The sequence below is a fragment of the Corvus cornix genome, chromosome 3, assembly GCF_000738735.6.
Source record: "Corvus cornix cornix isolate S_Up_H32 chromosome 3, ASM73873v5, whole genome shotgun sequence".
Taxonomy (NCBI): Eukaryota; Metazoa; Chordata; class Aves; order Passeriformes; family Corvidae; genus Corvus; species Corvus cornix.
The window spans coordinates 88,954,605-89,531,320 of record NC_047056.1 but is presented as its reverse complement, the minus strand read 5'-3'; the positions used below and the strand labels follow the sequence as shown (position 1 = coordinate 89,531,320).

Below are 576,716 nucleotides of genomic sequence, written 5' to 3'. Positions count from 1 at the left end.
GGGTGTGGAAGCACTGAGGGAAAGTCAGGAGAAGGACTATGAGAATGGTGTGTGTTGATGGTCAGCAAGATGTCAGCACACATCCACCTGCAGCTTCCCACCAGGACTGGGAGACAAAGGGCAGTGAGCAAATCCTAATGGAGGTGGGGATGGAGAAACTGACAGTTCCTAACAGATGCAAAAAGGTTAACCTAAAGCCAGTACATGGTCACCAGCATAAGAGGAGCACAGAAGATGTAAGAAGGATTTGACAGCTGGAGTCCCTTTTTCCCCATGTCATTGCAAGCACTCCTAGACACAGCACCTGCATATACATTATTGCCTGGATGCTGCACAAATGACTTGGGCTCACACATTTTAGTGTTGTGAGTATGTGGATAGGAGAAGATGAGTATCAACAACTGAAACTGGTTTTGTTTAAAAATAAAAACCATCTGCCTACCCTGTATGGTCCATCACTGTGATTTCCTATGTGGCTGCAAAAATATTGCTACATTATTTCCTACAGTGTTGCCTGCTGTTCTGCAGAATTAATGTATTCTGTATATGACAAGAAAATCAGATTTTATATTTAAACAATGCACTTATTGTGTCTCTCCTTGCAAAGTATATATTACAGTAAATGTGTGGTGTACTTTTTTAAAATTTTGGGTTGTATTTATAAAGAACTTTGGAGCTTTGTAACACGTGTGGGTGGATCCTGTAGGAGGTGAGCTGAGTACATCTGGTTGTGGAAGGTGATGTCAGGGTTCCTCAGTGCAAAGATACACGGGGCAGAAAGCAACTGAAGAACAGCACAGGTTGGAAGAAGGTGCAGGACCAGCTATGTCTGGCTGCAGAAGGGCTGGGTTGGTGGGGGACATGACCATGCAGAGAATTGCTGGCCCAGGGATGGTAGGAATATGCCATACTTGGAGGAGAGGTAATATTTCACTGAATCAAGGAGGGACTGGAGGATACATGCCAGAAGTGACTGAAAAGGATGAAACGGTCTGAACTGGATGAGATTCCAAGGCTTGGAGATGGAAAAGATCAGGCAGCTTTTCAGAATCTTTTCTGTATGTCTGTGAAATAAACTCCCTTGGTTTTGGATAGGAGTATATAAGGACCCATATATGAACAGAGAAAGGCATAGTAAATTTTCTGTTGTGAATAAAAACATGCAGAAAATTATAGACTATTGAAAGAACAATAATTTCTCTGGAGAAAAAAAGAATTAATGGAGGCAGAATTCACATTTTAGTGCAGAAACTGGTTATAGGATTGGGTGTAATATGAAACAATGATGCCTTATACAGATTGCATTATAGAAATATCAGTCAGTTTCTGATTCATAAAGCTGAAACAGCACAGGACTTGAGGTCAATGCTAATGGTTCCTTCCCATCTCTGCTGGATAACCCTAAGGTTCTACTGTACTGTGGTGGGCAGGAGTGACCTGCATGTTTGTGTCTGCATGTGACTTCATTGATCGAAGTCTGTAGTATGCTGTGTGAAGATTTCAAGCTTTTGGTCATGCAAAAGCATCATGAAGCAGTGAACAGATTGGATCACGTGGAGACAAAAGTCATTGTTGGTCTTTTTTGGCAGCTATAACTTTCCCGAACCATTTTTTTAAAATGATGAAATAGAAAGGTGACATATTTTTCTTTTGATTTGAGCACTGATTTGCAACTTAAAATGTAATGGTCAATTGTTTTTTGTCTAAGAGTATCTGAAAATGTCTCAAAACTCAGTTTAGAATAGGCTTAAATTCGCTCTACAAGGGTCTCCACATTTCTCTGCAAATTTTTAAGGATTTATAGGCTGCAAACACCTGACATAGAACAATGCTGGTGAAACCAGACGACGTCTGATTTTCCCCTGGCATTTGTAAAAAGAATTTAAATGAGGTTGGTAGATCTGCACACTCATTTTGTTATGACAGGAGATTTTATTTTTCAGTAATATGCAAAGAAGTATTGAAATAGAATCAGTCTAAGAAAACCTGCAAAGCTTCCTATATTCATTGGTCTAGATACATAGTTTAAAAATAATGTATCTTGGATTTCTGCTATTTTCAGTTACTGCTGGCTTATATTAGAATCATGGGAAGGACTGAATAATTAACAAAAATAATAAAATGTTATTTTTCAAATCTTTTGGTGGATATGATCAAGCTGGAAAGGAAGATGCAGTTAATTTACTTTATCCAAGATAATCTGATAATTTCTGATTTTCTTTCTTTTCCAGTTACTGTACCTGCAGCCACAGCACAAAAATATGGAAACATTCAAATGTGCCACTCTCTACTTTGGTTTAATTCTTTATCATGAAGAAAAGCTTTTATGTAAAATTATGAACAGTTTTATTGCTTTTCTATCCTGGCCATTGAACAAATCCATGTAAGCACAGTTTTACGTCACAGCTGCTTACAGACAGCCAGGCTGTGCCTATACTAAATTAAATACTAAATGTGTTCAAGACAGTCGAACCCTCTGTCACTAGAGACCAGCTGACTTGAAATGACCTTCTAAGCCTTGCTTCTCTTCCAGCTTCAAAACTCACTTTATTTTGGCTGTGAGTCCTGACCTGCCTAGAAACACTTGCTCCTGCCTGTTCACCCTTTGCACAGTACCTTTGCCCACTGTAGACAAACCCTGATTTCTTGAGCTTTGGCCAGGCCTTTGATGATTCCCTTATCTTGACCTGTCCTGTATTGTGGTTCCTGGGCTGCTGGCAGGACCTGGGCTCCAGCCACATCCAGCATCTGCCTTAAGGTGAGGTAACCAGTCAGAAGAGGGGACTGCAGATAGAGTTGTGCAGTCCTGTATACGCTCCTCCTCTGTTGTGCTGAACAGGTTAGGAAGGGTTTGCTGCTTCCATTATGTTTGACTTTTGCCATTTAGGACAGTGTGGGAGAGACAAGCTGGCAGAGGAACTGCCCAGCTCCCCAGATGGCTGGGCTGTGAACCATGTGTGATAAGCAGGTCTTGTGAATCTGGACGACTGATAAAATTTGCTGGTAGGAAGAAATGTGTCCTTCCACAGCTACGAGCAAATTACATTTCTGGCTCGAAAGTCAGGAATCTGTTTCCAGTGAGACACTGTTTCTATTACTAATCCAACTGTGCTTGGTGCTGTGGTGTATGAACAGCATGGAAATTTTTCATCAAGAAAAGTCTGACACCAGGACAACACTTAATCTTACCTGGTCTGGACACAATACAAAGACAACTATATGGGGGGCTTGAGGATTTATTCTTTTGTTAATAACAGAGAGATTTCTCAGGACATCTGTGCTGGTTTGGACAAATTTGGAAATATATCCTCTGAGAGAAGGCAGGTTACAACCACCCCTCCATCACCAGCTTCAGGAAAAAATGAATTTTCCTCGGAGGAAAGTGAAAGAGATAAAAATGATTTATTTAACAAACACACCAGAAGAGCATAATAATGCTAAATAATGAAACCTCTCGCTGTAGGGAGAAAGCCTGGGGAAAATTCAGAGTCCTTCCATAAGTAGCCTCTCTCCTCCTCCTTGGAGCTGGGATGGGGTGGGGCCCCCTCCTCCAGGGCCTCCACCTCAGTGGAAAAAGTCCTGATGTGTTCTGATGTTGAAACAGTCCAAAAAAGAAGAAGGGAAAAAAAAAAACCCCAAAGTCCCAGGAAAGCAAAGTTCAACTCTCTCTCTCTCTGGGGAAAAAGGAGCTGAAAAACTGGCCGAAAGCTGGCTGGAAAAAAAGCAGGCAGGGTGTTTCCTGCTGCTCCTCTCGCCGCTGCAGCTGAACGCAGAGAGCCGTCTCTATCTCTGTGTCCTTGAAACATGGAAACAAACTGCCAACTGCTTTGAAAGCTTTGCTCGGTTCCCTCTCTCCCCTCTCAGGCTCAGTTTAAAAGCATAGAAAGACACAAAATTAATTTCTGGGCATAGAACAGCGATATGGGATACAACATCATAAAGTCACCCCAAGACATTATCTTAAGTTTAAACCAAATTTCAAGCTATAATCTGTTTCTAGGAGCTATAATAATTTTTTGTAATTGATGCACTATTTGATATTTAGCATTATTATTAGTGTATTATACATATACACACACTTTTAAAACATATTTTATTATACATGCACATGTACTAGTAATATTATTATTATATTAGCATTTTCCAAAAAGACTGTGAACTTCTTGCATTATGGGAAGTCTTGGCATTTGGTAAGGTATTTGTTGAGCAGATTCCAATGCTGGTGAAAATTGTTCTGAATGTAGGAATCTTTTCATACAGTCCAGAGATTTTCAGTGTTTTGCATCAAGTCTACTTAGGACAGAGTATGATACAGTCTGAAATTACTGGCATTTCCCTTGGAGGCTCTTCTTTTTCTGAGGGAAGCTGTAATATCAAATGCCAGAAGGATGGAAAAACTTTTTCCTGTGTTGTCCCCACACCTCCACACCTCTGCTGAGATGGTCTGACTACTACAAAAGTTACAAAACCAGGATAAAGAATACGAGGGTTATGGTTATCCGTATAACTTTTAGTTTTTATACACAGAGACGTTATCTTTAATTACATAAGCAACGTTTGATGATTAAGGAAGTGGAGTGCTGTTTTGGAAAACTGGGTTTTATTCCTGCTTCTATAATAGAGCTGCTGTGTGGCACGGGGTCAGTGAAATTGTTGGGCCATGTTGTGTTTCCAGTGTGTTACTCTGAGGGACCAGTCTGCTTAAGTGGATAATATTTAACATCTTAACTGGGCATTGAGCTTGCATAAAATCTGAAGGATCACACTCCTCTTTGGCTAAACTTGGTGATCAGTGATTAATGAAAGCTTTTAGCAATTCTAACTTCACTATCTGTGCCTCAGGTCCCAACTATTCAGTGAAAAGAGCTTAGCATCCGTCTCACAACAACTGCCTTGTGGAGAGAAACTAATTAATGCTTCTACAGTGTTCAAATGCAGTGCATCTCAAAGGAAAAATCTAGAAGGAAATAAACAATTTTGTGATCTGGGAAAAACCTTTGTATATATATTTAATAAAAAAAGAAGAAAAAAATCTGAATCACAAGCTGAACAAGAAGGTTAAAACAAAATACTGAATAACAGCTGCTATACTGAATGAAGTTGTGATTCCATGGAGAAAATGCAAAGAGGTAATGTAATTAAGGATTAGAAGAGAAGATCAAAGGAGAGCATGCTGAAGGTTTTTAGATGTGTGACAGGCTGATGCAAACCCCTGTTCTTCATGTTGGGATGAGAGTACAGGAAAAACACACAAAAATGCAGCAAGAGAGAGTAAGACTGGTATGGAAAACTTCCAGGTGTGGAACATTTTCAAATGCAAACATGAGAAATATACAGATTTCCATTCTCCATGTTCTTTGCCAGTTTCTTTCCAGTTTGCTCCTCATTTTTTTTCTCTTCTTGTCATGATAAATTTTGATTTTTGTCTTGTCTAAGCTGAGCTTCTCACCATATCTGTATACATCCTCCTTGCATTTGAAATCTATAAATCTCCCGTGGCTTAGTCACATCAATCTGTTGCCTGTACTTTTCTTTTGTCTGTAGTGGAATTATTTGCGTATTAACCATTAAGAGTTTCTTTGAGGAACTCAGTCTCTTTAACAGGTTTCCTCATTCAAAGAGAAGACTATATCTTGATTTTTTTTCAATATGTTGAAATCTGTCTTCCTAAATACTGTTTTTTTAGAATTTGCCCACTCTCCTTTCTTCTAAATGTGTCATTTCACTCTTTTTTTCCCCAGATGTCCTTCCCTTTGGCATTGCAATAACTTCCCCTCTGCTGTGTAGAAACTCCTGAAGATTTTTTGTGCTATTTACTTTCAAAAAAATTGTCTAAAGAATAATCAAAACGTACATTTTCAAAAGATATTATCTGATGGTTTGTCCTGGCTTGGCTCTGTGTGAAAAGCTCCACTGTTACAATATCTGTGGTCTTTTCCCCTTTGAAAGACACTTTCCAACAGGTCAGCTAGTTTTGTTGGTGACCTAGAGAGGTAACATGTTCTCCTTGCCATCTTCCCTGATAACAAGGTAATATCTATGTTATATTAAGTAGTCCTGTGACTTCAATTAACCCACAAAATTTCTTATGTGAGTTAAATGATCTTTTAAATAGGCTTGAGCCCAGATTTGTCTTTCAATTTTTGGTGCAAACGTTTATTTTCTTTCTTAGCATAGGTACATTTTGTAATACTTTCCTGTTATCATGGTACCAAGTTTTGTTAACTTTCGTGTTACCTATATACTAACAAAAAAAGAAAAAATATTAATTGTTCTCCGATTTCTTCCAAGTAAAAGAGAATAAGAATTAACCAAAAAAAAAAAAAAAAAGGAAAAAATTGAGAGAATGAAAATGTGGCTGGCTGGGTGAAAAGTGCAAGAGGAATAAGAAAATAGGGTTATGATTAGACCTTGACCATGACAAGAACATACAGGAAATCACAGAAATGTCTGTAATCTCCACCCAAATTATTATAAGGAAAACAGACTAAAACAGTGTCTCCATAATCCTTCATTTGAGCTCACAGTTTGAAGAAGTACTCTGATATCTACAATATATGAAATGAGCCTGAACACAAAGTACTGTTCTCCAGAGGGAAGTATCAAACACAAACACAGAAAGGTGGAAATAAGTAGACAACAGCACTTCTGATAAAGGCAGGGGATTATAATGCAAGAGGTATATAAGACAGGCTAAGAAACGATGTTGTTGCCAGGAACCTAATCTCATCCCACAATTGTTATTATAAGGAAGAGATTATGTCAGACAGGGAAGGTAATTACTGAACTCCACTCCGTGCTAGCGAGGTTATCTGGAGAACCATGTCCATTGTTCTATAGTGAACCTCAGAGAAGTTGTAAACACACTGGATAGCATCCAGAAGAAAATCACTGGCAACTATGAGAAATTTATGAAGCCCAAGCAAGATAAAAAAAAAAAAAAAGGTTGAAAGAACTGCGGCTTTCATTTTGAAAGACTGAAAGACAAAGGAGGGACTGGGGAATTTTCTGAGATGCTGAAGAGTTTTATAAAGATACATGTGATCAACTATTCTGCATAGTCAGCGGGAAAAAGAAAAAAACCCCAGCAATTTAATTTGAAGGAGAGATGGCTGGAAAGTTTATATCAAAAATTCTTTCTCATTGTTAAAATTGTAGAACTCCAGAAGAGGCTGCTTTAAGGATCTGATGACATCAGAGATTTTGAAGAAGAGCTGAAACAAATGCTGGGGATGCACTAGGAATACTTCAAAATATCTCACCAGGCTTAGTCACCTTCCAGCCCTTCATTCTTATGATTTTTGACTGTCTGTTATCTGTAGTCACAATCTGTAAGTTTAAAAGAAGGCTATGATATCAAATAATTTGCCAAAGAGCCTCATTAAACCTAACATTGCAAGATTGACCATTTTATCATTGGATAAGCTCTGTAGAGCCCCAGCTTATTTTTGAGAAAAACTACCTCAGTCATCTCTATCTGGATTACTCCTATTTTTTAATCCCAGAATGAGTATTTCTGCAAGCATGGGTTGGAATCAGAATCATGTTCCCCATGTGCCCTCCAGAATCAGAATTCCCCTCTCTTGCTCTCCATATTGTTTCTCAGTTCTTCGCATTTTGCTGCACATGAGACATGAAAAGTGCCTTTAGTTTTGTGTAAGTTTTTTCTTTCTTTTATAGATGCACATGCCTCCTCTCTGGAAGGGAGAGGAGCAGTGATCAGCTCCCGTTTAGGCTGAAAACTGTCAGATGGGTGTCTCTTCTCTCTGCTTTTGGGAGGTATCCCAATGATAGAGCTGCAGCAAAAAGAAGGGAAGGCACCACTCCTTTCCTTTCATTGTTAGCCTGTTAGTAAGCCATTCTGCAGCAAAATGGAGGATAAAATTACTGGATGCTTGTTAGATCAAGTCTCTTTTGGGCTTGGACTCAAGGATATTTGCTTTGGAAGAAAATCCCAGCCTCCCCCCCCCCCCCCCCCCGCCCAAGGTAGACTTCAGTTAATGACCTGTTCAGCCACAATGACAGAGCTTCTAAGCAGTAAAAGACATGGGCGTCTGTGTGCAAGATTCTAGTCAGAAAATTTGAGAGGTTTATGGCATTTCAGGCATACAAATGCTATTTTGGATGACAAGCTTACTGACTTATTTTTCTTTTATTTTCTGTACTTTGCAGCAAAGACAGCATCTCCTGCCATGTTATGTGGAATGTCTGCTTATATCTGCAAGGCAAGGGCTGTTTGGATTTTCTCTTTCTTCACATTTATGTAGTAGCACACATATACCCATATTTCTAGAATATGGTACTTATGTCACCCTGTGTCAAGTTGCATAAATATGCTCTGCAGAGAAGGGAAGGTGAGAGATCCAAGCAGTCTTTTTGTATTGAAGTATGAAACACTCAGTCTATAGCCTTCAAAAACCTATTTTAGGGGCCTAGAAAGGATTCCCAGTTTTGCTTAAATTTTCAAGGTTAGTGAGCCTTTCATAATCATCATTGTATGTGTGTAATGAATTTATTATTTTAACCCTGGAATGATTCAAGCTATTATTTTATCTCATTCTTACCAAATTCTTGGGTTTGATTGTTCATTATTCTTGTAGTTGAATTTATGAAAATTACTGTATTGTTTTATTTGACAAGAAAATTCATTAATAGCATAAAGAAGTTTTCTGTTTCAAACTGAACAAGAGAATTCAGTCCTAGATGAAAGATAGGCAAAATGAGATATCTGTGATCACTTGTCTTAATCTCTGAGAGCAGGGTTTAGATCTCTGAATGTTTAAAAAATGCATACCAACAATACTTCCTAAATAAAATGAATGGGAATCTAAATATGTATTACTGGGAAGCAGCAAACCTTTTCTGTGTTTAAAGAACAGCTTTCAGTTGCAAATCAAAGTAATAGCTACAGCAGAAGAAGGGAAAAATGCAAACATCTTGGAAAAATAAGTAAACCTAATAAAATAGATAGGACTTGTTTGACTGTTTGGGTAGTGTATAAAGAGTTAAATATTGCAAGTAAACCTCTATTGGCAGACAAAACCCCTGCAAAACTGTGAGGACCTGACCTACTAGCACTAAACTGTGATCCAGCATTCAGAATAGCTGGTTCTGGAAATACAGTTACATACAAAAATAACCTCTGTGATTTCTAGCTGTGAAATAGTCCTAAAATAAATTCTTACAAGATTAGACGGACCTCTGATATAGCATGTTATCAAATTAATACGATGACTATTGTTTCAGTTAAGGTATTGCATTATTTTCTTTGTTTCGCTCCCTAAAACTTCTTTCTCTCTGAAGGAAAGCTGAGCAGTGTGTTACATCAGTTACAACATGGCATGCACCGTGGTCTGGTGTCTGGGATTTGTTTATTGCCTTGTTTTTCAATACTTAACCTTATGAGTCAAGAGCCATTATGTGCCCAATTAACTTTGGTTTATATGCTCTGTGTGTTTTAAGTGTGCAGCGTTGTTTCTTGAGAAAAATTACTTTTCTACAAAACTGTGATAATTTCATCCAGCACAGGCCACACTGAGATTATTACCTTATCATGGGTCAAAAGAGAACAGATGTTGCTACTGAATATAGGGTCGGGAGGGACAGATTTGGTTACAGAAGGCAGTAATACCTTAGCTTCTTTAAAACTGTACCCCATACTTGAATGTTATTCAGGGGCCTCTACAAGATAGAAATAGTCTAAGTTATCTTGGCCTACCACCTTTATTAATTGGACCTACCTTTTAATGGTTGTCATGAAATTTGTAAAGTTGGTGCCTCTAATTTCTTGGCCAAGAAACTTGAGAAATCAACTTGGTTGAGAAATTAGACTACAGAAAAGTGCCTTGTATATAAAGTAATTTACTTTTGTATGTTCTTTGTGAAATTTCTTGCTAAGATGATAACACTTAAAGAAATGTCTTTTAGGAATCTATAAATACAATTTTTATGTTTTTCAATTTCTGCTCTTTCAATACAGTATTGTGATACAGTCATTAGCTGACCATTACTAAGATTTTAGTAAGATGGTCATTACTTGGAATATAACTGCAACTTTTACATACTACATTTGTTTTGAAACCTGCAGTTCATGATATTGTCTGAATTTATGTATTTATTTAGATTTTTGGAACAGTAAACATTCATTTGAAGCCAGAACTTTTGACATAATATAGAACTTATCATAAGTGCAGCGCTGAAAGGCACTCCTGCTGAAAAATCATTCCTTTGAACATTTTCAGTCTCACCCATTCTACCATGTACAAAGTTCTGAAAAAAATAAGGTTGTGCAATGTAATCTGGAGGTCATCAGAACCAGGCTATTTCAAGGTACAAGGAAAATATGAATTTTAAAGGTGTGGAGCCTCCCCTAAGAATGGGCTGGATCCTCCTCCTTTACTTTCAGTTTTTGAAGTTACAGTCTGATTTCCTCTACTATTTCCAAGTGAGCAAATATGGCCTCAGAGAATAGACAGTCTCCTTGAGGAAGCCTACACTTGCCAATAAATATGAGTGCCTAACAATCTAGCCAAATGCTCTACCTCTAGGCCACTCCATCACCACTCTTTTTGCTTTTGGCTACTTGTAATTAAAAGAATTACTATGTGTATAGTGATGTTTCAGGATTCTTTCCAAATAGCTGCAAGACTAAATATCTTTCCTTTTGAGGGGAATGGTGTAAATGGAATGACTGTCAGTACCAAAGTGAGTAGCCTGAAGACCTGAAGAACAGACTCATTCCAGTCATAGATAAACCAAAATTTGATTTCTTATCGGTTACAAGACATCCAGCTGAAAAAAATAGAAACAAAACTAGTTGCAAGACACCTTCAGACTCTTTTTCTCCTCTGTGAAATTTAGATGAGAAGTGTCAAAATTATATGTAATGAAACTCTCAGCTAAAAATATGATAATCTTTTTAATGCCACAAAGACTAAGCACATTAAATGGTGTAATAATTTGTCATCCCAAGAGAATGTGTGTGAAAACTCATGGAAATGTGATAATGGATACTGATGCTGATGTATGAACCTTTTCCAAAATGTATAACCTCTTCCTCTGCCATGCAAAGAAACTAGTGAGCATTACATGTTCAGGAAACTGATATAATCCTTGACATAAACATGCTTTTTAAAATTTGGCTAACTCCTTTCTCTTTTTGTTTAACTGTCTTTGTATGTGCTGGGCAATGAAAATTGAGGACATGCCTCCTGAAGAGGAAGCATTTTTCCCCACTATAGAGCTCTTTGTGCCAATTATAATGTCATACAACTGATCTGTACCTACAATTTGTAAGAAGCAATATATGTGCCTTGGGTATGTAAACAACTTCTCTCAATGAGACAATAGTGAACCTCCATGCTCTCTGCTCTTTTAAGGAAAAGTCACTAGAGAAGTGGTGTTTGTCTTCTCTTTATTGTAGCCAAGTAGCAACTGGGAAACAAGAACATATAGCCCCTTCAGAAATACACCCATGAGTCCCAAATCAATGATGAACCAGAACCGTGAAATTTCTCTATGAGAGAAATGTCCTAAAACAAGTGATGAGACAAATTTATAGCTAGACAATAGGTCTAGAACTTGCCATATTGGGTCTTCAGTAAGAACCATTATTGCAGTGTGTAGTTTAAGCCTTGGACACTTGCTTAGCAATGGAAAGCTACCAGGCTCTCTAGGTGGATCCTTTCCTTTACCTAATGGAACAGCAATGAGCCATATCTTCAAAAAGAATAAAAAAGAAAATAGCACTAAACAAGTAAGGCTTTTGTGATATATGCTGAATTGTGAAGATTTTTGCAGAATGTTTTACATTCTAACTGAATGCATAGGAAGGTATTTCCTAATCCTAAACAAATAAGCACTCTTGAATTTTAAGTATTTACAGTTATTAAAACCCAATTAGTAGTCAACAGAAATAAAACAAACAAGTATGAAGAAAGGGTAAGTAAGAGGTTTTGTACCACAATCATCCTACATGGCAATGTTGGTTTACTGATCCTCAAGGACTGTTTAGTCCATAAAGATTTTCACAGTTGCAGAACACATATTAATAGTTACAGGTTTATTTGAAACTTAGCTCAGTGGTGGAACTTATGTTCCCAAAATGACTTTTTTTTTTTTTGCTGTTGTTTTGTTTTTAATAAAAAAAAAGTCTGTAGGGTCTCCTTGTCCAAAATTACTATGGTGACAAAGCAGATCTCTGAGCATAAAAGTGTATCTGCAGCAACCCAACAGGACAGAAGGTTACGTGTTCAGCATTGAATTTCTATTCTAGGCTGACACCATGGGAATGAGTTAATATATTCACATGAAAGTATAGACCACTGTAAGAGTAGCAGACAAGCCAAACCATGTGTGCTTGGCCTGGGGAGTCCTTAGCACTGCAGAAAGGAGAAGACATCTTATTAGCAATGCTTGTTAAAGTCTGCTGGAATGCAGAAATATAATAAAATACATTAATAACTATACCCAAAAAGAGAACGTGACTTAGCATATTTTATTTCCTTTTATTCCTCACATTGGAGATGAAGACAAAGTGAAAACTATATCCATAGAGTCACATATTTTAACCTTAAATTGGTCTCTATCAGACATGAAATCTTTTTTACTACATAATCCAGAGCATACCCACCTGCCCATATCCCCATAGCAGTTGTTGTGGAGATGCTATTTTCTTACTTTGTGCCACTTTCAAAGAGAAGGTTTTTGAGCCTGTTGTCTTTGGCTGAATGTGTAAGTGATTTTGGAACCATGGAGAAAAGAGTAGAAAAACACACTTGGTGCAAATGAAACTATTTAACTGGGCCCCCACCTTGTGATTTCAGCTTCCCATTCTTGCTCTTTGCTAACAGACTCCTTTTTGCTTCTGCCTAGACTTGCCCAAACATCACTTCTTAGTACCACTGATTTTCGTCATTCGCCTAAGAGTTGACTGGCAATTGCAGAATGTGGATAATTATGTCCTAGTCCCAGGAGTAGCTTAAAAAAAGTGGAGATGTGGAAGTTTCTATTTTTCTTCCCCTTTTCTTTCTGCTGAAAACTTTCTAAACTATGTCCATCCCTAGAGGGAATATTTCTCAAAAAATGTAATATACATAATTCATCAAGTTGAAATAGAATAGCATAATAAAACTGGGGGAAGAATATTCTCTAATAGAATGCAGGAAAAGCAGTGACATGGTGACATTATTCATATAGACAAGCACTAGTGAGATGGAAGTTTAAAAAGCTGCCTCTTGCTGTAGGCATGTTTTAGTTTGCTGTTCAGTACAGCTTTCCAGTGGTTTTGTTGTTGTTGCTGAAGAACAATAACAAAAATAGCCACTAGGATCATGGGATAGAAAGAAATCTTATATTTTGTCCCCTCTGAGAGACTTCTGATGCCTCACCTGGAGCAGGATCAGTCTGGCTGTGTACCCAACAAGGTGTCTCTCTGCTGCAATTGTGTTTTATTTTAGTAATGGTGGGTTTTAGCAAAGGTGTCTGTGCGTGTGCGTAGGCTGTAGTGACTTTAAAAAAACAAAAATAGTTTTTCATTCCTTCAGGTGTCTAGGTTCTGGCTTTAAGCTTGGCACTTGCAGTCCTGTACTGTTGTCCTCTCAGCCCCTTATTTTCAAGCAATGTTTCAAGTTCCTTTGTCAGGTTTTTGTCAATGTACAGTCTAGTATTTCCCCCAAAGGAGAGATTTTCCATTTTCTTTTGCTGCTTTCATTAACTCTATGTGACAAATGTGGTAGGATCCAATGGGTGAAATAATCCTGTTTCCCCATCCCTTGCTCAACCTCCTATATTTGCACAGTGTAGATGCTTATGACTGCCAGACAGTCCACCTCTTGCTCCATTCATCCTTTCATCCATTTCATTAACTCCTAGATAAATGATGGCAGAAGACCTCTAATTCCTTTTATTGCATTTATTCCTCCTCTCGTGTCCTCAGAATCATCTTTGAGGATAGAATATTAAGACATGCTTGTAAGTTTATATCTAAGCCATTTTAGAAACCACTGTGTTTGAATTTTCCTGTGTCTGTTACCACTAGTATTCTTGAACCTTCTTTTAACTTCTTCATTTTGCTAAGAAAGTTGGAAGATTTATCTTCCAAGCTTGAAGGGCTTCACCCCCATTTCTATGCCCTTTTTTTTTTTTTTTTGATATTGAGAATGAGGTAAAAGAGAACCAGAAAACAACACTTTAAAGTTTTGAGTGCCCTCTCCACCTCTCCAAAGAATCTGAGAACCCAGAGAGACAGCTGTGTTTTTTCTGTGGAGATTTGTTTTCCATTTGATCAGGCTAAATCCATCAGAGTGAGCAAAAGGTGTTTGAGAAGTAACCCAAAATTTAAACCATGCTTTTATGTGAGCTTTATTTTTTTCCTTGAGGATTTATTTTCTTTAATATTATGAAGGACCAATAGCACTGTCAACTATAGAAGATTTGATCTTGTGGTGCATTGTGCCAAGTTTTATAGGATCAGGCAGGGCATGGTGAGGATTTTTCTGGTCGCATTTTATCTTTGCAAATTTATAGCATCAGCATTCGGTGCTTGGCTTGAGCAATGAGGGCTCCCAGTTTCCTCTGCATTCTCTCCAGTAGAAGAACAGTCTACCCCTGCAGTATCCTTCTTCTGCTTCCCAGTTCCCAAGTTCAGGTGAAAGTCAAGTCCTGAAAAACTCTGTGATCTCTGCTGGTTGTCTTTTCTTTAATGGAATTCAACACCAACAATTTGTCAACTTTGGTTTTGTTCACTTATGGAAAAGCAAAATTGGTTCCAGGTTCAATGTGATAACATTTTGCTGCTTGGAAATAATGCAATTTTGATCAATACCATGTTAAAGGATCTTGCCCTGACATAGTAGACTGGCTTCTACTGGTTTTGCTGGAGATTTGAAAACCAGAAAAGTTCAAACATAATATGTATAGAATCTGGGCACAGAACTGTGTCAGTAGATCAGTGACATACTATGTGTTATGGCATGATGGTACTCCTGTAGTGGGTTGGCCCAGGCTGGGTGCCAGGACTGGGAAGAGAAAATATAATGGAGGGTTCATGCGTTGGGATAAGGACAGAGAGAGAACACTCACCAAATACTGTCAAAGGCAAAACAGAGCAGAATCAGAGATATTAATTGAATTTATTACTAACAAAATCAGAGCCAGATAATGAGAAGTAGAAACAGATCTAAAAAACATCTTAACTCCACCCCTCCCTGCTTCCCAGCTCTACCTCCTTCCCCAGTGGTGCAGGGAGACGGGGAATAGGGCTTACAACCCCAGTTCATCACAGGTTGTTTCTGTTGCTGCTGCTCAGGGAGAGGAGTCCTTCCCCTTCTCTTTCATGGGGTGCCTCCCATGGGAGACAGTTCTCCATGAATTCTCCAGTGTGAGTCCATCCCACAAGAGACAGTTCTCCACAAACTACTGCAGCATGGGTCACTCTTCCATGGGGTGCAGTCCTTCAAGGACAGGCTGCTCCAGCATTGGTACCCCACAGGGTCTCAAGCCCTAGCAGGAAACTTGCTCCATCATGGGCTCCTCTCTCCATGGGTCCCCAGGTCCCTGCCAGGATCCTGCTCCAGCATGGTCTTCCCACAGGTTCACAGCCCCCTCTCAGGCATCCACCTGCTCTGGCACGGGTCTCCTCCATGGGCTGCAGGTGGATCTCTGCATCCCCTGGTCCTCCTGGGCTGCAGGGGCACAGCTGCCTCACCATGGGCTGCACCATGGGCTGCAGGGGAATCTCAGCTCCGACACCTGGAGCACCTCCTGCCCCTCCTTCTGCACTGACCTTGGTGTCTGCAGAGCTGTTCCTCTCATATGTTCTCACTCTGCTCTTCTCAGGATGCAATTATATCTGCATTATAACTTTTTTCCTTCTTCTTAAATATGTTATCACAGAGGCATTACCACCATTTCTGATTGGCCCAGCCTTGGCCAGCGGCACATCCATCTTGGAGCTGCCGAGGTTTGACATGAAGGAAACCTCTGGCAGCTTCTCACAGAAGCCACCTCTGTAAACCCCCTGCTGCCAAAACCAATACAATTGGCAACACAAACCCAATACAATTCTAATCTCAGCTCAGTCCATCTCTGTTATAAAGATGACACATAAATAACAATTATGGAAGAAGAAAGGAAGAAAATGCAGCAGATGCTCATGGTGTGGTAAGAAGAGAATGGAATGATTTGATATTTTTCAGTTAGAATCTGGGGTTCTGGAAACACTTCATGTGCTGGTGAGGGAGGAACAAGTTCATCCTTTTTGTATGGGGGAGATCCTTGAGTTAACTGGGTAAAATCAGCTTCATGATCTAAGGGATTTCTGCTTCCTGTTCCACAGGAGACAAATCTGGTGGCCATGGGGACTGGTTTGCCTTAGTTCCTGGAGGAAAGGAAGGAAAGCCAGATGCTTTAACAGGCTGTGGACTGAGCGGACTACAAAGCTCCTGTTTTTCTTGTCACAGAACTTATTCCAATCCCAAACTTTTATTTTTTCTGCCTTGTCAAGCAGGCTAGGAGCTAAGTGTTGTCACAGTGAATGCTGCTATTTCTGTCCTGTGTGTTAGCTGGGATAATTTTAGACAAATGTCCATTATATTACACAGCTGTGCAGGAGCAGTCATTCCAGTATGACCTTCAGATTGACCAAACTTCTTGTTGCTGGCAGAGTTCCTGTGGGACAAACTGTTGCTGTGTTTTGTGGAGTGTATCATAAATCTTCCTTCTCTCTGCCTGCTCACCCTACCTGTACCCAGTGTGCTGTGCAGAAATGAACTTATGGGACTACTAGAAGTTTCCCCATACATGGAGCATCTTCCACAGAGTCTTGTTTCTGTAAAGGGAGCAGAATGAGGCTAAAGTCATGTTTTCTTAATCTATAACAGTCATCAAAATTAATCACGATATCAATGTATGGTGATAAAGTTCTATGGGGAGATAGGTTGCAAATGCTGTCCTCTATTTATCATGTAGTAATCACTCCATATGGACCTACAAGGCTAGGGAACGACCTAATGACACTGTAAACTAGAAGGCATCCATGCCTGTAAAACAATGTTCTTTTTCTCAGACATTTGCAAACGTTAACTGGTAACCTCTCATGATGACCCTTTGAGATGCTTTCATCTGTGTTTGACAGAATGGGAAACAGATAAAAAAACTATGAAAGAATGGAGGAAAGGTCAGAGAGTAAAATTTGTGAAATCATGTACATCCCTGTTCTATCTTTCTAAGTCAATGACCTTTCCTATGTCCTTCAAAGCAATCCATAGTAGTTTTACTTATATCTTTAATGTTTCATTCAACATAGTATAAGGCCATGAATAATGAAGTTTACACTATACAGGCAGGGTAGCTATTGATTTACACAAGGTATGTCTCATTTATTAATCTGTAAATACTATTCAAATATATGCATGACAAGAAATTAAATCAATACCTGTCACTTCTCTTTTCAGTCTGCATGCTTTCATGAGTGTAAATTTGACATTAATATTAGTTTACAGGAATGTACTTGCTGAGAAAGCAATGATTTACACTGGTGTGCAAATTGCTCATATGAGTGGAGAGTTTTTGAAAACTGTGTGTGTAACCTGGACCTGCTGTCCCATGAGTGCCATTTTACAGATGATCTTAGATCCATTCATTATACTGATTGTTAAAGTATAATGAGGGAAAGGGAAATCTCACTCAATTTTTAACATCTTGTGGATGGTCTCTATCTGAAAGGCAGAAGAATTAAACATCAGGGTTGGGTAGAAAACATGCTGAATAGAGAGTTTTGGCTGGAACTCAGGGACAAAAATAGAGTTTATGACCTTTGGAAGAAGAGGCAGGAAACTCAGGAGGACTACAAGGTTGTCAGGAGGTTATGTGGGAAGAAAAATAGGAGGGTGAAAGCCCAACTAGAACTTAATCTGGCCACTGCTATAAAAGACAATAAATAATGTCTTACTAATAAGTAATAAATATATCAGCAACAGAAGAAGCACTAAGGAGTATCTCTGTCTTTGATTGAACGTGGGGGGAAACAGTGAAAAAGGATGAGAAAAAGGCTGGGGTACTTAATGCCTTCCTTGCCTCAGTCTTTAATAGTCAGAGTTGGATACCAGCTGTCTGAGCTGGAAGACTGGGATGGGGAGAAGAAGGAAGCCCCCATGATCCACGTGGAAATGGTCAGTGACCTGCTACACCACCTAAACATACAGATGTCTGTGGGGCTGGATGGCATCCACCCAAAGGTACTGTGGAAGCTGACGGAAGTTCTCACTTATCCACTTTCCATCCTTTACCAGCAATCCTGGTTAACTGTGGAGGTTCTGAGTGATTGGAGGTTAGACAGTGTGACACCCATCCATAAGGTGAGTTGGAAGAAGCATCCCGGGAACTACAGGCCTGTCACCATGGCCTTGATGCAGGGGAAGGATATGGAGCAGATCATTCTGAGTGCCATCATGTGGCATGTACAGGACAACCAGGGGATCAGGGACAGCCTGCATGAGTTCATACAAGACAGGTCCTTCTTTACTGACTTGATCTCCTTCTCTGACATGCTGGCCTGTTTAGTGGATGAGGGAAAGGCTATGGATGATGCCTGCTTGGACTTTAGTAAAGCCTTTAATGCCATTTCCCAGAGCATTCTTCTGTAGGAACTCATGGCTGCTCACGACTTGGACAGGTGCACTGTTGGTGATGGGAGGTAAACATCTATAAAGAATTCTAGAAAAAAATATTTTGGGGCTTCTTCCTTGCTTTTTGCTATATAGCTTTGGGCATTTCACTGTTTACAGAATACCTGATAATTTCTTGATATAGAGTGGGACACTGAGAATCAGTGTCTGAGTAATGACTATTTCGGTGGTAGTATTTATAGCTTTTACTTACTGATATATTAGGGAAGAGACATTTTCCATATCTGAACATGTTTAAGTTCAAGCATGATCTGATACATGTTTTTTGTGAGAAAATGAATGGCTTTTTTTTTAGATAGTTGTATGTAATGAAATATCTGCTAAAGGAAGGTATTGAGTCATGTGATAGAAACATCATGAACAAATTCAAGATACTTGTTTTTAATAAATGTATGGTTTTATTTCTCTAAGTTGTTTTTTCTTCTTTCATTTTTAAATCAGGTTTTCATCTTAGCACCTTTAGATATTCTGAAACAAGAAAGATAAAAAATTACTGAACTGGAGATTGCGGTCTGAGCATTTTCTGCATTACTATGAGATTGAAGTGTTGTAAGAAAAAAATCCCCAAATATATTTTTAAAGCACAGCTTTGAGGACTCCAGAGGTTCAGTTAAGCATTCAACATGAACATCTGCAGATTTGAATCTCAGACTTCCCTAATGTGATGACCTCATTTCTCTACAAATTGGTCTTTGTACTCAGCTGGTTGAAGGTTAGTTAAAATCAATCTCTCTCTGCTAAGAGTCGTACTTCAAAAATTCCTTTAGAAGTTTTCACACTGAATACATTTCCACCTGTCAGTTCACATGAACCCATCCCCATATTCCAGGAACAAAAAAAAATCTGAACTAACTGTTCATGGAGTTTTATGACTCATTGAAGCCCAGAGCTATGTGAAACTGGCTTTAATTTCTACAAATCAATAATACGTTTAAGCTGTGTGTGCCTCTGATAATCCTACCCCAGTGAAGAAGCAAATGTACTCAGTATAAGAGGTGAAAATAGATTTTCATTCAATTTTAGGCTGAAGTAGTGTTTCTGAATATAGCTCTGATAACAAAGCTCAGTTGTTAGGTTTAACTGAAACAGTTGTGTAACACATTGCAGGCAGCTGAGTTGCTGCAATGGAAGAGGAAGGCAAAACCCTTTTGGCAGGGTGTTCAAAATAAAAATTAAGACCTTCTGGAGGTGAATTACTTCCTGATGGGCCAATAATGCTATGAAATCTGTTTGTTTTAAATATTGCTGGTGATAGATGGAGCCCATTGTATGCCACAGCCATTTGATGGTGTGTGATTCACAGCACAATTTCCTTCCCACTGCAAGCCTTTTGTGTCAGTCAGAGAAAAGAAATAACAATCTATCCCTGGGTCTGTATTGTCCTGTTTAGACCACTTTGGAAAGCTACAAAGTGTCCTGGATAATATAGACTGAGTGATAGGTTTTCATAGCTTTTTTTCAGATATTGTGAGCTTCTCATGCAAATCCAGTATAAAAAAATAAGCATACCTATGTTATTGATATTCTACCATCCCTGCAATGAAAAATTCAGCAAGAACATATATATATCTATAAAAATGTAGACATGTCACATTTCAGAAGTCTGCATTTGCATTGTTCATTCCTCAGTTAAACATTGCAGCACATTTTTGGTGTACATCCCTTACTGGTTTCTTAAAACAGTGAGAATTAACATCCCTGTGGGCTGCACTCATAGAATAACTTTGTCCTTGGCTATCTCCTCAGTAGTTTTCAACCCTTGGTCAGATGTCCCTTAAAGCATCCTTCTTGCTTTGATACCAAAAAGAGGTTCTCAATTTGCCACATCTGTCAGTATTTACTTTTTAGCCTGCCAATAACTTTAGCACTTTTAGTTGATTTACCATTGATTCTTCATTACCAGAGGAGTGACAAAAGATCACGAGTGCACTCTACCAGCGAGCTGTGCCTGTCCTGTAGAATCACCTCTAGACATTGTGGAGGATCTCTGTCTGTCTGTAATGTGTAATTTTGGTAATTAGAACAAGGTTAATAGCAAAACATTGTGATACAACATGAAAGCATCACTTTTCTGAGGTATTTTTTAGGATATGTTTAATTCTTCAGGCTAACTGACATGAAGTAATTGAAGAAGCAGTGAAAAAGGAGTGAAGCTAAGCATTGTATTGTTGTTTTTTGCATTGTTTGACATTGTCTAATCTCCAGATGTCACAAAAAGAACAATGCTGCTACAGCAAGAAAGAACTTGTGTTTGCTATAGGGAAGATGATAAACAGTTTTGACTTGAGTTCTGTGAATGTATGTTTGCATAGGAGTCAAGGAAATTCAGAAACTGCTGGAAGAGTCAGAATATAAAGCTGGTTTGGAGCAGAGTTAATTTCATTACTCCATTAATCTTACTTCTGAGCTTGTTTAAAAGAAGCAGACTTGCAAATGACTTTGAGTTCTGCAGGAAGATAATTTTAATTTTATGGGCCACTTTTACTCAGAAGTAGGCGTTTTGCAGATGAAAGCATATGGTGTTGGAATTCTCCGTTTCTGTCGTGAGGACTGGATGATGCCAGCACACTCTCCTGCCTTCAAATGCTATGGCACTTTGTAGAGTTTCTGCCTATTAATAATGTACTTTCTTAGAGAAGATCTCACTATAATACCCAGATACTGTGGAAAACTTGTTACTGGATCACAGTGAGATTAATAACTACTCTCTAATACTCACCAGCCTCTATTAGCCACTACTGCTCAAGAGCTTTAACAAAGATTAACTGCTTTCTCACGGGCCTCTGAAAGTTACAATCAAGAGCTGTATATAATTTTGTGGACACAAAATACTAAAGATGCTTCCTTTAGGATTTTAACATCTACCTAGGAACAAACAAGCTAGAAAACAGAACTGTGTCTCTTCAAAAGCTCCAGACCTCCTGAGGTTCAAAGGCTGTGAAGGGTTTTGGCATCACTTTCCCATCCTTTGCAAGAAGTAGCAATTTTAATCATGAATATACTTCATGGAGCCTTCAGGTCTGATCATTCAATGACATATTTTGCCTACTGGTTCAATCATGGTTTTTTACAGTAGTTAAAACTAAAACCAAAAAAGTTCCTCACAATCATGACCTTGCAATAATACCAGACCTTTCCTTTTCCACTGAAATAGGAAAATTTGGGTAGTACATTGCTAGTACAGGAGGTATTGTAGCTTACTCAAGATATAGGGTTGCAAAGCAAATTTATTCTTGCTCATATTCTTTGTAAAAGTTGTGTTGGGTAGTTTGTTCTGCAGTTCTGTACACTATTTTAGTCTGTTCCGGGCTATGTGACGTTCACATGATATAGTGGCAAGTTTCTGCTATGCAGCTCCTTCAAATAAAATTAGAGGACTGACATGCATTAAGTGTGTCTGAATTAATAAAAATAATGTTTTATGGATATACTTAATCCTTCATTTATCAATTAAGAATTCCAAGTGCTGGGATATCTGTAGTGTATCCAATTTAAACTTGTTCTTAAAGAGGAAAAGTTGTTTACTTCTTATATGGGTATTTAATAATGGTAAACTGATTATGGAGTTATTTTCTCTCTTTTCCAGTTAGCTAAATCTTGCCATTATTACTACCTCTCAAAATTGCAACCAAAGCTGCTCTTGCAGATCCTGCCATTCATGAGGAGAATTGATTTCACCTGTACCTTCTAAGTTTTAAAATCAGTATGCATTTTTTATTATCTGTTCTCTTCTATGCCAGTAAAACCTTTCGTTTATACCTTTTTTTTAGAAATGCTACAGTAAGACAAATCACTGAGACTATGATTTAATTGGAAACACCAACTGTTTATCTAATATCCTGTTGAAAAAGCAAGACCTATACATTTTCCTTGATTCTTGAGGAACGTACATTTGCCTGCTACAATGTCTGGTACATGGTATATTGTGATTGTCATTAGTTGTTTCAGTTGCTGGTATCAGAATAACTCATATAATTATCTGGAAGTACAGAGCTGTTCAGTACTTGTACTAAACAGAGAGTATTTGAACACATTAATTTTCAACAAAATCTGTGAATTCATCAGTTTCCTTTATGAATTAGAATCATATATCAAGGAATATCAGTGCTGTTTTGTGGTTTAACTGCTATTATTTAAACAGCTCTTGTGCGTTTTGTCTTGAAAACAACTCCAAATGCAAATATACTTTATAGAAAATGGTAAAAAATCCTCTTTGCTCCTGACATGAGGATTCAGCCACAATGAAAAGTAATCTACCTTCTGGGAAAGAATGATTTTTTCTGCATTTTTCTCTAACTTGCATTCTCCCTTCTTGTGCCTACTGAAACTGAGCTGAGTAACAAAGACACCATACACAGCATTCCAGTCATTACTGCTCCTGGTAAAACGTACAAGGCTAATTTATGACCATTTACCTACATACTTCTGTCTTTAGTGATTTTAATTCCTCTTTAATCAAGTGAGATCTTTTATTCTGAGGAAATCTCTGTCATACGATGTTGACATAGTTAAGGGGGCCATCACAACACCTTCATGTGATCCCTAAAGCAGTTTGTTCAGTGTTGCATTAGAGTGTGCCATGGCAAGGCAGGAGGTGGTTACACTGGGTGCCAACCCCTCAGGGGCCTGTTTTATTAAGGAGGGCCCTCAATACTCGGTTAACTGAGATCTCAAAATGTTGAGATACAAAGTGGCAGGTCACATGTCAGCAGCCAGAAGGATACACTGCTGTCACCTTTGCTGTTTCCTGCACATGCATATGCACCTGGGGGGTACCAAGTAAGCGCCTCACTAACAATAATAAGTAAGAGATCAGTAAAAATCTTCAGCAAAAACTCTGGCATATTTTTCAGCTCAGCTTTCCTAGGAATTCAGGAAACATTTTGTCTTAGAAAAATTGGTACCAGATTTTCCCCATTCAGCACTAATTCTCTGTCAGTTCTCTCACCTTGTCACCTGCCTTCCCTGCATTTTTACCTGACCATCACCTACACTTGATTAAGAAAAACTGTGGTATCTTAGGTACCATTTTATGGCTGATGATGGTAAGTGCTCCTGGTTTAATCAACATTGTTAACTATTTAGTTTCTTTGCTGGACATTCTTTGAAGTTTGTGGTAAAGGTTTTAGTTACCAAGGAAACAAACTTCTGGTGAATAAAAAAATGATAATGCAAATATTGTCTTTAATGGGAAAGAAGAAAAGCTATTTTGTAATTTTTGTAGCAAAACTAATAGAAAAGGAGAAGTTATGTAATTATTGTCTCCTGCTGTATTTCCACACTGGATAAAGTAGCCATGTTATGTTTCCAACTTTGTGGAAAACAGATGACTAAGTTAAATGGATCATTTTCCCCTTACACTGACTTAAGTGGCGCTGCTTGCAAAAGACATTTTTAGTCAGCATTAGAAAGGGTGACAGAATCAAGCAAAAAACTGTAGTGCCATGAAGCTATTAGATCATTTTGTGTCTTGAAGAGAGAGATCCTCCATTCAAAGGAGGCTGGATTTAAAATTCTTTCTGTTATTTATAGTGACTCTTTCCACAGTATGGTGTGTTTGAAAAAAATTGCTTGTTTAAAAAAAATCATGGGGAGTCAGTACACAATCTGGCATAAGTAACTCCCAATTAAAATAAACAGAACCCTGAGTAGGAGGAAAAGAAATTCAAAGAGGAGAAACTTAAAAAATACATGAAATGAAATTTTAAGCAGTCAGATACTAGTGCAATTAAAATTACTAACCTGAAATTAGCATTCTGCTGAGGGAAATATAGTAATTTAGGGGACCAGATAATTTTTGGTCTTATTAATAGTGTCACATGGTCATGAACCATTCCCTTATCTAATATAGTAACACTCTTGCAATATGGAACACATTTGCCTTTTTAATTACTTAGCTGTTAAAAAAATTACACTTTTATTCCCAGTGGATAGTTAACAAATTGTGACTTTTGCTTTGCTTCATTAGAATTGGGTGAACGTGACCTTAACATACTTCTTGGAGCTTCATCAAATGCACTTATGGCAGAGGAAGGAGTTAATGACTGTGAATTGCTGTGTGAATTTTCCAGCATTCCCCAGAACCTTGTAAACTGGCAGATATTTTTTTTTCACTGTCTCTTCTACTAATGGCTTTTAACTTTCATACTTCTGCTTTTTATGGGGCAACTTCAGTTTGGGTGTAATAAAGGGAAAGGTATTATGGAAATAAGATAAGTATGTTTAAAAAACTTAATCCATATCTACCTTGTGACAAAATAAACCAAACACAAAGCATACTACTGAAATTTCTGCCTGGAGGTGGTACTTAAGAATACAAATTGGCAAAATAAAACCCCAAATGGCTTAGGATAAGCTGGTTTATGGCTTCCACAGTTTGCATAGCCATTTCCAATTGCAATCTGAATAGAAGAAGAATAAAAAAAGGAGTGCCATGCCCACCTACTATAGAACTATATATACCCAGAAAAAAATCCAGTTCATGTAATTAGTCTTTAAAATGCTGCTTAAGAATGAAGCTTTTAACTAGGCATAAACCAAGGCAGGGAGATCTATGATACCATCCCAACAGAATATGACTCTCGTAATTGTATGTGAATGTGCAGTGCTATGGGCTTTCCAGATTATTAAAAGAGCCTCTTTACTGCAACACAGATTCAGGTTATACTTTGACAGGACTAGAAAAAGTTCTCCTTGTCTTATGGCAAAGAACCATGCCCCAGCTGCCTTGCTCAGGCTCTCCTGCTGGTGTCAGAAAGGAGCATATAGGGTCAGTGGGGTGAGATTCAAGCCCTGTTCACCTCACATTGACATTAACAGCATATACGGATTTTGGGATGTGTCACAGGTTTGTCAGATCTGTCAGAGCAAGGTTTTTCTCCCACGAGCATCCTCAGATCCCCAGGTGTTATCTGATGCTGAGAGTTTTGCACTCTGCCTCATTTTTTTTCCCCCCTCTGGTTTCATTATAAGTAACCACATTTTCAAAATGGAGATTGCTCTATTTCTGTCTTCCAGTGTTTTCTGTGGGGGCATGCACACCACCTACTTGCTCCGTGTGATACTGAAAAGATGTAATGAAAGCACAACTCAGATTGGGGCACATAGTACAGGCTTAATGAGGTGGTTCTTCTTTAAAGATTGTTCCAGAAGGGCAGCCATATTTTGCCACAGTGAGTTAAGATAAAACAAAATAAGCAAATGCCTTGATTTCACCAAAAACCCATGTACTCTTGATTGCTGTTGGAACCAATTGGTGATCTTCTGTAAACATTTCAGGATTCAGCTGGAGGAATTTCTAGAAAAGAGACAGTGGTGCCCTAAGTAGTCTTAATTCAGTTTGACATCTAGTAATAGGCAACTACTCCTATCACAGGCATGTGATCAATTCATCCCTTTAGTCCTTCAATTCAGCTCAAACAAACCCCACTTGTGTAAATTCTGTGTTGGAGTTTGTGCTGGGCCATTATCCTCTGTTCCTGTCAGCAGCTCAAATGCTGTTTGCCATTGGCTGCTTGTGGTCTCCTGCCCAACCAAAACGCCTCTGTATACAGCTTTTACTTTTTCTCATTGTGGGGGATGGACTTATCCTCTTAACCAGGCCGTTTTAGTGGTCTGTAGCACACCCTGTTATTAGACTATCTTGACCTTCATTAACACATAGATTCATAAACCGATATGTGCAGAACCTGTTGCACAGTGCCCTCATTTACTCCACAAGAGATGCTTTCTCTTTCATGTAGCACACCATATCACCCACTGACACCTTTTTTTCCTCAGACCTATCCCAATGATTTTACCATTCCAATCATTAAAATTGTTCTTTTTTAATTTTGGTGTTGCCAGTTAAATCACATTTCTGCTTATCCACTGGAATTTCCATTTCACTCTTCTTATTACCCTGGCATTTGGTATCCAAGAGACCAAACAATTTCTTGTGTTTGAGTTTGGTGTCTTTATAGTTCTGCTGGTCGGTAATAAATTGATTGTGACTTTACGTCCCTTTGCAGCCCTCTCTACATGTGTTAGCTGTGTTCCAGCTGGTCTCCAGCTAGGGCTATACTGCTTACATATATGATGCAAGCTTTGCAGTTCTCACAGGCCTACCATGCATGCTTTCTTTTCTGCTCCGAAAGGAAAATAAAACATAAAGAAGGCAAGTCACAGCAGCTGTCTCCCCAGTGGCAATTTTTACTGACTGGTTTAGAGCTATTGCAGAGAAAAGATCAAAGTATCTTTTGCATCTCTCCTGGTGTCTCATTCATCTGCATTAGGGACCCTCTGTATATTTCTCATCATTACCATTCTTGTGCATTAACAAACAGGGAATCAGATTCCCCAGATTATTTTTTAGTAAATTTATTGAATCCAAATGAAACACCTCCAAGTAATAATATTTGTTTTATATTTATATTTGGGGTTTCTAAAATGTTCAGGTTTTCTGAAACCTCACTTTCTAACTTTTCCTTGCAACAAAAAGAGCTAGAAATCTGTTCAGGCTTTTTTTTTTTTTTTTTAAATGAAAACTGAGACTTTCATTTCAGGAACTGGAGCTTGAAGAAAAATACTATTATCAGGAGATAAATAGCAACAGTGGGGAAGCTGGCAATACTGTTATCTTGTGTGCATCTCAGGAGTCATGGCAATCACATCCCAGCTTCTTCTTCAGAAAAGTTTGCCTGTTGACCAGAACAGATCTTCAGCCTCAGTGTAGCACCTGGTAGCTTGGTGAAACCGATTCAGCTTGGTCAGTTCCCACCTGGGGTGGTCTGGAACCATGCACATACTGAATAAAATTATGAAATTTGGACATTTTCAAACTTGGAACAGCAGTTCTTAGTTCTGGATCTGAATTTCAGGCATGAAATCTGGATCTGAATTTCAGTTTGTATGTCCAAACTGGTTTAAGTCATAGTTCTTGTTATAAACAGATCTAAATCTATGGGGAAGAGAAAGACATATTTGAAATGCAAATGAAAATTCTGTCATTCTAACTCTCCCTAATGAAAATTCAGACCCTGCAGCAAACCCACACAGTTTCAATGCTGTTGAAGAGAGTTTCTTCATGGATCATTGGCAGCTATTCCCCGTAGAAGGATGTTGGTTCAGTGGCAAGAGAAAGTGACTGTCCAGCTTCTCCTTAATACTCCTTTTCATGATAGTACAACTTTATTGTCTCCTCCTTGCTCTTTCCTTGTCTACTGTAGTTTTAGGAAGTTCTTTGCTGTGACCAAACAAAATACGTTACCACTGCTGAATGCCTGGTTCGGATCCTAACACACTGGCATGCATATTACTTGTGGAAATGTGAAAGCTGACTTGCTGAGAAATACACTAAAGCAGATTTTCTCTGCTCAGTGACAGTGCAAGTGAAGGAAACCAACATACAGAATGTGGGAAGTAGGTTTTTTTTTATTGTGCTGGAGACCTGTACCTATGACTTTGACAGTTGAGGGTGCTCAGCTGCTCTGAAAATGAGCCCCAAATCTTCTGCCCTCAGCAAGATTTTATTGCTTTAGCTCTGATTGATGGGTTCAGGGAACTGGAGCCTAAAGATAAGTCTTTAATGGATCACTAAATTGTGACTGCCAAGCAAATTATTTTGTATGGGTTTTAGAAATTGTGCTACCTAGAAGACAGCATATTTCAGGAGTGAAATTTTACGCTGCAGGGAAAACAAAACAACAGCATTTTCAGTAGTGGTTTTAATGGGGGATTTGCTCAGAATGTTTACTTGCTGCTGTCTCGTTTCTTTGTTCAGTCTTCAGCATCTCTCCTTTCTGCCATGTACATGTTAGTGAGGCCATTTTATTACCTTTCTTATATTATTTTGCAACTTTAAGATTTTTTTCCCATAGTTATTAACACTAAAAAGAGTACAGATAAATTTCTTATTGAAAGAAATATTCACATATGTCATATAAGGGAGTTGTTCTTTATGTGTATTTTGACAGCTTTATGAAGAAATAGCTTGGACACAGAAGTTGTGATCTCTTCTTTTGTCACTGTTTTCTTCAGAAACATTTAATGTGCAAAATTTAAAGGCTTAAAATAGCTTTTCTACACTGGGGTAACACTCACAAAACAAGGTTTTGCAGCACGCTCACAAATCCTTTATCTGGATATGGAAGTTATTTTTGTAACAATATTAGTGTCCAATACCTCTTTTTGTGTTGAGCATGTGTTGAATTGCCTTTGACAAGGATTGGAAGCAATTAAGTTTAACAACTGTAATAACGTTTCAGGTATTGCTTGTCTATGAATCGTATCTATTGCTGTATAATAACAAACCTGGAAACAGTACATATCTAAAGAACTCACAGTCATTAATCTCTATATTGACAGGTCTGTTTAAAGGTTCAGAGGATGGCTGGTTATGTTTTGAGCAATTTTATGTGTGTGTGTGAATTAGATTGCTTCTTTGTCATTATTTTTATGACCTAATTTGTATATCAAAGGTTTTTTCAGTTTTGTGTGATTTATTCCTGATGCAAACTTGTAGCCATAAGAAAACACACTCATTCGCAGTTTAGAAATATGTAATGGTGCCCATTAATTGCAATGCATAAGAGAAAATATTTAAAAAAATTTAAATTTTTAAAAACCTGAAACTGCAGTTAAATATGCAGGTAGAAAATGAATTTATGGAAGGATTTGAATAAGAAAAACCTGGTAAAAAAGTGAAAATGTAAAAGAAAACTTTTCCTCAAAAACATTAGGAAATCAGAAATCAGCATTTGGTAATAAAGCAAAAATAAGAATTTGTAAACTAATTTCCATTTTGCAATAAAAAACAAAAGGCAGGTGTATGTAATGAAGCACATGACAAATTTTGCTACAGATTTTGGCTTAAAGATGGACATGAAGCTGACTTTGATTAGCTAGAGAAAGAGGAATATCTTGCTTCTGCAGTTGAAAATATAATTTTTGTGTTGCTAATGGTAGTATGAGTTTGGATGAGAGAGAAGAAAAAAGGTTGCACAGTCACATTTCATTAAGCCAACAAAATACTGAAAAGAATAACACACTTTTTCAAGGGTAGTATAGTAGACTTCTGGGTACCTTAGATGACTTCCAGTTTTACTTTGCTTGGGTAAGCATTTTGTGATCATTACAAAGCCCTCATAGCAATGAAAAGTGCAGAGGAAAATGAGTGTCTGAAATGAAAATCATTAGTTTGCCTGGGATGTCTTCAAGAGAACACAGAGATACTGAGTTTTGCAATGTATTGTCCTCCAAACTATAAAATTTGTGCATAATAGAGGAGTAGTAAGTCCCACTTATAGCCAGGAAAATGAATCAAGACTTATTAAATGAACAGTGATGGACAAATACGTCCTATAGTGGTCATTTTACTTCTGTATCTTGTGCTTTTATTATCAAACGTACTGGGTGATGTGTTGTCTTCTGTGTTAAACCCCCAAAATTATAAGACGCTGTTTTAACTGAGGCAAGGACTTTAAAAAATAAATGTTTAGCTTAACTTTGCTGACGACATGGAATGGTGCCAGACTTTGAAATCTCCCTGTCCTTCAAATAGCCTTTTTGTGTTTGCTGGCTTCTGAGGTAGAATAAAAAATATTTTTAGTGCTAGGATTTCTGAATACAGCCTCATGTTCCTGACGGGCTCCTGAAGCATGGATAAAGAAAGAAACTCTTCTTAGACAGCCTTAGAGAGGGGAAAATGTTAGTGGTCTCTCAGCAACAGATGCATCTGACTATTGCAACACTGACTTACTCAGTCTAAGTTCTCCCCAGCTTCACATACAGTATATATAGGCAGATGGAAGAATAAAATTACATTAGAGTCAATACTGCAGAGTAAAAACTGGGAGTGCCAGAGAGGAACTTTTTGTGAAATTCTACTCCTTTATTTTCTCCCAAACCATTTTAATGATATTGTCTTTATAGCTTTAACTCTGTTAGTACAGGCAGTTTCATTCCTGGAATGGGCAGACAAGGTCTGTACGTGCCTAATCAGCAGATAATTTATGTACCCTTCTGAGGACACATAAACCTGAAATATGATACGTGTTGGATGCACACCTGGCTTCTTCAGACAACAGGAAAGAAAGCAAAACTCCTAATAATGCTTATCTAGAAAGTGAAGAGTAACACTGAATGCAAATAACCCAGATGAAAGACTCCCTGGAAGGAGGTATCTTGACATCTGCTCTACATCCTCTGTCCTACAAGGAAGTTTAGGCTTACATGAAAACAATTAACAAAGACAGACGAGAAGGAGAGATGCACAAGTGAAACCTCACAAAATACAAGAGGAGGGTAAGATGATGGTACAGGCATCACAGATGCCTTTTTCAAATACAGCTAACACAGATTTTGTTGGAAGAAGGAGAGTTGTCCTAAAAGGAGGTAGGTCACAGTCAAAGATTTTCAGAAGCAAGGAAATCTGTACTGAGATGGAGACCAAGCATGGCATAAGATGAACTACCTGAAAAATCAGTGTTTGCATATAGTATGGTAGCATGCAATAAAAACAAAAAAAGCAAGAAAGCTTCCAAGAATTTCAGTGACGCTTTGGAACATGTTATTACAAATATCTTAATCACATGTTGGAAAATGTTAAAAGACAAAAACCAGGTTGCCTTTAGGATGTCAAAAACTTTCTAAAGAATTCAAATATATGTTCCTGGCACCTGCTCATCACCTGCATGCCCCAAAATGTAAATTTGAAGTGTGTGGCTACGTGCAATCTAGTTTGTTACAGGAACAGTATTACATCTGGATAAACATTCTACATTAAAGGATCCTGTCCTTTTCACAGCAGCTCCAGGTCTGGGCAGAACTATGTATTATAAAAGGTGCTCAATAGCCCGGGCCAGTCTCACAGCAGCACATGGACACCAGAAGGGCCAACCATTAGGGGCATGCCCACTTGTTTCAGCTTGCACCGTTTTGCCGGACTGCCCTTAGGATACTCAAGGTAGCGAGGCCTCATCCATCCAGTCACACTTCCACTAAGTGGCATTGAATGTGGAGTATATAGGAATGTTTCCAGCCTGAGCTCAGGACTGAAAATGCCTAGAGACATCAGGCTGGGGGGTGTGATCAGCTCTACATACTGCAGAACTAGAGGAGCAGAATGGATTGAGAAGGTCCAGTGCTGTCCATTTCCAAAGAGAAAACCAAATTGCTCCAAACTGTGTTTCTGTCAAATGTTTATGGCTTGGCTAGCCAGCACCTGCACGAAATTCAGCTATTTCTGTGCAGGGATGGGCAGCACCTTCTGCCTCAGAATCCTGTTAGCACTGTGACCTGCATGAAGTGTTAAGTTCTGAGGCAATATTCTGTATCCCAGTAAATACTCTGTTGATTGACTTCTGTGTGTTTGCATACAGGTGGTAAGCAATCCAAAATTAAAGCTATTCTCCACCCTTGCCTTTGACCAATAAAGAAACCTGGTCTCAAGGTGTGCCGGTTTGGTCAAATTTAGAAATATATCCTCTGAGAGAAGGCACAACCACCCCTCCCCCAGCAGGTTCGGGAAAAATAAATTTTCCTTGAAGGAAAGTGAAAGAGATAAAAACTATTTATTTAACACACAAACGGGAAAAGGATAATAATGCTAAATAATAAAACCCCTCGCCCTGCTGAGAGAAACCTGGGAAAATTTCAGAGTCCTTCCGTAGATCTCTCTCTCCCCCTCCTTGGAGCTGGGATGGGGTGGTGGGCCCACCTCCAGGGCCAAAGCCTCGGTGGAAAGTCCTCTCAATGTATTCTGATGTTGAAACAGTCCAGCAGAGAGAAAAGGAAAAAAAAATGAAGTCCCAGGAAAACAAAAGTTCAGCTCTCTGAAGGAAAAAGAGCTGAGGAAAAAAAACTGCCGAAAGCCGACTGGAAAGGAAGAGCAAGCCGGGTGCTTCCCTTCCCTCTCACTCTCCTGCCACAGCTGGGAAAAAAGTCTCTATCTCTGTGTGACCTTGGACAAGCTGCAAACTGCTTTGAAAAAGTTTTGCTCAGTTTTTCCTCCCACCTCTCAGGCTCAGTTTAAAGGCATAGAAAGGTACAAAAATTAATTCCTGGGCATAGGGCAGCGATATAGGATACACATCATAAAGTCACCCCAAGACACAAGGGCATCAGGAGAAAATTTTTTAATAGAACAGAAATGGGAATTATGTTTGTGTCTGTGGTTGTTCATACTCTTTCACAGTGGGCTTCTTTAATTTCTGTGCTGCATACTGGGTACACAGAGGCCCATGGATGACTGGTCACTCAGCTTTGAAGAAGTTAGCTTTAGCTTGTTTGATCTGGTCCTCCATATGCATAGGGGACAGCCTTTCCAATGATGTAGTTCCACAGTAACAGGTTGTTTTTATACTGAGTTATTTTTGAAAGATATTTGATAAGCTAAAACCCCATCACCTTTTGTTCGGAGTTTAGTAATATTCAGAAATTAAAGGGCTTATGTACTGTGCTAAAACCCCCTACTTTATGTTCTTATGAAATGTGCAAATACCCCTTGAAGCGAGCCAAACAGCTGAAGGCCAACTGTTCTTTTCTCAGGAAAGATAATTACATAAATCCATGTATACGTAAAAAAAGAGAGGATGCACATGTGAAAGACAAGGACGATGTCTTTCAACCTGTGATCATAACGGATTTAATAGAGTTAAATATTTATAGACTGTGTTACTTAATAGAGAAGAATAAAATTTGTGTTATTGGAAAGTATAGAAAAAAGGCACCTTTTTACACCACAGAAAGTGTACCTGAGCTGGTGTCTGATTTTGGGAGAGGAAGAGTAATGGGAAACACTGAATCCCAAGACCCTCACACAAGTTATGAATGTGATTTTCTTTCATGTAAAGCTCACAGAAAATTTGCTGCATTTAAGACTGAAAGTTTAAAAATCTACACCATCACCCTCCCCCCGGCAAACAACCGTGTATTAAGTATCACAGATATTTTGAAGTGCTACCAAACATCATTGTGTAGTTGGCAGTTTCAAACGTCAGATCTTTGCTAGTCCATCATATTTTGAAGCTGGGAAACTCTTGATCAGCTCTTTTGTTCAAACAGTGAATCATTTAATTTTGAGAGTTTGAAAATAAATGAAAGCTGTCCTTAGATAAGACTAAGTGTCGTCTTTGCACTTAGTAGAATCACCTCTTGCTGCTCAACATGTTGCCTGTCTTGGCTATGCAATGGCCTTTTCTTTTGTTCTCTTTTTAGTAACAGCCTATTAGATGTTTTGTTTTTAATGCAATTAACATGGCAGTTGATTTTGGAGATGAAGAAGAAGAATCCAGCCAAGGCGAAGGTCAGGCAACATATTGATAAAGATCCCAGTCTAGATTGTTTGTTTATTTCATTAGAAAAAGCCTGCAGTATATCCTGGTTAAATCTAAATGTGAATTATAGTCTTCTCTCAGCAGATAGAAATTCTCCTTTGATGTCCAGTTGCTAATTTTTAGCAGAGCTAGCAGAGTCAACTATGTCTGTTTGTGCCTCCTGGCTATGGGGGTTGCCCTAATTCTCATGTTAGCAATCAGTAGGCAGAACTGTTGAGATTATCTTCCTTTGGAGTAAATCCATTCTGCTTTTCTTTACTAAGGAAAAATGATGCTCCTTGCCCTTGGAGTGGAGTGGAGTGGAGTTCACTTCTGTGCAATTCTGTCTTTAGCTGGATAAATTCAAGTGTCGGTTAAGGCTTAGAAACCTAATGCTTCCCATTGCCTGGACTCCTCACTGCTTTGCTGTTGATTTGTACTGTTATACTGGGTTTAGGCAATGTTAGAAAGATCAATTGAATATCTCTGGGAATCCTTTACTGGTGTAGCAGCAACTTTTTCTTGGTAGTGAGCATCAAGATACAGCTGGCTGACTAGTTCCAGGTGATTTTAATATACTTTAACTCTTTGCTTTAAAAAAAGAGGATTTTTTTTTTCTCATGGCATGAGAAATTAGAAATTTAGATATTAGATATTATTTAGATTTAGAAATTAGGTAATAAATTTAGAAATTAGATAATTTAGAAAAGGTGTCTCAAACCGGGACTACTGTACTGGCTTTATCCATGGTCTACTAGGGGGAATTTAGACAGCAAGGGTGCCTACAGACACCTGAATCAGGTGTCTGTAATTAAGGCCAAAGAGAATCTTAAGCATTCTATTTGTGGAAAGGCCAGAATCTGGACCATAAAGTCATACACCGAAGCTTCAAGGAAAGCTTGACCTCATATTCAGACTCATGCCTTAAAAAATCTGATCCCTTGGGAAGAAAGAGATAACATTCTTTATAGTAGGTTTTTATCCTTATCAAAATGTATTTCTGCGTTCTGGAGTTCTTATATGCTTGTTTCTAACACTTCTTTTCAGAAAGGACATATCAATTCTCTGCTTCTGGTTTGTTTTCCAGCAGAATTCAGGCTGCATGGCTAGAATAATTATGAAGGGCAAGCTACAAAGTTTAATAAAAAAAAACAGCTTGGGAAAAAATATTCCTATTGCCTTTGTTTTCTTTCCTGACTAAGAGGTTTTGCAGGTACTCATCATATGAAAGCTGAAGCATTAGACCAGAGGTCCACTGAGCATCAAGTTCTCTTTCTGGCAGAAATTAGTTAGCAAATTTTGATACATGCAAAGAAAGGAGAGGAAAAAATGCACCACATCACAGTCAAATGTAATTAGTAGACTTCTGTTTTGGTTCCCATTAATCAACACCGAATTGAAATAAAGGTGATTGTGAAAGACAGTATAAAAGAGTAAAGCTTTAACATGGAAACAAAAGGCTTGATTCAGCACAGTTATCAGTGATTTCATTCTGTATTCTACCATACATCACCATTGGGTTTTGTTGTTTGTAATGCAGTTTTGTTTCCTTGCAGTTTGAGTCGTCACTGAGAAGAAACCATTGACGGGCCCTTGAAATCTTTAGAAGAAATATATTACTTGCATTTGGAGAAATTATCAATGATTTAATTCTTAGAAGTGTCCTGTAGTATGGGTTAAAATTTTGTAAAAAGTGCTCACCGCACCCCTGGCAATCCATTATTTAGAGGGTCTGTTGCAGCGGGGATTTCTGCAACATGCATGACAGCGAGGCCCATGGAAAAGAATAGGGACCGATTCTTGATAGATTTTTTTCAGAGATCTTTATTCTCCAGCCACATGGCTGGGGTCCAGCCCAAGAACCCTTAATCACGGGACCAGCAGGGTCATCCCCTGGGCAGGGGAACACAAAACAACCAAGGGGGAACGAGGCTGACCAGGGAGTAGGGAAACCCCGTGCCTCCACCCCAGGGTCCCCTCCCCCTGGACCCCACGCCAGGGGGGAGGAACCCCAACAAGGGTCCTTTGCAATTTACTAGAATTATTCTTCCCAAAATCCCTCGAACACTATTAGACTGAAATATTTTATTCTTGTGAAGAACCACACCCTGTATATTCTTATAGTCCTATATATCCTGATAGCTGTTAGCTATTACATTAGCTGATCGTAGTTTAACTACAGTTTTCATAATCTAGTATTAATGAATATTTTATTTTATGTGCTATATTACTTTGCCAAATGAAACTGCATTGCAAACGAAACTGTGAAGTTAATTACTGTGCAGGTTTTCTTAAGGTGAAAAGGAGAGAAATTGCTTTTGCAGCAAAATTTGTCTATAGAATTTGTTATGTCATTACAGGATAATGCCAACAGCATAATCCCTCAAGAAAGCAAAGCAGTTCTAAGGCTTGTCCTGTTGTTAGGGTGTCTGATTAAGCACTTGTAGAGCTGAATCCTGGCAGGGCAAAAATCTGCAGCTTTGTAATTTAGGCTTCATTCAATTGTAGAATGAATGGTAGACTTTCATAGTCTTTGAAATATCAAGACTTTTTTCATGTTTGTATTTCGACCTACTCAGGTACTAATGCTCATTTGAAAATACATTCTTTCCACACATCCAGCCACTCCAGGCTGCAGTGGCTTTCTGCAGGCAAAATTCAATGGAGGAGGCTCTTTTGCTCTCTCCAGGGATTACTGATGTTGGCAGCTGCTATGTTTTTGGAAACTTCAATCTGCTCATGATGCTTTCAAATGTCTTTTTGCTGAAAGCAATTTGAGTCCAATTTAAGACATATATTTCTGCCATTACAATTGACATAGGTTTTAATTTCAGACTGAAAGAGCATTGATTTATCATTCGGCTTTTTATAGTGCTTTTATAAAGGCTATGTTCTGCCTGCCCTTCTAGGAGAAGGAGCACTTTGTGAGGCTTTGGGGAAGAATGATAGGTGACTTTGATTCTGAACTGGGACCTACCTGCTAAGAACCCCTCTGTCAGGATGTCTTAGCCCTGCATAGCCAGAAGATGGGCTCAGCTGTATCTGGACAGGGAAGAATTTCTGGTCAAGGGATGGCTTCCTGAGAGCTTTTTTCAGACTCTCTGTAGACTATTCTCTGTGTCAATTCACAATATCAACTAATCACAGCTGAAATGTTGCGTAGTAGGAGGCCTCTCCTTTAGCTGTCTGGGCAGAAATGAAAGCTTTCTGTCATCATAGGTAACCCTCCTTCTTTCATGTTTTAATAATGTAGAAATTGAACCATCATTTAGATAATAATCCTTCATGATCAGTCCACCCATTTTTCCATTAAATGGTGAACAGTATTGGGTAACCTCCATTCCTGTATATCCATTGCTTTTGGTATTCAGGCAAAATTGCTAGATTTTTCTTGGTTAAGAGATACACTCAGTTGGTGGCATCCCAAATAGTATCTCCATCTTTCTCTTACATGAAAGTTTCTTTATTAATGACAAGAGACCACTTTTTAATCTTAAAAGGTGATTTTTTAATGAAGGAACTGTGTTCAGATTGATGCTTTCAATTGACAGAAGAATTTCAATAGTATTGTACTTATTCATCATGTAACAGATCTTCATAACAACAAAAAAAGGAAACATGAAGTGGATAAGACCATCGGGGAATTGTATGTTCAGGTGGCAAAAGGCAATGTAATTATTTCAGGCTCCTGATGACACTTTTTGAAAATACATGGGAGAATGTGGCTGGAGTCTTTCTGCTGACAAAGCCCGACTAAAAAAGCTTTGAGATTCTGGGTCCAAATTTCTTGCCTTATTTTTCTGCTTCATGTTAAATTATGAAAAAGAACAAGAATAATGGCCCCAGGCCCTCCAGTTGTGTTGCTGTCGTCTGCTCAGCATGGGAAATTAAGCTCGAATTGTTCAAAATCTGGACTATGTGAGGATATAATGGCAGAATTTGGATGCGCTTAGTCAAAGTTCCTCTCAATCATGCAGCATGCTCTCCCATTGGTTTGAAGTCAGAAAGCTTAAGTTGTTAAAAAAATTATATGCAAGCTCAATCAGCTCTTCAATCTAGATTTTGAATAGCCAACAGACCAGCTTCCAGTGATTTCAGACAATTGCTTGGCTCATGCTGGAACAGAATCACTGATAAATGTTTCCAATTGTACACTTCATTATGACTTTTCAATGCATCTTTAACTTCTTGGAGCTGGAATTCACTGTGTGCATTTGATTGCAGCCCACCGTCCGGTGCTGAAAACCCCTGTTTCTTGGTATTAAGACTCCCGGTATAATTAGAGACTATTCATGGCAGCTAGCAACACAAATCCTTTTCCAGATGTTGGAACTTTCACAGCATTGCTTGTAATTTTTTTTAAAGCAATTTGTTGCACCTCTCAAAAAACTCAGAGACAGTCTATTACCGTTGCAGCCTTCACCTTATTATAGCCAACTTTTAAATTCTTTTGACTGAATTCTTAAATGGAAAATAATTAGGAAATGTGGAAAAACTTCAGCTGAAAACATTTGCTTATGGCTTTGTGCATCTCACTGCTTTTCTCTAACTAGAAAACGTGAAGAGAGACAGTACTGATGCATTAAGCCGGGTGAAATAGTATTTTTCAAATATTTATAAAAATTCTGCAAAGCTTTCTCCAGCTTAAAATATGGATTCTTTCAGTAATTAGTGCCCATACCCTGCTAGGTCTGCCATGATCTATTTTATTGTTTATAGAAGAAAGGTTCTGCAACAGACTGAGGCATGGGTAACCTTAGATACTTCACCTAAGACCTCTCCATTTGTGTGATGGATAATTGGGGATGATAAAAACAGGATCACCACTCTGAAAACTGACACAGGTCTGTTCCAGCTCTTGCAGGCCCAGAAAATAAAGCATCTCAAATTGGTTTCAGGCATTTCTGCTCTGCTGCAAACAGCAGCTTCTGGCTGTGTGCCAAGAGTGTCATTGAGAATGGTTTTCCTGCACAGGGAAATCATTACAGCACGGCACAACTTCCAAGTGCCACAGCTATCCTGTAGGAACTGTTGTCTAGATACATGTCCTGCTTGGGGGGTGGAAAAGGATTTAGGGGGAGAGATGATACCGGGCTCTCTCTGGATGTCACCTTGATTTCATAAAGCACCAAATGGACACCAAATGGATTTTCCCATGGTGTGCCACACAGAACCCATCCATGGAGACATTCCCAGCATTTGAAGGGACATAAGATTTATTCTCATCTACATTCTTACATTTATTCTATTTTTTTTAAGCATCTATTTTTAACACCATATAATCACAGAATACCACATTGGAAGGGACCTCTAGGATCATATGATCCAACCTTTTCTGCCATAAGCACAGTCTAGACATGACCCAGCATTGTCCAGCTGTATATTAAAAGTGTCCAGTATTGGGGAATCTGACATTTCTCTGGGAAGATAATTCCAATAGGTGCTGTTTTTATTGTGAAAAATATTCCTACTGTGTCCAACTGGAATCATCCCATGAGTAAATGGTACCCATTCCCCCATCTCTTTTCCAAGTGACTTCTTTTAAAAAGGCTTTTTAGCCACTCTTTAAATACTGGACCATGGTGATAAGGTCTCCCTTTCTCTTCTCAGTGTTGACCAAACCCAGTTCTCTCAGACTTTCCTCCTATGGCAGCCTTCCCAGTCCTTGGATCATCTTTCTCTGGAATCTCTCCAGGCCGGAGACTTTATCTGACAAATAAAAAAAAAGTGCTGATAGAATGAAAATATCTTGCATTTGTGCAGACATATGAGCAACTCTTGAGATTTCTACATCAAAACTTATTGCAAATGATTTCATAACCATCTCCTCAATGATATAGCTTGACTCTCTTTTATGCTCACAATGAAGCGGATCCAATATGATACAAAAGTCTTTAACTGGTCATCTCGGGGAAGACTCTTGTATGGGAGGAATGATATCACAAAATCAACCCTCTGGGACAGGTGACCCAGGGTTTATGGAAAACAGACTGTTCTCATATCCTTCCAGATGCCAGGACCTGTCTGAAATTTGATCAGCACAACAAGCTGCTCAAACATACTTTCTGCTCATGAGGCTCTGCCAGGAGTCTTCCACATACTAAGTCAGTTCTATTTTCTGCATGTTTGGATCTCCTTCAACAATTTGCTCTGCAAGGTGGTCTGCTGTTGAAGGCATGTCATTTAATCATTTCTGTGAGCATGCAGGGTGAAATTGCCTATGGGTTTTATGGCAGATGTAAGGATATTGAGTGTTGGGCTTGGGCTTGCCAGGTGCTCATCTGGTGGCAGTGATGTAGACTGATCACATCCCTAAAAGTCTAACTTCTGAGCTGTAATGATGATGGTACTGAAGAGAAAATAAAACATTTTTCTTAGAGGCATGTGGAGGTAGCCAGGAACACCACCATCCTGGCTCAGTAGAATGATCCCACACTGGCTAACCGTGGGGGAGAGTTGTTCTCCAAGATCATGTATCACCAAGTAAGCCTATGGACTGCTACAGGAAGGCACAGCTTAGTAGTCCATACAGAGAAGTGAACAGGATTTTGGCAGGTTACCAACATTTAAAATATCACTTTACTTCTCTCTTACCATAAACTGAACCACTGGCAACTTATTGGTAGAACCTCCTTACAGCCGGACTTTGCTTTAGATGGTGTCTGCTAGTTGGCTTTTGAAATAAGAGAGAAGTACAAGAGTTACAGAGCATTAACCCATACGTTTCTGATTTTCTGTGGGAAGTACTGGAGTTCTCAGTGGGCTTTGCAGACAGTTCAGGCTGGCTAAGCACATTGTGGATGCACGCAGATTCCAGAGCTTTGTGACTGAATTGTCTTTAAGCCAGGAAAACAGCAGTCTTTGCAGCATTGCTCTCAACATTGCACTCATAACCCTCACCCTTGTCCTTTGCTGACCAGCTCAGTTCTCAAATGGTGTCTGTGGAGGGACTGGACACCTTGTTTTTACCACATATATTTTTCACTTCAACTTCCTTACAATGTCAGATATTCCTTAAGGATATCTCTAGAAGTGGTTGTGGCTTCTTCCTGGAAGTGTTTGCATCTTTCTTGGTGGTGGTACCTTGGCATATGCCAAGATAATTTACATAAAGTTCTGGAACTTTTCTGAAGAGTTTGGTTCCCCTCCTCTTACTCAATATGGCCCAATATAGTGGTATAAAGCACTGTGCTTTTGCCACAAGAAGAAATCAAACATCAGCTTGGCCCTGGGTGGGCTGATGTACTAAATATACTGACACAGTTGTTAATATGTGAATATGAAGGACGGTTGGGCTAGATGATTTCCAAAGGTCCTTTCCAACCCTACCAATTCTGTGGTTCTGTGGTATCAGCCTTACAGAGGTGTCAGAAGATGCTGTGTCTCTGTTGTTTTTAACTCTTTGTCCTTCTTAAAATAGGAGTGCTGCCTTGACAGCCAACATAAACCAGTTTGAATTGTGTAGTGCTCTGTGTGAATCTTTACTAGAGCAGTATGTCCCCAAGGAATAGACCAAATCTTCTTTTGGCTATAGGACGTTACTAAAACATGACATGATTCCTTCCTTAGCTCAGAGCAGTATGGGGAGTGGGGTGTTACTGTGCTGCCACATCCACTCAGGTGAGGGATTGGCATACATGCCATAGGATTGCTTCTCCAGAGAATGTGTGTCAGACACTGTGAATTTCTGCCTATTTGTAAGAAAATATGATTGGAGATTATGTAAATCTTAGTGTTTTAACTGTTTATGTAGCTGAACAGAGGGATGTAAACAGACTGTCACTCTAAAATTGCAACATTAAATTACTCCCTAAAGCAATCATCGTTGTTTTTGACTTTTTAAAACTCATACGACACACTGAAAAAAGAGGGAAAAGCCAAATGCAGAATAAAACTGAAGCTATAAATCTGCTGAAGTTACCAGAGTTATTCTGAAACTAATTATAACTGTATGCAAAGCAAATGAAGTGAGAACTGAATTAATGGAGACTACTACCTCCCACAAGCTAATGAGGCATGCTTTATACCAATAGCTCTTCAAATTGAAAAATTAGCCATGCTGAAGAAAGAAAGAAAGAAAGAAAGAAAGAAAGAAAGAAAGAAAGAAAGAAAGAAAGAAAGAAAGAAAAAGAATTCGAGGAAGTTGTTTAAGAATAGTATAGAAGACCAGAAAAGCAGTAAGATCCCTGCTGTTCAATGTTCTCCCTTGACATGCTTTTCTAAGTATGTAGTTGGCTTTCAATTTTTTTCTCTGCCTAGACAGGCACTTTTAGTGCCACTGGGCTAAAGAAAACAAGAAAACTGTTGATCTGGGGCAATTTTTTCCCAGTCTTCCTTGGACATTTTCCACGGTATTTCATTTTAGAGCTATGTGCCCAGTACTCTGCAGTAGGAGAGGCAGTTGAGTTGGCTGAGGCTGCTTCTTTTCTTTCACGTATGTGACAGAACCTTTCACCCTGATACAGAAAAAGCTTATCTGTTTTCCCCCCATGGCTCTATCAAGCCGGAATCTTTTGCCTTGTGGTGAATTATCTCATCTGAAAAAGATCCTTATCCAGCAATAAACATCCTGCCCTGAATGCATGGGAAAGGATAAGCAAAATTTTGTGACTGAGACACAGCGCTTCTACAAACTATAAAAGACCATTATAATTTTCATAAAGTCAGAAATCTCTTACACACTCTCTGAGTGTTTGGGGAGTGCTCCTTGAAGTCAAGACATCAGCCTCGAGTTACTATTCTGGAAGTTGAGTGAAAGGAGACTTCTGTACTCCACTATCATTTGTTGGTAGGTGACACTGGCTCCTAATCTATACTATTTCTTCACTAGCTGTAATATAGGTACCTTTATTATTGTGCACTGTCTTATGAACCTACTAGTAGTGTTTCTTTTGTTTATCCTGTGTAGTGAGAAGTTAAAGTCTCATGTCTGTTTTTCCTTGTGTCTATTCAATAATTCAGGTTGTAATAGACCTGATCGGTCATTATTAAGAACTTGTGAATGAGAGACATTAGGGGTGCAGGTCACCTCAGACAGAGCTACTGCCAGAAATCTGAGTCAACAGCAGACTTTTCTAAGCTCTCATCTCCATTTGTTATAAAGTATAACAAAAAATGATTGTTTTTGGCTTGTGTTCTGTGGTCCACTCCACCTGCTCCCCATCAGGCTTTAATTTCTTCCTTTTTGTAATTTTCTATTTCATTTTATTTGTCTGTTATATTCTTTTTCTGTCATAAATCAAAATCCCAATCTTCTTTTCTGTGTTGCTGTGCATCTACAGCCATATTTTTGTCTGGTGAAATGGGATATCTTTGCCACTCACTAGAAAAAGTACTAATAACAAAGTGTTTGGATCAATATCTTATCTGTGCAGAAGATTTGTAAATCTGTGCTTTAATGGGGTTATGTGCCCCACTTTCATTGAACAGTATATATATCTACTAGATCTTATTTACACAGGGAAATCTAATTTCAAAAGCAATCAAAGTATTACACAGTCTTATTTAATAACACAAGCTTATAAATTCGGGACATTTCCTTGAAATACATACTACTTTTAAAAGGTTCTTGAATAACCTGCAGCCAATATTGTTGAGTTGCGTTTTTTGCTAAATCAAACTGGAAATTAAACATAAATGAAAAAATAGGAAGGTAACCAAAATTGAAAAGAGGTATATAATAGTAGCAAGGAGGTGAAAAGAGTGTTCTTGACTACAAGCTACCACAACTCTCAATTTTCTTACTTTGAAAAAAAAAAAAATATATATGGTAGAGTCTCATAATTAGATTACTAAAACCATCTTTGGAACAGAAATCCATTTCACATCTCATCACCAATGAAACAAATTTTAACAATTATAAGATGCCAAAGAATCACTTTTTTGATTTCAGTCCTTATATAATTGCTCAAAATGAAGAAAAACTATTTCTGGTATTAATTTCATGTAGAAAAGAGGGTCGGAAGGAAAATGGCAAATCCTTCTTATGGGCCAGAGCTGAACCAACTCTTTTTAAGCAATTCCTGACACACTTATATTTTACCTGTTTTTGAAAATGCTAAACTAAACAACCGACTAACCCCTAAAATTTCTGTTATGAAAATGTCCCTACTGAAATTACAAATCATACCAGTGCTTGATTAGTCTTACTTTTAGAAAGTTTCCCCAAGATTTAACATGTTAGTACTGGTTCAGGTGAAATGAGAAATGATCTTTTAGTGCCAGATCTTCTTATAAAATATTAATAACATCTGAATAGTTGTTAATCATACCAGTTAGTTTCCCCTCCCCTCTGCTATACTGTGCTTATTTGCTCATCTGTGTCCATTACAAGCTTCTTTTATGTTGTACCCAAGGGTGTGAATCCCTGGAAATTGTAGAGAGAGAGAAAACTGGCCATCATCCCCTTGTTATGCCTTTCCAAGGAATCTGTCTTCTTCAGACAAGTCATAGCGAATGTGAAATCAGATTCCCTTCAGAAGCACCTTGTTTACAAAAACTAACAGTCCTTGGCTGGACATATTTACTTTGCGACTTATAAGATGGAGAGTTGTTTAGTCAGTTCTTTTAAATACAAGTAAAGTTAAGGGGAGGATTTAATTAGATTTATTGGTTCTTACTTCCTAATTGCCACATCTTCCAGAGCAAGACCAACAAAAGGGAGTTGCAAAGTCTTCATTGCTACATTGTAGAATTAGTTTAATTACAAATGTCACTTCTCTAGTCCTAGTGTATTGCATTTTTAGATTTTAAAAAATAATTTATGTCATTAAGGTCCACTTGAGACTGCTGTGTTAAAGTAGAACTGATTGGATAAAAGGTGTGAAAAGAGCAGTATTATTTACACATGTTTGTGAGAGTGGTATTCTTGTAATTGAATCATGTCTTTGCAAGGTTCTTTATCACATTACTTCTGAATTCATGGACAGTGACATTATTTCAGTATAATACATGACTTACATGTGTTTATTTACTCCTTTTCATCCCTTCTGTCACACTTCTTACTAGGCTTTTGTGACATAATAAAAAAAAAGGCTAAGTCATCTTTCTGATGGGGCTTTTAAACAGCAAATTTACCAGTGTTGGCTCTGACAACAGGGGAGACGAACAAGAGTGTTCCTGTTCTTCCACTTTTGAGTTGGTTCAAGCTCTCAGGCTCAAAGATTTCTACATTGCTAACTTTGCTTGGGGGAAAGCCTTGGCCGTATTGATAGAACTGAGAAAATCAGTTTTATATGAAGACAATCTTACTGCAAGAAAAAAGCATGGGTATACACAAGCAACTTTAATTAAGGGAAAGCATTATTTCTCCTCCACAGTAAGATTAGTTCTAGTTGCCCACTGTTTTAATGGAATCATAAAATAAAAGTGTAATCAGCTTTACCAATTTTTAAAATTAATCTGAAATACTACTACTGGATAGTAGTAGGATAAGGATAAGCTTTTTCCGATGCTTATCATCTCATTCACAGAAGCAAAACAGTTAGTCTTTAATAGTCCAGAGAACAACTTTTGAATAATATCCAGAGGATGAAGGCAGTTCTTTACTTTTTTACCTTACTGGTTGCAAAGATATCATAGATGTATCTGTTTATCAACACATACACATTATATAAGTAGACAAACAGTATTACACTCCATTACACTTTCTCCCTGAACTTCTTCCTTACATTAAAACTTCTGTGAAAATATTTTGATCACTTACATATCAATTCTAAACAAACTCATTTAATAAGCTGCTGGTTCCATTTTCCCCACCCCAGCTATTTGCTTTAAATGCACTTTTGGGGGGGGGCAGTCCTTTGCTTCACAGAAGCCTTGACTTATCTATGATTCAATGTATCTCTGATAAATAAGGCTGTAAAGGTCTTTAACATTTGTAAGTGGCACATTTTTTTATTTAGAGACCTGACAATCCCATTTTCTCCTCAAACAGCTACATAGACGATGTTCACCACAACATTTAAGGAGAAATAGCTTGAAAAGTATCTCTAAAAATACAAAAATTATCATTTTTCAGATAGTAAATTCTTAAAAATTTGTTAGAAATAAGCAATTAATCTTGCATTTCCAAACCTAGGAAACTTCCATTGAGTTAATGTTAGTGGAATGCAGGTATTCAGAAAAACGAAGAAAAAAACCCCAAACATTCTGAAGACTGCTCATACCTTCTGCTGTCAGTCCAGTTCTAGATAAATCCTCTATTTGTTTTAAGTGTTGTCACACAGATGTCTCCCTAAACTTTACCTTGCTTGCTGTTAAACTTGGATGAAAAGAATAATATCATGTGTCTGTTGTGGTCTTGTCTTCTCTATTTATACCTTGGCCATCTCTTGAAAGGCATCCCTGGAGAGGATTACCTAACCATAAACATATTGGAACAAGGTTTTAATAAATGTGTTTATGCCTTTTGATATGCTGTACCTAAACCAATTTTAAATTTTTTTCCTTGCAACCCAATTTCAAGTTTTTGAAGTGTGCCTTCTTATTTTAAATAACCTTCTTTACTGTGCTGTTTAGCCATGCTGGCTCTCTTCTTTGTGATGTTTCTACAAGCATTTTGGCAAATGATGCACATTTGTTTTGAATTTCTAATGTGTTATCTGCCAATGTTTTGCAGTTTTGGCTTTGCTGTTTTTTGTTTTTTTTTTTTCTCTAGAAGTCTTTCTCATTTTTAATGTAATTATTTTTGAAATTAAGCAGTGCTATGGTGTCTGTATATCTTTTCTTATTTATTTGATAGATAATTGATACTTACTCGTCAGGGTTTTTGAAAGTAAATTTTAAATCAGGTCTGCAAAGCTGTGATTTTGCCTGAGAAACATTCTTGATTTCACACTTGAAAAGTTACATCTGTCCAGTCTATATTATAGTAGATGGAGTCTCATTACTGGGTTTTTCGCCTTAGTTTCTAATCACCTTCACCCTCTCTCAGTCACTATCACTGTCCTAGCTGAGCAATCTTGATACTATATTTCTCCTATTTTGTCCTTGAATTTCTATGCCTATAAAGATTTTATGTTGCTTGTTATTCACCCATATACCTGATTTGATGACTATTTACAGATTAAACTACCCCAAACCAGGATAAAGCATTTTTAAAATAAAATAAGCAGTAGAAAAGAAGTTAGTCAACCATCTCAAAATCCCATCATTTTTAGATGGAAGGCACTTTTGGTAAAAGCTAGAAGGCTCACAGAAGGGTGATACTAGAGTCAAATTGCTAATATAAATCGTAGCTATAAATATTAGTACCATATGCAAATTGTGGTAGTGTGATATGTAATTCTGTATATTGACATTTACTGTAATTATATCTGTGAGTTTCTTCAAAGCTTCTCCAATAGAAAATTATCTAAATATTCTTAAAGATATCTCTGTTATGGGGAGATTCCAGGCTAAGGAGATGACAAAAATATCAGTGGGTAGACTGCAACAATAGTCTAGAAATCAAATAAAGCATGTAGGAGACATAACAAAGATATGTGAGTGGTTAGCAATAGATTTCCTGTGCCTCAATTCTCTTTAGTCCAGAAGGGAAATAGGAACAAGACTTTGAATCAATCCTGTTGCTCTAGTAACTGGAGAAACAGTTTCCCCATTTCTAAAAAAATCCCCAGAAACAAAGAAATGAAATACAGCAAAAAAAGGTAAGTAAAAGGGAGAAACTTGACCTAAGTTAGAAGAAGAGCAAGGCAGGAAAAAGTTAGCCCACCTCTGGGATAGCTGGAGAGTTTTACAAGCAAGAGTATGCTTAAAATCAGGGGAGGTAAGAGGAAAACTGAAAGGTTTAGAATACCTTGAGCTCTTTCCAACAGATAACAGTAATATTGCCTGCTGTTTCCTGCAAGGGAAATTGAAGTGCTTTCTTGCTTTTAAATTTAGCAGTATTAGTGTATTAATCTCAAGGAATTGAAGCTTGAATGAAAAATCCCAATGTAATATGCTGCTTTCTGTTCCCCATTTATTGGAAAGGAAAAAATATTTGTGTAAGGCATCTCCACTGAAGTTCTCTGATTTGTCATACAGCTCTTAATGGAGGATGTTTAACCCATCTTTAAGTTCTGCTGTTATCTTCCTGTAACACAACAGATAGCTACAAAGAGAAATAGAGGAAAAGAAGCAATCTGGGACATATGGATTTGTTGACATTTGCAAGACTTAAAAGACTAACATTTTTGTCAGCCTTCCAGACCATGGACATACAGTCAGTCAAAACATTTATTGTGGGTGCAGACTGAATTTACCCATCTGGTATCACCTCATTAGTCTCACATCCAATACTTTTTTCAGGTGAGTGCCACTCAGCAGCATCTCATTTGGTGCATTGGTTCCCTCCAGGGTCCTCAGTAGTTCAGTGGTGATGGCAACTGCTTGCTGGGGTTCTGGTAGTACACAAGCTAGTGAGCTTGCTAGCAAAGTGTGTCCTCTTCAGCTCTTCCGCTTGTGGTGCTGTGTTAATTGGCATTTTCATTAATGGCTCCAGGTTACCAGAACCTGTTATGAACTTAGAATTGCTTACTTGTATTTGCCTTCATAGTCAACATATACTGCCTAAACCTAAATTCCTATAGAATCTGTGCATTGGGCAAGTCTGTCAGTCCTAATGGGAAACAAAAGCTGGCATGAACTTCATGGAGCAAGGCATTAGCCTGTTCTGTAGGTGGGCTGAAAAGCCCATTGCAGTGGATCTGCTGTGCTGAGTTTGGTAAAGGATATTACAAAAAAGACACCAATTCATAAGAAAGTTTTATTGTTTTTATCCCAAAATTTGGCTCTAGAAAATACAGGTATATTCAAATATCCAAGCAATAGTTTCATATTTCTTTTACAAATGGGCTAAGGGCTGTATGTTTATAATGAAACCCAGTTTCCACTAAAAGAATCCCTCATCATGAATAAGTTTAACTTTTCCCATTCCAGTCCAGAAACACCAACTTTACTGGTCCTCTTAATTATAAGGATGAGCAATGATCCCCTGAAGCAAAAAGGAGTTTTACTGTATGACATTCAATGATATACCATATTATGTCTCAGAGGAAACTGTATGTCATTGTAATTCAGTGCTGCACATTTTCTGCCTATGCATTTTGAAGTGATGAAAATTCATTCTTCATTTTATCAGCAGAGGTAAAAATACTTTTGTTAAATTAGAAGAGAGAAAACATAAATAATTTAAAATCTATCTTCTTAATACTTGCCTAATTTTAATGAAATTTAAAGATAAGCACATTTTTATTGAAAGGATAAACTCATGAGGCAACACTCTTCTAGCCTGATTTTTCATCAAAATGTGTTATGTTCAATTAGTATAAAAATTAGTATAAAAATGTATTATATATCTTTTTCATATATATATTCAACATGTTTCTTAGGAGAGGTAAAGTAAAACTCTGCAATAATCTCAAGGATATAAAATATAAATAATTAAATAGCTGTCTTTCTAGACAGGATTAGCTATTAAGAAATTTAAAGATAGAACAACTTAGTGAAACAAAGAAGGTTATTCATAGTATAAAATGTTTCTATTCTGCTTCGTCAATCAAAATTCCACTTCGTAATGTTCAGAAGCAAATGCATCATTATTTGGTTTCTGTTTGCATCAGTTGAAAAATCTTATCTTGGTACTCAAATACTAAAGGATCTAATTTAAACACAAATATTTGCATCTAAATAATTATTTTTAAATATTTTCAGAGCTCTTTTGTTGATCTCTGGCTTTTCCAAAGCAAGATTAAATAACGTATTCCTTACAGAGACATCTTAATTGGGTGAGTGGCAAGGGAACAAAAGCACCAGAGTTCCATGAGTCTTAGAAAAAGCAATGTTCCAAAGTAACTTCTTCAGTCATTGAAAAAAAGGAGAGGAAGACAACAGACAGTCTCTACTTTGCAATTAGTCAGGCCTTACACAACAGGAGTTGCAACCACTGGGATGGCTGTAGTAGTTCAAAGCAAATACAGGCTACTTCTACACAAGTTGGGTTTACTTTGGTTATCTAACAAACTGTAAACTGTGCATCACACAGGAAAAACGTTTTTCTTAACTTTGAGGGCCTATGTACCCACTGTAGCCAAGAAGGCAAAGTCAGAAAGGTATCCACAGCACGTGTTTAAACATGGTTCAAATGGAGAATGTCTGAAATCTTCTGTCAACCTTCAGACTGTTTCATAACAGAGCAGACAATCCATGAAGACTCTTGCAGTCTCCCAGAGGCTGTCTTGCTATAACTCTACAGATTTCATTTTGGGATATCCACAGTCCAATGATGAAGCGGTGAATGTTTCTGTCAAAGAGATTCTAACAAAAACTACAACTGCTTTTCTCTACTTAATATTTCTTTCCTTCACATGCTAAGATGTAAAGATACTGAAATAAACTCTAAGATAATAATTAAAGAAATCAAAATTTTGGGCTTATTTCATTACCACCCCCCACCCCAACCACCTAGTAGGAAAAGTGTTTTACGATCTGAAAAGTATGGTTTCTACATACAATTAATATTTTCAGAAATTCTGTCAAAGTTATAAGAATTACGAAGCTTTCCTTAATTTATAGGAGCTGCATAGGGGAGTGTTACAGCTCTATCAATGCAGCACAGTGTCCAGCTTAATTGGTCCCAGTGGCTGCATCTATGATATTAAGCTGTGAAGAGTTAGGGAATACAGAGCACATGTACCCAGCTTCGCAGCATGCTGCCCCTGGCATGGTTTTGGCCTTGGGTCAGCTTGCAGTCTTCCAGAAAATCCCCAAACCACGTCTGAGCTTTTGCATGGGCAAAGGAGCATTCTCAGCAGGCAGTTTGGAAAATCTCCCATGTTCTGGTGGATAAGTAAGTCTAGCTGTGTGGATGCAATCCATGAGGTATCATTCCATTAGAGACATGTGGTGAGTCCCTACTGGGGGTGTACAGCTTCTGATGCCTAGCACAAAAGTTGTGGCTTCCTGCACTCTGTGGTTTTACTTCTTCTGATACTGCTTTCTGTAGTCCCACTGTGCTTGGCAGACCCAGGCTGACATTTCTAAATTCTTGTATTTGTCAGGCAGTAGGTCTCTCTCCCTGTCTCAGTTTCTTACTCACACATTGTGCGCTAGAGCCATTGCATTCTCCCACCCTAATTTATAGTGTTCATTTACAGTGTAGGTTGGTTTTAGACTGAAATTACCTACTAAAGAAAAAAAGGGTCATGTAATTTGGTGTCATTTTAGAAGATGGAAACATACACAGGACACACAGTAGTAGATGGGTCCTTTGTTCACTAAGGAGATCTCAAAGCAATCACAGACAAGTATTTGTGTATTTCCTTTCATAAGTTTATCAAGCTAACAACTAATATAAAATTGGTTTGTGTTCTCTCTGCTCCAAGAGAAAGACTGCCTCAGAACTTCCCTTTCTGGTCCATTAAAACATTCAGATGCAAAGAGAGAATTTCACATTGCTATTTGCTCGCATGCCTGCAGTATTTTCTAGCTCATATAGTTCCTTGTTCCTCTCTTGATGTTTACTGCCTGCTGTAATTTTAAAGCCCATTTCCACAGGGTCTTATATTTTGTTGCCTAAGCAGATTGAACTGTACATTCACCTGGCCCCTGTGCGAACAAAGGAGAAGAATTTCCTCAGTTAGTGGTTTAATTTTTTTTTCTATTTTAGATTTATTCACCACCAGCTTGCCACTCTTTCGACTTGCACAGTCTGCCTTTCAGCTTACATTTGCTCCTTCTTGACCTATGTCTTTGGTGTACACAGTCATGCTGTGGAAGCACCTGGAAGTTCAAAATGTATCTTGAAGGAAATTTAAAAATGCTTTTGGTAAAAGAGATCATACTGTTAACAAAGAATTATTTCTTGTCATCTGGTGTCCAGAACAATAAAACTTAGATCACCACTAAGTTGAAATTCTAGAAAGAAATGGGTATAGTAAAGCAGATGTTATACCTGCTTTGATATGGGTTGCAAGATATAATATGATGTTGATGCTTAAACAAATTAGCCAGTAGTTGTTTACATTTATCATTTTTAGACCATAGGCAGTTGAATTGGCTTATCTGATTTTATCTTCTGAATTGTAGCTTAATTTCCCACAAACAGATTTCATTTCCTCTACTCAGTAATGCCCAGCAGAACTTTCTATTTGCTTTTGTTCCTCAACAAATTTTAGGACAGTGACAAGATATCTGAAGATTTCTCGGGCAAAAAGACAAGATGATCTTACATTTAGGGTTCATTAAAGGTTACATTTTTTTTATAAGAAAATGATAAGTGATCTCATAGCCCTCCTTTTGGAAATGTAGTATGCTATATGCAAAATAAAGGCAGCATATTTTCTTATTTTCTGTCTTCTACTTTGCAAACAATTTTACAAATACCATTTTCCCATTGTAGTCCTCTTTAGCTATTACACTTCCATGTCATTTGGTCAAGGCTTAAGAAAATATCTTCTCTTTAATAACAGAGATTGAACCCAGCAAAAGTATAGTTGCAAATACAGCAGAAGACACAGTTAATGATAGTAAGCGACCCTTCTGTTTTCAGTGTTAGGCAAAATGCTGCAGCGTACTCCATGTTGGGTGTGCCTACATATACTCTCCAGAGGACTAGGAATTCAGAGATTATTTCTTTCTTTTGGGGTAAAAGAAATGAGAACAGCCTACTGAAAGTTCATGTGGCAAACTATGTTCTGGTTAGCCAACTGCTAACAAATTAGGTGTTAGCTGGTGCTCCTTACTAATAACTAAAGGATAAGGGATGGCAATAATTTTCCCTGTCTCATATGTTCTGTCTTGCAAATAGGGAAGTTAGTTCCTTGCTCTTTCATGGTCATAAAAAAAATCATATTTAGGGTACATCTACAAGGATTATTTTACACAATTATCACAAATTTGCTTTGCTTATTTGCCAAAATAGCAGCGTATTAGTGTGGGTCAATCAAGAGAGGTGTAGCTTTAATTAGAAATTAGTGCCATACTGAGTCAAACATGGAATTGCATATTAGTGTCTATCTGCAATTTGTTGTTTGACGTGTAGGCAGAACATGCTTCTGGTACTGTATGGACTCTACTTTCTTTATCGAGTCCTTGGTCTTTGGACAGACTATTATTATGTTACAGTGAATATTGTTGGAAGAATATTACAGCAGGTAACTGAAAAGAAACTGCTGTTGAAACATGAATTAGTTTACCGAAAATTATCATTATATAAATATATGTATACAAAGACATAATAGACAAACAGTATACAATATAATTAGATGCTGAAACTGTCATTTTTACCACATGATTCTGGAAATAATGTTACCCCAAGACAAAGAGTGACTTTCAAAGATGCAGATGGAAACAATTTTTGAACATTTAGCAGATCTGTAATTTAAGTATTGTTTGATGTGGTAAATAGGTGAAATTAAATGACAGTTGTCCCTAAGAGTATAAAGAAAGAGATGATAATATCTATCTAGCATCATGACTACTTTTCATCTACGGCTCTCAAAGAGTTTGGAAAAGGAGGTCATGAAAACTTCAAAGGTGTTTGGAATTATTGAAATGTGACAGAATGGAAGATTTGCCATATTTATATTCTACAAAGTAGTTTCTGAAGTGCTGTAGAGGATAACACACCTAAGACTTGCCAGTGAAAAAAGTATTACAGCAGACAATACTCAAAATTTAGTGGAGAAAAAGCATCTATTTTAACATTGTTTTTCACAGCACTTTTTGTGGACATGGGTTTTTTTTAATTTAACAGAATATGCCTGTTCATGTATTTATCTATCTGCTAAGAGAGATTAAACTAGTTTTAAAATATAAATGAAAATAAATATTCTTTATAAATCAGGGTTTGATGCCAAAGAATATTAAATATATACTTAATTGATTCTTGTATTCTGAAGAAAGAGATATACTAGTGAAAAGTGAGTTCATTTTTTTCCCCCTAGTGCTTGCTGATTGCATTAGAAGTGGGGTCCCTTATCAGAAGTGACTAGAGTGGGGCGTTTCCTTCTTGTCAAAAATCTTGCTTTTCAAAAATTTTTTTCTGGCCCAAATAATTCTAAAAGAATGCCATTGGTCCCTTACTCAGGTAAATTATCATTAACGATAGATGTGAGCTTCCCTGCCAAGTATTTCCACAGGCAGCTTCTGAGGTGGGGTATCCTCAGGATTCCAGCTGCTTGGCATTACTGTTCTGTAAATTCTAATCAAGGTTTCTAGGATAACTAGAAATAGAGAGTTTATGTGAGATTACGTGTCACAAGATAGATGTTGCAGTTTGACTACAGATGTCCGTGTCTTCCTGTAGACAAAAGAAAGAAACAACAAACATTTGTTCTAAGATGGGTATATAAGGGGCAGAAGATCAAATTCCATGGCTGTTCTCATTTCTGTTTGCTGGATAGACAGGTTTAGACTCACATGCTATTATTAATAAGTGAATACAAGCAAGATTACCCCTTTAATTTTTTTTCTGTATTCTGTGCAATTGTCTTGGCGGGGGGACTTGGTTCATTCTCTGGTCTTTAGCCATTTGTACTGTTGCACTTGCCCCAGTCACAGACTACATTTGATTAGGACTGGAGACCATATCCTACACCAAGCATATCACCATGCCATAAGGGTGGGTTTGATAAACTGCACTAGGGCAGTGGATCCTGAGGCCATTTTCATGGGATCCAGACTAGATGCTCTTGGACTCTTTTGTTAGATTTGTTAAACTGAGAGTGTTCCAGTCAGAGCAGTTCCTACAGCTCTAGTGAATGACATACATACATACAGAAAGGGACTAAAAGAGTTTCATGGCTTTTGAAGTTTTAAAGTCTTTTCCAGGGTTAGATGCTGTCTTGTCAGTTTCCCCCGACTACAGTATATAGGTGGAAGTACCAAAAAATCTCTACCCTTTTCAGCAGAAGTCAGTGCAGAAGCAAAGTGCAGAATTTTAAGGCCTCAGAATGTAATAAAAATTGTTGACAGTAATGAGGATGCAAAAGTAAATGGAATAGTTAGCAATGGAATAATTGGTACATACCTCAGCTTCTTACACATCAGCTCCCTATTACTTGCAAAGTTGCTTGACAGCCAACTAACTGTTAGTTTAGTGCGGTGAAAACCCATGCTACAAATACCAAACTGGTTCAAAGACCAAGACGTGTAGTTTTGAATTACAGCTGTGAGTTATTCTCTATCCTCTTACTCTGGTGATGGATGAACTAAGATATGTAAGCATTCTGCTTCAGAACATCATGAAAATCCTGGTGCATTTTTGTAAGGGACTAAAGGTTGTTTCAAACCTATCAGCTGAGGGATGCTGTCAGTTTGTATTTACCACAGGGGTTTCTGGATTCTTAGCTCATTTTTTATGCTTGTCAAATAATTTGCTCTACATGCAAAACCTCACTACAGACACATGCACTAAGGACAAAACCAGTTTGAATCCTTGGGTAGTTATTTCCCCTGGTAGTTTTCTCTCTTTCTATATAAATTTTTTTAAATACAAGCCTTCTGATACTATTTTCTGATTGCCAAATTCCTATCCTTTCCTGCCTATGGACCTTGTAGGACTAAAATATACAGCCAAAATCGTCTCAGCCAGGGTTGCACTTCATTCCTCTTGGTCAGCTCAGATAAGTCCCCTTATTGCATGAGGCAAGCTCTCCTCTGCTTCAAAGCAGGTCTCCTTGTACTGATTCTCTGTGAAATCCCAGTATGCCTTTACTTATTTATTTAGCTGGCATTAGTCATCATGTAGGGTGCATTTAAAACATGAAAAAATATTCTGTATTCCCTTCTTTTCCATTCTTTGCTATCACTCAGACTAGGACTGAAATAACTATGCAAGGATTAACAATGGGTTGCAGTGGTGTTAAACATGTTACTTAATTTTAAATGGAGACCTGCAGTCAGACCTTGCTCTGATGACCAGAAAGAATATCCTCGTCTTAACTGAAAGCATAGAGAACTTGGGAATTTATACTATAGGGACCGCCTCACAAAGCACCTACAAATAGTAGTCCATCTCCTGTTGTTTTGTGTACAGCTAAAGCTCTAGACCTTAAAAAAAAAAAAAAAAAAAAAGTGAACTTTTTCTTACATCTTACACTGGAATATGATTAAAATATATTTTAAAACTGAAGCCAGCAAGTCTTAGATTTGTGAGGTCAGAAAACTTCTGGACAACAACCCATACCTTCACTTCCCAAAAGTTCTTTGAAAATCCTTAGGTTGTCATGGCTTTGTTCATACTTAGACTGAGACTTTTTTGCACTTTTCATTTAATTAAAAAAAGTTATGTTCACTAATATAAGATACATACTTATTAACACTGAAATAGTGTTTGGGTTACACATAAAGAATATCTTTGGATATTAAATGATTTTATATACAATTCATTAGCATAGGACACTGTACCCATACAGCAGTTGCCATGGAAAAATGTGAATATTGAAAAATATGAATATAGAATATTAATATAAAAACTGCATTATGCATTAGTCAGTCTGCTATACAATATTACTATTCATAAGAATGGACCTTTTAGATTAAATACTTGATGTAAAAATTGTAAAAAATTGAGCAAAAGAGAAAAAGCCAGAAAAGATAATTTGTCTTTTAGTTTCTCCGATAATACATATCTACACAGTTTCTCAGTTGACTAATTCAAATCCATTGAATTAACGGGAGCCAGGACAATGATCTCATTAATTCTGGTAACAGTCACCAACTTAGACTGTGCCCAGGATATGAACACAATCGAGGAAAAAATGCAGAATTTTTTTTGCACCAAACCTTTAGTGTATATTTAAGCACGTGCTTAGCTCCTTTCCTAAGCAGAGAAGGTCTTAGATTGTTCTCTGTCGAGTCTTATGACCCTTTGGTATTGACATCTGTCTTTGGACAATTTTAGTGTTTAGGAGTTGATTGAAAATTTCAATTTCAATGTTTCTTACTAACTGGAAAATTACACAGTCAAGATGGGATGAACCTACTTCTCTCTTCTGACTGCCTTGACAAAGTTAAGCATAAATGCTTTGTTTAACAGGGTTTCTAACTTGGGTGAAATCTCCTGGGGTCAAGCAAGAAAAATGTCCACAATAATTAAATCTTTCTGTAACAACACCATTTTTATGATTTCCTAACTAATGTGGAGAAATGAAAAGTCACTCTCTCATATAGAATATTACAGGCAAGAATTTACATTTTTAAACTTTACACAATACCAGGTACCGTTCATATCTAACATTGACTGGCCTGACATAAGCTTGCAAACAACTGCAGTCTGATTAAGATTGTTTCCCTTTAGAAACCTTCAGGGTTTTTTGGTTGTTTTCTTTTTTTCTTTTTTTTTTTTTTTTCCAGCTTCTGGTGCATTAGAATGTATGCCCAACCCTATTGAATTTGTAAAACTTTTTTTTCACAGGTGTGAAAGCAGCAGTAAGATGGCCCCTGGCTCACAGACCCTGCTGTGCTGCTTCTCCATGGGGAGTCTCCACAGATTCTGGCACCTGACCCGAGGGAGCCTATGGTTCACGCTGTCCCCTTGGACAATGCTCCTCTCCCTCCAAAGCAACCTAGCTCTTCTCTGACGCTGTAACCAAATCCTGAATGCTGTCTCAGGATCTTACAGAAGAGAAGTTTACACCTTTTTTTAGAATCTGAATTTTAAATCTAATCATTAGCTCTTTATCTCTTCAAAGAGAAAAATAAATGACACCAGTGTTTGGTATATCCCTAAATGGATTTCATGCGTATCCACATTTATAATAGCATTTTAAATATTCTGGCACATCTTTTTTTAATGAACCATATCAATTGTTTAGTTTTAAATCCCTCTTTTTGCATAAAGGGCTGGAAATGTTTTTCCATCTGCAAATTCATATTTCTGGATAAACCCCCTAACTGGGTAGTCTGTCAGGTAGATAGCACTCAAGAAATTGTTCATCGATTTTTTCTTCAATGTAGCATGTCACTTCGCTGATTTTTTTTAGGGATCATTTTTAACTTTGAGAAAGATAGTATTTGTATGTCATCTCTGTTCCTTAGTTATCTGTCTGGAATTAGTACCGAAAATCTCATTTCACATTTCTTAGTTTATTTAAAAAACCAAAATGCCATCCATAAAGTGACGAATGTTCATTGTTTGGGGTCATAAAACATCACTCTGTGTTAGCTTCTAAGATGAACAGAGAGAACTGACTCAAAACATAGTGCTGCAGAGGTTAGAAGCTGTGAGATGTCCACACTGACAGAAAGACTGAAAATAGTAAAGAAGATTAGAAAGGAAGAAAAACTTCCTAAAAGTCTTTGACTTTTATATATATATATATACCTTGTTCTCAGGTTTCATGTAGTATTCCTGTAAGAAACAGGACTGAATAGGGCAGAAACCCCCTCAGAAGGGATTGTTGCTCTTACAGAAGCTGCTCAAGGATAGAAGGTCACAGGAATGGCTTGACATGAGAAAGAGATGTAATCAGAGAGGCACAGCAATGAGGTGGGTGCTTGCACTTAGTACAGACACTGACAGGCTACTGGAAAGTGAAGGAGGGGACAGAAGGGCTTCAGGAGTCATGGAGGGTGGAAAACATATCCCATGGATCAGAGAAGATTGGGCAGATTTTGTTGCATCTCAGAAGTTCTGTCAGTTAGGCAGCTGAAGCAAAGTCAGCAAATAGAGGTTCATGGGGCAAGCCTATAGTATCCAAGAACAGCATGGTATAAAATAACAAGCTATTCATATTTTACCTGATACAATTCCTTAGAGTATTTTTCACTTAAGAGTGACTTATGCTAGTTTATATTCTAAAATATAACTCAGTCTTTTTTGAATTCGAAAACCATTCTGGTCTTCCAGGATATCACTGTAAGAAAAAAGTCCATACAGAGTTGTCTCTCAAACCTATGGGTTTCTAGCCCCCATCAGAGATAGGGATAGCTCAAGTCTTTCAGAAAGGGTCATCCTGGAGAGTTGAGATGAATATTGCTCTGAGCTTGGGAAAGCACGAATCACTTCTTTCAGGAGGACTCACAGATATCTGGCCTGCATTTCAGTGTGTATTGGGTTTATAGGGCAAGTTTTTGATAGTGGAAGGGTGTGGGAGGGGAGAGAGCTGCAAGTGTGACTTCTGTTAGAAGATTCCAGAAGCTGCCCATGTTGGACAGAGCCAGTGCCTGTCAGTTCCAGCTGCTGGCCAAAGCTGAGCCAAACAGTGATGTTGGGATCAACATAATAACACATTTAAGAAAGGGGAAAAAAAAAGGTTCACCACAGCAGCTGTTAGAGAGAAGTGAGAATGTGTGAGAGGAACAAAGCTGGAAACACCAAGGTCAGTGAACAGTGAGGGGAGAAGATGCTCCAGGTGCTGGAGCAGAGATTCTGCTGCAGCCCGTAGTTGGACCTGTGGCCCTATGGAGCGAGGAGCCGTGCTGCAGCAGACTGTTCCTGAAGGACTGTCTCTGATAGAAAGGGCCTGTGCTGAAGCATTCATGAAGAACTGCATCCTGTGGGAAGGTCTCACACTGGAGAAGTTCATGAAAGACTGTCTTCCTCAGGAGAGACCCCATGCTGGAGCATGGAAAGAGCTTGAGGAGGAACGAGCAGCAGAGATGATGTGTAATGAACTGATTGAAACACCTGCTCACCATGCTGCTAGGCCACTCAGTGTGAGGAGGCAGAGGAATTGAGTGCAAAGTTGAACAGGGAAAGAAGGGAAGGGCGGGGGATACTTGGGGTTTTTTAGAATTTTTTTAACTTGTTCTTATTTCTTGTTTTCCTACTCCATTATTGACAATAAACTAATTTGCCCAAGGTGAGTTTGTTTTGCCTGTAATATAATTTCCTTGGCATTATCTTGACTCATGAGCTTTTTGTATTTTTTTTTCTCCCCTTGCATTTTTAATAGAGGGGGAGTGATAGAGCAGCTTGGTGGGCACCTGGCAGCTAGCCGAGGTCAGAGCACTACACAGCATGAGAATGTCAATACTTATCATCCTCTTAAGAGAGAGAGTCATGAAGGCATTGAAGCAGGCAGGAGCAAGGGTGGTAATGTGGAGAGCTTTATTAACTTACAAGACTACATGGGTTTTTTTGTCAGGTTGCTATTCTAAGAAGATTGAGGAGATTATGCTTAGTGTAGGTGGTTTTATACAGGTTCCAGTTGGTACAGATGAGTAAGGAATCTCTCAGATTGCTCAAAAGAGAAAGTTTTTAAGTATTCTTTATGCTGAGGACATATGGATTGTCAAAAAGCTGGCAAGTCAGTTAAATTTTGGAATAACATTTATGACCTTTGTTGAAACCGTATTTGAAATTGAGTAATCAGAAAAAAACCCCCGAGAAACAAGTAGTGGTTGTTGTGATAGGGAGGGGACAGCTTCAACAATTGAGGCCCATCAGTTCCACTAAAGAGGCCTGTCTGCTAAAAAATGTAACCTCAAATAGGGTGCAAGACCAGGGGACTTAATGGAGTACAAGAAGGGGCTCAGTGGAGCGGTATAAAATGAGTTGGATTCTATTCAAGGTTATGATGCTTAAAATGAAACTCCTACTTGTGTGTAAAAATTCAGTGGAGTCTAGTTAGTTCTGGAATTCGTGAAATTGATCCTGTTGTCCACTGCAGGAACCTAAAAAGCGCCCATTTTTGCTACCTTACTCTAAAATGTCTTGTGTAATTGCTTTTGGAAATAGCTGCTTTCTCTCTCATGACCAGAAATGTGATTTGCATAGTGAAATCCCAGCCTATGAAGTGAAAATGTCTAGGAGATATCATTCTAGCTGAAATAGGCAACAGACATTGATTTTCTATCTATCTCAAATTTGCCAACAGAGTAGATTCCGTGAATCTTTCTGATTCTTCATAATCACGCAGCTTCTGTGTAGCAAATCTTTTTACAGTGGATATAACTTTGTGCTTTGAATAAGGTACAAAGGGCTTTGCAATTTTGCAGATTTTGAATTTTAATTTATGACAGTTATGTTTGCCCTATATATTTCCCAAAATTTTTATTTATTTCACATAGAACTAGTTCAATTTTTTCTAATTATAGTAGTCATTAAAAAAAAGACTATGTGCATTAAAAATGTGACGAAGATGGTAAAATATTAATTTGTTTATGGTGAGATTTTCTTTTAAGATTATCTAATAAGATGCTCCCTATTATTTTGTAAGGTGCTCTTGAATCTCATTTGAATGGCTACTGTAAGGGTATATTTTAAATGGTAATAGAAACTAGGCACAAATGTCCACAACTGAGCCTGCTAAGCTGAGAAAGTAACAGATCTGTTGCACTGTAGAAATAGGGCTAACGCTAATCTTGCTCTTATGTAACCCCCATACATAATGCATCCCTCTAAATATTCAAATAAATTGGTCTGGAATAACCTGGACCTCTAAAATGAAAATGGGTTTCTTAATATTTTACTATTTACTGTTTATTTTTTCATGGGTTATACTTATTAGAAAAATTCTGAGCTGAGAAGAATAAGTAGAATTAAGTGATACTTAATTTGGTTTTGGCATTACTTTGTCTTCAGAATGAGCAACTTATTTTTATGGAAAAAAGGTGATTTCATTCTATATGGTAGACTACTTCAGTTTACCATATGAAATACTGGTGAACTCATTGCATCTCTGTAGACTATTACAACTTTAAATTAGGTCTTAAAGACTTCATAGTACTTATTAATTTAAATAAGCCTAACAAGATCAGGCTGTAATTTTATTTTAAGTGTGTTAGTTGGTTATCCACAGCTGACAGGGACAAATGAGTTACACTCAAGGCACTCTTTCATCTCATTGATCCATGCTAAAAAGATTACTAAAAGTTCTACTTAAATATGTTGTGGGCCTAAAAACAACAAGTAAGTATATGATAAGATTAGATAAGAACTGCAACCATTGCTTTGTTTAGACATTTTTTAAAGATGTGAACACTAGAAACAAACAAATAGTAAAATTGCTCATGGCATATGTAGTAAAATGTTTATGTTTTCCTCCACTAAAAGAGATTTTGCACCACATGGTTCAGCATCTTGAAGTGTCAGTAGCCAGTTTAGATGAAGAGATAACAAGCAAAACCCATAAATTAAATTTGCTTCCTTAAATGTTCCTTTGCAGGAACATGGAGAAACTTTAGGAATAATTGATAGTGACAGGATGAGAGAGATAAAAAGAGATGGACTGGGAAGTATTTAATGACTCTTTGTGGTATTACATCTGTCACACTTTTTGTGCTACATTAAAGTTTCATTATTTTCATATTTCTTGTGTTCATATTTTCCCATCCTCTTCTTTCTGCTAAATTTACCAAGTAATACAATGTGGATAATAGAGAGCTATTGCTGCAAATGTCATTGAATCTGTTACTGGACTGGATAAAGTACCTCAGCCATGCATTCCTTTTCATAATGCATTTTCAATTAGTGGTTTTGGAATTCTATACAAAGTAGACTCACACTTTTTTTTTTTAATAATTGTGTATTTCTAAAAAGACATATCGAGACTTCCATTATGCAACTGTTAATAACATGAATCAATTTCATTTGGCCAAAGAAAATTATTGCCCCAGCCTGTTTACTGAAGGAGTTTATTACTCTAAGGACTTGGTTTCTACAAGCTCTTAAAACAAATGGTTTACCTTTGCTCATCTGAAAGATAGCAGACATAATCTGAGAGATTCAGGTTTCCCTTCTTTCAATCTTGTTTCTTCCATCTATGTTTTCACCTTTGCAGCCTGCACACATAGCTCAGTGTTTTAGTTGTTTAGAATAACATAATGTCTTTTGCCTGAAGATGTTTTCCTAAGATTTTAAAATTTTTTAAGAAGATATCTATAATTTCTAACAGCGTTTCTCTTAGATTCTTGAGATTCTAATAAAATTCTGTTCATTAGTGAACATATTGTTTATGTTTTAAGCTTGGAAAGCAAAATCTGATTTATTAGTAAGTAATATTATTTGTAGATTATGGATTTTTTGTATGGATGTAGATAAGGATTTGTTGTGAAACTGGAATGCATATTAAGTACATGGAGATAATAAATGGAATACTGTGCTTCACTGCCAAGAGGACCCATAGTAATGCAGAATTCTTCACTCAGCTAAGTTAAGTAGAAGGTTGACTGAGATAATAGCACTGGAGGCAGAAATCCAGACTGATGCTCTCCTGGTAAAGCTTTTTTACTTTTTATGTAACAAGACTAAAAAGGGGTCTTTTCTTGTTGATAATTATGCAGTATGATTCTTTCAGTGACAGACTGCAGTTTGCTATGATCTCAAATATTTTATCTGGAGAGCCTCTGAAATGTTAAAATACACCCCATATTTAAGTGCCCTTTAGAACAGAGAATTGAAAACAGCACCCAGAATTCATGAAAGCTGTATGAGTCATATTCAGCCATGGGAGCTTCATAGTTACCTACACACACTTTATGACTTTTGGATTATAGCTTTCTCCTTGCTCCATTGTCCACAGAATACAAAATTTCACTATGCATTTTTAAATCATCATATCTCAAGTCATTCCTCTGTCAATACAATAGTGTAATTCACTAAGAAAATCATTTACAGTGCTCTGTGATTTTGAATTATCTCAACCTGCACTCACACAGGCATGAATAACAGATAAAACTGTTTCGAGGATTGCAAGATTACATCTCCTGATAATTTAGAGAGCTCCTGATAATTTAGCTGCAAGCTCTCTAAATTAGAGCCTCAGGATCAGGCGAAAACAGGAGGAAAACACCCTTCTGCACAATGGGTAGCATTTTAGATTGCAATTTATGTAAAGTACATTAATTCAGTTAAAAGGTGCTGAAATACAGAGACTGCTTTTGCAGTTATTTTCATAGATATAGTACAGAAGTGTTTCTGCATTATTTTTTGCAGACATAACCATTGAAATGTTGCAGTAGCATTATTGTCTTTGAAAACTGTGTTTTAAAATTATGTTTTACTGAGAAAAAAAGAAACATGTGGCCTTTGCAATTTACAGGGACCTGGTTATAGAAACCCTTCTGTTCAGCAGAACAAACTCGTCCTTAGAAATGTACCTTTTCTCTTGACATTTGATTTCTCTCCTATTTTACTGTTCTTTCCAACTGCCTTGTGTGACAAACATTGAGGATACTGGCTCCAGAGAAACAGCTTTGTTGCAAATATGATTCTATGCACTGCATATGGAGCTGTTTTGTATGCAGGGTAGGTAGAAGCACTGGTTCTTTACAGTCACACAGAGACATGTATAAAAGATTTTCACACTGATTTTTTTTTCCCCTCGAAATTAACCTTCTGTATTTTTCTTACACCTATTTCCATGATTCATCCCAGATCAGACTGAAGATTAAAATTTCCTTCTCACCATGAGTCCAACAGTGCATCTGATTTTCAGTGATTATAATTTCATTTCTCTCAGTAATAATTTTTTAGTTATTCAGCCTATTTTTAACAACTGCAGATGGAAACAAAATGGATCTGTAGAAGAGACATTCATTAGCAAGTAAGAATTCAGGGACTGGAAAAGTCTGTCTGATTCACAAAGCAGAAATGGCATATAGTATCCAAGTCCCCTCCTAGACAAAATTAGCAAAGACTGCAGTGAAGTTAAAGCCTGCTGGTTGCAAAATTGGAAATTGGTTTCCTGGGGCTCTCTGTAAACTCTTCATTACTTTACTCAATCATGGTTCATTAGTAAGTTAACAGACAGAAGACCAGCACACGTTGCGATATGTTTAGAGTCAGGACTTCCATCTCCTTGAACATCACTTAAAACTTGAATGTCACAGCAAATTAGATACTGTGTCAAACTGCATCTTCTTCTCAGCTGCAGTACAGACAGTGCATAGATCATGGCCACTTAACCTCTTGAAATTGTCAGGTGCTTTTTATCACACATTTCATGGAGTACCACTTGTGTTTTAATTCAAAGTGACTCTGATGGAGCAAACAAAAGACCTCAAAAGGTGCCCAAAATAGAAAGAAGTTAAAAAACCCTTGTTAACAGTTTCATGTAAAATGGATTTAATGTCTCTTATTAACCAAAACCTAATCTCCTAGAAGAAAACATCCATAGGTGATATTATTCCAGTTAAATGGAAAGCTAAAAATAATTATTAGGTTCCTAGGAAAAGTTCAAATTTTATTTACAATATAATTTTGAATTACAGCTGAGTGCCAATTATCTAGAACTCCACCTGAGTGCCTGAGTCTCTATTTTTTATTAACCACCATTCATCCTTCTATGATGCTGCCTGACTTTCCAGAAAAATATTTACTCTAAATAGTTCTAGTCATTGAAATGAACTGTATAGAAATTTTTAAAGACTTTAAATACTTCTTTGCAGCTGCTATTTGGTAATCTTTTAATGCTATAATTTTCACGAGGTATCATTAATTGTGAAAAGAAAATGGAGGCCGGGTGTTAATTGAGGCAAACTGCTTAAAATTACCTGTGGTGTTTAGAGTCCTTTTAATACAATTGGTTCATGGTTTGTAGGGTTAATGGGTATAACAAGTGACACTCTTGGTTTTGTCCCATTGCATCAGGTGCAGATAACTGCAATGGCCAGCATGACAGCCACCTTGTGATGGTGTTTATGATTTGGACTATTTGCTAGCCAGAGGTGCTAGACCCTCATTCCCTATGCAGTTAAGGAATAAATTCATTATGGTGTCCAAAACAGGAAGAGTAGCTACCATAATTGCCCAGTCGGAGGGGCTCCATAGGGAGCCAGCACACAGCAGTGCATTTCCTCGTTGCTCTCTTGAATGTTAGTGCTGTTTCAGTCTTAGTACCTAAGTTAGGCACCCATTTTAGGTCATGATATGGCTACAAAAGTATGTAAGCTGAATTTTTAATTATCCATAATAGTGACGCATAATATTTGGCAGTGTCTGGAGAGCGATTGAATACTTCTGAAGTCCCTTTGTGGGAGCCTCATGTTTTTTGACTTTTCGGGCCTACTCAATGGGATTACTCTATTTGCTGTTTAGAAGTGCTTTCTGGGTTCAATGGGCCCCGTGGCTCGTAGCTGGGTGTTCAGTTGGTTCTTTCTGTCTACTAATAAACAAGGTACTTTTGGGAATCTGAGGATCAGACTAGAACTACATAAAGTAGTGTGAGTGGTGAGTGCCATGGTACACCCCAGAAACATGATCTTTCAGCCATTTGTGTCCCAGCCAGGACACACCACAGCTCCTTTCCAGCCTGGGTCTTGGATCCCCTTTGTGTGGGGATCAGAGAGAAAATTCATGGGTGCTTGGATGTCTCTCTGGGAGTGCACAAAAGGATGAAGGTGACATAAGACTTGAATTTCAAAAACTGATTTCTTCAGTTGGTCCTTGGCTTGCCTTTGCCTTGTCTTGGCAAATGCTGTCATTATCACAAGAAGTGAATATGCTGTGCTTCCATTGCCACTGGTATGCCACTTACAGATAATGTTATTTATTATCACAAATTCAGTAAAATATGGCAAACAGCAATTCAGAAAATATGTTTCATACATGGTGCCTAAGGGAAGAATAAAATATTCTCATGAAAATCTGTATGATTTTCACATAATGAATTTGTCAGTGTACACATATGCTCCTATCTTTATGGGGTTCTGACATCTGTTTGATGGATTATAACCTAATTTACTCGGGAAGAAACTGACCTGCTGAGGGTTGGCCTTTCATTATAAATGTTAACAAAAGAAATAATCCCTCTCTAATTTATTGCCAGGATTTCAGTTGTTCACAAACCTGTCACAGAGAAATATGTAGAAACTAGAAAAATTGCACAAAATAAACCTTATTGAAAAGGCAGATTACCACAGCACAAGTAGGGATGAAGTGACTGGAAACTAAGCTGAAAACTTGAAAACTCAAGGTCTGATGACTATTAGCATTGTTTCATGCTGATTTCATGTTTCACTTCAGATAACATGCAGAATCAGATAACCCATACAGAGCCAGCATAAGGGACAAATGAGTGAGAGTCAGAGCAGATATGGTGTCAGACATCATGCTGTGGGAAATCATGTTGCTGAGAAGTCCCTGGCAGAAAAGCAGCCACCAGTGAAGATGTCAGATTCACAGAAATAAATGGAAGGCATAAGAAAAGGGATAAGATACATTTCCTTTTGTAGCTCAGGTATTTGGGCTGAATTAAAGTCTTTTACTGCTAATCTACGCATAATGTACCTGTAAACTTATTATTATATAAGTTCACTAATTTTTTTTTGTACAGGTCCTGCTCAACAGTTTTGGTTAATAGCATTTTACCTGATGTAATTATCAAGCAGTACATTGGAAAGTATTTGATGTGGGGATTATGAATGTACAGACATCAATAAGATTTAAAATAAGTAGTTCTGAAAATCACAGATTTGTCTTTTTCTTTCCCCTAGAATTGTGATTTTTCTGCTCGTTGTACTGATATTACTGGTCCAATAGTGCATTATTATTAAAAAAACCATTCTTTTTTAATTATCAATTAACCTTGATTAGAATGAAAACTCAGATGCCAAGAAGTCTACACTAGAAGTTCATTTCTGTATTGGATTAGATATAAAATTCCCATATTGGTTTCTCCTGAAGTAGTGTGTAAGCACTTATCAATTCTTTATCAGTAACTGTAAGGAAAATTAATACATAGTTATACTTAGATGTTTGGATAAGGATCCAGGACCTGCATCATTCTCTGGGGTATGGGTGACAACAGCCTGAGAAGACTACAGGCATCCTCATTAAAACCTGAGGATATTACTTCTTTGATTGGCAATGTAACATGTCTGTTTTCAGAGTCCCATGATCCCCTACAAAGGCTAAGGCTGTATCTCCATTTGCAAGTCATCTGGCTGAGTAGGGGCAGAGCATAGGTTGAAATCATTGCTGCCAGGGCCGCCACATTAGCTCTATCCTGAGCCTTTTATTTTTGATTGAATTCAGTCTAGTCGCCTCAACTGGATGTCCTTATCAGGTATGTGGTTTAAAATTGCTAAAAGGATAAACACTGTTTTGGACCATTATGTTTTCCACTCCCAGAAGGTGATGAAGCATGTTTGCTATGTACCTAAAGTAGTGGCTTCCAAAACAAACCTTGTTTGTGAGCACCACACCTGCTCTGGGAAGTGAACCGTTCAATGTGTTAAGTGTGGACGGTGAGTGATAAGTGCATGTTTCAATTCAAATCCTACAATTGCTCTAAATCAAATGCTAAAAGATTTGCAGCCTGAGGGGTACAGTAAGCTCTGATAGGCATGGATAACTCTCTGCTTTCTGTATTTATTTCAATGTTTTTCAAACTGCAAATCATGAATATCGGAACTTTTCCTGGTAATCCGTAGAGTTTTCTACCTGACCATCTCCCAGGATTAAAAGTATTGGGAGTTCCCGTGATTCCTGCTTTTGAAAAACAGCATAATACTTCAAAGTTTCACTGTCAGCTGTCAATAATTAGTGTAGGACTGAGGGGAAATTACAGTAAACTTAAATTTGCAACCTTTTGTGTCAGTATTAAAGTGAAGCCAAACTTCCTGTAGGCCTTAAAATAATATCCCTGACGTCCTACAGGCAAGGTTCTCTGCTAATGCTAGCACAGATTAATCTGTGTTACTAAAAGCATTGGATGCAGAGATATTCAGCTGATCAGTGATTACAATCACTGCACTATGGGTACAGTGTGTAATTTATACCTGTGGGAAGTACTTCTGCAATAAAGCATAAAACTATTAAAGTTTGCTTGAGTAGGTGTTACCATTGCGTGGAGAGCAATGATTCTGTAGGCTGGTCACGTTTCACACATCAGAGCAGCAGCCTGGTCCTGGTAGTACCTGAATTATTTGCTGAACCTGAAAGAACCTATTTACATAATGAAGTCTTACACTGTGAGTCCAGGTTTTAGAACTCAGTATCAGCCTTATGGTCAATCATTTCTGAGGTTTTTATTTCACAATTTGCTAACTTATGTTTTGAAGAAATGAACAATTAAAGTCCTAACGGGAAATTCCATTTCTATCCCTGTATTACTTAAAGCAATCAGTTTCTTTGCAGCTTGTTGCTTTTAAAAATTAAGATACTGAATATGAAAACAGGTGGCAAAATAAATCTTTTGTTATTAGGGAAATTTGTATTGGAGATAATAGAGTAAATTTGTAGCTAAACGATGTGTGGAGTGTGAAAGGCAGAGCAGCCTCATACAGGATGAATACTTCTATAATGCTAGTCATAAAATTATATTCTGAGTGATGTAATTTTCTTTTCTTTTGAAGACTGACAAGGACACCAAAAGTACAGTATTTTAAAAAAGAAAAAAGATAAAAACTTTCCTTAATCACATTATACTTAACAGAAATCATGTTAACCTGAAAACCCAAGATTGCTTATTACAATTACAATTATAGATTTTCTTCTGACATTAATTTCTTCTGACATAATATTTACATCTACAGAAGGATTTGAAGCCACAATTATCACCAGAGCAGGATACTAGAAAGCTATTATTAGATAACTCATTTTCAGCAAGTTCACTTTATAGCAGGACCCTGATAGTTACTGTAACAGTTGTCTTTGCCAAAAATTTCACAGAATAACATGGTAAATTAGAGATATCTGTAACCTCTTTTCCAATGGAGCTCCTAAGCCACTATATGCGAGCTCATGACAACTTTTTTTTGTCAACTTCATTGTCTCTTATGTAACAAGGTTTGCTCTTTTCTATACAACAATTTCATATAAATTGGCTCAAAGATCCAAATTCAAATAAGAAATGGTATCTCACTGGGTGATGAGGTCAGCAACATCACTGTGCCTACCTACCTGCTATTATACAGAGCAAGAAAATATTTTGAAGATAATATTTGCCTGTGTTCACATAGCTGTTGTCTATCTATTAGAGCAAAGAAAAAAAAATTAATTTTCATATATTCCCTGCTATTTCCCAGTTGCTTCTCTTGTATACTGTGTTGTTGCACTTTGAATGAACAGAGTGCTGGCAGCCTGATGGACATGGTAACCACTGCTGAAAAGGGACACTTTTCTGATCTTCCACTTGGTCAGAGGCTCCCATTTCTTTCCTGGTAACACTGCTGCAAATCATATCTCAAGAGTGAGAAGTTTCAGAAAATTCTTCACCTTTTTTTTTGTATTAAGTGAAGACTCAGATTATTTTTGTCACTAGGCCAAGAGATCAAGATCATGGCTACAGGTAGAGAGAGGGAAGGGCAAGGAAGACAACTTCCATAGTGCAAACACTTAAAGAATGACCTTTCCTTCAGCCTGAGGTTGTATTCTTCAGCTTGGTCATGAAAGGGGAGCAACCTGTGCTCAAAATTTAAGATCTGTTTGGTTTAAATCTCTGTGATTTGAAATGTCTGAGTCTTGGAAAACAGAAAGTGCGACAGTGTATTAGTCAGGAATGTGACCCTGGCCTGCAGCTAATTCACAGCACAGACAATTGTCTTTACATGTGATTTGGTTGTCATGCTAATCTGCATTTTTTTAACAATTGGTTACTTGTCATATGCAAGACAATTGTCTATAGCGTATCTTGTAATAATTATGAAAGAAAATATTCGTTGCAATATTAGTTGCCTTTCATAGTTGAAGTAGTCTTTCAATGCCATTTGCTTTGGTTGAAACATTAAAGGGTAATACACGACATGAGAGTTACCATATTAAAGTCACTTCTAAGCCCTCCAAAAATCACTTTCACATCTTAAGTAAGAAAATATAATTTCAAACACATAGTAAACAATTTGGCCTTTGAGAGTAAGTTAAAAATCAATTTGCTGAAAAGATTCCATCTTAGCAAGGAGATATTTTCTATTCAATATTTTCAGAGATGACATTTCATCTGCTGTTTCTTTGAGTGTGAATGAATACTAAAACTTGAGAGACAAGTTTTGAAGGGAGGCTTTTTTTGCTCATGTTGAAGGAATTTTGCTATTAGATAAAAGGAAACATGGCATAAATATAAAGAAAAAAAAAGCAGGAAAAATATCCCTTTGCTTGAAAAAGAACTTTTGTATATGAAGAAGTACACAGCCAAGCTTTGAAATGTATGATGCAACTGGAAGCAAGGCGTTATGCGATGGTAACTCATGAAGTTTAAATATATGGCTACTACAGTAGAACTTCCTTGTGTATTACTGCTCTGTGATGTTCTGTTTCCTGAGAGTATCTGAAAGTCAAATTCACTCTAAAGCGATCTTAAAACATCATCTCTGTTTATATAATTTTCTACTGAAGCTTTCTGCAATGCAGATTGCTTCTCAGAGCCTTGCTTCTAAATGAACACAGGGGTTAGTTGGCAGAACACTGTATTCACTAATATTTGAGGGGTAGGAATAAAACATGGTCCCTCTTGACATGTGTCCTGTATAACTACACACTGAATTTTTATTTGATGCATACTAGTATCATGTGAAATACTCATAAGGAAATCTGAAATTACATGGAAATGAACAGATTTCAGTTATCACAGTAAATCTGCTCCCAAAAGTGAAAGATCTGGCAGAGTAAGTTTATGCATGTTTTTTTTCCATGTAATCAGGCAAAACATGACATATGTTAATAGGGCTCAAATGGGTTTGATCACAAACCTCAAAGAAAAACACACCAAAAGCTATTCCATGAAAAATGAAATAAAATTTCCTCATTTTTACCTTACCCTTGTACATTTTGATTTTCTGAATTTGTGTGTAGAGATTTTATATGGTAAAATTGTGGATATACAGTCAGATAATTCAATAATTTAATTTTTAATTTACAAACAAAGGCAAAAAGATATTGTCCCTTATATGGAAACACATTAATATATTTGTGTGAAGAAATTCTTAAAAATTTCAGTAGGTTCTGGACTCAAATATCTTCTTTTTAATGTTTATAACTATGATTTATGAAAATACAAATAACTATATTTATGAAAATAATGCATGTAAATGTGCATGCTCACAGTCAGAAATTAACATTATAGGAAAATTTGCTGGCTTCATTGGGTTTGTGGCTGCTCTGCTCTATGTTATAAATGCAAAAAATACTCTGAGACAAGACATGCTTAGTCATAACCAACACTCCATAATAAAAATATCAAAGATATAGGAACCAAACTTTTCATGAACTAAATATCTGTGGTAGGAATCTGGGAAGGACTTAAGAAGTACAGTAAATATACCTGTCTGACAGCTGACAGCTCAGTGCTTCAGCATGCTTTATGTGGGAATAGCAGCTGAAAACTGACAATGTGTGACTTGTACCAGTCCTGAGAACTTTTTTCTGTACCATGGCTGGTGCTAACCTAGTGTTTGGAGTTACATCACAGGTTGACATGACCTATTGAGCATAAGCTCTGAAAGGAGCTGAAAAGCTACATGTAGACATGTAACGATTGGAATCATCATGTTGCTATTTTTAATCAAGAGCCCTGGGAAGATACTCTTGTAGAAGGATTTGAATGTGTCTGGGGAAGAAGGGAGACATGGAAATTTGTTCTATCTGCTTACCCAAGGACAGAACAGTTTTGCTAAAATTGTTAATGGAGTACTATATTTATGAAATCTTTGCCATTTCTTCTATTACTTCAATCTGCATCTGCCCAAATGCACCTAGCAAAAGTTAAAGAGCACTGAATTAATAAAATTGCACCAGATTCATTTTTATTCCAAGGCTGTGAGTAATAAAAGATGGCATAACCTTCCCTGGGGCTTTTCTCTGTTTACAAAAAGGACAAAAGGTAAAGACATATATCACAGCTTTGTGCTTTTGGAACTATCCAGGTCAGTCTCTAAGTTCTGAGATGCACAAAGTAACAGAAATAATATACATTGCTGATTTGTAGTTTCTATAGCAATACAATTCCTTAAAATGTCTTCTGAAATCTGCAAAGGTTTTGCTGAACAGGATATAGAAGGTCTTACTATTCTTTCACACAGGAATTGTCAGTGATATATTTTTACACTCTACACTATTTGTTTGCTGGTGAATCATAAATTAGAGAGAATATGTTCAGAATATTTTTGAAGCAACGCTTAAGACGTATTAGACATTAAATGGTGAATTTATGTTGAAGTGACATAAACCATTTACTAAAATTTGTTTTGAATGTGAAACTACATTTTATATCTTGAAACATAAAAGGTGACTGGAAGAATAAGCATGAATATCCATTTTTTTCTATATAGATTGTTCTCAAAATGCAAAATAATTCACTCTTTGTTAATACCATTTTTTGTCCATACCTTGCAAAACAAAAGGTGCCTTTGAATATACCAGGAAATACACATCACCTTTTTCACATCATAGAGAAGACTGGTTGTAGAGGGGATCTATACCTTGATTTATCTCCTGTTGATTAGCGTGCCTAGATGTAAACATGAGTGTTACTGTAGATGGAGGACTATTAAATAGCATGCATATCCTATTCAGTCTTGAGGTAATTGGAAAAGAGCAGGTCTTTAGCAGAAGTGAAGAATGTATTCATAAAAGAATAATCACAATAAATCCAGAACAATTTCACAACTGTGTCTGGAAACATTCTCTCTCTCTGCTGAGAAGCCAGAGATGCTTGCTAAAAATCTTCATGCTGAGTACCTTTGTATGAGCTCTTTTTCCTTCATGCTGGGCATGTAGAAGCTCTTAATTTGCAGCAGTTGCATCAAAATTCACTGAAGTCAGCCAAGAGCTTAGCCATTAAGTTCAATGGAGTTTGGACTTCGTCTGTAATTTTGAGTAGTTTGGTGTTAATGTCCCTACTTTTGGTCTGTTGATGTTCTTACTAATTCTAAGAAGAGAAGTCTACATTTTGTATTGAATGAAGTCATGTTTGTTCTTTTCTCTGGGACAGTGGTAATTGGCAGTCTTGTCCATCTCACCCTGGGGATACTGCTCTGTAATATTCCCTTTTTTATGACCTTCAGAAGTGTTAATGTACTTCGGGACTGTGGTACAGTGTAAGTGGAAATTCAAAGTGGGTAGACCTATATGATAAAAGTACTAGTGATGGGAGAATAAGGCAAGAAATAGCTGGCACTGATGCCTAAGAAATTTTTAAGTACCTAGTGAGGAAGACAAACTATTGACTCTGAAAAGAAAAGCTGAAACTCTTGGAGGTGAGAAAGAATGTAAAAACCTTGCCTGTGAACACTGGTCATTGTGGTGTGGTAGTAGTGGAGTCTTTAAATAGAGAGATTGAAGGCAGTTCTTTCTTTTAAAGAAAAGTGATTTCTAGCACTAACAAGTTTTACAGCTCTCCCTGAAGTAGATCTTACATGCTGAATTCAAAGTAAAAATAAATTGTCATTGGTGTCAGTGATAAACTCAATTAGAGTAGTAGCTTTGCTTTCTTGTGAGAACGCTCTTTACAAAATAGTGCTTTTAACTGTAGCAGTTACAAGCAGCAGCCTTCTCCTTCTGTCAATTACTGAGTCATAGCAGCTGGGTTAAAATGAGCCAGTTTTGAAATTTGGATCACAGTTCTGATATATGTCAGTAGCAAAGAAACGGAAAAGAGAGAGGGTTTCAAACATGATCTCTAAACTGTACCATGTATTCAGTGAAATCCTTTTACTCTGTCTCAGCCATCAAGTAACAAGAGACACTATAAACAAAAAGTGAGAAGCAAGGAGTGCTGACTCAATTACTATTCTGTTAGAAAAGCCTCCTCCAGACTATGAAATACCTCACGTCATGGTCACCCCAGTCAGTTGTTCTTTATGCCAGTCATAATCCAAGCTATGTCTGCCCTGATTCTTTGCTACTTTTAGTCTGATAAATATTATTTTTCACTGAGATCTAAAATTAAAATCCAACCAAAAGAAGAAAAGCTGGAACATTGTTTTTTAATGCAGTCCTGTGCCCTGAAGTTGAAAAAGTGGCAAAGTACCAATTAATTACTACCTTTGCTGCTGTTAGCTACAGAGAGGAGTAGATGCATAGAACCACCTGGTGCTCAGGATTCAGCAGCTAGTGGAAATAGTTGCTTTTTCTATTCTCATTAGCACCTGAAAGAGGATGGCTTGACAACCAGAGAAAAATAAATTGGAGTTAAAGCCACTTTAAATGACATTTTGTCCACAGCTATAGTAGTACAAGATAGTGAATGCTCTCTAACTAGACAGATGGTGAGAATAAATTCTCCAATTCATTTCTGAATGGAGTTAGGAAGACAGTGAAATCCTGAACAATGCATAAGAAAAGAAGTTACACTGGATGGTATTCACAGATGGATGGAGCATTGCTGCCAGTGGAATAAGGAATGATACTTTATCAGGAAAAGGCAACAATAAAACTTCTCCTCCATCCCACCTCATAGGTCTCAGAAAAAAAGACTTCCCTCTTCTGCCAAGGAAAACTATAAAGCATTCAAATTCTTCAATTCTTTCTTCAGTGATAGGGAACAAATGAACATCCATGTGCATGGACAAGCTATTCTGAAGCCAGAGCTGGTGGGCTGACATACTGAGGAAACAATTACCACAGAAGAAGGTATGAATGAAGAAAAGTTACATGAACATAACTTTTCCATATTTCATCCTGTTGATCACTGGGAAATTCATATATTTGGTATATTTTCTTGTTATTTAAACTGTAAAATATAATATAAATTTTTTTCTCTGCAGTTTCATGGGAATGTTTCATCCTCGGTAAGAGTGCTTCAAGATATTTCATTAGTGAGTCAGGATCCTTGTTTTTCAGGTCAGTGTCATTCAGCAGGGATTTTGATTAAAGCTCTTGCCTTGAAAGGCAAAGCAAAGTAGTTGCTTCTGTCTTACTGGTACAAAAAGCACAGGACAGCTCTGACCTAATGGAAGCTATGGTAAGAGCTTTCTTGTGTGCAGAAATGAGGAAGAAGACAAAGGGATTGAAGAAGGAAGAGAAAGATTCTTTTTTACTTCAATCCAAGAATTTATGATGCTTGGGCTATAAAATAGCCTTAAGGTAAACAATTCCCTTAGTTTGGGAAAAAACAAGCTTAAACTTGGGCTAACCAAGTTCCAGATTGTCAACAACCCTCACAGAGAGGCTCTGGTTTTGAGAGAGTAATGTATGTTCATTCACATTAACTGAGATTTGGACTGGTTTACATTTCTCATCAAAATCTTAGATGGGAAACTCCCAATAGGATATACTGGAGAAATAGATATTCTTATTAATAAAACATACTCAGTAAATGAAGAGAAGTTTGTGCCTATGAAAACTGTCAAGAGAAAACCCATTCTTCTCAACATCAGTTCTTCTATGACACGTAAAATGGACTCAGGGATTGATTTCCATTTAAGATACTCTCCATTGAGAATAACTGGAATTGTTAGCACAGCCATGTCATGAAAGGGTACCTTTGGCAGGCAAAGAAAAAGGACAAAAAAGATAGCACTGACAACAGGGAAGATGAAAGCGTAAAAGAAGCAAACAGGGCAGATTAGGAGAGTGGGTGGAGAGGAGAAAGATGGGGAAAGTTAAGTGCTTATTATGGGTACAAGTGTCTGAGAGATCTGTCTAGGGAAAGAACAGAGCTGAGGGTACAGAAACAGGAAGGAAATTGAGGAAGAGTAAAGAATTATTTAACCTCTTGGATAGAAATGGGAAACTAAAGAAAATATATTAATACTGTTGTGGTTTCACAATGGATAGCTATAGGATATATCTTATAAAATAGATGGCACTTATAAATAAAAAAAAATTAAAAGGGCTGGGCTGTGTTTGCATGGCCTTAGCAATGTAATGGGAGTGTCAGTCAACAGACCACTCAAAATACCAATGCGTTTTTTATAGCCCAGAGTGTCTTTTAAGTTCAGAGTCTCTTTTCAATGCAGTTCCATGAATAACTGTCAAGGTTATTTGTCAAATAAAGGTGAGGTGAGTATTCACAGTGCATCTATGAGGCTTTGTCTTTAAAAAAACCCCAAACAAGCAGATAGAAAAATGCACAAAAGACAAGCTGCTGTTGAAAGTCCTGTTTTGTTCTTTTAGAACTAGATTGTAGTTTCTCCAATAAAGACAATTATATGCTAATACATTTCTTTTCCCTGCTTTTTGGCTAAGAGCAAGCTATTAGTTTAATATCTGATCTGCTGCCTTGTCAGTAGAAAGTATGCTGCTTTTGATGGCAGATGGACTTGAAAATCTAATAACATTTTCTGGTTATTAGCTAAAATAATTGTCACAAATAAATATTTCTATAAACCTACAGCAGTTTAAGATAATGAAACATAATGACCTTAGATTTAATGTTAGAAATATGAAATCATTGACTGAAATGAAATTTCTGTTAGGTTCTTTGTGGGTTTTCTGTTGATCTATATCAGATTCTTTGCTACTGCTTTCAGGAAAGTAAGTAATGTGCTAATCTCATGTCTATAATTGCCTGATTTTGAGAGATTGCTTAAAAGATTCTTATTTCTATAATCTAAGTCTAAAAATTATTTGTGGATGTTTAAAGTGTTAATTTTTTTAAAAACTCTGATATCAATATGAGTGCATATTCTTCAATATTTCTTAGAACACAGCTTTATACTAGCTGTTTTATCTTAGTGGGGATTTGCCAGTAAAACAGTTGAAATAAATTTTAAAAAATTAAGAATTAGTTTTGTTTTGATTAACAAAACACGAAACACCATATTCTAGGGAACTAGATGTTCCAGATGATCTAGAACTTCCTAACTCAGGCCTGGTTAGAGTTCATAAGCTGTCAGCCCTCACCAATCTACCTGACTGTGGCAATGTCCTCCTTCAAGATGTGACCCATCTCTCCTGCACTCAGTGGGGCTAATGCAATCCTGAGTAGCACGAACTGGGTTGGAAACTTTGTGGTCAGATGGCAAGAAGTTCCCAAGGGACTTCTGCAGACAGCAGCTCCAGTGGCACAGTGGCTGCTGTATTCACTAACCCCAAAGCTGTGGGACTTCTGTGGTTCCCTGTGCCCAGGTTCAGCCAGCAGCAAGGCTGAGTTCATTACTATGGATAGCCGTGCACCTAGACAACAGATGTATGGGTCTTGTGTAAACATCAACAGCGTGGGCTGTCAGTGCTGCTCCTCCCCTCCTGCTGGTCAGGATTGAAGTCTGCTAGTGGTGTGTATACATATACACACACATAAACATATATTTATACACACTCCAACTGCTGACCTTAGCCACCCAATCATCCCAGCAGCTGGCCTCAGATCCCTGGTCTTCCAGTGGTTTGCATCTGCCCATTTGAATGCTCTGAGCTTTGCAGCCTCACTCCTGGGGTTGGTACTCTGACCTCTACACACACATGCAGAGTCATACCGGTGTTTCCAGTAAATTGTCCCAGTTCTGTTGGAGTAGAAGCAATGGAGTTTCTTTTCCTTTAGGATAGGGCCAAGTGAATAATTTTTTATATAGCTAGACAGACAAAAGAAGTTGACAAGCCCCAGGATTCACTGTGAATAATTCCCTTGAGCCATGAAATATACCAGAATACATACTTCTCCACTTTCCCAGAAATGAAATCCTGACAATGTGTTGAAAAAGGTTTCTTCTAACATGGAACCATACCTTGCTAAAGGGCTGTGAAGCTGTGTATTCTGAAAAGCTGAAAAAAGATTATAGACATGACCCTATTATTTAAGTATCAGAATCTGACATTCAACAGAATGTCTTACAGGTCCTTGTCTAAAATGGGCACACCAACCATATTTCTGAAATTAGAAATCCCTATTCTAATGGAGAATTTGATTACACTTTAAAATGTGCTTGCGTGTCTCTTGTTTGCTAGTCTGGATCTTTTCTCTCACAAACACTGTGAAATAAACTCATCTTGAATTTACAGAGTGTCTCACAGAAAAATGTAGAGTGAATGCTAGTGAGAAAGCAATGAACTCAAAGTGGCAACTTGATTTTTGTAGTATGTTTTGTATTGGGATGTTTTATATGCCATCAGTGTACATGCCTACATATTCTTTTTCTCCCCATAAAATGGATTTTACCTCAGCAAATAGGATTATGGCAGCATATAATTGCTAAGAAGGACATACCTTGTTTAGCTATAAACTGCCTTTGTACATAATTTCAGGAACAAAATGCAGAAATAGTGTATGCTCAGCAGGCCCATTTTATGTTTTCCTTCAGCAAATAGTTTACAAGCTGATAACATTTCACAGCTCTTTTTTTTCTTTCTACATAAAGCAGTTTTAGAGAATCTGCAATTGGTTAAGACTAAGCAACAGCAAATGACAAAACCAAGGCCTCTTGAATGAAAATGGGTATTGCCACATTTCATTCAGACTAAAGTATCAAGATTTCTTCAGTTCAGATTGCAGTCATTAATTGTCCCATGTTGACACAAATTTTAATTCAACTATCTAGGAAGCTGATTTAATAGAAATAGTGTAAATGGTAGGAACTCAGAGTATGTGTCTCCTCTTGGCTCATTTTGTTACAATAACAACATTTTCATGTCATATTGCAGCTGGATATTGTATTGTAGGAAAGAATTTAAAAAGACAGCGATTGATCATTTTATGATTCTGTATGTGTATACATCTTTGTGTGACAGAAATAGATTACTCTGACAATTTCCATTATAAGATCTCATATTCAGCTTCTTCTGTTTTTGCTGAATTTTGTCTATTTGGACTGAATTTTGCCACGCTGGACATCACAAGTAAGACTTCTCCCTTGCCAGAATGACTCACTACAGCATAAACTCTTATTTAAATTAACATAATCTATTTTAAATTGAGGAAGGTTAGTTTCACAAATTTTATGTGTTGCTGGGAAGAAATTCATAGACTCATAGAATGGTTTGGGTTGGGAGAGACCTTAAAGATCATCTCGTTCCAAACCCCCTGATGTGAGCAGGGAACCTTTCACTAGATCAGATTGCTCAGAGCCCCATCCTACCTGGTCTTGAAGACCTCCAAGGGATGGGGAGCCCACAATCTCTCTGGGCAACCTGTTCCAGTGCCTCACTACCCTCATAGTAAAGAATTTCTTCCTAATATCTAATCTAAACCTGCCCTCCTTCATCTTAAGACCATTCTGCCTTGTCCTACAGCTACTTGTCCTTGGTGAAAAGTCTCTCTCCAGCCTTCTCTTAAGTCCCCTTCAGGTACTGGAAGGCTGCCATAAGGTCTCCCCAGAGCTTTCTATTCTCCACGCTCAACAGCCCCAGTTATCTCAGCCCGTCCTCATAGCAGAGGTTTTCCAGCCCTGAGATCGACTTACCCTGGACTCATTCCAACAGTCTTTTATGTACGAGGATCCCCACACACAGTATTCCAGTTAGAGTCTTGCAAGAGAAGAGGAGAGGGGGATAATCACCTCCCTTGACCTGCTGGTCACACTTCTTTTGATGCAGTCCGGGATGAGGTTGGCTGCCTGGGCTGTGAGGACACATTGTTGGCTCAAGTCCAATTTTTCATACAGAAGCACCCCATGTCCTTCTCTGCAGGGCTGCAGGAAATACTGAGGACAATGAGTGAAATTCATGTTGATCCTTTATTCTATTTACTTTTTTTGTCATCAATACAAACCCTGCTGTGAAGGCAGTTTCAAGAATATTTGTCATGGAGACTATCTTAAAATATGTTGTAGAAGATACCAATTTCTGCAGTAGTAGAGAATTTAATTGCAAGTCAAAATTGAGCTGCACCAGGACAGTCAGTTTTTTGCTGTAGCAATGTAGATTTCTCATTAATAAGGAAAATAATATAGTTATAGAGGGATTTTTTTTTAATAGGTTTAATTAAGATAAAGCAATGCAAGGCTCTTAAAGCTAATTGAAGGATAACATTTTTTTACTTCAACCTAAAGAAGAAATTCTTTAACAGTCAAGTAAAAAAATGTTTAAGGTTGCTAGAAGGTGAACATAAATGTGAACCAGATTACTGCAGATTTGATTAGTCTTTGATAATGACATCTGCCTACAAAGTGATGTCTTGCTATTGTGTATGAAGGAGAAAATTGATCTATCCAGTATAAAATCAGATTCAATTAGTGGAGCTAGCATATAGCATATAGACCAGGGATCCAGGAATAGTCCCTTGGCATGTTTTGATGTGAGAGTAAGGTGCAAGAACAGTTAGCAAGCTGATATTTGCAGGCTTCCTAATCTTTCATCTTCTTTTTTTTCTCCCTGGTGGGATACAATAGAAATCTGCCTTAATGCCAGTGGTGCCCAGCCTGGCAAAGAGATGTGGTCCCTCCACTTTGGAATCTGTGCATTTTAAGTTTACTATAGACTTACTCCAGGTAAAGCTGAAATTACTACAGGGAAGCTGAAATGACTTCAAGTTCCCCTGTGTTATAGAGGTTGGTGGTAAGAACTGAAAGCAGGACAAAGATAATTTTCTCCCAGGAAAGGTTTTTCACAGAATGTAACTGAGCCACTCCTTTGCCTGGGTGATTTTCAGCCTTGAAAAGAGACAAGAATTTATTTGGGTAGCTGATATTGCCCTCACATAGTTTTTCAGACAATTTTCTTATTTTCGCTATCTTAGCAGAATTTGTTCATTAGCCTTTTTCTTAACAGATAGGAAACTGTAGTATAGTCTCAATGACATTTGTTTCAGTCTTACATTATTGTGACATCTGGGTACATGTACCTTTTAAAGACTGCAGAGATATTGGAAATAGCTTTCAGTGAACTAGAGTGCTTTGATAAGCAAGTAGCAAGCAAACTCATTAGAAGAAAGCCACCCATAGAAGCAGAGCTGTACTTGCCCTTGCAGAATAAATACTGCAGCGTAGCATAGCATTTACATTGCTTCCAGTACCCGAGCTAACTCATTTAAAATTAGGTCAAGTTGTTCCAACATTACACTGCAATCTAGAGTGAGAACATATGTCTTTATTTATATCAATATATAACACAGATTTTGCTGGCTGGACATTGTTTTTCAGGGTGAATATCTCACTGGACTTTTTGATCTTTTTAGCTGCTGAACTGCTTTTCTTCCACCTCTGCAGTCTAAACTGTTTCACGGAGAATGTTGTTGACCCTCAGTAAACCTTCTAGGCAGGTTCCAGGTACCTGTTGCATTACTTAATCTAGTTTTTTTGGTATTTCTTCTGTCAATAGGTTTTGACACACTCTACATCACAACATTCTTTGTCCAAGCTTTCATTTCAATAATAAATCTACAAACAGGCTCTAGCCTTGTTGGAGCCTATGACTCGTTTATAGTTTTTTCTCTCCCATCTAATCATCAGTGCATATCTCACTTTCCTCTTTTTATTCTGTCTTGTAGTTCAAACAATTTATCAACCCTGCAGTCTCTGGAGGTCCTGTATTTCCATCTTTTCTTTAATATACTCAATTTTTTTCTCTTTGTCACTGTCTGTGTGATGTCTACAGCATCACCATGTAATTTTTAGAAATGTATCCAAATATGTAATGGTAAATGTATCTAAATTTCATGAAACACCTTTGCAATTGCTGTAAAAGAAGTTGCAAAACTCCTTCTGTGTCATTAATTGTCTATTTAATATTTCCAGTAATCAAAACCTAATGTTGCCCTAGCCTGTCCAATCCTCACAACTTTTAGTTCACAGAATGACCTTCCTGCTCTTCAGGAAGAAATTGGTCTCCTGAGCCTTTATCATTCAGAGATGAAAAAAAAAGCAAGCTGCAATGCAACTGATTTTTCATTGTAACAAGGAGATAGTCTATTAGCTAGTAAGTTTTTCATAATATTTATGTCAGGACAATTTATTTTTATTTGGCAGACTGGTGTTTGGGGGATTGTCATAGAACTTACGTGGTCTGGCTAAGAAGTCAGTGGCTCAAGGAACTTTCACTGTTAGACTATTGAAGGTGCAAGACTAAAGCAAGTAAATTAGCTTCAGAACTACAGAGTCACCAAGATGCAGCACAAGGACAAAGTTGCCTGTGAACAGAGACCTGTAGAGAACCGCATCGGACCTAGCAGTTCCCTATAATGCAAAGGACTTTACAAACTTGGGGTAAGAGACCTGGAAGAGCATATGGTGTGTTTATTCTCATCTTGTTCATACATACATGTTCACACATACATGTGTAGTATCTTTTAGGTAAAAAAAAGTCTTGGGCTCTAAAGCAGAGAAGAACAGGCAGCAGTTCTGGCAGTTGCCTGCTCTCTTGGCCAAATTCTCTGTCTGGAGGAGGTACTTTTCGTTGCTAGGCAAAGCCTGAACATGCACTGCAAGAGCTGATGCCTGGAGACACAGGTGCAGTGGACAACGGGGGGAGAAGGTACCCTGGAGCAGAGGAGGGACCTTGCCTGTACTTGTAGGTAGTTATCTTGGGAGTGCACAGCAGCTTTCCCAGCTTTTTTTATTGTGGCTTGGGGAAACTCTAAAATTTCCTAGATTAGAAAGACATTTCCTAGACTAGAAAGAAAGGCTGGAAGAGTTTATCCTGCAGACCCTTGGTGGGTAGAAGAGTGATTCTGTGTTTTAGCTTGTCTCACCCAGTAGATGGGTGTTTTCCCTCTGTAAGAGTAACCACTTTTGTTTACTGCAGCCTAGTTTTAACATTGAAAGCTTGAGAGACAAGCCTATAATAATGGCTGTAAAATGTTTAAAAGAATGTTTTTCACATATAATATGGAATATATATACATGTGCACAGAATACATTTAGCTATGATTTTTACTGTTTTGTAGATAGAATCTAGAAATTCAGAAAGCTGAAGGACACAAATTAAGTTAAAGATAAAGAAACAATATTAATATTTCCCAGTTTTAATGTTATTTCTCATGCTTCAAAGACATCTTGTATTGTTATGTTGAACTGGTCATTTTATTTCCATGAGAAAAAAGTTATTAAAGATTAATTATAGGAGCGCAGGGAAGACATAACTTTGAATAAACCAACTACCAAAGCAAATTATAGAACACGGAAAATGTAAAGGACATCTAAAATGGGGAAGGTCATCTAGTGGCTTATGCATTAGACTTTACTTAGAAAGGACATATCTTTGGCCTGTAATATATTCAGTCCAGAGCAGAAGCAGAAACCCACCTAGACAGAGATATTACTGAATGGAAGAGAAAAGGAGACAAGGGCACATATGTGATGTAGAGTGAGGCCAAACCTTTCACAGTTTATTGAGCCGGGTACAATGCCTCACTCGTGTAGCTGTTTGAACTTTTGGAACACATCTAGCAATAAAAATAAGTCCTCAACCTGAATAAGGTGCCATATCTGATTGGAAAAACAGATTAAGACCTTGCAACTACTCAGAATTCTGACTAGTCACCAACATATGAATGGATTAATATTTGGAAATAAGTAAATTGTCTAAGTTAAAGGTTTTAATAATAACCTGTAAGCATTTTAAAGCATTATAGATTATCCCAGATAAATTTTCTACATGATTAAAGCATTAAACTAATATTTTTAGTCCAAGGTGTGAGACATTTATTGAACCAAACAGATAAAAACATATAGTATCCACATCTCTATATATAATGCATTTTTTTTTTAAAAGGAAAAAGCCTATTACATGGCCAAAATATAAATGTTTTTGTCACTATTCTCTGTGGGTTGTTAACCTGAAATTGCAGACTTATGGTGAAATAAATATGTACTTTGAAAAGCTTTCCATTTAAAATTGGAAAATAACCATATGAGCTTTGGCCCACAGTGAAATTTGTCACTGATGATAATCTAGGTTCAGTGCATTTAACTTTTAATGAATAGTTATGTATGTAGTTAGTTATTCTATATGATTTTCTGTGTTGGATTCAGTTAACGAGCAGATCCATTTACATAGTGATAAATGAATTCCGTAATTATTTTCTGAAAAAAACACCAGAGGTTTAGAAGGCATGGACCTGCTTGTGCTGACTTCATGTCAGAAAGTATGAGCATGAGAGCATTTTCCATGCATTTTTGTACTTTTTTGCATTTTGACGACTAGCTTTTTTCAAGTTTTAGTACTGACAGTTGCTTTTCAAAGGCATCTTCATATAAACATTTAGGTTTTCTTAATGTTTTTAATAATCATTAAAAAATCCAAAACACTAATATGAGGTTTTAGTTCCAAGAGACAAGGAATGTGAGACTGTTAAAAAATTCCTTCTACTTGAATGCACTGGCCATCAGCCCTCTGGAATGAAATGACCCTGCCTTGTCGAGAATTCAAAACAGATCATAACCACAGTGGATTTTCAAGTCTGTAAACATTTTGATCCATAGTTTAGAGAAGTTCTGAGAGCGAGACATCCTAGGAATCAAATAAGAAGTAGGGCCTAGATAAAAGGCTGAATGAAATTTTATTTTTTTACTAAAAACATGATGGGATTGAGGTTTTGATTAGATTTTTTGTTGTTGGTATTCTTTGTTAGAAAATTGATTTGATTGTGTACACAAATTTCTCATCCATAGAGCAGGAAATATTTTCAGCTAATGTTAACTATGGGTGACTTGCCAAGGATCCTTGATGAGCTGAACCAGAAGAGCATTTTTTGGTGGCTGTCCCTTGGGAGCAACATAAATATAGACTGAATTAGGGCTGCTGGTTTTCAGAAAGCCAGACCCTATCTGAAGTCTAAGTGCCTGAGTAGGGTTCTCGAGGAGATACCTCCTTCAGATGAGAAACTGCATTTGGAATTCTGGGTCTATGCATTGGGTTTGTGCAACAGGGTCCTGACAGTGGCCTGCAGACCCATGGAGACAGGAGCCCATGCTGGAGCAGGTTTCCTGCTATGGCTTGTGACCCCATGGGTATCCACACTGGAGCAGCCTGTCCTTGAAGGACTGCACCCCATGGAAGAGTGACCCACCCTGCAGCAGTTTGTGGAGAACTGTCTCTTGTGGGATGGACTCACATTGCAGAAGTTCATGGAGAACTGTCTCCTATGGGAAGGCCTCACACTGGAGCAGGGAAGGACTCCTCTCTCCGAGCAGCAGCAGAAACAATGTGTGATGAATTGAGCATAATCCCCATTCCCTGTCTCCCTCCACTGCTGCAGGGGATGAATTAGAGCTGGAAAGGAGGGAGGGTGGGGTAAGGTGTTTTTAAGGCCTTATTTTATTTCTCATTATTCTGCTCTGATTTTGTTAGTAATATATTCAATTAACATCACTAATTCTAGTCTGTTTTGCCCATGATATTTGGTGTGTGATCTCTCCTGTCCTTATCTTCACTCATGAACCCTTTGTTAAATTTTCTCTCCCCTGTCCATCTGCAGAGGGGAGTGATAGAGCAGCTTTGGTGGGTGTCTGGAATCTAGCCAGGGTCAACCCACTGCAGTCTGCCAGCAGTTTTTCAAACTTCCACTATGGTTTTCTCAGGAGGGATCTGCTTTCTGCCTTCATGTTCTCAGACAATCTAACTGATGAAAATTTATCTTCAAACGAGACACTGTGTCTTTATACCAACATGATGGTTTGCCTGAGCTTCGGTTGCAAAACTGGTATCTGAATTCTGTTCATTTTCCTGGACTTTCAGATCCTTCCCACATGATAGGATCTTCATTCTCCCTTTTGATTATTGATTTTCCTTGTACCTTGTACCTGAAATTCTTATTCCAGCATTTTCAATCCCACTACTCATGCTATAATATATTAATGGAAAGACACATTTAGCTTCCCAGAGTTGTGGATTGGAAAAGTCTTGCTAGACTTTGCATCATTTCAGGCACAGGAGTAGAAGGCACAATCTGGACACCTGAACAGGGCCACTAAATAATCCACACTTTCTTTTTCCTTTTTATCACTCAATTTAAAGAAAAGGAAGCTGCCAATTACTTCTGTTCTTATCTTCCTTGTGATATAATAGCAGTTATCTAACTGTCGTTATTGCAAGATTTGTAACATTCAGTATTTTTGTTGTTTTAACTACCAGTTATTCGTTGCAAGGGAGTAGATTAGTTCATTAGTTTAATTTCTGTGTATGGTTTTTGGTTTAAATTATTATATAAATAATTTCTATTAACTAATAGCTTTATTCCTTCCAGGGAAAATCTAGGATTTTAATTGGAAATTTGCAAGCCTACGGTCTGCTATCTTGTATGAGAACATTTATTAACTGCAAAGCTTTCAGGTCTGATATCTGACCAGTTTAATTGTCACTGTAATTGATTTTACCTTTGTCTTGGCACGGTGATTGCTTTGTAATTTGTTGATTAATGGCTGTCCCCTGGTTACCCTGCTTATCTAGGCCTAAGACATAAACCAGGTTCGCTTTGACTCTGACTTGTCCTAAAAAATGTCAAAAACTATTTAGTTCAAATTTATCATATGGGGAAAAAGGAGACTCAGCACATTTATGTCATCCTCAGCCTCTCAGCTCAGCAGATGGAGAACTACAACTGGCTTTGCAGAATGCCCGTTTTCTTTTTTAAACAGATGCATGGGGACTTGGCTTTCCCTGCTTCTTGGGTGGCCTACATCATTTACCTTGCATTTACCTTGCATTTACCTTTGGCATGGTGGTAAAAAAAACTTTTATGCACAAGCCACAGGCAAAAATTTGTGCCCTTATATATTTACTGAATATTCCTTTTCTTGCCTAAAGCTGAGATGTCAAAGTTGGCAGTGTAAGACGTGAGGCTAATTTTGAGTTTAAACTGAGATTTATCTGAGATTATGATTTTGTTTGGATTTTTTGTTTGTTTTGTTTGTTTTTTGGTTTTTTTTTTGTTTGGTTGGTTTTGTTTTGTTTTGAAATTTTTTACTTTGTCTTTGTTTTTGTTTTTGTTTGCTTTTCATTTTTTGGTTTGGTTTGGTTTTGGTTTCTTTCTTTGTTTTGTTTTTTTTTTGTTTTAACTGCAAGCCCTCTCCCCATGTCTGTTTGCAGGAGACTTGGAAATTGTGTCCCACACCTCTGTTTTTTCTCCACCTCAAATTGCCTGCTCTTTCAGAGCTCTGTACCTTCCTCCAGCACAGAAAATCACTTGGGCTTTCCATTGCCATTTGAGCATCCTGCTTCTGTAATTGGTGGGGCAGGGAGCAGAGGAGTTGTGTTGTTAATCAAATATGGCCAAGCAAATGTTGAAAAGCACAGATAGGTAATTGGACCTATTTCTGTGTTAATCATTTCAAAACACACAGGAGCAACTCCAACACAGTAATTGAGAAAAGCTAGTATGAAACATATGAAAATGGTGAATCGTGGTATTCAGTGATTTTAGGAAATGGTTATAAAAGGGAAAATCAAATTTCCCCTTATGAAATAAGAAAATTAATGCACTTTATAAAACCTGGAATTTTCTTTTAAACCTGCATTTTAACGATGTTGAAATCTTTAATGCCAAATGTCATATCTGCAAAAGTGGTAAATTTCAAGACTGTATTAAAAACTTAAGGGACATTTACTTTGGAAATGATGTATGACATGACCTTCAACTCTTCATAATTTAATAAGGATGCAAGGCTAACTAATTAGACTTCAAAATGACAGATAAGTGCTAATTATAATACCTTTTGAATAGACAACAGAAAGTCTTAAAAATTAATGTTTTAGACAAGTGGCAGGATTTTGCTACTGCTAGCAGAAATACAGACAATGTCTGCTAAAAAAAGAAGTATTTTTCTCTTGGTTAATGCCCTGTATGCATGTTCGTGAAGGGTTCCACTTTGCTTTTCCCTGAAATGTCCCTGGCAAGGAATCGTTCTGGTGGGTGCAGTACAGCACTCCAGCAAGCTTACTCCTTTCACCCACGTGGCTGTTAGGCGTGGATCTCACACACACACTCAAGCCAGATGGCTCAGCATTACCAGAGGCAAAGAGTCAGAAGGGCTCTCCCACATGGCATTTCCACGGACAAGGTTTATTATATCCTGCTGCGAAGGGAGACCAGAGACGAAAGAGAGAGGACCATGCAAGGTCCAGGGTTTTTACAAAGGAGTGGGGAGAGCATCAGAACCAATGATCTGAGTGCACGGAGGCAGTACAAAGGTGGGGCTAGGAAAAGGGACCCAATGGGGAAGGTCTGGGGGCGTGTAGGGATACGAGTCAGTCAAACAGACTAAGTCTGTATAGCGCCACAAAGCCTGCCAGGAGAGGCTTTTCCCTTCTCTCCATGAGGTCAGGGGGATGTTCTCAAACCTCAGAATCGGTCCACCAGCTTACCCTTGATATTTCGGGGCTCTTTGGTCCCTCTGCCATCATAGCTGCTGGCTCAGTGACCTCAACATGTGGTCCCACTGATGCCATGATGATTTTTTGCCTTTTCTTTTATATACCTTTTCTATACCCTTTTGGATGGTTTTTATGTATCCTCAGTGCTTTTAGCATGCATACTTGCAATTCCTTAAGTCCGATAATTTAGCACAGTCCTAATATTCTGTTAAGCTACGAGATCAAACATCCTGGAGGCCTTGCAGTTGCAGGCCAGAAAGCCCTATGCTACTCTGAGAAACCAAGGTCCTCTCCAGAACACATCCTGTAAACTAAGATAGGCCCATCCAGGGGGGAATTTCTCAGGATGGGGGGATATCATGCTAATCATTCAAGCCTCTCATTGGGGAATCTTTGATAGATATGCTAATTTGCAAGGTCTGTATATTGTATACGTGATCTATCATGTGTGTGCATTTCAGCTCATTCCACCTGGACCGAGTGGTGCACTTTAAGGGTACTTAAACAAATACCAAGGTAGAAAACCCTTCTCCCTTAACTGCATTTGGCTCTTAATTTTAAGAGCAGGGAAAGGCAACACCACCCAGAAATCATCCTCAAGATGCACCTCAGTCTGAGTCCAAGACTCAGTTCTAAATGATACTACAATGAGAAGATAATAATCTTCATGACTTCTTGATTCCCAGTTAAAATCTTACAGAAAACTGTGGGTTTATATTGTTATTAAACTTAATAGAATTGGATTCCAAATATGAGGAATCTGATTTTTCAAAGTAATTTCTTTTTCAGAATAAAATTTCCTTAAGAACTATTAGATTATTCTGCAGTTCATGTTTCTACAGATAAACTTACAAGGTGATCATTCAGGTATTCACTATGATAAGTGAGTTTCTTGGTTTTATCATGTAACAAGACCTTATGTTCAGAAATGTATTTGTCAAATTTGGATAAGCGTGCATTTGGATTAAATTAAACAAAAAAACTCAAAAAGGGACGCTATCAGAAAAACCCCACCAAAAACCAAACCAACCAACCATGTTACAACCTCTCACATTTATGGAGGCATATGAAGCATGGAGAAAACTAATGAAAGATATAGCATAATATTCTTCAATCCTACCCTGTCTTTGTTTGAAAGACAGGTGTCTGCTAAGGAAGGCAGGAGCCTCCCTTGGAATGGAAAATGCAACCCCCTTCCCTCCAAAATATTATAATTTTGGAATTAAGGGGCTTTCAGGCAAAGATATGAGGAATAGGAATAACAATTCTTTATATATATATATATATGTAAAAAAAGGCAAACAAGCAACAATAACTATGGCAGTAACAACAAGCAGAACCAGTAACCCAGTGCCAGCCTTCTCGGCTGTCGGGCCCTTTCCCCTCGGGTGCAGTTCCGCTCGCAGCCGGCAGGGGCGCTGGCGGCTCCCGGTGAGCAGGGCAGGTGCGATGGTTCCCCCGCGGCTGCAGGGGGCGCTCCGGAGCGAGCTCGGGGAGCACGCGGCACCGGTGGATGAAAAGTTTGCTTCGCAAACCCCCTAGGGCAGCCGATCCCGGTGCCCCAAGCAGGACCTCCAGGAAGAGCAGGGACAAACATGAAATCCTGGGGGATAGATGAGATGTATCAAACTCCGCAGCTGCAGCGGAAACCCGGGTTGTCTCGGCAGGCAGCGGGTGTGGGGCTACAGTGTGGCGAAACTCAGAGTGTTGCAAAAATTGGGGGTACAGGGCAGCCCGGCTCCCAGTGGGGCAGGGAAAGGTGGGTTTGGGATCCCAGGGTTTTCCCTGAGGCACCTGAGCAGATGGTGAAAAGGTCCCTCTTTTAGAGAGGTGGGATGTTAGGGTCCCTGTGCAACAGCCGCTCCAGTGAGCAAGCTCCACTCATGGTAGAAGGAAGGCAGCAGAGAGCAGAAACCTGCAGCAGCAACAAATTCTCTCCACAATGACAGCAGCCTTTCTCCCCCTCCAAACACTGGGAGAACAAGAGAGCTAGGGGCTGTAACCAACCCCTTTTTACCAGTTCAAATCTCACAGCATCTCTTCCCTGCACAAGAAAACCCCAGGTGAGAGAGGGTCACCAGCTGGACCCCTCCCCCTATGGCCAGGTCTTTTTGTCTCTCTTAAGTACCCACTAATTTGTCTTTTAGCAACACATATGGGGAAAATTCTTTTAAACAAAAACCAAAAGGAGAACTCCTAAAGCCCCAACATACCCTTTTGTAAAATATTCTAGTTTAGTATTAGGTTTGAATGGCAGGTTTTGGTATTGGGGAGGGGATGCAGGGTTGGCTTCTCTGAGACACTGCCAGAAGCTTCCTCCATGTGTGACAGAGCCAATCCCAGGCAGCTCCAACAGGCACCTGCTGCTGGCCAAGGCTGAGCCCATCAGCCATGGTGGTGGGATAACACAGGAAGAGGGAAAAGCTATGGTGCATGAGAAATTGCAGCCAAAGGAGAGTGGGGTAAGAGCATGTGAGAGGAACAGCTCTGCAGACACTAAGGTCAGTGAAGAGGACCGGAAGGATGTGCTCTGGGCACTGGAGCTGAGATTCCTCTGCAGATCATAGAGATCCACGGGGATTCAGAGGTTCACCTGCAGCCTAGAGAGCCCCACACTAGAGCAGGTGGATGCCCAAAGAAGGCTGTGATCCCATGGGAGCAGGCTTATGGCAGGACCTGTGTATCCATGGAGAGAGAGGAGCCCATGTTGGAGCAGGTTTGCTGGCAGGACTTGTGACCCCATGGGGACCACAATGGAGCAGACTGATCCTGAAGGACTGCACACCATGGAAGGGACCACCCTGGAGCAGTTTGTGAAGAGCTGCAGTCTGTGAGAAGGATTCAATTTGGAGAAATTTCTGCAAGACTGTCTCCTATGGGTGGGATCCCACACTGCAGTAAGAGGAGAGTGTGAGGAGTTCCCCTGAGAAGGAAGAGGTGGCAGTGTGTGATGAACTGACTGCAACGTCCATTCCCTGTCCCACTGGGCCACTAGGCTAAGGTAGAGAATTCGAGAGTGAATTTCAGACCAAGAAGAAGGGAGGACTGGGGGAAAGGTGTTTTAAATATTTGGGGTTTTTAAAATTTTCTCATTACCCTACTCTGATTTGTTAATAAATTAAATTAATTTTTCCCCTAATCAAGCCTGTTTTGCCTGTGACAGTAACTGGTGAGGGATCTCACCCTGCCCTTAACTTGACCCACGAGTGTTTTGTTATATTTTCTCTCCCCTTGTCCAGCTGAGGAGGGGAGGGGTAGAACAGTTTTGGTGGGAACCTGGCATCCAGTCAGTGTCAAACCACCACAGGGGTCAAGAGTTGTCCCAAAACTTTTAGCCTGTTTTCTCCAGTGAACAAAATACTGTTCTCCTGTCTTGGTTTACCACCCTGAAATCCTGTGATGATGAATAATGCTTGTCTAAGCTTTTTATGAACAGAACAAAGGTTTATCAAAGAGCAGAGACCACCAATTTTTGGGGGTTTTGCTGTTGTTTTTTTAGAGGTTTTATTTGTTGTTTTTTATTTATTTTGTTGTTTTTGAGTTTTTGGGTTGTTTGAAAGAGCGATTTGTATTTACCTTTTATTTTGCCTTTCATTCTTCTAACAGGCAATTTCTGAATTTTTATTTCCTGTGCCTTGCTCCACACAGGAATTTGCCAGACTGGACTGTTTGGATAGATATTTGCTATTCCACTACATTTTTAGTTTTAGCATGACCTCCAATGCATATAAGAGGAGCAAAAAGGAAATAAATCAGAATGGAGTTTGGGAATTGGCAAGTGGTGGGTTTGCTACCACTTACTAGATTGACAGCCAGAGAGGAATTTGCTATCTTGCTTTTTTGAAATTTGTTATTTTGCTATAGTGCTGAAACTAGACAAAAATGTATATACAGGAAATGTCTATACAGGAACAGTAGAGTAAGATAATATGATAATACTCCACAGTGCACACAGGTTCCTCTATACTTTTATATATTCTGTAGGAACATAAACCCACAAACCCATAACCCACTAATGTCATATCTGATTTAGTTTTCTCTTGTAAACAAACTCAGTTTGAAGAGACCACTATAAGTTTCTGTAAATGTTTTCAAAATTCTTGCTCCTATTGTACTCCTCTCCTACAGTGCCCATGCAAACCTTTTTTTCATTTACCTTCACATTTGCTACTATCCTTTTCCTCTTGTCCAAATCTGTGCCACAAAGTATACTATGCACTACTTGCATCTTCTGATTTATTCCCATAATACCAAGTTTTTGCATGAAAAGGCCCTCATTGGAAACCCCTGAGTCTCTTTGAGAACTCACTGATTATATGTACACTGTAAAAGAATTTACTTCCTTGTTTTTCCCCTAATTATCCGAAACTCATGCATACTGTGTTCATTCCTGTACTGCCCTTTGGTGTGAATCATAGAATCACAAAGTATTCTGAGTTTGAGGGGACCCACAAAGATCATCAAGTCCATCTCTTAAGTGAATGGCCTGTATGGGGATTGAACCATCAACTTTGGTGTTATTAGCACCGTGCCCTCACCAGCCAAGTGTGTTTCTGGAGGTAGCTCCCAGAATTGTGTCCTGTAGAGATGTTTTCTGACAGAGACCCTAAATGCCCCACAGTCCTCTATTTGTAGCCTAATACTAGAAGAATTCTGGTTTAGAGCCCTGAAAAGTAAACCTCAGGTGATTTCAAATTATTTTATCTTCAAAATCTCACAGAAATTATTATTAAAAGCTTTGGGTGACTACCTTAGGAAAAGAGACTCAAGCCAAGTACTAGGCTGTGTGGAAGTGGTCAGTCCTGTGGTGGTTTGTCCCCCTTCCCTTCTTCCCCCATCATCGGGCCTGATCTCAGAAGCTCCTGATAAGCCTTGACAGAACTGTATAACCAGTGAAGTGTCCCTAGACTGTACCATGAGCCATGAACCTTGCCATCAAACACTGTAAAGCCACATTTTCACAAATTCCTATTAATCCCTGCTTTTGCCAATACCTTTGTCAGTGTTTCTTTAAATGGCCAAAACACTCATTCGGTGACAAATCTCTCCTAAAAGGTCCAACCCCCAGTCTGTACGTGATTGATTCTGTAAAAGTTGGTCAAAAATGCAGATAACATACTAGAGGAAGTGTCTTTATCTGTGTAATAAAAGGCATTGCATCCAGCAGAGATTAATAAAGAATATGTAGTGTGAACAAATAAAAACTAATGTAAAGTTAATTACCCCCCCAAGTTTATACAAACTTCTTTTGTGTGACTTCTTATTCTCCAGGCCATTTCTTCATGTCACCATCATCATACCAAACACATCATGTTCTTGTCACTAATTATTTACTTTTTTCTCTAAGTTGTGCCTTAAACTTTGGTCTACAGCACAATACCTGGTCACAATTAACTAAATTCTTCTACACACATAAAATTTTGCAAGAAGAGTGAGCTAATTTGTAAACTTTAATAACACATATCTTAAATATCTTCACTGAAGAAGATATTTAAACCAGTTTTTGCAATTAAATACATTTAACCTTATTATTATCCCAAACAATCAGAAGTAAAAGGAAAAAAACATAAAAATAATCTCTAAAACCATCCAAAAATGTTATAAGTATTTATTTTTAATTGGCCTGTAAAAACAAAACAGCACTTGGCATCTTTAAGGGTAATTTCTACAATAAATTCAAGAATGCTGTAGAGTCCCACTGGAAACATACAAAAATACTTAATCCTCATTTGTTCATACAGAAAAAAATATATTGGTGTTTGCACATAGGTTATTGCAACAGTTTTATGCTTATGGACTTAAAGTCACTTATGGACTAAAGAACAAAAGAAGGAAGATTTAAGATGAGTGAGCAAAATGAGATCACCATGGCAGAACAAATAACAAAGCAATACCTCTGAAATTTGCAGGAAATGGACAGAAAGGAACGAAATATTGGGAGAGTGATGAGCTAGATATGAAGGGAATGAACAGCCTATAAGCCATCTTGAATACCAGCAGAGAAACCTAGAATTAGAACTGCAGGTAGATGACTTCTGTAAAATATAGTAAATTGTGCAGAGAAATGAAAAAAACCACCCCAACAATTTATATCTGGTCTTCTCAGTTTATGAGTTATTAGATAAAATTATATTATGGTCTGTAACCTAAATTTCTAAATATAGAAACTATATCAAGCTTAGAGACCCCCTCCAGCAGGGATTAGTGAGATGGGACAGCATTCAGGGCAATACTCTGCTCTTGTTCCAGTCTTACAGTTCTTCATCCAGATCTGCTAACAGCTGGTGCTGGAGATGTGGTACTAGGATGGATGGGCCTTTAAAAAACACAGTATGCTCATTCTCATGCATTCAAGGGGTGCAATTTTATGAGAGTTTGTATTTTGTTATACTGCTCTGAAGGTAGCTTGCACTGGAATGGCTACTTGCCACTTGAGAGTGAGAGGTATATAAGCATAAAGGTGTGTTTTTACACCAGTATAACTGCATCAAGTGGAGACGAGAGTGGTGAGAGCATGGTTTTACAGTGTATTTAAACTACCAGCAATAGATTTTTTTTTCTGTTTGCAATCCAGGTTTAGACAAATGGAAATTGTTTCTGCAAACAATAATTTAACCAGGAAATGTAACATGTGATGTATCACGAACAACAGCTTTCGCAGCTCACTAAGCCCACCCGCCTCAGTTCCTGCTCTTGCATGTCAATTAAATCACCTGTGCTCTTTTGGGAGGTAGTATTTATCACCTCTGATGGGCATCTACAATCACTAGAGAAGCAGTAGTGATTCTTACAGCAAGAATCATAATAAGAGGCTTTTGGAGGCTAACAAAAGCCAGTAACGTGCAATTAACTCCAATCTCATACTGCTCTTGGCTTTTGATGTCTGTAAGTCACAGCAGATCCTGCCTTTAATCTCTACACATGTAGCTTTAGCAGCACTTCTCAGGGGAATATAAATTGAAAGGGTAGAAATGCAACACAGGCAGGGGAAAGAATCTGTGATTTACAGGCTCTCAGAATCCCAGGAGTACTAAACAGGTTGTTTTACATGAAGAAACAGTGCATGGGAACATCTGGACCACTAAAGGGAGACCCAGATAAGAATTACAACATGGGTGATGTGTGAGCTGGCATGGGCAGGACGTTGGGATAACAACAAAACTGCAGATGAAATACAAAGAATAAACTCATTCCTTGCCAACTGTGGGATGCCTGAAGCAGGATGTGGACAGAGGCACACAAGCAGGGATGCAGGCACCATGGTCCAATGTAGACATCACACAAACTGCTGGTTCCTCCTGTATGTCAGGGATCCACACAGGTGTAATGTTCCATTGTACTTTGATCCTTCCCACAGCAAGGCAGGAACCTCAAGCATGTTCGATAGGGTACCTCTACATCTATCACAGGCCTATGTTATCTAAAAACAGCAATGTTGTACTTGTCAAATATGTAAGACTAAACAACAAGTAGTATGATGTATGTGTTTTTCTATACCCCAGCTGCAAGTCATTTGAGTGTGTTTACAATCCTCCTTGTCAATCTGCTGTTATTTTCCCACAGGTGGGAACCTGTTTTACCTGCATGGGTGAAGTGGCATTGTCAAGGCACTACAAAGCAAGCAGGGGTTGAACTCAGTTATTATTGTCTGTGTCAGCATAGGACCCAAAGCTACTCCAGAAGTGAGGTGGCAGGCCACAAACATATTCATTCAAAATGGATATTCAGCCATTCCCAAGCTTCACTGTGAATACTGTCATCCAGAGGCAGTGGGATAGTTTGGGGTAAAACTCATGCTTGCTTGGCAGATGGTTTCTTAATAGCACCAACACAATCTGTTGCAGTAGTGGCTGAAAAAGATGAGGGTCAAATGGAATTGCTGTCCTGTAAAAATAGCAGTGTCATGTACCAGTTTGTTAGGATGCTTTACTAGTGTACACATATAAAATGAAGATGTTTTTTCCCCCTACAGAGTATGGGACTATCTGGTGAAATAACAAAATGACATTTTGGGCCAAGTCAGGAACCAAAAAACCAAAATTGAAATTTCAGAATAATATGATATTCCATATTGAACAAAGGAAAAGTAAGTTCATTGTTTGCACATCCTTTCCCTTGGCATAATGTGCCAAGTTCAAAAATCACCTTCATATCTTTGCTTCAAAATAAGTGTTAAAAATATTCTTTTACAAAAAAAAAAAGGAAAACAAATGACACAGTTTTGCCAGTTGCACAATTTTGTCCTCTCTGCTGCTGGAGGCTGCACCCTATTGTGCTGGTACAGGGGGTCAGCAATGCTCTTAGTGGAAACACCATGTCCTCTGGCTCAGTGTGTGTTTCTTGGGCTCATAAATTTAATCTACCCAAGTGGCCTAACCTTTACCAATACAAGCATTCTTTCTCAGAAATAAGAAAACTGGTTTTAATAAGAGAGGTTTCTGATTTTCACCACATAGGTCTCCAACAGAACTGTGATGATAAAATTTAGTCACTGAGGACCTAATTTCTAGTTTGGCTGGTTTGATTCTGTGATCTCTCATTATAAATATTATACATATTTCAAAGATCATTGAATACACCTTTTTTGTTTTTGTTAGAAATATTTTACATATTTCAGTGTTTGCTTCTTTGGTCTGTGATGTGGTGACAAAATTTTTCTGCATTCTCCAGCTGATGTTTATTGAAAAAACAGTTACGTGCAGTGGCTATTGCAAAGTTAATGTCATATTACCATGTATTTAATTTCCAAAAAAATAGGTTTTGTTTAATTGCATTTTATAATTTATTCAAATGACATTGATGAAGTATTTACATTAGGAAATTCTTGTAGGATACCTTCCAATCGTATTTATGAGTAGCTTTTCCTTCATAAACAACCTTAAAGGGTGGATGTTAGTTTACAATGATGTTTTGATTGCATTATTATACTGTCAACAATGTAAGCTGGAATGCCAAATTTGTTATTTTTACATTTCTTAGTGGGTACAAGAATCAATGTATATATCTTATTGCAGCTGAAGTGTCAGTCACTAGTCTTGTGTTTAAAAACTTTCCTTTATGGATCGTTCAAATGCTCCTAATTTGGGGAATAAGCAGCATTTGCTTCTGCAGCTCTTCTCTGCTCTGCTGAAAGATTCAGTGATATTAATGTTTTCTGTCATGAAGGGACAAGCAGGAAATAGCACCCAAAGTATGCAAATTTTATTCATCATAACATGAAATCCATAGTGCTGTCTCAAAGAGCTATAACGGACTCTATTTTTCCAAAGAGTATCTATTTGATAACTTAATAACCAAATTACAACACATATCTAATGGCAGAGCTATTAGTGAGAATGGCAAGTTGTCAACAGTCCTTAGCATGAGGTTATAAACTTTCAGATTAGGTTAAAAAAACCCTCTCTTAAAACTGTCTTAAAATACTTCAACCAAATCCCCCAGGGTGCTGAGCATCCTGACAGGTGTAGCTTGTAGAATTCAGCTGAGTCGTGTAGCTTTTTAGACCCTTTCCTTTCATCGATTTACAGGGGAATATCATCCATATTTTAAAAAATGATTTAACCCATTACATTGTTCTGCTGAGGCATTCTCTCTGTCATAATCATGACCTGAAAATAGAAGGGTGTAAGATCTTGCCATGTGATCTGCCTCTGCTCCTTTTCTAAATAATGAATAATTGCAAAAGTAGTCTCATTCCCATTGACTAAGACAAGTGGCTGAACAGATGAAAATAGACTGGTGGTAATATTCTAGTTTAATTTTTGAAGCTGCTGCTAGCTGGACTTCCATTGTCCTTTTAGAGACAAATAATTTCTGGAATAAATGTACACACATAAGTAAGTGTTATAAAAAGGTACCCCAGTACAGATGAGTGATAGCAACAGCTCCTCTGGCATTATTGGATTGTGTGGTTGTCTGTTGTATCACATCACCCTGTACAGGTTTGCAATGCTGCTGAGCAGAGAAATGTCTGCGAGCCTCCTGCTCCTCACCATAAGCCTCCACCTCTGTCTCTCAAGATACTGGTAGCAGGGAGGAGTAACTGCCGGGTTTTGTCCCTGCATCACTACGGAAGCTCATGAAGATATAATGAAATTGAATTACAATTTCTTCTCTGTCCTGACTGCTGTGACAGCACAGAAATGCCGCACAAAAACCTTCAGGTTCTGAGGGTGTTGGCAGGCTCTGGTGCTCATGTTGACCTCCACCTTCTGGCACTTGGAGCATTGATCCTGGTTTGTGGTGAAAGAGGACACTGTTTCCAGATCAAGCTGCTGCCTGGCCTATGTAGTGATCTAACTGACATTTACATTCCAAGGGAGCACATAAGGAACACGGCTGTTCTGAGAATAACTCCAGGGAATCTTCTGCAGCTGATTTGCATTCAAATGCTGGCAGGTAGAAGTTAAGGTGAAAACCATGAAGGTTTACACATATTTAATACCTCCAGAAAGTGTGACCATAACACAATCATGCCACGGAAAATTGATACAGTGTTGACATTCAAGTGGCACTGCAGTAATTGCTCTCCATCCTAATTGTTCATAAAACTGTCAAGTAGCCAAGCCACTGTGCATCACTTCGCATTGATGCCAATTCACATGCACTGAAATTTTACTGTAGAAATTAGCGAAAAGTCTAATTTTGCTATATTTTTAGCCTCAGAACTTGAATACCAACTAGAATCAGTGATTCAAGGAAATCAAGCATGAATGCCTAATGTGTTCAGAGTTCATCCACTCCTGAATGAGGTAACTGAAGTTGTCTTTTCTAACACTGCATTAAACTCATGTGGGAGCAGGAGAAAAAACAGTGAAAATGGGTCCCCTTGAAGTGTCTGCTTTCCTGTAAGTTTATATGAACCTGTTAAACTGGAATAGCATATTTGCATTTTAAGCTGTTCTTAATGGATATATTGTTTCTGCTGAGACCCTTTGAAACACATAAATCAAACACTATAGAAATGAAGCTTTGCCCTCAACAAATAGAGATCTCAGAAGTTTTGTTAGGTTCTCAATAATGTATTCCCAATAAATAAAAAAAAATCGGGAAAATTATGCTGATTTTTTTCTCATACTGCTGAAGTGTCCCTATTCCTTGTTTTGTCCTTGTACAGCTCAGGATGAGTACATCCAAGCAGTACCTGATCTGAAAGTATACTTTTACTCTAAAACTCTCTTTATAACTTGTCTGAATCTGTTAAAAGTCTGATTCTTCATGGTTTTGGGTTTTTTTGCCTAGAAACTGCCAATGAGTTTCATATCTGTTGTTGCCTGAATTAGTAAGGTAGCCTTGTAGACTGACACAGCAGCTGTGCTTTGCCAGTCACTGAATATCACTTCTGCTCAAAAGCTCAAAAGATTGTACTTCTTATGCTTTGTTCACACTTGTCCTTCTAGCTATTTACAGCTCAGCAGTTATGCTGTCTGCACCACCAACTCTCCTCTTCTGATCTACATCAATGCTCCTTCTGCCTCCTTTTTCTGCTGGCCCCATAGTGCTCTCCTCCCTTCTGCCTTGAAAGCTGTCTTGTCCTTCCAGCGTGCCTGGACTATTTGGATCTGTATGGTCAGCAGGGATTAGCACTTTGTCAAAAAGTTCCTTCTATCCTCCTGGCTTTTCCTTAGCACTTGACTTCAGTTAGCCTTTTTTTACTGATTGTACCCTTGGTTTGTCTATGCTTCCAAGTAGCTTAATCTTATGCATGTCATTTATATAGGGGTTTTTTTCCTAATTTTTAACTGAGCCTTTTATTTTCCAAAAACATTCTGCCTTTTTTTTTTAACGATTTCTTTCATGCTTTGTGCTGTCCCATTTTTTCCCCAGTGAAATGCTTCTTTCATTATTTGCCCTGTTTGTAAGAACTGTTTGTAACTTGACTGTGTTTCTTCCTCAAATACTGCTACTTATCTCTAGAGAGGTTCCTGTAAAGAGCTTGGTTCTGCAAGGCACCATTGGAACTGTCAGAACAGTTCTCATACAGCTTGTCAGAATTACAAGAATTTCTTGTTACATCCATTTTTTTTGTTGGAGTTTAGTATGAAATTCCTATTTTTCCATATGTAGCACACAGTGTTAGCTATATTAAGCAATTCTACAGATAGTACCATCTAACACCTGTGTCACATCTGTCACATCCGTGACTCTGCCTTGCATGCGTTTGACTGTCTGATGAGCTTTTCATATTGACCAGTAATCTCACCATGGTTTCTTGACTTTCCCACTTATTGTTTCCATGACTGGCTGTAATGTCACCTGTAAGGTTCATATTTTCAGTAATTTTCACACTTAGACAGGCAGCTTCCAGGTTTTGGAGGCAATCCTGGATCCCAAGGCACCTTGATGACAATTTGAACATCCAAATAGGTAAGAGAGTGATCTGATTGAAATTCCAATGAGTAACATTTTGTGGGGGAGAGGAAGACACTCGAGAGTGCTAAAAAGGATGCAGTTTGAAAACAGAGAATATTTCTAACTGTAGCAGTCTTTTAGAAAACAGGAAGTGATGTGCTATGAGAATGGATGAAAAGTTGGTTTTTTTGAGAAATACTGCACAGGCTATATTCATAATTAGCAGTTAATGGAACAAAAATTACCCCTTAAACATAGCGTTCTGTTTCTTCTCACCAGAGAAAACTGAGAGGGACAGGTTTAACATGCTTCATGTCAAATATTTTAAAGCAAGAGAAGAATGCTGTAGTTGACAGAGGCAAGGTCTTGTGGGCATTTGTAGGTGCAGGCTGCATGCAATGAGACATGGGAGCATATTCCAGAAAATGGAACAACAGGGGACCAAAACTGCATTTGCCTCCTTTAATCAGGCTTGGAAACAGAGCCTTGCTCATTAAACCATTCTGTATATCCACAAGAGACGTGCTGTGAACAGAGATGCCTCTTAGAAATATCCTTCTCACCTTAGTTGTCTTCACTTTTGCCAGTTGTCACTGTCTCCCTGTCCTGTTCCATAAAGGATTTCTTGCAGTTCCCTGACATTGTACTCTCCTTACAGCTTACTGTAATCTATAAAGGACGAATTTGTTCTAAGGAGAATGAAATGTTGAAAGCCAGCTGTGTTTGCAATGTTTCTTTTTTCCCCCTTAATTCAATAAATGACCTTAATGTTTACCTTCTGTTTACAGAGCTGCACTTCCCTATGTGCTACTGCTTCCACCTACCTAAGACCGTTTTGAAGTACAGTCAGTACTTACTTGCCAGTGTTATTGAGTATATTCAATTAAATGCCAAGAGAGAATTTCAGCATTGACTCTTCTATGTTGCTGAGATATTACCACTGTTGTACTTTAGATAGTTCTATGGCCGGCTGTTATAGGAGTGAAAGGATTTCTCAGGAAGAACCCTCTTCTCACGGAACAAGGAAGATAATAACATATGATGGTCTTGCAGTCATGAATGCTCATCACCAATATGAGCAAACTGCAGTTATTATTTTTGTGTATAAGAACAGTTAGGAATATGCACAAAGTATATAACATTCACCAGTGATTATGTTCAAAAATAAAAATGTACACAAGGTTCTTTAAATTAGGAAACATTTCCATGCAGAGTACTGTCGTGGTCTCCGGCTCAGTGGTGCCGGATGGTGACGTGCTGCGACCTTCCTAAAAGTGTCTCCAAGGCAAAGCCGCTCGGCAGGACCACCACCCACACACGGATAGCTCCAGAAAATGAGTTGATGGCAAAGAGATGGGAAGGGTCTTTGTATGGGGTTCCACAGGAGTAGTTTAATGCAGCCACACTCATGAAGGGTTCCAGGGACTAACACAAAGAACACAGGGGGTTCCAGGTTTATGTACAGGAGTGGAGGGAGCATCAGAGACCAGTGATCAGAGGACATGTGAGTGGTACACAGGCAGGGCTAGGGTATGGGAGCCAATGGGGAAGCTCTGAGGGAGTGATGGGGCAGGGGCCAATGGGGAAACAGGGAGTGGAGAACTTTCTAGGGTGGGGACACATAAGGTATAAAGGGGCTGGGAGGCCAACGGCCAACTGGGGAAGCAGAACTGGGGTACATTAACATAGCAAAACAAAGCGTCCTGGGGGAAGCCTTTTCTGTCACCCTAATCTGGGGAGGAATCTTTGGTACTAGGGACTGTCACACCAATGGACTCTCTTTGTCCCTTGTACCACAGGCCCACTGGCCTCCACAGAGTACTTCATTCTTACCTAAAAACAGAATGACAGCTTTAAAAAACAATGAAGCTGTCTGGAAAATCAGCCTACAGTATTTTAGCTTCAAGCTGCTGGTTTTCTTTTCTTTCAATCTGGGCAACTATTTACTTCACAGGTGTTTCCAGAAACATACACGAAGCTTCAAATACTTCATGTTAAGATGATAAGAAACACCTCTGTAGAGAGAGCTATATTTTGGAGGAAGTTGTCTGGTTTATCTGGATCAGACTCCTTGAAGCAGTCCAAAAAGTCATGCACATATGTAAGTAGAAGAAGGACAGACTAGTTTCACTGTTTTCGTGTGCTCTACTTCAAAACAGTTTGTCCATTTTTTTAATGTATTGGTTTTTTAGGGTACTGTGTTGATGGAGATTTATCTAGAAACCATTCTCAGAGCCATCCTGTGATGCTGCTCCTTACATGCATGTATTAACCTTTTGGGAAATAAATTTTCTTCCCTGTCTCCCTCCAATCCTTTCTTCCTGCCTTTCCTCTTTCCTGCCTTTCATGTTTTCCTATAAATCCACTGGTAATCATTTAGATCATTATTTTTGAGTGAAGTAATACTATTGTAGGGAATAGATAGAAACTTCTCCTGAGGGCAATGATATTTCCATAGAACGGGTTTATGCAAAGTCTTCATTTGCAGCTAAAATTATATAATATTGTAAATATTCTGCTTTGAAATACTAATTTTAGTATAGATTCTTCTAGAAGTAAATCATCAGAGATGAATGCACCATCCGCGTTTATCTCCCAGTAAGAGAAGTACTCCAGTAGATTGGGAAAGGGCAGATATCATAGTACCTATCTGTAGAGAAGTAGATTCCAGAGAATTATACAGCAGGAACAATTAAACAATCAATTTGAAGGTACCTGGAGAACAGTAAGGTGGTAAGAGACAGCCAATATGAATTTGTTAAGAGGAAATAACAACAAACCAGACTAATTTCCTTCTTTGACAGGATAACTGGTTTAGAGGACGAAAGGAGAAGCAGAAGATGTGATAATTCTTGACTTGAGTAAGGCTTTTGATGATATCCCCTATGGCACTTTCAGGGAAATATGATGAAATTGCGCATAATGAAATTACAGTAAAGTTGCCGCACAAGTGGTTGAAAAACTGTAGTGGGATAGTAGTTATCAATTGCTGCCTGTCAAACTGGAAAAGTTTATCACATGCAATATGGCAAAATCCTAATCTGAGCTACAATGTGAGTCAATATTTTCACCAATATTTTTAGAGTGCTGGAATAAAGAGAAACCATTTATTTCAGCATCCTGGAGGGCCTTACAAATGTCTTCAGAGGCATGAGTAGAAGTTAGCTGAACTGAGTAGTATGAATGATGCCACCTCCTTCTCCAACTTTCCTCCACATCCTCTGCCATTCAGTGCCTGTGATGGCAATGTGTATTGAAAATTAAGGTCTTCATTTAGTGATATTTTTCATCTTTCACACTCTCTTTCTCAATAGTCTTCACTAGTTCTGTACATTTAAGTCCATTCACAACTCTATTTAAAAGGAAACCTGGAGCAAGCTGTTTTTCTTCTTTTCCAATGCTTTTCTTTACCTTTGGATTTGAGATGTGAATTGACATCAGCAAGATGAAATTTAACTGCAAAATAAAAAGAAAATTAAGGTGGAAATTGAATGAATGGAGAAGGTCCTTCTATGCCGGGGCTCCAGTCCTGTATGTTATGATGCAAACCGGTCAACAAACATGGCAGGTACTTTTCCAAACAGCAGGAAGATCATGTTCTAAAATATTAATAACAGTATCATATGCAGGGAGATAATTATTTTGTATTAGCAGTGAAAAGACCCCTTACATGCTAGATAAATAATTTCTGATAACTGTAAAATAGCTTTCTATTTTATGTATCATGTCAGAAGTAAATCTGTCACTCCTATTGTTTCATGTACATTGACAGCCAGTCACATTGTTCTGTGCCAATTTTATGCACCGTATTTTGAGATGGATGCATGCAGGCTGGAAAGAGTTGGGAGAACAGCTAAATTTAAAAAATATGGCTACCAAGGAAAGATGGAAAACCTTTGGTTTGATGAGTCTGTACAAAAGAAGACTTTACAGAGAAGATAGATGGGATCATGTGTAAAACATTTCTTATGAAAAGACAGTGTCTATTGGTCTCCACATCTTTTGAGAGCAGGAAGAAGAAGTAATTTGATTTAATTGACAGTAATGAGAATTTACATCAGAATCTTTTCTTGAGAAAAAACCATTACTCTTTTGAAAACCATACATAGGAAATTTGGGAAATCCACAGAGCTGTATATCTTTAAGTATGCACAGTGGGAACCCACACCAGCCACAGGAATCAGGATGCACTCTTGACTTCAGTGAGTGAATAAAAATTACTGTTTGGGTTATAACTTGCCAAGGTACTCTTTACTAAACACAAACTAGAACTAGGAATTCTAAGTGAGGAATGCTTAGATCTGCCAGATGAAATAAAAGAATTTTCAATTTTCTTTCCATTTCCCTCTGCCCACACTGGGGCGGGGAGCTTTCCTCTGGTCTTGTTTCCAGGCTAGAAACTTCCAGTAGATGCCTGCTTAGCAACATGTTTTCTATGGTCCCTTCTGGGTCTCCTGGAAAGTGTCCTAGTTGCTTCTCCTTCTAAGGCCCAGCTGTGGTCTTTTAAACCAGATACTGTCTGGAATCCCTCGTGTTGTGCTCATGCTGCAGTCTCTCTAACGGCTATGCCTTTCAATCCCCATGTGCTCCATGCTACACTCAGACAGTTCTCCTGTCTGATCATACCAAATTTTTCCAGGGAAAGAACTTCCCCTCCAGACACTCTCAGCTGACCTATTTTATTGTAATATAACACACAGTGAACTCTGAAGAATGAAATTGCCTTCAAATGATAACAACTGAATAGATAAGTAGCTGTAGGAAGGCTTTAGATACAGTCGATTCTGCCAGAAAAGAGGTGGCAAATTCAGTGGTCTCTCCCAGAGCTCCATTTCTGAGTGTTTCTGGCTGAAAGAGTTTAGGAAGCTGCAGCCCTCTGTCTGAAAGCAGAGCATGTTTGTGTGCAGCTGCGATTCTCTTTTTGGGCTCACAGGCATGGTGCCGCATTACCAAAACTCTTAGACTGCAAGGTGGACTCTGCTCAGATAATGTTCAGGGCTGTGCATATTGATCTGATGAGATTATTCACTTGGTATCTGTAACCACAGCTTGCAATTTCTATGTCAGCTTTGTATGAAATCTCTGAGACTGTCTCTCATTTGCTTCTTGTTGCTGTCAACAGGTGCTTTTAACAAATATGAAAGCTATTAGCTTTCTGATGTATTTTCTCTCATTCCCTCATTAAGAAAGTCATTAGAAAGCCTTTTGGTGATCTGTGGCTTGCTGGTGAAGCCATCCTAGCTTCCATGACTATATTGTATAGGCAATAACAGTCTTGACAACATTTGGAAAATTAAGCTTCCTATGAAAGGAGATTATCTTAATGACAGCATTTAGTGTATAGTTCAGATGAAAAAAGTCAAACTCTGAGTTTAGATGGTTTGACCAATGCTACCGAACACGTTTTAATGTTGTTGTCCTTGTTTACACTAGAGTCTCATGCTACTTAAATGAGTAAGGCAAAATTAAACCAGTGTCATTTCCTAAAGTAGATGAGGAATTTATACTTCTGCTTTTGTTATGTGTTCTGCCTTTTCATGCACATGCTAGGTAAGTCTATATTGAGCTATTAAAGCAGTAAGAGAGAGTGAAAGAGACAGGTATTACAAGCGTTTTGAGAGCATTACATGATCGGGGCTTTTAAAGAACAGAAATGGTTTAAAGTTTAGAATATGAGCACATTGCTAAGTGCCAGTTGCTGTGTGGAAACCCTTCATGTGCACATGCTCAGCCTTCAGTTACTGGGAGGCAACCCAAGCCATGGTAGCTTGCTTTAGGTTTTTGACATTTGGCATGTGTATGGGAGCAGATACCACTGACTGCTCAACATGCGATTCCTTGCACAGCAAGTTGTGCAGGAAATTCACCCAGATCTGCTCTGTCTGTGTAGAAGCTTGATAGCGTGGTCCAAATCAGTTGTGAGACAAAACAGATGAACAACAAGAATTTTGTAAAACTACTCAGCAAAACTGTCCTTAGAACATGGAGCTTTATAACGGAATAAAAATGCTCTTCCTGACAGCCCTTCAGAAATACTACTGGTCCTCAGAATGATCAGCTAAAGCCAGAACTTGTCCTCTCTCGCTCTCATTTTATAAATGCAAAGGCCTCTTACTTACACTACTCTTTGTGCCTAGTAAGATTGTTTTAGAAGTAATAGTGTATGAATACCAAAGACTACATAAGTGGTGATGTTATCTCGAGGAAGACTGAGTTCACAAGCCCTTGAGCAACCAAGTCCAGGTTGCTGCCTAAGTTCTCTTGCACACTTTTTATTGCCGCCTGTTGAACACATTTTATTTCTTGTCTATTGAATTATTTGCTTTCAATGGTCTTTGTACACTGCATCTTTCCTAGAACAGAGAAGAATATTCACATCATGGACTTGAGTTTATATCTGTAGCTCCTGGAGCTAAGAGTATCTGATTGTGCATCTGAGTATGCGTTACTCACTCTGGAAACCAAGAAGTAACTCAATTATAGTAGGAGTGTTTGTTCTTCAAATGCCCTCCCAAAACTCATCTCCAGAATGGATTGGTCAATTCCCTGTTGTGATCTGCAGAGAATCCATGGCCTCAAAGTCTGAGGGAACAATGATCTTCAGGGCTTTTTTCTTTTGTGCAGTAATTGCTAAACATGAGCTGTTAAAGTTATATCTAAATGTTCAACTATGGTTTTATGAAGTATTTATGATGTTTAGCAATTATGAATAAACTATGATGAACACACTTTTAACTGATCAAGTCCTTTTAAAGAAAAAATTTTAAATTATTTCCCATAACTGTTTAACCTTTTTCACAAAGGAAAAATTGGTTAACAAATCTTGAATATTTTCTAGGTGAAATTTTCGTTTTACATTTGTATTAGACAGTTGCATTTTTAACCTGACAGCAGGAAACAGGTTTGAAATCATACTTTAGTTTACAGGTAGGTGCACAGTAGGTAGAATATTAGTGTGTTGATACATCTATCATTCATCAAAATCTTACAGAAGTATAATGTCACCATTGTTTTGTAAAACAACAGTCTTTGTAGGAGGTATCTACTGTAAGTGATTTGGATAAATTGTATGAATTTATACTTTTCTCTCTACAGCAACCTCCTTATAAGCATGAATTCTGTATTCTCTTTCACAGTCCCTAACTTATAGTATAGGTCTGCTCATCTGTGTGACAGCCTGTCTGCCTACTTATCTTAACATTTATGTGGGGAGAAACATTTTTGTTGAAAATATGTATTTTGCAGATGTTTTCCAAAGTTACCCTTTCTGTGTTAACAGCACTATGGGGATCTGTGGTGGTGGTGGGTGTTTCTTTATATCTACTTTAGCAGTCCTTTCCTGGAGCATGAACTTTTGTACGACAGTGCTCTTGCCTAAGACAAAATAGACATAGATAGGAGATTTCTGAAGTCCTGCAACATCATTCTATGTTTCCATATCACCAAAAATGTTTTCTGTTCCTCTTTGGCTCCAAAATCAGCAAACCTGATTTCATACTGGATATGGAGTGCTGACTCGCAGGTGTCAAGTGAAAGTCCCAGGGTCTGTGGTGGTTCCTGGAACAGAAACCTTAAGACAAACAGAATAAATACACCAAAAGGCATACAACTAGTCTGACCTCTGCAACTGACAGTCTGCATCTTAGAAAATTTCTACTGTTTTAAAAGGCACCTAATAATGGATTGCCTACTCTCACCTTCCACCTTCTGAAAATCTCCTTTAAAAGAATTTTTCTGTGTGTTTATATGAGAAATGTGTGTATACATTTTATATTGTATAAAAGCAGTGGTACTTACAATAGACACTGGAAAGTCACAATTTCTTTTATAGTGCATAATTTCCATAGTGGCGGCTCGGAGTGACTATTGTGCATTTCCAGTTGTGTCCTTGAAGAGTAAAATTGTTGTAGGTCTGGATGTCTGATAGCTTTATAATCATCCTTGCTGCTGAATCTGTGCTTTTACATGACCTTTGTTGTTTCATACTATGATAAAGTAAGTTTTATGTAGAAAAATTATAACTGTAAGCAAATTATAAGATTGTATTTGGTCTCCTCTAAGAAAAGTACAATAGTGATTAAAGATTTCCACTGATTTTACAGAAACTGATATTGATTGCCTAGAATATGAAGGCACTTTTTTATCATTCCAGTTTTGGTGCATTTTTAGAAGGGAATCATACCAGGTTTCCTTGATGGTTGTAGTGCCTGTGTGTGGTATGTTGTAGACAGTATCTGATTCTTCACCACTTTCTACTATAAGAAGTCCTTTCTTTAGAGTATTTTCCAGTCCTGACTAAATAAGTGAAGTGAAAAAATATTTTGGACACTTTGGTATATTTAACTGCTTGTCGGAAGAAAATTTAGAGGACTTCAATACTGAGATATTCAGAGTTCTGTCTAAAGACGGGTGGATAGAGAACAGTCAGATTACTTACTATTCATCCAGAAAGGAGGAGTACTTCTAGTTGTAGGCCATTGTGAAAGTATGATATTTATAATAAGTAACTTAGAAATGAAATTTATTGTGTAGCCATTCTTTGGACCTTGCCTGTTAACCATTGAACTGTATCACCCAGTTCAATATTATACATACATCCCTCACTACATATTTATCAACTTTCTGAGTGATTTAATGTTTTGTGCCTTGGGGTAAACTCCCAGTTCTCTGTGGAACTTTTTGCCCTCTAAGTTTAACTGAGATCAATGTTCTGAACATTATTATAATCCTCCCACTCAAGATAAAATTATTTGCAGGAAATATTTCAAATATCAAGATATAACTCAAGCTAGGTTAGAAGTGTGGGAGGATGAGCTGCAGAAAGGATTAGATCCATGTCAAATATGCAAGAACAGGCTGAAAAACAAGCACAAATCATAGTAGACAAAATCACAGCACACTCCACACATAAATAAAACACCAGACACTACCCGAAGAAATACAACAGGGAGTTTAGTTGAGCTCAGATTTAACATTTTTCCAATTAGATGCCAGATTTTAGCAAAACTCTATTCTGACCTTTACCTTTTAATTTGATCATTTATACAGCACAGATTTCCAAAGCCACTGCAGTGGTGGTGTTGATTTTTTATTTTTACTGTTTAGATATACTGAGAGCCAAAAACAACTTAAGAAAAAAGATAGGAAGAACAGCTTTGAAGCATCCTGGGAAAGAGAGAGATGAGCTGAGGATTGGATTTTTTTTTTATTGAGGCTTCTCTGATTTGATAGTTTTATTTGGAGTACCAAATAAGGTCACCAGATGATGGATGTATCACTTCTTAGGTAAATTTCCATATTTATCCCATGTAACTACTTTATAGGTGTCTGTTTTCACTGATCTCCCAGAAATATCTCAGATCTTTGTGTGTATTTGAATACAGTCTGACCTAGGAGATTCCCTCCACTGCAAGGGGACTTCTCTAATATGCCCCCTGTCTGCATCATTTCTCCTTGTACTGCTGCTGAGCCTAGTGTGCCATGAATAATTCAACCTTCCACACCTTAGTCCTAAGAAGGGGAGAAATTAATAATACTTCTGAAAGTTTTGCACCTCCTACCACTGTCACTTCTCAGGTTTCAAGTCTCTTCTAGATGCTCACACCATGATTTTCTGCTGACAACCCAAGGATGTTTGTAAACTGCTCTCTCAATTGTGGCCTGCAGAGTCCCTCAGCAGCTGAAGATGTCATCAAAAGTGGGAAGGAACTGGTTTCAGCCCATTGCTGAGGTGAATGAGGTAGCAGTGGTGGTAGCTCTTAGCTCTTTGCCCTGAGAAGAGCAGTGCATAGCGGTTGCCATCAGGCACTGTCCCTGCCATGTTGGTGCATACTGGTCTTACCCCAGTCCATTTTAATCCTTTTTTTTTTGTTGACATGCAGATGATACACAGAATACAAAACTGGTGCTTCTATAACCCTCATGTATTATGACCACTTGACAGCATCTTTTTGGTTCTCTTTCATTTAGAATAAGACTTTTTTTGTTTTGCATAAAAATTTCAGTGGTGATGTGTTTGTTGACCAGGGGTTTCAAGTTTTTCTGTCATTGAAACAATTTTGAGAACCATAGCTAAGGAATGAAGAGGTCTAGACACAGAATAAGCTTTGCTGCAACAAAGCAGAAATTGATAAGTTCTATGACTGAAAAAATAAGTACATCATAAAATACATGACAACTGCTTGAAAATTGTTCAGGACTGCATGATTTTTATTCTTTTGTGTTTTTTCACAATTAAAATGCAGGCAGGTATTGATTTGTGTGTATGTGTGTGAATATTTCTCCTCTCTTACAAACACCTTCTTTAAACAGGTTGTTTAAGCAGGTTTCTACCATGTGAATAAGTAGCTGTCCTCTGTGTAAGACTGCAACTTCCCCAGAAGTCTTTCCATTCAATTGTTTAACCTTGGTAAAGAGAAAAGGTTGATATAGTTAAGGTTAATGAGCCAATTATTTAAAAATACCAGCCATCAAAATGCTTTATTCTAGTTAACTATGTACATTCATTATAGTCATCCCAACCTTCTGTTTTATTGCTGTTCTTATCAACGAGCTATTATCAATAACGGTCCTAATTGCTCAAGAATCAAGATATCCCAGACCACCTAAAATATCTGGGTTATGAAGTAGTTCAGAATGTGTCCTTTTGCCATCCAGCTACCTAGTCAGCTAACTAATTGTGATTTCCTCAAGCAGAGAAGAAACAAAGACTTTATAATAGGAAGGTGTTCAGTTTCTCAGGTTGTGGGAGCAGTTTTTGTCTCATGTGCCCCTGGCTGCTATTGCCATGTCATAGCTCTCCCCTCATTCTCCCTCCTTATTGCTCCTTGCTAACTCTTACATCTACACACAAATCCCTCCTGCCTCTTCTGCCTAGGCAAGCAGCCTTGTGTGCCATGGAGAGTTTGCAAGGTGAGAAAGGTAAAGAGAGATGTTCCAGCCTTTTCCATTCCCTGGTTTTCACTCGGTTGCTAATTTTCATGACTTTTAGGAATCTCACAGGCTTTAAAATTCCTATGGCTCTGTCATCTTAAGTTGAAAGTGGTTGCACACTGAAAGTTACTGACAGACACAGAAACCAACAAAAGATGTATCTGCACACATGTACGTATGTTCACACATACTGGGTCATATACAAATGTGATTGCATAAGCCTCAGAAGAAAAGAAAAGCCACTGGTGAAATCTTTGGGTTACTGGAAAACAAACATAACCTAGGAAGACTATATTGTCACTTTCCAAGTCTCAGATGTGAAAAGACAATTAGTCTCTTTGCCCTTATACAATTTTAGCATCTCTGCATGAAGCAAAAGACTAAAATGAGACATGAGTAACACCTAATAGACAGACATAATTGAGTAGAAAATAATGACTAGAATGACAAGGAGTTTTCATATGGATGCTGTCTAGATGCTGGCCTTTGTCACTGAAATACAAAACACTTCAGAGGACTCAGAAAGAAGGAATATGATGGTGGAGCTTGCCTCAGTGCTGATGCATAAAGTGGATGGATCCTTGAATAGTCAGAAAATCCATTTTTCAGCAGAAGTGTTTCTCAGACGTGTTGTGAACTAAAGAATGTTGGTGTAAAGGTAGGTGCCAATTTTTCAAACTCATGTTTACTAAAGTCTTACAAATCAATCACAAAACATGAAGTACCAAAAGTCTGCAGACACTTGCTGACAGCCAAATGAAAATTGGTTTTAATTAAATTCTATTAAACATCAGTAGTTATATTAATACTTTTTTACAAGCTACAAACCTTATAGTTTTTTCAGTAAAGGTTACTAGGTTTTGCTGTCCAAGATTTTTTTTTAAAAATGAAAGTAACCTCATACATATGTTTTGAACTTTTTCTAAATTGTGAAAGTGTTAGGTGATTCAAGCCACAAATGGAATAGCTAAAATACAAATTCATATTTATCCTGTGTTTGTTTACTTCACAGAAATGAAAACACCAGACTAGACAAATTCAAAGGGACTTTTGTACAAATAGCTTTATTGATTGCCAAAAAGCAAATAAACTGGAGAGTAGAATTCCCTTCACCAAATGACAAATGCATTATAAATCTCAAAGACATTTTTCATCTTGAAAGACTGCAATGTAGCTCCTAGAAAATATCAGACAATATTGATCAAAGTGTTTTATCCAGTAGCATGTTATTTAGCAACAAGTAAATTCTAATCTGAAATACTTTTAAAGCAAAATTAAAAAAGCCTTTATTGAGGTTGCATTTATATTCCATGTCTTTCCTCTTTTTCTCATGATTATAATTATTATTGTTTCATAAGGATTACTGCATTACTGTTTTGCAGTTTGGTTACTTCAGATTTCAATCATTCATTATGTTGTTAATTTTCAGCTATGAAGTTCTATAGTATTATTACTCTGTAAATTGGTAAATTGCTTAATACATTTATAATAAGTGTATTACTGAAGAAACAATTGGATTTTAATTAAAAAATGAACCCGCACAAAACCCCACCCCAAACAAACAAAAACAAATGAAAGAATTTTTGGTTTTGTTTAATGGGATTTTTCTTAACAATATTTACTCCAGATCCTTTTCAAGGACAGATTCCATATCCTTTAGATATCTTTCAAAGAGGAGCTCAATTTTACATCCATGTCACCATTTGTGATGACTGAGTATCTGGATAGTCTAGTAATTTTCAAGCTTTCTTGGTCTGTAATATCTTCTATCTAGAGGCAAACATAGCTAAGAACAGCCTTGACAGAAAATACAAGTAGGGAAGGAATTTTAAAACAAAATTTGGATTTCTAAATATAAATATCATATTTCAAAATACAGGCAAAATTTGTATTGCACTTAAAACGTCTCAGCTTACCATAGCAGATTCATATGACCCCAGTCATTGCACTGCCTATGGACAGCAGGTATCTTACCCTGTCTCAGCACGGGAGCCATTTGCACTTTTCAGTTGAACTGGTTTAAAACGAACTATTATGCATGGTTTCTTAAACCTGATTTTGAGAAAGCATCAAAAGCAGACAAAAGAAGTAAAGAATCTCACAATAATGACCTTTTCTTTGCTGTGGTTACTGTTTTAGTGCTTTTCACAGAGGAAATCAAGCCAGCCAGTCATGCTTTTTTTGGCCTCTAATACTGCCCGAGAATTGGACACACAGACATAAGATCACCTTTACTGGCTTCATATTTTTATTCCCTCTGTCTCACTGCATGAATCTCAGCTGGTTGTGAAACTATGTTTACCATGAATTGAAATTAAAATTCTTTGCCTTTTGCTCACATATTTATTTCTGCAGATGACAAATAGAACCAGTTCACAAGTTCCAGTCTGATGTATTTTTTAAGGAGTTTGAAGTGCAGGTTCTTGACTCAATATAGTGTACAAGAGCATCGTCAGGGAAGCAGTTTTTTCAAGAAAGTCCTAATCCTTCAGCTGACAGTTGAAAGAAATGTACCAATAGAATGATTCACCTTTTTATGCACACCTTCAATTTCTCTTGTAGTAAGCAAGAAAGGGTGCAGTTTTTCACTGAGATCCCAAATGCAGCAATACATTTTACATGCAGCTAACAAGATTTTACTTACAATTGATTTGGGAATAATTAGGAAATGCAATTGAATTTAAAACTGCTGACTGACAGGGAAAATAGAAATGTGCCCTAAAAGTCTATAACAAAATAGCCAGACTTGGCATTCATGCTAATTGCAGTCTACTCACTGAATTATATTCCTGAATATGCCATGATTTCAGTGAGATACGACAGGGTAAAGATGCTAGGCCAGACAAATGCACACATTTAGAATCATATTCTACCAATCTCCCCTAATTACTATCTAGAAGGTGTGTATGTTTATTGCTTTATTATGAAAGCTGCACATCATAATCACTGATACACCTCAATACCAGAAATGGTTAATTCTGAAGTATTTAACAACTCTTTGTTATTTGCCAATTTTATTTAAAAGTAGATGTGAAATTACTGAAAATCTAAAAAGACATTTTCTTCTTTCAATAGTACTTATCCCATGATTAACAACCCATAAAGCCAAGTTTACTTTTGCTTGTAAGGAGGGCTTTTTTTCTAGGATTTTCACTATGTTGGATATATTAGAAACTTTTTTGAATATAATAAAAATCTGTTTGATTTTAAAAAATTAAATGAAGAATGCATTAGCTGATGTAGAGTATATATTTCTGGCACAAATGCAGCATTCTAAGGACTTTAATGACAGCATTCCTCTATATTTTATTCCTGTGTTGTGTATCCGACATTAGTTACACAGATGTTGCTCCAGCTCTTTTAACAGGAGCAACAAAAGGGTATGAAAGTGCTAATCTGATAAAAAGATTCCCACAAGGAAATAAAGAAAAGCTGAAAAAAATAAAATACTGACAATCAGTAGTCTCCACTGAAAATGTGAGATCAATTTCTTCTGAAAAGTCCAAGTGAGGAGGATGAAGTACATTCTGTTCTCCTGTATCCTGTTGTTATTTCTATGTGAGAGAAGTCAGCAAGGAGAAACAAGTCTCAAATGCCACATGTTCATGAGATGATCATAGATTTTGCCCTGGATTTGCTGAGAAAGGTCATTACCTGTGAAACAATTTAAAACTAATATTTTCTATGTACCTTTCTTATGGAGAATTCTTATTCCTGGAAGTATTACTTTTCTCATCCCTTAATATTAAATACTTGTCTTGTTCTGCAGACTGGGTGCTCTAGGAAAAAGAAAGAACAGTCTTGCATTGACCTTAACTCCCTTCTCTTTCATGCCTGGATGATGGATTGCTCTCAGTGATTCCCAGATTGTTCTCACTTTTTCACAGAACAACAACTCCGACCAGACTCTGGGAAAAAATACCTATGTGGCAGAACTACCTAGTAAAGCAGAGGAGTTTTGTTTTGTTTTGTTTTGTTTTGTCTGCTTCAAAGCCTCTAATACCATGAGAGCCATACATAATTCTCCTGCTGTCTCGGTCTCAGAGAGAACAAACTGTCGTTAGACTTGGTTAATGTGAATGGAATGTGTCCTCATGTCTACCTAACAAGCAGATGTTGTTTTCTCATCCTACAAGGCTGACTAAAGTGTTACTACCCACACGGGTTGTCAGTCCCAGTTTTGCAGCTCACTTTCTTGGTACAAAGTGTTTTGGTTTCTACTACTTTAACCAACAGTTTGCTTTCCTATCTACTTAAGACATGGACAAATTTAAATACAGATCTACTTAAACTAACTTTCAGTATGGATGAATTTCTCTAAACAAGAAGTAGTCCTTGCTCTTCCAGCCCAAGCTCATGTCATCTAAAATTCCTGTCACATGACACAGTGAAGGTAAGAGACAGATATGTTGTATGTAGCCCTTATGTGTAGAGATGGTGTTTTAAACACCTCCCCCCAATATTTGATGTGTGTACCAGTTTTGCCCTTAGAGAAAGAATAGTGGTTTTGCAAGGTGACCTAATTAGGAGCTATTTCTTGGATGTAGATTTACGAAGAATTTTGGAATTTGAGTTATGTTTTCAGTTTTCTGAATTAGCAGAGAAGGTAAAAGTCATGGCAATTTCCTACCAGCAACTTCCCAGTCACATCACATACAGACAGGTTATAAGTTGGCAAGGTAGTGTTCTCTGCCTGTTAATGGCTGCTAAGAACATATCTGTGAAATGACCTTATACAGCTCTATTCACAAAACTGTAAAACCTTTACAGCAGAAATTATGTCAAAAAAATTCAGGCCCTATCCCCTTAAAAAGTAGGTCATGGGCTGCCTAACTATCTAGTGCTATTTTAGATGAGAAAAGATTAGGATATGCCTGTGCTCCAGGTGCTACTTTTAAAAATGAAAAAATTTCTTGTAGACCCAATGTCATGTCTCCAGCCCCATGTCAGTGTTCTGGATGCTGTATGGCCTCCTGCATCTAATCTTATGTGTACACATTACCTTGGGCCACTAGTAATGAACGGGCACATGGAAAATCACTGAAGGAAGAAAGAAAAGTCCTTTAGCAGTATGAATTATACTCTTTCAGATATTCACCAATATATGCCATGAGCTGTGTTCCTTTCCCCATACCCCATCATAGAATCATAGTATCATAGAATGGTTTGAGTTGGAAGGAACCTTATAGATCATGTAGTTCCAGTGCCTCAATGGACAGGAACGCCTTTCACCAGACCGTGTTGCTCAGAGCTCCATCCAGCCTGGTCTTGAACACTTCCAGGGGTGGGGCATCCACAGCTTCTCTGGGCAACCAGTTCCAGTGCCTCACCACCCTCACAATAAAGAATTTCTTCCTAATTTCTAATTGAAACCTGTTCTCTTTCAGTCTGAAGCCATTCTACCTTGTCCTATCACTACATGGTCTTGAAAAAGTCCCTCTCCATCTTTCTTGTAGGCCCCCTCTAGGTACTGGAAGGGCACAATTAGGTCAGACCTAAGCCTTCTCTTCTCCAGGTTGAACAAATCCAATTCTTGTGGCTTTTTCTCATAGAAAGACACTCCATTCCTCTAATTATCTTGGTGACCCTCCAAAAGATCGATGTCCTTCCTGTGCTGGGAACCCCAGAGCTGGATGTAGCACTGCAGGTAGCGTCTCATGAGACTGGAGTAGAGGGACAGAATCATCTTCCTTGACCACTGTCTCATTTCCAAAATTCCTGGGGGTTTATGACACTGGTGCAAAGCTTTTTGCCTCATTTTTTCCCCATTGTTTCCTAAAAGATTTCAAATTTTGTAGACTTGCTTGTGTGTCATATTTATAAAAGTCTCTTTGTCTAAAGAAAGGAATGTCCAGTCTACCCTGAATTCTCCCTTCAGTCTTCCCTTCTCTTTTAGCATTGAACTAGCTGATATTTTATTTATAAAATAAATACATTTTATTTATTTATATTCACATCATATTAACTGTTTTTTCTGTATACTGTTCTGTTACCTTTACTCTCTTTTGTCATATGTCTTCCTATTTTTTCTCACTGTTGCACCTATCCCTTTCATTTAATTTCTTTGTTTTAGTATACCACGTCAAACAATCTTTATTTCTCATTTTTGCAGCCTAGGTTTTTTCCTTAGCACTTTGTCCTATTTTTCTTGTTTCTCCTATTCTCCCCCCTGAGCATTTTTACAGTGTCCTTTGTCTGTCTTTTTCTGTCACATTGTCCTGCTTCTGCTCTCTGTTTTCTCTAGAGTGTCATTTTGGTGTAAAATGTATTGCATGCTATTTATTCTCTACAATTGGGGGTGAACAGACCTGCCTGTATATAGAGACACATTTACACATAGTATCCCTCAATTACTTCCAAATTGTCACTATAATTTCAAGAGTACACTATATTTATAGTGGTTGAATTCTCCAATGTTTAATGTACTATAAATCTTTCATTCTTGTTTATTTATACTCTGTCACAAAGAGGCAGCATTTGAATTTTCTCTCCCTCATGTGCATTATTTTAATGCCACAGGGCCAGACTGCAGCTAGGTGAGGATGTGCAGGTGTGTAAATTGGGGGCAATTGAGTTCTTAATCGTGGAGCTCCCAGAGTCCCTGGACAGGAGGAGTGCTTGGCTAGTGCAGCCAGCAGCACCAACACATGGGAGGTGCAACAGTGGTCATCACTCTTCTCCATGAGCTAGCAAGCTGCAGCTGGCACCAGAAAAGGATATGCAATGTGTGTCTATCCTAACCCTGCTTCAGTTGCCATTGGTTCCACAGGACAGGTTAGAAAGATCTTAAGCATCCCTCAAAGCCTTTGGTTGGTGCTGTGCTCTGCAGGGAGTCTGGAGTCTGTGCCCCTGGGGTCTGGCATTTGTCAGGCATGACAGTGACTCAGAAAGGCACAAAAAATGTATGTCTGGTGTAAAAATGAAGACAGTTTTCATGTTGCTTGGTTAAATGGCTTTGAAATACAGAGAAACGTACTATATTCTGATGCTGTAAGAAAAATTAAATTTTATTGCCCTGCTTCATTGCTGAAGATGTGTAAGATGAAAGTGGTTGGTGCAAAGCCAAAATTTCCTTGAAAATATATGAGATGAAAATATGTGGGAGTGAGGTGATAGAATGGGCACAGGGTTTAGTGTATTCACAAAAGGGCATAATTTAAAAATTTGCCATACCTTGAAAAGTTCATTGGAAAGAGACCTTAGGAGGTCACCTAAGCAACTGCCTTACCCTAAGGTAACCTATTTTTTTTTCCATTTCTTGTTTTCTAAGATCTGCTCAACTTTATGCTAAAGACCTCAAACAATGAAGATGCTGCAGACTCAAGGTTATCTATTAAAGTATTTCACTTCTGGTCATAAAAGGTTTTACTAATGTCTTACCTCTATTATTGTTCTTTGTAACTTCAGACATTTTGTTTTCATATCAGCTAAGCATTTTGAGTAGAGATCAATTTCTTCCTTATTGCTGCAGCCTTTAGGGAACTGGAGAAAAATTTCAGAATTCTTTTCTCAAACATTCCTGCTTTATGCCAAACAACATCAGGTTTAAGATTTGTTTTGGTTTGGGGGTTTTTTGTTTGTTTGTGTGTTTGCTTGTTTTGATTGTTTGGTTTTTTCCCTTGATTTTGTTTTGTTTATTTTAACAGATTGTTCTTTATGCATCTGATATTTTGAAGTTTTTCTAATTGTTCTGTTTCCTAAAACTGAACTCATGCTCTTGCTGTACAGAGCAGGTATGATACAGCAAAGAAAGTATTTCCAAAGAACCAACAAGTTGTTCTGCAGCCTGTGGTTAGCTATTTCCATTTTCACATGCTAGATTATATTCTGGGCTATTTGTCTACTCTGTCAAGACCATTTTGAATTGAACCCTAGCCTCCAAAATAAACACATTCCCATCAGCCTCCCGTTAGTTTAAAAAAACCCCAGTCTATTCTGTCATTTTTGGTCACAAATGGAATTGCTGAATAAGGCTGGATGCAAAGCAGAAGTCTGAGGACCTCCTCTTCAAGTGGCATTCTCACAGCAGACCTATTCCAGAATGATTTAATCTTGCTCATGTTTTCTTACCTTGTTAAAAAAAATCCATATGAGAATCATGATATACAGGATAAACTACTTATTTTGATTCCACAAGATATGACAATGTTTTACAACAATATTAGGTTGTTTTCTTTTTTTTAAAAATAAATTGTAATCTTAGATTTTCAGTTGATTTGGGTTTTTTTTCATGTGAAAATTCTCATTATACTAATTGGGCTAAAGCTCCCTACTCTCTGTTTTCTCCCTTTATCTCCTCTGTTATTCCCCTGCCATACACAAAGTCTTACAAATGAATGCTGTAAGTGTGAGATTGCTTTTACTGCATCTTTATCCTTGGATGAAGTTCTGTTCAATTTTTTTTTTTTAAAGTTAGGATAACTTTTAAGTATCTAAATTACCACAGTCATTTGTAAACTCTTAGTTTCATGTTCCAGGATCATTAGTATATTCTTTTGTCAACAGTGTGATGAGGACTTTTTTCACTGGACTCAGTTGTGAATTCCTCCAGGTTATGAGAATCTGCAGCTACTGGGGATGTTGTGCTGGCTACATTTCTCTTGTGTGCTGTTGGAAAGAACACTGTACTTTATTTGCACTGACCACCTTCACCTGATGATCTGAGGTGGCTTGAAACAGACTTTGGGTAAATTTGCAAACATCAGGGCTCCTGTTTCCCAGGAGAATTGTCAACTACTGGCTATTTTTCTATAACATGGGACACTTGATTTCCTTTTGCCACTACCCTTAAATCCAACACTGATGTCAGGAATTGCCACAGCAATAGCTAAACCATCCAACAAATCAAAGTACATTCGCCTGGTTTAAAAGTGTTCATGGGTAACTTCATTATCTGAAGTCCTAAATATCTTGCAGGCATCTTCTTTTGCTGTGCAGTGTGTCCATAAAGTGTGACAAGATCAACTAAAAGATTATTTCAAGATCATGTGCATGGTGAAGTTTGAGTCAAAATCTACCAAATTCAAAAGAAATAGACCCCAAAGCAATAAACACTATCTCAAGCATTTTGTTTTCTAAAACTTCAGTTACAGAAGGATATTGTATTATCTCACTTTCTTAAGGATATAGACTTCAGAGATACTGGCTTCTATTTGTTTATTTATCTGTCTATAACTTTACATATCCCATTAGGATTTCAAGTATTTTTACATTAAAAAATTGAAATATATTTAAAATAAGCATATAATTTCTATCATCAGGAATACTTACAAAAGCTAGAAGATGGATGTCATGGTTTAAATCCTGCCAGCAATTAAGTATCGCACAGCCACTTGCTCACTCTTTTCTCCTCTCCATGGGATAGAGAGGAGAATTGAAAAATGATAAAACCAACAGGTGGAGATAAGAACAGTTTAATAAATGACACAAAGTAAATAATAATAATAAAAGTAAAAAGAGAAAGAGGAACAAAACCCGAGAAAGACAGGTGGTGCACAATACAGTTGCTCACCACCGCTGACTGATGCCATTCCCAAGCAGTGGCCAGCAGCTCCCAGCCGTCTCCCCTGGTTTATGTGCTGAGCATGACATTGCCTGGTATGGAATATTCCTTTGGCCACTCCAGATCAGCCCTCCCACCTGTGCTCCTCACAGCTTCCTGTGTGCCTCTTCACTGGCAGAGCATGGGAAACTGAAAAAGTCTTGAATTAGAGTAAGCTCTGCTTAGCAACAACTGAAATATCAGCGTGGTTTTACCACTGTTAGCCTAAATCTGAAATCCTAAATCCAAAACACAGTACCGTACCAGCAAGGAAGAAAGTCAACTGCACCCCAGCTGAAAACAGGACAATGGAGCAGCATGATCTAATACTGCATTTGGAGCAATGCTTGCTGTGTTATTTTCTGCAGGTATTTCCTTCATCACTTTGTCCTGTGACCTGCATGTTCCAGTCTTCCTTTATACCTACTTTATGCTCCTTATACAAAGATGGTGTGATCTGATCCTTGGGGTGGTCCTGTGCAGGGCCAGGAGTTGAACTTAGATGATCTTTGTAGGTCACTCCAACTCTGGGCATTCTGTGATTCTTTGATTCTGTCTTATGACCTTATTCTCAGCAGATTTAAATTCTGGTAATATTGATACCTGATATTGAACGCCTTTGTTTTTTTCAGCAGCTGCAATCTAGAAAATAGAATTGCAGTGATATAGAAAAATGAGATGAAGTAGCAATTATTGGATTTTGATTTGCTTACTAAAATGTGATATTTCTATGCTCTTGTGTAAATTTTTATCTCTTCTTTGAAGCCTGAACATTTAAAAAATAGCTATTATTTCATTTAATGCAAAGTGTTTCACTTAACCTGCGAAAAATTTTCAGGGAAGATATCAGAGTCTACCACGTATAAATATTTGCATTCAGGATACTTATGGTCTACTGGAATCACTATGAAACAGTCCTTTGTGCCAAGCTATGACTGCATTTACAGTGTAAAGCGGCATGGGAGAACTTTTAATGGAGAGAAGAGGAAGTTAAATCAGGAAATAATTCAATCCAGCTTTGTTTCATCTTCTTGTGTCTGTTGCTTTAGGGAAGTGGAAAGCACAACCTTATGGAGACTTGTACATACTCAGAAGTCTGAACCAGATATGTACTAAAGGGGCACAGTTCAAAGGCTCATATAAGAAGAGCAAGCCTACCACATAAGCCTCTTAATAGATTGCAGCTCCTTTGTGTGTTGCTAGTCTTCTCACATACTTGTTTCTGTGTGTTTGTTTCTTTAATGTACTTCTATTTACCAGTAGACTGATAAAAACTTCTAGCTCCTCACTTCTATCTTAGACCAATATTTTATTTGGCTTCATAAAGTAGATATTACGGACAGATTTAGTTTGTAATAAGGCTACGAGCTGAGAAAAATGTGACCATTTACAGTGTCCAGAGACCAAAAGAATCAATCTTTGAGCATATGTGACAATCAAAGGTTTATTTACAGCATTTACTGTACAATGTACTGTACTGTACAAATGTGACCGTTGTGTCAACATTTATACTGATGAGCCACGTAATCCCCACAAGACGTTTGCTCCAGGGTGTGGGGCCTCCATAAGACAGCTTTTAAGCAAGTGGAAAAAGCTCTGATATCATTCATTACAGCATAGGACACATGATCATGTCATGGGTTTATGATTATAATATTGTCACCTTAACTATTCCAAAGACAGTTCCATAAGAAAAAGTTTCATAATATTAATAATGGGTAATTCATTACGTCATAAAAAAGGACCCACACAGTCCACAAAGTGTTAACAGAAATGAGCAAGTTGAACATTATTTAACTAAAAATGGAAGCTTTACTAAGTAGCCATGAATTTATTGCATCAGTTGTTTATTTAAGGTCATCCAGAAATAATGGTAACATTTCAGTAGTCTAAATAATTTTGTTTCAGTCAAAAAAGTGAGCAGTGAGATGAATTTAAGCCCTCTAAATCAAGACTTTGATGAGGTTGAATTGCTTGTACATGTACAGCAGCATCAAGAACTGGGAGACCATAATCTTAAATCTGTCTGAAGGAAGAATGATTTGCAAGATGTTTTTGTTTGCTTGTTTTAGCAATTCCCAATTTAATCATCAGACTGCATACGTTCTGAGCCTTTTCTGTCATAGCATGAAGATCTTTCTATGCAAATGTATTAAATCCATGATGTTTTCTGCCTTTACTACATGACTCTGCCATTTCATTGTAGTAAGGAGAATGACAATATTCATTAAGAATATATAAGACATTAAATGGTGATGAAAACCTATTGTGATAAACATCACATAAAGATCAGGAAATGACTGTCAATCCAGGCCTGAGGAAATCTTAAGGCTGCAGAGCGAGCGAATCTCTCTTGTCTCCCCTCCCTCATACTATTCATGTCTTCTCTTTTCAGTGAATGCAATGAAAGTTAGAATGGTACAAAAATAATCAGTTCTTCTGGCATATTTAAAAGTGTGATTTCAAGGACCTTTTCAGAAAATCTTATTGCCCTATTCAGGCCCTGAATATTACCTTCATGTTCATGCTTTCAAATTTTTTTTTTTTTTTTAAGGACTGGGGATTTTACATATCCAAATGCAAGCTCTATTTCAGCACATATCCAAAAACCTGGATCCAAAAATTAGGACACCTCACTGTAATTCCTTAATGATTCACCATCTTTGCTTCTCCAGGTAAAGATGTTTAAAAGTCGTTGTTGTGGGAAGACTGTAGATTTGTTGCCTGCAAGTCTTCATGTTTTCTTTGTAAAGTGCATTAGAAAGAGATTTTACTTGTTCACGGCTTCTTGCTTTGGTAAGTGATTGCTCTAAAGTCAATCATCTGTATTGCCCTATACTATTCCCATAATGTGACTATCATGATGGCATCTCCTTTAGCTCCAAATGCAATTTTAATGCTGTTATCTAGTTTGCTTGTTAGACACAAAGCTTCAATGGGTATTTTTCAGGGAGGGAAACCATGTCCAGGCTTCTATGAGCAGGAGGGAAATATACAGAGCCTGACTGGCCTCGTGCCTCTTCTTGCAATTATAAGACTAGTGCTTTCAACTCTCTATTGCCACAGTGTTTGTTTTTTACAGAGAACAAAAAGCTCTCAGCTGAAGTTGAATATTGTAAGTGCTAACAAATGCAAATAATAATTGCAGGTTTTTTTCAAAACAGGAACCCTTCCTTGATAATGTGACTCTGTGTTAAGTGGACATAGATTGATGAGGCTGTAACCTATTCATTATTATTACTGCCAGAGAACAATGCATGCTGCCTAATACATCAGAGAATAAAAACTGTGCTATGTGGATAGCCTCTCCCTCCCAAATACATACTCTTTCCCAGTCAAAGTATTACAGCAGAATCAGCCCTTGTGTTAGGTGCTACATGAATGCCTAAAAAAAGTCAAGATTGATTTTTCCAGAGTTTCCAGTAGAAAAGTGATGGTTCAGCTGATGTGAAGAGTACATTGTTCTAATATGCTCTTTGACAGTATTTCTGGCGATAAACTCTACAGAACTTAAAGATGCAACTGAGGGATACTCTTCAATGCTTCAAGACACTGTTTAATTTAGATTTATTTTGGTTGATGGAATTTCTTTCTCAGTACATGTGAACCCTCAATAGGAGTTAAAAAGGATACACCCTCCCCGCCCTTGAATATGAGAAAAACAGCTCATGTCATTTGCTGCAGTCAATTGTTTTGTGTTCCAGAGCAAGTTATATACAAGCTAAGGAAGAGAAAAGTAGTTAAAGATTTTTATATACCTTACAAGCAAAAAATATCAAGTAATTTTGGAATATACTTCAACAGAGCGATGTACATTCAATAGGTTTTGCTTGCAGTTGGTACAAAGGTTGATGCAATTGCACACTTCACCTGCAAATGATAAGTGATTGCTGCCAAAAAACCCATGACTGTTTTTTTAAACAAGAAAACCAGTCCTAAATCAAAGTTTCTTTTTCCCAAATCTTGGTAATTGCAAGCAGTTTCCTTACTGACAACTGAGAGGAATTTTCTCTTTAATGGGAAAAGAGGTTATGTTTTTCAAATAATATTTAATTTCCTTATCTAATTCCTTTGGCATAAACAAGATACAAAAGCTTTTGCTGCCCAAAAACTCCTAGCAATTTCTTTTTTACATCAAATTATAGTAGCTTTGAAAGGAAATAATGCATCTGCAGATGGTGCTGAATTGCATGAAATTAATTACTACATGTGCAAGTTCTCAGTAATTAATTCCATTGAGGCCTGTAAAATCCATTGTGAGCTGAATTACATGCTTTTTAGCCTTTCCTTTTCTACCTGAAAGTTGCTGTATCATCTTCTAAGCCAAGTTTAAAAGTGATAAGGAAAATATATTAACTTCATCCAAGAAAATGCATTCATTTTTTTTTTGTCACACTCACAATGTAAAGAAATCAAACTGTTACGGATCTTGTGTTAATACAGTGAGCAAATATTTCTAAATGTCTTCCTGGGAAGTAACTATCTGCTACTGATGTACATTCTGATGTGGTGGACATTCAAAGTTCCTGGGATTGGTGTTCAGTACCCAGTCCGTGCAAAGGTTTTAATATAGTAAACACAAAGATCGTAGACTTCAGCACTTATGACCATTTGTACCAAGCTTTTCATGCTTTTTTTAAGAAGTTGGGATGAGAGGATGTTTTCAGGACATATACCCTCCAGATCTGATGCTACAGGTAAGGCAGACACAACAGTCCTTAGACTGTGAATCCTGGCAGTGCCCAGATTTAAGCCAAGTGCTTGACTGATCCAGTCAGTAACAGACCTTACACAGATAGAGGAGACATTAGGGAGCTGTGTAGAAATACCGAGGGGGTTTGGAACAAGTGCAGGGGATTGAATAGGATTTTTAAGGATGAAAATTTTAGGATGATAAGACTAACCTCACGGTTAGACCTCAACCTGGTTTAGGAAGGAAGATACAGACTGCATGCAGAAATTCTGACAGTGATGGACTTTGCACCTGAAGGAGGCTGTAAAATAGCAAAAAAGGGTTAAGAACTCCACCAGTTGATTATGATCTGTCTCCCAGTCTGATGAATTCTGACTAGTCTGGACTCTGGAAGGACAAAACTCACAATTAATCCCATGCTATATAAAACCCCTGAAGCCAAAGCCACCCTACTATTTCCAACCAGCCATTTTGTCTGGATTCAGTCCTGTGAAAAACTTCAGTGTTATGTCAGACTTGTTGCTCTGGTGGGGTCTGTACAGGTAGGAATTCTGCTGGTCTAATCTGACTTCACTGTTTGCGACAGCTGAGCTAATTTGCCTGGGATAGGCTGGGTGCAATTGCCAGAGGCTGTGCTTGAGCAGACATACATAGATGTATATTGTTTTTTGCAGTAGTTTGAACCAAAGGTCTAGTTTACCATTCAGACTTATGGAATTTTGAGTCTCACAAAAATAGAAGATGCTGGGACTGTGATCTAATTTTTTTTTTCCCACTGACAGTGTAGGGGAGCCCTGTTACAAACTGAGCAATAACGTTTTCAGCACATTTGTTTCCTGATTGTTTGTTGTGTTATTTTATCAGGGAGGTTCCTGAAAATCAAAACATTTCTGATTGATGTATGACTAGAGAATATGGTCTCATTGAAAAAAAATTAATCCAAACAATTAACTTTATCAGTTTGAATTGAATTTTAGCTCGTCTCAGGCTTTAATATTTTTTGCATTTTATGAAAATCGAATAGAAAGGTGGGGCTAGGTTTCCAGGTGGAAATTCTGGTACACATAGTAGGTAAGAAGTATCTCATATGCTGTCTGCTACCTTGCACTTAAGAGTCTGACAAAGAAAATGAATAAAACTGTCAATCTCCAAAGTTGCTAATGTACGTGTATACCTTATGTCTGACACTCCCTCAGAAGACTGAAGGTGGAAAGAAGCTCAGAGAAGGGAACAGTATTTTCTCTTCCTCAGGCACTGAGAATATGTGACTTGCTGGCCTTTCTAATTTTTGCAGAGCCATGTGTGCTTCTGTAACCTTTCAGTCCAGACAGCAACTGGGTAAATGCCAAGGAAAGCATGATCTGCTTTCTAATCAGCAAACTGGCTACTGCATGAACAAGGACAGTGAAATACAGAAGGCTTTTTTCTTCTATAACCCCAGTATGGTGGTTATGGTAACAGAGAGCATATTGATTCAAGTTTGGTATTTTTCTGTTTATCAGATACAAAGCTCACAAAAATAATTCCATTTTTGTTAGCTGAATAAAAGGGTAATGATGTGATTGACAGAGATTTAGAAGAACATCATAAAACTGTTTTAATAATCATAATGAAATACAGTTTGGATATTAGGATTTTGCAGAGACTTCTAGCAGTGGATTTCACTTTTTTTTTATTGTGTACTTGATAAAGAAAGTATTTTTGCTGTATGGGAAACATTTGGTTAAAGAGCTATTTATATTAGTTTCTGTATTGTTAAAGACATCTATATGTCACTGCTGAGTTATGAGAGAATGATAAACTGGGATGCGGGGGTCAGGATTGCCTAAATACAAGTATGTAGTCCTATTTGAGATGGTCTGGAATATATAGAATAATTATACAAGGCTGGCAAACATGGCAATGGACTAAAGGGACAATTTTGCTCTGTTGGAGTTGTAGCTGGAGGCCGAGCATTCTCTCTCTCTCTCTCCCCCACCACCTCTTTTTTTTTTTTTTTTTGTGTTTCTTTTATGGGTGTGCTGTGAGTTTCCCTTGAGACCTCAGGCCTTGCCATGTAGCAAACGCCAAGTACCTAATTTAAAAGCCTCCCACTCCTGTTTGAAGTATAGCTCCTAGTTTTGTGTTCTAATACTGATGTTAGAGTTGCTTCATCTCTGTCTACCTGTAGGTACATAAATGTTTGCAGCACACAGATTGCATACGCCAGTGATGATGATGCTGGGACATAAATCTTGGTGTTAGCTTCTCAGTCTCCTTACAGGATGTGTCCTAAGGACACATGCTTGAACAATGCTTTTAAAAAGGTCATTTCGTACCTTGATATACTTTCATTTTTCCCCCCTAAAGATTTAATGGGTTAAATATTAATTGAGTAATGGTTTGCTTATTTTAATTAAAATGTCAAAATATTTGTGACAATACAAATAATTTTTCAAGCTAATATCTTAGAATTGAAAATGATCTAACAATTCTAACAACCTAACTTTTTTTACCCCTAAATCTTCTTGTTTGTCTCCAATATGACCTTGAGCAAGTCATCTAGGCTTCCTGTACTTTGACTTCCCTACCCCAAAAATATTGATAGGCGTATTTGTCTCAATGATAATTTTTAATTAAGACAAATTAATCTTTGTTCATATTGGAAAAGTGCTTTGAGATTCATGAATGGAAACTAGGATATAAATACAAAGTGTTTTCTGCTGCTAAGAAATTTTTTTGTCAGAATGGCAAAGATGCAAAAAGAGAGATGAATGCAGATATATGTCTGTATAACAGCTATTCTGGCCTCCTGGGAGCAAGTTAACATTTTTTCCTGAGAGGACTGATCTGCTCATAGATTAGATAATCAAACACAGACCAGCAAGGTGTTTTAAAGGAGAGCCTTGTCTAAAAATAAAGATTCTCTTTGGCTATTCTGTAAACATCAGCATGACATGTGAAAGGCCTTGATAAAGCTGAGGATTAAGAAAAAGGCAGGGATGACTATAATGAATCACATTTGCTCTCAGTAGCACTCATATAAAGCCAGAAGAGCTACATATTAAATAAAAAGTCTTCACTGAGGACAACCTTCACCTTGATTAAAATGTGTTTCCTAGATGAACTGTCTTTGGGTTTATACCCCATGAACTTGAAAACAGAATTGGGGGGAGATATAGAATTATGTACTAGTTTGAAAACAAACCAGTGGGAGGCACCAAGTCAGAATAACAATTTAATGGAAATTAAAGAAAAGGGGAAAAAAGGTAAAAGAAAACACTGTCAAACTGACAGAATCAAGGTGCAACCTGACACCCTGTTAGGCAGGGTGGTGGTAGCAGTCTGGTAGAACGGTGGCTGCAGTCCTCTGAAGCAGTGACCCTGTAGTAAAAGAGTCTGCTCTTCCTCAGGAAGTCCAGTGGTGGCTGTGTAGCTCCTGTCCTCTGGAAATCCAGTGGGAAGCCGGTGTCTCTGGTGTTCAGCCTCAGATTATATCCATGATGGGATGCTTGGTTCCTCCCTCTGGGTGGAGCATCTCACAATGGGGTAATGAGTCATGAGGCAAAGTGTTGATTAGGCTCATTAACAGAAGATAGTCCGGAGGGAGTTATCTCTGAGTCAGGCGGCAGGACAATGATGGGCAATTAACAGAGAGATAGTCTGGGGGGAGGAGGCAAGGAAACACTGCCCCACCTGATTTCAACAGCTGATGGGGATGGTAATAGAATACACTGCAACCCAGGACAAATCTCTTAAATGCTCTAAATTTTTTGTTAGGTATCATAGAATAATACAACTGCTGAAGTTGGAAAAGATCTTTTAAGATCATTGGGTCCAATGGAAACCTAGCACTGCCAAGTCCACCACTAAACAATGTTCCTAAGTGCCACACCTACACGTGTTTTAAATACCTTTAGGGATGGTGACTCAACCACTTCCCTGAGTGGCCTATTCCAATGCTTGACAACCTTCCAGAGAAGAAATGTTTCCTAATATCCAAACTAAACCTCCCCTAGCACAACTTGAGACCGCTTCCTGTTGTCTTATTTTTTGTTATATGAGAGAAGAGACCGTGAAGAGGGAGAGGCCACAGCTGTTTTTTCCAACAGGTGATATTTTTCTGAAAGTGAAATCTATCCCCTTAATGAATCCTTAAACAAAGCATTATAAGAAATCCCCATAAAAATACATTCACATTTCTTAATTTCCCCTTTTCTGCATTGCTGCTAACTGATTCCCCTGCTGCTCATCCATATGGTCACCAGCAATCTGGCCAGGGGAAGATTCTGAGGATGTTGGGAGGGGCTGCAGGGTCCTGGGCTGATCCTATGGGCAGTGGGAGCCCTGGAGGTGCTACCTTGATCTAAGGGAAGGGTTTGGGGCACAGCTGGAGGGGGGGGAGAGGGTAGGCAGGGAATAGGCCAATCCTGTAGAAGTTGTGTCTTAGATGGGGTGCTGGTTTTTATAAACATAGGAAGCCCTAAAGCCTGAGAATGAGAGCAACAGGATCCACCTGACAAAATGTGGTGAGTGCCTGTTTGCCAACAGAAATGCAAAGGAGGACTGAGACATGCTTGAACAGCTTGCAGCTGGATACCTGCAATGGACAGGTACAAGCTCTTCCGGAAATATTGTTAGGGAAGATAGAAACAGGGGGGCTGGAGGAGGTGCTCTCTGCATGAAATAGCAGCTCAGTTATGGGGAGCTCTTGTATAGGACAGACAAGAGGCTGAGGGAGAGCTCATGGGTCAAGACCAGAGGAGAGGTAAGCAATGGTGGCATTGTGGTAGGAGTCTGTGGTCGGAAATCCGATGTTCTCTGTGGGTCAGCAGACAAATCCTTCTTTAAATAACTCAGGTAAGTTTCTGGATTGTCCTCAATGATAGAGCTGTCATTTGGGGGGTACCAGACAGGGTGGAGCAGTGGGCCACATGAAACTCATATGATTAAAGGAAAAATGGAAAGCATTTCACCTGAGAAGGAAGAACCTTCTGCAATGGCACAGCTGGGTCTGCCTGGGGAGCAGCTCTGCTTAAAACTGTTTAGCTCTTGAATGGTGATACACGAGCCAGCAGTATGCCCTGGTGGCAAAGATGGCCAACAACTTCACAACATACATAAGAGAATCATGACCAGTAGACAGAGGGAAGAGACTATCCTCCTCATCTTGGCATTTGTTAAACCTTGTTCTACTCTGTACTGGTGTGGCCACAACTTGTATACTGTGTGCAGTTTTGGTCACCACAATATAAGAAAGACATTAAGCTATTAGAGAGTGTCCAAAGGAGGCCACAAGGATGATGAAGGGTCTGGAGGTGAAGCTGTATGAGGAGCAGCTGAGATCACTTGGTCTGTTTAGCCTGGAGAAGAGATTGAGGGGAGACCTCATTGGGGTCTTTAACATTCTCATATGGAGAAGTGTAGGTGCAAGTACCGATGTCTTCTCTCTCATGACCAGTGACAGGATTCAAGGAAAGGACAGGAAGCTGAGTCAGGCGAGGTTTAGGTTGGATATCAGGAAAAGGTTTTTCACCCAGAGGCTGTTTGGGCACTGGAACAGGCTCCCCAGGGAAGTGATAATAGCACCAAGCCTGACAGAGTTTGAGAAGTGTTTGGACAATGCTCTCAAGCACATGGTGTGACTCTTGGGGTGTCCTGTGCAGGGCCAGGAGCTGGACTTGATGATCCTGATGAGTATCTTCCAACTTAGTATGTTCTATGATTCTATAACACAGCTTCCAATTTTAGGCCCTCAGTATGAGAAAGACCTCAACAAACTTGGATGAGTCAGCTGAGGCTGCCAAAATGTTTGGGGGCTGAACACTCACCCTGTGAGGAAAGGCTGAGGAAGATGGGATTGGTCAACCTGGAGAAGAGATGGCTGCAGGGGAACAAAAGAGCAGACCCTAGTGCTTACATGGAGGCTGTTGAAGCTGCAGGCTCTCCACAGTGCTTCCTGGTGGGAGGATGAGAGGTAAAACTGTAAGTTGAAAGATAGGCTTAAGTTGTTTGTAAGGAGAAGGTTTTTCCCCATGAGGATAGCCCAGCGGTGTAGCAAGTTGCCCAGCAATGTTACGTAACCTCTTTCCTTGGTGATTTTCAAGATCAGACTAGGTAAATCCCTAAACAACCTGGTCTGATCCCATGTCTGGCCCTGCTTTGAGTGGAAGGTTAAACTGGAGACCTACTTAGGTCCTTTCACACCCAAATTACACTACAAGTCTATGATTCTAATAGAGAAATAGTGAGAATGCCGCTTTTGAAGCTTTAATTCTCATTCTGGAAAGGCTTAAAGTGAATTCAATTTGTGCCAGGCAGGCATCATCTCCAGTGATTCAAATACCTAATTTCCACTGATTTCTAAGTGAGGCAGGCACTTTGATAGGTTTGAGGAATTTGAACTAAGGGTGCTTCCTTTAAAAAAACCCAACAACTTAATTGTACCTATGGCAGTTCTCCTTTACTCATCTTTTCTAAGAAAATAAGTGGCTGGTGTGAGGAAAATCAGCTTCCAGATCCTGCAGAACTCTTGAAATAGAAAAAAAGAGATAAATCTCAATACCTCTCCTCAGCACTGTATGTTCATTGTACGTCTACTCTCAACCAAGCATTCTGAAAAACTGGTTACCTATAAGAAACAGAAAGTTTTCTACTGATTTTATGTCACAGCATCATGTGCAGAAAGAAGAACCATTCACAAATATGGGTATTTGAAAAAATGCACTCCATCCATTTGCTGATCTTTCTCCTACAGGCAAAGCAAACCAGACTTTTACTAGGGAAAACAGTTTTCTTTTTGTCATCAATATTAGCAGGAACACTTTAAACTATATCTGCCACTTTGTGGGAGATCAATGTATGGAAAATAAGGCCAGCAGGAAAATTGGAAGACAGCAGTAGGAAAGGAGAATTTTTTTTCTCATTACTGCCATCCAATTACCTTAGATACATTTTATTCAGAATCTAGGGAGTAACTCTGTTAGGCTCAGAGGTCATCATAGGTGAAAGGGTATAAGGAATATTTTTGACCTCTGAGCCAACAGGAAACTGACACTTTAAAAAATATTGCCATTTTGCCTAAATCTTTCAGTTTCTTGCCATTATCCATGGCTTAAATACACTTAAAAGTGGGGACATGGCATGGGGAAGGGTGTGTGTATGGGTTTAAGCATGTCAAAGTTGTAGAAAACTGATTTTCTAGAAGACAGTATAAGGTTCCACATCAAAATGTAGGTAGGTATATGTCATGGCTGAACATAAAGGTGAATAAAGACAGTTGTAGAGGGAAGATTCTGCTTTTTCTGCTTTGGGCAGGCAAAATAGGAGTAGTTTAAAACCCCCCAAAAGATTAAAAAAATCTTTAAGAGAGAGGTTGAAGGACACATCCTGTTTTAAGAGTACAACATGGCCTTAAGAAAAAGCACAAAAAGGAAGGTGGCTGCACTGAGTGAAAACCTTGGAATGTCAGGCTTATTATTCTCTGGAAGCTGACTCTTGTATCTAGGGGGTTTGCAAATTCTCCATAAAAGTAGCAGAACACATCAAATAAATCAAAATGAATCAACTACTAACTTGGGCTTCTAATTGCCTTGCTGTGAGCAAGCTGGTCAAAAAGGTTAATTAACATCACAAACTGGCCCATGATTTTGGTAAAATGATTTAGATGTGGGAAATCATGTTCTCTGTATTCAGGTGTGGGCAAGGACAGATAAGCTCTATTCAGTCAGTGAATGAAGTTGCTCCTGACGCCTGAGAACAAAACTCTGACTTGTTTACATTGTCTTGAAGGTTAAAGCATTGGAGAAGATAAGGTGAAAACATTAATGTCTTGAAAGACTCTTAGCAACCTACCAAACTGGAAGACAGGGAAAATCTGGAGCAATTCAATTAGACAATAAACATCTGTATCTGCAACCGTCTGTAGACCTTTGAAGTTTGTAGTCATATTTTGGGGCTGCCCTATCAGTTTGTCTGAGATGTAAAAAGGTTCTCAGTCATTTCTTCGCTGCACTTAAAAGCCTCAAACATTTAGTAAGATCACTACTGAAATCACAAGCATGCTGAAGACTGCAGTATTAAAAGGCTCTGTATAGTTTATGTGAAAAAAATTACCACTCATAGCTGACAGGGACTAAGAATGTAGTTGCCTTTGATTAGATAATTATTGAATTATAGCTTTTGTTACGTGCAATTTCAAATACTTGAACAAGTGATGTATAATAATCCTTATTATAATATTATATAATAATTATATTATTCTATATAATAATGATATATTATAATCATATATAATAATTAATATATTATATAATCAATATATTATACAATTAATATATTATTATATAATATATTAATTATATATTATATAATTAATATATTATATATAATATATCTAATAATTATATATTATAATCTATATTATAATGTAATAATTATATATTATATATATAATGTTATTATATATTATATTATATTGTATTATATTATATTATATTATAATATATTATTAAGCTCTTATAATAATCTAATAAGAGCTGACCAGGAAAGTACCCAGCACCAGATATATTGTAGTAATATAAAAACTTGAAGGAAGTGAGGTTTCTTCTACTGATGTATATATAAAACCTATTCCTAAAGCATAAAAATAAGCTATTCATGTGCCTCGTGATTGTATCAAGTTAATTTAATTATGTTGTTCTTATATAGCTTTATTAGGAGTATGCCATGACATATTTATGTTTGTTACCAAACCCCAACACAATAGAACTGCAACAGTCCTCTCCAAGAGATCTGACTTGGAGATCTCTAAGCCCATTTTCTACTAGTATGAATCTCCACTATAATGCTGATAGGAAGTGGTGCAGTTCAAGGAACCCTGGAAACAAACCAATAAAGATGGCTTCTTTCAAGCATGGTACTTTCTGCTTCCTTTTTGAGTCACTTTTTGCATGTGCTGAATTTTCACAAATATGCAAAAGACAATCATAATCTGATATGAATAGGTCAAAAAGAGTGTGGTTACTTTGGGCAAGAAAGGCTGAACAAATACTTTTTTCATGAACAGTGGTCTGCACTATTTTGCAACAGTAGAAGTCAGGAAAGGACACACTCTTCTAAAACATTTCTAGTGAAAGATGGATCTCTCCCCTCTCTGTAAGGAATGGTTTTCTTTCTTCCATACTATTCCTTCTTCAGCTTATCATGCTTACCATCAGATCTGTGTGGGTTTAAAAACCCTATTCTTTCATCTAAACCAGCATCATCTGTGTTAAATAAAAATATATCAGCAGGTTGCATTTCCTCTAATTGTTTTTGGTATTGAAGTTCAGAGTGTCCAGCTATCCCACTGCTACTTAGCCATCTCTCCTCAGTATTCTCCTTAATTAAGACTATTGCAGAACATTTGAGGCACCTGGTAAAATATTGAAAACCTTTAATGACTTTTTCTTCTTCCACACCTCCCTTCTGGATTCATCCAGTTCAGTAGGGCTGTAATTTTTAATAGCTGTACTTAGATGAAAAGCAGAATGACCTTTGTCCTTCTCTGGGAGAAGATTAAGACAGGCAGATTAACTACTGCCTTGGCCAGTCTGGTTTACAGAGAGTAATGAGGGAGATACTATAGAACTGGAGCCTCCTGTGATGGTTTCTTGAACTAACAGCTGATTGCTTGAAGGAAGGATAAGAGGTATAATGATTTACACCAGCAAACACCCCTGAATAGTTCATATTAGCCAGGGGGGGCATTTGTCCAGCTTCTAGGCCATATGTTCAGTCAGTGCATGCTATTACACAGAAATGAAAGAAAATATGAAAGACATTGATGTGACAGATGGCTGCTTATGGCAGAGAATGGCTTGAATGTTCTGCCACAGCTTAAAGAAAACAAATATATGAAGTGACTTTACTAAAGGAATACAGTAAAATACTGCCATCTTATATCATACTCTCAATAAGCCTTTGTTTGTTTCTTTACTTCAGGTTTTCTGAAGTTATTACATAGAACTACTTTGAATTCAACCATTTTAGAATTGAGTGGCAAAATAACCACTGTCAACAGAATATTCCTTGCAGGATTTATGTTTAGAAATAGTTTTTTCTTTCAGAACCACTGGTCTGAAATAGTCCTAGCTTTTACTTTACAAAGCAACTATTTCAGAATCCAGTTAGGTAGAAGAAAATTATTTCCATACCTAAATTCATCCTGTGACTGTCATGGGAATTTCTGGAATATCTGAAAGAGGAAAGCATTTTATAGTTGGATTGCAAGATACAAATCTGTGTCCAAAAGACCGTTGGTCTTTGCAGTGATTTCACTTGTACACTTGCTCTTGTACCTGATTCAAACTGATTGTCTTTATTGACACTCATAATCGTTCTTCCTCAACTGATAGAGCACATGTGAGCACATGTGAATAAAGGCCTGTTCTTGGGGCTCAGGAGAAATAGAAAAGATCATAATAGCAATCTTAAAAGAGAAGAGGTAAAAATTGTGCAGAGGTTAAATTTACAATTACTGTGCATTTGTGGTATGCCTCTTTGCCTTCTTTGGTATGCTTGCTGTCCTGTCTCCAAATAGAATGTATTTTTGTTTTTCTCATATTTCCATGTAGGTGATATCCAACTGATCATTTTCCAAAGAGACAGCAATTTTAAAAAATACTGATATTTGAAAAATGACCTGTTGGATCTCTGTTTATGCACCACAGTGGAACCACACATTTACTATTGAGACTCTACTTGCATGTTTTTTCCTTCCATGTTTCACAAATAGAAGACCAGAACCCACCCTAACTGCACTGTAAGTGCACTTATTTAGAATTCAGCCTTTCTGGCAATAACTGATATTCAGTTATTAAACTACTGTTCCCTGTTGGATTAATTATATCAGAGTGCTCGTGAAATTTGCTTGATTAACCCACAGAAAATGTAAGCACATGAGCAGCAGTATGGGTTATTTTGAATTCAGACAAGTTCATAGTCTTTTTTTCTAGATTAAAATATGATCACGTTTCAATGAATCATTGACAGTGACTAAAAGCTTAAAATGGAAAAAGAATTATAGTACTGTATGGAACAACTGTACAATTCAGAGACCATATGCGAACTGTGACATTGACAGATGTGTTCCCCCAGTCTATTATAAGGATAACTTAATTGGGAAAATAAAGATACACTTTATTTCCCTCATGACTTGCAATATTTCGATAATGTAAGAAACTTCTTAAAAATAAATTAACAATACTAATAATTGCAAAAATAACACCAAAAAGTAACTTATTCTGTATTTGCCATTCTTAGACCCTGTTCCAAAGACTTGGAATGGAGTTTCTGGAGCCATTGTTCATGTTTTTCTCAGCAGTTTGCTAATTTATGCTGTACACCCTCTGATGTTTTTGTTCATCAGATTGACTACAAGCATGTCTGCCAGAAGTGTAGTCTGAGCATTATTTGCTTAAGCATAACCAATGATGACTTCACCTAAATACAGATTTTTATCTTATCCAGTTATCTGAACTTAAAATCATTTAAATATGACCATTGGTCATTAAATATGACCAATGCAAAAATAAAAAATATTGCCTGTGTTTGCAGAGCTATTATTGTGTCTGAGGGCCCTAGGGCTTCTACATAATGTTCTGCTTTCATAACTTGGTTCCTTTCCCCATGAATCGATATTGGTACAGTAATTTTAAATTTCAAAGGTGTAATTGAAGGTCCGTGGTAAGGAGTGTCACTGGTGCCAACCTTTCTAAAGGTGGGGTACAATAGAGGAAAGGGACAGATGACTTTTACTGTGTAATTCTAGCATTCAGTCATGTTTGAAGTCTCTCTAAGAATTAATTCATGTTTGGAAACAGTATTCCCAATATGTTTTCATATTTCTTTTTGGGTCTATCACAACTGAGATTTGTTTTAAATAGGAAATTTGGAGGTATTTCCCCTGAGATATGAGACAAGCTTTGCACCCAGATTTTTTGAAACTAAATTGCAGGAGCTGATCAGATAAAGGATGAAACCTATCACAACTAGAAGATGTTTTGTGGAAGTGCATGCACTCCCAGAACCCTACTAAACTGTCCCCTAGCCTTCAGCCTGTTTCAGGAGATCCCACATGAAAGTTAGCTTACATGTTGTTAAATTACTCACTAATAAATTAACTCAAATTTGATTTTTGTTTTGGTTATGTTATGTTATGCTATGTAGTTGTGATTGAGAGTTTAAGGACGTGAGCAAAGAAAGACTTGTCAGAAAGATCTTGTACTAGAGAAACAGGTATAGCTGCAATAAAACAGGCTTCCCTATGGTTTTCAAAACATGAGTCACAGGACAAAAGTTAATAGTTTTATTTTTCATAATAATTATTTTTAATTTCTATTGGATATTACATGTAATGAACTCAATAGAAATTGTAATTTGTTAGCACATGACAAATTTTACCACATTATATCTAAGGCTAATTTTACAGTGTCTCATAAGCAATTGTTTCTGTGTCATGCTAGGGTTAATAGAATCCTCCTCTTCCTCTCTTTCCTCCCTCTTCTCCCCATGTTCCAATCAGCTCTTTCTCTCAAGCTGTCTAATTACTTAAGATAATCAAGCTAAGCTCAGACCAACTCAACTGTAAGGCTTCTGCCTTTTTTCCAACTATGTGCTGTAAAGCTGTCCTTTTTCCCCAATTATGAAAGCTTTTTTTTTTTTGTCAGTAAAGCCAAAACTTTTCCACAAAGCCTTGTATCTCATATTTTTACAACTGTACCGAAAATTCAAAAATTATAACAAAATAATAAAACAAAAATAATTTATCAATAATTTAATAATATATATAAAAAAAATTCTGGTTTCTTTCTATGTTTTACTAGATACTTCTTGACCAAAAATTGCTTTCCTTTCAAAATTAAATAGTCTGTATCCTTTCAAATTAAAATTTTGCCTCCATTTTACTTCCACTCCACTCCTAATTTTTAATTTTCCTTTGCTTTTGTATGCTTTTTTGATTGTGCTTTGAGGACAAGGTATTTTGTGAGAAAACCTCAAAATGGTATCTCAGTCTAGAGGTAAATTAATCTTTAGCAAGGCCACAGAAACACCTTAATACTAACTTTCTCTAGCACTGGACTAGTGTATAACGATCTTTGAAAATGTCACCATTCTAACTGGTGTTTGTCCAGTGAGGAAGTGGGGGAAATGCGAAAAACAGAGTGCTTTGATATGGTTTTGGTTAAACTGTTTGTTGTAGTAAAGAAAACAACACTAAAAAGCACAAATATTTTAAAATAATTTATGATGAATTGCTAATAAGTCCATTTTCAAATATTTTTATTACTCTGCTTAGTGTACACCAGTGTTATTTTGGACATTGATAGCAAATATATTCCTTTCTTATTGACAAGACTGTTTTTAGAACTGTAAATACCTTCTTTACTCTTTAACAAAATGCAACATTTGCCTTTCAAAAGAAAGTGTCACTTGGCCCATATGGGTTATGACTCTATTGGTCATGATGAAAACTTTATTTCCTTGTAATTCACCTTTGACAATAAATTACATCACCAAGCTATTCACAAAAAAATTTATGCTTTTAGATGATAATTCCACTGTAGGATTTAGGATATTTTGGATACTGTAGAGAGTCTTGGCTTGGACCTTGTGCCTCTGAAGGCAACAGTGATTTCATCACTGTCTCAGTTTAGAGATAAGTTTAGGAGAAAACCACTCTAGAATGAGTGTTTTCTCTAAAGAAAACGGTTTCAGCAATCCCTACCTGCCAATAAGAAATGATTATTAGTGGATGAAAGTGGAAAAAACCCAACCATTTATTGACAAACAGAGTAACTGCACAGCATGGGAAAAAGTGAGTAAATGCTAGATATTGAATTGTCAGAGCTGAAGCTGAGGTGGCCATAACACGGCTATAGCTAAAGAGACAGGTGTGGAGAGAGCAAAGTGGAAGCAGAGCTGTGTAAACATTGGAATGGGTTTTCTAGTGGCAGAGTCCCAGAAGATCTAGGCTTTGAGGGTTTCAGAACACTAACCATAACCCAAACCTTAACTGTAACATCTAAACCCTAAAATAAACCGAAAGCCTAAACCCAAAATATAATGCTAGCCCCACGCCTAAAACTAACCCTATCCCTAAATCTTACCCTAACGCTAAACCTGAACCTAACCCTAAACCTAACCCTAACACTAACCTTAAACTTAACCCTAAACTTAACCCCAAACATTAACCCTAACCTAAACCCTAAACCCTATCTCTAAACTCTAATAGTAATCCTAACCCTAAACCCCAACAGTAACCCTAACTCAAACCCCAAACATTAACCCTAATATTAACCCTAAACCCTAACCCTAGGGAGAGCAGTAAAAGCAGCCTTTTGCTGAAGTTGAGGCGGCCATGACATGGCTAGTGGCAAGGAGTAAGGTGTGGAGGGAGCAATGTTGGGGCAGTTCTGTGCTACCCTTGGCATTCCTTTTGTGGTTCCAGTGTCCCTGGAGCTCTAGGCTTATGCGTTTGTTAACCCTAAGCGTAAGCGTAACCCTAGCCCTTGGAGGAGCAGTAAAAGCAGCCTTTGGCTGAGGCTGGTTCAAAGCAGAAATGTGAGGAGGGAGTAATGTTGGGGAAAGGCCTGGTGCCCTTGGCATGCTACTGGTAGTTGCAGTATCCCTGGAGCTCTAGGCTTCATGGATTTCTTGACCTTAATCCTAACCTTAAGTGTAACCGTAATTCTAAGCAGAAAAGTAAAAGCAGCCTTAGCTGAGACTGCTTTCAAGCAGAAAGGTTTGGAGGGAACAATGTTGGGCCTTGCTGCCCTTGCCATGCCTTCTGTACCAAGACTGACCCTGGATCTGTAGGATTTGCGGTTTATCCAAACCAAACCCTAAGCATAACCCTAACCCTAAGTGGAGCATTAATAGCAGCCTTTTGATGAGGCGAAAGTGGCAATTAAATGACCGGTACCAAGGAGATAAGCGTGGAGGGAGCAATATTGGGGCAGTGCCGTGCTGCCCTTGGCATGTATTTTGTAGTTTTTGTGTCCCTGGAGCTACAGGATTTGGGGTTTTTCCAACCCTAACCCTAACCCTAAACCTAACCCTAACCCTAGGCAGAGGGGTAAAAGCAGCCTTTTGCTGAGGCTGAGGCTTCCAGTGCATTGGTGGTGACAAAGAGGACATGTGTGAAGGGAGCATTGTTGTGTCACTGCCATGTAGTCCTTGGCTTGCCTTTTGTAGTTGCAGTGCCCCTGGAACTCTAGGCTTTCTGTTATTTTTACCCCTAACCCTAAGCGTAACCCTAACCCTAAGTGGAGTAGCAAAAGCAGCCATTTTCTGAGGCTGATACAGGAAACACTTTGCTGGTGCCAAGGAGGAAGTTACGGAGGGAATGATGTTGTGGAAGTGCCGTGCTCCCTTTGGCATTTTATTTTGTAGCTGCAGTGTCTTTGGAGCTGTAGACTTTGTGGATTTTTGAAGCCTAACCCTAAGAAGAGCAGTAGAAGCAGCCTTTCTCTGAAAATGAGGAGGCCATTTTTCGTTGTTTAGAAACTAGTTTAGGAGAAGAACACTCCGGAATGAATGTTTCCTTTAACAATAAATGCCTCCAACAATCCCTTTCTACCAATGAGATATTAACACTAGTGTATGAAATAGAAAAACACCCCAACCATTTATGGACAGAGTGCCAACACGGCATGAGGAGAAATGGTGAATAAATGCTAGATATTTAATTGTCAACCTCCCCATCTCCCCCAACCCCCCTCCCCTTACACACAGACACACAAGAATAAGAAACCCCAAAATGCCAGAGAAAGAGAAAAGTAAAACCACAATGGCTGCAATTTGGTGTGGAGGAGCAAAAAAATAGTGCCAGCTTTTGTCTCAGGGAAGGAAAAAACCAAAGGGTCCTCACAGCAGCTCGGGCAAAACCAGAGGGGAATCTGGTGAATCTCTGATGTTTGTCTCCTCTTCACAGCAGATGAGCCTGGTAGATTCAGTGTCCCTTATTTTGCTGGGTTGGCTTTTCTGAGGTCTGGGGCCAGGATGGAGTGGCTCCTTGGCTCCCCACTGGTCCCCAATTCTCCCGTCGATAGTTCTCTCATGCCTTGGACTAAACAAAACTGAACAGTTCAGGAAAAAGCAAAAGCAGCTGAAGAATTGCTGCCGCAGTCTCCAGGGCGAGGGAAAGGAAAGTAACTTCTTGCCTAAGCTAACGAAAAACCCAAGCTAGCTAAGGGACAGCGATGCTGTCCACAGGGCACCACAGATGCCTCAGAGTGAGCCTTTGAAAAAGCCTGGGCAATAGTCCCAAGGCTCCCCCCTCCCCAGACCCACCTTAGAGCTACAGCAACCATTTCTGGGCATAAGGCAGACAATCAGGGAATAGAAACCACCCTCCTCCCCCCAAGACAATTATTGATTTTCAAGATGAGAGCATTGTTTTCTGTGAGTGGATTACTTGCACCTCTTTCCTGTTAAGGAACGAATACTTGGAATTGTTTTCCTTATCTCTCTTTAGGCCTGCAACCTAAATGAATATGTCACATGTATTGTCATTCTTACTTTAATGCCTGGTTCTTGAATGATCATCTAGCTGTGAATCATTTGGTAAGCATTAGATATGAATCTTCCCTGAATTTTTGTAATATAGTCATCTCAGTGATGGTACTGGGTATTTTGTGGGTACCATCTGTCTGGAAGAATGATAAAGCAATGAGGTTTCTTTTTTTTCCCTAATGTGTCCTATGAAATAATTGGATGAAACTGCAGCTTCTAAAAGCAAGACAATTAAACACTTACCAAAAAAATTTTACCAAGAAATACTGTGATGAAGCATAAGAAACAGTAAAGTTCAATGTCTGGAGATTTGCTAAAAGTTGTCCAAAAGGCATTCATCTCATAAAGTTATTTAAAGAGTTAACAGGGTCCCATTTTTTAAAAAATTAAACGCTGTGGTCTCTCTCCTAATTACTTGAAACAGTCAATTAGTTCCTCCTTTTACATCTCGATTTTAATTTTGAATTATCTGGTTTTGTTAAATATCTGTGTTTTGAAGTCAGAGGCTGAAAATATCCAGTGGTACAATCACCTGGCTGATGATGCACAGTAATGGTGACATTATGGGATTTGTCTTCACCTGTTTTGTTAACACTATTACATAAATGGGCTTGTTCTAAATCCCAGCCATCAAAGTTTTTTAAAGAATAAAACCAGCTGATTACACTGTATTATTCCTGTAACTTGATCTAAAGATGATTTTGCTGAGCACGCAAAATATTAAGCAATAGAATGAGAAGGAGCCTGAAACCTTTTGCTGGACAATAAACAGTATTAAAAAAAAAAATTTCCACCCTGGCTTTTGACCTTAGAGTGCTTCTTTCATGGTAATATAATATTCCATTAATAGCAATAGAGCAGATAGATAAATGGAATCTTTTCATGTTGCTCAAATAATAGTTCTTATAAAAATGCAGTCTGAGCTAGTGAAACATTTGCAATACAGAGGAAGATCACACATACAAAAAAAGAAAAAGACCTTAAATGAGAGTTTTTTACCGCTGGGCAGGGAAATGCTAATGACAGTGTTTTTACTAACTAAACAAATCCTTCTTATTTTATTGCAGATAATGCATATTAAACATAGAGCATAGTCTAAGATTTTTAGGAAGATAAACTTAGTAGTATCTACAAAAAGAAGGGAACAGAGAAAGTCTGAAGATACAGGAATGAAACTGGGATGCTGCTTCTTTCATTACATACACCTGAAGGTCAATAAGGGAGAAAAGTATCCTACAGTTTTCAGTTAAGGTCCTGGTTTCCCTCTCTTATCCATAACACTTAGGCAATTTAATTTGTCATAGCAGGGCTCTAGAAGTGATCCTTGAAAATGTGGCATGCTAGTTTGCTCATACTGAGCTTGTTTCAGCATATTTGAAAAAATATTTCCATCTTGCTAAGTGCCAAGGAGGGTCAATTTTAGTTCAGTGGATAATTGAAGGTTCACTGAGGAGCAGTTTGAAGATATGCATCTTTTGGTTATGCAAGAGTTTATGTGTGCTTGTCAGAGAAAGTAAAATTAAGGAAGTAAGCAATGCACTGAATGTCTCAATTCTTACGGCAGGACTAATTCTGTATGTTAAGTTACATTATTGCTCAACAGGAAGAAAAATTTCTGTCAATCACTAGGGTTAAAGCTAGATGCTGAAAGAAGAATTTCTGCATAGAGAGAAATAAGGAGTAAAGAAACTGAGATATATTCTGAGTAAATCAACTAATATGAACAGGCTACTTGGAAATGTCCTAGTTTTCAGTGTTAGTTTTCAACAACTTGAAAAAATAAGTTTTCAGTAACTTGAACTAATTATGTTTTAATGGTGAGATTGTGATGGCTATGATTGTTCAACCCTATAACATTAGCTTAATGAAATTTACTTTCTTATTTCTTATTTACTAGAGATACTGTACTTAAGAACTGTATATCTATTGAAGTAATGCATCCTTGTACTTACATCTGATGCACAAATAAAAGCACAAACACTAGAATTTATATTAATGAGGATTTATGCTTTTAGCAATGAAAATAGAATCTCTTTGCACAGACTGAAAACTTATGACTCCTAAGTAAAGTTAAATTGACAACACCAGTATTTTCATTTTTTTCTACATATAGCATTTGGCGTTGTAGAGCAATAGAAAGTCATATATCACATGCTGAAATTGGGAAAAAATTTAGTTAAACCACTTAAAAAAATACTTAAATACATTTCATCTCTTTCACAAAAAAACCCCAAACCCGAAGAACATACAAACAAAAAACTCCAAACTAACAAAAAAACTCCAAATCAAACCAAAAAAACCAACACGCCACAACTATTTCATTCAAAATAAATGAGAAATTCTTAGGAAGTCAGGTGCTATTCTGTGCATTTTTCTCCTTTGGAGTTGTAAAAATGCATGCAGAAATAGAATCTGACAATTCTTCTGTTTAGAAAATTAATAATGTCTGTCTTCTACCTTTGATAACACAGTGACTTAGATGCGAATTAACCCTGTTTTATCTTGCTGTGTCATATAAACATGTATATACTCTTGTTCCCATGTGCATATACACTTTTGTTTGCTCTTCTACAAACTCTCTTTAGTCCTCTAGTAATCTTATTCAGTTTTTTCCAATGCTCATTGAAGTTTTATTACTTGTTTTTAGAAGTTTTCATGGAAATATCCTTAGAACCTGGGAAAATTCTTGGTCACCAGGAATCCAGAGGGACCAGACGTGGGTCTTTTTAAAAGCATAGCCAGCTATCTGAAACATAACCCTGTAACTATACCACAGATTTCTGATTATTTTCAGTCTCCCATGAGCACTACTAGCTTGTAAACAGTTCATAATCTCATTATAAAGCAGGGTTAGCAGGAGACAAGGAAGATCTGACACTTAAATCCGAATTCCCATTCACATGCTGATCCACATGCATTGCTTTGCAGAGGAGGTTTCTCTGGTGCTGCAAAGCGGGTTCTCTGGCTGCCTTTTAGGACACTTTCCCTTGTTGAGTATGCAGGCAACATTTTCCTGTTCGTCAGAAGAATGAAGCAAACCCGATTAGATTTGTTCTCAGTCTGGGAGCAGGAAATTAACTTTGAAAATGATTTAAATGTCTTGCCTGGGGAGGGCCCTTTGCCACTTTGAGTTCAATAGTTCAATTTGACAGAGCTCTCTGCCAGATTTCTAATGTATAATAGGTAGGTGTAAGGGATGAAAATTAGGTGGTGTTTTTGGATTTATATTAGCTGAACTTTTATATTTAGTTTGCTGTGTGTTTTTGTTCTACTATTAGAAAATCGTGCTCTGAAGGGCAATTCTGGTAAAGAGGCTTATGGCTACATTAGTTTGCAGTCAAGCATATTTGAAGAAGGACACCTGACTGAAGACCTGATACCCCACAGGCTTGTCACTTTTGACAACCTTTAGTCTGGTTGTATGGACTGAATGCTTTTTCCCATGTTTCTGTATTTCCATCATAGGCAGAGGTAGACAGCATTCAGAACTACTTTGTCTATGTTCAGGCACAGAAATATTTGTTTAATTCCATTCACTGTATTCCCATACAACATGCCAGTTGTGATTAACAAGCAGTACCCAAAGCAAAAGGAAGTATAATCATAGAATCATAGAATAGTTTGGGTTGGAAGGGACCTTTAGAGGTCATCTAATCCAACACTTATGTACATTCAGGTTCTTCACCTGATCACAAACCTGATCTAGTCTTAGAGGGGGAAGCACTTTGTTCCCCCAGCTCCCATCCTGCTGTCCATCTTCTTGAGAGGTGTGGAAAGAGGTTGCTATTGAAGAGTGAGGCAAAAAAGCTCACAGCCTTCTTGTTTGCACTTTGTCAGTCTTGCTGATCTGATGGGCTATACTTACTTTGACCTTCCTTTTCTATCTGACATACCTATAGAAGTCCTTCTTATTACTCTTTGCATCCCTTGCCAAGTTCAGCTCCGTCCACATCTTGGCCTTCCTGACCTCATCCCTACATAACCAGGCAGCATTCCTATACTATTCCCAAAATAATTATCCTTGCTTTCTCTGTCTGTGTATTTCCTTCTTGCCCTTTGATTTGACCAGCAAGTCTCAACTCAGCCATGCCAGTCTCTTGCCTTTCTTGTCTGATTTCTTGTAGCTGAGGGTCCAGAGATTTTGTACTCTATGGAAAGCATCACTGAAGATCAGCCAGCTCTGTTCTGCTCCCTTATCCTGAGGACAGTTTCCTGTTAGTGTCTATTCACTAAGTCCTTGAACACGTGGAATTTTGCTTTTCTAAAATTCAGGGTCATGACTTTGTTCTTCACGTGGCCCATATCCCTCAGGGCTGTGAACTCCACCACTGCATGATCTCTGTGGCCCAGGCTGCCTCCAGTCTTGTGAGTGAGCCCCAGTTATCTCACATTTGAGACCATCAGTCCTGTATTGCATCCCCTCTGCTAAAGCTATTACCTTGGTCAGGAAGTTGTCCTCCATGCCTTCCAGGAGTCTCCTGGATTGCCTACAGCTCATTGTGCAACTTTCTCAGCAGATGCTGGGGTGGTCGAAGCCCCCCGGGAGAACAAGAACCTGTGAGCACGATGCCTCCTGTAGCTGGAGCAAGAAGGCTTCGTCAGTAGAGTCCTATTGACAGAGATCAACCACAAGGTTCCCTTTGTCGCCTCTGTCTCAAATTCATACCCACAAGCTTTCAGTCTTCTCAGAGCTATTCCTCAGGGACAGCTCTTCACACTGTATCCATTTCCTGATGCAGAGGGCAACCACTCCACACTTCTTTCCTCCCCTGTCTCTTCTGAACATTCTGTAGCTGTCGATAGCCACATTCCTGTCGTGAAATTCATCCCACCAAGTTTCAGTAGTGGAAACTAGGTTGTAGGTAGTACAAGAACAGGTGACATGTTGTGGGAGCTATGAAATTAGATACAACTAGGTTTTGTATGGCAAATGTCCTTACAGCTTCAGTCAAGTTAAGCTTACATGCTTACATCCTCTTTACCTTCTGACATAGTGCTGTGATCCTCTGGAAGAAAAGCTGGGAGTTATAATATTTGGCATCACTACATTTGGAATAATTTAGGCTGTAAAAGACCTTAAAGATCATTGAGTCCAACCACCTGCCTCCTTTCATATCCTGAAACTCCTTGCAATTTCAAAGAAAGAACAATTTTACTTGCGGGTTTTGTGTCAGTTTTGTTGGGTTTTGGTTTTTTTGTTTGTTTTTTGGAAAACAAATTTATGCATTCTCTTCTAGAATATGAAGATATGAGAATTTAAGGAATTGGCTAAGAATGCATCCTGAGGTGAAGGAATTGAGTCCTCCCCTTGTAGTACAGTTTGCATGAAAACTCCAGTGAGGAATGGGAAGTAAGAACCACAGCTCCTTAGTATTTCTACTTTTAATGAAGATGGTTTCATACTTCTTTGGAGATACCACTCTTTGATGTCTAATTCTCTGGGTACAGTGTGGAGGATTGTATCTAAAAGTAAGTGGAATTTCATCAGCCTCCTAATATCTGAGGCTGAAGTCTTCCATTGCAATAGTCATGTTCCATCATGAATGTAGCTGTGAATTCCAGAATGCAACAGATAATTCCTTGGTTCTCTGACAACTTGAATCATCATTGCCTTCAGTATTTATCTATCATTCACTTAATTCCATGGTTCATTAGAGAAATGCAGTCTCTGAGATATGTTCTCAGTTTGACCAAAATTAAATGGAAAGTATATAGACCAAATTCACAGTCAGACTGCACCAGTTATTCGTCTCGAGTGCCAATGACTTATTTATAAGTTAGTCTGAGACGGTAAAGGTTTAGGTAGCAGAAATACCAGATGCAGCTGTAGTATGAAAGGTGAGATGGCAAGTTTAACAGCAACAATCACAAGCCAAATACTGTTATGGTAAAGCACTGTGAAGTTCAAAGGGGACAGGCAAACACAGCACTTTCCACTAATAGCAGAAATGAGAGATGTTGAACCGAATGCTTATACATGGTGAAAGTCCTGATATGGCAGCAGTATGAGAGCTGTGAGGGAGAAAGCAGTCACTAGACATGATGTGGAGAGGTGTCTTGTAAGACTGGAGAGCAGGGTGATGACAGTGAAGGGTCTTTATCCACTTGTTGCAACAAAAATCAGAGTAAGGCTTATCAAAATATCTGTGTACACAAATGTGTCTTGAAGACAGGAGGAAATATTAACTGAGCATTTGCTTGTCATTGGTTACACAACCTAGTCAGTAATATTTACTCTCATTTTACTCTCATTTAGTCTTTTTTTTCTCTGATTAAAGCAATCTACCTCATAGTCCCACCCCACTAAGGGGTTAGCAATAGCAGAGCTGCTTCTCAAGGGAGGATGAGCCAGGAGTCAAGCAAGGGCAACCATGGCACAAGCAGGGAGTGTGAAATTACTGACCAGAACAAAATCTAGCAAGACTCGTGTGGTAATGGGAAAAGGTCCATCCACAGTCCTAGACAAGGTGACTTAATGAGTTCAGGGTCCAGCCAGGAAAACTTGGAGATAAATCTGGAAATCTGGGTATAGTGGAGGACTGAGGGCTGTCCAGCAGGCAAGGCCAGGCACTGGCCCTGCTGCAGCATCTCTGGTGCAGGGACTGGCAGACCCAGACTGGGCTGAAACGTGGTCCTGGGCTGTGGACAGGGGGAGTGAAGGTGCTGGGGGTCTGCACAGGGACAGAAAGGGATGGTAGCACTCTCAGGGTTCTGACAGCTTGACTAAAAATCACCTCATTCCATTGACAGTGGTTTTGATTGTATCTAAGCTATTCTCAGTGCTTATTCTCTGAATGTTTCTAGCTGCAAAAGTGATTACACTTTTTTACTATGAATGGAGAAGAATCAATACCAAACATTTGATCAGAACTTTCTTGAGCTTTCAAGAAAGTTACACATGGCTCCAAGTCCTGTATTTAAGAGCACTCCTCTTTGTGATTAGATTATAAAATATTTCTAATGATATTTCTATAATTGCATGGTTTGTAAAATGCAGGAGACAGCGTTTGGAGAAACAAAGCATATAAATAGTGATGTTTCCTTTCGGAAGAAACATGGAGAAAAATAAAATGTTTGTGTTCCCTTCAAAAACGAGGAAAGACTTTTTTTATCCCCTCCTGTTTGTATGGGATATACTCACAGGGACAGTCAGAAGATTTTCTTTGTGCTTGGAGGATAAAATTGCCCAAGCAAGCTTTTGTTCTAAAGGTGGAGTTTTTACAAAATATACAGACTGAAAGGAGGGGAACGTAAGTCAACATAAGGGAATAAACTAATTATGGCTGACTGGATCTTGAATATTTATAATACAGCCAGTAGCAGCTCCCTTTGGGCCCCTTGTTTACCAAGTCTGTTGAATTTATATGCCCTGACAGGACACATAGTTCTGAAAAGAGCTATGTGCATAACATCAGATATGGCTGGAATACTTACAGGCTGTAAGGCTTCATTCACTAAGGCTGCGTCTTTCTTAAGAAATACAAATTTGGCGTACCTTTACTGCTGAAAGTGTTTGCAGTAGATATCTAAAAAGGAAAATGTAGGAAGCTGAAAAATGGGACCTAATATTTTGACAGAAAGGTTGACCTTTGCTCCCAATTATGCCAGGTTTTTGCCTTGAAGCCATTTCACTAAGCAAGGCACTAATCCCAACAGCCTGTCAAACCCCACATCACATTTCTGCCACTTTTCCTTGTTGCTGGAACATGATGCAGAAAGCACCATTTTGTCTTTGAGGGCCAGTACATAAGCAGGGCTTGCATCAATGGCAGAATTGATGGCAGAAACAGACTGAAATGAGACTCTGCTTTGGTGTGGGATCAAGCATCACACACCTTCAAATGGGATTTATGAACGATTGTCCATCCAGGTGGCAAGTGAAATCTGTTTTTCCCACTCCCCTACTATCTATACAGTAAATTGCCAACAAATCTTCCTGTGTGGCCTTTTAAAAGTAGGGAAGACCAAGCAGGGGAAAAAGTGTTTAAAAATAACCTTTGAAAAAGAATACCTTTGAAAAATGTAGTTGCACAACAGATTCAATTGATATGAGATTGTGCTGTCAAAAAGCTTTTTCACCCAGAGCTTTTTCAAATACAGGTGGACACTGAGCCAAGCGGAAGTCACGGGCATCTGAAGTGGGAGCACAATAATTTATTAAAACAGTCATGGTTGGCCTGTGCTGATCTAAAATTCTGGGGTGAGGGTTGTATTTTGGAGGCTTTGGCTCATCACACATCCCATGCCTCATCTGCATGGTGGCTAATGAGGATGTCCTAATTGCAAGCCTTCTGATTGACAGCTATGAGAATGGCACTCCAGCACATGTTGCACATGTAATGAGTAAAAGAGAAAGGAAGTAGAGCTTCCTCTCTCTTCTCCTTCATCTCCTCCTCCATCTAGCCCAGTGGATGAGTGGAGGTCCTTGCAAAGGAGGATGATGTATTCTAGATCTGCAGAGTGAGCTTTGATGGGCAGATATAGCAACTGCTAACAAGCATAGAGTGGTGGCAAACAGCATCTCTCTAAGGGCAGGGTAAGAGAGAAGAGGGGCTTTGGGGAGTAATCAGCTGGCTGGTGGGCTTTGGGGTGGCACAGAATTGTGTCACTGCTGGTCAGATGCTGCAGCACCATTGCTGTGTGGGTGACAGAACCAGGGACAGACTGCACACAACACACAGTTTAACAACCACACTCAATGATACTGTACTCTATTTGTACATATGCCCTTGGAAATGTGATATTTTCCAAAAAGCCTTCAGCAAGGGTGTTCTGTCATTTGAGGTTTTTTTGGTTTTTCTGGCAATTACCAAAAGCCCTTCAACGGAAACAAACAACACTCTGTCCTTCATGGGTTTAAATGTGGGCAAAGTCATGAGATTTTAAACTGGTTTTATTTTAATGATGTTTAAATGAGGACAAAGGAGTAAAATCTGACAAAAACATTGCTTATGCTACCAGCATTGTAAAAGTAGCCTGAAAGTTCATATTCTTGGAAGAAAGTTTGTGAAACATATTCACAAAGCAGGAAATATTTTACCACTTCACTCTGTTAAAAAGTGTGCCCATTCCTTTCTGATTCATCAACGAACTGGGCTACCTGATAGCCTAAGGCTCGGGCCCACTCAGCACATTGAAACCTCCTATGAATGGTGGGGGGAAAATGAGTCAAGAAAAGATGAGAGACATTGCTAAAATTGGTCCTTAATAGAGAAGAATGGGTGCCCAGCACAGGTATGTTGTGCAAGACTTCTGGCATTAGCATATTTCCTTTATGCTTTAATAGCGCCATATTATATCACATTTAAAATCTGCTAAGCACACGATGTGAAATTGTTTACATCCAATATAAAACAGATTTAGAGAAGCATGCTGCATGAGGAAATGACACTGGGCCTCTGTGCATTAGCTCTGCAGAGTGCTGCATGCTTCTCAGGTCATCCTGACACTTCTGTGACAGCATTGACCTGCTACCTATGGCTGAGGATGTATCTTAAATGGTCATTAAATCTAACTCTTTACAGAAAAAAAATGTAGGTAGTAATTTCCAATTTAAAAAAAAGAAAATTAAAATTTTACTTTTTTGGTTTTTTTTTAAAGGACATACAAAAACGGGAGAGAAAAAATGTAAAGCAGTGAAAACAGAATCATAATCATTGCTTATTGCATATATCTGGACAGCAGTGAAGAGAAAAACAATGCATGTCTTCCTAATGTGAGAAGCAGTATTAAAGACGTGCTATTTCAGATTACTGATGTTGTACAGTGTACCAACAGAGAAACCCTTCTGCATTTCACTGAAAGTGGAAGGAGGTTAGCACTTTGCATGAGTGTGTGTCGAATCCCATAGCCATCCAGCACCTAGTTTTTTCTCTCCCAAATTATATTTTCTTGCATAGAAATAGAAAAAGAAAACAGTATGCTGTAATCCAGTTCAAGTATAAGGTATTGTAGGTGGCAATGATCCTGTGGGTTCCAATTCAGACACCTACGTGGGCAGGACTGTTACCACCTGAAGCCTCAGTTCTGGTTGACAGTTGGCAGTAGAGAGGCAGCACATTGATTTGCAGTATTAGCAGAAAGCTCAACTATTTTATGGAAATAGAATATAGCCCATGGTTTCACTCAAGAAGTGTTGGAAATTTCCAGGTTTAGAAGAGAAAGCTTGTATTGTTTGTTTATACTGGTTGGTTTGTTAGCCTTGGTCTCCAAAATTTTCACTCTGTCACCAGTGCATAAATATCACAAAATTATTTATTTACTCACACAATTCATTCCAAATACTGCCACATTTTGTCTGCTGGTGTTATAATAATAAATCTGTTATTCTACTCAAGATTTATCCCTTGCCCAAAAGAGCAATGACATTATATTTCACTGGCTATTCCAGCAGAAAACATCAGGCAGAGCATGTGGAATTGTTATGCCTTCTGAAATATGTTAACTATAGCTACATTCTGGATTTCATTCCACATACTAGACAGGCAAGCTCTAGTATGCTTTTCAGAGAAAACAAAGCAGACAATTGCTCGCTTCTGAACTACAAACTATGAATGCAGTGCTTATTTTCGCTCTCGCTCTCATTTTGCATCCTTGGAGTAAAAGAAAACTCTTCAATTCATTGCTGAAGTGTGCTAGATGTTTGTTTACTTTGATCGGATGAAAGGATGATATTTCAAAAGTGTGTACCCATATATTCCAATTCTGTAGAGTTTCTGATGCTGAAAGACTCTGTGTTGGCTTTGGGGATAAAATAAATCATATACTTTCAAGTTGGCTGTTTATCATTCATGCAGTCTCCTGTTTTTAGAACTCCCTGAACTAAGTGTTTATAACTGCTTATTTAAGACTGCTTTTCAGAGTCCTCAATATAGCATAAGAATATGTTATGGTTGTGACTACTCTAATACATTAGTTCCTGAATCTTATTATGGGGTGAATGTTTTAAATGTTTTTTTCTTTCATCTTCTTCATTTGTGTCAGTAGTAATTTCCAGTTTATTTTCTAGGGGGTATTAGAAGACCTACTGAGAGAAGACAGAGTGAAGTTATTTCTCATTCTAAATGCAATATATTTTAAAATAAATTTCAGTGTTTTCGTATTGAGAAAAAGTAGAAGCATAGCGATACCAGACACTTTTAAAATGTAAAACTTCATGTAAAAATTTCAAAGTGCATCCTTACATTTAGACACAAAAAATCTGTCTAAGAAACTAAATCACCCAAATACACAAGAAGGGCAAAACCAGCTGTGTAATGAGTGTAAGAAACTGTGGCAATATTTCAAGGCCTAGTGTATTGCACTATCATACCTCTTAAAAGCTGCACTTTTGCTTTGCGTATTTTCTTCTTGTTCTGTGTTTATTGTGTTGAATAGCTCATGATTATTCAAAAAATTTAGTTTGACAGTTGTGAGGAAAGTTATAGCAAGAAGATGCCTTTTACCTGCTGTGGCATAGTTGCATGCTTACCGAATCATAGAACATATCATAGAATGGTTTGGGTTGGAAGAGACCTTAAAATAATCAAATTCCAACCCCCATGCCGTGGGCAGGGACACCTTCCACCAGATCAGGTTGCTCAGAGCTCCATCCGTCCAGGCCTTGAACACTTCCAGGGATGGGGCATCCACAACTTCTCTGAACAACCTGTTCCAGTGCCTCACCACACTCACAGTAAAGAATTTCTTCTCTATATTGTTATGGATCAAGTTGGAGCTTCAGACAAGCCCTGCCTAAAGCTAAGATTTTGGCAGCAGCTTGAATTTAGGTGGCCCACACCTAAATTCAAGCCAGCTCGCAAGTTCTAACCATGGCAGATCAGGTCTAGTATAAAATGAGTTATTCACTGAATATACAGGAGATATCAGAGAAGAGGCCTTAAACAGAGTTACTTACTCCACAGTAAGTAACTACTAGTGCAAGAACTACTAGCAGATTACATAAAACAGTGCACAACATTACCAAGGTACCTATATTATAGCTAGGAAAGAAACAGTATAGATGAGGAGTCAGTGTAACTTACCACCAAAACGACGATACTGTACACAGAGTCTTTTAACTCAAGCCTCCAAGGAGTAACCACAAAATTGGCGTCCCAAGAGACCCCTGCACATTTGCAGGGAACGTGCAGAAGATTTCTGCTTTGTGAAAGTTTTGTATAGCTTTTAAAATGAAGTGTCTGTCAGTCAGGAATTGCAGTTTATTTTTCCACATCTGCTTCCACAGCAAGATGTTTACCATCAGCTGAAAACATCAATTCCATGGTGCCAAAATAGCTCATTACAAGACAACTGTCTTGATTGAGTTATTTCACCAAGGCTCATGTGAGGCACATGTGAGAGTGAAGGCCCTGAGTTATTTCATCAGCTAACAAGCAACAGAGAAGCTTTCCTGTGGGGGGATGAGATGCCCTGCTACATATATCTAATCTAAACCCATCTTCTTTCAGTTTAAAGCCACCCCTCCTTGTTCTGTCACTAATGCTCTTGTAAAAAAGTCCCTTTCCAGCTTTCTTGTAGGCCTTCTTAAAGTACTGGAACCCTGCTATATGCCTCCTGAATCCTTCTCTTCTCCAAGCTGAACAGCCTCAACTCTCTCAGCCTGTCTTCACTGGAGAGGTACTCCAGTCCTCTGATCATCTTTGTGGCCTCCTCTGGACCTGTTCCAACAGGTCCATGTCTTTCTTGGGCTGAGGACACGAGAGCTGGACACAGCACTCCAGGTGGGGTCTCATGAGGGCGGAGCAGAGGGGCAGAATCCCTTCCCTTGACCTGCTGGCTGCTTCTCTTTTGATGCAGTCCAGAATGCTTTTGGCCTTCTGGGCTGTGAGTGCACATTGCTGGCTCATGTTCCACTTCTCATCCACCAACACCCCCAGGTTCTTCTCCTCAACTATTAATTTTCTCCGTTTCATTTCTTCTTTGCCTCTGTTTCGTGAGTTCTTTTACTCAGAGTTCAAATTAAAATACAGGAGACTGGGAGTTTATCTTCAGACTTAGCTGTTTATTATATCTTATCTATAATACAGCTGCACAGAGTGTGCCTCTAAGTTAACAAGGTGAAAATGGCCCCAAGTTTTCTAATTTCCATGGTCTTTTAAGATCCAAATTACCCAATTATGGAATGCCAAGTAATTTATTTTTACTTATAATCCAATGACTAACTATTCATGATCTGCACTGTGGGTTTTTTGACCTAATACTGGAACACTCAGATTTGTGAAGAAGAAGGAGAAAGGAAGAGCTAATCCCCACCCAAAGTCCTCCATATTGTTACATATATCCCATAAACCTAATTTTTCTACATCTCTACATATTCCACCCAGTGATATAACTTTAATTGCACAGCAACAACCTCAGTGTTATCACACAATCTGGGAAGCCTTTCCCAAGGCCTCAGGTCAAATGCAGTGTGCTTCTGAGGATCACTGTCTGTCAGCACTGAAAGGCTGAAATTCTCAGAACTCAGGGTTCCAACACTCAAGGATGGTCTCAACCCATTCTCCAACCAGCCTGTACTTGTGCTTGGCATTGCCCCACCCCCATGCAAGACCTTGCACCTGGCCTTGCATGAGGTTCTCACAGCCCCACCTCTCAAGACTGTCCAGGTGTCTCTGGATGTTCTCCCTTCCCTCCAGCCTGTCAACCACATCACACAACTTGAGGTTGTCAGCAAACTGCTGAGGGTGCACTTGATCCCACTGTCCATGACACTGACAAAGGTGCCAAACAGCGTAAGTACCAGCCTCTAAGGGATGCCATCCTTCACTGCTCTCCACTTGGACATTTTGAGTCATTGACACCTTGAGTGCAAGCATCCAGCCAATTCTTTGTCCATCTGTTAAATCCATGTCTCTCCAGTTAGAAACAAAGATGTTTGACACTGAGGAACAGTGTCAAATGTTTTGCATAAATGTTAGATGAGCTTTAATTAAAAAAAAAAAGCCCATCCCCACTTTTTATACTTTAAAAGCCAAGCTCCTCATACATGCTTGTAAGCAAGACACTTTTTTCCTTGATCCACTTGTTTTCACTTGAAGAAATACTGTAACATGTACATGGCACAAGAGGAGAATTAACTTGGTGTTATACAGGAGCTGCAGCCAGTAAATAACTTCATTCTCTCCTATGTGTTATATTATCTGTTCAGACATGTGGTTAGATTGGTTGTCATAGACCTACATATCCCCTCCTCATGTTTGCTGTATTACTAACATTGCCAGCATTGTTTTTTGTTTTGCTGTTTAGACATCATGTTTAGGCACACTGTATTCCTCCTTCAGCTGCATGCAATTGCATACTTGGAAGAGTCAAGTCTTATGTAAAATCATAGGGAAATCAGAGAATGTCACAAAAAACCTCTTTCTGTTTCAATGAGAATGCTGTGCTGTACTGTTTTAGTGAAAATTCCTGAAGCATGAACATGTTGTTATTCAGACTGAATTTTCTCAAAATCTATGCTCTGACTCTGAAGAGGCTGTAATTGAGCTGAGATTTTTTTGTCTGCAATATTTTAAAGGTTTTTTTAAAGTCTCCAACATCTGTACAGCTCCTGTCATGATAACTGAAGTGCACACTAAACTAGTAATTAATGTTAGGAAACCATCTGGCAAGAATATTTCTAGGTTTCGTGCCTATATAAAATAGATCAAGAGTACCTGCAAAAACCAGTGGGGAAGGAAGAAGAGCAGAAGATTCACTGGTTCAAATTAGCTGAGCAGAGGGTGTGAGTGAGCCATCAAACAGACCATACTGAGTTCAGTCCAAAGGTGAAGCTCTATTAGTGGCTGGTAGCAGAAGCACAAGGACAGTATCCAAAAGATGACAGACACAGAATGATCCTTCCCTTAGTCCACTTGCTTCTAGCAAAACTGAGTGTCACTGCCTCACTAAAGGAATGCTCTATGGTAGTTGGGTATCTTTCCGATAGTCACAGGGAAATTCTGCTTGATTCCTTCTCAGCACCAGAGCTACAGGTGATGTTTCAGCATCGCAACGAGTTCAACATTTACCCAGACCTGCAGCCTTCATTCCTATTCCTATCTACAAGTAGTGGCCAGAATCAAATAGAATGATTTGACTGATACCAAAGATGAGACAGGCTTTTTAGGCTAGTACTGTAATAGCCAAAGAATCTCTACGTGCAGCTCCTCGTTCTTCAGAACCTGAGTTATGGATCTTTGAGGAGACATTTTAAGGGTTTTAAACAGTGTGTATTGTTGGCATTGAAGTGGCTTTAATGCAGAGAAAAGCTTTAAAGATTTTTCTGATTTTTTAAGTAAAACAGAATCCAACAGCTCTTTGTGAGGATAATTACATGGAGAGGGTTTGTCTGAACTGTGTTTCAGAGAAATAAAATACTCCTTAGATAACACTTTATGGTCTGCAGTTTTTGGAACTTTTAGCTTCTCTGAGTGAGATGCTTTAATCAGAAATAGGATTATGTAAACCCAATGCTTGATAGATCCCATTTTTAATACACAGAAAGGAATTATTCTGTTTAATGTTTAAGATCACAAAAAATATGGGCATTACTTGAAAAAGTAGTCTTAAGGACCTTCCTTTTCTTAAGATAATAAAAGTAAATTTGGCCAGATTTTACTGAGCATCCCTATAAAATTCTGATGATCCATGGAACTTTAAAGGAGAAGAGAAACAACTGAAACCACTGGTACCACCATTAGACATTCATTTGACTTGGGATAAGAAATAAGATGAAGTAAAATTAGGTCTTTCCTTTAATAATACCCAAGCAACAGTGCTCAGGATATAACTAAGCTACACTAGAAAAGAGGATGCCTGTTAGAGCACATGAATGCAAGAATTGCTCAAAAGAAAAAAAATGTTTTGACTATTAAAAACAATAGTATTTATGTAACATTATCAAAAAAATTTGAACATTATTTCTTTTACATAGTGAAAATGTGAATGAATGTTACAAACAAAATTGTAGCCATGATGTTTCATAAATTAAAGAAAAAAAATTAATCTTTTTTATTTCCTGTGAGAACTCATCAGCCCTAAACGTGCTATTAACAACTCATTTCAGTTCTGGTCTGCTAGAGTCAGAGCTTGTGAAGGTCCTGTTGTGCATCGTAATGGCTGAGAAATTGAGATTTAATGGAAAATTGGTGTATATGAATGGAAAAATTCAGGCTGTTTTGCGGGAATTAGATGCAATTTAATTTATTTTTCTTCTTGTGACATATTAAAAGCCATCTAAACCACCATAAGATAGTCTGCTTGTTATTCTGGACATTCAAATGATGAAGAAATTCAGTGGCAGGAAGTTTTGCGCTTAAAAGCAAATTATTCAGTAAGATCAAAATTATATAGTATCTGTCTCCACCCTTCTGCTGATCATGAGACTGGCTTGCCAGAGTTCCTTGATTAATAACTACTACAGTTTTAGATGTAATTTCAAAATACTGCTTTGGTTATTCTAAATAATGAAAATAATTGGAATGTTGCTGAAGTGCTGACAGATAATTCAGGCTAGGTTGGCCTTTTGTGTTGGTATCGCTGATCAGGATACAATTTTTACTGGTAGCTGTTAGCAGAACTCTCCTATTTAATGCAGTATTTTTATATAAAAAAATAAAATATGTGTTGAATCTAATAACTTCAGTCTCCTTAATGTGAGGCAGACCTGGAAGCAGTTGAGGTATGACAGGAAGGGGAAAGTAACTAGAAAGCACCTGAGTAGTATCAGCATCATACTAATGTTGACTGTACTCATCCCCTTCCTCCTCACCCCACCACAGACCATTGCTGGGTAACAGAAGGCATTTATTTCCAGGCTGGGGCACAAAGACCTGCCACTGGTAAACATTAAAGGGATCCAGTCATGTGATTGGTTTTCAAGAGCTGAAGTTAACTGAACTCACATTAGTCCACTAAATTATACCATTGGGATAAACTCCCTAGAGAAACAATTAGTGGTTGTTTCAAGTATGATATTTTAGAAAATGGCATTTGTAAACAAATAAGATACCATTTCATTATATAGCCATTATATCTCCCAAAATGGCAGGCTTTGTCACTAAATCAGACTGGATTTGGTATCTTGTTCTCATGCCTCAGGAATAATGTCCTTATTTCAGATCTTGTGATATTTGGAGTTCAGGAAAGAGGAACTGAAAGTGCTGAATTATGTGTATACCAATTTTGCTAGCATCCTGCACAGACTACAGTGCTAGAATGTCAGAATTTGGTGGGTCAGAATTTTTAATAAAAGAATAGACAGAAATTGAGTATTACAAACATGAGTCGGGTGTTTTTTAACTAGGCAGCTTAGTACTTTTTAAGAGACAAAGCGTAAAAGAGGAGAAAAGAATCTAATGTGAAAAACCCTTAGAGACCTGAACCTTCAGATTTTGAAAGGAAATCTTGTGACATTGTTAATGTTGACTAGAATATTTATAATATATAAATACTCAGTAAGAAATATGGAATAATATAAAAATATTGCAAGGAGACTGAAAGCATCTGGACCCTAATTGTAGTCTTCCCTTATCTCCTGTTTGTTTGCCATCGTACAGACATGGCTGCACTGGGCTCACTTACATCAATCTGGGCTACTGCCAGTCTTCTTGGCAGCCTTACCCTTCTCTCCAAAGCAGCACAGGCTACTTTTCCCAATATCTATTTGGCTGACAGAAGAGTTCCATTCCTTTCCTGTATTCCTAACTGGAGGGCTTGGGAAATCATCCCTGTGACTCCTTTTGGACAACCAGAAACCAGACCAAATATTCCCCTTTTACTTTCTATGCTCAGATGAGTAGTGAATAAAGAAACTAGGTCTCGTTGCAGGGGAAAAACAAATTTAATCCAGTCATGCTTGGATGATGGAACAAGCCAGAAGGTCTCTCAGGATGGGGAGTCAGGAGTCACAGATTAAAAAATAATTACAGCAAAAGACTCGTGATGCAAGGTGTTCTTAGGAACTTTCTCAACTTCTTTTTAGCTACTGGCAGGAACTGCAATCGGTAAGACTAGCAGAGCATAGCAAGTCTTTACAAAATCATTTTCCTTAGCTAAACCTTCTTGCACTGGAAATGGTAAAAGGACAGTTATCGTTTAGCCCACAAAGCTGCTACATTTTAGCCAGAATGCAAGAAAATGCGGAGAGATTTAAAGTAAGTAACAGGAATTCAACATTTGGGGACTGGATTATACTAGGCACATCCATCCTGCTTTTTATTGTTCAGCCCAGGGTCTGAGCACTATATATAAATAGGGATGCAAGGTAGTTTCTTCTGTCCACTGAATGGCTCAGGCCATTGTGCAGGTAATGAGAACAGTGTGGGATACAATTCTGGAATTGCATCAGGGACTGGTGGCTGATGTGATAACAAGGAAACTCCCACCTTCCTAGTTAGCCTTGGTTGCAGGTCTCTTTAACCCATGGAAAAACTCTGCATCTTCATGTAGTCATGCAGTCCTGTGAAATTTCAGAGTCTGGGCACAAAGAATATTCCACTGACTTACCCCTCACCTGCCTCCTCATGTGTTTGTCCTGTTGCAGACACAGTGGAGCTGCCCATGGACCCCGGGTCACATGCAGTCAGTCAGCAATGTTTGGGTCCCATGGGCTGGATATATTTTTAATATGTGGCCACAGCATGGCAGAAAGGTGCCATTAGCTGCATGTGGGGTCAACAGCAGTGCTGTGGGTGCAAAGAAATGTTTCTAACACGTCCATTTATATATCTGCTGCAGTTTAAAGCAGCAGGTATTCTTCTGCCCTAGGAGAATGTGTGTACAGTGCCATGCTATAGGACTGGATGCAAGACTCTTTTGTGTTTGGAAAGAGAACATTCTCCTCACCTTCAGTGATACACATGCAAACCTTCATACCATGGCTTTTAGCTAGGACCCTCAGCTCCCTTGCATAGCACCTGGATTCCAAAAGTGCACACTCGCCCCCAAAGACTCCGAGTTATGAAAAAAACCTATACTGGCCAGGCATTAAGCCCTGAGCACTGCCTTGCAATTATCTGTAATGGGAAATTTTTCTTGAGGTACCTGGCAAAAACCTGGGCCAGGTGAGCTACCACCTGGCAGTGCCAAGGCCCAGCCTGTGGGACAGGACGAGTTTGGGACCTAGCATGTACTTAGGGATGTAGACACCCTTTCTAGCAGGCCTGATGATTCTGGCACAAAACATCACGGGATCAGTTCTGCTTGCTTTATAAAGAGTGAGTTGGCACTTGTCAGTGAGCTAGCAACCTCTAAACTGGAGATGTCCTTCATACACAAGTAGTTCTCTCCCTCTAGAGCAGTCCTAAAGGGGGACTCTGGATGGCCAGGGAGGCTTTCAGCAGGCAGACAAATTCTGCTCCTTCTTATTTGTATGGATAATTTGTCTTAAGACCAGTAATGACAATAGTGTACTTGTTATCTTATTCTTCCCTTCCCAAGCAAGCTACTTTTGGAAGGCAATGTGCAGCTCAGACTGAGGGACCATGCTACCACAGTCTGATTTCAGTCAAAGGGTTTATCCTTTGTATTCCCACATCTTCTTGTCTTTTTCAGTTCTACCTAATGAGAAAGCGGTCGTAGCTAAAGGCACCAAGAAATCTGTCACGTACACAGCTCTCCCGCCAGCACGCCTTCCCCCTCTCTTCGTCTTGCTCTCTCTGTTGTAATTGGGCTAGAGAGAAAACATTTAGCAATTTCTCTCCCTCTTTCCCCTCATTAGGCTAACGATGACATATTCTGTTTCCAGAGTGTCTGTAGGAGCACAGTATAGCAGCCACTGCTCATTATTAACACTGGAGGAATAAAAAGCTGGTGGCTTGATCCGGAATTTATGTAGATGCATGTAAATGAGAAGATATTTCCTTGGGATCAGATGTAATACACAAGTGAAAAATCAATGGGGAGAATTTCAGAATCTTGCTTGGTGGTGTTTTGAGTGCTGATGTTATCGTATACCCTTATTGTTCCTAATGAAGGTACACTCTTCCTCAGGTACAATGATACACACAGACAAACCTTGGGCTTTTTACATAATTTTTTCAGTGCTTTAAGATTTACTTTGCCTGATTTCAGCTATCATTTTTCTGATTTGTTTTTCTCACTTTTATCACATGGATTGACAAATCCATGTGCAATAAACTCAACATTTTTTCCATACACATGAAATTCGAACTGTTCTCTTTCTTTTTATCCAGCCTTCCTACTTTTTATTTACTTCCTTTGTTTATTGTCCTTCCTTCCCTCCTGCTTGCCTGCCTTTATTTCTTCATTTTGGAAAAAGGTAGTAATGAACTCTAGTAACATCTCTATACTTTTACTGCTAATTGCGATCAGATTTATCACCCACTTTTAACTTCTTTTTATTACCATTTAAACATTCTCAAATCCTAGTCACATTACTGACCTATTTGTCTATAGAGCTAAAATAAAAAATATAAACTGATAATTAACCTACAAACAGTACAGGTTTCTATACATCAAAGGAAAATTAGTTTTAACTGCAGATTTGGACAAGATAGGCTGAGGTGACACAAGAAACTGTATTTAATGCAACTCTATTTAAAGCAGAGTGAATGATGTATAAATGCAAAATGGATATATTCAACAGTCACTGCCTGCAACTCATTTAAAGGAATTATTAAGAAATGAAAGCGCCTATAAATGTGAATCCTAATATTATATGTGTCTTTTGACTTCCATCTGAGGTGTTTAAATACTTTAGGGCACTGATTAGTTAGCAAAGCCTCATATTATGTCTGAGAGTGAGACAAATAATAGAACCTTCATACCAAAGAATAAACTGAAGCACAGAGTAAAACTGGCTAGTAGAACATCACAGAATCACAGTTGTATCTAAAATACACTAAAACTGAGAAAATCTTGGGTGAAACCTGAGCTCCATGTGGGTCACGTGTAGCTTCTCCTTTAGAACAGCATTTGGTTTGATCCCCTTTTGCCTTCTTCCACCCCAAGGGAAAGTTCACAGGCTCTTTTGCTGGCCAGCATCAGGTGGCAGGCTTTGGTGTCTCTGAGGTGTGTCTAACTCTCTGTCCAAGGGTATCACTTCCAGAGAGATGCCACAGTAATGTTCAGGCTCACAGAAATTTCGGGCAAATAGAGTGTCAGGACCTGACTGTGTTCCCGTGAAATATGTGCAAAACTAAGGATGGTGTAAGTGAAGGATGAGCTGAGCCCAGTGTCCCAAACCAGCAGAGCTTGCAAGGAAGTCTCTGTGCAGATCCAATCACTGGCCTCTCTGCCAAGACTGTCAACAAGGGTGCCAATTAGTGCCAGTTGTGATGATGATTTTTGTGATGCCAGCACCTGTCCACTATGAACTGGACTGTGACCACCCTCACATTTCCCATTAGATGCTGAGCAGCTGTCAGGTGGTAATAGAGCTGAATGATGTATTAGCTTCTGTGCACATCAGTAAGTCAGACAGGCTGTATTGTCTCTAAAATGCCTTTCATGTCAAATTATTTTAATCTCTGTTTAATAATGCAACTGACTTTGTTCCTTTGATTTGAGTCTGTTTTCTAGCTCATGGATTATTTATTCATATAATGCCAAGTAACATTGTGTGACAAAATAAAACAAATTCAAATGCAAGTATAACAAGAATTTGAGCTGCAGGCACAGAAATCACACCTGCAAAAACGTGCTTACACAGCCTTTTAGCGGCAATAAATTCAGTAATTATAAACCTATCTGACTTCCTGCACAATGCAGCTTGATAAACAGAGACCTGTTCAGAGGAGTGTTGGCAGTGGACCTACACAGTTTTTAATGCATGCAGATTTGAATACTGTGCACCAGTTCAGTTTGGAGGACAAAAGCAGCTTTTTATATGCAGATGCGAACCAGGTACAAATGCATACATGTGCTGAAATCCTGACCAGGAGCCCACTGCACCCAGGGGAGTTAGTGTTCCACATGGCTGTTGTCCCAAACAGGCACAGGCCTGCACCGTGCTGTGCACACAAAATGTGCTATGCACACAACATGACCTCCAGGTCTGTGCTGTGCTCTGCACATCCTCTGCCTGCAGGATAAGCTTGGTTGGCTGATTGTAATGAAGTAGCCTGTGGGCAGCTGCCACTGGGTCACACCACTGTACCTCCTTGCCTTTATCTAAAACAGCAGCAACAAATTCCCATAAGCGTATCTATCTTTTTTTGACTGTGAAAATGATTAATGGAGTTATTTTGTTTTAGGAAAACCTTACAGGAACTCAAAGACTGAAATACTGGGTAACCTTTACATGGACAAGATCTTCACTGGATACTGAGCCTGCATGGAAGCCCATTCACTGGTGCGTAACTTGGGCTTCCTGGCATCTAAAGGGATGTAAGATCATCTGTGCTAACCTTTTTTTCTTTAAAGTGTTAGCTGCAATAAATGGTATTTTAAACCATATTTCACAGAGTCTCGAGTGTCCTGCTTATTGGGATTACAATGAACCAGCAACTCCTGGCACAAAATCCTATTTGTGGGAATGTGTGTGCTGCACATGGCCTGTTGTGCTTTGATGTGTCTCTTGTGATCTTGCCTCAATATGACACCTTTCCATCAGCCTCACCTTTTTTTGTTTTGTTCTGCTGATAATTTATTGAATATACCTCACAGATGATTATGTGATCCTTTACTTTAAGATGTTCTCATGGGTTCATGGACACAACATTTTATGCACAACTCACATTCACCTTCCTCACTGAAGAAAGACTTAAGGGAAATGCCCAACAATCACATTACTTATTGAAGATAACTGATGAAAGGAGGTGTCTCTTAAAGTTCAGCCTCAAGCTTTTGTATCAGTTAATAAGATGCACTTGATTATTTTGGTAATTCTTTAAAAAAGACTGACCACGTAGTGAAAAAAATCCATTTAAAGAATAACTAAATAGGGCTGCACAAGGTATTCAAGGTGTTCCCCATGTTAAATACTGTGTGACACAGTAACAACATTTTGCATAATCATGACAACTGAAAAGAGTGTAGCAAACCCCACTGCCATCATCTTCATCATTGGACTCACTCTCTAGAAAGCCTGGAGTTGTCTGTGTGACTACACACTGAGTCTCCCCTCAGCACCCTGGATTCTCCATTCAGTCATGCCCTAAACATGATCCTTAAAAAAATGGATACAACCGCATGTATTTTATTTTTTTCATAGCAAAAATATGTATGGTCAGAGTTCTCAGTAATTCAAATGATAAAAATTCAGAGATTTATATTGTGAATAATAATTAGGAACTGAAAAAATAGTTTTATTTATTATTTTCCGTATGCTGCATATTAGATGGCTGATATGTTTGGTTAGGAAGCAGAAAGGAGCTATTTGTAGTCATTTCAGTTTTAAGGACTATTAGCTTAATAACAAGGAACTTGATAGAAAATTGTACCTAGTGGATTTTTTCTAGACACCCAGAAAACATTAATTTCTGTAGGCACTTAGGAAATGAACACTCATTAGGGATTCTTTTCTGTAGTTTTGCAAATCCTTTGAAGTTTCAAAATAGGTTGCACATTGCCAATGCATTGAAAAGCTATCCTGCTTTATGGTTGCAAAACAAAGGATGAAAAATACATTTACAATCTCCAGTGGAAAATAAAATCACCTAAAAAAAAAAGGAAAAAAAACCCCACAAGTATAAATATACATACTCATATATTCAATCGAGATACTGAAAACATATTTTGGATATGGTCATTTTGTCTCTCTTGGGCAAAGCAGAATGGCTTTTCTCAGCAAGGTGCTGCATGTAACGTACCATGGAGAAGTTTTTTGTCAAATGTATTCTCCAGATGGTGCGGGAAAAAGAGGTTCGACACGATTTCTAATTGTGAGCTTGTGTAAACCCATGTAGGTCTACTTCAGCCAATAATACTTCAAGACTTTTTTTTTTAATCTTTGGAACAATATAAAATGTTTTCTTTAATAGTTATTAATATCTTTAAAATCTAACTTGGTACACTCTTAGGTAAATACCAGATTTATCATATCTCATGTGGATTGCATATAAGTAACTAACACAGGGGCATGCCATATACTTAATTTTTTCCTTTTTAAGCATAGCATTTGTTTAGTTGCCATAATAACTTTTTACATGAGGACCCTGATGGTGTATTTTAGTGTTAAAATACAACATTCAGTTCCAGAAGATTTTTTCTCCCGTTAGACCTATAAACCAAAAGGAAGAGTCTTCATGCAGATAATGATTTAAGGTAGGAAATTCTGACAGTTCTTATATTAAAACAACCTGTTGGATATACTGCAAATTCCTTTGCCTTCAAAGAGTTACATACCTTCAGGGACTCTCCAAAGCAGGACACATGCAATGTGCTGTGTGTTGGAATACATTATCTCTGTTCTTAGGTTATTCAAAGAGAAGCTGGAACATCCGTATTTTCAGCAGTGTTGATGCAGTGCATTATTTGTTGCAGTTCAACACATTATGTAGCAAAACTCGGTGTACTGTGCACCTTCTGTTAACATACCTTCCCCTGTTTAAGACTAGAAAATATTAATAGAAAATGGGTCATATAAGCAGGAAAGTGTGTTGTAAAGGAATTGAAACAAATAGCATGTGTGCTGGCTCTCTGCTAGGCTTAGGTTTTTGAAATCCAGACAGAATCCACAGTTGGACCATTAAAGCAGAATGGGATTTATTCTGTATAGTTTCATCATCTTGTTACAATCTTTGTCATAGAAAAGGAAGAGAGAACCTTGTGCCATTTTCAGTTCTTGTTTAATATCTTCTTCACAGGAAAATGCTGCCAGGATATTAAACTCATCTGTTCTTTTGGATAATAAGGATGTAATGTACCATTCTGACCTTTCCAAATGCTGTGTTTCAAATTACTGTTCATTAGATCTTTTTTCTTGATTAAAGTCTCACTAACCTGTAGAAACAGAACGAAATAAGATCTAGTCAAGACATAGCATATCAAGCATGATCAAAACAAAACCACACATTTGTATAGCTCAAGGGCTATAACACATATTAACACTTTGCGGGCTGTACGATTCATTCATAACAAAGAAGCTAAAATGATGTCTGTTTAAATTTTTCACATGCTAATTTAGAATAGAAAGCTGAAGAACTTTTATTTGGTTCAAAGTTTAATTATGAGAGTAAGAAAGACTCTATTTCTGGGATCCTGTAGAAAAGTTTCAGAGATGAAGTCATAAGAGAACTGAATTATAATCCTCAAATAGAAATGTAATTAAATGATAAAATATATATGACTGAGGGTCAGATTCTGTTAACCTTATTCATTTTTATTTAGATTTAGAAATAGATATTAAGGGCAGAAGAAATTATGCATTATTGTCTAGTCTAACCTCCTGCATGGTCCCAAAATGTTATCCATCAGCCTCTGTAGCTTCTGAATGAGATGTAGCCTATCTTTCTAAGAGACCTATCTAGGTTGATAGCTCTAATGGTTGAAAGCTCTCATTGTTAATTTGGTGATGGGGGAACAGACTGGAATTCTTGGCTCCAGCTAATTACACATTCCTTACTCCTAAACTAAAGGGTTCTTTACTGTCAGTAATACTTTTTGCATGTAGGCTGAAGGCTGTAGTCAAGTTACTTCTCTTTCTTCAGTCTTTTCTTGACTGAATTAATAGCTAAGAATTTATTTAGTATTTCACTATTGGTACATTTTCCTAATTTTTTTTTTCAGAATTCTTTTTTGTACATCTTTTTGACTTTCCGTACCTTTTTCAACAAACCATAAAAGTGAATGGCTTTCCAGTAAGTTTCTCAAATGCGGTGAAAAAGAAGTGCCAATTTCTGAATACTATTTACCTATTTACTCTTACAAAGATTACATTTGTCATCAAGTAGCATCCCATTCATAGTTCATATCCAACTTACATCTACAGTGACACTGTGTCCTTCTCAAAACCATTATTTTTTGGAATAACTCAGGATTAAAACATACTTAAACCAAAATGAACTATTAATCTAAACAAAAAATTAGACACAAGCTGTCCCTTCGTATACAATTAAAAATAAGTCATACACTACTCCACTGTGTTCATAGTTTAATTCTTTTATCTGTAAGTGTCCATATTAATGGGACTTTAAACTTAAGTTTAACACTTTAAGCTGGTTTCTACTTTCTTTTTAACAGTGAAGTGGTTTTGCCTACAGTTTAACCTCTGCCGAGGAGAACTGGCCAGCCTTGGGACTGATGTTACAGAATTACGTACACACTTGGTGGTGATGAAATAACTGCTAATGGTGCTCCTGAGAGAATAACTCAGCATGGGTGTGGATGTTATGACTGCCTCCTGAGGAACTGCACTGTCTATCAGAGCAATTGCTTAGCTGTTGTTTACTTTTTCTGTCTGCGTGGATCAGTAAGCATTTTAAAACCACTGGGTAAGAATCTCTCTATTAGCACTTATGAAACCAAAAGACACATTAGGAAATAAATATATTGTTGTAACAAGGAAATCACCCAGTCTGGGCAGCGGATTTCTTTTAAGTGGTGTCTCTCACACCCAGTACTAAGAGATGAACATGGGGATGCAATGACAGGTAACAATTCATGTGATTCTCTGTAGGAAAAACATTAGTATCATCAAGAAGAGCAACAGCCTAAAGTTCCATGTATAACACACTTCCTCAGATACATTTTTTTCCTGTACAAAAAGTACATTTCCCTAGAAAAGAAGCAGAACTCCAGGAAGTAGTTGTAGCTGCAGGTTATACCAGTTGATTTCTGCTACAATGCTGGGTCCCAGGAGAAGGCAAGTCATCAGTCAGGAAGGGTTTACAATGAATCTAGATACTGTATTAACTATTTTCTCACTTTCAATTCATACAGAAAGTTCAATATCAAAAGGAAGTAGCAAAGCCAAAGCAAATAATTTAAGATCCTTTTGTAGATCTCATATCCCTTTGAATGCACATGTGGTTAGGGTTAGCCAGGCAATGCACACACACACATAGTGACCGAAATGGGAACTTACAAACCTTTTCAAGTGTCTACATATTTGAACTAACAGTGTGGCACAGCAGCATCAGCTGACTTGTTCTGCCTGTGGTGGCCTTCAAGAACATTCTTACTGCAGGCACTACAGACTACATGTATGAACTAATTACCATAATGTAACCTCAACTGACTACAGAAACCATGAGAATCTCCTGCTGAATATCAAGATTCCTTGGAGGAAACATTTCTCCTTTCTTGATAAACTGCAATCCTTGGTGTGCTTTCCTAGCAGGGCAGTACATGGAAAAAAGACTGGAAAACCACAGCACTTCACATGGTTACTTTCCCTGTCTACATGTAGTATCTGAATCTGTTTAGGGATCATGAATGTTTTGTTTTGGGCTATTATAAAACCATACAATAGAGCCATAAGGCTCTTCCTTTTCTAAGACTGAGATTGCTGTCACTCACCCTGTTCAAAGTGCTGCATGGAGAATGACACAAATACATTTTATTGACAGCAGGACCAGGCACCTTCATTTTTCATCCCAATATTAAGCCTACATAAACTTCAGCGTCATTGATTTTATGTTTTGTGTCCACGGGACTCTGAAAAAAGGGCCCAAAGAATAACAAATTAACAACTATTTAAAATGAGGAGGAAGAAAGAGTGAAGTCTAATTGAACAAGTGTGTAAAATTGACAAGTTATTTTGACAGCATTAACGAGTGATAGCTTGATTTTCAGAACATTCTGTCTTTTACTTTGAAAAATAAAATTCAGGTAGTAAACCTAGTTTTCTTGACAGGCCCTTGAAGAATGGATAGGGATTTTACATGACATGAGATTTAATTGTGTTTATGAAACATTTTTTGTATCCCCAAATATTTCACCAGTAAGCCAAACCCATTAAAACTAATTTAATTTTATCAATGGATTGTAACATTAAGGTTTTTCTTGTTTTTCCCACTTTTTTTCTTTCCTGGTTTCTTTTCTGCTTTTTAAAGCCCTGGGTTTTTTGAAAAGTCATACAATTTTCTCAAAAATTAAGTAGTTGAGCTTCTTAAGACATTAAGTATGTATGTATCCTTATAGGAATCAGCTTTCCTGGTAGCTGGATAGATTTCCCAGTAGCAGGAAGACATTTACATATTCAATTTTTGTTTGAAGTTAGATGTCAAGCAAGTTTCTTAGGACTCAGTTCCCCAAATCCCACTTTATGCTTGCTTGGAGAGCCATTAGATCCTTGTATTTGCTTTTATTTCATGATAATTTCCTTTAGTTTTTGTAAGCAATGAAGCAGTCCTTAATCACTGATCCCTTTTGATAAAAAACAAGCCTTTTAATTCCTGCAGGGTATTTGCTAACCTTGCAGTGCTCAGCAAAGTGGCTTGCAGGTACACCTTATGAATAGAAGTAGTCAAATTGCACAACAATGATGAAGTAGACTTGGCTACTTAAAATGCAAATAATTAAAAATTCCAAGGTACATTTTTAATTCTACAAATATCATTTGCAAGGTTTTTTTAAAAATCTGGCTTTAATATTCACAAATAAAAATACAAACAAGAGCAACAATGACAAAATGTAAGAACCCTGAACAGATCCTACTAATGGTGGCTGTGACTGACCATATTTTGCATTTTGTGAAATTAGGAAGAATTCTTTTCTCTGCGCAAGCAAAGAATGTTACATTCTGCAACAGAGACAAATCCAAGATTTGAGATTCTCTATGCCCGTATTGTGGCTGTCACAGACAATCTCTCAGATCAGAAATCAAAGGTATTTTTTTCACCTATATTTGTGTCCTGCTTGCCTGTCACAGTCCAGGATGGCATATGGATTTGTAAGGACACAGACACCCACAGTCAGACCAGCACTCTCAACTCTTACATTCATTTCATGGCTACAATTAAAGATGTTCAGACCTTATTTTTATGGCCTTACTCAGGTGAATAAGTAACTCAGGGTGACAAAATCTGGAAAGATATGAATTACATGATAGTAGAATAATAAAAGCAAGGGTGAAATGTGCTAGTGTACAAACTGTAAATACAAATGCACTGCACTATGCCAATTCTAGTGCCAAGGTGATGGCCATAATATAACAAGACTTTATATTGTTTGCTAAGACCTTTCTGGCAAAAGTAAGGGTGCAGAAAAACTAGATTTTCCATGAATGATATCAGTATATCAGTTATTTCAAATTATTAATATTAAAAGTCATAACCACTGAAAATACCTTTTCCTCCTGTTGGAGACACAGAATAGATCCCCAACAGCTGAAATTTACACAGCTCGTTATTTAACACGGCAAGAGCTACTGTCCTTTACCCCAGGGTTAAAGGGATGTCTGGTAAAATGACATTCTCTTATGAAAAGGGAAATAGCTGAATATTGACAATAGGATTCAGGGCACATTTTTTATACTGTCAAGAATTTTGGATTTGTTATGACAGAGTAGGAATGAAGGCAAACCCTTCACATTTGCATAGACAAGAAGTAATTATTTTGATAATTTTGAAATCATATGAAAATTCTAATGCACAGACCTAAAATTCAATATGCAATCTAATTTGAAAGCCTTCCCTTCTTCTTACAGAGTATAATGAAGTCTACTATGTACAGAAATTAATAACATGAAAATACAACATGAAAGAACTTACTAAAACAATTAAAATTACACTTAGGGGTATTTTACTGATTTTTTATTGTTTTGTAGCAGTTTCAAGGCATCAAACTTTTTTTACATGGAGAATTCCAGCCTTCCCTGAAACTTATGTAGAATTTACTTCCCAGCCAAATAGATCTGTGAAATCCAAAAAAAAAAAGAAAAGAGTGTACTCTGAGTACCTGTCACAAGCGTGTGTAAAGCTCGGCAGAATTCAGCGGAAATGTGACTGCTTCCCTGTCGTCTTGCCAAAGGCAACAGCTGGTGAGTGCCTCAGGCTCCAAAGAGGTGCTGGTTCAGAGATGTCACTGCCAGCTCCAATGTGCAGTTACCAATCCACTGCCCTTGGGAGCACAGGCTGCAGGAAACCCCCTCACCAGGTAGGTTGACCTGGAGCATTTAGTTCTTTCACCTCCTGCTATGGACCTGGAGAAGCTACAACAGCTTTTGGAGACCCTGGCATGACGCTGGAAGCAGCGGCTGGAGTGCGACTTGGGAAGAGTAAGACTGAAATCCATGAAACCCCACCTTGATCATGGCTCATCCTACTGGGATGCATAAAGCCTAAAACCATGGCACAAACCAGAAGAGGCAGACATTCCAAGATCACTGCTTGTGCCCCTGGTTCTCAGCACCAACACCTGAAACTTCATTCTCATTCTTCTCCAACTTTTCAGTGCTCTCCAATAGCTGGGTATTTAATCTCTTCAAGAAAAAAAGCCACTACCCAAAAATAAGTTACTTAGGAAAGGAATTTCAAATTTCATTCCCTCAGCACTACAATTAAAGCAGTTTGCTCATTGTTATAGCTTTAGTTTGTACAATGGAATATTCTGTATATGCTCATTCTGTGTTACATATATATGCACTGTAAATATGACAGTGATTCTGGGTCTGTGCTAAAACACCTAACAGTTACTGAACACAGTTCCTGGTGCAGTGCGATGCTAAAACTCTATGTATATAAAACCAAATAGATTTCAGTGATAGTACTCACAAGCTTATGTTTTATATTTCCTCAAGTTCTTCCTGTATCAGATCAATATACTCTTTTAAAGGGGTAAAATAAGTATCCTTTTATTTCTCTGATTCTTAAGAGTATCAAATCTCAGTTGCTTCATATTGCATCACCTGTGTAGCATGGAACTGAAGACTTGATTTCAAATCTCCCCAAGTCAGTGAGCATCACTGATGGCTTGTGCTGGCTTGAATTTAATCACCACTGTCCTTTGTGGTCACTATGCCAAAAAGTCACTGCATTTCCAGTCCTGAATAAAGAACGCTAGTCATGCACACAACACCGAAAGTGAAAAAATATGTACCAGGAGGTCAACAACAAAGAATGAGGCTTTCCATTTTTTGTTAATCCAAACATTTGTGTTTCTAATTCAGGGATTATGGTTCAACAGATGCCAACTGTTTACATTTCAGGAAAGGTCCCTCTGGTATGTATGAAGGATTTGTCCTGAAGTGAATCTGCTTGATCTCTATAAATATTTGGAGGTAGCGTGCTACTTTAATGGAATTAATAAAAATCGTGGAGGTTTTTATTGGTACACAGACTATACTCCACAGAACACCGTTGAAGTTGATGTAGCCCATTTATTAAACCTTCTGCTGTACTGTAATATTTAGCACAGCATAATTCTAGAGAGAGATCTTACCACCTATACACCTATGATGAGACCTACTGAGGTGAATAGGATTGCTTATTGTAATAAGATATGACTTTATATTTTACTTTCTTTGTCTGTCTGACATTGGAACTTGCTTACAGGTACCAATTCCTGGAGTTGTACAAAATTAATCAGAGTACTGCGAGAGAAAAGAGTATCTCAGAAACCACAATAGGCAATTCTTAAAGGCTGATGATTTAATGAGATCTTTTATAGCTTATGGTAAGTCAACCTTCTGTGGTTTTAGTAAAAAGCTTAAATGAGTTCTCGTGTTTATTTTTCACAGTTATTACATTTATCACTCTTAACTGTCCTTTGCTTTGGTAAGGATCATTCAAATATTTTTACTTATATGCCTAAATATATTATTGTTTTCTCTTGTGTTGCCCTTCACTCTCCTTTTGTCCTTGACAAAATCAGTTTTGCTGTCCATTTTTCCAGTTCTCACAGAGAACTAGCTGTGCCAACCAATTTCCATGTGATGGAAATACCTGCCCTTTTGTTGACAGGACAGACACATGCAGGATTGTACTGAGGTATCTGCACCTCTGAAGCGTATACACTGCATTCTTTAAGTGAATTATTTGCCACGGTAATGTTATGCTTACCTCATTCTGCCAGCTGAATCCACAGATACTGGGATGAGCTGAATGGTTTTCTACAGTTCACAAATTACAAAAAAAGTGGTTTTTACTCAAAAGTATATTTATGATAATGCTAAACATAATGCAATATTACAGAAAATATTTCTGGCATACAGGGCAAGTAGAAATTCTAAGAAGGAGATCTGGAGCACAAGAACAGCAGATACATAAAGAACATAGAGAACATAGATTACGTTTTTGTATTTAATTCAGGATAATTTTTCCCACGTTTTCATTATATGATGCATTAGAAGAGCCTGCAAAAGTTTCACAGTCCTTGCACCCTCTTCTGAGGTTCTCTGCAGAGATAATTCTTTCTGATTTTATAGGAAAACTCAGAGTGAGTACCTAAATACTCAAAATATTTTCCATTCAACTACCAATTAAACAACCAGTCATTACAAAAAAATCTTTATCTCTGCACTATGTCAGTATTGTCATATCTTAAATATCTCTCTGGATCAAGGTCGATTGGGAGAAGTTCAAAAGCTGGATGAGATTCTGACAAAAAGCAATAGGAATAATTGGAAAGCCATAATAAAGGGCTAATATTGCACCACTTTGTATTCATATAAAGGTTGATGCCGAATATACTTTAATTAGACTAGAAGAATATGACTCAAAGTGAGATGTCAAAATAGGAAGTGCATAAAAATATAAGCAGGATAGCACTGAAAAGACAATTAAGACATCTCAGAGATTATGTTAAAATGGGCAACTGAGAAATACACCAATATGCAACGTGCATTTTGACAAAATGCAGAAAGATGTACTTCCAAACTCTGGATACTAAATTATATTCCTTGATTTTAAATTCATTGGATTCATAGAAAATATCTAGAAGTCATTGTGTCCATTCCAATAGAAACATCTGGCTGATGCATAACTGATGTCCAAGAAACAGTTGAATGGGAAGTACAATTACAATATTAGATTGATTTATAGCTCAGTAGTCTGCTTTAATCTGAACCTAAAATACTTGAAAAATTCTAGTGGCTAAATTGTCAGTGCTGCCTGTAGACGAAAATTTTATTATTAATTAAATTTAGGAACAAGCAAAAGCAGAAGAGCTCAGAGAAAAGCAATTTTTTTAAAAATGCCAAATGAGCTTGAAAAAATCACTATGCCTAATTCCTAGTAAGCAATGAACTGAAATGCTTCTAATACATGTCATAAATATGTGTTTTTGTGCAATGGGAACAACCATAATTCTGATGAAAACATTACTCCCTAATCCCCCAAAAAGAATGAATATGGCAAACCCCACTTTAATCTTCTAGAGGAACCCAAATGTTGAATTCTGTTCTGTACATTTAACACAGGGGGAAATTCTAGAGCAATGTGACATCTTTTTAAAAAAAAAAAAAAGTGTAAATTCTTCCCCTTTGAGACAAAAATGAGGCATCAAATTCCTGAGACTGGGGATGAACTTTCTCTGTTGCCAGTTATTCCTCCTGGGTAACCTATCCCTACATTTGTGACCTTAGCTTATGTTTGGCACTGGTTATTCAACAGGCCATCTCTTTCTGGGTGCATACTGCAATCTGGGTTTATCAGTGTCACTGCTTATTGAAATAAGCGAACCAACATGCTAAAGCAGAAGGCGATTACATAGCGCAGTGCAGCACACGTAGCCTTTATCTGTGCTCCATTTACTGAGAGATGAGGGGGTTCATGCTGATCATTTTAGTTTTTAACCCCTATAAGAGTGTGATTCCAACCTGTGTTATTTCTTATTTATATAAACACTAATAATTCATTGCCTGTTTCAATACTATGGAAAATTATGCATGCACTGCCAGCCTGTTCTTGACTATTGCTTAAAAGGAAACCAATAAGCCAAAAGCTGGGTTCACTTTGAAGGCTTCAACTTCATGTAGGTTTGATGTTAAAGCTAGAGAGAGTGCAAAATCTGTTGCCCTGGCAAGGAAACTTCCTGTGCTAACATCTAGCTTTCTGCTCATGTCTAGGCACAGGAGTTTTCAGGAGCTGCTCCAAGTCATCCCTTCAAGTCTGCGTTGTCTCCTGATTTTGAAGCACCTCGTACTCCTTGGGTCTTTATGGGTAATTTCTATGCAAGCACTGTTAGGCAAGCACAACACCCCTTGTTCCTTGCCTGAATTTCAGTTGCTCCTGCTAGGCAGCATCCAAGACACATGGCTTCTTATTTTTCAGAGAAAAAAAGTATTCCATCTTGCTTTTTTGTGTTTCCAACTGTCATCTTGAGATTCCAGCCCTTCTAACTCTCTTAGCACATTTATCTCGTGACTAAGAGGATCCAGTTGCTTGTACTGAGGAATTGCTGTCCTAACTGAAGTCTTTGAACTTGCAATTATCTTTTGAAAGTCTTTACTGCACCATCGATGTTCAAAAAGGTTTTATATATCAAAATGACAAGTTTAGAAGTACATTAGAGGAGACATCCAGAGTATCTAAATATAACTATGGAAATGAATATTAAATATGACTTTACGAGAGGATGAAAGTGCATGGATTGAATTTCCATTGTAACCACAATTTATTTACACTGCATGCTGGTTCTGTCCTCTTAATTTTCTTCACTGTCCCATGAAGACTGGCATTTTTAAGTTGCAAAAACCTATGTAAAAATCTCCTATCAACTCCACAGGAGCTATGATTAGCAAAGGTAGGTAACAGAAAGGACAGGAAACTGCAGCTGTGTGGGAGAGAGGCATTCCCCAAGAGTGTCTGAAAGACAAAACTGAGTTTATTGTTTCAGCAGTGGGAAATCTGCTCCTAAGGCCTTGAACAAGAAGTCCATTTCTTTAGTGACTGGTCCACTGTGCAATATGGAAGACTTTGGATCTGCATGTGTCAAGTTATTGCCCAATTTTAGACATTTTTGCACAATGTAGTTCAAAATAGATATTTTTATTCCAAAGTCAGGAGACATCCTGTGCATTATCTCTGCATTATCAGAGACAGAAGGGAAGAAAGAAAGGTGACAACACTAATTGGATTGATAAATGTTAGGGAACTGAGGAAAACCATGACAGGAGAGGAAAATCTCTTTCAGTAGACTGGAAAGTAAAAGAGAAAAGCTGGTAAAAGTACCCAGCTTTGTCTGTGACCAGAAAAAACTGCACTTCTCACATGAGATATTGAAAAAATAGGTCCTACTTTCTCATATAGCAGGAGAAGTAGAATCAGGGTATTACTCACTGGGATGTAGTGGTATCATTTTATGCAAAAGCTTGGATCATTCTGTGTAATTGGCATCCCATCCAATTTATTAAATTCAAAGAAGGTTTACAGAGAATATATGGAAACACCTGACCTTTCTCTTCTCAGGGTGGGCTACAAAGAAATGCATTCTGTGGAGGATTCCGAGTGGAATTTTTGGCCCTGCCAACTCAGCATAGTCATCACAGGTCTCAGAGGCTCCAGCCCTGTATATTTGCTTTGCTTGAACACAGTAGACAAGGACTCTCTATGGACACTGCCCATGCTTAGTCTGTCATCCCAAGAGCTCCTGAGGAAAGAACTGATACTCTGCAATAATGTGCTGCTGCAGCATCTTACTCTGCTTCAGTTGTGTTGGCCATTCCTACAGCTTGTGCTCAACAGAGTACTTATGGAGGATGCAGCATACACCAGCTTCTCCACAGCCGTGTTCAAGTTCAGAAAAATATGTAAATAAAAGGCTTTGGTTTTTATACCTCCCCCCCCTTATTTCACGTATTGAATCTAAGGAACGATTTATTCTTCTGGGCAATTTGTAGAAAAGTACAAATGCATGCATGGAGTACTAACAGACTTGCCAACTTATTCCAAAAAATGATGCACCTAAACAATAGCTGGGCAAATATTCAAAGAGGCATCATACTACTACTACTACTACTACTACTACTACTAACAACAACAACAACAACAACAGAAAGGGGCAACTGAGGAAGACTACAAAGGCTAGAAGGTGGTGAATGCACAAGGCGAAAAAATTTTATGGCCTGCAAAAACATCAGTAGTAGTGATGAGGCATAAATCAAAAAGTAGCTACTTGATCTTTAGGCTGAGGTTACAGGATGACAATTAGAAAACTATGTTTTCACTTCTAAGTGGTTTTGTCTGATTGGAAATCACCAAGAGAGAAAAATTTGGTGCTCAAGATGACTTTTAAAATGAAATCAAATTTCAAGGAGAACTGTGACTTGAAATGCAACATTTATTTCTACCTTATAAGGCAGTGTTAGAAGAAGTTCCCTCCGTATCTTCCTCAATAGCTTTTATATTAGCAAATGCTCATATACTCAAGGGCAAAATCACTGTGATAGAGAAAGAGAAGGGGTTCTTTTAATTTGCTTTGCTGTTTTGAACATCCAGTGACCTGCAAAACCTGGATAAAACCCATTGGTTTATTCACTCACTAGAAGGATTTAGGAATATCTCTTCACTTTTACAGGAGTGATAACTGCCAGAGCTGTGAAATTTGGTAATTATTGCAGATATTGTGAATAAACATTGGTACCACTGATGTGCCTCGTATATGCTAACAATAGGTACAAAAGTTATTGGATTGCATAATATTCACTTCTACCCTGGAGAAGACTTAGGATCTTATTCCATGGAAATAATGAAATGAATGGAAATCAGTTAATAGGATTAAACCCACTGTAGAGAGATGTGAAGCATAAAGCCACAGTTAATGACTCGTGATCTCTCTCCCCCTGTCCCCAGTCAATACAGTTTCTTTATTCCTCTTTGGTCCATATAACTCATATATATTCCTCTCACCTAGTAGTTCATGACCTTGTTCAAGTACTTGGTCTTTTCCTTAAAAACTCAGATGATGTTAAGAGTACTTTTTTTAAACAGCAATGAAATGTATTATACATGTGGGAATCAAGTGAAAAATATTAATTCTAAAATGGTGCCTCTATTCACTAAAAATATTTATGTAAATCCAATTTAATTTTCACATCTTTGGTTCGAGCACTCCAAAAGAAGATGTGATGCTGAAACCAGGGTATTATTTTGGCATGCTTAGTCCTTCACCTGATTGTCTCTGATCTCTTAATATCTGCACTCTGGTTCAGTATCACAAAGCAAAATATGTACTGTTCTTTCCTCAGCTGAGCCACTTGCAGGATGTTTCAGAGTATCTAGATTAAGACAATACCTCATTATATAAATATGAATCTCTGGGACTTAACTCGTATTTCAAGGGACAACAGAAACTTTAAATGTTTCTCATACTAAAAAGATCTCAAATTCTGTATTTCCATTATGACGAGATTCATACCAAACTCTTACTGAATAAATAACATATGTAGTGTTATTGAATAAAAAGAATGGCCTATCTAAATAGAGAAGAATTGTTGTTTTAAAGACAATTGAATCTTGAGTATTGCTTTAAAGACAGTGCCACTTTACTAAATCATACTGTAGCTTATGAAAAATATTGCAATATATTTAAAATCTGAGATTATAATTAGCTTTCCTTTAGCTGACAAAACTCCAGAAAATACACTGATAGATATATAAAGGTAAGTTTTTCTTCCAGATCCTGAGATTTACAAAATAACCTAATGGAAAGCAAAACACAGAAGTCAACTCAACCTGTGCTCAAAACCAGTGCCTAAAGTTTTCAGGCATAATTAGGAGAGCTCTGTGGAGTTAACCTGGTAACACTGTGCTAAATCTTGGAATTCTTCTAACTGGAACAAATTTTCAGACTATTCAAATTACTATCACTCTCTTGGCACTTGTGCAATAAAGTTCTGATTTTAAACCCATAAGAATTCTGCTTCAGTAGTATTGCTGTGGATGAAATATCACACTATTTACTCAATATCTTCTGAGAAAAATACTATTTGGTGTGAGGAGTGACTATAAAGTAACTATTAAGAATTATATCATAGACTTGGCGGTATCTTTAAAAACTGGAGTTATTTTTTGGCAATCCTCTTGCTTTCTTTGCCATTGTCCAAAAGACACAAATTGAGCTGGCAGTGTACGCTTGTGGCCCAGAAGGCCGATGGTATCCTGGGGTACATCAGGTGATCCTGCCCCTCTGCTCAGTCCTGGTGATGCCACACCTGGCGTGCTGTGCCCAATTCTGGGCTCCCTGGTACAAGAGAGACATGGAGCTCCCGGAGCAGGTTTAGTGGAGGGGAACACAGATTATTAATGGAGTGGAGCACCTCTCTTACAGGGAAAGGCTGTTGAGCCTCGAGAAGAGTCAGCTGAGAGGGGAACTCATCAATGTCTATCAGTATCTGAAGGGAGGGTGACAAGAGGATGTTTCCAGGCTGTGCTCTGTGGTGCTGAGCAATAGGACAAGAGGCAATGGACAGAAATTGATGCACAGGAAATTCCACCTGAATATGACGAAAAACTTCCTTACTGTGCAGTGACTGAGCACTGGAATAGATTGTCCAGAGAGGCTATGGAGTCTCCCTCACTGGAGATATTCAAGAATTGTCTGCACACAATCCTGGGTAATGTGCTCTAGGATGGCCCCTCTTGAGCCGGGAAGTGGGATCAGGTGACTCACTGTGGTCCCTTCTAACCTTACCCAGTCTGTGATTCTGTGAAATTCCTTCCCTCTCCAATCTGGGCATGTGGTTAAATCAAAGGACATCATCTTTGCTGGGAAGGAAGATGGCAGTACAGTATCCTAATTCTTTGTGAGAGAAGCTGGGATTTGCACTTCAGGAAACTTTCAACCCTATAGGAATGGAGGTCTATGACAAGGGTCTGGCATACACTGAAAGCCTTTCAGTCACTCCTATCCCACTCGCTGTCTGGAGATGATTCCAAAAGAAACTGCATTCAGTTTGCCTTGAAGTTTAAGAACAGTCAGAGAGGAGGGATGAGCAAGGCCATGCTCTGCCCAGATTAATGGTTGTCAGTCTGCTTGTGGACCTGTCAAATGTAACTATGCAAAGTCTGCTAAGAGCAGGAAGTGGATTTGATATCAAAGGCTACATACAGGCAGCAGCTCTTAACTCAGGGCTTATGTAAGTGCATATATATAAGGACAGAAGCCTCTAATTAAACCAGCCAGTCAACAACTCTCTTTCTGAACTGTGGTGTGTCTCCAGAGATCCTTATTCAATTATTAATGCATCTGCTGCTAATTTCATCATGCAGAGTGTGAATTTGTCTTTCCACATCGAGCTCTAAGGGAAGTTTGTAAGAAATATAGAACTTGTCAGCACGTAAGAGTCAATACATTACTGCTGTGCTGCAGCCATTTATAACAAAACTAAAATGAGCACTCACTTGTTTGGCATTAATTTAATGTCCCACTTAGCTCCTATCAGACGTAAATAGCTGCTTCATCCATTTAAGCATTTCTGTTCGTGCACATAATGAAGTACTCTGTACCTGTCAAGTAAGCAGAATTCATAACTGAAATAAGAAATGGATGAGAAAATTCAATGTTCTTAATATTAAGCCTCTACAAGGGTAGCACCAGACTCTTTATGGCTTCTGTGAGATTCACCTTTTATTCCACTCTTCAGAAACCATATGAAGACATGACATATACACATGCTAGCATGCCAAAATGTTTCTAAAAGGGATATCTGTTCAACTTCAGGCACAATTAACAAAAGCTGTAGTTGTCGAACACACGCTATTACGAAATAAAATACTTAGCCAACCTCTCAGTATTTAATTTTTTTTTATGTTCTCCATTATAGAAAAACACAATTTAATTTTAAACAGTATTCTAGTTGTGATCATACTCTCTTGAGGAAATTTTTATGAGAATGAACAGAGATAATGACTACTATTAGTCACTGTCATTAGCATAAAACATTAGAAATGACAATATTTGTAACAGGCTATGACATGACAATTAAAATATGACTTTCTATCACTTGTGTATGCTTTGGCTACAGCTGGTTGCTGTTTTCTGAAGTTAAACTGATAGAAGTCTGGTAATGGTATATTTAATAGCATGTTCATCATCAGATCTAACTGTTTTCCACCACAGGGTATGAAGTTTTATGTCCTCTATCAACCCAAAACAAACAGCCCTACTGCTTAATGGCTCTTCAATTAATGTTTATGGTGCTACTTTTATAGCCTAAGTTACAAGAAAAAAATCCAACAAAATCCCGCCAAGAAGCCATTTAAGAATTTAAGAAGCTTAATGGGACTTCAACGAATACCAAAAATCACTAAAACATGTATGAGGTCCCACAGTTAAGGATGTGAAATAGAAGACATTAGAACGACATTACAAAGACATTAGAAAACAGAAATAGAAGACATTGACAATTGTTATAATTGCCATTGGAGGGGGAGAACAGACCTTCATGTAGGGGAAGATGATTGAGGGACTTCAGGTTGGCTGCCTTGCAATTGCTGCTCATGCTGGGTTAAAACAGAGAAGACCTGCTCATCCCAAGTCATGCACAGGTCAGACTCTGTTGCTCAGATTGCCAGCTTATTCCCCTGAGAGTGATTTGCCCTCAGTAACCCAGATGCTTGCCACCTACTCATAATTCTTTTCCCTATTTAGCAGAGCTCATGCTGATTAAAATGAAAGAACAGTTCAAAGACAGGTTTCTCTTTAACTGCCTTGGTGCATACTAATTTTTGTCTCTCCCTTTTGTACTAAGCCTCTAGAAGGCAAAGTAAAACTACTGTAAATATGTTTTCACTGGAGAGCTGCCATTGTTCTAAATTATGAAAGCAAATGATTTCTGACTTGGGTTGTTAATTGTACGTAGCAGTAATATATTAATTTTAAGCTGCCCATCATAATCCAGACATCCTGATTTCTAGCTTTTAATGATGCATTACGAGCCTTTATTTCTCTGACACCCAAGCAATTAATCACTGACACTCCTCAGTCCCCCAAGGCAGCTGGACATCATTAGACAAGAAAGAATCAGACCTGAGGGGTGGTGAAAATTTCTCTTCAGGAAATACTTGGGTTTTGCACCATAAACTCTGCTTGACATTCATTTCAGCAAATATATTTTAATAGAACCACTGTTATTTTGCCTCTCCTCCCAGTCTCCCAGGAGTTTTTGTAGCTCAACATGATGTTCAGAAACAGGCAAAAAAGGCTCTGTGAAGTTTAAAGGCTGTCAAGCCTTCTTGGCAAATTCCCTACAAGAGCACAGCTGAGAAATGACAAACCTATCACCTGACTGGCTGGTGTTTAAAGCTGACTGTTTTTGATTAGGAAGCAATGAACCTTCCCTTCTGGAGTTCATTCTGTGTTTCATAAGCACCTATTCACTGAAAATTATGCATTCAAACTGATTTGAATCTGATTAGTGTAACACTCCAGTTTTATTATTTGTAGTAAATACAGGCATCTCTTATGGTTTTACTGCACATTTAGGAGAATGTCAGGATAGTTAAAGACTTACTTTTACTTCTCATGTGTTATTGCTTGACATTTAAAACATCCAAGAATAATATATGCCTGTATTGCAGTTACTCACTTGTTGTGTGCATTGCTCCATACGTACTCACACTCTACTTCCTCTCTGCTCCAGAGGGAAGAATAGGATGAAGGCAATCCTGCCTACTCAAGGACAAAGTACTGTGTTCCCAGCTAGAAGTTACTGTGAACTGCAGCAGCTAATGTCTTTAATGGAAAACTCCTGTACTAGACTCTGTGCTGCAGACTCTGTGGTATTTCAACAGGCAGCACTGAGCAGGAGCAGCGCTGCTACCAGAGGGGCCAGCACTGAACACTGAATGGCTCTTTCAATGTCAGCCAGCTTCAGGAGTTGCAATGTGAATGCTCTGGGAAGCTTGATACACTTTTATCTTCTGAGAGCCTTTCAATTATATGTCCTTTCATATCATTACATAACTTCCAATGATCTGCACTGTGGACCTCAGTAATAAAAATCCATTTCATGCCTGAAGAACGCAACTTCTTTGGTAAGTCAGTTTAGACCTAGACGAGGAGCAGTGCATTTGACCAGAAACAAATGCTGAGTGGAGTCAGCTGGTCAGGTCAATAAAAGCTAAAAATAGTATTTGAGTCTGAGAGAAAAAGACAACTCAGGACACAGCCTAGAGGCTAGATTCAGCCCTGGCTAAACATTTATCTCTGCATCAGTGTTACAAGGAGAGATCAGTCACCCAAACTTACACGCTGCAGAGGGGTTACAGATATATCTACAGAACTCACCAGTAAGGTCTGGGAGTAACTGAGAGCTTAATGTCATTATTACTAATATGGTCCATAGTATCTTATGTCTATTAGCTTCAAGGCTGAGTATTCACCAACAGTTACTTCTACCTATCTTGAGAAAAATACATATACTTACACAATTTACCTCCTCATTTACTTACCTGTTCTGTACACCATCATTATAGTGTGTAACTACAGCAACATCAGTCATTAGGGGTGCTTTTACAAAAATAAAGGAGGCTCACTTCAGCAGCAATTCCAGCTAATAGTGAAACATTTCTGTGATACGTGTATTTTCAGTACTTCAGCTTTCACTAGTACCAGCTGGCTGTCTCAAAAATCTGTAACATATTAATTTCAACAGTATCTGTATAAAGATGCAAGACAAGAAGTACGAAAAAGCTGGTTTGGGTCAGGATATTTAGGTCTTTTCTGCCAGTGATGATGCCTGGTTTTTGAGAATCCGAAGCTGAGACTAGTGGAAGCTGCAGGCTGTCAGTACTTCTGAAAATGAAGGTATGGCTTCAGTGCTCAAATACAGAGAGAAGTGTCTAATCCATCTTTTGAAAATGTTGAGAATTATTAACAGAAGTGCCTTCTCGTAAACAAATCCTATTTCTTTACTAAACAAGCCATTTGAGAACAAAGCCATCAGAAAAAAGAATTAGCAAAAATTACAGAAGTACAGAAAATTAACTTCTGGGAAATTCCATAGGCTACTTTCTACAAGGTGAATGAGTAGCACAAGAAGCTCCAAGTGAAGCCTTGAATGGTCTGTTCACAACAAAGCTCTTGTGCATTGGCCTGTGCTTCTCTAATCCCACTTTTCAACTTCTTGCTCGACAACGGAGCATTGGGCACAGAACAGGCTTACCTCAAACTCCAAGGACTAGCATATGCCTCAAGCCTTGTTCTTCTCAGCTCTATACAATTTAATTAATGATATGACACAATATAAACAATCTGTAGCTTTTAATGAAAGCAACTCCCACAACTGAAATTTAAAACTTTGTTCCTTAAAAGTTTAATTATTAAGGTTGAGATAAATTTTGCCCAATCTCAGTTACCTAAAAGACAGCTACATAGTCTACACTAGGCATTTAGGCATATTTTCTAAACAGTAGAGGGCATTTCATTCCATTTGGGTTTTTTTGACACATACCTGAAAATGGGTTAAATAGTCCTTTGAACCTGAACTGAGTATATACACATATATATGCAGCTGGAAAACAAAAAACCAGAACATGCAAGGAAGTAATGGAATCAGATGAACTTTGGTATTTTGCTACGAAGTTCTGGCTTGCCCAGGATGGGGAAGAATCAGACTTCCCTTTCTTCCTCTATAGACTTTTGTTTGTCTTCTAGAAATATGAGTCTTCCAACCTTCTGAAATATTTTATCACTTATTAAAATCTGCTGTTACCAAGTGAAAAGGAATTACTACTCTCAAATTTCCAAGAACACTAGGTCATTTTCTTTAGGCAAAGAGTGAAAACAACCTACTTCCAAGTCCTCCTTGTAAGCCATTTTAGGAAATATGGTATAATGGTTAGCAGCTTGGGCTCTAAGTGAAGGTATTTTAGTTCTGATGAAAAGCATTCTGTGTGATGCAGCACAGTTTCCCCCTTCTTCTTCAATTTGCTATATGCAAAGCAAAAATAATAATAAATAAAAACACTTCTAAGAGCCCTAGAATACTATTTACAGAGTTAACACATTTAAAAATAATCTAAGTAAACCCTTAAGAAAGCTGCATATTTTCACCCATTTTTTTATCTCACTCACAGCCTACATAAAACTGGAGTGTGAATACTGTCACCCAGGGTTTATTTCCAGCTCTATCTAGGAAAAAGAATCTTGAAAAATCCACTGAGTTTCTTCTCAAGTCTAGAGTTGTGTTAGGCTTGAATAGATTCTGGCCGCATTCTTTTAGCTCTTTCTCTGTAGAGAAAAATCTGCATCTTAAGCAGGGCATAGTTTAAATTTTTATCACCATTTGCAAGAGCAGATCCAAAAGTAATGTGGGCAGAAAAGCGTCACCTCTTTTAGAACACACAGTGACAGGGAATGGGGATCCCATATGAGGGCTTCATGCAGTTCTTCAGGGCAGACTTCAGGTCTGTTTTCTGGTGTGCAGTCAGAAGAAGCAAGGGAAGGACTGTGGTTGCACCAGGGTGTAGGAAATGAAGGTGTGTCCAGCTACAGAGGGACTCCACGTTAGTTTTTGATATTAATTTTGTGAGCTGAAACCTCCTGGATGCACTAGCTACCAACAGCAAAGGCTGACAGTAGTCTTTTGTTTCACATTCTCATTTCTAATAACTAAATGCAATAATTGCATTTTTCTATGACATATGGATGTATACAAGTTTATTACAGAAAAATACAACTCAGTAGTTACCTTGAAGGATTTAGGAAATGTTAGATTTATAATTTCCAATATAATTACATGATGTCCTTTAGTATATACAAGAGGACACAGCCTTTAACTGCAGGACCCCTTACTACCCTTTTCTCCAAAAGACCTAACTCATTCTGGATATAGGATTGAATTAAATATTTGTTTCTGTCTTAAACTCTAATGGTATGACCCTTGTTTGTTTTCTCTTTTTCATCCAAATGGTTGCTGCTGTATTTACTTTCTAACAGATTTTCATTGTGCATAATTTGTAGCAACAGTGCTACAGTAACTGAACCATACAAACCTTAATAAGTGGACGTTCACAGCAGCTCAATAAAGATACCAATATCTTCAGAGATTAACAAGTGGAGAACAGAGCAAAAACCCCAGGATCTGCAAAATTTGGTTTTCACGTGACTGTCTCAATGAATTCGCTTATCCCAAGGGGAGATGATTTCTTCAAATATTTGGCATTTTTAAAAACTATTTCTATGTTCGACACACTGCACAAATATAGCTTATTTATTATTATGTTAGTTCTGTGAGGAAGATTATTAACTATTATATTTCTTTATGACAGAAAAAGTGTAAGAATTTAGATACATCATCAAACTGTCCTGTTTCAAAGTAAGAAGCACCCCAAGTGTCTCTGTATAAGTTCCTTTCCAATGGCAAACAAAATATGAACTAGTTTAAAATAATCCTATTTTTTGCAGACTGAGGTGACCTAATTATCTGACATTTGACATAAACTAAAACCATATAGAAAAATACTACAGCTCACCTGATAGACTGGAAGATCACTGTAAGTCTGAGTGGTGGCATATCCTAGAGAGGGTGGTAATGGTAGGTCCAGAACTCAGGGCTGTGGAGAGTCCTAACCTGAGGTTCAGTCCTTCAGAAGCCAGTGATTTATTGCAAATGATGTTGAGCACTCTCAATTCCCTGAATACCATTCAAAAGGTACAGTACTTCCCTAAGGCTCCAAAAATCTGAAAATCAAGATAAAGTTGGGCAGACATATTCAATGAAGAACATAAAATTAGTTGTCACATTAATATTTTAGCTTAAATGACCTATGTAGCTTCACATACCATCTCTGTGACACAGGGTTATAGTTTGGATGACAGAAAAGTCTTGGAAGACATTACCTTCCAAATTCTGCATGCTATGAGATAAAGCAGTTACAAAAAATAACAACAGAATTTGCTACACATTCCTGTTCCCTGCAAAGCACAAGTAGAATGGGAAAACATATGATCACATGCTTAGGGTCTCTAAAATGATGACTGTGAACAACAGAGCAAAAAAGAGGGAAAGGAACAAACGAAACACTGGTATTTCTAGATTTTGGTTTATTTTTCTTTACTTTTTGAAACTTTTAGTAGAGTTACTATATAAAACTTTAGCTATCATTTTAGCCTAGATTTCTCACCTAAATTCTTAATTTTTATACTGCTACAAATTTATCATGTGCTGCCTCCATACCTTTTCTGTACCTGCAAGCATCTACTTGAGATGAAGGCTCATTGTCCATGCACAGTAGTATGAGTATGCTTTTGGCAAAGTAATAAAAAAATAGTGGGGGTGAGTTTTATGAACACCAACACTCTTTATGCAGGTATTACAGAAGAATAATTATATTCTTCCAGAGTAAATTAATTCTGAGTGCTGGTATGGATGAGAATGGGAACTCCTAAGAACAAGTTGGGTTGGAGTTGTGTTCCTTTTCTTGATAATATTAACAGAATCAGTCCCATGAGAGACCAATTAAAATAAGTTCTTATTAAAATCAATGAATTGCTAGAGAATTTAAAGATTTAGGCTGGAGAGGGAGGCATTTTTTAAGCACATTAGTTAGTCTCTTCAGTCAGCCAACGGAGACAAGGTACATCCAGAGAGTGTTTTAGAGCATCTGGTGTAGATATTCTGAATTATTTTCTGTAAGCAAAGATCACTCCACTGAATGTATAGATACCCTGGCTACCTGTAGCAGCAAAAGTAGCTATTTGAGGCTTGGTGGTGAATGTGCTCAGTATTTCCCCAAGTGTTGCACCAAGGTAATGTCACATAGAAGGAAAAAATCCTGATAAGTGGAGTAGGGGAATATAGGCATCTTTTTATAGCTTCTAGCAAGTTAACTGAGTTGGCAAACAACAACCTTGTAGACATCTCATGATATTCTCCAAAACAAATAGATTTTCATGGAAGAGTCAGAAAAAAATTTTTGGGTCACTCAGGGGAGTTCCTTATATCCTAAGCAAGTTTATGATACAGGAAACCTCAATTTGCAAATTGTGTAAACCTTTCCATAAACTTGGGAGACATTTTTCTTTGATCAGGTAGGTATAAACATCAGGCTTGCAAAATAAATGGTTAAAGTAAGCCAAGCACTCTGAAGTTAGTTAAATATCAGTTACAGGTCTGTGAAACCCAAATTCAGGTCTTGTCATGTATACATTTGATGTAGCCAGTGTCTGAGTTAAATTTTGTTACGTTTTCTTTTTTCTTTTTTTTTTAAATCATTGGGTTTAAAATGGTTGATTTAATTTTTTTTTTCTGCTTGATTTCATGCACAAGAAAGGGCACTGAAAGAACAGCTATTCGATATTTCTTTTATCCTCATTATTCAATGTGTTTTTCCTTTATTAATTTACTGAACTCTATTCAAAACCTTAATTTTTCTTGACAAAATTATGAATTTTGCAGTTGGCTTTCTGCATCATTTTTGGCTATACTATGTGAATACCTCATTAGTGCAACTAATTGTTTATTGTATTCCTGAGTTAAAATAAAACATGCAACACTGTTACATTCCCTGGGAAAGCCAAGGCTTGCATCTAACCTTAAACAGCACTTTACATAGGCACAGCTGATGATGACACTTGTAACTGATGAAAATCAGATCCAAAGACTCTTTGTAAGATCTCAAGACAACAAGAAACGCAACATTAGCAGGCAATGTTTGAGCAACTTTGAGCAACTTGCCTACCCTCACACAAAAGTCTGCTGATAGAGGTGCTGAAGGATCATATAATCCACTCCTCTGTTTTAGTCAAACTCAGCTGTTGGTCATTAAACACCCTCCACTTGTAACCCAAATCACTGGGAATGCCAGCCAGTGGTTCTGTGGCTAAGAGCCTATTTGGGCACACAATGCTTTTACATTACCACAGATATCAACTTGTACATTAGGCAAGACAGTGCAATTAAAAATACGAGCACTGAGAAAATAAGTCTGAGATAGGATCATTCTGGTGTTGTCTAATTTGCTAATACAGACAGAGCTTTTGCTCGTTCTACATATTTCTCCTGACCCCTCTGCCATGCACCCCAAACATCTTTTTCTGGATCTGACAGAAAAAAGATTTTTTATTTTTCTGAAATGTTTAGCATTTTGACAAAAATCCTTGGTATGAGCAGATACCTATCTTGGAAAATTTAATTTGAAGTGGACACAGTTCCATTTATAGAACATCTTAATGGTAGATAATATGGCCAGCCCTGCAAAAAGTATACTTACAAGAAAAATGAGAGAAATGGAGGCATCTATGAGAGCTATGGATGAGAATGACTCATTGAAATAAGTTCAGATGAGGAACCTGGTATAAAATGTTTTTATACTAAAAAGCTAACAGCTGTCTAGATCCTTAACATATTCTTAGGGTTATTTTTGGTTGACTATGTATTACAAAATCAGGTGCCTTATTTCCATTAATTTAGCTAAGCAGACTCCAAAGTAGAAAAACCCAAACAAATGACTGAATCTAAAATTATCCCTAAAATGGTCTAAAATAGAACTTCCATTATTTCTAAAACTGTCAGCACTACAAAGTTTAAGAATATGTAGGTTTTTAGGGTCCGATCCCACTGTGCTCAGTGCTGTGGGATGGACATTGGGTATTACCAGGAGTCTCAAGCCCTTACCAGTGTTTCGAGATGTCTTTCTTGCTCATCAAAGACATACAGCATGAGAAACTTACCATGGCAACAGGCAATGCAGCTATAGAAAAACAGGGTTATAAAGGAAATGTATGAAGATAATAATAACAGGCTTCTTCACTGTAAATCTGGCATATGTAGGTATGGTCCCCATACACACACATTCTGCTGTGGCTTCATCCAGTTGCCTGGTAAAGTCCAGCAGGCACCAAATGATGACAGTGCAACTGCACTGTGGACAAGGGAGTTCAGTTCTCTAAACAAATCCCAGCTCAGAATACATCCTGTGTTTCATTTCCTGATGCAGCTTCTTACCCTCACCTGCTGCTTTGCTAATTGCCCTTTATTACATCACTGTGACCTGCTGAGTGACCATAGCCAGATCATGCAGCTTCACCGTTTGTCTAACACTCCATTACAAGGCAGAGATTAAAATACCTGCTGCCTTTAGTAAGCATTTTGAGTTCTATGCAGCAATTTTCTTTTGAGCACTGTAGGTGTTATTTCAGCTTTGTAAGGACTACACAGCACTACTGGGGTTCCAGTTACTCTTTCAAATGAGCACTAGATTCCCTGAAGCACGTATCCCACAGGCCTTCACAGTCTAATGGGCAACCCATTTTTGCCTTAGATCTGCAAACAAGTTCAGTGATACAAAAAGTATTGTGCCTCCTTCAGAAATTTGATAGTTCTCATGAAAATAAAGTGAATGGATGAACTTGATCACCAAGTTGAGATTTGAGCGAGCAACAGTCCCAAGCAAGTACCTTCAACTAAATATTTTTCTTGCATGTGGGAAAATTGGTTATGATGACATAAAAAGTAAAATCTTGATGTGGTACTGTATCTGAAGTATTCTTTCTGGATCAAAGTTATTTCACACTGCTGCTAAGCAGGACATGGGCTGGAATGAAGCAATCCAGTCCTTAACAGGTAAGTGTTCTGTTTGAATTTAATTAAATTATAAAACTGACTACAGATCACATTCTGAATTTCATATTCCCTTTTCAGTCCTTGATGTCAGCATGGATTTTTAGTATATGAAACCTGGGTAAGATCTTCAGGATTAAATTCTCCATCAGAAAGCTACTTTGCTTAACAAGAATTCAATGTAATACAACATTCCTGTCAGTTGTTTGTATCTTTACATCATGAATTCTGAAACAGATATTAAAAAGGTATTAAATACTCAAAAAAAAATCATAGAGAATAATAAAAAGAACCCTGTTAGTTTTAAATACTCAGAGAATACCACACTGAATTCCTATATTATTAGCGAATAGCAACATTTCATTTGTATGACAGTGTCCTTGATTATCTTTTCAGCTACAGTAGGTATACGAAACATTATGTTATTCTGTGAAGAAGAGAAAAAAAGGGGAAAAAAGAAAAGAAAAAGAAAGAAGCTGCATTGGCAAGACCTTTTCACTGATTTTTGCCACTGGTTGTGCAGGATTGTTATAAAGTTCAGGAAGAAATATAATGAATTATTAGCTGAGCAATGAATATGGAGTTTGAAGTGAATATAGTAAATAATGATGCAAAATATCTGCACATTTTGTTCTGTTTACTGTGCAGAAGTAAAGAAAGCATGCCCACCCAGAATGCTGAGTCACAGATGAGCAGCTCAGCAGTTTGTACCTCTGACTTGGTGGTGGTAACACAGCGTGAAGGTCTTGTAACGCAAGGGCACGTAACAAAGGTATTCACTGCTTTCCTGTGAGTAAGCCATCCATCATGAGCTAATGCATCCAGCAGTGCCAAACAAGATATAAGCAGCTATTCTCACACTGTATAACAAGAAACTATACCTCCATTAAACAAATAAGGTACAGCAGCAACAGAAATAAACAAGAAACATTGTTTTCATAATTAATTCTACTCTTATCAGGAAACGAAGCATTTCTATTTTCCACCTCATACACCCAAATGCTGTGAATTGATATTAGGAAGTTCTGATTGTTTCCATATAGCATATTGAAAAATTCTTAGGGCACATGCAGGATATAGATGATCAACTGCACGTCTTTTTCTTTCATGTTTTTCTTTTTAATATGTGAATAATGACCATTACAGCACGGGTGTGATCTTCCTCCAATAAACCTTCCTTCTGATTTACATATTTGATATATGTCTTCAATTGCATTCTCAACAAGTCTTCCTATTCTCCAGTAAAGCATACTAGGTTTCAAAATTAATTCAATTATTTTAGGAAAGGAGGCATTTATGTCTTTCAATAACTACCCAACACAGCCTTTTAATAGGATTTACGTAAGAAAAACAAGCCTTTAAACCGTGACATGTTTTTAGTAGAAGTTTAGAAACCTGAATTTCTTGTGCTTAAGTTGACAAAAATTGCTTCTCTTTGAGAATGAAAACTTTGTTCCAGATATGCATGATTTAGAGATATATTTCAACATGTTCTGCCAAGATGTAATACAAATTACTAAGTCAACCAGAGATTGTGAAAGGACAGAAAATCTTTCCTGTACTCATACTGGCAGGCACAGTTTAGATTCCATGGTTTCAGAACATAAATACTGTGTACAGTATGTCTCCACTAAAAGATACTGGCATACTCATGAGCAAAGCTCATAAATTGTCCAATAGCTATGTAGATCAGCAAATCTTTCAGTAGGAATCATTTTCTGATGCCTACAAATGAATTTGAAACTTCTGGTCCTGACCTACAGCACCAGAAACAAAACCAGTGGAAGAAAAATGAAAGGTTTGATGATTTCAAAGCTTTCTGTCGAGTCTCAATGGTAAACAGTAATGACTAGAAAAATTTAATTAGCTAAAAACAGAGTGATGATGGTGATCATCTTTGAAACCATAATGCCTTGAGAAAGTTACCTGTGTGCCTGTTCTGTCCCAGCAGACCAGTACAGTAAAACTGATAACATGTGACACTTTTTCTGGTAACTCTTGGGTTTTAATAACTGACGGAGGTCACGGAGTGCATCTAAGTTTTTAATGGAGGACAAAAAACTTGAGAAGACATTAGGATTATTTTTCTGTTCAGCATTCAAATATTTTTCAGTTTTTCTGCTGATTTTACTCGTTAATTAGTGTTCTTTTTGTACTTTGATGAATCTGTTGACAACAGAGGATGACATGAAATAATAAAAAATGTGTTCTTTATTCTTTGGACATTAACTACAGTCAACCCTTCCAACTATAGCCTTTCTTTTTGTGTGAAAACTTTGTAACCTCTTAGTGAAATTAAAGTTTTTTTTTAATCCTACCTTGAAAAAAAATGCATCTACAAATGAACTCTGTCCTCCTGACCCCTAAAAAATCCATGGTTTCTGATATAGGGATAAATTGGTTCTTTGTCACAAAGGATTCATTTCTAACCTATTCTATGATTCTGACTGTATTAATATTTTTCCCCAAACTACTTTATCTTCTTGCAATCTTGAGCCATTTATTGAAGTTCTACAATATTATAAAAGAATTGGGGTAATACTTATTAAAAAACCAAAACTATTTGCTTTAACATCTTTGCTAAGAAGTTAGCAAACAGATTGTGTAAGATTATAACCTTGTTTAGATCTGGTATTGCTTTCACAAAAGAAATTACAGAAAACAACAGGAGAACAATTTTCTGTCAAAATATGTAGTTGTTTAAGAAACTCAGGTAGAGTTTCTCAGTTGTCTTTTCATTTTACACAGTATTTTTCCATAAAAGAAAGGAAGTGTACCAGTAAACTTTACAGAGTATGAGGTATCCCTAAGAAGGTTGCACGAAGACCGATACCAGTGCTGTCCCTACTTACCCTTTATATAGTCTTGAATTAACGTGTTTCTGCATGATAATGCAATACAATATGAAAAATACTCTAGGACTTCCTTTCCTTAATAGATCACAGGCTTCTTTCACCCATTATCAAAGACTTTCTCTCCAATGTTCAGCTTATTTGATGATTCTCCTTTACCTCTATTTATAATTCTGTAGCTGCAGTATTTGACTCTCGCAAAACTTTGGACTTAGAAAGTTCACAAAACAACACTCCTGCTGTCAAAGAGGAAGGAAATACACCACTAATGTAGACAAAATTGGTTTGTATTTGAACACAATACATTGGTTACTTGTTCTTGATTTCAACCTTCAGATAATAATCCTGGATGATATTTCATGAAGACTACCATAAATCCATATTCTCACAATAAAATTATAAGCCTTTCAACCAATGCACTCATACATGTTAATCATCCTGATTCTAATGGCAACTTGGTCGCTTTACTAAATTCCTGATATGTAGCTCAGTACCTCAGTCGTGGCTGTGGTTTGGCAGCTCCCTGGCAACAAAGAGACACAGGCTATTCCATCCTGCTGTGCTCAATCACAAGATCTGCACATTTATTTCCTCAGCCCTACCACAGACACACTGATGTTTCTGATGCCCTCACTCACCATCACTAACACCAGTGCTATGCAGTTTGGAAGTCATCACATGTCTAAATAAAATGGAGTAATTATGCTGGGCTGTGGAAGGGGTGTGGAGCAAGGGAATAGAGATCTCTTGGCTTTATGGCTGTAGCTCCGTCACTCTGAATGGAGGTTGAGGACCTCACTGAGCTACAAAAACATTGCCAATATCCTCTGAGGTGAGGTCAGATATACTGATATATTGTATTTCCTGAGTTTCTTCATTTATTCATCTGAAGATTAAAGATCTTTGTTTAAACACTGTAAGATAAGCTGAATAGGAAAGAAAGAGTTACATGGTGCTACTTCATTTTCTAATAAAAGTTGCTGCTCTAGAAACACCTGATTTTTTCAGTTAGAATGGCTCTTGAATACGTACAAGAAGTCTGCTAAACAAAACATAATTTGCTGATTTAACTACTAAAAAAGTACTAAAACCTATATTGCACTATTTTCTTCTGAAGATCAAACTGTTCTATATATGAGGTCAACCTGGATAACAAAAAAAAAAAATCTTAGAAATATTTGAACAGAAATTTTGCATTTTTAACTTCTCTTTCCTAATGTTTTCATTTATTTCTTCTGATATTTTATATCGATTTTTCTTCCTATTACAAACAAAACTAATTGGTATGTGAATTAAGCCAATTTGGTTGGTGACAAGTGTCTTGGAGTGATCTGTAGCATGAGTGGAGCTACAGGTTTTCTGGTGGTGCATGTAAGTTTTCAGAACCTCAGAATTATGGCTGGCCTGACTGGTGGATGTGTGGAATATGTCACAGCTTTCCATGGAAGACCTGAAGACAGCTGTTAATTACAACAACCAGACTCTCTTGTTACTCTCTCAAAAATTAATAAAGTGGATTATGTTTTTCCCAAGACACAGCTGATTAACTGCAAGGCTTCTTCAGAAACAGTAGTGAAATATACTTTTAGTTAGCACTGAACAGCACATGCTGTCATTGGTAATTTTTCATACTGTTTTCCTGAAAATCAATAGAAAAAATGTTTGGATGAACAGTTGCTTGCTTGCACTGATTTAACCTACTTTTTCTAAATAATCCTTATGTAAGAATATTTCACAATGCATCATTTTACCGACACTTTCTGCCATTTTTTTTAATATACACAAGTAATGGCTGTAAAGTGGACTTGGAGACAGGAATATTAGAGGATGCTGCTCTGCTATAAAGCTGTATTTATTGAAGTCCATCCTCAAGGAGTTCACAGTAGTTACCCTCACATAAAAACGTGATGCACAAGTGAGAAATTAATTTTATCTACTTTGCTCTGGATCTCACTTACATCAGGTATGACCTGCTCACAGCTTTGTGTTATTAATCATTTCAGTAAGGCATATGAGTATTTCTTTATATAGTAAAATCTATAATACATAATAATCTAAAATCACGGTTATACCAGTAGGAAACTATTTATAGCAATGGAAAGTGTTTTTCTTTTCTGTAGAGATACATACTGACTGAAGCAAATTTGTGTAACTATGTGCAGTGGTACACTCACACTGATGTGACTGTAATATGCAGACAAACCTTAATGCCATGTTACATCTCTTTGGTCTGTAGGGTGGTTGTAGCACATCAATAAAACCAATTTATAAAGATCTTGAGGCAACTCTTAGGAAAGGAAAATTAAACCCTTTATATCTTGTTATACAACACAACTTGTGGTTTGTAAGTAACTGTTGAATATCACCATACCTGGAAAATGTTACATCATCCAGACCACAGTAATGGGAAAAGATGCCAGAGTAATAAATGTGTCTAGGACTGTGTATTTGTGTATATCTTATCTAGTTTAACAATGATGACAAGAATTTGTACTTTTTGTATTGTGATTAGGTTCACACTTCTGAGTCCATGGACAAAGTTTTAACTTAGCTGAATTTTTTTTGTTTGTTTTCAGCAATGACATTTGTCTTCAGTCAAAAATCTCATACAGAACCTGAAGTCTATTTAAGGAGGTCATTCAAGATAAACTTTCAGGTTTAAATGTGTTTAACAGAGAAATATAAGTAATGGCTCAATCCATGCCATTGCATAGTGATACCTCAGTGTCCCTATCATTCTGAAGCATATAAAAGAAAAACCTACCAAGCATAAGAATAAACAACAAACTTCCTGTCTCTATACAGATAGATTTTTTCATAGGAAGAAATGTTAAATATTTTCAGAAGCAAAGACAAGCTAGTATTGTATTTTTCTTTGCTATGTGACTAGCCAAAATGTAGGCATGTTCTTAATAAAAAGAAGCTCATGTTTTTGGCAAGAGCAGTTGTAAAGTACACCATCTTAATATTTACCATTTAAAGGATAGATGACAAGACTTCTTTAATTTAAATGAAGAGTAGCATAACATATATGCAAATGTTTTGATTGCCATTATACCATAATCACTATGTTGATACGCAGAGAAACGTTACTGGAAAGACATAGATTTTAAAATGGTAGCTGAATACGTTCTCGTGCATTAATAAAAACAAATGCACAGATCAAACAGCAAATAGGAAAAACCCCTGAGATGCAGTGGAGCTTACCTGACCACTTCCCAGCAGATCTGCTGCTTAGCTGTCCAATGCCTGTGAGTCCCTGAAATAGTGAGACAGAATAAACTCAATGTAACCATCATGTGGCCTACTAAATTCACTTTAACATTTCAAAGGACAAAACATACTCATCATAAACTATCCAAAAAGAGCTAGCATGCAACTCCAGCTGCAAGAGATTTTGTTCACAAACTGAACAGCAATCGGCCTGTACTTTAGTCGCATCAAAAAAGTAAACCAATCACATTGACAAAAAGCCACTGTAAACAAAAAGACTGTATTGAAAGGATTAACAGTTTTGGCATCCCTACCATCAAGTCTTCTGTTCTTTTTTTCTTTTCTTCATCAAAATTTAGGTTATATATTTGTTGTTAGCAAGAGTTGCATTACTATTATTGTTAATTTTAGTTCTGTTTATTACTTTGAGGGTTATATATTGTAGAATAATTTTGTTGTCACTAGTTAATGTTAATTAGTTGTTTTAATAGCCTATATACCTATTTGTTATCTTTTGGTAGGTTTACTTTTTTAACTATCAGTAACTTAATAACTGAGAATATTTTACATTACTGTTGCATACTCAAAATTACAGAGTTACTATTAGTGTTACCTGTTTAACGTTTAGTCATCCTTTGAGTCCTGCGACATATTTCCTTAATAATCATCAGCCATCAAGTCTGATAGTCTCAAAAGAAATATCAGCCCTCTAAACTGCCTTCAAGGGCGGTGATATTTAGCACTGAAAATTACAAATAAAGTTTTTGAAGTTGAGTACCAACAACTGGGCAGTGACACTGATGATTTGTTTATCAAGACAAATTGTTATATACTACGAAAAATGCAGTCAACGCACTCTTCTGAGTGAAAACAAATAGGTGAATCTATGCAATGCTTACATGTTGAATGGGATATTTAATGTGCGGGGAAACTCAAAGGTTGAAGAACTAGCATTTAGACAGTCTAACAGTGGTAAGTGGTAATCTTACCTCTTTAAACTCCATTACATTCTCACGAGAGACATGCTAATACAAACAAGTCAATCAGAGTTTGTGTTTAGCAAGATCAAGCTTAAAGGATAGTTTAAAATCCATTTATTGTTCTAAAGCATTTTTTTCCATTAACATGTTATACATTAGTGGATACTAACCATGATTCATGTAACAGTTTAGTTTGTTAACTTTTATATTATTTAACAACAAGAAGTTATTAATACAACTTTTAAAGTCTTACACAAAAAATCTTAAAACAGGCTTGGGTTCATTTTTGTAATTTTTATATAAAAAACATTTTAGGCATCTCTTGAAAAAGAAATAAAGCAGGCATTTAAAGCTAGAAAACAAGTAATTCCAAATTTAGTTTGTTACAAAAGGTTTCAGCTTTATTGACAAATTATGGCAAACATATTTGACAAAATTATGGTTTCCTATTTAGAGAAGCTTACACATGGAACTTTAAGTGATTTTTTTTAACAAATACAGGTTAAAACACTGAACAACTTCAGTTAGCTACATACATACAGTAGCTGCTTGTTTTCAACCCCATTAAAACAGCATTTAAAATTAAATTTACAAACTTAATATCGAACATCTTAATCTAAACTAACATATATTAAAAAAGACAGGTTAAAACATCTTATCTACAGCTTGATTATTGTCTGGCTCAAAAAAAAAAAAAATCAAAAATCATATTACAGTCTTTCAGCAACCCTAAACAGAAACTTAGCCTTAGCTAGTATGTAGAGAGACTCAAGATCTGTAACAGTGTCATGCTTTTTAAGTTACACACAGCAATGAATACAACCAACAGAACATCATCTTTGAATAGTTTATAGACAATGCTTGCCAAAGGTTTTTTTGTCTCTGTTTTTTTAAGTCCGTGTTATAAAATAATACTAATGCCAATGTCACGCAAATGTTATAGGAAATACAAGTAGTACATAGGATAATAATGAGCAGTAATCCCTAGGATAGAAAAGAAATGGACTATTACTTGTCTTGTTGCTGTTTATGTGGAGACCACAGGCTATTAATTGTCTTTGAGATGAGGTCACAGATGAGGAGGACCTTCAATATCTACCATAGGGGTGTTCCCTGTAACCCCCTCTGGCTGACCTTGGAGGTGGTGCCTTTAGGCTGGAACGGGTTGTAGCCCATTCTTCTTGTGCTAAAAACAGAAGAGAAAAACAAGTTTTGTAAATATCTAAAATTGAAAGAACAAAGGGATGCCACTGATAATGGCTGTCAAAATTCTTGAGGGTTCTGGCTGAAAGCTTTAGAAAGTCAAAATGAGGATGGTGTTATCATCCATTTCTTTATCCTCCCACAAAAAAACTTACAGAAAACTAACCTACTTCTCTACACAGGAAACCTGTCTATCTTAGGAAGAAAAAAAAGCCTTAATCCTTCACTTTCAGCAGAGAATGAATAACTACTGTGTTGGTGGTACAGTCAGCTCTGGAAAAATCACTGTGTTAGTCTGCCAGTTCAGAATTTATTTGATGTTTTGAGTTTCTAGCATTTAAGTTAAAGCAGGAATTTGAATAACATTTAATGCTGCTGGTATGGTAACAAAATGAGGAGTTGAATCATGAAAAGATAAGAAAGATATGTTTAATTTTTTACTTCCATTTGAGACCAAAAGAAAGAAAATAATGGAAGAAAAATGTGAAGTTACTACATTAGGCAAAAGATTTTACTTTGCAGTATCTTTAGAACACTTTTTCAAATTTGGTGAATCAATTATGCTCAGGACACATAAGGTAAAAACTGTAAGTCTAGTTCAGTTTTTACAAAGCTTCTACAAATCTTCTTCTTCCTTTCTGGTGTGATATTTCTGGAATTTAACCCTCCCAAAGGTGCAATCAGGAAACTCCCTACAGTGATGGTCCAGCAGTTGAACCCAAAACTTGAATTATCTCCTAAATGAGCCAGTGGGTTGTCAAATGATTTCTGGTTTTGTCTTCCTCTGACCTTAACTGATCATACTCAGAGTGAATGAAATGGAAATGCACAAACCACAGTGTATCATCTTATATCACGCCAGAGTGCAACATTGCCCGGATCTTGTTTTTGCTAATGACTGCTGACTTCTGTGGCCACTGAGAACATAAATAGCTGTCACTAGGCAAAAAATACTAAATGGTTAAATCAGGTATCAAAGATTCCTTTTGTAAAAAGATAATGCTATGTGACGATGAAAAATGAAAATATAAAACATAAAAAGCCTGTTAAAATTCTGAAAGCTATTTTTTCTCTGCAAGATGTCTTCTCTGCAACTCCACTTCATTATCTAGTTGTCTTGAGGTATGAGGGCAATAGCAACTGTAGAGCTAAAGTGAGTTCAGGCTAGCATATATGGAGTGGGCATCTCTGGAAAAGATTTGGCAGCAGTTGATCTTGCTATGGAACAAGAAACACTCCTGCTGTCATTTTTTGGTGCACTCCATTTATTTTCTTTGAGCTCTTCAGGATGTTCTCTTTTTGAATATCAGGGGTTTTATGGTCACATGAAACCAAAGTTTACCGTGGAAAGCTACTGCCTAGAGGGTTGAAGAAGTGGCAGCCAATATGATATAGTTCTAAATCCTCAGGTCTCTCATTCCTACAGGGAGTAAGTTTCTGTATAGTGGATTTAAAAATCCTGTCTCTGCAGTATGTCTCATTACACCCTTTAAAAATGGCATTTTACTGTAAATTTTTTGCAGCTTCAATTACCCTTTGCTGAAGTGGTACTGCATTTGCAGAGAGGCCTTGGGGACAAGAGAGATTTATACGGAAAAGAGAAACTTTATTTAAATAAATGAAAATGACTGAAGGAGTAAAAATACCCAGTAAATGCACGACACAAAGACAAGCCAATTTCTTGTTTCTCTTTAGTCCCCTCAGCGTTGTCCAGATTGAAGCACTTTCATATAAAGGTGAAATGTACAGTCTTTTTGGCAGTACTCATGCAGTAAAAAATGACTTTGTATTACCAGCTGGAGGAAACTGTTTTTCCTTGACTGTTCTTAAAGCAAATTGCTCCTGTGACCGTACCAGCTCCTGATACGGAACAAAAACTGAGTCATAATTTGTGGTACAAGTCTCTTATGCTCTTTCTTTCAGTAATATGGTGGACCTATTTGCTTGATTTCAGACTTTAACACCATAATTGAAATATGATGTGATAGTTGACAGCTAACAGCTCCTGTTGATAGAGCCTACTGTATTAACAGGTGAATCCATAGCCAAAGCAGATGTTGAAGTTTTGGGACTACAGCCTTCAACTGAGAAAACCCTGGTGTTTACCACTCATATAGCAGTAAAGGATTATATATTTATTGTGGAGAAAGCAAGATGATAGGGAGCAGCACTATCAAGAGTCTCTGAACCACGCTGTGTAAACATACTACAAGATGCAGCCACACCAAAAAAGAAATCAGATTGCTAGTGTTTTTTTTCCTAGGGGGGGTTTTAATAAACAATGAACCTGCATGCTAGTAATTAAAGTTCCCTTGACATGAAAGCTGCTCTTTCATGCCTCCCTTCCAGAAGTCCAAGGTAACCTTTTTCTTTCAGCACCAAGGGAAGAAAGGGAGCTCCTGAGAATGGAAATCTCTATTTTCAGGAACAGTCTTAAAAGCTGGAGTCCTATAGATTACCTCAGCAGTCACACAGAGATTTGGGCAGCTCGTTGGGTAGTAGAAGGGTTGAAAGTTTGATTACCAGACTGAGTTTCACTGTGAGAACAGGAGAACAGTGAGCGAGCCTGGTCTTTCTCTGAAAGACTGTGCCAAAAGGGGAGGAAAGAGAACCTGGACATTATTTCATCATAATAAAGTGACATATTAATGAAATGGACAGGGATTTCAGGTGAAGAACGGGCAATAGGTGTAGCTTTGGAGAGAGAAAGGTAATTGGGAGAACAAGTGAGACATTGCCCAAGAGCTGAAGAAATGTGCAGGGTGGTTGTTGTGTTTTACTGCTGATTTCTGTTCCTTTTTCTGATTCCTGTGAAGAGAAACCCTGTGGAGTCTGAACTTCCCCTTCCCTCAGTGACATGCAGACTTCCATCCAGTCTTTCTGCTCTAGCAGACCACACTCATTCCCTGTCCTTTTCACTTCTGACTGTCTCCAGTGGTATCAGGTTTCAAAGACTATGGTTAAAAGGAAATCCACACAGGCAGATAAATAACTGAGGGCAGAGTTTTTCCAGGAATTTAAGGAGAAATACTGTATGTTTTACTTTCAGAAAAACTGAAAGTGCAAGTTATAGCAGCATGATGGAAAATTAAGAGAGTTTATAGGTGAGGAATCTGAGAGTGCTTGGGCTAAAGGATTGTGTGTGATATGAAGTGTTATAGCTACTTTGGTAAGAAGTGTGAAGACATGGGCACAGCCCTTTTGATTACACTGCATATATCCTTCAGTCTTCTATACGCTCCCTGTGAATTGGCATTTGAAGCTCACCTCTAGGATATAAAATTGTTCTTATTATCACAGGCAATCAGCACCCTTGGCTTATGCCCGACTGAAATTGCATATTAGTGTTTTTGCACTGCTTCTTATGGTTCAGATGGACTCTTGTTTACTGTGTTCATTGAGTTACAGAAATCATTTATTTCAGTATTTATTACGGACATTATTGATACCTTACTTCAGGCTTTGAAGATTATTTTTTTATCAACTGCTAGGAGACTCCATAGCTTTAATCTGTTTAAATACAGAATTTTAGTTAATTTTTCTTTTTCTTATTAGAGAGTCAGAATAAAAAAAAGGTCATATAATTTTTAACCTGAGAAATTTCTTTGAATATGGGATCAAAATGGAAACATTTATAGCACAGAGAGGGATACATATGGAGTTGTTTCTGTCTTACTATTTTACCTATGCATTATTGCAAGCACAGAAAAATTCAGTGGGCTATTCATATGGCTATCATCACATGCTTAAATGTCTTCAAGTAAAGATTTGAGAAAATCACATATTCAGACACTTTTTTTTTACTCTTCATTTAGCATTCTGCAACCTTATAATGGAATTTTCCAGTACTGAATAAAACTCTTTCACAAACACAGAGAGGGAAACAATGCAATAGCTAAAGGGCAGATCATAATCATGGATGAGTTAAAAATAAAAATATATCTTAACGGTGATTTACATAGGAGTATATTATTTCCTAATTATTTTTTATTTATAGTCATTGCTTAATCCTGGTATTAATCAAGACCTGACCACTTTTTCTTCCCAGTAACTTATTTAACATCGGAATACTGCCCACAATTATTGGGCACAATTTTATTAGCTTCTGGTCAATTATTTCAGACAGGCGGCCAGGAAAAGATTAGAAAGCTGTTCTGAGTAGATAGTTAAGATATATATAACAGCAAGTAGTGTAATGGTTCAATTTGATTTTTCATTTACCTTTTGGTGTTTTAGAAACAGAAGTTGTTTTTAATTCAGAATACAATAGTTTTCTTTCCTGTGAGAAAAAAAATCTCTTTTATTGCATACATGTGGAGAGAGCACACTGCACAGGAATTGGGATTACTAGCTCTACTCCTTGTTTGCTCAGTGACCTTGGACAATTGTTCAATATTTTGTGGTATGGCTTCCTCACTGGTAGAATGAGAGAGGAGTACCTCCCTCCCTGGGGTGTCCTGAGATGTAGTTAATTGCCCGAGCAGTAAGAGAAAAGTGATATAGATGTGCTGAGAAGAAGACCCAATAGAAACCAGACATATAGCTTTAAAATGGGAACTCTTAAAATTAGAATGCCTTTCTTTGGACAATTCAATTTGTGCTGTATTTCTAGTAAGCCTCCATAGAAAGATGGATGGAGACAAAATACTGCTTGCAAATGGTTGGAAAATTTGCCGTACACAAGCTAATGACCGAAGCTCAACTAACTTTGACAAAGACAGTATTTCAGCCAAAAAAATCCCCACAGAAAATGTAGCTGCACTTTTCTCATGTCATAACTGGACAAGGATATATTATTTTAGACAAAAATGCAAGAACAGATTTTGTTTGGTTTTTTTAAAGTAAAACATGCACTTTTTTTCACTCTTCTGGTCTCTTTTTGCTTATCTGCAAAGCTTGCAAAATACACAGGATTTTCTGACTTGACATCTATGCATTTTATTATTTCTTGTGAAGAAGTGCTGAAATTACTATCTTTTATCACGTGATTCATGATCTTGAATCACAAATGGTGCCTTTCTTATTTGAAATTTGGAGTTTTGAGAAGACAAGAAATGTTTCCAAAACACAGGCTCAAACCAATTAAGCTTACTTACACCATCTAAGTACCCTTTGTTTTACTATACCTGCTGTATGAAATATATACAGCTTAAAAACCAGAAATGAATGGGAAACCTTGTGGTTTAATAGTCTAGTTCCTGAACATGGCTGTAGGTCTTCAAAACACCCCAACCTACTGCCCCTATGCTTGATGGTACCTTCTCTTCAGGAGGGCTAACAATTTAAACTGCATGGCTGCTCCAAATCTGCTTTTGGGTTGTGAGCTTCTCTGGCTTAAAGCGGTAGTGGAGGATCACAGCAATCCTCCAGCTGACAGCACTGGAGCAGACGAGAAGCGCTTGCACAGTCCCCTCTGCCAGCCCTCCCTGCAGGTGAAGTAATGACAGCGAGAGGTGCAGGAATGACCACTGGAGAAAATTATTTCCTAGAAGGCTTCATCCACTTCTGTAGTGAACACCTGCCACAGACAGGGAAGGAGCAGCATCAGAGTACACTGGCAACTAGTCTGGGAAACCACAATGCCAAGAGGAAGAAGGCTCTTATCAGTGTTGTTGTGAGGTGAGTGTGAGTGTTACAGTGTAGAAGGAGTTTTATTTTTCACTTATTTTCAGTAAAAATTACTTTTCTATTACTTTATGGTCATGCAACATGAAACATGCACTGATATGCTGCATCTGGAATTAAATAGATGCACATCAATATTACAGGACTTTAGTCTTAGATTCTCCAACACTACAGTTCCCATGGTGCAAGACAGTGAAACTACCATTTGAAATATTACATAGGAAAGTTTTGCATGATTTACTTATTCTGTCATAGAAAATGATTTATAATTCAGAAGTAATAGAGGAAGCACAGTAAGTTACTATAAATTAAAACCGATCTTGTGCTACGTGTGGAATTTTTTTGATTGTTCTAGCATTACTGGAATTTTTTTGATTGTTCTAGCATTACTGAACTACAAAAGTTTTAGGATATACAGACAGTTAAAAGAATGTGATGAGTTTATATACGGAACTTTCTAAAGAATTATAGCCTAATTAAAACTCTGATTTGACAAAACAGCAATAGCTCTAGAATCATCCCCACATTAGTTGTCATAGCTGAATTCAAAATGTGGTCCTTTCCCTGCAAACTTTCAAAATCACGCTCTTATGAAAATCACAAATCTCTTCAGAGGCAATGAATGCCACTTGGTATATAGCTAAGGTGATTCCTCCAGTAAAAGAATTGATAAAATTTTGCAGAAAATCAAGAAAATGCTTTTGGCAGTTCATTCTGTCCCACAGCAGGAATGCTGCTATCAGTAAGTATAGTAATGATTGAAATAGATGATTAAAGGAGGTCAATTTATTTGGTGTCTCTTCTGTCCCTATGCAGTAAAAATCTTCAATAACTCCTGTTTCCAGTGGAATGAAAAACTGAGTACTGTACAGGAAGACTCAGGAGTACTTCTGAGTTCCCAGGGCTGGGTGTACACCTTCGTCATGCTCAGCAAGAGACCGGAGGCCTCAATCAGCCCAAAATACAAGTGGTCATGCAGGAACATGACACACTCCTCAGAACCATGGCACATGTAGCAAGGTTGTTAGCAGGGACAGCTTGGGGGGCAGCAGGATGCAGGTGCTGTATCAGTATTAGCACTCAGTGCATACCAATAGGAATGAGTGGCAGAGGAAACAGCAGACACTGAGGACCTGATATTCACAATATGACTTCTACAGGTATTTTTTATTTCAGACTGGCCCTAGTTTGAGCCTCTGGAAGTGAACTCTCACAAACAGTTGGGATTGCATCTTTTGCTTTAGTTTCAAATAGAATTTATGTACTTTGAACCCACTCAGTGATGTGGACAAAAGACCTATAAATGCAGACAACTGGTAAATCTGCTTGTAAAGAACACTCCTACTTCCATGCTAGTGTAGAAGCAGCCAGCATGTGCTAAATAGTCAGCCAGGTGCTCTGTCAAGACACCACAAAACTTCCACCACAATGGTACAATCTGTCTTTTGTTGCCACTGAGATGCCTAATTAATAATAAGATGGATAAGGAATTGGTTGGACATCTACATCCAGAGGGTAGTGCTTAACGGCTCAGAGTCCTGATGAACATGAGTGACAAGTGGTGTCCCTCAGGACTGGGACCAGTGTTATTTAATATCTTCATTAACGACATAGGTGAAGAGATTGAATGCACCCTCAGCAAGTCTGCAGATGACACTGAGCTGAGTGGTGCTGTTGACACACCTGAACAACAGGACAGCATCCAGAGGGATCTGGACAATCTCCAGAAGTGGCCCATGGGAATCTCATGCAGTTTAACAAGTGCAAGGTTCTGCACCTGGGTCAGGGCAATCCCTGGTATCAATCCAGGGGATGAACAGATCGAGAGCAGCTCTGCTGAGACGGACTTGGGGGGTGCTGGTGGAGGAGAGGCTGGGCATGAACCTCGCAGCCCAGAAAGCCAAACGTGTCCTGGGCTGCATCAAAAGCAGCATGACCAGCAGGGTGAAGGAGGGGACCTGCCCCTCTGCTCTGGTGAGACCCCACCTGCAGTGCTGCATCCAGCTCTGGGGTCCCCAGCACAGGAAGGACATGGACCTGTTGGAGCGAGCCCAGAGGAGGCCACCCAGACGATCAGAGGGATGGAGCAACTCCGCTGTGAGGAAAAGCTACAAGAATTGGGATTGTTCAGCCTGGAAAAGAGAAGGATTAATTAAGGTGAACTAATTGCAGCCTTTCAGTATCTGAAGGAAACTTACAAGAAAGATGAAGAGGGACTTTCTACAAGAGCATGTAGTGACAGGACAAGGGAGAATGGCTTCAAACAGAAAGAGAGCAAGTTTAGATTAGATATTAGGAAGAAACTCTTTACTGTGAGGATGGTGAGGCAATGGGACAGGTTGCCCAGAGAAGTTGTGAGTGGCCTATCCATGGCAGCATTCAAGGCCAGGTTGGACAGAGCTCTGAGCAACCTGGTCCAGTGAAAGGTGTCTCCACCCATGGCAGGTGGGTTGAAAACAGATGATCTTTAAGGTCCCTTCCAACCCAAACCATTCTATGATTTTTTTATTTATTCCATGATAATTTTAAGACCCAAACACCAAGGGAGGTTTTCTTTGGTATGTTGCCACGTTATTTTCTCGGAGACACCAAATGTATACACTCAGATGATACAAATGATAAATTGGTGCACGCTAGTAAGACTTTGTTAATTAGTGTTAGTAAAGACACTGTAATCACAAGCCATGTGAAGTCAAACACTGTAATGATGAGAATCAGACCTATGTCTCTTACATCTGCAAATTAGTCACCATGAATTATTTGAGCACCTGACTTCCTATGAGGTTTGAACCCTCCACACATGCTTTCCTCTGCAAATTTCATCATTATATACTTGCTTTTACTTGTTCAGCAGAAACTATTATTATTATTGTAGAAAAACTTAATTTACTAGATGATACACTTTTTAGGATGAACACAGAGTGAAAAAATAAACAATATAATAAAAATGTAGTTGATTATTGCTGTACATTTTTAGTTGTTAGCTATAAAGGTCTATAAAGAATTGTTTTATGAAGTGCCATCTCTGTAGAGCATTACTTAGTAAACTAATCGTCATAACAATTGCAAAGCTCTTTTATATAGAGTGACTGGCAGGGAATTATTTGTGAAATAGTTAAATCATTGTGGCAGCATTTTACAACTTAAACGATGTCTTACATTAAAAGGAATTATACCGAGCAGTTACACTCTCCATTTTTAATTAAAGATGGAATTATCCTAAAACCAAATACCCAGTTCTGTACAAGTACTTAAAGCTAAACTGGAGTAGAATATGCATCAAAAAAGCCATGGTCATTTGAGAAAATCTTAACAACTGAAAATTTCTGGCGAAGACACAAAATATTTAAATAATGTCACCTTAATGCAATGGCAGAGCATGCAGTAAACAGCCTTACAAGCTTCTCCTGAAAAGCAGCAGTAATGTGACTGGAGTTCATTTATGTCTTCCCTCTTTGTGTAGGTGGCAAGCTACAGATTAACCTTCCTAACTCTTGCCTAAGGCCTTTGGCAGACAGCATTATCCTAATTTAATTGTGGTGGTTTAGGAGGTATAGACTTCAACCTGTCCTTTCACTCTCTATCCAAGTTTTCTGCTTTTTTGGTAGCAGCAACAAGAAGTCTCTGTGTACTGGTCTCTCAGATACTGCAGTTCATGACCTGACATAAAAACATAATGGCCATTATTTTCAGGTAATACACAAGGCAGGATATGCACCAGGCTGTGAACTGTGGCATCTGACAAGAGGCACACTCTCACTACTCTGGCAGTCTCCCTTTGGAAGCAGGGGCAGAAGCCTCTTGAACCTTCTGCAGCAGCAACCGGCAGAACTCACTGCTGGAGTCTCCAGCCTTTGGGAGAACTAAGACAGAAAGAGCAGCTGATAAACAAAGTTTTGAATGCTCTCATCAGTGCAAGGGCAAAAAAGGATTCTGATGAAAAGAACAATAAGGCAGGTCAGATGTAATGAATACAGCTTCTTGGTTATGCCTTGCCAGCAAGTCATACTCTTCTCTGTTATCTCTCTAGTGTGGCCTAATACAACACAACACTTGAGTCAAGAATGCTCTTTCCTCTAAAAACAAAAACCAGGGAAAACGAGAAAGAAATCAGAACATGAATTGATTACAAAGGGCTTTTCATTTACAGTGATCCTGTCCTGAGAAGATGCTTTTTGGAGCTGGGCATGACATTTCACATGGGCAGGAAAGATTCGTAGTTACCAAACTTTAGGTGTACATTTTATCCTAATCAATTTATAAGACAAATCATTAAATTCATGTTTTCACTAGATATATCTTCAGATGACAACAGTGCCAGAAGGGAAACCACAAAATTACTAAAGTATAATGAGAGCAAAGAATATAAACCTTTTGTTCATAAATTAATCCAATTTCATGCCTTCTCTTTTAAAACCTAAGCATCAAGTTAACATGACAATGTTACCTTAGTTTAGACTTATCTGCAGATATCAAAACCTTCAGTGACAGAAGTATCATAAATGTTTGTTGAGTGTGATTAGAGGTGAGGATACTTTACCTTTTTGAAAATTTGTACAATACTTTAAATTACTGGTCTTTTATTTTTAAACTGCCTTCTGAAGGTATTTCTTTACAACTCACATGAGGAAGCCTATAAGGGCTACATTCCCAAGATTTTCAGGCGTATGTCCTAAATTTATGCTCCTCAGCCTGGAACAATGATCCTCAAAACTCTCTAGAAGTAGCTGCACAATCCTGATCTTATCAAAAACTTGTAGGAATCTCACAATTCCTGAGTACTGTATTTCCGTGTGCTCAGAGACTGCTGCAGGGAATGCTTTGAAGTGTCTCTACTTTGATCCTTCTGAGAGACTGGGTGACAAGCATGTCAAATCACAACAGAGCTTAAGTGTCTAACTTCATGAGGGGGTTCTGTGCTGTGAATTTTCATTCATGGAACATCCCTAAGTCATGGAAAGCAGGGCAATTTTACATACACCCCTGATCTTCCTATTGTCTTGGGAGATTCCTTGGCTGAATTCGGAGGGAATGGAATTCTTAGGATGTTACAGCAGTGAATACTGTTTAGGAATCCATCTTGCCCAGCCTGAGACAAATGACTTAGACTCTTCCTTGTTTAGTACTTCCATTTAATCAGAGAGATGTCAACTTCCTGAGAATTAAATGCTGTTCAGGTGGGCTCTGCTCTGAAATACCCCTCTGATTTTTGCAACCATACGGTGAACAATCCATAAATGCATAAATCTTACGAACTTCTGAGGAAACAGCTCCCCCAATCAGAATTCTCCACAAGTTCTTTTAAAAGGAGTACAGAAGAATCCATGAGACATAAACCACTTCCTACTTCTCAGGAGTACAGATAGCAAGAAAAGTCATAGCAGGCAGCTCATATAGGAGTACTATTGTGCTCTATAATACTTAACAAGCTACAGAGAACTCAATTTTATACTTTAAAAAGATTGTAAGTACAAAGTAGCACTACTATTTCACCAAATATTCTTCATGAAAAATGAAAAACAAACCTTCTCAGGACTGAAAACAGTCCTCCCTAAAGGTAAGTTAGAAGAAAGAGGATGCATGGGAGAAAGTAAAAATGCCAAGCTAGTAAATTTATGATAATTCAGATATTGTTACTGGAATGGATAAGGGTGAAAAGACAAGTTGTTGCACAAAACACCTAAGAGATGACAAGACACCAGTTCTATATTCATGTACCATTTTTCTGCGGTCTTATTCAGAGTTTGGGAGAATTCAGGATTACAGAGGTGTGCCAGAAATAATTGTAAAGGAGGAATATAGCCCTGTTATGGAAGGCAAAACAAGGCATGAAATTGAACTCAGATGAAAGAAAGACTGTTGATTTCTGCAGGATAGTGAAAAATGAAGGGGCAGCTGATTTTATACAGTGGGATGGATTCAGGAGACTCGCAGTGAGTTGCAAAACATCCTGAAAAAGTAGAAAACCGAAAACAGAGAATTAGGGTAAAGTTAGGTGAGGGTGAGAAGGGGTGATGTCTCAGATCAGATACAGAGAGAACATCAGTGTATGCAGCAAGAACTCAGAAACTGAGGAAGTTAAGCATGTATTCTATAGCTCTATAGCTCTGTGTACTCAGATTACCTCCTCAGATAAATATTGGTGACTTAGGAATGACTTAACTTCCTGCACAGATTTCCAAGGCTGGAACTGGCAAATATACTAATCTCCTAAAGTAACTGAACCAACAGTAGCATAAACAATTGCATATAAATGTATCTGCTTCCAGAAAGTAGCAAAATTGCAATTAGAAACATTATTCAACTTTATTCCAGGTTATTGATAACACTCAGATCTTTGTATTCAAATGCCAGCTCAGAAAATAAAATAGTTCAAGCAAAAAAACAAAGCAAGTCCACAGTTATCAGCCACGTATTTTAAGACAAGTCTAGCAAAGCAAACCCAGGCATATTGGGTTTGTTTCAGCTGCTGAATGAAGGAAAAAAGGAGCTTCATGCAGAGCATAAATTCAGTCATGATGCCACTCTGTGAACACTTTGTAAGCCTTAGCTAATTAGTCCATTCAAAATCCCTGCTGGGAAAACAAATAATATTCTTCTAGTTTTACAAATGAGGGATTGGAACGCAAGTGACACTACTTTAAATGTCCTGCCCAAACACATGGAGATTCAGCATGGTGGAGTGTAATTAAAAGTTAAACAGTGGGTAATTCTTACTGCTAAGATCAGACTGTTCTTTTCTGCATAGCCCAAAAGCTTAGCAGTGCATTCAGGACAGCAGTGGAGAGGGGATCTATAGACGGGAGGAAGGATCTTCCACTACAGCTATTAAAAATCTATGTGCAAAAAGGAAACAAACAAAGGGTAACTGAACCACTCACATTCATATGGATAAGCTATTATTATTACTTGCCTAGCACTGAAAATACGCTTGACTGCACATTGCATCATCCAAATATATTGTAAGAACTGACTGTACAAAAAAATAAGTTATTTCTGATTATGCAATGTAATAATTTTGACAACGTCTCAGTAATGTCTATTTCTGTACCAATACAAAGGAAACTGCAAGTTTGCATTAGTGACATTTGCTTCACAGCTGCATGAATAAAATTATTTATTTCAAGCAGCAACCCTTATATAACCCCTTAGTGTAACTTTCACTTGCAGCATCATTTCCAGCAGCTCTCATTTTCACAGTGCTGTGGAAGTCACCATGTAGACTTAGGACACTTTAGAAGCAGTAAATCAGGCATGACATCTCTGCTGAATATATTAGAGTCACTCTTTAAGCTGACAGTAGTCAGCTTTGCTGTTATTTCAGTGAATGTCTCAGAGTGAGATTCACTGTGCCATCTGATGATACAATGTACTGATAATTATTAACAGGAAAACATGGACTAGACTCCAGTTATTGAAATATATCACTAATAGCAAACAACAGATCTAGAAAATGGTTTGGACTCATTGGAGCTACACTTCTCTTCCTTTCATGCTCCTGGTACCCAGGAAGTGGAACTATGCCAGCTCACCCACAGACTTGGTGGGGAAATGCAAAGACTACAGCCCTTGCTCTGCTCATACTGCTTAGTGTGGCATGAGATACTCCTTTATCTTGGTGCAGTAGGGGTTCCCATGGTGATACAGCACCTTCTCCTTCTTTCCACTTTGATTAAGTCTGTATTTCAAAATCTCACAAACCTTACTGGTTGAAATGATGCACATGACAGCAGCAGATGCATAGTATTGTTAGGACATCAAGCAAACTGAAATTTAACACTGTGAAAGATATTCAAGCACTAATAGAAACTTTATTGTTGCTGTTAAACTGACCTGTGACTATGAGTAATTTGCTTTGTAATTTTGATTGAAATTCATCAGTTCAATTTTCTGGTCCCAAGTCAAAACTCATCCTAAAGTTACACAAATCTATTTTGTTCGGTCTTTGTAAAATCAGAGAAATAAAGAAAAGTGTATGGAAGTAATTTCTGAATTGCCAGTGACAGATATTTTTGTTGGATTTCACGCATTTGCTGAAGATAGAATAGACCTTACCGTAGCTGTCATAAGCCTCTTCGCTTGTTCCGTGACCATAGTCATAATATTCAGGCACACTGTAACAGATTCAGAGAGCCATGTCACTATTATCATGGGTAACCAACTCAAAACAAAAACAGAGATCACAAAATGAAAGGCATTTTAACACTTTGACATGACAGCATAGTCCAGCTAGTTTCAGGAAGAGCGAATATTTAAAAATATGAGAAAATGTATCAGTGACAATAACAGCTATAATAGAGTACATCACATTTCCTATCTACTGAGCATAAAAAAAATTTGGTCCTAAATATGTAAACTTAGGAGATGTGACAAAGATGGAGAGAAATTTTATCTGCAAAAATGAGGTCTGAAAAAAGACCACTGTATAATTCACTGTTGTTCAACTGCCAAAAGGGATATTAATCTCATTTGCCTGTAATTATAAACATTTATGCGTTATCAAACTCAGCATAGTTTATTTTCACAAACCTGACTGTATTGTATGGTGTGGAACCTGTAAACTACTTATCTTTACCAAAACCAGACAGGTTTCCAGCTTTGATCCTGAAGAAGAAAGCATGTTCCCACTACCTGTAGAGAGAACTTTTGATTCTCCACAGCCTTTTTCCTTATGTAGTTATTGGACATCCATGGAAAATTTTATACAGTGATCAATAAAACACATATTGAAAGAAACAAGGGTCTAGAAGTGCAAAATTCAGTCTCAACTCACTTTTTCACTGTTTTCAAAAATTATGTATAGTCATATTAACATGTTATCAAAATATTTCAGATAATAGTTACATCCTAATAATCAGCAATTCCCAGCTATTAAGTAGAGTGGGCATCCAGAAAATTCAACCTCTGAGACATAATTAAATGGAAAGGGAATTATTCACACTTTTTCTTGACTGCTATTATTATTTATAGTTTGCACTGTGTTTTGGTACCTGGTACCAAATTCAAGATCAGGCTACTTCTATTCTCAGGTACCAGGTAAACATACAAGAATCAGTCTCTGCCCAGAAAAATCTACTAACTCCATGAACTCCACTATATTGTATTTCTTCAATCTGCAGTGAACCAAGCAGAAAATGTAACACTTTCTCTGTTGATCTCTGTTGTCACTTCTGCTTCTTTTTCCTTGGACACTGTGTGAGACAGACTTGCAAAATGAACAGAAGCAGGCAAGCAGCTCAATAGTGCTATAACATTATTGCTCAGGCCATTTTCCATATTGGACTATTGTTTTAAAAATATTAGTTTACACTTGAGAGAGAAGCTTAGTTGACAGTGGAGTGCAAGTAGAAATATTTCAGAAGTGCAATAGAGATAAACAATCAATCTATAACAATTATTTTCTTAACCTAATTTTGACCTTGTTCACAAACAGTCTGTGATTAGATTTTTAATTTCTTGAACTTAATAGCCATTCATAACTATTCTTGGAATAATTTCTGAGAATGATTCATGTTCTCTGTCTCACTCAAGAACACTGACTGCATGTATCTGATAACTGACAGTCAAGCTGTTTTGATTTGGGTCATGTCATCACCTGAATGGCTAGGGACAGCTCTCATAGTTTTCAGCTACAAATATCCATGGGCTTGGTTTGGGGTTTTTTTTTTGAACTGGAAATATAACCATAACGCTGTGCATTAATTCAGGAGTTTAGTGAGAAGTCATTCATGTGAGTGAATGAATTACAATGACGTCAGTATCTCAGAGAGATGAAATTCATTTGCTAAAGCAGTTGCAGAAAACGGACATAGGAATAACATGAATGAAATGAAGTTAACACTTCTGAAGACCTCCCAATGCCAGCCAAGATCTATAGGAAACAATCACTATTGAGACTTCCTGGATAATGGAAACCATTCAGTTGCTTGAAAATTAATCATCTAAATATACAAACCCTCCCACTGAAATGGTGCAAGAAACAAACAAGAAGGATACATCTTCTATTTGTAGAACACAATATTCATTCTGTACTATTTTGCAATTATTTTAGTAGCCAATTAAATGAAGTAACAGGATTATGTAAGGTGAACTAAAGCACTGCAGCATCAGGGTTAAATCATATATCTAGTCATACCTACAAAGCTCACAGCTGAGATGTAAGAAATGACTTGCACTGTTTAGAACAGACAGATGACATACCACCCAGCTCTGGCAGACAGCCGTATGAAAAACTAATTTTAGAAGCTGCATTTTGGCACCCTGCCTGCTTTCCTGGGTAGAGGAGGGTGTTGGACTAGTGAGTGGTGTTAAAAGAAAAGAAACACAAGAACTCCCATCTTCTGCCAGCAGATAAGATCTAATATTTCTTCCTGATACACTTTTGCAAACCAAAGCAGCTGTTTCCAAAGGTTAGCTTTAAAAGGAGGCCAGTCCAAAGGCCAGTAACTTATCAACAGCAGTCCTGCTTTCAGTGTCACTGATCAGGGCCTTGAGCTATTACCCATCAACATAACATCCAGCAGAACAAAAGACTTGCAAGAGCAGGTAAGAGATTCATTGCTACATTATTGTTGTTGTACATTTTTATTTGAGAAAAAGCCACACAATCATAGAGATAATAAGGATGTGAGATAAAAATCCTGCAGTGAACATTCCGAACTGAAATCCACTATCAACATAATACTAGGTTAACACAGAAACCATCAAAAAATAAGAAACAAGCTGTATTTTATCTATAAAAAGGAAGTAATTTGTTACATACCATGTATTTGCTGTCTGTGAGCACAATACTTAACACATTCCCGAAAACATGTAATTCATAACACAATACGTGACTGTCATCTAAGTTCTCCAACTTTATTTGCCTACACTTCTTTTTTCCTTTATTTCCCTAATACATCTTTTTCATAGATTTGAGCCAAAACGGCATTTCAAATTCCTTGCCAACTAATATTAAAAAGTGTTTTGAAGTATATGTAAGTGAAGAAAACTTATTTCTTACTATGAAATACCAGACTTAAACTGGTATTTTGTGACCCAAACTGCTTATCCATTAGTCTGCTCTATTTTAAACCTCTCTGAATACTCACCATAATCTATTATACTCACTATAATCTATTATATGCATTTATATGCATTTAGTTGTAAACATTTTCCTCTGTTTTTTAGCCAAGTGAACAATAGGCAATATTTATAAAAATTGTGTGATAGGTTATGGCTTTACAAACATGAGGTTTATTTTTAAAATTATTGAACTACAGAGAGATGTAGCTCATTTGCATTATGGCCAACTGAGAAGGAAGCAATCAGCAAATGCATTCAGCATAAATAAAACTTGTTTATATAATTTTATCGTCCTCAGACTGTTCCTGGAAAATATAGTGATCATGAGCTCTAGAAACCTCTGACTCTCTTGGCAGTGCTAATTGGAAACAAAACACCATTATCTGTCATTAGCATTCATTACTTTCAAGCAACATGAAGTGTAATTTACTTAAAGTACATGCACCCACCTGAAAGCAGGACGCAACACATTTTATAAAGCAGACAGGAAGGATTAACTCATTACCAGCTACTCAGCTTTTACCTGCACTATACTTTAACACCAGATTTCTGAAACACAGAGGTCTTGATGTACCATGACTTACACTTTAGTAACCTTCTACATGTAGCACTCAGGGAAAAATTGATATACACAGGGGTATGTATCTTACAAGCAGTTTAACTGGGTTTGTATCGATGTAATTTTTCTCTATAAGAAACATTTACAACACAGATATATGACCCTGTCCTAATTCCTATTCTGTGGGCAAGGAGATTAATAATACATATACTGTAAATCTTCATAATCTTTACCTATTTATGCTTATTTTTTTTTTAACTTTTCATTTTGGTTAATGTTTTTGAATATGTTCTTTTCAAAGATTTGGAATCAAAGTTTCCATAAACTGTGATCTGTTCTCTTCCTGCTGATAAAGCCGGATCAGTTTCCAAAAAACCCCCAAAACTCAAACCAACACAAGATGATTGTTTTTGAGAGATAAGGGTCCTTTAGTGCCTTCCAATCTTTATTATCTAGGGCTCCTATGATATGACGAAGGCTCAAGTACAGAGACTGTATCTAAACGGCAACCTTTAAAGCCAACAAAGACTTTTAACCTCTCGTTAACTGGGACTTTTTCAAATTTATATTAGTGCAAAAAAATGAATTCCAATTTAACTGTGTCAACACCCATGGGAAGCCACACAGCTTTTTGCCCAAAAAGGCTGTAGAGAATAGTGCTTTAAAGTGGTTTAGGCTGAGAACCACAAACAAAAGTGTTAAGATTGAAGCCACAGAACCCTGACTCTTGGGTCAACAAGCTACCCAAGGGAAGTGTGATGTTCACCACTCAGAGGTCAGTGGGGTTAAGTACAGGAAAACATGACATTAATGAATAGACTGCATTAGCCTTTGACCAATCTCTTCCTGCACCTGCAGGAAGCTGCTGGCAAGAGACCCTGGGTTAGCAACATTACCATCTGGCTCCCTGGCTGCTCTTACAGCTGCAGTAATATAAGGCAGCAGAACACTTCAAGAACTGAAGAACAGAAGCACTTCTTGTTCCCTTGTGCTTTTTCGTTGTGCGTGGTGTTTTGTTTTATTCTTCCTTTCTCTCTTTGTGTTCTTTGATTTTATTTGGTGAAGGATGCATCTAAGCTTTTATTCTCAAACGTGGTTGCAGACATACAATGGGCTCTCTAAAGCCAAAGCAGAGAGGTACAAGAAAGAGATCATCTTCTTTAAACAGTAACACGTGAATCTGTACAGAAGCGTGTTCCAAGATCCTAAGAAACTGAAAGTCTTTGAGCAAGACCTGTTAACTGAGATTTAGCCATTACATTTTCCTGCATTTTTTTTTCCTTTCCTAATGGTACTTTTAAACTGGGAGAGTATATGTTAGTATAATACAAGAATATTTTATTGGGAAATGTTTGGGAAAGAGCTGGTCAATTTAGTAAAGAGGCTTTTGACAAATCCTTGGAACTGTAACTCTGCCATTAGATAATAATCAGGCTTCTTCTGTGAAATACATGAATTGGTCCAAACTAGAGATTCAGCTGATGCCAGTGAAGTTCCACAGTTCAGACTCATAATGAAATAGGCTAAAAACTTGTACACTAGCCTTTGAAGAGGTAAAATAATTTGAGATACTTCCATCTTTGTGTTGTAGCACTCAACAACGTGAGAGTGAACCAATATTGTAGTTTTTGGATTGGAGCTCTTTGAGGAGGGATTCCCAGCCTTTGTCAGTTTGCAATCAGCATCTATACGGAGGTACAGATAAATGAACCTTTATCACTCCTTAGAGATATATCCCAGTTATGGTTACCTTTAGACAAGATTCTTGAGTCAAGCTAATGCCCAGGACAGATCACAAGAATCCCTAGAAGTGGGACTTAAAATTTTAGAGGTGGAATTCAATATTTTAGACAAGTCTCTTTTTCACATCCTCAAATAGATCCTTTGATCTCGTCTATATACAATTATCTCCTTCTTTTCCTATGTAATTTCTGTTCAGTAATCTTAGGCATTTCCAACTTCCAACGTCAATAACTGGTACAATCAAATATTCAGTTCCTGTGCTAACAGGATGCAGTCTAACATTGCTGCAGTTGTTTCATGTAAGACTGTGTTTGTAAAGCTTCTCCCTCCTACATGAGGGAGGGAGCCAGCAGGATTTAACATACAGTTGGCCATGAAAGAAAAGCTGTTTACACAAAGCAGTACACTTCTGCCTGGAAGAGAGGCGAGCAAGATCTGCATTCACATGAATTACAATATATGAAATTTTTACAAAATAATATCTCATAGTGGAAATGTGAGAATAAAGAAATAATCCTTCTAGGAATCTGAAACTTACTGGAACATTTTTACTTAATAGAGCACTTAATGTCTACAGGGAAGATGACAAATCTTTTGAATATAGGAACTTACAGGATCCAGCCTTAAATCACAAATATAGTCCTTTACTCAATACTTCTTTAGAACTAATGGAATAATATGGTGAACATTTTAGTGGATAAAGTCTCCCTTTTTCTGAAAGCTCAATTTTGATTGTATCCAGTATTTTTATCGGAGAAGAATATCTCTATTGCCATACCCCTGGATTTATTCAGTACCTTACAACATGCCTGAAGTGAAACTAGATTCAACTGTCTCCAGCAATTTTGTATGTTTGATTTTATGCTACTGAAAATAGGAATTTAAAAATATTATAAACAACAAAGGCAGTAAATTTATACAAGCTTAAGATTGCAGAGCCAACATAATTGCAAGATGACTTCAGGTTCTGAACTTTTTGCAAAATATGACATAGAAACCAATCTGCCATTTAATTTCACATGGCAATTTCTGTTTACCTATTCTACAATCCACAGTCATTTTCTTATAGACACAGAATTATGACTGACTATTTCAGAATATAATACAAAATGTCTGCAGACACAGTATTGGCAAAGGCAATGATGCAACATTTTAGGAATCCTAGACAGTTTCAGAGGAGACACTTCCCTCCAGTTCAGAGTAGTGAAATTTGCTTCCACTTTGCTCATTTAATCAAATAAATGAGAAGTGGCATTTGAAAACAGTTTCTGATTATGAATGCCATAAGTGGATTGCTGTGAAAATACATAAAATGTCATATTCTAGGCTTGCTGCCTTGATTGATTTCAACAGGTTGGAAATAAAAAGCAGGGAAATCTTTATTTACGGACAGGTGGATATAAGCACAAAGCCAAAATGAAATATGAAAAAGTATAGATACAATGCACAGTGCTTAAAAAGTGAAAGAGTGAGTAGTAGAGAAAATAATAATGAATATCTAAGTTTGCAAAAAATCAGTGTAACCATTCTACCTATTTCAGCTTGGACTATATTTATGTGTCGATGTATTTTACTACATAGTGATACTTTGACAGTGAGACAGAAGTGTGCAAACCTCTGATTATATCACCAAAACATTCAACTATGTGATAATCTACTAATTCAATAATAGTTATTCACAGTCGTGTCTGACCACTGTTTTTAAACTAAGGACAAAATTCTTTCATTTAACTATGGGTAGTTCACAACTAATGTGCTGGAACTTTTCACAAAGCAAGTAGTCAAAAACAGTGGCACTTCTGAGTGGAGTTCACCAAGGAACATGTACACCCAGCTGAACCTTATACTGCTGTCTTCACAAGTGTACTAGTCTGTTATTTTACTTGCAGCACTGCTTGGAGAAACTCATCTTTGGAAACAGATATACAGACAATATCTTGATATCTGGAGGTCAAACAAGGATAAAGCAGAATGAACTGGAGCTCAGGCAAATATATCCTGCTGATGTAAATAATTCCTGCAGATACAACTGGATAAAATACTCTTCCTAAATATTTTTGCAGCATGCTCTGCACTGATGTGATTGTACCGTAAGCCACATAAGTGACATGGACTGAACCGTGGTCCATGTTGTACTCCTGCATACCAGATCAGAAATAAGTAAGTAATCTCTAAAGCTCCTGTACTAGCAGTCCATACTGCAGAAAAAGAAGCTGTAAACACAAGCTGTAGAGTAGATAACATGAACTTTGTAACAGAAATAATAACCAGGGAAAAAAGTTTCTTTTCAAAATCAAGAACTTGTCATATACTCAACTTCAGCGGCTGAATACACTCTTGAAATTTTCTGTGAGTATGAGTCATTAGAAGAATGCGCATCAGAACTGTAGCACCTATTAGAGGTTGAAGGGATAGGTATTCCTACAAACATAGTTACTGGGATAATATTACACTGGTATGGTCATAGCATCAAAATAATTTTCCACAGCAGCACAGTGGACATAGGCAGCATTTTTGTCCTTTTACTTCTGTTACTAGTATTGAGAAACAGATACCCAACTGGACTTTGCACATAACAGCACAGCTTTAGGTATTATCGTACCTTTTGAATGAAATACAATTCAGTTAGGTGAAAGATATCAGCCAACTTGAGTGTCTCTGTTACTTTCTCATCTTTTCTTTTTCTCTTCTTCAGTCCTCTAAGATTTTAGCAATTATCTAACACAATGTTTGTCAGTCTTCAGATCTTGTAAGAACTTAGAATTTATTCCAGATATATTAATGACATCTTTCTTTATGTTAAAGTTTAGATTCTGTACTATCATTAACATCTTAGAGGGGAAATTTGGAGATGACATGGCCTATAATATGCAATTCTACATCAGAAGCAGAAGTTTGATTGCCAGCTCAGCAGATGCAGGATGGGTTTGCAGTGGGAGTTTGACAGACCAAAAAGAAGTCATTAGCCCAAAATGATCAGCATACCAGCATGAAACGTCTGTCCAGAGGACTGCTGCCTATAGCATTACATAAATTATTTGCAAGATTAACCGTAAATATTTTGCCAAGAATTGCTTCAAGGTCCTAAAACTGGGTCACTGTCATTAGTGAGGATGAGCACAGGCAGGCATGAGAAATGCTTTTTACCTATGTCATCTTGCAGTCACAGCAAGGATGACAACAGGCCATCACAAAGCCTGTACTGCTGTGGAGTGGAATCTGTAACAGCAACGTTGTGCACTATTTTCATCTGTCTTTTATCACTGAATTATTTATTCTTCTTGTCAGTAAGTTATGGGTTTCCCGATATCTACAAGTCTATTTACAGCCTAAGGTGGGAGTTATAAGCTCTTTCTTTAGAAAGAACACACTCGGCAACTAATTTTGCTGCTGAACTGTTTTTAACAAAAGCCATACAGAAAAAAGGCAGAATAAAAAGCCAGGCAACCAGACCTGAAAGCCATTGCCAATATACCATATACCTGTTAACAAAAACCAGAATGGATTGATGGATGAGTGTTCATGCCAGGCATTGTGGAACAGGGAAATAATATCAAAACCCAAATTTTAAGCTTAATCAGAAAACCATTGTCTTCCTTTGCTCTTCACTGTTAGGCACCATTGTTTACACTACATATGGCTGGATAAGTTAGGCACAAGCGGATTAAAGAGAATATACCCTTCCTGGTTCATCCCATGACCGGCCAGTCAGTCCCAGGTTTCTGTGGTATCTCTTTTGGCTGTGAGACATAGACATTCTTTGAAATGAAACTACTGGTGCTGGCAGAGACACAAAGGTCAGTGGAGATGACTGCAGATGTGGTAGCAGAGCTGAAGATGGCTCTATTTGCCATCATGGTTCTCAGCTGATTCATCAGCAAATTATCCATTTCCACCAAATTATTCTGTTGGTCTTGGCTGAGGAGTCTAGCCACGCTTTGCATGTGTGATCCCTAACAACCTCTGAGTAACCAAAGAGGCTGATCTACATCTCCTCACAAAACTTTGCATCCTTTTCTCCTGGTGATCTAGTGATCTCAGCCCATGAATCCTGGAGAGTGGTGATAGTTCAACAGACTTAGAAGTTCCTGGTAAGAAAATCAGAAAGTGTATTACATTTTGAAAGCTTAAAGGATTCTCCTACATTTTCTGTGTTACCTACAGCTGAGTTGGAAATTGACACTTCTACCATTTTGTATACTATACCTATATTTTTAAATAAAGTTGTCAGACTAGAGGTTTGGTGGCAGAAAGGTTTTGAGTCTGCTCTACCTGACTTTCAAGTACACAGGGAGTAGTGTATGAACTTAACAACTACTGAATATCTTTTGGTGTGTCTGGACAGGCAGATATTCTTATCACTGAGATCCATCTTCACATTACATGGAAGGGAGGGGAAGAGAGAGGAAAACAAGGTTTCATCAAGAAATTCAAATTACAGTGCAATATTGCCCATGGGAAGTATGTAAGATCTGGTGTCTTCTCCTGCCCACTGAAATGGTTGTTTCCTTGTTCTCTTTGGTATTGGACAAAGCATTTGTTGCAATTACCTTAAAAACTGTATTTTGACGTCCAAATGAACAAATTTCTAAAATGAGCAGGGTTTCTAAACGTCCTCAGAAAATGTGTAGTCTTTCACAGAATCCTGTAAATCCTGCTTAAAGACTCAGTTGGGAAGGACAGGTGGCTCTTCGTTTAAATCTGTCCTGAGGTTCCACCTCGTCTTCTGGGTTGTCATTATGGGACAGGAACATGAGGAGGGAAAAGGTGGCTGTACATCTTCTGCTACTTCAAGCAAGACATACCTCCATGCAATATAGACCGTATTTGTCACAACCCATAATTCTCTTATTTCTAAAATAAGCCTCCCCAGCTTGATAAGGTACAGGTGGCTCTTACCATAGGTAAAGTCCTGCTTTTCTCTTTCTTCAGTTTGCTTCTTGTGTCCATTTCAAAGTGTGCTTGAGATGCCTCTTAGTTTGTTCAGACACGCAGGCTTACTGTGGCTTTCATTCCAGCCTGATTCTGAGACTCTGTCATGCCTCTTCCACAAGTGACCCCATCCCCCTAGTTTCAGCCTAAAAATCAGACTGCTGTCATGAAGGACAGCATCTTCTGTCTGGAGAAGTTCATTAGGGAACTCCACTAGAGAAGGAGAAAATGCACTGTTGGTCCTGCAACACCATCCCTGACTTTTAGTACAAACTTTTAGATAGTTATGCACTAAAGAACAGCATCCGAATGGTCTTGGGAATTGGTATTTTTGGTGCTCCTTGTACGAAACCATAATCCCATGTTGTAGCACTGTGCATGTCAATACTGTGCTCATTTTCCCTGCTGTTGGCAGAGCTTGGTTTGCAAAATTCTAAATCAGACCTCTTGGACAACAAAGGACTAGGGCCCCCAAAACGAAATATATATGGGCAGAAAGACTCTGGCAAATGGGAAGTAGACAAGATATGGAAGACAAAGGCAGGGGTAACAGGGGTGGTGGTGGCAAGTTGCCCAAACTCTATCTTCACTCTGTGCATGGGCTGAGCAGGGAACAAGGCATGACTTACTATGAGCTTTGCTCTAAAGCAAACTGAATTCAGCCTGAGCTCAGGACACCCACCTGTCTGTTCATGACCCTCCACCCCAACACATTCTTCTTTTTGAAGCAATGAAGAGAATAAGGCTTGGCCAACATGCACAGTGAGACAGACAGTCAGACAAGAGCATGTCCCATCTCTAAGAATTTCCACATTGATTCCTTAATAAGTCATAAAAACCAATGGGATAGAAAACGAATAGAAATCTTGGTACTCTGTATTAAGCCACTAACTACAATTTCTTCTTATCTCATGCTTTAGAAGTTTAATCAATCCCTGCAGAGGGAAGCAATGATAATTTTCTGGCTGAGCACTTGTCGGCAAGTTTTTGTTAATTTTCTTCCTCTAAATCAGACACCGGATGAGAGGAATAAGTACTTTGAAGCAGTACTACTAGTCTTCTTTGTTAGGTGTGCACTTGTTATGTCTTGCTCATATGACTGGAGCATACTATTAAGCAAGATCTGAGACCTGGAGAAAACATTCTTAAATACACATCTAACCAAATATTTTGGGTACATATATTGGTACAATATATTTCATTATATACTATTATTATTTTTATTTTTGGCTTAGTAGGCAGGCATTTCTATGAAGCTAAATGGCCGATGAGGGGACAAAATGCAAATTATGTATCTAATGGTCCATTTGTTCTTTAAATTTTTGAAATGAGAAGTGCGTAGTTCTGGAAGTGCTCTCTTTGAAATCAATAGTCTACTTGAGGCATTAAGTGCCACTCAACATGGGTAAGTATGACCACATGTCCTGTCATATATTTCAAAAGAAAATGTTTTAGCTGCAGATTTTATACAGACTAGGTATCCTGGAGGTAGCTCAAATTAGTAGAAAACGTATCTGATGACTAAGCTTAATAGCTGTTTAATTGACTAAATTATGTGACTATAAATTTTCTTTCTTACATCAAATTATCACTGCTAGTTCTAGTTGCATTGTAATACACTCCTCATAAAGTTGATATATTTGTCATTTAGTTGCCTGGGACATCAACTTGCAAAGAAATTACAGGTTAATTCAGATGATATAAAGCAATGTCATAGCAAGAGATTTCCAACTAATTACTGTTTTTACATCAGAAGTAATATCTTCTGTGACAATTCACTCTTGTAGCAAAAAATGAGCTGAGTTTTTTTAAAAAGGTTGAAGTACATTTGACAACACGAATACCTACCTACACAATGATATGATGGGCTCAGCTAGTAATGTATAATTACTTGAAAGTGTTAAAGTATACTTGATGGGGTTCATATTTAGGTGCGACAAATCCTTTTAAATATACTTCACTGGATATAAAAATACTTATGAAGTATTTTTTATCCACTGAAGTACCACTCACTACAGCAGTTCTGGAGCTGAACGTAATTCTTACAGACATTTTCATCAGCAAAGCATTCAATGAAAAAGATGGCTAAACAAAAAAAGCAAGTTTAAGGTCCTCTGGCTTTGGAGTACAGAACTCTGTATGTATACATCGCTTTCTTGCTCAGTGATAATCACACTAACTCGGTTAAAATCTGTCTTTTCCTGTTAAAATTTCATTTGCCTTTCCACAACCCAAGCAGTACTTTCAGCAATGCATAAGAGCACTTTCTGAATATTTGGCTGAAGGACCCTTTTCTCCTTTAGCTTAACTGTGAAAAAGATGCCATTCCATACTTAATAAACATTCTCCAACTGTCAAATTAATGGATAAGCGTGTGAGGTGTATGTATATAAAAAAGGGATCATTTTTGTTGCCTCATCTTAGTTACACAAATCAATATAAGATGTGAATGTAGCTTTTTCCTATTATTCCACATCATAAGGGCAAAAAATAAATTTCCAAACTTATCAATTCTGAGAGTTGCTTAGAAAGTAACTGTTAGAAAACAGATAGTTTCAGCCTTACTTCTGGCATGCAATTCCTTTCTGTAGTTTACCTTGATGGTGGATGCCAACCAGGAACCGGTATCCACCTTCACAACTATTTTTTTAAAATTTCCTTCTGTTTTTTCCCCCAAGACATTGTAAAAGCCATAGGTATGAAATGCCCTTCACAACTTATCAACAGTAAAGGATAAAAAAACGGGACAAACAAGTTCAGAATAACATCAAATAAGAAAATGGTGTAATCGCTTGTAAGAAAAAAATACACTTAATTTGCACCAATTTTAAAAGCACAGTTGCTTTCATTTTTGCTTCATCTGAATCTCTGTATATAAACTCTGACCGTCACTATTACTTTTTGATAGCTTTCTGAAGTACTATGAGATTTTGTAAAATTTAATGTGCAGAAGAAGCCAGTAAATTTACATGAAAAACTAAGAGAAAAAAGTGTACTTGGAGAAATAATGTAAAAGTACAAATGCTTACCTTTGTGTTTGTGTGGCATAACTGTTATCATATGCCTCATAGCTTGGATCATCATATTCACCTCCATATCCATCATCGTATCCCTAAGGGGAAAACAGAACACCACAGCTTAGAAGAATGATAAATCAAAGCATATTATCAAGCTGTAAAAATAAATTGCATCAACACATGCATGGCATGTTTGCCCATGATAATGTGAAACACACAGACAGCTGAAGAGAACTGTGAGTCGTGAAGAACAACCTGTACATTGCAAGAGTAAAGAAATCAGTCACTCATTTAAGAACTCAGCCTATTCACTGATAAACTGTGGTGCATTGTCCAAACCACAGTGCTTCAGTGGGATCTGTGTAGAATACTGATGAATGATAATAAAACCAACAATTTCCTAGCAGTTTGTTACATAAATGGTTCTATAAATACCTACAGGTGAAATGAACAAATGGCAGGTCAAATATATTGACTGTTCTACACTATTAAGAAGGGTGATGTGATAAAACCTCAGTATTCAGTCTACTAAAAAATGCAAAGCAACAAACAAAACAAAACAGAACAAAAAAACCCACAGCACCCTATAAGAAACAATATCAATCAATCAATCAATCAAGGAAGTGATTTCTATAAATATCAAGCATATGATTTTTATAAATAACGCAGAGTAAGCCCCTTTACTTTCACTGAGCATCCTACTCCTTTTAAAGGCATGCTTTTCTGTGACAAATTAACCAACACTTTAGTACAGGTTCCTCCCATCTAACTTAAGGTCCTCACTGAAGGGCTCAGACAGATGCTCTGTTTGCCTAAGCTAGAGGGACACAAGTGTCTTCAGAAGGTCATTCAGCTCATCTCATGCCTGAACTTTCCACTGAAGGAGCCATGGGCAATTGTGATCCATTGTAGCTGTCTCTGAACCAAAGAATGCTCAGGAACCACACAGCAAATAAGTAAAGATAAAATCCAAGGGATGATTTTTGATATGCTCTTTTCATATGACAGGACACCAGAGTAGGTAAGAAATGCAGTATGGAAACTCTTTCTTTTTCTTTCTTTATGATTTTTGGTAGCCAGTATCTTTAGTTAAATTGGAAAGAAACATTTTGTTTTCACAAGGAAGGGATAACTGTTAAGGGAAATGCTAAAGGAAATAGGGGATTTAAACATCTTTGACTCAATTATTAGTAACAGCAAAAGGCAATCTTTTCCCCCCACAAGCTATGCAAAGTTTAGTCAGCTTGAGGGGAAAAGGGATGGCATGAGGCAGCTCTGAAATAACAGCAGTCCAATAAACAATCAGTCCAGTACACTACCATAACCACCCAAAGTACAGTGTTAGTTTGGTACTTCATTATTTCTGCTAGTTAAACTCCCTAGCAGTATTGAAGAAGACTTCACTGGCACTCCTAAATTCAAGAAAACATTCTATGGAGGAAGCATTCAGGTCTGTCCCCTTAGGTCAAGCATATTAAATTTGCCTGTTCCTCTGGGCTACCCAGCAGTGAGGGTAAGTGGATTCCTGGTGGGAGATTGCATCCCTGTGGTGCTTTAAGTCCTGAAGGAAGGACAGGACTCTGGACAGTGACTTCACTTCTCAGACTGTGTCAGCTGTAGTAAGGGAAAGCCCTTCTGGGCAGAAGAGAGTGTCCATTTTGGAACTGGGAATCTCCTCTCCCAGAACCTGAAGTCCGCACAACTCCATCATCTTCCATTTTGGGTGGTAGTGCACTGTTTTGACTTGTCTTCATTACTATAAACTCATAGCAAAAAGTACAGCTAAAAACATATCCCTGTAGATGACAGTGATATATTTAACATATAGCTAAATACACAATCTTGCTTCTGGGGACAGGATAAGAGGAACAATGCACCCCAGGAGACATGTTAGTCACACTGATTAGTATGCTACTGGGTGGGATCCCTGTGAAGATGAGGGTGATGGGAGTTCCTATATAAAGTCGAATAGCTAGAGGACAGACATTTCAGCCTGCACACCCAACCATCTGAGAGAAATGGAAAGGCAACAATTACAAATTAGCTCTCTCAGTTTCTTGATGCCTGAGGTGGATCAACGTTCAGCATCAGCAGGGCAGAGAACACTTGTTAGTATTTGACACCACCGTGGGTTCACGTTACAGATTTTAACAGCCTCCCTAAAGGCTCAGAGCAGGTCAATACAGTGCAAAAGATTCAAGTCAAATGGTTGGAAAATAAAGTAAAAAAGCACAACGTACCTTTAATAAAGAACAACTATTTTCTGGATAATGTTCTTTCGTTTGTTTCAACGTGTATGAAAATTACCTTCTAATCCTACAGGTGATGTCTTTGTGTAAGGCACACACCAGAGTTTACTGAAAGTTTAATATGATGTATAGTACCCAGATACCCACCATGCCTTTAAGCATCTAGAACTGAGACCCAAAATAGCTCCTTTCACATCCTCAAAGTGTCTTAAGCTCACTGAGCAGTTTTCTCCTCTTTAACCTTCAACTCCCCAGAACCTACAACTTTAATGTTTGAAAATATTTCTTGGATAGGCACTTTGAGAGATGAAACACCCAGCTCCCACCTAGACCCTGTTGAGTCCAAGGGTGTCCAAATTCACATACTCTGCTCTGTGTGATGAGAATGGTGTTCCAAAAGCAGTTCTGTATAAATCCAGAGGCCAGAACCCAGTGTAACCTAAGAACCCTAAGAACCCAGAACCCTAAATGCAGTGTAATTTTTCACTCAGCACTAGACTCAGCACTTCATGCACTTTCTAGGTCTATTAGTGCTTCTATAAAAAACAAACAAACAAACAAACTTTTCCTGTGTAGAAGTCTTTTTGACCCATGGTAACTGCCACCGCCATTCAGAAGAAAAAGCCTACTGCAATGAACTGGAAAATATGCAGTGGGGAATTATTAGAAATATTCAAAGTCAAACTGATAGCCACTTCTAGGCTAGGTTTTTGAGCCTGGCTACCTTTATCTCAGGTATTTCTCAATAAAACAACTTTCCAAAACATAAAAAAAAAACCCCAACAAAACCTTTTTACTTTGTGTCAAGGGAAAGGACAGTGAGTCTTCCATAGACTAGGATTTGCTCTGGCCCTACAATGATACATCTTGGATGGGAGATAAAAGAACAGAAATACACATTTGAAGCTGCAGTGGCACTAAGAATGTTCATTAACAATTATGGATGATTTTGAGGAGCTTTGGTATTGTTTAGAGCTGAAAAATAATAACAAAAAAAGCTGAAAAGTAAAAATTTAAAATAGAACTCAATTCAAAAAAAGACTGATTTGAAAATGAGCTTATTTAAGTATTTACTAGTCTCTCCCCACAAAGGGAAGACTGGAAAAACTCTTAGGAGAATCTCACAACAGCATCTGAAATTAGCATTTATAAGACTCACTTCAGGAGGAAATACTCCCTACTCTACTACTGGTAACGAAAATTATAGTCAGGGGGAAAAGGGATGTAGAAGCAAAAAGGGACATAATTGAAAAAAGGCTTATATTCTACTACCCGAGAAACAGTTAAGTACCAATTTGATTCAACACTCAAGAGACTATTGAGAAGAATTTCTTTTATTTATTTAGATTTACTCAAATCCTCTTCCATTTTCAGATGCCAGAAAAGACATTAGAAATACAAACAAAATTTTAAGTATCATTACTTACAAGGGTATCATAAATAATGCAATCAGATCTCTTTAAACATGAATTTCCTTCTTAGTGTTAAGACCCTGTTTCAAACAATAACAGCCCACACTCTACTGCACCAAGTTTAAACCACCTCTTCTCTGAATAGCCTTAGAAAATAGCATTTTCACAGCATGCTCTGAAAAATGGTAGGTTTCAACTCTGTGAAACCAAGAAGGAAAATAAATCTAATACTTCTAATGAAAACTGCCCTACTCACAATATTTTATGTATGTCCTCATAATACATGATAAAATAGATTGTAAGAGAGTTGAAACTGATTTGTTTTTTACAGAAAATAGCCCAACTCTTTCTAAAGTAGCAAACTGCAAAATATCTAGACTTTAAAAAAGAAAAAACCAAACACAAACAACAGTAAGTCAAAAATAAAGTGAGTTATGCAATTCAGTGTTTCAGTTGGCAAACACGTGCACATGAAAAATACCTTCAGTCAGAGAAACAGAATAGCCCTTCTCATTAGCTGCATCCTGCAGTACACAAAACTTAGTCCTGTACCTCAGTGAAGGTGAAGGTATAAATATCCCCCTCTAGCTGTACCTCTTTAGTAAAAGCAGTTGAGGGACCTTTGCACATTTTCAGTTTTCTTCACCTTGCTTCTATGCTGCTGTCTCACTCTCTTTTCTGCTGTGACTTGGCCACATCTGTCTGTGCTTTCTCACACATCCACATCACCTTAGCTTAGAAAGCTAAAAGCCAGTCATCTACCACTAAGCTAGAGTAGATTCCCATAAGACTCACAGGGTAAACATAAAATATTTTTAGAGGATAATTCATACTATTGACACATATTTGAAAACAAGTTGAATTGCTCTTTAAATGAGAACTTTCTTTCCAATGACTATAAAGGGAGCCCAGGACGGATGTGTTAGATTTAGATAACTGATCTTAAGTTAAGCAAGCTAGTTTGTAATTTGGAGGAATTTATTGCTCATATTGAGAACAGTCCTAAGGGAAAGAATTTGGATGTGCTGGTTGATAAGGAGCTCCACATGAGCCAGCAATGTGTTCTTGGAGCCAGAAAGCCAAACACATCCTGGGCTGCATCAAAAACAGTGCGGCCAGCAGGGTGAGGGAGGGGATTCTGCCCTACCCTTTCATCCTTGTAAGACCTCACCTGGAGTACTGCATCTAGTTCTGGGGTCCCCAACATAAGAAGGACATGGACCTGTTGGAGTGAGTCCAGAGGAGGCCACCAAGATGATCAGAAGGCTGGAGCCCTTCTGCTATGAAGACAGGCTGAAAGAGCTAGAGTTGTTCATCCTGGAGAAGGCTCTGGGAAGACCTTAGAGCACCTTCCAGTACCTTAAAGGGGCCCCCAAAAAAGCTGGAGAGGGACTTTTTACAAGGACATGTAAGTGACAGGTCAAGGGAGAATAGCATATTAAGCAGTTGGTAAGGCTCTAGTTGCCCAGAGAAGCTGTGGATGTCCTGTGCCTGGAAATGTTCAAGGTCCAGCTGGATGGGGCTCTGAGCAACCTGGTCTAGTGGGAGGTGTCCCAGGCCATGGCAGGGGGTTTGGAACAAGATGATGTTTAAGGGCCCTTCCAACCCAACCATTCTGTGATTTTATGATTCTAAGGTGGGGGGGCAGCTCTAAGTAGATGCAGAGGAACACATTTCTGTGTATTAATTTTATATAATTTAGAAAAAATAGAAATTTTATTCTACCAATTACGAAGAGGAGTAAAAATAGTAATTACTTAATATTTGGATTGTTCAGTGTTGAAAACCTGTAGTTAGAGCAGATAAATCTCACTGAAGTACCTGGGAAGTTAGTTTGCTGCTGAGCAAGGGTTCCCAAAATTGTAATTTATATTTGGAAACTGAAATTCTGACTAAATTATTCTGTAAGTACATACACTTATTATTATAGATGGCCATGGATCCTTCAGCTATACCTCCAGGGTCAGAAAAATGAAAAACTAGATATTATCTATAATAACTATTATCTATAGTTTTTTGAAGATTATATATATATATATATATATATATATATATATATATATCCCCTGCACTTGAAGATTTACCAAGCATTTTGAAGATGAACTAAACAATAAGTAGAGTGGCACAATATCTGTCAAAATTATAATTAGTAGTAATAATAAAAAAAATAATGCTGAAATTAAAATGGGAATACCAAACAATTGAAAAATCAGAGCTCTATGTTAGGGACTTCATAAATGCAATGTATGAACTAGAGTCTACAGTGACGACACAACCCAGAGCAGACAAGCTCGCTAGAACCAATGAAGTTGTCTCAACACACTCGACCTCTTAACAAGATCAGTCTTCTTCACACCAGCAATGGGAACCACCTTAATAAATGACTGGTAAAACATAAAGAGAGGAAAAATTTACATATGCTCATAGAAGTATAATTTAAGTTTCAGTATAATCACAGTCATGGCAATTTTACAAATTCAAAGCAGAGAACATTCATGTCCTCATATTTCAATGGTTTAAATAAACCTCATTCTGAACAATTAAGGCAGTAAGAATGAGTGAAATTGAACAAGTTTACTACCCAGATAAAGACAGGGCAGAGGACATGAAAGCAAATAGCTGTGCAGTGCCAAAGCAGGCACAGTAAAACAGAATCTCAAATACTTTCAAAAAATTGCTATGTGTTATCCTAAATGTAGGCTTAATTTCTTTCCTATTTTTTTTGTATTTTTTCAACTAAATTCAAAATGAATGAATAACACTTAAAATACGTTTTGGTGCACTGAAAATCAGAACAGAATGAAAAAGTAAAAGAAAATCAAATCAGAGACTTTTCTTACTCCTTCCATATTTGCCAGACTAGAGTACAGCACAATTTGCTCTTGCAATTATTATACTCCAGCATTCATCCGATTAACATCTTTCTTCAAATCCTTCTGTTTGCTCTCTTACGCTCATGAAGCCACATTGAAACTTCCAATCCACGTGTCAAAGCTCTGTACAATCAACTGCTGCTTACACCCATTTAACTTCTTGCACTTTCCCCTAACTTTGCTATCACTGACTCTGAAACCCTTTCCTCTCCCATTTACTTGTGACGCTTTTCTTGTTGCCTCTCCCTATGGAACGGCATCCTAACCAGTGCAACGATCCTTTACTCAGTTCCCACTCCACAGGAATGTCTTGCAGAAACATCTTTCTTCTAGTATCAATAAAATTACCTACTTTAGTAATAAGCAGCAAGTGGAGATGAAAAATAATCCAACGTTATCTTCTTTGTGTATTTGCAGCAAGATGCATTTTTGCATTTGTCTGTGACTCTGAGATTCCTGAAGAAAGGGTTTTTTAACTGCTATTTTTACTGATGATGTGTACTGCTTTACATAGTACTTGAATGATAATATATTACAGTAGCAAGTTGCACTGGTGACATTCTATCACATAAATGTCATTTAAATGAAAGATTTCTTTTTCCTGTGAACTGAAATGAATAGAGTAGAAAGCAGCCTTTGGCTGCCAAGGGAGGATGGGCTGCAATACACTCACTACTGGTTTTAGTATCTTTATCATAGCTAATATTTCCCTGCAAAATTTCCAGCAAAGCAGATGGTGAACCTCTTGTGCATTCTGATGCTCCCCCAGCTGTAGATAGAGAGCAATAGATGGAGCTGGCATAAGATCTGTCCACGGAGCAGTAGGATTTAGTGAATCAGAGACAGAGAAATAATTACAAATATCTACTAAACAGTGACAACTCTTCTGCCCAAGTTTAGTAACTTACCGATGGTTTAAAGCATCTCACTGTGCTTTGACTTGCTAGACACAATGTCTTATATGTTAAATAAACTCTGTAATACTAGGAAATGATATTTCTAGGCCTTGAATGGCTGGGAATTCCAAGAAATTTTACTTTTTATTTTCAAGCCCTTGAAAAGTGGATAGTCCATGTCAGAGCTTTTAAATGTTCAAGTAAATGCTGCGGTACTAGCAAAGAGCAGAAATGCTTTCATAGGTGCTTTACAGGACCTTAAACTGCATTTAATTTTAAACCCAATTTCACTATGAAGTATTATTAATGCTGGAAGTAGGCTAATACAACCTGGCCAAATGCAAGATACTGTGCTCTAGTAAATACATCCTCAAATTTTATAAGCTGCCTATGTCTCCAAATTTACAGAATTCCCTAAAGAAAAGACTTGCAGGAGTCATGATGATTAACAGCTATACGATTTTACTGCAGCACTGAAGAAATAAAAGCTCCACAAAAATAACCTTACATTTTTTATGTCAAGAAAAGAAAATACGTAGGTTAATTCTTTGTGCAATCCTATTGTTTTTGATCCACTTTTATCCTCTATTTAAATATATTTAACCATTAAGGATTCCATGAATTAGTAATACCTAACAGTTAACAAATCTTCAAGTGCTCAAAACCCAAGGCAAATAAAGATTTATTTATTTATTAATCCTGAAGCCGGTCTAGATCAGTGTTCGGGCATTCTTATGTTGGAATCATTATATCCTAATATTTGGAAGACACCCCATACCTTTGTCATAAATTTGATTAAGCCCTTGCTTAATCAAATTCCAAATGTCTAGATTGTTACAATTTGAGTTAGTCACATATTTTCTGTAATCTAATTTTATAGAAAAATATTTTTAAAAATAAATTTGGACAATGAATTCTAAATTGTCTTCTGTATGGGATTTATGAATTTTGCATAATTTTTGAGTCCATACATAAACATTTTAACTCTTCCAATAATTTTTCTTATCTTATAAAAGACCATATAGGAGTATTTAGAAAGCATAACAATGCTACCTCTTATTTAGCATCGGTTCAAGCCTTACAGCTAAACAGTATTCTGCCAGTACCATGATAACCTTTGATTATATTTTTTAAGCTGTAACCTGAATAATGTGTTATATATATATATATATATATATATGTATGTTTGAATTGATTAAACTTTTCTTTGTATTCAGTTTTTAAGTGCTGATGCAATGAAATTTACTGTGAAAAAAATAATTAGCATTTAAAAGTTATGAAAATCAGTCACTACAGAAACTATATTTTTAGTCAATACCACTTGCAGAAGAGATGACCTCATTGTTTTTTCTGCTTATGACAATGATTAATCTTATTATACAAATGTTGCTTGCATGTCTGCACTGCTGCTAATCACATTTGAACAAAAATGTTCCTGAAAATTCTTCTTGATCCTGTGTACTGTAAAGGAGTAAAATCCAAAGTACCTACTCACAGCATGTTCTTAAAAGTAATATTTAATTTTCTAACAGATACTGTCCAATAGAGAAGTACAATTTAGCAAGGATTAAAGGTACTGCAGTCTTTTATTCTTGGATTTTAAAAATATGTAAGAAGAGTGAACTCAATTAGCACAATCTTGTACAGGAATTATTCATAAAGGCCAGGTATAATTAAAAGAAAACATGCAGAATACAATGGGACATCTCATTTGTGAATATAAGAATGAGCAAAACAGTAAAGAGTAGTTAATACTTATTGAGATATTTAAAGGTAGACTTTAAATTGTTATTCCCTCGAGTTTGAGCACGCAATTAGAGAAACTGGGGATGGGAAAGAACAGATCATCTATTAGAAACTCCTGTCAAACATGATTGCTCCTTTCAGCACATTTTTTAGTGCTTTCTCTAATCAAATGCTAAATATTGCTAGGAGTAGGGATTCCACCATTTCTCTTGGGAGACTGTCTGACAGCCTAATAGATCTTTGCGTCAGACACCTCTGCTAACTTTATCCTATATGACTAAATATATCTCACTGCACCAATGAAATGCTTTCTCACAACTCAGTCTTGTCAGTGTTCTCCAATGTCTGTGTTATATTCTTTCATTTTCTTTTACAAATTACTCTAATATAAAGATTCAAAGTCAATGCAACCCTGACATAGGCAGAGATATACTGGTCAGCAGACAGCACAGCAACCAGCAAGGACCCCCAAATCTTCATAAAAACCTCATACAGATCCTTGTCTTCACAAATAGGGTCCAGGAAATGGCTGTACTGCAAAAGATGTCTGGTTGTCTTTGACTGTAGTGGATCAAGATTGTTAAATACTACTACTAAGTATCCTAAAGTGAAAGCCTTCTAAAGGAAGTGTCTGCCAGTGGTGATAGATGAGCTGCCTGAACTAAATCCTTCAAGTCTGATGGAATTTTATTGCATTAAAATCCACCCAAAAAGTCATAGCAAGTCTGTATAGATCTCAGAATATTATTTTCACAGCAACTCATTTGACTTACTCTGCAAGCCTTTGTGCTGCGCACCACATCAAATTTGCATTTTTTTTTTTTTTTTTTTTTTTAGGTGATGGAAGTGATACAGATATGGATCCAACAAAATTCCTATTGAATAGAGAATAAAAATCCTGTTACTGTGTATGGCATATTCCAAGACTCTGGTGCAGCCTGGCTCTCATGCAAACAAGGATGTGTTGTGATCCCGAACACCAAGAAGAAGGAATTGTAATCTTTTCCCCTCTTAAATGATACACGTTTTCTACCATGCACTTGCAATGGCTTTGGTCAAACTTAGTCTTTACCTGCCTCCTATCACTCACTCATGGTTGAAAACTCAGAAAACTGACCAGGTATTTGATCCATGAACTGAGTTAAGTGTGTTAAAGGTACAGAAACAGGTAAAACTGTCATACTAAAAACACTTACTGGTATCTCTATGCTAATTCTTTTAATGCTTGCCAATGAATAAAAGGACAGAAGAAGCAAAAGAAAAAGTAAAAAAGGCCAACAGCTCTGTTCATTGCAAGACTACTCTTTCCTGGTGCAGACTGCCAACCAATTAAGGACAAAAAAGAACTAAAAATATTGATGGACTGCCAATCAGAACAGTACTGATTTTCATTTATCATATACAAGCAGAAGTTCACATCTAATAGTGCCTCTTCTACTCTAAGCACCGTGGTGGAGACACCAGTAGCAGAGTTCAACCTTCTTGAGCATGCCTAGGGCTGGATTCCCAAAGTGTACAGATCATCCTGGGCCATGACTGCTCCAGCTGCTGGGCAGTCTACTCATGGTGTCCAACAACGTAACTGAAAATGTAATTTCTGGTTCCATTAGATAAAGAGTGACAGGCAGACTACCTGTTAAAAGAAAAAATATTCTTGGAAGAGATTTTTCTCTGGCCACAGATGTGGAGGCACAATATAGACTGCAGTGAACATTTATCTGATGTTACCTGAAATCTTGTGTTGTTGCTGGTTTTTTGAATGAATAAATTTCACTATTATTCTTTAGATTTTCTCAGTAAGATCAGAACCCTTTTAGCTCCATATTCAGAATTGAAAATAATTTTGTGTGATTTTAGCTCTTTTACTACGCCTGCGTAACAAGTCAATTTGTATTACTCTTCTAGTATTAACTGACATAATCTTGTTTTTATTGTTTATTGTTATAATTTTCCGCTTTCTTTATATTTTGTTTTAATTTTATATGGGGATATTTTTATTGTATGAAATATAGATTGTGATTTATCATAATCAATTCCATTTCAGAAAGAAAGTAGGGAAGTGGGATGAAAAGAATTCGTTAATTGCTATTTCCTTTTGAACAGTGTTTCAGCACTTTACACACTCATCTTTATCTTGTTTATGCTATGATAATACCTTGCCCTGGATAAGATAAAAATCTACGCGTGTCTCAGATCTTCTTTCTTTTAAAGAGCAACAATGTTAAAAGGAATTTTAAAATTGAATTCTTTGAAATTTATATCAGGTTTTAGACAGCAAGCTGAGAAGGCCACTATGTCAGTTTTAGAAATACTGAAGGAAAGACTGTTCACAGCTAAATAATAAAGAAGATATGTCAGCACTTACTGCAGTAGAAAAGGAGAAGCATACAGATACATTTTTTTACTATCAGTTCAGAGAAGATGCCAGCTAACTCTTAGACTTTGCTTGAATATTAAAAAAAATCAGTAGAAGGTTATTCTCACCTTCATAGAATCACTGAGGTGGGAAAAGACCTCCAAGATCACTGACTCCAACCTTTGCCTAAACATCACTATGTCAATTAAACCACAGAACTAAATGCCATGTCCAGTCATTCCCTGACCACCACCAGAGATGGTGACTCCGCTGCTTTCCTAGGCAGTCCATCCCAATGCTTGACAACCCTTTCAGTGAATAATTTCTTCCTAATGTCCAATCTGAGTCTCCTCTGGCACAGCTTGAGGCCATTTCCTCTTGTCCTGTTGCTGGCTGCCTGGGAGAAGAAATTGGCCCCACCTGGCTACAGCCTCCTTTCAGGCAGTGGTAGAGAGGGATAAGGTCTCCCCTGAGCCTCCTCTTCTCCAGGCTAAACACTCGCAGCTCCCTCAGCTGCTCTCAAAGGACTCGTGCTCCAGACCCTTCACCAGCTCCGCTGCCCTTCTCTGGACCCACTCCAGCCCCTCAACGTCCTTCTTGAATTGAGGGGCCCAGAACTGAACACAGCACTCGAGGTGTGGCCTCACCAGTGCTGAGTACAGAGGGACAATCATTTCCTTGATCCTGCTGGCCACACTATTGCTGATACAGGCCAGAATGCCACTGGCCTTCCTGGCCACCTGGGCACACACTGGCTCATGTTCAGCTGCTGTTGACCAGCACTCCCAGATCCTCTTCCATCCGGCAGCTTTCCAGCCCCTCTGCCCCCAGGCTGTAGCTCTGCATGGGGTTGTTGTGACTGAAGAGCAGGACCACTATTCCACAATGTCAGTATTATCTCCTCATTGGCATTGTCCTTGTTCTGTTAATGCACTGGAGAAAACAAAGACATTGATTTAGCTGTGATTGCAATGGTCAGTGACTCAGGAATCCACATTAAAAGAAAATCTTCATGATTCACAGAGGCAGTGTCAGTGCTTTATACAGTGGTTCATAACAATATTCAGTTGGGTTTTGAAACAGGAAATCCCCTGGACACAGGGTTGTGTTGGTTTTTCCCCTGAGCCAAGACTAGGGTTTAATGCAGTGTTAAAATGTATACATGATTACAAAAAACATCTAAACATTATTTAAAATTTCAAAATTAATTTTCTTTAATTAACTCATTCCATTTTTTCAGTTTAATAAGATGTCTTTTGCATAAGTTCATAAAACTCAATTTTAAAAGCTAAAGATACTAAAACATAAAAGGAAATAAATCCATAAAAATATGCTTCCTAGATGTAGCACATTGCACACTGAAGGGAATATGGTTTGAAAGGAAACTGACTATTTTTGTCACCGGTTATTTTCTGTATTCAAATGTTATCATAAGCAACATCCAAATCAGGTTCATGAAAATATTTGACACCGCTGAGTCCCATCATTGTGAATCCGAAGAACTCTACTTGAGGCTGAAGTAGATTCGCAAAACCACAGCTGAAATTTCATTGACTTAAAATCTCTACCAGACTCTCAGTCTGTTCATGTATCTAAGCAAAAGGCGCTGATTTATCGATGATGTTGACTTCTCAAATGTATCCTTCTAAAAATATAAAAAAATGAAACTCTCCTCCTAATTTCAGTATTTCTTTACATACCAGTAGCCAGTCAAGGACACAGATCTCAGTTAGGTCTCCTAAACACTGACTTGCCTATTTAGCATTAATATTAAAAGCAAACTAAGTCATTTGGGCTAGCAGCATTTACTGCCTTCGTAAAATGTTTGGAGGTATGTCAGTAAATTGACAAGTAAACTCCTGAGCATCACCTTGAACATCTGGGAAGCCCAGAACCAGGGCTCAGAATTATAAAATGGAGGAAGGACACTTAGAGTACTTAAAGTATCACTGAAATAATACTAAATTATTAGTATGAAAATAAACATTAAGCATTGCATCACGCGTGATTAAGAGACGACCTTCGGCTTTTAAACTGTAGTCATCCTGCCAACTGAAGAAGGCTGTGTTTTAATTTTGACCTTTAGACAGACTGATGAATATATCTGCAGTCAGTACTGGAGTAAAAATCAGAGAAGCTAGAAAAACTGAAAACATCCCTTGCTGAAATTAGAAGCAATATTCTTCTTGTTGATTTTATCATCTATAGTGTCTAAGGATCAATGGGGTTCCTGTATTTCAAGATGTGGCTTGGAGAAGCTGAATGTAATTTGAATTTAAGTCCATTTGGATAAGCAACGAAGTTTTCTCCTTTGAAAGAGGTCTTTCTCATCAGTGCCTGCTGGAGGTCAAAAGCACAGTTCAGTGGAGTTTTCTAGTTTAAGACTAACTGATTTTGGTGTCAGTGTGCATCCTGGTTTGAGACAAAATTCGGAGGAATGTCCAAAATGAATGTCCTCTGACAGAAGGCAGATTTCAGCTGCCCCTCTCCTACCAGGTTCGGAAAGAATTATCCTCGGAGGAAAGTGAAAGGGAAAAACCCCCTACTTATTTAACAGACACAATGCACAATGGGAAAAGAATAATGCTAAATAATAGAACCTCTTGCTGTGGAGAGAACCTGGTAAATTCTCAGTGTCCTCTCTTTGGGTGTGGTCTTTCTCCTCTTTGGAGCTGGTTTGGCATGGGCCCCCCTCTGGGCCTCAGTGGAAAGCTCTCACAGTGAGTTTTGGTGTTTTGAACAGTTCCAGAAGAGAAGAAGAAGAAGCTGAAGTCCCATGGGAAAAAAAAGTTTCACTCCCTGTCTCTCTCCAGAGAAACAGAGCTGAAAGCTGGCTGAAAAGCAGCAAAAAGGGTGCTTCCTTTGCTCTTGCAGCTGCAGAAGCACACAGAGAAGACAGAGTGACCTTGAAGCACAAACTGCTTTGAAAAATTCATCTGGCTTTTTTTTTCTTTCTCTCACACCCAATTTTAAAGACACATAAAGGCACAGGAATCATGTCTGGGCACAGAGCAGGCGATAGGGGATACACATCATAAAGTCACCCCAAGACAGTGTGAAAGCTAGGTACCTCACATCTGACCATAGGGCAGACACTGAGAGCTCAATTCAGCAGCTACACATAGTTATCTATTGTCATTTTAGACACATGAACATATCCCAGCTTTTACCTCCTAGTCCAGCAAGCCAGAGGTTTTTCCTGGGTATTATATGACATCAAATATTCTCTGTGGATGTCTTGAAGGGATGAAGACCCCTACAGTGTCTTCAAACGACATTAAAACCTGTGTCCAGGCAGCCCAACTGAATCTGAATTGAGAGACTTGCTTGGAGATGAAGGATGTAGCTACATTAGTGTTTTGAGTTGGGAGCTGCCTTAAGCACTGATCCTCCAAAACTGAGGCTAACTACCAATATGTCTTAAGTCTCCAAGCATCCAAGACTTTGAGATTGATATTCCTAAAACCTTTCTTCTGGGCAGCCTTGTGGCTTCAATCTTGGCAGAATTGAACAGCTCAACCACTATATACCACTAACACCTATTTACTGTCCAGTAAGTTCTCCATTTATCATCCAGGAAGGTTTTGAGCTAGTTGGCATGCCCCAAGAATACCTAATACATACATCTATGAGTCTGCCCAAAACCACAGCTGATACCCCTTGTTTCTTTCCAATAGAGCACAATACCACCATACTTGCATGGAGCACCAAAATTATCTGCTCTCTTCCATTGGCATTCTGCAGGAAAGATATAGCTCCTCTTTATTCCTTAGTTTTCTAGCTGCAGAAGATTCAGGGCTGTAAATCATAATCATCCCCAATGGACTTCACAAATATAAATAGATAGTTATACCTATTTCCTCACAACTGAGCAAAATTCAAGCATGTTATACGAAGTTTCTATAATATTGCAATTGGGATGTTAAACACAGTATTTTAATATGGAAAAAAATTGGAAAAACAATCTTTTAAGGTTCTTGATTTCCATTCTCAAAAAAATCTTTCAATCTGAGATGTAAATCTTGGTGTTTAAGCACATAATATCTCTGCAAAGGTTTTGTGCATTTACAGATCATCTTCTAAATGTCTTTTGCATTGTTAATTTCATAAAGAGAAATATTATTTTTCTGCTTCTGCTTTAACTTTCAGTGAGAAAGCAAATGCAAAAACCACTGTATATTTCTGTTTCCCAAATCATTCTCTGCTATTCCTAGAAGCTAGCATTGATCACAGAAATGACAAGTAGGAAAGAAAAATATTTTTCTGCATGACTAATCTGTCTTCTGGATTGTTCAATCCCTGTGGCAAAAACACCACTGATGTTTTGGTCTGTATAATTTTATAAGTTACAGTACATGAACAACAAGCTATCCACTGAGCTAAGAGCACTTCCCCCTTGAAACAGTGGGAAAACTCTCATAGACTTCAGTGGCATCAAAATTAAAAGAACAAATCTGGAATCTTTTTGCATTTTTAGATCTTTTGGATCATTTTGGAAATGTAACTAGGTATTAGTATGGAAAGTAAAAATATGTTAAACTCTAGTTTTCATTATTTACAAGAAAAACGATCATATTAATAATGTAAATAATTATACTGGTTCTGTTTACTGTATTAATACTGCATATTCAAGCAAAGCTATGATATAACACATTATTACTATTCCGGTTATACAGACGCAGAAAACAGAATTTAAAAGTGTTAATGTAATTAACATGCTCAATACCCAAGTGAAAATCCATGTCAGAGCAATGAAAAAAACTCAGTCATTTGGATCACATCACCACCTTCCTAAGTGATATGAGTCATTCCTTGCTCATACCAGCTTTAAAAGCAGATTAGATACTGATGCTATGAGAAAGGATGTTTCATAAACCTTTTACGAATATCGTATCAAACAGCTTCACCAACTCAAACACTTTAAGATCCATGATTAGAAGTCCACAATAAGAGGTTATGTCACCTTAGAACATGCAACATATTGTTGCAAAAAGATGTGTTAAAATTGCACTGAAATACATCTCTGTGTTTGTGAGCTTAAGGCTTTGTTCATTACAGCCTGCCCTTGTACAGCTTTCCCCTTATCTCGTAACACTTGATGAATGCTCAGACTTTTTCTTCAAGTTTTGAGGAGTTTTAAGCCAATCTGACTGACATAGTATTCTTTTGCTTTGTCAAAATGTTTCCTTATCTGATTTTGCTAAGACACAAAAGGCATAGGCTGGCCTTCATTTAGTTGTTCACATATTTGTAATAATGGTACAACAAAAAATGAGTAAGATCGCAAGATGATAAAAAAAGTTTGTATACTTAGTGATGTCCATCAGTGTGTCTGAGAGCTGACAGAACATCTCACAATAATTATTTGAGGGAAAAGTTTATCTTCTCTGTTTGTGAGAGAATTATGGTTTAACTAAGTATGTCGGGTATTTAAAAACAGGTGTCTTTTTTCATTTTTATCTTCTGTTTTTCAAAATTGTTTCATCCAAAGGGAAGGATAATAAAGAGATCTCTACCAATACTGTGATTACTGTCACTCTTTACCTCTATTTTATCTTTTAAATTAATCTCTCATCATATCATATTCTCTTCCATTACTGGATGACTACAATCAGGATTGAGACAGGAGCACTGACGTATCGATATCTGAAAATCTACTGCTCTAAATATTTATGTGTACAGACACCTTAACACTACATTTCAGAGGGAAGTCATTAAATTTGATCAGGAAATTCAAACATCCCCTCCTCAGAAACAGCCTGCATAGAACCTTCTGCTTGATCTAATGCTAACACTTGTTTTTGGTTAGTATTTTTAAAGTCACGATTATTTCCTAATACTTTGTTTTAATTTAATTAAAATATTATTTCTTTTTTTGAGTCTTGTTTCTTTCTTTATATTTTTCTGTGGGCATATTTTAGACTAGTATCTTTTGTACTCCAATGTTTTTCTACCTAAGAAACACTATCAAGAGAGTTTTTAGGCCTTAGAATGTGTGTCCAACCATTCCTGGCGGATGCTGGCGTAAAAGCAAACAAGCAATGGAAAGAAAATAAAGGGAGCATATGATGAAAAAGCAGAACTTCTTCGAAATTTACCAAAAGATGAAATAAAGTGATCCTTTGATTTAATCACAATACATTTCACAGCTTTAAAGGTTTTCTGTCCAGTTTTCCTTCCAAATTTTTCTTTCAAAAAAGTGAAACCTTTCCCTTGAAATTGAGATCCTTCTGTGAAGACATATGACTGAAAGCTGGTCTTTCTGAAGAACTGCTATTAGACAGGTATGCATAAAAGTTAGAAAAAGCTTCAAAGAAATTTCTTTATTTACAAAATTAATTTGCTACCTGCACTGACTAATACCCGCTAATCAAATTTCTTTCTGGCAAATTTCAAGGAAGCATGACCATTTCATTTTTCTTGTCATAATAACAATCAACTTTAAAACAGTGTGGACTCCTAAGTTAATACAGGCTCCACAGGGAATAAATATATTAAAAAAATAATTTCCCTTGGAGGTGTGATAGTAAAGTGAAGGAAGTAAAGATGATATTAATTGTTCCTTTACCAGGTATATCAAAATTAAAGAAACTCTTCAAACTCTCTAAGTCTTGGAGGAGCCATGGCTAGAGACTGCCTCTTGGAAGGAGGTGCTCTCTGCTGGAGGAGGAACACCTCTGATGCGACTGTGGGTGTAGGCAACCCACCCTGGGGCTGGGACCCTCTGAGGGACCGTGGGCAACCCACATCAGGGCAGAAGAGAAAAAAAAACCAAGGAGCACCAAAGAAAAACAAGTAATAAGGATTGAAGAGCAGAAAGAAACTACCATGTCGTACGAATTACATTGAAATCAACAAAGACTCCGCAACAAAGTCAGTCATCCTCATGAGACAGGATCATCTTCAAACTGCCACATGTCCTAAACTTACTTCTTCTTCATACTTTGCTGTTATGACTTCCTTTCTTCATCAAAGAGCACTTTGAACTTTTCTCTTTAGTCCTAAGCATCCTAGGGAGCCATTTAAAAGTAAAACCTCCAAACAATAATTTTGCTAATCAATATTGGTAAGCTGGAAAAGATATTTCTTGTGTAAATTACCTAAAGTAGATCAAGGTGAGAATAAAACCAGTGCTAGTTTCTAAATACAAGTTAGAATAAACAGAAAGATACTTTCAAATGAAAAAGCCATTGCTTTCAGGCATGTTCCAATAGAAACACAACCCAGCAGTTACCTACACTATAGACAATAGGTGATCCTGCTAAAAAAATAAAGTATGTTGTTACCTTCCCTGCATTGGTTCAGCCATTGGATCCAAATCAGCCTTAAAGTACCACTTTTCCAGGTTAATAGGACATCAAAACCACATTGTTTTGTTACACAGTTGGCTTCTAAAAACTTAAATTATAACCTCTTGTTCTAGGTTCTAATTATTAGGAATTTTTTATCTCATTAATATTCTACTGTAATAAGCCATATGAACAACCAGGAATGAGATGCTTATCTTTATCCCCGCGAACTTAATTTAAGAGCTTCTATGTTGAACAAGGTTGCTGAAAGCTTAAAATACTGATTCATAATTCAAGACAGTTTAGTTGAAGAGATGAAGGGAAGAGCCTGAGTCTGGATGAAGCAGATGCCTAAAAGATTCAATTTGTTAAGTAGAATCATAGAATCATTTAGAATGGAAAAGAATTTTAGGGTCATCGTAAAACAAAAAATAAAAATATCTGAAAACAAGATGAAAAGTACAAAGTAATTTCTAGTAATTTTTAGTCACATAAATAGTGAAGGTGATCTTAGGAAAATCGGGGAAAGCAAAATCTCACAAACAGACTAAAACCAAGGACTAATCTCTCCCCAAAGGCCTTACATCTAGATTAAAAAAGCTATTTAGATACTAACTACTGATCCATACTAAGCGCTATGAAAACAAGGGGTCTTAGACATTCTAGTGTTTCTGTGTATGTCAGGCTTAACATCATAAAATGTTAAAAATCAACACAAGAACTATTCTGAGAAAGCAGTCTGCTTGAGAAAAAAATCCCCACAAAAGCAAAGTAAGCCATGATATTTTGTGGCATGGAAACCACGTATTTGTGTTTCAGCAGAGGTAACAGCCACCTAGAACAGGCAGTACTCTTTCAATATTCATGTATGCAAGCTGAGGTGCTGCAAAGGTGCACAGAGGTGGCAGTGCAATTCATGTTGCCATTTTGATAGCAGCTGCCACCTTCCATCACGCTCTCAAGCAAAGCACAGAGCGGAAGCCCTTACTTGATCATATCTTTGTGACTGCAATTTATTGTCATGGACTAAAATCACTGAGGCCTAGCAGGTTTGGTTATACTGATTAGTGACTGTGTGACATTCAACTGTCTGTTCACCAGACATCCTGGGCCACACCAAAACTCCAACTAGTCTAGTATGCTGCAAACAGTAGCAACTATTTTTATAAAAATTATAAATAGTATAGACAGAAGTACTATGTAGAATAAATAAGGAGTGACGATCTCAGAGATAGTTTGAGGATTCGTCTGTTGGCTTTTAAGCAACAGCAACTTAAGGAATTCCCATGTCAGTGGTTGGAACTGTGCATCATGGTGGACCTACTTTCCACAAATGTTTGCAATAATGTTTAAACTGATTTTAAACTCATTTTTGCACCTGTAACATCCTGTGACACAGATTCCAGGAGTTATTTCCTGTGTGAAAATACACATCCTTTTCAGTCTTTTAATTGGATTTATACTGCTCCAGATACGGGTAAACTAAGGGATTCGTGCACACTTTGTTATCTTTTATTCAATAATCAAGCCCACAAGAAAACTATTCCCTATTTAACAGGATGGCTTAATATCTTTAGTAGTTTTCTTTTTTTTTAAAGAACAACAACACAGTCTTCTCAGAAATGTCTGGGCTAACCTTCATCCCATTTTTTTTCACTGTCTCTAGATAGGCTGCTCTGATTCTTTCTGAGCACCACATGAATACGTTTGTGTCAAAGCTTTTTCTTTGTGTGTTCATCTGTCACTTTTGTTCTTCCGATCTTCTACCAATTTTCCAGTGGAAAAGTCCAGCTTGCTGACCTCTAGTTCTCCAGATTACTCAAAATTTTTGTTTTGATAAATTTTGTTTATTGCGTTTCTATAGAAGGGGTGGGTGTGTGTGTGTGCGCGTGCATGTGCCTGTCTGTCTTTCATGTAAACAGGTGGATGCCCCTTTCCACTTCTGTAACTGATTATCTTCCTGGGATTCAACTGCTTCCTGGGATTCAGCTGCTTCCTGGGATTCAGCTGCTTTGCAGAAATGCCTGGTAACTGCCATGAGGAAGTGTGCTGCAGAACAAGACTAGCCTTTAATTTACCTTTTGTTCATACAGAAAGTTGACAGGTCAGTGTCAATTTTTGAACTTTCAGACTTATTGTTAGCTACACTTAGAAGCTCTTCAAGCTTTTTAAATTCTCTGCATCTTCACATGATGTCCATCCTTCCTGGTCAGCATGGATCACAGCAGTGTCTTAAAGCACAAAAAAAGGTATCCATGAATGTGTATGTTTCAATTATCACAGGTGTCCAATTGTGAGATATTTCTGTAGTGCCTTAAAACCTTCTTTCTTTAACTGCACCTTATATATTTTATGCAAATCTGATGTCCTCTTGTTTTCATGGTAGGAAGTCTGAGGTCTAATTAAGTCAAATCATCTTGCATAACAAAATGAGATCATTTTATATTAAGCTTCAGTGTATGTTTCTTCCTTGTTCTAAAATGGTGCTTCTATGAGCTGCAAGAAATTTCTAACCCCAGAAATCTTTTCTCTAGCCAGAGTAGCTTGATTAGTTTCCTACTTGTACTGACAGTATATTCGTGCCTAACCTATGCGCAGGGGTTGAGGAAATTACCTGTGAAGCAGTTGTAAAAAACTCAGATGCAAAACTTATTCCTGGGGGATAGCAGCCTTGCTATCTCCTCCTGCCAGGCACGCTCATTACCCTGGCATGGAAGGAAGCAGGCTGGTTACTGATTCAGTTCCAGTTCTGCATTTTCCCCTAGAGTTGGCTCAATGGAAGTCAGACAGCTGACAATCTCAGCCAAGGAGAACTGCAGCACAGAAAACTGTAGCATTGCCTCAAGTCATTTGACTGTGCTTGCTGCCTCACAGTATTTCTCTCTCCAAGGTACACCCCACAAACTTCAGCTTCAGACAGGAGTAAAAAACAGATTGAATTTAAAGCACAAATGCAACTTATGATCATAATTCATGAAACACACAGATAATGCAGTTTGTAAAGATAGCAAGTGAAGAAACGATAAATAAACTCCTGTCAAGAGTGAGAAACATATTCTCTAATATAAAATGCAAACAATATGGGAATATTTCTGTGTGCATAACAGCCTCATTCCATTTCAATGATGCTTCCTTGTCTATCAAGACCCAGAAATGACTGCCATTGCTACCACATGATAAGCAGACAAGAAAGCATTTAAGATGAAAAAGATTAATCTAGCAGAAAAGTGCTAACCGCAAGAACATTCAAACGGGGTACGTCTGCACCTTGAATCCTGTCTTCAGTTCTCAGGCCCTTACTTCAAGAAAAACATTGAGGGGCTGGAGTATGTCCAGAGAAGAGCAATGAAGCTGGTGAAGATTCTGGAGCACAAGTCAACTCCACACGAGTTGGAAACCACTCACAAGTTTACACAGAGCTGGGGGTGTTTAGTCTGGGAAGAGGAGGCTCAGCAGGGACTTCATTGCTCTGCCTGAAAGAGGCCGTGTCAAGGTGGGGGTTGGTGTCTTCTCCAAGGTAACACATAACTGGACAAGAGGAAATAGCCTCAATTTGTGCCAGGGGAAGTTTAGATTGGCTATTAGGAGAAGTTTCTCCATAGAAAGGATTGTCAACCACTGGAACAGGCTGATGACAGAAGTGGTTGAGTCCTCATGTAGACGTAGCACTTAGGGATGTGGCTTAGTGCTGGACTTGGCACTGCTGGGTTAATGGTTGCACTTGAAGGTCTTACAGGTATTTTCCAACCTAAATGATTCTGATGTAATCTGTGATCAACTAGAAGAGAGTCCAAATAATTTCGTTATGTGAGGAAGGGTGCATCTTTTGCATAGGAAAATTCAAGAGAATTAAGGCAGAGCTCTGTGCAGAAAGATGGAATTGCAGAGTATCTGGAAAGAAGTCAGGATAGCATCTGCTAGTCTGTCAAAATTTTGTCTTGCATTCAAGAAAAAAAGAATTGTTTTAGAAAAGGTTTCAATTGTTTGATTAGAAAAGTTAATCCCAAGAGCATAAAGCTATTTTTCTTGGCTTACCTATTTCTGCTTTTTTTTTTCCTTCAAAAAGCCACAATTCACACTAATATATTCCTAAGCAAAAGGTAAAAGTACATGGTGGTGCACCGGAGACAGGTCCTTTTATCAGAATCTGTGGTTCTGGCTGACCTAGTGAGGGCTTCTCTCTGTTCCTTTAGGCTTTCTTGAAGCACAGCACTACAGTAAGTGCTGACACTAGAATTACATCAAAAGGGAAGTGACAGGAAAACAGCCCATTAGTATCTTTTCTATTGATCATATGTCAGCTTTCTATAAGAAAAGCTTTTTATTTTCATTTTAAAATAAAAACTTTAAAAAAAAAATCAATGTTTTCTCCAATTCTGTAAATGAGTCAAAACAAAAACAGATGAATGCTGTAGAGAAATTAGCAATACAAAGACAGCAGAATATAGGAAATTGTAACAGCAGCATCTTTTTGACTGAGGGTCATAGGATCTAAAGATTACAGCAAAGGAGCTAAACTAAGTTTACTGAATGCAAAAACTCAATACACACACGCAAACAATGGCACTCATGAAGGTAATCCTTCCATTCTTGTCTTCACACCACCTTCCACACAGGAGAAACTTTGCATTTTTCCACTCAGTGGTGCTGACTGTAACTCAGTCTTTCACCTCAATTTTACCTCTATATTCAAACAAATGATAACTAGGAAGATGAAAAGAGATAAAAAATGTTATGAAAATCTTAGTTATTCCAGTCATTCCTGTATCATTTGGTATACTCTAGACTAGTTTTATTAGGATTGTGCTTTGGGCAAAATTTCTCAAGCATATTTGAGTACTAATTAACTTTGGTAGAGTAGAAAATGTGTATTTAAGGGAGGTAAAATTAGGTCCTTATGAGCATGGGGAAAGTTAAAAGCTTCTGCTAAATCAAATTGGATTGGAGATCTACTGAAATTGTGGCAAGTATGTTTCTCAGATTAAGTAAAATTTTTATGACTGTAACACATCTAGTATACTGAATGACTGCTAAATTGGTGGCATGCATCACAGTACAGGCAGGATACCAGCACAACAGGAATCCTATACAAAGAAAACTGACTGCTTTCATACCATTTTTGGTAGGTTTTCTTTCCCCTTCCAAAAAGGAGACAAGTATGTCTTGCAGAAATATTGCTGAGGGAATAGAAAATGGAAATTTATATTTTGCATTAAAATATAGTTAGGAAATTATTGAGTTTTAACTTTAGGATGAAAGCTTAGCTATCAGACAACAGCTAATCTATAATGTATAAACAAAACAGCTCACAAAATGCAAAACTATATCATAAGGGAAAATTCTCTTAGATCTACATGACTGAACTTAGTTCAGACATGCTGCATTCCCTCAATATACAGAACTCACACTGATATCAACAGGAGGTCCACGGAGTCAGCAGGAGCACCATAGCTGAGTCAAGATTTCTTGTGACCCAGTTTAGGTTCTTCCAGCACTAATACATTATGCAAATTGGATGTAAAGAACAGTGTCTCTGTGGTATTTGTACATGTACATGAATCTGGGGAAAAAACCTGTGGAATTAAAAATTCTAACTTCCAGAATGTAGGCACATATATAGCCTGACTTTTAATTAATTACACATTTTAATGCATTTAAGAATCACAAATTTTATGTAACAGCTTAAATTAAAATATGTGTTTGAATATGAATGTCTGCTGTACATTTAAGGAACAGAAAGAGATTCAGGGGTAGAGGGCTTGGAAAAATGGTAAGTTATTATGAATAAGATACAATGTGAATTGAAAGACAGCTGTTCCATAGCAGTTACCTATGGGCATATGCTCACCCTGAATTTAACATCTGTTTCTAGCTATCAGAAAATTACAGAAACCTGAACATTGGAAGGCTGGATCTCAAGATTGTCTAGTACAACAGATCGTTTCCAAGAACCAGACTGGTTTTGAGTATTGCCAAGTATGGAGACTCCACAACCTTTCTGAGGAAGCTATTACACTGCTTGACCACCTCCATAGTTAAAGTGTATTTTATTTAAGTGGAATTGTCTGTATTAGGGTGCACTTACAGCCTTTACTGGCCCTGACCTGCTCACCTGGAAGCTCCAGCCACACCCCTGCCCATGGGCCCAGGAGCCCAGTTTCAGCTTGGCCTTCTTTCCCTGCCTCAGTGATGCCACTGGAGAGCCAGTCTCTAGTTGAGTCACACCTGTGCTTGTTTGAGGCCCTCTTCATCTGGATCCCAAGTGGTCCCAGCCTGACCTTAGGTCTGCACTGTCACCATGGTCTTGCCTGACAGTCACTGAGCTGTGTCTGACACTGTTCATCCCCACCAGACCTGATCATGTTCTGTGGACTGACTCCCCAGTTTGACCTCAGATCTCTCTCTGCTACAAACTGATCTGATGATCGGGAGTTTTGACTGAACCTGGGCACCATCTCTGAGTCTACCTTTCTGGGACTCTGTAGGACTGGGCTCTGGGTGGCAGGGCCCCCACCCTCCTGGCCATGATACTGGCCTCAATTACTGGCCTCAAGACAGCCCTTGCTGTTCTTGACACTTTATTTCCACTGTCAGCTCTGTGCCTCCGGGAAAAATTTATGCCTTTTAACTTCTCTTTCTCAGGTATTTAAGCATTGATAAGATCTCTCTAGGTCTTGTCTCCAGGCTGAACAGTTCCTACCCACTCAGCCTCTCTTCATATGTATGTCAGTGTTTCAGCACTTTAATCACCTTCATGGCCCTTTGCTGGGCTCACTCCAGCAAGTTCACTTCTCTCACACTGGGGAATCCAGAGCTGGCCCAAGTACTCCAGGTGTGTCTCAGCAGTGCTGAATAGAGGGTCACCTTCCCTGACCTTGGCAGTGCTCTGCCTAATGCAGCCCAGGATGCCACTGGCATTCTTTGTGAGGGCACATTGTTGGTTCATGGTCAACTTGGTGTTCACCAAGATCCCCAGGTCCTTTTTCCTGAAAAAATTCAGACAGTTGGCCCCAGCTTGTCCTGGTCTCACATGAAATGGGAACCTGACTTGAAATGTCATTGCTGTCCTCTTCGGCAGCAAATTCTGATTTCAGCTAAGCCACTGCTGGATTCTCCATCAATGATTTGTGTTGTTGGGTCACATGAGGGTGGAAAACCTCATGCAGATTTACAGAACTGATGTGCAGGCACTGTTAACTGGAAGTAGGAGAATACAGCTGGAAGGGGAGAGAAGTCAGGTTTCAAAATGGGGCTTGACATTCAGTTTGTAGAAATTTTGCCTTTGTGCTCAATTAACTGATTAGCCATCTGCATAAAAATGAATTAATGAATGCTCAGGTAAGTTGGAAGACCATCAGAAGATAGAACTGTAAGTAGTATATAACACAAACATAGGGTTTCTTTAGATATCTATGCCCTCAGATATTTGTGTTTACTATATGGCACATTCAAATATCCAGTTCAGCTTGTGTTAAAGCTGTAAATGTCAAACAGAAGATTGTTTGATGTAACTAAAGGAATCTTTCTTGATAATAGTGTTGAATTAGCTTTCTTGAGTAGGGATGCAAAGAACAAATTAAATTTCAATTCAGTCTCTAAAAAACCCACTCTCACTTGATCATGTCTATTGAGGGAGTGCTCAGCTCAGTGGGCAGCTCATTCAAAGAGACTTTGTCCTCAAGTAGCTAATTTTCTCCTTATTTTTTGCTTGAAAATATAAATAATTATTTAATAGCTGATATTCAACCACCAATTAATTTTAGCTTATATATATTTTCTTTTCTTAAACGTTTATCGATTTTCTCATGATATGCACACAGCTAGCAAGCTTCTCACTTCCACTAAGCATATATAAGCTTAAAAAGGAAAAAACAAAAAACCTCCCAAACCCAAACCAGAAATATACTAAAGAGAAGACAATGCCATAGGCAGGAAGCTTTTCTTAAAATATGCAATTAATAACTTAGAAAATTGCAAGCTGTCTTAAATTCAATCTCAGCAGTATTTTAGGTGTGAGTTTTGCCTAGACTCAGTTTAATTACAATAAAATTCCACTTCAGCAGTCAGTTTCAGAAACACTATTGACCAAAGAGAAAGTGTAATCTTTCTTTTATGACACAAACCATTTATTAATAAATATAAAGCTATATAACAAGTAGCAAAGGAGTCATTACATGTGACCATGAAGATATGTGCTCATTAAATGTAAGAGGGAGCAAAGTAGTGAAATAAAAATTACAGTGTGGTCACTTCCTCAGTCTCTGAATTGTGTCCTTTTCCCATCCAGCACACTAGATCAATAACTAGAAGCTTTTATTCAATTTATGATATATAGTTATTCTGCGGTGGTTATTTTCAAAATGTGGGCTTTTTTGCCTTTTTAAAATTAAGTTCATGGTTGCAACCCTATGTATACATTAGAAATTTATTTATCTACCACATTGTTACCTATGTACAGCTTGTTTTCTTATCAAACTGAGCCATTGCTACACATTGCTAATCCTTACTTGGAACACATGATAATAATAACATTAGTCTTTTGTTTAATATATAATACAAAAAAAAGAAAAAAGGAAAGAAAGTATTAACTCATGGAAGAAGGAATTAGATGGCTTCTTTGAAGTAATGTTGCATCTAACAAACCTTGTATTTAAGACATGGTTGGAAGATGATAATCACCATTGTTCCTGCAAAATTCTTACAACTTGTAGGTATTACTTGCTCAAGATCCTAGACCAACTTTGAGAAGTAAAAATGCAAACAACATTGCAAACTAACATATGTTTAACCATTGAACTGACTGAAGTATCTTATTCTTTCTCTTCAGCACAGTAGACACAGTAGGAAAGAGACAGCAAATTCTGATTTATATAGTTGACTCATAAGGAGTGAAGGAGTTTCATCAATTGCAGTTGATAGTGGTACCAGTGATTTGGGCAAATTGGATGCACAGGCTAATTTCCTCATTAACTGACTCAGCCAAATCTAAGGCTCATGAGAGAAGATTGATCTAAATACCTCTTGGAAGTGTAAATGAATTTTTGGTGAAGCTACTGACACTAAGATACTGTTATAGATAGGAATTCATCAGACCACATCACTGCTTTGCTGGATGAAGGCAGATAGGAATGCTACAATATTCAAAATAAGCTGGAATCCTAATTTGTCAAATATTTGGTTAAAATAATTCATACCCCCATGTCTGATTAATGTATGCAAGCAAGGTATGACAATGATACATTCATTTATCCAGCCAGCTCTAAAGGAAAAATACAATATACTGTATTTTCCACATATTGATAATTGCAAGGACTGTAGGACTATGATAAGTAAAGACAGAGAACAGAAAATCAGGACATTGTTCCACTACAGATCACTGGCCTGAAAGATTTTGACAACATAGTAAGGAACATTTAGATTAAAATAAAGGGAAGTTAATTAAATACTATTATCAAGATTGAGGAAGGCTTCCTGAAAATACACAGCCTTATGCTTCAAAATTCGTAAGACATGGATAAAGTTAGGGCTGTAGTATATGTGACATTGTGTATCTTTGCAGCTTTTCTCTAGATCTTAGGAATGAAAACCCACTACCAGTCAATGCCAAACTGAGCAGTACACCTGTATAGATCAGGAACAGACCATCCTACACAGACATGGCAATTGTCAGGACCACAAACATGAGTTTGTGGAACTGATTGCCTCCAAAGACTGTCACTCAGTATCAAATAAGACAGAAACTGATGGAAAAAAAGGTTGGTTATGAACAGCAATTCTGACCCTTTTTTGAGACTTCCCAGAAGAGGTGGTAACGAAGTCCTTATACTGGAGCACCCTATCAAAACTTCTCAAGAATCATTACAGAATGTTGTGGGCAAAAGCTTATTCATAATCATTAAACAAAGTATGGAAAGGGAGGAGGAAATGGTAATGTCTTTTTTCTTGTAGGGTGATTTTTTCCTTTATTTGGATTGTAGATTCTTCTTCAAATCTTTTGATTCCATCACTGCTTTTTACCTGCCTGATAATTTTGACATCTACACAATGACAGTCATGATACAGTGTTCTTTTAGAGACAACATACATTCTAGAATTTCTTTTTTTAATTTCTTATAGCCTACAGAACTTATGAATAGAAAGTTTTGCCAACACTTAGACTTCATCAGTCAGTCTATTCATTTTTCTAGTATGTAAGGCAAATCCATTGGGATGACTATCTTTTTGAATAATGATCAGGGCAATCCTCTATGTCTGCCGTCCATCTCCAGCCCCTCAGGAGGCTATGACCCATCTCTCTAGGCTCTTCTGTTTGAGTACAACCTACCAAAATAATGTCATGGATTTGGGGAGGAGGTCTGTCATGTAATATGCCTCCAGATACCTCATTTTCAAGATACCACAAGTAATTTTTCTGATGGATTTGATGGTTTAATATCACTGCAGTTTTTTTTCTGCAAGAGTTTCAAAACTACTTTATGCCATGTTTTTAAGTTATGACCACTTAAAAGAAAAAAGAAGCACAGTTTTCATAGGCAAGGAAGGCATCTGAACTTTCAGAGGAAATTGTAAGCTACTACTCCCCCAGATGCCAATTCAGTTCCCTGATCTTAAATTGTCTTGCCAAGTCAGATTTCCTGAGAAAGAAAGAGCAATTGCCTCAGATCTCTCTCTGGGAGAGTCAGGAGATAACTCAGATACTGTACAGTACTTGTGTAGTGGCAAAACAGATTTTCTCATTGCTTTGAAAGCTGAATTCTCTGTTTAGGAGCGTTAAGTCCAGTATATAGTGCCAAGGATGCAGAACCTACACCCACTCTGAAGTTTAGAAAGTCTTCTAATTAGGTAAAGGTTACTGGTTTGTAGAACAGTTATCCCTGTGTTTTTCTAAGAGCTGGATGTTCAAAAAAACCTCATATATGACCATATTAGCATATTTTTTCTCAAACACTCCACATCCTATGTAATTCTTCTCATTATTTCTGTCAACTTATCAACCTCCAGTGTGTGATATGGACATCTAAATATTCTCTTAGAGAATAGGGCTGGGGTTTGTACTTCCCAGCATGTCCTTTGATTCAATTCAACTTTCTTTCTTTTTTCATTTATCTTAGATGTATAGAAAGATATGTTGCAGCTAAATGAAGCACAGACTATCCTACCTCTCTGGATACTTTTTGCCAAAATGGTAGGTAACAATAATGAAAGCAGAAGCTTCTAGAGGCAAACCTCACAAGGGAATCTTTCTATTGATTTCATCAGCCAATGAACTGTCATGCATTTATAATGCAGGATTTTTGTGCATATTTCTATTAAGACTTGCACTCAGTCCTTGTAAAATTTCAATTGTAGTTTCATTTTCCTGTCCAGGGCTTTTATGAGCATTTCCTAGTAGAAATACTTCTGTGATGTTTCATATCACTTGAGTAATTTCTCAAGGAACATTTATTATATGTGAGGTACAGCAACTAGGCATTTATGAGACTTGCATATGACTCAGAGCTTGGAAGTACAATTTTGTCCTTGCTACATCCTAAGAAAAACCTATGAACTTTTAGCATTGCTTTCTCTAAATGTAAGTTCTTTTATATTTTACATACAGTACGAGTGAAATATTCAGACTAATACAAAAAATAGTGTAATAACATAAAATGCTGGCAGAACTCAGTTTTATAAAATGGAAGAGTTATCCATTAAGACATTGCTAATATTTTTTAAATTTCAGATAATTTAGAATGGATTCTTCCATCTGCTTTATTGAAGACCAGAGCTGGAATCTGGAAAACGGAAAAAAGAAAAATCCAGATCAGACTCAACACCAACTCATGTGGCAGTGCTTCAAAGAGGTCTTGTTGTATGCTTGTGGAGGTAAGAAGTCAAAACCCACCAATATCTGACAAATGTTTTGCAATCCTTATGGGCAGGCAGCAGTAAAAGAAGTGTGATCAATCAATAGAACAAATTGTCAGGCCAGTAATGGCTTGCATTGTGCTGCTTCTCATTAGATGCAGCAGCAACTGCAGAGAAGCTATTACAGCATTCAGCACTGTTAATGAGATGTACTACCACAATTAGTCTGCTGACAGAGTATACAGTCTGCAACTTGGTTACCCTAAAACATTTTTCCATGTAAGAGAATTCAGCAAAGACAAATTTCTGATAGCTACCAAACACTGAAAACTCTCCTAAAATATTTGTTGTAGTCTGATATAAACATCACCTTTGAAATCTGGCTCTGCTTCAGATAAACCTGATCAGTAGTAAGATCCAAAGCCAGTGTTTTATTGATATTTAAGCCAATGCATTTGATAAGGCCCTTGATTATCTCCCTGAAACTCAATGTCAAGTTCAAGCATTGGTTGGACAAAATGCCAGTTTCTAAATACTTTTCTGAAAAACCAGAATGGAGTTTATTTGGCACATCACTGTTTAGACAGGTTTGTATCTCACAGTAGTTCCTAGTTTAAAGACTATAATCTATAACCTGGCTACGAATAATACGGGACAGAAAAAGGGTGACATTTCAGTTTTCTTTTTATATGGAATATATTTAAGGAAATCTCAGGAAAATCAATTTAATGAAATTCATAGTGCTTATCTTAGTATACCTGCACTTTTAAAACATTTTAATTAAGAAATAGTTTCCTACTTGCTTCAACTACTGTTTAGGAATGTTTGGACTCTGATCTTTAGGTGTGAGGCTAAAGGCTGATACAGCTTTTTGTGATATTTCTCCATAGAGAAATTCAGGTGTCTCTCTCCATATCTGAAGATTTCCAGCAGATTTATGAGCTTTTAAACACAGAAATCTATACTTTTTTAATTTACATTGATTTCTTTTTCCATTCTGTCCTTTATTTTTTGACAGTCATTGCAGTAACATACCATGCTATACAACATTCTTACTCTGTTTTCCTATTTTTGCTGAAAACATCTGGGCCCTGAGGGCTCCTCCTGTCCTGACTCTCCCTGTTCAGCCCCCAGGGGCCACCAATTGTCCCAGCAATGCTGCAGCAGAGCCAGACTCCAACTCCCCACAACCCTGCCCCACCTGGCCCTGGGCCCTGCAGAGCTGGGTTCACCTGTGGGACCATGTCCCAGCCTTGGGAGATGGGCAATGCCCAAGGGCTGGGTCTGCCCCAGTGTGCCCTGGCTTCCCTGCTCCTAGCTGGGGATGGGATGGGCCCTGGCTCCCAGGCTACCCCAAGGGAGCATGTGCTGCTGCTGGCCCCTCCCCTGCTCCCTAGAGAAAGTATACTCTACTGTTCTACTGTCATTATTAATACGCCACCCTCCTTCTTTCTCCTTAATATTAGCTTTTAAAAATACTAGAATAGCTCCATTTCCTGCATTCAGCTGTTCATGTTGTTCATGTTTACCACATGGATATCTGGGTGCCTTCCCATGTAACTAACTGCACTGGCAGATGGGTGTATCAGCTCTTCGACAACCTTCCAGACAGATAAACCCAAACATCTACATCCGTGTTATTTTTCACAGGTGAGAAACTCACATCCTCTGCCTCCTCTTCTTTCTTGCCCTGAGCTCACCCAGTCTCACCTACTCTTCCTCATCCCTCCTTGGCCATGGGTCTCTGGCTCAGTATCCAGCTCCCCTTATGGAGACTGCTCCTGCTCCTCCCTGCTGTCCTGTCTTCCATTACCAGCAACCGGTCCTTGTTTATGGGCTTATCAGGAGACCCACCCAGATCATGCCACTTCTTTGTCTGTGTATCTTCACTACCTACTCCATCCTGCTGATCAGCTTCCACCCTGGCTGGCTTGGCAGCTGTTTGCTCACCAAATTTTCCTACCCTCACTCCTCAACAAAACCACACTGTCACACAAGCTGTCCACAGCTTTTTCCCCTGCACTACACTCCAAACACTGCAGAGCATTCTTCACTCCTTTTATTCAACCCAAACTGAAGAGTCTTAAAAATCAAATACTGCTTCTGAATGCAAGTTTGAATATGTTTTAAGAAAAAATGTAATGCAATGGAAAACTGCAACCCTTTCCCCATAAAACCCAGTAAAACAAAATCACACATATGCACCCACAGAACAAAAAAGCCAATAAACTTAGCTATTCCTGAGACAAAGCCAGCAAAGTCCTTCTACTCTGTTCTATTGCCTCATAGGAATTAAAAAATGTTAAAATACCTGCCAACTTCCTTTGTTTCTTTAATTACAATTTTGCTATTAGAAGCATGAGATTGCTGAACAAGCATGAACAGCATGTAGATCACAAGAATAGGAAATTACGATTTATCCATGATACACTACTGGTTTGCAAGATGTTTTGGAGGAATCTTTCAAAGACAAGAAAAGGACTCAGTAAAAGCTTGATCCCTTTTGTGAACAATGAAACTACACAGGGATGACAAAGAAATACCGTGATTATTTTAGATAAATGGTGAACATCACATGAAATAAATAAAATGGATTGGTCTACTTCTAATATATTTAGCTTGATTGTTTTTCCTCAGGCAGCTTATCTCCCCCTTTAAAAAAGAAAAGGCAGCTAGGGTCAATTGTTAACTAGGGTCAAATATTAACCATAATTTGTAAGCAAAACAAACTAATTCAAGTCGTGGTTTTGTACACAAGGCTATGGAATCTCACTCTAACTTTTACATGGATTTACAACTCATTGGTGCACAGTAAGTATAGCGTCCACTTAATGAAGCTGAGTCTTTATGTTTTTAACACTCATTTGGAAAACCAATTAACTCGGGCTCTATTGAACAACTTGAACATGAAATAAATCAAATGTTAAAACATTGGTGAAGAGCCAGACTTTCTGTAATTAGAGTACTGATGTGCCCAAGGCTGCCTGTGTGGTGTGCAGCATTATAGATTGACAACTTCAACTGTCCAAAGCAATTAAAATTGTATGTTCCCCTTGCTACACATGCTATCATCCAGCAAAACCACTGTATGATATTTACTTTTCAAATTTGGGTTCAAGTTCTTTATGATTTATAAGAAGCATAATATTCCTTCTTCAATCTAGAAAACTAAAACAGCTCTAAGGTTTTAAATTACATTCAATACGAATATTCTGCAGGAAATCTATGGTCTGTTAGGTGGGAGACAGCATAAATTTCCTAGACAACATTAACAGGTTCACTGACCACATGCAATGTTTTCAATAAATTGGAATTTATTGTGGCAAGCCTTGCCATGTGTTTGCTATGACTTTCTTTGCTTTTCTGTATTACTTGAATGTACAAAGAAAAGGTTTATTGAATCTCAAGAATAACAATCAGTTGTTCAGGATTTCTCCAAATGTTTAGTATTACCTCTAGAGTTTCATTATTTGGACTTTTCCTGCCTATAAAGAAAAGCAGACGTGGGAATAAAGTAGAACACATACTCTTCTCATGACTCTCTGTTCCCAATGACTGTCAGGGATTCTGATTTGGCTTAGCTGGTGGTCTGAGTTATTCACCTGTCCCTGAAGCTGAGACAAAAAACCCCCCAAAACACTAAGATAGGTGTCTGTAATGATGGGCTCTACATACAATCCTTAATAACTTGAACATGAAGCAAAGTGTGTTACTTTTTACATTCACTACTCAAGTTTCTTGGTGTGCACGTATTTCATCTTGACTACCAGATACAAGTCTTAGTTAAAGATAATACAGGTGCTAATAAATTCTTTGTAAAAAATCACATAACCCGCAAATTGCATTCTAGAGAAACACCTCACAATGACAATACAGTACATCCACAACCTATTTCAAGCACTGGAGTTAAAAACAGAGAAATAAATGTCATAAGTGGATGAAGAATTCACTATAGCTGAAGTACCTTCCAAAATTCAGGCTCGGACTTGCAGTGACTACTATGATTAAATATAAATGTGAGCAATCTGTGGATCTATACACGGTATGTGAGTACCTGATAGCAAGAAGGTCCCTCTCAAGGGCCATTACCATGCTGGTGTACTTGGACTCTGAGGTGTTCAGAGTGCCTGGCCAGGTTTCTGGGTCCCAAACAGTTGAGTTTCCAAGCGAAAGAGTAGAATTCTCTGTCAGCCTTAGCAACAAACTGTGGAAAGGGAGGACTAGTCCTTGCCCCTGAATTGAGGCTGGATTAAACACTTCTTCAAAAAGTGGTTACAAGCACTTCTGATAAATTTATCAAGCTGGGGATAGTACCCTGTGCCAGGAAGATAATAAACACAACACTCAACAAAAGAAATTCAATTAGAAGCCCATTTGATGCAACCTCAGTAGGTTTCAGAGTGCATTGCAAATGAAAACATAATTAAAGTTTTGAAAAAGAGTAAGAGAAGAGTAAACATTACACAGGTTTATGATAGATATACTATACTGCAGTAGTATAGACCTAGAGTAGTTCGGCTAAGATGTCCTTTTCACTGCTTCAGTGAATTGGACAGGCATTCAGGTACAGGCAACTAGAAGTACCAATTACATCTGGTTCACATTCTCTGTAGTTTCTGTGTCATTACTGGTACTATATGCCTACCAAATCTTATGTTTGTTTCTTTCTTATAGATCTGGTGTAATTCAAAGCAGCTCTGATAGTCTTACCTTTGGTTACTTGAAAATGAATGAACAAGCAGCTTATATTCTCCCTCAGGGGATGAAGAAGCCAAATGGCCTAGGGACACCTGCTGGGAAAATTTCAGCCGGTAGTTCCTTTAGCACTTGAACAAACCAAGGTATCAAATTATTTCTTTAGAGCCTGCTACAAAGCTTGCATGGGTAAATATAGGCAACCTTATTTCAAATATCTTGAAGACACTGTTCAATACTTAAGATAGAGCATAAAAAGGGAAAGATTTTTCAGGACGTGATTAGATCTACTCTGTCTTACAGCTACATGCCCCTCATATGAATAAATCCCACTGAAGTCCTAAGAAGAGACCCCCTCCTTCTGACCACAAATCACACACATCTACTCAAAGCTGAAAATACTTTATCTGTCATTGGTGAATGGAAGACCAAACCAGGCTTCAGAAGCTTTAAACACTGCAATTAGTAATACTAGGAACTATTTATAAAAGGTAAGAAACTTGTCTAACAGAGTAAGATTTTATTTCTGAGAAGACTGGACAAATATGGATAACTAAGGTAACAGGACAACTAGAAGTATATGCAAAAAGCTTTTTTTGCAGGCATAAAGCATTTCAGCTCTTCCATGTAATTTACTGAAACAATCAAGGAACCTAAGAAGCAAGACTTGATTCCACTTTTCACAGTCTATAGCTGAACATTATACAAATACATAAATGATACAGCTGTTCCACATACAGCTGTTTTGACTATGGGCATCAGAGTTTTGTCCATGTTTCCTGCATACTAAGTGATTATAGCATAGGGATGTAGTATTTTTGGCATTCCATTCTAATGAAATTTTGCTTTGCTAAGAGACCATATACATTTTTGGACAGTTTAGCTTATTTTGAAATCACTTTGTTCAGAAACCTTCCATAAGTTTTGAGTATCACTTCCTTTCTTAATATTCAAAATCTCCTTTTTCTGATAGCTCAGCCTCCAAAAATATCAACTGTCTGCAAGTAAATAAAGAAAAAAAGTTAATTGTAATAATTTCTCTAACATGACTGCTGATGCAAATACTACTGATTATTTCACAGACTTTTTGATCTGATATTCATACCTATTTAGTATTTAATTCGTAAGTTATGTCACGGACTAAACTCAGGTGATATTTTCGTAAGAAGCAACTACATAATCTGTGAGAATTTTATGTGCTTCATTTCTAAAGTTAAGACAAATTTAATACTTATCCTTTCAACTGCATTTTTGCATGTATTGAAATAATTAAAACCCCTAAATATTCTGTGTCTCATTTTCATCCTTCAGTACAGTATCTGCTGTGAGGCAGCAAAAATAATTATAAGGTGTTTTTTATTATTTAGTAGCTCATCTGTAGTAACAACTTGAATTAGTGCCTGTACACTAGGCAAAAAGTGAAAATCCAACATATTTTGTATGCCCTTGGACTCCCAATTTCAAGAGGAAATCATTAAGACTAGTTTTTTTTTGTAGATTCTGACTCATTGTATCTTTAGTTAAGATCTTTGTCCACTGAAAGATATTTCAGTTCCCCTACTCTTATTTTTTTACTTGTTCTTGGTTATTGAAATTCATTAATTTTGACAAAGGCACAGAATATTTCCTCTTAGCTTTAGGTATGTGACTGGAATACTTAGTTTGAAAGCAATGTTTTACATATCTTAAACTGTTCACTGAGAAAAAATGGAATTTTCACAGATAATTTGGCCCATCTAAGATCTGATTTCTTTTCTGTGGAGTTGCTACGGAAACACATCTATCCATTTAAATATGAGTTCAGAAATGTTGAAAAAAAAAAGACTCACAAGAATAATTACCAATAATCACTATCAAAATAGAAAGATGCAACAGTCACAGGAATTTATCCTTTGTCCAGTACTATTCAGTATTTTATTTAATTACTTGGGTGAGTTGTTAAATATACAATTGCATAGACAACTTCAAGATGGAATGGTAATACAAATATGTTGAAAATGCAAATTTGTAACTTGAAAGTCATCTTGATGTATTGGACATAATGTTTAAAATCTGTTGTCTAAAGCATACTTTTGGACTTCAGGTTTCTGTAATAATATGAGCTTAAGCAAAAGGTTACATACATTATCTGGCATCTTAACTATCCAGGCTTCACTCCTCTCAGAAATCTTTTCTCACAGTTACTATTTTTGCCTTTTCTCCTATTGTACATGTATGCACTATTTTACTGCTGATTTCAAGAAAAGAAGCAGAAATTGGCTGTAATGGCAGATGTGGGAACACCACCACAAATAATATGACTTAGAGGAAAAAGAGGAGGGAAAGGAGTAAGAAATAGAAGCACATGAGAAGTACTCTGCTTCTAAGAGCATAATGTTTTATATTTCATCTTTCATGTCCTGAGTCAAAGTTGAGACATTTCCAATTAATATGAAAGTACACAGAGAGAAGAAAAGGATTCAAGCAGTGGGATGATATTGTTGAAGATGCTAGAATATTTATTAAAAGGATTAGCACAGCAAATCCAATTTTAACTTGTACCATACTCCTGAATGAATTAAACCCATGTAGCAAAATTCATTATCCAGAACGTCTGATGCAGAAAATTATTAATTTGATTCGCATTTAGTATACTAGCAGGGAAAGCTGATTTAAAATAAAGAACTTAGGAATCAATGTTTTAAGTCATGTTTTACCATTTTTCTTTGGTATATGGGAAATGACTGGAACTTCTATTAGAGTTTGTACCTCTTTTCATGATAAAAAACTTCTGGTAATACTGGAGAACTAGAAAAATACATTAAGAAGAACCCCTTTCACTCTTCTACAAAAAAATGTATGTTTGAAATTACAATCAAAGGGTGGGAAAGACAGAGAAACCTCAGCTGAAGCAATTCCAACACATTTTTATGACGTGGTTAAATTTCACAAGAAATGTCCATAAGACACTAAAGAAGAGATGGAGCAAATAAAATTCAAAAGATGAGATAGGCAAAAAAAAAGGAAAGGAGGGGAAGTATAAAGAAGTATCAGTAGAAAAGAAGAGAACAAAAGAACCAACGATATAATTAATATTTACTTCTATTCTTTTAGAACTTCAGATTCATATTTGAGATACCTGGAATAGCTCAAACCTTACAATATATAGTGCAACATAACTAAGAGCATGACCTTTGTCCTACCCAAGAGAATGACATTAAAAAAAGGTCTATTTTTTTATTTAATATGAAACCAGAAGTAAGTTGAAGAATAGACAATATTTACTCCCCATGAGGGCCATAAGGCAATAGGTTGAAGCTTCGCCACTTAATGGTATTTTAAAGAGCTAATCAGACACAGCACCTGATCTCCTGAAGTAGATTGTAATTTTCTCTGAACAAGGAGATCTAGAGCAAATCTAGAGTAAAAATGGGGAAAAAAACCCCAAACCCACAAACCTCCTTAAATTTTGTTTAATAGTGGTAGTGGTGAGAATTTTGAACTATATTTCTAGATTATTCACCCTACCTAGCAGAAAATACATTAATGCTTGTTACAGTCGCTGAAGAAAATCAACTCTTGGACCATGCTAAGTGGCTTAAAGCGTAGGGGGTCAATTGGGACATCCCTACCCCTCTCCACCAGCACCTGAGGAAACCAGGGAGACAGAATGAGTGTGTGTCTGCAGGTAGAAGGGCCTCAGAGAGCTTGTTTAGGACCCCAGATATGATTACAAGAGTGTGCCCGCAAGTCATTTGTCCCTAATCATCCATGAGCAGCATTAATGGTGTCAAGAGAGCTTCTACAAACAAAAAAAAAGACACTGAAGGTAATTTCTAAATATGCTTATCCATATGGAGCACAAACAGTGTGTTGGTACAGATTTTTCAAACACTTCCACTCAATTCCAGAGTGATTTTATGATTCTATGTAATTTAAAATAATCAGACATGTCAGGTGTTGACTCTGAGGTTTATATCAAAAGCTAATTTTTTTCACAGACTTAAGACAATGCCTGTTTTTCAAAATAAATCAGCCTTTCTTTACCACAGCCTATAAAATAGACTTAGAATTCATGATTATGTTAGGTATTTAAATTTAATTACCAAATTAGTGACAGGCCATTTTCTCAAGGTTGCAGCACCACGACCATTCACAATGCTGACATGATGTTCTGTATAAGTGCCTTTCACAATGACCCATTATTGAGCTAGTTACTGATCAGTTTCAAGGTCTTGTGAATATTCAGTTGTTACTTTTTAAGTGGATTTAAAAAAATCTAAACTCATTGCCTTTTGGAAACAATAAACTAATGTTTTCAGTAATTTCATGGACGTACAAAATTACCCAGATTTTAGAACTTGTCTGCTCTTTGGAAAATGCAATCAGCAATTTCAGGCTGTTGTAATACCCATAACAGACTAGAATAGCTTGTCAAACAACCTGTGCAACTTCTCCACTGTAGTTAGTAGTCATCTATCCAAAATATTTGGACCATCAACCAAACATGTGGAGAAAGTGGAAATTAAATGGCATTAAGCATCAAAATAAAGAATGACTCGGAAAAACCACCAACTATATTTGTTATTTGTGATAAAGTGGGTTTGCCTGGACGGGTTTTGGCAGCAGGGAAGGGCTGCAGGCAGGGGTGGCTTCTGCGAGAAGCTGCCATAAGCTTCCTCCATGTCTGACAGAGCCAATGCCAGCTGGCTTCAAAATGGATTTGTCACTGGACAAGGCCAAACCATCTGTGACTGTGGTAGTAACTCTGGGATAACAGAGTTAGGAAGGGGGAAAAAACCCAGGAATTGCAGGTAGAGAGGAGTGAGACTATGTGACAGAAAGAACTCTGAAGACACAAAGGTCAGTGCAGAAGGAGGGGCAGGAGGTGCTCCAGGTGTCGGAGCTGAGATTCCCCTGCAGCCCATGGTGCAGCCCGTGGTGAGGCAGCTGTGCCCCTGCAGCCCATGGTGTTCCATGAGGACGCAGAGATCCACCTGCAGCCCTTGGAGGACCCTATGCTGGAGCAGGTGGATAACCAAACGAGGATGTGACCCCATGGGAGGCCCATGATGGAACAGGCTCCTGGCAGGACCTGTGGCCCCGTGGAGAGAGAAGCCCACACTGGAGCAGGTTTGCTGGCAGGATTTGTGACCCCACAGGGACTCACACTGGAGCAGGCTGTTCCTGAAGGACTGCTCACCATGGAAGGGACTATACTGGAGCAATTTGTGAAGAACTGCAGCCTGTGGGGTGGATTCATATTGGAGAAGTTCATGGAACACTGTCTCCCTTGGGAGGGACCCCACCCTGGAGCAGGGGAAGAGTGTGAAGAATCCTCCCCCTGAGGAGGAGACAATGTGTGATGATGAACTGACTACAACCCACATTCCCCATCCCTCTGCACAGGCTGGAGGGAGGAGGTTTGAGACTGAAGTTGAGCTCGGGAAGAAGGGAGGAGTGAAGGGAAGGTGTTTTAAGATTTAGTTTTATTTCTCATAGTCCTACTTTGATTTGATTGGTAATAAATTAAATTAATTTTTCCCAAAGTCAAGCCTGTTTTGCCTGTGACAGTATCTGGTGAATGATCTCTCCCTGCCCTTATCCTGACCCATGAGGCTTTCATTATTGTTTCCCTCCCCTGTCCAGATGAGGAGAGGAGTGCTGGAGTACTGTCAGAAAATACTATGTACTGAAATGCATTTGAAGAAATGAAAGCATTCCCAGAGAACTGCACCAGATTCAGCAGCAGAAACTGTCACTGACAGGTAAGTTGGAGTCAGGAAGAAAATGACTTTGGATGGTGTAGTTAACAATATATTAGCAACAATTCCTGTAGTCTGTGTTGCCTGAGAAACAGAAATAAGGTAAAAACCAGCAAAAGCTATTTCCTGAACAAAAAGGACAAATTCTCTGAAAGCCATAGGGGGAAGAAAAAAGGAGCTACTAGGGAGGTTTTTGAAAATCTCAACTCCTCCAGGCTGTAAGAATTCTGCTTACACTGAGTGACACTTTCCTTGAGGACATGTGCACTGGCAGTTTTCTCAATGCAGTATTCAGGTCATCTGAGGCAGGGAAATCACTTATGCATCCAAGGAGCCTCAGCTCTCCTATGCAGACAGCTTTGATAAACAAGATTAATGTCTTTTCACAACAAGAAAAAGTACCTTCAAACCCTGACTTTTCAAAATAGTCTATCACTAATTTAAAAAGTGGGTTAGCAAGATAAGTAGCACATGGGCGGTAGGGTTAATAATAAAAATGCCCACATGGTGAAAGGAATTCCAGCCACTGAACAGACCTGATAGCTGGTATATAGAATACCATTATATAGATAGTTGGTATATAGGATGCCATTTGTATCACTACAAATGTAAAGCCTTGAAAATCATTAGCACAACCATGCAGAGCTCAGGGGAGCATTGGCGCTATCACAAGTACTACTAGGATTTCTTATAGCACTAGCCTGAGAAAATTTGCTTTATATTTCACATGCAAACATAAGCTTTTCAAATCTTCCATAAACCTTAGAAATTAATTCTGACCAATGAAAATGACAGCAACAACAGTAGATAGCCGTCTAAAATTACCTGAAAGATGTTAACTTCATTGCAAGTAGTTAAATTGAGATGTCTTATTTCTGGGTATTAATATCTTGCTGTCAGCATTCAAATTGTGGCAATTTTATGAGTTAGCAAAATTTCAAATGTTGTTTATCGAAACTGCTCAAAGACATTGGATAAAAATAAATTTGCAGTCTGGAGGAGAAACTGTGCCCAGTAATAAATAAAACATTTTCAGCTCCACATATTATAAACCTCATAATTAACCTCTATCTTGAGACAAAAGTATTACTCGAATGCAAACAGGACAATATTATTCAGGAATATAAACTTACAAGTATATTTGTAAGAAAGGTGCTAATTAAGTCTATCATAGACAAAATCAAATTGGTTATCATCACTTACTGTTGGAGCTATTTCATGAGTTATATTCAGAATTAAAAAACTACTGGTTGGAAAACTATTTATTTCCAGATATGCATAAATGTATCAAATTATTGAATATAAACAAAGACAGCACATTTATTAAACAACTAATTTTTTCATATTAATGGGTGTATAATCACCCACATAATGGAGAGTATACATTTCCAAGTCTTTACAAATTAATTTAAAAAAAAAGGGGGCAGAGGACGATACAGTATTAAGTTTACGGAAAACCACAATTCTCTTGGATTTTAGTGACACATTTTCCTGCATGTGGATAACCTGGAGCCTGCATACAACTGTGTCAAGTATATTCACTACCCTGAATCACAGAGGATTTTGGGGATGTGCAGAATATTTCACAAATGGTCTTTTGTATTATACATGTTAGGGTCAACTGAATATTTGCTTAAAAAAGGAAATTAAATAAGATTAAATCCTATTACATAAACCTTGCTTGCTTTATAATGCCTTATTAAGTAGGGGTAAATAGGATTTATGCTAATCCCAAATTTATACCATTAATCCTGTTTTACAGTACATTTATTTCTGAACTTTTTTTCTCCTACTACAGTCCTTTCAACATTGAGTTTACAAGACATTAATGTAATAAAATAGCAAGGGTGACTGCTTGAAATGAACATCTTGCCCGATCTATACAATTACAATTTGTATGGTCATTACCTGCCACAAGAATGAGTGATGAGCATTTGACAAAGACATGGCAATTGGTTAGCATTGCCTGCTGGCTTGAGTGACACTTTTATATTACCTTTTTTTTTTTCTCCTGGAGTCTTTTCAAAGCTTTGGTTTCTGATTAAATTCTGGGACAGACAGTTGCTGCAGCCTCTAAAATATACTTTTGAAATAGCTTTGATAGTGTTGTGTCATTCATATATTCTGGCACATCCTTTTCTACATACTGATTATTCCACTCTTTACCTTATACCCCTGTGTTCACAAATCACCATCACTAATAATGTTGCACAGCAAGCAAAGGGCTGCTCAAGTGCACAGCACATGGTCACTGGGTACAGACATCCAAATGCAAATTAAACTAAACACCAGCACAGACTCCTACAACATCAGTCATTCTGGATTTTGGACAAGGCAGCATTAATGACACATAAAGCTGCAACAAGGCAAAGTACACCACCAGCCATTTTGGTCTGAAATTGCCTTGTATTTTAGAAATCACCTTGATGTAGTAAGCCAGCACTGCAGTTGCAACACATCCCAGACTTGGCTTTTCCTCAAGGACTGGGCTGTGGAGACCAGGTACCATGCACATACACATGCACATTCCCTGAGGTGTGTGGCTGTTGTTTTGGAAGTGTTGCATCGTCACAGACTGTCCAATGCAACATGTCCTTAGTTTTGCTGTAGACAGGGAAGTTGCCTGTGATTGCAGCTATAAAAACAGCTGCATCAAGGTCAGTAAGTCAGCTACCTCTAAGCCACTCACACTGATGCAATCCTGCTCTTTTCCATGCCGTTTCCTTCACTTCTCACTGGTGCACAAATGATTAAAAGCAAGCAGCACCTGACATTTCTGTGGCTGTTTCTCTGAGCTCTTCCTGACGCTTCTTCTGCACAATGGACTTTGCATCTCAACATTAGCTTTTGATGTGTTTTCAAGTTATATCTCAATTGTAAATATTTCACAAAGTACCCAGTGGCATTGTGTCCTTCGTAAGATAGATAGGTTGAGGTTTTAACTGAATGGAAAACTGTCAGGGAAATCTAGGATTTGGAGAGAAAAAGGTAATGCCAACAGTAACCTCTTATAATTAATTTATGACCCTTTTCATTACTTTTCTCACTGTAATTTTGACTGTGTCATTTATTTCTGAAGTTCCTATTTTGCTAAACCTACTCTTTACTAATACTTTTACTTCATGATTATATCCATATATTTCAGTGGCAACATGCATGAAGTAATATTATGAGAACACTGGCATCTGGCTCATGGCTTTTTAGCATGGTGTAACCACTTAAAACCAAACCATTCAGGAAAAATGAATCCTGTAGTTTTTTGTCATCTGTTTTGTACAAGTATTGTTGTTTAATGCATGAAATAATTTTCATATTTTTTCTGTTAACAAAATCTATAGCCAATTTTTTTCCTATGTCTATTAAAATGATAAATTACTTTGATTTCAGTCTGAATTTATTTTTGGCTTCAGTACAAAACAAATGAGAATTGATAATGAAGTTGAAGGCTTTTTTCCTAATACACTAAGTATATTCAGCTTGAAATAAGTTCACCAAATCAAGCTACTACATATGCACATTTAAATAAAATGGTGCAGAGGCACACATGTTTGTGTGCATTATATAGTAAGCCATATTTATTGTATATAGTATGGTTGTCATAATTGGAATTCCAACTTGGATTTATGTTGTTTTCGTCTTAGATGAGTAATTAAAAATTACAGTCTGTTCTTTTTTAGTCTGTTTCATTACAAAAAATATACAACTCCAAAATAACTTGAGTTTAATCTCCTCATACTGAAGCTAATGCTCAACTGCCTGTAGCACTGTAAAGAACACAATCGTTACAAGGAAAAGAACAAATGCTAAACTACATCTTCTGTTTAAAACAATTCTTACACATGAGCAATTCATTGAAAACAAAACCCCATAAATACATTCAGATTTAATAGTTACTCCTTTCAAAATACCCTGTTCAGCATGTAGTATGTCTAGTACTAACAGTGCTCTGCCAAACATATAAGAGGTATGCAGTAAGCATACAAATACTGCAGATAGATACCATGTATGTCAGTAATAACAGTGACAGAAGATATGGAGATCATGATAAGGAAGAAGATCCCTTTAATGACAGGAAATTTCTCCAAAGAGATTTCAATTAAGACAGGTTGAACATTTGGTAGAATCTTTATATTAACTCAAAGCAATTTTGGGTATTTGTCCTGGAAATACATGAATTTTCTATTTTTACATTTGTAAAATGTTAGTAACTTGTGTTCATACCTGAGCCTTATTCAACCCTTTTTCCACTCCTATCCTGTGATAGCTACCTAATTACAAATAACCAACACAGCGTTAAAATGATAACCCACAGAAAAAGAAAAGAGCATATTACCTTCAGTGATGATAAAATTTTACTGCAGCATTGACCCCTTCTGACTACTGACAGTTTGCAATGACTGTCTGGACTGCTCTCAGCTAAATTCTTTGCTCTACTCCATCAGCACCTGAGGGTCCCCAAGGGCTTCTCAGAACTCAGAAGACAGCAGAAGGGGCCCTCAGATGTAATCTTTGCAGAACATAAAAATGGATAGTCTGCTCCAGTCTCCTCACTAGAGCAGGGCTTGCTCCTCCTTGGAGTTTTAAATCTGGAAATCTCATTTCAAAGACACTGATATTGTGTTACATACTGGAGTTCACTGTTACATATGGTGGAGAAAAGCAGTTCTGAATATACAAGTATCAAACCTTTGACTCCTTGCCACGTCAGTATTAATTTCCAGCTGCCATTATTTGACCAGTACCTTTCTACATGGGTTCTTATTTCTGACATAGTTAAGTACTGCAACTCTTGGTCTTGTAAAACAGACTAATATAAAGCAGTGATTTAGATTCATTGCTGGCAGCATCTCAGTGCCTATTTCCCAGGACTCTACTAAATCACACTATACATTACCTCAGTTGACAACTTTGGGGTTGTATTTCATTAAAATTTTAAAATACCAGCAATTTCTCTTATAACTGTAAAGCACCTTGTATATACGGTCAAAAGTGGACTCTGTAGAAAATATGTTCTTTGTGGAGAAAAACATTTAAACATTTTCTTTGCATAATTTTTCCGACAGCTTTTATTAAAAAACCAAAAAGCCCAAGCAAAAATATCTAAGAAGGACTAGACTATAACTCCATTTACCTCCATGTGACAACTGATATACTGCCAAGACAATACAGTCTGCTTGAGACTAATTGCCTGTTGCAAAAAGCAGCAACTCTTAGTAGCTGCTACTGTCCCCCAGCACTGGGGCTTGCTGTGGATAAGGCTGTAACAGATAAGAGTGTTCACCTTCTTCAGAAGTGGCCAGTTTGGACAATTAATAAAAGTACAAGAGGACTTAATTTACTTACATGCCTAATAAGAAATCTGAAAGTACATATAGTCAATAAAGAGAGACAATGATTCTGAAGAAAGGGTCTGGCTTTTTGTTCCAAGTAGCATCCAAGGAAGTACATCTGGATGAGCATTATGGAAAACTTATGCAGTATAAGAAGTATTGGACTGTTTTCACCTCTGAAAATAATTTTATGCAACCATCACAAACGGTCTCAATTCTCATTTCTGAATTTAGCTGTAATAAACCCATGCCTTCACTGGAACTGCTCCACATGCACAATATTGTGGGACTAGGAATCAGACTCCAGCTATTTAATTGACAAAGAACCCCCCCCGTCCTTGCTCTTTGCGCTATGCTCTATCAGATTGTGTCCAGTCAAAACCAATGTTGCTATCAGCAGTGATGACTGGCAAGATAAGATCACTGTAGCACTTGTTTTCACATATCTATAAATGGTTACAGATGTATTGTCTGCAAAGCACACCTGCTGCAGTGAAATGTCAAAAGGCAGAAATTTCTCTTTTAATGAGAAAATGTAACACCACAAAGTGGTCTCCACAAAAAATGTATTTGGACTAAAAACATGCTTTATATGCTTTTATAGTCTCTCCACCACTCATGTTTTGGCATGAAGGCTTCAAGACTGTAAATGTTCTGGAATGAATAATATTTTTTTTGTTATAAATAACTATACTCTTAGTGTAATCACAATGGATTTCTGCATTCCATGAGTACTAAACCACAAAAACGTTTGTATCTATGTTGATGGAAATTGGTCTTATACAAATATCCATGTACACAAACCAGATTTTTGCCAGAAAAGCAGTAGAATGGCTGTATGCTGAAAAAAGGGCTGTTTTCACAAATAGTAATGATCTCTAAATATCAGAGAGTAGAAGAAACACAAGCTTTTGATCAAAATATCTTGCAGAATATTTGTATAAAATGACAAGTGTATCAGATTCTTCACCCCTTTTCAATGCCCCTCACATGAGATTACTAATCCCTAGCCTGTATATTTCTTTTTTTTTCTTTTATAGCAATAGATCTGTTTTGACAGCTTCCAGTTGTGGTTTGAAGTTTCTGGAGAACATGACTCACAACATTTTAAAATTCCTTAGGTTGAAGGCATTAAGGATTACACTTGCTTTGAAGTACAAGTCTGCATAACTGCCTCTTTGGATACTTGTCTAGAACTCAAATTCTAAAAACTGCCATTGTCATGTATCATCTAAGCCAGGAATATGTAAGTTTTCATAACTAAAATTCATCAGATGCCTGAAAATCAGTTTCTTGTCTTAATGGTACCTTCCTGATACGATAAACTCCAAAACCAATCCACAAGGTAAATTCTTTCCCTACAGCACCCAAATCCAAAGTGTGATTCCAGAGAATACCACTTCACTAAATCCCACTAATTTTTTATTTAAAAATTCAATTTTTAGACTTTCTATGCAAGATGCAGAACACAAAAATGTGTTTCTTTCCTGCTTGGGGAGATTTAAACATCCCAGAGGTACAGTATGGCACTGGGATTCTCTGTCCCATCTGCAGCACCTTCTGAGTGCTCTGCGCTTCCTGCTGCTGGCTCCAAGGGTGTGATGTGCTCCATCCTGGCTCTCCTGTGTGGGTTTGAGGTGCCTACAGTTAGGGCTACAGACACTAAAATGAAGGAAAGTCTTGCTAGAAAGAGTGGTTCCCAAGTGGTGAAGGGGTATATGATTTAGATGGGGTTTCTTGTTTTAGCATGCTCATCTTTGTATTCTGTATGGAAACTTTACTATCTCCTGTGAATTCCATGGCGCTAACCATACCTTCCCTATGGCATTTAAAAATACTGGTCATTATCTATCAAAATAGAAATTATCAATAATTTACGGTAGAAGCAACAAGCCAAAATAATACCATTACATGTGTGTGTGGACTCCACCTTACTTGAGTGAGCTGATCATCATCACACTTATCCCATATTGATATAAAGAAATGTAAATCTTATCAGACCCTTGATTAGTGTGCATGGTGTACTGTAAACTAATAGACATCTCAATGTAAAAAAATGTTAGGCGTGTTGTGACAAAAAAGATACAAGGCATCTCAGCTGCAGCTCTTCTCTAGGAAATGTTAAACAGCAAAGAGAAACAAATTTTACTTACGAATGGACAATTAAATACAGCCAAGTTACTAAAAATAATGCAATTTGGAAGAAAAACCACAGTAAGATGCTGAGCACAAAAGCAACATGGGGACTGAAGAATCATTGTGCAAGTTTCGGGAACTGTGCAAGTAGAAGCCTGATGGGTGTGGGGTCAAGAGATAAGAATGTTATTGCTTTGTTATGATTATATATTTATTTTATTAAAAATGGCAATAAATCAATTTATGGTTTGAAAGCTCTGAGGTCTTGCTTACCATTACTGTCTCTGCACTGAAGATTACTGGCATAGTGATATCACTCTGTGATGTTATTTGGTTATTTAGTTATGTGTATTTCTAGTACTTGAGGTTGGCACTATCTAGAAAGGGCTGGAAATACAGTATTCTGCTTCACAGATGCCCACTGCAGATACAACCTCTCAGTTACACCATGAAAAGTGCTAGCACTGAATTGCAGACTCACTATAGCAGCATTTATTAAAAAACATACTCATTTGAAGCAGTAATTGTTCTGCTGCCAGGGCACAGCCCTTCATAACATCCCTTTAACAGTATTTTTATGAAGATAGAACTTCAATTTTTCCAGTAGCTACAAAGTGCAATGCATGAGTACCTTTCCTCATTTGATTTTCATTATGTACCACTACCCAGAGGCAATCATTAGCTAATTTGCTGATTTACAGTTGCAGTTTACTAGCTTTAAACAATGCTAAGTCATTATGATTCCATTCTTAGTGCTATGAGAGGAAAACAACTGTCCTTTTACTATAAGCTGCATAACAAAGTCCCTCAACTTTTGTGCTTCTAGCTTCCCTCACATCTAAAACTATTATGTTGTCTTCCTTGCTAGAATTAACCCTAAATGGTGTTTAGTCTTCTTCTTTCTCCTATACTGCAGAGAACTCTTTTTTTGCCACCTATCACAATCCAAATGAGTTGACCACGGAAAGTAGCAGCTATTGCTTACTCATTTTCCCCATGAAATCCATGGTGAAAAGTAAGTTGGTTACTGCTGGGTTTTCCTTAGCTGCCCGAGACATTTTTCTAGCATATTGTAAAATGCAAGCAAATGAATGGAAGTGTTGCATGTCTGTTTAATTGCCCTAATACGTACTGATATGTGATGAGATAAAATGCTCCTCTGCGTGCTGGCAAAGCAGCACAAGAAGATGATGGCAGGTGGGACAGCTCAGATGCCACCCTGCCCAGCTCCTCCCGTCCCAGGAGGGCGCATCCAGCTCCTGGAGGGCGGTGTGTCCCTGGAGGGACTGCAGAGCAGTGCGTGTCTGTCAGTGTGTGCCTGTGTGAAAGGGCTCTGAGCAACAGCAACTGCCGAGGGGCTGGGATTTCTGGTGACAGGAAGGATGTCATCCTCTAGACAAAGACATCCTCTGGTGAAAATAAAGCCAATTGTCTTCAGTATCTTCCATGTACTGCCTCTAGGAAGACCCAAGAATGAATGAGTGGTTAGGGACTCTCATAAAGTTAAAACACTTTCTATTGATATGATTTTAAAATCTCTTAAACATAATTTAAAACTGAATGCAATACGTTTTTCTCAAAAACATCTGAATGAAAGGAAGTTCTGGAAACAGCATAAACAATTTCTATGAAAAATCTTCACAGCCTTCTGGTACAATTTGAAAACCTGAAGTTGGAATTTTTGTTTTTAATCTCAAAAAAATGTAAAAGGTATGTGCTATGAAGCTCTACCAGACAGATAAATTTTATACTGCCATAAGATCAATCTCAGCCTACCTAACATGTTATAGTTACATGTGTTTTAGCATAAACCGTGAAAAAAATAACAGATCAAATCTGCTGAGAAATATAAGACGTTTAAGAACCTCAGTCCTACAACAGCACTAGCTTGTCTGTTAAAACTGCAACTCATTTTCTAAGTGCACTGAGCTAATTTAAACCACAGCAAGCCAGGTCTAAACCACTGTGGGATGCCCCCACAATCAAGCACAGTCCTCTAATAAAACATGCACACACCTTTCTTTCCTTTGATCGCTTACAAACAAGCAGTAGGTACTTGGTAAAACACTTGGGCTTATCCAGACACAGTGTGTTTTGAATAAGGAGGATTTTTCCACTTAAAGGCATTTGGGATACAATTTAGGGACTTAATTTTAAAAATGAAGAGCTAATCTAACATGACTGGAACTGCAATTTAAACTATAGTCTGGATATCTTCCAGTTGTCTTAGGGAAATTAAGGAAAGAATGCAAATAGAATGCAAATATTCTGGAGAAGGAAAAAAAAGCCCAGCATGTAAATCTGTCCTGTTGCTGATGAGATACTGCAATAAAGGAAATTATACCAATTTCCTTTGGAAATGTAACACATTCTTACCTAAATTAGCAATAATTAAATAATGAAATAACAAATGTGACAGCATGCCTAGTTTCATTTTTGGGTAACTCTCAAAAACAGCACCTTTCTGTGACAACAACGTGTAATTAAATTAATGCGAACTTGTGGAATAACATTTCATCTAACGCAGAGATTTATTTTGAGGCTTTTACATTTTGGTGTTCAATGACAAAACCCCCCCCAAAAATTCATGACACTAAGTTAGCCATAGCTATCTGAAAATAAACAACCTTTTAAAAGATGACATGATTTGATACTTTTCAGAAGAAAAAATGAAAGTGTAAAGTATTGCTTTGGTCACTGTTGTTACTAGCCAGGATTCTCCTCTGACTATCCTAGGTACCAGACAACTCTCACATTTTCTAAATGTGACCCTGTGACCTTATTTGTTTCCTTGTTAGTGCCGGACTTTCTCAGGAATTACTCTGATATTACTGGTGTATGCTTCAGTCTGTGTATGAGCCTAAGAATGTCACCTTTTCTTTACCTGCTAGTTTAAAAAATCATTTGAAATGTAGCTAATTTACTGCACAACAGATGGACTTTGAACTTCTCTCACCATTTATATGTGTTCCCTCCATTCTGCAAAAATTTGCCTTCATCCTTACACCTACATAAAATGTAGTAAGAATCATCAATTCCTCAGTCTGCCTCCTCCTGAAATTCTTCAAGGGCCGGAACATAATCCTCTTTTCTCTAGCAATAAAAATGTACCAGGTTTTTACTCTTTCAGATTACTATAGTGCTGATGATTCATGGGACAAACTAGTCTTTATCCCAGCTACTCTAGCAGCTGGTACTTGCCACGCATTACTGTCCTCAGTATAATGCATACTAGACCTTTATCAGAAATGTGGTGGACTGCTCAATATTATTTCAATGACTGAATACCTTTGTGTGTTTCCATACATATTTTGGAGTATGAGTCACTACCTTCCTTAAATCCTGCAGGGGAAAATGCAGAACTTTGTTGAGAAGGATTTTTTTTAAATTTTTTTTTTAATTTTTTTTTTTATTTATTCCCTCCTATGCATTTGATTAGATGACCTTTTGAAAGTAAATGCAAAGTCAATAAAAAGTGTGAGGATACCTGGATCTGACTCAGTAGCATACATTCAGATGAGGTTTAGTGCAATGCTGTTTCAACACTGCCATAGGGCTTCAGACGGCTCAAAAGCACAGGCAGAATATTCTCCTACTGGCTCAAAAGCTCCAGAACTTAAACACATGCAACCACATCCAAACAGAATTTGCAAGTTCAGATAAAAAAATTTAGTATTGAAATAAGTGTTAAAACTGAGCCCAGCAGAATGGCAGGTAAGTCCCCACTTATCTTTCTCTAGTGCTGTTTTATTTTGCCACTCCTACTGCTGGTTGGTACACTTAACTGGAAAAAAAAGGGAGATGTTAGCAAGGGTAAAGTGCTCCTAGCAGTAAATGATACTCCAAGGGCTAAATTGCACATAAAAGAATAAAACTGTTAATTGTTCAAAGCATTTCAAAGGTTATTTGCATGCCTAGGGATTTGGTAGGATAACTAATATTAGAACTGTTTGGGAAGGAGGAATATGTTTACAGCCCTTCTTGTCTTACCTTGAATCTCACTAACACAGCTTTGTTTTATCCTTTAGATTCTTTCATTTGCATTTTTGTGTCTGCATTATACCTCTGTAGCAGAAGTTGAACAGTCCAGATAATAGTTGTGCCAGTTACATCAATAAAGATGTCATAAAATCCAGCAAGTTTCTGCAAGCTGCCTCCCACATTACAGTCATAAATTGATCTTGGATATTGGTTTGAAGAACAGAACAAAAAACATTTTAACATCAAGTGGTTACTGTTCAAAGTGGCAGGATGACACGCTTGATAAATGAGAATCAGCGAGTGCACATGAAGTTTTCAACATTTTGTAACAGACCAATAAATTTCACATCAATGGTTAGTGCATAATGAATATATTTAGGACATTAAGTACAAAGGCCAGGAATTACGGCCAATTCATGTGACAAGCACCAATGGGTACTTTCCAAATTCCACCAACCACCTTCACAGAGTTTAAAAAAACAAGTAAACAAGCATGTTCATCCATTGCACTTTCTTGTACCAGAGAAATATATCTGAAGGTCAACCTACATTATTATGCCAGTTTTAAGTATGTGATTGAAGCTCTTTTAAAAAAAGGCCAGTCAGGCCCAACAATTTGTAGGATAGTGGCCACAGATAGTACTACAGTTTGAGCCCAAGAGGAATCAATCAAGTTTTTCAAGAAACTGGTATGTTTTGAGAAAGAACTAGATCTGGCTGCTCAAAATAGTCATAGCCAAATAGGTTTAAGTGAATGGATAGTCTAAACTGTTGCCTGGTGACAAGTTAAAAAGTGAGCATCTCATTCCTGTTAACATCATAGGTTGTAATCTCACAAAAGAATGTATTCTTAAAATTTGATAGGAGATAGAACTAATGGAAAAAAGAATAGCCTACTAAAATATTTCAGGAAAATAATCCAAAATTTCTGAAGATGAATGAACAATTATTTGCTAATAATCCTAGATAAAATGCTGTCCTCAGCCCAAAAGCTATGTCTCCAGAGGAAGAATTTAATGGTATTTCTAACAATAGAAATGAATATCACATAAAATGTGAAGGTCTGCTTGTTTAATTTTTAAATTTTGAGAAAAATCCAATTTGGGATTTTTCTGGTGTTTACTGGTGTGAAATAGATGCAGAGAAAGATGTACAACTTCCTAATATGCCATAGCTTCAATTTTTCAGGCATACAAGACCTAATCCAGCAAGGTATTGGCTGTTAGGAGACTTCCTGCAATGCATCAGGTTGACTGAACCACTCAGCTTCAAAAACTTCAGAAATACACATTCAGAGAAGTGGTGAGATGTATTATCTATTATGGACAACTGACCAGTCTTGTTCAGCCATGAATATGTCTCACAGCACAAGTACACATGGCCAGTTCTGCCCTGTGGTTAAGCTAACGGGACAACCATGCGAGAAACTGCTGGACATTGCAGACAACCGAAGAAAAGCACAGTCAGTCCTGACGTGTCCTAGACTGACAAGGCAACAATGCAAGAACTACCAAAACCCACAGAGAATGGAGGGGGAGAATCAGATACAATAATAAAATCCCCTTCCTTCAGGCATGATTCTCCAGCCTGTTAAGTCTTTTGGTGCCCACTGAATTTTATTTGGAATTGGAAGAATTCAGGGTCTTTCCATGTCTGTCATTTCTTATTTTGCTATACTCCCAACACCTCTCATGTTCTCCTCTCCTGTCTCTTGTCCACTCCATTATTTTCATTCTCTTTTCTCCTCTTTATGAGTAATCCTTTTCTCTTAGCCCAGGTTTAGCAGGGCTTATTGCTTTGTTCTCATTCTCTCAGCTGGGATTTTAATCTCTCTCTGTTTCACTGAGGCATGTTATTCCACTTCTCCAAGTTCTTCTGTCTTTCCTTAGACTGCATTCCTTTATTTCATCACCATCTTTACCTTTTTCTTTGAAAATTCAGGTTTGCTGCCCTTGCCTGCTTTAATCATCTGCTTTCTCTATCTTATTTTTATTGCTTCCTCACATCTCTTTTCCCTTTTTGCTGCAAGTTTTCATTGAGGTTCTTCCTGTTTTCTAAATCAGATTCAGTACACTTGTACCAATTCAAATCCAAAATAAAAAAAGCTGGTCCACTGCCTGCTCAAGATGTTTTCTAGCAATTTCCTTTCAGATCCTAGAAAACGGTATAGTCTGGAGGTTTATTCTTGCCAATTCTCTTTCAAAACACTTTAATTATCAGTGAATGTATAATTTGCATGGATGCAAAAACAGTCTAAGATAGTCTTGCAACTGTTCCCTTCCTGAAATATCTGTTTGCTACAGTTTTAGAAAACAGAATAATTCTCAGGATAAAACAGTTCTGACTTGCAAGCTGGAAAGAGTATCACTCTCAGCATATGTCATTGCTTGCAAGATATAAATACTGTTCTTGTGAAACTAATCTGATGCACTGCATCTGTAAATTTTTTTCCATTTCATTACACTGCAGAAAAGTTTATGCAATCTAATGTGATTTGAAACAACTGCATGATAAGTCTGTATGGAATACTAAGTGTTTTGGGAGCAAGTGTTTCTTATATAAATGACCTTTAGAATATAAATAAAATACCTTTACCAGTATTAGAGAAACATGCCAAAATGACTGATAAACAACCCCCCTTTTTTTCCTACAGTTTTCCTTTTAATAACTCATTTACTGGGCTGTTGTAGTATTGACTGAAATACGAAGAGGTTTAAGTCTGGGGCAAATCCTGAAGATTCTGACATCCCAAATGTGAATTCTGATTCCTCCTCTTTGTTGAAGATTTCCCTACCCAAGATCTAACCTCAAATTCTCTGTCTATTCTTTAATATTTTAAGCACTATTTTCATTGTTCCCTTCCTTTGTTTTCTACTTTATTATGTCATTTAAGCTACAGATGTGCCTTTTAAGTAAATTGAAAATGGATCTGTTGTACAGATTAAAGATGACTTTTTAATTATGTTTCTGTTGCTTAATGAGTGTATATTTGTGTGTTTTCATACAGAAAAGGATGGAGTTTTGCATCTAGCTGTGGTGCAACTGGGGAAAGGCTGTTTGTTAAATAACTCTGGTGTTGAGATTAACCTACATCAATTCTTTCATTTCAGTGCAAGAAGAAAAAGTTCTACAGGAACATTCTGTTAAAATTAGAATGATTATTAATTCACTACACCTACTTTTTCTTACTAATGACTTTGATAGTAATCAGACTTTCCAAAACAAAAAAATCTTCTGTTCAATTTAGATTTAGGATGTGTGAAAGTTCAGGGGACAGGGAGTGTTATCTTTAATTCAAAGCAAAATCACTGTTTAAAATAGGGGAATAAAGCAACTTTGTGCCTGGTGCTTGATAAACAGATTCCTTTAAGAGAGTTTTTGTTAAAGTTAGTTCCTAAGAGACCTAAAAATGATGTATGTGAGTTGGATTTGCTTTTTGCAAGATGTTTGGCTCTTGATTGTACCAAGTTTTCAACCAAGCATCCTTCCAAAATAATTCCTTAAGGACTGGACCCTGATACATATCAACAGCAGTGAGCTTTCACTTCCTCTTTCCACTTTCAGAGCCTGGTCCACACTTTGTTAGAATGTACTTGTCTTAGTCCAGGCTTTGCTTTTTGATGACTTGATAAATAATGCATGGGAACTACAATGCTAATTCTATAGGTTTGGGTAGGTAATTAAGAGAACACAATATGAGAGGTCTCTGTACTCTGGCTATTTTTCTCTTCACTGTAGACTCCTTTGAAACCAACAGCTATTTTTAGAATATCTTAGATATGTGCTGAAAAAGGCTCATCTGGCAAGATGAATGTGCTTTTTAATACCACATTCACTGTGACAGTGATGACACACTGCCTACAAACTGCAGCTTGCAGATGTACGTTAGGCATTCAGAAGAGACCTCTATATCATATATCTTATATTCTACTTCTCAAAACTTAGATCAAAGACACCAAAAATGAGATATGCTGAAAGAGGCACCATCTATAAATTGAAGTAGAATGCTTCTGCTTGACAACAGAGGAGATGAAACAAAAATATGAAGAACAGAAAACATGGTGTTGGAGCATGACTGAATTTTCTGTCTCACCCATATCATGAAATGGCTTTTTAGTAAAGTCAGCAGTACCAAGAATAAATTCAGGTCCAGAAGATCAAAAGGTTCAATATACAGATAGTAGTGTGTTGCATGAATCAGCAATATCTATGGGGGATAACTGGAAGAAAAGCAACCCTTGTATTTCTTCTGTCAGAAATCTATGATGAAGGAAAGGTTGCATGGCAGCAGTAAGGCTGCCAAGAAAAACACCAAGCGCATAGTTCTCAGTTTCTGTTTTATCTTCTTTTTTTTAAAAAAAAAGTATTACAAATGCATCATTATCCATATTGGGGTTACTTGTCCCAAAAAGAAAATCTGCGCAGTTAATATAAACACGTTTTTAAAATAGTCAGACATTATGCTAATAACTTTCATGTGCAGATTATATGACTCACAGCAGGTGCAGGTGTGCAGGAAGCATCTCAGTGATTAGACAATATTAAGACAAGTTGTGAACAGAGATCTAAATAATATTTTCATTGCATTCCCACCTACTTTGTGTGCAACAGCTTTTATTAAAAACCCATCTTTCTCAGAATGCAAAGTTCAATAGAATTTATTCTTCTGTAGGAACTTCTTGTGGCTTGGTTAAAGACAATTACAAATGTATCTGATACTTTCAAACATCCTGCTCATAGACATCAGTATACTCTGAATGGGTCTAGTTGAGAATTTCATAGTTCCTGAGCTTCCCCACCTGTGTATTCACTATACATCTAAACAGGGTGAGAGAACATGCCTGAACACCACACTACAATGCCATAATGGTGGATATCTGCACCACTGGTTCTTACCAAAATCTGACTAGTGCCACATGCACTATCTAAGTCCTCATTCCTGTGCATACATTATAGCTCTCTTTCTCTCTAGAGAGAGCCTTGAAGCTGCTGATTTTCTTATTCCAGATGCTGACTGAACTGAAAATTTTCAAAGACCTCCTGATCAGAGGCTGGGCTGCAAACTTCCATTATCAGAAAGAACTGAATTTTCATGAGGAATTAAAGCCTTGCAGCCTCTAGCATCAACCCACCATTAAGTCATGACTTTCATGCAGGGTCTGGTAGTGCACTGTAAACCACAAGTGAACTTTGCCCTATTCCTGAGACAGAACCTCCTCAGGGAGCAGCCAGAGATGATGAAGTGAGCTTCAGTATGAAGCTGTCACAACCTAACTTTCTTTCCCTCTCACTGCAGTCAAAACTTACTAATTTCTTTAAATATAAACAAGTTCTAACTCAGATGCAACTAGTTTAAATTATGTTCATCCTTAATGGAACAAAGGACTTCTATCTAAAAGAATTAGTCTCATTTAATATGCTTACTTATAGTGCTCAGTCCCCATGCTGATGACGTAAAGGACCAACATACCACTAGAGAAAATTCCTACACACAGTGGAAACTCTTTCAGAGAACAATGTGTGCTTATGTCTCATAGCTGTACACTATTAAAAAAACTCTGGAATCTTAGATAAACACAAGTGAATAAAATCATAGCACTTCACAACGGAAGATGGTTGAAATTCTCTGGTTCCCCATATATCTTACTAAAAAATATTGTGAACATTTTAGCATCTCATTAAATAATTTTGTTATTCATTATTTCATTTATTTCATTTATTTTCCAAGCTGTATATGGGCCTTTCTCAGTTCCTATTTATTTACTTTGAAAAGGATCTGACATATTATTTCAGTCTAGATTAGTACCTACAGTATCTTACAATTTCTAGTTTAATAGGATTATTAGTCTTACACCGGAAGCATGATGTTCCAAACCACAACACCATTTTATTATTAAGGAAAGAAATTACAGTCATGTTCTGAAATGACTGTCACTGTGAGACTGGCTCAGTTATCTCCAAGGCATGACTTTATAGCTTCGAGAACTGACAGATTGTTATGTCCTGAAATTCATGCAGGGAATTGTATTGTGGCTGTAAATCACAAGGGCAACTCAGACAGTGGCCAGCACCCTTTGGAATAATCTTTACATTCCTGTTTTGCTCAAAAAGCTTCTTAGTTGAAAGATGACCAGCGATGAGGTTTTTTCTCCAGGACTGGTAAAGGATAGCTCCTGTGTCTTCAACAGCTGCTTAATAAAATTTAAACAAGGCTTTTTGTTGGGCATTTATCTGTACTTGTACTCCTCCAAGGACTATAAAGGGCAAACAACTCAAATCCAAAGTCAATTTGTCTTTTGTGATTTGCTTTAGGCATATTTAAATCTAAACTGCTAATCTAAAATCCTGGAAGCAACTGTACCAATTAAAATAAATAAATAAAGTCATCACAGCTGGATTGTACAAACATTTTGTCAATTATTACATTTTCTGCTTTGTCTGACAGAGATACCCTGCCCTTGTTAACTGAGTCTACTCAACAATCTTGTTGAAAGAGCAGGTTGCACCACAGTCCTGGGACAAGTCCTTTACTGCTTGGCACACATTGAAATGTTACTTTGAAATTTATGGCTTCTATTGCAGCCTCAGCCTATATGGAGTAAAAGAGATCCCCCCTTCTCTTGACCTCCAGCTACCTACCGGAGTAACATCAGCAACATCTTGGAGCTTCGTCCCACTGTTTTTCTAATTCCATCCTTGGAAAAAATGTATCTGCTTCACATTAACTCCTTCTTGATCATCAAGCTTGAAACTTGTTACTGCTGCTCCCAGAGGTTCTTAAGGCTTTTAAGCCAATTGCTGAGAAGAGTAAGATGACACAGCAACATTCTTGATCATTTGCTGGGTGGCCCAACTAGAAGTACCTCGGTACCAAAGCCTGCTTCAGCCCACCCAGCAGTAATTTTCTTGGAAATAGCCAGAATACAATTGTTCTCACTTTTCTTATTTTTTCAGAATAGCCACTTTGGATTAACAGTGATTAACTCATGGATTTTTTGCCTTATTACATTGTTTACACTTCTGAACTCCACTCAGGAGATGAAATCAGACCTACATGACCACCTGCCAACAGAAAATGTGACTAACCTTATCACCAAGAGCCAAATAGATAATATATATAAATACAGTCTTAAGCACTACAATGATTAGACAACAACCCTGAGAATCCTGCTGGTTTTGTTAATTTAGTGTTCATTTTCTTTACCTCTATATTCTCTTCCTCTCAGTGGATGAATTAAGCTACAGCAACATTTTCTTTCTTTTCTGAATTTTTTACAGTGACCTTCAGAATTTTTTTTCCTTAATAAGGAAATTATAAAGCAACCATAAAGTTCTAGGCTGCATCAGGCAGATGTCAAGAAACAAATAAGCATTTGGTTCATAATGCTTTGAACTTAGAAACAAACTATATCCTTAGATTTTTCATTTTATCTTTTTAAGAAGGTCAGCACATTTCAGGACAGTTCAAGAATACAACCTACAGTAACAGAACTTACCGTGTAAAATTAACCAGCACCTTTAGAAGAGCTACGGTGGTCTTAACAAAACAAATTATTATGTCAGCAGGCATCATTTTGAGAGGATGGAGAATATATGAAAAATTCTTGAAGATAATTTCCTCCCCAAAATAATATTCTAGTTTTATATCACAGCTACTCAACACCTAAGTCACACAAATTTGTACACTCATATTTACTGTGGTAACACAGATACACAGCTCTAAAGGAAATGTTCAGTGAGATTATCCCCAAAATAGGGAGGGAAAAGCCTCATGTTACTGAACCTGGGAAGTTTATTTTGACAGCTTCCAGCATTCATTAATTATTTCTGCTCTACAGAATGTTAAACGGTTTCTCAGACTTTACTCAGTGACCTGTTTGCTTATCCTCCAATATCCTGATCAAGGATGGATGAGCGGGCATTTTCCAAACAGAGTGGAAGCTTACTTCTTTGTACCAATTCCCTTCCTCCAACACAAACAACAAATGACTGTGTACTCTGTACACAACTACTGAGGTCCTGAGGAAAGAAAGTAGGGCCTTTAAAAGTCTTTTCTTTCAAAATTGAATTTCACCTCAACAACATCCTCATTCAGTCAAGGACTATCAAAACAGTATTGCCTCTTTCCTCCTAGAAAGGTCATAGACTTTGTCAAAACAGATAGGTAGGAATTTTTTTAAAGAGCTCGAATAATTACCCCCCCCCCACTCCCCTGTAAGTTTTCTACAAAATGAATAGTGTGTAAAAAATAATCTAAGTTATTTAGAACTGAAGTCCTCTGTTCAGAAGTAATTTAAGGACTTAGAAGCCTACTTTGTTTGCAAATTTTGTAATTTAGGATCTTATATTATTGGATCCTGGATAAACAAAGGAAACATACTGGACTTAATTACATCCAAGATGGATGCACTTTCTTGAAAGATATACAAGAAAACTTAGACAATTAAGAATGGTACCCACAGTGCTGTACTGTTTAGTACTCTTCAGCTGTCCTCTTGGAAAGGATGAAAAACGAGCATTGAATGAACCTTGATCCTCTCCAAGACTTAGGTGCCATTGTTTGCGTTGCAGGAAGGCAAGTCCTGCTCCCAGAACTCAGCCTGCTGTAGTGGAGAGGTATGCACGTTACTTCTGTAGACATTCTGCAAGAGACTGAGTCTTTTAAAAAGAATCCAGAAGAGTAGAATAAAAGTAGTCCCTTCACTCTTTTTTTTTATCCAGGATTTCATTCATCCAAGATGTGACACACTGACTTACAGTTTCTCCTCTGCTTCATTCCTGATGCTCCCTACTCAAGGGGATACCGCAACACTGGACTGCAACAGATTCTACCCAAGGAAAACACTCTCACTTCCCTTCATACTGCACTGTGCATGGAAACAGAAACAGCTCACATAATGGAAGGGTTGTCAAGCATTGCAAGGGGCTGCTCAAGAAAGTGGTGGAGTCAACATCCCTGGAAGTGTTCAAGACATGGCTGAACAAGGCACTTAATGCTATGATTCAATTGACCAGGTGGTGTTCGGTCAAAGATTGGATTTGATGACCTTGGAGGTCTTTTCCAACCTTGATGATTCTATCATTCTATGACTCCAAGCACTGATTCAGCCACAGAGTTCTTGGCTACAGCTACAAATGCAGTAACCTCCCTTGTAAATATACATCACAATTGTACACAGTAAGACCATGCAAATACAAGACAAATCACTTGCATGGGAGTCTTTTTACCCCTTAGAAAATAACAATTGAAACCTGAGTGAAATGAATAAAACTCAATGAAAGTTACCTTTTTTCCCCTGCTTGTGCTATGTTTAGCACACACAAGCCACTTTTGTTGCTTTTTACAAAATGGCAACATGTAATAGGCACCTCAAAAGTAGTAAGTTAGAAAAGCTCCAAATGGCTTTTTGGATTTATTTGTTTAGGGTGTTTGCATGAAAGGTGGCCTTGCAAGAAAGTAAAATGGCTGGTTCAAGGAAAGTGAAAAATGACCAAAGTTCTTCTGCTTCTAATTTATTTGATAGATGCGCTCTGGCTCAAAAACTGCATTTCAGTAATTCTCTGTTTTTTCTTATTTTTATTTTTCCCATTCTCTGAGCTGCAGTGTCCACACTTTATTTTGGCAAAATTTAACTAGCAATGAAACACAGGTCCCATCTGCATGTCCCCTACAGCCTGATTTACACAAACTTGACTTGTTTATAATATTTTTTTCTTTATTTTCATATTATCTGTGTAACTGGTGCAGTTGTGTCAAAGTAGTCAGAAACCTCAATTTCCAAAACTAATTTTCATTTATAAGCACTTATTCTTTCACTGTCATTTATAGCTAAATGAAATTAAAATAGCCTGTTAAGCTTTCACATATATGAACAGTTTTGGCAAAAAAAGCAAAGCAAAGTAAACCAAGACTAATTCTGAATTTTTTTTTGTAAACAGGTAATACAAAGGGAACTATCTACTCTTAAAAAAGATTTGTTTCAAATCTTAATACATCTTAATTTTGCATGTCAGTTAAATTTTGCAAGAAGTGTTTGTCCAAAAAAGTGGAATGATTGATGGCACTTGGTTGGTAAAATAGGAAAGAAATATAGTTTGAATTCCAAAGTATTTTCTTTTAAATACATTATTTTTTCAGAAAACTTCCTGCTGCAGCACGTGTGAGGAGTGGTATACACATGTAAAATCTTCATAAAGACAAGTTCATGGGCTACATGACATTGTAGAGCTCAGTCTTGAGTAAAATGGTGCAGCATCAGACTTGGACAATTTATTTTTACAATACCCAAATATGCACTGTTCAAATGTATTCTTGCTTGTTTTACAGTTTAGTCCTCAGAAAGATTAGTATGTAGTGTTCATAACATAATTTTTTGAGGTTTTCTGGGAAGAAAAAAAAAAGAACTGAGAAAAGGAACTGGGAAAAGTAGTGTGATACTCATACATAGTAAAAGAAACTAAAATATGAAAATAAATATTAAAATATTCCAGTATAGTACATAATTTTATATATTTGCCCCAAATAAGACTCACTTTTGGTATATCTGGTTGTTTGATTTTTTTCTTTTCACTTCAGCTTTCGAAAAATTTAGATGTCAGAAGTCGCAAGACTGTACAGTTAGAGACAATATTAAGGGACTGGAAAATCCAAATAAAAGATAACACAATATGGAGTTTCTGACCTTTAGGCTTCTGTGTCCCCATTTAGACTTAAATTGCATCTGACAGACACTGTGTGATGAAAAGAATTCATGTTAGTATATTATCTAATGATTTATTAGTATTTTCATTACAGAACCTCAGTAGCTGGCCCAGAAAGAGTTGGAGGATAGTATGAACACCAAAGCTACAACTCAAACACCTTGTTAGGAACTTACACATAATGTTATGTACTCCACTTGCACAGATATACTGATTTTAAGAAATATTTAAATGCAGTTTAATGTTACTGCATAAAGTAGTACAGGGTCATGCTTGCGTCCTTGTGTTCTTATGATCCTGCTATTTAAGAAGCATTTACTTATATAATTTCACATACTTACATAATTTTAATAATATAAAACCCCTACTACACTCTATGATTTCATATGTGGCACTCCACAGATTTTTACGCCATAACAAGAGCTACAAAACAACATAAGTATCTATGAGTAACAGCACTTACAGTGATTGCAAAAGTTATTAAAATGCAGGCAACCATAATTTCATAATGAAAAAAACAGGTCAGTATGGAGAAAGAACATTTTTCATCTTTAGTCTTTTACTTTATTGTCCTGGAGTTTTATACTGCATCTCCTTCTTCTAGCGATTGTTGCACTCTCTAAGAGTCCTGTAGGTCAAACTCAAGATACTGTTTCATAACAAAATCAATTTTCACATTTTTGCTGCAGTTTAAAGAGTTACACTAAGTCTGCACCTTTGAAAAAATATAACTGATCAAATTGTTTCAAAAACGAGCATATTTGAGAAGTACATTGGTCTACCTATATGACAGAGGTATTCCTATGAATATTCCAGTCACTTTATTACCACCATTGCTAAACAAAAGAAGAGTGTCCTTCATCCAGTCCATCTGATTGCACAAGTAAAACTATTCTTTTAACTTATTCCTTTAGGACACTTGCTTGTATCTTTTCTTCCTTTCTATATTTACTTTTTTTTCCCCAAATTGTATTGTTAGGAAAGAACAAAAATGCTTTAAATTTTATGTTGCTGATCCTTCAGACTGATTCCTTACATAGCTCCTCATGCAGGTTGCTTGCTGTAGAGGATCTCTGTGCAGCATCAAGTTGTTATAAACAGATGGAAGAAATGGACCATGTTTTTCTGTGACGTAGCTATAGATTATATATATATATATATAATTTACACGCATATCTGTATCAGAGTGTAAGCACATTATCTTTATATTCACGCAAAGATTTACTGGAAATACTAGGACAGTTGGAGTTGAAAACCTCCTCCTTCCAAAAGCAATAGATAACAGGACACTCACATGCTGCTGCTGGGGAAGAGGCTGCTGTGTATCAGCAGATATCCTGTGTTCTAGGCACAGCTTGAATCAGCTTTGTCTATAACAATATACACTCAGGGTATATATACATTCCTAGATCTATGAAAATAAAAGCTCACATGTATACTTGAGCCTTCCTCAAATACTCAAAAAGAACAGGCATGTTGCTAGAGAGGTGGTTTAGTGCCCAATCCATGAGATAATTCATCCAGCACAAACCTTTTTCTTCCTATGTATAACTGAAATTCAGAGCTGCAAATGTAACGAATACAATGAGGAGAAAAAAAGTTACAGGCATATAAGGCTTCATTTCAGGCCTTTTATTTTACCAGATACATTTTCTCTTCTTCCATTATCCTGAATAAGTAGTAAGTGTATGGATATAGGCAACTAGCTAAAAGGCCCATCAGCCAGTGAATGAAACTGAACTGTGGTCTGTAATATTTGTACTTTATTTTAAGTGCAATTGCTAAATATGTATCTCTACAGTTTCATGCACACGTATTTTTTGCAAGATGACAATATCACAAATGTACCAACGAGAAAAACAGATGAACTCTTCCAGCAGCAGGAAGTGGTTTTTAAATACATGGCCCTAAAATTCCAGTAAAACTCAAATACTATTTTCTAACAACCCATGTAACTTTTCAATTAAGATGAAACAGTTCCTAAACAGTGCATTTTACTACATTAATCACGCTTAAATTTTAGCTACAATGCAAATTCTTAATAAATAATCATAATACACAAACTAGAAGTTCTCTGTCATCTGTACATGGAATCTATTTATATAAGGAGCACTCTGTAGATCTACTTTAATAAAAAGTCACTCATCTGAGTTCACCAAAAGGCTAGACTGAAAATCACAAGTACAACTGGTATGCTGAAGGCAATGTTGGTGTGATAATGTTAAGTGCCATGGCCTCTTACTCTCCAGAGCCCTTCCCAAAAACAGAGCTCAAGTCTTCTGTACTTGTCTGGCACAGCTGGAGTCTCTGCACTTACTGAGTGCACATGTGTCTGTCTCCCCTGGAACTGATAAACCTTGAAGTCCAAAATTATTTGTTTTTTAGTACCTCAGTGGACTGAATCTGGTTAAGAAACTTTTAAAAATATTTTTTTTTTTTGCTTTGCAGTCTATTGGGAAAGGATAACATGGGTGAGATACAGACACCTGATCATGTTTAGCCTGCAAATGCCTGTAGAGTTATTTTGTACCAATCTAGACTATCAGATAAATACTCAAGTGACAAGTTGTGACTGAGCTAAGTGACAGTAGACATGTACTTTTGGTAACAGGCTCCTGAACAATCACATTGTTCAATGATCAAATGGTGCATTGCATGATGCTGACAAATTTGGCTCTGTGGATAACACTGCATGTATTTTTTATGTAGGATCTTATGAATACAACTGCATGCACTATGAATATTTAAGGACCATATGCAGCCTGGATCATCAATTGAGAGATGCCCTTCACTTAGATCTCTCTCTAAAAAATATAAATATTTATTACATTGTACTTGTATTAACATAATTTATAACACTAAAACATGTACAGCTGCATCAGCATTTTCCTTTATACTCTCTCTAGCATAGAAAATAATTTTCATCTGAAAACTTGGTAACTCATGTCAAGTAGAGAATTATTTCTGCCAAGTAAGGACAGCATGAAGGGGATGACAGAACTTATCCTCCACAAAAAATATTTCTGCAACATTAATACATAGAAGTAAGGGTTTTATGTATTTTATTAGTGTTTAGTCCATTGAATAACTATGATTATGACAATCAAAACAATTCAAATCAAGAAAATAACATAATAAAGTCTGACTTAGACCTCACTATCATCAATATGTGAGCAATTCACAGCGGTGATGAGTCTGAAAGCAGTATTCACTTTTATTGCTGCACTGCTCTCAGGACAGTTCGTCTGGTTTCATGAGGTAAGCCTTATTTATTCAGACTAAGATCTTTCAGAATAAGATCCAAACTTCAGTTTGCACAGGTAAGCAAAAAACTCTGGAACTGCAGGTTCCCAGACACCGAAGATTTAGCGCTGACTGTGGATTCTGCTCTTAGAAAAACATTAAAAACTTGCCATTACTTTAACTGTCTATTTATGTTTCTGGATTTTTTCACAATAAATATATTTATACTTTCCATGGACAAAATTCTCCAACATCTGAATAAATCCACTATGCCTTCATCAGGCTGCCATGCTCAGCATCCTTCTAAACCTCGACAGGGTCGTTCAGATAATATAAACATTATCCTGTTTATTGCTATTGTACTAAAAATAAAATTTGATTTTTCAAGTCACAGCAGATACAAGCTGAATAGAGTTTAGCTCTTTTTCTAAGTGCCTTGGGCATAAATAGGCAATCAATCATATTTAATCAATATGTTGTTCAGCCATGCAGATTCCCATGTCTATAATTCCAGCTTTATTCAAATGATCTTTAGTCTCAGTACACTCTTCATTGATTTTTTTTTCGCACCCAGAAAAGGCACAGAAATAGCTACATTTGAAGCCTGAAAATACCAGTTTAGGGGAAAAAAAAAAGAAAAAGAAAGCAATCCCTGTTACCTATTATTATACCCAATACATTTCACTATTTTAAGGTTTGGAACAACCTTAAAAGTCTTCTTAGTTGTCCAGGCTTCACTCTCATTGACAATGTCCTACTATGATTATAGGAATAGGCTTCAAAAATACCCATTGCTCACTTTCCATATTTATTAAAGCAGTAACACAGGAGCAAACATGCCATGAACAGGAAGTTTAGGTCTTTATCTACAGTTTCCATCTGCATCCAGGAATGTCAGACTGAATGGATTCAAAAGACCTAAGAATTCCCATTTAAATTATTAAGCAAAGCCTCCGCAACTGCAATTCTGTGGATTGCAGTCACATGTACATGTTGATTATTCTTTTTAAAATCTTAAAGTGTGACAAAATGCCTCTTATTGTCAGTCTTTTCATTGTCTAGGTTGGCACTGAATAAGCATTAGCATAGATGTTTCAGTTTGTTTGAAAACTACTGAAAAATGTAAATAACCATTGGTCTTAGAATAAACAGTTTCGTGTGGCATTTGCTTTTCATATTAAATTATTTGAAATGAGAGGAAGAACAGCATGACATTAAAAGCACAATCTATCTTATTGTGTGGTTCTTTTCCAGTGACTTTGTAAAAGCACCGCTCTCCACTTATTCCAGAAGATAACAAGAATCTACACTTGGCTGGTTTGATCAGTGAAATGAGAGGCGAGAGAGAATATTTGCATTTAAAATGGCTCTTTAATCTGGCTGTCCTAGACCTAGGAGCTGTACCAGCTTCACAGTGTCTCGACAGACTGGCCTATTTCTTGCAAACAAATTATTTATTTGTTTGTAGAAGCAAGAAGCTCATCTAAGTATTCATATTAAGATGAGTGGCTTTCTGTGCAAAAGTCCTCTTTTTTATCCAAGAGTAAAAATGCAAGTGGAGGTAAATATAAAAGCCATGTGTATTTTAGTCCCAAATGTATTCTGTTTTGGTTATTATTTCCCTCTGGTGTAAGGGAACAAGTGATTAAGTCACTTCAAAACTCACATCAGACCTCTTAGCAAGGCTCACTGTAGCTTCTAAAAAAATGTTAAGAAAAATATCACTGCACAGTTCATTTCTAGCTTCTGATTCATAAGGAAAAAATACAGATCTAGAGTCAAATGCCCTCCAAAACAGGATCTGAAAGCACCAGTGATTTTGGCTTGGATTTGGATCAAGCAAAGCTTCCAAATATAGCTTTAATCTTGAGAGGAAAAGTCTGGATGCTCAGATAAAAATATACTGTGTGGACCACTGCCTTTGCCCAGTCAAGTTGCCCCATCCCTACAAGTGCTGAAGGCCAGGTTGGATGGGGCTTTGAGCAACCTGGTCTAATGGAAGGTATCCCTGCCCCTGGCAGGGGGGTTGGAACTAGATGATCTGTAAGGTCCCTTCCAACTCAAACCATTCTGTGATTCTATGATTCTATTGTTTATTGCCTCAATAGCAGCAGACCTACTCGAGTACTCTTCATTTCTGTATAAATTACGAATCTCAATCTGTCATGCTTATTGCCTGTTTCATAAGTTGACAACAAGACTTTAGCCTTTAGAGGACCCTCAGGTCCTTCTCCACAGAGCTGCTTTCCAGCAAGTTGGCCCCCAGCCTGTGCTGGTGCCTGGCATTATTGCTCCCCAGGCGCAGGACCCCTGCATTTGCCTTTTTTGAGTTTCATACAGTTCTTCTCTGCCCATCTCTCCAGCTTGTCAAGGTCCTTCTGAAGGCTTGCACAGCCCTCTGGGGTATTGGTCATCAGCAAACTTGCTGAGGAGGCCTCTGCTCCTTCATTCAAGTCTCTGATTAATAACTTAAACAATACTGGGCTCAGTATTGATCCTTGGCAGATACCACCAGTGACAGGCCTCCAACTAGACCCTGTGCCACTGATCACAACCCTCTGGGATCTGCCATTCAGCCAATTCTCTATCCACCTCCCTCTCTACCCATTAACTGTTCTATTGGGTTTGTGTGGCCAACTTTTGATAGTGGCAGGGGTACGGGGGAGGCTTCTGTGAGAAGCTGCCAGAAGATCTCCCCATGTTTATCAGAGCCAATGACAGCCGGCTCTGGGACAGAACCACCACTGGCAAGGGCTGTGACCCCATGGGAGGCCTATGCTGTTATAGGCTCCTGGCAGGGACCTGCAGACCCATGGAGAGAGGAGCCCATGCTGGAGCAGGCTGTGCCTGAAGGACTACACCCGGGGGAAAAGTGATCCATGTTGGAGCAGTTTGTGGAGAACTGCTGCCATAGGATGGACTAATGTCAGAGAAGTTCATGGAGGACTGTGGGAGGGACCCCATGCTGGAGCAGGGGAAGAACTCCTCTCCCTGAGCAGCAGCAGAAACAACCTGTGGTGAACTGACTGTAACCCTCATTCCCTGTCTCCCTGCACCTGGGGAGGAGGCAGAGATGGGAAGGATATGGGGGGGTGTGGTGGGGAAGGTGTCTTTTTAAGACTTATTTTGCTTCTCATTATCCTCCTGATTTTGTTGGTAATAAATTCAATTAATATACCCAAACTGAGTCTGTTTTGCCCTTGACAGTATTCGGTGAGTGACTTCTCTCCTAGTTTTTATTTCAACTCATAAACCTTTCATTATATTTTCTCTCCCGTGTCCAGTTGCAGAGGGGAGTGATAGAGAGGCTTTTGCAGTGCCTGGCAACCAGCTAGTGCCAACCCACTACAACTATCTTGTCTCAACCCAAGAGTTTTCTCACTTTCACACTTCTAAATCTCTCCTTCAGCTCACCAGGGAAGTGAGCACCTGCATGGGACTTAGTTGTTGGCTGGGGTTAAAACACAACACCAGGTCACAAACCCAGGACCACCCCTCTTAATCCCAGAAGCTGCACAGCAGCTGCCAGTTACACTCTCCATCCAAATTCACACCTAATGAACTACTTTTGAAGTGAATAAGGTTCACATAGTAACTACTTTCCCTTTGCATGTATTTTCTAATGTCAGTACCTCCTCTTCCTGTGGGTAAGAAGTTCCTGTAAGATACTACCTAGGCTACACCCAACACAAAGCAAGTTTCAAAGGCAAGTAAAAAAAAAAAGCACAAAGTTAAGTTACTCCCCCTTCCCGCTCCAGCCCTCTTCTTTTCTGAAAGTTGTTCCAAATGTTTTTCCCTCTGGCTAGGCTTGACATTCAAAATGTTGCACATGAATATATTCACCACAATGACAGGACTTTACTTTTCTTCAGAAACCTTCAGACACCTGCTTTATGGATTCTCAGAAAGGCCATCAGGAAACCTCAAAATATTTATATATTGGATAATCCAAACTTTTAAATATTTATCCAAACTGATTGGAACAGTTAGATGTTTCAAGGTCAAACAGTCAATACAAACTCTGATTAGTAGTGCTCAGCAAATGGGTAAAGATTTTTTTTCAGGAAATGCTGTCTAAACATTTAAAAAAATCTGCTGTAGCCATTCGATTCTATTTCTTGAATTCACTTTCAGATCAACATTTAAGTAACTGTATTTCACTAGAGACAAGAAAAATAAAGAATATGGATACTCACAATCAATGACAGGGCATTCATATGTACCACTAATCAAACTAATGGTGCTTGCATGTAGTAGGAAAAAAATGGTGTGCAATACTGTAATCAAAAATGAAAAATATAAACTCATAAGGAAATTCTAATACATTTGTGGGTTGCTTAGAAGCAGAAAAAAAAAGTAAATTGGATAAATTATTCATTATAAATTAGTTTTTCATCTGTAGGATTAAGTGTGAAAGAACAACAATTACATATGACATTTGCTGCAGGTCAACAAATAGATCCACTTGCTTTTAGTATCCAGCCAGATATCTGATTTATTATGTGGTTTATTTAGAAAGAAAAACTGTGTTGATTAATTTCTGCAAAAATAAAAATATTTTCCCTAAAACATAATTTACGATATTATACGTAGATATGTGACAGTGAACTTTTCCTTCCACTGGCACAGCATCAGAGTTCTAGTTATTGTCTCAGTCCATAAGATACCGAAATGATTTAGATTGAACTTATGAACTTTCATAAAATGACAAGAAATTTTCATTGCAAACTGGTGCATGATAGCAATCTCATATACTCCTAGCTCTGGAATATAGATGTTGAAAGGACACAGGAGATGGAAGGAGCTCCAAAACATGTGAATTTTGTCCTATAAGGCAGCACATTTTTTTGTTGCTATCTAAGAAGGGGGAAAACCCCCACAAATACATATGTTTATTGGACTAATGTATTACAAACTAGACTGACTCCTTTAATTGTATATATATATTTTGTGCTCCTGAGAGTGTAGGCATTTCAAAAATATGTGGAACTGGCTGAATGCCTTCCTAGCCTTGATAATGCAGCTGCCTCAATTTCTCCTCCTGCTTTCCATGTATTTACTATCCACAAAAAGTGCAAGAAATACTCCCTAAAAGATGTTTAATACCCTAGGACATTTACTAGTACTGTAAATGAAAAAAATTACTTCAATTATAATCTTAATCTTACATTACAAGGGTTCTGTATCTGCACAGAAAGGAAGGTCTCATACATTTTGATACTAACAGACAATAATATACTGTCTGTCATGGAAGGGTATACTTTTGAAATTCCATTTCTTAGCAGGAATTTTAGCTCGTTTAATAATGAAAACTGTGTTGAGGTAAATAATACAGGAGGGGACTTTTTTCTCCTTCCTTTTTTGCTGCTGTTGCTCAGTTGTGATTCTCAGAATTAACAGAATGTGCATCCCTGATTTGAAGCGGCTGTGATCTAGTTGCTACACCACAGACACACATGGCTGTGTGAAGATTTAACAACAAAGACTAATTTCTGTTTAATTTTCCTATCTTCAGTTCTAGGAAGACTATTAATTGAATAAAAGTGCATCTTTCCCTGGTGGTAGGATTAGGGAACAGATCAGATGTTCATCTTACTCCTGGGCTTGCCATAGCTGGAAAAAATTCAGACATCATATTTGATAGCACTTTCTTCCCTATTTGGGTATCTGTTGTTATGGTGATAGTTCCAGGAGGAAACGTTAATGAGGATGACTTGAAAGCTTTGATGTGTACAGCACAATTACTTTAACACCTCATAAGAAAAGGTGACAGTTAGTACTGCTCCTGGCTAAAGATGCATCATTGTATCAGCTTTCATGAAAACTACCTGAATTTCTATTTGTTATGTATCTGTAACACAATGCTGAATACAAATACGTAATAAAAAGGATTTGGAACGACAACATGCCCCCCATTTTCTCACAGAGGATATAAGCCGTTTTCTTAGGAACTTGGTTACAGTAAAAACTGACTTTAAGTATAAAATTTTAGAATATCTGTATTGCTCTTTTGTGACACCCCAAGAACTATCCAGCATGATCTCTCATATCCAAAACTAAGCTGTGAACAAATCTATGAACTGACATCACCCAGCACAGGCCTGCAGACACATTGTGTCACCCAGACTGTCGTTCACCTGCTGGGGGAAAGCATTAAAGACATTTAATTATTCCATCTCAGAAAGACTTGATGTTCATCACAGAGCTTGGCTCACATGTTGTCAATGAAGGCATTTACTTACATAGTCTTCGTAGGCCTCGTGTGCGGGCGGTGGGGGTGGTCTGTAGCCCGGGACGGACGGGGCGCCCCTGGCTCGAGGGGTGGGAACGCCCCTGGCCACCGGTGGGACAGGGAGCGCTCCACGCGTCACCGGCGCTCCTCGGGGCGCTTGGGCACCTCGTCCAGGCAGCGGGGGAGGAATGGCACCCCCACGTCCCCTGTGGGGAGCAAAAAGGAATGGTCACTCTGGTGTCTACAAGGGAAGACATGCGTGTGCTACCCCATTTTAAAGGCTCTCACGTTTTTACTACTATTTAAAGCATCATATAACTCCAGGCTTTTGGCAGCTACAATGTCAAGCACTTTTAGGCAGTATCTCAGGCAGAACTCATATTATAGAAAGGCATTATTTTTAAACCATCCAGTACCTTTTACACCTGATCCTCTTGTTGCTTGTACTAATAAAATTCTGAATCATTGTAATTCACAGGGTTGCAGAATTACTCCAAGCAGTTCTAGAAGATGAAGAAAATGAGGAACCTTTTCTGTTGCTCTCAAATGATTTTACAAGAGCTGTCATCACTCTCATTTTCATATTTATTGGTGGGTAGGAGAAATGTATTGGCAGAAGATATTGCAGGACAGCAGAAACTTGCAAGGCAAAGTAGAGGAAGAATATAAAAGGAGAGGAATAACTTTTCTTCCTGTCTAATTTAGTTCGGCACAAAGGAATGGCTGCATGGGATTCTGCTTTCCCCCACTGCACAGAGAGAATAGAGCATATAGACAAGCATGGAGAGAGGTTTAGCATCCTCCTGGCTATTTATGCTGTATCTCCCTTGCTGTACTAATTAGTAAGTCAGAAGAAGCTGTTACTGTTTAAAAAGACTTGTAACTATACCATATGATGAAATAGAAGGGAGATGTATCAGGGTAGCAGCCTGTGGGTTTTGTTTCAGAGCAGTATGCTCCTGGGTGTGCTGTCTTTTTGGAAGACTGTGAATGTCAGGTATAAAAACCATGCATGACACCCATATCCACAGTTGTGAATGGAACTCAGCTCTCCTGTAGCAGTAGGAACTGTGGCTTGCTCCCTGCTGAGACAACCAAACCCACTGCATTAGCTCGTGATGTTCATTACTTTACTACAACTTTGAGTAACTGATTTTAGATTTCCAGAATCAATGAATAGTTTGTGTTGGAAGGGACCTTCAGAGATCCTCTAGGCAAAACCCCGTACCTTGGGCAGGGACATCTTTCATTAGATCAATAAATCTTAGAAATATCCTTTTCCTGTCTTCATAATCTGCTCTCATTTGTTGTTTATTACTTGTATACCACCCACTATACCCTGTGAACTGTAGATCAGAAAATCTGGAACAATGTAGACCAAACAGGTTATCAGAAGACAAATATTTTGGTTTACTGACTAGGATATGTATGTAATTGTCTTTTTTTTTTTTAAACTATGGGTTTTTTTACTACTGCTTACACTTTGTAAAGCTATTGACATAATAGTCCAGATTACCACACCTTGAAGGAGCTGCAGGTGGCACACGGATCCCTCTTCCTCGAATGCCCCGTCCACGTGATGAATCCTCAGAACCATTCAAATATGAAAGTTCTCTCAGCTGCTCCTGGCGAATTTCATCATTATAATCCTGAAATTCAAAAGGTGAAACTTTCTGAAACTTCGTATTTTGGCTAAGCTGACAAACCACCCAAACCAGAAACTCCATGGATGGTGTTTGGGTGAACTGCTCTGCATAATCACTGGTACGCTGAAAAATTGTACAAGTGGCAGTGGACAACTACCTATAATATATGGACAGAAAAATGTATATGTATGGGTAGTGAAGGTGGTCATAAAGAGCATGAACATGCAAAATAAAATACAAAAGGCACAGAAGGCATAGACACAGAGAAATGTACCTGTATGCAAAATGCAAATGGACTTTCACATGCAAAAGGTACAAATTTCAAGCGACTTGTAATTAGACAAAAAAATGTGTTTCGTAAGTATTTTGTATTTTTGGCAAACTTCCCTGGCTACCTTTATGCACTTAAAACACAAATTCTACTGCACATATATTGCACATTAGCATGACTGGATGATTTAATTCAATACCAATTAGCATCACTGAATGTAGCCTTCAGTTATTTTGTATATCCTGAAAGAAACTCTCTCTTTAGGAGTCAAGTAACAAAGCTGTGTTTACTATAAAAAAATTGTTAAATGAAATAAAATAGGCCCATTCCAAGACAGCAGGGTATCGACTTCAACACTGCAGTTTCTGTTGGCTCAGTAAACAGAACACCAGATGAACTTCCTTTACTTACTGATCCGAAGTAGAATCACAGACTCATAAAATGGTTTGTGTTGGAAGGGACCTTAAAGATCTAATTCCAAGGACCCTGACATGGACACTTTGTTGGCTTCCTCCTCATTGGAATGCATGACTGGAGAGAGGTGATCCTTGAATATTAACGTCTATTGGGCCCCTCTTCCTTCCAGGGCTCTATCCCACGGCATTCCACCAAGCAGCTCCCTGAACAGACCAAAGTCTGCTCTCCTCAAGTCCAGAGTAGATTTTGCTGTGCACTCTCCTCACTGCCTTAAGGAACCTGAACCATCATTTCATGGGCAGCCCAGGCTACCCCTAAGCTTCCACTTCCCCACCAGCCCCTCCCTGTTGGTAAAAACAAAGTCCAGCATAGAGCATCTCCCCAGTGGCTTCTCTAGCACTTGGATAAGGAAGTTATTCTCAAGGTATTCCAGTAACACATTTGCCCTGCTGTGTTGTTCCTCCAACAGAGGAATGTTGGGGAGGTTGAAGTCCCCCACTGAGGACCAAGGCTTGCGAACGTGAAGTTGCTCTTTTCTGTCTATAGAGTGTTTCATCCACTATAATAGATAATAATGGACTTTTTAAACTTATTTTACAACATTTGTCAAATTTCTTTTGTCAGAAATTCCTTTTTTTTAAAGCTTCCTTCCATTGTGTCCAGCTTTTTATGGGCTGATCACTGTACAAAAAGTCCCCTGCAGCAGCCAGCTCACCGACAGCACAGCTGTGTGCCAGCTAATTATTGTTTCAAAACAGAAAGGATTATTGAATTTCAGCCCTTCTGTCCTTCCATGCTTCCACAGGCAACTGAACTGACTGTCATGCAAGCACCTGAAAATGCATTGCAAGTGACACCTCTTTTAGCCAAGTTAAAGACCAAGCGAATTGTGAGCTGGAACTGAGGCCTTGCTCATTCCTTCTTCTTCCTAAGGAAGTCCAGGAAATCTGTTTAAAGGTATGATCCTGATCCTGTGTTCTAAGAAAGTGTAGGCCTGGTCACGATTTCCTTTCTAAATTTCTAGAGAGTGTAGCTGGAGAAAAATCTACTAACAAAATTCAGAAAAGAACCCTATTTATACAACATAGTGTGTGATAATTGCAGCACAACCATAATTAAAAACAAATCCCTAATCTGCTAATAATATAATGGCTTTCATTTCTTACCATCTCCAAGTTTTTTTGCACATTTTTCTATCCTTCTAACACTAACAGTTATAAGCCGAAGACATCTTCTAAATCAATGTGCTCCGTAAAATACAGAAGGAAAAACAAAATCAGTGAGATCGCATTTACAGCAATTGTTGGAACAGGTACCATCTACTGTGCCCTCTTAATATCATCTGTTATTCATACTGGCTTTACAAGGATTAGGACTTCAAACTTGCTGATTGAGTTTACCCTCCGGATTCCACACTGGTGCTGAGACTGAACTTCATTAATAATGCAGGTACATTTTGTAAGAGGAAAATGTGGGCAAAAAGAAAAAGAGAAAAGACCTGCAAGGGACAGAAATAGGAATTTCTCTGTTGCTGCCTTAACCTCTCTCTTTTGGAATATTGCTGTATAAATGAATTCTACCAGAAATTGCCTCCCTCAGGTAAAAATATAATTTAAAATCTTAGTATTGACAAACCAGAAAATCCAAATCAAATTTATAATATGCAACAAGATCTGCAAAACTTCACCATTCTGTTATGCAATGCCCTTAGTTTTAGCCTGCAGGTTATTTGCTGCGTGTTAAGTTAAGAAACTGTATTTTGAAATGATGAGGTAAAGACAGCAAAGTACATGGAAGATGCTGGGACAGGTCTCTTAAAAGAGAAAGATTTCATTAAAAAATATAACTCTATGTAGATAATTTATCTTATGGGCTCCTTAAAAAGCATAGTAAGGATCATAATTTCTAAACCTGAAACCTGAAATTTTCAGCAGAAATGCTCATTTTGCCTCTTCCATTAAACAGAAACATAACACTGAGTTAATGTTTCGTAGCTGCTACAAGTATAGCTAGAGTAAGGGCATCTATCCTGATGAATATTTAATTGTATTTGAGTTCAGAACCTAGCACATGAGCAAAATTATGCTGCTGATGTTTCATAGATGTATCTAGTCTCAAGAAAGAGTACATGATGTTGCAAGACATACCTATACTGGACCAAGTACAAGGAAGTAGCTGCACACTACAGTAGTATATTTTGTTTCAGAAAGAAAACCCCAAAAAACAACTTATTTTTTATGTTAAAATAAGCTCATGAAAAATGTCCTGTACTTCATAACTTTTCTTATAGCTTTCTAATAGTCTTATAGCTATTCTTACAGCTGATAATGTACATTAACCTATATGTTTTGCTCTTGTTTATATCGTTAAAGACATTACTACCTATAACGGCTTTTCTATTTACTGCTGATAAGGGGGGTGCAATTGACTTGTATCATGGTGGTCAGTGTTTACTAACACAGTGAGCCAACTATTCACCTAAACATACATCTTGACTTTAGGAAGGCCAAGGATTTACAACATCAGCAAAGTCATAGCACCCAGGGCCACCAAAAATTGCTGTATTTATGTAAATGCCTAAAAAACCAAATTACATGTTTAGATAAAAAATTCAGTAGTCCAGAAAACATCAACATGTTTACCCCAAATTACCACAATTACGTTTATTAATGAAGGTTAGGAGTGATTAATTAGGTTGGTTGCCTTGGCTATTGTAGGAACAAAGGAAACCCATGTCCAGGTTTTCCAAAGGAAATCAGTCTGGCTGATGGCAACTCACCCAGGGGCCCTTCTGCCAGCAGTGACAGGAGGTGCAGCAAAGCACAGAAGCTGCTAGAGAGCTCAATAAACCATTTGGGTAAAAAATAGCAAAGTATGAGGCACGTTGCAAAACCTGATCTGAATTAACAAGAACATGTAGTGACAAGGGAGGAGAGTTAATAAAGAAATCAAAGGGTAAGGCATAGAAAGACCAAAAGGATTTGGGGAATATATATCTATCATTACCATAACAAAGGCTCATAGAAGTCAAGGATAAATCAATTCCTTCAGGACTGTGATCTCCTGTCCTGATGTACTCTGCACATTTAAGTTCTATTATAATTCTATTAATAAATATCATTACTCTTATCTGTGACAACTGACTTTCATTCTTACCAGATAGTTAGGGGAAGAGTAATTTAGGTTAAATTCAAACTACCTTGAGATATACATGGCAAATCTAAAATGATAAGCACAATATTTCACACTGACAATTTTGAAGCATGAATAGGGCACACTCTTTCACTCCTACACTGTAATATCCTCTGAAGCTCCGTGTTGCCAGCATAGAGCACCACATTCCCAGATACATGTTTGCCCATCCCACCACACTCTCTTCCTGTGCTCAGGCAGCAGAAAGGGAACAGGAGATGGATTTGGACTCCTGCAGAATTTCTGCATCCTGCCCAGCTCCTCACATCAGCAAAAGAGTTTCAGGGCTCTGTGTACTTGCACAGATTCACTGAAGCTATACAATCTTCCCTAAATTCTGTTGGTGCTGCCTTGGGGCTATTTTCAGGCAGCTTAAATTCCAATCAGGCTAAAATTTCCATTGAGTACATGCTTCAGAAAACTCACAGCCAGAAAATGGGGCACAGAAGACACAGTGAATTTTAGGTGGAGATAGGTGATGGGAATATAGCCCTTTTGTGTGGTTTGGTTTTAGATCCATTCTTATTTTGGACACTAAAAGAGACATTGTCCACATGTCCCCTTCTATATATGGGGAAGCACTAAAAAACACTGTGAAAATAACTGGTGATGAGGAGTTCCTGGAGTCCCCGCTTCTTTGTGTTCTCTGTGGCCTTACAAGGGTGAACTGTGCTATGCCTCAGCTTCAGAGCATAGTGAGAACCACCCATCTGGACTCATGGGGTCAGGATCGGCAGTTCAGTACACTGAAGAGGCCAAGAACCCTGGAATTCCCACTTTTTAGTTGAGTGCTTTAATATCACGCTGTTACAAAAAAGAATAGTAGTGGCTGCTCAGTACTAGAAGTACTTGATGAACTAAATCCTGAATCGACAAGAGATATTTGGCATTTCCTGTTACTTTTTTGAATTTTAAAATCCTGTTCTAAGACTCCAGTGAACTCAAATATAAACATATTGAACTTTTTCCTGCACATACCAATAGCATTTATCAGTGTCAGCTTAGGAAATTTAGAAGGTAGGCTGGATAACTCTCTCCATCACCTAGAATTTGGGTGAGACAGTGCCTCAGGTGGGCATGTAAATTAATTGCTGCACCAGGGTCAGGGCAGCCCCTGGCATCAATCCAGGCTGGGGAAATGAGGAGATTGAGAGCAGCCCTGATGGGAAGGACTTGGGGGTGCTGGTGGATGAGAGACTGGACATGACCTGGCAATGTCAACTTGCAGCCCATAAAGCCAAACCTATGCTGGGCTGCACCAAAAGCAGCGTGGCCTGCAGAGCAAGGGAGGGGATTCTGTCCCTGTGCTCTGCTCTGGTGAGACCCCACCTGCAGCGCTGCATCAGCTCTGGGATCCCCAGCAAGGAAGGACATGGAGCTGTTGGAATGAGTCCAGAGGAGGCCACTAAGATGATCAGAGGGCTGGAGCACCTCTCCTATGAGAAAAGGCCGAGAGAGCTGCGATTTTTCAGCCTGGTAAAGAGAAGGCTTTGGCATGATCTAATTGTGTCATTCAAGTATCTGAGGGGAGCATATGAGAAAGACGGAGAGAAACTACTTAAAAGGGCACAAAGTCACAGGACTACTTTCAAACTGAAAGAGTAGGTTTAGATTAGATATTAGGAAAAAACTCTTTACTGTGATGGTGGTGAGGCAATGGGACACGCTGCCCAGACATGTTGTGGATGACCCATCCCTGGCAGTGTTCAAGGCCTGGTCAGATGGGGCTCTGACCAACCTGGTCTAGTGGGAGGTGGTTTGAACTAGGTGATCTTTAAGGTCCCTTCCAACCCAAGCCATTCTATGATTCTATGAACTGCATCCTTAAGCTTCATGCTTTGTCTTTCTAATGCTATTTGAAGTTCATTGCAAAACATGAGATTCACCTGTAGCTGAGCCCATGCCCAACCAAGCAGTCCCTACAAAGTTCACCAGAACTGTGGGAACTGGCTCTAGCCCACCCTGCGCGAGTGTCTGATGGGTATGACGTACGTTCTCAACAGTATATGGAGGAGCTTAAACCCCACAGCTGTTTTGATGTTCCTCCATAACACCCACACTCTCTGAATCCATGTTTAATGTATATGCATCGTTTCCTGGTTACCTACAGTCAAAGCCATCTGTTAGGATGGCTCTTTGCCCATTCACAGATTGTTCTGGTTATTGCACCAGAGCATAGGTGCCAGGTAATGATGGGTTTAGATGGACAGCCTGCAGTGCACCACAAGTGACAAAGCTTCTGCCAGAATGACTCCAGTACTGCATTAGCAACACATACCTCGTTGCATTTGCCCATATGTATCAGCACTCAAATAAGGCCATTTTGTATGCACGTAGTTCTCTGGCAGTCCCCAATAAATACATAAAAATATAAATATAATCCATCTGAACCCAAGGAAGGAATTACTTTCTCTAAGCAATCAGCAACTTAGCCAGATCCACAGCCATAAACGTTACGCACTTTAACTTGCCCCGTATGCAAAAGGTGCTGTCTTTATCTGCTTACAGTCTGTCTGAAAAATAAACCTTAATTGTTTGGATCACCCTTAGAGATTGAAACACACAAAACAGACCATACATTTCTTTCAGCAGCAGTTTGAATGTGTTGCAGCCAATATGAGTTTCAGCTTCTAAATGCCTATGGGCAGAAAGCAAGCAGACATAAGCTAGAGCCATGAACACTTGCCTTTGAGGTTAGTTGACAGCTGGGGGATTTGTCAGCTTGCCACAGAGAGCACTCACCCAAGCGTGGATGTCATTTTTCTCTTTGAGCATGCACAATTAAATCTGCCTGGCATCATCAGCATGGGGCACCGCTCTCTACAAGCCGTGTGGAAGGGAGGGGTGTGTTTTCTCCTCAGCATCTGAAGAGAAGCTGCCAATCCCAGGGTGGAAATTATACATAGGCGAAGTGCTAAGAAACTTTGACCCAGATATTTTAGTCTTTTTCATAGAACAGAGCAAAATAAGTCTCATCTAATTACATAATCAATCTAAATTTTGCTTTTCATACCAAAGAGACCTTTCAACAGAAGATTATTGCAGTTTACATGGAAATGCTGTAAACCACACAAAATAATCACACTGAAGATGGGTGCATGACTTTTGAAAAACTGGCAGAAGCCTGTATTAAATTTCAGCCATCTACCCCAATTTGTTCCACCCCTCTTGCTCACAGGCCCCACACAAATGGATACTGTGGTCTCTAATTCATTCAAATGACAGCTATGCTGCCACAGAAGTCAGTTAGCTGACAGCTCCCTATCCCTGAATTTAATTCCAAGTGAGCTCTGGCTGCCAAAGACTTGTGCTTATTTACAGCTGTCACTTGAAGGAAACATATAAGGGAATTGGTAATATGAACAGAGGGCATATAGCAGGCTGCAGGAACAGTGGTGTAGCCACCTAATCCTAAAGAAATTGTTATGGATTCCCGCTGGATGTTTACACTGGCTTCTAGGAAGGAAGGGATGTGATATGGCCGGTCCTTTTTCAGGAAAATCCACTTGCTTCAAAGGAGGCAGGGAGAGGACTAGGGCTGCCACTGTTCTCCAGCTGGTTGCTGAAGCTCTGCTACTAATGAGACCATTACCTGCTCTTAAGGCCGGAGTAACTGTCTACTGTAATTTACATTGAAGCCAACATAAGTAACAAGTTATACATAGTACCTATGCAACTTTTTTGTTCCAGCTGTGCCAGGTGGGACCCAGATTGCCTGCTGCTAACCCACTGCTGTAGGTTTGCAGCTCCCTAGTCAAGGATAACAGGGACAGCAACAGCAGCCAACAAAATTCAGACGTGTTTACTCTTGCTCAGTGCGCCTGTCTCATCCAGCCTGGCTACAGACACGCTCCCTCAGTCCCATGTGGCACAGTAAACATAGCATGCTGCTCGACCTGAGACTAGAAAGGGCAACCAAGAATGAGAAGTCTGGGCAAGAAAGTATCTTACTACAGGTCTGTGGAGTGTCCTTTCTTTTACAGCTTCTGAATCATTTCAGAACTTTAAAAAGTCCTATTAGGTGATAATCTGTACAGGTTGATAGCATATAATATATTGTGACTGAACTTGATATGCGATACAGGAACTAGTTTTTAAACCAATTTTAGTGGTTTTTTTACTTATTGCAATATAGGATTACAATAACATGAGCTGTTCTTGGAGTAAGGACTGTCTTGGCAAGCACTAAGTCTATTTTACAGATGCAGAGCAGAAATTTCTTAATAATGCTACTAGGATATACTGAAATCCATTAATAACCGTAAGTCAGGAGAAAATATATCTTAAATTTCAGTTACCACAGACCCAGCTGTAACATCCTGGCAGCAGAAGCTGGCAGAAGGGTGATTCATTATAGTCAGCACTCTCTTGACAGCTGCGGGAATGGTAGCATGGCCTGTGTGCTTGGTCCTCCATTTTTCTAGAAAACAGATTGCTCCAGACTAACCCAGGTTCTGGTCTAGATTCTGCTGCATGCAGGACCCTTTAGGAACCCTGACTATCTCTTTTATCATCCAATTTAGCCACAGTCTGTATCTATGAAGTTTTTTTTGTAGGCTTGGAAAAAACAAGATCACACAGGTCACTGATGCTCTGACTGGAGCAGCATTGTCTCCACTCCTGAGGGCACTGCACCAGCACCATCACTGCCTGGCACAGCTGCTTGGCAGAGAACAAACTGGTGGCAAAGCTGTACTGACAGCAAAAGAAAGGATGGAGACAGAAACTCCTTCCGGGAACCTCAGGCTGCCATGGGGGCTTGGCATTGGAAGGCAGCAGCAGTGCCTGGGCATTTTCTCCAGCCAGAGGGTGAGACAGAAAACACAGTATCTCTATTTCTCATGCACTCCTCCTTGCAGTGGTTTGGTTCAAAATATCCATTACTTACTCCCCCCTGCTACCTGTCTGAAAGCCGGAGGACAAGAGAGCCTTCCCGGGCTCTTTTTGTTCTTAAATGTGGATCACAGAGATGTGTCAAGCTTCTTAAGCGTCTTAAAAAGCTGCCAATATTCAAACTAGCCAGTTGATAGGTTCTGTCAGGTCATAGAGGAAGCTGAAAGCACCTCTTTGAAAGAAAATCACTTCCGTGGCTGATGGAGCCTTCTTTACTAAAAAACCAAACTATGCTAAACCATGACACTCCTAAACAGCAATCTGACTGACCCAAACTAAACAGCATAGCACATCCCATCCAGTGCCAAGATTTTTTGCATAGTAAGGGAAAAAAAAGGAAGATACACGCTGGGAAGATGGTCTGTAATAGCATCATAAAAATACAAGAGCAATTTTCACCACTGGAATCAAAGATATTTTCAATCTGCTTGGTTTAAACTGCTATAATCTAAATTATTTTCACTGCTGATATATTTATGGCTAGCCAGTGTAATGGTACAGAGGACAATCACAGGAGAACAAGCAGGCATGTGAGGAGTCCCCCTCTCCATACTAAATTCAATAAGCATGAGGAAAAGACAGTGAAAGAATGCTGCTATTAACCCCAGGGTTACTGTCTGAACCATCACAGAAACTAAAAATATTAAAAATAATATAGATTTAGCTTTCTGAAGTTTATGCCTAAGTTCATGTGAGAAAGTGAAAGTGAGAAAAAATAGTGAAAGGAAAAAAACAAACAAGAAAAGCTGAAATCATGTCAGTGGAAAACCAAAGCGAATGGCAAGCTCAACAAATTAGCAACAAATAGGTAGGTTTAAAAAGGCTGATTTAATAATCCCATTAGAAAGGTATACAGCAGGCATAAGATACTTTAAGTTTGTTTTTTTCAGAATGAGATTTGAGACAAAAGGAAAGATTATTAAGGAAATGACAAGGAGTAACAAGAGGTAGAAAATAACTTACAAAGAAAAGCTTAGACCATGTACCAAGTACAGATATACTCATTCCCAAGTGTCTCTCTGCTCTCCTTAAAATACATGGTATTTGAAAGATTGGGAATCAAGTGTATAAAACTGAGTAAGTAATTAATGCAGCCAGATCTAGGTGAAAGTCCTGTCAGAGTTTCAAGCTAAACAATTTAATATATAGCATGACAAAAATGTAATCAGTTCTATATTTGTTATTTAAGTTGAATATATTTTATTTTGCTATTGCACAAACCTTTTAAATGTTTATTCATGAGGATATTTATAGTGCCTCCTTTTTTTCTCTGTAGCATGTGCTGAAGAAGGTTTCAGGCATTTTAACAGAATTCAATACTTTTCTATAATTTCCAAGAAATGTGATCAGTAATTATACATGGTACTGAAAGGGAAAGAGGGGAAGGTGTGGATACAAAAATGCTGCTAGCGAGGATTTTCTTGCTATTTTCTAAGTCCATGAGAGACTTTTCTCTCTCACAGAAGAGGTAGCAGAGTTATGTAAATAACCAAACACCTGCAGCCTTGAGAAGCCTTGTCTATAGTACAGTAGAAAAATATTTTGACTATGGATGTTTTAGGATTCTAGCCAATCACCCCAAGGGGTGGCTGATCCTTTGTCCAATTAGACTATGAAGAAAAAAGTCTATAAAAGAGTTTGTAAAATAATTAAATAAATCAATCTTGCTGCACAATTCCTGCCTGCTGGATCTTCTCTCCTCCTCCCTACAGCTGCGGGACACGGTAATGTACCTTAGGGCATTTATTTTTTTTTTAATAGGAAGGAGGTAAAGTGGGCTTGGAAAACACATGTTCAATTTCTTTCCATTACACATTATTATACTGTTATAGACATAACAAAGTATTTTAAAAGTGACCCTACCTAGCTCCTTCTTACTGCAATCCATCCAGTTTTGCACTTGCAAACATTTTAACGTTTTAAAAACAATACTTACATTTTATAATATTTCTAATATTCATATAATATATACATATATTTACAATATTTAAATGGCATGTAAGAACATATATGGTTGTCCTCCCTGCTTATTACGAATATGAATCACTGAAATGTATCAAAATGTCTAGGTCTCTTTGAAGCTACTAATCTGGATCCTTATCAAAGAAAAGTCTTAATAAATTTAATTCTGTGCTGTGAGTCAGAAATCTACAAAAAGGGAATTATTAAGTCACTTTTTTTTTAATTCACAGAGATTAATTATTTTTTATTTTTCATATGTTATAGCAGAAAAGGCACACATGAGGACTGGTGAAAAGGAATGCTCATAGAACTTTTTCCAAGCCAGATGTTAATCACTCTTCATATTAGAACTATATTCTTCAGTCTTTCCTGAACAGCTAAACCAAGAAATTTCTGTAATTGTTTATTAAATCTGTGTGAAAGCAAGTATAGGTGTTTAAAATACAGCATATACTGACAACTGTTTATTAAGTCAATACTATTAATTAGTAATATGGCTAACGTTATCCTGGCCATAAATTTCCTTTCCTAAAGTCACAGTCTGAATTGGGATAGTGAAAATATGGCTGAATAATTAGGAAATGAGACTTAAGGTCTCACCTTTTCTTTTTTATCCTCAAAATACAAGGCCAGATTGAGGACGTGTTCTATGAGTAAGCACAACTTCTATGCCCTGAAACACTTTGCTGAGCTCAGTGCCACCTTAAAGGTGGACTCACTAATTCCACCTGGAAAGAGGATCCCAGCACCTGCTAACCAAGTGCCACATAAGCTGAATTTTCCAAGCAGATTTCCCATTCAGCACAAATGTGGAATGTTTGTTCAGAGCCCATGTGTGAGCGCCACTGACTCCACCCGTGCTCAGGACAATTACCTCACTCATACAAACCCCACAAGCACACCCTGGAAACCAGGCACCCAGAACCTTGCTGTCTGATGATCTCAAGTCTCACCCGATTTCACTCCAGAATCACAACTGGGGTTTAATATCAACCCTGTATTATTGACCATGAAACAAGATCCCACTGATTTCAGTGTTTTTCTGTGACTAAAAGCTGGGGCAGGTGACAAGTTGTGGAGATACAGGAGTTTCAGTCATATAGCTAAAAATGTGACTTTGTTTATTTTTTACCTAAAAATAATCGGTAATGCTTATAATAAGCCTCAGCTGTGATATGAATACAAAAACTTCCACCTGAAGGATAATTCCTTACCTGTCTTCTATGCTGCTAGAAAGCCTGTGGTGAGCTATCAACATCAAAACATCAGCAAATAACCATCACCCTACTTTGCATGCTTCCAACCAAAAAATTATATAGACTTATAGTGGAATTATGTGGAACTGAATACAAGTGATTGTGAACCCATTAGTTCCAAATTATTATTTAACTATAATTAACCCAGTTCTACATTATTGATTTTAGAAGCATGGTGGAAATCTATGCTAGACATTCCTTCTGGTTTTCCATTCAATTCAAGAAAAATGTTCTAAATTTAATTAAGTGTTTCAAGTTTAGGACAACTAAATACCTCATCTTTCAATATAATAATTCACTTAATCATAGAGAATATGAGTGGACACTAAAGAGATAACAATAACCCCATCTCTTGGTTTTTTGAGGGAAAGAGTGCTATAAATGGAATGAACTGAGACTAATTTCTTTCTTTTTTTTGTAATTCAAATGATCAATTATTTTAACTAAAATGTATTTAATTAAAAGCAAAATATATTTAATTTAATTTTAAATGTTTGCCATGTGTTTCAATGATTAAACTGGATAGGTAATGGATATCAATGTCTCATTATGCATTTATGTTCAGCATAGCAAGCCAAGGCAAACACATATGACTTCAAGGTGCTGAGTATTCTCAGCTTCCAGTGGCTGCAACTAATCCTACTTAGCAGCAAAGGTAGATCATTTTATTGAACTTAAGCTTTCCAGACCTGGGGTTTATGGGATTAAAGTCTCCAACCCAGCTCTCTGCTGGGCAGGTCTCAATAACCCACAGTTATTTACACTCATTACCACCTAGGCTAAGTGGGTTGGGTAAAAACCTCATGATTCTCCAGGATTCCTTAAACCTTCCATAAATAACCTGGGTTGAAAATTTCTGTCTTAACCTGAAATTCTGATGTCCAGGCTTTCCTGCTATCATGCCAGAGCCTCACTAAGAAATGATGAGAATTAACATACCTGATACTGCTGTTAAAAACCCAGAGCGTTTTCATCACTCAACTTTGTGATTTCAGGCAAATAACTGGGAAATTTGAACTGCTCTCAAGTCTGCTCCTGTAAGTCTGTTCACCAGCATATAAACCATTACCTTTATTTACCTACACACAATCACAATGAGAAGACAGATACCAGACACCACTTCTTGCCTGTACTCTTTCCTTTGAGTATCCTTTTATTTGTCTCTGCTAAAGGAAGAATTTGACACTAATTCCAAAAAATGGTCTCTGGACAATCACCATTATCATCTTCATCCTAACTCCATGACTGTGAATTTAATTTTATTTTAAAATATTTGGCAAACTCCGTCCTCTGTCCCAGGATTCTTCAATCTCAAGAGCCCCAAAAGCAAGCCAATCCCAATCTTATACTTCCTTCTGTAGAAAGAACAGGAGCAAAACAAAAGCAAAACTTTAATTAATTCATTTAATTTCAAGTGGTTCTACCTTTTCTCTGGAGATTCTGGACTCTGCTGTAATAAACTGCTGCCCTTGAATGTCTTCTATGCTCCTGAAGTACAGTAAGAACTGTCCTCCATAGTCTTATGAAAAGTTTTTTGAAGCAAGAGTAAGCTGAGAGAGAGCTGTTAAAAGAACCTTTTTTAAATACCACAATACATATTACTGATCAATAAGTTAGTTTTCCTCTCTTACCAAGCATAGCCCATAGATTTTTCAATATTTGGAAACCTCCAGACAAGTCTTAATACAAGCCCAGACTTACAAATGCCACATTTCTCCAACTGTCTGAGAAGTGCACCAGGTCTTTGCATTTAAAGTGGAAATTTCACTTCACTGATTGCCTTCATGTGGGTTGATTTCAGACTGGCAGAGATCAGTGTCTGGGAGAATGTTTATATCAGTTCTTGCTGAATATTTAAGCATAAACCTAGATATAAAGAAATTAAAGATACACCACAGAAATCTATCCAGTATCTTTTCAAACACTGCCAGGTGCTCTGCACAAACCAGGGGCACTTCACATTTCTCCTCCAGGTTTTGTTCTATTGGCAAAGCAATCTTACCTTCATCTCTCTAGGGCCATTTCCCAGCACCAACTTAAAATATCCAGAACAAGGCAAAAGGCTGTATGTGCTACAGAATGCAATGCAATCCACCATCAGCTCAGTTTTATACACAACACAGGAACGTGAAAATGTTGCCTTTTCCCCTTATCTTTTCTTAAACCAAAGCATCTGAGGAGAGCTCAGGGACTGGTTGAAGACTCAAGCATGACTAATTAGAGTATGTCTTCCTTATCCCAGTGGGACTCTTGGCATTGTGTAATTTCAGAATTTTCTATTTCCCCAAACATCATTTACAGTTAGTACAATTATGATTTTGTTTTCTGTTTTTGGAAAAAAACACTTGTTTCTTCCTAATTAACTCCTATCAACACTTTTTTTTTCCTTCTTATCAGGGCCGTAAGTTTGAAGATTTGGAAAAGAGAATTTCCACACATTACCAAGAAAACCCCCTAAACCCCATTAAGACATCAGATTATCAAGCACTGGTGAGTATGTATTTGTAAGCAGAAAATAATTTTTAGAAATATGTGAGCAGGTGAATTTGTATTTTCAAGGGTCTGGGAGTGGGCTCAGGGGTTGTGATCAGTGGCCAAAAGTTCAGCAGGAGGCAAGTCACTCCTGCTCAGGACTCCAGGGGTCGGGGCTGGGTCCAGCACTGCTCAACTCCTCTGCTCATGAGTGGATGACGGAACAGAGCGCTCCCTCAGCAAGCTCACAGGTGACACAACAGGGAGGAGTGTCTGATACACCAGAGGGTTGTGCTGCCATTCAGAAAGATCCTGCTGTGCTGAGAAATGGGCAAAGAGGAATCTCATGGATTTAGACATGTGCGAGGTCAACAGTGCAGGCACCACCACCTCCTGGAGTCTCAGTGGCCTGAAAGCAGTTTCCTGAAGCTTTGCAGAAAAGGACTTTGGGGTTCTGATGAACAACAAGCTCACCAGGTACCACCAGTGTGCCCTCAGGCCAATGGCATCTTGGACTGCATTAGGAAGAGCACTGCTAGGAGGTCAAGGGAGGGGATTGTTCCTGTCCACTCAGCACTGGCAAGGCTACAGCTGGCTGTGCCCAGTGCTAGAATTCCAGGTAGAAAGATATGAAGCTACTGGAGAGAGTCCATCATAGAACCACCGAGATGATTAAGGGACTGAGGCATCTTTCACATAAGGTGAGGCCATGAGAGTTGGGGCGGTTCAGCCTGGAGTGCAGAAGGCTTAGGGGGATCTCATTGATGTGTAAAAATATCTGAAGCGAGGGAACGAAGAAGAGGGTGCCAAACTCTACTCCATAGAGCCCACTGATAGGACAAGAGGAAACAGCTGCAAATTAAAACATGAAGTTCAATCTGATCATGCAAAACTTTTTTTTTTTTTTTCTTGGTTGGTTGGTTCTTTGGTTTTTTTTTTCTCTGAGGATTCTGCACAGTGGCACAGGTTGCCCAGAGATGTTGCGGAGTCTCCATCTTTGGAGATATTCAACAGCTGTCTGGACACAGTCCTGGGTACCTGGAGGTGGTTGAACCAGATGACATATGGAGGTCCCTTCCAGCTTCAACCATATTCTTATTTTGTGAAAGGAAATCCTATGTTATAAATTATTTGATGGCTTAAAACCAAGTTTCAGGTTCATACTAGGAACCCATACAAAACTCTGCTGCTGAATGACTCATTTCTTATGCTGAATTACACACTCCCAAAATGTGGGCTGAAGTAATTTTGAGTAAGTCTGTTAAACTGTCATCACATTCTCCTGCAAATGTAAATTAATTCACATTCACAGAATCACACCTCCTTTAAGATGCAATTTAATCTTCATAATAGTTCTATTTCTTTTAGGTCTGGGATTTTCTTGCCATGCAAGTTTCAGATCATCACATTAGAAAATGCCCAGCTAAGACTTGCAAGGGTTTATTGCCATGTTGTACTTTGTTAAGGCAGCCTGCATTTACAGCTATGTTTTGAAAGCACATGGTCATGCAGCCACAAAACCCTGGAAACACAAAAAACTCTTTTTGCACAGAGTTGTAAATCTGCTTGTTCCACGTGCAACTGTGTGTACCTGTACTTGTACTCATCTTGTATTCACAAACACAGATTTTGCAAGGAACTACTGTTCTAATGCAGCATTTGGTGCTCGAGGCACGAGCTCTGGCGTGCCCCAGGTCAGAGCGAGTCCAGCTGCGTTCTTCTGTGCATCGCTGAAGCGACTTCGGCACCAGGAAAAGAGCTGCTGGCTGGGCTGGCTAGCTGGCTTCTCGGCAGAGGGAACACGGCAGGAGCCGATGGGATCGGCTCACGTTAGCTCGGAGACAAAGGAAGAGAGAGGCTGTTCGGGTCTGGCTTCTAACAGATTTATTGTTAGAAGTTCCGCAACCCGAACAAGCTGGGAAGGGATGGAATGCGATGCGATGCGATGCGATGCGATGGGAAGGCCCCCTCAGGCTTGTCCTCAGTTTTATAGGGAATTTGAAAACCCCGGTGAAAGGGGAAAACAACCAATGAGTTACAAGCCAGGGGGAGGATACAATTTAACAAGAACCACTGGGGTAAACCGAGAGGCGGGAGTTATAACAAAGAACCAGTGAACAACCAAGAATTTTCCCGACCCGGGGGAGGTGGCTTGGACCCGGGCACTGCCCAGGGGGTGCGGCTTAGGCTTCTGAGCCGCCCCTAGACCCACTCTCTGAGTCGCCTCTTCGGGAAACTCCATCCAGGGGATGGGCTGGGATTGATTGGCATCTCGCTGCTCCAGCCCCGCAGTGGGCTGGGTCACACCAACAGTGTTCGTTGCTGTGAAAATGCATTTGGATTTCTCAACATGGTACATGTTTCCTTTTCCTGTTTTTAAACACAGTCATAAGTTAACAAAGTATCAAACTTTTTGATTCAATGCAGGATGTTTTTCTAAACTACAGCAACAAAAGGAAAAGTCTGAAGCTTTTTTATTTTCAGTTCAAATGGCCATTTCAAATGGAGAAATGTTGATGAGTCATGTTAGAAGCATACAAAGTTTTTGGAAGTGGTATTTGGCATACACCACTGGCCGCCAAAGAAACATTTTCACAGACAAGCAGGTCTGTCTGCAGTTCAAGGCAAGATTTTAAATGGGAGCTAATTTTTACCTTTTCCTTTTTATATCTTTGAATTATATTAAGGCAGCTTCATAAACAATTCTGTTGCATGGCATATAAAATCTAAGAAAGCCTAATTAAATTCATATGCTTAATGAATGCATTAAATTTAAAAATCAGACAATAAAAAAATTCAGCACTGGATTATGCAATTTGTTTCCTGGGAACAAAATCCCTGGATTCTGTTTTGTTGTTCTCTAAATTATATGTATTCTAACTGTATATATTTCTACTCTGTCAGTTGATACAAAAATGTGTATACTGATCCTCTGTACTGCCAAATAGTTTTTGGTTTCATTAATGCCAAATACAGTTGTTCTATAGCAATTAAGGACTAAAATCCTGCTTTATGGGAAAGCTTTGGGGTTTAACACTAGGAGAAAGATGTGCAATGTTTTCTGTATAAAGTTCAACAAATAGCTTGTATCTTAGTTTAATGGCAGTGATCTGAGCCTACAGGCTACCATAACTAGGAGAGGAGGAGTGCTAGAACATGATTTTCACACTAGCCTATGAGAAAGGTTAGATTCTCTTTTGTCCCATAACGACAATGGTTTTGTTTCTCATTGTGGAAATCTGATATAATAGCTTAATCATCTGCAAAACCAGTATCTTCCAAGTTCATCCTCTTTGGTTATTGTTTTGCTCCATGATTTGTTTGCTATTCAGCCCTGAGTGCTGATGGGGAAAATACAATATATTGCTCCAGTGGAAACTATGGAATGTAGTTGTCACCAGTGATATTACAAGCTGCCTTCTAAAGCAGGTGTTGGATAATGAATTTCCTGCATTAAGACAGCAGAGTACTGCAACACCCAGTTAAAGTTAATACACCAGATGTATAAGTCATGGAAAAATGCTCATCCATTTAAGACACTGAAGTGATTAAATAGGTTTTTGAAGTAGAAGTATGATATAAATCATCATGCATTATCAGTACTTCTCATTTTAGCACAGGTACCACATCTGATATAAAATTACAGTTTATATCTTTCATATTCATCTGGCACAGACCAAGAAGATGCAGTAACAAACCAGTTCACCAGTTCCTAATTTGAAATTAATTATATGTATCTAGAGTTGAGTTCTAGCACAGTCCAGCTCCACAGAAATGTCTAAGGAAGTTTTCATGATATCACACGTTTTTTGCCCCGGTGTACTCTTTCGTTCTATACACACTATACAGCTGTTTTGAGGATTTATCAAGATTAAAGGGTGAAAGGAAAACGGATCTCAAACACACTGCCTTTCAGAATGAAAACTTCATTGCACAGGCTTCCATCTGGATCACAGATTTTTCTTTCTCTCATTATCACATTAAAAAGGGGGTTTTTTAGTTGTGTGAACCATCCTGTAACAGACTGATTTTTTTTTCTTTATTTTATTTCATGGAATAAAAGATTAAGTTCTATATGATGGATAATATGGTAATTATTTTAGAAAATATCAAATTTAATAATATGCATTTCTTATCAGACAAATTCAGCTTTTTCAGTGTCACTCAAGCCTGAACATAACAACATGATAATGATGTTTTGTGCTATTACCCTGAATCACTTAACATCCACTTAAGCTTTCAGATAACAAAATACATAAGGAAGAGATTTTCCTTCACTGTTTTAGCATTTTCTGCCTATGATTAAGTACACATGATTACACTGTTGCACTGATTGATGCCAATTCGGCATGAGGACATTTTGCAGCAATTATGTTTGGTTAAAGTATTCAGTATTACATGTCATCCCTCTAGACTGAGAATGCAGAGCTATTTAAAAGCTGGAAAACATAAAAACATATATATATAGGTATATGTCTACATATACGTACACATATGCACATACAGAGAAAAATACCCACATATGAAAAGACTTCCAGATGATTTGTGTGTTATTATAGATATGCACTCTTTTAGAGAATTTGTCTTGTCTGCATAATACAAATAGGAAAATCAAAAAATATTAATCAATTTTCTATTATCAGTTTTTAAGACAGAATTCTAATGACTTAGTGAATAGCTCCTTTTTTAAAAGCCACACAAAATATTGTGGTTTAGCTCTCTGCTGGTCATATTATACTTACTTTAGAAACTTAAAGGAGTTTTTGCAATCATAGTACCCATACTCAGCATTAATTATTTGAAGAAGAGCATTAAAAGATACTGTTCTGTATCAAATACAGTTATTCTATCAGAATCACTGTAGTAGAGGAGGAATCTGAAAATAATGACTTTTTGTGATGATCACTTTAACTAGAAGTTACTTCAATCATCTGTTGTTCACTTACATATAATGCTGACATTCTTCTTTCTGAGTTTGACTTTAGTCTTTATTTTCTCAATTAGGTTTTTTTGAGTATTTTCGAGCTACACTAACTGGCACTGCTCTGCCCTGCAACAAGTGAATTGCTCCATGTGTATTCTTATTTGTACGATGTAAAGTTGGTGCTGCAATTGGAGTTTATTCACATTTATGCAAATCAAAACTAAGAAAGAAACACAGTTAGGACTTGTTGACTGACCCTTCTATTACATGTTTATTTTTAAAATTGCTTCCAGTTTTGCAGGTATTTAAAATCTTACTAAACATGTAAACAAAGTAAACATTTAACTGAGTAACGTGTGGATGTGCAATGTCTGTCTCTGCCTGAAAGTGTAAATTGTATTTGTCTTCAGAATAAAATACACCTAAAATACAAGAATATGGGAATGGTTTTGAGATATGTCCTCTGGTAGGGATATTTACCTGAATGTGCAGGAATTTTCTTTAAGAAAGACAGGGTAATAGTAGACCGAACAAAGTCATTTAGAGATCATCTAAGACAGTCTTTAACTAAACTGGACAAGAGAGTCTTGAGTAGACTGGAAACCTTAGGGCAGAAAATGTCCTCGTGTAGGGACAGATATGTAGTATCTGATCTACAAACTTATTTTTTAATTTTGCTTCTGGTTTTGATATTTGCCTTGTTCTTTCCAGTAGGATAGGTGTATTTAAAATAGATCAATTTGCCTTGTATTTAGTGGTACATGTCTGTGGCGGGTTTAGTGTTTTTTCTTTTTTTTTCTTTTTTTTATTCCTTTAGGTCAGAAAAAATTGGTGGTTTATTCAGTAACTATATAGGAAAAGTGTCAGCTATACAGCACACTAGCCATCTAACACAACATGGTTGCTTATTCACCCAGATCTCTTAAATCGATTAGCCTGACAGGGAAGGTACGTGAAAGCTTTCAAAGGCCAAATTACAAAAATTAAAATACAGTCTAAACTACTGAACACTTCCATGTGATGTCTGCTGGGCACTGGCCATAAAATGACCTTGGCAGAGCTATTTACACCAATGTTTTAGATGCACGATTTAACCTGGAACAAATAAAAAGGCATTTATCACATCAGAGTCTGCATAAGTAATCCCTGTCTTTCTCGGACTTTGGCTCCCACTCAGCAAAGTTCAGAAAACTATCAGGAATGTTTAATAATTACAGTTTCTGTTACTCAGAACAGGTTTGTTACAATGAAATAAAATGCTATGTCTGAATTCATGGAAATGAATCAGCTGACAAAATATATTTGCTACAAAGGTTTCATAATTATTTTCGGAAGATGACCACAGTACGTGACATCTTACAGAACAAGAATAGTTATTAGTATGATAGTTACAACCCATTTACATTCTACAGTATTGTAATGCTCTTCCTTTGCTTACTTAAACACCTGAACAAGCATACACACGTTTAAAGGCAGCCTAAACCACAGGTTTCTTGATTTTTACTCCAAGGCTGATAGAATATTCATCATTGTACTAAATGCAGCAGGAGAAGTAGCTGCTTCTTATCTATTCTATAGGAAGCAATACCATGTGCAAATACTTGTCAGGAAGTTTCTGTTCAGTGATACAGAAAAGGTCGAAGATTGGTTTTCATTACAAATTACATTTATTTTTCTACCTAACAGAAAAATCTGAGGAAAGTAAACCAGAGAAAGCAACATCTGACTTCAGCGAATTCTCCTAACAAAAATCAATCTGAATGCTTTTAACACAAGTTTGAAGAACAGCATATCAGAAGTTATTAAATATTCTTCTAGTAACCACATGAGGTTGTGATAGTTCCAGTAATCACTGTCTAGCACATCAAAGAAATTCTGGAGTCATAACTTCTTATTAGAAAAGCAAATGTAACATTTCTAGTCTTTCCTCTGGAAAGTCAGAGCTCATAGTGCAATCTGATTGCTGCAAAGGCATGTCAGTGAAGAAGGTTGTGTTATCGGAGAATTTCCTTCCCACCCCCATCAGAACACTTGTGAGAAATCCAGTTAAGAAAGTCCAGAGGAAAAAAGCACTATGTCTTCCTTTAACTCAAGTCATATTCTGTTCTGTTTGTGGGAAACTCTGAAACTGCTACCTTTCTAGGTCTTGAATTTCTTCCCACTTCTTTGTCCTGGACAGAAAAAAATCTGTTCACTGTACTTGGGCCAGGAAAAATTTACACTTATATGAGCCGAGAAAAGGAATTTAGCTTGGAGCTACTAGAGATTATTCAATGGGGAAAGGAGAGAGAAAAAAGATGGTGGGGATTATCTGGAGGGATAGAGAAGACTTATCAAAATCAGAAAGAGAGGATTCCAGCGTAATCTGCTCCTTGTGTTAACAACATGTGCAATTGCTTGTACTGGCAGCTTGTTTGCTCTGATTTTTCACATTATCCAGGGGCTATGTGTGTGAAGCTGTGGGTATGCATTTACAATGGTTAGTGAGTACCTTGCAGTATCTCTGGTGACACTATCCTGCAATCTCTGCTTCCCATTTATTATGTAGTAGAGGACTGTGACAACTAGCACAAAACCCGTGGAAGCAGTATATGTGCTCAGGTCTGCTCCTCCTATATGAATGCAGTATTAGAGGATACATGCTGTAGTTTCCAGCCTTAACAAAGGACTAGAACTCCTAAACTGGAACTGCAGTTTAACACATACACATACAAGCAAAAAAAACTATGAAACAAAACATAAAATGAAAACAAGGAAATTTTTGTTCATTTTTGGTTTAAAATGTTTTTACTAGTTAATTGACTTGAACCATGAAAATAGTAAGTAACAATATTCTTTAATGAGTTTCTTCATTGATTGTGTGCAGAAATAAGTTCCTGCTTGTATATTTAATATCTGTTTACTTGAATTACTCTATTTAATACATGTTTATGTGAGAGGTTTTTAAATAAGGTGGCTGAGAAATTTAATATAATGAAAAAAGACTTTTGGTTAGACATACCACTATTTTGAAAAGCATTACGAACATTAGAAAGAATCACTGTATGCATCAGACGATGAACGAAATTCTTCTTATTATTAAACTTGTCACTAAACCTAGAGGCTGTCAATTATCACTTCTATCATCTGGCTATCACTTTTTATTAACATTAGTAAAAGAGAAAAAGAGACAAAAGCACTGATGTTGGGGTGCTGCAGCTGCTGTGGTCAATGAGAAAGCACCAGTGGCCTCCAAGGGGCACATGTTCCCAAACACCAGTTCGCTTCCCAAGGCTTCTCAAATGCTTCCCTTACCCACTGCTGTGACAAAACAAGGTAACCTAACAAGTTTATTTTCTAGTGAAAAAAGGTGTTATTATGGCTGCTGATCTCTGACAGACAGGGGTTTTTTTCTCCTTCCCCACCTGCCTCCTGACGCTGCTGACATCTTAAGAAACAGCCTATTCTTTAAACGCTCATCTCAGCACAAATTTGTGGAGACTTGCTGTTCTTTCCCTGTTCTGCAGAGCACATCAGTTCTGACAGTGACAGGAGCTGGAATGACCCAAGCACGGAGCAACAAAGAAATAACTTGCTGATGTTGCTTGTGAAGTTGTGTGAGCCTCAATGCTCCGACTATTTAGAGGACACATGTGCAGCCTCCTGTTTCTCTCCTAAAATCTGCAAGAAAATAAGGCCAGTGATATCTTGCAGTTCTCAATCAGAAAACCACCACTTAATACATTAAAAGGACTGGTATTGATAACAAAGATGCAACTGCACTAGGAAATGGAGGCAGGACAGTCGTAGAAGCCAGACTACAAGGATGGCAGAAGATTGGGATGGCAGAAAAAATATTGGAGCTTCTGAGCATAAATCTGAGCCATCATATGGTAGAATTAAAGCTGAAAGCAAGCGTGAATTGTCAAACAAAAATCTCTGTAGCAAAATGGAGGCAGTGGCCGCCATCCAGTTCTGACAGCTCCCCTCCTGCAGCCCCTGCAATCACGCTGACATGGTGGTGTCTGTGGCCATGACCAGCGCTGGGGCTGTGAGCCCTGTGCAGCACAGGAGAGACATAGGGCTCTTCCTGAACTGCCATGCATCTGTCTGTCCCATGTCCAGGTGGAAAGGGTGTGAAGCCTGTATCTTGGTGAAATTATCTTGCTATTTATAGCAGCATACAGTGGAATTGCATGACACCCAACAGAGTTATTTAAACTCTACAATAAGGGTAAACAAGACTGAAATCTGGCTATTTTTCTGAAGGTCAAAGAAAGGGTAGGCACTTAAACTCTATGCTAATCAAACCCACAAACTATTTAAAATACTAGATGAAAAGTATACATATATTTACACTGAACATAACTTAAGGTGTTAAAAACAGAAGAAAAAGCAGAGAGGGAAGAAACAGATGGTGTACCAAACACCACAAGCGAGTAAACAAGGAGACATAAGAAACAAAGTCACCACAAAATCAAGACCTGTCAAACAAGTACTGACCTTAGCAAAGGCACACTCGACTCCACGGGCATCTCATAGTGCCACGGGGGACATTACTGAGACAAGGCTTTGTCAGGATGTCACTGTGTCACAGTGACTCCAGCAGCACCTGTTAGACTATCTGTGTCCTCCCCAGCAGCTGCTCTCTGCCACTGCTGCTGTCTGACCTGTCGGTCTGCAACAAGTCTGGCCATGGGTTTTGCAAGGCCATAGATGTGTGGGACTAAGCTCCTCTTCTTTTTCCAGACACCTGTGATCACTCTTCAATCTCATCTTTTTCATCTGGTCTATTTATGCCTTCTGGCAATTTTAAATATCATTCAGCTTTCATGTTGTTATGTCAGTTCCACCTGTTATTCCGATCTTGCCACTCTATTTCCAGGAAGACATGATTTTTCTCTATCAAAAATTAGGAGGAGTTTGCTAAAGGAAAGAATTAAACATCTTTTCTCCCTCGTGGCATCTACGATGGCCATGGAAGAGCACCACTATCTGAGATCAGTGAAGGCCCACACACACCACTAAACTGGGTTTGGCATAGCCAAGCTTTGGTAGTGAGGGGGCTACAGGGGTGGCTTCTGTGACAAGGTGCAAGAAGTTTCTTTATGTCCATTAGAGCTGCAAGAAGTTTCTTTATGTCCATTACAGCCAATCCCTGGCAGCTCCAAAGACAGACATGCTGCTGGTCACGGCTGGGCCAACTGGAAAGGATGGTAATGTCTCTGTGATAACATATTATTGGAGGAGTAGGAGGAGTATGAGTAGGAGTAGGAGTAGGAGTAGGAGTAGTAGGAGTAGTAGGAGTAGGAGGAGTAGGAGGAGTAGGAGGAGGAGTAGGAGGAGGAGTAGGAGGAGGAGTAGTAGTAGGAGTAGTAGTAGGAGTAGGAGTAGTAGTAGGAGTAGTAGTAGGAGTAGTAGGAGTAGGAGGAGGAGTAGTAGTAGTAGTAGGAGGAGGAGGAGGAGGAGGAGGAGGAGGAGGAGGAGGAGGAGGAGGAGAAAAAGAAGAAGAAAAAGAAGAAGAAAGTTACTGCTCAGATATAATTGTGGCCAGAGAAGAGCAGGGTGAGAATATGTGGGAGGAACAGCTCTGCAGACACCAAGGTCAGTGCAGAAGGAGGGGCAGGAGGTGCTCCAGGTGTCGGAGCTGAGATTCCCCTGCAGCCCATGGTGCAGCCCATGGTGAGGCACCTGTGCCCCTGCAGCCCAAGGAGATCCATGGGGCAGAGATCCACCTGCAGCCCACGGAGTAGACCCACTCCAGAGAAGGTGGATGTCTGAGAGGAGGCTGTGACACAATGAGAGGCCCGTGCTGTTATAGGCTCCTGGCAGGGACCTGCAGACCCATGGAGAGAGGAGCCCATGCTGGAGCAGGCTGTGCCTATAGACCGCACCCTGTGGAACAGTGACCCACACTGCAGCAGTTCATGGAGAACTGTCTCTTGTGGGACGGACTCATGCTGGAGCAGAGGAAGGACTCCTCTCCCTGATCAGCAGCAGAAACAATGTGTGATGAACTGACCATAACTCACATTCTCTGTGTCCCTGCACTGCTGGGGGAAAGAAGTAGAGCTGGGAAGGAAGGGGTGAGGGGAGGTTGTTTTTAAGGTCTTATTTTACTTCTCATTATTCTGCTCTGATTTTGTTAGTAATAAACTCAATTAATATCTCTAATTCTAGTCTGGTTTGCCTGTGATAGTGTTTGGTGAGTGATCTCTCTCTGTCCTTACCTCAACTCATGAACCCTCCGTTATCTCTCTATTTTCTCTCCCCTATCCAGCTGTGGAAGGGAGTGATAGAAGCTCTGGTGGGTGCCTGGCATCCAGCCAGGATCAACCAAGTATAACCACTTACAGTGGAGGATGGTGCCACTCCATCACAGGACTTGGAGCTAGAAACATGGCATCCAGATATTTTAGCACGGATGAATCATCATTCTTGTAGGAAAGACAAGTGAAAGGGAATGGAAAAGAATAAGGATTCCTGAGGATAGTTTAATATTAACAATCTTTCTAAAGACGACTTTTCCTAAAGCTTGCTTTATTCTTCTATAAAGATTCATGAATTTTTGTCTCCCAGTAAAACAGTGGACACCATAAGGATAATAATATGTTGTTTCTGCCCAGTATATCCTTTTCATCTTCACTAAAGAGTAGATTTTTTTCCTCAAGATGATGGATAAATGACCTGCCAATAGCCAACTTGTTGCCAGGCCTATACCCTTGGTCTACAAGCATTTCAGTAAGTCTATTATTTTTAGCATAGTCATCTCCCTGTTTTCTTTTTCATAGCTAAGTGTTTTTTTTTCCCTGCCTAAGTGGGTCACTTGTATCATCATCATCATCATCATCATCACCTGCTGTGCCTGTTTGATCTAGTTTGTCCATGGACACTGTTTCTTACAAAAGAATCTTTGCTGCACTTCACCAACAGAAGGTTATGATAAGCTACATATCTTTACACATACTGCAGCATATTCATAAATGAGGCAACATTTCAAGAGGCACTGCTTATTTTAGCATCTCAATATACTATAGTCAATAGTAGTCCTTGTCTTCCTTGAAAACTATTAATGTAAGACTGACAACAGAATTATAAGTCATTACAAAGAAAGGAATTAAGCACACTATTCAGTTTCCTGCTCTCTTTCCTCTTCTGATGCAACTGAGTTGTTATCACAGAGTCTTTTCTCAAAATTTGAGAAGGCTGTTAAGTAGATATATTAAACAACATTATAGAAGAAAAATCATTAGTTAACACAGACCTTTCTCATACATTTATTAGCTGCAGCTTCTTCATTACCAGTTGAGGTCAACAGACTGAACAAGTAGATCATATTACCCACTTAGAAAGCTTTTTATATTTCAAGTTCTTGTACCTAATTTATCCTCAAACTCCTTATGAAATAGGCACAGTAATTAAGTATGATTATGCTAATTTTCCTAATTAGGTAGCAAGTGGCATCAATGTTAAATATATTCCATAAGTTTATACAGTGAATCAAAAGCAGAAATTCCTACCTGACCACAATGTTTGACTACAAGTTCCTGAGCATCTGGGACGTTACCCACAAGTTCATGGGGAGCTGATTTGGCTTTTCTTTATGAAGAACATATATGGACACCAGGAGTAAAACAGATACACCAGCATCACCATTAGCACCCCCTTAAGATGCCAAAATTTGCTAGTCACGTGATACAGAACCCCTATGGGTCTGTCCTACTCTTTCCCGTATCCAAACCATCCATCTGATCCATTTCAAGTGCACTAAAAAGTTTACATAAAAAAAAGTTTTGCATAAGCAAAATGCAAAAGATGGGGAAGTTTAAACTTTTGTAGCGGATGTACAAATGCAAAATGCATTCTTTTATTCCTACTAATTATTACAGCAGCCTTTTTTTTCCTTTTTTTTTAGCATACTTATAAAAGTAAATACTAAGAGGCTTGAAACAGAAAGAGGAATCCACTCACAGAAGCACAGCTTAAGCATCACTTTCTGCATTGAACATTGGGTCAAAGATGCCATTAGCATAATTGCAGAACAGCCAGTGAAGCTTTCAAAAATGTGAGTAGCAGCATAAAGGGCAGGTATGTTTTTTTATAAATTAATTTTGCCTGGCCCTGAAGAGAATAATCATAAAGGGCTCATTTTTCTCTTCTTTATTCAATCATATCAGTTAAAATATCAGTTTACAAAGCACATTAATGTTTCAGTTGGATCCAACAGAAATAGCAATCATTGCCTGCTCTCTTGGACTTTTACTCCCTGATTTCTATTATCCCATCAGTAGGTCTTAAAGCCAACCAGCGTTTCCAGACTTGAGCTTTATAGGGAAACTCTTCCAGATCTCACATTGCTGAGTTCTGGGTGGTTGTTGTCTGATTCACACATCAGTCACATGTATCACAAAGATGAACACAGAAAATTTTCTTTCTCAAGAGTAGAAAATAGAGCATACCTAACACCTCATTAAAGTGCAGAGATGAAAGAAACATTTTTCATAGAAGAAATGGCCATCCTATTTTCTACAGTTCTATGTTTTATTTTTAAACAAAGTTATGAGTTAGCCATTTGTTAAAGGAAAAAAGTTTTGACACATTTGGATCCAAATTTGTTACATCAGATATTTCAAATGATTCAAGAGAGATGAGTGACTGACTTACAAGGCTGAGTTAAAGTGACAAATTTGAAGTAGGGTTCTTATTTTTAGTGGCATATCTTAGACAGATGATTCCAGTTATGTTACTGTATGATACAATAAATGATTGAAAGAGAAATCAATTTTGATAGCATTATTAGTCTCACTACTATGAAGACATCAACTTCCTCTATTAAGCCACACCATTTAGAGGCAAAAGAAGCTGAGGATGCATGTTATTAAACACCAAAACCCAAGCTAAGCATCTTCAAATTCAGTTCCTGAAAGTCTTCATTCCTATGTGGTCAGTCTAGTGATGAGAGATTTAACTTGCACATCTACATAACACAAACACATCTGCTTTCTTTGGGGATAGTGAAGGAGGAGAAGGAGGAGGACGAGGAGAAGAAGGGTTGAATTTCTAATGGGTATCACCTGGTGATGGGATCTATCTGCATCCCAACCCTGGCTTTCCCCTCCTCTTCAACAGAGAGGGTTCAGTCCCCTGGGTGGAGGTGGTGAGACTGCTGCCACACAGCCCTTACCACCGGGTGCCTGTGTCCCAGTGTGCAAAGGAGGAGGTTTACCTTTGCTGCTTACTGTCTTTAATGAAATGCGGAAGAGAAGACAGGAGCTTGGTGTTAGGGCATTCAGAGGAATCACCTCCTCTGGTTTTGACACTGTCATATCAATGGTCTTCGTTTTCAAGGTCTAAAACATGGACATTGCAATTTCTCTGTTGAGATCCTATTCATTATTTTCAGCATCAATCTTTAAAACTGAAGTGTTATCCATATTATTTTTCGCACATGGAAAGCCTTTGTTCACAGGTAAGACAGCATAAGCAAGAAGCTCCTGGCTTTTTTTTGGTACTCAATCCTTTTCTGTACCTACTTCATCTCTTTCAGAGGTATCTAGTATCAGTCAGAGGTAATTTTTAGCCTTACTTAAGAAGTACTTCTGAAGACAATGTGTCCTTAGCTTCAGAATGTTCTAATTAACAGACTGTCATGGAATTTCAGAAACGTCTCCTGGGGCCAGTATACCTTCAGATTGCCCCACAGGGCAGAAATCCATCTGCAGCCCCTGGAGGGACCCCACACTGGAGAGGGCAGAGTGTGTGAGGAGTCCTTCCACTAAGGAGGAAGGAACAGCAGAGACAACAGGTGAAGAACTGACCATGACTCCCATTCCCCATGCCCCTCCTGCCACCAGGAGGAGGCAGAAGAGAATTCTGGAGTGAAGTTGAGCCCAAGAAGAAGGATGAGTGTGTTTTTAAAATTTGGGTTTTATTTCTCACAATCCTACTGTGATTTGACTGGTAATAAATTGAACTAATTTCCCCAAGTCAAGCCTGTTCTGCTCATGACAGTAACTGCTGAGTGATCTCTCCCTGTCCTTATCCCAACCCAGGAGCCTTTCATTGTATTTTCTCTTCCCTGTCCAGCTGAGGGCCAACCCTGCTAACACAATACTGTATAGACAAGGTAATGGATGAGGTGGACAATGGATGGGGAAGAGTTTCTGGGGACAATACAACTTTCCTTCCCTTCACACAAATATACAGTGAGGAACTGTTCCCCCATTAAAAAAAATCAAAAGTGCTACAAAAATAAGAGTAAGTTTTATTTAAATAGTTTTAAGAATGACAACTTTGTCCTTATGTCTTCTGAATTTCTCTCTTCTCAAAAAGCTTGTAATTTAGGCACAACAATTTCACTCAGACTCACCATTGGGCAATAACAGCACCAAGAAAATGTACAGAATATTCAAATTAAGTTACCCAGTAATGCTAACAATCAGTCATTTAGATCACTGCTGCTTAATAACTGACTGTAATTTTTCTGATAAAAGTATAAAACATAGGAGATTTATGGATAGAGCAACCACAGGCTAAGCAGGTCTGATATTGGTTAATAAAATCTGAAAATAATTAGAAAAAATATTCTCCATGCCTTATTTCTTTTGGCACAAAAATAAAGGAAAATTAGCATGTGTAGTTAGTGCCAAGCTGGATAGATTTGAATGCTACTTCCAAAACGAGGTATGGAGCTTATGACAACCATCTGCTGAGATCTCTACCCAATCCTGCCCAAGAAATTAAAATGTTGATCAAAACAGTTTCTTTGCAATAATGGAAAATTTAACAGTAGATCTGTTACCACCACTTGAATACTACTATGTCTGCCTTCTTTTTGTAAATGTAGATGATAAAACAAGGCTTTTGTACACGAAAGATTAAATCTGCCCCTTTCCTTTCCATTTTCTAGAACACTGAAAGCCATAGACACCAAAACTGAGAGGAAGGCAGAGTTAGCTCTAAAATTTTAACTACAATCCTGACCTTTTTCTGGTTTATCTGATCTTGAAAGCAGCAAAACTTATGAAGTTTCCTTTTCCTCTTTTTTTCCAAGGTTTTCTTGAGCACAAGTTTTTCTTTTGGCAATAATTCACAACCAATGCAGGCTTAAATGGTATAAGCTCTTATGCTTGATTTCTGAACTCCAGGTCTACTACAGTGCTGTGAGAGGCTCTGCATTATATATCACACATGCCCAGTACACATTTACAGCACCTAGTGTTTCAAAAAATGTACCTGTTGGTGTTGTCTTCAAACAGCAAGAAGAGCAAACTACAGAAGAGGAAACACCACAGCTGAAGCCACAGCTTCCCTGTTGGAACTTCTGCCCTGGGAGTCTGAGATCAGCTTGCTTGATGGAATTCAGAACCACATTTTCTAGATAGGTAGGTGAATCATCAATCCATATACTAGGAGATGAGTAGAATATTATGGAAGAGTGAAGGCACATACCACTCTTCCTGTTGTGCTAATATGACCTGCAGATAAGAATTTAGTATCCCATAAGATGGGGACTACTCTCTGGATATGTGTTTTAATCTCAGGATTTAATGTTTAACAACCTTAGCTAAAAGTTAATTCTTATTCTTGACAATTAGAATTTATTAAAAATCCTTGACAAGAGAATTCCTGTACTTTGGTTTATGCTTTCATGACTTTTTATAAATTTATATCCAATAATGAGGACAGAGTGGAAGAGTCAGCCTGCCAAAACTCCTGGCTTCATCATCTTGTTAGAGCTTCTATTTTTTTTTTTTATTTGGGGAATATTTTCAGTTTTTCCAAGCTTGAAATACAGCAAGTAGAATAATGAAACACCTATCTGTATTTCTGGACTACTATACAACTCTCACAGTTCTCTACAAGCAACTGGGGGTGAAGGTTTCCCTTGTGGCACAGCTACAAAATACAAAGTTAAATTTCTTCTAATTTCGTCTAAGTTGTTTAATAACTATGAATTTGGTCAATGAATTAAAATGTATTTAAGAATTGCCAGAGAACAGAGTGGAGAAGTTACTCACTGACAAGAGAGAACTGCATACCCCTATAGTTCGTCCTTACAATTACTTGACTTAGCACTCCCCAAGGGATTTCACAGCTGCCAGCAGTGTTTTGAGAACATCGTAAATAAAAAAGTTTAGGATGACTTTGGTATGTTCTCTGTAGCCTTAAATGCTACATTTAAGAATTTCACATTATACTAAAACTGCTAAAAAAATATTAACGTATATATTTAGAAAAGTACACAGTAAATATTGAAGAGGGTAAGACTGAGGTTTACAAAAATAATGAAATAATTTGACCATGTATATCCTGAATAAGGAACTGTATTACAACAAACCTCACCCCTCCCCCTGCCCACATCCCCAACCCAAGTAGCAGATGGCAGTCCATTAAGCTAGGAGGAGTGAGGCTGGACCGGTGAAAGAAAGTATTTTACACAACAGGTAGGGAATTTCTGGAACTTTTCTTCACAGAAACACACAGAGGCACATGGTATCTGCAGATTAAAAAAGGGATAAGGTCATAACCAACTGCTACAATTTGGAGGTGGCATTAAAAACTCTCTGGTGAAATCTGGACTGTCTTATTCCTTTCAGGATGCTGACGAAAATTCAAAACAGCTTGTAACAGAGCATAGCAATTATTTTTAACTTGCATTTCTTTTGCTACTTCAAAGAAACAGCATTTTCACAAGCTACAGACAAAAACAATACAGTAAATTTAATATCTGTAATTCTGATTTTGCAATATACTAACTATTTTTATACTTCTTTTACAAAGCACACAGATTGTTTTCAAAAGAACAGTCAGCACTGGCCCAGGGATAGAGATTACCTGCATTATTCTTTCATTGTTAAATCCCACAAAGTTATAATTGGCATGTTTGTATGCTGAGTGTTTTCCTATTGATGGTACTACTCAAAGGAAAAAAAAATTCAGAGCAATTAAAATCAGGAAAAACTCCAGCTTTCTACAAGGCTTTTCTTCTTGAGCTCTGGAACTCCCTATCATGCCTTCAGAAGCTTCCATTTCAAGCATTATACTTTAGCCTTCAAAGGCTTTACTATTATTTTCCTTGACTTTTTTGCAATGAGCTCAATTCCTAGGAACACTGATGTGTCCTAATGGCCTATATAGCAGTGAGAAGAAAGAAAAAATTGCAAAATGCCATATTTCTACACTTTTCCATATGAACAAAAGTGAAATTTGCATTTGCCCTGAATACAAAAAGCAATTAACAAGTGAAATTTGGCATTGGGTTTTTTTAGTGATAAATTATGTGATTACAGCTAAAAGAAACATTTCCATTTTAAATTGCCTTGCACAGTTTACTTGCAGAAGCTATGTCCAAAAGGATATGCATACCTGGCTAATCCTTGGCAGCTAATTCCTGAAATTCTGGCTTTGCAATTTTGTCGTTTGTTATTTACACTTTCAAGCATTGTCATCAATATAACTATACAACACATTCAGTCAACAGAAAATGAAGCAAAACCTATTTTACTTCATTTATCTTCAAAATACACAAAGGCAAATATGAGCTGAACATTGATCCCTCACTTCTGAGGATTATATGTGTCAAATCCATGATCCTTGACCAAAGTGTGCCGTTTTCCAATTTGGATTCTATGTGTTATTGAGGGTCTGAGGAACCGAAAAACTCAGGCAAATCTTGAGAGCTAGCAAACCTCAAGAACAGACATGAATGAAAATACTTTATCTCAGCATGATGAGAGTGACAAGAGTGTGGTTCAGCTGTTTTCAAATTATGTGACAGTGCTGAAGGACTACTCTAGAGAATTACTATGTTTTTTAATATTGCTTAACTCAATACATCCCAGCCATGTCTGACAGAGAAGTCACAGCATAAAAGACAGAAAATGAAAATTTCATTGTGACAGAAAAAATTTTCACTCAGGAAACGTTTTCAAGTTTTTTTATTCCCAGCTGGGTTGAGAGAATTATAAGTTAGCAGAAACCTCTTATGATACTATCTATTGTTAATGTTTTTAATATCTCCCACAGTAAAAGCAATCAAGCTACTGACTTTTTCTTTCCACTTTCACTACAGCTTTTATCTGATCAAAACATAAACAGAGATACCTAAGCCACCCAGAAAAGATTAAAAAGGCTTTTCTTTTCTTTCTTTGTGAGTCTGCGTACCTCCCAGTCGTTTTGATTTTCAGTTTTGCACAATAATGTCCCTTTGTTGTATGCTACGTTTTTAATATTTTAGAATTGATTACCTTTTTCAGTGTTAGTGTGGGGATTATTCCTTGTATATGGGGCTCTTGGTACTGACTCCTCTCAGCTTGGTCATGGACAGATTGCCATAAAAGAAGATGCAAAAACGGTTAATTCAAAAAGTGGAACGATCAGAGTTGCTGAAAGAAGTAGAGCTCACTGAGGCATCCATGAGAGCCCCTTCCACCAGGCAAGGCCCCCTGCTACCCAACACATCAGGGAATGAAAGTTGAGGGTCTACATGCTTTGTCCTGAGACTATTTTGGAAACCTGGTTGTTGTGAACGACATATGAATGATATACGTGATTATGAACAGCCACTATGAAAACCTCTGTATCACAGAAAACTCCGTCTACGCATATTTACCATGCTGGCACATTTAGGTCATACCTCTGCCAAATCACGGAGCAGGATGAATTCCTGCAATATCCTGTTCAGAACCAAGACCAAGTTTGCTTGATTTTAAGCCTGTGTTAAGTAAGCAAGCAAGGGTAACAAATCATACAAGGCTTCAGAAAGAGTCTTGACATTTTTTGACAGGGAAGTGTAGGCAAGTTCAGGCAAATCATTTAAGATGTCATGACAAGGCACAGAAAATGTCTGGGTGCAGAATTGTATTCAGATACTTTATTCCTGATTTAGAACACATCTACAGAAGAACTTTGCTCTCTACCTGTAACTGATTCACTTCTACCTCCTTTCCTAAATATTCTTTTGTAGTCAAGATTTTATATTCTTGGATGGAAATCATTATAATCTTATTGATTAGTAAACTCAGCTACATAACATTACAAAGGCAACTCTACTCACAGTATAATTAATAAAATGAACGAGCTATCTTAGGCTTTTAACTTCAAGTGCTCCCCTACCTCCCAGCAACTTCTATCATCTTGTTTAATTGATGTGACGTGAAGTATCAGGGTCACACACAACTTGGAGGCAACTCAGTTTCATGTTTATTAGCAGGTCACATACCCAGGAGCACAGACCCAGAGAGGTCCTCTGTCAACAAACTAAATTGCACCTTGAAGCAAAGAGAAAAGTGACTAAATACTGAATATAATCTGAATGTGTTTGGTGTGGCAGAGACATTCTGTGCATAACTCTGTGTCCAAACAGATCAAAAACTCTGGCTCCACATTTCAGCTCATGAGACTCTGCAGAGATCTTTTGAGATCAAGAAGCAATGGCAGATTTCAGCAGCCAAAGTACTAACTCATGGCTGCATCACACCTCAATGAAATCTTCAGCCCAAAAACGGACATACAGACACCTTTGCTGCCTTTCTTTATAAATGACACTTTCTTGGCAAGTCCAGAAGAAATCACGTATTTCAGTGAGATACCTGAGAATGCTACCCATAAACCATAATTTTTGAAAATTATTTAAGTAACAAAATGAAAACTATCCTTTATTAATGAAGGCTGTACCAGTACACTTTACTGAATCAGGACAGAGATAATTACGAAATCTGGTTAATTAGGACTTTTCCAAGGAAGCTGAATTAAACCAAATGAGTTTTGACTGGCAAGGGACAGTGGTTAATTGGGATGATAATTCCACTTAATTGGTATGCCTGCAGGCAGTTAAGTGGTCTGTGAGGCTCAAAGGCTAATAACAGCCTTTCTTTCCTCAAAAGACCTGTACCCATCCAAAATCGGTACACCAAAATGGTTTTAATGGCCCCATGTACACATTAAGCATCACTCAAAAGTTCACTCTATTCAAGAGGTCATCATCACAGAACTTTGAAGGAAATTGGAAGTACTAAATTTTCTCCAAATATATTTCAACTACAAGAAAGGAAATAAAAGACCTACATTTTTTCCTTGGTGCTGAAATACTTTACTGCTGAAGTTTCTCTCAGCTATCAGATTCCAATATTGGAAAACAAGAAAAAAACAACAAAACAAAAACCCCCAACAACAACAACAAATTAAACAGAAAAAAAACCCCAAAACAACAGAAGAAGAAAATCTAGTACTACTAGTACAAAATTGCATTTGCCATTCAAAGTTACCTAAATCTCACCTTGCTGCCTCCACCATAAAAGCCCCAAGGGCAACTCTCACACCCTTGGTCTCAGTTTCCTGTTCAGTATCCTTTCTCAGTACACTGGCTGCTGTGTTTGGGATCCCTCCCAGCCACCAGCCCCTGTCCTACCCAGCACACTTCTGTACTGCAAGCCTGACTCAAGTGCCTTGACTATTTGGCTCATAAGGCAGCAGAATGGATTTACTATCACTACACGATGGTATTTGGGACAGCTGAAATGCACAAAATGGAATGTTCATCTACAAAAATTAAAGTTTTGCTTTTCCTTGAGGGAAATAGTATTTTGAGGCTCCCTTGCCCCAGAAATGAGTTCTCATATAGCTTTAAGACATCTTTACAATCTTTACTCCAACTGAATTTTATTTCATTTGAAAGTTTCTGACACATAGATGTTACATCTGCATTAGTCTCATTTAAGAAAATGGGTGAAAACCAAATTTCTTATAATTTTCTCCATACTATATCGTAGCAAAATGCTTAAAGTAATAAAAAAAAAAAGATAAAGACTTAATGCAAAGTTAGACAAGCATTATTATAAATTCCAGCTTTTCCTGGAGCTTAGGAAGTAACAAGGGAAAGTCAGAGAGAAAACCAGTAAAGAAAATCGCCAAATATCTGAAAATTAATACACTGCAATGTGCAGTGTATCACAAGGAAGAAAGTAATGAAATTATACAGAGTAAATGTTCAATATTTAATCAGTTACACTCTAGTTAAACAGACAATCTTTAATTTGATACACTAATAACCCAGTGCTGATACAAAATCTTACAATATCGACAACTGTACACATCCCTGTACATGAAGGGAGATACTATTTTTACAACATTCATTTTGTTTAATTTGTACAATTCTGTACTGACCAGTCATCATCTACAAGAAGTTTTCTACATCTCTTTGGTAAGTGCAATCCTACAATTTGAGTCAGTGTATTGATATGCCCCTGTCTGGCTCAAGATCTATGTATTTTTAAAAAGGATTCATATAGACTATTATGGAGTTTTGTAGGAAATGTATGTGGGGACAGATTTGCACTCGCTTTCCTATAAAGTACCTTATTTCTTTGCATGGAGGGGGGAAATAGGAATCTTTTCCAAACCCCAGGGACACAAACTTCATGAAAATTAAATGTCATTAGCAGTACTCTCAGATATTTCCCGAGGATATAATCTCCAAATCAAGCTTTCTAACGGGAAAAGAGACTGTTCAGTTGTTCAGTGATTTATATTTATGGCCTTACAATGTTTAAATTCAACTAGCAGTTTTACAAAAGAAGAATATACCTAAGCAAACCCTATTAATGAAAAAAATAAGAGTGTTTTTTATTAAAATACATGGCTTCATGGCAATATTGAGCTCCATCTTTTCTAACTTAACCTAAAAGAAAATAAATTACTTCTCTGATTTTAATTCAACAAGTAACTAAAATATTACAACTCCACTAAAATATCACAGCCCTGAGATATCTAAAGCCTGGCAGGGGATCTTGTCTCCATTTGCAGGTCTATTCTTTGTACTGTTGACTGCTCCTCTGAGCATGGTGAGAGCTTTTCAAAGCATGCAGAAATTACTGTAAAAGAGCCCTCACTTCTGGGCTCTTTATCAGTGCTGTGACATCTGCCCATGGACACACACCTTTACTTCTTATTCATACACATAAAACCCTTTCCTGCTATACACAGCTCATGGTCAAGATTCAACACAAATGAAAGCAAGTCTTGTATTTCCCGGCAACATAATCTCATGGTCTCAGTCTGTTAACACTTTTACTGGAGGAATTCGTACCCAGTGGAACTCTGCACTTAACCAACTGCAACAAAAATTTTGGTATGATCCTAGGTAAAAACATCATTTAGTTATTTGCCTTCTTCTCCAGTTTAACATACTTCCCACAAACTGCAAGTATCACCATGTAGCTTTAAACTGCATTATATTGCTTGGAATTGCCGAATTTTCTTACTATTTTCCCCAGACTCAACAAAGAAGTCAGAATTACTGTTGCAAAAACGTAGTGAGACTCCAGTTTGAGAAGCAGAAGTAAAAGACCCCTATGGAAGGTCTGGGTGTTGGGGTCCCTCCCCCGCCGTGTAGCCCTGGGAGAGGGGCCCTGAGGGCACAGACACGGGGTTTTCCTGCCCCTGCTCAGCCTCGTTCCCATTGGTTGGTTTGTGTTCCCTGCGCGGGCAGAAGGACCCTTGGTCCCGTGACTGGAACAGTTCCTCTGCAGAGCCCCGGCCATGCGGCTGGAGAAATGAACATCTCTCTGAAACAGCTATCAAGAATCTGTCTGTCCATATATATTTCCTTTCCACGGGACTCCTGGTTTGATATATGCGTGTTGCAGTATCCCCACTGCAACAAATGGTGGAGAATTGAGAGCAGAACGATCCCCGATCCCTAAGCGACTGATTTGTGTGAGTAAACCCTGGAAACTTTGGATTCCTCTTCTTGGTTTTGCTTTGCTATTCCATTTCTAAACTATGGAGGAACCGTGGGAAGACTCTTGGCTCTCAGAGCCGCATATGGACATTTATCTTAAACTTAAAATGATTCTTGAACAACGATTTGTAAATTTTAGCTTGATTCAAGCTCAAAAAGAACTGAAACACTTCCTGGCATGGTTGTTTAAGAACTTTTTCTATGTTTCTTGGGATTTAATTCTTACCAAGGGCTTTTGGAAAACCGTTTGGACACAGTTAATACTGGAGTCAAAATATATGCCGATGGAAGAATATTTTCGTGAATATTATTTAGTTACCGAGACTGTTGAGCAATGTCAGCTGTGTCCTGGCGAAGGGAAGCCTGGCGCAGGGACCGTGCGACCCAGGCCACGTGCACCGAGCGCTCTGCGAGCAGCAGCGAGGCAGTTCCCGCGTGCGGGCGGAGCCACGCGAGCCGCAGTGTCGGCGGCGGAGCGAGGAGCAGCGGGACCCGGCGGTGCCTGCCCGGCCGCGCGCAGCGCGTGGTGGAGCGAGCCCCGTGAACGCCCGGCCGAGAGGGGCGGCGCGCAGGCGGCAGCTGGCGGCGGTGGCGGTGGAGCAGAGCCGTGCCCAGCCGAAACGCGCGCTGGAGCGGAGCGCGGGGGAGTCATCGCTCGGGGGCCCGGCCGAGACGTGGGTACAGCGCCTGGCATCGGCAGCGAAGCTGCGACCAGAGGAGGCGACGCACGGAGAACTGAGCGGCGCGGCCCGGCCCGGCCCGCGCAGCCCCGAACGCGACCCCGGGAAGAGCGCACAGGCACCAGCAGCCCCGACAATTCCAACACGGGAGCGACCGAAGGAGAGAGCAAAGACGCAGCGAGACAGAACACAGCAGCCACTCGGAAAAAGGAAAAGATCATAGTAACTAAGACCTTAGGGATAGTAAAATGGTATAATGTTAAGCAAAATTATGGTTTTATAACAAGGTGTGACAACCAGCAAGACATATTCGTGCATAGAACTGCCATTAAAAAGAATAACCCTGAAAAATGCATCCCAAGCTTGGGAGATGGAGAGGTAGTGGAATTCAAAATTATACGAGGTAGAAAAGGGTTACAAGCATCGCAGGTCACTGGGCCTGATGGTGTTCCTGTAAAAGGCAGTATATATGCAAAAAATCGTAGTCATGTTAGACAATATCTCCATTGTAAACCCCCCCTACAGTTTCCCTTTCCTAATCCCACCTTTCCCTTTTACCCTATGTCCTATTACCCCCAGTGTATTCCCAATCCGTTTTTTCACCCATGGTTTCCCTCACAAAACCATGCTTTTGCCAACTGTTTCCCCAAAAATCCCTTTCCAATGCCGAGTGCGGGATGAAAAGGGGGAGGGAAGAAGTTAAACCCTCTCCTGCCTCAGTTTCCCCACAAAGCATGCTCAGAGTTCTGTCTCCCTTCTGTCAGCCCTAAGATGTTCCACAGAATCTGTTTGGACATTTAAAGACTCAGGAGGGTGGCTTGTTTTGTTTTGAAACTGTTCTTGCTATGTTTATCCAGTTGTTTTCATTCTCCTTTTATTAAAATAAAATGGGTGAGGTGTTGGGGTCCCTCCCCCGCCGTGTAGCCCTGGGAGAGGGGCCCTGAGGGCACAGACACGGGGTTTCCCTGCCCCTGCTCAGCCTCGCTCCCGTTGGTTGGTTTGTGTTCCCTGCGCGGGCAGAAGGACCCTTGGTCCCGTGACTGGAACAGTTCCTCTGCAGAGCCCCGGCCATGCGGCTGGAGAAATAAACATCTCTCTGAAACAGCTATCAAGAATCTGTCTGTCCATATATATTTCCTTTCCATGGGACTCCTGGTTTGATATATGCGTGTTGCAGGATCCCCACTGCAACATCTGGGTAAGAATAAATATATACAAAAACAGAACAAAGATGATCAGTGAAGTTCTGAAAAGACCGTAATCAAACTGTCATTCCCAGGAGGAGGAGTCCCAGCTGAGGCAGTCCCAGAGCCTGATAAAGTCAGGCACACTAACTCACAAGAGAGTTCATCTCTTGTTCTCCAAAACCATTTAATATTGATATCTATGGAAAGAAATAAAAAATATAATTTAGTGTCTTTTTCTCTGAGTCATCTGATATTTTCTACTACATTTGGATCTTTTCTGCCAACTGTGCTTATTCCTGACTCTTTACCATCCCTGCAGTTCTAACCCTCTCCCAATAGCCCTGACTTTAAGAAAATATGGCAACTACTGTGTGCTTTTGTTTAATTTTTTTTTTTTTTAATTTTACAGCCAGGGACAGTTATTTCTCAACCAACATGCATGAAAAGATGACATTGTTATGCTGGTCCTTACAGTATCTCTGCACGTATTGTGACATTTTACATAGTTCTTTTTAATAGCACTGAGCAAAAATTCAAGTGGGAAATCAAGCCCTAGCTGGCCTGTCAATCTCTGCAAAATTAAATCTATTAATATTTTATCAAAAGTGTGAGCATGCTGTAATAATTAATCGTAATTTCTCTTTGAAATAAAAAAACATGCACATCAATATATTAATGGCAGTGTGTAATTTTTACACGGCATTTACCAGTTAGTGCATATGTCCTTCTAGAAAATGCTTCCATCACATTTAAAATGAAAAATATAAAAATAAACAATATAAAAATTATTGTTTTCTCATACACTTTTGAATTATTTTTTCATAACTAAAATAATAGAAACATTTACAGTACTCTTCATTTAAAAGCTGCTTTTCCTGAAAATGTAAATTTCAGGAAAAATTCAAGGCATCTAAATTTCTCATAGATGCTGCAACCACGGATAGTATCTTTCCACTGCTATTCATAAGTTTTTGTTAATTCATTTAAATTAATTTAATTTTCATTATTTATTCTCCTTGGTTTTCTTTAACTTTCCCATTTGGTATTTTTATTTTCTCCATTCTTTTCTCCTTTATATATGGTTTCATCTACAGATGTGTGAAACACCAGCTTAGAGGATCTAAGAGAGAATTCACTGGTAGGATCTAGCAACTGGCACACAGTATGTAAAGGCGTCCAAAACACAGGGCAGAAAAGATCCTTCTTATAAGCACTATCTCATGGGGGCTAAAGGAGATAGGAAGATGGTAATTTACTGCAAGGACAATGTTCACAGGAGTAGAATCAGGTTCTTGGATAACAGGAGTTAGAGCTTTATTCAAGCAAAGGTTGGAGTATTGGTGTGCATGTGTTACAGACCACTCCATCTGTGCAAGAAAACAAAATATTCCTTCTGCTCTTACTACCTAGGAAGAAAAATATGTGCAATGGGACTGACTTTGTCTTGGGGATAATCTGCTAGATATCATAATATTTAACTGGAACAAAACTGTACTGTTGCTAAAAGGGGCAAGGTTGTAATTGCTGTTGAAGAGCATCCTACAAGCTACCCTCATAACCCAAATGCCAAAGACATTAAAAAAAGTGGCACTGGGCAATACAATATTTAGGTTAAATGCCTCTTTCAGAAAAAGAAAAAAAACAATATAAAAATGACACTAAGAAGGGTGTACATGTATTTTTTTTGATGTGGAATCTAACAGACCAACATTATGGAATAATAGACCACACTGTATTATAGCAACATACTTCCTAGTACATACAGAGATATGTATCATTATATGAAATTCAATACATATATAATAATAGATAATAATATACACAAAATCAAGTAGATTCTCTGTTCCTGCTGGCCTTAAACTACATAAAATCACTTCTAGCTCAGAACAGATTAAAGAGCTGAAGTACAGGTTGAGATTTAATTGATATACCATATAAATAGCCTTCAACTACAGTAATTTAAATAAAAACAGACTAGGCTTTGGCAGAAAATGAGATACATTCAGATTTTGTTTGTATCCCATTTTAATACTTAGGATATGACTCAGCTGTTAGTTTGAAATGTGACAGAGAAGAAATTATTCTTAAGTGATCTTGCAATACATGATTGCACTAAAAAAAAACCAGGCTTTTGCAATCCAGCAGAAAGTATGATTTCTGACCATGCAAAAAGTTGAGCTCTGAGTGAAGACTGATTAACAAAATTAAAGATCTCTTTAAATATACTGCAACATATTCACACTGTTTGGGAGACAGATGGAGATGGAAAAACCACATTCTTGTTCAGATATGCAATAGCATATCAGGGACTCATCCCGTTGTGTAACATGAATCACCCACTGTAATAGACAATATGTGGTAGTCAAGGAAACTGCAAAGATTCCCACTGCCCAAATATTTTTTCAGAGCTTTGTATCACCTTTGCCTTTAACTGCATCTGCCTTCAGTCTGGTATGCAAACTCCTACTCCGGATGCAGCTCATTTTACAGACTCACATTAATCTATTAAGTGCTTTTCAAAGCACAATACACGTGTAGACCAGCCAATAGCCAAGGCACAATCTCTCTTTCTGATGTGTTTATAGGCCAAAAAGAAATCTCAATCCAAATCAGAGCAAAATCTTTGTTTAATTTAGCATTGGTTTCTTTCACTGATTTTAAACTGATCAGTTTAAGGGTAATGACTGGGCAGAGATAACAGTTGTTTATCTTGTGATTTACCATGATGTTACAAATGCAATTCCCCTTTCTGACACTGAGGGAATTTTCTTAGCCCTTCTGAGATAATAGCTCTGGTTTCCCAAACCCGCTGTAACTACAGTTATTTTACAGCTCTTGGTTGCTTTTCTCCGTCTGTTTTAGCTCAGTGGCCCATGTGTATTTGGCACCTAAGGAATTTCTACAGGCTTGGGACTCATGACTAGATTAAAACAACTCAGGAATATGTCTTTAGAACAAGGTGTTGTTTGTTCACTTCCTCAAAGTAATAATGATGTAAAGCAAATAATGAAAACAACAAATGGCTATCAAATGTTACTCTAAAAGTGACTTTTTTTTATTCTCTGCAAAGCTCTCCATGACTTTGAAGCCCGTATTGGTTGGAAAAACTTCACCTTTTGTCTGTGTTTTTCTGACAGCTGTTCCACTGACAGCTCTTGGACAGTATACGTCTACTCATTGTGTTTTATCAGAATCTTAGAGTCCAGCTTTAACTACCATTCAGTGTCTTATTTCTGCATTTTAACGGAGTTTATAGAAGTGTTGGAATTGTAAAAAGAAGAGAGGCCCAGCTCCGGTGGGGGGAGTTACTTGCAGACCAGCCAATATGGTTGATAAGCGCAAAACTCCGTTTATTAGCAATCCAAAGGCACTTATATAGTATACCAGCTTGTTAACTCCTAAGTGGCTTAAAGCTTATCAAAGCACATTTCTACTTCTACATAATTGGACTTACATTGGCAAGCTTCTACAGTTATGATTAGAAGAATTCAGAGTTCACCCTCCTCCCTCAGGGTCTTATCTCCACAGCTGTACCTTTTCAAACTCCCTTCTTGTTGTCAGCTTGGTTCTCACAGAGATTTTTCTCACGGAGAGTTTTTCTCACACACAGGCCTTCTGCTTGCAGGCTCTTGCTACAGTTCTTTTATTGATCCCATAATTCTATGAATGATCCATGTCCCTGATCCTTTAATAATTCCCAACATAGAAGTAAATCAACAATCAAAAGGAAAATTCTGAAAAAAAAGGACTTTTCCATTGTTTTCAGTTCCTTCTTGTACTGACCTGCTCAGGCTTAACTCCGTGGTAAGTATCCATTATAAACAGACCCATTGAACATGTACCTTAATCAGAAATAGCCACAGATCCTTCTGAGCTTGTATGCCTTCAAGAATTTCTCACTTCCTCCAATCTGGCTCTAAAAATTTTCAAAAGTGATGCAACTGAGTTGTTACTCACCGGGTCATTCACAAGTTACACCAACATGGAAATAATGCAGCAGTTGAGTTGGTGTTCAACAGACACAAACCTTGTTTTAGCATGTCAAAAGCAGAGAGTTCAAATGTCTTTCCATGTTTAGTAAGTAAGAAGTGAAAAAAGAAACTGCGTGCATCAAAGAGTTTTCAAACAGCTGAGAGAAAACACAAGCTAAGAGGTAGGGAGTAATTGTACTCAAGTAATTTAAATATGCAACGTGAGTTATTTCTTCTTAAGCATACCTTTATTGACTCCTGCATCTATCCTCAGCCTTCCTCTCTGAAGGAGCTCCTGTCTCTACTAGCTAGTGATATTCTGGGCCATCATTCCCAACTGAGTCCCATTCACAGCCTTGGGACTGCCTCACTCTTTCTGCATAATACCCTCAGTCAGTCCTGATGAAACTGTATCACTAATCTCTAGTCATCATATGAGTCTTCAGAAAGATTATGCTTTGTATAGACTTTCTTTCTAAAAAAAAGGGCTAATTTACCTATGAGAATTTCCTTCTGTTTTAATCCAAGTCACAAACAGTTTCCCTTTGCAGTTAATGACATACGGGCAGCTCTGGAATGCCTCCTCTCCTACTAAAAGCCTTTTCCAGTTTCACACTTAGTTTATCTGAAGGTTTTGTCTCTCACCTTGATGTTTCCAATGTGAAGTGTGTAAACTTAGAAGGCAGGCAGCTTATAAGATGCATCCTAATTATCAGCATTTTTTTCTGCTGGTGTAAGTGGGCTGATGGCTGGTAACGTACTTTGAGACACCAATCTCACGCAGGAAGTCTCTTCATCTGTTAAATGGCTACAGGTTTTGCTACAGGGTCTAAGTATTGCACCACCTGTGTAGGTCTCGCCCAAAAGAACCTGCTTTGTTGGAATGAAATCATCTACTATCAAGATGCAAATCTCCATCTTCAAAATTTGCTACACAAAGCAGGTTTGGCAGACAAAGAAGTTTCACACATCAACTCCTTAAGAAAATTGCTACAGACATATAGTAAGAGAAATGTTCTTATTAAGAAGGTTTCACCCCTGTCACATCATACATGTGGATAGATGTTTAACGGAATTTCATGTCACTAACACAGTTTTATCAACAAACTCTCACTGAACAGGGGTTGAACTGGGATTTGTTGACTAATTTTTCATCATGACATAAGAATATCAAAGTAGTGCTTAGATTATTTTCTCTATTTTTTTAATTCTGCAATCTTTTCCTGCTATTCAGTGAGGGACTCCTGCCAGGCTGGTCGTGGCACAATCACCACACAGTCAGGCTGCTACTGCAACTTTTTCTTTCACTGGCCACATTTTTATTCCACTGCTTATCATTCCAACACAATTAATCAACTTTTGACTCACTGGTCAACCCCAGCTGTATCTGACAGATGTCCTGTAGTCCTAGAACAGTCAGTCCTTCCCAGTTTCATGGAAATGCTCATCTACACCGTGAGGAAGATACTGTACGTGCCCTTACTGAAGAGCAAATGCCCACATAAGGTGAGCCAAAAAAACCCACCGAAGAACAAAGTGGTGACTGTCTGGTATACATAAAAGCTTCAGACTGAGAACACTCCCCCTACCTGAACAACCAAAATCCAAACATGAAACACAAAGGATGAGAAATCAGCCATTAGAAAGTAGTGCTGGTGCTCTTAGACCAGTGCACTGTGACTCTTCTCTACATTCCTGATTTTTTTCCTAAAACTAACATTACTATACTAGTAACTGCAAAAGTATTGCATCATTTTGGTAAAATACAAGTATACCACACTTTATTTTTCCAGCTACACAACCGATATTTATGGAAACATCCTGATTTTTCTGCATCATTAATGACTGATAATGTTACCATCTCCAGGGATTGATAATGCTACCATCTCCAGATTGAAGTCTGTATATTTTTAGGATTCCTTTTATTTCTACTATGTTCCCTGAACTCATTTGTATTATCCCTGCATTGCTAACAAATATTTCCTTCACAACTATGCAAATAAATATGGAATTTTTATTTTATAAACTTGATTGCCATTAATCTGTCTTTTGCGTCTTTCCTGATTTTTACATAGTCATTGTTCCTAAGTTTTTGCCATCCCTTCATCACTGAGGTTGAACCAAAACCATATCAAACGAAAGCTGGGGGTTTTTAATGTCAAAAGCTGTTTTCATAGTCAGCTGCCAATCTTTCCTTTTCAACTTGATATTTAAATTTATTTTTTCTTTCAAAAATCTCTCATGCCGATGAAGTTTTGTCATAGTATTCCTTGCCATTAGGAGACTTAAAACCTTTCGAAACATCAAGACTATATACAAATATATATTCTTTACTTACTAAACCCTCATGTTTGCACTGTACATGCCTGTATACATGAATGTATACAGGCAACTCTTATTGTCTTGGAGAAGGACACTCTGCGGATGAATGTATTTTTATCCTTCATGCAGATTATTTCTGAACAAATTTATATCATATGGCTTGGTACAGAGCAAATGAGACATCCATTTTCAAACATCTCCATCCATGGAGATCAAAACTCTCATCAGCCACACCAAAAGTTGTCAAACGCTAAAACAGAGCACTTTGTTGATTAATAATTGTCTCTTGGTTACAGGAGAAAGAATATTAGAAATAGCTGGACTGTTAATTATAATTTTCTCTTTTCTGAGGCGAAGAGTTTATTGAGTGAATAAAAAATCTGGTCTGCTCACCATATCTATAAATTTTATTACAAATTTTGAATAGTGAAGTGATAGTATTTCAATTAAATTATTCAAAGCAATAAAATCTAAAGGTTATTGCAGAGAATTGCTGAAAGGTCTCATTATACTCTATTACTAGAAATAAAACTGGCAGAAAAACTGAGGGATGATAAATGCAAAGTAATGCAATGAAAATAATTAAACCGAAGTAATGATAAACATCAAAATACTGAAAATAAATAGGTCTTAATTAGCTATTACCATTCAACAAAGATGCCCTGGATTTTTTACAAATGCCGTTCAAAAACATCAAATCAGTGGTAGCAGGAAGAATGGTAAATAGCACTAGAAAAAGCCCTGACACTAAACTACAAAACAACAGAAGATCCATTCCATTACTGGACTGCTTCTTGACTACCAAGATGAGCTACTGTATGCCATCCTGGCCATCCCATCCCAACAGAAAAATGAAAGAGGCAAGCTAAGGAAGAGAGAGAAACATAGTCAGAAGTATGTCATGGAAAACCAGAGCTACCTCTGCTTCTGTACAATAAAAGTTAGGGGCTAGAAAAGAAACAAATCCAGAGCAATGTAAGAGTGAGGATGGGTGTGAAACTATCCTCTGCTTTTAATCATGCATGAAGATGAGGACACTTACTAACTCATATGAAACTGCTCTAAAACAAACAAGAGGAAGTGGAATTTGGGGTTTTATTTTTGTTTTTACACTCAGTGTATAATTGAACTGTCAAACACTGCAATCTTAAGTTTTTCTGAGGCCAAAAGCTTAACTAAGGTTCAAAAAAAGCCTTTGACAACTCAGGGAAGAGAAGTAAAAGTTACCACAGGGTATAAGGCAAGATGGTCTTGGATGCAGCCTTGAAAAGATTGAATCTTTGCTGGAAGCTGAAAGAACACAACTGAGGTAAGATTACTCTGCATTTTTGCTTTTTCTTTCATGCTTTCCTAAGTGATCATAACTCAGCATCCTCAGAATTGACTACACTAACTTTTGCTACATTAAAAAAAATATATATATAAGGTTTACTAATAACACCAAAACCTGCTTTCTCCCTTTAAAAAGGAAAACTATTTTAAAAATAAATAAAGAAAATAAAAACAAACCCCAACACACTGTAGGATCTGCAGTATGGTTTTCAATGTGAATCACAGCATGAAAATATCTTTTTTTTATTTAAGTGTATCTTCACAAATGGATTCAACCTTAAAAATCCAATTGTCATTTTGCTGGTATATGTGAAAGAGAGAAAAGTAACCTGCAAGTTAAAGTAACCTGATTAAGCCAATAACCAATTCGTTGAAAGAGCCAAAATAAGTACCACTTATCTCCTTGCTTTCAGTCTTATTTTTTTAACCAGACGTTATCCTTTTCTTCCCTCATATTGATGTCTGGGAGGAAAAAAAAAAGTTACTAATATATGTGATAGGAACATGTAACAACATCTTGCACATTTTTTTCATCATGATTACAAAGTAATTCTTTGAATGGAAACCAATTATTTTAAATACACTTTCTGTGCCTACTTTTATACAGAACCACATGGAATTTTATTTTCAAACCCTAAAGCTGCAGCCTCTTCACTGGGTCAACCAACTAACCTTTATTGTTGAGTTGACTGACCAAATTTGTACTCACAAGCAGAGCTCTTAAATGAAATGCCACATGTGCAGGAGGTCTGGTGGTCTCACTAAGGTGAACAGTCTAATGTGCAATACCACAGCAAACTTCTTGCTACATATTACAGACCAGCAATGAAAAAACCAGAAGCAATACTGTGGGATTCAAATTTTTCTGCATGAATTTTATCACCTGCACCAAAATAATAATCCATTTTATAGCTTTACAGCAGAAAGAACCAGTACTCGATACTGTATATCAATAACTAAATAAAAAAATTCAGTCAGTTGAAAAATAATGGAATTTAATTTTCACTTGAAAAATTTGAACATTTTTAGTGTACATCTCCACCCCCAAGTGTTCAATTTGAGGGAAAGATTTAGAATTATTTTCATCAAGCTTAAAATAAGGGATTTAAACAACACAAGTGCTGCTCAAAATCAGCCAGTATCGTTATTAGGAAAAACTTCAGCATCTATGAAAAGTCAAGAACCACAGCGCACAAGTTGTGATGACTTTCTTGAGTACACTGATGTTTGAATGTATTCATAATAATTTGATTTGTTAAGCAATGTTTAGGAAAAAAAGCTGTGAAGAGGTAAAGTGCTATGACATTTTAGGCCTTGACAGAATCACTGAATTTTATTTCCTTGATTATCAAAACTTGTGTGTGAAATTGCCAGAGATGTTGCACACTGGGAGAAACAGAACCCAGAACAACTAAAACAGCTGCTAAAATTTTTCCTTAGCAGAGTTTTAAAATAATTACTGTACTAATTATTTATTACTGCAAGTATTTTTGCAGAATGTGCAAGTGTAAATTATTCACTTTGACAGGCATAAAAGATGTATTTTAGAGATGCAGCTGTGCTGCTGCTCAGTGTCATATTTAGGGAAATATTTTGCCTGTTGAAGTTCTTTGAAAGACGAAAAAAAGACTGGCATCCCCTCACCCACACTATAGCTTATTTAGAAACAAACATAAGATTACAAAACCATGGAGTATGAAATGGTATGTAAATAGAGATTTCACATTATACTCTACCACAAAAGAAATTCAGATGGCTAATAAAAAATGTGCAAAACAAATCTCATATAGCTAAAACTGACAGAATTGTTACTGTGTGATGTATGTACACAGATTATCTGTAACTCTGCTCTCTACCATATATGAGTTCCTATACATACTGTAAATGTATGTTTGAAGTAAAAGAATTTCTTTTGCAATATTAGACGGAGAAAGACCTTCAAGCGACTAAACCCTACTTTAAGATGTTTTAATTGTTCCCACTGAAACAAACTGGTCTCAAAAGTTGTTTTCAATTTCCCATAGACCTCAATTTTTTCATAAATAGTTCTGGTATAAATAACTTCCAGTGTGAAATTAGTAAATTTTTATTTCACTGAAAGGCTCTTCTTCCTTAGTAATATTTCATCTTTAATTAGCTGGATGAGTGAGAACACATAATATTCTTAAATGATTGGTAAGAAAATTATTTTAATCAATAGTATGGAGCAAGGTGAGATAAAGGATTGAAGTTAAACAGTCAGTAAGGTATTTAGGCACCTACAAGGAAGTCTGGAAGACACTGCAGCCTGAATTAAAAACAGCATTAAACCCTGCATTCACCTGCTGCCTCACCACAGTGATTTCTAATAACAGAATCTGATCTGATCTGATAAACACCCTCAGAAAACTGTACAGGCAGATGATCACCAGGGATCATCCATCAACTGGACTGCATTACATGACCATGTGTTTACTCCCAGCCCTTGAGCGGTGCCAATATGCCTCATTTTAAAGCAGATACAAGTGGCCAGAATAATGTATGCAAATATGTTGGACAGCAGCTTTTAAAGTAATAATTGGTTCCATTTCTGATCATCTGACCACACAGTTGTAAACGATCTTTTTAAAGTGGTCATGTCACCGCAGCTACAATCTGCCCTCTACATAATAGCTCCCTATTACAGAGCACTCATACGTAAAATAAATGATCAGTATCTGCTTCCCTCATTCTCCCAAGGGATGCAAACCATGTCAAATAAAAATGCTTTGCTTAAAGGGATAAAAATGTGAATCAGAAAATGATTCTGCATGTGTTAGAAAGCACAGAACTCCTTAAGACAGTACAGCTTCTTATTACATGGAAATTAAGAGCTTGTTCAGAAAATATATTTGTATGTTTGGATGTACATCAAAATTATCTAATTCTATCTAACACAACTGATGTAGAGTTTCATTGATCATTAACAGTGAAAAAATTTAACTGCATTTAATAGCTAAGAACCTTTAAAAACCAGCAGATTTTAAAGCTTGAAAAGCTTCTAGGCTCTCCTCCCCTCCCCCTATTCCCCAGTCTCCCCTTCTAGTTTGTTGACCCTGCATCCCATTTTGAGGCACTGAGATCTAATATCAGCCTTAGGTTCCTCACCTAGACCTAGGTCCCTGGCAGTTTAGGATCAGAAGTACCTGGCTGTCAGATACATATGGGTTTTATCAAATCTGTGTTGGCCACAAAGGCAAATCTGCAAAACACATCCTCCTCCTAGGCATCCCTACGGTTTGTACTTTCCACATAGCTAATACTGGATAATTTCCATTTTGTTAGCATCAGTTCCAAATGTGATTGTTAATGCAAAACCTTGACTTGGGGAGCACATTCTGGTTTTTGTTTTTACTGTGTTGACAGAAAAACATTGGAGCAGGCAGTTGTGTTTCAAAACTCTAAGATTAATCCTATTTACTTAATCATGGGTCTTTTGATCTGTCATATTTCAATTATATTCCAATTTTCATACTGAGTAAACATCAAATAAAAACGGAGCAGTTTCTAGCTAGTAATTGGATATGACACCCCACAAAGCCTTAATTTTGCATAAAACCCACCAAAGAACTAGTGAAGACAGTTAAAAAATCAACCAGTTAACAACGTCCCGCTGACAGCACCCACACAGACCTCAAGCCATTTGCAAAATGGAAGCCACAGACACAAACGAAGCAGCTTGGCTTTGGGAGTGTGTCAGCTACCAAGGGCTGCAGACACTGGGGTTCAGTCATGCACCGAAAAGCCTGCTGGAGGGAGCCCAGCGCACCACCTGAGACCAAGCTGCAGCTTTGAAATGTGTTAACTTTTGGGACAGACAATGCCAAAAGGGGTTTCTAACCCTGGCTTGGAGGTAAAATTTTCACTAGCAAAATATGGATACTTATTATTGGGTTGAAGGTTGAAGGTAAAAATGAAGTAATCACATTTAAATCAAAAGTAGTTGTTCATGAAAACTTTGCTTCATTTAGTAAATGTTCAATTTTTTTTTCTCAGTCCTGTTCTACATTTATCTACTTTTCTATTATGATTTCTGAGCATTTATCTTAAAATTCAGTCCCATTAAAACTTCTGGATAAGGTATAAAAACATTATTCCGTTTCACTGACATGATGAGTATAATTTCTGAGGGCAATATTTCATGAAATCTTCACAAAATTCATAAGCAATGTGAAAACTCATTTGAATAGTTTATTACACACTTGATTTGGTATAAATAAAACTGTTATATTCTACTGTTTTATCCCTGTCATGCAATCCCAATATTCATTGCTGCAATAAATTAGGTCTTATAAACAACAGAACATCATAAAACAAATTCAAGAGATGCTGCAAATAGGGAACAAAAAGGAGATCATCTAGTGCAATTTTCTTGAGGGCAAAACCCTTGAAACATGTTGCAACGAGTCAGTTAATAACTGCTTTGTAAATCTGAAATGAAGCAGAGGACTAACAACTAACTACTAACAAACAAGTCATAAAGTACAATTGTTACTTGTTCGGAGTGATTATGATTCCCTAGAGGGAAGAGGGGCACAAAAAAACTGATGAATGTCCAAGGATCACCTCTGCCAAGCTCAGGAGTGAGCTTCATCATAATGAAGAGGAAGTCAGGCAAAAATGACAGGAAGCTTATATGGATGAACAAGGAGCTCCTGGACAAACTCAAAAAGGAAGCCAACAGAGGGTAGATTCAAGTACAGGTAGCCTGGGAGGAATACAGAAATTGCCCAAGCAGCCAGGGATCAGGTTAGGAAAGCTAAAGCCCTGACAGAATTAAAATTTGCCAGGGATGTCAAGGGCAACAGGAAAAGTACATCAGTGATAAAGGGAAGACTAGGGAAAATGGGGGTCCTCTCCAGAGCAGAACGGGAGACCTGGCTACCCAGGACATGGAGAAGGCTGAAGTAATCAACGACTTCTTCCTTCATGGACAGGTGCTCCAGCCACACCACCCAGGTCGCAGGAGGCACAGGTGGGCACTGGGGGAATGAAGAATTGCCCACTACAGGAGAGGATCAGATTCGAGAACATCTAAGGAACCTGAAGGTGCACAAGTCCATGGGACCTGATGACATACATCTGCTCATTCTGAGGGAACTGGCTGAGGAACTGGCTAAGCCACTACCCATTGTATTTGAGAAGTCATGTCAGTCCGCTGAAGCTCCCACTGACTGGAAAAGGTGAAAAGTAACCCCCACTTTCAAAAAGAGAAATAAGGAAGACACAGGAAACCACAGCTCTTTCAGCCTCACCTCAGGTCAGAAAGATCATGGAACAAAGCCTCCTGGAAGCTTTGCAAATACACATGTAAAAGGAGGAGGTGAATGGTGACAGCTAACTCGGCTTCACTAAGGGCAAATCATGCCTGACAAATTCAGTGGCCTTCTATGATGGGGTCTATTACTGCCACTGTCAACCAAGTTCAAAATCTCCTAATAGAGAACCTGGCTTTATATTTCCTCCAGTGTAGCTATTATACTTGTGCTGGAAAATGCATATCATTCTTACAAATAAATAATGTGTCACACAAAATATATGCTTGCACAGATGCTGAATATTTACAAAAAATTTTAATCCTACTCCCAAAACACACTGGTCCCTCTCCCTTATTCACCCAGGCTGAACAGAATACATGATGGATGTTAAAAATCCAGGTGCCATCATCATTGCACCATGCTAGAATGCAGGAGCTCTCTTCCAGAATGAAAAGGACATAAGAAGATAACTTTAAACAGGAAACTCTTACAGAAACAAGCTGAAGTTTAGGAAAGTCATGAACAACTGCAAATATGGTTATCCAAAGGATAAAGACTGGCAAATTTTATAATTGGCCCTGTTATCACTTTAAGTTGCAACACTCCAGACTTTTCAGGAACCTGTTACTTAATGATAAATTTTGTTCCAGTGTAATGGCTTGGCAGATCTTCACCATTAGCTTGCAGCCAAAATGTCATTTTCCATGATATGCTGCCAGCATTACAATATTGACCTAATTTTTCCCAATTATTATATGTTCATCATAAAGTCAGAAATCATGAAAAAGAAAATGCGTTCTTGTCTCACAGTTATTTCAAAGAATTTTAAATGATATTTTATCACCAGTGTTCCTAAACTGGAAATGTCATAAGGAGATGAGAAGGAAGAATCAGAAAGACAGATTTAAGATTTAACTGGTTTAAAATGTGGCTCATTTCTGGGCACTCACTTAATGCCAATTAACTTTTTTATTTAAAAGAAATACCCAGATGTTTATTTTTAACAATCTTAAGTTACTTAGTTTGTGTTCTTACAAAAAAAAAAGTTTATTTGCTCTTAAAAATTTGAACATTTAAATAGTCTACTTCACTATTTTGCTTGTAACATATTCTCCTTTTCCCCCAACCAAGAATCCCACACCAAAAAAGCATTGAAATTCTGCCGTGAAATTATTCATATGCCTCACCTGAGTATCTCTTATCTTGGCTTCATATTACTCATAACAAAAAGGCACTTGTTGAATCCGTCCATTATTATCAAGAGACCTGAACAGTTACCACACTAACTTTTAAAATCAAAAATAGAAACAAGCTCTCATCATATTCTTTTTAAGTTCTGAACATTCTTAGAGCATTAAGAACTCTCAGGACAGACCTCAGAAAACAACTCAGGTAATTCTAGTACTACTTTACTTAATATTTAGTATGCATATGCTTCAATTCTAAGACAAATTTAGGTATGAAAATAGCACGGAATAAATGTATAAATGTGGAAAAAACAAATTTCAGAGAATTTGAAGAAAATCAATAGACATGAAAGTAAGTATTTCAGAAAGTGATATATTTAGTAAAAATCAAATTGAAAAAGTTCACAGCTTTAGAGTATGTTTCTGCACTCTCCTAGCTGATGGAAGATTACTAAACTGTGGTCTGAGTCATAAGCTGAACAGAAATTTCTTAGGAATGTTTTGCTCATGCTGTTTCCTCCACAAGAAATTCATTAACTTCATTAGCAGGATATTTAGATAAATTGTTATATGTATTAAAATGTCTTCACAGATTTAAATATTCAAAAATCTTGAAAGTGTACTCTCATATAAATGACTAATGTCTGCAATCAAAAGACAAAAGTAATCTACCAGTTCTGCCAGAAACCAAGAAAGGAAAGCAAAAAACATTGACAAATGGAAATAATAAAATACCTAGAAAATACATCAGGGCATCACCTGTGACACTTAATGGCCTGTTTGGCATCTCCCTGGGACAAAAGAATGAAAGATGAAAGTTCAACAGAACAGGTTGAAGGGGTTTTTCATTAGTCTAAAGAAGGAACAAACTCAATGCAACAAAACCATAACCTGTCACAGAAGAATGTTACAAGTGACTTACAGGAACCAGGAATTTTTTTATTTCTTCCAAGGCATGACTCATACGAGAATACGCCTCCCCAGGTGGAGCAAACACTTCAATTAATACGTGGAGCTCATCACTCAAGTGCGCGTATTTGGCTTCTCCACTTTTCCTTAGTTCTTCCTCCTATGAAGAAAGGGTGGATTTGTTTTTTAGAACTGAAAATCTACTAATTTTGCAGTGATTTAGCACCCACAGATAACATGACAGAAGGACAAACTATAAGCAGACTTTTAAATCCTTTGAGAAATAAAAGTCTAGTTCAAGCCACCTAAAGATTTAAAAATCAATTTTGAGTGTTTGATTAATAAACCCAGCATAATTATCATCTAAAACAGATTTTAATCAGCACAGTGAAAAAATGCTAAATGCTCCAGAAGGAAGTACTGACATAATAAATCCATAATGGAAAAGCTGCATTCATCTGTCTGAATCTTAGCTCTTAAAAAAAACCCATAAAATAAAGATACATTTAAGCATTTTGGAACACTGTTGTTTAGTAAAGTCTTTAGGTTCTTCGATGAGTATCTGCAACCTGTACATTTTAGTGTCACCAAAGAAAAATATGCCCTAGGACTTTTATCTGAGACACAGAATCACAGGATGGTTTGGGTGTGAAGGGACCTAGACTATCCAGTTCCACTGCCCCTGCCATGAACAGAGACATCTTCCACTAGCTCAGGTTGCTCGGGGCCCCATCCAGCCTGGCCTTAAACACTCCCAGGGATGGGGCATCCACAACTTCTGTGGTAAAACCGCTCCAGTGTCTCACTACGTCCATAGCAAAGAACCTTTTCCTAATGTTTAACCTAAAACCTACTCTCATTCAGTTTAAAGCCACTACTCCTTGTCCCCTCACTACGTGCCTTTTGACAAAGTCCCTCTTTGGCTTTCTTGCCCTCTTTTTGTACTTGGAAGGTGCCATAAATTTACCCTGAGCCTTCTCTTTTCCAGGCTGAGCAACCCAAATTCTCTTCATAGCAGAAGGGCTCTAGCATTGATCATCTCCATGGCCCTCCTCTGAACTTGCTCTGACAGATCCATGCACTTGTCATGCTGAGGGACCCTGAGCTGCTCTCCAAACTCAGTGATGTCTGAGTTTCAGTCCCAGTCCCAATACAGGGTACCTATGCAATGCAGTGTACACCAGCTCAGATGGTGAATCACCTCACCTAGATACAGCTCAACCACCTTTGGGTCCAAATTTCCTAGCTATACAATAAGCCTAATAATCCTACTTCACGTTAGAGTAATGTTCTGAAATGTCAATCTGCTTCCTTACACAAAGCTTTGAGATAACAAATGTAAATTGCAAAATACATTCATAGTAGTTACTGCCCCATAAAAATCAAAGGCATGAAATAGTGATCATGTTAATGGCACTGGCTATGACAATGTAATGAAAAATCTATGCCATTACTACACAAGATAGCCATAAGTAATGCTAAAGAAATGATGAGTTGAACTCTCAGTCTTCAAAAATATTTTGATAAATGTAATTTAGAAGAATATATGTATACAGAAAACATTATCACAGAAAAAGAAGCAAACTAATTGTCTTGAAAATGGTAAAGAGGTTATAGCTTTTTAGTATATACTAAACAGTTTATGAACATTTAGCTAAGATATAAAAATTGTAAAAACAGATTACAATTCTTACTGATTTAGTTTATTTAATTTTGCATTAACTTCACTTATTTTAGCCTTGACCAATTTACACCAATGTTTGCTACCAAAAACATTTGCACAATGCTATGCTCCTAACAGTAAGTATACAGTTCTTTTTATCTATGTTAGAAGATCCAGCCCCAGAGAATACACAAAGGCTACATCCTTTATCTCCAGAACCCAAGATCTGGCTCCATGCTAAGTCAACATTTCACAGATTATAATAAAATCATAACTCAATAAATGTGAACTATTATTTAATTTGAAAATTGACATAATTGTTTTCAACCAAAACTAAAAAATTAACAGAAGACATAATTGTCACAGTATTTTTATTTTTAAATTCTCTTTGGCATTTTAGCTTATCACTGAAATCTCATTGAAATCATAAGAACCATAGCATAATATAAAAGCCCATCGTGAGATGTTACAGTACCTTTCCGTTTTCTGGAAAAAAATCACACATCTGATTACTGCTTCTGGAAAAATGTGGTATGGAGTATTTCAGTAGAATTAAGTCTTAATAACTATAAAGTTACATCCTAGTGATTGCTGGAAGTTTCTTTCCTGTTGCTTTTTTAAGATTCGGAGGGAAAAAAAAAAACGCCAGAAAGCCCCAAAAGTTATCTCTCAGGAAAAGACTACCAATACACTCAGAAATTGGACCTTTGTGTTCAGATGTAGAAAAAAACAAAAGAGTAATATTTGGCTCATTATTTTGAGGAGGATTTTGTACAGCTAAGACATCAGTAACATGATTTTATAATGCATACCTGTCATACAGAAAGTTAGGAATATGCTTCTTCGGTGGTAACAATGGTAATTATGTTTCTCTTTTATTTCCTGAACAAACTCAGGATTTCTTAAAACACATCATTTGATAACCTGCCTCTTTGACGCAGCACATGCTCTCTGTCACTACTTGGCACTTATTTCTACAGCTGTTAGAAACTGCAGGATGAGGCTGCGAGATCCTACACATTTCTTTCTGAGAATACGTAAGGAGGTTTCTTCTTGTGGAACACATGGGGTTAAAGACTGAATTTTCACACAGTATCTCTTCCCATAATAGGGTAAAATGTCACAATAATGCTCCTTTTATTGCATATGTGTGTGTGGATACAGAGAAACTTAATTAAGGAAAACTACGGATGAGTAAGAACTCACAGATCATGTGAGCACTGTACCAAGCTCTGCTTCCCAAAGCCAGTGAATATGAGTGAGTATTTGGGGACTGAATGTAGTCTTTCATTTAATCGTGTGTCAGGTATCAGGCATCTACCAAGCAAACAACAGACGTGACTCACACTGTTGGGGAGACACTCGTTGGTACAGCAGGTGATACCTACTGGCAGCTAATACAGCTTCCCAAGTGCAGTACAGATGAACACACTCTCCCAGGAGCACATGAAGATGGACAACACCTGTGCAAATCTTCATTAGCAAGCAACACATCCCAACTGCACAGCAAAATGGTCAGTGCTGTGGACCCAATATCCATACTACTTCTATTTAGGATGACAGTACTGCCCCTTGTGTAGCACAGCAGTGGGTTTTGCCTCCTGCTAGTCATAGTCTGGTTGCAATAACTGAGTTCCCTTTAGAAGCCAGAGAGCCTTTCTGGAGCCCAACTTTGATACAGTTTTTTAGGAGAGGAGTCCAGTTAAAACCCTGTGAGTTCTGCTCACTTTAAATAATGGGAATTGGGAATGATCAGGAGGCTCTCTTCTTAACTGTGCTTCTGAGTCAAACAAAAACACTAACGAATAAACACCTCATGTAGCACTGGTAAGGACTGAAATGGATTATGAGACTTTCCAGCACCTGGTACATTAAGGCAGAATAGGTGAGATCATCATAAATCTGTTTGATATGGTGTTTTTTACAAGGCTATCTGGGTGTGAATGGCCTTGCAGGGCCCTAGTGGCCTCTAATGCACCAGTGCGATCACCTGTGGACTTTGGCTGTTTCTCATATAACTCTGCCTTAATCACCTCTGAGGTTCAGCTATTCCCCATGGTGCGGGCTGTAACTTCCGGTAGATTCTCACGGCTTTTTACGTTCTACGATTCCTTACATCATGTCCAGCAGTTTTTAAGACCCTGTTGAGCTTGCACAGCCTTGGCCAGTGGCCACCCAGCAGCCAAGTTGTTCTCTCACACCCAAGCACGGAAATAACTGCTTAAGCTTACTCATGTATACATGAAATGAATCACAGTGGAAGGTGATGTGCATCGAAAGCCTGATGGATTCTCTGAATCAAAATGAAGTTAAGTCTCAGGCACTGGATCCTAGGGTAGAAAAACAACAAACCTGGGACCTGATCAGTTCTGCTTTATAAAAGGAACGGAATAGATTCCCAGGGCTTCTGGATCAGTGATGGCAATCTCTTATTATGGCCTCTCAGGTTCATAGTATGGTTCTTATTTAGTTCATGGTGACAATGTTTTACTTCAGTGTGGGTTGAACGCAGCAGAGGAAACACACATCACTCTCCAGAGGCAACTGCCCCTCATCCTGATCCTCTTCCACTCTGCTCTGCATGTCAATTCCCTTCATCTCTCAAGAGGGACAGAAGCCAGTTCCCCTCATCCTAAGTGCTTCAGGCTTCCTTCATTCCTTCATTTGCTGCCTTAGAGTGTCTGTTACACAGCGCTGAAGTCCGTCCACACTCATTGTGATGCATGGCTCTATAACCCACTCCCTCATAAGGATAACAGGTGTTTTGAAACACCTACTGTGTTTATAAATTCCAGTTGACCAAAGCAGGGAAAATGACTTATAAAACTCTATAGCAGAAATATTAGGAGTACTGACCGCTGTAAAAGTGAAGTATGGGAGTGATAGGAACGTAAAGGCCAAGAAAAAGGATTAATTATCTCTGGATGTGAAAGGAGTCTTAACATTTTAAAAGGGTGTGTGTTAACAGAGAACTGCTTTCTGTCTGTAAGCCTGGCCAAAGCGCTTCAATAAAAATACCAGAATAAAGTTGAAAGAAATGGAGTTTGGACAGAAAACCAAGTTATCAGTCCAGATTGGTGAATAAAAAGTGTCCTCCTAACACTGAAATAACAGGGTATCAAAGAATAATAGAAAATAAACTTGCAGTAGGAACTGTGTAGATTTCAGAGATAAATTTCATCAATACAATACAAAGAACTTCCCATAATGAAACAAACACAGCTACGAAAAGAAACAATGGGTGCTTGAGGAACAATATGCGAATTGCAATGGATTTCATATCTTGTAAGAATTTACAAAGAAAAGCATAGTGCAGAGACTAGACAAAGATGATAATAACAGGGCTGCTGCTACACAGGCATTATTCATAAGATCAATGGGCAATGCTACAGAAGAAAAATAATGAGCATGCAGTTTGACAAATGCAAACCTATTAATTTTTAATCTGGACATAAATGAAAAATATCAAAATGTTGTCTACCACACCGATTGTAGTAAAAGTAACAGTGAATTAATTTCTTGGTGATACTGGGTTTGGAGTTAAAAACTTTCAGGTCCAAGGTCCCATCAGTGGAGAAACAACAGACAAAAAAAAAAAAGAGTAACAATTCGATAACGGATAAGGCACTGGAAAGGGATTCAGCAGAGTACAGAATGAAGCTAGAAGACCTTAGCTGTTCCTTGACTCTTGTTTTTAAACCAGTTATTCTCACTCCAGGAAGAAGAATAAAGAAGGTGGAGGTGGTGAATGCGTGAGGAGAGCTCACAAAGTAGTGCAAAGAGAGTGGGTGTACAACATCTGCAGTCAGCCACAGAGACCCCATTATGAAACGTAGGCATTAGAAAGAACATTGTCTACATCAGAGGAAATTACTGGAGATACAGGTGAAAACAATTGTTTTTCTATACTTGATTCATTATTAAAATTTTCATTGTTCCTTTGGTAAAACGGAGCAGAGAATTGTGTACACTCAGTACTGTCTTGGGCAAACAGGTCCTTCAGTGCTTTATTTCCTGATGATTTTCATAATGAAATACAATAAAAACTTAATGGCTAAGAGGTACTAAACCATACCTAGATCATCTTTTTGTTTAGAGCAGTGAAAAGGAAAAAAAAGACTAATCAGCAGAAGAATGTGATGATGAGACAACCACTACTGAAAGACCACTAACACCTGACATAAAGGTTAAATGAAAAAAACATAGAAATTCTTTGGGGGGGGGGGGGGAAGTTTAGGAAAGCTCAACACACTAAAGTGTTATTTGCCAAAACTGAGGCAACAGACGGTGACCACTGTGACCAACAACTAGTGATCTATGCTTAAATTCCCTGCCAGAAAACTAAGAGCAGCAATAGAGTTCACAGACCTATGAATGTTTCTACACTTGTACAAACCTAAGCAGAAGCTAAAAACAGCATAGATAAGAACCACCTGGGCATTAGAGAATTGCTCCTAGAATTAACCAAGCCAAAGATGTTCATTGAATACAATCAATGAATTTCAAGTTTGCAAAGCTTATGTAGGAAATCAAAGACCCTCAAGAAATGCATGATTACCATACCTAAAAATGCTTCCTAGGATTATGTTCATCTTAAAACTTACGATCACAGCTCGGGATCACTTCAATTCAGATGCCTTCAGATTCAGGAAGAAGACTTTGCCTTAATTAATGAGGGTAGAAAATGTCATGCTTTTATTTATGAGAGGCTAATTAGCAATTTGTTGCAACCAAGTTACAGTGTAGGTTGCCTGAGCTCCAAACAAGATGTTACACTTTTACTATGGGCAAAAACATAAAAGAAGTCTTTTTCTTTTTTTTTTCCCCTTAATCAAAGATTTATTAGAAGTCTAGTTCCATACTAATGATTGCAGCTCAAATTCCATGCAGGCAAAAATGACACATAAACTTTCTAGTTTCTGACTCTTTGCCTGGTGTTACGCTCACCTTCCACTGCCCCGGGGATCCTAAGGTTAATGGCTTCAGTTGGGAGAGGACAACACTGATGAGAGCTGCAGTACCCTGAGTTCTTTGGTGCAAGACATTGCATTGGGTTTGCATGGCCAGGTTTTGGTAGTGGGGAGGGTACAGGGCTGGATTCTGTGAGAAGCTGCCAGAAAGTTCCTCAGTGTCTCGCAGAGCCAATCCCAGATGGCTCCAAGATGGATGTGGCGCTGGCCAAGGTTGGGTCAGTCAGAAATGGTGCTAACACCTCTGTGGTAACATATTTAAGGAGAAGAAGGAAAAAGTTATTGCTCAGATGTAATTGCAGCCAGAGAAGAGCAGAGTGAGAACATGAGAGGAACAGCTCTGCAGACACCAAGGTCAGTGCAGAAGGATGGGCAGGAGGTGCTCCAGGTGTCAGAGCTGAGATTCCCCTGCAGCCCATGGTGCAGCCCATGGTGAGGCAGCTGTGCCCCTGCAGCCCATGGAGGACCAGGGGATGCAGAGATCCACCTGCAGCCCATGGAGGAGACCCATGCTGGAGCAGGTGGATGCCTGAGAGGATGCTGTAACCCAATGGGAGGCCCATGCTGGAGCAGGCTGCCAGCAGGGACCTGTGGAGAGAGGAGCCCATGCTGGAGCAGGTTTCATGGCAGGACTTGTTTCTCTGTGGGGTACCCATGGTGGAGCAGCCTGTCCTTGAAACACTGCATCCCCCAGAACAGTAACCCACATCACAGCATTATGCAGTTGCCTGTGGGATTGACTGATGTTGGAAAAATTCATGGAGGACTGTCTCCTGTGGGAGGGACCCCACACTGGATCAGGGGAAGGACTCTTCTCCCTGAGCAGTGGCAGAAACAACCTGTGGTGAACTGAGGGGACTGTAACCCCCATTTCCTGTCTCCCTGCGCCCCAGTGGGAGAGTAGGTAGAGCTGGGAAGGAGGGAGAAGTGGGGAGAAAGGTAGTTTTAAGGTCTTACTTTGCTTCTCATTATCCTGCTCTGGTTTTGTTAGTAACAATTAATATCTCTAATTCTAGCCTGTTTTGCCCTCACAGTATCTGATGAGATCTCTCTCTGCCCTTACCTCAACCCATGAATCCTTTGTTGTATTTTCTCTCCCCCATGCAATTGTGGAGGGGAGTGATAGAGAGGCTTTGGTTGGTGCCTGGCATCCAGACGAAGTCAACACACTACAGACACATAATACCGATGGCAATAATTTCTTCCTCCTCTCCCCAGGAAGCACAAGGGGTTATTTTTAGGATGGTAAACATGCTATATACATTGTTATTTCTCCATCATTTAGCAATTCAATTTCCCATCCAAATTCATTAAATAAGGTAAGTTTTACAACTGCTGTGTATGTTTCCTTTGCTCTCTTTGTTACTCATGATTTTACCCAGACCCAATGTTGTGTCCCTTTAATGACTTGCAACTGACCTTGGTGACCAGTCCCCACTTACAATCCTGGAGCCTTCCTTATCATCCCATGCCTTTGCTTTCAATGCCTCCACTTCCATCACAACCCTGTACTCCCCTGTGCTACAGTTTTATTCTAGGGCCATAGCGGCACACTCCACACAGAATGATGACTCATTATCGCTACCGTTAATTACAGATATAGTACAAACCTAGGTAAAAGGTAAAGCAGCACAGGCAAGAATTACTCAGCCATTAGACAAGGGCTCCTAGAAGTCAGCAAGCTCAAAGGGAGCTGGGGGCAGACCCTGAGCAGTCCAGAGGATGGCTGGCAGGTCCCAGCCCTGTGCTACAGTTTTAGCACAAAGCCTGCAACCTGCAACAGGTGATGACAACACCATATTTACTGGAACACAGGGCTACCAGTGGCAGCGGAAAGACAACATGAGGAACTAAATTCCTTTGATGGCCAGTTCTGAAAAGCACTCTTGGGATACAGAGATTTTTTTTTTCAGCTACATCTGTCTAATTTTAAACCTAAATATATAGCTGGATGAGGCCTTCTGCTTTCAATGCACTTCTTAGTTCCACCAATGCTAGATTATACATGTGCCGATTGCAGGGTATAAACAATCGCTTGGGCTCTGCCACAGTGTAAACTGTGATGGCTACAGCTACAGCTGAAGATGAGTCTCTGCACAAAAGGATCAAAACTAATGAGCACAGACTGTATTCCCAAACCTCAACATCCCTTTAGGAAGGGCTCCTCACTATGATATAGGGCTTTGCTCAACTACACCCAGGCTACTGACAGCCAATGCCAAATCACCACATTCAAACAGATAAATACAGTTATTTAGTGATTTGAAAAAATGAAGAGTAGAGAGATATAATAAAGGCTGATGACTTTGTAAGAGCTTTAAGAGCTTACTGTGTCAAAAATAAAGCAACAAGCCTTGGGCAGAAGAGAAACATCATTTGAGGAAAGCAGATATGACTTCATTTACACTGGTTGGAGGAAAATGTACTTTCTTTTCCTCTGCTGTCCTTTTTACTTTCCAGAAATCATTTTACTGGTTCTCTTACAGCAATCTAGCTCTATCTCATTATGTTTGGAGCCAACAGTTTTATAAATTTTAATCCCTTTTTTTTTTTGAGAGAGAACATGAACAGTCACCTTAAAGTGATACAAATGTTATAGACACTAGAAAACTCTACTAATGTTTTCGGTAATGCAACAAGCTAGCTGATGACAAATTAACAGTCATCTTGCAAAGAAGGTTAACTGTATTTATGCTATGAATTCCGTAAACTGACAATAATTTATTTATCAACAATTCCTATTATTCAGGAAATATTAATCTTTGTATCTGTTATGTATATAGTGTTCTCAAAAACTGTGTTTAATAAAAACCAGTAATGGTTATTTAAAATGTAAAAACAGGAAAATTTAAATTAAATATCAGTATCACCTTTTTGTTCCTTCTCTGTCATTAAGTTTCATTATGATTATATTAGTCCTACAAGAACACTTTTTTTTTTTTCTCCAAAGAATAAATATCACTTGTATCACAAGATTTGCAAGGGATATTCTGTTTTTAAGAATAGGGACTTGTATGAAAAGAAATGTTTTGCAGTTCTCCAGGCTCTGAATGAACTGTTTTGCTACACACTGTTGAACTGAAATATAAATAAATTCCAGTTGTAGAGTAGTCAAGTACTTAAAAGACCTTGGTTTTGGTCACTTGAAGGAAATAGTAGAAAGAATATTTCTACCATGGAGAAAATTCTGGAGGGAAAAATCCATGTGTAAGCTATTTTATGCAAAAGAAGAACAAAACCTTGTATTTTGAAACAATCCATCAGAAGAGGTCTAATGTGTGCACTTAGCTTTGACTATAAAAAAGCCTGAAACTTGTCTTCAGTAATTAATTTATTTATATTTAAACCCAATTTCATGATGAAGGCTCCAAGTAAACACTTGAAAGTAAACACCTGCTTGACCACTCACTTGATGAAGGATACTTCCCCAATACAGGCCTAGAGAACAGATCCACTGGTGCATGTAGGTATTACTTCAAAGCCTAATTGCTACTGTAGGTGCCAACATAAAGAGACCTTCAAGCCTTTCCCAATCTAGCTGTGTAACCTACTCACTTAGCTTATAGCTGCAAAAGAACTCAAACACCCAGGATTTAGGCATGATTTGGATCCTAAACACCGAATCGTGGCCACCTAATTTCCTGTTCAGTTGCTTCCTATCCCTGAAATCTACAGATGCCAGAATTGTCCACAGTAATACTCCTCAGACTGAAGTGTCTGGGCAGCAGCATCACATGAGGGTGAAGGAGATCTGATAATTCTTTCACGCTTAAGCTTCCCTGGGATTCACTAAGTAAGACAGGTGTTCCCAATACACTCCTATTGAATACACAAGGGCGCTGCTGCCCTTTTCCTTAATGAGGTAGCAGTTGGAGAGCTCATCAAGTTACACATTATGGAAGTCAGGAAATAGGTGTTCATTTTAGAGAAGTTGCTAGATGAATCCCACAAGAACCATTTGGGAACGTGTTCTGTTAAACTATTCATAAGTGATCCAGAAAATGAGTTGAAGAGTAATAAAAATTCTCCAGTGATAAAAACCACCTCTTTCTGTGTGCACAGACTCCAGATAAAGTTATTTCAGGAGAAAGATCTTGAAAGCATTACATTCAGATCTACAGAAGGAATTTGCTCAGTGTTTGTTCAATATCAATTGTTCAATCAATGTCAATAAGAATTTGTTCAATATCAGTTAATAGGGTATTCTCTATTAGGCAAGTTTTAAGAAAGGAAGATAAATGAAACTGCAAAACCTCTACTAGACCATTTTGGTGTCCCAATCTAAAAAAATTTAGAAACAAAACAGATCAAGATGAAAAGAATGATTACGAATACGGAAATATTTTCATACGAGATGCTAAATACCAAAGTCTTGGCAACCTTGATGTCCCTGTAGTTAAGGATGTCCTTAAACAACTAATTCTTGGAAAGCCTCTCAATTTTCACTAGTTTTTATGTTCTTACCCAAACTTTTCAATCTGCAACTTTCAGGAGTTGTAGACTGAGTGCATTCTTATGTTTTCCTGTCTCATTTGGAACTGTGAACTCATGAATGTGGGGCACGATGTGTTGCATACATAGAGAAAAAAACCCAACATGTGGATCCTTTATGTTTTTGTTCTGTGACAGTTGCAATTGCTTGCTGATGTGTCTTTTATCACCTATCACATAGATATGTATGCTTAAGGTGGTTATGTGACAAATATGGAACCCACTTCTGATGTTAAAGATCCTATTACTAATTAGCATTCAAATGAGCTCCAAGTAATATTACAGGTGCTTCATCTAGATAGCAAGGCAACACTTCAGCCACTCTGATTGCTCATTATAATCAGAGCTGAGAGAGTGCAGAGGAGAGCGATTTACAGCCACTTTCAGCTGAAAATTCAGGAATCCTGCCTGCTGCAAGGTGTGTGGAGAACTGTCGGCTGCCTTCACCTCCTCACCTCCTGCGGTGGCTACCTCCTCCACTCCTTCCACACATCAGGACTTTCTGAAGAATAATGTTGTTATGCCTCTGACAAACCCTTTCAAATCCAACTGGGAAGCCCCTGCAAGCGGAAGGTTTAAAAGCTCAAACTGATGATCCCATTTAACTCCTCACTGCTTTTACTAGCAAGTCTCCACCATTGTGCAGGAATCCATGTTTTTGCACCTTGAAACGCAATGGAACCTGTGATACAGGAAATGTACTTCCTTAACAGTGGATACAAGGGAAGTGACTTCTCCCTGATTGCCATATTGGCCCAGGCAGGGTAATGGAGACGGTTTGGATTCCAGCAGTTTAAAGACCTGTCTGATAAACTGTATTATAAAGTTTATTTTTCTGGCTGATTGTCAATAATTATTTCCTTAAGGCTGTCCCTTGATTAACCACAACATTGCAAACAAAAGCAGTAAATGTATTTGAGTATCCTACCACAAATTTAGAAGAGACCACTATTTTCTTGCATCCCCTTGATTCTCATGCAGTGATGTGGAAACCACATCAGTGGAGGGAAGCCACAATGGCAGAGACAAACTGAACTCTGGGGAGTGGAAGAGGGAAAGGAAGTTCATAAATAATTGGAAAACACTGTACTCTAATGGCATTTACACAGATGAAAATGTTTCAGTATGAGCTGACTGAGCTGACTTTAAAAACACATTATCTTCTAAAAAAGTACTTCAAATAAGATAAATTAAATAACTGCAAAATCAACCAATGTGCCACTCTTCTTCACAAACATATCCTTTTTCTGAGGCAGAATTTTAATGTCTTGCAAATGATGCACTCCCTCTCCCATGTGAGTCACACATGATTTTGCAGGTTTCACTTTTTCTTTTCTTGTAGAGTTAGGTTTTGCAAAATGATAAAAAATACAAACACACTTTTCAATGGCAAAATTACTTGTTCCTCTACCATCTAGAAAATCTAATTATTCACATTATATTCATTTAGACAAATAAATATTAATGAGATTGCAAGTTCTTGGATGATTTCTCACAAAAATGCCAGAAATAGTTGACAGATGATGAATATGTTATAACAATATTACATATATCATAAAATCATAGAATGAATCATAGAATGGTTTGGGTTGGAAGAGACCTTAAAGATCATCTCATTCCAACAACCCTGCCATGGGTAAGGATACCTTCCATTATACCAGGTTGCTCAGAGCTCCATCCAAACTGGCTTTGAACACTTTCAGGGACGGGGCGTCCACAGTTTCTTGGGGCAACCTGTTCCAGTGCCACACAACCCTTGCAGTAAAGAATTTTTTCCTAATATTTAATCTAAACCTACTACCAGTTTGAATCCATTCTCCCTTACCCTGTCACTACATGCTCTTGTAAAAAGACCCTCTCCATCTTTCTTGTAGGCTCCCTTCAGGTACTGTAAGGCCACAATTACATCAACCCTAAGCTTCTTTTCCAGGCTGAACAACCCCAATTCTCTCAGCTCTTCTTCACAGGAGAGGCGCTTCATCCCTCTAAACAACTCAGTCGCCTTCCTCTGGACTTGTCCTTCCTGTGCTGGGGAACTACCATGATTTTATGTCTGACCGATTTACTGACTGCAAATAAAATAGTTTGCAAAGAGATTCTCGGTCATCTCAGCTATGATGGGGATTTGCTCTGCAAAGATGAAGAACACATTTTCTAATCTTCTCATAAGGGAAATCTGTAAGGATATTAGTCCATTATAAGCCGTAAATGAATCTGAGTAAAAGACATGATTTTTTAATAACTAGTGATTATAGCTATTCTAACTGAAATTTACTAAAGGGCTCATTTTCATGGAATGTGCAGAGTACTCAGACCATGTACAATTCAGGTAACAGCAGCTCCTTGGCAGTGCAGTCTGGACCTGACCTGAACTTTGTATCATGAGAGAGTACTTTAAGAAGCTATCACTTGTAGAGAAAAAGTAAAGGAAGTCAAAATGACTTCTGTCAAGTTTGTTTATTTTGAGATAACTTGGCTGAAGTGATGATGGTAGCATTTGGCTGGGGTAACCATTGTGACCCAATGGAAACTTCAGTGTTCCTCACTGCAAATTTTCAGAATACCTTGTTTACCTAAGAACAAAGACACATCCTCACTGGAAGGCAGACTGACTCCTTTGCAAAGTACACACAAATCCCAGAATCACAAAGAAAGTAGCCTGAAGGATGGCACGGGCTTTCTTCCAGGAAGTCCAACGTTCGGAATTTCACACTACTCTTTCTAGTACCCCAAAGAAAACACCAGGTATGCAATCACTTCAGAGGAGCTCACCCTGGGCTGAAGATGTCATTGGTACTAAACTGGCCATGCCAAGATGTCAGTGACTAAGTGCAGCCAGGGCATTCCCTCTAAAAGTTCACAGCACACTGCTCCGGGTCCTCTACCCAGAACTCCCCATCTCCCATGAGCACTTGCACAGCATCCAAACCAGAATGGACTATCACCAAAACCCCAAACATACATACAATTGAAAGAGTAAAATAATTTTGAAACTCGGTTTAAAACAGATAATTGTACTCCAGAAAAGGTTAAGTACCTGCAGTCTTCAGAGTCAGCTAATTTTACTGCACTAAAAATTAATATTCATTTTGCACTTAAGTTTTATCATCCAGATCATCCTTGGCAATTTAAAGCACTCCTCCAACCCCCTTTATGCGCTCAGATTTATGCAAGAAGAAATAACCTTGTGCACAGGCTTTGAGTGTTGCAAAATTTTCATTACATAGTAGCCATATCTCATATAATCACAAAATATGCAGATTAAATTAATCTATTATAAAAAATTTTGCCTAGTGTCACCATCAGTTTACCACAAAAATTTCCTTCTATTAAAAGCTTTTTCCCAGGAAACACTGTAACCTGCCTCTGGCTGAAAATGAAGCATTTTATTTGTTTTCCAGTTTTTTACTGCTTTAGCACCTGTGGTCTCCCTTGTTGCTCATTTTCAATACCAGTACAAATGAACGTAAAATAAAACTGAACAGTAACCCTGTTTATTGCAGACTTTCTCCATAGATTTGAGACAAAAGATGAGGATATTTTTATCATTGTATGAACATCCTCAAATGCTATGACTGATATTAAATGCTGAAAAAAATACATTTCTTGTTTTTTCTTCCCTCCTAAATTGGAAAAATAAAAAATATTTCCTAAATAAGGAATACATGCACTACAGAAACTCAGCAAAGCTTCAGCTCCTAGCAGACTTAGCTCATTCTGCTACGTTTTCTATCTAAATGTTAAGGGTTTTGAGTCAAAGTGTGCAAAGACCAGATTACTCAAGTTCTTTAAAGATGTCATGATCTCCCTCCCCAGGCTGTGATCAACCCCAGGTCTTTGCCGATGTGCTGGATCTGAGACAAAGGTCCCAGTTTGAAAAGAGAGTTATAGGACAGATAAACAGTTATTTGAGTCCCTTGAGTGGGATTCATTTACCTTGACTTAGGCATCCAGAAGTTAGATATTTAAGCCTAAACAAATCACATGGAGCTCTCAGTGGAAACAAACAGGGTGACTCATCTGCAGCTGAGGCTGGTGTTCAAGATGACTTGGGAGTTTAGTTGAATAAAGCAGTCTATGGATCTAAGTATCTTTCTGGATCTGTCCAAATCATATTAATAAAGAAGAAATCAAAATACAATTGGTAACTATGAAAATGTGAAAAAAAAAGCATGTAGCATCAGTTGGATTCTTTTATAAAAGTTATTAGGATGAAGGAAAAAAAATGGAAAGTACTAGAGCCATGTTAGACAAGTTTAAAGACTGCTGGCAGTGCTTTGGAAACTGACTGACGGATTACAGACATCATTTTAACTGCTCAGGAAAAGATAATATATCCAGAATGAATCTGAAACATTGTATATACCAATTTTCTCTTCCAAATACATATTTAAGCATTACCCATTTTCACTGGGCATGCTGAGTGAAAATTTCAGTATTTTACAACTGACCTAGATGTTGCACTGCTGGTGACATGGAGAGCAAAGAAAGAGGTGGAAACCTAAGCAATCAGGCAAATGCTGGCTGAGATGTTACTATTACCAGCGTCATACCTATTTTTTCTGAAGCACAGTGTAATTCTTATTTCAATCAGAAAAAGTGATTGCAAAAGCAACACTGGCCAACAGATTCTGGTATGATTTAAGAGAGATGATATATCTAATTATGAGAAACTCCATTTGTCCTGTTTTCATTTTATGTAAGTTACTGAGGGGTTTGACAGTGATGGAGTTCCCCAGCAGAAAAGCCACATGGTGCTCAGGCTCCAGGGACCTGTGGGAATGCTGCTGCACCATAGCAGCTGATTAATTAACCCTTTCTCAGCTGTCATTTACCAATTATATCCTTTCACAATCAGTAAATCTGTCATGAAAGGACAGGTTCTGCTCCTCTGCAGTCTGAACAATGGCACTGTGGCCATCATGTTATATTACTGCACTCCCCTAAGATGCATGGAGGAGTCTAGAAAAAGCACTTGAGATGCCTCTCTGGTAAGCAGAGCATGATAAATTTCCATTAACTGTGCTCCTTGACCCCTGGCCATGATGGGGATTATTACCCCTTGGCTCACTTGCCTCCAGTCTTCCACTGTCCCTCTTTTGCTCCTTGCGCCCTGTCCCAGGAGCTGCAATGCCTCCTCCGGCACCAGACTGCACATGTGTTTCCTTGGCACATCACTCCTTCATAGTCACAGAGAGACCTCCACCTGCCATGGACTTATCCATAAAATGGCTAACAAGGAAGGAAAGATGCTTGCCTGCCTTTTTTTTTTTTTCCCCCTCTCCCTAGTATCTCTCTGAATCCCATTCTGTCAGAGGTTTTACTATGCTAGAAATGTTCAGTGGCAAAGAAATCCTCTTGTCAGCCATTCCTTGCTGATGCTGTTTTGGCAGACTGCATTCACCAGTGCCTGCCTCTGCTGGGGTCACCTGGCCCTGCTACCAGCACCCAGTGAGAGAGGCATGAAGGCAACTGAGCATCTGTCCCTGGGGCACAGGGTCCCCAAGAGTCCACTGCCCACAAACCCTCTAATCCACTCACATGTGGGTTTTCAGTCTTTCTGCCACTGTCTCCTCAGACACAAGGGAGGGTGACAAATGAGACGAACCACTCACTATGTTTGCCATACAGACAGGAGATCTGATTCTTCTGGGTCTGTGGAAATGCAGGTCAGCAACTGTAGCATCCTGCTGTGCAGGAAGAGAAATTAAATGCCCCTTTCAGGAGAATATTATGGAAAATGAATGTAATCTGCATATAATGCAGCAACGATCCTGGACTATCTAAAACCAACTTCAGACTGCTGGCAGGATTGAAGTCCAGAACCTGTTGGTTTTGTGCTTAATTATGTGCTCTTCTTTCATTCCAATACTGAGAATATATTTGACCAAGTATTGCTAGCATCTTCTATCACACAGAATGGTACAGTCTCTGGACAATGAGTAGAAAGGACAGGTTAACAAACTGAGGTCCGCCAAATTTCCTTTGCACAGAAAGCAGAAAAAGCTGGGTTTTCAGATTATGCAAGTATTGATAGGAATGCAGAAATGCAGTGGCTTTACCTGTGAAGTTCAGAGTACTTTTCCCTAGATCAGAACATGTGACTGAAATATTTGTAACTTTAAGGAGGTCCATTGTGTTTTCTTCTTGCTTATCTTATTGAAGCTGTATTGATAGTAACAGTAAGGAAATATTTAAGAAGCAGCTGTGATTATATCTATTTTCTGAAATTAATGTAAAGCCAGCAAATATTATTGCTATCATTATACAATATTTTGCATGCTGGGGCTGTGTTAGAAACAGAAAAAAAACCCCAAAACAACAGAAGAAGAAAATCTAGTACTACTAGTACAAAATTGCATTTGCCATTCAAAGTTACCTAAATCTCACCTTGCTGCCTCCACCATAAAAGCCCCAAGGGCAACTCTCACACCCTTGGTCTCAGTTTCCTGTTCAGTATCCTTTCTCAGTACACTGGCTGCTGTGTTTGGGATCCCTCCCAGCCACCAGCCCCTGTCCTACCCAGCACACTTCTGTACTGCAAGCCTGACTCAAGTGCCTTGAACTTTCTACTTTCCAGCCAGAGGACAAAGGATCAGTGCATAAACAAAGCCCAAGATGAAATAAATCATCACATTTGCCAGCACATGAGGCCTGTGAATCCTGACTAGTTTTGTAATCAACCCATGCTGTACCTTCTGAGCCACCCACTGTTTCTCTCACTTTTTGAATCTAAGCACAGCATGCAGGTGTTTTAATTCAGACTAGGTCTGCACTGAAAAATCAAACCATTCTGGTTTCACATTCGAAAATCTGCATCCTCTAAGTTTGCAACACTTTTGGTCAACATGACTGACAAATGGTTTAAGCATACCAGTCTCTTTTAGGATCTCCAGTATAGCTCATTACAGTGCTCATCTAAATAGTGGGGATTTTTTTCTTGCTCGTTTTCAGTAGACTGTTTTGTATTTTATTTCTCTTATTTCCATTCATTTTCTTCTACCCTGATGGGTAGAACATATCTGCAAACATAATCTTGGGGGAATCTTTTTATGTGTTTCCCAAGTGTGTTCATAAAGAAACAGGTGACTTGGAAACAGAATCCTTCTGTTCCCTGCTCACAGAATTTCAGCTTTCATTTTCAGGGGAAAAAAAATTAGAGGTCTAGAAAGAAAGAGTACATAAAATGCAGTAACAAAGGTAGAAAACAGTAAGTTTCTCTTTTTTGGTACCTTGTTTACTTAGGTTTGTATAGGCAAACTGAAGGCCTTGAAGATCTTAACTGCTGATTTTCTGCTTCTAGTGGATTAGGAAAGGGATGTGACTGGGCTCTGTATAATGGATAATGGTGGTTTTAGAGCACAGCACCAGATTTTCTCACATATTTTTTGGCTTTTGAGGAGATAGCTGCAGCTACTTCACTGTTGCCTGATAAGCTCTGGTTTCTGACAAATTGAAAACCACGAGACATTGATCAGGCACGGCTAGAAGGTTGAGCAGTATTGTTTTGCTGACTGCTATTTGATTTTGTGCAGGCTGCTTGGTGTCCACAGGAGCAGCCTGGCACAGCCTCTGGGGCAGCCTTGCAAGCGAGCTGGAGACCCAAGTGCTGACATCCATGTGCCACCAGCAGTTCTGGGAACCAAACTTGGAGGAACAGCTACGAGAGTTGTTCAACAAAGCACAGTCTGTGCTGGAGACAGGTTACATCTGCCACTGCCTTTATCTTTCACCAGTGGCTATCAGATCTGGTGGTCATGCTGGACACCACCCATTTGGGCTACATGAAAAAACACGTCACTACCACATTGCCTTACGAGAGGTTAAAACCAGCAGGCATACAAGACTCCTGAATGGAAAAATGAAACAATACAGTGTGGTGTTTTTACCTGCAAGCCGGAAGATAATGTAGGACCCAGTACCCATCTGGCTGCACCTAGAGGTCTTTTTGCCTCCCAACAAAAGAAAAACAGAGGCAAGAGACATAGGAATCCATGTGAAAGTCTTCACAGGAGGAAGCCACGAAAAAAGGTCTTATTTGGAGTTAGGATTTTTAAAGGAAAGCTTGAGTTTCTGAACAAGAAAACTGCCTGTTTATTTCCTATCATGTTCAGGTAAAGGGCATATGGCACATATTTTCTGTGAACAAACTGGAGAAATACTTCTTATTTCTTCCTCTAAAAGATGCAGAAAGGACATTATCCAACCACAGAGAACGAGTAAGAAGTTCTGGAAGCACTAGGAGAGTTCTTGTTGGTGCAAGGCTAGACATTGAAAGACAAATTTAAGAAACAGCAATAGAATATTGTTAAGAATTACAGCCTGACTTCAAAATTACGACTTACGAAAGTCTAAAAGATTTTAAGAATTATTTTCTCTTTGAATATGCTTTCCTGCCCTTTGTAGTCCAGCACATTCCACGGAGTATGATGCCACAGATCTTCATAAACCTGTAAGTATGTTGGACAGCTATACTCGTCCATTTGCCTTTGTGCTTTTCATCTGAAAAATCATGTTTTAAGCTCATGTTTCATTAGTTTTGTCATTACTTGAAAATGAAAGGCAAGGAAGGACATGATGAGCTATGTTGAATGCCAAAGGTCTCAAAGAGCAAACTGGGTTGCACCAGCTGGTTTCTGAAGGCACCTGAAATAACTAGGAATAGACAGAAACTTCTTCTCACAGTGATCAGAAGGCACAACTCATCCTCCCAGCAGTCACCTTTTCACTTGGCTGAGGAGAACATGTTCAGATGGTGTGCTGTACCCTCAGCCTGGGATGAACTCACATACAGCAGCTGAAAGCCAGGTGCTGCATAGCTGCAACAAGCACAGCAAAACACTAATTCTGCCTGCTGAAAGGTGCGTGCATTATCTCAAGCTCAGCACAGAGCTGATGTCTTCCATTCACAGTTCATTTCCACTAACTGAGCAGGAAAAAAAGGAAAAATAAACCCCAGAGCCACAATTAGTCTTGCTGTCTCATATTTTGTGTCTCTCATGGCACGATTAGAGCATCCCTTCTTTCAGAATGACTCAAAAGAAGTGGAAAAAGTCCTTTTCCTCCTTATTTTGCAAAGCTCCTCAAGTGTGTCTGTCTTCCAATTCATGGGTACATGACTCTTCTACAAAGCACAGCTGCAAGGCTGTCTGTCCAAGTCAAATCACATCCATACTTCCCAGAGGCAACTACTCTTTTCATTCAGGGGTTGATTCCTCCAAAGATAGTGCAACTTCTAAATTTCAACTGGATAAAAGTATCAACTGTGAAACCCCACCTCTCACACAAATTCAGACACTTGAGTGTGCCCACCATCTGCTTGGCTTTAGGCACAGTACCACAATCATTCCTACACTGAGAACAGAAAAATACAGAACACATTAGGTTATCTTAGTTTTCCTTTGGAGGCCTGTCCTGCCTTCTCAATTAATTATATAAATCCTGAATTAAAGGCACTCGATCCCCCTACTGTGACTGGATGACTACTTCTCAAAAAATCAACCGTGATACGTCCTTAAAAGCACATGCTCTGAATATGGACTTACACTGTCACTACGAATTTAGGAGAGAGTGAGATTAAGGAGCGAAAGGAAAGTAGCTCCATCCAGGCAATTTACAATGGCTTCTCTGTGGTTGTGAAGTGAATATGAATTAGTAACAACATTTAAGATTGTGAATAATAAAAGAGTTGCATTCCAGGTTCTACCACAGCTTGAAATGCTCTTATTTTGAAAACGCCACTTGTGCTAAGGTTTAATTAAATGAAAAAAGAAAAAAAAAGACTTGTAAACGAAAAAGATCTGAATACAGAGGCAACAGAGAGAAATCACAAAGGCCAGAAGCAAAATGTACTGTTATCCTCTGCATTATGCACCAACACAGGAGCCCCAGGGCTCAGGATCACAGTGCTTAATGTATTAATTTTTTCCTGGCCAGTCCCTGAAAGCATCTGCATACACTATTTCAGGACTAAAAGGACTTACGCAATGCTCTGCTAGGCTTATACAGATAAGATGAGTACACTTTTCTTCTCAGCCAAATCCCTCTTTTCACAGACATTGCATCTCTGAAAGCATATCTACAAAATTAACACAACAGTAAAACTGCATGTGGCCTCAGAAAATATAAATGTAAAAATCATACACAATATTTTACTAGATATATTGCATTAATAAATTTATAGTTTAGAAATACTGAAATTCCCACCATTATGCATTGTTTAATATAATACTTCATATTTAATTCTGAATTTCTAACTATCTATTGCTGGGCTCTATGTAAATTATACTGCATTGAAAAATAAACATTTTTATTTAGATTCTCTTGTAATGTTCCTGGCAGAAGTACTAAGTCATTTACTTACATCTTTGGAAAATGTTGTGTGTGTAAATGTTGGTATAATCTGGCTTCATGTTTCTAAGCCAAGTAATAAATGAAGTGAGTTGTTTGTTGCAGTATTTATAATGAATTTTGCTTGTTACAGAATGAGACATATTGATCAAAAATCTTTCATTGAAAACAGCTACTGCAGCCAATGCAGCATGGATGAGCTTAGGATTCAAGATGGAATAGCTACAAAGACAAATTACTAGGATGCTCAGAAGTACTGGGAGTATCTTTCAGGAGAGACATTTAAAATAGCTTGTGCTTTTTGCCTAGTAGATTTAGAAGGGATATATGTTCTCTATAAAAAGAAAAAAGAAAAGAAAAGAAAAGAGAAAAGAAAAGAAAAGAAAAGAAAAGAAAAGAAAAGAAAAGAAAAGAAAAGAAAAGAAAAGAAAAGAAAAGAAAAGAAAAGAAAAGAGAAAAGAAAAAGAGAAAGAGAAAAATTAAACTGAAGGACTAAATTTCTAACTACCAGAGATTATTTTTATCTGGAGAGAACCTTCAGATGCTAGTAATGGGAGCAGAACTCATTGTATGAGTTTAATCAGGTCATTAAAATGGCCATGTAATATGATTACAGACAGAGCAGGAGCAAGTCCCCCTCTAGAGTAGGGAAGTGTGATCTGACACAGAGTTGTTACGGTCAGTCCTAACATCATCCTTCCTTGGGTTAGCATTTCAGCATTAAACATATGCTGAAGCTTCACTGATTTCTTTGAACATTTACAATCTCTGTTGCCTACCAGCACAGTCAGTCAGAGAGTATTTGGAGCTTCAGGCAATGTATGAGATAGCTGCTATATCCTTTTTTGCAGAAGCAATGCCTTGCCAGAGTGCTATTAAGTTACTTGATTATTTTTACTGACACGTGAACTGCTTAAATATGAAATGCTTTTGTTAGGAGAAAAATAAAGGCCAAACATACAGATTAGTTTTGCATTTTTCAAAATACCTGTATTTTTATTTCCTCCTCTATTTGTATTTTACAAAAATAATAAATATATACGTATATTTACGTATATATATATATATATATATAAAAAATTTCTTTTTATTGCGCAAATTCCCATCAATATGAAGTAAATAGTAAAATGGATGGTAGTGCAGCAATAACATTAAGGCACATACAATGGGGTAAAATGAAGAATGAGAAACTAGTAAATCTTACAATTGAAGCGTGTAATTTTTAAATTTAATGTTAGTATCAGAATCAAATTCTCTCTAAGTACTTCATCAAAGTATACTTAAAATGCACACACAGATACAACTATGTAATTAATTTGCACTGTTCACTGCAGGACCACCAAGTGCCTGCCCAGGTTTCCTTGGTCACTTTTTCCTCCTCCTCTAACTGAATCCTTCCTGCCTGTGAGCTTTCCTGGGCCAGCTTCCCCATGAATCCAAATGAGATGGCCGCTGTTGCCTGTGCAGAACAACCTCCTGGCTGTTCCAAAATAAAGCTGATGTCACCACCAGGGATTGACAGTGCTCAGCTCATGGCCTGTGTGTGCCTGAGCAGCACATCCCACCCTGCACCTGCACATGGTGCTTCACTCTGTTCGCCCCTGTCAGTGACCAGAGGTGGGCTGTCATTTAAAGCAAACCATTTGGCATTAACTGTGCAGCCTATTCTCACATCTGACTCTCAATAAATCTGTAAAGCCAAAGTGCTGAATATAAAGTGGGCATAATAGACATTTCAAGAGATTATGCACATGGTCATTAGTGCTTTGCTGAATTGCGATTTTGCACCAATTATTTTGCTACTGAATTTTCCGAATGTCCATTGTGACTTTCTATGTTCCTCATTAGGCATGGCTGACAGCTCTCTGGCATTAAAGAATGATTCTTTCCATTAGATGATCACTGTAAGTATTGTATTATCAAGATGAAAAATAATACTGCTATTTTATATAGTGTGCCTGTATATATGACATAAAAATGAGTTAAGCAACTATGAGGCCACTTCTGTAACCTGCAAACGTCATTGTCCTTCAAACCTGTTTACACCAACAAAACTGGCAGCACTATGGATTTACAGTATGTCAGCCAACTAAAAGCAGAGCATTTGCTTCTTTTGCAGAATGGAGTAGTGTTGTTTAAGATTAGACCCATGTTGAATACACTCTTCTGTTTTCAACATGAAACAAAATAATGAAAAGTAACAAGATTTTCAAGTGTATTCTACTAGGATATCACAATGTTATATAGGATATAAGTCACATTATATGTTTAATATTTTAATTGTATTTTTACTTACATAAAATACTCAGAAAATAAAAATAATGAAAAATAGGATATGGTTTGCAAAATTTTACTTTTTTTTTGATTCAGAGGCAGTAGATATTACATAAATACATGTATTATAGTATGCTTTTCATCTTAGCTTAGCTTTGTACAGAATGATTCAAAAAACTAGTCTTCCTATAGGGTGAAAACAGTCTTAAAATTGAGGCCATGTTAGTTTTAAGAAATAAGTAATCCAACCACCTAATTTTGCTACTTCTTTTATTTAACGTTTTTCCAATCAACAGGCCAAGAAAACAGGCACTGGCTGACAGCAGCTGAAATTGTCAGGAATAAAAAGACTCAAGTGACTCTAAGTTTCATTTTGATTTCCATGAAGGTATTAGAAAAAATATGGCAGGAATTTTAAAACACTGTATTCAAACTGGATACACTTTCTCCTACTTCAATTTTGCTTATTTAATCACATTTAGCTGTCAAAGTAACTCTACTTATAAAAACTGCCTGTCCTAAGCTGATAGTGAAATATCTTTCATTAATAATATTATTTTGTACTACATGAAAAAAAGAATCCCATTATATTTATACATGGATGTGGTTTATTTCCTCCATGTTCTTGTCTGTTTTAATGAATTTTACGTGAAAAAAAAAGTGTTATTATCTTGCTTTCTTGACTCCATTTCACTTCATTTATTACAGAAATGAACATGTTATAAATAGTTGGGTTGTAGGGTTGTTGCCTGGTTGGTTGTCTGTTTTCCTATCATTTTCCAGACCTCGAGCAAAGGATGAAGACCTGAGAGCGTGTGTACTCTAAGCTCAGCTGTGACAGGAAGTCCTCTCATGGTCCTGCACCAGTCATTCAGCAAGGGGTGATGGATTTTGTCAGCCTGAACACAGCACACCCCACAAGCTGCTTCAGTAACAGAAGAGTCTCGAGGAGCTCTGTCTCAGGGAGTACTTCTGAGAGCCAGTTTCCTTCCCTAGTTTCCATCCCAACAAAGAATTGCTTTGATGCTACCCTCCACAAGCAGCAAACCATAATACATCTGGGTTTGCTTCATCTGAGCATCACCCTGGGGAACAATCTTCCCCTACACAAGGAGATGGACCCTCCAACTGGAGCCACACAGTCCAGGGCTAGGACAGCTCTCCATCCCCTGATGAGAATGTACAACCTGATGAGTTTGCTAATGTTGTTTTTCCTCATTGGTTCTCACCAGCTTTTCAATCCCAAAGGGATAATACTAAATGGTGTGGAAGGAAAATAAGGGGTATGGAGGGCAATTTTGTATTTTCATATTACAGAAACAAATTTTGAAATGCTTAATTAACATCAAAGCTAAACATTTTCCCTTCATTTGTCATTTTAAGGTTTCCTTCTTTACAACTACTCTTCTGGTCTCCCTGCCTGGTTCTGTAAAATGGCAGGAGCTGGTACTAAAAACTGTACAACTTTGAAAGAAATATTTGGATCCAAAGTTTTCAAGTCTGCAGTACTACCAAGAGGTATAACTGACCATTTATATTTCACTGTTTTTAACAAAGGTTTCTTTCAACTTGGAACAAAGAGGCAATAATTCTGTAACTTGCTATTAAGCCAGCAGATTGCAAAATATCCAAGAAAATAATACATTTTTATAGAGAATGACACTTCTAAGAAATATCTATGCCATACCTTGGAATATAGGTATTGAGCTCAATTTCACCCATGAAAAAAGTCAGTAGGGCACTATAACTGAAACCTCAGCAAAAATCATCCTAACCAAACCACATTTTTAATAATAATGGGTAGACGACTGGGAGGAAAAAAAAAGGCAGGAAAACATTTTTAACTAGAGTACTTAACATAGCTATTAATTACATGTAATAGTAAACAACTTAATGGGAAAAGCAGCTTTAATAGTTCCTCTTCATTTTAAAAATAAAGTTTTCAGTTAGAGGCAATACTAATATAAATGCAAGGACAATTTAATTCACAACCCACATAAGCATTGTTTAAATGGTGTTAAGTCAGCATCTCACAAAATGCCTTGAACAAATAGTATGATCTCAATGCTATAGCACATAATTCTATAATGTACAATAAAGTCCATTGCTATGCATCACTGCAAGCCTCCAGCATACACCAACAATATAACCTGAGTAACAAAAACAATCAAGGCCCTTTTCAATTAAAAGTAATGTAAAAAAACCCAAACAAAACAACCAAACAACACAACAAAACTATGAAAGAAAAACAGCAATGTGAATGGGAACACCCATTATTCAACCTTTTCTATTCTGATGACGGCTCAGAGATCCCATATGGATTAAATGCACTGGGTGCTGCCCTAAGAATGGCCTCGATACTGTGGACTCTAATGAATGTATACAACTTTAAATGGACAAATATCCCTTTGAACTTCACATGATGACTTTATAAAGTATATAAAATCATCTCCAACAAAAAGAAGAAACAGGGAAACACTCACTGGAAATTTTGTTACTGAGTTTTAAAAATCCTTCAGTAACCAAAATAACGGAGAAAAACAAAACAGGCCATAGGGCTCACCATATGGCACAAATTTAACCCTGTCCACTTCCATCTTTGTGTCCACAAATGTCTGTCAGGGGGATTACTTTCTCTCAAATATCACTAGTTTTCTGTATTTGGTGTAAAAATTCATCATATTTGAACAAAGCATGCAGGTGACAATAATGTGTGGAAGATTAATAGAGATGACAGGCTGCCATCCTTAGGGAAAAGAAAACTGCTGTTGCACAGTCTGTCTTTTCTTGAAAGCTAATGGGAAAATTTTCTGCTTGTATGTGGAGAAATAAAACATAGGTACTCCTTAAAAGCACACACTGCCTAAGAAAATGCTGTGTAACACATAATGCTTCCACATTCATCTTTAAACAAAGCAACATGAATTGGAGCACTGCTCTAGATGAGATGGCCTCCACCTCTGTCTCAGGAGAGCTTTCAGACTTGGCTGGGGGTGGTCTGAGGACTGTGGGCTGAAAGCCAGCAAGAAGAGTGGCCAACAGCAGACCAGGAAAGTGACAGAAACAGAGTCACAGGGGTAACATCTCTCATGGCAGAGTTATTTTCTATATAGTGATACATTGAAGAGGGGCTACAGTACTGAGTACTTTCCAAAAGCCCTCATTAGTCTTTACATCATGTGCATTAAGATGATGCATGCTTTCTTCTTTTAAAAAGACTTTCCTTGTAAATATTTGCATTTGGTAATGAATATATGTGAGTTTCACCATACCAGTGCGGAACCTGGATAGTACTAGGTATGGCCTGGCTAAGAGACCCTTTTTTTCTAGAGGTGATTAGGAGAAAAGGTTATCACTGACACCTTATTTGAACAGTAAAGCCAGTTTGTAAAACTGCTGAATGCAGCCAAACCTCTACACTGAAAATTAATGAAATAGAGCAATCCTAAATACATTGGTTATTGATCTTGTAACAGTTACTCATGCATTCAATTATTACTTCTTCCTGGACTTCTACCTTCTGAGCCCACAGGGAGTGGAGCATTGCCCAGGGCCAGGCACAGGGACCAGCACAACCCACAGAACCTGCCAGCTCCAGGTCTGGCAACAAAGACACTGCCTGCTCTGAAGAGGCAGAAAGAGCACCGTGCAGCAGCAAAGGATGGACAACTGCCCACTCAAACAACCCTGTGTGTTAGCTTTACTTCTGCATTAAACCACAGAGTCCTCTGGGGAGAAAAACTGGAAGACGCAGCTCAGAAAATATGCATCAGTATGACAACAACATTACCCACAGCAGTGATCATCCATGCATTTAAAAAGCAGTCCATAGACCACCTCTATCCTTCATCCTCCATTCTTCTCATCTGAATGCAACCAAATTATTCTGGGGCCATGGAAGTGCTACTGTAGGGACCTTGTCCAGCTTCTGTGTCCCACAGTGTCAGGTATCTCAAAATCCTCCCTATGAAATGGATGCGAAAGGAAGTGGCCCCAGTGCAACTCCTCATCTCTCCTCTCTTTTTCCTTTTTACCTTAAATAATTAAAGAATATGTAGACTGTAGAAATACGTTCCTTGGACAAAGGAACTCTAAGATGACAATGAGGGGAATCATTAACACCTCATGGGACAACCTGGTGAAGTGCATACTTGGCTGGTGTAGGTCTGGATCTAGTCCAAATTGGATGCAATGCCACAATGTCAAAACTGGACTATTTAGAAAGACAACAGAAATCTCCATGTCACAGCGTGCTGGGTGGGCTTACATACTCTGGGCCCTGTCATCTGAGACCTAACTTCATGATGCTATTTTCCAGAGGATAAATGCCATTATAATTTTGTTGAGAAGTTTTTCCTCCTTTTGAGAAGTGAATGGACCCATACTTAACAGGTTTTGAAATTAATATCCCTCTTTTTCTTAAAGCTAAAACCCAGTTACTTTCTAAGTACTTAGGAAAGTCCAGTATGTTGGCTGGACTAGAAGGTCATAGCAATTTAAATATCTAAAGAATAAAGAAATGCTGCTTAAATGACTAACCCTTCTTAAGTGATTTCTTAAATTGCCCAAAAGTATCTGGTCACTAGAACTACAACAAAATAGGAAACAACATACCAAGTTGTACAAGCAGGAATTAATGAAATCTCACATGCAGAAATTTCCAATATAACTACTGTGTTCCTGGGTTCACCAAGAGCAGGCTGGACAAAGGAAAAGCCTCCTTTAGACAACACAGGGCTTAACAACTTTCAGTTTTCTAGGATCATTCTAAAAAAACATAAAATATTACTAGTCTTGTCTGAAGTAATTTTTTTTTAAAGGGCTTTTTTGCTCATATTAAGTTGCACAGATTAATCTGTTAACATGGCAGCAATGGCACAGATTTTGGTTTGAAACGTCTCTAATTTATGGGTACAAAGTAGAACTATGTAAATAATCTGCAATGAGTATTTAACTTACTGAATATTGACCTTTGCCTTTTTCTCCCAAAGTACCTAGCAGCAGATTCCTTGATGTCAATGCCTTTTACTTGGGATCAGCCAGTGAGCCGAATTTCCCTAGTGTTTATTGACCAGAATGTTATTTCACTTTCTTGAGTGGATGAGCATTTTAGGCATAAGGAATCAGCTAAAGTGGATTACCAAGGGTATTTCTGGATGTGATTCTAAAGTTTTCTAGCAGAATTTGATTGTTCAAACACTGAGGAAGCTCCTAGAAAAGGGATGAATACAGAAGACCTATTAACTCACCCTGTGCCTGCTCCACTGGTTCCCTGTACTGGTGTGGGCTGGGATAAAGTTAACTTTCTTCACAGTGTAAGGTATTTTGGCAATCTTCTGGACCGTGCTGGAAACAGTGTTGGCAATACCAAGCTGGTTTTGCTATTGCTGAACAGTGAGCCAAGGCCTTTTCTGCTCCTCACCCTACCACACCAGTGAGGAGGCTAGAGGTCCACGGGAGTTGGGAGGGGACACAACTCAACGGGGACAGCACATCCCAACTGACCCAAGAGACATTCCATACCAGATGGCATCACGTTCAGCATATAAAGCTGGGGCAAGAAGAAAGAAGAGGGGGACATTTGAAATGATGGTGTTTGTCTTCATAAAATGGTGTGGTTTGGAAGGGACTTTAAAGACCACCTAGTTCCAACCCCCCTGCCGTGGGCAGAGACACCTCCCACTAGACCAGGTTGCTCAAAGCCCCATCCAACTTGGCCTTGAACACTTCCAGGGATGAGGAGTCCATCACCTCTCTGGGCAACCCATTCCATTGTCTTACCACCCTCACAGTAAAGAATTTCTTCCTAACATCCAATCTAAATCTACTCTCTTTCAATTTAAAGCTGCTGTTCCATGTCCTATCACTATATACCCTCCGAGTCCCTCTCCAGATTTCTTCACAGGTAATCCTTACATATGATGAAGCCCTGCTATCCTGCGGAAGGCTGAGCACCTGGGAAGTGCCCATGGGAAGTGGTAAATTAATTCCTTAGTTCGTTTTGCTTGACTGTGTAGCTTTTGCTTTACTTATTAAACTGTCTTCATCTCAACCAATGGGTTTTCTCATTTTTACCCCTTCTGTTCTGTCCCCCCATCCCACCAGTCGGGGAGTGAGTGGCTGGGTGGTGCTGAGTTGTTGGCTGGGATTAAACCACAACACTTTTTAAATAAATACCCAGCCTACCTTTCCCCAGCACCCTGCCTTGTAGCCAGGTGCTTTAAAACCACGTGTTCTCATGAAGACGTCAAACCTTTGAAGTCCCCGTTGACACTGCTGGAGTGCTACCAGCTTTTCTGGAAATGAAGTGATCATGGTCCTTGGTCATTAATTTTTTTATGTTTAAGTTAAGTTCTAATTATTTTTAAAAGGCAAATCCCTCTTTTAAAATTACACAAGCGTTTTTATAATACTCGTTTCTAGGCTCATGAACCCCTATTTCTCATACCTCACACCTTTGTTTTTTCTTAAGGAATTCAAATTTGACTTGAAGATGTAATGTGAAGCATTACAAAAAATGCAAGGGAAATAATAGTATAGGCACAGCATTGCAGTGGGGAGGTCAATGAGCCTGTTGGAAGACTTGTGGGTTGGAAGAGGATAATGTCGACCTGGCAGATTTGCCTTAGAAGAAAATCAGTGAGCAGATGCAAAACAAAGAACAGTATCTTCTGACCTAAGCATGTCTGTTGTTTGGGAGGACACCTCCAAAGTTACCCCTTTATTACAACACATTTCAAACTGCCAGAAAAGAGAGTGAGGAGAACAGGCCTTAGTCTTTCGTATGACCTTACACCATGGTTGCAGAGATGTGGCACATAAGACCACTGCCAATATAAATACGGGATTTCATGGCATGAAAGTTGTCCTCAGACAGAAATACATCTCAGTATATATGAAAAGGCATTAAAAATCTCTTTCACCACCTCTGTGCTAAAAGGAATGGCAAAAATCAGTAAAGATGATTACTCAGATGAATACTCCAGCTTACTTAAAAAATAATGTTTTTATCCATACCACTCAGACTTGAAAGACAGCAGAGTATCTGATGCATGCTTGAGGACAAGAACTGTTCAAAACTAAAGCAAGCAGAAAAATGTTTAATTCACAAGAATGGTTTATCAACCACACTCCCAAGCGTCATGAATATTTTCCTGACTACAGGCACTGAAGATATGCTTTGTTAGTTCTTTATAGTTATTCCACGTATGCAAAAATAAATGAATTAAGCATTCTGTAATAGCTTAGAAGTTTCTAGAATGAGTGTGTGGCCAGGAACCAGTGCCTTCCGTCTACTGAGAAACAGAAACTCAAAATATGGAAGAGCTACTCCCTGCGACAGGCCCAGGTGAGAAGACACTTCTGACAGGGCTTTGATGTTTATTTGCATATTCCGGTTTTGTGGGATGGTGCCTCGTATCTACTGAATTACATCACTTTAAGCCATCTTCTGCCACCTTCCCTTTCCAGGACTTCCAGAATTTCCCAGTGGGACTTTAATGGCACTGCACACTGGTCAGGAGGCTGCAGGCAACTGTCAGACTGGCTTTTCTTTCCTCACCAAGGAGCAAGTGCCACTCTGTACCTCTCTTCCTAAGCAATAAATTCTTGGAGGAAAATCTGGATTCTCGTGTGGAATATTATGCTTTAAAAGGCAATTTCCTCAATGAAAGTGCAAACTCTGTGAACTATGCAGAGCCATGTCTCCTTGCATGTCCTTTGGAAGATGGCACTCTGAGGCTGTGGACAGGACAGGCGGCAGAACAATGATGCAGCGAGTGCTGCCAATCCCCTGCGGGTTTTGGTAATGTGAACAGTGTGTGCATGTGAAAAAACACTGAGCTGTGCTTCCTAACACTGGCCATGTTATCCACAGCACCCTTTCATAGGGTTTGCTCTGGAAATCAAGAGCGACAGCTTGTGAGAACTTGGCACCATGCCTGCTCTTCTGAACCCCAGGCTGCCAAAGCCCAGTGATTAGACAAGAGAAAAGGGCTTTTAAGCACAACAAGAAAGGACACAGCAAGTAAGACAACTGCTGTGTACACAGTAGCAATGCTGGTGGCCTGAAATGAACACTGCTGAACAGTTGGCAAAATGTCTAGAAGACTGAGAAGGTCAGTCTAGCAGCAAAACTGGGTATTGAAAATACTGAGAAACCACAGAACCAGATATTAAAGCAACTCTGTTAAACATGCAGACATGATGAAACTGGCATTCAGAGTATATATCAGAGGTATAAGAAGGATTTAGAAATTTCTAAACATTATATGAAACAAAGGAACATCCAGGTAAGGGTAACTGGGTGACAAATAAAACCTAGCGAGAAGAAATGAAAAAGAATTTAAGGAATCAGCAGTAGTCACAGAAGTAACATGAACCCCCTCAATTTTGATAAAATCCTTGGTCCACAATCCTAGCCATATGCCAAGAACCATATTACAGACAAGACAGGCAATTATCCAAACAGCGCAAGGCACAAAACATGGAACATGTCAGGACACACCAGTGGATATGTGAAGTTGAACAAACATAAAAGGTGGGAGTAAAGTATGTGGGACGTGAAGGTCAAAGTTCACAGTACAGGGCACATGAGATACCCTCAGGCACTTTAAATGGCACTAGACACTCATGTTTAAGCAAATCAACACTCAACACTGACCAGGGAATAATTCAGCTTGCCTTAAGACAGACGTCTGTATTTTGTTAGATGAAGAGATAATTGCACCCTAGTGATGGTGCTCATTAAATCACCACCCATTCCAACTCGGGTTTATGCACTTTGTTTCCATATAGCCAACTACATTTATGCCTCTGAAGCAGAAGCTGTATTTATGCACAGCAGGAATTTAGATGAAATAGCCAAAACTTTGTTTGGTCAGTGGCAGGGCAGAAGATGGACTGCAGAAGCGAAAGCAGAAAAGGACCCTGATAATAAAACCATTTCCAAGGCTTGAATGGCCTTGGCAGGTAGAGGGTTGTTTATTTTTTCCCAAATTACACATTATTCAATCTCTAGTAGACAGTATTCTTTTTGGGTGAAATCCACATACACTTACTAGCTTCATTAATTTTTTTTAGAAGTCTATGTTTTCTGATGTACCATGAGAGAGACAACACTATACCCATATTAATTCAATTATTCCTTTTTACTGAGGTTAAGTATGTTGGTCAGGATACTTCTTTTTTTTCAAAAGTTTATAATGGACAAATGATGTTATTAAAAATATGATTACCTTCTGTTTTCAGAACCATTTTTAGTTCCAGAGTTCACATAAAAATTGAAAAGAAAATTATATGCTGTCCTGCAGAATATTTTATACCACATTGCAACCTACATATTCTCCAAGAAAATATCACTTTATATTTCAACGTTCTTTTTATATTATGTTGCAAAAGTACTTCATGATGTCACTTTTACAAAAGCTACTTGACAAGTCTTTCCTATCCATGTCAAAACGAACTTGAAATGCAGTATTTAGTATTTAAGGGCTGATCACCCAAACCAATCATCTGCCAGACACATGTTAATGAAATGTCTAAAAAGAACGCCCCAACCACTTTCAAAATTGTATTCATATTCATAGGATTTTGGAGCAACAGAAAAATAAAGTGAAGCAATTAAAAATGGAGATATAATAACAATTTTCATTGTAGAAGACAGTCAAAAGTTAAAAAAGAGATAATAAGATAATGATATATAATTACATAATAACTGCAATTTGCAATTTATTATGTTCTTTTACACATGATCATAATCAATGAGAGCCAAGTAGCCTATTTTTTATTTTTTAATGACAATTTAGAAAACTATAAACAGTAATCTAGTACTTAGGAACTGTTATTCTTACTTACGAACTACTACTCTTACCCATCTTTGGTAACATTGAGCTTAATGCCTGATTAAGGTAAGAAAAAACTTACTTTTTTTTGTACAAAACCCTTGTCTTTCTCAGGCTCAATAAAAAAAGTTCTCTGCAGTGATGACACCACAGCCTGTCAAAAATTAATCCCACTTAAGCCTATTAATGAGATATTGATATGCATATGAATACATTAAAAACTATGGTACAGGACAAAGAGTGGGAAGATTTGGAAATAATAATAATAATCTAACTAGGTAAGAATCGTGCAAAACTGAAAACTATATTACTGATTTTTTTTCAGACATAAAATGAGACAGTAGAGATTTCCTAGACTGGTATCTATTTGAGCAGTAAAAGCAGAAGGGAAATAAATGACATTAGAGATTTTCTTCTACTGAACCCCTTCCAAAGTCACTGAAGAAGCTACCTGACCATACCAGGTCTTTATTTAAATATGGGCTCAAATTCAAAGGCAAGCTTTATGATCACACTATCCATGAAGATAGACATAAACATTCAGGCTGGATATTGCAGATCCAGGTATCTTTATGCCTTCGCAAATTAAATCTGCATTTTTATCATAGAATAATAGAATGGCTTGGGCTGGAAGGGACCGTCAAGATCTTCTAGCTCCAACTGCTCTTTTTGGGTAGGGACACTTCCATTAGACCAGGTTGCTCAAAGTCCCATTCAGCTTGGCCTTGAACACCTCCAGGGATGGGACACCCACAACTTCTCTGGGCAACCTGTTGCAGGTCCTCATCACCCTCATCATAAAACATGTCTTCCTAATGTCCACTCTAAACCCACCCTTTTTCAGTTCAAATACATTGTTCCTTGTACAGTCACTACAGGCTCAGGTAAAAAGGATTTCTGTGTCTGATTTGTAAGCCCCCTTTATACATAGAAGGCTCCTCAGAGCCTTCTCTTCTCCAGGCTGAGCAGCCCCTGCTCTCTCAGCATGTCTCCATAGGAGAGGTGATCCAGCTGTCTGACCTGGTCTGGAGCCACTCTAACCTGTCCATGTGTTTCACATGCTGGGAAGCCCAGAGCTGGGCACAGTACCCGAGGTGGGGTCTAATGAGAGTGGAGTCACAGGCAGAATCTCCTCCCTTGCCCTGCTGGCCATGCTGCTCTTGATGCAGCCCAGGATGTGGCTGGTTTTCTGGACTGCAAGTGCACATTGCTGGCTCATGTCTGAGTTTTCATCCCACTATTTTACTATACTCCACAGTGATATATTACCATTGCTGGCTAAAGAAGTAGCTTGAGGTCGTTCTTATGAAAACGGGGCGTTGCACACATTGAAGTAGTAGTCGCACCACATGATCTCAGGCACGGACCTGAGCTAGCTCAGTGACAACACTGATCACTGCTGGGCTAGGCAGCAGAGCCAAACAGCCTCTCGTGAAGGAGGGCAGAATGCAGCAGTGAGATCACCTGCAGTGACGTGAATAGCAGTGCATGAAAAAGGTGAAATTTCTCCTGCTTTTATGTCTGAGCTTACTGAAACTTCAGAGACATGCACATTGTTTGCAGAACTTAGCATATCCATGTCAGGTCCACACCAAGGACTGTGCAGGTACAAAAAGAACAACTATCTAAAGGGTTAGACATTGTCCAGATTAAACAACACTTCTGAACTGAGAATAAAGTAATAAACAAGACAGAAATAAAATTCTACCTTAAAAAAACCCCCAACAGGAAAGACCAACAAACCCCAAACACATGTAAATAACTACAAGCAGCTCAAAGTTCCAGCTAATGACTACAGCAATCCAGTCACCAAAGGCATCTAAAACAAGTATAAAAGAATAAACAATATAGAATTACCACTTTATGTGTAGTCTCAGCATTTTTGGTTTTATCCCCTGAGATGCCAAAAGCTGACAGAATAATTGCTAACATTTCCAATCACTCAGATACACTCATACTAGTCCAGAAGCACACGCATCTTCTTAATGACACTCAACTGTGGCCAATTCAACATATAAAGGATGACTGTTCTATTTTTTAAATTAAAATGAGAGCATACATCACAAATCACTCACAGAAACAAAGGAACAAACTATCATAAATATGTCATGGTGAATGGAAGAAATCCCAGTTTTTCATGCTCCATAATATTTGAGTCTTAATGTAATAATGCTTTCTTTAAGTCTAAAAACTCTTTTCTCTAATTTACAGAAAACGAAAGAAATAAATCAAACTCAAGATAGAAAAACCCATTAGATTGGTACCACCTGTTACAGCTTTGTTGCAGTTCTTATCTAAAAAGATTCTTAGATTTCCTTTCTGGGATCTGGATTCTCTTCTAATATTTGCCTACAATACTCCTCCTAAACTTTCACCCCATACATAAAATGTATTCTAAGACATAAAAGAGTTGTCCTTTTTTTGTTTTTTTCTTTCTAATGATATTTCTTCATACAATTCAACAAGAAATCTTTCCACATATATCTTAGCAAAATTTAATTAGGCATGCTGAATGGAGACGTTACATATGCTTCTGTGCTAGCCAATGTATTATGAAAAGTTATTTGATACTGTATTTCATAATATACAGTGATAACTTACATGTGAGCGAAACAAATTCTCTCCTCAATCATACTAGCTTTTTCAATTATCCAAGAATATTATTTGCTCCTCTTTCTCCTCTCAATTTTATAAACCACTGAATACCATTCCTAAAGCCAGGAAATGACACTAGATGAATTAATAATTCATTGTAATATGACAACTCCTAGATTTCACTGCTGTACTACATTGTACAAATAGCATAAAACAAAACGTGAAAATTTGCCCTTATTGCTATATAGTATAAGCAAAATTTATAGCTGTGACATGGAGAAGCCCAGTTTGGAAACAAAAGGCCATACAACAAATAACATGGTCTATGGTCTACCATAAGTTCTTTCTCACTGAAGCCCATGTGAAAAAAGTAAGTTAAGTTTATATATCAGGGTTCTTTTCTGCATTCTTGCTCTACACTTGTAAAATCCTTGCATCTATTTTTAATTATAGACTACTCCCTTCATTAATACATTGCCAGTATACATTTGAAATGTATTTCTGTAGATGTATTAAGCCAAAATTCCATACAGTCCTAATGTTGAATAACATTTTTTTTGCTATACTTGAAGTACTTTCGGAACCTTTTTAATAAACTATTCTAGCAATCCATAGTACTGATATATTTCAATTAAATGAATGTAACCATTTTCATTTAATCATGAACTTGCATTAAAATTATTGTAGATGGTTTGTACCTATAGATCATAATGCATATTATATATTCTATACACTAAGCAGAAGAGTAATAAATGGTAAACCCTAAAGAAAAAAAAACCCATAGGAGTTACTGTATGTGAACCTCATTTAAAAACCTCCACATTTTATAAGTTCATCCACTACATTTTTAATAATTTTATGCAGAATATAAAATAGTAATGTTTCCCCTAAAAACTTTAGAATAAGAAGCAGTGATAACTGTCTGTATCATGAAAGGGAAATCTGCAAATCTGCAGATTCAGTATGTCACTCTGCTAATGTAATAAGAAAGACAGGAAAGAAGGTGGCAGAGAACAGACAAAACCAAAGACAGCCATTTCAAATACAAGAATTGTAAAACACGGGGACTCATATCACAGAGGCATGGACTCACACAATGGTTTAGGTTGGAAGGGACCTTAAAGATCTAGTTCCAACCCCCCTGCCATGGGCAGAGACATCTTCCACTAGACCAGGTAGCTCAGAGCCTCATCCAACCCTGAACTCTTCCGGAGACGGGGCATCCACAAGTTCCCTGGGCAACCTGTTCATGTCTCACCACCCCCAGAGGAAAGAATTTCTTCCTAATATCTAATGTAAACCTGCCCTCTTTCAGTTCAAAGCCATCACCCCTCGTCCTGTCACTACAAGCACTTGTAAGTAAAGAGTCTCTGTCTTTGTTGTAAATGTACTTTGTTGTACTTTGTTTGCAGCCATCAGCTACTGTAAGGCTGCAATTAGGTCCTCATCCCAAATTATCCAGGGTCTGGATCATGAAGGGGGAAAAAAAAATAATTCAAGGTTTAATATCACATCATTTTTTTACCACACACTTGTCAGCACCATGACTGAGCCTTCTACTTAAAACTAGTTGAAGAAAAAGCTTCCCATATCTAACGCGGTGATGATTGCAAGAGATTAATTTCTGTAAAGCATGTTTTAGCAGTTGCGGCTAAATCTTCAAAAGAACAAACTAAAATATTAATTCTGCTTGCAACAGGTGACACCCAGGGTCTGGCCTTGAAATAGTAAAACAGAATTAATAATTTATTGACAAACTATTTAAGAGTACACATTTGCTACATCAATTTAAACAAATGTGCAATATTACTTTTGGACTTACATATGTAACTGTGGATCAAGTCTCTTAACAGCTAGAGACTCAATATAACCAGTGCTACACTGGAGTTGAGAGTTATATGGATGGCTAATTACATTTTTAATTAAGGAAGTACGACTTGCTGGACGTTCCCTAGATCTCCTTATTCTATAAATAGACCCCCAGAGAAAGACTAACAACGTAATACAAAGGAAACATCCCTTTTCTTTCTCTCTCATGCCAAAAAAAAAGCATTTGGTAACAGACTTTTTCAATATGAGGAGATGAAGCAGGACCTGCAGCTGGACAGAAAAACAGAGAAGTTTTTATTTATTTTTTCACCTCACTTCATAAAAATGACTCTGAAGTGAATTCTTTACAGTCTATAGACACCCCCTAAATCATTCATCTGTTGGAGCACTGAAGAACAAACACACAGTGCAGCCATTGACTTTCACAGCAGGGTTTGTAAGCACATGAAGAAGGAAAACTTGCCTGTAAGGCCAAAATCCAGCAAAGCATTTGCACATTTATAAATTTAAAAAATCCCAGCTGTGTTCCTATGTCTTCTAAACACAGTTTATGAGAGCAGGGTCCAGTAAGTGGTGGGGTTACTTCTAAAGACTTGTTTTCAAAGAAATGTCTCAGAGACTGTGAAAGGCAGAAGATGACAGGAGGCAGGGATTAGGGTAAGGCTGTGTGTTGATTTTAATCACTAACTTCTACTCCTCCTGTCTCCTCCACGAATTCTGCAAAAATAAAAGTTCATTCTATTTTGGATTATAAATGGACTTGATCTGATTCAAACCAATGGAATATCTGAGTTCATATATAGATACAATATTGTATCAGTAAAAAAATAGGCAAAAGAGCCTGAAAGCCTTGAGCACATCCACAGATGTAGGGATAACAGCTCATTCATCTAAACTAAGAAAACTCTGAATTTAGTGCAGTAACATGCTGCGTTTGTAAAAAGACTGGTAATTATCAACAGATTAATTCTCTGTAGACACCTCTAAATTAGATGGACAAGAGCTGTTATCCTTTACTGTGGGGAAAGTCAGAATCTGAGAAATAAAGTCAGAGCTGCACAGTGGTGGAAACTAAAGGAAAACTTTACAGTCTTGCACACTCCAAATGGATATGGACTCCATATTGGATTGAATTCATGTTCATCTCCAATCAAAATAACAGAAACCAGAAAAATGAGGAAAAAGTAAATAGTATCACTTGCAATGCTAATTTCATACCTTCTGATTTCACTGCATATTCAAAATTATAACTGTCAGAGATGCACATATGCCTTACTTTAGCTATGTTTGATAAAATACAAATGTATCTCACACTCAAGCACTCTTGGAAAGAAGCTTGTCAGAGAATACTTCTCTGTCAGAGAATTTTTTTCTTTCAGAGAAGATGAAAGGAAGATGGGGTGGTTTTTGTTGTAATAAATGGCTATAAACTCAAATTAAATCTGTACAGATTTCCTTAAAGCTATTATTGAGAAGCCACAAATTATTATTATGGATTGCATAACAACTGTACTGCGATGAAGTTATATCTCTAAAGTTATATTGATGTTGGGTAGATAAATGAAAAAGGAATGCTACACTACAACAGTAATCAATCTGAAAAATGATCCAGAGACTAACCAATGTCTCTGAACAAGAGAACATTAATCCCTGATGGAGATATTACAGACTAAATAATATCTAACTTAGCAATCTAAATTCTACTCACCATCTTCCTCTATTATGTTTCTTGTGGAATTGAATTTCAGGGGACTCCAAAGAGTTGTTGCTCCAAGTCTGATTTTTTTTTTTTTCATTATTATATTTAATTGTGTGCACTGTAATTTAATTTACTGTAATGCTGCCTCTATTGTGGCAATGCAAAATTCCTTGTAAGAGTAGCCCATTAAAGTTTATTAAAAGTATTTATCATGATCCTCAAGAGTACAGATAACATTATGCATGGAAAACTGGGATTTAATGTAATTGTTACAAATAATTCAAAGCAGCTCCTTCTGCGTTATCTATATGTAAAACAGGAAGAACAATAATCGTAAAACAAAACTCAGCAAGATCAAACCTGGTTTTTATGAAGCTGCACGGAGATAAATAAAATACTTTGGAATGTAAGTCACTGTTCTGAAAAAGTACAGATGGGAAAGAACATCACTTGGAAAAGATAGTCAGTCCCCCAAATTGTTGTAAGCAATTGAGTTAATTTACTTTAATTTCCTTGTCTCTCTTGTTTTATCTTCCCATCTCTATACATGAATGCGCTGCTTTATTTCTTCCCATGTTTATTTTTTTTTAAGAAAACTCACTGCCTGACAGGCAGTTAATGCCAGGACTCACCCTGACAATACTGTTCAGGATTGCAAATGCCACGTGCAGGAGAAGGGGATCTCCCAGCTGGGTGCACAACCAAACACAATCAAACCTCTTGGGAGACACGAGGCACAGGAGTGCCCCCGCGGACAGTGGCAGAAACAAGACACTGTCAACGTGCACCAAGTGGTTCTCTCCAATGGAATATGAGTGAGCTGAAACCAAGAGGAGTTTGGCACAGGTCTGCATGTGAAACTCAGACTTCTGGGTGTCAAATGGGCACCATTGCAGACACAGGGGAGACTGCAGTTGAGTCACTTGGCAGCATGTTTCTAATGCGTAATACATGTGTACATATTCAGAAAATCTTACAATATTCCACAGACAAAAAATTTAAACTGCTTTCAGGTAAAAAAATTACTAAACATTTACAAGTTGGCAAAACTGAAAGCATGTTAATTTTCACTACTTCAAATAATACATATTTTTCTTTGCTAAGGGCTATCTTTAATCTTTACCCTTCCCACAGTTCTCTCTTGACACTTCTTTGCCTTGCCTTCTTTAAAGTTTCATGGTCTTCCATCACCTTCAACTCAGAAAGAATAAAGCTGAAGCACTACCTCAATCTTTTGCCCTTTGGAAGCAGCCTAATTTTGTAGAAAGCAAAGAATGTGTCCCATCTTTTTGCACACAGCAGTGTAAGTCTTACAAATGTCCCGTCAGAACAATGAAATATATAAGTCTGTTTTAACATTACATTCAAGGGAGGCAATGAAGACTTTTAATATCACCACTGTGTTACATCAGTAATAAAAGAGCATCTGCTTGAGGTCTGATGTGATTCTTCTGTGATGACAATGCAATTTTCTTAACTATCAGCTTCAGAGTCTGAAATTTTTAACAGAGAGCTAAATTGCCCTCTTGGCTATTCTGTTTTGAAAATGTCATCACTAATTACATGGAAGCATCACATCACTCCGTGAACTGTGCTAGTAGGAGATACTTGAATTGACATAGCTTGTTGAATCCTTACAACCACTCTAACACCTCACTCTTCTGATTGGAGCTCTAGTTTAAAAATTAATAGAGAACTATTTGGAGATTGCACTTGAGTTTCATTTACTCACTCAGGTAGATACGAAGAGTGATTTATTCCTTGCACTGGTCATTGGCAAAACTGCCACTGGCTTCAGCAGTACAAGAAATGCACTTGGGACTCCGAGAGTGTTAGAGGAGATCTTATGGACCTCCTTAAGCATCAAAGAAAAATACTCCAACAATTTTCAAGTTTTATTTAAATTACAAACATTTAAAGTACTTAAACGAGTGTCCCACTTTCCTGGTTGTTTTAACCTGTCTTGGCATGTAACCAATCTATGAACTTTAATTTTTCATCAGTACTTAATACAGGTCTAGGGTAGGAAGATATGGTAATCTCAATTTTTCTACCAATTTAAATTTTCAAATTTAAAATAAAACCTTGTGGTTCCAATATTCTATGTGTATGAAGAAACTTAAGTCTTTTTTATTTAATACCAAACAAATTCACTAAAACTAGAATATCAAAAAGATCAGAGACTTCAGTTCGGTTTCTTTTAATAAGCACACACTTGCACAAACTGTTCAATATTTATAGCTTTTTTGAAGAAATCACAGACAAATAAGTTACAGAATCAATGAGGCAGACTGTTTCCAATATTTACAGCCCAAAGTTTATAGTCCAAAATTTGTCTCTGAGGGACAAAAAGGCCATGAAGTTTTTTCATTTGCTCAATTTAGGATTCTTCTCTCCTGGGGAATCTTTACTGAGCAAAACACCACCAGAGCAACCTTCACCAAGGTCTTTTCTGTTACCTTTGCCTCAGGGAGACACTGGATAAGAAGTGGTAAGGAGATAAATATGATGCTCCTGTGACCCAGCAATTCCTGATGGCTAATTCTTGACTCTGATGATAGTCCAGATCCTGCACCACTAAAACAAACTCCAGTGACTGGGGAACAACATTTACCTTGTGCAACAACCTGTGTCCCTTTTCAGAAACTGACACTGTGTACATGTGAGTATCTGATCACACGAAAATTAGCTGCAGTAAATTGGGCTCTAGCTATAATATTAGAATGCTCTAAAGTCTGCTGACACAAACTCAAAAGTACCATTTTTTCTAGTGCAACTAAAAAATTTCCAGCTGCCCTGAGGGCAGCATCAGGTTGCTTACTGACACACATAAACGACTTCTCTAACAAGACAAAAAATGTCCTGTTCACGTACTCCTGCCATGCCCAGGCAGAAAATGCAGAGAACTGGAACCTGACTGGAGAAGTCAACAGACTGCCCCAGTGCCCAATCTTCAGACCTAGATTCTGAAGTGCAGGTCAGAGCTTACAGGCAGCACAAACCACAAGTCACATCTCCAGAGAAAAGATTTTTCTAGAACTTGAGAGACTCAAGCAAGGTGAAAGTCACTGTTCCAGACAAGGAGCTGCACTGCCTCATGTATGGGCAGGAAGCAGTAATTTGGTGGGTTCTGATACTGGTATCTTTTTCCAATCTAGGTACCTTTTTCCAAACCAAAGAATGGTTTGGTACTGATGCTTTGTCTTTACATGCTGCACAAAACTCAGCAGGGAAAAAAAAAGGTGGTATATCACCCCCATTTAGGATATGGAATGATCTGGAGGCTTATTTAAGTATGACTTGAGAAGGCAGCAGGTTTTATATCAAAGTGAAAGGAACACTGTTGACTAATTTGGTGATAATCACAAAGTAATTTTACTTCAGCTATACTCCTCTTAAAATGTAAGTGATGTCAACTCCTTTTAAAATGGAAGTCCTACCAATCTGTAGAAACATTTAGGAAATGGGTTACAAATCGATCTTAACACTTTCGAAGTGACTGTGCAACTTTTGGGGATAGAAGAGCTGAACATTAAATAGCATGGGAATTTAAAATGGTTAAGAGACAGACATCCCTAGTCACTGTGTAGGAGAAAACAGAAGGAACTGGCTAACACAGAGAGACTTAATGCTCAACCATGAATTGGAGCAATATATCACACACACATCTTTCCTTCTCCACATATACATACAGATAACAAAGCTTACAAAAAGCTTACCTTAAGCCTAACTCCCCTAAGCAAAGTCAGAGTGTTACCCATCCAGTCAAAAAAAGCAGACCCATCCTTAACCCAAAAGGAATTGCGTAAAAGACTCTTTTCTCTGCAGCAAGATGGACTATGTACTTAAATGAATTCTAAAATTCAGAGAGGGACGTCATTGTAAATCTCTGACATAAATATAACAAACCACCTTTGTAAGGAAAAATCCATGCTGCAAAGAAACAAATAAACTTGAGAGAAATGGAAACAAATGGATTTCCAAAATTTTACAGCACAAACTGTAAGAGCCAGGCACTACTCTGCTGCAGATCATTTGAAACTGCATAAATTGAAGGAAAAGAGGCAGTTGCTCTTTCTAGCCAGGTTCTAAACCCAAAGTTACCAGGAGATGCCTGTTAACACAGATAAGCTTTCTGATATATATGGAACTAATAAGGCATCTCCTGGAGCAGGTATGAAGACAGGACCATTTGAATATCAAGAAGGGAAGAATTAACCCTATGGAGCCAGTTAACTCTTTTGGCCCAAGGGCCTCATATTTTTGAGCTTGATTGCACTTTAGCCAGCAAGTCAGACAGATAGCTAACTAATGGAACCTGCAAAAGCTATTAAACAAAAAATGTTCCTTTCTGCCAGGAATGTGGTGCTACAAATGTTCTTGGGAAAGGCAATAGTCCCATAGAGAGCAGAGAGGCAAGAGGCATAAATATTAAAACATGCAGGAATATGACAAGAGATTAAGAGGTTTATGACTCCATATCTAGAGAGAATCTCACTGAACAAACATACTCTTTTTGTGCCAGAGGGAGGATAAATGACTGAAAGCACACAGTTTACTGTAATATCCAAAAATACAAATTTAGTTAAAAGGATGTGGCTGAGAAGCAGAGAAGACAACTTGTTTTTTTCTAGGTGTTGCACTCTGGGTAACATGGGAGTTTTCTGAAGAAAAGAGAGGAACAACCTTCTGGAAACAAGCTGATTTGCACAGGTGCGAGGAACTGGTGAAATGTATGAGGGGGCAGAGAATGCAGGGACATAAGACACCTAAGAGAAGCAATGGAAAAAGCATTTTTCATGAAAGTCTCATCCACATGACTTCTCATGAATGGATTCTATAGGCATCTCTAAGTTTAGACAGCAAACAAAAGAATGAAAAGTACGTGCTGAGAAGGTGATGCACAAAAGCTTCCCAAGGACTAGGAGCCAGAGTAGTAGCTCACGGCATAGTATCGACAGCTTTCAGGAAATTCTAGTTTCTAGACAGAAATTACATAGATTTTTCTTGAACACTCCTGCAAAACAAAGATTTATCAGCCAATATACATAAGCTGATTTCTTTTAAGGTACAAAACCCCACAAAAAGTCTCCAGACTTTGGTAATTTGTATTTAAATCAATAAGAAAGTACTGTATAAATTATACTAGTGCGCTTGTTTTATGACAACAAAACCGCTTTAACCAGAGCAAGTTGTATTTTCCTTAGCAATGTAGCAATCCACACCATTATTTATGCAGAGTCAAACATATTTTCGTTACATTTTACCAGTATTTCAACCTAGAACAGCCTCTCTGAAATGCTAATTGTAACTATTACCCATCCCAAGATCATTCTCACACTCTTTCACTTGGAACTGGTAACAGTGATGCACATGGATCAGATAATTCCTACCTCTCACTGTAATTGCACAGGGATTTTGCTTTCTTTTGAGTCAGTAATGTCTAAATTGGATTAAGATAAATCGCTTATGAGCCCTTCTCTACAGACATTGCTTTCATGACTGCTATATTTAATGCCAGTTTACCTCAGAACTTCATTTTTTACACCAGTCTTACAGAATGAGTTTCCATGAGGTTCATACTCAATTTCAGATTATTCTTAAGGACTAAATACCCTATGAAGAGGAAAAGAAAATACCCCAAATTTTGCTGACATACTCATGAGTGAATGTAGAAACTGTCGTGCTGGCACTGTTCACTATGATCAGACGAAAATCAAATGACAGGATCAGAAGAGTGACCAATCTCAAAATCAGAAGACTTAGTCTGTCTATTAATGTGTTTAAACATCTTTACACTCCCCTGTCTGGGCAATTGATGCTCTTGGCAATAATAATCTGAGTGGGTGGTTGAGAATGGAGTGAGTGGGCATCAGATGTAGCACTGATGTGAATTACTGCTACTTAGCAGAACATACACTCTCTCATCCAGGGAAATATTTTTTTATTATTTCATAAGTTAGACATAAGTAATTAAAATATTTTACCCGTCAATACTTGGAAATAAAATCAATAGTGTATTCAAAAATTATTATCTTATAATCATAACTGAAGTGTCACTAAATGTCTGACTCAAATGTCATAAAGAAAACGCTGAAAAATTAAATACAATCTGTGTGCCTAATTTGCCTGGTTTGTGGGTTTCTTTTTTTTCAATATTGCAATTGCAGACCTCATAATGTCTATGTGATTGCTGATATACATCACCAAGACCAAATAATGCCAACCAAAAAATCCTGATTGGTCTTTCCTTTATTTTGGCATATTATTGCTTTCATAATTTTAGCTACTGAGATTAATGACAGAGGTGACAGAAAGGAAAGAAGAATAATGCACAACACTACTGAAGGTCATATACACTTAAAATACAGTGAAATTAGCATTATTTCTGTGTTGACCATAATACTACTGTTCTACAGACTCTAAAAGAAGATACCACAATGCACTCAGTATATTTGGGTCAAATATAGATGAAGCTTCCTTAATGTCCTGGTTTTAGTTGGGATAGCATTAATTTTCTTCCTAGTAGATGGTACCCTGTTGTGTTTGCGATTTAGTACGAGAATAATTAATACTGGTAACACACTAATGTTTGGGTTGTTGCTAAGTAGTGTTTATCCCAAGCCAAGGACTTTTGAGTGTCTCATGCTCTGCCAGTGAGGAGCTGCTCAGGAAGCCAGGAGGGAGCACAGCCAGGACAGCTGACCTGAACTGGCCAAAGGGATATTCCATTCCACAGAACATCATGCTCAGTATATAAACTGGGGTGTGGGGGGAACTGGCTGAGGAGGAGTAACACTTACCTGCAAATAAATACTATGGGGCATTGACTGGGCTGTGATTTCAAACAGTTTGTTTTTTATTTTATCTATAGTGCATTTTTACACACATTTAAGCAAAATGTTCACTTTGTTATCTTTTCCTAGAACTATTTCCTGAATAAATACTCAAAATATTAAAAAAAAAAAAAAATCTCTAAAGAAACAGAAAACAAAAGAGAAAACCCATTTATGTATACCAGTATTACAGCAATAATATATACAAGCTGTACTTTCTCAGGAGAAAGAGACTTCTCTCAGAACAAATGAACTTAAAACTGGTTTCTCTTTTAGGTGAATTATTTAAATAACAGTGGTAATATTGCAGCTGTGGAGGTCCAAGCAAGGTTGGCATAGCAAGAAAAAAATTATATTTAAGCAATTGATATAACTGGAAAAAAACAAATTAGCCACGGACTAAGAGTCTATTATAGGCCTTTTAATTGGGCCATTAATGAACAGACAGGCAATCTAAGTGTAACACCTAAAACAACATCTATTTCAACACTAATTGCAACCAGAATCCAGATACAGTACCTTAGCTTTATCCCTCATGGATCCTTTTCCCAGGATGGACATTTTTGCACCTGTTTCTTCTTGTAATCTCTTTAAAGAGTTTCCTCTTGGTCCAAGCAATTTCCCAACAAAATTGAACTAGAATGAAAATAAAAGAACTTTTTAAGACCCACAGGTACTTTTCCAAAAACTTAATAAATAAACATGATGATTAAACAAGAAAATTTTACTTCCCTTTAAAAGAAATACTCCTACTTAGCTCTGAGCCTAACTGACAGAGATACAAGACTGCACAACCAAGATATTCACCCATCTAGTGTGAAAGACAGTAAAAGCATTCATGGTTTATTGGAACCCCAGGAGGCGTCTCTCTAGGATGAACAGGCCAGTGGCCACTAGGATTAGCAAACTGCTAAACAAGATACTTGTTCATGAGATGGTACTGGGGAAACCCAGAGAATGCCTAGGTTCTTTCCCAAGTAAGCCACCTCTACTGGCAAGTAATATATCCTGCAAACTTAGAGCTTTAGATAGATTTTTAGGAATTGATGCTTCACACATCGACTTGAAAACAAGCTCTGTTCTGTGTATCGGCTTCAAATACCTGCTTTGCCAGCACCAGAACAAATCACAATCAATAGATCTGGTAGATATTCAAGGGCATTTTCTAAAAGGATTTTGTAGAACGCTGGGCTTTGTCTGCCACGCTGCTAATATTCCTAATCACTGCACACTTCATGTTACTCATCAAATAGTTTTTTCTGTATGAAGAGGAGAGATGCCTACAGAAAATCAAAAGACAGAACAATCAATAAATGAGGTGCTAATAGCATGTCGACAAAAAGTAGCAAAAAGGGGGGAGTCTATTATGTAATGTGTTTATTCTGTAATCAATAGTCTCTTCAATTTATTTTTTTTTATTTTTTCCAGCATCCTTTAAAACGCTGTGGTATGTGGTCTTCAGAAGCTGACTGGAAATCATCAGCACTTGCTTAAGATGCTTCTGAATTATGTTCAAGTCTGAACAGACAGTATTCTGGTCTGGCTTTCAACGAAGAATAAACATAGCCAAAGAAAAAAGGGTGTAATTGTATCAGCACTTCCTTGGTTTTATTTTGGAGAGAAAGAATATGACAATAAGAAATATAAATCAAGAAAATGTTGCTGTCAAAAATACACACAAATGTCTATAAAGATGTTATAATATATTTTGTTTTGCACTACCTTCTGTTTTGAAAATGGAAAAAATGTGGAAATATTCTTGTTTTCACTTTAACCAGCAAGAATGTAACAACACAAATGCATCAGCCATGTTAGTAACACCCAAACTCTGAATTATGCCAGGTGCTCCAAACCCCAAGCTGGCTTTTAGTCCAGTGTCTTAATTAAAAATCATTTGTACTTCCTTCAAATACTGGTTAAACTATCTAAGAAAGTAGTATATAATCACAGGAAAAATAAATATGTAAGGCAAAATCTACTGCCACTTAAACCAAAATAATTGATTTCTGCAAAATAATGTGTCTGTGAGGGAAGTAATAAGTGGTAACATTTGCAGGAAAATTCAGCATGATTTGAAGCTCCAAAAGCAGATTTTTCAAGCTTGTGTGCTTGTACTTTTTTTCCAACTCTACTTGTTGAATTAATAAAAGTTATCAACTCTTCAAAATAGGGTAGGATTTAGAATCAATGATCCAATCAAGGTATCAACAATCCTATGTCTTCAAACTGTTGCCCTGTTTATTCCAGGGCAAACTTCGCTTAGAAGAAGTTGTTGGCTTCAAACTGATTATTCAATTTTGTATGAAAATAAACCAAACAATGAGGAAGAAATGGCAGGAACTGAACTTTAATACTAGACTTAATGCATTGATAGATACAAGATTTCAATAATCACCCATCCCCTGTATATAAAGGTTTACTAGAGATGGCTGAGCAAACAGCAGAGCTTTTGTTCCTCTGCAGGGACCCCCTTACGGACAGAAGGGAGGGTGTCACAAGTTACAGCACCAAATCTTTTGTAACACTTACACATCACCAATCAGACAAGAACCATGTCCTGCTGCATCCTTTCAGTGTTTCTTAATATTAAGAAAAGCTACCCCTCAAAAGGTGAAAGAACGATAAAGTTATGTAACTTCAGAGGAAACTATGAGAAGGCCAACCAAAGCTTGATTACATTTGTTCTCTGAATGGAATAAAACTATTAAAATACACTCTGTGAAGATTTATGTTGGCCATTTATATTTAAGCACTTCATAAACTGTCTAATCATTACCTTGACATATTGCTGCAAAGGAGCAGCATGGCCAGCACAGGCCATGTTACGTACTAAGTGGATTTTAATCACTTCCCAAGAAATAAGTGGCTGGGGATTTTAATTCTATTGATTATGCAGCAGACAGACATTTCATCCACTATCTACAAAACACATATCAGGAAGGAAGCAGTTATTTACAACTAAAAAACTGACGTGCTCTTAGTTTGGTTTTGTCTAAAGTTGCAGAAAAGCCACGGCACTGCACCAGGCATCCTACTGTTGTGCTCAGTCTTTCCAGCATCAGTCTGGGGCCACTGGATATCCTCAGCACCATCTGTAATCCCAAAACTCCCCAAGGTCTGAAAGTACTGGTAGAGTGACTTTAACTCAATTACTCAGGAAAAATTATATGCTTTATATTATGTTCACACAAAAGTAAAAGCAGCACATAAGAAGGAGGACGTTGCAGTGAACAGCACAAATTTTAAGAAATCTGAAACACAATTTCTCTTTGTTTTTTAAACTAAGATATGCTAGGCAGAACCGATCTTAATACTGGAAACTTTAGGCTCCAATTACAGCCACACGCATGCACATGCAACCTGAGCATAGAGACAGTGAAGGAAAATGTGGAAACTCAGGCAGTTGGACTGCACATAATGGTGAGCCTTGCCCACAAACACACATTCCTGGTACAGCAGCTGTAACTGCAGATCTTATTCTGCAATCTCAGATCCAATCCAATTCTGCCATGTGTACAAATTTTCTCCAAATAACAGCAGCTCTAAGTCTCTGGGATAATATCTGGTCATATTAGGAGAGGATAGCTGAGAAATGCTGACACACAGAAGAGAGTATTAACAGAAAGCTTTCACTGCTGGGGAGCAAACAGACTTCCACTTGAAAAATATTGTGTTACTAGATGTTTTTATAGGTGGCTTAACTTTTCAATCATGTTTATGAACATGAACTAGGCTTTCTGTTTGCTTGCAGAAACCCTTCGTGGTTTACGGCAGAGATTTTGTTTATTATCTTCTCAGATTTTCTTCTCATCTGTCTGGGGGAGATGATGCATGTCTTCAGGGGAAAATGATCAGGTGAAAGCAGGGGATGCTTTACTTACAATCAAATGCACATGATGCTTCATGTATCAACAGCTGTGCAATAAACCTTCTCCTCTGCAAAATAAAACCTGACAGAGAATACAGGTCGATAGATCTTTCCTGTATCTACACCCAGTATCTCCAGCATCTTCCCCACCCAATATATACACACAGTTTCAGCAGATTTATCTGCATCCTGATTACTTTCACACTTCACCTCACCAAAGCAATCAGACAGTTAGGTGCTCAAAGCCAAAACTCTCGCTCCTCAGTTTTCATCAAAGTTTTTGTTCAAACTACCTCAGGACGGCATACCACAGGTATAAAAAATCTTAGGTATAGTTTACAGCATTATCATTCAAGCCTCAAGCTAACTACAATGACTGGTAGAAAATGCATGTTTACATTTGGAGGAGTATTTGTTTCCCTGTTTGATGCAGCCTGAATACATTTCTACTAGAACGGCAACATTTCTTACTTTATAAAATCTAATTTAATAGGGTTTTATAACCAGACCCAAGGAATATGCTTATCATTCAGAAAAAATGTTTGTGTCAGTGACTGTTTCTGTTTCGTACACAGATCAGTGTTCACAGCAGTAACAAACCTAGATAAATAACCAATAGGATAAGACAAATGGTTCCAGCTGTAAGATAAAGCAGAACAAAGTCCTGAACTGGGAGAAGAAATTAATTTCTTCTAGAAGCAGCAAAACAGAAATGGCCCTGGCTTGACAACATGAAACAGGTTTGTTATTTCTCAGCGTGTTTTGTTCAGCATTGCTATCGGTTCCTTTGTGGAGAGACAAAGTGTCACTCCATTTTCAGAGCTACTTATCCTCACAAAATCCTGTCCTTATTCAAGGAGAGCAGGAGGGGGGTGGGGGTGGGGAAGAATCTTTCTAAATTCAGTCCTGTTCTAAAGAAAAGGGGAGAAGACAAAGACAGTCATTCCTGAATAAAACCTTACTGCTTGAGACCTGCCTATAATTAAGGTCCTATTCTAGGATTTCTGATAGTTCATTTAATTCAGAATAGCATTAATTTTAAAATATCTCATCTTTCTACATGCACAAGGGACTTCATGTTAAGGAAGTACTGGACTATTATGAAGGCAAATTTTATTTTTCTCAACATTTTGTAAGCATGACAATGCCTGTAATAACATGCTTTAACTTTTGGTTAGCCCTGAACTGGTGAGGCATTTGGACTGAGCATTGTGGGTCCCTTCCTACTGGAACTATTCTCTTCTATTCTCATCTATTGCTCAGCAGATTCTGCAGAGTTCAGGTTTGTCTCCCTCTATATGTGGCTGCTTACCCCATGCAATATCCGGTAGTTTTGGCTTTAGCAAAATTAATTTAGTGTTCCAGATAAACATGCAATGTTATTTTTTACAACAGCAATGTGATGTGATACTTGCTGTCTCTTGGAGAAGAGCTTCCGAAGACACCTGTTTGGTAGGACTGAACTTTGCAGGGCTCTACTTTAGCAGGGCATGTCAGGAAACAGCAAACAGCAGAAGCAGAAAATGAATGTACTCCAGAGAGGCCCTGGAGATCTACTCCAACGAATGTGTGCTACTGCTTTCTTACAGTGTAGTATCACAGAAATGTCTCTGCAGCGACCCCAGAACCAAAGGAGAGAAGGAGAAAGCTGCCCTTTCCTACAGAGCACATTGGGTCTCATCTCTTTGTTAGGCTTTGAACAATAACCCAATGCCAGGCTGTGCACAGAAAAATTAAATGCTCAAAGGGAAAACACAGCTTCTTGAAAACTCTAGGCCAAATTAATTTCAGGTTTAAATCAGTGGAATCACTTCAAAAATAAATTAAATCTGATTAAAAAAGTTGGAATTATTAAAGCTACTGTGACTAGAAAATTTACCTAAGAAATAAATGGGGTTTTATTACATCTTTTTTTATCTTGAGAAGTGCTGGGAACTTGTATTTATGGTGTGCTTGAAGAAGATGCTGCAATACTTGTATGGCTATTTACTAGCTCATTGCAAGCAGCTATATCTACAGTGAAAATATATTTTTGGCATAATTCCATGAAACAGATGGTCAGCAACTCCAGACAAAAATCTTCTAGATGTAAGTCTACACTGAGATAGGAAAATATCCCCTCACTTTACACTTTTAGTAGTTTTCAGTCACAATTTTGGTAACAAGTTGTGGCATTCAAATGAAGTAATTTAAATGAGCCTTAAAATGAAAATAAATTTTCTGATAAAAAGAAAAAAAATTGGTGTCTGATATACCCTCATTTAGTTAAACTTTCTTAAGTCAGGAAAATTTGCATGGCTCTTTCTCTAATACATACATTAGTGGTGTTATTTATTAAAATCTGCTCATCTGTAAAACACCCAAGCATTTTATTTCATGTGTTTCTATTTTTAAATCTACTGTGAGGTAATTGAGGAAAAGCCAAGGAACAAATTAAAGTTGTGGATCTATATTAAGTCCTCAATTAACAAGTTGCTAATTGCAAAGGGTTTATTATTTAATTAGAGAGGTATCCAAAGAGATTCATTGTACCAGGCACTGCACAGCCATGCAGGAAGACATGATCTTGACCCTGAAGAGCTGTCAAGTATGCCAAAAAAACCCAAAACAGGCATTGCTGAATGTATGTAGCTACTATTGCTTATTTGGATTATGAGGAAGTGACTGCTGAAACTACTGCTATTAAAATCATCAGGCTCAGTTACCAAAAAGGATATTATTACTCAAAGCAGGTGCAGCATCAGCATCTGCTGACAGAAAGACCAGACCAGAGCCTGCTTTTGCAACTCAGAAAAGAGAGAGAGGATCCTAGTGTTCAAGGCAAGGCTGGATGGGGCTCTCGGCAACCTGGTCTACCAAACTGGTCACCAGTCAGAGGTCGTGACTGATCCCAATCCATGTCTCTAAAAGGTCGGGAAGTTCTTTGATGGCTCGCCACTCCTTACTGGGAAACTGTGTGAGAAGAGCAGTATTTTTAAAAACTGCAGAGTATGCAGACTTTCCTTTGTACTGAAGTTGTATTTTATTGATTAAGGCAAGAGGGTTCTTTAGGACACAAAGCTACCTGGCTTTTAACATTTATTCTATCCAAGCTTGAAGTAGTCAACTTTTACTATTTCCAGGAAAATAAAATACAAAGTAAGTAAAAAGAAATTCTTGAAATTGTGTGTCTAAGACTGGCTCATTTGCAAGACATTACCTAAAATGGTATTTATACAAAGGCCAACAACTCAGGCTGCAGAAGTGCACCACTGAGCTTTTGCCGAAGTGCACGAAGAAGTTTATACTGAGTATACTCACAGGTATGGAGATAGGTACCAAGATTACAACACTTAAAAGCACAATCAACATTTGGCTAATTGGGCTTATTACTCCCACAGATACACAATTTACCGGTCACAGTAATAAACACCATCTGCTCTTTGCTAACTGGCAGCAACCTAACAACTTTTTTCTAACTTGAAGAGTTTGTAATGTAAAAGGAAGATCTAAATAAGTTTTAATACAGTGGGACTTTCATGCATATCATCTTACTCTTACTGAGCTGAATATGATTTCATATTATGTGAAAGATTTCTCTTTGCCAGATGTTATATTTGCCAAGATAAGCTCTAAGTCAACAAGAAACAGGGTAAGTTAGGGTTGAATACCCAACCATAAAAATAATGCATCTTTCCCATATATGTTAGTAGACTACTCAAATGTAGCATAAAACACAAATTTCTTATCAGTCAAGGAAATTATAACAGTTAATTTGGACCCAGTGTGTTAATGAACTGATTTAACATACCTCCTTATAGTATCTAATTTTGTAGACACCATTGTATTAAATCACAAATGGCTTATGTTAATCTAATTAAAAACTCTGTTAGTCAACTTGATTTTGCCTTTTGCTATTAAAGTAATTATACTTACAGCAGCATTTAAGTATCAATTTACATATACTGAGTACTATGCAAACAATTTTATTCTCAAGTCACGTTCATAATCAAAGCAAAGCATTACTTTAAAGTGATTGACGTATGCGAACTCACATAGCTCTGCGGAAATTAAACAAGCCTGTGAAAGCACTCCAAAATATTTTATGAAACTCTGTTTTTTTCACCTTCCCCTGCAACATAACTGTGCTTCAGACTTCGTTAATGTAACACAGAAAAAAGTACTTTCAGGACAACACCTTGAAAGATCAAGACATACAGTATGTGACAAATGAGATGGCAAGCATGAGCTGGAGGGCCTGAGTGGCTTTGAATAATGCAGGCTGTAATAACCAACAGTCTTGCTACTGAGATACAACTCCTGGATGAACAAAACTGCAGTTTGGATGCCCCTACCTGATAAAATATTAAATGATCTGCTAATTTTTTCACTTGCACCTTTTTTCTTATTCTCGCATCCCAGGCTAAGATCTGATTCACACTTAGAAGAATATTATAGAAGTAATATTGAATTCTCCTCTAACACAAAATTAAGAAATGCCTCAGGTATATTTAATAACCATCTCGTTTAAACTTAATATTTATTCCATCACAATTACCTTGCTTTAGCACATCTACAACCTTCAAGAAGGATGAATGTGTTCGCAAAATACATATTAAAGAGAGCCACCAATATGAAGGCAGGGAATATTTTTGATTCACCTTGTCAAGACAATATGTCCCGAGCTCCAGCTCGTCAAGGGAGCTCTCCTGGAAGGGTTGAAGTGACACAGTTAGCCATACCCAAATAATAGACTTGGTATCTAGGAAGATGATTCAGGGTTTGAAACTCACTTTCACAGTGGCACCTGACCAATATGTGTGACTCAAGTCTGTGTGCTGAATTTTCAAGCACATTAGTCCCATTTCCACACTCTCCTCTGCCTTGAGCTGCTGTTCATCTCCAGTTTAACTGCCTCATTCATTCAGTAACTGTGTGAACTTTGGTATCTCACACACATTTACATGTACAAAAGCCATAAATTCCAGGTCTGGAGCTCAATGCCTAGGTCCTGCAATGAACAGAAGAACAACTTCTAGTCCTCTTGGGAACCTGCATCTTCCAGTACTCTTTCATGTTCCTCCAGGAAATCACTGCATTCAAGTGTTACAAATGAGGAAATGTTTTGATTTGCAACCCTCAAGCATTTATACTCCCTGTCTGTCTGCAAATGCAGTAGGCACTGAAACGAACTAAAACGATGACAACAAATATGTGACAAAACTACATGAAACAATAAGGAAAATTAACTTCCAACAGACACTGAGGGGAAACGTCAAGTGCAAATTTACATGGAACATTATGTTCTCTGTAAATCTCAAAAGTGCTTTGAAGCTTTTTTATTTAATAAAGACCATACAAGTCTTAAACACTTAGATTATAGCAACATAGAGGAAACAAACGGATACATTCTTAAAGGTAAAAACTAAGGATTTGTTCCATTTACTGGCAATGTTTTCCCACCGCAAATTTATTTACAAAAAATTTTATTCCCCTTAAAACTGAATACACCTATAAATATTACGGCACCAAAATAAGAACAAAACAGTGCACTTCAACCTGCAGCAACAATGAAATCAGTGAACAACTATTCACTCATGTAAACTTCTCCACCTAAAACACTATACAATGATGCTGACAATTGAGCAAACACATTCTCACATTGACAGCACCATCCTCAAATCACAAAGTGGTATATATTCTTATATCATTAGATTAATATGAGCAACTGTTTTATGAAAAGATTATTTATTTTAAAATCAGTGTGTAACATAGAATTTTGTGTAAATCATTATATTCATAGAGATTTGCCTCAGATGACAACTTTCGCCCTTGCCATGTCTTTTCTTACGGCATGTGGCATTCTGCATTTTGTTATAATTACAACAGAAAATGGATATTCTGAAATGTAATTTCCAGACTAAGGTTTGTCAAATGCTTGTAGATGCAGAGTATGGGCATTACGTGTTTGGTTATTCTAAGGCCTGTACATCCCCCACTTAGAATAATGAAAGCAGCTGTCTCATTAATCTTTAGCAAATATGAAAGAAATTAACTCCGTGCTTGCTAACAAATATGGATGCCCAAATCCTAAAGGGGCTTTCAGCTGATGAATTCCAGTGTCACAGCAGTCAAGCCTGGTGAGCCTAGAACTTTACTATTCTCTCGTAAACATCACAGAATATTTATAACCACGACACAGAGACCTGTACTGGTGGCTCTGAGGAGAATGTGCATCCTGTGGACCCCATATGTCTGTGCAGACTCCAGAGACACATTAGCAGCAGCAATTTGGAGTCCTTACATTAAAAAAAGAAACAGCCAAGGGATGCAGGACAGAACTTCCAGAGATGAAATGTAGGTCATTTGGGAGGTGAAAGCTGCGACCTGCGCGGCAGCAGCCTTTGCCATGTTCTCACTATGGCAAGTGCAGTCTCAGAGAGATGGGGATGCTCTGAGGCAAAGCTACAATCACAGGCTGAAACAGAGGTGTCAGGACGAAGAACTGGGAGACACCTGGAACTGAGGCCACATCCAGGATAGGAAGAGTCTGTACAAAAAGAAAAGATCTGCTTTGAAGTACAAGGGATCCAGCTGTGGGTATGCCTAAAAACCAAAGAGATGGCATATGCAGGGTATGGAATAATATTTAACTCGATTCTTAAATTCAAGAAAAAGATATTTTTAAAATCTGACATTGTATTCAAATAAGGGAAACAAAAAAGACCATAAACTATCAGCCAAAAAAACACCCAAAGTCAAATCCACACACAGCAAGTAAGAGAAAACTTTGAGCAACAACTTGGAGAAGTATAAAAAAAGAAAATAAAACACTATTCAGAGACTTGGAAGCCAGACAGAGAGCTGGTAGGGCTAACAGATGTTCAGGCTATAAAAGGAGGATTCAAGAAAGATGAGGTCAGAACACAAAAATAAAATACTTTTTCTCCATCTGGGTTCATAATGGAGGAAACTGCGACAGGTGGTTGGGAGGAAGGCAGTGCAATAAAAATTTTCTAAGAATTTCCAATTAAATTACTACAAATCAGAATAAACAATACATTTAGTGAAGACTAAAATAAATACATTAGACAGGTAAAGAGCTAAGATGGCTATTTTAAAGGGAAATAATTTCTCAGGCATCTGTCAGTGTTCTCTAAAGAACAAACAAACCTGGACAAGAAAACAAACTGATAACCAGATACCTGATTTCCAAAAGACCAGGCTGGCATGGTATTAGAAGGAAGGGCCTCTCATGGAAACTGAAAATGTGTTTAAACACTGGATAAAATTTGTAGTAAATTGTCAGTAGTCACACTGAGAGGAATTAATTAATCGAGTCTTTCAGAGATTCAGTACGAGACTGAAGCCAGACAAAGCAATGAACAGTGAGAAAACAGACGTTACTGATGATGCTAAGGTAAGTCAAGGCTCTGAAGGCTGGACTGGCTATAAAAAACTACATCTTATGATACTTGGTGATACAATTACAGCTGAAAGTCCGTATAAATAAATACAAAATATATCAAAAAACATTCCACCTTTATAAACAAAATGATGTGCTGATTCTAAGTCCTTGGAAAGTGTATCAAGAAAAATAACACCTCAGGGGGAAACAGGAGACCCTTGCAAGCAGCAAGAACCAGCACAAGAAAGCTTTCTGTACAGGAATCCTCCAAATTTGAGTTTTAAGAAGGATTGACCAGAAGATTCACCAGAAGAAATGACCCTGAGCTCAGGAGCTTTGTTGGAAGTTGGGGTAATATTTTGGGGATGTATCTCTGCATAGTTTGACTTGACTCTATTTTGGTTTTAGGCATCCAGTGCTGGTCACTGCTGGAAGAGCTAAACCACAGCAGAAGTCATGCAGGAAATAGATTATCATGTCATTTGCAATATTTTGCAAGAGTTTGAAATAGTCAGATGTAGTGAAGCAAGTATTATCATCTTTTTATAAATCACATGCTATGATCATCAGGTGAACTGTCATCAAAATGTTGCAAAAAGTCTTAGAAAAAAACAAAACAAAACATACCAGCATTTTGTTCATACTGTATTATACTGCAGAAGTAATTATATGTTTATGCTAAATTTCATTTTGAGATGTATTACAGTCTCCTTTCAAACTTGAGGTGTACATACAGAATTCTTGTATTTTAGTTCAAACATAATTGACTGAAGTTTATCAGAAATATATTTTTGAATATATTGAATATATATTTGAATATTAAGCTCTAAAGATGCAGTTTTGACAGTGATCTGGAGTTGTATCTAGAGATTTTGTTCAGATGCAAAGACCGCAATTTGTAACAGTGATGGCAATTAAATAAATTATATTCTTCATTTAAATAAGTTATCATCCCTGAAAAATTAACTACAATCGATCTATGGTGGCATGTTTTCTTCTGCTATTCAGGAAGAGATGTCAATGTGTGTGGGTTTTTTTCATCCAGATAGAATATGACAAATTAATGAATTCCTTACATTTCTTCAGACTGCAACTTATAAAACTAGGCTGAAGGCCTAATCCTACTCCTGTATTTGTCCAGGAATTCTCATATTTTTAGGATGAAGAAATGGATGCAATGTAACTAATATGGATGTCATAGAATTATTGCTTAACACACTGGTTCTCATACAACTCACACTCATATTGGTCTGCTTCAAATGGAAAAAAAAAAAGGAGAGTGCAGAATGGGGTTGTCTCTGCTTTTTCCTATTGATTTACTAAAAACATAATGATTAATGATCTGACATATACTTTATAAGACATAATCTAAAAAAAGGTTATTATTCATCTCCTGTAACCTTAATTTTCAAAGATAGCACTTTATAGCTTTTCAGTGTAGATTTAGACTTAGTTGCTAAATTGAAAGTTATATATTTGTGAAATAGCCTTTTCAAATAGTAACATTAATTAAAATTCCTTTTTAACTTTGTCACTGAAAAGCATCACATTTATTTACAATATGACAGAATTCACCATGACAGACTAAGTGAAAATGTGTTTGTTATTAGATCAGATTAGATATAGATCTAATATATATAGAGAATATAGATTAGAGATCAAGGTTTATCTGTAAAATAAATGTTTTTCAAATATTTATTCTAGCTTTATAGATGTCTTGGGGTGACTTTATGATGTGTATCCCATATCGCTGCCCTATGCCCAGAAATTAATTCTTGTGCCTTTCTATGCCTCTAAGCTGAGCCTGAGAGGGGGAAGGAAAACTGAGAAAAACTTTTTCAAAGCAGTTTGCAGCTTGTTCAAGGTCACACAGAGATAGAGACTTTTTTTTTTCCCATCTGCAGCAGGGGAGCAAGGAAGCACCGGGCTTGCTGCTGCCCAGTCAGTTTCCGATCAGTTGTTTCAGTTTCTTTTTCTCCGGAGAGAGACGGAGAGCCGAACTTTTTTTCCTTCCCTGGAATTTCAGATCTTCTCCCTTTTCTACTGGACTGCTTCAACATCAGAGCACATTGGGAGGACTTTCCACCGAGCACAGAGGGCCTGGCCCTGGGCCAAGCCCCAGGTCCAAGGAGACCAAAGGGAGGACTCTAACGCTTTCCCAGGTTTTTTCTCCACAGTGAAAGATTTTATTATTTAGCATTATTTTCCTTCCCCGTGTGTTTGTTCAATAAATAGTTTTTATCTCTTTCACTTTCCTTTGAGGAAAATTTATTTTTCCCGAACCTGGTGGGGGAGGGGTGGTGGCCTGCCTTCTCTCAGAGGATATATTTCTAAATTTGGCCAAACCAGCACAATAGTGTTTTGTGGCACTTACAGGCCATAGGCATGCGGTAATTGGCAAATTCCTTAAGAATTATTTTTGAGAGGTGCTTATAAAGTGATGAAGAACTATCTACTATTAATATTAAAGCAAACAAATTGGTTTATATAAAATTAGAAGACATGGTGAAGATAAGAAATGAGTCAAAAAGAAAGTGAGTCAGATGTTTACAGCACAGGATTTATGGGAAGTCTTCAGAAAACATGGCAAAATATTCTTTTACTAACAATTACTGTTAATTTGCACAATCTGAGTCTACCGCATACTTTGGAAAAGAAACTTATGTCATTACATAAAGTTAATGAAACATTCAGTGTACTCAGTTTCTCCTAATTTTCATATAAATGGTTTCAAAGTGCTCTTGTAAACTGCTAAATGACAGCTTTCACAGCTAATCAATATTTTTTGTTTTATACTGCAAAATTTTAAATGCCATTGTCAGTAGACCCATATGTATATAAATAAGTCCTTGTATCTTAAATTAACTCCATCAAAGATTTTTTACTGTAACCTCTAATTTTTTTATAAGCAGAGCACAGTCCCCATTGACCTGAAAACTAGAAGTAATCAATGTGCCAATGTCTCCAAGCAAAATTTAGTACAGCATCTCTGAAAACAAATCAAGCTCTAAGCAGAAACAGTAATTTGTTAGGAGCTATAAATACCTTCCCATTCTATACAAAATGGTTCCTTATAACTGAGATTTCCCCATACTACTGGAAAATACAAGCCAGAAAAGAAATTATTGATTAAAACAATATTTGGCATGTTTTCCCCTTTAAGTGTTTTCTTTCTTAGCTCTTTGTCTTAGCCTGTATCATTAGCAGTTCTAACACGTTTAGCTAATTACTATGAATTAGATGTACACATCTAATCAGATCAGTTTCCTTTCAGGTGACATGGCATTTTCAAACCCATTATCGTGTTAAAAAAAAAGCCCGCTACATATTTAAAGTATTAAGATAGAATACTATTTAGGACAAACTTCAGAAAAAAAGACTATGTTCTAGTCTTGCCAAACAATCGATTTCTGTTTAAATTCATTTATTCTATTTTGGCACAATCAAAATTAGCTTATATAGATATATACAAGGAGGTTATAAATTGCCAGGACTTAGTGAGATATATTACAATGGCGAGCAGTGTCCCAAAGGAAATAGTGTATGAACTATAAACCAGAGAATTACAACTTTAGCTGACTAAAATATACATTATACATATGCAACACAGGACTGTTCTCTATGTTTCAAATGTTCATGTTGATGCATTACAGCTCATTTAAGTAAAAATAATTGCAATGCAATGACCATGCTGTCATTTGGATTATGTGTCTGCACAGATTTGAAGAACCCATTCCCATTTCTCCTCACTGGCAGAAGTGGGCAGAGGAATTGCTCTCAGTTCCGTGGTCAAGCAGCTTCTGCTTGGGACTTTGGAAATTATTAAACCACCAAGCAGAGGGGGCTGCACAGACTGCGTATCTGCATGAACACAGTGTCAGGAAACAAACCCAGCGCTATAGCTGGACATGGGCAATGCCAGCGTTGTTACAACTGTTCAGGCAAGGCCTTGGGCCAGTCAATGCGCCCTCTCCAACAGTATCCAAGCAGTCCTTATAACTGGGCCAGGAGTGATTTCTAAGATGCATTTTTAATGAAGTCATCTTTTACAGAGATAGGAGATGCAATGCTAAGGACATGGCTAGACCGTACCAGCAGGCCACAGAGCCGGCAGGCACTGCCACTGTTGGATTTGCCACATTTGTTTTGGTTACTGCTCAAATCCAAGAGCAAAATATTTATCTTCTCTGCTGTACTGAAGTTTCATCCTGATTAGATTAATGCTGTAAGACTCTTAAAACCCTGTGACATGTTTGCATTAATAAAGAATTTCCTATAACAAAGTCATTCAGTGTTTCAGGTATTACACATAAATATTAATCAGTTAAATTTTGTTCTCTGCAAGGCTAAGACAAGACTATCGATTACTATTATAAAGTTAAAAGGGAGAGGGAACTAATTTCTTAGCCTACAGTACTTTTTAAAAACTGTAAGAAAAGTTAACTTTCCAAACAAATGTAATTAAAGTGTTTTGAGGGAAGAACAAAATATGACCTTCCCCTTTCTACCCAGCTAAGCCAACCACCATTTTAGTGGTAGCAGCAGATTGAAAAAGCAATTTGGAGTGCATCACAAAACCTACGGAGTTTTTCCCACCCCATTTTACAAAAACTTGGTAATAAAGTACACTATCTTATTAAAACCAAGGATTATGTGAAATGAAAAATATGCAATTCAATACAAAACACAAATAGAGGCAAAGACCAAGAATTCTATGGGTCAAACGAATGCTAATTAATGTATTTTGGGAAAAAAAATGAAGCAGTATTTCACAGAGTCTGAATGATGCATATTTAACCTATTTCAAATATCAAAATGAACCTACTAGAAATATTTAGATGATTTGGGAAAACTGTGGATGACTATATGTCATCTTTGTCTTTCTGTATTTGCTGGGTAGAGTCCCTCTCAATACACTAATAAAGAAGCTTAGAAGCCATGGCATGGAAAATTAAGTTCCTTGTCATGGACTATGCCCAAGACAAGAGTTAAGGAAGAAGATAATGTTAAGAGATGGACTGCCCCATGCCAATATTGAGTCTCTCACTAAAGATTTTGTATTCTCCAAATCAGTTAGGCAAGCAAAAGAGCTTTACTTTGGTCTGGACTTCCACGGGAGCACAGAGAAGTTCTGGCTGCATCAGATTACCTGGGAGAAGTGCTATAAACCCACACTAGGCACCTGTGCAGAGCACAGACATAAATGGCACGGGCAAGTACCACAGAAACAGCAGCAGCAGAGCAAGCTGCCAACAGGCTGCAGGTGGAAGGCTGAGCCCAGCACCCATAAAGGCGTTGTATCTCGTGCAGTCTGGCACCAGCATCAGCCGCAAGACAACCACCTTTACTGCACGCAGTCCTCCTCAAATACCCACCTGAGACAGCCATTGTGGGGACACCACACAGCTCAGGATCATGTGTTGCATCACGTCTTCTCTGTACTTAAAATGGCAAAGAAAACCTAGCATAAACAACTGCTAGATGCGCCACGGAAGAAGGTGCTACTTAAGAGACTGAGGCTTTGTTTACAGTGGTATTAAAAATGTATTTAAAATAAATTATAAAGTGGAGTAGTTAAATTGCATTTAGCTCTTGTTTGGACACGTTTACTCAGAATTGATGTGGTCCTAATTTGAATTAACTTCTGAACCAAATAAATACAGAACTAATTAGGACAACAAAATTCATTGCACTTAATTCTCCTAAGAATCCCTGAGCAAACATGCTCCTTTCATGCCAAGTGTAGAAATCTAAATTTTATGCCTTTTTTTGTTTGTTTTTTAAACGCAGTGAAACTGAACACCTTATAAACCCTTTCTGACACTGAAATCAAGGCTGTCGGTTGAGCAGAGGTGATTATTCTGCAGTCCTGAGTGACAAATTAACTGTTATTTCAAAGAGAAAATATCACCTTTCCACCAGAGCTAAATGGGGCATTTTTCAGCCAGATGGTATAGATTTTGCGGAGTTACACTGTGCAACAGAAAATATTTGGGAAAAAATTAATTACAGCAATCACTGGTGTATCAACTGTAGTATTACTCAGATTCTTTAACATTTTTTCATATTCACCATATTAACCTCTCCCAAATTCAGAAGTATCAAACATTTTGTTTAAATAAATACTTCTTCAGTGAAACACATAATTACTGAGATGAAGACACTTTAACATAAGGCAAGCATGCTCTGAGGATATCAAGCAACATTAATGGAACTTTTAGGAAGAAAAATTTATTTGTGGTAAACAAGGAAGCAGAGAGGTACAGCTATGATACCTTAAGCTTAAAAAATACACAATTTCTCTTTCATACAGCACATATCCTACAAAAACCTGATGACCTGTACCGCACTCCTTAAAGAGCACGATTTTCATGACCAAGCAAACTATTATAAATGCTTGCTTTCTTTTCTAATAGGGATGTCATGACACTTAGAGAAAAAACGTTAAACTGGAAGTAGGATCTCCCCCCATGACAACAGAAACAAAACCTGTCAGTATGCCATACCGAAGGCTACCATGAAAATGTTTTAAAAAACAAACTATCTAGGAAGTCTTGTTGCTTAGTGACTGCATTCTACACCACTTCGGAAAATTTAGTTTTTGTTTCAATACTAGTACCTTCTAAAAATTTCTTCAAAAGAACTTCAAAATGGAACCATTCAAAATAAGTAACTTCTGCTGTAAAAGAAATTCCTTATTCTTTCTCTTCTGAATAAAACAAAAGAAAAAAATAGTGGAACTCTATTATTAACTTATGAAGAAGTTTATAACCTATTATTCAGGTATTTCAAGAATGTTAATGATTTGAAAAATTATTTGAAATTTTATTTTCTTTTGTTTAGGTTTATGGGTTTTATTATTTCACATTATTTTATGAGTTTATGAATTTAAATTACGTATCTGAGGTATTTCCTTAACATACCTTCTTCTCCGAGAAACAGATATTTCAACCTGTAACTTGTTAGAAGCTGTCGCAACTCAAATACTACAACATATTTCAACTATGATTTTGTTTCATGTTTTCAGACAATAGTAATGTATTGATATGAATGATCTATGAATGATCTAATATGTTTTAAATGCAATTACAAAATAAATTAGAAAGATTTTTCAATATTTAAAAAAAAGTAGTCTCCAAAACAAGAGAAATTCTTCTTAGCAATTATGAAGTGCACCATCAGCAATGATACCAAACTGAGAAGTGCAGTTGACTCTTCTGAGGAACAAGAGGCTTGCAGAGGGATCTGTATAGACTGGAGAACTGGGATATGATTAATGGCATGAAATTTAACAAGTCAAAATGCTGGATTCTGCACTTGGAATGGACTAATGCTGGTCACAAGTATAAACTGGTAGAGGAGTGGCTGGAGAGAAGCTCTGCAGTAAAAGATCCATGGGTGCTGGTCAGCAGCAGGCTCAGCATCAGTCAGCAGCGTGAGTCTGGGCAGGCAGGAGGACAAACCCATCCTGGGGTGCATCAAACACAGCATCACCAGCCAGTCAGGAGAGGTGACCATCCCACTGTACTCAGCATTGGTGCAGTGTCACCTGGAGAACTGTGTGCAGTTCTGGGCCTCACAATTTAAGAAAGATGTGAAGGTCTTTGAATGTGTCCAGAGGAGGACTACAAAGCTGGTGGCAGGGATGGATGGTATGTCTTAAATGGAGCAGATGAGGACTCCGGGCTTGTCAGGTTTGGAGGAAAGGAGGCTGAAGAGTGACCTCATTGCTCTGTACAGCTTCCAGGTGAGATGAAGTAGGGAGGGAGGTGCTGAGCTCTTCTCCCTGGTATCCAGTAACAGGACCCATGGGAATGACTCAAAGCTGTGCCACTGGCTGTTTAGACTAGACAGCATTTCTTTACCAAGAGGGGGTCAGACACTGGAACAGTGCAGAAGCTTGATGTCTCAAAGCATCAGATCCTTCTTCTGAAAACTGTCCAGAACAGCTGGACATGCTGTTCAGTAATGCTAATTCATTAAACCTTTCCTTCTTTGTATGACGGAATATTTTCAATAACTTTTTGAGCATTCTTGACAAGCATGTTTAACCAGATACCAGACAACATAAAAGCAAGTAATTTGTGAAGGAACTGCTTTATTGGAATGCCAATGATTATCACAGAATCACAGAATCAGTGAGATTGGAAATGACCTCCATGATCATTGAGTCCAACCTTTGACCCAACAGTACCATGCCAAATTGACCACAGCACTAAGTGCCATGTCCAGTCATTTCTTGAAGACTTCCAGCGATACTGACTTCACCACTTCCTTGGACAGACCCTTCCAATGCTTAAGAATCCCTTCCATGAAAAAATTCTTCCTGATGTCCAACCTGAACCTCCCCTGGCAGAGCTTGAGGACATTTCCTCTTGTCCTGTCATTGGTTGCTTGGGGGAAGAGGCAGACCCTCACCAGAGGGGCCCAGAGCCAGACACAGTACCTGAGGTGCAGCCTCACCAGTGCCAAGTACAGAGGGAAAATGATTTTAATACAGCAATACAGGATAAAGTTCCACCATATAAATATACATAAAACAGACATTCAATTGTTCATGGCCACTAAAATGAATTCATGTTCAAGATCTTTCGTAAGAGATCTTGAAATCAAGGACTTCTGTAAGAGGAGAGATCCTTTCAAAAGAACAATAGCTGTAAATGTGCTCTTTTTGCCAACATTTCATTTTCTCCTTCAGCCCCACACTACACTAAAACCTGTGCTGTCTCCAAACACCAGACAGCTGCTACTAATCTGGGGTGACACCACTAAATGGCCTTGCTGATTTACACAGCACAGTTTGTTTCCTTCTACACCTGCTCCCCACTGCTTCAGTGACCTTAGGGGAACTGTCACTGGTGAAATCCATCATGCATAACAAATCCAGCGTGGGGTAGGAGAAAACTGAGCAGTAACCTCTGCATACCCTCAAACTAGCCCTCAGCAACGAGAGCCCTGGAAGAGTAAGTTATTCCAGCATCCACTGACATAAGCTTGTGCTCAAACATGCACACATCCTAAGATCCTTTATCCAAAGCGATCTGGACAGTTGATAATAAAAATTAGGAGAAACAATCTCTTAGAAATCGAAGAGTACCAGACTTCTCTTTGGGATGGGTTCAGTAGTTTTTTCCTCATTATATCAAGAACCACCCAGGAAAACTTCGTGCCTCTGTTTTCAAGCCACATTTGTTTGACATGTTCACCAAGAGATTAATGTACAGTCTGAATAACCTGATACTAACTGCTGTTAATAAATATTGAAAATAAATATAAAAAATAGTAAATATTACATGCTGGTATGGTATGCATTAAAAACACATTTTTCAGATATTGATTAATGACTGTCAATTATTGTGCCTATTAGGAAATTATTGTTTCTTAATATCTAAAAAAATCTCACCATCCCTTCTTCTGACCAACCTATGTACTAATCTTAATATGTGGCTAACGGATCTCATGTTCCCAGGACACAAAGCTTGGTTAAAAAAATTAAACAGAACTTCCAAAAAGCTGAAGCAGAAGTCATAGAAGCTAACAACTACACACAGAACACTTTTTCAAAACCTATACATTAGATATTTACTTCTTGATAGACATGCTTTTAATGTATAGCTAATTTAGCATGAAGAAAAGCTTTTAGTAGCTCTTCAGCAAATACAGATGTCAAGATTTTGAGAGAAAAATACACATGTGCGCTGTTATTCATTTATAGCAATCAACACAAGGAAAGAATGTAGTTGGGCAGGTCTTCATTTCAATGATTTTTTAACAAACATTGGGGTTTTCCAAACTGGTTTAGGGGCTTTTTTTCCCAAATAGAGTAAAAAAGAGTTGTCTCTGCCAATTAGGCAATATGAGTGATACATAGTCCTAGAAACAATCACCAGCTGTGCAAAACCCCTCACACTAGTAACTGAAACAATCTTGGTACAAAATAAATACTTTGAGAAAGCCTTCTCAAATTGATCTGCTTATTGCCATGAAATAGTTCTGCTCAGATTCATTAATAATCATATGGAATGTCTCAGTATCTATAAAGAGTACTTGTAAAATATGCACCTGCCATTTGGGACCTTCTATGACCAACCAGATAGGTGTGTGCAGCGTGCCTCACAGTTCAGCTGAAAACAACTATCGTCTAGATTTCATTAAATGAAACATACTGATAAGTGAATGACTGCTAAAAGCACATATTGTGGCTAATTAGGAGTGCAATATATAGTCATTTTTTCCTAGCTGGACACAATTGTTCTTTGTTTCCTTTCACTTTTTAATAATTGTGAATTTCAAAGAAGTTGTCTTTACAAGAAACAGTCTTAGAGGCTAGTAAGCAAGTGGTAATCATCAGAATTACGTACTCTTTTTTCTGAAAATACCCAAAGTGTTTTCAAAATGCTAATAAAATTTTTATTTCTAGGAATCTGAAACAAGCAAAAAGGAAAAGAATCTGTAGTAATGAAAACAAAAAGAGCCATCCTCAACTGGCCTGTTGAACTTAAAAGGTGTAATTCTGACAGGAAATACCCTTTGCTATGCTGTCATTATGGTGATGCTCAAACAAAGTGCTGATTGTGTGGCTGTGCACTAGCAGTATCACTGTATACTCACTGTGTGTATGAGGAACATTATGGCTAAGAGGAAAACCTATTTCCATCAGCTGGAAAACAAATTACTGATACAGCAGGTCACTACTAAGTATAGCAGGAGTACTTTTATGTTGCTGAACTTCTACAAAGAAACTAGCACAATCCAGTGGAAAAGTCTCAGCTATATTGTGAATTAATAATGACAAGAAACTATCTTAAATACTTCATGACATCTGAAAATTTACTCTGGAAATCATTATTTGAACATACAACAATACATAATGTGCACCTCAAACTTTCCAGTTCTATGCTATTTATTCTATTCTAAAACTGCATTAAGATTAGGTAGAGTCATAGATTTCTCTGTGGTAAGGTAGAGACAGAAGAGCACACCCTGTGTTCCATTGTTAAGCTATCCAAGTAACATGAAAATCAGTTTTAATAGAAGGTCTTCCGAAGAAGGCTAATTATGAACATGTAGGGATCACCTCCGCTATGTCTTTACAAGCAATCTGCTTTCAATATTTTTCCTCAATCAGCTGCACAGGGTTACCTACAGAGCTACCAGCAGGTAGCAAAAAATTGACAAGATGAAGAATGCATTTGCTAACAGGGAATTTACATACCCATAGCTCATACATCATCACAGCTTACCCAGATTTTAATGACTCCTCTGAACTGACAAGATGAGGATGCTCACACTCTGTGGGACTAATCAGAAGCAGCAAAATGCTTCAGTGACCACAATTCAACTGAAAGTTGTGTAAGTGGTTATCTTGCCTTAAAGACAAATGGGGGGGTTTGCTTATTGTCTCTCAATTATAACACCCACTGAAACAAACCCTGTTAAGAAGGCATTGAAGGCATGAGGAATTAAAATGAAAAAAAAAGAAAAATTATCTTTGTGGGAAAGAGCTATAAAGTTATACAGAGGGACTAAACATTACATAGGACTAAATATTATGTAGAAATGTCCTGCTGCTGCATTCATCCTCCTGTAATAACGAGAGATCATTATACAAGATGGAAATTTCTGTCATGTGACATAATGTGACAGATTACTTGTCAACAAATCTTTCTAGGTTCAAAATGGAATGAGGACAGTTTATTCTTGTTGTATCAGTTGAATGTATCAAGTACTAAAAATTATATCTTTATTTCTTCAGAATGAGAGTATATTTCATTTGGTATAATCAAGAAGAGAATAAAAAGTATGTCAAGCTATAAGAGGTTCCTAAAAATATATTAAGAAAAAGATATTACTTTCAAGGTTAGCAACTACTTAGTGGATCAGTCTGCTTGGGAGAAATTTATTTTAACATGGCTTAAAAAGCAAGAATCACAAGCTGTGAGACCAGAGTCATGAAACTGCCCAGAGGACAGGAAATTCCTGCTAATTGCTTCTATCTACTAAATATAATATTTCTATAGCAACACTATCATTATCTCTTTGATCTACCCTACTTTGAAAGGCAGGAACTTTTAAGTCACCAAATCTTTATGGGGGACTGCAATGGACAGACAATTTTTGGCTGACCTCAGTTTCAGAGGGTATATAGACTAAACCCATTCAGGTACTTCTTGAACAGACATCAGTGCAAATTGCAGGTGCAGTTCAGAAGTGGCATATGGTCCCTTGTTATTTCCACAAATATGCTGCTACTGCAACAATACATCTTTAAAAGACATTGCTAACTCTGTATGAGGTCTTAGACATATTGATGTTTATAAATCTGCAAGATTTGATTGAAAGAAATACACCACTGCTCTAATCTCCAATTCAAAAATTACTTTCCATTGATGCAATATAGTGATTTCTTTTTCCAGTACTAAATAAACTTATGAATAATAAATCACATAAAAATCTTGTACAGAAATATTAACACTTTTTTTTTGCCTTCTTTCTAATGCATAAAGAAACAACTTTTTTTTCATTTCCATAAAGACAAAAGTGTGCCTGAAAAGAATGAAGGTGCCCATATGCAGGTCATGCATAGAAATGCTACAAATATTTAGTCAGGACAGAATACTACATATAGACAAGAATCCATACCATCTGCTGTTAGGAAAACATAAAAGAAGGGTTAGGTATCATAAAGAGACAAACTGGTCTATCTGAAATGACAGATGGGAAGACAAGAGTGTGTGAAGGATAACTAACTAAAGGATGGACAAAACAAACACATAATCAGGTGTCTGCTATATAATGAATACAAAAGTAACAGGGCAACACCTGTTATGCAGTCTGGCTTCCATAAAGTTTTACAACTAGCAAGAAGCCAAGAGAAAAGCTGTGCCCTTGATATTACTGGGACTGCATCTGCTGATGACTTGGCACTTCACAAGCAAGGCACTGCTTGAGACTGTGCATTTCACACCTGTAATTTGCTAGGCACAAGTATGGGCAGATGTTTTGTAATATTTTTAAATATATCTGAAAAAGCAGGGAATGAACTTCCTTTAAACTGGGAGAAACCTGTGTGCAGATCACTTCATGCACCTAAAAACCCAACACCATCAGACACTTACCTATAGCATCCTAACAGTTTGGAAAACCAGTCATACTGGGTAACTACTTTCCAGTAAGAGCATCAGCAAACAGCTTTTAGAACTGCACTAAGGGATGCTAAGCAAGAGTACAGAAAGGTCTGCAAAGAGAGAGAGACCTGCAGTGGTGAATTATCAGCTACTTTATTGCTGAGGGGACAATTGCCGCTTTGGTTTGCGTGTCCCGTAACGCAGAACAGCTGATAAAAAGGTAATGCATTATGTATTACTCATCATGTATTATTTAACTAAATTCTAGTTTATGGCCTCAAAAACTGCTCTCATAGTTTATGTCTTACTGGGCAAAAAGCTGGCATTAGCAGTGGCCAATGGCAGGTGAAGATGTCCTGCTATCCCCATGCAGATGCAGAGCTGTGACTGCCTGCTCATGAGTGCTACAAGGCAGTCACCTGTGCCTCTTCCTCCTGCCAGAATTCATTCAGGTCTGATGCTTACAGCTGCCTGCACGCAGAGGCAATGATGGGCTTGGGGGAGAAAAGGGGTGATTTTCAATTTCCAGTACTAGATTTCCCTAAACAGTGATATGAAAAAATGTGGGGGTTTTCACAGTCACACAGAACTGAGAAGGACCACGTGGATCATTGAGTCTGAATGCACACTTGTACTATACAGTAGCTCACAAAGTATCTCTTTCTCCTACACACAAAAAGACACAAAACAGTCACCAATGACCTATGATAGACTTAAGTCGTAGGACAAAAGATCAAGAGCCAGAAATCATGGTATGTGCAAGAGGAAGAAGAAAACAGCAGCTGTCAGAAAAATACAACCATTAGAAAAATCTTCCAAAGTATTTTAAAAGGATTATGGAAATGATGCTGCCAGCCCTGCTGTAGCTCATTTTAGCACTACACTTTGTACTAAATCTGTTTTCAGCTCTAATAGCTGAAGTCTGTCACCCTGTCGTACATATTGATAACTCCTATCTTACAGTGTATACTGATATCAACCTAGAGTTGGCAAGACTATTTCTATAGCACATAGGGCTTGTATACCATTATTCAAAAACAATGAAAAGGAAAAATAGCAAATACCCTTTGTTACTGGCACACCTTGTTATCCATAAAGTTTAAAGCCATTTTTATGGAATGTGGTTTTCAACAATGTCCTGTTAACATACCTAAAAGAGACACTGACATACTTCAGTACTTTTAAGACAGAAGAAGAGAAATATGGAGTAGCAGAAAAGCGTTACTAGAGAGAATACCTCAACAAGAGGTGCGAAGCTTTAGAAAAGAATCTTAGGATCTGTAAGAATTAAGGATGCACAGGTTTGTTAAACACTTAGAGCTTCTCTGCTCCTTCAAACTTTGTCAAAGGAGCCCAGCCTGTGATCCTCTGACTTTGAGTAGACTGTCCAGCTTAGTAACATGAGGTCCCGAATTTTCAGTATTTGTTATAATATTATTTCTAATACTTACAGGAAAGCTTCAGCCCTCAATATAATGCATTAAATGTCAAAGGAAAATGATGGAAGAGGTGTGAAAAGTGGAGAAGGAGAAAAACTGTCTTACAGCAGAAAGACTAGAAGGTAATTTATGCAATCAACTCATCGTTATGAGTAAGTGTTTGAATCTTTCCTTTCCTTGAAGACACTAATGGTATAGGTAAAACATTCAAGAATCCCCAAGAGCTGTGCATAATATGTACAAAATGAGGTTGGACGGAGTGTACAAACTGGAGGTACTAAACCATTATTACAAATCGACTGAAATAATCAAATCATAAACTTGCATATCAGAATAAATGCCTGGTAGTCATGACTTCTGCTTGCTTCAAAGGGAATATGAGCCAGGTTGTATTTGAAAGTCTACCCAGAATTCAAGATTCTTTGTTTCCCACAAAATTATCTGGTATAGATCAAAAATGAATATTTCAATAAATATCCAGAGTCTTGTGCTCCCAGCTAAGTGACAATAGATCTCTCCTCATGGACTCTGGTTATACATGCCAACATGCTGTGTCGGCTCAAGGGAATAAATATTGTGATATTGAACTGTTGTTCATTTATACTATCAAAGATTATTTGAAAATACTATTTTTATATTCTTGCTGCAGAGTCCTTGCATACTTTCTGTAGATTGCATGAGCATATCTGACGTTGGATATCAAATATATATAGTTAGCTTAAGTTGTTTTGAGGCCATGGAATGAACTACTATTCACATACACATTCCTATATGCATACTGCTCAATTACAGAGGAAGAAATGACATTCCCTACATGCACACACTATCATTTGTAAAGTAGTAACATAAAAGTTAGAGACCAACATTTAAGCTTCCACACAAGTTAACTGTATTTTTTTACTTTGACTTATTTGTTCTGTATAATTACTATGCACTTCCTCAAAACATTAACAAGAGACAACTTTACTCTTCAACAAGAATGATAAATACAATGTACGTGACTCTATCACCTTATGATTAATAGGGTCTTTTTTATTCATGAAGTCAGATGTCAGACTCAGTTGAAAAATGTGTATCATCTTATATGTATTTATTCCAAAACCTACTACAATTGCTTTCCACTGCTACAGATGGATACAATAACAACCACTTTTCACTGTTTTTTGAATTAACACAAGATGTATGTCAAATGATGACCTTAAACTTCCTGAGTTGAAAATTTCATTTAAAACTTGACAAATACACTGGATGCCAGAATAATACAGTAATAACAATTCACATGCAATCTACTACATCTTCTAACCACACTCCTCAAAAAAAGTCCTTAAAGCTTCAAAATAACCATTGGCCTTCTGTTGCCTGGAAAGAAAAACTGTACAATTCTTCTATGTTTTCTCATCATCTTCTAATTTTTTAAAATTTCCTTTTAATTTAAGACCAGTACACTATTTTCCTTTATGACTTACTGCAAAGTTAGTTGATAATAATTTTTGGAAGAACTGTTACTTCTATTCTTCTGTAAATTTCTGAGAATATTCCCTCTGACATCCAGGCAAAATTCAGGATGTGCCCATGATCAGCTCCCCACCAAAACAGAGTACCTCATTCTCCCTCTAAGTTATGTAACAGTAATAAATGACTTTTACAGAAACATTGTAATTGAAAATTCCCTAAAAATTAAGGTGGGCAGTTAATAGGTGTATCACAGTATCTTCTGGATCCTGTACTTGCTGGTGTTCATTGTAAGCCATTGTACTGGCTGATAAATGGGCAACTTTAACTTAGCTCATTTCTTGAACAACTAACAGACTACAGAGGCTGCAAAACGAAGAAACTTCAAAGTGAAGTTATATGTGAATGAATCAAAGTCTGTATTTTTTCACCATTCAAGCCCTGAGTGAAGTATTTGATATTTCTGACACACTTCTTACGTACAGATATAGCACCAGACTGAGATAGCCTGCGTTTTCCCCCGGTTTTCCTAGTTAAAAACGTATGAAGGAGGCAATTATTCAGAAAACGAGAAACAGGGTACTTACTGAAGGAAAAAAATTACTTATAATTCACTCATTCATGTTAGAGACTCTATTTTTCAATAGATTTCAGGTTACTTTAGTTAGTAGAACAACGTCTTGATGCTACAATTACTTCTTTCAGGCAGAAATTGACTGTTGGAGAGAATGTGTTCACAATAAGCTTGAACAGTACCTCACAGCAGACTCTACAGTACCCCTTTTTTTTCCACTTTCCTTGCTTTAAGTGAAGTCTTTATTCTAGAAAAAAGAATCTATTTTTATGCATCCAAAGAATGCTTGCAGTGCCTTCAGAAAAACACTACGGATCACATAAAAATCTAAAATATATGCAAATCTTTGCAATACCATTATCAAATTCCTAATATGACATTAATCTCAAGCTGTTATACTTGAGAACGATTTATTTTTGAAATGTCACTTCAGACTAGTACCTGTTTCCACAGAGATCCCATTTGAATAAAAAAACCACATCCCCAAAACCCAACAAACTTTGTTGTGGTAAGTGTCCTCAGTGACTTGTTTGTTCACTTTATGACATAAATGCAGTCTTCATATACAAATCATGCTATATAATAGGTAACACCAGAGTGTTAGTATTTCTTTTCCTTAAACATCATATGTTTTAAACATAAAAATGTGATGAGAAAAAAGTTTCTGTAGGCTACTTATCCAAATATAAGTAATAATATGAATAGCTACAGATGTAATCAATCCCTGTAAAAACCAAAGAGCAGTGATGATTGCAAGGCATCAGATTCTGGCAACAGAATCTCTGATTTACGGGAAAAACTTCCTCAAAGTACTTCAAAACTGCCCAGTCTTGTTCTCCTGTAAAAGCCGGAGTCTGGTTTTGGGATGTTACATCCAAGATGTGGGTATCATGAATGTACTGTGTGCTGGATGTGTCTATCACAGCTGCAAAAACAGTTCAAGAGCATCATGTAAAGAAAGGGGAGGGGGGAGAGGGATAAAAAGACTACATTTTGCATTGCTGTATCTATTTAATCACACTGATAAAAACCCAGCCCACTACACAGTAAGTGAAGAAGAAGCAATTAAATCTCAAAGTAACTTCCAGAAACCTTTTTTTTTTTTTCCAATTTTTACAAACACCACCTTTACACCAGCATACACTGAGAGCAGTCAAACCAGCACACTGGGGAAAAAAAACCCAAACTGCTTGAAACTGAAGCTTGACCCTTAGCAACACTGAAGCCACTACTGCCAAAGTACTAAAGAATTTTTCAAATAACAACTGAAGCTAACAGTGACTGCCAGAAAACACCAAGCATTAAGTGCTGCTGGTGTAACAACACAGTAACCTGAATTAAAGATGACTACAACTCTCTTTAGTCTGTTCCAAGCCTTGGTTGCAGCAGTTGTAATATGCCTCAGATGCCTTTCTTAAATGCATGAATTAGCTTGTTCTACACTCTGTCACACCATCCCCATCATCCTTTATCATGAAATTAACCTGTAGGCAAACCTGACTTTTATTTTCTCACCGTCACAGGAAAAAGCCATATATATGCCTTTTGGCGGGGGGGGGGGAAAGACAGGGAAGCTGACAGTGATCCAGAGCTTTCTAGACACAAGGACACCGTTTACAATAAAAACTTATGAGCATATTTCCATTGGAAAAAAAATAATTTAGCTTGTTAGAAAAGCCTAATGTTACACATGGTCCAGTATGATTTTTTTGTTTGTTTTTGTACAGGACAGCACTGCACGTTAATAAACTAGTTTTCTTATGATTATCTGTTTGGCAGTTTGTTCAATCTTTGCATACTGTCCCTATGCAACACAAATCTTTCCCACGCTGATGATGGTAAAATTAGCCAAATTTTGTCAGCTGGTATGTCATGTGAATTGCTCATCTTAAAAGGTCCTCCTACGTGTGTGCACACATGTGCATTCTTTATGCAACAAACATTTGGTTTCGAGTCTCCAAATAGTTTATTATTCCATAGTAACTTTCTTTAATTTTATACAGAAATTTGGGAAAAAAAGTGGACCTATGAGGCTCTGCTTTCAGAAAATGTGCAAGAAGCAGGGAATAAGATGGTGGTTCCATGGTGTAAGAAGATACGTGGGTAAACTAACTTCAAACTAACACCGTTTGAGAAAGAGATGAGCTGGAGAGGCTTTTCCAATGGCTTTCAATGTTTTTGATCAGGTTCTGTATTTAGGTGGTATCTCCAAGAGTGCAGTAACTACTTTTTCTTAGGTGTTTCCATTTCACTAAATTTACAATAGAAGCTGTCTGCTTCTGAATAAAAAAAAGAAAAAAAATTTGCTTTTAGGGAACCTATTTTACTTACAAACATTTAGGATTAAATTATTTACCCTAGAAAAGCCTTTTTCTCTAATTCTTTAAGTAAGCTTCTGGTCTTAGAAGGATGAGGGAACATTTTAACACCGAGCTACAAGCAACATAAATGCTCTCAGTTAAAAAAATGCTTTTACTGAGTGCCTCCCTCTAAAACTGTACACCGTACAGTCTGCTCACGTGTGGGTTTTGGGGGAACACAGGGGACATAGCTGAGTTGGAATCCTTTTTAGGATAACCCCTTCTCTCCTTTTCCATCCCTCTCTGACTGGGATGAAGGGACTTGGACTTGTCCCACTGTTGTTCCAGCAGTACCTTTAGCCAAACATGACAAGCATGAAAGGGCACTGCATTCCCAGAATTTTTTACAGTTTCTGAAGTACTTCAATGACTGATCACATTCTTCAGTGATAAATAAAAGTCAAACTGTTTTCTCAGAAGTTATTTTTAAGTCTCCTTCCCCAGAAAATAGCTATCAATGTTTCTGGTACCAGTTAATTCACCCCTTATGATACCATTTGCAGTACAAAGTTCAAATGAATAGATGCCTCCTGTTATTAGCATTCATTTTCTTGTCTGACTAAAAAGATGTTTTGAGATTACAGCATTCCTAATACCTCAGAAATGCAAAAAAATAATACATTATTTAAAAATAGTCTTGTTTCTTCATTGCACTGAATATCTGCTATTAAAAGTGATTTGTTTGGCAGCTTTTTCTTGCCAGCTGCTACATGAAAGCAACCAAGTCTCTGCTATATAAAATAGCTCTTTATACTGGTACCACTTTTATTAATTCCTCTCTCTGTTTTCAATGTAGCTTTTTGATAGTGGGAGGAAAAAAAATGGGTTTTTTTCCTCCTTTTTTAATTTCTTAGGTTCAGATGCTGGGTTTCTGTATAATCTAAAACCCTAGTAACATTATCCTGGACAGAAATAAGAGTATTTCTACACCTGTGAGCACTTCTTGGTATACCTGAATCACTTCTAAATTCACTACTTGCATTCTGCTAACAAAAAAGATATGTAAGAGCACTGAAGTTACTCAACCCACTCAGAAATCTGAGTCTTCAGTTGCCAATGCCTTAGTGAACTCAGAGCTATTGCAACTAGATTACTAGGGATTAAAGAAATGAAAACCTGATAAAAACCCCTGCAAGCCAGTTTAAAGATACTATGTTTTAATGGGCTGCAGCCAAGTACTATTTGAATGCCTCTATCTGTACAGCCTCTCCAGGCAACCTGCTCCTTGGCTTCACTGTTCTCATGCTGATAAAGTTTCTCCTTTATCCAGTCTGAACATTTCTTGTTTCAAGCTACACCTGCTCCCTCTTATTCCCCCAAGATGCACCATTGTGACGTGTCTCCTCAACACCTTCCCTGCAGACATTAGGGAGGCAGCTTAGTCCTATGGAGACAACTCTGCTTCCTGACTTACTCAGTCCAGCTCCCTCAGCCTCTCCACACAGAGTAAGTGCTCCAGCCACTGGTGATCCTGGCAGTCCTCCTCTGAACTCGTTTGTCTGTGCCACTTTATATTTGGAGAATTAAAATGAGACACAGGCACGCAGGCAATCATTTTCTACTGGCAGCAGGTGAACACATTGGTTGCTCTATCATCATTCCTTTCCCAGCTTATATATCTTACCTTGAATGTGAAGAAAATCTTGGCAGTTTCACTGTATAACAGACTGAGTGAACTTTCTGACTAAGAAGACAAATTCAGCATTGTGGAGCACTAATGGACCTAGCTCTGCTCCTGCAGATACAAGTGACTCCATGCAGTTGGTGTGTGAGCTTGGGCCTGAGCCTAACAAAACACACCCTTGCAGAGACATAGCGTGTTCTGGTAATCTGCTCCTGAGGAGAAAAACCAGAATTTTCTCTCTTCATTGAGGGAACAATCATGAGAGGATTTGTAGAGATTCCCTTCTCCCTGTCATCCTTCAAGTATACCCATGAGAGAACACTTTTTCTGTACCCATCATCTTATTCTTTTCTTCTGAAAAGGAATCCTTAAAAAAAAAGACAGAAAATATCTGAAAATTTGAAAGCTTTGTTTCTGTTTTCCACTTCACCCATCATCTCTTCCCTCCAATGATATTCCAAACAACATGTTGTTAAGTGGTATGAAAGTCATCTTGCCTTTTTATGCTTGTATCATTTTTGCAATATCAAAAAATGTGACAAATGCAATTATACTTGAAAGAAATAAACCATCTCTTCTTGCAGAGGCTGAAAGAATAATAAAACATGATTTGTACTAGCACGAAGCTAATTACAGTGACACCACTCCTGCCTCTACAGCTCTGTTAGTGTCAGTGCTTACATTACGAACCCCTCATTCCAGGGTTTGTAATTCTGCTCTGCGTGAGTTAGCTACTCTTACAGGAGTGCACAACACGGCTGTTAATGGCTTCATTAGCAACACTCTCCTAAAAATGGCTTAAATTTGAAATTACTCTTCAATTTTGTAACTCCCTTGTCTGCTACATGGTGTAAATCACAAGCAAATTGTGACTAAACCAAGACAATTCAGTAGGAAAAAAACCATTCAAAATGTGACTTATATGCTTGGACTTAAAAGTACTTATTTTTGGTAAGGTTGGAGACAACAGTTGTTGTATATAATAACCACCTTCACCATCTTCCCACCCAGACATGCTAGTAGGGATTTTTAGAAAACTGAGGTTTTCACTAAAGAAATATCTAAATACTATCATGAGTAAGAAGAGAGTTTCATAAACAGCAAATGTCAGGTGATGTATTGTCAACAAAGCCACCATACATCAGTGTTTTAAGTTTCATATGTGAACACATTTATATAGAAAAATATGGTGTGGTTTCTGGTATCCATTAACGTACTTGGATACCTTGGAAATCTGCAGATAAGCTGCCCACTTAAGTATGTTGATTATTTTAGGCAACATGACAAATTCACGGGACATGCTTCACTGAGAATGCAGACTCTTGGGCCTGAAAACTAGCAAAACAAAAAAGCACTGTCTTGCATCATGCTGGGATATGACATAAAACGTGGTCTTAATTATATCCACTTTCTTATGTATATGTAAAGTTACGCATTTACAGTATCTGGTATATATGCGAGTAACTGAGGTGAAATTTTACAGCTTACACAGAAAGAATTCTATTTCTTCCACAGGCCAGTTTCACTCAATCATAAAAATAAGTATTTAAAGCAAGGTGATAAGGAACAGCTTAAGGTTATGCTATCTGAAACAGTATTCCCAATATACCAGAGGAAAAAAAAAAAAAAAAAAAAAAAATACAGCAAGAATTCACTGCTGGTAAAAGCAGTAATAAATTGCTCTCTTTAACAAAAAAAGGGCTTTTTCTGGCTTTCTGCTACCCACCAGTTTCTTTCTCAACAAATGACAGAGAAATAACTTACTCAAATCTAACATTAAATTTCTTTAATTCCTAAGAAACATGTTCATTTTTATTATTATTATCATTATTGAGAAATTCTCTATAGCCTGTATAATTTTTCTTTTAGTATTTCATTAAACATTGTTTCAGTGAATTTTCCTTGGGTAAAAATAACCAGGTGAAGAAGATTTAATTCTCTCTTGCTGAGCTGACATAGACAAAAAAGAGTTTCTCTCATCAGACAGTATTTACCTTAGTGCTACCCCCCCCTTACCTCAGCGGCAGGATTATGATCTCAGAAGGTAGATGGAAACATATTTTTGATATGGTTGTCACCTGTTCTAAATTCATCCCATTGGAACAAAACTGTGACTTCATATCAAGAAAAGTGACAGAAGAATTATCTCCTCCTTGTCTTCTTTTAAGAACGTATGAGTGACAGAACTATGAATTCCTACATTTCTTGAAATAAAAGAGGGATGGCATGGTTTCCTCCCAGTTTGTAGTATTTTTCTTCTGACTCACAATCCCAAACCACAGACATGTAACAGTTTAAAAAAACCCACAGACAACCTGTGGTAACCACAGATAAACTGGTGTTTTAATTGAAAATCTAAATCTACCAAGTGAACATGCTTGCACAGTTGATTCTTTGTGTTCCTGAAAATGTTTATACACTGATGCGACTACCAAACTATCTAGGTTGAAAATTGAAGGCATATTTTTAATAAGTCTTAATAAAACACACACATTTACATATATTCTAATGTAACATGAAAGATGTATTTATGAAACAGATTTCTTCACTATTAGAGCATATCCTTTGCATTTGCATTACATGAAGGTGTTACCTGTTGATTTTGTTTGCTCAATGTGAGTAAAAAACAAAAGGGAAAGAAGGTGTTTGAGGTCAAACATACTCTAGGCTAAATAGCTGCAACTCAGCAAGTAAGAGCATTTTGAGTGTGAATTCCTTTCACCATACTCCTCTATACAGCAACACATAATTATGTTTTAAAGTTTTCTGATGATATGTGGGAAGCTTGAGAAACAGGGAGAAAGCCATCAAAATCCATGACATTATAAAGGAGTTACAAAATCATTCAAATGACAGTCCTGAACAGGAGGAAAACCTTGTCACTGAACTAACTGGTCCAGAAAACTCACATTCACTCTGTTTGCAGCACACAGGCTCTGGAGAAGGCTCCCTGTACGTCCCTGTTACTGTAATTGGCCTTCTCCTGTGTGAGGAGACAAACTACCCAGAGGGCCATGTAATTGCCAAGCCTTTCATAGGGAAGCAAGGCAAGGTGCATCTGTCTTGTGCAGTCTTTTTCTCTAGTAACCACTGACCTCAAAGCTTGACTTCAAGTCAGTTTGAAATAGGAGGCTATTTCAAAGACAAGTAAGATCTTTGAAGTTTGGAGAGAGCATAGACCTGGATAGAAGAACACGTTCAAACTAAGGCAAAGGCTGTGCCTTAAGCTCATGCTGTAAGAGATCTGAAAATCCATAGAAGACAAAATTTTTGTGATTATACCCATCAGCAAAACATCAAATCAGAGCTCATAGCTAAGCAAAAGACACAGATGTGCACCAAAAAAGCTTCCTTAGCTCTGAAGTTCAAGGAACTGCTTGTGTACTTCGGTACCACTGAAATGTGAATTGTTCTGTGATGAGCTGTATTACCCCCTGTCGAGTCATTAGGTCTATTGCAAAAGGATCAAAGCAGAGCATTAATCTCTTGTGTTCATGTTTTATAAGCAATTTTCAAAAAGTTTAGCTAACTTTAGATGAGAGTTATTACAAATTACATTAATGACTACTTTGAAGTGACCTTGTAACACCACTTGAACAGAGAAAAAGCCTGAAGAGCCACAAAACAGATTTCATCTTCAGCTTCAAGAGGTAAAAACATGCTTCAGGAGTGTTTGTGTAAGACAAAACAATATATTTGCTTTCAGGAACTGATTAGCCCACATAGATTCTGCAGTTACAGCACATTTGATCAGTTTAGACTAGAATAACAGAGGCATATGAAAAAATGACCAGTAACTACCTGTTGCAGTAATTTTGAAGCATTCGACGTGCATTTTTTCCTTTAAATATTGAATCTTTTTTAAATGTTTCAAAGGGAGTAAATATTCATTTTAATAGCAACTTTAACAGGGTTCCAAAACATTCTTTAAACCCTACTACTTTGCTTAAAGTTTTCAGTTTACTGTTCTTTCATTCTCTGCTAACACATAAGAAGAATGTAACATTAAAAAAAGCATGACATTTATACAGTACTGTATTTCCTTATTAAAAATATTACTATTATTATTATTAAAAATATGTATATGAAATAGTACTGCACTTAAAATAAGGACAATCTCACATCCTATATGATAGCAGCATTTCAAATGGAAAAGCTGTATTGAATATGGCTGACTGGAGTTAATTTTCTTCATAACAGAGAGTATGGTGCTGTGTTTGGGATTTGTGTTAGAAACAGTGTTGATAGCACAACAATGTTCTACCTATTGCTTGTACACCTTAAGAATTTTTTAAACTTGAATTTTTAAGGACATAGAAAAGCCCAGACGTAATAGAAGCAATTTGCCATAAAGTCTTTTCTTCTACTGCCCTGTAACTTTAAGATGTTGATGTTATAAATGCTAACTTATGTAACTGGCAACTAATCCTCTTAAAAGCTAGCGAGAAAACAAATAGTAACAAGTCATCCAAACCTGATCACAAATAGGTGAACTTTTTGATCAGACACATCACTGGCTTAGTTCTGCTCCTGCTGAAGTCAAGAGTACTGTGAAAAATCTCACTCTAACCAATAGTTTGCTTTACAGTTCTTATGAAGCATAGGTACAATTTAAAAGCTTTATTACATCTGATTCACTGTGTATTTAGACACAAAGTTTAATTTCTACTGTTCACTACCTTTTCTAGTCCTTAAGAAGCAACACAGATAAGTGGAAGTGAGTTAGTTTCTATTTCTTATCATAAACCACCAACAGACTTGCTTGTTGAACTCCCCTCAGATTCCAAAAGCAGATTCCTTTGAAAACACTGAACTTGTACTGATGATACTGAAGACAACATTTAGCCCCCAAATCATTCATTAATACAAAGAGCCGAGAAAGAAACAATGCTGCTGTAATTGCAAAGAAAACCTCAAATATCTTTGGATGTAGGTGGAGCATATGTTGACAATCAATCATACTCAACCAGTGTACCATTAACATGAAATCGTGCTCCTGATTAAAACTTGGTTTATGCAGGGTGAATTCCTGCCCACTCTCAAACTTACTTTATTAAAGCAGTGTTATAAATTATATTTTTCTTCCTCCATCAAATAGGAATAACAAAGAAGAATAGAGAGAAATGTAAGAGTTTTGGTGGCTTAGAAAACAAGAGTCATGACAAACATTCCCACTGGGGAGTGGCTAGGACTTGCCTGTATTTCACACAGTTGCTACCAGCTACCAACTTCACGAAGATGATGTTTCTATTTGTCCTGTTTTCTACCTATGTTGTGTTTTTCAGAGTGTCAGCTCCTTGGAGAAAGACCAGTGTACTTCTCAGGTGTATTGAGTACAAAGGGTGTCTCCATCTTAGTTTTGGCCTTTGAGTGCTCTGCAATACGAAATGGTAAATTACAACTACTCTAAAAGTCTGCCTTGAAATATGGAAGACAATACCACATTCCACTGTAACAGCACTGAGTAAGTCCCAATAAATCACTAAGCAGCAATTTAGTGTCCTTGCTTATAATTCTAAGAATGAGTTAAAGGAAGAAAACAGTAAAGGATGAAGGCTGAACTTTGTATTTTCATGCATAAATAAAGGGAAGATACTCCACGAGAACTCTTTCAAAATCATGTAATCAAAGAAGGGAAAAAAGTCCTAATGTTGGGAATATTTTTTTGTAGTACTTGTTTTTAACTATGTTAATGCTGTTTTAATTGCATTGCTAAAGATTTATACAGCCATGGATAGTTAAATGAAACAGAAAGGCAAATCGCTACATTCTGTCTGGGATACGCTTTATTCTCTACAATCAGGAACAATTTTATGAAAGAATTTTTATAGAGGTCCGTACAGAGCATAATTTCTCAGCATGATTAGGAAGGTAGTTAATGCTGTGGGAGCTGATTTCAACAGCAGTGTTATGGAAACAAACAAAGCATTAATGAAAATGGGGACAGAAATTACTTTTATACAATAAAAGGTATTTCCTGTAACCATTCAAGAGCTCTGCAAGATTGGCATTGGCCCTAGAAGCATTAAACTCAGGGTTCATTTCCTGAACTTACCTGGAAAAGGTAAGTAGAGAGATGGATGAAAGATCAGGTCCTAAGTAAGTCAGGAAAAAAAGATTTGTGTATGGTATTTTTTCATGTACTTTACTGAAAGTACAGCTGAAGTATTTGTGTGAATTTTCCAATTGCCTGTTGTCATGAAATGCAGAACAGAAGATTCATATCTGGTTTGGGTCTTGAGCACAATTAGAAATACTGAAAAATTGCACTGAATAGCAGAATTGCTCCACTCACAAGAAAATTTTGGAGAAGTAGAATGAGGTTTTGAGGTTTGAGAGGTTTTGCCTTTTCTCTCAGCTAAAGTACAGGAAGATATTGAGACAAACAAAAATGAAGGTAAATCCTTTTCCAACTTTCTTCAAGTGTTCACATACTTGATTTCACTTTTCAGAATTGGTTGCACAGTTCATACAGAAGTGATTTAAAGAAAATATCTTGGTTACAGCTATGTATTTGAAGCAAAAAAGTAAAAAATACTGAAAAAATCTAATTTGAATTTTGAAATATTTCTGCTAGTATATTTGAAAAATAATTAATGATCAAAATTAATGAGCAAAAATTAAATATTAGAAAACTCAAAGATCCTTCTTATAATATCTGAGTGCTTAATAGGGTCTGGTCTTACATCACTGAGTAATATTTATTCAAGTATCTTTTCATTAGATTTTTATGAACCTTAAGTACTAAAACACTTTATATAAATTTTCTGGAATAATTTTCTGTATATCAGTGACTCCAGAAATAGAAACGTAATGAAAAAATCAAATACTAACAAATTCCAGATTAAACAGAGTACCTAAAGAAGTTCTTGCCCCTATTATTCCTGGTGTTGTGTACATCAGAGATTCTGAGACACAATTACGCTTGAATATGAAAATTAAATTGGCCTCAACTAAAAAGGAATTTTGAAACTTCCCCATACATTTATAAAGTAAAAAGCAGTATTTTCCTACAAAGATGCACGTTCAGTTATTTCATTAAGACTGGGTAGGGGTAGAAATCTTTCAAGATATATGAGAAAGCATTCTTTATTTACACAACTATTTGCAGGATCAATTTCAGTACAACACACTTCATGTAAATTTATAGTTTTCCACTTTCCAATGTTAAGGCTTCTCTTTTAAGAACTCAGCTGAAATACAGAACCACCAAAATCTTTAGATTTAGTTTGGCATCAGTCTAACTTCTACTATCTTGCCAAGCATAAAGGCTTTTCTTGTTTTACCATAGGAGACAAAAAACACTGGCAGGTCAAATAAAAATCTCCATTCTGTAGTTAGAAACTTAGCTCTTTTTTCTCCTATTAAAAATGTTGGAGGTTGTTTTAGTCTCCTGAAACATCTACAGGATTAGTGACATATCAAAGGTTCTGCCTTATCCAACAACAAGATACTTATTTCATTAAAACAATATAAATCACAGAGAGAAGTCCTGGCTACTTATTCAGCAGACTAACAGCCTGGGTCCCACTCCCCTTAGAAATTTGCTATTTTCTTGTCAATCCATTTAATGGACATATGAGTATATCTTACTATATCATATTAATATGGTAACATACAGATGTTTTTGATATTGCTGAGCAGCATTTACCATGTCAAGGCTTTCCTGCTCCTCACCCCACCTGACCTGTGAGGAGGCTGGGAGTGCTCAAGGAGTTGGGAGGGGACACAGCTGAGACAGCTGACCCCAAATACCAACGGGGTATCCCAAACCATATGGTGTCATGCCCAGCATATAAAGGTGGGAGGAGGAAGAGATGTTTGGAGTGATGCTGTTTGTCTTCCCAAGTCACCATGACGTGATGGGGCCCTGCTCTCTGGAGATGGCTGAACACCTGCCTATCCATGGGAAGCAGTGAAGACATTCCTGGTTTTGCTTTGCTTCCATGCACAACTTTTGCTTTAGCTACTAAACTGTCTTGTCTCAACCCACTGTCACTGTTCTGTCTCTCTCCCATCCCACTGGGGTAGGAGTGAGTGAGTATCTGCACGGGACTTGGTTGCTGGCTGAGGTCTAACCAAGACAGATGCACTGCAATTTTTAAGACTTCTATACACATACTGTTTATTTTTGACTCGTCAGGTATTTCATATATCTGCACTCACAGAAAGCAAAAGAAATTAACAAACTGAGCCATTCCTTAATGGCTGAAATCCAGCTAAGCTGAAGCCAGGGATAAAGGGGGCAGAATTTCACCAAAGACAGCAACATTTTAACTTTCAATGTGTACTAGACAAGTTTGCAAACAAAAGCTTCCTATTTTATGTGCTACATAAAGCTAAGGCTTTAAACAAGCTCTCAAATACTTAAATTGTGCAAAGGAACAAATTTGCAAAGCCCAGTTTAGATGCCCCTTAAAAAAGTTATCGCAGAAAAAGGTAGGAACTACAGAAAACAACAGAAGCCAAGCTACAGGTAAGTGAATGGCAAAAATCTGTATTGCCATGCAAATGACAGAGTTTCTCACCAAGCAGCTAAACTGTCACTTTTGTTTTTTAGCAACAAGATAATTTCAGATTTCTGTTTCTTTCTTTCTTTTTAAATGACACACTCTTTTCCCATATCTGATTGAAATACATCATTCAACTGATGTGTGCTAAAGTCTTTTTACACAAACCCTGAGGTATTTTCATGCAAGTCTTAGTTGGAATTCACATATCACAAAAGTAAAAAAAAAGGCATTATGGGACAGAAAGAAGGATCAACAAACACAAGACACTGCATCACTGTTTCAAGAGAAATTTTAACTGCATTAAAAAATCTGCTGGATAATGGAGTGTGTGTGTGAATGAGATGCTGTTTTTACCTGAGCTGCTAGTATTTAAGATAATTAATCTCAGAAAAGATCATTGCTGAAGTATCAACCAACACCCCATCTCTATTTTAGATGCCTGTTTTACAGCAGAGGGAAGAGGCCTGTGTCTTACCCGAGTAGGTAACGTAAGACAGCTGTTGCTGATCACAGCCTTTCATACTCTTTTCCTGTTGTCTGCACCAGACTGTGGACACTTGAGACAATTTTTCTGCAACTTCAAGAGCTGTTTAGCCACTAGAAGCCTTTTGGTGTTAACTTTTGCTCAAACCTTAAAATGCTGCTGCTGACTCTACAGCTGTCATTGAAGCTTAGCCTACAGACCGTAACAAATTTTAAGGCCAAGGGTTCCCTTGGAGCAATTTATATTTCTACATGAAGTTAAAGTAAAAGCAAACGTCTTCCAAGAGCTGCCCTCATTCCTAAATAGAGAGCCTGTAAACTGTTGTTTTAGATGGTGTTTAACTGGGTAGTTTTTCCAAAATTTTATACACTTGGACACTTCCGATTTACAGAACCCTGCTTAACCAGCACTGCTCAAAAAAGCTTACCAGTAAGCAATGAATGAATGATTTTAAATAATATTCTTTCAAATATAAATGCCTCTCAAGTGAAATCATATGGTAATTACCTTAATTGTTTATAAATACAAGTCTGATCAACTGCTCTTACTACCATATTCTACCAACTATATAAAACTAATCCTCTCTTAATTATTTTCTATTTTTTTTCATTATTTATAAGCAATCTGAAGCAACCACTGTGTACTGATTTGACTAATGTATACAATTATGAAGAAAAGACAAGACACTAGGTAAAGCAATCAGCAGTTTGATATAAACGGCAGATGCAATCCTTGAAAGATGGTTACTAGAGATGGTATCAGGAAACCTGCAGTTCTGGGACTAGTTCCTTGCCAAACACAGAATACTGCTAGCAAATCAACTACAGAAACCTTGCAGGAGATTATTCTGCATTACTGAATAAGTATTTAATGTCTATCCTACTGATTTTTTTTGCTCCACTGCTCAAAAGCTGTAAAAAATGCCTTATATCTTTTACTACTCATTAATATGACAAGTTCATTAAAGTAAATGAAGCTAATTTAATCATATTCAGGTGCTATATTGGATAGATTATAGCAGTTTGTCTTTTAAATAGTTTATCTTTCATTCTACTATCTTCATCAAACAGTATTCTGAATAATTATCACACTGCTGCTATGAAGTTACAGCAATATTACATCCTGACTAAGAACTTCAGATCACCTACAGCCTTTACACAAAATATCACAAATAAAGGCAAAGCACCTCAGGCTACGCAGCAAGAAAGTAATTCCTTATATCACTGTATGTGTTTCTAAGGTCTTTACCATTTGGATTATTACATTATCTCAGTTTTATATTCACTAGTCAGGAGGCAAATGTCAGCTGGAATCATTGAATCTCAATTTTTTTACACCTTTCATTTTGTTTGATGAGCTTTTTACCAATTGTAATTTATTGCTCTGATGAAAGTATAAAGCAAAAAGCTCCAAGTGTAATCAAGGCTAAGGGTGAACCAAATACCATGTGATAATAAATCAGCAAGGAAAAAATACTCTGGAGACAAATGAAGATGTTTATCATTTCAGTATGAATACTATTATAACAACTGTTTATGTAAAATAAAAAACTGTACAAGAAAACCAAACAAACACCCAAGTTCCAAAAAAATCAATATTCTCTTATAAAAAATAAAAACCAAAACTTCCAACAAGCAGCTGAATTTTGCAAGAAATAAAATCCTTTTTCTACATCAGAGTATGTAGCAATGAGAACTAGTAAGAAAGTCTGAGGTGCTAAGACATTTGATTTCTATAAACAGTAATGAACATTGTCAGTCACAGCCTGCAGTAATCCTGACACTTGATCTTTTAAAACTTATTAAGCCAGAGAAAATCCCCCAACTCTTCTACAAGGAAGCTTCTCAGAGTTACTGTAACATTTTTTTCTTTGGTAACTGGTATTTTATTTTATAAAAGGATGATACATGTGATAAAAAAGCAACTGAGAAAAAACCTCAGCAATTTGCTTAAGGACCATCTACAAAACCTGAGTTGCAAAAAATCTCATTCACTTTAATTGCTTTTCTGAAAGGCCCTGAGACAGAACCTAAAACATGTAATAGCTAACAGGTAAATTTAAATAGGAGCTTAATTTCTTTTTTTTTTTTTAATATCACAATGCCTGCGTATTATGAGTCAATAAAAATGGTTAAGTGCATAACTTTTTCATCATTATGTTAATAAATACTAAACACACGTTAGACTAGATTTACAGTACCTTTGGATATTGTTTGACAGGGATCAGAACTCTCTCCGACAGCTTTATGTTTTTGTTGCTGATAACGTCAAGATATTTCTTTTCTTCATCTTCCTTCTTGCCTTCTGAACCCTGAAATTTTTCCATTTCTGAAAAATATCACGAAACAGAACAATCAGTGACATGATATTTGTCATCCTTAGGAAGTTTAAACTTACACATTGCTATACAGACTGTGCACTGAACGCCTGTGCTGTTTGCACTCACGTGACAGGGACTGTTGTCTTTAAGAGAACCTGGACTGTCAGCAGTGCTGAGAGGCAGAGGTGACAGTCCATAGGTCACACTGCACAACTAATTCTTCCCCGGCTGAAAGGGAAGCCAAATGATCTCAGCAGGAGCAGGAATAGATAAGGCTTACAATTCCAGCCATCCGTCTTTTTAAGGTGATAACATCATCACAGCTTGATGCTTTTTGCAAATGTCACCTCCCAGAACTAAGCTGGATTCTAACTGCAATGGGTAACTTTCAGTACAAATACCAGAAAACTGAAGAAACAACTTCTTGTTTTGAGTTTCCTTTCAAATACCTCTGAATTAGTTAAAGGTTCTACAAAATAAGATAAGAAATAAAGCTAACTCTTGCTCAAAAAGATTCTTCAATTAAGAAATGCAGTAAAAAATTGTTAGATAGATATATATAATTGCTGATTTGTAGAACTCTAAAATTTACCAAAAGGAAAGAAAAAAAAAAGAAATAAAAATATATTCAGATAGAATAGTTTTAAATTCTTTATTCCCTAAAGGTCTATAAGCAATGGACAACAACAAATAATTGAATTCATCATCCTGCAACGAACATCTCATACGGTGCCTGAGAATACCCTGACCGCACAGGTACTATTGAAAAAGCTGCTTGTGCAGCAGTGACATTGTTGAAAGCACAGAAAATGGCAATGCTTATAATGAGCTAATTATATCTGAATTATAGCTGAAAAGGGACAGCTGTGGGTCTCAGAAACATGCTGCTTCAAGGACTGGGAAGAGAGAGTTGAAAGGAGTAACACAGCAACAGCACGCTCTAACGTTCATATACAAGTTTCTTTGACTTCCAACAAGCATAAGGAAAAATGTATTGAAAAGAACAGCCCATGTCATGATTTGTTAATAAATGTTTATGCTGCCTTTATGAGATCAAATAATTTATTTAAAGCCTGCACCAGCAGACAGTTCTCTAATATTACAGTCATAAGATCTTTTAAAACATTTCAGAGAACACACCTAGAAGACCTCAGATGGGATACATGTTCAATAATTTACAAATAAAAAATTATTTACAATCACTAAAAGCATCAGAAGAACATTTCATTATTGTAAAATACTTGAATACATGGAAAAAAATGTGGTATGTTGCATTCAGTGGAAGATCAATCTGAAAAGCAGCAAGTATCAATTAAGTAAAATACTTCTTTTGGGCAAGTTTAATAGATAGAAAGTTCTTTGAAAATAGATCCAATGCAATTATACCAAGTGTTGTGCTATGGGGGTACAGAGGGGAGAGACAAAGGTGCATAAAGAGGAAAAAGTGTTCCAAGTACAGTAAGTACTAAAATGAAATTAAGGAATTTCCCAAATGTCTTGTGAACACAGTACTAAATGAGATAATTCTAAAAGGCAAGTGGGGATAGTCAATCCACATGTACACATACATTTCACTAGAACCACAGAAGTTTAAGTTGGAAAAGACCTTTGAGGTGATCAAGTCCAGCTGTTAATCGAGCTCTGCCAAGTTCACCACTAAACCACATCCCTATGTGCCACATCTACATGTCTTTTAAATATACTTCCAGGGACAGTCATCCCCCCAGAGCTAGTCACCACCTCCCTGGTAATCTGTTCCAAAGCTTGATAACTGTTTATGTGAAGACATGGTTCCTGCTGTCCAACCTGAACCTCCCCTGGCACAGCCTGAGGCTATGTCTTCTCGTCCTGTCACTACTTGCCTGGGAGAAGAAACAAACCCCCACTTTACTACAACCTCCTTTCAGGTAGTTGAAGAGAGCAATAAAGTTCCCCGGAGCCTCCTTTTCTCCAGGCGAAACAACCCATCTCCCTCAGCTGCTTCTCATCAGATTTGTGCACCAGACCCTTCCCCAGCTCTGTTGCCATTCTCTGGACATGCTCCAGCCCCTCAATGTCCTTGTGAGGGGTGCAGAACTGGACACAGCACTCGAGGTGCAGCCTCACCAGTGCTGAGTACAGGGGAACAATCACTTCTCTGGTCCTGCTGGCCACACTATTGCTCACACAGGCCAGGATGCCATTGGCCTTCTAAACAATTAAACTCTTTCTCCTGGAAAGCTGAAGACACTTAAAAGTCAGTATGGTCAGTAGGGAGGGGTACTAAAGGTTAGGACAAAATGCTCCCCTTTGAATCATCTACCAGGCCTTGCAACCAGTCCCAGTCTTGCGCTTTGTTTTTGACTGAGAGTACATGGAAATTTTGGAATGAACGTGGTGCCTTTACTAAAGTTAATGAAAGACTACTTCAGCTGGGCTTATCAGACTTAGGTGAACAAGAGTTTGTTGATCTACCCAGAATGAGACAAACTGTGGCACTTCAATTGGTTTCACTCCATGACGAGGACTGAGCTCTAAACCCAGAAGAGCGAGTCCCAGCTTATTATGGAAGGCACAAGAAACAGCAGTGGGGAGTCGAGTTTCGTCCAGGGAATGAAAGGCAACAGAGCCCATTTCAGGGGAGGTCCCACAGCACGTAAGTTCAAACACAGAGAGAGAAGCAAATGAGAAGGGATTGTGATGAGGGCCAGGCTGTAAGCCCAGAACTACAGGGGCACAGATTACTGCAGCAGAAGGCAGCAGGGACATCGTGGACATCAGGTTTCCGCCAGGGACCAGTGGCAACCAGCCCATGACCACGGCCACACAGCTTTTGAGTACCATCTCCAAGGAAGGAGATTCCACAAGCACCCTGACAGGGCTTGGTCACCTTCACAGTAAAAAAAAAAAAAAGGTCCCAAATATTTAGAGGGAAGTTCTGGGTACTGGGCACCCCTGGAAGAAGCCTGGCTCTGTCTTCTTTGTACCTTCCCTTCAAGTACTGATATACACCGGAAAAGATCCCCTACGGTGTCTTCTCCAGACAGCCTGGAGGCAGCATTTTTAGCCATTTCCTCACAGGAGAGATGCTCTAGACCCTTCATCATCCTTGTGAACCCTTAGTTGACACTCTCCAGTATGTCCATCTCTACTTATGCTAGGGAGCCCCACACTGGACAGACTGCTCCAGTGGAGTATCACCTCTCTTGACCTGCAAAGTTGACTGAGGAGTAAAAAATGCCTTGAGATAGTTTATTTCTGAAACAGAATATAGGGCTGGGTATGATCAGTGAAACCTGTGAATTTATATGAAAAATATGGCATTAGGATTTTGCTTGACAGTGGGGCAGTTGTGTGAGATAAGCCATCTTGGAAGTTTTTATTCCTTGGGGCTGGAGCTTGTGTCTTCTGGGTATGGTCCCTGAAAGCCCCATGATGTCACCAGGGAGTCATTGTGACACGTGTGACAACAAGCCTTTTGGATGCTTGGGGAAGCCCCGAAAGGCCACAGTGTCTGGCCTCCTCCACTAGGGACAGACATCTCCAGGGGGGTGGAAAGGACGCCCATCCCATTGTGTGCTTTCTGAGGGCACAGAGAGGATTTGCTGGACAAGGACACTAGCAGGGCCTGGGGTGCTGGTCCCAACCTGCCATGTACCCAGGCTCTGGCTGCAGCTGCTGAGAGGCCAGGAATCCCTTTCCCAGCTTCCCAACTCCTGCCTGCACATATCAGAGGTCAGTTACCATCCTGCCTCGAGAGCTAGAACATGCCAAGACACCCCGGTGTCAGTAGTCTGCCCCAGGATGGTTCCTGGCACTGGTGGCAGCCCAAGTGCTGTCCTGTGGCAGAGTGGGCAGTTCTTTAATGCTCAACTTCAGTAGCTTTTCTGCTGGCAGCAGACTGCGTCCCCAGCACCAGGGGACACATCAGCTTATCTCTTTGGTTTGCAGGGCGAAACGGCCTTGGAGGAAGACTTGGCAGGAAGTGGCACCTCCTCCCCTGCTGCCAGCACCAGCCAGGTGTCCCAGGCCACACGTCCACATGCTTCGGTGAACCTAAGGTGCTCAATCTGCCTGGACACCATTAATGACCAAGACTCTGTGAGCTGGCGTCGGCACCCTTTCTGTTTTTACTGCATGGTGGAGTGGTTCCACAGAAAAATGGAGGGCCTGATACGCCAGTCGTCTTTCCCACACATATTCCACATGGTGGGAGGCAGTAACTCTGAGGTGTACTCCATTGGGGAGTCCATCAGCTCTGCCAGCCATACTCAAGGAGGGGAAGCTGGGCCCCGGTCTGCAGAAAGGTGGTGGTATCATTCCTCAGGATGCCAGCACCACAAGTCTTACAGCAGAAGCCGTGGTGACAGCTGTGGTGGTAGCGTGGTGGTAGCCGTGGTGGCAGCCGTGGTGGCAGCCGTGGCAGGGCCCAAGAGAAGAGCCAAAGCAGGTATCCAAGGCGGCATCACGATGGCCGTGGCAGGGTCCAGCAGGCCCAGGGCTACAACCACTCAAGCAGTGGGAGACGGCAGCAGAGCAGGGCTCAGAACACTGCCCGTGACAAGGGCCAAGCTCCACGGACCAAGCGGCCTGTTCGTGCCTTCTCAAGGAGGCGTAAGCGCCGTCAGCAAGAATACCAGGTTTCCTTCACAGAACCGAAGGAAGCAAGGAGCCGATCCCAGCAGAGGTCACGCAGCACTGCCAGCCAAACATTGAGGGAGCATCTAAGGAAGATGGAACGTGATGAGGGACGAGCTCTAAGGCACGACTGGTACATCCGTGCCTCTTCAGGGAGGAGCAGGCGCCAACAGCAGGGGTGCCAGGCTTCTTACAGAGAACTGCAGGTGACAAGGAACCAAACCCCAGGGAGGCTGCCTCTGAAGGAGAATCCAAGGAGGATGAAGCGTTATGAGAGACAGCCTTTAAGGACTGAACAGGGCATCCGTGCCTCCCCAAGGAGGAGTGAGCGCCTTCAGCGAGGACACCAAGCTTCTTTCATCGAACTGCAGGTGACAAGGAACCAGTCCCGGGGGAGGTCCCACAGCACACGGCACCAAACACTGCGCCAGAATCGAAGGAGGATGGAACATGACGAGGGACAAGCTCTAAGATCCGAACGGGCCATCCCAAGCTCCTCAGGGAGGAGTGAGCGCCATCACCAGGGACGCCGGATTTCTTTCACTGAACCACAGGTGGCAAGGAACTGATTCCTGTGGAGGTCCGCAGCCATGCCGGGCACAAGCCTGGTAGCACACCCTACCAACAAGGGAACTACTGTATGCCCTGTTACCAGTGTCAGGAATGATACTACTTTAGACAAAAACAGCCCCTACTAATAATTGCAAAAATAAAGTCAAATCCAATGCTCAAGGCTGGGGCCAAGCATCTACTCTCCATCACAAAATGCATCTGAAAATCTAGACACCCTTGCAAGGCCTTTTCAGGTTAGGAGGGTAACAGGCATGAAACTTCAGTGCTGCTTTTGTCATTCTGTTCTATGTTACACATTTGTCTGTAAAATGTGGTACTGAACATTTAGTATGGGGGTGCTTTTGCTCCCTATATTGGGTTTCCACAGTGTTATCAACTTTTTCTCTTTTTCTCCTTTCTGCCCTGGTACCAAAGACACCAATGACTTACTAGGAAATCTCCTGTCCTTCCACACCTGTTTTCTTATGCTTTATCCCAAACATCCCCAAAGTAACTTCTCCTGTTACCACTCTTCTCACAAGGTAGCAGTGAAAAGTGAAGTCAATTTACAGTTACTCTGTCTCAAAGGCACTGCCTATAATGCCAATCCAAATCTAATGCCTGGTAGCAAGCCTCTGAAAAGCCTTTCCTTCTCCTTCTCCTTTAGAGACTTTAAAAATAATCCCCAAAGCCTTCACAGAGAAATCTGCCCTCATGGTATGCCCTGTACAAAGCCTCAGGTTTAATGCCCAGAGTGGCAGTACAGGCTACAGGCTCTTCAGACCATGGCCAAAGACTTCCAAAATCATCAAAAAACAGTGATGTGCAGAACTGTTACATTCAAGTAAAACTGGAGCAAAAAGAGGAGTCTTCTCAAAGGACAGAGGCAATACATTCATTACTGGAGCAAGACAAACTGTATTCAATTTTTGTACTGAACTACAGTCAGTGTCTGCTGTGTACAATCCTCATGTCACTTCATGACTAGTACAACCACAGAAAAGAAGCATTAAGACAAGTCTCATGAAGGAATCCAGGCCAGGATCAAGCTGCCAACTTGCTGGCTCACAGCACTGACATGCAGCTAGTTGCTTTAGTTGTCAATTGTGACTTGCCAACTTGGAAAACTATGGTCACCTGCAACACATGCTACAAAAACAGAACCAATGCCTTTAGTGAGATGTCACACTCATTGCACCCCTCATGCTTGTGTTTAGCTTGTTAGTGTTCTGTGATGTCACTCATAAATCCCCCAAAGGAAACAAAACAGGTGGCTGCCACATGGATAATTGACTTTTGGGAGACAAACCTGGCTCTTCATGAGAATATGGAATCATTCAAACCTTGCCATGTCATGAAATCTGAAGGTGCTTTCCTAGCTTGAGTGTGTTTTGAGTCACAGAACCAGAGAACAGTGGAGGAAGAAAAGGACCTCCAGAGGTCATCTAGTCCACCCTCACCTGCTCAAGCAGAGTCACTGAGAGATGGTGGCCCAGGACCACAGCCACACAGCTTTTGGTTCCATTCCTGCACATGTCAGAAAGGACAGTCGCTATCCTGCTCTGAGAGCTGGAACATGCCAACACACTCCAGTGTCAGTAGTCTGCCCCAGGATGGTCCCTGGCACTGGTGGCAGCCCAAGTGCTGTCCCAAGAGAGAGTGGGCAGTTCTTTAATGCTCGACTTCAGTAGCTTGCTGCTGGCTGCAGACTGTGTTCCTAGTGCAGGGGAACATGTGCTGCTGCTTACAGAAATCTATAGGCAGTACAGGATTTTGTGACCAGCTCTATTAGGCAGCATAGGATTTTGTGACCAGCTGTATTAGGTTTGCATGGTTTGGTTTGGGACATGGACGGGGCTGCAGGGGTGGCTCCTGTGAGAAGCTGCCAGAAGCTTCCTCAGTGTCCAGCAGTCAATCCCTGGTGGCTCCAAAGATGTATGCAGTGCTGGCCAAGTCTGGGCCAATGAGAAATGGTGGTAATACCTCTGTGATAACATATTTAAGAATAGAGAAAACGAAAATGGTGGGGCAGTTGTTATTGCAGCCAGAAAAGAGCAGAGTGAGCAGAGCGGAAACATGTGAAAAGAACAACTATGCAGACACCAAGGTCAGTGAAGAAGGAGGGGGAGGAAGATGCTCCAGGCACCAGAGCCAAGATTCCTCTGCAGCCTGTGGTAAAGACCATGGTGAAGCACGCTGTCCCCCTGCAGCCTATGATGATCCATGGGGATGCAGAGATCCACCCGCAGCCCATGGAGGAGCCCCAGACCAGAGTAGATGGATGCTTGAGAGGAGGCTGTGACCAGGTGGGAGACCTGGGGTGAGTGAGAGGGACCCATGCTGGAGCAGCCTGTCCTCAAAGGACTGCATCTAGTGGAAGAGTGACCCATGCACCAGCAGTTTAATGGGGACTTTTGCCCATGGGATGAGCTCGCATTGCAGCAGCTCACAGGGAGCTGCTTTTTGTGAGATGGACTCACACTGGAAAAGTTTGGGGAGAACTGTCTCCCATGGGAGGGATCCCAAGTTGCAGCAAGGGAAGGACTCCTGTCCCTGAGCAGTGGGAGAAGCTACGGGTGATGAACTGACCATAACCCCCATTCCCTGTCTCCTTGCCCTGCTGGCTTAGGAGGCAGAGCTGGGACGGAGGCAGGGCAGGGTGGGGGAAGGTGTTTTTATGGTTTTATTTTACTTCTCATTATCCTACACTGATTTTGCTATCAATAAATTCACTTTGTATCTCTAAGTTGAGCCAGTTTTGCCTTTGATGGTAATTGACGAGTGTTTTCTACCGGTCCTAACCCATGAACCCTTTGTTAAATTTTCTGTCCTGTGTCCAGCTGCAGAGGGGAGTGAGTGAGTGGCTTTTGTGGGTGCCTGGCATCCAGCCAATGTCAACCCTCTACACCAGTGCAAACAGAATGTCCATGATCAACAGCATTCCTCCACAGAGCACAAACACAAGGGCCACAATGGTACTTTTTCTGCATCACTGATCTTAGATAAAAACAGAAAATAAAGCATTTCAAGAAGAAACTTTATATATTTTCCACTCACTTTTGCTTTGAGCTAACTGAATAGCAGGGAGACTCAGAGCTATTCAACTACTTCCTCCAGTATCAATCCTCAAACATGCCTCATTTTTGCCATTTACCATTAACACAATACTCTTGCATTTGCTTCTGTACAATACACATGTATCTCATCCCTCTTAACTGGAAGAAAACATGCACATTTCAGTCATGCAAAAAGAGGGCCCCACTAGAGAAGTATCAGAGACAAAAAGACATTTCTACCTGTATCTTTTTAGAGGTATTATTCCCTATGGAAATTTATCTTCAGCTATCTCCAGACTTAGAGCTGTAAAATTCTAGAAATATTCTCAGCCCGCTTATATGGATTTTTTTTTGAGGGGAGTAGCTGCTTCTTCCTTCATGGACTTATAAAATGGAAAGTTAAGTTAGCAGCTCTTTTTCAGTACTCTCTGCTTTACTCTAACAGTGCCAATAAAATTATGTTAATCATATTTCTCTTCAAAGTCCTTGACACCCATTACAAAACTTCTCTCATTAATATATTTTTTCTATTAAAATTAGGCATCCCACAGTAAAAACATCCTTTTGCTACACTTAAGAGACATGTCAAAACTCTTCAAAAAATAATGTTCTCCCTGTCAGTCTGTCCAACCCACCAAAAAAATTTAAATCTACACAGTCCTCTCTGCTGTCAACATTTGCCTCCCACTTAAGGGAATTCTGCAGCCTATCGTGCACCTTACCTATCTGGCTTTTCTTGCCTTTGCATTTGCAGTACAGGCACTGTTTCAATCAAGAATCACGGGCTGCTGTTAATAAGGCCAGGCCCCCTGAAACAATCATATGTTTCTATTAATGGGAATGATTTCCAGAATGGGAGCATCACCAACTTCTTGCATGCATGTATATGTATATGTATATGTATATGTATATGTATATCAAGCTTATCTAGTACTCTGAGAAGCACACTTTTTATGCAGGCTAATGAAAGAATGTTTGACCTGCAAGAGGAAGAATGAGACAACTCCAGTTAAAAATAACAATCACTAAATCACTGACAGTTCTAATCTAGAGAGAGCTTTTTAAATTTGAAGTTCATTACAAAATTACACAGCTGGAACAGTGAATACCTACAGTGGTGCTAACAAAAAATCCCAGCATATTTTTAGAAAGAAAATACTGAAAACATACATGAAGACTCAATTTCTGTCTAAGGCATTACATTTTAATTGAAAGCAGGGCTACTGGATTTGAGTCAGGGAAAAAAAAAAGCAGATGGCTCAATAAAACCAGTTGGACAAATTAAAATGAAGTTAATTCATGGGAAGGGAACATCCTAAGAAGTTTCCAGTAATGAAAACTACATCCAAACCCCTAAGAACAGGTAATTTAAAGTAAAAACACTGAGTGTCTAACAGGAGTTGGGAGGAGTTCTAATGACAGTACAATCAGCCATAAGCACTGAAAAATTAGCCACAGGCTCACTATATTCACCCAGAAACACACTCATGTATCGTATCAACATTCCTTGACTTTATGTACACATACTCACATTAACTCACAAAGCTAGCTGGGGTGATTCAGGGAAGATATGGGAGTAATTTTTATTACATCAGGCAAGTAAGGCAATACCTCTGCCAGTGATGAATGTAATGCCTGTTATATAATTGTGGGTCAAATCTACATGTTCACGTCATCTGCTGTAGACAGATACAAACTGAATTTGTCTACACTCAAAATCACCAAAAGCATTGTTACAGTATTAACTTGAGCTGAATCACCTCGGCTCTCAAGCAAGAAAAGTGGCTAGTAAAATAATGCTCAGAAAGAATTCTGAAAGACAAGTCAAAAAGGAATGACAGAGACATGCAAAATCAGGCACAGTATGAGAAGGAACAAAAATGGGTATTTAGTGTTTCTCAGGAGGAGAAAGCATCTGTCACGTTACAGATTGAAAACAAAAAAAATACTTTTATGTATAACATGTAATTATACTGGGGAACTGCTGAAAGCATCCATATTGATAAAATCAAATCTTTTACAGATTCTTCCCTTATGATTAGATTCCATGATGTCCCATAAGGCACTGAAGGTCTTTTCAATTTGGGCACATCTGAAAATACAGTCTCCACTAAAAGTTTAATTCATAATGCAAGTATTTTTTATTGTTGGACTTTATGACCATTATCATCTATCAGGCTGCCTATTTTATAGAATATAGAGAAGATGTAGAAAAGTGACCATATCCTTTAGTAGGTACTCATGAGATGGTATGTATGTGTAACACTGGGGCCAGATTTGCCCCTCTCTTCCACAGAACAGGAAAGACATTGAAAAAGTGGAGCAAGGTCAGTGGAGGCCACTCATGGTGGTCAGAGCTGGAGCACCTGCCCTGTGAGAAGAGGCTGAGAGAACTGGGCCTGTTTATTGTGGTTAAGAGACAGCTCTGAGGGGTCTAACAGCAGCTCAGCAACACTGATATTCCCACAGTCAGGCTCTTCACAGCAGTGTGAAACAGGGATGAGAGAAAACAGGGAAAAGGTGAAAATAGAAAGGTTCGGACTATATATAAGGAAAAGTTTTCTCAACACAGCCCAGCAGGGCTGCAGGTAGTCCAGATATGCTACACCATCTCCTCCACTGGAGGATTTCAGGTTCCATCTGGACAAATCCCTGAATAACCTGGTCTGACCCCTTCAGACTTACCCTTGTCTGTCAAATTTCTGGAACTTATCCAAAAGACTTAAATATTACTGCAGAAAAAGTTAGAAGACAGGAACAGCATGATTGCATAAACCCTGTATCCTTAGCAAACTTTTTTAACAAAATGTACTAACATAGGTAGAAAAGTAATTAAAAAAATCTAAAGAACTTCATATTTCTAATTTAATGAAAACCAAAGAGAATTAACAAGGAGACAAAGGAGAAAATGAAAGTGTGCAAAAACTTAGATTTCCATCCCCATCTCTATACTGGCAACTGATTTTTACTGCCTGGTTACTACTTTGGCTCTACCTATTGTGTAATCAGCAGCTTGCAAAGGTATGCCACAGGGTAGTTTCATGTGCAAATTATACTACTGGTAGAAAAATAATTACCTAATGTATCCATCTACTGACCTATGCCTAGATCAGTATAGATTAAAAAAGCTATGAAGACAATACTAGTAGTGTTAAATAACTAGAGAAGTCCTGAAACGGAAATATTAGTTCTTACTAAATTTATAAATATCTGCTCAGATGCATAGCTTTCCATGGAGAGTTTTAAGTCTGATTTCCAAGTAGTTCCTCAAGACAGTAGTCCATATAATCCTAGTTCAGTTGCTGAATAACTCCTTGATACATTATCCGAGGTAATTCTAGATATATACCAACTGTAATCACAAAAAAAAAATACTATTTATGATGAAATTTGCTGCAGGAAATTGATGGAGTCTTTCTCGCCTCAGTAAAAATAACCAACAGCAATCTTAAGGACAGCATCAGCAAGTGCAGTATAAAGAAAAGATCTGGGATGTATTTTGAATGTGATGGCTTACTAAATAGAGTTGGGGACAACACTTAAAGAGTGACAACAATGTTAGCTTCAAGATACAGTTTTTTTCTTCCTTTGGAAAAAAAAGGACTATTATTAGGATTATAAAAGGATTATTAAAAGGACCAAACAATTACAACATTGATTAAATATATTTTTCATCAAATTGTTAAAAAGAGAGCAAGCCACTGGGTAAGATTTTAAAGACTGAAGTTCTTTCAAAAGTGTCTTTGAAGTCAAACACACATTTGGGGAGTTAACCTGCATAGGCTGTGTTGCAAGTTTGGTGTTGGCAGCTGTTGTATTGCTTTAACTATGGTGTGCAGTTCACTAAATAGCTGTTCCCAGCACACTTCTCCCTTCTTACCTCTTACCTTCAGAGCAGCTTAGATAGTATTATGAACATGCCACCAGCTGGATGAAAGGCAAATCTGAAAGTTGTTGGAATATTTTTAATTTAATACTGGGTTTCTTTCATCTGAGAATGAGACTACTCGTAAGAAGAAATAGGGAGCATGAAGATTTACTCAGACAAGTAAAAAATCAAGCAAAAACCAACAAAAACATCACAAGTGTATTTATTTGTAAACATATCTCTAGGTGTCCTTGAATTTAAAACCCTAGCAAACTGTGTTGCTATGACACGTAAGAAAAGGAAAGTAGCTTTTTCCCAAAGATTTTTGTAGTTTCTACTGTGTAAAAGTCCATTCAAACAAGGCACTTCAGGACACACTGAAGTGTTCTCACAGATTAATCTGAAGAGAAAACATCAGTGCTGTGCTACATATTGTGTGGTGTGGAACAGGTAAGTAGGGGTGAAAGATGAATCGATCACTGAAATCGCAGCTAAGTCCACCGGTGACATACTCATTACCTATCCCTGACTATCTGAAAGCTGTTGGTATTCTTGAGCGGGTTGCTCTACCCAGCTGGAGCAACCAGACAAAAGGAAGCTTTTCTGTCTCTTCACACTTTCTGGGAAGTTTCTTCACTCTCTTCAGTCCTAGAACTTATTAGTGATAATCATGTCTGCTATTCTGTCCTCAGAGCAAGAGAGAGATATGAACCAGCAGGCATTTTTTTTCCTTTCTGCTCTTACTTAGCCTTTTTCAGACTTTTCTGTACTGTGAGGTGGAACAGCTACAGAATAAGACTGATGTCTAGAAGTTCACAATATTGAAAACTATGAAAATATGCCATATGCTGAAGTTAAGAACCAGCGTAAAATTTTGCTTGAAGTTCAGACTTCTCATTGACCTCTCCTGGTTTTCCAGGTAGCAATACTACTAATGAGCTAATAATCTCTGCTCAGACAGTTACCGAAGTATTTGAAAGGAGTCTACAAACCTTCAAAAGACTAGTTCCATTTATAATGTCACTTCAGATCTTGGGCTCAGAAAGTTATCTGTATCTGAAAGACTGACAGGAAAAACTGAAGTTCAGAAGAGATTATGAAACCCCAAGTAAATGCAAGGAATTGCTGAGAGGTGGGAGAGATTTAGCACCTCAGAGTATGACCTTTGCTTCCTAGTGTACTCTGTCAGCAAAGAATGGCTCTGACTGCTATACAGACAGGAAAATACTGTGTGTGTATATATACTCATATACAAACCAAATAGTTATATATAAAAAACCCAAACTTTTTATTCATAACTGGTAAAAAAGCACAAAATAAGGAAACAAAAGATTCAGTGATGATATGAACAATTATTTCTACCTCTGTACAATGACATTATCTCTTAAACACTCACTGTTTCATCACCAAAGACTTCATTTACATTAAAGTTATATCCAGGTGCTTATTAAGACTACGTAGCCAACATAAATATTAAGCCAAATGTCAAGTTTAATGATGTTCAGAGTTTCACTGCATGTTATCAGGATTTCCTAGTTCATCCAAAAGATCACACCATTTCCTATCACAATGAAAGACGACTCACATTTTACTTTATCTTACTTCAGACTGAAAGCACCAGTTACAAATAAGAACTTTTTGATAAACTGATATTTAAATTAAAGGACTAAACTAGTGATATCTAAACAGTACAATGGTATGTAAGCCTTCACTCACAAATCCCCTTTGCTTTAAGCCTCCACTTGGAAGTCTGTACAAAGAGATCCTTGCTCCAGAGGATCAGCAGCACACACTAAAAAGATGATCAACCTTTCTGCATAGCCTCTTCAGAAGAAATTGTCCGCAGTATCTAAAAATATATGGATCATGCAGCAACATGAATCAACACACTTGTAAACATGCAGTGAAAATGAAGCTGAAATGAAGAAAATGTGTAAAATTAAAGATATTTTAATAATCTGAGGAAGATCTTATTGCAGAGCCTCCTGTGGATTTTTCTACATTGGATTTTTCAATGGATTTGACAGAACACACTTATGCTCCCACCACACTCAGTAGGTTTTTCCTCACTCATACTGCACTTCAGGCCATGTCTAAGTACTGGCTGCTCACCTACTGATCTGCAGACATGACAGGGACATGTGAACAAGGTGCCAACGCTCGGGCCTACTCCATTTAATGAAATAGCTGTAACATAAGGATACAGAAACCAGTCCAGTAACCTCATCAGAAGTAGGAGCAAACTACATGTTAGTTTTTGTTAAGTGCCCCTCAGTGTTCTTGGCTATGATTCATTTATGCAAGAAAAAGCATTTGGCAACTGAGGCAAGATTAGGGACATTCTTACAACTTGATGTAAACCAAGAATCTGCAAACTATTCAACAAAAAGCAGGAAACCTCCATCCTGCCTGGAAATAGGATAGTCTATGGCAACCAAGAAAATTCCAAGCAAGTGAATTTGTATTCCTAGGGAAGAAACCACATTAACATCAGGTAATGTGATTTCATTACTCTGGGTTATTTGACACAAGGAATTAAAACTCATCCTAGAGAGGTATCACAACTGATACTGTGGCAAACAAGACCTGCGTTTTTCATAGATTTCTAACCTTGCCTTAAGAATACTCATTTTCTTTGTACAGGCCACAGCAGTAAATTAAAACATACTGATGTCAAGGAGACTTGTTTCCTTTCCTGCACATATCCTTTGATTCCTACAACTAGATTTCTAGAAATCAATTTTAAAAGGTGAAGAAGACATGTTTGAACCTGTCTGCAACCCACTTCATCAAAGCCTGTTATCTTGTCAAGGGGGGAAAAAAAAGGCCCAGGATAATGTTTTCAAATAGTACGAGTACAGTGTATGCTTCTGGCATACATCTAAAAATCAGTGATGGGAAGCGTCCTTTTTTTCTCCACCAGATCCTTTGCTTCTTATTCAATTGAAAAAAAAAAAAGTATCACAGGAATCCAGAGTAAGCAGGAGTGCTGCCAGGAAACAAGCAACCGGAGAAGCTTCCAATAACAGTGGAACCTGCTTGTGATGGATCTACACAGCTGCTTAATTTTTTACGGTCCGGGAGTAAGTCTGAATCCTTGCTGAGCCCTTACACAGGTGGTTATCTATAAATAACACCTAGGCATACTATTCCTAACTCCAGCTAGCTGGAAGACCCCACACTGGCCTAAATGGCCAAATATCATTTTTTCACCCTGTCAAAAAGATGCATTTCTTTTTCTTAATGCCAAAGTCCTGCAGTTATAACAGCAACACACCATAAAACCAAATATACTCTCAGCTCCCACGGATGGCTTTTCATCATTAGAAGTCAAAGCAATGGCACCCAGTTTCAAGGCAGTTCCTAGCCCAGGGGATAGAAAAGCTGGCATAAAAGTCTATGCCAGACTCAGGAGTTCACTCCTCAAGCTCAGTGCACCTTGCTGTATTATCAGTGTGGAAAAAAGAGGGACCAGTTCTGTGGGAGACAACAGTTTTTCTGTGAATCAGCATCTCCAGAAGACTAAGGAGTATTATGGCTCTTTTCCAAACACCTGACATCAGGCATCGCATTTACCTTGACATTACGACAAAATGCTAAGACAGTAACTAATGAATTTCTATTTCCTATAAATTTGAAATTAGCCGACATGTTTAGAAAATATTGGGGGGAAAAAGCCTGGCAGACAAAAATTTAATTAATTTAATTGTACCAACTAACTGTATTTCCTTAGAAAATTTTTCTTAAAATTACCATAAAAGTCATCCCAGTAGTCATTTTGCCCTATAATTTGTGAACACCTAATACCTGAAAAATGCACAAGCACAGATTACATGACTGAGAGGGAATGTAATAAACTTACTTTTGACATAGGAGCCCATAGGCTGCCACTATGCAGGCTCTTCATTACCCTCCTCCTTACTAGCATACCTATCATTAAACTGTTTAGGGAATAATGTACTGCTGCCCAGTAAAGCACTCTGAACCCAGTGAATACTTGTGCAGAACTGGATAAAGAACTACAATATAATTCTGGAAATTAATTTGGAGCACCAGTCTTATGAGGAGCAGCAGAGGGACCTGGGGTTGTTTAGCCTGGAAAAAAGGAGAATCAGGGAAGACCTTATTGCTCTCTACTACCACCTCAAAGCAGGGTGTGCACAGGTGTGTGTCCATCTTTTTTCCCCATGTAACAACAGATAGGACAGGAGATTGTGCCAGGGGAGGTTTAGATTCAGTATTAGGAAAAATGTCTGCACTGGAAGGGTGGTGACGCATTGGAACAGGCTGCCCAGGGAAGTGGCAAAGTCACCATCCCTGAAGTGTTCAAAAAACATGCAGTTGTGGTACTTAGGGGCATGGTTTAGAGGTAGAGTTGGCAGTGCTGGTTAATGGACTCAGAATCACAGAGCAACTGAAGTAGGGAAAGACCTCTATGATTCTAAGTAAACAGAGACATTCAATTTCATCTAAAAAGTCTAAGCACCTTTCAGCTTGTTTTGTTCACCAATTTGAATGTTGGTGAATCTTGTTACCCAGAAAGCCATATAAATTTGGTGTACGCCCTGCTTTTCTTTAGGAGCAATTCATTCCTTCCATTAAGGTAATTGGCAGTTAGGCCCTTATTCTGAGTGTGGAAAAGAGCACCTGCCTTACTTAAAATCATCAAGCAAATGAAAATGCCCATAATACTCTTGTGTATCTGGGAACGTCTTTTTCTTCTTTCCTGTCTCCTACTTTATATGACACCTTCACAATTTACCTCACTATTACTGTTCATTAACAGGCATACAAAAAACTCCTTCTCCTAGCTCTGGTGAAACAGTAGTGAGATCTCTGAGACTGGCCGCATTTGAGAACTGTACTACTTCACAACAAGCATCCTAATTAACCACGTCCAGAGGAAACTGCTTATGCTGCTGCAGATTAGGTATCACGAAATATTTAAAAAACAGAAGAAAATACAGTTCACAATGAAAATGTTAAAAAGGAAATCGCTCAGTTTGCCTGAATTTTATGTCTCAGACTAACAAGTCTTCTCATCTGGTTACATGTCTCTTGCCAACCATCTCAGCAGCTGGTAAAAAAAAAAAAATCTGTCAATTTGTGCCTTAGGGTGTACAGGGCAAAGAAAGAACTTGGACAAACCCACACTGATTCAAACACACTGAAGGGCTTGTCAGCTGCCTTGATTAGTACAGGAAACAGCCTCTCAAGTTCAGAAAATGCCACAGGCTCATTCTTGAGGAAGAAGAGAATTTCCAGGAGTACACTGTGCTGCAACACAATATGTTCCATTGCAAAACAGCTCTGCTCAGGCTCAACCCAACACAAGAACTGCAACTTGATGCTGAGCTAATAAGGAATTTAATATTTTTGGGGAAGTGCTTCTTTTTTCAACAAATTGGAACCATTTCATATAAAAAATACTCCATCAGGTCTTGGCAGGTATAATGCTGGGGTGTTTTTAATGCTGGCATTTTTTAAATTATGATAAAAATCCTATCACTTTCCCTTTGCTTTAGGATGGATGCCATCAATAGCAACAGCTGATGGTACTCATATTTATCATTTCAATTTTATGGAGTAATGAAAATATAAGATAGATTTTTGTTTCAGTAAGGAAACACAAAGCACTCTTAGTATTGGAGAGAATCACAAAACGTTTAAGGGCTGGAAGGGACCTCAAAGATCATGTTGTTCCAACCCCCCTGCCATGGGCAGGGACACCTTCCATAAGACCAGGTTGCTCAGAACCCCATCCAGCCTGGCCTTGAGCAATTCCAGGGATGGGTTATCCACAACTTCCCTGAGTAAGCTGGGACAGTGCCTCACCACCCTCACCCTCAGTAAAGAATTTCTTCCTAATATGTAATCTAAACCTACTCTCCTTCAGTTTGAAGCCATCACCGCTTGTCCTGTCACTACATGCTCTTGGTAAGAGAGGTAAAATTGTGGATAATCACTGGGGCATGTCAGTTCTTGCCCACACATAACTTCATGGCTACCCAGCCATGAGTATTAATGTCCATTTTAAAAGTATTTGTTTAAAAGGATGCTTCAAGAAAGGATATAGGTCTTTTCATGCATCTACAAAAACAGCAAGTGTGAGCAATTTCAAAAGTAAAGTAACTAAATAATTAAAACATTAAACAAAAAAGAGGAGCAGAATAGACAAGAAACAAACTTAAATCTGCACTTTTATTTTCTTCTCTTTTTTTCTGAAACTGCCAATGGATTGTACTCTTTTCTTGGCTGAAAAACATTTTCTTTAATTCCAGAAAGCAAAATTAAGTATTGTGACTGCTTCCAAAATATTGTACAAGACATGGTATTAGACACTACAGATATAGCTCATTTTCCATTATAAAATATTTCTAGAACATAAGCCAGAATGAAGCTAGAAGGCAAGGAATCTGGAAATCTGGAGAGAAAGGTGTCAAGAGATGGCCAGGAGACACTCAAGGAAATATGAAGCAGAAAAACAAGAAAACAGATGACAGGATCAACCAAAGTAACAAACAAACAAAAAATATAAAGGAGAAGAAGGGCAAAAGTTCATGTCATGCTTCATCAATCTTCAACAACAAATTATCAGGAAGGACATGAGAAATCAAGGGAACAAATCTGAAGACTACACTAAGGTGGAGAATAAGAAGGGACATCAGAGAGGAAGAACAGAATTGTTTCTGAATGGGAGCTAAAAGAGAAATGGGCAAAGATAGACCATCTCACTGATTAGGCACACTTTGAAATCTAAATTTTAAATATTAATTTTGTCATCTACCTGAATACATAACAGCCTCTTCTTAGGGACTTTATATATCAAGGTTTAAAAATAAAAACTAAATGGATAAATAAACTCCATATAAATGGAGAGTTTAAGCACAGGCTACAAGTCAAATGCCAGTGTAGTACTTCCCAGGGTATTCTAAAAAGTCCAAAACATCCAAATCAAACAAGGTCAAACAATACACACAATAAGTGTCCTACTTTAAAAATACTTCTACAATTGAAATTGAAAGGAATTTTCAATAAAATTGTTTTATTTCAACTACTGTAGGGAAAACAAAGTCACGTTACATTTGAATCCATGCATCTACCTACCAGTATTTCAGGGAAGTGCAGGAAAAAACCATCATTCTTTAATAAAACCAAAAAAACATCAACGACTTGCTAATAGAAAATACTATTTGAATGGCATATTGGTAAGCAAAAATCCAGATTTTGAAACATTAACATACAAATAAAGTGACATGGGATAATAACAGGCTTACTACTTTTTCTGCATTTTCTAGCTTTTCTGCCTAGAAATTGATGCTGCCACCATGAACACTCCAGTGACTTAGCCCGCATTAATCAAAGGATGTGTGTTGCTTTATTTCAGAAGATGCATGCTGCTATAGAAAACATCTCTACCAATTAAAACTCCTGCACACAAATTAAAGGCTAGGCTATCATTATGATATGAAGACAGATTCCAGTATCTGCAAACAAAAAATGGAGCAATTATTCATGTAGTTAACTGAAAATCTAGAAATAATGTAACTTCTCATAAGTGGCTGTCTGGCTATCTGCCAAAAGAAAATGGAAAATATGCAGATTTACCTTTGCGATCTATACTATATTTTGGGTATTGGCTATTGTCCTCTATTAAACTTCTCTCTCTCATGCCATATGGTAAGTCATTTCACAGAGACAAATTCTATGAATTTGAAAATAAATGCTTCAGGAGAAATTACGATGGTTTTATTAAAGAAGAAGCATCTGAGAAAGTTTTATGTAACAAGTCCATAGAAACATTTCACTAACAATCAGATCAGTAGCAGTGCAGAACGGGTTAAACGAAAGACATCATGGAACTGAAGCAGACTTTCTACTTGTGTGTCAGCAGCTCTAACAATTCTATGCCATGGGATCAGCATAAAACATGCTGTGAAAACCCCAAATTAAAGAGAAATATAAAAACAATAGAGATATGTTCTAAAACTGACATGTTTAAAGAAAAATTAACTTAACCCTGGATTTTAAAGATGTTTAAGTTCTTAATTCATCCTGAAATTAAGCATTCAGATGAGCAGGTATCTTTTGAAGCCACATCTTTAATGCTTACAAATATAAGGCCAGGACTGGATCATGAAGTTCTCTACAGACAAGTACAGCACTATATCCAACATTATGAAACCTGCCCATGATTCACAGCAGTGTGCCAACATATTCTCATTTGCAGGATGAAAGGGCTCTTCTGAGGTTCAGATTCCACTAAATATGCTTTGATCTAGAAATACACCATTAGGAAACCAGTGGGAATTAGACAAGAAAAATGCATGACTTTTCAGTGAACATGGAATAATCCATCCCCTGATTTTCCTTGCCTGTTTTTCCTATTATGCAAAATCCCAACCAAAAAATGGCATCTGAGCAATGAACATACCCCTACAAGACTCTTCAGTACTATAGTTTAAAGAAAGGAGAGGCCCAGTCTTATTATGTTTATATTCTTATTACAGTATTTATTGGGTTTGCATGTCCAGGTTTGGGTAGTGGGGGGCTACAGGGATGGCTTGTGTGAGAAGCTGCCAGAAGCTTCCTCCCTGTCCAGCAGAGCCAATCCCAGCTGGCTCTAGCAAACATTACCAGCTTTCATTTCAGGACCAGTTTATACACTGTTTTTCCTATTAAACCTTCAATAATAAGAGACAAAGTTTAAAGAAACACTCTTACTTGTAAAAGTTGTTTTCTAACATGACACTGACGAACCAATGCAGTTTACAGGTGCTATCATGGAGGACCACCACATGATAAGAGCAAAGGTATTTCTCCTTGAGGATCTTCAAGAAGAGTGATGAGGTGTGGCTCAGCAGGCAGATCTTAGCTGGGAGATGACATCTCAATAACAGATGATGAACGACTGGGTGGGTGGCAGCACATAGAAAATGCTATGAAGAGATATGAAGAGAAAAACATAACCTGCTTGTTGTAGGAAAAAAAAGATAAAGATCACGGGTCAAACTTTTAAGTAAGGACGATCAGAAGTGTTTTGAAGGGATACAAATCAGGCAGATATAAGCTGACATCCTGAGAGAAGGTTGTAGAAGCAACAAGAGAGGCAAATGTGAAAAATTAGCTGGATAGATAGACTAGATAAATAGATAGACCAATCTTTCACTGCTCACTTGTATGCTTGTTGCAAGCAAAAGAGAAGACAACCTGATACCCCTGGCTGTGGGTATCACCCTGAATTGTCTTGTAAGTATTTGGCACTGCAGGCAATGCGATATTCCCTAGACAGAACCTGAGATCAAACTCATCCTTAAATATTCATCTTGCGTTGCCTTTTGCACTACAAGCAGGAGCTATTCCTAATTTTAGAAAGCTTCTCCCTTATATGAATTGTCATAAATACAGATGGTTAAAAATTAAACTTTTCCTTAGCAGAATGTCAATATATTTATTCTATTAATAAAGTCACTGGTTTTATTTGTAGTTCAGGAACATTTTATAAATGCTTTACTCCTTCACCTGCTAGCAGATGTATATCTTCAATACACCTAAGAAAGACAAATAGACATGATGAAGAAATTATCCTTTTTCTTTCTTTTCTTCAAAGCTCCATCGTTCTGTATGAAAAGCTAGTAGTGTAGGTATAACTCTACAATCTTAATGATGAATCAGCCCTAAAAGTATTTTATAGAACATAAAGTATTGTGGGCACAGTACCAGTGAAATTCTGAAGTGCATTACATCATTCCTTATTTTGCTGGGACATGCTTTCTACTGTATATTCAGGATTTGTTCTACATGCAAAAGGTCGTCAAACACAATGGAATTTTTGTTTCATAAATAGAAGTATTCTTTACTAAAGCATCCAGTCTTCTGATGTACTTCTACTAGGCAGTCAAATCTTTGACCTAGGGCGGCCTTAAATAATGCCAGTAATTTTGTGTAAGGATTGTTAAGCAATATAAGTAAACTCAGCTGCTCATTTTGCATGAATTCATACTGAACTGAAGGAGGATATATGAGTTTATCTGTTCCAGCTAAATTAATTTTGAATTCAAGATTCAACTGGAAAATAAACTAAGAGGGTAATGATTTTTTGGGGGGGGTTGTTTGTTTGGGTTTTTTTTGTTTGTTTGTTTAGACATATTTATTTGTAATAATTGTGTTAGAATTGTAATTGCAAAGAAATAAGCTGAAGGAAGCATTGGTAAACATCTTAATAGACTACTCTTGCTATTAGCTAGGTGAGATGTGTAAGTAAATTACAAAACCAATAATATAAACCTTATAGCTGTCAAATATAGCAAATGCTATGAATTATTCTGCACTGTGTTGTGTTTGGCATAGTCCAAAACTGATTAAGTAATGAGTAATGCAGAAGAAAGAAAAGGACGTCACAGTAGATATTAGTCCCTTATCAGAAGAAGAGTCTGCAGTGGCAGGAGGCATAAAATAAACTAGGCATAATAGCAGTTACTTCTCAAGAGAGCCAAAACAATCATGGCACAAAAACTGGCTGTCAATCTACACAGAAATATCTTCTGTATTTTTGTTATTTTTCCTTCTAATTCAAATATGCTGCTTTTTTTCTTTTTTCATTGTATGCAATGATAGTGAATGAATAAATGACATAAAAAATTCAAAGATCTAGGGTTGCCTTAAGAGTGGTCTTGAAAAAAGTACTTCTTCTAAATCTTCAAAAGATCAGTACAATTCTTATGGAGATTATTATATTCTTGGTTTGCTCCTATTATTCCTACCATAAAAGCAGCACTGCTGAGCAGTGCACTGGATGCTCACTCTGCAGAGCTTTCTGCTTGCTCTCTGTGGATCACAAGTTTCACCATCAGTCTCTAGTTCACACACATTAGATTCTGATTACTCTCTGTTACTACCCTCAAAACATGCTCACTTCGCCTAAGTGTCTCCACATATATCACTTAAATCCTGCTAAGGATCATGATGCCTGATTTTCTACTCTACTGAATACCAGATGCTCTAAAAAAAGATAGGAGGTATTTGCACTCTCAGTGCTACCTTATTTCCAGCAAAAACCAGGACAACCCCACTGAAGGCTGACATTTGGCAGCCACCTGTATTATACACTTCCAGAAGTCCCTAAGCAAAATCTAAATGATTCCAAATATTCCAATATATGTTTTCTGTACAGTCTGCATTTTATTGATACCATATAGACAGATTGCGCTATCTTAACACCAGTGCTACTGAAAATAGCCAAGGCAGCTGGAATGCCAATACAAAATGTGACGATGTGGCATAGAAGTGAAGAACGGCAAGATACGTTACTTAACAGGATGCTCCTACTAATAAATCTGTTGTCTCATCACTGCCTTTTTAACCTTCTGTTATAAAATACACTCCTCTAATCTCTACTTTTACTTCAAAAGAAACCCTCACAATATTTAGAAAAGTATTTGTCACATGAGATATTCATTGTCCATGTTACCTATAACTTGGCTTCATGGAAAAGCTGATACAGAGATATTTTGATTCAGAGAGCTCCATTTTAATATACCATTTCATCTCCAGAGAGTCAGGGACTATTTGACAGATTCTAAAAACTGCAATTTCAGGCAGTATAATTATCACACTCGCACTAGAACCACGAGAACCAACCTCACATGACAAGATAGGTATAAATAAAACTAAGAATAGTCCAATCCTCAAAGAAGAGTCACATGACTAAGCACTGTACGAGTCTTTGTGTACCAACCCGAGGGTAAGCTGAAAGAGTGAATTTTAGCAGCAGTTTCAGGCACAGACTATGCTTTGAAGATGGTTTCTCAGAGTGTCTAGGATCTTAGCAGATACATAAGGGTAACTAAATTTATTTTGAAAGGAGTACGTGTACAATCAGTATTTCATACAATGATGTTATTCTCCAAACAAAAAACAAAAAACCAAAGCAGTTATAACACCAGCACAAAGCACCGACTATCACAGTCTCAGCACAAAGGGATGAATAAGCAGATTAAAGTCCACTACATCTGTGTACACAGATTTAACAAGCATCTCATGGTATCATAAGCATCATAATAACAGCCATAAATAAAGTATCTGTCTGGGCAACCTACAGCTCTGGTCGCACGAATCGCTTTCCAATTCTCATGATCATACAAAGAAATATAATGTAACTACTGTATGCCTTCTCCTTCCCAATGGCAGTAGGTCTACACTTCACTGAAAAAGCATTTACTTACGTTTATTGTGATAAGGTTAAAATAAATTTCACTGCTATTTTTATGTATTCCTCAGCAACTAATTTGTCTTGATTAACTGATGATGAAATCTTTATACTGTTATTTTAGAAACATTTCTTATAAACATCAATATGGCATTTTTTATAATGAATATAGGCATCGTTAAATACATTAATGTATTTTAACATCTTTTCACTGTCCAATGCAATCCAATGCTGAAGCATATTAGGTTATTAAAACTTCAAAATGTTTATTATCCTTGAAAAATTATTAATCTTATCACCTCAGGCATATATAATATTATGTAAGTCACAGAAATATGTTATCTCTCTGATTTTAAATCAATTCTTTAGGTTTTATCAGTAAATCTTTACACCTACTGCTGAAGTATACAACCAAAATGGCCTTCATTTGTTTGAGCATATTCTTAACTGATAGCAGGAGTTCTGAAGAAACACTAACACAAAAAAAATATACAGGACCTTAAAGTAAATGTCAAAGTAAAACGAGCAAAGTAACTGGTGGGTCATTTACTAACAAGGAGAAAATACCCTGGAAGAATTAAATGCAGGTACACGCCACAATGAAGATAAAAAGACATCAAAACACAATGACAGGAGATAGGAAAATCCTAGGACTTTTCAGTGAATTAAAGAAATAGAGATGACAGCCATATGGTCATTATTAACAAACATCAGCACTCAAACATGCTCAGAGGAATACTTCTAAAGCCAGCTTTAAATGTAATCCCTTCAACCCGAATTACAGAAATTCACTATTGAGGTTCTCCATTTTTTAACAACATGAAACACTGACACAATTAATGAATAAAGCATCTACCACCTCAAATGGAAGCCATTTTTGAAGACATATGTTTTCACAGTACTCATTACATGCTTATCAGGGCACAGCTGCAAGGCAACTTGCTGCAAAAACCAGGAGGCAGACGAGGCAGCAGAAAGGCATGCGAGGGAGGACAGCAATAGAATATAGCACACATGGGGAGGAGAAAGCCCTGAAAGGGGAGCACAGCCAATGGGCTGGCAACCTGCAGCATGTCCCCCTGCCACTTCTCTACAGCATTCATTTTCCAGCTTCAACATGCTTTTGGCTCTCTTCCCATTCCTATAGAATGGACTGTAGAATACAATAGACTGTTCCAGTTGGAAGGGACCTACAATGCTCACCTTGTCCAACTGTCTGACCACTTCAGGCTCGACCAAAAGCTAAAACATATTATGAAGGATAATTTGCTAATGCCTCTCACTGACAGGCTTGGGGAACCAACCTCCTCTCTCTCTAAGAAGCCTGTTCCAGTGTCTGACCAACCCTCTGGGTGAAGAAATGCTTCCAGATGTCTGGGCTGAGCCTCCCCTGGCACAGCTTTGAACCACTCCCACAAGTCCTGTCACTGGATATCAAAAGAGATCCTGATCAAGTTGTCCCACTCTCTTCTGACTTGTACAAGCTACCCCCTCGTGTTTCACCCTTCCAACTTGTTTGACACTAAAAAGATTGGTGAGGAGCAGAAGGGAGTGGCAGCCTGTGAAAAAGTCACAAGCACATATGGATATGATGGATGATTTTGAAATGATGTTTTAGTGGTTGTAATGAAGGAGGTATTCTCATTTCCCAAGCTGATTTACACTCAGTGCAATCACGGCAATGGTATGAAACACTCTATGAGAGCTGCTAACAACTCGTGAAAGAGCATGTATTTAATTATTAAAATAAATTCTAATAGATAATTTGTAGATTTATATATCTAGAAAATAAGTACCAAATTTAACAACTGCTCTATTAATTTTCACTACTTAAAAGGAGCAAAGTATCTCTGAAATACCACTATTAAGGTAACCAGAGGACATATGGGAGACAGGCATAAAGCCACTTGCAAGGCAACAGACATTTTTTGACCTCTAATTTATAACACTAAATAGTCTCATTTTGTTATGATCATTGGCACAATGGAAAGCCCACGCTGCTCTTATTCTGCAGATTCTTTCCTCTTTCTGCTGCGTTACACTCACACAGATGCACACAACCACATCTCTGGTGAACCAGCTCCTCTTGAGATTCTCAGCAGCTAAAAAGCATCTGAGCTATCACTGATCAGGAACAGTCCTGGACTAAATTTTCTAGGATGCTGTCAAGTTGTTTTTATATATGCCACAATGGGATTTCATCATGTTGCAATTAACCAGGAATTCATTTAAAATTACTTAAAACTTACAGAAGAAAGATCATACTTCACCAAGTACCAATTTATTTCATTGACATAAAATTCTCCTAAGACTGCCCCCAATCCCCATAATTTTTGACTGATGTTCACAATACAACATTTTCCTCTACAGATACTCAAATGAAAATATAGATGCCCAACCATCTTTTTAATGTGTTCACAATGACATAAACAGAGTGCACAGCTGGGAAAAAAACCCACTAAGCTGACCAGCACACACACAATGTTTGCAGAATTCATTTACTGAACTGCTCTTCAAGCTGCCCTGAGGGGGCTGAACACAAGGAATCAAACGTGCAGAACTAAGAAGGAATAACTGAATGAAATGACAGAAGCTTGAACTATGGGAAGATATTTGCAAAAATGCTACCACTGGAGAATGAGTATTTCCCCAAATCAGCAGTGGCACAGAGTAACCAGGGAAACACATTGTGCAGTTTCCATCACCTGGTATTTTCAACATCCATCTGGACAGAGAGATCTTATAACAACACACCTGATTCAATTAAAGGCATGGCAATATAGAGCATGTGACTTTTCAAAGAGCCTTTTTTTTGTAATTCAACATATTATTAATATTTTACGCTGCTGAGACATTTTTATTTAAACAAAGTTTGCATTGGGCTTGCTTTAATATAATACATTGCATGTACTTTCACTGGACTGGAAATAAGTTAATGTTGGTTTACACATCTTTGATAAACCAACACATTCATAAAATATGCACTCGAGAAATATCAACCTGAAACATTAATGTATGTGAAGATAGTCAGATAGCTTTTTCACAGGGAAAGAACGCAGAACTTGGTAGAAATTTGGAACATCTAAGAATTCAGTAAAAAGCCAAACAATAAAATAGTATCTTTGGGTGCCCATTTAGAGAGGCAAAGTAACTTTTAACAGCTTAATAGGCTAAAGTAACAGTGGCACCCCAACTTTCTGTAGCAACACAATGCATGAGGGAACTGAGCCTCTCACATCCCCAGCTCCTGAGCCACTCCACAGGAGTTCACCTACAGACAGTCCTCTGTTGAATTACCTCCACTGCTTACTTTGTAATGCTAGAAGTATCCTGGAAGTTAATTACAATTTCCTTGAAAATCACAAATGCATATTTACAACATACAAAAACACTTTCCCTGGAAAAATTATTAAAATATAGTGAAACGAGTACCATTCCTTCCTGAGTGGCAGAGGATGTAACACAGGGAAAAAAAAGCAATCAAAAACCAAAAGTATTTCTCCCTGTGCACAGTAATAAATGCAGTTTAAAGTCGTCATGGAAACTTAATAAAGGCAAATGGATTTGAGTATAAACAACTAACAGCAATACAGGTATGAAAGGTTTACAAGTTAGTTTTTTCTCACAAAAATCTAAAAGTAGTATTTATTTTTCATATATTTTCTGAAGCTATTATTATTTTGCACTTAATCAGTGAAGGAGTGTGGCAAGAACTATTCAGCACTCTTTGGCTGTGTTAGATAAAATAGTAAAGTAGTAGCCTGTTTAAGGGTTTCAGGCTCCAATAATGCTATTGCCAAACCTAGAACAGGGTCTTGCTGTTGGCTCTGCAGGAATTAGCAGCTTTACAAATTTCTACACCCCTATGAATGCAAAACAATCACAAGACAATGCCCAGAAGTCTACATGGCTTAAGCTATCCACCCCAGCAGTCTTTACCTTCTGAAAACATTACAGCATTCATTTACTTATTTTTTAGTCGTGGTCAAAGGTCTGTACATTTCATAGCTAAGACTGAAACAGTGTGGATTAACTCTTCATAGTTGCTGAAGTTTAGAGAAGCAAAACTAAGCATAGAAGCAATTGCTGTTCTTCTAATTAATCACCACAATTACAGCATGGGATACAGAAATCATGGAATAGAGTCCACTTCCTAAAATGCAGGCTGCCTTATTTTGTCTAAGCTTTGGTTAAATAGGTCTGCAAGTGACTGTGCTAGAATAGGTATCTTAAGTCTCTCTAGTCGGAGGAAGAAGCAGCAGATGCAATGGAGTATGTGCAAAGATGGGCAGTCCACACAAGTGAGACAACCCTCTTTTTCTATTCATTCTATTCTTGCTGCGTAGAATGAGACAGAAACTGATCCACTCAATTTCCATGCCCACTGCTCCCTGATGAGCACTCAAGAAACTAATGCTAAATACACCACAGGATAGAATTCCAGGGTATGAGAGCAGTGGTAATTATCCTCAATGCAATTTTTCTGAGCATTTATGTATGAGTGCATTAACATTGACAGAAAGCTTTCAGACTGAGGAGGGAAGGGCCCCAGGTTGGAGTCAGGCAGTGCTAGGAGAAGAGGTGAACTTGGTTGCCATTTCGGACTTAGGAGGTTTCTAGGCAGACAGTTTCATTCATTGAGTAGCTCCCTCATCAGTCTGCAGGGATACACATATATACAACTACAAATTCTGAGTAGATGCTACTTTGGAACAGGAAAAGGTGTTAATGTCTTCTGATGAAGTCATTGCACAGCATTATACAGTTTCCCTCTAAAGGAAGGAAGAATACACAAAGAATATGGTATGAAATGCATTTTGGGGAAGAGCCAAAATGTTGAATCCATTCCAAAAATCCTGAAAATTGGTATTTTTTTATTTCTCAAAAGCTTTTGTACTAAAAAAGTGCAACACTGAAATGAATGTATAAAGAAAAAGAGATCAGCAAAGAGAGAAAAAGACTAGAGGTCTTTCTTGGGTAGAACTATGAAATCATGCCATCATATAGAGATATACTTGAAATTATTAAGATAGATTCCCTATAGATTAGACATCCCGCTACCTCAAACTCATACCACTGAATGTCAGAATAATAAAAAACAACCATCTATCTCTTGTTCTAACAAGGACCTCTACTGTATTACAAGAACTATACTTTTACTAGAACTATTGTATTACTGGAACTATAGACTATATGTAGGTAATTTAAGTTTTATTAAAGGTAGCTCTGATTTAAACACGTCCTCTGGCAACAGTCAATCTGAAATAAATCCCCAAAACAACACAGACCTCGTAGACATTTCTTTTAAATATCTCTGAGATTGTGCAAGTCAGCTAGAGCTACAAGGAAATTTCTATTAAAACTGCAACATATTTAAGTAAGTGATAAAGAATTTCTTTTGAAACTGTTCTGACTCACACTTGACCACAAAAAATTCTCCGAACAAATCACTTCCAAATCTACTCTTAGTTTTCTGTATGTTTATTTTACATTAAGTCTTCAAGGAATGTTAAATGACAGCTCAATCATATACTATCCATGCTTAGCTCATACATAAACATTCTGCTGTCTCATTCAAAAAAGGATTTCCTTGCCATTCTGTTAACACAAAAAGCCATCACTACAACTGGTCAGTGTTATCTACAACAAAAAAAGCACCAGACACCAAACAACTTGACCAACATATGCTGGAACAAAGTGTTGTACCAGTGCATCACTGCTCTCCACGTGATAACAGCAGGGTTTCATGATGGATCCCACTGAAACTGAAGTCCAGATAAACAGTACCCTCACCCCAGTGGGAAAATTTATCATGGAATATTTTTTATCTTTTTGCAATGTGATAATTTACAACACTATGCATTGACATTAAGACAGAAAATATAAAGCAGTCACAAAAAAAAAAACAACCCAACAAAACGACCATGCTACAGTTCTAACACAGGTTGATTTCTCAACTCCCAACTTTAAACGATTGTCAAAAGACTACAATACTTATCACTAGTTGATATCTCTACTAATTACCTAAAATACGTCAAACCATATTGTTTTGCCTGGGTTACAGATTCATGTCATCCCTGAGGGATTCATATCCTCTTAGTCAGAAGGAAAGCAAGTATTTGTGGCTCTTTCGGCACTAAGTAATTACCCAAAACTGCAGCTCGCTGAACAACAGGTTGATTGAAAGAAACAAGATTACTACATCAACAAAATCTGTTTTCTGTATTAAAAATATTAAGTCTCTGGGAAGAAAAAATGGAGAGCTCATCTCTTCACACTGATTAACTGGGACAACTAGCTTCTACATTAAGTAATCAAAAAAGGAATGAACAGACTGTCTAATCTGAAATGCACATTTGGTATCCTTCCACCACAGAAGTGAGTAACTGCCCAAGATTCCCTGTGATCACCGGTCACCTTCAGCCTTTCAAGCACCTTTATCTTACCAGACAAAGTTTCACAACTGAGCTGTCACAACTTAGGGACAAACAGCACCTTTTAGATTCTTTTTCATGACTGACTGCAACTATTCAAATTCGTGAACTTAATCTCATACAGAGCCTCAGCAGAATAAACCCTATATATCAAACTCTTTGACTAATCAGATCAACAGAAATATTTAAGTAAATTAATGTAATTTTTCCAAAATGCATTGCATAATGAAGAAATACCTGTTAAAGAGTTTGGAAAGTTAGTAAACCTCACAACAGTTTAATAGCACCACTGGCCTGAGAACGCAGCTGATTTCAATGTTTAAATTCAGGTGAAGTGGGAAGATGATATCTCAGAGGGACAGACTCAATGTTTGTGTACATTATGTGGTGCCATTCATGTTATACTAGTTCTAGATTCTGTACCTGATTTGAGGCTCAATATTCATGTTATAAAGATAAATGTGTTGGAAATACCAGTACTGTTTCTTTATGTAGATCACAAGACAGCAGCAATGTGATTAATATCAAGATGCTTCCAGTTGACTACTCAGGGAACAATCTTTTTCCTTAGAGAAATCTAGTTACTATAATTTCTTTAATTCAACTATCAATTCTTAAGGGTCCATCAACAAGCCACCAGTATTTCTCACAAACCTCTAACTCTTAGTAGAAGATCGATACGCAATTTCTCTCATCTTGCGACAAGCTCAGGTCCTTCCCATTCTATCCCATAAAACTCTGAAAAATGACATCTTTATTTTAATCAATCTTTACAATGATAAACATTCACAGGGTAATTTGTTCTGAGTAGGATGCCTGCATGTTGTGTGAAAAGCAGATTGGCTCTGAGGCATTTCCTCTTCAAACTAGTAGGATTTACAAGATTTAAATAACATAAAGCAGTCTTGTGCAACATATTGAAGTCAAACCTGAGCACTGTCTTAGTGTATCAGTGACATTAAGAAGTGCAAAGAAAAAATATGGTATATTTAGAGTTAGTTGGAGAGACTGAATTACATATATTCATACACTTGTTGAATGTGCCAACAACAAGCAATAGGTCTCAGCAGTATGTACAATCTGCCTTTAGAAAACCTGAGTTAATAGAAGCAGACACTGAGAATCTTTACTTGAAGAGTCAGTGACTGGCTTGATATTTTAGAAAAACTCAGGGATGCTTTTCCTTATGGATTATATTTGAATAAACTTTTTCATCCCCAAAATGCTAGTTAACATATGATTATAAAGCAATTTTCACTTCTGTCATGACCACTGCTGTATTTTCCAATTAAACTGCATTTTATGTACTGGAATATATGCCATTTGCATTATCTTTCATGTTAACAAAATTGTATAATGACATAAACTTCTGTAAAGTCTATCCCACGTTCATTACTAAGTTTACCAAAATTAGCAGCAATGAATTGTTAAGGCTTGAGAAGTATCCCCTGTATACTGAGATAAAAGCCTGCCCTAAGGTTTCCTGGTCTTAAAATGCTGCTGGAGAGTGGGCCAACTGGGCAAACAGGCCTCCCAAGGCTGCAGGCAGCTCCCAGGGACGGGCCATCCTACCCTGGGAGAGATGCCTGCAGGGTACATCCAGCCCAAAGACAGGGAACACTCATTTTTGGAAAGCTGAGTAAAAAGCACTAATATTTGTTCAAATAAGGAGATGAAATCCTAAAGAAGCTACAAAGTTTCCTTGTAATTTTGAATTCTACAAGGTCAAAGATTGCAAACCTATACTTTTCTAGCTGAACTTGCTTTATACAAATCTGTTGGCCAGTTCCGAGAATAAGTAGACCCAGCTGCACCTAGAGAAATTTAGAAAGTACAAGGATCTCATTGAATCCTCATGACTCAAAAGGGGAGACCACAACCTGATTATACAAACCACTGTAACAGATCGTAGAGTTCTTATTTAGACACTGAATTGACAATGTTTAGATATTGTATTAGCAATAAATCTAAACACAATCATCCACACAATCATTGTGTCTTATTTGTCATACACGTCTGAGAACCTCCTCTCAACTACTCTGCCATATTAAAACTGATGCAGAGCCTTTCAGGCATATCAAGCACAGCAGTTTGGCCAAGTCCACTAGAAGAAAGTATATGTATTCAAACGAACTAGAAATGGACATCTCATACAAGTTTTACAAGCAAACAACGGCAAACCCACGCAGGAGGGGAGGGATTGGGCTCAACAAGACAGTATTGGAAAGATGAAGATAAAATAGCGCTGAGAGAAAGAGAATGCAAGGGATCTGTAAAAGATGGAAAAGGAAAGGATGTAATATGTAAAGTGTCTGACTGCTGCCCAAAGTGCGTGCGTGCCAGGGACTCCACATAGAAAAAGGCAAAGATAGAAATCAAGCAAAATACGACTGTAGCAGTCAATAGTCAATTCAAGAACAGAATGAGGAAGTCAGAAGAAAAAACAGAAGCTACAATAACACAGTCAGAACCTTTAAAATTCATAGTCTCACCTAAAGACTAGGACAGAGGCATTTGGAATGACCCTGAGGACACGGAAAGAATCAGAACAAGAGGAACAGAAACTAGTCTATAAGCAGACCTATAAGCAAAACAAAGACCACCAAAATTATGGGTGATGGAGTAAATCAAACACTCATCTCATATACATCTCAAACATCAATCTCATATACACCTGGGAAGCTAGCAAAACTACAAGAAAAACAGAGCAAAAATCAGGGGAACATGGAGGCAGAATACACCTCCTGAGTAAGCCTGAGAGGGGGATAGAATCCTACTGCCCCCAGAGGAACGTGAGGACTACTGTGGTCCAAGAGTATTTCTAACTAGACTAGAGGGTAATAAATCAATAATGTATTTAGCACTGCATACCAGGAAGGAGGAAGAGACCCATGAGATTGAGGGAAGCCTAAAACTTTAGTGGCAAAAGGCCCAAATGAAATTACAGAAACTGTTACTAAAGCAGCTTCTCCGCAACTAATAAACCCATGGGGTCCAGAGAACTTTGCACAGCCCTGATAGGAAACCTGGGATATCTCAGGCCAGTAACAAGAGGGCCCCATCTGTCTTCAAATAAAGGAGGAGAGAATGGAGCAAATTCTTGCTTATAATCTTGCTCAGGCTGCCTCTAGCTGTCACCTGGGGAGAATCAGGGGACAGTCTGTACACACAGGTTAGGAAAGGTGGAAGGCAAGTGTTTTAATCTACAAATGCTAAAGTTGTCTAGGCCATAAGACTGGCAAGACCAGTCCTTCCCCCAGCTGGATCCAGGACACCTACTAGAACACCTGTGTTCAGTGAAGGAGGAAATCATTTGTGGAGAGAAGGATAAACTTTAGAAATTCCTAAGACTTAAAGCATGACAAATTAAGAACTTGTGGTGCCTGGTAGATTCAGTACAAAAGGCTGCCCCTGAGGTGCAACTGCCCAGCCCTCAGGGTCACCATTCACCACTGCAAAAGGAACTGTCAAAGGTAAAAAAGCCAATATAGTGACTGGAATAGGTTCCCCAGGTGACATAAGTTACAAACACAACAAAACCCAGCAGAGAGAAAAAATAGCCATATTATCTACTTACCTCTGAGGCCCCAAAGACAGAGCCCTCCCCTCCCAACTGACCCAGGACCTGCCAGAGACTGAAATACTATAGTTTACGACTTACACATTTTCATGAAGGACTTTCAAAATTGTATTACAAAAGCTGCAGAGAAGACTATCACACCCTGAATGAGGCTCTGAGAGGCCCTACACACTGCTCGATGATGAAGATAAGATAAACATGACTCAGGTCTGGGCTGGGGGAGAAGAATACATTTCAGAGGGATCAAGCTTAGCACCTTTGGGGGTGGAGATCACGGCCCCAGGGCTGTCAGCTGCCAGGCTTGAACAGACCCTCGAACCAAAGGATGGGGAGAGACAGGTTTTGGGTGTGTGTTGGAAAAGCCTCTGGTGAGAGGCGCAGTGAAAGCCCATCCTCCCGTGTGCAGAGGAGCCCAGCTGAGGGGTCCCTTCACCCAAGCTGCATCCACATGAAGGACAGAGGGGCTGACATGGCCCATCAAAGGGGCCCTACAAAGGGGTCCCCAGACCCTGCACCAGAGCACCAGAGAGGATGCAACAGACCCTCAGTGTTGCAAGGGACAGTGTTAAACCGGCCCCTGCAAGAGGAGGCACGTGGGCATTCCCACCTGGCCAAAACACGTATTAATGCACAGAATTCTACGCTCTTCGGCGTGTGGCAGTGTGTGACGGCGTGACAGCAGCGACGGGGGACTCTCACCACCAGCAGACCAGATGGAGGGGAGCAACGAGACCTCGTTGGGACCCTCGGATGGGTGATATGCTTCCATCTAACCCATCACCTCTCCCTGTTCCCCCACCCCCCACGCACACTTCTTTCTCTATTTCTTTCTTTCCCTTTGCCTCTTTTAGTATTAAATAAAATACATCAATTTTTTGGCAGCAATATCTAACCTTGTTTGGTTTTAATCTCGTTTTTGGGTATATTTTGAACCTTCCAAGTTCCTTCCGGTTTATGCACAGACACTTGATTTTCTTTGCTCTTCTGTGTTTAAACCCGATCATAACAGGAGCTAAGACAGCTCTCATGTCAGACAAATGCCTTACGCCTGACCCATAACTGGAGAAACATAACAACAGTGGACATAGGGAATAATCCCATTTAAATGTCACACTGTTAAAATTATGAGCCAGTTACCAGGAAAAAGCAGCCCAGACCAGAACAGTGGACCTTGTAAATATAGGCCAGGCACCCATGATATTAACATGCCAATGAGTATGCAGAGCCTGGGAGGCCCTGGATTCTTCAGGATCAGTGCACTACATTAGCTCTAGGTGGGTTTATCCCACCCACTGCCCTGACAGCCTCACTTCAACTTCCCACAGTGTAAGGCAGCTGATTCTTGCTGTAGGGATGGTCACCCTGCCCTGCCAACACTCTGAGTTTATACCGGACTGTTACTTTGACTGTTTCAAAACAACAACTCTTCTGTTTACATAAGACGTCACTTAAAGCTTTAGGATCCCCTTAGTTCCTAGGCTGACAGCCCTGGGAATTGTAAGACGTGCCAGCCTGGATAGAGCCAAATGAGTATTTCTTAAAGGGAACAGAAGACATGGATATTTTAATTCATTTCAAGCTGTTTATCCTGGGAATTTTATCTTTTCTGTTTTCCTTCCTGCTAGTTTCTCACTTAATACTTACTGGTTATCAGGCATGTCAATATCAAACAGGAACTCAAGTCACATATGCTACTTGTTATAAAAGAGCAATCTGCACTCTCTTATATTCACATACAGTATTAACAGGATCATTTTTGAAACAAAGCTTCATATATTATTCATTACTCAAATCAAACATTATTTTCAATGATTTTAGTACAGATTTCACCATACAGATTTTAAAGTATATTTTACATGAAATAAAGCCTCAAAATCTTGGTAACTCCAATTAGGAATACAGTCTCAGACATAAGATAAAATTTAAAAGTTCATTGCACTATATAAATATTTTATTTAAGGGCAGATTGGTGCAATTCTGGAATACAAAATATCATCAACATTCCACTCCATCAATTGCTCAGAGTTCATACAATTTGGCTGCAAAGACTTCACTAGACTGGAATAACCACAAGATATTTAACTGATCTCACTGATTCTCTTTACATTTCTATAATTTTTAATTTTTATTATAACTCTGAGAAAACTACACTATAGTACCCACTCTGCCCTTCCTTCAATTGCTTAATCTTAAGCCTCTAACACAGTCTGAGATACCAAAGGACATCTCATCTGTCCTGAAGCAGCCAGTGCAGGAGCCTGCAAATCTACACATTTCCGTGTCTTCCTTGCAATCCTTTCATGGATGTCTTAGACCTGAGTGAAATTCAGCTTCAGATTATGATACCTAAATTTTGACGTCTACTGAAAATGCAAGGATTTGATTAAATTACCAAAATATAGTGATTTACTACTACCCAAGATGTTGGATAGCCCAGCTACCACTCTGGAAGGGGACCAGTCTCCCACAGGCCCTGTGCCTTAGTAAAGAACAAACTGCACCCGAATGCTACACAAAGCAAGAAGCGTGTCATCCCAAACAAGTCACTCTGCAAGGCAGAATGTGAATGTGTGAATGTGTCATCCTCACTTTGCAGATTATCCCAGCATCTGAAAATACTGTATCAGGAAGGTATAAACATGCCCTGTGACATACAGAATTTAACGGTTTGCCAGTTCAAATCTGAGAGAACAGTGATAAAGGAGTACAGCTACCCCAGCTAGAGACAGGCAGAGTCTGGACAGCCCATACCGTATAGGCAGATACTGTCTGGCAACTAATTCAGCAGGAAATGGTCATTTTAAATGTACTATAATGGAGGAGTTTATGGCACATGCATCTAGTGGCACAGTTCACTGTTTTATGGAAACAATGATCTGTTAGTTACCTCTGAGATGTCAATCATTAAAAGCGTTTTAATAATTAGAGTTTCTTCCCAATTTGTTTTAATCCTTTACTGATTCATAAATTATCACTTTTTTTGGTGGTATATATCTGTTTGAGAAGGAAGATGTCTTTCTGGTCTTACTATTTAAGCCTGATTTCTACTCAGGGTTTCAAAATTATCTCATTGTTGGGGTTTTAGTTTAGTCTTAGTTTTTTTTCCTGTTAAAGGAATTTTCTCCCATATGCATGTTCCTAGGGGACAAATAGCTGTACTTAAGAAAGACAAAAAGGGGAGTGGGGCGGGCCTGGCTACTCCTTTGTCTACACCTGGGTGTGGGGTCAGTTCGCTCTGAGCGTCCAGAGAGAGAAGCTGCAGAGAAAGGAGCTGCTGCTTCTTTCTTTTTGGCCGTTCTTTCTTCCTGCTGGAAACAACGCCGGGACCCCAAAAGCCGCTTTCCCTGCCCTGCTGGAGACCGGGCTGTGGCTGCCCTGCCCCGCTGCTGCTTTGAGCTTTCGCTACGCTGTAGCCCTGCTCGCCCTGCCCGCCTGGGCCTCCGTGGGGTTCTCCCATCTGGATACATCTCGTCTGCCACCCGGGATTTGCGTTCGTCCCTGCCGTTCCAGCCTGCTGTTCCTGAGAGCCCGGGATCAACTGCCCAGGGGTTTGTGAAGCCTTTGTTCCATCCCTTCCCGGGATCCCAGGGCACCGGTGCCGCGTGCTCCCCGATCTCGCTCCGCAGCGCCCCCTGCAGCCGCGGGGGAACCATCGCACCTGCCCTGCTCACCGGGAGCCGCCAGCGCCCCTGCCGGCTGCGAGCGGAACTGCACCCGAGGGGAAAGGGCCTGACAGCCGAGAAGGCTGGGACTGGGTTTGTGATTGCTGTTACTGCCATAGTTGTTGTTGTTTTGTTTGACTGGTTATATACATATATATATAGAGTAAAGAACTGTTATTCCTATTTCCCACATCTTTGCCTAAAGGCCCTTGATTTCAAAATATAATAACTTGGAGGGAAAAGGGGTTATATCTGCCACTTCAAGGGGGGCCTCTGCCTTCCTTAGCAGACACCTGTCTTTCAAAACCGAGACACTCATCTAGAAAGTCCTCATAATCAAGCTGAAGCTTTTGATTAGTAACATTTACTTTGGGATATTAATATCCACAGACAAATTCCCACTCAGTTTCCTAACATTTCGATTAATCTTCAAATATATTCCAGGGCAGTTCTTCTAAGCACTCTTCTGTAAAACAGCAGCGTCTCCCTCAGAGCAGGATGATTTCAGTTCATTTTTCATTCTCAAAAAGCATTAGAGAACTACATTCTCTTTGTATATGAGATATGTATATGGATGGCACCTCAGCTCCAGTCCTTAGATGGGAACCATTAAATTCAGGAATTCCTTATCTCCTGGGACTAGAAACTCCAGCTATATTCAGTGTTTAAGATGAACTCTTCCCTGTTAAGTCTATTTCTTTCCAGTGGTTTGAATTATGTTTCATATGCCAAGAGAAAGCAGTTTTAATGAAGTCGTCACAGTCTTTGTAATAGAAGAGGAAAAAACTTACATTTCCCTGTTCAGCTTGCTGAGGAAAGAACCTTGACTTTATACTACGAAGAAACACCACAATGTTTTCTTCTAACAAAAAACGTTCCTCTAGCAGCAGAGTGTTCTCCAGGCCGATTTAACGCCTCCGAATAGCTGCATTACCATTCCTGCTGCATTACCATTCCTTGGTCTCCTAGATACTCAAAATTCATGAAATTTTAATAGGATTGTGGTAGCACAGAACTTGAGTTATCTGCCTGCACTGCTTTTACATTTCTTGAAAGAGAGAAGCCAACCACTCCAGACACAAGCAACACCTACAGGGGACAGTCAGACTTCCAAGTGGATTGGGAAATATCCCAGTCAGCCAACTGTCACACAGAACATTTAGACAGGTGGGAAATACCTCTTCATGTATTTTTAAATCATCAATCATGATGCAATGTACTGTATTTTTTTCTAGTCCATTACCTTGACTTAAAATTTATTATCACAGGACTGTTTTAACATACTCAAAGATAGATTGGCCAATCTATGCAGGACTTATAAAAAATGCTTGTACTTTATTTTAAGCAGTATTTATTCTTAATTTTAGAAACACACTGCAAGTGAAATATAATTTTCTCCCCGCCCCTTCCCCAATAAACGGGCAAGTTCATAGTGACTACAAGAAAGAAAGCCAAGTATATTTACAGTTCAAAATTAAACTTTTTAAAAATCTCTTTTCTCACCATAATAAAAAGTCACTTGTTAACTAAAGAACCAACACTCCTTGGTAACATGTATTTCAATTTAACTTTTTTTTTGTCTTCTCAGAGAAAGAGATTGCCCAGAGCTTTTATAGCAGCCTGTTCAAATTATTTGACCATTTTTAGGACTTCATATTCTATGTTTCAGGTACTAGTATAAAGAAGATTTTATTCAAAGCTTCAGTTCTTAGTCTACTCAGGCTGCCCCAGCAATTCACTTCAAATCAGAAAATCTCCTTGGAGTATGACTTTGTATCCAAAGTGACTACAGCAATTGATAACTACACAGAGAAGGATGTATGGACACCACATCCATCTGTAGCCAGGAAAAAAACACCCAGGCAGCTGCTGAGCTCTCACAGCATGTTTCTGGATTCTTCCTGACATACAGCACAGTTATCTGAGAAGTACATACCTCCCACTAAACATCCTGGGACTGGTTTGGACACAGTTGTCAGTATTCTAGTCAATTCAGACAAATATAAATTAAGTGCTCATGTTTAGTCTTCCAGATGCTATGCACATCTTGACATAAATAATATTAGCAGGCCAGAGCAGTATACAGCATTATGCATCTGTAGAAACACAACCACAGTAAACGTGTATTTTTCCAGCTGTGTTGTTTAAAACTATTTTAAAACCATATGTAACAAACTTTATAACATAAACAAAAATGGATACCTTTTTTCAGAAATCTGTGGTTTTGGGATAACTTTTAAGTGTCACTTTAAGTGCTATAAGATACCAAACACTGCATTCCATTTGACTGCTTATGAATCATCTGATCAAACAAAAAATGGATAGAAGTTATGTTCAGAACTGAACAGTAACCTACTTTCAACGCATGAGCTAAGTGACCTTAGCTCATTGTAGTCATAAATAATATGTATGGACAACTGTGGCCATCAGCAGCATTATGTCTTAGAAAGATTAGCAGAAGTTTCTGAAAAGCAAAGCTTTCCTATCACCATTTCCCATTAAAAACATCCAGAACAAGGCAGAGATGCATCCTGCCTAAGGAAATTATAACCTAAAATAGAGCAAAAGTAAAACCATATTTAAGTGTGTGCATGTAAAGGAAGAAGGGAGAAAATTAGCAAACTAGGAGAGAGGTCATACGTGCTTTGCTTTTTAAACCACTCATTTGAATTGCAGAAGTTCTGAATCATTTATTAAATAATACAGAATAACAGAGATTTTAAGGGGGGAGCAGCAAATATGACAGCCAAGGGAAACAGGGTGGAAAGAATCACCTGAAATGCACTTCAGAGCAAAGCAGAAAAATGTCATGACGGTAGTATGAAAGTTGTTTTGTTGGGAATGGAGAGGGAAACCATGTGATGAGTATGAGGAACACAGTATCATGATGTGGAACTGTACAAACCTGACAGCAGAAGAAATGAAATGAAAAGGGACTTGACATTATCAACATCTTAATATACACCAACTGACTAAATATACTAAGGCCAACAAACTTCCTCTGGCCCCAAGACCAGCTGTCACATACAACTCACATCTGTTCGCTTAAACTATGGCAAATGTCAAGTTTGTGCTCAAGGCCCTCTCTGGGAGAATTGCAGTTGGACTGCCCCAAAACCGTATCAGAAAACATCCTACAAACTTAACAATGGGAGCAGAAGTGCCAGTCCTTGTGCTTTAGTATTATCCCATTTCATGTAATACTATGGATACAGCTTTTGTGTATTAAAGGAAGAAAAATGCAGAGGATTACAGAACATACACTCTTCGATTCCCTCATCACTTTTCCACATTCTGCACAGGCTCTCTAGCAGAGGGCCATTCCAGTTCTCCTTAAAGTGATGAGGTTTCAGATCCTTCCATTCAAGCCTCATGCCTCTGCCAGTACAACAGGCAAACACGATCCAGTGCACAATGGTGGCCCGTACGTGTTATGTTTTCAGTCTGTTTCACAAAATCTCAAAGTACACTCCAACTATGTGAATTCAGTCAGGCATCAGACCTTGTGTTAATAGTTATGTACAGGTACAGGGAAATAACCCCATCTGTATGTTCCTCTGCAATATCAATGTGGGACTTCTGAATTACAAAATGATTGGGATTACTTCACAACCTACAGTGACAATGCAAACATGGATATACAGAGTAAGCTTTCAGGTGTGTTCCAGCACCTGACTGTTCTCAGTGAAATGACCAACTGAATCCACGCTTCTCAGAAGTTATGACACACTGAAAGAACAGCAGTTTGGAAGACACTACTGAACCTTCTACACAGATGCAGTCTGAACTTCCATTGATCATCAACTTGCTTAGTCATTTCCAGCTGAGAGAAGGAACAGTACCGTTTTTCCAACCTGACAGCATTTTTTCCACCAATCTTATATAAAAACATATAAAGCACTCTGCAGTGGAGAGAGTCATCTTGATTTATTTGTTGCTAGGTATGCAGTACTTACAGAAAATGAAAGTCAAACCTTGTTTTTTTTATTAAACACCCTGTAGAGTTAATTACTTCCACAGGGTGACTATAGTACATAATTATTTTATTTTATAGGTTTTAATGCACTCCTTAATTTTACAACTGTTTGTTTTACTATTTTTTGGAAGGGGTAAAAAGATACAACCAATTAATTTCCCAGAATACCTCACTAAAGCCTGTCTTCAACCACTGGAATAACCTCCCAGGGACATGGTAAATCCCCATCACTGGATGTTTTCAGTACATGATTGGTCACAGTGCTAGGTAATCTCAGACAGGCTCCCTTTCCCACTAGAAGTTAAACCAGATAATCTTTCAAGGTCTCTTCCAACTTGGGCTGCTCTATAACTTTCTAACCTTCCTTTAAAATAAATTAAAGTTGCTTTTTCATAAATCATTTCAAGTCAGTCATGATGTAGTTAACTACATTTTGTCCTTTCCTGGTTCTTTAAAAGGACTAAATGTACCAATTGCTTCCAATAAAATAAATGTACTTTCATTTTTCATCCTTGCCAAGTAAAATATTCTGACATTATAATTATTTTCTGTTAGCAGTTAGTTACATAAACACAGTTGGTCCTGTAGTACTTCATCCTGCACTAAATACCACATTGAAGGATAGGTTCCTGTCCAAAAAGCCTTACCCAATTAAGCTAGTTGCCCAAATCTAGGTGCATCTGAATGTGTCACATTTATAATCTGGAGCTTCATACAGATCTGGACAGCTGTACCCAATCAGAAATTAAACATAAAAGGAAATTCTGCCCTCGTGCAGCTTCCTCTTCATCACAATCAACAGTGTTAACTCTGGTCCTACTGCTATTTCAGAAGCAAACTACTTTTCCCGTTGTTTTCAGCATAATCAGTTTCTAAACCATACCTAAGTTATGCTACTTCCTCTGTCACTATTCATTTTCTTTGCAGCCTACTATGAAGAATCTTATCAAAGGCTTTGTGAAAATCCTAGAACATTATGTCTGACAGGTAACCTTTATGTACTTTACCTGCCTTTTTTCAAAGAACTCTGACAGAGGGAAAAAGAACACTCATCCTTAGAGAAATTCTGATACTTTTCCCCCATCACACTACACAAACGTGCTACTCAGTCTTTAATTATAATCTTCATCTTACCCAAAATTCTCAAGAAAACTCCTAGACTGTAACTCACTATCTCCTGCCTTCTCCCATCAGGACAGGTATCCCACACTACTGACACTGCAGTCTTCTTTAACAATTACTGGCTGGAAATACAATGTGCTCTACCAGTTTTCCATTTTCATAAGTGGCTTGATTCAGAGTACTCAAAATGTGCATAATACTCTAAATATATATGACACTTCATAGATATGTCGTAACAGGTCAAGTCTGTACTGTGAAATTTAGAACCCACTAAGTAAGGCCATTTAGAGAAACATTATCCAGATCTAATTCATTGCTGCTTTATTTCATATGGGTATTTCTACAGAGACAAATAATATTTGATTCAGTCCAATGTTTTATGAAACAATAAAACTTTGATTCTCAGTTTAGTGAAACAAGTAATATACAACTAGAAAGATGTATTATACATGTATGCATATGTGTATAACTACATGGAGTGTGTGCAGATATATATATACACACATATATAGTTATACCACCAATACAAGCTTCCATAAAATGAAAGACTGATAATTACTTTCTGAAAGATTAGGGCATTAATGAAAACAAAAAGGAAAGCATATGTAATAATAGCCAATCTTGAACTACTGTGTTGCAAATGAGATCATCCACATCAAAATATACTCTCAAAGCTGTTTGTTCAGTACAGTATCATGGTAGTTTTCACATGTGCAATTTAAAGATCAGGCTTAAAAATGGGATTGATTCCTTCTTAGAAAACATGAAGCTCATGCTCAGACCTTATTTTCATGAGTGCTTGATAAGCTAAGGGACACATACTTAGAGGTAGCATTCCAGCATTTTTTTGGTTGGTTGCTTGCTTTGTTGCCTCACTGGTGTCTCTCTGGCCTATTGACGTAAGAGAAAGTGGCTTGGAGCAGAGGCGAAGTGCCTCTGCAGGTCCTGGCAGATTAGGAAATAGTGGCCTTCTCTGGCAGCCATTCTTGGAAATGCTAGCTGGGGGAAAGTGAGCTGAACCAGCACAAAAGAGAAACGAGCTGGCAGTTTCCCCTCCAAGCGAACTAATATATATGTGACTCCTGGGGAGGAACTGTTTAGGAGCAAAGAGCTACAGTATCTGCATAGTTATGCCAAGATGCCACCGCTCACTGGAAGCAGATTCTACAATTTTTGCTGGTGACTGGCTGCTGAACTACACTAGTTTATACCATCTGCTGTGATACCTTTATACAGAACTGCTTTACTGGGGCGTTTTTGGGAGCTGTTTGGCTAACTATTTTTTCTCAATTTTTTATGGTTTTTTGTATCCCCACACTACTTCCAGAAAAAAAATGGGGGAAAAATAAAATAAAAAAATAATTGGCTTGCTTAAGAAACCTTAAGTGTGGGAAAACCAGCAATAACTGACCATGTGGAGAACACACACTGACAAACCCCTCCTGTGTACAAGCAGTATAGAACTGAATGTCTGCATCGGTTAAGTTCTGGCGACAGAGTTAGAAATGAGAAGGGAAACCTTCTCTGGCATTGAGAAGCAGGTGGAAAAGAGGAAAGTATTATCTGTTTTATCTGTTTGGGTTATTTTCATAATACTAATTTTCATAAGTCATCACTACTCTCAAAATTTTAGAACAAATGTGCTTGTAGGTGTATTTGGGTAGAAAAATCATTTAAAATCAATACCTCATCTATGTTAGTCCAATACTATAGTTTCTCTTCTCCTTTATACTGGAGTTTGGTGTTTTAAAACACATGAAGGATGACACCTTAGAAGCATATAACTATCAAAACCAAATAATTCACAGGTATATTTTTGTTCTTACAAAGTGAATTTAGATTTACTAGCAATGAGTTTCAGAAATGGTGCTATTCACTGCTTTTTACCATAAACCAAGTCACACTTTTAGATTAAGCTGGAATTAAAGGAAACATTTCTACTAAGTACATTTCTGACTAGCACAAAGGGACATTAAAGACAATAACAGGTAACATCAAGAAACCCAGAGTTCCTTTTTTCTTGCAGCCTTTGTTAAAAAAAAAATATGATTAACACAGCAAGGTAGTCTTAAAATGTGAAACATCTTGGAATAGTTTTGGGTTAAATACTACCTAGATCAATCAGATTTTAGTTCTCAGGCTGGTTGAACATAATAGAATTTATACTAATTTCATATAGGTAAGACATGGCACAAAGCTCAAGCAAACAATCCTGACTAAATTGCTTAACATAAGGCAGATTCCTTCTGTGGCATGGCCCCGGAGCTGTGTATCAGTTGGGATTCTAGTCAGGATGAACGTCCTTGTACTTCTTCAGCTGTCAGAAGGGCCTCTGCCATTGGGGCCAAAGAGATTTCCAACTGCTTTGTTGCACCTAGCAACAAAGCAAGAGGAAAAACAAGAAGAGGAAGGCAAGGAGACAGAAGGAGGCAGAAGTCTTTGCGGAAGAAAAAGAATCAGGAGACATCACTGTAAGTGACTTGGAAAACTGGCTGAGATAATGCTAATACTGCTAGTAAGTATATTTGAAAACTCAAGATTTTTGAAAATTTCGAAAGACTGAAAAGGCTAAAATACTACCAAGATTCAATGGAAGAAAAGGAAATAATAAGAAATTCAGACAAAATTATAAATTATAAGTAGAAATTAATAAAGTATCTCTAAACATTAGGAAGATACCAAATAACTGGTAACTCAGAGTAACTACAAATCATGGCGTATCTCCTTTTGCAACAAATTTCTAAAGACCTCTAAAAATACTTCAGCTTTTTAAACCAAGTTATCGTCTAGATGACAAATGCTCATTTCCATTGAACATAAAAATCCTTCTTGCACCAGTACTCTAGAAGGACTATGGTTTGTCATGCTTTCAGCAGGATGTCTGGGAAGATGTTAGCAAAATACATTCCTTCTATTAAAACTGTAGATAATTTTTTCAACTGGTAAAACCCAAGGAGCAGTTTACCAAAACTGAATTTAGAACAATGCATCAAAAATGAGTCAAAACACGTAAGAAGAGCTAAGAATTAATTTTGTTTACTGTGTAAGAGTTCTGTCAATAATACCCAGATTTTAGGATGAAATTGCATGCACACCAGAACTTTTAGGCAGCCCATCAAGCTTCAGAACCACACTTAAATTTGAAAGAAGACTGCACAGTCGGAAAATAAAATTGAAAGATTCATACTTTCAAATTCTTTTTTTTTTCCTAATTCCTTACCATTTAACCTCAGAATTGTAATTTTCCACTGTTTTGGTGGACTTAGAGATGATCTAATGGGAATTTTTCAGGCTGAAAATCAAACAGAGCTTTACTAGTACAGTTTGTAGAACATAAAACTGACATTTGACTTATTCAAAATGCAATTATCTTTTGGACTACCAAGAATATACCAGCTTAATAAAAGCTCAGGTTAAGGAGCCACTATTTATTAGCGTCATTGAGATAATTGCATTTGACTTTCTTTGCTGGCTGTAAGAACTTTCAGTAGCAATTTTATTATCTGACCTAAATGTTTAAGTGTTAAGCAAAACATGACTCAGGCAAGCGGCACTTTAAACACTTCCTGCAGCCCATCATGCCTGAAGAGACAATAATACGTTTTTCAAATGAAACTCTAGAGATGAAATGCTGGCCTGATTCCTGCAAGGAAGAACTCCAAGGTAAAGAAGTCAAGACACTGTTAGGGAAAAAAATAACAAGAAACTGAATATGAAGAGTGTTGGGGTTTTAGGAGTTCTCCTTTTTTTTTTTTTTTTTCCTTGTAAAAGGAATTTTCCCCATACGTGTTGCTAGGGGGACAAATTGCTGGGTACTTAAGAAAAACAGAAGACCTAGCCACTGACGGAGGGGTACACCTGGCTACTCTTTTGTTTCACCTGGGTGTGTGGACAGTCAGCTCCCAGCGTTTGGATGGAGAGGGAGGCTGTTTTGTCGGCTGCTTTTCCTTCTGCCAGAGAAACCCCTGGATCCCAACAAGCCCGCCTTCCCTGCTCCACTGGGAGCCGGGCCCGCGGCCACCCTGCCCCCGCCGTTGCTTTGAGCCTTCGCTGCGTTGTAGCCGTGCTCACCCTGCCTGCCCAGACCTGCGGGGGTTCCCACCGCAGCTCCGCAGTTTGGATACATCTCGTCTGCCACCCGGGATTTGTGCTCGTCCCTGCCGTCCCAGCCTGCTGTTCCTGAGGGTCTGGCCGGACACCGGGATCGGCTGCCCAGAGGTTTGTGAAGCCTTTGTCCCATCCCTTCCCGGGATCCCAGGGCACCGGTGCCGCGTGCTCCCCGAGCTCGCTCCGGAGCGCCCCCTGCAGCCGCGGGGGAACCATCGCACCTGCCCTGCTCACCGGGAGCCGCCAGCGCCCCTGCTGGCTGCGAGCGGAACTGCACCCGAGGGGAAAGGGCCTGACAGCCGAGAAGGCTGGGACTGGGTTTGTGATTGTTTGCTGTTACTGCCATAGTTACTGCTGTTTGTTTGACTGGTTATACACATATAGATATATAATAGTGAAGAACTGTTATTCCTATAACCCATATCTTTGCCTGAAAGCACCTTGATTTCAAAATTATAATAACTCGGAGGGAAGAGGGGTCACATCTGCCATTCCAAGGGAGGCTCCTGCCTTCCTTAGCAGACAGACACCTGTCTTTCCAACCAAGACAAAGAGTCATATGCCAAACAGGAGCAGGCACCCAGTTGGCAAATATTATCATCGATAGAGATTAATGCAACTCCAACCTGCATTAGTTGTAATACAAAACTATTTTCCAAGCTGCTGCACTAGGTTAATATTTAGCATTGCTGAACCTGGCGACAGAGTTGCAGTGTCAAATGAATAGAATTCAACAACACTAATCTCATTCTAAGCAGAAAATTATATGCTGGGGGATAGCAGAGATCCCACAAAGCAGGCATCCACAATGTGTAGTCACCAAACTGGGGCATCCCTCACTTCTGTAGCATGGCTTATTATCTGAGCAGGAAAAACAAGCTGCAGCCACTCCGTGTTTGGGTTCTTGGTAGAGCTTACACCATTCCCTTTCTGCATCCACCCACATGTATTAGCATGAGAGTCCTAAATCACATGTGTTAGAGGCAGTAATGCTTTATTTGGTCTGAAGACTTGCAGTAGTCCACATTCACCCCACAAGTAATGAACACCGTCTTTAGAGTGCACAGTGGAACACAGGTCTCTTGGAATTTAATCTCCAAGATGCTGGCCCAGAACGGCCTTGCAATTTTTCTCATCTCATTTCACTCATTTTGCTTTTGTGATGCTTACAAAGTCCCAAACTCAGCTGCCCAACATTTCTGCACACTCTTGTTAACAAGAAACAACTTTACAGTGCTGCAATAGCAGAATTTTATTAGTAGGTATCCCATTTTAATCTGTTTACTCTTTGAGCAAGTATGTTGTCTGTGAATCTTCCATACTCTCTTATTATTCCAAAAGGTTAATGTTCTGCTTGTCTTTTGCTTACTGCTTACCTTTCATTCCACAACAACAGTGAACCAATGTAATGCTGTGTTAGCTTGCTTCCCAAGCAAAGAGAAAGCCGTATATACCCTACAGGAACCACAATATCAGACAGCCTTTAACTGATATAAACACACTGATGAAAACTTTTTTCAACTTAAACAAAAAAGCGAGTCACTTGCAGGTTCTATTTCACGATTAGACCAGATACTGTATAAAAAAGGAGAACTACAAAAAAGTACGGTAACACAACCAACAAAGCTACTGAAGATTAGAAGAAATTACAATGCAGGAAATCAAGTGCTAACAAAATAATACATTTCAAAGGAGGCTGCTAGCTGCATCCAGACAACTGGACTGAAATGGATGAGCTGTGGTGGGTCGACCACCAATGCTGCTCTATCACTGTCCTCTGCAGCTGGACAGCGAGAGAAAACGCAGCAAAAGGATCCTGCGTTGAGATATGGGAAGGGAGGGATCACTCACTAGCTACTGTCACCAGCAAAACATACTTGATTTGGGGAAATTAACTGTATTTATTACCAATTAAATCAGAGCAGAATAATGAAAAATAAAATCAAATCTTAAAAACATCTCCCCCGCTACCTCTCCCTTCCTCCCAGTCTTAATTTTTGTTGAGGAATCCATTCAGTGCTGGTATCTTGGTGAGCTGCTGCAGTGGGAGTCACAGGTTAAGCTCTGGGAGCCTGATGCAAGAGGCTGGGAATTGCCAACCCTGTGCACAACCAAGGGCCTGGGGACCTGTGGCCCAGCCTGGCGACTGGACATCTGAAGACATGGCAGGAGCCAAGGGTTCCAGACTCTCCTGTGCTTAGACTGTGGGAGGATAAAAGCCCAGGGCATCCTTTGTTCAGGGTCCCTCCTCAGAGGCACCAACTTGAGCTGCATTTTTTTTTTTTGCTACTGGACCAAGATTAAATTATTTTAAGGATCGGTTCATCTGAGACTCTGCTATGGGAAAGCTGGGGTCGAGCCAGCTCGGAAGCCTGGTGTGACTGTGTGAGTGTGGGGATGTAGCTGTGAAGGGGCCTCTGTCCCAGCTCAGGTGTGCAAGTGTGACTGACAGAGGGGCTCCTGGAGGGACAATTAGGGAAGTTTTTTCAACACTTTATTCCTGATTCTCTCCCTCATCCCCCCATCGGAGGTGCCAGGCATTGAGGCTGGTTCATCACACATTGACTCTGTCACTTCTTCCTCTTCAGGGGAAGGACTCCTCACACACTTCCCTTGTTCCAACATGGGGTCCCTCCCATGAGGGACAGTCCTCCACGAACTTTCCTGAAGTGAGTTCTTCCCATAAGCTCCAGTTCTTATAAACTGCTCCAGCATGGGTCCCTTCCTTCTTGTAGTTTCCAGTGCATTACACTACAATACACATGTATTGCTTCTGTGACTTTACTGAAACCCTGTTTTTGTCCTTAGACTTTGCTGCTGCAAAATCTTTTGTAGTCTTATGATTGCAAACAGCCATCTTCCCTATTCCTCAACTTTCTCACCTGCTCTCACTTTTTCTCTTGCAATTTATTCCAGCTACATGCTGTATTGTTTTTATTTCCTTCAGGCTTGTACTCTTACACTAGTTTCCTTTCCAGTTATTTCAACCTTAATTCTCTAGCTTGTCTCCTATCTCTCTCACATCAGCTCCTCTATTATCCCAACCTTTACTAGCTGTTTAAGGATAACTCAGGCAATGGCCAATCAAGAGGTCTGAGGTTTTGTAGATTTTTTTCTTTAAATAGTGTTTGTTCACACAATTCAATTCACATGGACTTACTTGCTCCTCAGGGAATTCATTCAACTAAGCTCTGATGCCTTTGACACATGCTGGTTTCCTCTGCTCAAAGACTTTTGTTTCCTAGAAAGCAAACTAATAATTCCCAGCCCAGCATTCTCCCTTCTTTTCCTACTGTCCTTCCAATCCATTATCAGTTTTCTTTGCTGCAACCCTGTAATAACTCGAATATATCAGAGTGTGTTTAACCTGAAAAAACAAAGGATGCTGTTTTTTAAAAAGTGCATTTGATAAACATGCATGTTGTTACCATTACCTCATCTCTGAAAATATAAGCAAGACGAATGATGAAAAGAATGAGTAAGATACATGTTTTACAACTTAATGTGTTTGACATTTGCTGAAATCAGAATTGCATGTGTGGGTACACAAAAGATAGAATAAAATCTGAAGGGGGCAGAAGCAGCTTGCTGTTTAAGAAACAAAGAAAAGCCTAGAAGATGACAGTGTTGTTGTAAGAGGTACATTAAGAACAACTGGATTATTTTGCAAAACAAAGAACAGTGCAATCTAGATCCTGTTGTTAGGGCAGGAAGGCCTTCCTATCCAGGCCAGGATACACTGGTTATTGGTTGGTACACTTGCAGAGATAATCAAGTAAACTTCTAAATACATTAACTGAGAGAAAGGATGGGGAAATCATAGGTTCAATACTTAATTACAAAAGACCAAAGGTTACCAAAGCAAACAAACCTGTTAGAGATGGCACTGGAAAGCACACTCATGGATATATGTCCACAGGGAAGAGACAACTAAACCGAAACTTTGAATGAGCAGGTAATATGAACAGTAACAACTGGATAGGAGGCATCTCCAGGACAGAATCCAAGACTTGCTGATGGCATTCACAGGCAACTGTGTTTAGCAGTAATCAGTTTCCTGACAAACCACAAATTATAAAAACATTAATATGTACTACCACCGTATACTGATATAGCACCTCACACCTACATCCTAGAGCTTGTAAACCAAGTGCAACAATGGCATCACATGACATAGGACAATTCAGGAAAGGGAAAGCACAAAAATTATGGAAAAGAATGACAAAAAGATAAGTGAACATTAATTAAGAACTTCTAGGTGCAGGATCCTCACTATACGGTAGAAAAAAACTGAGCAACTTATTATGCACATATATATACACAGTAAACAGTAGATACTACGACTACGCCCCACCCCCCCCCCCCCCATCCTCTATGTATCTTAAGCAACAGGCTTCCATCCATACTGTTCTGGGGAAGAAAGCACAAGAGGGCCTTTGTACCCAACAGGACCACTGAGTGAAGAACCATGGAAGAGATGACACCCAGAAAAGATGGTTAGTGGGCATGGGTTATTCAACCACTTCAAATGAAGCAATACCAACAACCAAAGAAATTACGTATTTTAGTCTCTAAAGAAAACTTCTTTTGTTCACTAGCAGTAATTATTCCTCAAACATGTCTTGCCAAATTTTCTCAAAAAGGCATGTGCTGCATCATCCCTCAGTCTGAAGTTCATGCAATTTACTAACACCATAGGATTACTTCTGAAGTACCACACAGAAATAACAGACTTGAACACGAGTTATACCTCAATTCAGGCACAAAAAAACAATCTGAAAAGTTAACTTTGAACATCAATACGCATGTTTTCTAATGACTGGTTGCTTGTAAAGTTGTAGGAAACAGGTGAAAAGATATCCGTTTAGGAATGAACAAAAATGGACATCAAAGACTGAACTTTTTTCCCCCGCAGTTGTCAGGTATTTTTCTTAAAGTGATAGCAATAATGTTATGATAGCTGAGATTAGCTGGCACCTGAAAACTCTTTTTTAAAGGTCTCCAATAAATTGTTACTGTAAAATGGTACTATTTTTCTTTCAGAATAACTCTCACAGTAAGATCATTATCTCAGCAGTACTGAGACTTGCCTCTGGACCAAATATCCCTTCCCAGTCCCTGTACCTCAGGCTATAAGCACTTAAATCATGAGAGATGGGGAAGTTATAGAACTCAGAGGTCACAAGCTTATGGCCTTTACACTACTCAGCATTCAAATCAGGGACTAAACTCCTGAGGGCCTTTTGTCAGGCAGATGAAAAACCACCCTATGGACTACTATAGGCAACAGAGATGTCTCACAGGTTATGAGACAGTTTTACCTTAGTTCACTCACTTATTCAATGGAAAGAAATGGATTGTGAGTTGCTGTCTGGACTGAAAGCTCCTAGGACAAACAAAGGGCCCCACTGAAATTTGTAATGATTGAAATTATACCCTCCAATATTGAATAATGGACAAAGATAGTGTTAAAAAGTATCCAAAACTTCATGTCTTGGCAAGTGATCAGCTCAAAAACACTTTAGTCTTTCAAAATCTAAAACCACTGATATCAATAGCAGCATCATGCACAAAGTGAAGCTGAAGGCAGAAGCAATACAATGAACGTACTTTCAACAGCTTCAGAGTTAAGAGAACTTGCTTTTATTAAGCAGTATTACGTTACTTAGCAAATATTTTTAAGTTATAAACCATAATAGAAGAATTTTCCAATGTAGGGATAGGATAACACTATTAATACAAATTTTGTTAAGCTTTGGGAAAGGTTTTGATGCTGTCCCTCTGTCTCTACCTGCTGGTAGAGATCCCAGAAGCCACCTGTGCAATAGAATTAGGAGTCAAGAATATATTTTTGGACTCCACTGCAAAAATGTGTCATTCTCAATCAAGAAGCAAAAAGAAAAAACTTGCCCCAAATCCTCAATTTACTTCCTTTCATTTACACATCCATGAAACATTTATGCTCAGGAAATCAACAAAATATTCTCAAAGCAAAAACCCACAACATTGAAGTGTGGTCCAATTTATTTATCCTGGCAAATTGTATTGTGAACTAGCAAAGTTCAGCCTGAACAGAATCCTCCCCAACAAAGCTGCTGGTTATGAAAAGAGTTACTTGGAACAGCAGTTGAGCATATATCAGATATTTAGCTTTGGCATCTAGACTTAATTTTTGCCACAGTCTTTCTTCATGCACAAGCCCCAGATATGCAGCCAAAATGTCCAATCATAACCTTCTTGCTTACTGCAGAGACACCTAACAAGTTTGACATAACACACACTTAATAGTGAGGTTTTCACTGATTTTCCTCCTCAGGAATTTTAGTGGCATGTTTTAGAAAAGGTTAATTTTTTCTGTGTTACTTTTACCAGAAAGCTTCCAATTTTCTTATCTGTGCCTTCTGTTCTAAGCTAAGCAACATCTGAACTCATTATTTTTATTTGACATTTATTACCTTCTTAAATACTGTCATCCTTAATTCCACCACTACTAGACTCTGATAGAACTAAGCACTTTCAACCGTGCAAGAATATCAAACAATTTTGAAATAGGTTCCTTGCCATAAAATATCAGTAACAGCTCCCAAAACCCATCTCCAGAAGCTTCTGACATTTTTAATAGTTTTTATTTAACCCAAGCAAAGGTAAGAAAACATGAAGCTACTAAAACTAAATTTCAGTTTTATTTTTCTACGCTGTTTAAATGAAGATTGACAGTGTAGAGCAATGTGAACAATACCTAAGGACAAAGAGAGAAACTGAAATTCAAATCCAGGGAAGATGCTCAGGGCAAAAAAAAAAAATCAAACCTGTTTGAAGACTCAGTATTAGGTTTCAATGAAACAGCCTGAATTTGACACTTTAATAAATCCATCCACTTGGGATTGTAGCTAGAAAAAGGTGCCCTATAAAGAAGCCAAACCTCACATTCAAGGAGCTTGGAAGTTAAGTAAAAAGATCTCACATGGAACTCACATGCTGCAGCAAACAACAACCCAAGGTACCCATTACGTCCCAGGAAGATCCACTTTTATAGGGCTGAAGACAATAACATTTAGATAAATTAAACAAATCCCCAGTGATTTGCAACATTCCTCAAAAGAGTTGGAGAGCTGAGTTAAGACTCAGAAACAAATGGAGGATGTTCAAATGCAGGACAAAGATTAATACAATAAATTGAACAGAGAGCACTGTAAGAAAAAAATAACTAAGCTGTATGTCCCGCAAGACAAACGGAAAGACACCAAAGTACCTCGGGATAGTGAACAGTGTAACAAAATCCCATCCCACCTGGCCATCTGAAGCAACCAGTGGTGACCACTCCTGTCTAAACTACACAACAAGCAACTCTAAATATGGAGTAAAAAGAAAATAAATTATTTAGTAAAACAATCTCCATTTTCTATGTATTCTAGAATAAGCAGGACCAAAACAGCCACATGGCATCTTGGAGAGTACTGAAACAGCCCCCCTGCAGCAGTTTAAAAGCCAACAGCTTCTGTATTTTGATTATAATGAAAACGAACTGCCACCATACGTTAACAGCACTCAATAAGAGAGACAAATATCAGAGTAGATGTTCTTATCTGAGGTAAAAGTGACCAGAAATCAGTATGGAAAGATATGGCAGTCACAATTCCTCAGAAACTGAGGAAAAACAGAGTCGAGCAAAACCCATAAATAATGTGGTTTCACATAAAACAGGAACTCCTACTGCCAATGTTGCTAAGGAGAAGAACAATTATCTAAAGATGGCTAGCACAATAAATTTTCACCTGCTATATTTAAGGTAAAACATGAAGGCCAAGCACTTTATGGACTCTGGGCAAAACCCTGGGTAGAAAACAAAAATTTTGTTCCAGTTCCCAAGATCGCAATTTCTAAAAATATGCTAAAAGGCATGACCATGACTGCAGATTATGAAACGTCCATTAAAATTTATCAAACCAATATTTGCACTGAGGAAACCACTAAGGCTTGTAGCCTCTGTCAAAATCAAACAGAAGGAAAACACTCATCATTGTCATAAGAAAAATATGTCTCTGGAATGCTATGGGCAAAATTTTTATTATGTTGGTTGGGAAAGTGGGAAAGGCACAAGAGAAATCAAACCATAAAGCTGTAAGACTGTTGTGGTTGGTTTTTTTCTTAGATGAATGTTCTCTCCCTTTCCTAAAATAACCTAATGAGAAGATGCTATGCATAATATAATCCTGCATATCAATTTTATTAGTTTATTAATCTGCTGTATATGACATAAGATGTTCTGTAGTAGTCCATAGTTCAGTGTTTTTTTGATATATATGGAAGTATGGCTTAAGATGGATTTCAAATAGTCAGTATCCCCAACTTAAAAATGTGAAAAAATAATGTTAAAAGTATGCCTTAAAATGGTTCTGGAGTTTGATTCTGAACCACTCTTAAAGAATGGTACAAATCATGAAGAAAATGTCAACAAAAATTCACACTGCCTGAAACTAATGCAGAAAATTATCTCCCAGCATATTAATTTATATAAGGAAAGTGACCAAATTTATATAAAGAGAAGTGACCAAACACCAAAGTCTGACTGGAAATGGCAGATGTACTTGGTATTTCATTTAAGTCAAACTGCTGAAGTCCATCCTTGAGCCCCAGTTCTGGTCTTCATCCAGCTGCATGCCAGGTCAAGCCTACAACACAGCAATGCTTCTCTCTATCAGGAATCCTGGTTTTCTTGAGAAACAGAAGCATGGGAGATGGTTGGGGTTAGAGGGAAGAGAGTAGCACTGTACTCCAACAAGCGGGCTGCCCTGTACAACCAGAGGAAATCAGACTATGGTGCTCACCCTGACCTACACCTGCCCCACAAACAAGCAGCACGTCAATGCACAATGCAATGCACATGCCAATGCAAACAACAGGAAGACAAACATTTCACCTCGAATTTCAGGTAGGTCACACATTTTGTGCCTCTGACAGCTACAATAGAGTCTGCTGCAGGGATAATAACCTTATCATATCTTGCATGGCATTGTATCTTTTCCTAATTTTCACTTCACTTTTTCATTTTAAACCCGTGTATGGACCTGAATTACCCTTTACTGAGTAGTATCACAAGTGCTAAAAGTGCCCAGAAAAGCCTTCCAATAAATAAATTGTAACATAGCCTTCCAGTGTCTTACAAAATGTGTATATATATTTTTAAATCACATATTTATTAAGATGGGAAACTTAACATCAATTCAAACTTAAATGACCCAATTTGAGTCATTCAATTGTTGTCTTTTACCATGAAAGCCAGTAAGATGCAAAATCCAACATTATAGCAAAACAATTTTACCTCAGAATTACCAATCAAGACTACCTCTTTAATCCACTGCTTCATGCAATCTTTTTACTATTTGTCGTTCAAAGTTGTTTTTATCCTCTCCAAACATTTTGTTTCAGTTTATGGATAGCACAGCAGTGAGTTTACAAAACACAGGACAATTGGCTGCAAATCAGTGCTCACATCACTGTGAGAGCTGCTGCTCTCTAATCTGCAGACTCCACAATTGAACACTTCCTCAATATAATCTTGGCACATCTGAACTCTCTTCTGTGCAATTCCATAAGGCTGAATAAAATGTCCACCACCATAATCTCATCTTTGGCCCGAGAACTCAGTGAGTTGTAGCTGATACAAATAAAAGTCCAAGTTCAGAGCTCCTAACACTAGTACACTCCATTCCAACGTTTAAAGATTGTTATGAAAAGAAAGAAGGGAACTCCATATCTAAAACTTCAATCTGTTCAATCTTAGAATCCTACCTTTTAAAATAAAAAGCGTAAGTAAATTATCAACTGGCTAACCACAGTGTTCCAAAAGGACTGTAAATATTACTAACATGGAAGATCTCAGTTGTTGTTTAGTATAAAATTGGGAGAATCACTGCAAAATAGATTGTTGTGTTTAATTACTGAATAATTTAACACATATATATGGATCACAGACACCTACACAGTGTGTCTCTGAACACATGAAATACAACAGTATCAAAACTATGTAATTCTTAACAGAAGCTTTTCAGAAAGAGTTGAATTTTATTTTATTTTTCTTAGATAAACCAACAGCATTTTCAAATGCTTATTATACTACTTTTATCTATCCATTTTAACAGAATAGAACTTAACTAAAAGCTTCCAGAAGTCCTCATTAAATGCTGAATATTTTGTGCTTTCATCAGTTGCTTAGACCTAAGATAACTGAATATTTTTCACCTGTTGAATTTGTATTTTCTTCGCTTATTTCATTTTCTTCTCTATGTCTGTTTCTCAACTGATACTCCCTTTTCTACTTCCCCTACAATCTTCCCATTATTTTGGTCTCCTTTTTATACATTTCCTCCATTTTCTCTTCCCTTTTCCCCATTCTTCCTTCTAACTCCTTTTTCACCATTAAAAAAACCCCCAACCTCTAAATAAAGGCTGTGAGAAGGGACAGAGTTTAAACATCAAGAACCAGAAAGTTGCTGGCAAAAATTCATAGCAGCTTCTAATTATTTTATATTTGTCTTCAAATCAGGACATCGTAAGTGTTTGGATGGATGCAGAATCACATCAAGTTCCTGCTTTGTGTCAAAACCAAGCTGCTCCATTTCCACTTTATGCTGAAAACATCTCCTTCCACTTCTACCATAAGAAGCACTTGGACAGCTTACAGTACAAACATTCCTTTAAAAAAGCATTGTAATCAAAATATTTCTAGCAAAAACTTAGTCCTGTCTTCCCCCTTGCAACTGACATATCATTTCAGATTATTCATACATTTTGGAGTAGCAAGAGACTTTTCGTGCTGAACAGATGGTTTGTGTGTTTTAACAAGCTGGTACTGCACGAACATCTTCTTGTCATGCAGCTCAACTGTATATCCAGGCTAGTCTTCAGAAAAAGAAGAGTAACAAAATAGGTAACACAAACACCTGTTTTCCCACGTTCACTGCTGACCTTGGATCCCTTTTACACAGATGAGTAAAACCCTTCTTACAGACTTACACACAACCTGATCTGTTGGTGTTCACACTAAACCATTTGCAGCAAGAAAAAACCAACCACTTCTGTAACAGCAGCAACAGCATCTGGACAACCCCTAACAAATCAAAGAGAATCAGGACATTCTGCAATATTGTATTTACAAAGACAGAACGATCTTGTTAAATAGCATCAGGAAAAGGAGTCCATGCAATGTAAGAACCAAGTGTGGAGGATTACCCACCAATGGCTTTTGAGCATAGTAATAAACTGATATCATTCATATATTTACTTGGATCTACAAGTATGAGGAAGATGTTATTTCAAATTTTACAGTGGGCTAAATCCTACTACTTTGCATACATGTATTAGTGAAATAATTGCAAATCTGTATCTGTGCAAACGCTAAAGCTATTAGATAGCTCTACAGACCTATGGAGACACCAGGATAATAAGCATCATTTACCAAAACTAATGCTCCATTTGCTTGCTGAACAGCTATCTGAAGACAGGAAGGGGAGAGGTCTCTTGGAATTTATTTTATCAGTCCTTTATTTGCCCTTCAAACAACAAAAGAAGAGACAGTAATTCACTTAAATTTGGTGCTGCTCCTTTCAGGAGAATTGAAGAAAAATCAGTTTTAGTTAAAATGGGAAAGTGAGGGAACTAGCTCCATTGCTGCAGCAAATCAGTGTGGTCCTAAGTATTTAGGAAGAACAAAGTCTCACTCTTTCCCCAGCTAGAGCTCATACTGACCTCGGAGCAACCCCTGACAACACCAAAAGGTTCTTTCCACAATCTCAAAAAAGACAAAATGCAACAAACAAGTTCGCTTAGAAATATTTATAAAAATCAGCAATATCAGCGTACATTAGCAGAAACACAGACATAAAAATTTACACTGTGAGAGGTAAGTTAACTTAATTTTTCAATACCCAAAAGCCATTTTAAAGCACACACACAGTCCCTGATTTCATGGCAAGTTCTCTAACTTCAGGTATTTGAAAGAGATCTTTGAAACATACACTTAAATCCCAGGGAACATTAAACTAGGGGATTTGTTTTCTTTCTCCAGTGCTCAAACCTCTTAGAAAAACTATTTTTCCTTGATTTGCAGCACTGCTCTTTGGAAGTTGACTGATTATGAGCCAGGGGCTTTGATCCCTACTTTTGCTTTTGCTGAAGACACACCTGCCTTTACCAGTTAGTGAAGCTAAAATGCTTCTACTATGAAACAAGTAGAAGTATTTTTTCCAGATCCAAAGCAGAGCAAAAAGGTGGAATGCAGGTTTTAATAAATCTAGACTAGCATGCAGTATTGCTTTTTCTAATAGTTACACTGATTGCCAGAATTCAAATTATTTTATTCATAAAAAGCTTTTGACTTTTTTTACATCTATCAGTGTAACCCTTACAGCAAGAGATAGATGCTAGAGTATCTGATGAGCACTTCAGCAGGTGCAGAGAAATTCTAAAACAGCAGTGACCTGCCCTGTGTCTTTCAGCCTTTGTATCATGCTAACCCAAGAACAGTAAACAGGAATGCCCACTGCAAGCAGAGCATTTGAAGTTTTTAAGATGTCTTTGGTTATATCATATGCAGCCTTGTATGACAATCAAAAATTTTTAACATCTTAATTAAGTTTGGATGATCTTCAATATTGCCATATTAGCATTATTAGAAGTCCTGCTTGGTAATTTTTTCAGTATTGAAACTAAAAAATTCTCTTTTAAAAGTAAAGGTTGTGAAGTCAGGAACAGGCATACATTATTTCAGGAGGGGTTTTTTGGGGGGGTGGGGGAGTTGGGGGTTTTTAATCTGCTGAAAGTCTTGAATAATTCTTCTAGTTTTTATTAGTTTCAGCCCTTTTAGGATAAAGAAAGAGCTGTACTCATTTCCAGCAGAATTCTAATTAAAATATGACAGGATTTACAGAGGGCTGTAATAACCAGGATTATTTTTGCCTGCAAATGTAAAAAAGAAAAATTTTGTACTAAAAATAATAAGAATAATACACATTTCCTATGAAGCTCTTTTCATGTCGAGATCTCAAATATTAGAATGAAATTCAGCATCAGTCTACATCTTACAGACAGGAGTTTTAGAATGTGTTCATTGAAGGTATATTGTACAAGCCAAAACTCCATGTACTATGCACATCAGATCTTTACACAATTATTAAGGTTTTCCATTTTTCTGGTCAGACTGCACAATCTTACTTGTTTACACAGCCAAAGATTAAACTGCAGCATCAGTAAAGTTTCATACTTTATACACTTGATTTTAAAAACTGTCTGCTTCCTCGCTTATTCTGATGTAGTGCACTGATTCCCACCCAAGGACTGAAAAATGCAAGGTGAAGAAAAGATGAACGCACACCTTCACAGTGCTTAGCAGGATCCACCTGCAAACCAGCCTTTTTCTTCCTTATTGTGTACGCTTTCTTAACACCTCAAATCCTTATGAAAACACTCTTCCTACTATTTATTCTCAAAGTATTTTAAAGACAAATGTATATTCTAAAATCAGTGACAACACTGAATTTTCCTTCACATTCAGCAGTCTGTTGGAGAAAAGAGATTTAGATCGAAACAGTTAAAAACTGCATGTTTTTGAAAAGGCACTCTTACCCCGAACTGAGGTGCCAGGTGACTGCAGTGACCCTGCCGATCCAGAAAACAACTGTTTCATATAAGCAGCATGTGTAGCCTACAGTACAGCTGCAAGGCACAGGAAGGTGTAATGTATTCCCATTTCAAGAAAACTTGGAGAGGAACTACCAAACAGCAGCTACATTTATGCCTTCTAAAGTAAGGCCCAAGATATCTCACACTTTGATCTTGAAACCGGTGTCCTTGTGTCATGAAGGAACTGTTTAACTCTCACGGCACTGCTTTGGTGGGCTAGGCAGATGTTTTACCTTTATTAGAAGACTCATGCATGGGTCACTGCTGATAATATCAGATTTGATAGACAACTAAATAGCCCAGCATGGTCCAGCAAATCTGGTTGTCAGTATATACTGTCTGCATATTGCCTAAACGTGAGAAGTATACATCCAATGAGAAGAATTTGATTTATCTGTTGGACCAGACTAACCCTCTCCCAGAAGGTGCCAGGATATGAAGATCTATTTTGGCATGTGGAGCCCAATCATGCCACCTCCTGGTTAGGAATGGCCACTCTATTCTACACATTACACAGGTGTTCAGTGCCTAGGAAGTTAACAGTTGACTGGAATTTTCTACTCAGCTTTCCAGGTATTCTGCCTTCTCTTGGTACTAACTAAAAATATTAGCAATTTTCCAAATTCTTGAATTTAAAAATGTCTACTTTGAGGTATAGAGGAAGAGATTGACAGTTATAGCAGTTGTACCCTGAATGTATATATATACACCAAGGAGACTAAATATGACATACATTTACTTAAAGAATTCCCAGGACAAGTAAAAAATACTCTTCTCCTTCAAGGAAAACACTCATGTTGCTAAAAAACCAGCACTTGGTTGATGAGGCTCTGGCCATCCAGATAAGCCTCAGCAAACGCCTTTGACCTTCCCTTGAACAGTTGGCACTAAATTCTGCTATTTGCAGAATTGCAACTTTAGCAGCTCCACTGATTCAAACAGCACTCTTTAAAGAGCAAAGCACCTTTTATTTTAAACCAGGGTATCAGAATCTAACCTTCAATTACTGCACTCATTGTTGCCTCTTTGCAAAACAATTTACTGTGTTTCAAAGTACATGTTTTCTAAGATCACAGATCAAATAGTCCTAAATTGCTTCAGATGTCTGAAAGAGAATTTTGTTATTTTTATTTTTTAAAATCACATCTATAATTTCTTTTTTCTCTCCTCTGAAGTAAGCCTGCCTTTTATGACTAAAACGCTGGGGTCAATATAAACATAACAGTTGCCTTGTTATACTCATTCTAACATTTTGTAGTATTTTGTTTTCCATAAATCTGGTTATCACTTGGGCTTCATCTCCATTACACTGCAAGGCAAAAGTATTACTAGAGTTATGAACACAATATGGTGTCATACCACAACAAAAAATTCAGCTTTAAAACAACAAAAACCAAAACTCAGTTCTAATACCTGCAGTATATTCTATCAATTTTCATGATTACAAACCTATTCGCTATACCAGTCAGTCGATTATATTTGTATTACAAGGACTGCCTGATAGCCCACTAATGGCAACAGAAAAATTCCCATTAACTTTAGTTAACTTTGAACCAAGTCCATAATGCCTAGCACATCACTACTTTATAGAAATCGTAAGTATCTTGTATTCATCTAGAGTTCGCACTTTTTATTGAAAAGGCTCCAAATGATCAATAAAAATCTAGTTTCTAATGAAACCAAGATACTTAAAATACATGCTCTGAATATCAGCATGCTTCCTGAGACAAGCTACCAGGAATTTACAGCGCATTTCTTGAGACAGCAAAGCAAACAACGATTAATACCAACTATTTTGTGAATACAGATTTCTTCTCACCTGATGTAAACATCAGGAAAAAAAGAAACAATAAGCAGAATAGTGACCACTTACAGATTAATATTAATGCATGAATTTATGCTAACATTTTACATTAATCTTACTTTAGTCCAAAGGCTTGTTGAGACAAGTAAACTCATACATTTGCAAGCATATTTTCACAAGTAGTTTTCAATGAAAAAAATTATAAAAATTAGAAAGTATCAGAGGCCTGGTTTTAGCAGGTCATATGCTTCATCAACAGCCTTTCACATCTAGGGCTAAGGATATGGTTGTTATATTCTGTATTTCCAAGACAAATAATTTTCATATAGCAACCTAATTATCATCCCAGGTTTTTAACAGAAACACACACTCATGAACTAAAGCTGCATTCCTATATGAAAAGAAAATCAATCTCCAGTAATCCAAAGAAACCCCAAACCCACACATACCAGTATATTAGTTGAAATCCTGAATATAAGACAGAATGAATTTGCATTATGTCAACAGTTTTCTACTAGCTGTAACAACTACTGCAGGCTTGTATGAAAGACTGTACTAATGCTCATGAAGTGCAAAGGCTAATCTTTTGAATAATCATGTCCCATCCTACAAGAAGCCTGTATGGGGATGATAGCTGAGCTATATGAATCTAATTTACACCACTTGGAGGTTTAACAAACTCATGCTATGCCACATGGAATGATCTAGGGACTTAACTCAAGATTAAAGTTAAAGGCCTGATTCTCATTGCTTCAGAATGCGAGCTGGAATTCTGAGGTCAATTGCACTGTCATTATAGAGAGAGAAATTAGCTACCTCATTACCCAAGTAATGCTGATATTTCCATTGGGAGAGATGCTCTTACTTTGGCCAACTCTTTCCAATAGGTCTTTTTCCTTTATGTTTATATTACAAAACACGGAGCTGGCTTTAAGAATACACTATGCAAGATATTCCAAAGCTACACATATATAAATAAACACACACACATATATACACACACACATACATAATTTGCTTGACCCCAAAAATATATAGACAATTAGCTGACACTTTAGCCTATTAAATATAATGCTGATATAAAACCAGTTTTGAACTACCAAACAGCTCCAGCTGGTTGTATCTTTCTATGTCATCCACACCTTCACAGCTAAAGTCACACACTTATTTTTATCTTCATAATCACAGACATCTTACACAAAGCAACAAATATCTACATACATGCAAAAGTAACACATATAAGCAGCTCATTTTCTTCCATGGTAGGAAGCAGTACCAGAACAGAGAGGCTCTCAGTTCTCCCCAGAGCTCTAGAGTGTGCTGCATTATAAGCGTTAAGTTGGGTACAAAAGGCACTGCTCAAAAACTGCTCTTCACTTTTGACATTTTTTATCTGACCAAGCATTACCCGACCTCATACATTCATAAGGACATCTCCTGACTAGAAGCAGAACAATCTTACCTGAGAAAAGAACTACTGGTAACCAGTTTACAATAAAATAGTTTAAAACTATACATGAAACAGGGACACTCTTCCAGCTCTTGTAACAACCTAGTACACAAAATAGTTCACTTGATACAGAAAAGCCCTTTACAACAGATGGAAATTAGCCTATTCTTTAGAGTTCAACTACCTATTGTAATTAAAAGGTATTAAATTTTCATTACTGACTGGATTATATTATCAGAATACAGATGTTCAGTGCATTTTGCAGAAGTTTGAAAAAACTTAGGCTGAGGAAAGCATCATCAGCCACTCACAAGTTCTTCTAATAGATGACTTACAAATGACTTTTCCATTTCTAATAGTGCAACAATCATGTAGGATCTACTTCTATATGAAACAGGTAATGACCCATGGGGAAATAAAGTATCTTCTGATTAAGGCACTCGATTAGCCATTTAGAGACTAGGTTCATTGTCAGAATCCACCAGATTCCCTCAGTGATTTTTAAAGAAATTGGTTTTTGCCTCCACATCTTGTATCTATCTAAGCAGCACTAGTACCTTTTTACTCACCTTTCTTTATGTTGCTTGCTAAGTACGCAAATTCTCTGCCATAGGAAACGTCCCTTTTCTGGGGGTTTCACCACACCCAGGTAAGGACTAAGTGATTTCTAGTCATCCCTCACTGGTGAGGGATCAATAGCTACTGATTCAAGTATACATCTGACACAGGTCAACCTGTAGGACACAGACCTACATCTTAAAAACATAAGTAATTGTTGGTTTTAATATTGGTTAAGTACACCAAAACACACAAACAAAAAAACCATGCAACAGAATCAAGCAAACAAAAGAAATCATTGGGGAAAAATGGGTGGTCTTATCTTTACAAATAAATCCACTATCACAAATCAGAAGCATTTTTCTGGAATATTTATCGCTTGTGTGCCCTTCTGCGGTTTCACATAGCAGCACAACTGTTCTCAACTTCAGGTTTTAGCAGCCAACATGAAACAACACAGCACTTTAAAGTCAGAGTGAATGCTTGAGGCTCTGGACTCCAAAGCAAATCTACACTTACGCATTTTATACAAAATGTACTGGCAATCAAAAATGCTTAGGACACCATAAAAATAACACCTGGCTGGCATCGTTATGGATGTAGCTGATTACACATTACATGCTAAAGAACAGAAATCCAGAGCCTCAAAACAATGTTACATCATGGATATAATTCACTAGAAATTATTCACTGCTACAGAGATCCATGCACCACCATCCCATTTTCTTCTGGCACCCAAAAAAAAAAAATTCTGCCAATTTTATAAATTTCTATTTACATCCAGCAGCAGTGCATTAATTCTCATTTTCTTAAGTAGTTACACTCTTACCTTGGTCAAGTGTTTTAACAGTCATCATATGTTAGACTCTAGAACAAATCTCTCGAAAGCTTGACAGATGGTGTTTTGAAGGATAATGCCAGGTACCTGGTGTGAATCTGACATTAGCATTCTCTCAGACAACTCACCTTCATCTTTTAAAAAATTCAGTGAAATAATACATAGTCCTCTTTATGCTAAGAAGGAATGAGAAAACTATTCATTTTTTCAATCACACAGTTGCTCAAAATGCAACTTCTGCATGAACTTGATGCCTAAAAAAATTTTTATTTTCCTTTTTTTTTACTTTTCTTTGCATACTTCTGGTTTTGTCCTTCCTGCAATGCTCTCCTTTCCCAGGCACGCACGCACACTCTCAGTGGATACTTCCCCCCCCTGGGAAAAGATCGAATTGCAAGGTGCAAAAAATATATTCCTCTAAGAAATAAGGACTTTGTTTATCGTATGATTATTAGAAAAACAACTATAAAAAGCAGCATGGCTGCCTCTTTAGCAGCAAGGCAGCTATGACAAAAGGGTAATTCATGGGTCTGTATTCCTACCTAAATTCAGTATGAATTTCAGAGCTATCAAACAGAAGCACTCCAACAAAACCTGGACTCAGTATCTTCGCTCACAATCAATAGAACATACATTAGGGAAAGACAATATAAAAACTGCTGACAGAGGAAAAACACTTATGGCTTAGCATGGTAAGTTTGAATTAGTTATGATTTTCCTTAAAGTCATAAACAGAACTTGAGAAATTATTTGCCACCTCTGAATCTGAGTTCATTTGAATATGTGACTCTCAAGGGCCTGACCATATATTTCTTTGCTTTAGTCTCATTTAAGAGCTTGATAGGTTGTCTTGATTTATGCATCATTCTTTACTACTTCTTCTCAACATTAGGTTCCAACTTTAACATGTTTTTTTAAAAAGACTATTATAAATCTAAGAAGAAAAACCTGTGTAAGAGGAACTTAATGGATTACACTTCGGCAAAAGTTGAAATTCCGTGCCACGAGGCCTTCACTCAACCACTAGATTGAGCAGTTATTAAAAGAGAGACTAAATTATAAACTTTTTAAAAAAACCTCTAGCTGAGGTCCAACTAAACCTGCAGTCCAACTAAAGCACGGAAAGCAGGTCCAATTACACTGAGTAACAAAATGTATAACCAGTGTATTCTGATCCCCGCACAAAACCAAGAGGAAATCATCATGCCCTGGATGAAATTGTCATGAAACTGGTAAGCCACATCCAATCAATGTCTGACATCGCGCAGTCGACTAACACAGCGTCGCATTAACAGCATAATAGTAATACCATATAAACCTTATTACTTCAGCGTGGAAAACAGGATATAACGAGCGTAATGAGACGCCAGCATCGGTCTTTGTGTAAGTGAGCCCGGGAACCAGGGGAGCGCTTCCCGCAGAGGCGAACGAGCCGCGGCAGAGCCGGCGCACGACGAGCGAGCGCGGGCGGCGGGGAGCAGGGCGCTCGCTGCTGCTGCCGCCGGGAGCTGCTGCCGGACGGGTCCCCCGGCGCGGGCTCCGGGCGCCCGAGCCCCCGAACGGCCGCCGCCCCCGCCCCCGCGCGGCCAGGTCCCGCCTCGGGCCGCTCCGCCGCCCGCCCGCCTGCCCGGAGACCCGAGGTCGCCCCGTGTCGCCCCGCCGGGGCCGCCGAGCGCCGACCCCGAAAAGCGCCCCGGCCGGGGGAGCGCGGAGCGGAGCCTCACCATCTTCCAGGAGGCGCATCGCGTGAACAAAGCAGGGATCCAGGCTGTCCTTCTCGGCCATCAGCTCGGGCAGGTACTTGTCCTGCTCCATCGCCGCGGGCACGCCGGGCGGGCTGCGCGGGATCTCGGCTCGCCGCTCCGCGCCCTCGGCCGCCCGCTCGCCGGTGGCCGCGCCGGGGCCGCCCCGCAGGTGCCGCCGCCCCTCCCGCGGCGGGCGCTGCCCCGGCCCCGCCTCCGCCTTCCCCTCGCGCCGCGCGGGGGCGGCCACGTGCGCGGGTCGCCGCGCGCGGCTGCTCGCGCGCCTTCACCCCACGCGCCGCTTCCTCCCGCCACTGAGCGACCCTCGGCCACCGCCGGCCTTAAGTAGGGAGGCGGAGCCAGCCGGGCCGCGCCCCCGCCGCTCCCATTGGCGGATACGCCCCGCCGGGCGGGAGACTCGCCGCGCCATTGGCTGTCGCCGGGCGGGAGGGCCGCGGGAGGCGGGGCCGGGCCGGGCCGGGCCGCGGGGCGTGCGTGCAGGTGTGTGCGCGCGCGCCCCTGTCTGTCTGTCTGTCTGTCTGTCTGTGTGCGTCTGTGTCGTGGTTTACCGCTGACATTCCCTAATTTATTGCTCCCACTAAAAAACCGCTGCCACTCGCTCCCCCCACCCTTTTTCCCCTTCTCCGTGGCAGGCTACAGAGGAGAATTGGAGGAATCGAAGGTAAAGATCACGAGTTGGGATAAGAACAATTTACTGGAAACAGCAATGAGATAAGAAAACGAACAATAACAGCAACGATATTAGTAACAAAAGTGTACGAGAGAGGCAAATGATTCTCATGCAAAACGCTCAGAATCGGGGTTACCCCACCGCTCCCACCCCGCACTTACCGGACCAGAAGGAATCCCTTCTCACAGGATGAAACTCCCTTCCCCACAACCCCAGTCCTGGCAATGACCTGAGAGGATAGCAGAGCAACCTCTGGGCCCTGGCCATGCCTTCTCTGGCTACTGCAAAAATTAACTCTGTCCAGGCAGGAACCAGGACAGCCTGTGTGTCTATCTGTGTGTTCATGTCAAAGCGTGTGTATGTGTGTGCCTGTCTGTGTGCAGCCGTGTGTCTGTCTGCCCGTTTCTGTGGGAGCGCGTGTGTCCGTGTGTGTGTGAAACTGTGTGTGACTGGGCTGCGCGGGAGAGGCTGCGCTGCGGTGCCTTGTGTATGTCTGGGGGGAGTCTGTGCCCCTGTGCCCGTTGTCCACGCGTGTCTCAGCGCGCCCGTGCCGCCGGTGTCGCTGCGTGGCTTATCTCCTGGCAGCCAGCGTGTTGCGGCCGCGGCCCGGCACGTGTGGCCGTGGCCATGTCCCTACGCGCGGCCCTGGCCGTGGCCGTGGCCATGTCCCGACGCGCGGGCGCGGCTCTGTGCCCGCCATGCCTCCGCGCCGCCCGCTCGCTGCCCCGCCCGCCTGCCCGCCCCGCCTCGCCCCGCGCCGCCCGCCGGGCGCTGTCCGCGGTGCTGAACCCGGGAGGCGGCGGCTCTGAAGCCGCGAGGCGGCGGCTCTGAAGCCGCGAGGCGGAGGTGCTGCCCGGTTCTCCCGGCGCTGCTCTCTTCCCTCCCCCCCCGGCGCCCTGCGCAGCCCGCGATACCTCCCCCGAGCTCCGCCGCGCCCCCCGGGCTCCTCGGCCCTCCGAGGTCCGGGGAGACGCCCCGCTAAAGCGGTGCTGCGCCGGCAGCGTGGTCGTGCCGGAGCTGCCAGACAGCTTCTCCCCTGAGGATGTGATCAGAGCATCAGCGACCGGGCACCGCTGCTCACAGACCGCGCCGAAAATGTCTGGTCGTGCCTGCTGCGCGCAGCTGGAGAGGGCGCAGCAGGGGCCCGGAGGTCCTGTGGGGAAGGGGCGATCTCTGTCGAGGAATGCCGTCCTGCTGCTCCAGGAGCTGCTCTCTGCAGCTCCCACGGCCCCGCCTGACAGAATTACAGCTTTTATGCAATTAAAGTGTCTACAGCTGGGGTAAATAAAATTGATTTTAATTAGAATTTAAGTATACATTTACTTTAGGTTGTATTTATTCAGGATTTCCCCCCAACAGACCATACAGTAATGTGTTTTGATTTTGAAAGTAAACAAAAGATGCCTAACTCAACTCGTTAAAACTCCATTTGTGGGACCTCAAGAGCAAGCAGTCTATGGCACCATACAGCATTTTGTGCTCAACCCCTATGGCACATTCTATCTTAGTATGTACCACTAATACTACTAACTTAATATTTATTCTAATGAAATAGACAGTTGTAGCAATAATACATTTGTAAATGGCCTAATAGTGTTCATGTCAAGATTTTTTTGGTGTGGTGCTTAGATTTTGTTTGTTTGTTTGTGGTTTTGTTTTGGTTGGGGGGAGTTGGCAGAGGAAGAAGGAATGAAGAAAGAAAAATCGAGGCAAAAACTTCTTAATGGCATCCACAAGGTTTTGAATGTGTTGTACAGACATAAAATAAAATTACAGACATTACTTAAAAATTTGGTCTGCGATGTTTTCAAAATCCTAAGGTGCATGCAGGCAACATTTATGCAATTTCCACTCAGCATGCAGATAATTGAGGTATTGCAAGTGTTTACAAAAACATGTAGACAATGTCGGTGACCGATGCCTTATTATTCTATAGTATTTCCAGAAGTGAGTGGTATAATACCTGAGAACCAATCTCCCTGCTGAGACAGAATAGGAGCAGGAAAATGGTTGATTTCAGCAAACTTACAAAACACTGAAGAAGCAGAGAAGACTGAAAGCAGAACTGAAAGGTTTAATAATCAGATTTTACTACAAATTTTGTGTGGGGATAAAAGGAAGACATAAGTCCTTCTTTAAAAAACAAATGAAACAAAAGCACAGAACTAAGATAGTTTATTAATAATTTACCCTGATTCAATTTACCGCATGAATAGTTCTCCTTTCCTGTTTAACAGCATAGCAAGAAATGGCAGTGTTTGCAACACAGCTCAGAACTGGCTTGCTCAAGAGATCACCTATGTCATCAGATTGCACTTCTGCACCTCTGTTTTTCCAAATAATTCAGGCTGGTGCTCCTCTAGTTCAGAAATAGAGAAGACTGGTGATAAGTGTGTTCTCTTAAAGCAACTTCAAGATGAATGTAAGCCATCCCCTCAGAAGTAATCCTGGTCTGGTAGCTTTCAAAACACAACATGTATATGGAAAATGAATTTTGGGGGTTTTCCATCTGAGGTGTTATAAGAATAGTGTTACTTTAGTCTGTTTAATTGTACTTAACCTACTTAGATCACAGGAAGCTTCTATTTAAACACCTTTAATTTTATTAAACAGTAGGAATACTAAATTTATTAAACTGTTTTCTGGTCAAAGGAGTAGACAGCAGGTTTCATTGCACATCTTTTCACAGCAAACTAGACAGAAACAAGTTCCCTGTAAGTTCATTTTTCAAAACTTACAAAATTAAATTGACTTTCAGTGATACTTAGGTTGCAAAGCCACTGAGATACCTTTCTGAATTTTACCTTATACCTCATTAATAAAAAAAAGAGGCATTAAAATCTGTCAGACAGGAAATATAGACCTCTAATGACATCAAACATGACTTCATTGCTAGTTGGAGATAAATTTTTTTCACAGCTACTAAAAACCAAAGACACATTTTACAACACTTTAGTTTGAAGTATCAAGCCAAATTGAAGTTTATCTGTACTATATTTTATTGCTAAGTCTGATATTGAAGTGGATCACAGCATACCAGATTGCAGTTTATTCAAAGAGAGAACAGGTAACAATCATTATGTATTTTTGCCAGTGCTGTCCAAATGCATTGTATTATCATGTAGAACTGAAGTCAAAAGGCAGTGGAAGCAAACAATTGAAGGAAAACCTCCAAACTTTGCAAATGCTTCTTCAAAAATTATTAAATCTTTTGACAATATGCAGCAGAATGAATGGTCAGTGTGAGCACAATTACAATGAATTACCCTTCTGACACATACAATAAGGTTGATACAATAATTTAAATGAGTAGGTAACTATATGTGTGTGAGTATACGTAGGACCTCATACATCAAAAAATCAGAATAATCAGGAGTTTTCAATTTGCTTTCAAATTTCTTTACCAGTTCATTTGCTTTAGGTATTGGTAAGGGTTATCTGGTTCCTGAACTAACTGCAGATGAGCATTAAAAAAATAAATAGGGACTTTCTTCTACAATCTAAGTAACCATCTCCTTCTCTGAAAGTAGAATTATAATTGACAATATAAGGAATAAAGAAGCAGCAGTACATATGCAAAAAAAGAGGGAATGGCCCCACCTCCTTTACTACAGTTTGTTTAATTCCTTCCTGGAATACAGTCTGTACCCAGGCTCCATCTGATCTCTGCATGCTGGCCTGTGGATACCAGTTCTTGTACCTTGTGGCTTCATGGTTTGATTATGGGGCACCTGAACATGCACAGGCTGTCAGCACAAAGCTTGTTTCCACATAACAACACTCAGATGGTTGTACTGGGCTTTGGCCAGTGGTGGGTCCGGATGGAAGTGGCTACACCCTCTCCTCGTAGAGGTCAGCCCTGAAGACTCCTGCACTGCCAACATCTTGACATGTAATCCAGAAGGGAAGTGTGCATCAGCAAGTGCACAAGTCACTGTAGATCATCTTCAGACTACTCCAGGCACAGCAAAAGACTCAGCCGTATATGGTCCAACACGCAGATGGTTGATCTCTGTGGTAAGTCTCTGATTTCAGCAGAGTTTTGGTGTCTCCACTCATACAACTGAATAAACACTGATTTTCTTAAATAGGAACATTTCTTACAGATTAGTCATTAATCCGTACAAATCAAATAATTCAGCTGCAGTTTAAAAATATATCAGTACTTACTTATTTCCTTTCAAGATATTAAATAGTTTCCTAAACTCAGTGTGCCTATGACCCCAGGAGAGTTCAGTGTGAGTTCCAGGTGTAAAACAAATTCTGCCTTATGCTATAACTGGGTTTATGACACCCACGTTACAAGTTCTTAGTTCATCAAAACACATAAAATAAAAATATGTATGTTATAGCTCTAGTTCATATTAGCATTCTTGCAATGTTGTAAAGAAGTAACAGAAAATGTAACTCAGGGTAAATACCATGGAAGATAACATAACTTCACTGAAAGATCTCCATTATTAATTTGGGATAATTTTAAACAGAATAATAAAATACAAAATAGCAACTGAACACAGAAAAAAATGCTTAGATAGAAACAAACAGCAAAGAATTGAATGCAATCTAGAATGTCTATCTTCTTTCTTCCTTGTGATGATAACAAAACTGACAGAGAAATCTTGACTCTATAACATAACTATAATTTTCTCCTCTCCACATGGAGGTAAACACCAGACCTTATATTTTGCTTGCTTATGTTTGAAGTTCTACTTATACTGTTGTTTCTGACCTTTATATTATATCTTATCCATTGAGGGTAACTCAAAACTTCCACAAAAATCTTCTCCATGATCATAGCACAGTCTCCATTCACCTGTCCTCTCTAATCTCACTGCAATCAATAAGCCTGAATTTCTCTTTCAACATCACCCCCAAGATTTAGAGCTGTTCCTTTTCATATAAAACCTCTGTTTACATGGCTTTCTGCTTTCCTTTGCACATGATGCAAAATCATTCCTTTTAAACCTTTCTTTTACTTTTTCCCTTTCTGCTTATTGTTTCCACTGTCCTTTCCCAGTATGCAAGTCTCCCTTTAATACAAATTTCTCCCTTGAAGGATAACAACAAGAAGCAGAAGAACTAAGGGGCAAACTGAGGTACAAAGAAGGTGATATGTAGTTTAGAATAATTGAGTTACAGTTTCCAGACTCCTAGGACTCTTCTTTGAGCTAATCCTTCAGTTCATAGTTATGCGCCAACTATTCAGCACAGCAAATTAGAGAAATTGGTAGTCTCACGGAGCTTTAGGCATGCAAAAATCACGTCTGAGTCTAGTCCAGTCACCACAGACACTCTTTACAGTCAGGAGGTTGAAACAGGCTCTCACAGCATTTATTCATCTGACCTGCAAGTACCTATCTTTGGTTAAGATGAGTCATCCTATGCAAAATCTGATTTCTCTCCACTGGATATAAAGTCAGTAACTAGATTAGATGTAAGCATCTATCTTGTAGATAACAACATTACTACAAATGAATTTCAACAGATTTCAGTAGTGTATGACAATAGAGTCCTGAGGACTTTCTCATTATATAACAGATGAAGGAGCAAAAAAATAAGTCTTCCAAAAAGTGCACGTGTTTGCATGACAGTATGTATTCTACTTCAGGCATATAGAGGCAGAAAGAGAGAGCATGCTCAAAACAAAATGACAGAATTTATTTGAGAAAAAAAGATGAGAGATGCATACATATCATTTATTTAAGATGTAAGTAAATGTCCAAATGCACAAAGAAAATACTGTATCCAAATGAGAATAAAATTGTTTAGAGGATGCAAAAGATATAAGATAGAAATAAGGAGATTATGTTACACATAGGAAAATGTATAATGAATACAACAAGCTACTTTTACCATTTCATTTAGCAAGTGAAATTTCATCAGAATTAGAAAGCAAAGAAAAGGAAACTTGTAGGTATGGATACAAGAAATCTGGTAATACAATATAGTTCTGCTTTCCTGCGGGTTTGTTTTGCTTTGTTTTGGGGATTTGGTGGGGTTTGGTTGGTTGGTTGGTTGATTTGGGGGTTGGTGATTTTTTTGCGGGGTTTGTTGGGGGGGGTTTTCAGTGCATTCATAGATTTTTATCCAGTTTTGGTTTAAGTTCTGTTCAGAGAATATTTATCTGTAATTGATTAATTACCAGCTTGATTAGTTAACTTTGCTTACTTAAGAAGGATACAATGGAGACAACTGTCTGATCTCAATTATTTTATTGATCAGGTACACAAAGCCCAAATCCAGGCGATGAGATAAAATTATTTGTTATTAATCCATTGGTCTGTTGCAATTTTGCAAAACCTGAAATGAGGCAAATTTGGCAAATGATTTAATATAAGCCTATTTATACATTTACAATGTAGAAGTCTAGAGAATTTAGCCAGTTCCCACTTACTCATCAGAAGTGTAGAAGTATAAATGGAAAATTCCAGACAAATCACTCACAGATGGTATTCATCTGGCAATCTTAAAATGAGATATATAAAACTACAGGACATTCAACTCATCAACAAACTGAACAGAGAAGAAAATTCTCCACTAACCAAGTTTCAAGATACTTGATGATATTAAAAGGTCAGAAAGAGCTCAACTAACTCTCCAAACCATAGTCAAGCATTATGGCAATTTTGTTCAAAAGGAAATGTGACATGGGGAAAAGTGTGACACTATACAGCATCTTTATCAATTCATATACTCTTAAGCATAACGTTATAGATTTGTATATTAAAAGCCCATTTCAAGTGTATAATACTAGCAAACTTACTGTTTAAAAAAAATGCTACATGCTAAATACAGGATTAGAAGTTATTACCCTCCAGGACCTTTGAAGAGAGAAACTTTGGAATATTAAAAGAACCTAAATATCTCCACTTTCTTTATCCAGAACTATTTTAGGCAGAACATTTCAGTAGGAACCTTAAGAATCCTCTATGTATCTAATTCAGGATTAAATGCAGGTGTCATCACCAGTATGGATATAAACAAACAAACAAAAAACCATGAAAAATATTTTCTTTCAACAATGTATATTCTAGTTCATCAGATGAAGTAAAGTAATATTCATCCCACTCATAAGGATTTGTCTGTTTTTAAAGAAGTCATAGAATCAATAGTTCACATATGTTTCAGTCTTACTGGATCACAACACAAACATTTTCTTGAAATATCGCTGAATAATAAAAAAGCAGATGTTTATAAGAAAAAAATAATTTGAAAATCACATTAGAATTTTATTAGCTGTAAATCATGGCACAATGTTATAAATTATTTCACAATTTATTTGATCAAAACTGAGCATATCTGAATGTAATATTTTAATGCGTAACAGGAGACAGATTTCCAGTTCCGACGAATAAAGAACGGTAACAGCTTTTTTAGTCATTTTTTCTCAAAGTTCTCCATGAAAAGGCTTTCAAATTAACAGGTTTTCATTTAGATAAGAGCACTTTGACTCCTAAATATTCATAGTCCACAATGAGCATTTGCATCCATAAAATTTAGAATAACCAATATGAACCCAAATTTTAAAACCTTCAGATCATGAGGAATTTCAAAACTTTCAAAACTTACCCTTTCTCCTTGCTTCTTAATGTTAGCAAAGGCATTTAACGCTTCCAAATGTTTCTTTTTTGGAGAATTTGCCAGAATTTGGTTGAACTCCTCATAGGTCTCTTAGAGATGTGCATAATAAATGCAGAAGATAAGGAAAATCAAAACTTAGGAAATTTAAAAAGCAGACAAACACATAGCAAGTTTGTGGTTTTGGCAGTGCCTGACTAGCTCCAGTAAGAGTAAACAAAGTAATAAGAACAAAAATGTTAAAAGCTCAGCAAATGTTGTCAAATCTGCTCAAAGTGATGGAGTTTATTTGCTGTTTGTGCCAGAGCAAATGGGTTTGCTTTATTTCAGGAGCTGGGCTGTATTAATCTCAACTATTGCAAAGCTCAGTTCACCCATGGAGCAAATGGATGATGATTCATTCTTTTCCTAAATAGAGTATTAAGTGCAGTCTCATCTTGCAATTATTTCATTTTCCAAATAATTCATTCCAAAGCTCTAGGATCTAACTCCATGATTATATAATTTCTTTCAGAGCAGATGAAATTTCAGGATAGATCATACCACTGTTACCTATGTTTAAGCACTGTCCCAGTTCAGTCAGTATCCTACTAATTTTATTCAATGACTGAACAACAATATAGCCTTCTGATCTTCATTTTACAGGATTTTGTTCTATTATTTTAAACCTTGACATCTCAAGGGTGAGTCAAACTTACAGATTTACCAAAAAACCCCCAAAAAGTATTAATTACTATGCATTTCTATAAATTTCATGCACTGTACACAGATAGGAAATTAGAAATTGTTAAATTAAAAACTTGTGAGAAACTTCACACAATAATACTTTCCAAACTACCTAAATGTCAGCTGCCTAAGAGTTCCTCAAATATAATTACACTTTATTTTTAAATACATAGCCTGACGAATTTGAAGAGATTTGTTAAAAAATAATTTTTAAATGAATTACGCCAAACTTTTCTCTGCTCCTGTATTTTCAATTCTCTTTTTCATATTCAGATACCTTGTTTTAAACATAACTTGCTCATGACAACACAACAAAACAAACATTTTAAATGCAGAATGGACATATATTGAAGACCTTCAGAATCATTTCACCAGACTGCCCACACCATGGAAGTCCTGTGCAAGCACAGAGTAACTGCAATATTTACAATATTAATTGAGTCCTTTAATGATGTTTCCAAAAGTTCTCTTCTGAAGCCCACTTAAAAAAAAAAAAAAAAGATATTGTCATCAATGCAAGTTTTTAAAATTTTCAGTGATGTTTTTCTCTCTTTTTTTTTTTTTCTGGCATCCTTACGTGAATGACCATTGGTTTTAATATGAGTATTGTCATTGACAATGGACTTTGACTCAGGCACAAGGCCACTGCAGCAGATGTACTCCAATCTGCTGGAACTGCTGTCATGCACCAGCACTGCATTCCACTGACTCTGGATGAATTTTGTGCTGGTCTTAAAAATTAAGGAGGATGAGTATTTCTCTGCCATAAAAAATGAAAGAGATTGGGTTTTCTTCTTCAGGCAGACTTATTTAGGCACTTATTTTTCGGAACTTAAATATTTTTCAAAAAAACATATGTTGAGGCATCAGACTATGTCAGATTGATGATTTCATTAATTTATATTCCCAGTAATTCAGAACAATTGCCATTTCATTCATCTTTTTTCCTTTTCCATTATATAAATTTCAATTTATATATCAGATGAACTGGTCATGCTGTTAGTCATCTTGACTAGTGACTTTTTAAAATAATTCCACATGTCTTTGTACTTGGTTTGTGTGATCAGATTTTGGTAGCAGCAGGTCTACAGGGGTGAATTCTCTGAGAAGCTGCCAGAAGCCTCTCCCATATCAATAGAGCCAATGCCAGCCATCTCCAAGACAGACCCACTGCTGGCCAAGGCTGAGCCCATCAGTGACAGTGGTAGCACCTCTGGGATAGCATAGTTAAGAAGGGGAAAAAACCCCACGTTATTTGTGCAGACGTAATTGCGGCCAGGGAAGAGCGGGGTGAGAAAATGTGAGAGGAGCAGCTCTGCAGACACCAAGGTCAGAGAAGGAGGGGCAGGAGGTGCTCCAGGCGCTGGAACTGAGATTCCCCTGCTGCCCATGCTGCAGATCATGGAGGAACAAAGACCCACCCACAATCCATGGAGGAACTCCCACTGGCTGTGGGTCACAGCCCGAAAGCTGTGACCTTGTGGGAAGCCCATCCTGGAAGAGGCTCCTGGTGGGACCTGTGGACCTGTGGAGAGAGGAGCCCGCGCTGCAGCAGGTTTGCTGGCAGGACTTGTGACTTCATCGGGACTCACACTGGAGCAGGCTGTGACAAACTGTAGCTCACGGGAAGAACTCACAACGGAGCAGGGAAGAACTCCTCTCCCTAAGAACGAAATAGTGGCAGAAACAATGTGATGAACTAAACTAACCATAATCTCCCATTCCCTGTCTCCCTGCACTGCTCAGGGGCAGGAAATAGAGAATGACTAATAAAGTTAAGCCTAGGAAGGAGGGAGGGGTGGGGAGAAGGTGTTTTATGATTTGTTTTACTCCTCAATTATCCTGTTCTGAATTCAGTTGTTAATAAATTGAACTAATTTCCATAAGCCAGCTCTGTTTTGGCTGTGACATAACTGTTGAGTGATTTCTCTCTGCCATTATCCCAACTTATGAACTTCTTGTTATATTTTCTCTCCCTTGTCCAGCTGAGGAGGGGAGTGATGGAGTGGCTTTGGTGGGCAGCTGGCATTCAACGGTCTTCTATTTGAAGAGTTAAAAAGTTCCACTGTGCTTGCTTTTTTTCCCTTTATATATATATGTATATATAAATTAAATAACTGGTCTTCTTATGTTTAGTCTCTACACTGCTGCCTGTCTTCTGCTAACCAAACTGCTTTTTTATCCTCTTGTATTAATCTGTGTCCTGAGAATCCTGTAAGAAGCATATGTGTAGCTGAGAGAGACTGCTGAATGTTAAATGCATAACAGCAAAATAACGTTATATCTCCTTTTAAGCTCATTTCTGCCTATACTTTTTTCTACCATAAACAGCAATTTCTACATTTAAATGCAAGAAAAATATGGGAAGACAGGTGTAAGGAAGGGACAAAATGAGGTTTCTTAACAAACTGGGAACTTAGGTAGGTACATAAGAATAAGCTTAAAGCTGTGCTGAATAATGTACTGGCTCTTTCTCTTCAAGAGAGGGTAGATGTCTTACCAAACTACTCAATTGTTCTCTGTAAGACACAGAGAACTTAATCTCTTTTAGCTGATCGTATGGTTTTCTCATGTCAGTAACGCATCTGTTGGAAAAAATAATCAATCCATATTCTACTATACTGAGGTTATGTGTTTCTACTGAGCACAGATTTGGATACATTACCATAAAAAACCTAGTCTCTGATGGCTGAAAGCAACCCCTAATTTAGCAGAAAAACTGCACATATTCCCATAAAATAGGGGAATTTTTCCAATAGGGCATTGGAAAAAAAAAAACCTGTCAATTTTGCCAGCTTCCCTTGTTTCAGGTTTACAAATGTCCTGGTTTAAGCAGAGAGGTTGTCCTGGTTTAAATACAGTCTATTTACTGTAAGGAATACTTCACAAGGTTGGAAGTAGGTAACTTCAAGAAAGACCAGATACCAGCTATAGAATTTCTGCATTGACTCGCTTACCTTTCATTTTCCCAAGGCGCATGGCTTTGGGCATGTGAATCTGATGGCTGCATCTGATTAGATAGAGAAAATCCTTTGACAGAAACAGAAAAAGTTACCCACATTTCTGACTTAGGACTGTAGTCTATGTTTGATTAGAAGTCACATTATAATTTATAAATCAGATTTTATTTACTTAAGGAAGAAGTTTCCAATTGTTAACGTGTTGGGGATTTTCCCCCTCAGCTTATGCTTACTAAGAGCATGCTTAAAGAGAGACACCACTGCCTCCCTATGCAAGAGACTGTGCTGCAATCATCAAATTGTTGTTAACTTTCTTAGGCACCTTAGAAGAAAGTTAACAACATTGGAAATAGTGGATTTTTTTCAAATCCTCTCAACCTCATCAGGTTCCCTGTTCCTTTGAATTGATTTTATCTGGTTGCCTTCTGACCTTTCACAAGAAATTTATTCTGGTTTGGCACAAAGGGGAAGGATAAGTAGCAATTGGAACTATCAGTTATCCAACACTGACTTCACCTGTTCACCAAAGTTCTTTGCAATTTTTCAGCACTCCTACGTGATGTTTTCAGTATTTTCAAGAATTCAGTTTGATCACTTGATGGCAGGAAAAGTCCTATTTTTTACATCAGTAACTTGGTAGATGATAGATTTAATGTGCTGTTATCAGGTTTGTTTTTAAAAAGGCCCTATAAAAATGAAGGAAGAGAGCTTCAGACTGGGGTGAGAGGAGAAGAGGTGGAACTCCTGTGAGTTGCTCACTGTGGCTCCATATGAATTCTTCATCAGTATTGGTGTTCTACTGTGTGCTTTTACCTGCTAAAGGCTGCTCACAGGCTAGAAATTCATCTTTGATAGAAGGAATAAATAATTCTAGGGTGGGAGGAGTAGAAAATAGACTTTACTCAAAATCTCGGTATACATATTGGGAAAAGGGAAAATAACTAATGGCCCAGAAAAAAATAGGTATCTTCTTGTTTTTGTGGCTCTTCTTTGACTATTTGGCAGTTTTTTCCCTATAGTCTATGCTTGCTTTAGGCTTAAGAAGAAATTGTTTTAATTTAAGAAGCAGCTAGTCTGACTATGCTATTCTTTTTACTTCCTCAGATACTGTTAGTTTATATGAAGTCAATGTCCATCTAAAAAGGAATTCAATAACTGTATTTATGCCAAAATAACTTATTGCAGCATCAGATAAAAACAATCCAATTAAAAAGTAAAAAGGAATAATCTGGTACCTCATGAGTCAGATCAGATAAACACAGGTAAAAAGCTGCCAAAAATGGAAAAAGACCAGTGGTCTTGGCCGTAAAATTACACTCCTCAGAAGCTAAAGCAGTCCCTTCTTCACAGGTATCCTATAGACATTCAGGTCTGGTCTGTGTTTAAAAAAAAAAAGAAGAAGAAGAAGAAGAAGAAGAAGAAGAAGAAGAAGTGTATTTCTTTCCTCATTAAGCTCTGCCTTGGGCTCTATTACCTTAGTTTTTTTCAGTGGGTCTCCTAGGAACAATGTATATGTTACCAGGACATAAGCATGCCCAGGGTCCCTCATGTGTTCCTTGTATGCTTACAGCTATCACTGACAGTGGCTTTGAAGCTAGCAGTGACTGCCCTGGGTCTGTCCTTCTAAATTTATTTTTCTTTATTCTTCCACTGGGTGCTGCAGGACAAAATTATTGTATGCTATTTACTGCATTTGTATTCAAATAGTTCTGTAAGACCTTTCCATCTGCCAATGCTTGCGGTAGCTGTGAGAGCTATCCCCAATACTTGGCAGTCATTCTTCTATTCAAGAGGGAGAAACTAAGTACATATGAGCTATCAGTGACCTCAGCATGATTTCAGAGCCCCCAGTTTCCAAAAGTGAACTACAGGTCCAAGAACACTCCTAATGTAGGTATCTATGTAGAAAACATTAGAGTGGCATTGCAAAGCTGCCACAGCAGCAGTGTGACAGCTGACTGTACAGCCAATGCTGCAGTTCAGCTGAGAAGGATGACTCATTTCTGCACAAGCAGAGGTCCTTTGAACTGAAGATTTTCAACCCCCACGGCCGGGGTTAGCCCCTTGCACAGCTCTGTGACAGTCTATTTCCTCATTGAAATTCTGGAGTCACGGTTGATCACACATTCAAGATGATAAGAGTCTACCCTGCAGAGTGGAACTGCTTCACTAAGAAGTCTTTTTGTTAGTTCCTATCAGAAAGCTAGCATTAACATGTCCTAAGATCCTTGTCAAGGCAAAAGCAAGGTTTTTCTGAAGAATATTCTGTTGGTGGAGGTGAATGAAAGCCTAGGAGACAACCATACTTCACCCACTAAAACATGATTAAGGAGACAAACTTATAGGTAAAAGCAATTGTTTTATTCAATCTTTAGGTAGTGAGACATTTTAAAGCACCTGAATTCAAAACCAAGACAGTAGCTAAACTGCAAGGGATACTGCCGAAACATTGATTCTTTAAATTGCTGATAAAGATGTCTCAAACATCTGTTAAGAACAAAATAAGCTTTAAGCCTGTGAGGACTAGGAGAGAAGTAAAGGTTGCACTGGCTGTCTCACAAAAAGGTAACCCTACTGCTGGCTAAAGAGGATGAATCTTTAAAACAACTGATATTTGTACCTAAAATACAGAGCCTTATGGGGTTTAAAACTTTTAGGGTGTTTTATATCTACACTCCCATCTGACCCATACGCCTTGCTGCCCCTGGTCTGCAAGCCATCATTCAGTGGGTAAATGCCTTGATTTTGATCTGATACAGATGTAGGTATTAAAGCAAGAGAGAGAGAAGTTTGTATTTCTGATTGTTTATTTTGTAAACTGAAGTAATTTTTTTTTCACATAAATGTGACAGGAGGGCTGGCCTGATTTTAAGAATCTAAAAAAGTACTCCCAGAGCCCTGCCTTTCCACCACATGGAAAATGCCCTCAGGGCATTGGAAAATTTAATAATAAACTTTAGTGATATCTAATATTATAATTAAGTAGAAGCTCACCAGATTAGTCTGAGCAATATCACATGATCCAGCTCATTATAAAATGTATTAATTTGGTTAGACTTGTAAGAAGTAACAAAAAAAGACTCCTGGAATGAATAAACTTACTAAATGAGTTTACAATGTGTGACAAATTGAGAAGATTACTGCACGGTCTCACAAGTCTATACAAAACTAAGTAAAAATTAATGATAAACAAAAATGTGCTCCCTTTGTGGTTTATTTCCATCCAGCTGCATCCAGCTATGAAAGGGCTATCAGACAAAACACTAATTAGCAGTCTGTTCGAGACAGTTTTAGAAAGTAATCCCTTGGCTTCCAGTATCTTTTGATACTGTCACAATTTCAGGAAAGTGCCTGGAACTGCATAGTCCCATTGCTGCTTAGGGGCAGGTGCCAGTCTGGAAGTGTGCAGGCTTGCTCTGCAATATGTGAAGGATAGAGCAGCTGGCAATGGCATCGGCATGGACTGAGTGAGACATTGGCAAGGCTGTGTCTTATCCTTTGTCTCCTTACAGTCTTCAGCAACTGGTTCCCATGTCACAGAGAAGACTCTCTAAAGCCCTAAAAACCTTTTCCTTGAAAAGCATTCCTTTCCACAGAATGTGTGTGGTGGTGGCAGCAGCCATAGCCATGTAGCCTCTATGATGTGGAATATAGCGCCCACCGCCTTTCCCGTGTATTTACTGATTTTTAGGAAAGCCAACCAAACACTAGACTTGCAGACTCCTACTATTGTGGTCTCTTCACTGTCTTCTACAATAAGGATTCCTTAGAATCCCCTCTGTTGAATCTCTTTCCTGTTTGCAGCTGTTACACGTCTGCCAGACAAAAGACCAGGCCTGTGACTTGTAGCCTCATGATTAGGGCACTTTCTAGAGAAGACAATGCACTTCCACCTCTCACATGAGCAAATGCTTAACCCCTAATACAGAGACTATCATGAAAGGAGGGATTACAACTCAGGTCTCTTCTTTCAAGTGAATGCCCTAAACTGTCAAGAGTAGAGTCTGATTTTCCTTTGGCCCAGGAAATACTGATGATACTGGATTCTTCAGGAATTTTTAACAAAGCTTTTCTTTATAAGAGTTTACAGTCTAATGACTATGCAAGGCCAACATGTATGTTCTTCAACTAAAGACATACTGATTTAGTGTGTTAGACACTCAACTGCTGAAAAAAGGCAATCATGTCTTCCAATTGTCTTTCAAAAATGGTTTGATGACTGTGATCAAGGTCAGGTGCCAAGCACCAGGAAAATATCTGTGAAATGAGCACTTCTGTTTATTTCAGGCCTATAAACCCAGTTCAGAAGGGGACAGGATTTAAAGTATAACCTACAGAAAATACTGTTTAGCTTTCCAATCATCATATTAGATTACTTGTTTCCACTAATGAAGTCCTTACTCATGGATTGCACAAAAAAATCTAGATATACTGATGAGACCTAAAGACTCTGCTGTCAAAATACAAATTAGATAATATAGAAAATAGCTTTTGTAAAAGTAGATTGTGTTTTAACATTCTGGTATTCATTTAGACATAAACTACACCTCTCAAAGCCAGCAACCTGACCTAAAGCTAGTTAGTGCTACATTCCTTAGTGGAGAGTTAACACCTTTAGAAGAGGCTTAATCTCATTTATCTTATCTGCTTTGACTGCAAAGTGAGCTTCAGTTTCTTGTTACGGTTTTGGGCAACAAGTTTGCATATACTACCATAAGCTAGATGGATTCCAGCCTCCCTGTCCAACCTCAGTAAAACCATGTCAGATCACCTGTGATTCACATTCACAGGAAGAATTTTTCAGGCCACTGTAAGCTACAATTCAGGTAACTTCAGAAAGAACTGAGGCTGACCATTGGTGAATCAACCTAAAGCCATTTTAAAACCATATCTGTCCTGAATATATCTTAACCTGGGAACTTTGCACCCCTTCCTCCACAAATATCAAAATCAGAGGATTCAACCTATGAAACTAAAAAAACCCGGAATGCTAGTAGATCTAGTAGCTTGGGTGAGGATTATTCTGTGGTCCTGTTCTTAAAATTCACAGCTCTTTCATCATTCTCTTTAACTATTCCTTTAGAGTTTGAGAGATCACTTAAGACATTCCAGTGATATTGATCCTATATCCACTTTAAGTCTTTTATACCTGGAGTTTTGCCCAGAAAAATAGTGTGTTTCAGTGATCTCAAAGCCCGTATCAAGCCTTTTATTGTAAAAGTAGGCACTTTAAAAATTTTTTTAGCTTTCTTTCTTTTTCTTGGCATTTCATAATATTGTTCTAAGGTTATATTCTAATCCTTAAAAACATTGTTACACAAATAGAGTAAACAAGAATTCAGACTGGTTCTGGGTACTATGGTTCACTTGAGAAGAAAAAAAATTAGAGCTTTTACCCTACTCAGCTATCTCAAGCATCTACTCACTAATTTGCTTTGCTCACTAGGTGTCCACTTTCCATCCCAGCCAGCAGATCATTGCTGGTCTGGGATAGTTAGACAGAAAGTTTTGCCAGTTTGTGTTGAGCTGCTGCTTGCATTTTCTCACTTTTTTTTTTTTTCTGGACCCCTTCTTTTTGGTAATCCTTAGTTTTCAACAACAGCTTTTCTTTCTGGAATGCCAAGTGCCCAGTTTTCCCAGTTTGTAATACTAATAAGAAGAATAATCTATATGTAGCAGAAAAATTCATGGTCAGGCTTCTGACTGGTGGTTCTGTGACATGTTTCTTTATTAACTGGAGGATTTAGGATGTGCAACTTTTGTCCAGATATTATCAAAATTTACAGGTAGCATGTAGCATTTGCAGCTACCAGATAGTGGGCTTCTAACAGCTAAAACAAATAACAAAATAAAATGTATATTACCATTTAAAAAATCTAGTAGACATAGTAGATAATGCACCCAAAATTTCTTTATAAAATGTCAGTGCATTCCTGCATATTTCAGGTAATTTATTTTCAAATGTTTTGAGAAATAACATAAAGATTTCTCATTGCTCTTACATGTAATTTTATGATACCTTGCATATATAATATCACAAAATCTTGGTGCAAATAACAGTGCTATCCTAAAGGGAATAGAAAGAAATTAAAATTGTTTAGTTTTCCAGTTCCAAGACAGCCTAGTATTACAGAATGAATACTTAGATCTCATTTTAGCAGATGCATAGTGATCTTCTGTTTTGGATAACTTAGAAACACTTTCCATCATGAAACATTATTGGACCCTTTTCTGGGGGTAGCTTGTTTATCTACATTTTTTGTAGAAAGTCTGACAGGGAAAAGTTCGGGTGCCAGGAAAATACCAATGGCTGATGCCAGGAAATTATCTTCAGATTTGACTGGGCAATAAACTATGGAGAATTGCTGTTTTCCTGTTGGGGCTTCCATTATTGCTTTTTGACTGGCAGCACACCAAAGCCACAGACAGTCTAAGCATTGAACCCTGCTCCTCCTGCAGCCACAATAACATCCACTGCAATGAGAAGTACTGGGGGTGTAACCTCAACCAGGGCAAAGATAGTGTGGTGGTTTAACATTACCCAGAAATTAAACTCCAAATAAGTCACTCCCCTTCTCCACGCCCCTTCCAGCAAGAGAGGGACAGAGGCAGAGACTATGAGTTAACAATTTACTGAAGGAAAACAGCAATGGAATAAGAAATGCACAGTAACATCAGCAATATTTAAAACAAAAGTATATAAAAAAGAGAAGGTGCTTTACACACACAAAGTAAGGTGTTCACCACCTCAACTTAGTTCTACATGGCCCCTGGGCCAAAGACAAGATGGCAGCCATTCCCACATGGTTCCACGTTCTCCATCTGGTTTTCCCAGACAAAGACGTCAGGCACTCCCCACAGCAAGTTCTCCTGTCCTCAAGCCTGAGGCAACAAAAAGGAATGACAGAAAAATCCCCAAAAAGCCAGATCGTCCGCACTTCACACACATTTTTTTCCTGACCACTACACACTGCTGGTTCAATTCCATGCTGCGCTGCTGCTTCAGACAGCTTCCGCCCCACTCCACCCGTCTCTGCTCAGCTCCTTTCGGCTCAGGTCAGACTTGGCTTCCCCTCTGCCACTCTGTTCTCTGCAGCTGCTTCCCACACCAGAACCACTCCTCAGCACCACGTCTTGGAGCTGCGTTCACCACCTTTTCAGAACCACATCTCCAAGCCACATCTTGCAGGAGTGGGAAGGGGATAAGCAGCGACAGAGGATTCGGTCCACAGAACTGATCCTGGTAGCCTCCCTGATGGAAAGACTGAGACAAAATGCTGCACTTTTGGGGGTACGTTCCTTTTCCTTCCCCCTGAAACCACATCCCCAGCAATGATGTCAGTGGTATGGAAGAGCGACCTGGCCATGCCAAAACAGCATTAAGCTCTGCCCTCTCTCTGCAACCAGGACAGATGGTTATCAGATAAAGAGATATGGGCGATTAGAGAGATCTGGGAGGAATATCTAGAAGGTCCTGCTTGCAGCCTCTTCAGTCCTGAAGATTAATAGGGACATGAAGCAGACTTAGACAAAAAAAATGTAATAGACAGGAGAGCATTACATGCCATTGGACAACTGACATGAATGAACATGGATCTTTCACAGCATTTCATAAAGCATTTTATATTCCACTTAATTTTCCAAACATGACATTCAAGTTGTACTTACGATTTTGCATTATTTCTCAAAGAAAATACAGTGCTTGTGCCATGATTTACAAAGGAGATACTTACTTTTCCAAAACCCTTTTCTAGTGGCTGACTTACATCAGATGCCAATCTTTCCCCACTGCTTGTTAGCACAACTAATCCTACACCTTCAGTCATAGTGATCAAGGTCAGTGGCAAGTGTCAAATCTGAACTGATGCTGCATATGAAAGAGAGGGGGATTAGTACAGTTGCACAAGACAAAATCTGTCATGTTTACTAGTTCTTACTTCTCTGTATTGGCATAGGCTGCTGAGATCGAAAATAGCCATTTATTAATTCAAAAATTTGTAAAAATATCTATGGATAAAGCACATTTGCTCCTGAAAGGACACAGAGATGTTTCTTAATTTTTTTTGTAAGGTCATTAATTTTCTCCATACAGTTTCACTGAGGTAGCTACAATAAGGGCAAACTCAGGGGAGTGGTTAGCAGTAGCAGGCTTAACAGGAAATGAAATATCTGCCTCAGTGGAGAATGGACAGTGGCCTCTGCTTTACTGCTATTGATCCAGTCCCACTGAGGTCAACATATGTGAGCTTACAAATATTCACATGGTTTACATTTATTGCAGTTGTTCGAAATATGTCGTGACACAAAACAATTTCTGCATTTTACCTTGTCCCACTCCTAAGTTTTACTTGCAAGATACAGAGGTCTACTTCATGCTGACCTTTTCCAAACTGAAGACTATGTATGGAGCAACTTGACAAATTAGTAGAGTTGGTACTGTAGGATTTCACTGATTTGTATTTTGGAATGGATCCATTACAGAGATCCAAGTTATTTCCACTATTTATCTTCCCTCGTTTTTATAAGAAAAAACTATACAAAATGGTTGCTGCAAATATCAATCATTTCCTTTTCCAAAAGAGTTGCAAACATACAACAAGCAGTTTTTATGAACCAGTTTTCATAGACTGTTGAAAAATGGTTGGAACATTAAAAGGGATATTCTGATTTCCAAGGTGAAAAATTTTAATATTTATAGTCATCTTCTCTTTAACAGAGTCCAATAATTTAGGATGGCTACAGCATGAATTTCAGTAAATCGGACGGTTTTGATTTAGGATATCTAATGATAGGGAATCCACAATTATGTTAATAGTGTGAATTACTAAATTTAATTTTTACTTTTAGTGGGCTGGTATCAACATTATGCTTTTTGTCTCTAAGTTATATTATTTATCATGTAATGCATGCAAAAAACCAGAGAACAGCCAGTACCAATCCTCCTAACTCAAGCTGGTCAGTTGATACCAACTGATAGGCAAACCTGAAACCTTGCAAAAAGGGTTCATCTAAAGCTCTGTTGAGAAGATGGTATTATGCTGAGCTGCACAGTTTGATTAAAGCCACTTCTTCGGGAAGAGATTTAAATTTAATTTTTAAATTTAAAAAATAGAAAAAATGTGGTATGATTGATTAAATTAGAAGATAGCAAAAGAGAAGGAATTTTCCTTTTTCATTGGAATAACAAAAAAAAGTGATGAACACACATACTATATGTGTTACAATTGCCTTCTGTATTTAATATGACCTATGTCTCTTATCTCCTACTCTGAAATATTTGAATTGTAGAGTAATTTGATACTCTTCTACATGCAAATGAATGCACAGGGCTTTGTTAGCATGAAAGGGCTGACTAGGCTGTGGGCATGACAGGAAGAACAGAGTGTCTGAAAATGATCATGTTAAAACTGCCCTAGGGGAAAGTAGTTTGAACTCATTTTAAGCAGCAGGGAAGACTGGGATGAAAAGACCAAATCCCCTTCAGCGTCAAGACAGTGCATGCTCTGTCACATTGTAATTTCAAATGTGAAATTTGGAATGCCAAGTAGTTGGAGTAATTCAGTTTCTTGTCTCAAGTCTGTGTGTACTGAGACAGGAACAAATAAGGGATATTAACAGTTAAACATTTAGACTTACCAGCATGCCTTGGAAATATTTCTGATACTATCCAAAAAGCCTATATGGTGATGCTGAACCACTGAAAACTGTACCTGAGAAAGAGAAACCCATCTCTAACTGCATTGCACCCTGTAAGTGAATATTTTTATTAATATTTAGGATAGAAAACACTAAGGTTTTAAAAGCATGTGTGGCTTTTTATTTAAAAGTGTATACTTGAAGACTTAAAAAGTTTTGCTGATAACACATGCAAAGATGTCTTTGCTGACATTTATATATATTTGACATGCAGAACTGCAACTGCACTTACACTTGTGTATATATAAAAAAAGCCTCATATAGGTCTGAATGCTATGTATTGCCAGACATTAATAAAAATATGTTTTAGCTTGACTTTCATTGTTAAGTGTGAAAATAGTACTGCAACATGCTACCCATCAATGATTGATTCCATGCATTTAGTAATGAACCTTTTACTTCTTGGTTTTCTGTTATGATGAGTTGCTGTTTTAATGAAAACCTCAGCCAAAAAATTCAAGCACTTTCACCTAAAAGCCAAATTGCTGAGAACTCCTTACAAATCAGTAAACCAACACAACTTTTACTGGCTGTAACGATCAATGCATGGTGAGGATACTGAAAACCCTGGAGGACTGTAAGGTGGGAAGAACAGACCAGACAGTTCTATGGTAATATGTGTTATGCACTTTTACCTTTAGAAATATCTCATTATAACCTCAGCTTGAAGCACAAGTTCTAACACAATACTATCCCTACTTATACAGTTGTAGCTTATATTGAATGTATTAGATTCTTATTAGTCTTCACTTAATTTTTGTTTAACAAAGATCTTTTTCTTTAAAAGTCCACCAGAATTAGAAGTCAATAATTATGCTGCAGGGGATACTTATATAGATATATATGTAAAAAACATGTCCATATCTACCCTCAACAATTTTGCTGACAAGCTGTGTGATACAATCATAATGCTGGTCCTGCAGGTGGTTCAGGGCAATCCCAAACACAAGCAGAGGCTGGAAGGAGAATGGATTGAGAGCATCTCGGCCAAAAAGGACTTGGTGGTGTTTGTGGGAAAAAAGCTCAACATGACTTGGCAACGTGCTCTTGCAGAGCAGAAAGTCAGCTGTGTCCTGGACTGCACTACAAGAAGTGTGACCAGAAGGTTGAGGGAGGGGATTCTGCCCCTCTACTCTGCTCTGGTGAGACCCCACCTGGAGTTCTGCATCAGCCCTGGGGTCTGAGCACAAGACAGACCTGGACCTGTTGGACTGAGTCCAAAGGAGGCCACTAAGTTGATCACAGAGCTGGAGCACCTCTCCTATGAAGAGAGTTTGAGAAAGCTGGGACTATTTAGTCTGGAGGAAAGACTCTGGGGATATTTTACAGCAGATCCTTTGGTGTGGGCAGGATGAGGGGAGACCTGGGGGCAGGAGTACTGTCCATGATGGTCAGGGCTCCCCATGGAGAGTTGACAAAGAAAAAAAACAATGTTCCCACCATCCCAGCCAGAAGCAGGGCAGCTGAGGGCACCTGGGCAGCAACAGCCCCAGGCGCCTTCCTGGGGATGGGCATAGGCAAGAACAGGGACAGGCCAGGACATGGACCCATGGGTGTGCCTGGAGCAGCAGGACTCATGCCTGTGCTTGATCCAGCAGGATCCATGACCAGGCAGAGCCAGGCTGTGGGGAATTGGAGACTGGCCCTGCTGGCATCACTGTGGCAGGGGCTGCTGGACCCGAGGGGCTGGTGTGGGGACCTTTGATGTAGGCAGGATGAGGGGAGGCCTGGGGGCAGGAGTGCTGTCCATGATGGTCAGAGCTGGTGGTGCCCTTAGGGACCCAGAGTACTGCTACAGAAGAAGCAGCAATTCACAGATATAGGATTTAATCTTGAAAATTCTTATGTCTTCCTTTCTGGGATTGCACATTGCTCACCAATAACTGCTGAGATGTAGGCCTGCAATTTCCAGAAATGAAATACATATTGATCTGAAAAAGCAGTGAAAACACTCTCATTTGTTTGACTTGGCAGAGACTGATCAGCATAAATGTCCTGAGTCACTGCTTACCTATGCTGAATATCACCTCCATCTGCTTAAAAAGCTTGTTAGCTTCATAACTATTTTATGAAAAGTTAAACATTGCATTTGAATATCTATAGGTTACTAGCACCCTGCACTGCTGGGTAACTGTTCATCCTGTTAGACTGTGGGAAGGGTTTGGGGCAGAGTAGCAGCCTCATCCAGCAGGATAGAATTCAGCTGGGTGCAGGGACTGGGGCCATCCTTGTTGCTAGTTAGCATGGGGTCAGTGTCCAAGTGCACATGGTGATGCTTTGGAGCCTTCTGGTCCAAAGAATGGCCTTGGCTGCTTATTTTACTAGAAGTGATGGAGCCACACAGTCTATTTATCTCCTTTACTCTAAACTACCATCTCTTATTCCCTTCATACAAATGCAAACCACCAGACATTTACCATTTTCAAGTGCTAATGAAATTAAAATTGAGCAACTTTAAAAGATTTTGTTATGTTCAAATAGCATTGTGTGTAATGCTTTCTCTACCTATTTGAGCACAAGATGTAGGCTCTGTCTTTAAAACTGCTGCATAGTTGTTAAAATGCTCCTAAAATTGTCCAGGAACACGACTCTTCCTTGCTGTAAGACAAGAATGGAAGGGTATTGTTAATCTGCATTAATTGAATTGCCTTTTTTCATTTGCAAAAATATGCACCTGCTGCACATACCAGATCGCTGAGTCTGAACTTTAAAGACTTAATAGTAGCTCATCCTGTGAACTGTTTAATATTAGAATTTGTAAATTGTCCATTTACCTTGGTTTGAATATGCACTTGCACTGATCATGACAGTAAACAACGCAGATCTTTTTAACTACCAAATAGATATTTTTTAATTTATGAAGTTAAAATAAATAGTTAAACATACAGCCAGATCCTTTTGCTTTCCAAGTTGCTTAAACCTGTGCTTTAGAGACAAATTGTTTTTATCAGTTAAGCTATAGTATAAAAAATCTCAATTAATCAGTTGAGCTAAATTAGGAAAGACATATATAATAGTGTTTGAAGTTTCACCATACACATTGCTTTCAAATGAAGCACTGTGAACACTAATCACAAATGTGTACAAAATGGAATAATCACATTAAGGAATCAGAATACCGTACTTGGTATTTTCTTATTTAGATGCACGGTGAATGTCAGACACAGTAAAATACATTGCAGCTGCTTGACAAATAATTTTACCTTCCTTAGCAATTATTATGCACAGGAATACAAGAATGAACACAAATCAATAGTTCTGTTGTATCCTTTGAATAACCAAGATGGATGAGAACATGGTGACAGTCTGCCTAGGCAACAAAAGACATGTCTTCAGTGAGTAACAGGATACATATCACAATGTTTTCCTCTGTGGGTTTAATCAAGTACATTTCTTTATTGAGTTTGGTAATGTTATACCTGTTTTTGACGAACTATTTCAACTGTTGGTTTTTCTATCACTATTATTTCATTCAAAACATTGAAGGTATTTATTATTATCTTAAATTGTTGACCCATTTACTTCTACAAATGTCCTTGTCTTCTGACAACCTTTCTTGCCCATGAATACTAGGATTGAATTGTTTCATAGCACATATTCAAAATAAAAAAAATATAAACATGTCCAAGTATTTTAGATTTTAAACAGTGCACATTTTTTGTTTTAATCTTTCAATAACAAAATCAAGTAGTATTCAGGCTCTTAATGTGCTGACCTGTGGTGATAATTCTGAAGTTCTGAGAGTATAGACACCTGTCAGTTCCAAAGCTTTCTGCCCTTTTTGGAGCCTCAAGTGTGAGAGTCAGCCAAGCATCTTAACTATTTAGGAATAATCAGTTGTACAGATAAAAGCTGAGGAAACAATTTTCTTTTCTTCAGGGCAGTATTGTAAGATGTATCATACCCCACGCTGAAGCTGATTTCTTGCTTTCCCAGAAGGGGAATCAGGAAGTAAGTAGGAAGGTGGAAAGTGGGTTTGCTGCCAAAAATGCCTTTGCTATAGTCCATAAAAAGCTGGCTTGCTCAGTTTAGGCCTTGTGTTGGGGTGCTACACTTTAAGAAAGACAAAGATTAATTGAAGAATCTAGAGAGCACTGTGATTTATAAAACATGATTTCTGGGAAAAATAAAGGGTGTGGAATTCTTAAGATCTAAGAAACAAGACTGGGGGAGAGAGTAACTTCTCAACCTTGTTTGTGGAGAGCAGTAACAGAACTAATAGACTTACAGTTTTCATTACAAAAATTTCAATTTCAAATTGAGAAAAGAAACTGTATAAATTGTAGATGTCCAGGTTTTCCTAGGAGGGGGCTGCAGTGGGGGTCTGTGAGGAGAGGCCAGGTGTGGGCAGGGCATGGTTGGTTCCAGCCGCCACAGGGCATGGCTGAGCCCATGGATAAGGTGGTGGCATCTTGGGGAAATGTATTTAAGACATTAAAACAACTGAGAGGTGGGGGAATAACAAAGTCAGAGAAGATGGTGCTCCAGGCACCATCCCAAGAGCACATATTCCCCTGCAGCCTGGGAGAGAGCATGTACTGGAGCAGATGGGTATCTCTGAAGGGGATTGTGGAAATCCCACGACTGAGCAGGAAAAAAGTGGAAGGAGGAAGTGGCGAGAAGGAAACCACAATGTACTCACCATAATGCCCATCCCTTGTGCTGCTCCATGGTTAGGGGTTTGTATAGGACTCTGAAATGAAGGAGTGAAATAGAGACTTGGAAAAGGGTGAGGATTGTTATAATTTTAATTTTTTTTTCTCATTACTTGAATCTATTTTAACTGGCAATAAAATAAATTGCTTTTGCTGAAGTCTATGTTGCCTCCAAGAGTAACTGGTAAGAGATTTCCCTGTCTTACCTCAACCCATGACCTTTCTCATCCAATTTTCTCCCTTCTCCCTGCTGAGTCAGTGAACAAGTGGGTAGGCATTTTACTGTTACGCAAGGCTAGCCCACCACAAGAACAGGTAAACAAACTTTCTATAACGCAGCAGTGAAAATGGTAAAAGGGAATGTCTGGGGAGGCTTTGGCAAGGGCTCATCTAAGATCTTTGAAACAAGGTTAAACCAACATCTACCGGCATAAGCTAGGTAGCATTAATCTTCTCTCATACCAAGCTAAACAATCTCAAAATTCTATATGTTACTTTGCTGTGATCTGGTAGTAAAGAAATATTCAGAAAAAATATATAAATTACTTCTCAGATTTTTTTTTTTTCTTCTGGAGCGCACTAAAGATCACTTTAGAAAAGACAGCTAATCTAAAAAGCAGCAGCTCCATAAAATGTGATGAAGGTTCAATTGGAATCAGTCACATCGAACTACAGTGTAGAAGAGTATGGAAACACTACTCTTTTACTTTCATAATCTGATTTCTTTAAATACCAAGAGGCTGCACACCAAATAAACGAAAACCTTTAATCTGTTTCAGCAGATGTCCTGCTACCTTATAATTTTATTCTTCCTACATAGTTTAGGAAAGTTAAACTAAAAGATGGAAGGATACTGGAATAGTGATAGGAATATAAAATCCACCTGGAGAAAAACTACCAAAAAAAAGCCTAGCTTGTTCAATTTCACATGACAGCTGAAAGAGCTTACTAAGCTCATCACTCTTAATAAATAACATATGTGGTTAAACATAAATGCAAAAAATGAGTCATTAAAAGTAAAATATAGCTTTAGCCTACAAAATAGACAACAGTAAATCACGAATATTAATGATACATCCATTTGTGCTGAAGAAGAGAAGTTTTAACCATTAGAAGAATGACAATATCCAAATACTTCATTGCAGCCTGCAACAGATCACGTGGCCTGTGCCTGTAAGACTTAAATTAATTTACTTTGCTTAGATATTTAGAATAATTTACAATCAAAACATCAGCAGATACAAAGCATCTATCTCTGCAATACTAATCAGAGATACTGAAAATCATAGCTTTTAAAAAAATATGAAAATTGGAAATTTGATATGCACAGTGCATAGAATCAGAGGCAGTTATGTTTCATAGATTCTGAAGAAAGACGCTGTGTCTGTTTTGTTGTCTACTGAGATGTTATGATCCATTACAAAAGAGAAACTTTGCCCATTAAGAAGAAGAAATATACCTACTGCATTTCTTTCAATTATTACTTTGATATAAATATTTATAAAGCTGGACATTTTCCTGCATGAATTAGATGTAAATCATCAGGTTGTAGCTTAGCTGGATAACAGATACTTAGATAAGGCTTTTTTTATAAAGCAAGTGGAATTTTGAGAAAAAACTTTAATAATCATTCCTTATTTTGTGTTTTGTTAGCTGCTCATGGTTGAATAGCAAATATGTAAAGTACAACAGTAGATAAAAATAAGGTAATAACTTCGGTTGAAATAAATCTCAGAAAGAATCTTTTGGTATAATTGGAAAAATAACAAATCTATGTGAGCCCACAGGAAGATTTTAGAAGTTTACTCTCTTTCATGTACACATCATTACAAGTTTATTGATAATGGACTGATTCCAGAAGAACTGTCAGTTCATCAATTAACCACAACACAATCTAAATTTGTTAAATTTGAGTCATACTAATTTATTTGCATAGTTTAATTGAGTGATAATCTTTCCAAATTAATAGCTTTTCAAAGATGGTAGTTGAAATGAAGATGTTCTTCTAAAATGTCATTCCAACCATGTAGGCAGTCTTTATAGTCATATACAAGTCACTTCTTAGATTTAAAAGGAAAAAAATCCATTAATTCAGAATAATTTTGTGGCTATTTTTTCTGACTCAGAAGAGGCAGTTAAAAATACCAGAAATGCTTGTGACAGTATTTGCCAATCACACTTCATCTATGTCCTTTGGAACAACTCCTTTTTACAAACCATGGTCCTTGTTGAAATGTGTATCACAGAGCAGAGCTAAAGAAATGGTAATAATGCAGAACTACCAGGTGTAGTGGGTTGATGCTGGCTGGATGCCAGGCATCCAGCAAAGCCACTCCATCCCTCCCTTCTGCAGCTGGACAGCAGATAGAAAATATAACAAAGAGCTCATAAGTGGAGATAAAGAGATAGAGAGATCACTCACCAAATACCATCATGGGCAAAACAGATTTGAATTAGAGAAATTGATTTAATTGCTAACAAAATCAGAGCGGGATAAAGAGAAGTAAAATAAAACCTTAAAAACACACTCCCCACCCCTCCCTCCTTCCCAGCTCTATCTCCTCCCCCCAACATTGCAGGGAAACAGGGAATGGGGGATTATGGTCAGTTCATCACACATTGTTCCTGCTGTTGACCGGGGAGAGGAATCCTTCCCCTGCTCCAGTGTGAGGCCTTCCCACAGGAGACAGTTCTCCATGAACTTCTCCAGTGTGAGTCTATCTTGCAGGCAACAGTCCTCCCCAAACTGCTGCAATGTGGGTCACTCTTTCATGGGGTGCAGTCCTTCAAGGACAGGCTACTTCAGTGTGGGCCCCTCTCTCCACAGGTGTGCAGGTCCCTGCCAAGACCCTGTTGGTCTCCCACGGGGTCACAGCCTCCTCTCAGACATCCACCTGCTCCAGCATGGGTCTCCTCCATGGGCTGCAGTTGGATCTCTCCATCCCTGTGGATCTCCCCATCCCTGTGGATCTCCATGGGCTGCAGGGGCACAGCTGCTTCACCATGGTCTTCACCAAGGGCTGCAGGGGAATCTGAGCTCCGGTGCCTGGATCTTCCCCACTCCTTCTCTCCATACCTTGGTGTCTGCATTGTTGTTCTTCTCACATGTTCTCACTCCACTCTTCTCTGACCACAATTACAACTGCACAATACCTTTTTTTTCCTTCTTAAATATGTTAGCACAGAGACATTACCATCATTTCTAATTGGCCAGCCTTGGCCAGTAGCCTGTACATTTTGGGAGCTGCCAGGGATTGTCTCTGCAGGACATGGAGGAAGCTTCTGGCAGCTTCTTGCAGAAGCCACCCCTGTAGCCCCCTCACTACCAAAGCTTGGCCATGCAAACCCAATATATCAGTATAGGTGAAAATGTTACGTGGATATCACAGATTATGGCAAGGGTGCTATCTCTGAATTGCTCCTTTACCATGATAAGCTGGCCTATGCATGTTGTCTCCATGCATGTTTACTACATGTCTCCAAACACCCATGTCTGCTTAAAATACAGATTCTTTGTTCAGATTAGAAGCTTAATTCAATCAGGCTTTGCCAAAGTATAAGAAAGATATAAAGCTACTAGATAGCATCCAAAGGAGGGCCAGTGAGGGTGGTGAAAGGTCTGGAGGTGAAGCCGTATGAGGAATGGCTGAGGTCACTTGGTCTGTTCATCCTGGAGGAGACTGAGGGGAGACCTCATTGCAGTTACAGCTTCCTCATGAGGGGAAGAGGAGACACTGATCTCTTCTCTGAGGTGACCAGTGACAGGACCTGAGGGAATGGCCTGAACGTTTGTCAGGGAGGTTTAGTTTGGGTATTAGGAAAAGGTTTTTCATTCAGAGGGTTGCTGGGCACTAGAACAGGCTCTCCAGAGAAGCGGTCACAGCACCAAGCCTGACAGAGCGCAAGAAACATTTGGATAATACTTTCAGGAACATGGTGTGATTCTTGTGGTGTCCTGTGTAGGACTTGGACTTGATGATCCTTGTGGGTCATTTCCAATTTGGGGTACTCAACAAGTCTATGATTAAATGAGAGAGTTTGAGGAGATAGTAAATATGGAATCATTACCACAAGGTATCAAAAATTTGTGCTGTAGTCCTCTCTTAAATCTATGGATAAAAAATGTTGTACTGTACAGCTGAGAAATATGGTGTTATTTTATTCAAACTGCTATGATCCACAGTTGTGCAGAACTGAAAGACTGAACAGATGGTGAAAACCTACTTAGAACAACTGCACAAGGTAAGTACAAATACTGTTTTAGAAAAATCTCCCATGCATGTCCTGTTGGAATCATGCTCCTCTAAAAATATATACCATCAATATGCCACACAAGTTTTGTATCCATATGAAATTCTTGGTTATGGAATGGGAGAATTAGAGAAAATAACAATTGCAGATCATTGAGAATAACTTCAAAGTAGAGTTCTCTGTGTATCAGAAGTCACTCTGTTTGAAACTAAGAAATTACTGTTTTGAAGTATATTATCTTAGATTATCTTAAAAGTAAGCAGACATGTTATGTTACATGGACTGCAGGGTGTGGATACAAAATCAATCAGAATCACTGCTGAAGACAGAGATATCTTGGTGTTTTGTCCTGTGTTAAGCAATCGTATATTTTGACTGATGCATGAAAAAGTGCAGGCATAAGCTGTGTATTCATGACATTCATGAAACAGCATGCTTTCTTGTCATCGGGGTAGATCTAATACTGGCTAGTTTGCCTTTTCAGCAGGTAACATCGCTATTTCTAACCAAGAAAAAGCTGAAGGTTAGAAACTGATTAGAAGGGAACATGGGAATACTGTGTGCTTTCTATGAGTCATGGAAGATTTCATGAGCTCTTTCAGAAAACTGCAGGAGTACGCTCATCACATGCATGTCTCTTAAAGTCAGTTTATCAGTGCTCTCTGGGCCAAATGGCAAGAAACTGGCTTCAGCAATATTCTGCCACATAAAGTCTTCCTGTTTCAACAAGGAATATGGAGATGATCTCTACAATGTGGACTGTTACATGGACATTCAGTAGGTGACTGGATCCACAGTATCTAAAGGATCTCACTCAAAGGTGCATCTGTAAGATAATTCAGATGAATTACATCTTGTTACATGTTTTTCCACTAGTAAGGAGATCTTAGAGGCCTAAATGACATTTAATCAAGGAAAGATAATGAGCTTTTTGTTAATGGTGCACTTACACAATGAATATATATGTTGATTCCTGATAAGATCTCTTACCAACAGATATGCAAAGCTTGAGTGTTGTAACACAAAACCACATGGGAGGTCTTATCATTAAGAACATAATTATTATTACTATGTTACTAGTATATTTTAGCAAAGGTCCTAATTTAAAAAAAATCTGCATAAATTCTTTTTAAAAGTCATAATTAGAATTTTTTGCCTCATGTGATAGCATGCTTAAATATCAAACTCTTGATTCACTGATTATCCATCTGAAAGAAAAGTTCTATAAGGGAAAATACTGAGCAGCACTGTCTCAGCAGAAAAGGGGAAGATCCATAATGCATGTCTCTCTGTAGGCTGCTTGAAAATTAAAGTTTGATTAATAAATTTTAAGATCAAAAGGGATTAGTATGACCAATTTTTTTTTGTGAGATTCACGTGCTTGTATTTGTGCATTACATATTTCCACTCAAGAGATTTTCAGAGGTAATACCCTTCTATCCATTTATTATTTACAGAATTACAATTTTAGCTTATGATAACATAGTGTTTCACTGTGCAAGAGATAATGGAATGAAATGGGGAGTGGGGGAAACAAATTACTTAGAGATTGTTAGTAATGGCTCTACTTTGCCATTTACTTCCCATTTAGTTTGAGAGGTCAAGACAACTCTGTGAGCCTAAGCAAACGAATATAAACTTACATTGTAATCTCCCCTAATGCAGAAAATCCTACAGGCCTGTAAGTATGCAGCAAGACATTTCCTGAAAACATCAAGTTGACAGAAGGATGTTAGAAAAATTAGGGTTTTCTATGCTGGAAAGCAAGGGAATAAAAGGAGTTGAAGCATCATGACAAACCCGTAGTGGTTGAGCTAAAATTTGGTTCCTGTTGAATTGACATCTAATGACAAATTCATGAGGTACTATTAGCCATTAATAAGACAGATTTGTTGCAGGAAGATTAGACGGTGCAGTCACATAGAAAGAAAATGGCTTTAAAGTAAAGAGAAATTTTATCTCCCAACTTTTAACTTTTTTAAAAGCTTCAAAGCATTCAGATACAGCTATCAAAATCTTTATTATGTGGAAAAATTGGATCTCCTGATTTTGAAATTTAGTTATGATATTTGTAATGATTTAGAAGCTATTTATAAAGATCACTTTCTGTGGTAAGTACGTTTGTTCAATTCACAGTATCCAAATATTCCAAAATACTGGAAATGAGTAGCTCTCTGGAAATTTAAAATGAAATTTCTCTGTAAAATTCAAGTATATGTTTATTAGATTTCAAGAGATTGTATCATTCTGTAAAATAAAGCAATTGACATATTATACATCAAACTTCAGCAGTACTTGCAACTTAATGGGTATTTTCTAATAAATGACTATTTCAGTTGTGTAGTGCAAGAGTGAGTTTCTGTGACATCTTCTAGAACTAAAATAAGTGCAAATGTTTAAATATATCCATTGCATCTCAAATTCACAACTGAAAATCATGGTAAGATGTTTTAAAGGGCAGTGGTGAAAGTGGGTATTTGTAACACATTTCTAGTTTTGTTGCAAATAAATCAATAACTGCAAAAAAGCTTTAGCTATCTCTTCAGAAGTCCTACCTTTGCCATTGAAAATAATCTGTGTTTTTCAGTTTTTTAATATCCCAAACTGTAAATATAAGGATGATTTCTTGGAAGCCTTAAAGAACATTCTAAGGTGGACTCCTGTTAAAAGTTGCTTAGGTCTCAACAACTCAAGTGGAATGAGTGGAAGTCCTATTGCTCCCATAATTTGTCTTTTTCATGGCAAGATGTGTATGTTAATTCAGAAACTCTCCATTAGGCCACATTTGTGGTCTTTTTCTTCCTATCTCTTATTTGAATCAATTCCTTAATAATTTTAAGGTTTTCTATTTGATTTTTTCCCTAGCCTATTTTTCTTAGTATACTTTTCTTTTTTGGTAATTAAATTGAAAAATCAATAGATGGAAAATGTGATTTCTGGTTAGTATAGCTGCTAACAGATAATTTATTTTAAGGTCTTCAGATTTGTGTGATATGACTTACCTTCACTACTTAACAGTTTAAAGATCCCCGTCAAACCTAATAATACCCAAGGTTAATCTTTCTGAGTAAAATCCAAGAAAAGGAATTTAAATGGCATTTAAGTGAAAGGGCTTTTCCCCCCCATAAATACAGAATGCTTGCTGCTTTGATTTAATATGCATTTCAGGTTTTGAATATAAAGTTTGAATTGAATGACAACTGTGAGTTCTGCTTCTGCACAGCTCAGCACCTAAAGCCATTTACAATTCAGAAAAGAGCTCTGCTTTGCTTAGTAGGTTTTCTCAGACATTACTTAACACATGTCACAGGATCAGACTCTGAACACCATGGCAACATCCCAATTTTTAAAAGTTTAATAATTTAGAGGCAAACACACATCTAAAGGAGACTCAACCTTATGAAAACATTCAACCTCTGTCTGCTACTTCTTAGCTATGTACCTTGAAAGAATCTATTCTTAAAATAGTCTTTCAAAAATGCTATTTTGTTGCAGAGAAATTGTTCACTACTGCTGAAATTTGGCTGATGTGTAGCATGGAATTCAAGATGGAGAGAAAGTGAAAGGAAGAATGGCTAAAGTCTGTTCACACAAGTCACGCCTGGAAGATAAGACTCTAGGTCACATCTTTTCCTAAGAAGTTCTTCAGTAAAATACCGACTCAGAATTGGAAACAGAGACCAGTGATTTCCCAGGCAGTATGTCCATTACACTATAAACTGGTGTTCTCATTTCTGTTCTCACACTAGCCACTGAAGAAGAAATTTACTCTGTCGACCCTATTTGAAAACATCTGTTTTTTCTGTGGTTCACATAAGATACGAACACTCCTATTACATGTTCCTGTTTTCCATAGTCCATGCATGAGGTCAGAGACAGTCAGAAAAATGCTGTAAAGCAATGTAATCTTTCACATTGAAATGTCTAGCAGACAAGCATCCACACTCACAAATAGAATTTGAAATTTTGAGCTGGGAAATGTAGTTATTTTCCCAGGAAGTGTGAGAAACCATTAAGCAGCTCTATGGCAACAAAATTGTCCTCAAACTTAATCTTAAAATTTTGATTTTACACTTTCACCTCAGAAGAGCTCCAGACTGGGAGTTTAAGAGATTAGGCAAGGAATACAGGCTGCTGATTGCCCTCAAACCCTATGATTTGCATTACTGATTCCACGGAGTTCTGACAGAATTGCATTTCATAGACTTAACAATCAGCAAATAGTGTGGTTATTGGAACACACTATATATATAAACTATCTATGGAAAAAAATAAAGAAAACAGGAATTGTAGACTCATGTTCAAACAGCTCTAGAACTAAATTAATAATTTTCCTATTATGAGTAACCAATTTAGTAGCTGGATTATTGTACCTTAGGCATCATTGAACAAAACTTCACCAAAATCTTTAGAAGCACCAAGACCGAGAGTTTATGAATCTCAGTTGGCCTTAGAAGGCAGATAGAAAAATATACGTCCTTGGCATACATGGAATGGAGTTTTAAATATCTGAGCAAATTTCATGAAAAATTCAGGCATTAAGGACATTTAAATATTTTGTTGGATTTAACCCCAGGTGTGTAAGTGGTGGCTACGTCCTACAGGGGATTCAGCTTTATTGACTGAATTATGAGTGGCAGATACTACGGAAGATAAAACAAACTCTTTCTAACTTAAAGATTCCAACATTGTAGAAGATACAAATGAATGCATAATTATTAAATATTTGCTTGGCTGGGATCCATCTAAATTTAGTGTTTAGATACCATTCTGTATATGAAAGAGTGGTATTCATGATGCAGTGAACGTACTGATGGGAAAAATAATTTCAAATCAGAAACTTGTTGACTATGCTGTCAGTTAAACTGTCAGTGTATATTGTTAAATATAACATTTTAACTTCTATTTTCTATAATACCTACTAATATTATTTCATGCTTACCAATGGAAGACACTAAAATAGCTCCTAATATCTGCCAAGGTAAAATACTGAATGATAGAAAACCTATCTTGTGTACAGTTATTCTGGCCAGTGCTTATTTCCTAATTAGTTTATTCACTTGGTCTTTTGCTTTCTTTAATCCTGACTCCTCATCTTTATAGGGTAACTGTGCACAAAATGAATCCATTTCAGCTGCTTTACTTATGTTCCTTATGTTCCTTGAAATCCCTGCATAAATGGTCTTACACTGAATACATCACCTTGCTGGTATTTGTATGCTTGAAAGAGTAATCTTTCAAATATACTTTATGCTAAAGAAATGCAAGTGTAGTTTTCTTGCAATCAGTAAAACTGGGAACCTGAAGGGATATTTTCATAACTTTACTACCTAGAAAACGTATAGGATGCACCTAAGTCCTGATCACTTAATTTTTACATTAAATTTACATTTACACAACATTATATTCTCATGCATTCAACTGAATGCCTTCTAGTTTTTAAAAAATATTATTCTTAAAAGTAATCGTTTGATACAAAAGTGTGAACACTGATATGTTACTGTGGTTTTTACTGCTACAAATCAGTAGGAATGTACTACAATTCAAGTAGGTGTAGAGATAGTAGTCATATTGTACTCTCAGTTGGGTCATGAAATCAAGATTAATCTGTACCTTGCAAGAATAATTTCACACAGTATACCGGCTGCTTTGAATTAATTTATGAATCAAAGACTGACCCAAGCTTCTTCTCCCAAGCTTTTGACATAATGCAGGAAACCTCATCACATGAAACTCTTGACATTACTTGTGAACAGAACAGAAAAGGAAAGAATTTCTATTATTTCAATGAGAAAGAAAAAGAATAAATCCTATTTTTACTACTAAAAAATGCATATAAAGAATTTTGGATTTTGAAAGCTTTGTTTAAAATAAGTGATACTTAATTGAATTAAATTTTTACACTGCTACTCAGTGACAGAAGTCCAAAATGAAAATATGTGGGGTTTGGGGGATTTTTTTAGATAAATAGATCAATAAATATATCAGATACCTCATGTTTTACATCAATTAATTGACATACAAGAGAGGTGTCTATGATACTGCGTATTTTTGATGTGTCTGTGGCAAGAGGTTGATGTTTTAACCCCTCTAAGATAAATAGCACATTCCAAGTTCATTTCCTGCACTGACATTTGAGACACAACTGCAAACACATTCCAGTTTCAGCTGGAGTCAGTGACAAAACTCCCACTGACAGGGTTTCATCCTTCACACTTAACTGTCTGGGCTACTCTTAGTTGCATAAAGTGGTAACAGCAAAGTGGAAGCCTTTTTTCAGCAACATTTTCTCAATATTCTAATTTGCTGGTTTTTTCAATTCTAGTAAATATATGACAAATATAAAGAGGAGTCCAGCATAAAATTGTATGTCCCATCCCAGTCTAGTTGGAAGTTCAACATATTCCTGCTAGTCACTTGAATGATGGATTACTTCACAACACCTTCTGATTCACTGTGGAAGAATGACTGGTAATGATGCAGAATCTAGCAGAGATGTAACAGGCTGGTGACATCAATTTGCAGTATCTGGACTGCAAAAGGAGGCTTATTCTCCCTCTAGATCAAGGCAATGATGAAAATTGCACAAACATGGAAATAGCTGTGGAAAATAGCAAATGGAAAGAATGAAAGGTATATCATGTTCAACAGATGTTTTTCTCATGATAAGGGAAAGACAAAGGGTAGAAGGGTTGGCCAGGCCAATCTGAAGGCAATCTGAAGGATAAAAAAGGACATATTAATAAATATAAACACGCAAATAAACAAAATGTCTGCTTTAGCTATAAATAGCTCTGTGTGCAATTATACTCTTTGCAGGCTACAGGATGTTGTTTGTGAGCCACTGCTATTATAATATTAGAGACAAAAAGATCAGAAAAGTTTCAATGGGAAAGACAGCTGCTGTCCCAAAGAGATTCAGCCCTTTGGACATCAGTGAATAAAGAGCAGCCATATACTAATAAACAACCTAGTAAACAAGGCAGCACACTTATGTAAGAATTGTAGAAAAAAACACCAAACCAGTAGAATAGGGAGAGAAATATCAGAAGTTTTACACAATAAAGAAAGAACTGACAATTATTATTTTATGGATATACACTGACAATTTGCATTGTGCCTTATATTTCTCAAGTACCCTGATCTTCTAATCATTTATCCTACAAAACACTACTTTTCACCTATGAATTGCAGAGAACAAATTAGTTTTTCTCCAGAAATATTCTTTGTAGCTGACCTTGACAATCATTAACCAAGAGAGGAAGAAAAGCAGAACTGCTGCTTTAATTTATCACTTTTTTTCAAATATTGTCTCATTAAATATTACCTTATTATTTTATTTTTTTCCCTGTATATTATCTATATTTTGTGGACATTTTCCTTGTACAATTATATTTACAGCAGAATGCAGTGTCCTCTTGATAGTTTTGCTAGATATGCAATGAGAATTCCTACATATTTTTTTACCAGATGGGGATGTTTCTGAATTCATACTACGAAGGAGAAGGCATCCATAAACGTTTTTTTGTTCTGAAAATTTTAATCTACTTGTTGAAAAGTGGGGGGAAAAGAATGCAAGTCATGAGAATTTTTTTTTCCTTTGGTCTCAGTAATTCCCTAGGATGGTGTCAGTTATTTAAAAATAAAAAGTTATGGAGTTTTAGAGATTTACAAGAAAATGTATTACTTGAATACTGCACTCATGGATTTATCTGGAAGCTAAAATTTGACTGCTGTAAATGGTTGGTTTTAAAAGATGCATTATTAATTTTAACTTTTTATAATATTGTGTTATGTTTTGACAGCCAAACAGCAAAACCTCAGCATGAGCAACTCCTGTTTTTATTGAGATCAACAGACAGAAACCATAAATAATTGTTTATATCCTGCTGGTAATATCAATTAGCTAGCATCATACAGAAACTACTGTAAACAAGTACAGGGTATTGTATAAGATATTCAAACATTTGAGCTACACACAAAATATTCAAGTTTGAATGTACCCACGACATAAATTTTGTCTTGTGTGCTTTTCAGGGTTAGCAGAATTTATAATGCTCAAAGGCCATTCTATTAAGACTACTTCATATTTTTATTTCTCTGTGCTCAGTGGAAACAGTAGACAATGTCAAGCATGCATTTCAAAAACAGTCATTATGATATTGAAGCTTAAATACAATGATAAACTCTGAGATACTCTGGCACGGTGCAGCCAGGAAGTGAAATTTCATCTGGAGCAGCAGCTAAATATTCGCGCATCACACAAACCACAAAGAGCATCTCAAACCCCGGCTGAACCGCGAAATGAAAGGAAAAGATGGCAAGTGTGCTGGAAGATATTCTCACATTTTCACATCTTTGCTACCTTTTTTTCTGCAAGGAAAATGAAGGATGGTCTAAATAACAGACCATCAGCTCAGTGCCTCGGAAACCTGGCTGTTTTCCTCCTCCACTTTTCAGTTGGCAAGTAAATCCCTGTCTTTGCACCTACTCAGACAAGACACTGTGCAGTGAGGATAACTGTTCTAACATGGACTGTGTTAGCACAGGTTGCAGATGCTTCACCTAAATTAATACACTGTGCTGTTCACTCTGTCTGAGTTGTTGATAATTGAAGTAGATGGGTCTTCATTCCAAAGAGATGACCAGTGGTCATCAAAGATAATGACTGCTCTTAGTCACCACTGAAATCAACATGAGCATTTCAGAAAATAAAACTGTGTAAGAAATTGAAAGTACTTGAAGCTTGTTATTACTGGTGAAAACGCTAACATACAGTATTTTTTTCCCCCATACTACAAGAATCTATGTCTATGCAGGCTGTGTCTTAAATTTGCTGCCATTGTCTTTGGCACAGAAATGACTGAGACAGTTAAAATAGCTTTAAGCTATCTTTACAGTCCACTAGATTGATGGTGTACTCATTGAACCAACTTAATCTGCAATCACCATCCACATTTCCAAGCCTCTTCTCAAAGACATTTCAGTACTCAAGTTTCTGGCTGTTGATGCTATGAGAGCATTTTAAATCTCTTCATTATATTGTTATGTTGTAAAGATGGGGCTCTGTCATGTCAAAATGGCACTACATTTATAGCTATCAGAAAGCAAATAACTAAATTCATTCTCACAGAAAAATGTTCACTGAGCTCCTGACATCAACTTTAACAATCAATGCTACTAACTTTAGTAAAGTCAGCAGTGTCATAGAAACCTGTTGGGTTTTTATTTTTTTTTTTCCAAAATCATGATAATACAAACAAGGTTGAGTTCTAACATTGAGGCTGGTCCTAACATTGTCACAATCCAGCATTACCAATACTCTCTGGATGACACTGTAAGAAGATTCTATTTCTTAAAAAAAAAAAAAAAAAAAAAAAAAAAAAAAAAAAGTTTTAGCAATTCTATGTTGTTAAAAGTTGGCTTCATACCACACTGTGCTTCTTAAAAAACACAGTACACTTCTGATTTCAGCTCTTTGAACAACATTCAGTGATTCATTTTATGATCTTTTCAGCTGCAAGAATTAGAACTGTGAGGTACTATTCAAGACCTTGGAGTCTGGACTGTACAGAGCAGTAGTGCTCAAAAGAAAGAGAGGAAACTCAGGGAAAACTTCATGAAACTCCTAAGAACTTAACAGGGGAGGAAAAAATCTCGATGAAGAAAACCTGATACATGGTGACAACAACTTACCTTCATATTCTTAATCAGAATCACTGCCAGAGGCAGTATGTCTGAGCAAAACGAACATAAATGCTGTGAATTTTTTAGACAGAAGATCTATTGTTTAATTTCTAGTAAGTCAACCTCTGCTCTTTTGCTCTGCAAATCAATGTTTTATCACTTCCAGGATTTTGCTGGCGGTAGATATTCTGTTACTCTGGTCAGGCTACAAATCTTAGGATCCACTCCATACATTTCTTTCTAAGGGTCGTCCTACATATATAACGGAATGTGCTACACATTGACAGCTCTCTTGATGCTGTATTCCACTCAAATAATCTCTGAAGACCCGTTTCTACTTGGGGCTTTATATCCAGGAAATAACCGTCTAAAATCTGCAGTGATTGGAGGAAGCAATCCACAGAACCCACACACAGGCTATGACACTGCTGCAGTTTTCAGGCGGCTTTCGTGTTCTGGGTGTCTGGTTCTTTTACACAGTGAGTTCTCCAGGCCAGGACACATTGCTAAATTTGTAACCTGTGGTCACCAGGAGCAAATCAAAAGCAGAACAGCTATCCTGTGAGTGGAAATCAGTGTCAGTGTTCAGTTAAAAAACAGATTTGCCTGTACCCAGGCAAGTTACAAGTACTGGCTGTGCCTCTGTTCTTCGGCTTTTAAATAAAGCCAGTAATAATCTTTCCCCTTTCATCTTTCCCCTTTACTTGCACTTCTAGGAACAAGAACTGCTTCGTCTGTATTTCTCAAAATCACTTGTCAGAATCATGTTGATATTATGTTTGGGACCTCTGCAATGCACTATTTCATAAATAATCAACAAAAATTTCTATAACAGTTCTCTTCCTGGGTAGTCAATTATTCAACAGTTTTCATCTTCAGATTTAGACTAAAGCCTCTTTCTGTTCTTCACTCTCTTCTTTCTTTTGGTCTACTGATTTAATTTTTAACTGGGATTTTAAACTGGGAAATATATATATATTTAATATATATATATGTATATATATGTGTGTATATATATGTATATATATTTAATTTTATATATTTGAGAAGCATCAGAACTAGTGTACATTCTAGTGATCAAGTAAAGGTTCAACTTCTTGTCGTAGACTGAAGGCAAACAGTATTGCAGTAAGGCTGAAAGAGGCACAGGTGTGCCCAGTTCAAGAAAAATTTATCCATTTCTTCTTATTACCTGTAATGAAGGTGTTTAAATAGTACTCAAACTTACAACTAAGCTAACATTAAATACTATGATATGAAAGAGAATAGGCATTTTTAGGCATTTAAAACTTTATAAATCAATATTTATTTTGACAAAAATTCAGGAAAGCAGCAACATGAAATTAAGGTTCTGACTTCAGCTCTTTGAACAACATTCAGTGATTCATTTTATGATCTTTTCAGCTGCAAGAATTAGAACTGTGAGGTACTATTCAAGACCTTTGAGCCCAGACAGTACAGAACAATAGAGCTCATATGAAAGAAAGAAAATTCAATAAAAGCTTCATGGAACTCCTAAGAACTTAAAAGGGAGGGGGAAAAACCACCAGAACAGAAACCTGATATATGGCGACAGCAACTTACCTTCATATTCTTTATCAGAATCAATTATTTAATTATTCCCAAGCAGTAATGGCCTTTCAAGCATCTAAATATGTCCAGGTAAAAGACATAGGAGCGCAATTTCTCTGGGGCTGGCACGCCATTCAGAATTGGTTTTTTCTCCTTGTTGATATTTTCTCCGAGCGTATTTGGCCACCCTTCACTACATTTGTGTATTAGTGAAGAGTGTGGCAATGGAATTACAAGGCAGGGAGCCATAATCATCCCTGCTCTGGTGTGGGCTCAGGAACAACACACAGATCTCCCCTGTGGGGTTTGCTTCTCACCACAATTTAAAAGCTTTGGGATGCCTTGCAGCTGCTCTGCCTTCTGGCACCTCTCTGTCCTTTGTTCCCAAGGCATCCCTCTGGCTGGACCCACCAAGCAGGCAGCAGTGCTATCAAGCTGCTCTCCTGGCCCTTGCTCTAAGCGCTGCTCAGGGGAGGAGAGACACATCTCCCAAAAAGGTAATGTAAAGGTGACACTAGAGAAGCCCTCTGATGCTGAGAATAATAATTTAAAAAAAGATAGAGAATTTATTTGTGAGCAGTCAAGTTCTTTGTGAGAGTGACTCAGTGGTTACCTTCAAATAAATCATGCAGTGCAGTCATTTCTACAGGAGATAAAAACTCTTGTTTCTGTTTGCTTAGTTTGACAGACTTTGTAAAAAATACTATATTCCAGAATGCAGGGCTGCTTAATGTATTTCCAAATAAAAAAAGAGAAATGTCAAAGAAAAATATTTCAACTATTTTTTGTTGATTTTTTTTCCTCACTTAGATCCCAAAACCACAAAGCACTTATGCATGAGGTTAAAATTAAATGTTACACATGTGGTTAAACATCATCCTGAATTAAGTCTTGGCTCTTCTCTTTTCCAGGAAGACTTGCCTAAACTGGTGTTTATAACTGGTGTTTATAACTGTAAGCAGATTCATAGCTTTTTGTAGCTGTTATCATTAGTGTGAAATGTAGTTATGAATCTATCATATCTACTCAAGCTCTACTGCTCTATTTTGTTTTCTTAAACAAAAAACAGTGTTAATTCTATTTAGTGACTTGGAGTCTGAATTTTTTCCTCCATTATACTGATGCAATAGCATGAAATAACAGAATAATTAAGTCTATCTACACTGTAAAAAGTGGGAGTGCCTTTCCAAGGTTCAGCGCAGCTTCTTATTAGCCCAGAATATTCTGAGTTGGAAGGCACCCATAAGGATCATTGAACACAACTCTTAAGTGAGCGGCCCATACAAGGATCAAACCCACAACTTCAGCATTATTAGGACCATGCCCCAACCAGCTGAGCCAATCTCAGTGCTGTTTGCCACCTTGGCCAGCAACCACACACATTTCTCTTTGGTGTCTGTGAAGGTGCAGCCCAGAAGTGCAGAAGGGCAGAGGGAGAGAGCACGTGGTCAGGTCTGGCACGTGGCAGGGCTGTAGGAGTCACTGGTTCTCGATGCAGTTTCTCTGGTGGATCTTGCCCATGTGGTGTGAGGACCAGGCACACACCAGGACTGAGGGTCACCAGACTAAGGCCAGCAGAAGTTTGTATATGCACCCTGATGAAGTCACTCCTTCACTGCAGGTTGGACTGGTGTTGACAGACAGGATGAGCATGAGGAGGACCTACACTAGCTGCCATTCAGTAAAGAAACTCTCATTCTGTCCCATCACTCTAAATCCTAGAGAAGAAATTCATGGCTGAGGCAGCAAACATTTCAGTGACTGGGTTACACTTGTTATTAAATGCCATATTTTATTTAAATTCAATATTATGACTGTTTAAATAAATCCCCCCATTATTTTTTCCAATCTTCACAGGAAAACAGAACTGTAAAATATTATGAGGCACTAGCAAAAGGGATTTTAACAAAGTTTCAACGGTACAAGCTGCTAAAATTAGGTTATATTGCGAAGATTATTTCAACTGTATTTCTGTGTTAATTACTGTTACTGAAAAAAACCATTTGTGGCTTATGTATCCTTGAACTAGGCTTTTTCCATTATTATTGTGTCTGTCTACAGATTTAAGATTCTATTTTAGTCTGGTCCTGAACATTTTGTTGGAATTCAGTGGGCCCATGCATGAGGAAAGTGTTTACAGGATCAAACATCTCTTCTGTAAAAGTTGGCTCTGTTTTTAATGGCATGGAACTAAAGTAAAATCCTAATTAAGAAAGTGTTGCAGAATGTAGAACATAATAATGAGTCACTTTGGTTGCAAGAATAGAGTAATTGTAAAATAATTTGTACATTCAGAAAGAAATTCTTCCTTTGTTTATAAAACCACTTGCTTTTACTTCTCCTTTTTTGTACTGTATTAATAATATAAGTGTACTTTAATCTTGCTTTATTCTTTTTGAACAAAATGGCTTTTATAAATATTACATTTTGTCATCACACATTAATGCCTGTAAATGTTCAATGGTTACTGAATTTTTATAGCTGACTTCCCATTTAGTGTTGCCTTTATTATCTGTCCTTAGTTTTTGTTTAGTATTTCCTGATTAGTGATTTGATGGCATATTTATGTATGTTTTGTCTTAAAAAATCAAGTTTTGATCCATGTTAAGGTGTCTGTGCAAGAAAAATATAATACACCAAATTTTATTTCTACTTCTCAGAAAAATAATGTATTATGATCCAGAAAACACTACTGAGAACTGAAGTCTTTCCCATATTCTGCAGTCAACAGAACCAACAGGTCTTCTCTGCAATTACTGTGTCACAAAGAGAGATTTAATTGACTGTGCTCTGGGGACCTTGATTTCCCCAGACCTTCTAAAAACAGCATTAAAACCAGTGTTATTGTAGCAATGAACTGTTGGACCTCTGATGCAATTTCTAGACTACACAGCTCTAAAACCAGTAATACAAACTAGAAAAATCCAAGTCTCTTGGAGGCTTTTTGCTGAAGTAGTTACTGGGTATTCTGGAATAGCTATTCAGCAGGTGTGTGTACCCATAAAAGCTGAAGTAAATTAATTGGGAACATAAGGATACATTTCCCATTCTGAGTGTAAACAACTGGGTAATTTATTGTGCATTCTGGGTCTCAGAAAATGACTCTCCTTTTTTTTCCCTAGACAATATAAGCAACTCTTTCTTCAGAGATTCTCTTTCTACCTTTGTTTTTGTTTATTTGTTTTGCTAGTCACAGTTCAGCATCTCATCCAGGACTGCATCATTCTAAGCCTAGTGAAAACACCAAACAGAGATGGTCTTTGCCCCACAGATCAGAAATTGGGAATTTGAAAGTAAGAAATAATGTAGAGACAGACAGAGAACTAAAATCTGAGGAAACTAAGAAGCTCTAGAACTTTACATAGTAAATGCACCTAGCTGTAGTAAAAATCCTTCATTTATTTTTCTAAAAAGAGAAGTTTCGGGGACTTTCAAAAGAAAGCAGGAAAGTTTTATTGTAGGTATTGTCAGGGAGTTCACTTTAAACACTGGGGAAGAAGGAAGGAAGATATTTTGAAAAAAAATTATTTGAAAAATGAGATGGGTGAAAGACTCAGGGACAGGGCTGACATCTTCATGGTGAATGTGACATGATAGATAGGAGAGGAGAGATCATGGAAGACCCTGAAAATGAAAAAGCCTATTATGTTTTACATTATAAAGCAGAAAGAATGAGTGAAGCAATATACTGTAAGAGGTGATATGGTCAAAATGAAGACTAACAATAGTCTTTGCTTCACTGTTCCGAATAGATATGAAAAATACTGGGCTTTTGGGAAATCAGAGAGACTTGAAGTATCTAAAGTTTTTGCTTTGTGATTGAATCTTTCAGAATTGTTCAGTGCAATATACACCAGGATATCGAAGGAGATTTTTTTAAAAATAATGGTCCCTGTATTACAGTCCCAGGAGGTCTACTGAGAACTGAAAAGAAGGTAACAAACATGAGTAGGGGTAAAGAGAAAAATCTGTTTTACCTGTGTTTAACTCTGAACATTGCTAAGAAACATACCAATTAAGATCTTGGCATGCAGGGAGGTGTTTAGAATAGAATCAATTTTGAGAATTATCCACATATAGATGGTAACTCAGTACAAGTGCTAACAAATACAGCTTTGGCCCTAAAGTGTTGTCTACAGACTTACTTGCAAATCACCATGAAATTCATGCTTTTCTTGATCCTTGGTTCTTCCTTCTCCCTCTCCACAAAATAGCCTAAGTATAGCAATACAGATTGCTTAGAGCTCCTTCAGCCATCATCTATTGGTGCACCTGAAGTGAAATTCAGCTGTGTGTAAAATGTCAGACAATTTAAGCCACTTTGGGTATTAAGAGAGGAGTCTACGGAGTGCTTGGACTTTCAACTAGTCTATATTAAAAAGAAAAAATAACTTTTCTTTTATTCTGAACTGACTACCCCTTCTGGTATTTTGCCAAATGCAACAGATGCATTACTTATGTTATTCAGAGGGATATACATAGGGTCTTAAATGCATATAGACAAGATCTTGTCACTCTTTGTCATGGAAGTAAAAATCTCCTAGAGTTTTAAACTCCTAGAGTTTAAAGAGTTCATTGGTACACTGATTCCAAGCGTATAACAACCTATAAGAAGACCTCTGCTTGCCTAGTCCTAGTTTTTCATGTCCCTACCCCTTTGCATTCTGGACTCTGCATTACCTATAAAAAACACACTGTAGAGAACAAAGTTAATACCACTTCTAGCAGCAGACAAAATAAGGGAAACACACCACTTTCCTCTGAGCAGAATTTTAGCACAAGCACTGCAAAAGTTTGATTGATTTATCTGAACACTGGTTTTCTTGAAAGAGGTCAGATTGGTACTTAAAGTTGCAGCTGAGTATTGTTTGAGGCCATTGATTGAGCCATATATTGTTTCAGGAAGTCTTCCAACAGCAAAATATTTTTCATGGTCGGCCAACTCCCAGAAGAAGGTGCTCTGTGACATTGAGCACCTACTGGCAACAATATAAGCTTTTCAAAGGTTAAAAACTCTCCTGTGGATGAATGTCTACCTTGCTTCATAAAAACTATTTTTTGATAACCTGACAGTGTCTTCTGATAAGAAGTTTTCGTAGCCAACCTACGCCAGGAACACTTGACATCAGACATTACAGTGTGCCACAACAGAGCATGAGCCTGTGTATCAACAAAGGTGCTGGGTTCTTTGGAGCTCCAGCCCTTCCAGAAACCAGGGATGTTTTGCCCAGACAAGACGTCTTTGATTGCACAGGTGTTCATGTAGCTGTAAAGAGTTTCCTCTCCCTATGCCACATCAGGGTAATAGATTCCCTCTGGTCCTTTGTTAGGATATAGAACATTTAATTTATTTCACTGTCCCTTATTCACCACAACCACTGATGATTATATTCTGCATTAAAATATGAAATCACTTAAAATACAAATTTCCTGAAAGGACAAATCAATAGTATGACATTGGTCAATTAGCTGGCATGCACTTGCATGAAAGAAGAATTTGACGTACTGGTTATACCTCCTGAGCCAAACTGTTTGCATAGTTTTATGTGGATTAATTCCACATTGGTGATTAAGTAAATCCTTATTAATCCATGTGTTTGCAATAGCTGATATTTGGGGATTCCCAGACATTTCTATACTTGGTCTTTGAGTTTACCATGTAAGATAAGTATAAAAGGGTGAAAAAATCAAGGTTGATAAAAAATTTAGTGATATTAGAAATTCCTGGAACATGGTGACATTTAAAAGGGGTATTAAATATCAAACACTTTAAAAACACATCCTGCATTAACTTTAAGCAGAGTTTGACACTGCCAATTTAGGATGGAGGGTGTGAAATGGAAAGGAATTTAATACCAACCAAAGGAGGAAGGCAAAAGAAACCCTGCCCATCTCTGCTTACCATTGAAGTGCTTTTCCGCCTTCATTCCACTCTCCTTTTCCCCTGAGTGATCAGAAAGAGCATGTGTGTGTGTCAAATCATTCTGGTTTCAGTTTTCTTTGCCTGTTCTTTTCCTCTGTCCATTTTGCTGGTCGTCATAGTGACAGTGACCTCAGTCGTCTTCGTCTTTCAGGGTCTTACAAGGATTTTTTAAGCTTTCTCTTGTAACAGTGCTTTGCAATGGCAGCTTGTCCAATTCTTTAAGTGTTACTGCATTTCTTAATCTATTTGTCCCAGCAGTCTTCCCCTTTTCTGTGCTGTGTCCTGATATACTATTCAGAGCAGGCTAGAAGTGCTCAGATCACCCCAGTATCATTTTCTTTCTGATAAGACTTCCCACCATTAATCTTTCTCTTCCTAACCTTTGAGTATTATTGTACTTTGGCCTTGTCTTTGGCTAGCTTTAAAGTGATATTTTTATATCTCTTTTAGAATAAATTGACTTCTGACTAGACAGTCAGAAGTGTACTATCTCAAGCAGCTTTTGCCTGCTTTTTTTTTTTTTAAATTTCAGTCCCTTCCTCTAACTTTTGTTTATGAAAGAGTCTGACCAAGCCTGCTGTACTAGACAGGGCCAAGGTCAACCTTAAAACCACAGAAACATGAGATGCCCCTTGGCTTTTCCTCAAAACTTAATAGGCTATAGCAGAGGGGCTCCTATCATCCCTCCCTGTCAGGCTACTACTCTAACAACTGCTGCTTTAAAGGAACTAATCATTGGCAAGGAAGAACAAGCTGGGTGCTAAGTGCCCACGAAAACCTCATGATGTTCAAGAGGCCAGTGAAGGGTTCTGCATATGGATCAGAGCAACTCCAAGTACAACACAAGCTGGGCAGAGAACAGATTGAGAGCAGCCCTGCAAGAGAAGGATTTGGAGGTGTTGATTAATGAGAGGCTGGACATGCCCCAGCAGTGCTCACTCCCAGCCCTGGGGGTCAATTATCTCCTGGGCTGGTCCCAAAGCAGCATGGCCAGCAGGGAGAGGGAGGGGATTCTGCCCCTCTGCTCTGCTCTGGTGAGACCCCACCTGCAGTGCTGCATCCAGCTCTGGGGCCCTCAATATAAAAAGAATGTGGGCCCATTGGAGTGAGTCTAGAGGAGGCCACAAAGGTGATGCAAGGCCTGAAGCACCTCTCCTGTGGAGACAGGCTGAGAGAGCTGAGGTTGTTCAGCTGGGAGAAGAGAAGGTTCCAGGGACACCTTATAGCCCCTTCCAGTACCAGAAGGGGGCCTGTAAGAAACCTGAAATGGACTCTTTAAAAGGGTCTGTAGTAAATAGAACAAGAGGGAATGGCCTTAAATTGAAAGAGAGTAGGTTTAGAATAGACAGACAGGGAGGTGGTGAGGCGCTGGAACAGGTTGCCCGGAGAAGTCGTGGATGCCCCATGCCTGGAAGTGTTCAAGGCCAGGTTGGATGCGGCTTTGAGAAATCCATTCTGATGGAAGGTGTCCCTGCATGGCATGGGGGTTGGGACTAGAAGATCTTTAAAGTCCCTTCCAACCCACAACATTCTATGATTCCATTATTCTGTGATTCTATGAATCTATAATTTCATGATTCTGTGCTATGTCAGGGGTGAGTGGGTCTTCTGTCACTGTATTCAGGGCTTATCACAGGGAAGGAAAGTGCATCCCTTTTGGCACAGAAAGTTGTGACTCCTTCTTGGACTAACTCTGTTTGATAGATTTGACCAAAACTTCTTTGAGTAAGGATTGAGATTTCTATGATGATTTTCATATTAGCACTCAGACAAGTTTCAGAAACAAGTTTTGTCTGTATGTTCTGTTAGTTTCAATTCAGAAATTGACAACAGACCTGAGGCACTCATATTACAGTTGCATCAATAATGCTACAGACAGCTTAAACAAGAAAATGGGTACTTAACAGTGGTTCTTTGGTAACCCTTTAAATCACAATGGTGTATATGATGTAATTGTCAATCCTCTAAACTATTATGGAATTGTAAACTACGTGGTAAGCAGTCATATGCTTCTTTTCCATAGATTCAAAAGTATCAGATCTGAGCTAGCTTATACACGTAGACATTTTAAAGATTTTAGGTATTTACTTAGTACCCAATCTTAAGTTTAAGAAAAAAGTATGTATGATAAATATATATGAAATGTATGTCTTAAACTGAAATACTGATGATAGGTGTACACAAGTGCAGCTTCAATGGATACTTGCAGCACTCTAGTGGCCGTTCTTCGTAAATGCAACACCAAAAGCTGGAAACTTCTAAAGAAAAAAACCACACCCTAGCAACAAAAATTAAAGGGCTACAGAGTTAGACATGAAAGTTCTGAAAAAGAGCAATAACATACTGTGTGCACCTAATTAAATTTAGTCAAGCAAACCTGTTTTAATTTAACAACATCCTTGCTTTGCATTAGAAATATAAAGAAAATAGTTTTCGGTGGAACGCATTATAATTTGTGGTCATTCTATCTTTTGGTGTACTATCTCACTAGTTCAAGAAAACTTAATTACTGGGAGATTTACATAACTCACTTTTCCTTCATCCCACTGACTGTAGGAGGGAAATAACAGGCACAGCACATCTGCATTAGTCAATAGATTTGTGATGAGAAGAATGTATAATGTACAGCTCTGATTAACAGAGTTACTGCATGTGAATGTGCTACTGCTCTTTTGTAAGCAAGATGCTGCTGTGCTAACATAAAGTAAAATGTGTGTGACAGGAGGGGATTTGTCTTAATGACTTCAGAGATCCTCTCCAATTTTAATTTCTAAATCTAGATATAGATGCAGCATTTGTGTTCTAATTTGTGTATATATTTAAAAATATACTTGCTTCCTCCCTTTCTTTCCTTGTTCTCTCTCTTCTGTGAACTTTGGACTATATAAAATATACTGTAATCAAGGCTTGAAAAATGCTAAGAAAAAGGCATGTTAAGAAAAAGCATGTTCCCCTTGGCAAATGTCATCATGTCTGCAAAGGTCAGGCTTTTATTTCAAAACATAATTTTGCCTATTCCAGGCAAAATTATTTGCCATTCTAATTATTTTTGAGGATAATTGTCTAAATGTGAATTAAGTGGCAAGAAAACTGTCTGCCTAAGAGCTCAGACACCTCCCCACTACTGTGTGCACTTGGATGTGTCAGCTTTTGCTGGTGTTCTTGCAGACCCTCTGGTCAGTCATGAAAACTGACAGATCATTTCCCCTCCTGGGAGTCCCTGAGCATTGTGCACACAGGCAGAGAAGCATTTCCTCCTGGGAGAAGCACACAAACATTGCTCTCTGCCAGGCAAGCACACACTAGCAAAGAGATTGTGTTACTATGCTGGTAGCAGCCAGGATGAGAGGGAAGAACAGAGAGGGTTTTCTTCAACTTTTTGGCAGTTAGAGAAAAGGCTGGTGGTCCTCACTTGCCAGGAAAGCATTGCAGCATCATAGAAAATCAGAGAAGTCAGATTTCTTATGTTCTTTACTACATGGATGTTTCACCCGTACTAATTTTCTCACTATCCTCTTTCCAGAGCATGAGAAAAGCTCAGAGAAGATTGTCGGTGCAAGGCCCTTCCAGCATGTCTTGTTGCAAATATTTCTACCTCTGAAAAAAACCCTCTTTGAGATCAATAACAAAGAAAAAGGTTTCCACCATTTAAAATTACATATCAAATATGAAAGAAGGAACAAATATAACTCTGGAAAACATAAATTCCTTGTTTGATGGCCTGTCATTTTGTTGAAGAAAATGACAGCACCTACCAAGGAAAAAATCCAGTACAGAGGTAAATAGTTTATATTTTATTTACATGTTCTTGCTATTTTGTCTTTGAAAATTCCCTGAAGTATAAACTTTCTCCGTGGTGGCAGGAAGTGCAGGATACCAGCTGTATCCATATCAATATTTTATCCCTATGTAGGAGGAAGGCATGCTTCTGAAATGCACCATTTCTTTTGGGGCATATCTTGTCTCATACATTTTGGTCCTGTTCACTCAGGGCTAGTAATCTTTTGGGCTGTAACTTCTACAAAAAGAAAAGAAGATGTATTTTTCACCTTGTACTAGAATTCAATCCCACACAATAACCCAATACAAATACCACAGTATTTACCTATATAGGTAATCATGGTCAAAGTACAGTCTTGCAACCAGAAAGTTTTTTTCCCCAAATTACAAAGGTTACTTTTATAAACTGATCCACAGGATAGATTTAGTTTTCCATTTGTATCCACAAATCTACCATGTGAGAAAAGCCATGGCTTGTTAAGTGTATTATCCGAGCTAAAGCATAGCTCATTTCCCTGGACACTTCTGCAATTTCCATACCAGCTTCCACAGGGCTGCAGAAGGTGCCAATGAGTGCAGTGGGTGATAAGCCAAGCTACTGACTCCACTTGTCCCACCCTGTTCACACCTGGCTCATGCTTGACTGCCCCTGGATCATGAAATGATCAAGGGCACTGAGCAGTTACCCCTCTGCACAGGGGGAGCTTGGAGACAGCTTCACCCAGGAAGCCTCTGATCCTTATTCTCAGAATAACACCTCAGACTATTGTAAACTGAATCAGAAGAAAACAATATGGTTGTATGACATTTTTTCATTTGAGGCTTTAATCTATTAATAGGTCTGATTTTAAGAGAGAAGTATTCTGTTAAAATTCAACTCCTTAACCAGCAGAATTATCAGACCACAATAAAGCCACCATACCATTCCGCAGCAGGGCTCAGACTTAAAGTTTCCTTTGATACTACAAAACCTAAAGACTACAGATTGATGACCAAGCTTACTTTTTTAAAATTCTTGTATATTTGAAATAAAATTTGACTTGTGATCCAGTGCTGAAGAATTTGCTGTCAATCATTTTCTGTTTAATTTATATCATTTAAGTAAGCAAAGTACATACCATTTTAGTTACTGCAGTGTCCAGCTCAGATATAAAGTTGAGTGCAATGAATCATTTCCCTTACAGCCCATTTTCAGTGCAGAGCTGGAGACTGACATTTGCTGCAGAGCTGACTGAGAAATTCTGTAGACAGCTTCAGAAATTTAGCTACCGTGTTGGCAAGGTCAGTGGTTAGTGCTGATGCTGGTCAATGGTCCTCAAAGTTCCTAATTCCTAGGTGATTGAAATGTTAACTAGCTCTTGTCAAAAGGGGAAAAAAAAAAAGGCCTGGAACATGATCTACTGCATCTGTCAACCTAACATCTTGGTCACTTTGAGTTTGGCACCTACATGAAAGTGTTTATTGTTTCATCAAAGGTTTCATCAATCATTTTAATGGGGACATTCAAACAGAAATTAAGGTTTTGAGACGCCTGCTTAAATGTCCTTTTAGTTGCTAAAGTTGTCATGGACATTCCTAGATTAAGTATTAGTCTTGGTCATAAAAGTGAAATAGGTATGTAGTGGGATATTTTCACATAAGGAAGAAGTGGTTGATTTAATTAACGAAAATAATACAAGATAATTATTTTTGTAAAATGTTTTTTAATAATGACACAGAAATGAATGAGAATAAAGCATCAAGAGGGGCTTTCAGGATACTAGCATTGTTATGGTTGGAACGAATATAATTAAACATGAAGTTGGAAAGCACATATGTCCTATACACTCCAAGCTCCCTCTACTGAAAGGAAATAAACACTTTTAGCATTACATTAATTTCATAGTAAATTATTTTTTTACTATGCTATTTTACAGGAAAAAATATTTGAACATGATTTGATAATTATCAGGAGTTTTATTTGTTTGATTGGATTATTTATCTATAGATAATTTATTGTCTTTTTACTTCGAATGAAACAGACGTAATTAGACTGCAAGTACACCTCCTGATTGTTGGAAATGATTCATACATGTCCAGTTGTGGATTTGGGGGAGGTGATACATCTTATCAAATGTCACCATTTATGGTGAGATCCTCTATATCTGAGCCAGTCACCTTTTGCATGCTTAAACCTAATCAGACAAATGAGTATCTTTTTGGGTCTAATTCATCTCATACTAAAGCAGTCATTGAAAGCAGATCAAGATGACTGTTACCCCTAAAGTGCTGACTTCACTGCTACACTAAGAGTCAAGGGTGAATGGCTCACACACACTCATATATAAAGCTTGACGAATAAATCTATCCAGTGTGAAAATGGTATTCTGAGTAATGTAGGTGTAATGCTAACCAATAGAGTATGTTATATTAAATATCAAGTGCACAGCAACAGAAATAGTTCAGAAATAACAGTATAAATTATATGACTTCGAAACTTAAAATAAGAAAAAGTTCCCATGTGCATTTATGAAAGAATTCAAAAATCTACTAATTAGCTCAGTTTAGTAATATATAAAAGGTTGTGGCTAAATGTCTGTTAGGATTTGGTTTTCATGTAATATTAATTGGGAAGAGTATTAATCAACTATTAGTACTGTGCAAGCATACAATATTTTCTGCAATAACATTCTCACCCTCTATTCATCTATAGAGAGAAGGATGAACTGAGCTTAAAAATGTGTTTGATTAGCCTGTCTTTAGCTCCATATGGTACCTTGAGGGTCCATAGTCCCAAAGATGATAGATATCCAATAGGTTGTTTAAAATAATGTATTTTATCCATATAATTAAGAAATTAACAAGACAGTGATGTTTTAATCTTCCTTGTTGAAGGGTATGTATTACCTTCTAAATCTAAAAAATGCATTTTCCTCAGCAGAGCTTTCTTCATGCCAGTCAGGTCAGACATAATCTACATCATAGTCCGTCTCACCACGCTCAAGTTAGCAGAGTGGACATGCAGAGAGACAAACCAGTGTCTTTGCTGAACAAGTTTGGCAGTTTTATCTTCTTGTCACAAATATAAAACTCATTGTCTTACTTGTTTTGCTGCTAAATATTACTAACTCATTTTAAATATATAATATACTGGATGTTTTACATATTAATCAAATATTGAAATATCTCCAAAGAACTTGCCTGTCAGGGCGAAGAGGGTGTTTATGAAGGATGCAACATTCCTTGCAGAAAGAGTAGAATAAGTGCTCTTTGTCCCTCTGTTACAGAGGATGTAAACTTGCATTCTAAAAAAAATCACCTTGCTTTTCAGAGCTGATACTTTCGAGCCTGAAATTACCATATTGCAATGATCTCTGCTGAAGGCTTATAGGCCTTCAACTCCAAGATATATTACTAAGGTGTGTATCTCACCTATGTGAAGATAAAAGATTCATTCTTCACAAACACTGCGGCAACATATATGGAGTTGTGATATAAGGATGAAAGCCAAGATTTTTTAAAGTTACATCCTTAGTACAGACAGTTTTTTAAAGTTTTTTGTTCTGTGAATGCCCACGCTGTGTACTGGTAATTCCCCAGGTAATCTCTGCATGGTAGAGGCAGTTGACTGGTTTAAGATACTGAGCATTATCCCATCCAAAATTTCATAAATTATATATATTTTTTAAACAATTGGTATGTGGGTGTCTGTGCAACAAGACCAAAGTGCTGGGAACCCACAACAAACTGAGAAATTTGTGGCATTGCAAAGTGCAAAAAGGATTGATACTCAAAAGGTTATAGCATAATTCAGGCTGGGAGCAAGCTCAGGAGGTCTCCAGTACAAGCCCTTCTTGAAGCAGGGACAATAATATGCTGAGGTTGGGTTGCTCAGGGTTTTATCCAGTTTGGTCTTCGAAATCTCCAAACATGCAGGCTGCACAACTGCTCCACTTCTGGGCTACCCTCATGGAAATGTTTTGGTTATATCTGTAAAAATGCACACCTTCAGTCAGTGCAGGCAGTATCACTCCATCAGGCTTCAGGGTGAGCTTTATCAGAGCATCTGTTTTACAACAGTTATCTCCAGCTGGTTTTTTTCTGGTCAGCCATTTTATATCTCAAACATACATTGGGATCTGTGGAAAATAGTAATTTTGCAGGTTGTGAATACAAGTTAAATACAGATCTAGACAGGCTTAGCAAAATTTAGAGTCCACACTATCACGGAGGAATCTGTTTCAGGTTTCAGCTGCAATTAAGATGTTTTATTTCATTACTAAAGTCTTCTCAGGAACCCATCAGTCTGGATCAAATTTCTTTAACAGTTTTGGAAAGCAAAAAAATACCATTTGACATCTGCAAACCTCAGAAACTAGGTGGTCAAAATCCTCCTTGGGAAAGTGGCATTTTGATAGCTTTGTACAGGTATTTTTTTCTATTTAAATTAAAGAATAGACAAATCTCTTCAGAAATAAAGATACCATTCCTTTCTTTTCCTTGAGAACTTGAAGAGTTAAACATACATAGTCTCATAATGGATGAAGCACAATTTCACATTTGTCTTGGGGTGACTTGATGCTGTATTCCCTATTGCTGCTCTATGCCCAGAAAGTAGTTTTATGCCTTTCTGTTCTTTTAAACTGAGCCTGAGCAGAGAGAGAGAAAACTGAGCAAACTTCTCAAAGCAGTGCTTTTCAAGGACAGACGGAGATAACACACTCTCGCTCTCTGAATTTTTTTTTTTTTCTTTTCCCCTGCTGCTGCTGGGCTGTGGGGAGAGGAGCAGAGAAGCACCCTGCTTGCTTGTTCAGCCAGCTTTCGGGTTTTTTTTCCTCCGGAGAGTTGAACTTTGCTTTTTTCCTGGAATTTCGGATTTTTCCCTTTCTCTGCTGGATTGTTTCCAACATCAGAACACAGGCTGGGACTATTCTCCACCGAGGGCCCTGGCCCCTGGAGGAGGGGGCCCACCCCGTCCCAGCTCGAAGGAGGAGTACCAAAGGGAGGACTCTGACATTTTCCCAGGTTTTTTCTCCACAGTAAGAGATTGTATTATTTAGCATTATTATCCTTTCCCTGTGTGTTCGTTAAATAAATACGTTTTATCTCTTTCACTTTCCTTCGAGGAAAAAGTTTTTTTCCCTGAACCTGGTAGGGGAGGGGTGATTTGTAGCCTGCCCTCTCTCAGAGGATATATTTCTAAATTTGGCCAAACCGGCACAACATTACACAAAATGTCAGAGGCTTCAGAACACCCAGATTTAATAATAAGTGAAATGTCTTCTCACACCCATTGTTTTTGGAGACTGTGTTAACTTTTCTGGGTATTAGGGGCCATAAATGTGAGCTTTCAGAAAAAAAATAGAAATAAAATGTTATTAAAAGAAAGAAAAAAAAAGAACCCCCAAACTCAGCAATTTGCTATTTTTCACTAAAAAGCTGAAAGAGAATCTCCTAAAGGGGGTGTGATATTTTTTAGTTCAAAATCTTTATCTGCGAGATACTTTTAAACCTATTGATTACAGTAATCTGATCCAAAGAAATAGTGGATATCTTATATAGAATGGAAAAAGTCACAAGAAGAGACTGAAAGAAAATCCTCCAATGACATTCAATAGTGCTGTAATCAGATAATCAACGTAGAACATACTGAACTGACCATACTAGGGGGTTTGAAACTCCATCACTGCTTTCAAGGACTTTATTTTAAATCTTGAGACATTTGTCTCCTTTTTATTCACCAGTATTTAACTTTTACTCCTAGGAACCCCTTCACAGAAAGATACTTTCTCATCAATGATATGAACCCCAAAAAAATTATCCAGTTGAGGTCATTTTGTTGAAAATGCATCCATGAGACCTACTCTTAATATTGCCAGGAAATTTCACTCAATTGCCCACAACTAGAAAAACTACCCTTCCACTAATCACCAAATTTATTTTTCCTACCTTTGAACTACATTTTTATAACGAGGAAACTTTAAATTAATGTTCAGTGAATTTTATAGTTATATGCATCCGTATAACCAAATCTATTACATGGTTTTCATATTTTAATCTTACTAAATATTTCCTTATTGCTTTTTTTTCCCCCTTTGTACTGGGAACATCCTCAAAAGACTTTTCTATTACACTTGAAGTACAGTATACTGCTGTAGTGGTTTTGTGTGGCCAGGTTTTGGCATCAGGAAGGTCACCAGGGTGTCTTCTGTGAGAAGCTGTCAGAAGCTTCCCCCATGTCCAATGGAGCCAGTGCCAGCCAGCTCCAAGATTGACCCCCCAGAGGCCAAGGATGAGCCCATCAGGAACAGTGGCAGAACCTCTGGGATAACATAGCTCAGCAAGAGAAAAAGTTACAGTGCAGAAGCACTTGCAGCCAATGAAGAGAGGGGTGAGATTATGCGGGAGGAACAACTCTGCAGGCACCAAGGTGAGTGAAGAAGCAGGGGGAGAAGGTGCTCCAGGTGCCAAAGCAGGGATTTGCCTGCAGCCCATGAGGAAGGCCATGGGGAGGCAGCTGTACCCTTGCAGTCCATGGACGTCTGTGGTGCAGCAGGTGGATGCCCAAAGGAGGCTGTGACCCCATGGGAAGCCTGCACTGGAACAGGCTCCTGGCAGGACCTGTGGCCCCATGGAGAGAGGAGCCCATGCTGGAGCAGGTTTGCTGGCAGGAGTTGCGACCCTGTGGGGGACCCATGCTGGAGCAGGCTGTTCCTGAAGGACTGCACACCATGGAAAGGACAATGCTGGAGCAGTTAATGAAGAACTGCAACTTGTGGGAACGACCCATTTTGGAGAAATTAATGGAGGATTGTCTCCCATGGGAGGGACCCCGCTCTGGAGCAGGGGAAGAGTGTGAGGAGTCCTTCTCCTGAGGAGGAAGGAGTGGCAGAGACAACGTGTGATGAAACGACCACAACTCATCCTCCTGTGCTGCTGCACTGGGAGGTGGTAGAGAATTATGGATTGCACTTGAGGCTGGGAACAAGGGAGGGATAGGGCGAAGGTGTTCTTAAGATTTGGTTTTATTTTTCATTATTCTTCTCCCATTGATTGTTCATAAATTAAAATAATTTCTCAAAGTCAAGCCTGTTTTGCCCATGACAGTAACTGCTCTTATCTCAACCCATGAGCTCTGTGTTACATTTTCTCTTTCCTGTCCAGCTGAGAAGCATAGAGTATCTTTGGTGGGCACCTGGCACCTAGCCAGTGTCAACCCTCCACAATTACTTTTTTCCCCCAAAATGTCTCAAATTATCTACTCTGAAAATAAAATATATTTTCTTTACTGTTGTTCACTGTCATAAGGTTTATCATACAGAAAATTGATGGGTTTAGAGTATATGATATAAAAGCCACTATGAAAAATAAATTGCACTGGATTGCATTAATGCATGTGGAGATCCTCACTGCACTGCTACATAAAGAGCAAAGCAATCTGAATCAGAGACATAAACAATAAAATAAATAAATTTTCCAGGGATATTAAATTTGAAAATTAATTTAAAAGATTAAATAAATATCCTTATTTTTCTTCTAGAGCCTATACTGCTCATATTTTTATTTGCAAGGGGCTGTTAAAAATTTAAATATCCACCTAATTAGACTTTCAGAAGCACCTGGCTATTAAATTCCTAATTCGTTGCTACAGGATTTTGTAAATCCTACTACAGTTTTGTCTGCATCCTGAAGTGTCTGAGTATGTCTAGAAGCCTCGACTGAACTACTACTTGCATTTATCACAGAATAGAAAAGATAAAAGCATTAAGTCTAAGTTTCTAATTAAAATGTCAGAATGAGATATAACCAAGATACTATAAAGTCCAGTAGCAAAGATTGCTTCTCCACCTAAACACTGTTGTGCCAAGTGTGTTTTTTTTTTATCTGAGTCACAAATGCTGGCTCATTGTGTGAATAAGCATGGTCAAATAAAGTACCTGCTGCCATCCTATTGCTGGTAATATGCAGTTTTCTGAGTGACTTGTGGGGTGCCAAAGTTTTTCTGTGATTCTCACAGACACTGTGATTGCTTGCTTTCCTGTAAACAAAAATTTGAGTGCATAACAAAAGACTCCTCTGGTGCAATTTACAGAACAAAATATGTTACCTGATACCATCTAATGGATCTGTGGAAATGATAGCATATCCACAGAGTGGGGGTGCAATATATAAAAGAAATGCTATATATTATCACTATTGGCTTTTTGCTACTGCTATATCAATTTTCTGAGCAGTCAACAGCTAGCTTTATGGCATGGTAGAGGGATGATAAAATGACTAAATGGTATAAATGTGAATTAAGAGGAAGAATAAATCATTATTTGAAATTGGCTTTATAATAATTAAATATTATATTATCCCTTCTTAAATTAACTGAGATTTTATGTGAATTTGCCAAATATTTTAATGTAGATCCCTGCTTTTCTAAGTGCGAATTGTTTGTGTGGTTTCAGTGCCAATCTGGAAGAGATTATATTTGCTTTCCAGAAAAATTTCAGGATATGTTAGTCAGAATTCTCCTCAATGTTAATATTATGAGAAACGATAAATTATGTCAATAATAATAGAGTGACTCATTCTACAGTGTTTTGCAAGTATTTTTGCAAATCTTGGCAAATTTAAATGTCCATGGCTTTACTAGACTTCACATTTCTCTCATTTGTTTAATAACATATGTACAGATGGCGTAGCTTAAATTTTGTGCATCTTTGTGACCTGGCAACACATTTCCTCAGGATGAAGTCCCATCATACAGTCTCTCCTTACACAAAAATTTCAATAACCACAGCAGCAATCACAGAATTTAGATTGTAATCAGCAGCTTTATCATACCTGTTAGATCTGCAGTCATTCACTTAATTTGAAGTTCATTGAAAAGTTATTATGGTGAAAGTCAGGTTTATCTAAAGAAGAGAGTGGGAAAATCACCAAATGGTTCAAATGAAAGTACATTCTGCTTACTACCAATGTGTTTCTCTCCTCTTGAGAATGCCTAGCGGTCTGATGTGTCCTTTATCACCAAAGCCTTTAGAAGTGTTACCTCTGAAAAATGTAGGGCAGCTCTGCAGAAGCTGTGAGCCTGACACTGGACTCATTTGATGTGGTATGTGAGCTGGGTAGTACTAGATTAGCTCCACGCAGTTCTGCCTGCTGGCTGTACTACCCACAAATATCCAAGAATACCAAAACCATATAATTGACTACAGCTGGTAAACACTTTATGGGATTTCACTGTGTTTGTCAATTCCATTCCAGGTAGCTGGTCTGAAGATAACATCTACACAAATGTCTGGTCTATTTTGAATCATAAGATTGAAAAGATCCCATGCCAGCAAGTTCCATCTGTCAAATTTATGTTTATTGGACCATGAAATTTGTCTAACATCTTGAGCTTTTTGCAGAGTCTATCTTCTCATGTTGAAATCAATCAGATTATACTGACAAGCTGCTTCTACTGAAAAATTGACAGGGTTCAAGTAGTCTATTTAAATTAAAAGAATGTCCACTTATGAAGTAAATACCACTATTTGCACAACTACTATATATAATATGTGAAATATATAAACATTCTTATCTTCTTTATGTGCTCTTGCAAATTCCTTTTGCTGAAGGTTATTTGTGTGCAGAGTACACATGGGACTGGCTGGATCAGAATCTAATACCAAACAGTTAATACAGGAAAAAAACCATAGTTTTCTCTACTTTGCAGCATAAACTGGAATAATTTTGCAGAAGTCCTGAAAAAATACAGAGTATTACTTTTGGTATACATATACCTTTCCCGTGTTACATCACAGAGATATAACTGGAAAATTTTATTACATTTCATTTGGATCATTTAGGATCAAAGATAAAACAATAGCATTAAGTTTCTTTATATAATAATTTTTTTCTAAAATTGCAACCTATATGAAATAAAATAATCTGTTCCATTCTTTGAAACCCCCTTCAAAAATAAAAAAGGGGGAATTAGACACCATAAGCTGATATACTTCTAAAGGAATTCTAAATTTTAAATGAAGGCAAAAATTTCAAATTCAGAACCTTATTTAGATGTCCTCTGGAGCTTTTTCTCATTCATCTTATACTAACTGAAAGACTACAACAGGATCCTTCTGAATATGTAAATTATCCTGTATTATTAAGGTTCAGCAGCTATATATTCTAGATTTAGCTGCTAGAACTCAGCTCAGGCAATAAGACCAAATCAGATCTTAACAATTTACATTTTTATAGTTCTTGCTAAAGCAATTCAGAATTGACTTTTACTGCCAAGAGAGGGCATAAGATAGTATATAAAAATGTACTTAGTGCACTTTGTGTAGATCTTCCTTTTAAACGTGGGTCTTTCTTAAAAATAATTTTAAAAACATGGAATATAAACTACTCACAACAGAAAAACAAACAAACAAATAAAAAAATCCCCTCTGCTCAACTGAGGATGAAGTTCAGAAAGAGTTACAATATTGCTGAGATGAAATTCACTGATGAATAACAGGGGAAAATCAGCAACAGAAAACTGACAGAAAAGGGAAAACCACAATGGACAAAGGAACAAAATCTGCAAAGGTTCTTATTTAAAATGAGAGTAGGATAATTGATGTTCAAGTAATAACAACATTCCACCTCTTAGTGTCAGATTTTCTAGCATAGAGTGGAAGAATGAAAAGTATTTATATTCCTCATAGGTGACATATTTTATTACATATCCTTACATGGCAAAGGCTTTTAGAGCCCTCTCTTGGAAAGCTCAGAAAGGTCAGAATATATGTATTAGTTACACAGGTTTCATTATTTTGACAGCTGCATTTCTATCTACTGCAATGATTTCTGAGATGAAAACTTCAGATTAATATTGCAAATTGTGCAAAAGTGTTCAAGGACAGGCAGAATGGAGCTCTGAGCAACCTGGTCTGGTGGAAGGTCTCCCTATCCACTGCAGGGGAGTTGGAATTAGATGATCTGTAAGGTCCCTTCCAATCCAAACCGTTCAATGATTCTGTGATTAAAGCTAAATAACTTCTCAGTGCTCCATATTGCTTTGGTAGAGGTAGAGTACAGGGCAGTCCAACAGCTGCTGGCATTCATATGCACCCAATGAAGATCTGTAAGCAGTTTATAACATACATAAAATTTACATGCCAAAGTCTAGCCTTTCTGATCTAATGTGCTTATCCTATATGAGGATCCTATATCTATCCTATATAGACTCTAAATGGTATTTTTTTATTCCAATCTCTTGAAAAATAATATTAGGTCTATGTAGGACTATAATCTGTCAGCTCCAGGGTATCTTTGGGATAGGACACATTTCCAAAAAGAGAAGGCTTGTGTGATTTAGTGGCATGCAAAAAAATCTTTTAAATTTTCCAAA

The 576,716-nt window shown here is 38.1% G+C and overlaps 1 protein-coding gene across 16 annotated transcripts; it reads right to left on the bottom strand.

Annotated features, from left to right (window-relative positions):
* Positions 1 to 167,652: 167,652 nt before the first annotated feature.
* Positions 167,653 to 513,995, bottom strand: KHDRBS2 (KH RNA binding domain containing, signal transduction associated 2). Of its 16 annotated transcripts, none has more exons than XR_005604150.1 (16): positions 513,827 to 513,995; positions 446,471 to 446,598; positions 403,962 to 404,078; positions 356,906 to 357,052; positions 301,796 to 301,923; positions 300,285 to 300,480; positions 227,557 to 227,639; positions 214,285 to 214,343; positions 200,414 to 200,587; positions 199,035 to 199,163; positions 198,416 to 198,467; positions 188,269 to 188,476; positions 182,194 to 182,298; positions 174,913 to 174,962; positions 170,429 to 170,566; positions 167,653 to 167,911 (listed from the first exon to the last, which is right to left on the bottom strand). XR_005604150.1 is itself a non-coding variant. In XM_039568849.1 (9 exons), the coding sequence occupies exons 1-9, from the start codon at positions 513,915 to 513,917 to the stop codon at positions 200,490 to 200,492; spliced, it is 1,047 nt and encodes a 348-aa protein (XP_039424783.1). In that variant the 5' UTR covers positions 513,918 to 513,995; the 3' UTR covers positions 199,499 to 200,489. The 16 variants fall into 16 exon arrangements, 1 of the variants encoding a protein (XP_039424783.1); XR_005604148.1 differs by lacking the exon at positions 199,035 to 199,163 and adding an exon at positions 186,587 to 186,724 and having other exon boundaries at positions 188,269 to 197,495; XR_005604149.1 differs by lacking the exon at positions 199,035 to 199,163 and adding an exon at positions 191,468 to 197,495.
* Between the last annotated feature and the right edge of the window lie 62,721 nt (positions 513,996 to 576,716).

What these genes read in the sequence shown, in the direction of transcription:
- KHDRBS2 (XM_039568849.1), bottom strand. Translation starts at nt 513,917, where the DNA reads ATGGAGCAGGACAAGTACCTGCCCGAGCTGATGGCCGAGAAGGACAGC. An exon ending in CCATGAGGGATAAAGCTAAG is followed by an intron (nt 357,053 to 403,961) that starts GTACTGTATCTG and finishes CTTTCTTCATAG; the next exon opens with GAGGAAGAACTAAGGAAAAG. An exon ending in CCACCTGCAGCTCCTTCAAG is followed by an intron (nt 300,481 to 301,795) that starts GTGTGGTAATCT and finishes TGCTCCCCACAG; the next exon opens with GGGACGTGGGGGTGCCATTC.